This window comes from Myxocyprinus asiaticus, chromosome 10 (genome assembly GCF_019703515.2).
Source record: "Myxocyprinus asiaticus isolate MX2 ecotype Aquarium Trade chromosome 10, UBuf_Myxa_2, whole genome shotgun sequence".
NCBI lineage: Eukaryota > Metazoa > Chordata > Actinopteri > Cypriniformes > Catostomidae > Myxocyprinus > Myxocyprinus asiaticus.
In genome coordinates, this window is record NC_059353.1 from 18,944,023 (window position 1) to 19,428,466 (window position 484,444).

Below are 484,444 nucleotides of genomic sequence, written 5' to 3' on the forward strand. Positions count from 1 at the left end.
AGTTGAGATCTGGTTATAGAGACACTATTCAATGAAGTTGGCAAAGTCCAATCAACCAGAGCTTGGTTGTGACAGTGTTTACAATTTGCCTCAGTGGCTCACCTTGTTTTGCTGCTGGAGCTACATTTATTCGCAAATACTAGAATAGAAAGCAAAATAGAATGAATGTCTAATCCTTCTCACACTGTTACAGAGGTTGGCTGCCTTTTTTATAAGCTGAAACACAATCTGACAACAGAAGTGAAGTTTGTTTTGGCTGTGGAAATGCAAGTCTAATACCACTCAGAACTAGTTCTATATTTCTTTCTGGTAGAGACACGAGCATAGCAATTTCCTCCGGGCTAATTAATGTGACGCCTTTTCATTGGGCCATTGATAACAAGCGATACTTTTTTCTCACGCATCAACACTGGGTTTCATGGTATGTTGCTTCCTCTGAATTCCTGATTGAAAAATCAATCTTAATTTTCACATAACTAAAAACTGTTGATTAGTGTAATTATCATTCTTTGCCCTTGGGGAAATTCAGGAACTTTGTAAATGCCAAAGAGACAGAAATCATGCCTTTTAAAACTGACCTTAAGTTGGGTTTGTTTCCTTGCATGTTAAGTACTTTAAAGCACACTCAAGGATATTATTTTCTTTCTCTCGCTAGTTCATGCTACCCATAAGAACTGGTAAAGTATCTATTTACTGAATAAGGCTGATACAGAGTGTAATGTGAACTGGAGACTTCTCTGTCAAGACTCCCTCCCTTCCTGTCAGAGGACATAAATTTCCTTGAATTCTTGAGTTCTGTATTTTAGTGTAGCCTTTAATGTTACTTGCTTGATATTAAATTTAAGAACATAATTGCCCATATCTGGGCCGCATACATGAGCTCTATTCCAAAACCCAGTTAGTTCAGGTTAACTAATGTTGTTAACTAATGTTAATAAATGGAACCTTATTGTAAAATTTTACTACACATTTTAAAGAATTGATATCTCAGTTTGAGTCCTTTGGTTTACTAAAAGTTAACTTGCTTCTGTGATTTATTCCCTCATTCATCTCCATTATTACATGATTAAAACCTTTCTTCTGTCTTCAGTGTCATAATTGTTTATATGGATGGAACTGTTAGAATCGTGGGCTATTTATGATGAGTGAAGCATAATTGGCAATGGAACTCTGTGCTCTGCTTGTACAGTTCATTGATTCCACATCATGGTCGACATGTGTCTGCCACCATCTGCCTGCCAATGAACGATGAGCAGGTCAGCTACTGTAATTTTCATTCGCCGAGGCTTGTTATTCCCATCATGCTGCTTGCTTGACTTGAAGTCCAGGCTTTAACATCAACTATCATTAAACAAGACTTTTACAGCATTTTTCATCTTGGTTAATGTTAATTTTTACATATTCTAATGCATTTTTAAGCATACTATTGCATTTTCACATTTGAAGTTGAATATGTATCATTAGTTGCATTATAAACTATCATGAACTAGCAACAAACAATTGTATATTTATACATTAACATTAACCAGTAATAAATGCTTTAAAAACTATTGTTCATTGTTAGTTTGTGATACCTAATGCATTAAATAATGTAAATGAATAGAAACTTAATGTAAAGTGTTTGCGCAACTTCTTATTAATTGTTTTAGACGAGCCAAAAATCCTTGCATCATCCATCAATACATTTTGTGTAATCACTTTTATTGTATATCAAATGAAATTAAAAACAATACATAAGCTGTTTCAGATTTTCTTTGGATTGCTTAAAGGGGTCATGAAATGCATTTTTTTTATATATTGTTTTATTATCTTCCCTGAGGTCCACTGATAATGTTAGTATAGTTTTTTTATTTTTATTTTTATTTTTTTATTTTTTTTGTTGCACAAAAACAGTCAAAATTTAGTAATATATGATCATTTTCCACCCTGCCTCTGGACCCCTGTCTGAAACGCTCAGTTTTGCCTCCCTAAAACTTCAACATAAACGGCCACTGTTATGATTGGCTAACATCGTACAGCCCCTCAAATACAGACATATTTTAAACTAATTCGGAAGAATATGAACCAGCTCCACAACAATAAAAAAAATAAAAAAAACTACATTTCAGGGTTTACACATAATGAGCATACAGCACATTGCATCCAAATATATTAAACTGCTCATCTCAAGCACAATTGTTAACACTCACACCATAAACTATCAAACAGTCATGACATTTGAAATATTCATAAATGAAACTGTTTACTTAGTTGTGATTGGGTACAAATGTTTTTAACTGCCCCATCCTTCAAAAACAGTTCCTTTGCAAAGCTTGTATAGTTTTATGACTGGTTCACAAGCAATCCGCACTGATATGAGCAGAAGAAAAACATGCAATACACGCTAAAATGCGCTGAAGACACATCAACATGACGCACATACATAGCACCGAAGCACCATGTGAACTAGATGCACACATCCAGTTTTCAGTCACACTGCACTGAAATGCACATCACTGGAAATGCATCAAAACAGTCAAAGACATCCATCTAGTGCATGTTTCATACATCAACAATAACAAATAGTGCAGATGGGAGCGAAAATGCGTCCAAAACACGTTTGTGCTCAAAACAACAAGAGGCAAAACAGCTGAATGAAACCGAAAGGGTCCTCCTTTTCAGAGTTGTACCTTGACACCACATATTTTAAAAGTGCAGGAGTGTCAAACGTGTGGCCCGCAAAGGACTCCGATGTGGCTTGCGGGATGATTTGTGGGGGAAAAATACTTAAAAACATTCATGTTGATTTAGCATATTACATCGATATAATGTGCAGATAAATGTTTTAATTTACGGTGTTACATGGATGTTATAACTTGCATCATTGGTGGAATTTCTTTTAATTACACACAATGCAAAACCAGTGAATGAATCTAATTCAGTCATTACACTTGTTGTTCAAATGGTAACATTAAGATAAGATAGACAATTCTTGTAATAAATGGTGTTATCATTTTAATAAATGATTTTATCTATCTATCTATCTATCTATCTATCTATCTATCTATCTATCTATCTATCTATCTATCTGTCTGTCTGTCTGTCTGTCTGTCTGTCTGTCTAACTATTGTTACTGCAGAGGTGGTCATGAATTAATGGGCCCCCTATTGACGTAGGGTAGTTGCAGAAGAAGAGAACGAGGTGATTTTGCAGCTTGGTTTCAATAAATGCTTTTATTGCATTGGGGTTTAAGTTTTGAAATTTACAGAATGTTTTTATAGTAGAAAGACTTCTTATATGTCAAAATATCAAGGAAATTTGATTCCTCATAACATGACCCATTTAAAAAGGCTGTCCCTATCTCATATTCTACTGTTTTGCAGGTGGTTATGCATTTTCAAAAATATTTTAAAATAGTAAAAAGCTATCATTAATGGAGCTCATTCATGGAAAGTTCTGAATAAACATAATTTCCTTATGGTGCCTTATTCACTAAAAATGGGTTGAACCAGCCTAGTTGATATAATAGATGCCAAATATTGCAATACTTTCATGTTCCAATATTCAGCAAGCATATGAGCGTTAAGTTCTAGTTATATCTATAAGTTATATGGTATTTAGTTATAGATTGTGTGCTCCTATTTTGTATTATCCTTATGGTCTCTCTGTGGGGGGTTTCCTAGTGATTCTACAATCTAGTTTACGATGGAGGGATTCATATCGCAGTTTTGCAAGAATCATACAGATAACTCATGTCAGCCTTCCTCAGCTCTCCGCGTGAGCGAAGTGCAGGCACTCAACATTAACTATATTTACTGCCAACAATTTACAAAGGAAGCAAATTGCCTCTGCAAAGGGAAATGGCATTTAGAAAATCCAAAGTCTAGATTTCAATCAAGATACGTCAGCTTAAAATATATTTTCCTTATGTATATGCTGTTGTCTTAGTGTTTCTGTCTGTGAACTGTGACACCTTACAATCTATTTCATTGTATGGATGTGGATGGAAGTTGCTCACCCTTCTGTGTGGATTTTGGGAAGAATAATGGATTTTTAATGTGAAAAGCGAACGAGAACCCTTTATTTTAGGCCATCTGTCACCACAGAGAAAGCAATTTTGCCAGACAGAGCATGTTACATTAAACAGGATCATGTTACATCATGAAGCACTTTTTGTTCTGTTGTGAGAGGAAATTGGAGGACTAATTAGAGTCCCTTCAAAGAAGCAGTTTAGAACCTAATTTGTTTTAGTGCTTAGTGACACTTTCCATCCGCTTTTTGAGCATCCAGTCTTAAATCCCTCGAAGCGATGATTACATTGATATTTTGAATGTTCTTTTCCATCATGTACCATTCCATCCTTGAATGGGTGCTCTCATTCCTCAGATCTTTTGCCAGTTTGCATCATAAACAACATCTAGCTGTTTCTATATTAAATCAGCTCTGTCTATTGGTCTATTCTGCTAAATTGTTCAATTTTTTTTTTTTTTTTAAAGGGCAATACATACACTATACATTCTATAAATGGGCAATATTCCACATATTTGTAGCATTTTGTTGGCAATTTATAATGTTAGTCTTAAGCTGGACAATTGCACAATAAACAATTGTAATGTAGTTTTATCCAACCATTTCTACCCTCTCTCTGACCCTTAGAATTAAATAAGCTATTATTAGTTACTTTAAGACTTTATATGTAAATGACCTCTGTTATGACTGGCTATAACTGCTACTGACGTCTACTGTTGTAGATTACACTGTTGGTCATCAGAACAGGCTGAATTGATTTATTACATGTGGGCAGTCATATGTTAATGTGCTCACACCATAACCATCACAATTTCTGAATTACCCATTTATACAGCCTAGTGTTTATTAATGCTCTGGGAAGGGAGCTTTGTATTGTGAACGCTAATGTAAATCTACAAGTGCATCTAAGGAAAATCCTATTTTCCATTATATATCCTCTTTAAAATCCAAAGCTGGGCTCAGAGCTCTTATTTGTTTGGACATCAGAGGAAGTGACACTTATCTGAATTTTGACCCCTGACCTACACAGAGATGTTACAGATGGAATTAGGGGATAAACAGCAGCCATGCTCTGTCAAAAGTGGGTGGGGGAATTCTGCTGAGGTGGCCAGAGTTCTTGGTGCCATTGATTAAACAATATTTCTCACTGCTCAATGTGAAGGGAAGGAAATATATACGCTCTTTCAATATGAGCTGTACACCCCCATCCCTCACAAGGGGTATAAAATGATGTGTTATTTTAATTTACAAGGCCAAAGCTCATTTCTCCCACTCCCTCACTCTCTTCAACATCAAGGATGCTTGTGAAAACCTTAGAATTAAAGATGATACCCTGCATAGGATAAGCAGCTATAGAAAATGGATGGATGGATGTCCATGGGAATTTCACATGAACTGCGATATCACAGAACTAATTGATAAATTAGTTTTTCTTTTCACAATATCATAATATCAAGTATTTGTCTAATATGTAATGTATGTTTACCTAAAACAATAACAAATAATCTCATGTTTTTTAAAATGTTTTATTATTAATTCCTTAACACATTCCTTTTAAAGCAAAAACAACAAAATGTGTAAGTGTTAGGTTTGGTGTGCTCAAAAGTGATATTTTATACTTGTTGAGCTTTGATGATAATTTAATTATGGCAGAGGCTATTTGCACTAAGTGCAAATAGTGATAGATGCTATTTACACCAAGTGCAAACAGCAACAGATGCTATTTTCACTAAGTGTAAAAAACAACAAAAAGCATCTTCTTTGCACCAAGTTCAAATAGACAAGAAAAGCACAGGGCCCAGATGGTGTTTCACCCACTTGTCTAAATTCCTGTGCTGACCAGCTGGCCCCCATCTTCACACAGATCTTCAACAGATCATTGGAGCAGTGTGAAGTTCCCTGCTGGTTCAAACGCTCCACAATCATCCCCGTCCCAAAGAAACCCAAGATCAAAGGACTTAATGACTACAGACACCTTGCTCTAACTTCTGTGGTCATGAAGTCATTTGAGAGACTGGTGTTGGCCCACCTGAAGGACATCACTGAACCCTTTCTGGATCCCCTTTAATTTGCTTATAGAGCAAATAGGTATGTGGATGATGCAATCAATATGGGAGTGCATTACAAACTACAACATCTAGACAGACCAGGGTCTTATGCTATACTATTTGTTGACTTCAGTTCAGCTTTTAACACCATCAACCCTGCTTTCCTATGGACTAAATTAACCCAGCTCTCTGTACCTGGCTCTGTCTGTCAGTGGATCACCAGCTTCTGACAGACAGGCAGCAGCTAGTGAGAATGGGGAAATTCACCTCCAGCACATGTACAATCAGCACTGGTGCCCCCCATGAATGTATGTTCTCCCCACTACTCTTCTCCCTCTACACAAATGACTGCACTGCCAAGGACCCCTCTGTTAAGCTCCTGAAGTTCGCAGACGACACTACAGTCATCGGCCCCATCTAAGATGATGATGATTCTGCATACAGAAGGGAGGTTGAACAGCTGGCCGTCCGGTGCAGTCGAAACAACCTGGAGCTGAACACGCTTAAAACAGTGGAGATTATAGTGGACTTTAGGAGGAACACCCCAACATTACCCCCGCTCACCATTCTGAACAGCACTGTGGCATCAGTGGAGTCATTCATGTTCCTGGGCACTACCATCTCACAGGATCTGAAGTGGGAGACCCACATTGATTCTGACCAACACTGATTTTGAAAAAGGCCCAGCAGATGTTATACTTCCTTCACCAGTTGAGGAAGTTCAACATGCCACAGGCACTGCTGATACAGTTTTACTCAGCAATCACTGAGTCTGTTCTCTGCACTTCTATAACTGTCTGGTTTGGTTCAGCTACCAAGTCAGACATCAGAAGATTTCAAAGGATAGTTCGGACTGCTGAGAGGAGTATTGGTGCTCCCCTACCCACCATGCTAGAACTGTACACATCCAGAGTGACGAAAATGGCTGGTAAAATCACTCTTCACCCCATTCACTCAGCACACTTCCTTTTCGAACTGTTGCCCTCTGGCCGGCGCTACAGAGCACTGAGCACCAGAACAGTCAGGCACAGAAACAGTTTTTTTCCCTCAGTCCAGACACCACATGGACAGTTAAAACTGCTCCGAAATACTTTCCTTTGGTCAATACAACCATGTGCAATTTTCAATCCATCCATTCCTACTTCAATATATAATTTATATTCTTTAACATATCCTACCTCTTCTTCAATACATTACATCACCTGCACATAACTGTATATCTGTATATAAAATATTCTAATTTATCTAACATTATGGCACTGTTGTATATATCTCTTTTTTTATCTGTTATATTTTGTTTTTTATGTCACTATATGTATATATGTTTAAATGTATATGTTTGTATGTATGTATATACGTGGCATTCTCTTGCACTGGAAGCTTCTGTCACCATGACAAATTCCTTGTGTATGTAAGCATTCTTGGCAATAAAGCTAATTCTGATTCTGATTCTGAACAGCGTTAGATGCTATTTGCACTCTAGTACCTACACTGCAAAAACTGCAAGTGACTTTACTTTTGTTAAACATCCCATCTGGTTTTCATTTGTAAATAAATTCGACATTAAGAAGGTCTATCTCCAAGAAAGTTTCTGAATGATTGCCCACAGAATTGCTAAAAACTTGTAATAAACAAACAAGCTATTATTAACGGGAGAGGAAGCTACTTGGTGAGTCTTGTTTTTTCACCTGCAGTATCGATTGTTTTTGGTTTTTGTTTTTTTAATAAATAATTTCTATAATGTTTAATAATATCAGTTAATAATATTAATGGTAATGCTATATGATATTCAGTTATTATCAATTAAATGGAACACAATTATGATTTGGTATTGTTGAAGAAGTACTTGAGCATTACTGATGGGCAGTGCTGGGTAGGAATGGATTACATGTAATCTGGATTCCAAAAAATCAAGTACTTGTAATTGGATTAAATTACATTTTAAAATACTCATAGTCTGTAATTGATTACATATTAATCAGGCCAAAGCAGTAAATTGTTCATAATTAATCTACCCTCTTAATTCTTTTTTTTTCTTTTACATTTTTATTCTAAATCAGCCTACCACTGATCCAGAAAATCTTACTGATCCTGTAAATTGGGAAAGTATTTGACCGTGTTTAATACTCCTTCGGGTATGGTCACCCAGTCTCAGGCCGACGCAGAGCTGAAGGACATGCTTGCCCGGGCGGCCGTGAGTGTTGGGCTAGAGTGGAACCCTCCACTCTCCCCTGAACCCTTGTGGCTCAATGATTGGTTCCTGGGCCCAGAGTGCCGCTCATGGCCACGCCCCGCCCTAGTCCCTTTCTTCCCAGAGGTGCATGAGGAGCTGATGAGATCATGGAGGGCACCTTTTCCTACCTGATCCCAGTCTTTCAGCTCCCCCGCTCTCACTACCCTCGATGGTGGGGCGGCCAAGGGGTATTCGGTGATTTCCCAGGTGGATAAGGCGCTCGCGGTGCACTTGTGCCTGCAGAGCGCCGCCACCTGACGCGGTCGCCCGTTGCTCCCGTCCAGGGCCTGTAGGTTTACGTCGTCTCTGGCGACTAAGGCCTATGGTGCTGCTGGACAAGCCACCTCCGCCCTGCACGACATGGCTCTCCTGCAGGTACATCAAGCCAAGGCGCTAAAAGAACTGCACGAGGGAAGTTCTGACCCGGGATTGATGCAGGAACTGCGCTTGGCGACCGACCTCACTCTCCGGGTGACGAAGGTCATGGTGCGGTCTCTCGGGCAAGCGATGTCCACCCTGGTGGTCCAGGGGCGCCACCTTTGACTCAACCTGGTCGAGATAAGGGAGGCTGTTAAGGCACGGTTCCTTGACGCCCCCATCTCCCAGGTTGGCCTGTTCGGTGACACTGTCGAGGATTTTGCCCAGCAGTTCTCAGCGGTGAAGCAGCAGACAGAGGCTATATACCAACATATCCTGCCACAGCGCAGTTCAAGGCCCTGCACCCTGTCTGCTCATTGCCAAGGGCGTCCTCCTGCAGCAACAGCACTGGCTTCACCACAGCCCGCCCCCGTGGCCCGGCATGGAGCCCACCGAAGGAAGCAGATGCCACCCGTCTCACGGCCGGCTGACAAGAACCCGAGGAAGGCTTCGAAGCACCCCTGAGACGGGTGACCCGGGGACGAGGAGACCCACTGCTCTGGAGCTGGTGGACAGACCACTCCATCCCCCGGTGGAGGGCTGGGAGGAGAATCTTTTGTTTCATTTTCATTTAATTTCGCCGCATGCCCAAGAGGCTGCGGTACCCAAAAGTTCAACAAAAGAGCGGTTTTCTTGTTCCCTGGGTCACATATCCGGTGCACATAGCCGTCGTCATGACTGCCTTCCACCGTCCCATTTCAGCAGGTTTGGCGCTCCAGCGGCAGGCCCCCCGCCCCCGCGTGCCCAGCTGTGGCACAAACACGCCCACACCGGTTGGTTCCAACGAACAGCGGGGACGATATTCCTCCTCCCCCCTCCCTGGCTGATCCTGTGGTGGGTGTCAGGAGCCAGGTAAGTGCTTCGATGTCCCTGGACTCAGCACGGCCATGGGGCTCGAGCCCTCTCAACGTGGCACCTCAGGCTCCGCACCGAGGCCCCACCCACCTGTACGTCCGACGAGATTGTCCCATTGGTCCCCCTTGCCCGGAGCTTGGACGCGTGGCTTGTGCTTCCCAACCAGTCGCGATGGCTGACCCGAACCGTCCGACTTGGCTACGCGATTCAGTTCGATAGCCACCCGCCCGGGTGAAGGGCGAGAATGCCGCTACCCTGTGTGCGGAGATCGCTACCTTTCTGCGGAAGGGTGCGATAGAGCCTGTCCCTCCGGCCGAGATGAAGAAAGGGTTTTTACAGCCCCTACTTCATCGTACTGAAAAGATGGTGGGTTGCGGCCAATCTGGACCTGCGAGTACTAAACTGGGCTTTGCACAGACTCCCATTCAAGATTTTAATGCAAAAACGCATTCTAGTGAGCGTCTGGCATCAAGATTGGTTCACGGCGGTAGACCTGAAGGATGCGTACTTCCACGTCTCGGTTTTACCTTGACACAGACCCTTCCTGAGGTTTGCTTTTGAGGGCCGGGTGTACCAGTACATGGTCCTCCCCTTCGGCCTGTCCTTGTCCCCTCGCTTCTTCACGAAGTTTGAGAGGCAGCCCTTGCCCCGCTAAGGGAAGTGGGCGTCCGCATCTTCAACTATCTCGATGACTGACTAATCCTAACTCACTCTCGGTATGTGTTGTGTGCGCACAGGGACCTGGTGCTCATGCACCTCAGCCGGCTGGGGTTTCGGGTCAACCGGGACAAGAGCAAGCTCTCCCCGGTTCAGAGCATCTCTTTTCTCAGTTTGGAGTTGGACTTAGTATTGATGACGGTGCGCCTCATGAACGAGTGTGCACAGTCGGTGCTGAACTGTCTGAAGGTGTTCAGACAGAAAATAGTGGTCCCACTGAAACTTTTTCAAAGGCTCCTGGGGCATATGGCATCCTCAGCGGTGGCCACACCGCTCGGGTTGATGCAAATGAGACCGCTTCAGCACTGGCTTCAGACTCAAGTCCCGAGATGGGCATGGCACCGTGGGACACATCGCGCGGTCGTCACGCCGATCTGTCGCAGCTTCTTCAGCTCTTGGACCGACATAGCGTTTCTACGGGCAGGGTTCCCCTAGAGCAGGTCTCTAGGCGCGTTGTTGTTACAACGGACACTTCCAAGACAGGCTGGGGTGCCATATGCAACGGGCACGCAGCCGCCGGTTCTTGGACTGGCCTGCAACTATGTTGGCACATCAACTGCCTCGAGTTGTTGGCAGTACCTGCGGAGGCTCTGGCCGTTGATCCAGAGCAAGCATGTGTTGGTCCGGACGGACAACATGGCGACGGTAGCATACATCAACCACCAAAGCGGTCTACACTCCCGTTGCATGTCACAACTCTCCTGCCGTCTCCTCCTCTGGATTCAGCAGTGCCTCAAGTTGCTGCGAGCCACTCACATCCCGGGCGACCTCAACACCACAGCAGACGCACTGTCATGACAGATTACACTCAGGGGAGAGTGGAGACTCCACCCCCAGGTGGTCCAGCTGATTTGAAGTCAATTCGGTCAAGCGCAGGTAGACCTGTTTGCTTCCCGGGAATCCTCCCACTGCCCGCTATGTTATGCCCTGACCAAGGCACCCCTTGGTATAGATGCGCTGGCACACAGCTGGTCCCCTGGACTACGCAAATATGCGTTTCCCCCAGTGAGCCTACTTGCACAGACCCTGTGCAAGGTCAGGGAGTACGAGGAGCAGGTCGTCCTAGTAGCACCCTACTGGCCCACCCAGATTTGGTTCTCGGACCTCACGCTCCTCGCAACAGACCCCCCCCCCCCCATTGAATTACCCTGAGAAAGGACCTTCTTTCTCAGGGATGGGGCACCACCTGGCACCTGCGATCAGACCTCTGGAATCTCCACATCTGGCCCTTGGATGGGACGCAGAAGACCTAAGTGGCCTACCACTCGCAGTGGTAGACACGATCACTCAGGCTAGGGCTCCCTCTACGAGGTGTCTGTATGCCTTGAAGTGGCGTCTGTTTGCTAAGTGGTGTTCTTCCCGACGTGAAGACCCCCAGAGATGTGCAGTCGGATCGGTGCTTTCCTTCCTGCAGGAGAGGCTGGAGGGGTGGCTGTCCCCCTACACCTTGAAGGTGTATGTAGCCGCCATTTCGGCACGTCACGATGCAGTAGATTGTAAGTATTTGGGGAAGCACGACTTGATCATCAGGTTCCTGAGAAGCGCTTGGAGGTTGAATCCCCCCAGAACACACCTCATGGGACCTCTCGGTAGTCCTTCGGTGTCTACAGAGAGCTCCCTTCGAGCCCCTATAGTCAGTTGAGCTAAAGGCACTCTTTCTGAAGACTGCCCTCCTGACTGCACTCACTTCCATCAAGAGGGTAGGGGACCTGCAGGCATTCTCTGTCAGCAAAACGTGCCTGGAGTTCGGTCCGGGCTACTCTCACTTGATCCTGAGGCCCCGACCTGGCTGTTTGCCCAAGGTTCCCACGACCCCATTTAGGGATCAGGTGGTGAACCTGCAAGCGCTGCCCCAGGAGGAGGCAGACCCAGCCTTGGCGTTGCTGTGTCAGGTGCGTGCTTTACGCATCTATTTGGATCACACGCAGAGCTTTAGAAGCTCCGAGCAGCTCTTTGTCTGCTTTGGTGGTCAGCGGAAAGGGAGCGCTGTCTCCAAACAGAGGATTGCCCACTGGGTCATTGACGCCATCATGATGGCATATCACACTCAGGACGTGCCGCCCCCCATGGGGCTACGAGCCCACTCTACTAGGAGTGTGGCGGCCTCCTGGGCCCTGACCAATGACGCCTCTTTAGCAGACATCTGCAGAGCAGCGGGCTGGGCAACACCCAACACCTTTGCGAGGTTCTAAAATCTCTGTGTTTAGCTGGTCTCATCCCGTATATTTTCAGGTATGAGCAGGTAAGTTCCGGGACAGCTGGCCGGGTGTACCGCTTGTGCATAGCACCTTTCACCTCCCCTGAGGTGAAGACGTGCGCTTTAACTCCCAGTCGTGTTCACAAAGTTGTGATCCCTGGATGACTTTCCTCCTTAGCCCTGTGGCAGACAAGTTTGCTGAGAAACTCGCTGCCGGCCCAGTACATGTGCTAACTAAGCCCTGTACTGGGGTAGGTGCTCCACATGCACCGGTTCCCCTTAGTTGACCCCATGTGATATATCTTCCGCTAAATTGTTTACCTGTCAGTAAACTGCGTCTTCCTTGGGCAGAGGTTCCTCTGCCCCCGGTCACCGTGTTTGTAGAGCTTCTCCCCCCTCGAGTAGGACCTACCATGGGACTTCTTCACATGACATTCTTCCGACAAGGCTCTGTAAGACCATGTGATATATTTCCACTCAAAATACCCCCCCCCCCCCCGGGTGGGTGTGGTCTCCGTGGTGTCTTTCCCTTGGGAGTGACACCCCCCCGACGTAGACACTTATGGCCCCCAGTAGATAAAAAAATTCCACTCTTTTTGGGGAGAAAAAAAGAGGAAAAGAGGCCATGGCTGGTCTAGCCTGTTCCTATTTTTTAGGCAGTCGACTTGTCCCCGAAGGGACCGTTCAACGCTCATAAGAGTGTTGGGGGAGGTTACGTGATGGCCTGGTGCTCTGGCTACGAGGCACACAGTGGTCTGCCTATCTCGCACTGCCAGTCCGCTTAACACAGTTCAGTCGTTGTGGCATTTTGTATAGGGACCCCTAGTGTCACTACATCGACACAGCGTCGAGTGAGTGACAGATAGGGAATGTCCTGGTTACATTTGTAACCTCCGTTTCCTGATGGAGGGAACGAGACATTGTGTCCCTCTTGCCACAACGCTGAACTACCCGCTGAAATGGCCGGGACCTTGTCTCAGCTCCTCAGCACAAAACCTGAATGAGTGGTTGCAAGCCAGCTCCTTTTATACCCATATATCCGGGGGAGTGGCATGCAAATTCCACTCGCCAATTCCCACTGGCCTTTTTTCAAAGATCAGAGGTGTTTGGGGCTCCCAAGAGTGACCCTTAGTGTCACTACATCGACACAACGTCTCGTTCCCTCCATCAGGGAACGGAGGTTACGAAAGTAACCAGGATGTTTTTTTTCACTCAGTAACTGACAAAAAGATAGTTAAAAAAGAAAAAAAAAAAAAAAAATCATATCAATTCTCATATTTTGATTTATTAAGTATCTTAAATGTATTTAAGCAACATTATGCCAAAATGAAATAGATGATTCTACTAAAATGCATGTGACATCAAATAAAAATAGTTAGGTCAGAGGTAATCCAAAAGTAATCAGATTAGATTACCTAAAATATAATACTATAGATTACGTTACTGATTGCAATTCAGAAGTAATCTACCCAGCTCTGCTGATCAGACTTTGTGGGTACATAATTCGAAAAAGGTTAGGAAACACTGAACTACTGCATCATAGGATTGATTGATCAATCCATTTTTTCCTATCATTATATCAGACATTACTAGGTAAAGTAAGTTTATGAACACATGTACCTATCAACCTTGTATTATTATCTTCACAATATATCTGTTATTTTGAAAACGGTCTATTGTTTTAGTTTTGTGCGTACAGTATCTATCTATCTAAACACTGATTTAAAACATAAAACAAGGATTTCTACATTTAAGTTATCAAACTAAGAGTGTGCCACAAGCTTTATAGTAAACATTTAGCTTTGCTTGTGTTCTCTTCAACGATAGAGAGAGAGAAAGCGTAATAAAAAGGAGAGAGGAGAGATGGAGTTCTGATGAGTAAAGAGAAAGAATTGCCATCAAGTTTCTAAGACAATTCAAACCTCAAATAGTCTTTTCAATGACACTTCAAAACAATCAAACAATGGGGCCCATCTGTCTTGCGCTATCACTCTGGCTCTGTCGCACTCCACACTCCCTGCAGTGGGAAATGAATGTCTGCGGTGCTCTGTATTGTAATCATCCAACAAACATTCTACATATGCAGTACACACAGTGTGTACAGAATTGCAAAATTTCCTGAAGAGACTATAGAACTCCTTTATTTGTCATTAAGCCACAGTCTAATGAGAAATGCAATCCAGAACCTTATGATGCACTGACATACAGAAGTAAATATAAAGTATGCATTACCGAGGTGCAAAATATTCATTTTAAACCGTTAGTTCACAAAAAAAAAAAAAAAAAATAAAAAAAGATATATAACCCATATGATTTCCTTTCTTTTGTGGAGAGCAAAAAGAGATGTTGCAGAACTTTAAAGCCGTTTTTTTTTCTTCCATGAAATGAAAGTGAAGGGTGAATTATAAAGTACAGCTTCTAAAAGGACAAAAAACACAATTAAACTACCATTAAAGTAGTCCAAATGACTTGTATGCTATTTTCAAGTCTTCTTAAGCCATACAAGACCTTATTCACAGTAGCGCCACATTTTTTTTTTTTTTTTAAATATAAAAACAAGCCCCCTTTTCTCCCCAACTCGGAAAGCCCAATTCCCAATGCACTCTAAGTCCTCATGGTGGCATAGTGACTCACCTCAATCCGGGTGGTGGAGGATGAATCTCAGTTGCCTCCGCATCTGAGACCATCAATCTGCACATCTTATCACGTGGCTTGTTGAGCACGTTACCAGGGAGACCTAGCGCTTGTGGAGGCTTCACGTTATTCTCCGCTGCAGCCACGCACAACTCACCATATGCCCCATCGAGAGCGAGAACCACATTATAGTGACCACGAGGAGGTCAACCCAATATGACTCTACCCTCCCTAGCAACTGGGCCAACTGGTTGCTTAGGAAGACTGACTAGAGTCACTCAGCATGCCCAGGATTTGAACTTGTGACTCCAGGTGTGGTAGTCAGCATCTTTACTTGCTGAGCTACCCAGGCCCCAGTAGCACCATATCTTTGATTTTTGACAGGATTGAAAACGAGGCTGCAGGGATGGACTTACCTTCTGTTCAATGACATGCATTGTATAAAGCTATCAAAAAGCTCTTAGATCACATCTAATTTTCCACAACTCATGTTTTCTGGAGTTTGTTGTCTACTGAAATTTCTTGGAAAGATATTTTTTCAATGTTTCATTAGTGGAACGATCCAAAAACACTCTTAACCACTGGGCAACCCATTTAAGACACTGTACATCTATCCCTCACAGCCTCATTGTCATTTCCGTCAAAACACAAAGATATTGCTGCTGTGAATAAAGGTCTATAATGTTGTGTTCATGAGATGTGATGAGAACCAATGGGGTTTGATTTTATTGACATAGTCGCCATATTTGATGGTCAATCGGGTCCAAAACTTCCAATCTTTAAAAAGACAAAAAGGCACAGGTGGTTTAATCCATGTCTTCTGAAGTGTTAGGATTCAGTTTTGGGTGTAAAATGTAAATCCTTTTTCATTACAAATCTTGCAATCTGCAGTCTTTGAGGTGCGGTCATGTTTTAAAGCTTGATTACACTTCCTTGCAAAGATGCTCTGCGCATGCGTCAAGTGCGAGGAAGTCTTATCGAGCTTCAAATCTGTCATGTGTATTTTGTTGATTCATGTCTTTTATTTTGAAATGTTTAGTTCCTGTTTCTCTTGTCATGTGATTCCTGTTTTCCCTCCATGTTCTTGTGTCATGTTTTCATTGGTTTATTGTTTAATTAGCTTGTTATCAGTTTTGTTTGTTCATTGGTTTATGTTCTCCCATGTCTTGTATTTAATTCATGTTTACCATTGTCCTTTGTCAAGTACTGAATGTGATTGTAGATGTTTAAGTCAAGCCACATTTATGTCAAACCATAGTCATGTTCATGTTCATGTTCATGTTCATGTTTATGTTTTATGTTTATGTTTATGTTTATGTTTTATGTTTTACGTTTGTAGTTAGGGTTTTTGGATTATCATGTTTGTAAATAAACTGCTCTTGGGTTCTCTACACTTTGTCATTGTCATTGTCTTCATCATTGCCAGTGCCAGCAACGTTACAGAATACTTGACCGAACTATGAACCCAGCAGTTCGACTCATATGGCTACGTCAAGGGAATCGTCCCCTGGAGGAGTACGTAGAGGACTTTTGTGCTCTGGCCAGCCAGGTGGATTTTAATGTGGTCGCCCTCAAGGACATTTTTAGGGTGGGGTTAAGTGAGCCGGTCTCCTCCTTGATACCTGGCGGTCGCAGTTCCCTCAGCCTGTCTCAATATATCGACCTCGCCCTACAGATCATTGGTTCCACATTCACTGTGGGGGAGACGGATGCCGAGCCAGCGTTCCATGATATGGCCGCCACCGAGCCAGAGTTCCACGACATGGCCGCCGCTGAGCCAGAGTTCCACGTCATGGCCGCCAAGCCAGAGTTTCACATCATGGCCGCCAAGCCAGAGTTCCTCATCATGGTCATCACTGAGCTAGTGCCATCTTTTGCTCCATGCCACATCACATCAATGCCTCAGCCTGCACCGTGCCACGTCACAGCAATGCCTCAGCCTGCTCCATGCCATGTCACAGCAACACTCAGCCTGCTCCATGCCACGTCACAGCAACGCCTCAGCCTGCTCCATGCCACGTCACAGCAACGCCTCAGCCTGCTCCATGCCACGTCACAGCAACGCCTCAGCCTGCTCCTTGCCACGTCACAGCCACACTTGAGCAGTTGGACCTGGAGATGGTTCCCACCCTTATACCCACCCTTAGTTCTCCTGAGCAGGCAAGGGGAATTTTCGGCCCTCTGACCCCGCCTGGACCCTCCGAGCCCTGGACTTCGCCTTGGCCTGTCGGTCCCTCGACATTGCCTCAGCTCTGTGTTCCCTCGGCTCCACTGTGGTCCTTCAGCCTGTCGGCTTTGCCGAGGTCCCTTGTCCCTCTGCCTCCTCCTTGGTCTGTCAGTCACCTGGCTCTGCTTTGGCTCTCTGATCTTCTGGCTGTGCCTCGTCCCTCCGATCTGTCAGCTCCACCGGGGACCTCATTCCCTACGGCTCCACCTTGGTCCTCAGTTCCACCGGCTCCACCTCAGTCTTCTGATCCCCCAGCTCCGCCTTGCTCCTCTGAGCCTCCAGCACCACCTTGGTCCTTCCTGCCATCGGCTCCATCCTGGCCCTTCGAGTCTTCGGCTATTCTCCGGGCACCAAGTTCCATGGCTCCGCCCCTCAAGCCTCTCATGGCTCCACCCCTTGAGCCTCTCATGGCTCCACCCCCCATGGACTTTGCCCTGGCCCCATGCCCCTCACCCTTTCTCGCCACGCCATGCACTAAGCCTCAAGACACCCCCCCCCCCAGCTCCCTACAGAACTTTGAATTGATGTCATGTTTTACGTGTTATGTTTATGTGTTGGGGCGTCGGGAGCCACCCCTTAGTGGGGGGGATATGTCACATGTATTTTGTTGATTCATGTCTTTTATTTTGAAATGTTTAGTTCCTGTTTCCCTTGTCATGTGATTCCTGTTTTCCCTCCATGTTCATGTGTCAATTTTTCATTGGTTTATGTTTAATTAGCTTGTTATCAGTTTTGTTTGTTCATTGGTTTATGTTCTCCCATGTCTTGTATTTAAGCCCTCATGTTTACCATTGTCCTTTGTCAAGTATTGAATGTGATTGTAGATGTTTAAGTCAAGCCACATTTATGTCAAGCCATAGTCAAGTTCATGTTTATGTTTTATGTTTTATGTTTCACGTTTGTAGTTAGGGTTTTTGGATTATCACGTTTGTAAATAAACTGCACTTGGGTTCTCTACACTTCGTCATCATCATCGTCTTCATCACTGCCAGTGCCAGCAACGTTACAAAATCATTGTATGGATCGTTTGGATTACCTTTATGGTAAATCATATTGTTTTCCTTTATGCTGCCTTTATATCCTTTTTGGAGCTTGGAAGTTTTAAACCCCACAGACTTGCATTATATGGATATAAACCCATAATTTCTCTTTCAAAATGTCTTAATTTGTGTTCCGCAGAAGAAAGAAAGTTATACAAGTTTGAAATGATATGAGGGTGGGTAAATGATGAGAGATTTATAATTTTGGGATGAACTATTTCTTTTAAGCCTTGTGAGGACACCAGCACACAAGTATCCCATGCTGGGGTCCAGCACCCAAAACACAACATATGAATGTCTTGTCTGCAGTGTCTCTCCAGAATAATGTCATGTCTCTTGGCACTATATCTGTCAAATAACGAGGCAATAAGCCCCCCAAAAACATTGTTTTCCATCAGTGTTTCTGGGTAGACCTCACACAGAAAGGCACTTCATCTCGCTTTAAGACTTTACTCAATATGTCTGCCCGCACCACCTTCTGATTAATGACTCTGCCCTCAAATTAAAGTCTGTATTCAAGAGTGGTGTTGTACCAAAACAAGGCCTCATTGACCCCTCTCAAACAGGAGATGGTTTGTTAGTGTCTGTCTTATAAACACAGACCAGTTTCACCCCACAAACAAAGCATAGTTAATTTAATCAGAATGCCACGTTCAAATAAAACAGCTCTAGCGATAATGAGATGATTTTGGCCTTGTCCATAGGGGAGAGCTGGGCAGGAGGCAGAGGGCTGTCTAAATGTAAATAAGTGAAGCGTCTCAGAACAGGTTTCCCTGTAGCTCAGTTGTAATGGATAACTGCTCCCGGTTAGTAATTACTCACTGTCTTTCCCTCATGGTGATTTCATTACTCCCCTTATGATCTGTCAGTGTCGACGAAAGTAGTGTTTGAATGTCTCCCTTTGTTTTTGCTTGACAGAGCCACCATGTGAATTTCCTCAAACTTTTTTAACATCTCATTCTACACTCTTGCAGGGACTAGCAACAGGCCTTCTGACAAATCTGGATGATTGAAGTTCAGTGAGGATATCTTTTTTTTTTTTAGAGTTTGACGGGATGAAGGGAGTTGGTGTAGCATACTTCTATATCTCTCCTCTGTGCGCATACATGCACAATCCCTGCCACACTTCAAAACGACATTTATTATTCATTTTGAGCATTTCATATTTCTCTGATCCAGAATTATTGCATACTTTTATTTAGGATAATTATGCAGTGCATGTTCTTGTACATTTTTAAACTTTGCAGTTTGTGTTATTGTCAAGGAAGTGCAATGATTGATTGACACTGACTGACAGGCACCATTTACTGTTTATGATCCCTGTTGAAAAGACAAGTATAGTTGGTATGAAGCATATGTTGTGTTTTGGACACTGGTTAATTCCGTCACCAGCATTATCATAAAGACCATTCTGGTAGACCAGCTAAGTTAGTGAAACAGCATAGCTACTCTAGACCTGCATAAATAAGCTTGGACCAGCATGGAATTCATATTGGTCTAAGATAGTCTTTTTAGCAGGGGAATTCTAATATTAGATTTGTTTCTGATATATGTATTCATTTGTATGTAAAATTACAGTTAAAGCCATACATCACTACTCTAAGTATCCTTGCCAGAGGACATCATATGCTGATAATGATATGCTATATCTGAGATCAGCATCATTTATTAAAGAGGCAACAAGAAAAACATTTCCTTTAGCCTTGAGGCACGTATTAGCCCTGAGTTAGATCTAAACTAATGAGGTACACAAGTATGCCTGAATGCAATGCAGGAAACTTCTGTTCTTCTAAAAACAAAGTCTAGGCTTTCTATGTAGGAGTTTTGTTATCAGTTACATATAAACTTAATGACATTCATAGACTCCTTTAATCTGCACTCTTTACGAGTCATTCCTACTGTAGTAAATATCTTTGTGTATATTGGATAAAATATTGAACACTATTTTTAAAGATGGAAATCATATAATTTTTTTTGTTTTTGTTTTTCACAATCTCACAATTAAGTCACAAAGGGGTAAATTCTAAATAATTTCACTATTTGTTTGAGGGGTAATGCTGCCATTTTTGCCATGTTCTTCAAGTCCATAAATGGAAAATGTATTTATTGTTTTAACTGGTAATCAATTTACAGGTTTTTCCTCAATATTACCTTCCATTCTGTTAGTCTTTGTACTATCCTGTGACATATCTCTTGCTCTCAACTGAAAGAGGAAGCAGGAGCTGGGTAAACATCCAAAACGTAAGACTTTTATTAAAAACACTTTTCAGTGTAACACAAAATAAAATTGCTTTTCAGCACACAATCAATAAGCTAGTTTCAGCTACAGAAAACCTTTGATAACAATGGGCAATTTGCTGTAAGTTTGCAGCAAAGCTAATTTGCATTTTAAAATAATCAGTGGCAAATTTGCTGCAAGTTTGTGGCAAATTTACCATGAACTCTCGATTTTTGTAAGGGAAATTTTGTGGTAATAGTTTTACATAAAGACAATCCATCCTGTTTGATAAAGTTATACATCAATTCTTATGACAACATGACATTTTTACAAGATGGTTAAAAAAATTCAAAATTAATAACATGAAGTTGACACCCTCATGTAGGCCTTTGCTAATGGAAATGGCTAATTTTAACTCTTTATTTCCATCTTGTTAGACATCCTGTAAATTTTCTTGCCAGTGCCTGATTTAAGTACCTGATCTTGACCAGAGCATATTTCTGAAAGTCCCTTAGAAATACTTCCTTAAATTACACCACACAAGCTTATTCATTATCGAGAGTTATAGCATTCAAAAGGTACTGCATTACAGGAAAGACCCATATTTAGTATTATAACTCAGTAAACATAAAATAAGTATTGTAACTGTAGATACTTGTTGGAGGTGAGAGATCAGTGATGACAGCCAACAATGAGGAAAAGTAGGGCAGATGAGAACTGTGTGTGCATGATGCACGTAAACAGCAGTGAGATGTGTTTGAATACCAATCTCTCTGGAAATGGCTTTACATTTACAAATCCCAATGATGTCTTATTTCCCTCAACACCCCTCCGCCCTTCCCTTCCTCTGCTCGGAGAGAGTGCTGTTAAGTGCTTGTTTTGCGTGCAGGTGCTAAAATCACACAAAATCCCACTCACTGTTCTCTCTGAGGCTAATTAATGGTACTTTGAGAGCCCCATCTAGTAATTCAAGGTTAGCAAAAGACCTAGGGTTATGATTTAATGCGAACGTGTAAAACAATGTTTTGCCACCACTTTGTGAGGATGCCAATGATGAATTAATAAAGTATTCATACTTTACAGGAACTTTTGGAACTAATTGTTGCTTTGTCACCATTAACTGAAGTCCATTAACATGTTGAGGAGATTTTCTATTGTATTAATGTATTTTTTATTTTTATTGACTTGTTTAGCTCATAAAAGGACCTGAATTGTTTGTAAACTTCGCGTCTTTCTGATCTTATTGATTTAAAAATGTGTGTTTCTTTTAGAACATGCTCTGGACAAGTACCAATAAGCAAATACTTAAGAGCTTATGATTGGATCATTATTGCAGTGATTAATATGTTTCATCTGGCAACAATTCTTTTAACCCTAACTGATGCAGTGTGTAGCTTCTCATTTCTTAAACAACCATGTCAGAAGACATATTCTGTTGTTGTGTGCTATGTTCAGGAGCAGGTTTGGTTATTAGCAATAATTAATAATTATCAAAGATAATTATTAATTATTAAAATCAGTAGAACATTGATTAGAATCAGTGTTAGCTTTTTACTCCTTTATATCAACAATCAAAGATAACCATCAAATTCAATAGAATATTAATTATTATCAAAGATGAACATTGATTAGAATTAACACTAGCTTATTGATCCTTCAAATTCAACAATCATCGAAGATAATTATCAGTTATCAAAATCAATAGAATATTAATAAAGATTAATATTGCTGGGGCACCACCCTGGAATCAGGGACTAATAACCAGACAGTATAACAGTCTCAATATTAGATTGTTCTCTTAGGAAAATCGATGTCCGGAGAACATCGACATTCAAAAAGAAACAATGAAGGCTTGAATCCGAGCACTGACATCCTGTAACATTGTTGGCTGCTGACAATGATGACAATGACGAAGATGATGTGAAGATGAAGAACCCAAGTGCAGTTTATTTCCAAAGTGAGAACCAATAAGCCTGACTACAAAACAAAACATGAACATGGACTGGACTGGACTGGACTGGACTGGACTGGACTTGACTTGACTTGACTTGACTACAGCGTACCAAACACATACCATCACATTCAATACTCGATAACCAGACAATGCAAACATGAGGGCTTAAATACAAGACATGGGAGAACATAAACCAATGAACAAACAGCACTCATAACAAGCTAATTAAACAATAACCCAATGAAAACATGACACAAGAACATGGAGGGAAAACAGAAATCACATGACAAGGGAAACAGGAACACATGACATGAACCAGGAACTAGAATTTCAAAATAAAAGACATGAATCAACACGATACACATGACACATCCCCAAAAAATTTTATTTATGCAGTAATATCAATTAATAATCAATACAATGCAGTCAATAAACTTCTGACTGACAACTACAAAATAAACAGTGACATGATTAGATATGGTAGCCAAAATAAGCCTATAACACATGAGAGGAAGGTATGTGTGTGTGTGTGTGTGTGTGTGTGTGTGTGTGTGTGTGTGTGTGTGTGTGTGTGTAAGGAGTGACGTGCACAGCAATGTGCGGACTCGGCGGTCCATAAACTGTACAAGCAATAACCTTGATACACAAGAATAACACACTATAATATTCTATCTCTGCCCAGACGTAAACCTCTTACTTGGATTGCGTGAGGATGCAGGTAGAATGTGTGTGTTCATCCGTTTTTTGACTCCGACTCGGTTCCTCAAGGCTCGGGTGATGACGGGAGGCCGTTTCCTCACTCTGTCGGCGGGCGGTACGGCTGCTGATTCTCGCAGAGCTGGCGGAGAAATCAGCAACGTCGACTTGGTTGAAGAGGGAAGAGAAATCTTCTTTCTTCACTTCTGCAGGCAAACGGATGAAGATGCGGATTGCTCAGCAGTCTCCTTCGGATCCATTAGAGTGTTCAGTGGAACACAGAGTAATCTCAACTCGTCCAGCGAGATGGAGATTGTATGGCCACAGTTTCAAGTCGTACGTTACTTCCTTGTGCTACGAGGCTACACCTGAGAGCAGCGATGAGCTGCATCTACACACTGCAAACAAAGTTGCTGGAAGCAATGCCCAGAAGGATCTCAGAGGTATTTCTACTCCCGATTATGTCATGGTTGAGGGGCGTTCTGTTGTGCGCCTCTTCCAATAGGAGTTGAGAGTTCGATCCTTTGGAATTTCACACATAGGTACAAAGTGAGCAAGGCTTCATGGGATTTGTGGTCTGGTTTGGACTTTGTTTGATTTTTCCATGGTTTTTATCAGTAAGATTTATGACTTTGTGTGTAGGCCTCAGTCAGGCTTTACGACTGTGTTAGACCTGCCTTTGTCTTATATCTGAATACATGAGGCCCAACACTGTGGTCATGGAAAAGATGTTACTGTGTTTCAGAAGGGGAAAATTATTGGCCTGCATCAAGCAAAGAAAACAACAACAAGGAGATTGCTGAAATCACTGGAATTAGGTTAAGAACTGCCCAACACATTATTAAAACCTGGAAGGATAGTGGTGAACCGTCAGCTTTGCAGAAGAAATATGGTTGGAAAAAAAATCTCGAATGATCGTGATCGGAGATCACTAAAACGCTTGGTGAAGTCACATAGTAAAAAATCGACAGTAGAACACACTATGTTTAATAGAGAATGCAAGAGTATTTCCACATGCACAATGTGACGAGAACTTACAGAACTGGGAATAAATAGCTGTGTGGCCACAAGAAAGCCATTTGATGCTAATCAGAAAAAACTACTTCAATTTGCCAGGGAGCATAAAGATTGGACTGTGAAGCAATGGAAAAAGGTCATGTGGTCTGATTAGTCCAGATTTACTCTATTCCAAAGCGATGGGTGCATCAGGGTAACAAGGGAAGCGCATGAAGCGATGCACCTTTCATACATAGTTTTTTTTTAACCGGAGTCCTCAATCAAACAGAGAGAAGGAGTTTTAATTTTTGGAAATTAATTTTCATTTTTGGGTGAACTAATCCTTTAAATTTCCACCAGATCATTGCATCAGGAAAAACTCTATAATTTTTATTTTTATTTTACATAAATGATGATATTTCCAGGCCACCGTCATTGTTATCACATCTGCTCTATTAGACACTACTGACCCATAGCAGCTGTTGGTGGATATTATTATTATTATTATTATTATTATTATTATTATTAAACCGCGCAAACTCCCATCGCAAATGGCTGTTTTTAATTTCCAAAGTGCTGTCGCTGTGACAAATATGAGGTCAGCTATGATCTAATGATGATATTATATTATCAAGACCACCATATAGGGGGCCTGAGTAGCTCAGTGATGATTGACGCTGACACTACCACTGGAGTCACGAGTTCAAAACCAGGGTGTACTGAGTGACTCCAGCCAGGTCTCCTAAGCAACCAAATTGTCCCAGTTGCTAGGGAGGGTAGAGTCACATAGGGTAACCTCCTCATGGTCATGATTAGTGGTTCTCACTCTCAATGAGGCGTGTGGTAAGTTGTGTGTGGATCGCAGAGAGTAGCATGAGCCTCCACGTGCTTGGATTCTCTGTGGTGTCATGCACAACATGCCACATAATAAGATGCGTGGATTGACTGTCTCAGAAGCGGAGTCAACTGAGACTTGTCCTCCACCACCCGGACTTAGTTGAGTAACCGTGCCACCACTAGGACCTACTAAATAGTGGGAATTGGGCATTCCAAATTGGGGAAAAAAGTGGGATAAAAAATTTAAAAAAAGAAGAAAAAAAGACCACCATATATATGATATAACGGGAGGGACGGGATCCGTCTCCACCACTGCAGCGCACGGACTACTGTTTGTGAAAAGTATAAAAATAATGTCATACTGACAAAATTATGTTTTTGCATTTATTTTGAATGCATTAAGTTATATTGTTCAATCAAAAACGGCTGTTATTAAGTTTTGATATGGAATATGATCATATTGAAGTAAAATGTTATTGAGGTATGTGTGTTAATAATTTAAGCAATTAAGACATTTTTTTTTACAACATAAAAAAAATTGTATGTCTGATGGTAGTTTTCATTTCTAAGTACCCAAATTCTTAGGCTTTAGAATTGTTAGACTTGTGAGGATGTGTATTCATCCACCTGTTACATGTCCGACATAATCACATCGGCTCACTGAACCAAGTTTAAACTTGTTTTGCCAATATTTCAGAATAGAACACACATCATTTCTTCACTGTAAGCCATATAATGTATATTCCTTTATAGTAACTTTTATTAAATTTAACAGGCATTTATACATTCTATATTTGTCACAGGCTACAAACACACAATAAAATGTCAATCAATTATCCTATAAGAAAACAAAAACAAATCGAAACAAATCTCTAATGTTTGCTTGACATCATAGAATATGAAAACAATTGTAATTCAGGGGTAAAAAAAAAATTCAAAACAGAACTGACTTTATATTCTTAGCTGCTCTGACTGATCAGCATACTGCAGATAAGAAATTCAGTTCCCCCATGATGTTATTCATTGACTGCGTGAAAGTCAACAGCTTAGTTATTTGTTTAATATACCAAATGAATGATAAGCTATCTATCTCACTCACAATGGAGAATTCTTAATTAGAAAGATTTGCCTATACACTTTGATGTGTATTGATCATGAAAAAGATTTTTTCCTGGCTTGTAAGATAAAGAATTCCTTCTAGACCTCAGTTAGCCAATTCGTTTAGCCATTCAGGATAACTTAGAGAGTTTTCACATTCTGCAATTGGATTTCCTCCTGCCTTTGCTGTCTTAGTGGCTTGCAGCCTCTCTTAAAATGGCCTTATTTCACTGTAGGTGTGTCAAATGCAGGAGTTGGGAGTTGTTATGCCTCAGAAATAAAGGTAGGGGAGATACGAGGCACAGCAAGAGGTTTGTGGATTGCAGTGAATGTTGTAAACATGCACACACGCGCAGAAACTGGCACTATTACTGTAGGTGTTTGTGTGTTTGCAAGGAAGAGATATCTTTATCCAACACTATAGAAAAACAGATTCCCTCAGCCAATGTGCTTTTATTGCAATCGCTATTTACCCTCAGTGGGTGAGAGACTGACTATAAGCTGAGAGCAGAGGCAAACATTACTTTGCTTGATGTTGCACATTAACTAGATTTATTGAATGTGATTAATTCTTCTCATTGTTTGGTCAAAGTTTAATCAGGTTTTTATGTTTATCTATCAGCATTTAGGCATACATCTTGTTTTAGAAGGGTAAAATCTCAATGTGCAATAATGATTATTCTAAGACACCAGAGTCCTGATCTATACATTGAATGACATTCATTAAACTTTTAAAGATGTCTTTACAATGTTCTTAATTTAGTTGCATTTGTGTTAATTAAGCACATATGCATTTTGTACTAGCTGGTCTGTCTGAAGTTAGTGGTTACATTTATGAGGTGGATTTTTTTGGCTCTCTCAACAATGACAATATGTCCATCATAGCAACACTTATTAATGATGAAACATGACAGTTACATCTGATAATTAAACCTGGAGGAAGAGAGAAAGTGGATAGAAATCAGAGTATGTAGACACTAAAAAATAGCAGCCTTTCAATTGATTTAAATCAAGAGCCATTTGTTTTTTTCTTTTTTTTTTTTTTGCTGCATAGAGTTTTCTATATGATTCTTTAAAGATTACAAAGTCCTTGGTGACGTTATAGGTTCTTTTTTGATTTTCCTAAAAAAACTAGAGGCTAAACAGTTCTTCTGTGCAACTTACCTGTTTGGCCCCAATTGGAACCTTTATTTTTCTTTTTTTTTAAGACTGGATATGTGCAGCCAATTAGAACTGACTATTGTCCAGGAATTCATGGCATTGTATATTCTTCCGCAAGAAAGTAAAAAGTGTTCTTTATGTCAGTGTTTACTTTTTCTAGAGGAAGCCATTATAGAGTTATGTGCTGGTTCAATTTTTCCACTGTTCACACATTATTTACTATGACGTTAAAAGGTGACTATATTTTCTATGCCAAAAAAAATCCTAGTTTCATACTTCCACATAATATCTGTCATGTGGTCTCACTCAGCTGTCTCGTCAATTTGTTTCTGCAGAGCACTACCCAGCACGTTCGGCCGCCTCTCCGTTTTATTTCTCCGCTTTTGTCAAACAGGCGCCAGGACATGTCCTACTTGCAGATGGCAAGTTGAAGCTCCTAAGGCATGGGAAAAAGTTCCAATTAGTGCAGCATATTTTTCTTTGGCAAAGAAGGCTGAAAGTGCAGATGGGTATCAAACAACAGTGAAAGGGGTTCAAGGGGGTTATCATCAGCCTTGCCAATTACTGCGTTACTCACAGAACAAGAAACAATGGGCTGATCAAAGAGCCTCTTATGACTCATAGCAGTTGTTTATGAAAACACTGAACTGGAAAGCAACCCTGCTTTAATGTATGACATGATATTTTCCAGACTAGCTGCATCATGGGTATATATACAGAAGAGATTGGACCACTAATCGTTAGCCTTCATGCTTTCTCTTTCTTCCTAACCCTTTGTCTCTTTCGCTTATATTTTTCACTTGGTAAAAATATGATAATTTGATTTTTTAAATTAATTTTTAATTGTATTTATTTATCACACATTTGCACATACACAATGAAATTCTTTTTTTTTCACATATCCTAGCTAAGCTGGGGTCAGAGCACAGGGTCAGCCATGATACAGCACCCCTGGAGCAGATAGGGTCAAGGGCCTTGCTCAAGGACCCAACAGTGGCATCTTGGCAGCACTGGGGCTTGAACTCCCAACCTTCTGATCAATAACCCAGAGCCTTAACTGCTGAGCCACCACTGATAATGTTGTATAACTGTCATTAGTGGATGTGGTTGTAATGTTTGTGTGTATATGAAGCAAACATTCTGGACTCTTACAGGTACTCTGTTATATTTAGAACCCTTAAGTTTTCTTTGCCTGCACAGACGGCTTTTGTACCTCTCTGCCTTTGTATTTATACAAAAATAAATTTTATAAATGTATTGTACATTAAGGTATACAATATACAATTCCTTATTATATTATGAAAGCCTCCAATGGTTTTGGCGCTAAAGATACACATTCTCAATACCAGTGGTGGTCAGTTAGAGCAGGCAAGGGAGGCTGAGCCTCCTCAAAAATGGATTCAAAATGTATGTTTCAACTACTAAATGAATAAATAAAATATTTCTTAACTAATACCTACTTGGGTGTGTTTTAGTATTTTTTAAACAGCCTCTTAGATACATTTACACATGCATTGCTGTTGAAATGTTGTGAAAGAATTTAGAATGTTGTAAAATGAATAAATATTTTGAATTTGTTTTGAGACACTTGTTGACTACACAATTTTTAACTTTTTATAGTAGGTTGGTTATATGTTGGAAAAAGAATGTGAACCCCATAGGCTAATGATGTCAACAAAAGCTAATTAGAGTCAGGAATTGGCAAACATGGCATCCAATTAATAGAAAGAGATTGGAGATGTGGGTTAGAGCCACTTTGAAATCACCCAAACATTTTAAGTTTGCTATTCACAAGAAGCATCTTCTGATGTGGACCATGCTTCACAAAAAAGAGATCTCAGAAGACCTACGATCAAAAATTGTTGCTCTGTGTAAAGCTGGAAAGGGTTGGAAAGTTATCATGAAGAGCTTATATATTCATCTATCCACAGTTAAAGCAACTGTCTATAAATGGAGACAATTTAGTACTGTGGCTACTCTCCCTAGAAGTGCCCATCCAGCCAAGATGACTCAAAGGACACACCACAGAATGCTCAGTGAGGTAAAAGAGAACCATAGACTGACAGCTAAAGACTTGAAAGAATCATTAGAACTGGTTAATATCTTTGTTAATGAGTTTACTATACAGAAAACATTAAACAGGCATGGTGTCCATGACAATACAACACGAAGGAAGCCAATGCTTTCCAACATAAACATTGCTGCACGCCTGAAGTTTGCCAAAAAACACCTTGACACTCCACAACACTACTGGGAAAATGTTTTGTGGACTGATGAAACTAAGGTTGAATTGTTTAGTATGGTGGAGGGAGCATCATGATTTGGGGCTGCTTTGCTGCTTCGGGGCCTGAACTGCTCGCAATCATTGAGGGAAAAATTAATTCCCAAGTTTATCAATATATTCTACAGGATGATGTCACGATAGCTGTGCTCCAGCTGAAGCTCAGTAGAAGTTGGGTGATGCAGCAGGACAATGACCCTAAACATCAAATTAAATCCACTACAGAATGGCTTCGAAAAAAGAAAATCCACCTTTTGGAGTGGCACAGTCAGAGCACAGGCCTTAACCCAATAGAGATGCTGTGGTATGACCTCAAGAGAGCCGTTCACACCAGACATCCTAAGAATATGGCTGAGCTGAAGCAGTTCTGTAAGGAATAATGGTCTAAAATTCCTTCTGAACGTTGTGCAGGTGTGCAGCTACCAGAAATGCTTGGTTGAGGTTTTTGCATCCAAAGGATGATCGACCAGTTATTAAATCCAAGGGTTCACTTACTATTTCCACAGCACTGTGAATGTTTCATGGGATGTGTTCAATAAAGGCATGAAAGTTTATAATTGTTTGTGTGTTGTTAGCTTAAGCACATTGTTTTTGTCTACACTTGTGACCAATGAATGCAGAAAAACAGCTAATTCTATTCCAAAGCTGAGTCTGCAGTGGGCACAGGCTCACCAAAACTGAACAGGTAAAGACTGGAAAAACATAGCCTGGTCTGATGAATCTTGATTTCTGCTGAGGTACACAGATGGTAGGCCCACTGCAGCCTCAGTTTCTGTTCTTGGCTGACAGAAGTGGAACCCAACATGGTCTTCTGCTGTTGTAGCCCATCCGCCTCAAATTTAGATGTGTTGTGGATTCTGAGATGCTATTCTGCTCACTACAGTTGTGAGTTACTGTGGCCTTTCTGTCAGCTCGAACCAGTCTGGCCATTCTCTGTTGACCTCTCTCATCAACACGGCATTTCCATCTGCAGAACTGCAACCTGTATCTGCATAATTTTATGCATTGCATTGCTGCCACACAATTGGCTGATTAGATAATAAGTAGGTGTACAGGTGTACAGGTGTACCTAAAATGGTCAGTGAGTGTACATAAAATGTATATAACAATTGATGCAAACTGAAAAAAGATGATTTTATTTAAGCTGACCAATAAGAATGGATCTTCAAATGACAATGGCTAAGATGAGAAAATGTAGCCAAAAAAAAAAAAAAAGAGAAAGGGATAGTTCACCCAAAAATGAAAACTCTCTTATCATTTACTCACCCTCATGCTATCCCAGATGTGTTTGACTTCTTCTGAAGCACACAAATTTACAAGATTTATTAGAAGAATATCTCAGCTCTGTAGGTCCATACAATGGAAGTGAATTGTGACTAAAACTCAGAAGGTCAAAAAGGCACATAAAGGCAGCATAAAAGTAATCCACAAGACTGGTGGTTTAATCCATGTCTTCAGAAGTGATAAAACAGATGTGGGTGAGAAACAGATCATTATTTAAGTCCTTTTTTTTCACTAAAGTGAAAGTGAACATGTAGATTTACGGTAGAAAAAGGACTAAAATATGTATTTGTTTCTAGGAATATGATTAGAAATAATTAAAGTTTTTATATTTCTTAGCCTACAGAAAAGTAAGAAAAATGTTGTTCCCTATCTGTCACTCACTCGACGTTGTGTCGATGTAGTGACACTAGGGGTCACTCTTGGGAGCCCGAGACACCTCTGGTCTTTGATAAAAGGCCAATGAAAATTGGCAAGTGGTATTTGCATGCCACTCCCCCGGACATATGGGTATAAAAGGAGCTGGTATGCAACCACTCATTCAGATTTTCTCTTCGGAGCCGAATGGTCATGCTCACTGAACTGAATTTCTACTGTTCATTTACCTCTGCTGGATCTGACGGCGCATTTCAGCGGCTTCTCCCTCCTCTGCACTGGTGCACTGCAGAGAACGCCCCTGGGCGCTTCGGCTGAAAAAAAAGAGAGTATATTTTCTGAAAGAGCTTTTTCCTCTAAAAGAGTATATTTCTCTAAAAGAGCGGCACACCTGTAATGTCTTTTTAAAGACGTGTCTTTTTAAAGATGCCTCTCCGATTGTGTGTTATTCCTGGTTGCGGTCGTTATCTCTCAACTTCGGATGGTCATGATCACTGTCTTTCGTGTCTGGGCGCGACCCACACGGAGGCAGTGTTTGTGGATGGTTCATGTTCTCACTGCGAGAACATGACCATGGCAACGTTGCGGTCGCGGCTTGCTTTCGTAAGAAAGCAAGCCACCCCAGCGGCTCCCTGCCTCGGTCCTTCTACCTGCGGGTATGAGGCCAGCGCGGCTAGCACTGGGGGCGATTTGGGGACCCCAGTGGGATCGCCTCCGCCGGGTATTCCCCTGCAGATCTCCCATTCCCCAGCACGCTCGTCTGCCCCAGTTTTTTCAGTCAGTCGGGCTTCCGGATGAGTCCGCCGGCTCGTCTCACGGTGAGTCTGGCCTCTTGTTCGGAGCCTGCGAAGATGATGAGCTCTCGAGCGCAGCATCGGAGAGCAGGCTTGTCGGATGCAGAAGCCTCAGCTGGGCTCCCCACCTCGGGGATGATTGCCCAGTCATAGGCTGATTCTGAAATGATGGACATGCTTTCCCGGGCGGCCGCGAGCGTCGGGTTAGAGTGGAACCCTCTGCTCTCCCCTGAACCTTCCTGGCTTGATGATTGGTTCCTGGGCTCACGGTGCTGCTCAAAGCAGCCACGCCCCGCTCCAGTGCCTTTCTTCCCGGAAGTGCAGGAGGAGCTGACGAAATCGTGGGAGGTACTATTTACTGCCCGGCCCCGATTCCACAGTTCCCCTGCCCTCACTACCTTCGATGGCGGGGCGGCCAGGGGCTATACGGCGATTCCCCTGGTGGATAAGGTGCTCGCGGTGCACCTATGCCCGCAGAGCGCCGCCACCTGACGCGGACGCCCTAAGCTCCCGTCTAAGCCCTGTAGGTTCACGTCGTCCCTGACGGCTAAAGCCTACAGCGCTGCTGGACAAGCCGCCTCTGCCCTGCATGCCATGGCTCTCCTGCAGGTCCACCAAGCCAAGGCATTGAAAGAACTGCACAAGGGTAGTTCCGCCCCAGATTTGATGCAGGAACTGCACTCGACGACCGACCTTGCTCTCCGAGCGACTAAGGTCATGGCGCGGTCTCTCGGGCGGACGATGGCCACGTTAGTGGTCCAGGAGCGCCACATTTGGCTCAACCTGGTCGAGATAGGTGAGGCCGACAAGACACGGTTTCTTGCTGCCCCCATTTCCCAGGCTGGCCTATTCGACGACACCGTTGAGGACTTTGCCCAGCAGTTCTCAGCGGTGAAGCAGCAGATAGAGGCTATCCGGAACATCCTGCCCCGGCACAGCTTAAGATCCTGCACCCCGTCTGCTTGTCGCCAAGGGTGTCCGCCCCTTCGGCCTGGCCTGGGCATGGAGCCCACCGCAGGAAGCAGACACCACCCATCTCACAGTCAGCTGCCAAGAACCCACGGAGGTCATCAAAGCGCCCCTGAGACGGGCGAACCAGGGACGATGAAACCCACTCACCTGGAGCTGGGCCAGGAGGAAAATCTTTTGTTGCCTTTTTGTTTGATTTCACCACATGCCCAAGTGGCTGTGGTACCCAAAAGTTCAGCAAAAGAGTGGTTTCCTTCCTCCCTGGGTCACATACCCGGTGTGCACGGTCGTCATCACGTCTACCGTCCACGGGTTTTTCCTTGCAGGATTGGCGCTCCAGCGGTGGTCTGGCACCTCGAGCTCTGCCCCACCTGCCGGTACGTCCGACAACATTGTCCCCTTGGTCCCCCTTGCACGGAACTTGGATGCGTGGCTTGCGCTTTCCAATCCGTCGCGATGGCTGATCCGGACCGTCCGCCTCGGCTACGCAATTCAGTTTGCCAGGCGCCCGCCCAGGTTCAGCGGTATCCACTTCACCTTGGTCAAGGACGAAAACGCTGCTTCTTTGCACGTGGAGATTGCTACCCTCCTACGGAAGGGCGCGATAGAACCTGTCCCTCCTGCCGAGATGAAGAAGGGGTTTTACAGCCCCTACTTCATCGTACCGAAAAAAGGCGGTGGGTTGCAGCCAATCTTGGACCTGCGAGTACTGAACCAGGCCTTACACAGACTCCCGTTCATGATGCTGATGCAAAAACGCATTCTGGCGAGCATCGGGCATCAAGATTGGTTCGCGGCGGTAGACCTGAAGGACGCGTACTTCCACGTCTCGATCCTTCCTCGACACAAACCCTTCCTGTGGTTTGCATTCGAGGGTCAGGCGTATCAGTACAAAGTCCTCCCTTTCAGTCTGTCCCTGTCTCCTCGCGTCTTCACGAAGGTCGCAGAAGCAGCCCTTGCCCAGTTAAGGGAGGTGGGCATTCGCATTCTCAACTATCTCGGCGACTGGCTAATCCTAGCTCGCTCTCGGGACATGTTGTGCGCACACAGGGATTTGGTGCTCTCACACCTCAGCCGACTAGGGCTTCAACTGTCAACTGGGAAAAGAGCAAGCTCCTCCCGGTTCAGAGCATCTCTTTTCTTGGTTTGGAGCTGGACTCAGTCTCTTTGACAGCGTGCCTTACGAATGAGCATGCCCAGTCGGTGCTGGCCTGTTTGAAGGTGTTCAAACAGAAAACAGCGGTTCCAATGAAACTTTTTCAGAGGCTCCTGGGGCACATGGCATCCTCAGTGGTAGCCACCCCGCTCGGGTTGATGCATATGAGACCGCTTCAGCACTGGCTTCAGACCCGAGTCCTGAGATGGGCATGGCACCATTGGGACACATCGCGTGGTCATCACGCCGGTCTGTCACCGTCTTTTTTTAGCCCTTGGACCGACCTCTCGTTTCTACGGGCAGGTGTTCCCCTAGAACTGGTCTCCAGGCGCGTCGTGGTCATGACAGACACCTCCAAAACGGGCTGGAGCACTGTTTGCAATGGGCACGCAGCCGCCGGCCTGTAGATGGGCCCACGACTGCATTGGCACATCAACTGCCTCGAGTTGTTGGCAATTCTGCTCGCCCTGCGGAGGGTTAGGCCATTGATCCAGGGCAAGCACGTGTTAGTTCGGACAGACAACACGGCAACGGTAGCATATGTCAAATGTGAAAATATTTCAAGGTAATTTTATTCAATTTACAGCAGAACTTGAATTGATTGAATAATATATGGAGACAGATACATTATTATATTTTAAGATAGCAAGGTTGGAAAACGTCATGGTTACTTGTGTAACCTCCGTTCCCTGATGGAGGGAACGAGATGTTGTGTCACAACTTGCCCGCCGTCTCCTCCTCTGGAGTCAGCAGCACTTCAAGTCGCTGCGAGCCACTCACATTCCGGGCAACCTCAACACTACAGTGGACGCGCTGTCACAGCAGGTTACCCTCAGGGGAGAGTGGAGACTCCACCCTCAGCTGGTCCAGCTGATTTGGAGTCGATTCGGACTGGCACAGGTGGACCTGTTCGCCTCCCAAGAATCCTCCCACTGCCCGCTCTGGTACACCCTGACCGAGGCCCCCCTCGGCATAGACGCGCTATCACACAGCTGGCCCCTGGCCTGCGCAAATATGCGTTTCCCCCAGTGAGCCAACTTGCACAGACCCTGTGCAAGGTCAGGGAGGACGAGGAGCAGGTCGTCCTGGTAGCACCCTACTGGCCCACCCAGACGTGGTTCTCGGACCACATGCTCCTCGCGACAGCCCCCTCCTAGCGAATTTTCCTGAGGAAGGACCTTCTTTCTCAGGGATGGGGCACCATCTGGCACCCACGACCAGACCTCTGGAATCTCCATGTCTGGCCCCTGGATGGGACGCAGAGGTAGACATGATCACTCAGGCTAGGGCCCCCTGTATGCCTTTAAGTGGCATCTGTTCGCTAAGTTGTGTTCTTCCCATTGGGAAGACCCCCAGAGATGCGCAGTCGGATCAGTGCTTTCCTTCCTGCAGGAGAGGTTGGAAGGGAGGCTGTCCCCTTCCACCTTGAAGGTGTACGTTGCCGCCATAGCAGCACACCATGATGCAGTTGATGGTAAGTCCTTAGGGAAGCACAATCTGATCATAAGGTTCCTAAGAGGTGCCAGGAGACTGAATCCTTCCAGACCACGCCTTGTTCCCTCATGGGACCTCTCTGTAGTTCTTCAGGGTCTACAGAGAGCCCCCTTTGAGCCTTTGCAGTCAGCCGAGCTTAAGGCACTCTCTTTGAAGACTGCCCTCCTGACTGCGCTCACTTCCATCAAGAGGGTAGGAGACCTGCAATTGTTCTCTGTCAGCGAAAAGTGCCTGGTGTTCGGTCTGGGCTACTCTCACGTGATCCTGAGACCCCAACCAGGTTATGTGCCCAAGGTTCCCACGACCCCTTTTAGGGACCAGGTGGTGAACCTGCAAGCGCTGCTCCAGGAGGAGGCAGACCCAGCCCTGTCGTTGCTGTGTCCAGTGCTTGCTTTACGCATCTATTTGGATCGCATGCAAAGCTTTAGGATCTCTGAGCAGCTCTTTGTCTGCTTTGATGCACAGTGGAAAGGAAGCACTGTCTCCAAGCAGAGGATCGCCCACTGCCTCATTGATGCCATAACTATGGCATATCACGCCCAGGACATGCTGCCCCCAGTAAGGCTATGAGTCTATTCTACCAGGGGTGTAGCGGCCTCCTGGGCCCTGGCCAGGGGTGACTCTCTAACAGACATTTGCAGAGCAGCAGGCTGGGCAACACCCAACACCTTTGCAAGGTTCTACAACCTCCGGGTGGAACCAGTTTCGTCCCAGGTAGTGGCACGCAATACAAGCGGATAAGCCCGGGATAGCTGGCCGGGTGTATCGCTTGCACATAGTGCCTTCCACCTCCTTTTGAGCTGAAGACATGCGCCATTAATTCCCAATAGTGTTCACAAACTTTGTTTCCTGGTTGACTTCCTCCGAGCCCTGTGGTAGTCGAGTTTTCAGAGAGACTCGCTGCCGGCCCAGTACACGTGCTAACTAACAGTCCTGTTCTGGGGTAGGTGCTCCGCATGTGGCAGTTCCCTGTAAGGCTAACCCCATGCGATGTATATCTTCCGCTAATTCGTTTCCCTGTTGGCAAACTGCGTCTTCCTTGGGCAGAGCCCCTCTGCCCCAGTCTCCATGTTTGTAGTAACTCCTCCCCCGTTGGGTAGGATCTACCTTGAAGACTCTCCACATGGTCGGAAAGACATATACTTCCACTTAAATATCCCCCCCTCTCTTTGGGTGAGGTGTGGTCTCCGTGGTGTCTTCCCCTTGGGAGGGACACCCCCCGACTAGACCTGGTGGCCCAGTCAGATAATCCCCCTTCTTTTTTAGGGAGTGGAAAAAAAGAAGGGGAAAAGAGGCCACGACTGGGTTAGCCTGTATCTATCTTTTGGGTAGTCAACTTGTCCCGAAAAGGGCCATTCGACACTCATAACTATATTGGAAGAGGTTACGTGTTGACATGGTGTGCTGGCTTTGAGGCACGCAGTGGTCTGCCCGCCACACACCGCCAGTTCACGTAACACAGTTCAGCCAGTTGTGGCGTTTCATGTAGGGACCCCTAGTGTCACTACATCGACACAACGTCGAGTGAGTGACAGATAGGGAACGTCATGGTTACTTGTGTAACCTCCATTCCCTGATGGAGGGAATGAGACATTGTGTCCCTCCTGCCACAACGCTGAACTACCCGCTGAAATGGCTGGACCTTGTCTCAGCTCCTCAGCATAAAATCTGAATGAGTGGTTGCATACCAGCTCCTTTTATACCCGTATGTCCAGGGGAGTGACATGCAAATACCACTTGCCAATTTTCATTGGCCTTTTATCAAATACCAGAGGTGTCTCGGGCTCCCAAGAGTGACCCCTAGTGTCACTACATCGACACAACATCTCGTTCCCTCCATCAGGGAACGGAGGTTACACAAGTAACCATGACGTTTTCCAACCTTGCTATCTTAAAATATAACAATGTATCTGTCTCCATATATTATTCAATCAATTCAAGTTCTGCTGTAAATTGAATAAAATTACCTTGAAATATTTTCAATTCCAATGGTGGCTTTGTGCTTACCATCAGTTCACTAAGCAATACTGCAGTCGGGACTTTGAGAGAGAAAAAAAAAAAAAAAAACTATCAAAATTACGGCTGCCTGGCTTCAAATTTAACCTTCTCCCCTATGGAAATGAATAACTGTTTAATTTCACTTTTACAAATCCCTTTTTTTTTTTTTTTTTTTTTTTAGATAAATGGGTGATTCTGTAACTATAGGCTATAGATTCTGTAACCTGATTTTTTTTCTTTTCAGCATAAAAATAATTTCCATACAGTCTTCTTTCTATCTAAAATTGAACTTCTTCACATTCCAACTCTATGTAATAATGTATTTCTTTTCCACAGCCTACTCAGAAAAGTCTGAAATAGTTAATTACAAAAAATACATATTCTCTCATGGGAAGTGGTGATTCCCTGTCTGTCACTCACTCAACATTGTGTCGATGTAGTGACACTAGGGGTTCGATTTTGAGAGCCCCAATCACCTTTGCTTAAAATAGAAAAGGCCAATGAAAATTGGCGAGTGGAATTAAAAAAATAAAAATAATCCTGTTGCACGTTATTCTGTTTGAATACTATTCTGATGTTAGTGAAACATTGTAATACTGCACTTTTCACACCACTGTCTCCTTAAGATGATTTGCTTATGTTTTCCTCTTTTGTAAGTCGCTTTGTATAAAAGCGTCTGCCAAATGAATAAATGTAAATGTAAATGTAAATTTGCATGCCACTCTCCGCCCGGACATATGGGTATAAAAGGAGATGGTGAGCATCACTCCTTCAGATTTATTTCTTCGGAGCCGAATGCATGTGTGTGTATTCGTCCTCTCACCTCTTTCTACGCTGCTGGATTTTTACGCCGCATATCAGTGGTTACGCTTCCGCCCTGCACGCCATGGCCATCCTGCAGGTCCACCAGGCCAAGGCGCTAAAAGATCTGCACGAGGGTAGGACCGACCCAGGGCTGATGCAGTTACTGCGCACTTCGACTGACCTCACCTTACGTGTGACGAAGATCACGGCACGCGCCCTGGGCCGGACGATGTCCACGCTTGTGGTCCAAGAGCGGCACCTGTGGCTCAAATTGCGGAGATGCCGAGAAAGTCCGCTTTCTTGATGCGCCCATCTCCCAAGGGGGGCATTTTGGCGACACTGTCGAGGATTTCGCCCATCAGTTCTCGACGGTGAGGAAGCAGACCGAGGCAATTAAACACATCCTGCCACGGTGCGACCCGACTGCCTTCAGGCCACCAAGGTCCCGCACCCCATCTGCTTCTTGCCAGAGCCGTTCCCCTGCGGTGCCGGCCCTGGCTCCTGTACCATTGGAGCCCGCACGCCGGCCTCAGAGAAAAAGATCCTACCGTGGGATGTCGGCTCCACCTGCCTGTCAGCCGGCCCCGAGAACCCCAGACGGGCTTCGAGGCAGTCCTGACATGGCCCGCCCAGGGATGAGGCGACTACTCCTGACCGGTCTGGCCCGGGGCATCTCTCCAACCCCATCAACGCCCCTGGGCCAAGGCCTGGTTAGAGCTCTCCAGCCCCTCACGGTGGCTCATCAGGACGATTCGCCTCGGCTACGCGATTCAGTTCGCCAAACGCCCGCCCCGGTTCAGTGGCATCCTCTCCACTACGGTGCAGGGCGAGGGTGCCTCCGTCCTCCGGGTGGAAATTGCCACCCTTCTGGTGAAGGGAGCAATAGAGCCCATCCCCGTAGCCGAGTTGCGCAAGGGCTTCTATAGCCCTTATTTTATCATGCCCAAGAGAGGGGGAGGGTCGCGCCCAATCCTGGACCTGCATGCCATGAACAAGGCCTTACACTGGTTTCCATTCAGGATGTTAATCCAGAAGCACATCCTGGCATCAGTACTACATCAGGATTGGTTCATCGAACTGAAGGACGTGTACTTTCACATATCGATCCTTCCTTGACACAGACCCTTTCTTCAGTTTGAAGACCTTCAGGCAGAAGGTAGCAGCACCAGTGAAACAATTTCAGAGGCTTCTGGGGCATATGGCATCCTCGGCGGTGGTTCTCCCCCTCGGGTTGATGCATATGAGACACAGCACTTGCTACAGACTCGAGTCCTGAGGTGGGCGTGGCGCCACGACACCCGGCATGTGACCATCATGCCACAATACCATCAGACTTTCAGCCCTTGGTCGGACCTGGTGTTTCTACGGGCAGGTGTTTCCCTAGTGCAGGTCTCAACGCACTTCGTGGTCACGACAGATGCCTCGAACTCGGGCTGGGGCGCAGTGTGCAATGGGCTGGCAGTGTCGGGGCTCTGGACGGGGCCCCGACTCCAATGGCACATCAACTGCTTAGAGTTGCTGGCAGTACTGCTGGCCCTGAGGAGGCTCCGGCCGTTGATTCAAAGCAAGCATGTGTTGGTCCAAACTGACAACACAGCGACCGTAGCATACATAAACTGCCAAGGTGGTGTATGCTCGCATCTCATGTCACAACTCGCCCACTGCCTCCTCCTTTGGAGTCAGCAGACCATGAAGTCTCTGCAGGCCACACTCTCACGGCAGGTAACGCTCCACAGGGAGTGGAGACTCCACCCCCACGTAGGTCAACTGATTTGGGAGAGATTCGGGGAGGCACAGGTAGACCTTTTCGCCTCCCAAGACTCTTCTCACTGCCCCCTGTGGTACTCCCTGTCTGAGGCCCCCCTCGGCACAGATGCCTTGGTGCACAGCTGGCCTCGGGGGCTACACAAATATGCGTTTCCTCCTGTGAGCCTCATTCCACAGACTTTGGGCAAAGTCAGGGAGGACGAGCAGCAAGTCCTGTTCGTTGCACCATACTGGCCCAACCACACTTGGTTCTCGGATCTGATGCTCCTGACAGTAGCACCTCCCTGGCGCATTCCCCTGAGGCAGGACCTTCTCACTCAGGGGCAGGGCACACTCCAGCACCCGCGGCCAGACCCCTGGAATCTCCATGTCTGGCTCCTGGACGGGACGTGTAAGACCTAGCAGTGGTAGACATGATCACTCAGGCCAGGGCCCCCTCTACGAGGTGGCTGTATGCCTTGAAGTGACATCTTTTCGCTAACTGGTGTTCTTCCCTTGGGGAAGACCCACAGAGATGCGCCGTCGGGTCTGTGCTATCTTTCATTCAGGAAGGGCTGGAGAGATGGCTGTCTCCCTCTACCCTGAAAGTGTACGTAGCTGCCATAGCAGCTCACCACAATACACTGGATGGGAGACCCTCACGACAGTGTGACCTGATCAACAGGTTCCTCAAAGGCACAAGGAGGTTCAATCTTCCTAGACCGTGCCTGATCCTTTCTTGGGATCTCTCTGTGGTCCTACCTGCCCTACAGAGAGCCACCTTTGAGCCCCTGGAACAGGCTGAGCTCAGCACTCTATCCCTGAAGACGGCCCTCCTGGTGGCACTCACTTCCATCAAGAGGGTGGGGTACCTGCAGGCGCTCTCTGTTAGCAGCGAATGCCTGGAGTTCGGGCCGGCACACTCTCATGTGATCATGAGACCCCGGCGCGGTTACGTGCCCAAAGTTCCCACCATCCTTTTTCGGGACCAGGTGGTGAACCTGCAAGCGCTCCCTTCAGAGGAGGAAGACTCGGCCTTGTCATTGCTGTGTCCAGTTCACGCTCTGTGCATCTATCTGGACCGCACACAGAGTTTTAGATGCTCAGAGCTGCTCTTTGTCTATTTTAGAGGACAGCAGAAGGGAAAGCTGTCTCCAAGCAGAGATTAGCCCATTGGATTGTGGATGCCATTTTCCTCGCATACCAGTCTCAGGACTTGCAGTGCCCCTTGGGAGTCTGGGTGCACTCCACTAGAGGTGTTGCATCCTCCTGGGCACTGGCAAGGGGGGCCTCTCTTGCAGACATATGCAGAGCTGTGGGTTGGGCTATACCCCATACCTTTGCGAAGTTTTATATCCTACGCATAGACCCAGTTTCGACCCGAGTGTTATGCGGTAACACGCCCATTCCGGCGAACTCCGGACACCTCTTTAATTCTTTAGCACTGTTCAGGTGACGAACTTGGCAGAGGAGTGATGCCACCAGGCCCAGTACTCGTGGTATTCCCCTTTTCAGGTGAGCCTGTGTGCTCGGGCTCAGTGCTCCATGCGTGGTGATTCCCCCTTGGTAATCCCGTATGATGAGTTTCCACTGTTCGGTTCCCCTTAGGTGGACCCTGTGTTTCCCCTTGTCAGAGCTTTGTCTGCCTCGGCCACTGTGCTGCATACCCTCTCTATAGATAGGGTCCTCCTATGGTATCATTCCATATGTGAACTTCCACGTTGGTAAGTCCATGTGAGGTATTCTCCACATGCTAACTCCCTTTGGCAGGATGTGGTCTCCGTAGTGCTCTCCTTCCTGGAAAGGGAAGAGCACTTCCAAGCTCTATTCTAGAAAAGTGCTCAGCGGGACATTGCTTAACAGCAATCAGTTAAGACACCGCCTGTAGCCTCCTTGGGTAAGTGCCTCCACCTTCTTTAACAGGACTAGGGAGACACCTTACCTAACTCACTGGAAGGTCACGACGTGGTTGAGTGCTTGCTGCGAGGCACGCAGCAGCTTGCCTGTGTCCACTCTTCCGTAACTCGTGACAAGGTTCAGCGGCTGCAGCGTTTCCTATAGGAACCCCTAGTGTCACTACATCGACACAACTTCGAGTGAGTGACAGACAGGGAATGTCTTGGTTACTGATGTAACCTCTGTTTCCTGATGAAGGGAATGAGACGTTTTGTCCCTCCTGCCGCGGCGCTGAACCGGCCGCTGACATGTCCGGGACTCTCTGTTGGCTCCTCAGCATAAGTCTGAATGAGTGATGAATGCCATCTCCTTTTATACCCGTATGTCCGGGGTGGAGAGTGGCATGCAAATTCCACTCGCCAATTTTCACTGGCTTTTTCTATTTTAAGCAAAGATGATTGGGGCTCTCAAGATTGAACCCCTAGTGTCACTACATCGACACAATGTCTCGTTCCCTCCATCAGGGAACAGAGGTTACATTAGTAACCAAGACGTTACCTTGATATTTTATATTCTTATATTTGGCATACAGTAAAACCATAAATGTGGGAGCCAGGCAAAATTAGTTTGTCAAAAAATGTATTCATATTGCTCATTATTGTTCAGGACAAAGTGATATGTCACATATAACTAATAATTTTCTTTCCAGTACATTTATTCAGCCATTTAATTGTAATAAAATGAGAAACACAAATAGTTTTTTCTATTGTCAGAACGACAAAGTGTCAGAAGTTATAGAATCGATAATCATCCAATCAGAAGTCGTTGTCAAGCTGGTGATATATAGACAGCTTTCGTCCAATCATTTGACGCCTAAATATATCAATCACAGGAGTTGCCGGAATAAAGGTGTGAAAAAATATAATGCAAGCAAATGCCAAATGCCCACCTGTTTCTATTTTGTGTATGTCCATTTAAAAAATAGCAACAATAAATAATGGTACACTGTTGACAAGCAGGTATTTTTCAGTTATAAACATTATTTCCCTGACTTTATTTCAGAATGTCGTACATATGTCCGGTATTTTCTGTCGGCTGTTCAGAATCAGAACTAGATATACCTGATTCGTGAATAAATCACTCTCTTGAATCGGTTCTTTTCAATGAATCGTACGAATTGATTCACAATTCAGTGTGAAATCATTCAGACCACTGAGCTCATGCATGGAATCGTTCACTTTAGAATGCAGATGGCAAAATTGGATTTAGTGGATTTATACCTAAAAATCTAATCCTGGAATGATGATGACGAAGGCCTTCATTTAGTTCAACACCTGGATGTGCACCTTTTGAACGTACTCTATACCGCAGGTAAGACTTATTTCCAAATCAAACTGTATCAAAACACTTATAGTAGCTATACGAAAAATGAAAAAGTTAACATTTATTTTTAAGTGGTTTAACAATTTTGAGTTTTTCACCTTTTTAATCACTTTGTGATTTGCCTTCAATTATTGATTTGCATATTAAATGGTCCTACAGTGTGACAAGGGATTTTTTTTTAATTACAAATATTCCATGAAGTCTCTACATTAATATGAGGTAATAATAGAAACATGCATAATTAATTATCAAAGAAATAGCAAAATGCTATTTAAACTAGATTTAGATTATAGAATGTCACACCTCAGGACATGTCACATTTTTAACAGTATTTTATGTCAACTACACAGGTTTTCCTTTGATACAAAATGGTTAATTAGTGTAATAATTGACCATTTTATCAGACACAAATACTGGGCAGAACTTCAAAAAGGCACTTTAAAGATTTTACTTCAAAACAGGGGCACACTGGGAAAAGAAATCGGCCCTGGATTTTAAATATAAACCGGGCCAAAAGTTGTTTTGCGGTCGGTCCACAGGGAAAAGTCCCAGTTCTCCCTATGGCCAGTCTGCCCCTGCTTCAAAGCTCACCCATGCAGTAAACATAGAGAAATGTTTTACATCTCTTTGGGCATTTTAGAACTATCATTCAAATTCCCATTCATGTTCTGCCATTTCCAATTTTTGAAAAGGCACCGATGATTCCTATATGATCAGAAAGAAAGCAAACAAATCTGCGTTCAGAAGTCACTGTTGAAAGCATCTTGAGGCATTGTGGAAGGACAATATAGAATGTAAAGAGTGTATGTGATAATGAAAAGATACCTATGGATGCTTGCAGGTGAAGAAAAGGGAAGAAATGAAACAATATGTTGCATTTCAATGAGTGTGTGCCACAGCTATGTCTGACGACAGCGAGGAACTGAAATTGAGATGAAAATTAGAAAAAAGAATATAAAGGATAATAAAAGACATGTGTTTGAGAGAGAGAGAGGGAGAAAGAGAGAGAGAGAGAGAGAGAGAGAGAGAGAGAGAGAGAGAGAGAGAGAGAGAGAGAGAGAGAGAGAGAGATTGTTTGGAAGGGGAGGGGGTTACTTGAAGGGAGCAGGGCTGGCTAAATAGGAATCATCCCTCTTAGCCAATGAGTTTAAAGAGAGAAGCAGATGTCACAGGAGTAAGGGAGACCACCTCCACAAGCTCAAGCACCCTCGGCGAAAGAGCGCAATGAGCTGCATGTTGTCACATCGGCAGTTGCTATCTTCTCTCCCCTCAATCGGCTATACTCTCACTCTCTTTCTCAAACACACACATTCACACTCTCTCTCTCGCTTTCGCAGGCTCTCAGCAGGAAGCATCAGCATAGGTAAGATTGCATGTTACATTCCTGCCTGTATATTAGCATAGGATGCCCGGTTGATCTTATTAAAGTGCATCTGATTTGCGATGTAGTGCTGTTTTGTGTGTAATCTGTTGTGAGATGCACAAACAGTGAGAAAGCTGTGGCTGCTGATAGATGTACAGTAAGAGAAACTGAGGAGGATCTTATGTAAGTAGCTTGCCTGATAGAGTCCTAGAGCTGATATTATGGAAACTTTGATTTGAGAGGAGAGGAGAGAAGTAAGGAGTGCCAACAGGGAGTCACAGCAGCAGCTTTGAGGTCTGTTGTTCCCGAATGCATGAATTATAAATAAAGGAAGGCTCTAAATGAATGGAGCCACTTTGTGTGATCTCACAGAGGAATTAGAACTGAGCGATACCAGTTCGTGTGGTCCTGTCCATGGGCAGGTAATCTTTCTCCACTGATCCAGATTCAAATGCTGCAAACATCTTTAGAGCTGAAGTTGAAACAGAGCTTTGGGAGTCATGCTCAGGAGGAGTTCAATATATCTGGCTTTCACTGCATTCAGAATGTTTTATCTTTCTCCTGACTTTAAAAAATGCAGCTGAGCACCCCATGGGTCTCTCTCAATCCAGGGGCCCAGCCCCAAATCCTTTTGTTCGGAGGGGGGCTTAGACTGATCAACTGCATTATATGTAAGGCAGACAATAGTGTGCCAAGGTGTTTGTGTGTGTGTATGTGTATGAGCTCCTACTGCAGGGTATTTTTCATCACTGACTGTGGTTGTCATTAGCTGTTACTCTCCTTGCATGGAACATTAACGCTGAATATATGTAGGAGCTACAACAGCGAACGGCAATTCATTTTCCACATCGCTGCTATGGAATAAACTGAAAGGTGAGCAGCAGTCTGCCTTTCAAACCCTGCAAAATTTCAGTGATCAGCAGCAGATATATTGCAGGTTGTTGTTGATGTTGAGTTGCGATACATATTTTTGTCCCATGAGTTGGCCATTGAAGTATGTCTTTGAACTTCCATGACTCACCGATGCTTACCTGGCCTACTTTGAGAAGAGGAGGATAAAGTATGATTCATACTTCATGGAGGAATTCCGATGAAAGCTTCAAAATCAATTTCCTACATTGCCTCGCAACATTTTCTCCTGAGTCCATTACTTGTAATTTTAACATCAAAATATCAAATGGGAAACTGTTTTGTGCTATTTGGTCTAGAAGTCTGCAAAAGAGATGGCTGCATATAGAGATGTCAGAGGTACATGCAGTCCACAGGTCCAATTTGATATATGCTTTAATGGAGTCTTGAGTCAGTTTGATTCCCCTTACAAATGTTGAGTTCCAGCAAACCCCTGTGGCAGACTTCTGACAAAGGATATTATGAATTTACCACAAGTTCCTATTTTCTCATGTAAATGAGATTAACCGCAAGTTTGCCACAAATAAGACAGATAGTTGATACTTTTTCACCTTCAGCCATCTCTTTTTATCAGTCTCTCACTCTGATGAATAAGTCATTTAAACTCTCAACTGAAAATAGCTCCAGTTGGACTCTCCTTTCACTCCATAAGTAATGTACGTGTGTTCTTCTAATTAATTTACACTTTACTTTCGATGCTGTGTGCAGAAATCACTGGCTTTGGAGGATAAGCTCTGTTCTGCGCCTGCCTTTCGCCTTAATCAGTGTCAACGAACAGATGTTTGATCATCCAATATCGTCTCTGTTGTCTCAAGAATGTTGGACTTCAACCAACCAGGGCGTAAATGTACCTCCCGTCCTGAGAGCCATCTCCAACTGTGATTAGCCGAGCAGAGCTGAGCTCTCTTGTCTCATAGAGTTAGCAGATATTTGTCCTCTCGCACCACTTGTTTTCCACTGCGGATCAGAGCCGTTAATTAAAGCTGAAAATAAGAAAGTGTGCATCTTGCTGCTTTGCCTCATTGCGTGCGCCTCCAGGATGACTTCGTCTGTTTTTGCTATTCGTTCTAGAGCTGACTCAGGTGTGACAATCAGGCAGAGTAATGGCAGGTGTAGATTGATGCATATACTCAACCTTGAATCGTTCATATAAATAAGATGGAGAGCCCAGGGCTTGACTGTGCCGTGGCACCGAGACTGGCTGTGAATCACTCCAACACCCCATCTACACTGAGAGACAACATCTCAACAAAACTAGAATGCTCACATTATTGTCAACAAAATTTTCAACAATATAAGAGTGTGATTTGCAATATAGACAGCTTTTTTGATTGTAATGAGAGTGTTCTAGTTTTGTCAAGTAGCTCGTTTGGGGTGTATACACAGTGTAAAGAGTACAGTCCATATAAATGAGATCGCTTTAATTTATTAATTATTTCTCTTAGATAGCAGTAAGATTAAAATAAGACTTTTACTTAAGTCCCCTGCTTCTCAGATTTTTATTAGAAGAAAAAGACCCTGCTAATCTCTCATGTGTCTCCTACTTTTTTAGTAGTTTTAGAAGAAATCTCCACAATGTCACCAACTGGAATTTGTCAAGATACAAAAATCTGCAATCAATAATCATATTTTTCAATATGAAATTTATATTTCTCTATTTATATCTATACTGTATATATTTCTCCTTTATGCTTAAAGCAGAAGTCTATATACATTTCCTGATCTATGAAAGAGCAACATCTGAGCAATAAAATTTTTCTCTGAGAGGTCCTTCCCTGCCAAATGCTATCTGTTGTGGGATGCAAGCTGTACTGTGTTTCTTAACTTCTGCTTTTGACTTTTAATTGAATATTACCGTGGCTGGTGATTTAAAAGGAAAATCTTTAAGCTTATAAGCAAATAAGAGTTTTATCAGTAGGCTTAGGATCGATACTGTTTTCATATATAGATAATCGGAAGATTTTCCTGATGATTATTGATATACAGTATATCTGGATTTTTTTTCAGATATAAATAGGGCTACTCTTTGCACAATAGTCTTTGTCTTTTCAAACATATTTCTCAACACAACTTAGTTAAAGTGTGAGTGGCTAGGTTAATTAAAGTGGGTCACGAAGCGGACGTGTCTGGAAGACGACACGACATGTTCTAAAATTCAAAACAATAATTTTCTATGAAGGTACATACGCACACACCACGGGCTCGCCACCTCCGGAGGCTGTTAAAAATTCTGCAGTGCTCAATTCGCACAGTTTTCCATTAAATTTGACCCAAATCATTATCAAAAGATTATTTACTCTAATCATTACTGGATGATATATTGTGCATAAGTATCTTTCATAGAGCCTACACATTGTAAGTTACAAGCATGTCTTTTTGTGGTTTGACAGCTTGAATGAAACACATGTTCAATGCTACATACAGGAAATTGCATAACAAATGCCAAATGCCATTTCTAATCGTTCAGTTTGCATAGTTGCAAACTCATAAACATCACTTTGTTAATTCTTGAAGAAGTACAAAAACTTTAATAACTTTGGACTGCCATCAGCTTGTTATGTCTGTGATCCGTCCCTTGTCCATGCCACAATCAGCTTCAGTAAATATTACGTTGCCCCCTTGTGGTCTCCCAAAGCTATTGTGTCAGACTACATTGAACAATGCAACTGGCAGTGAACTGAAAGCACACAAATTAGTGTTCTAATTTAAATGCTGGATGATGTTAATATATCGATGCTTCAAAAATAAATAGATAAAATAATGCGCCGATCAGTCATCGATATAATATTTTAGGATCCCTACATATCATACTTCTTGACCTACAGCAAGTTGATTTCTGCCTTTTGCTCCCGCAAAGAGAGAGCCATTAAAGTTGTAACAAAGCATGAAACAAGCGTTCTCTCTTAACAAAGGAGGAGAGTGACATTTCATTAAAATACACCTCACTATCAGGAATGCAGAGGCAGGACCCAACCGCAGAGTAAAAAAAAAAAAAAAAGAAGTTATTAAATACAAAAATAAAGGGAAAAAACTCATCCAAAACTCCAACAAGGAGGAAAACAAACATAAACTACCCCATAGGGGAAAAAAGTATCCAGGTTGGGGCAGAGAGTAACAGAAACAGGCTGGACTGGAAAACGGGGCAAACACACAGGACAGACTGGAACAAGACCAACAAACAAGACCAACTGGAATACACACAAGCACACAAGAAGAACTGGCACTGGACAGCACACATGAGGAGACTAAAATAGGGAGAGAAATCAACAGGTATCAAGACAGGGCAGGTGTGACTAATAAACTAATAATGGGCAATCAAGGAGGCAGGGTATGACGTAAGACAGAGAGAGACACGCGGCGATACAGAAGCAAAACAAAGTCACGTGCTCTCACAAGACACCCGAATGGTATGAGCGCACATCATCAAGACAATAAGGCAATATACGCCCATGCCAACCGACAAAAAAGACGAGAGAATGCGTAGCAACACCAAACAAAGCGATGCTATGTATTCTCACACTAAACGAAACCTGAGCGATGCACACAACAGGCAACAAAAACAAGACAGCTCGCGACCTGGGCACGCAGCGCAACACAAGCGCAACGCGAGGTGCACCTGTGTTTGTGAGAGAAAGACATAAACTATTGATGCAAGTGCATGCTGCCAAGATGACATAAGCGCGATGCACCCACGTCAATATAAGACAAACCTGGGGCATGAGTGTCTGGATCTCTACACAGACCGAAACAAACCAGACAGGAAGTCAGGATCCAGACACCATACTCCAGACATGAAACAAGACAGACCGAAGAGCGCACGGCAGGAAATAAAACAGAAACCGTGCGCAAAGACAGACAGCCCAACACAAGACAGACATGGGACGATGATGCCACGGTCCTATCAGACAAAAACCCAGACTGACAGAGTGACAGGACTGTGACAGTTTTTATTTTACATTTGTTCATGATGTTAAAAGACTTATTCATCTACTGATGAAAAGCAATTGAGTAATACCTGAATTAAATGTGGAACACATCTCCACACACATATTGCTGAGATGTATAGGAGCATCTGATGTCTTGGCAGACAGGTTCCTATGAGTCAGTAATGGGCGAGAAATGCCAGGAAAGTCAAAGCCCCCACCACTCCCACCCTTGCAGATACAAGCGATGTGTCCCTGGTGGCTCAGAACATGATTTCAGCCCGTATGAGGTTTCAGCAGCTCTTTCCATCTGGCCTCTGTGCAAACAGTTTTGCACGCCTTCTCCAGTTTTTATCGATTGAACCATTCGCTTTCTTAGTCATCTGATCGTGCTCTCTTACTAGCCTCTTCGAAACATCACAGCTCTTCATGTGATGATTGTAACAGTCAGCTGTTATTATTGTTAACAAAAACTTAAATGAAGTAAAAACTAACATAATTAACATAAAAACTTAAATTAAACAAAAATAAAATTTCATGATCCCAATTAATTTTTGTTTGGTTTTTGCAAAATGTAAAACCTTTACAATTAACCCTCCTTGAACATGAAAATGGCAAGGAGACATAAGAAATTAAACACTGTTAAACATATTTGAAAGATATCAGTTAAAATATTAATACTTAAAATAAAGTTTAAATAGAAACTAAATGTATTAAACATTTAAAAATAAACTGGAACTAGAAAACGTAGAGAAAGCTAAACTAAAACTAAGAGTTGCAGCGTGAAAACAATTGAAAACTAAATTTAAAGGACAACATTTTTTTAAATAAAATCGAAATAAAAGCTAAATTGAAGATTCAAAACTATAGTAATCCTATTAAAGTTAAGAGAATAGAAAAAATATAGTGAAAGGCAGAGACAGCCATCAGCAATTATGTGTGAATTTTTCCTTTAGCATGAGAAAAAGTTAGCGGGACTGCTGTACATTTGTCTAGTTTATCAACATAGAAATGCTTTGCGAAGTTCCATTTGGAAGTGGCCTTGGGAAAATGTGATATTATGAAAATTATGGTGATTACATTGCCCATTTAGCTTGAGGATTTCTCCTCCTTGCGTATCAGCCCAATTTTAAATGACCTTTAGAATAAGGGCGTGTTTAATGGTAAGTACACACAAGTGTGGCCTCATCAGAAACCATGAAATGATACGTTTGGTCCTCCTGTTTCTTGAAGCAGTTTGATTGCACTGTATGTCTACTGGGAGCTTGTTTATCCTGTCTGAACCAAGCTGTTTAAAGAAGCCCCAAAGTGAAGCTGGGGACTGAAAGAGAGACACCAAATTAATATGGTGATTAGTTGTGTTTCTAAAGGATGATGTTGACCAGTAGAGGACATTTGAATGTCTCTTTGAACCATGAAAGACTTTTTTCTATCTAGACCGAAAAAGGCAGCTAATACAATCTTTTTTTTTTTCTTCTCTGTGTGAATCAGAGCTTGTTATCCCAAAATTATGAAAGGATGAAGGCTACATATATACATGTTTAGCTGTCTTTGTAATGGATCTGTGCACGGCTGCTTTAGCACAAAAGAATAAAATAGGCACTCAGAAAGCTATTTGTCAATGACAACCAAACTGATCAGCCTGATTCCTGTGCATTTTAATGGCCTCCTCTCCATGTGCTACTGCCTCTATAGTGCTTACAAAGTACAGATTCCTTTAGTGTTTTAAAACGAAACCTACTGATGTGAAGAGATATCACCCCCAGCTGTCTAACAGGTCTGTGAGCTAGAATAATTTCTCTGATGCCTTGCAAATGAGATTTGCTAAATTTTATCTAGATTTTTACATTTTCTTATGAAATGTGAATGGTACATGCCTGTGCAAAACTTGCAGCCATGATGCTCAGTTGTTTTCGGGGGTTGCTTGGTAGTCTCTCTGATATTCTCGTCCCTAGATATGGCTCGGGTTCCTCCTTCAATTTAAGTCTATGGGATTTTTTGCCCATTGTCTGCCATGGGAATATCAAAAGTCTGATTGCTTAGAAAATTAATAGCACACCTCTGCTCAACGAGCCACATGATTTGAGGTATCATTCATGTCCATAGCACAAACGGTGTAGGACAAATTACTAGCCAAAGTTTAAGGGTGCCTACACACTAGAGAAAGCTCTGATGGAGTGCTTGACGGATATTAATGTGTAAGATTCATTTTGATGTGTGGAAAGAGCCATGTCAGTTTGAAATCAAGTGAGGATAGAGTGAACTGAATTTCTGAAAGCAGAACTGGACCTACAATACGTACCTCTATGGAATTCTCAGCAAAAGTTGAAAGGTTCTCAACATTTGGTCATATGACAGGGCGTCTTTTTCGCAAACCATTGTGATTTCTTTTTTTTTTACTTGCAATGCACCATCCCCATTTAAATCAATAGATTTGCAGTGTTCTCTAATGCAGCGTAAACTCCAGTGTGTAGGTCAAAACACTGGAGTTTACAACTTAGAGTTATGGGTTTATAAGTTTACAACTTAAAATAAGGGGTTTGTTAAAATTCCCAACCCTAAATATGAGCAATAACAATAGTGGTGCTGCTATTTTTTTACAAGAATCTGCTGCTCTTTATAGTAAATAAGTGAGGTCGCATTTGAAATACAGTTGCATTCTGTCCTCGTGGAGCTGTCACTCTCGACAGATGTATCGATCATGTTTGTCCAGCGAGCTGTCTGCTGGCTGGTGGCACGCTGTCATCAGCCCTGTATAATTAATAGCAAAGGGAGCTGGAGATGTAGGGTGGCACTGTGAAGTGTTTCACTCAGGCTGTACTGTAGGCGTGTGTCAGTCCAGGCTGAAGGGTGCTGCCTGGGGCAACATTAACACTGCAGGGTACCAGAGAACCCCTAATCCCATCATGCCCTCTGACAACAGGACATTCACTATTAAATGCATAAAAGTTGCAGACTTATCATACAGTATGTGTGTGGAGTAAGTCCTCACACAAAATGTATGGATATAAATTTGTTCTCACCCATGTTCTAATGTTGATTAAAAATTCTACAGTACTGAGGGACTATGTGCCCGCAGTTAGTAATTTGCATAAAACATGCAACAATCTTCTGGTCACATGGAAACTAGGAAGTAATCCTCTTTTTTATAAACAATAGTTTACAAGATTTGGACGTGGCATTTACACCCTAAAATAAACATTTTACTCCACTGATGTTTAGGGTTGGGATTTGGGTTTGGGTTTGGGATACAGTTAATAAAGTATGCATTCCTGTTGACTGAATTACATAATTTACAGTTAAAAATACAACTCGCTATTGGCGCCACTCTGTGGATATTTCACCAGGAAACTGGAGCTCACACATTCCCATACATTCAATTACACTTCCAGTGGGGGCCACCAGGGGCAGTGGTTTGAATTTTTTAAATCACTGTCCAATTTCAGCAAGAAGGATATAGCTGCAGGCAGAGCTCCAAAAAGGGGCGGGAGCTCCAAATGCTGGCAAAGATATATATATATATATATATATATATATATATATATATATATATATATATATATACTGTATATATAGGGAGCCCCTATAGTTTCAGCCTCAGATGACAGGCCCACAGTTTGTGCACTAACCGTCTGATGCTTATAGCACACAAAACTGGAAAACGCTTTCTCGATCAACTCAGTGCAAATCTGATTGGCTGGTTAAATGGAACAGGACATTTTATTATACAGGAGCACTTTTGAGGATGAAATAATCAAAGAATTTGCCCAAGTTTGCCAGGTTAGTGACATCAAATCTTTTAAATATTTTTTTCAGTTTTCAATTTTTCAAAGAGTTTCAATTTGAGGCACATAGCAGAAACTAAAGCGATTATCCACAAGCAAAGCTGCATTTTTCTGCTATTCTCCTGTGTGCTTTCTGTGCAATCGCTTGTACCAATATATAAATAATTTTCTCCCCCATAATAATAATAATAATAATAATAATAATAATAATACATTTTATTTGCAATGTGCTTTTTCTCATACCCGAAGCTCTACAACACAGAGTAAAAAAACACAACACCAGAGCATAAAATATATACATGTAAAAAAATTAAAAAAAAAGATATAAGAGATATTAATAGAGAACAATCTTCTAATCAAAAGGAGAAGGTGTATAAGGTGTGACAAGATTTCAAAGATAAATTGGAGCTGTCCCATGAATTTCTTTTATGTTAAAATCAGAGTTTTAAAATCAATACATTCATGAATAGGAAGCCAATGTAACTGAGAGAGCACCAGGGTGATGTGCTGACGTGATGTTGTATGGGTAAGTACTCGGGCAGCTGAATTCTGAATATGTTGTAGCTTTTTAATAGATTTTGAGGATAGACCAGAAAAGAGCACATTGCAATAGTCTAGCCTAGAAGTAATAAAGGCATGAATGAGCCTTTCTGCAATAGGAAGGGAGAGACAAGGCCTAAGTCTAGCAATAATTCTGAGACGGTAAAAAGCTGTTTTAGAAATACTTTTAATGTGGCCATCAAATGTCAGCTGTGCATCAAAAATAACGCCAAGGTTCCGCACTTGAGACGATGGAGATACCAGATTGTTATCAACTAACAGTTTAAAATTATTATGTTTATGTATGGCTGTCAGCATGCACAGCAAAATCCCTGGCGTTAAATTAACACTCCTTGGTGTCTCCACGAGTCCACTCTACAAGAGTGTTTAAAACTAACACTGAACAGAGTTGAAACTGCTCTGTGTTGTGTTAAATATTGAACTGGCTAAACAGTTAATGAGATCAAGTAGGTACACTCTCTGAATGATGATTGATCATTAGTGATGACACCTGCTGATAACAAGCAGAGTCTACTGAAGGAAAGAGCAGACCAGCAGACACCACAACAATTGAATCTGTCTAACTGAGATGAACATCAACTGAAAATAAAATAGATTATTGGACAACAATCTATTTGGAGAGGTGAAGTGTCCAAGCCACATCAGCTACTTGCTGGGGTACCTCAGGGTTCAGTGCTTGGGCCACTTCTCTTCTCTATATACACAACATCACTGGGACCCATCATTCAGGCACATGGTTTCTCTTACCACTGCTACGCTGATGACACACAGCTCTACTTGTCTTTCCAGCCCAACAACACCACAGTGACTGCTTGAATCTCTGCCTGCCTGGCAGACATCTCGGCCTGGATGAAGGAACACCACCTGCAACTTAACCCAGCCAAGAACGAACTCCTTGTCTTTCCAGCCAATCCTGCTGTTGAACACAAGATCACCGTGCAGCTGGGTGTAACTACAGTAACGCTTTCCAAAACAGTCAGAAATCTAGGGGTAACCATCGATAACAAACTAAATTTCACAGACCACATCTCAAAGACCGCAAGATCATGTACATTTACACTCTACAATATCAGGAAGATAAGATCCTTCCTTTCTGAACATGCCACACAACTTCTTGTTCAGTCGCTTGTCTTAACTAGACTGGACTACTGTAACGCTCTCATTGCAGGCCTCCCTGCATGTGCAATTAAACCACACTGTGAGGCATTGTGCCTCAAAATGCTCTGCGCTCAGAAAGCGCTGTTTAAGCGCAATGACTCAATTACTCTCGCTCCGTTGCCTCCCCTGTCCCTCGAGGACCTGGGGAACGACAATGCTCAAGGCGAGGATATGGAGCAAATGGATTGTGAGGCTGTACCGCCTGCTCAGGTCCCGTGTGCACCCATACCCCCACACTCTTTTTCCCTCGTCCTGTTCACTAAAAGTCTTCGCCCACCCAACGGCGCTTTCGCCCTCATGCAGTTCGGCAGCGGTGAACATGGAGAAGAAGAGAAGAATGACGACACCGTATCAAACCCCTGCAAATGATCCAGAATGCAGCAGTATGTCTGGTCTTTAATGAACCAAAGAGAGCGCATGTTACACCACTCCTTGTCTCTCTTCACTGGCTGCCGGTTGATGCACGTATCAAATTCAAAGCTCTGATGCTGGCATACAGAACAGTCACTGGGTCTGCTCCAGCATACCTAAAATAATTTCTGCAGAGCTACGTATTAGAAGCCTGTGGTCGGCTAAGGAACGTCGCCTTGTTGTACCAACACAAAGAGGCACCAAAACACTTTCCCGGATTTTCGGCTTCATCATACCATGTTGGTGGAATGACCTTCCCAACTCCATCCATGAAGCTGATTCACTTTCTGTCTTCAAAAAACGGCTAAAAACACATCTTTTCCATGAGCACTTAACCAGTCTCACACACACACACACACACACACACACACACACACACACAACATAATCTCTTGTTGCACTTTAATCTGTTTTGAATACTACTATTCTGATGCTAGTGAAACTTTGTAATATGGCACTTTTCATACCACTGTCTCCTTAAGATGAATTAAGCTTTGGATAAAAGCGTCTGCCAAATGAATAAATGTAAATGTAAATATGTCATGTGAGGATGTTTAAGAAATGCAGGTTATTTTGTTGTTTCATATGTGTACAAAAGTTATTTTTAAGAGAGGTTTGTCTCTATTTAGTGTTGCGGATGTCATTTTTTGTTCACTTTGGTTAGGCACTTGAACTTTGTTGTATCACACAACAAATTCTTTCCAGCCAGTGTAATATTGTTTAAGAGAACAACAATAATGCATCGTGATGGAGAAAAAAATATTTGGTTAAGGTCAAGTGTCTCTTATTAAGACTTAAAACACAATATAATTTGGCATTCTAATATGATTTGGGAAAAATAATTTTAAAATTCAGATTGAATATGGTAATAAAGATTCGAAAGATTCGGGTCAATGTGATACTTTTGTGACAAGTTGAGCAGTTACTGTCTTTAGAGTATATACTAATTTGAGCTGACAATAAGACACACAGATGTCAACATTTCATATACAAAATGCAACAAAGGTGATAATCAACAAACTCATTTTCAGGCTCATGCCGCAATGCATGCTGCGTGCCAATATTTATTTCTGTACTCTGTGGACGCCCACAATGCATTGCGGCATGAATCTGAAAATGAGTTTGTTGATTGTCGCCATTGTTGCATTTTGTATGCTGAGTCTTGTATCATTGATGACTAAAGAATTATATCCCTCAGAAGAAGTATGTTCTCAATTTGTTAAAACAAAATTGCATTTGCCCATCTTTATTAGTTGCAAATTATATTTACATAGTAAATGCAAACTTTAAATTAAGCAATGACTTCTATTCTTTACACATTGAATGATGTCTCAGTGAAGTTCGCTTTTGATTTCGGTCACTTACATCGCGTCGCTGATGCTTATGGGAAAAACTCCTTTTCTCTGATTTCTGAACTCCTATTGGATCATGCCAATTCAGATGCAACTGAATTGAGCCAGCGATGTTCGCGCCTGCTCAGCCAATGACATTGAGCATGCAGTGCTCAGCTCTCTATATAAGCGGGCGGCATACAATCCTGGATTTCACCATTGAATTGCACTTACCTGCAGTGGATGGCGCTTCCCTTCCTGAAGACAACTGCTCCCCTGCCGTGCTCCGGTGATCTAAGAGTTAATAATTTGCACACTTGCGCTGACTGGACCATCTTTTTCAAGATGCCATCGCGAAAGTGCAGATGTGGGAAACCTGTTCCCATGTCTGATGGCCACAAGAGCTGTGGGTTCTGTCTGGGCTGCACCCATGCAGAAGCAGCACTGGTCAAGGATGAATGCCCACACTGTGAGGCATTGTGCCTCAAAATGCTCCGCGCTCAGAAAGCACTGTTTAAGCGCAATGACTCAACTACACTTGCTCCATTGCCTCCCCTGTCCCTCGAGGACCTGGGGAACAACAATGCTCAAGGTGAGGATATGGAGCAAATGGATTGTGAGGCTGTACCACCGGCTCAGGTCCCGTGTGCACCCACACCCCCACACTCTTTTTCCCCCGTCCTGTTCACTAAAAGTCTTTGCCCACCCAACGGCGCTTTCACACTCATGCAGTTCGGCAGCGGTGAACATGGAGAAGAAGAGAAGAAAGACAACGCTGTATCTCTCATGGCTTCAGACACTGTCACCTCATCCACGTCAATGGAGGACTCTGCTTCTCCCCCCTTAAGAGGCGGAGACTGTTCTTCGACAGCGGATGCGGAGCTAGTCCGCATTCTCACTAAGGCTATAGATGAGCTGGAGCTCGAATGGTCACCTCTACTAGAGCCAACTCGTCTCAAACTGGCCTGATATCCCACCCACTGCCCCCGTCTAAGCCATGCCGGCTTACGTCAACACTAGCGGGATGCGCCTATAATACAGCTGGGCAAGCTGGTGCCACCTTGCACACGATGGCAGTGCTCCAGGTCTACCAGGCCAAAATTTAAAAAAATGGATGAATCTGGGCCCGACACGACCATGTTTAAAGAACTTCGCATCGTGACCAATTTGGCACTAAGAGCAACAAAGGCCACCGCCGGAGCGAATGGGCACTCCATGGGAAATCTGGTCATCCTAGACCATCACCTTTGGCTGACGCTGACCAACATATGCGATGGGGACAAGTTAGCTCCCCTCGATGCACCGGTATCCCCCGCTGGTCTCTTTGGCAAGGCAGTGGAAGCCCTATCGGAGTGCTTCCAGACAGCCCAAAAACAGCAGCAGGCTATGAAGCATTTCATGCCTAAATGAGGCAGTACCGCCGCTCAGCCCAGCCGCTCATGCTCCAATTCAGCACAGCACCACCTGAAACGGCAGCACTCTACTCCCCAGGCCCCTCAGGGTCCATCTAAGCCTGCCGTTCGCCCAAAAAAGCCTTAGCTGAAGTGCCGCTATCCACAGCCACCGCACCAAGGGCCCCGCCCATCGGGAAAACCTTCCTCTGATGAGCCCCAGCATTCCTAATGGCTTCAGCAGCGTGAAGAGTAGTCCGCGTTGTTCACCGCGGGGAAGTGCCGGCCCACAATCGGACTCGCACAGAATCCCTGTTCTCTCCTCCTGCCGTTCCTGTTCGGGAGATTGTTCACAATTGTTTATCTGTGCCAATAAAGTTTATAAAAATGTGCACTCTGCCTGCCTTGCCGGCAGTGCGAAAAGAAATAAAAATACACAAACACTCATGAAAAGAGCTATGTTCCGCTTCACGCACCCACACACATTCCACAAACAGTCAGCCCTGCCCCTGGGCCAGGCGCCATGTTAAGGTCTTCAGTGATCTTGCTATCCCCGCTGTCCGAGTGAATAAAAGCATGGGAATCCCTTCCCGGCATATCAGATTGGGTGCTAACAACTCTAAAGCATGGTTACACACTTCAGTTTGTGAGACGGCCACCGCGCTTCAATGGCGTGATGCCGTCCACAATGCTATCTCAAAACGCTCACATTCTACGTGCAGAAATCAACAGTCTGCTAGCAGTACAGGCAATAGAAACTGTCGAGCTCAGCGAGCATCAAAAGGGCCTTTACAGCAGTTATTTTCTTGTCCCAAAGAAAGATGGCGGGTTGCGTCCAATTCTGGACTTAAAGTTTCTGAATCGCACACTGTCAAAGCGCCCGTTCAAAATGTTGACACAAAAGCAGATCATAGCACACATCCATCAGAATGACTGGTTTGTCTCGATAGATCTGAAAGATGCCTATTTTCATATCCAGATCGTTCCTTATCACAGACGCTTCTTGAGGTTCGCATTCGAGGAGATGGCATATCAATTCACAGTCCTGCCATTCTGCCTTTCCCTCGCTCCGTGCACATTCACAAAATATGTGGATGCAGCTTTAGCCCCTCTGAAAGCAGAGGGGCTGCGCATACTCAGTTACCTAGACGACTGGCACATTTTAGCATAGTCAGAGACTGTAGTGCACTCGCACAAGGACAGGCTGCTCATTAGTTCCCAGTCAGGAAATATCCTTCCTGGGGTTGCGTTTGAACTCTGTAACAATGTACGCTTCGCTCTCGGCCGAGAGAATACACTCGATATGCAGCACGGCAGCGAGTTTCAAATTGGGCAGGGCTCTGTGTCTGAAATGCTTTCAGAAACCCTTTGGGCTTATGGCAGCAGCAGTCACCCCCCTTGGTCTATTACACGAGACCTCTGCAATGCTGGCTCAACCGCCAAGTTCCTCAACAGGCATGGCACTTCGGGCACCATCGCGTTGTAGTCACCAACCACTGTCTATCTGCGATAGCACCATGGACAGCTCTGGGGTTTTACCAGCCTGGGGTCACCTTAGGTCAGCTTTCCAGATGCAAGGTAGTTACTACAGATGCGTCCAACACGGGCTGGGGCGTGTTAAGCGACGGCCGCCCGGCATTCGGGGAATGGACGAATGTGAAACGGTGGTGATGGGGCATCATATTCTGATTCGCACCGACAACAAGTCGGTAGTGGCATACATCAATCACCAGGGCGGTGTGCGATCTCCAGCAATGATGACACTCACGCAGCAGCTCTTCAAATGGAGCAGCGAGCGGCTCCTGTCGTTACGGGCAACCCATGTGCCCGGAGTCCTGAATTTCGGATTGGACATGCTCTCTTGACAGGGAGTGATCCCAGTGGAGTGGAAACTCCACCCCCTGACGGTCACGGAGATATGGAACAGGTTTGGGAGGGTGATCTATTCGCCTCCCAGGAGACCTCTCATTGTTCCCTGTGGTATTCCATGACAGAACAGTCCCCGTTTGAGGGTGGATGCGTTAGCTCACAAATGGCCAGCGGGTCGAAAGTATGCATTCCCCCTGCTGCACCTCATTCCTCCACTCCTCTCCAAAATCAGGGTGGAAATGGAAACAGTACTACTGATCACGCCGAGGTGGCCAAATCAACCATGGTTTCCAGAAATAGTGGCACTCCTTTATGCGCATCCGTGGGAAATCCCACCGAGACGGGACCTTCTTTCTCAGGCTTGTGGCTCGATTTGGCACCCACGGCTGGAGTTATGGAATTTACATGTGTGGCCGTTGAGTGGGTCATGTCAGATGATGAACACCTCTCACAGGCAATAAAGAATACAGTTTTGCATGCCAGAGCCCCATCTACGAGACAGCTCAATGCCTACAAATGGAATGTGTTTGTGAAATGGTGCAAAACATGACATGATTATCCCGTTAATTGCCCTATTTCTGTCATTTTGGAATTTTTACATGAGCGCTTACACGCAGGTCTTACTCCATCTACGCCAAAAGTATATGTAGCCGCTATTTCGGCAAATCATGCAGCTGTAGGGGGCATGTCAGTAGGTAGACACTGTTTCATGGTCAGCTTTCTAAGAGGCGCGAGGCGATTGAATCCTCCCCGCCCAGCTACAATCCCTACATGGGACCTGGCCTTGGTGCTGAACATGCTGACTAAAGCCCCCTTTGAACCGATCGAGACTATCGATCTGCATTCTCTTTCCTTTAAAACGGTTCTCTTACTCACCCTGGCATCCATTAAGAGGGTGAGTGATCTTCAGGCATTCTCAACGCACAGCTCCTGTCTGGAATTCGGCCCCTTTAAGGTGCAGGTAGTCACTTTACAAGCATTTTACCCCCCTCCCTTACAGTCGGAAGAGCAACGCTCCCTTCATACGCTCTGTCCAGTCAGAGCGCTACACACCTATGTGTCCCGCACAAGCCAATTCAGACAAACGGACCAGCTTTTTGTCTGTTTCTGAGGTCGCTCGAAAGGCATGCCAGTCTCAAAGCAGAGACTGTCACATTGGATTGTCGACGCTATAACACCGGCGTAAAAATCTCAGGGAACCTAATGCCCTATTGGCATTAAGGCCCACTCAACAAGAGGTATGGCCACCTCTTGGGCATGGGAAAATGGTGTGTCCATACAAGAAATCTGCCTGGCAGCGGGTTGGGCTTCACCCAGCACCTTTGCATGATTGTACAACCTTGACATGCATTCGGTAGCTTCACAGATATTGGCTGTGCAGCAGCATTAATTAATTGTGTTCTAAGATCTGCTTCGAGAACTCGATGAATTCACTTCGCGTCACTCTCCTAGGTCTGCTTAGCATTTTCTTTTCAACAATGCAATACTCGGCCCTTCATGTTAAGCGCCATCATACTTCATTTATACTGCCTAATTACACTACATGCAATATCTCTTATGTCTCGGCTGTGCTTTAGACATTCAAATGCAAAGCGGTGCCACACTCGGGCCATACCGCTTGAATATATATTTACTGTGTTTCCCATACAAATACATTAATATACTTGTGTCTCGGTCATGCTTTAGACACTCATTCTCTGGTTAAAAGATAGATATACGCTGTGTTTCCCTTAGTGGAACTCAGCTAACTGTTTCACTACCGGACTGTGCACCTGGCTGCGCTCTACTAGGTCCGCTTGGAGCCCTCTTAAAGGCAAAGCATCCCGCTACTGTGCGATGCGGATATGCTTGTTACCTCGGCCCCTAAGAACTGTCAGGGCAAGGTTAATTTCTTATACGCTTCCTATAAGCTAAGCGTTGTATCTGTATGACACAATTTCATGTCCTGCCCCTTCTATACACTTGGGGTAGTTACAACGAGATTCACTCTTGAGTGTTATGTGTTACGTGTCCTTTGTCCAGTACCGCGGTGTGATCGTACACATTCCCATAAGCGTCAGCGACGCGATGTAAGTGACCGAAATCTGAAGGGAACGTCTCCAGTTACGTATGTAACCTCGGTTCCCTGAGATGTAGGGAACGAGACATCACGTAGCTAGCCACGCTACTGGATGTCACTTTCGGGCGGCTCAGCTACCGCTTTCAGTCGATAAATTCTGACTGACGGCATTATGCCGCCCGCTTATATAGAGAGCTGAGCGCCATGCGCTCAGTGTCACTGGCTGAGTGGGCGCAAACGGCATTGGCTAAATTCAGTTGCATCTGAATTGCCGTAATCCAATAGGAGTTCAGAAATCTGAGAAAAGGAGTTTTTCCCATAAGCGTCAGCGACGCGATGTCTTGTTCCCTACATCTCAGGGAACCGAGGTTACAAACAACCGGAGATGTACTTGAACTCATCAATAATCATCCTCTCCATAGTGAATCACAACTGTTTTCTTTAACAATACTGCACTGGCTGGAAAAGTGCTTTACTATTAAACAAAGTTCAAGTGTCTAACCAAAGTGAACACTAATCACCATAATGGTGACTTCAAATGAACCTCTATTAATTCTCAATAAAGAACCTTTGTACACATATGAAAAACAAAATAACCTACATTTTTAAGCATCCTCACGACATATTAAGAGATTGTTGTCCAATAATCTATTTTATTTGCAGTTGATGTACATCTCTAATGTGATCTCATGAGAACTCGTATGTACTCTTACGTAAAGTTTGGTTCTAGCATGTAAACGTCATAATTTTATGTATTAACACCTATAGAAATGTACAAATGTTTACGTGTACTGTTTGAATGGATTAATATTGAATAATTCATAGAATTAATTAGTTAAATAAATTTAATTTATAGTCAGTGAGATTAGTTTAATGCCATCACATTTATTTAATGCAGTTGACATTATAATATGACATTTTAACAGTTTCATTCAGTTCTGCTGCCCTATAAAACATTTGAAAGGATTATATCACTTTAACCAAGACCACACTTTAAAATGTTAAAATAAATAAAAACTCTGTAAAAACTCTCATTTAATAATTTATTAAACATTTAATTGTATTTTTGTTTGCCATGGGACACAAAAGAAGTTTTCAGAATATGCCAAAAAACAAAAAATAAACCACAAAAAGCACCATAAAACAACAATAAATGTAATCCATACATTTGTTAGCTATAATCCAAACCTTCAGACTGCTTTCTGTGAAGAACAGACCCAAATTCAAGCCTTTTATTCAATGATCTCCGTCTCCATCCGCCGTTGCGCCCGCTGCAACCGTCAACCCGCGTTGGTTTCGTTTTCAAAATTAAAAAAAACTGCCGCCTCAAGCATTAAAAGTGGAATGAAACAGCGCTATTCGCTGCCCGGAACAATGGACAAAGCAGCCCGAGCGCAGAGCAGCAGCTCACATTACAGCACTGCGAGGACCATTGAGAAGCACAGCTCGAGTCACGAAAACATTTGAATTCGGTATAGAATTCTCTGATGCAAACCTCTCGGTGAGCAAACATTAAGCGGCCGACAAAACAGCACTGACGTGGAAAAAACACCATGACATGCACAAACATAAATTAGCAGACTTTTCACACATCACCACCTTTATCATGAATTTACTATAGTAACACTAACTGTATTGACTGTAGTATTTTAGGCAGAAATATATTCATAATAAATATTATATTACTACTATAGCTATATTACATTTATAATAGGCTATTAGAGAAGTGAGGGAATATCATAAAATTTTGTTACAACTATAGCAGTTTATAAATGTTTTATTTATTTATTTATTTATTTATTTTGTATTTATAGTTTTAAATGTGTTTAGGGTAATGTTTTTCTTTACAAAAATGCCAAAGTTTGTTTTATAGAAATCATGTTACATTTTACCATGATAGTGATGATCCATGCTTGGTTTTACCTGAGGTTACCATGGTCTTGTTACAAACTACACACTGTTTAAATGATAAAAACAATGGTACATTTTCATAAGAGCAAATGCAAAATAGAATAAAGGGCTTTAAAGCCCTAAAGATTTATGGACAAAGCTAGTTTGCCTTCTGTGTAAAATCTGTTCTCCTTTAATGCAAAAAAAAAAAAAAAAAAAAATTTGTTTCCTGAATAAAAATAAAATCCATGATTAAAGTAAAACCTTGTGTACTTTATTAGACGTAAATAAATAAACTAGGCAAATGTAGTCAGTTTTAATAGGCAAATGAATTAGCCTCATACAGGGTGTCACAGTTATTCACCATTTTGTTCTATGGACTCTTATTTTGATATGGTTTTTGTGTCATCTTTAGTTTCCATTGGACTACACTTCCCATAATGCACTTCCCTCATCACTGCCATCTGTTCCCAATCCTCCTCACCTGTCCTCCATTTCCTCATTAGCAGCTTTTGTATAAATATCCTCCTTGTTTTGTCCATTCCTTTGTCAGTTCTTGTATTGTTACGTTGCATTGTTAAAGTGTGATTTAGTTGGTTATGAATTGCTCTATTGTTATGTTTTGTATTATGTTCCACTCCAGTGTATTTCCTTATTAAAGACTTAAAGTTAATCTACTCCTGTGTCTCCTGTCTTCCTCTCCATGAACCCAACGTTACAGAAGAACTGACCTAAAAACGGACTTTCACCTGAATCATGTAGTTTACCAGTTTATTTATGGATTTATTCAAACAGGACCTTCCTCTCCCTGAATATACCATCAAGTTCTGTCAACTCGACACTTCCACCTCTATCTCGGACCCCTACATCTGTGCCATTTATGGAATGGGCTTGAACTTTCATCGTCCCACAGCTATTCCTCAAATGAAGAATCTTCCCTTTTCAGAATACATTCGAACCACCCTAGCCATACATCATCTCTCGCTCTTGCCATCCCCCAAGACAAACCCTGTCTCCATGCCTTCCATGGCCCCTGCTCCATGCCTTCCATGGCCCCTGTCACCAAGGTAACTCTACTCCTTGCTTTTCCCCCTTACACTGTGAATTATGGCGGGAACCCCGGGCCACAACCAGTGCCCGCACCTGCCACGGTTAACGAGCCAGTGCCCGTGCCTGCCACGGTTAATGAGCCAGTGCCCATGCCTGCCACGGTTAACGAGCCAGTGCCCATGCCTGCCACGGTTAACGAGCCAGAGCCAATGCCTGTCACCTCGACCGTCCCAGAGCCAATGCCTGTCGCCTCGACCGTCCCTGTAACCACACTCCCTGATGGCCTGAAGAGGAGCAGAAGGAAAAGGACACCTTCTTTCCAGTCTCTGCCCATATTCACGACCACGAAGGTCGTTCCCCAGTCTCTGCCCATATTCACGACCACGAAGGTCGTTCCCCAGTCTCTGCCCATATTCACGACCACGGAGGTCATTCCCCAGTCACAGCACGTGCTCACGACCACAGAGGTCGATCCCCAGTCTCTACCCATGCTCTCAACCACAGAGGTCGATCCCCAGTCTCTGCCTGTACTCTCTACCACGGGAGTCACTTCCCAGTCATCCATGGCTCTTAGCCCTGAGCCTTCCACGGACTCTTCCCTCGATCCTCCCAAGACTCCTTCCATGACCTCATCCCTCGAGCCCTCCATGACCTCATCCCTCGATCCTCCCATGACTCTACCTTCCATGGTTCAGCCCCTCGAGCCTTGCACAGCTCTGCCTTTACCGGCTCTGCCTCCCATGGCTCCGCCTTCCATGTCTCCGCCCCTCGAGCCTTCCATGGCTCCGCCTCCCTTTGTCCCACCTCCCATGGCTCCACCCCACAATCCTTCCACAGCTACACCTTCCTTGACTCCGCCTTCCACAGATTTGCCCCTCGAGCCTCTCACGGCTCCGCCTTCCACGGCTTTGCCCCTCAAGCCTCTCATGGATCTGCCTTCCAGACTTTGACCCTTGAGCCTCCCACGGCTCCGCTTGCCTTTGTCGAGCCTCTCGATAATTTTGTGGGTTTTTTATTGTTGTTATAGAGTGAAGAAGTACTCCTTGCTGCAGATGGTAGCTACTGTTGTTATTTGGGAAAACTTTACCATGGTGACGAAACATTATCCTGCCCTCTATCCCCTGATGTAATCGGTTCCTGCTTAGAGACCAGCACGCTTTTGGGGCCGGTGCAAAACCAGGTTTTCGGCCCCGGAACGGCCTTTTCTGCGGTGGAAATGCGCAGAACAGTTCGAGAATTTGCACCAGCCTAGGAAACTGCACCGAACCATGCCAGTGGAAAAGGGCTATGATAGACACTCACTGGAGCTCCCTGATGCTTAGAAAATAATCATTTTGAGCTGCTGCTTTCCACCACATTCCCATTTATTGTCTAATTGCTTTTCATCTCTCAGCACTTTTTAACACCTTTGTGTGTGTCTGAATGTAAGAGAAACCAAATGTTTAATTGGATGAGATTTCTAGAGGCTAAATTGTCTTTTAATGGTTTGCACCAACGATTTAACAAATGCACAGATAATTCTGTTTCAGACAATGTTTTGGCTCCTTCTTCACACACATATTAGTTATGCATATCAGTTTGGCATATTATTATAGCAAGCCCAATACATTCATTCAGGATTTTGGCCCAGTTAACAAGATATAAAAAATAAAATGTTAAAGATATCTCAAGTTCCTATTTGAATAATACAATAGTGGATGAGTGAAGATTTATTATTTTTAGAACAGCTGATTTGAACATAAATGAGTAATAATGTATGTATTCTTTGTTTTGATATTTTGGACTTAAACGTCATAAGGACATACTGTATACACTGTATATTCAATGTGTTAGGGTACCAGGAAAGAACTATCTTTGGATTTAAGTGGTAATTCAACTGATCGTCTTTTTAACGTTTGTCTGTCTGCTACACATCTTAGCATCTGTTAATTACCCTTATTATTAGCTGCCAGTTTTGGCACTGCATAATTATGTGTAAACAGAGAAACACCCACATACATTATTACCATTATTAACAACCACTTTCCATTTTTCCTGTCATGAAATTGTAATGTGATGTGTGCTTAAATGATTTTGGTCAGAATAGATGTGTTGGTCAATTTTTCTTTTCACTTCCTGACAAAAACAGAAAGCTTTTTAGTGAAAATGCAACAAAATGAAGACCAAATGATGTATGTATGAATTAGGTGTGTAATTAATGCTTCATCTGTATGTTTTATCATTGTAATGTTGCCACTGACAATGATGTGAAATGTACTTTTTGGTCTGCTGTTCTTCATAAACAGTACACAAAATGTGTGCAAACTACATTGTACAGTCGCAATGACAACTCATAATCAATACCAACTTGCTACCGCCATGATTCTTTAATTGATACCAACTCGGAAAGCAGAGGATTAAAGCAAATGGTGCGATCCACTGGTAATTACAACATTGTGGTGCCATTTATATGTACTCGCCTCGTAAAGATGATCATTCCCACATGACTCAAAGGCAGCATATGATGCAACTGGGTTTCATAAGTAGTCACATTTCCTCTATACACACAAAATTAGAGTTTTGTTCTTTGCCTCAATCCACATTGCTCCATTATCCATATTCCTGTGAAGTTCCTAATCCCTGTCAGGTTTGGAGGGGTTTGTGTCCTTCTTTTGCATTTTCGCCCCTCCTCCTCCTCGGTGAAGAAAGTGACAGACAAGCATTCAGTTTAAGAACTTAAAGAGATAAGACTTATGGGAATACGAAGGAGGTTTTGTGCCCAATGCGAATTTTCTTGAAGTTAACTGAATACATCGGGAGCTGTGCTGACCCAAAACCTCAGGCACTTCAGGACACATCTTTATTCTTTTGGTTTTTTGCCGCTCAGCAGTGCGTCAAAGGATAGTCTACACAAAAATTTTAATTCTGTTACAGTTTACTCACCCTCATGTCATTCCAAACCCGTATGTCTTACTTTCTTATGCTGAAACAAAAGGAAAATTTTAAATAAATATTTACTAGGGCTGGGGAATTTATCACATTACTTTCTGGGATTAGTAGTTTACTGTTTAACACTTAAAAAAATAAAAATAAAAATAAAAAATACCACAAGAAATGCATTATCCTTTTTATTTTTTTACTTCCTGAAATTTCACTAATGTTTTTCCCCACTTCATGTGGCTAAAATTGCAATATATAAATTTCCAGGAGGTACATGCTCAACTCGATTTTATTAATTATGCGTGACGCATGTCCCGAGTATAATAAACATGTGGATTCACTGTAAGGAGAATGGAGATTTAACCCACAAGAGGTGAGCCAGGTGTGGAAGAGATATGGGCAAGTGGCAGTATCTCTTCGCATCACACAAAAACGCTCACTCACTGTCATCTGAACCAGTGTCAAAAGCGAAACCGCGCGAGAGAGGCTGAAAGGCAAAAAGAGAAATTAATCATTTGAGATTTAAAACTTCATCAAATTAAACTTCAGCAATTAGTTTACAATCTGTAAAGTGTATAGTGTCTGATAATGCATTGGTTATGTACAATTACATTTATCTTGCCATTAAAGCTTAGTATGAATTGAATCTGCCAATTTGATGCTATTATTATAAAAGTCCACTGGAAAACAGCAGATTTTGCCCAACATTTCATTACAGCATGTCCACTGATTTTATGGCATGTATACATATATTTGTATCAAAGATTTGTACCTGTAAACATTTGTCTAATTAACACTATCAGCAAAATCCTGAACATTTAAGCATGTACATATTTAAATTAGAGCTGTCAAAGTTAACACGTTAACGCATGCAATTCATTTTTCTTAAACATGATTACCGCATTTACCGTTAATAAAGCATAAACCAGCATATACACTGGCCAGAGCAGGGCAGAAGCTTTGCAATATGTCTGCCCGGTGTCATTACACTGACGCATACACCACAAACACACACAACAGCCATGTCAGTGATCAAATGATGGAAAAAGGACCCATTAATGCTATTTGTTGTACAAATCAAGCCCAGAAGGAATAAATCAGCCTCTGTAAGGTGCAATTTAATTACCACAGAAGCACGTGATGTCTGTCAACTATCACGAAAATGCAGAATGAGACGTTTGTGTCTGGAAGATTTTAATAAAACATTGTTGTTACAAACTGTTTTGTTTTCTTTCCTAAAAAGAAAATAAGTGCATTTTGACAGGAAAATACATATAAATATAAAAAATTGCAATATAATAAAAAATAGCTATATATTCAAAACCTGCGATTTATCGCAATTAACTATGAAAAATTATGCGATTAATCGCGATTACATTTTTTAATTCATTTTAATTAATTTAAATAAATAGAAATACAATAAAAAATAGATTTAAATAAAAATAAAAACTTCTTTCAAGTTCTTTGAGATATAAGTATAAAGTGAATATAATTATGATTGTATTTCATTGTTTGTTTTAATATGATGAACCATGATTAATCACGATTAACCACAGAAAACAAGCAATCCACTGTGAACGAGCATCTCTCATAGCGTGCCTGAACGTGTTACAGACATCAAGATTTTCACAAAAAAATTACCTAAATTTTTAAATGTTTCTTACCAAAACAGATTATATGACTTCAGAAGACTTGGAATATGACACATGATTCGCATGGACTGCTTTTTAAAAAATACTTTTGCATATTTTTTTAAGCTTTAAATTGATTCACTCTCACTTAATTCACTTTAATGTACTCATAGGTGAGTAAATTGTGACAGAATTGTAATTTTTGGTGAACTACTTCTTTAAGTAATACCTTCACCCACAGACAAAAAATGGAGGGTCTATCTTTTTAAGCTTGCTTTAGATGGTCTGATTCCAACCATGGGCACAATACATTTAAAATAGTTGTTTCAGTTTAGTGGACAGCTTTGAAGCACTCTTCAAACACAGATAGTAGTCTGTCCACCGAGGGGAATAGAGTTATATCTGCAAAATGAGAAAATGACTTGCAATTTTTGGAGTCTGGCAGATGTGTGACTCCTTCTCCTGAGATATGTGGCTCAACTGCTGTGAGAAGCATTTGTTTATGGTGATTGCATTAGGCACTCTGCCTTCCAAAAGCTGGATGTTATCAGACCAATCCCCTCTCATACTGCCTCTGAAGTTTGCTAATGCATAGGCAGTACGCACACACCCTCATCTGCTCGCAGTGGGCCTATTTAAAATACTGTTTTTCCCACTTTGCCCTGGTAAGTTTCCCCATGTAGGTCATTACTCGAGGCTGTGTGTGCCTTGTGATGGATCTTAACATCCTCCTTAACATGTGCTGTGTCTTGCATCTAATTAACGCACAGTCTGCCCACAAACAATGAAATAATGACTATCACTGGCTGCTCCTTTTGGTTTCCGAGCCAAATGCCTTTTCCCAGGAAATCAGGCACTTGTGTCATTTTCAAGGTCTGAAGGGTATGGAAAACAATGGCTGGCATTATGGCCATTAGCAAGTACACATTCAACTGAGTGTCCCTAATTTATATTTATGGGCATAGTGCTGAAACATAGCTGAAAGTGAGAGACTATTCCCCACCTGGGAATACTCTTTTAGCAGCTCTGTAAAAATAGTAACAGACTATGATAGCAAAATAGTGGTTACTATAGAATAGTGCAAAGTCGGCTTCCGAAAGTGTCAAGCCCTCGGCATTAGTTAAAGAGATCAAAGGCAGTGTCTTCAAAATATTGTGAAAGCAAGACCTATTACTAGAAATTTTTTTACAACTAATAGAACTGGCCCTCAACATTTGCCTGATTTGTTGTTTACAAGAGAGACTTAGAAGATGGTGGATGGCACACAAATGTGTTGAATAGCAGCAGCACCGTTTCAGAGAAAATTGCATCTTTTGCAGTTTTTGTGAACAATCCACAGATCAATAGCTTGCTATGTAATATTGATTGCTTTCTCATTAGAGTGGCAGGATGCATTCTGACTGCAAGCAGAGGGGGGAGATGCATTACAAACTATTTTTGAATGAAAAGGCACAACAGTTTCCAGCTGTTCATGTGTTCATGTTCAGAATACGTGGGAATAGATAGAATTTAGTTTGCTGAGTGAATAATGGGAAACTGGTCTTGGCTTCACTGTCAACCCAACGAATAGGATACAGCTTTGTAGGTTTTGGAGTACAGAAAGAGGGAATTTTATAACCAGCTGCCCACAAGATCAAACTCTCTTCATTCTCTTGAAGTTAAGGCCCGCACAAGTATCACAAGCAATTAGAATTACCAGACTGAAATGTATTGTATAATGGAGAAATTTACAGTCAGAAGACATCAATACATAGTAATTTTTCCAGTTATATTAACTTCAAGAAATCAAGACTAATATATTCCAAGTTAGATTATGTTTCAGGTTATCAGTTATTACAGTATCCTAGTACAGGAGGAAACCCAGCTCTGGTTTCTCTTTATTCTCCGATAGTTAAGGCCCCTAAAAAAGTATTTTACTCAATATGTGGTCCTAAGTATCACAAGCTATTAGAATTACCAGACTGGAATATTATATAATCGAGAAATTTACAGTCAGAAGACAACAATACATTTTTGTCAATACTCAACAGTTACATTAAAAATAAAACATTTAACAGATGAAATCCTGAGACAACCTTGCTTATATAATATGTATATTAAAGATCGATTGTTAATAATGTTTTCATTTTATGTATATTATTAATATTATGGTAGTAATATATCATTATTGTTTATGTATATTACATATTTATTAAAACTGCTCTAGGGAGATGAGATGTAGCTGTTTAAGTGTTTCTTTCACCCTGAAGCTGAGCAGGTCTGGTTGCACACAAGACAATTTCTTTTTAGTATTTTTATTTCTGCCATTTTTTGTGCTATGATGGAGCACCACGGTATGAAAGGCTGCTAAATAAGATCGCTCCAACATCGCACACTTGCAGTGTTGACAGCTTTGTTGATTATAAAATAGAGCAATAGTTTCAATGCATTGCTCGCTTACAGAGACACGGTACAATGCCATTCGCATGTCGAAAGAACAGGCTTATAGACCTGTAACATCTTAATTCAGTAAATATTCGTGTCCTCACTGCACACACTCACACTGAACTCAACAAGCATTTAATAAGCAGCTGAAAGCTAGAGATGCGGTTGTTGATACGGTGACAGTGCACAACCATTAAATTCATCCGTGTAGTGCTTGTTCAATGCAGTTCCCCCCACTAAACAACTGGAAGGTGGCTTCTGCGAACACAGTTGAAGTCAGAAGTTTACATACACTGTAGCCAAATACAGTTAAACATCCTGGTTACTTGCGTAACCTCCATTCCCTGATGGAGGGAACGAGACGTTGTGTCGATGTAGTGACACTAGGGGTCACTCTTGGGAGCCCGAGACACCTCTGGTCTTTGATAAAAGGCCAATGAAAATTGGTAAGTGGTATTTGCATGCCACTCCCCTGGACATATGGATATAAAAGGAGTGGTATGCAACCACTCATTCAGGTTTTATGCTGAGGAGCCGAGACAAGGTCCGGCCATTTCAGCGGGTAGTTCAGCATTGTGGCAGGAGGGACACAACGTCTCGTTCCCTCCATCAGGGAATGGAGGTTACGCAAGTAACTTCCTGGTTACTTGCGTAACCTCCATTCCCTGATGGAGGGAACGAGACGTTGTGTCCCTCCTGCCACAATGCTGAACCATGCCGGACCTGTCTCGGCTCCTCAGCATAAAACCTGAATGAGTGGTTGCATGCCACTCCCCTGGACATATGGATATAAAAGGAGCTGGTATGCAACCACTCATTCAGGTTTTATGCTGAGGAGCCGAGACAAGGTCCGGCCATTTCAGCGGGTAGTTCAGCATTGTGGCAGGAGGGACACAACGTCTCGTTCCCTCCATCAGGGAATGGAGGTTACGCAAGTAACCAGGAAGTTCCCTATCTGTCACTCACTTGACGTTGTGTCAATGTAGTGACACTAGGGGTCCCTATACAAAATGCCGCAACTGGCTGAACTGTGTTACGTGAACTGGCGGTGTGTGATGGGTAGACAACTGTGTGCCTCGTAGCCAGCGCACCAGGCCGACACGTAACCTCCCCCAACATAGTTATGAGTGTCGAACGGCCCTCTGGGGACAAGTCGACTACCAAAGATAGAGACAGGCTAACCCTGTCATGGCCTCTTTTCCTCTTCTTTTTTCCACTCCCTAAAAAACAAGGGGGATTATCCAACTGGGCCGCCAGGTCTAGTCAGGGGTGTCCCTCCCAAGGGGAGGACACCGCGGAGACCACACCTCGCCCAAAGAGAGGGGATATTTAAGTGGAAAATACGTCACATGGTCTTGCCGACTATGTGGAGAAGTCTCATGGTAGATCCTATCCAACGGGGGAGGAGTTACTACAAACATGGAGACTGTGGCAGAGGGGGCTCTGCCCACGGAAGACGCAGTTTGCCAACAGGGAAGCGAATTAGCGGAAGATATACATCGCATGGGGTTACCTTACAGGGAACCACCACATGCAGAGCACCTACCCCAGAACAGGGCTCTTAGTTAACACATGTACTGGGCAGGCAGGGAGTCTCTCCAAAAACTCGACTGCCACAGGGCTCAGAGGAAGTCAACCAGGGAACATAGTTTGTGAACACTACTGGGAATTAATGGCGCACGTCTTCAGCTCAGAGGAGGTGAAAGGTGCTATGTACAAGCGATACACCCGGCCGGCTTATCCACTTGTATTGCGTGCCACTAACTGGGACGAAACCGGTCCCACCCGGAGGTTGTAGAACCTTGCAAAGATGTTGGGTGTTGCCCAGCCTACTGCTCTGCAAATGTCTGTTAGAGAGGCACCCCTGGCTAGGGCCCAGGAGGCCACTACACCCCTGGTAGAATGGGCTCGTAGCCGTACCGGGGGCGGCACATCCTGGGCGTGATATGCCATAGCTATGGCGTCAATGAGCCAGTGGGCGATCCTCTGCTTGGAGACAACGCTTCCTTTCCTCTGTGTACCAAAGCAGACAAAGAGCTGCTCAGAGATCCTAAAGCTCTGCGTGCGATCCAAATAGATACGTAAAGCATGCACTGGACATAGCAACAACAGGGCTGGGTCTGCCTCCTCTTGGGGCAGCGCTCGCAGGTTCAACACCTAGTCCCTTAAAGGGGTCGTGGGAACCTTGTGCACATAGCCTGGTCGGGGCCTCAATATCATGTTAGAGTAGCCCGGACCGAACTCCAGGCACATTTCGCTGACAGAGAATGCTTGCAGGTCTCCTACCCTCTTGATGGAAGTGAGCACAGTCAGGAGGGCAGTCTTCAAGGAGAGTGCCTTAAGCTCAGCTGACTGCAAAGGCTCAAAGGGGACTCTCTGTTGACAGTGAAGAACTACAGAGAGGTCCCATGAGGGAACAAGACGTGGTCTGGAGGGGTTCAGCCTCCTGGTGCCTCTCAAGAACCTGATGATCAGGTCGTGCTTCCCTAAGGACTTACCGTCCACTGTGTCGTGGTGTGCTGCTATAGCAGCAACATACACCTTCAAGGTGGAAGGGGACAGCCGCCCTTCCAACCTCTCCTGCAGGAAGGAAAGCACCGATCTGAGTGTGCATCTCTGGTGGTCTTCCCCTCGGGAAAATACCACTTAGCTAACAGACGGCACTTAAAGGCATACAGGCGCCTCGTAGAGGGCCCCAGCCTGAGTGATCATGTCTACCACCGTGGTTGGTAGACCGCTTAGGTCTTCCGCGTCCCATCCAGGGGCCAGACATGGAGATTCCAGTGGTCTGGTCGTGGGTGCCAGATGATGCCCCATCCCTGAGAAAGAAGGTCCTTCCTCAGGGGAATTTTCTGGGGGGGAGGGGGGCTGGGCTGTCGCGAGGAGCGTGAGGTCCGAGAACCACATCTGGGTGGGCCAGTAGGGTGCTACCAGGACGACCTGCTCTTCGTCCTCCCTGACCTTGCTCAGAGTCTGTGCAAGTAGGCTCACTGGGGTAAACACATATTTGCATAGGCCAGGAGGCCAGCTGTGTGCCAGTGCATCTGTGCCGAGAGGTGCCTCGGTCAGGGCGTACCAGAGCAGGCAGTGGGAGGATTCTTGGGAGGCGAACAGGTCTATCTGTGCCTGTCCGAATCGACTCCAGATCAGCTGGACCACCTGATGGTGGAGTCTCCACTCTCCCCTGAGGGTAACCTGTCATGACAGCGCGTCCGCTGCAGTGTTGCGGTCGTCCGGAATGTAAGTGGCTTGCAGTGACTTGAAGTGCTGCTGACTCCAAAGGAGGAGACGGCGGGCGAGTTGTGACATACAACGAGAGCGCAGACTGCCTTGGCAATATGGAAATATGCTACCATTGCCATTTTGTCTGTCCAAACTAACACGTACTTGCCCTGGATCAACGGCCGGAACCTCAGCAGGGCGAGCAGAATTGCCAACAACTTGAGGCAGTTGATGTGCCAACACAGCCGCAGGCCCGTCCATAAGACGGCGGCTGTGTGCCCGTTGCAAACAGCGCCCCAGCCCATTTTGGAGGCGTCTTTCGTGACCACGACGCACCTGGAGACCTGCTCTAGGGGAACACCTGCCCATAGAAATGAGAGGTCGGTCCAAGGGCTGAAGAGACGGTGACAGACCGGTGTGATGGCCATGCGATGTGTCCCGCGGGACCATGCCCATCTCGGGACTCGAGTCTGAAGCCAGTGCTGAAGCGATCTCATATGCATCAACCCGAGTGGAGTGGCCACCGTTGAGGATGCCATATGCCCCAGGAACCTCTGAAAGAGTTTCTGTGGAACCGTGTTTTCTGTTTGAACGCCTTCAAACAGGTCAGCACCTACTGTGCGCACTCGTTCGTGAGGTACGATGTAAATGAGACTGAGTCTAACTCCAAACTGAGAAAAGAGATGCTCTGAACTGGGAGGAGCTTGCTCTTTTCCCAGTTGACCTGAAGCCCTAAGCGGCTGAGGTGCGAGAGCACCAAGTCCCTGTATGCACACAACATGTCCCAAGAGTGAGTTAGGATTAGCCAATCATCGAGATAGTTGAGAATGCGAATGCCCACTTCCCTTAACAGGGCAAGAGCTTCCTCTGCAACCTTCATGAAGATGCGAGGGGACAAGGACTGGCTGAAAGGGAGGACCGTGTACTGATACGCCTGACCCTCGAATGCAAACCGCAGGAAGGGTCTGTGTCGAGGTTGAATCGAGACGTGAAAGTACGCGTCCTTCAGGTCTACCGGTGCGAACAAATCTTGATGTCGGACCCTCCCCACAATTAGTTTTTGCGTCAGCATCTTGAACAGGAATCTGTGTAAAGCCCAGTTCAGTACTCGCAGTTCCAAGATTGACCGCAACCCACCGCCTTTTTTCGGTACAATGAAGTATGGGCTGTAAAACCCCTTCTTCATCTCAGCCAGAGGGACAGGTTCTATTGCACCCTTCCTTAGGAGGGTGGCGATCTCCGCGCGCAAGGTAGCGGCGTTTTCGTCCTTCACCAAGGTGAAGTGAATACCGCTGAAGCTGTGCGGACGCCTGGCGAACTGAATTGCGTAGCCGAGTCGGACGGTCCGGACCAGCCATCGCAACAGATTGGAAAGCGCAAGGCATGCATCCAAGTTCCACGCGAGGGGGACCAAAGGGACAACGTCATCGGACATACCAGCAGGTGGGGCCTCGTGGCGGGGCGGAGCTTGAGGTGCCACACCATGTCATGGCCATGCTGAGTCTAAGGACATCGAAGCACTTACCTGGCTCCTTGTGACCACCCCCGGAACAGCCTGGGATGGGGGAGGAAGAGGCCTGTCCTCGCAAACCGTGGAGACTGTCACATCGAGGGTGGATGTGTGCCACAGCTGGGCGCCCAGGGGCGTGGAGACCACCGCTGGAGTGCCAATCCTGCAAGGGAAAAAAGGTGGACGGTGGTCATGATGATGACCGTGCACACTGGGTGTGTCACCCAGGGAAGGAGGAAACCGCTCTTTTGCTGAACTGTTGGGTACCGTAGCCACTTGGGCATGCGGCGAAATTAAATGAAAAGGCAACAAAAGATTCTCAACCTGCCCCTCCACCGGGGGATGGAGTGGTCTTACTACCAGCTCCAATGCAGTGTGTTTCGTCGACCCCGGGTCGCCTGTCTCAGGGGCACTTTGACGACCTTCGTGGGTTCTTGGCGGCCAGCCGTGAGATGGGTGGTGTCTGCTTCCTGTGGTGGGCTCCACGCCGGGGCCGGGCTGAAGGGGCGGGCTGCGACGGAGCCGGTGCAGTCACCGCAGGGGGATGCCCTTGACGACGAGCAGATGGGGTGCGGGATCTTGAGCCGCACCGGGGCAGGATATGCCAGATAGCCTCCGTCTGCTGCTTCACCATTGAGAACTGCTGGGCAAAGTCCTCGATGGTGTCGCCGAATAGGCCAGCCTGGGAGATGGGGGCAGCAAGGAACCGTGTCTTGTCGGCCTCACCCATCTCGACCAGGTTGAGCCAAAGGTGGCGCTCCTGGACCACTAATGTGGACATCATCCGTCCGAGAGACCGCGCCGTGACCTTTGTCGCTCAGAGAGTTGGACCTGCAGGAGAGCCATGGTGTGCAGGGCAGAGGTGGCTTGTCCAGCAGCGCTGTAGGCTTTGCCCATCAGGGACGATGTCAACCTACAGGGCTTGGACGGGAGCTTTGGGCATCTGCGCCAGGTGGCGGCGCTGTGCGGGCATAGGTGCACCGCGAGAGCCTTATCCACCGGGGGAATTGCCGTATAGCCCCTGGCCGCCACGCCATTGAGGGTAGTGAGGGCGGGGGAACTGAGAAATCGGGACCGGGCAGTAAAAGGTGCCTCCCACGATTTTGTCAGCTCCTCGTGCAGTTCTGGGAAGAAAGGCACTGGAGCAGCGCCGCGAGCCCAGGAACCAATCATCGAGCCGCGAGGGTTCAGGGGAGAGTGGAAGGTTCCACTCTATCCCGACGCTCGTGGCTGCCCGGGAAATCATGTCCATCATCTCTGCAGCAGCCTGTGACTGGGCAATCGTCCTCGAAGGGGGTTGCCCAGCTGAGGCTTCTGCGCCCGACTGGACAAGCCCGCTTTCCGATGCTGCGCTCGAGAGCTCATCAGCTTCGCGGGCTCTGAACAAGAGGTCGAACTCACCGTGAGACGAGCTGGCGGACTCATCCGGAAGCCTGATTGGGGCAGACGAGAGTGCTGGGGAATGGGAGGTCCGCGGGGGGATATCCGGCAGAGGCAGTCCCATTGGGGTCCCCAAATCGCCCCAAATGCTAGCCACGCTGGCCTCAAACCCGTAAGTAGAAGGACTGAGGCGAAGAGCCGCTGGGGTGGCTTGCTTTCTTATGAACATGAGAAGCAGTGAGAACATGAACCATCCACGAACGCTGCCTCCGTGTGGGTCACACCCAGACACGAAAGACAGCGATCGTGACCGTCTGAAGTTGAGAGGTAACGATTTAGCATTGCCTTTAAATTGTTTGACTTTGGTCAAACATTTTGGGCAGCCTTCCACAAGCTTCTCACAATAAGTTTCTTTAATTTTGGCCCATTCCTCCAGAAAGAACTGGTGTAACTGGGTCAGGTTTGTAGGCCTCCTTGCTTGCAAGCACTTTTTCAGTTCTGCCCACAAATTTTCTATCGGATTGAGGTCAGGGCTTTGTGATGGCCACTCCAATACCTTGACTTTATTGTCCTTAAGCCATTTTGCCACAACTTTGGAGGTATGCTTGGGTCATTGTCCTTTTGGAAGACCCATTTGCGACCAAGCTTTAACATCCTGGCTGATGTCTTGAGATGTTGCTTCAATATATCCACATAATTTTCCTTCCTCATGATGCCATCTATTTTGTGAAGTGCACCAGTCTCTCCTGCAGCAAAGCACCCCCACAGCATGATGCTGCCATCCCTATGCTTCACAGTTGGGATTGTGTTCTTCTGCTTGCAAGCCTCACCCTTTTTCCTCCAAACATAACAATGGTCATTATGGCCAAACAGTTCAATTTTTGTTTCGTTAGACCAGAGGACATTTTTCCAGAAAGTAAGATCTTTGTCCCCATTGCACTTGCAAACCTTAGTCTGTCTTTTTTATGGCAGTTTTGGAGCAGTGGCTTCTTCCGTGCTGAGCAGCCTTTCAGGTTATGTCGATATAGGACATGTTTTACTGTGGATATAGATACTTGTCTACCTATTTCCTCCAGCATCTTCACAAGGTCCTTTGCTGTTGTTCTGGGATTGATTTGCACTTTTCACACCAAACTACGTTCATCTCTAAGAGACAGAATGCATCTCCTTCCTGAGCGGTATGATGGCTGCATGGTCCCATGGTGTTTATACTTGCTTACTATTTTTTGTACAGATGAACGTGGTACCTTCAGGCATTTGGAAATTGCTCCCAAGGATGAACCAGACTTGTGGAGGTCCACAATTTTTTCTGAGGTCTTGGCTGATTTCTTTTGATTTTCCCATGATGTCAAGCAAAGAGGCACTGAGTTTGAAGGTAGGCCTTAAAATACATCCACAGGAACACCTCCAATTCAGTACAATTCCTATCAGAAGCTAATTGTCTAAAGGCTTGATATCATTTTCTGGAATTTTCCAAGCTGCTTAAAGGCACAGTTAACTTAGTGTATGTAAACTTCTGACCCACTAGAATTGTGATATAGTCCATTAAAAGTGAAACAATTTGTCTGTAAACAATTGTTGGAAAAATTACTCATGTCATGTACAAAGTAGATGTCCTAAACGACTTGCCAAAACTATAGTTTGCTAATATTAAATCTGTGGAGTAGTTAAAAAATGAGTTTTGGGGGCCTGGGTAGCTCAGTGTTAAAAGACGCTGGCTACCACCCCTGGAGTTCGTGAGTTCGAATCCCAGGGCATGCTGAGTGACTCCAGCCAGGTCTCCTAAGCAACCAAATTGGCCCGGTTGCTAAGGAGGGTAGAGTCACACGGGGTAACCTCCTTGTGATCGCTATAATGTGGTTTGCTCTCGGTGGGGCGCATGATAAGTTGTGCGTAGATGCCGTGGTGGATGGCGTGGGCCTCCACAAGCGTTATGTCTCTGTGGTAACGTGCTCAACGAGCCACGTGATAAGATGCGCGGGTTGACGGTCTCAGACGCGGAGGCAGCTGAGATTCATCCTCCGCCACCCAGATTGAGGTGAGTCACTATGCCACCATGAGGACTTAGAGCAAATTGGGAATTGGACATTCCAAATTGGGAGAAAAAAAAAAAAAAAAAAAAAAAAAAGAGTTTTAATGACTTCAGCCTAAGTGTATGTAAACTTCTGACTTCAACTGTATATATATATATATATATATATATATATATATATATATATATATATATATATATATATATATACAGTATACATTTAACAGAGCAGGCTGCTTATTCAAAAATACACATAAATATCAGTTCCCAATTTAAATGTAATCTAATGTAATTAGGCTGCACATCCCCTTTCAATGGGGTTAAGATCAGGACTCTGTGGTGGCCAATTCATGTGTGAAAATGATTCCTCATGCTCCCTGAACCACTGTGACGAGGAGGAGGGCACGGCCGGGCTGTGATGGAGCACGGCCAGCGCTGAATCAGCTGATCAGCGGGATAGTGAGATAAGGGACAACCGGAGGCACCGGTTCGAGGGAGAGAGAGACGCACATGGCCGTGTTGCATGTATGTCTGTTTATGTTTGTTTAAGTTCATTGTTTAAGTTCATTTATACATTAAAAGTTTATGTTGATTGTTCAGCCGGTTCCCATCCTTTACCTGTTACAACCACTCTTTCACAATTTGAGCCCGATGAATATTGACGTTGTCCGTCAGGGAAGAAAAAATCCATTGATGGGATAACCTGGTCATTCAGTACATTCAGGTAGTAAGCTGACTTCATTTTATTGCCGCATAACGTTGCTGAGCCTAGACCTGATCAATTGAAGCAACCCCAGATCATACCACTGCCTTCAGCGGCTTGTAAAGTGGCCACTATGCATGATGGGTGCATGGCTTCATATGCTTACCTTCTTACCCTGATGCACCCATCGCTTTGGAATAGGGTAAATCTGGACTCATCAGACCACATGACCTTTTTCCATTGCTCCACAGTCCAATCTTTATGCTCCCTAGTAAATTGAAGTTGTTTATTCCGATTAGCCTCACTGACAAGTGGCTTTCTTGTGGCCACACAGCTGTTTAGTCCCAATCCTATAAGTTCTCGTCACATTGTTCATGTGGAAAGGCTCTTACTTTCACTATTTAACATAGCTGTGAGTTCTGCTGTTGATTTTTTAAGATGTGACTTCACCAAGCATTTTAGTGATCTACAATCACGATCATTCAAGATTTTTTTCCGACCACATTTCATCCGCGAAGCTGACAGTTCACCAATATCCCTCCAGGTTTTAATAATGCGTTGGACAGTTCTTAACCCAATTCCAGTTATTTCAGCATTCTCTTTAGTTGTTTTCTTTGCTTGATGCAGGCCAATAATTTGCCCCTTCTGAAACACAGTAACATATTTTCCACGACCACAGGATATGTCTTCCGACATGGTTGTTTAAGAAATGAGAAGCTACATACTGCATCAGTTAGGGTTAAAAGAATTTTGGTCAGCTGACACATATTAATCACTGCAAAAATGATCCAATCATAGGTTCTCAAGTGTCTGCTTATTTAAATCCATCTATTTAATAGTGATTTTTATTTTTTTTATTTTTTTCAGGCAGTGTATCATGAGCTATTAGAATTACCAGACTGAAATTTATGTTAGAATCGAGAAATTGTAAGTGAGAAGGAATCAATACACAGTGATTTTCTTCGAGTTATATTAATTTGAACTGCAAGTCACAACACATATACTACACAGTTTTCCTAAATTTGCTCATGTTTCAGTTAATCAATGATTGTGAGAGAACAGCACAGCAGGTAACAGCCAGCAGGTGCTATACAGACCATGCTGAGGTTCATGTCAAGCTGTGGTGTGCTGTTAGGAGTTCTGCTTGAGTTGTTTTCTTCAGTTGTGCTTTAATTATATGAGTTACTCCTGCAATCTCCAATGACACTGCAAATGTCTGTGAAATCCAGAAATAAGCAGTTCAGATAAAAAATAAATCAGCCTTCAAATGAATGAATGAATTAATTAATGAAGATACCAGCTTCAATTTGGAGATTGTAGAAGTAAAAAACACTTCTTTACCATTCTAACTTTCAATTTTTTTTTCTATGATAGCTTTGTGCTTGAGTGAAAACCATTTAATTCATGCTAGCCAATATAAAAGCTGCACACTAGGGCTGCACGATATGTTGAATTTATCGAAATATGGCAAGGGCTTGTGATAATGGAATGATTATAATAATAGTACTTTAAAAAGTAACATTTATGGCAACTCCGATAGCAGAGAATTGACTGGGCATGTGATAGTCATTTGGTGTGTGTACATGCCCACCAGTGTGTCTTCCTTTGCTTTTCATCCTTTCTGTAGAGATGAACTCGCTGCATTGTGATGTCTGATTCGCGTGAAGACACGTATTCGCTATACATGTCATAAAATATCGATATATATCGATTATCTTCGTGCGACCCCACGTCCACGTGTAGACGTTGTATTTAAACTTCGCTATACACGATGCATAATTTAAATTAATAAAAAACAGCCGTGGCCCATGCATTTTAAGTCTAGGCCTTCAGTGCGATTCATGCCATTAAGAAAACACAGTTTCACAATGAATAAGAGGCCATATGCCCATCATACATTACGTGGCAGTCAACTAATAATACCAATTGACATTTTAAAAACATGTCCACGCACGAAAGCCAGAACCAAGGAGGTCTAATACCAAGGAAAATCTCTAATACATTTGCGATTTAAATTTTGCTTGCAATAAATTTTGTTTCATCAGGGTACACGGTTACTTTTCAAAACTTGATCCGACACTGAATGCTCAAGCAGCCTAATTTACATTTAGAAAACTCCTGATGTTGCTATAACAATGCAAAAAGCACTTACCAATTTGCTTGAAGTGAAAATCAGTCCTCCTTTCCTGTTTAATTAATCAATCGCACGATCATGCAGAACATCTCAGGTTTTTAAATCCATAAGGACCTCTTTCTCAACGGCAATACCAGCAGTGATGACAGCCAACTTGTCATCAAGATATCATGCATTTCGCCTTCAAATTACATCACTTAAAGCGTGATTGCGTCACTCAATGCCAGCTAGTAGGCCTGGACTGGGACAATCCTAAAGACCACACCCACAAGAACAAATAAATCAATCTGATTGGCTGATGAATCTGACAATCTGACTATAGATGCCTATTCACTGCAGTGTTGAGGGATTCTGTGGAAATTCTGAAGGCCTGACGGGGTGGAGCTCAGACTTACACGCTGCATCAGCTAACGAGCATGGCTTCGAGCATGCGATTTGTGAAACAGTTGTCACACTTTGCTTGTAAGCATCGAGGACAAAATTCTGATTGGATAAATTTTATAAAATTTTGCTATTCGTTTGTAGATTAATTAGGAGTTGCAAGCAATTGAAAATACATAGGCAAAAAGGTCAATGAGAATGAAAGGATGAAAAAATATTTATTTATTAGGCATGTTACACCAGCAGAGAAGGCTTTGATGGCCCTGAGAAATCGGCACTGATAAAATCTGACTGAATACTGTACACAAAACTCATTTAAAGGGTTAACTTCTGCCGCACCGAGTCACGTGACACAACAGCATGCATTCGATTTCCTTGAAGCAATCCTATGTCTGCAGATGATGTTTGGACCACTCAACATGTTTGACAGACATGGGACAATGGTAATCAGTACATAGATTCAGAATTTTATAATGCTATGTTTTTTTAACGTGGTTGGCAGAGATTGGATGATGCTGGACATTACTTTGAACAAGAATTATTTATTCAGCTTTACAAAAAATCAGCTGTAATGTTTGGAACGTCTTAAAAACATGAATAACCAACACTCCTGGAAACATAATAAACAATTTGATGAAAAAAATCTGACTTTCTATAGCTTAGTGTTACTTAAAAAAATGTAGTCTTGCTGTCCACATATGTGGACATTATTTTTTAGGAAAACTATTTGCTCTAGAAAATAGAAAAAAAAAAAAAAAAAAATGAAAGAAAATATAAATATCATTTTATTTTTTTCTAGAGCAAATAGTTTTCCTAAAAATGTTATATATATATATATATATATATATATATATATATATATATATATATATATATATATATTTTTTTTTTTTTTTTGGCTTGTTTATTAGGTGCTACTACTTACAAATCAAAAAGGGAAATAGAAAATGCACACAGTAGTCATGCTTGGGTCTCAGGAGGTTATTGATTGCAATGTTATTTTATCTCTATATTTTTGAGGTATCGATATATTAACATTAGCCAACATTTAAATTAGAAGCCTAATTTGCATGCTTTCCAATTCACTTAATTGGGCTACTGTTGAATGTCTGGCATAATAGTGTTGGGAGACCACAAGAGGGTGATATAACATTTACTGAAGCAGGTCGCAAGGCACAGGTATCACAACATATGATGGGTATTTTAGAGCTCCTTGCACAGGATGCATACACACAAATGTTTGTATGCGTTTAAACATACAGATTTTTGTACTTTTTCAAGAATGAAAGTGACGTTGATGAGTTTGCAGGTTAGTGTATGAAACTGGTTTAACTGCGCAAACTGAACGATTAGTAATTATGATGCAATTTCTCTGTATGTATTTTTGAAGGGATTTCATTCAAGCTGTCAAACCACAAAAATACATACTTGTAACTGAAAAGACACTGTGTTGGCTATATGAAATATGCATGTACACAATATCTCATCCACTGATGACTAGAGTACATAATCTGTCCTTTGATAATGATTTGGGTCGAACTGAATGGAAAACTATGCAGTTTGCGCTCCGTGGCACAGCAGAATTTTTGAGCAGCCTCGAGAAACGATGAGCCAGCGGTGTGTGCATACATACCTTCATAGAAAATTATTGTTTTGAATTTTAGAATGCGCCATGCCATCCGTCGGACACGTAACAGCGTTCGTGGATGGCTCATGCTCTCACTGTGAGAGCATGACTATGGCAAAGTTGCGGTTGCGGCTTTCCTTCTTCAAAAGGGGGAAAGCCACTCCAGCTGCTCCCCGCCCCAGTCCTTTTACCTACGGGTACGAGGCCACGACGGTTAGCGCTGGGGGCGATTTGGGGACCCCAATGGGAGTGGTTCCTCCAGGTAATCCCCCACGGACCTCCCATTCCCCAGTATGCTCATTTGCCCCGGTTCTGGGATGAGACAGGCGGGATGAGATTGAGCTCTCAATCACAGCATCGGAGAGCGGGCTGATCCAGTCGGACACGGAGGACTCGACTGGGTTCCCACCTTTGGGTGTGGTCACCCAGTCTGAGGCCGACGCTGAGCTGGTGGCCATGCTTGCCCGGGCTGCCGCGAGCGTTGGGCTTGAGTGGAACCCTCCACCCTGCCCTGAGCCCTCGTGGCTTGATGATTGGTTCCTGGGCTCAGAGCACAGCTCACGGCCATGCCCCGCCCCGGTTCCATTCTTCCCGGAGGTGCACGAGGAGCTCACAAAGTCGTGGTAGGCACCTTTTACTGCCCGGACCCGAACTCTGAGCTTCTCCGCTCTCACTACCCTTGACAGTGGGATGGCCAGGGAGTACACGGAGATTCCCCAGGTGGACAAGGCGGTTGCAGTGCACCTGTGCCCGCAAAATGCCACCACCTTGACGAATCGCATGAGACTCCTGTCCAAGGCCTGTAAGTCCATGTTGCCCTTGGCAACCAAGGCTTACAGTGCCGCTGGACAGGCCGCCTCTGCCCTGCACACCATGGCCCTCCTGCAAGTGCACCAGGCCAATGTGTTGTAAGAGCTGCACGAGGGTAGTCCTGACCTGGTAGTGATGCAACGACTCCGGGCGACGAAGGTCATGGCGCGGGCTCTCGGGCAAGCGATGTCCACCTTGGTGGTCCAGGAGCACCACCTGTGGCTTAACCTGGATGAGATGAAGGATGCCGACAAGATACGCTTCCTTGATGCCCCCATCTCCCAGGCTGGCCTATTCAGCAACACCATCGAGGATTTTGCCCGGCAGTTCTTGGTGGTCAAGTAGCAGACGGAGGCTATCCAACACATCCTGCCACGGCGTGGATCAAGGTCCCTCACCCCATCTGCTCATCCCCCTGTGGTGACGACATCGGCTCTGCCGCAGCCCGGGCCGACTGCCCGGCCCCGACGTAGAGCCCCCTGCAGGAAGCTGATGCCCACGTCCCATGATCCGGTGCCAAGAACCCTAGGAAGGCTTCGAAGCACCCCTGAGATGGGCTACCCAGGGACGAGGAGACCCGCTGTAAGTTCGGAGGTGGTGGACAGACCACTCCATCCCCCGGTGGAGAGCCGGGAGGAGACTCTTTTGTTCCCTTTGAATTTGATTTCTCCACATGCCCGAGGGGCTGTGGCACCCATATTTTCAAAGAAAGAGTGGTTTCCTCATTTCCTGGGTCACACACCCGGTGTTTACAGCCGTCGTTATCACGACCGCTGGACACCAAACGTTCACGGCAGGCAGGGCACTACGGAAGCGAGCTCCCCGCCTTCGCGCGGCCAGCTGCGGCACACACACACCCACGCTCAGGCGGTTGTGATGAGTCACGAGGACGTTCACCCTCCTCCCCCGTCGCTGCTTTGATGTTTCTCTCAGCACAGCTATGAGCTTGGGACGTGAGGCTCCTCGACGAGGCTTCTCGACGTGGCAGCTCCTGCTCCACCCCGCCACGAGGCCCCACCCGCAGGTACGTCAGACACAATTGTCCCCTTGGTGCCCCTCGCTCGGAGCTTGGAGGCATCGCTAGCATTCTCCAACCCGTCGCACTGGTTGGCCAGGACAATCCGACTCGGCTATGTGATTCAGTTCGCCAGGCGCCCGCCCGGGTTCAGCAGCATCCGCTTCACCTCAGTGAGGGGCGAGATTGCCAGCCAACCCGTGTCTTCCTTGGGCAGAATCCCCTCTGCCACCGGTCACTCTGTTTGTAGAGCTCCTCCCCTCTGGGTAGGATCTACCATGGGGACTTCTTCCACATGTGATACTGCCGGTCAGTAAGTCCATGTGACGTATTCTCCACATGTTACCTCCCCTTTGGCAGGGTGTGGTCTCCGCGGTGTCTTCCCCCTATGGGAAAGGACACCCTCCGTGACGCGGATACATATAGCCCCAGCTGAATGATTTTCTATTTTTGTGGGAGAAAAAAGTAGAGAAGAGGCCACGGCTGGCGCGGCCTGTTCCCACTATGAGTTCGTCTTGTCCCCGGGGTGCAAGGGACCGTATGACGTTCGTGGGGTGTTGGAGAAGGTTATGTGGAGGCCGGGTGCACTTGCTAAGAGGCATGCAGTGCTTGCCTGCACCTGAACCACCAGTCCACATAACACAGTTCAGCTGGTTGTGGCGTTTTGTATAGGGACCCCTAGTGTCACTGCATCGACACAAAGTCGAGTGAGTGACAGATATGGAACGTCTTGGTTACTGTCGTAACCTCCGTTCCCTGATGGAGGGAACGAGACGTTGTGTCCCTCTTGCCACAATGCTGAGCTACCCGCTGAAATGGCCGGGACCCTGTCTTGGCTCCTCAGCACAAAACCTGAATGAGTGGTTGCAAGCCAGCTCCTTTCATACCTGTATGTCCAGGGGAGTGGCATGCAAATTCCACTCGCCAATTCCCATTGGCCTTTTCTGAAAGATCAGAGGTGTTTGGGGCTCCCAAGTGCGACCCCTAGTGTCACTGCATCGACACCACGTATCGTTCCCTCCATAAGGGAACAGAGGTTACGACAGTAACCAAGACGTTTCTTCGCTAGAGAAAAGGGGGGAAATCTGTTTTAATAATACTGGATTTCCGGAATACCAGACATTTATGACACACTATTGCAGATTATCTTCTGTTGATGAATAACTGCTCATTTTGTTATATGAAAATGTTCACTTTCTAGGGTTTACATTATAAGATATTGTAAATAATTGTAAGAATACACTTTTTGTTTCCCTTATCTGTTTGTGAGAGCACCTGGGAGTGCAGCCATTTTAAGAGTTTGCAGGGTATTTTGTTTATAAATAAAAGTCCCACACTATGCACCAAATGAAAAAAAAAATAATTCTGGTTATTATTTTGGTTTTGGTTGCACAATAAACTGCATCTGGAATTTTATTTAATTTGGCCTCTGTGTCTGGGCTGCCCCATCACAGTAGGGAAAGACTATGAATTAAATAATTATAAATATATATTTATTTTAAAAACAAATCCACAGATTAATTGGTTATCAGATTTCATTCTTTCTTCTTTGGATTTCTATCTTAATTTTGACTAACCATTTAAATTAAGCAGCTCTGTAATTTGCAACTAAAAACAGCCATTTGGAAACTAAATTTAAGGAGCCAATGATTCTATGGTATTTTTTTAGCATGGAGCCCTGAATGTTTGTAATCTCTGGATTAGACAGTCCTTTTTTTCTCAATAAATGTAAGTATATTTGGGTGGTGGGGGTTCTGATGTTCCACATGCTCCTATGACATCATTTAACAGTAGGATTATTGCATATTGCATTATCCTAATCCAACATTTTATCGCATATCACACTATTCCTCAATATCATGCAGCCCTACTGAACATCCAATGACTGCTTTTATACTTGCAAAAAGGAGCGGTCTTACTGCACACACCTGGATGACTGGGGTTAATCAGGTTCAGTAAAGTAGTGTGTCCCAACACACTCTCATGGCGACATCGTCAGTATTTGTACGACTTTTCTAAATTTGGCTAATTCGTATGATATCGTGCAACTGCACTCGTTTGAATTCCTACGAATTTCACTACAGCCAATGACGTCGCTGGACATTGTTTCTATCTAATACGTGACAATTACTTGCTTCTGTCACACACAACAGCTTCCTATCATTTTTACACACTCTACTGATTGGTTAAGTTTAGATAAGGGGTTTGGGTATGGGCACAGTATTAATAAGTACAGTATGTCCTTAATGCCTCTTGTGCGGAATTCACGCTTACTTCTGCATTAGACATCCGGGAATTTGCAAGTGAAGTCGTACGAGTTTATGCGAACAACATCGTGCGAGACCATACGAAATAGCCAACTCGTAAATTATGTACGAATTTTCATGTGATCAGGTTGTGTGTCCACATGACTTCACACAAACAGAGGTTATGGGACCTGCGTTGTTTTCTTTATACACTTTATACACTAAGTGGTCAAATCATGGGGCCATTTGATTGATGAAAATAATTTAATGCGATGTCTGAGGTAGAGAGGAATGATCTTAGCCATATCTCTGGAATCTTTGTTGTAGGCTACCTCCTTTAAATACACACTGAAGTAGCCTGTCTGGTCGTGATCTTCTGGCTACTTTTTTTTTCTCAAAGTTGAAATTACATGGATTTGTCGCCTCTATAGAAGCTTAGGCTATATCATTACTTAACCAATGAGCTCATGGTAGGTCTTGGAATGTGTATGTATATGTTATTGTGATTTCTCTATGAAGACAAATAATGGGTTTTTACTTAAAGAAACCTGACTGTTGCAATCTATTCTCACCATAAATGTCTTTTATGCCTTTTAAAATGATTTTGCATAATGGAATAAATCATTTTGATTATTAATGCAAATCTCTTTATTATTTTGAAATGTTTGATTGCATTCTTTATCATTTGTAACAATACATGTCCAAAAATTAACTAATTCTGTACAATATCTGAACTAATTCCATCTAAACATTCTTTTAATGGCAAAATACTGTTGTTGTCTCATGTTTTATTTTTTTCTGTTTGTCTTGACAGAGTGTTCACTGACATTGTATGATGGTGTCATGTGAACTGTCAGTTGCTAAATTCTAGGCACAGCTTGTGTATACTATATGTTACATCCTTGCCTGGTTCTGTGAACGTTAAGAATGCACCGCATCTATCCTACTTCCTCTGTCTTGACATGCAGTGCACAGGCTAATGTAGTTTTGTGTAATACTGTCAGTTGCCTAGAGATTTAATTCATCAAAGCTGCTGATGGTCATCCTTTAGTGGTATTATTTCCTTCTAAAATATCAGTATCCTGTGAACATTCGGTCACAGCATGAATTCAGTAGATTTATCTCAACACTACAGAAATAAAGTGACTAAATCTATATTGGAGAATAGGATGTAAAGAATTTGACATTTTACCCAGCAGCAATTCAACAGTTCTATGGATTTTATGAAGCCATCTCTCTCAAAACTGCTTTAAAATGGGGTTATTTGTGGTGGCTATAGTGTTTTTGTAAAGTAGATTATCTTAGCAACAAGGTTAGTTGGTATTAATCTCAAAGACAGAAAAAAATAAATAAAAAAACATTTGGAAAAGTAGCACAGTGAAAGTAATCACCAAACGAACATCTTGCTTTCTATTTGCCATTGGGCTTTTGAGATATTGGCACTCAAATTACTGTGTTATTTTTCATCTCACCTCCAGACCTCAATCTAAGAAAAGGTACAATCAGTTGGTGACTGACTGAACCTGTCACCTTACCCTCCTCCAATTGAATTTACCCAACAGTTACTTTACTGTGCCGCTACGGTGTCGTTTGGAGACAAGCAACTCAAAGAATTGAGGGAAGCTTGATAATGTCTCCTCCTGTCTCATCTAGGTGGCTGTCCACAGCAAACATATAAAAGAGACACCGTGGGTAGATGGATGACACTATGTTGTGTCTGGTGTAAGTCACAAATGTAGTTGCACTGGCACTGAGTCATCTACATGTTTTTACGGCTGGAGATTGTCAGGTTTCAGTTTCTGGCTTATGTTTTATTTTAAATGTGCTCCTATTCTGGTCAAGCACGAGCAAGGGTGTTATGCACCTATTTTATTTAAGGGGGCACCAGTGGCAATTCTGGCTTGCTTGGTGCCAAAGGAGAAATGTGACTTTTTTTTTTTTTTTTTTTTTTACAATTGAATAGTTCTTCTATTTAAATTAAGATGTACTATATAGGACATTTCATCGTTTTTTCGTTGCATAGAAAAGAGCAAGAAACTTTGACATTTTGATATTAATGCCTTTTATGTTCCATTGGAAAAAAAGAGTTTCTTCTTGAAGGTGGGTAGATGATGACAGTAGCAAATGCAAATTTTCTACAGAAGCTGCATCTGGACTGGACTGGACTGACCAAATGTAGCCATGTGAATCTGTGATTTCTGTCACAGCATTTTAGAAAATCTCCTACTTACAATAATCCAGCTTTTACATAAAATTTTAATTATCAAAGATATAAATAATACATTCAAAATCAACTTGGCTCAAAAATCTGAGAGAGCACATGCATGATACTTCTGAGAATGAGTCATATAATATTAAGCATATAGCTAAGGTGAGTTGATTAGATTTTAGAACATTTGTTGATATGAAGACAAATTGAAATGGGTACCTGTTAGAGAAACTTGAGCTAAACAATTCAGTAGCAAGTTCTGTCTCTTTGCGACACAATGTTTCTACCTTCTAGATAAAGTATAAGCCTCCCATATTATTCACTGCTTCTCTACTCTTTCTGTCAAGACGTTTTCTTTCCCTTTTATTCTCTCATCAAAAACAATTTTGCGCTCTACATAGCTGTGTATTAAACACAACATATTACGATTGGCTGTGTTGTCATGTCATGCAGAATTTTTGCTTTAAGACATATAAGTGCTTGTTGCTGACACTAGTTGTTTAGGACATGGTGTCAGAACATGAAAATAATTAAAATAGCTCTATATAAATAAACTTTTGCATTTTTTCTTTCAATGACTCTTTAATGTATTTAAAGGTCAATAAAGCGGAAAACGACAATAATTGTGTCTTATCTAAAAAAAGTTCAACTATTTAACCCAACTAAAGGGCCCTTTTATTCAAGTGTTAACATTAAGTGTGAGTCATTTAATCCAGAGAAGCATGTATTCAACAAAAAGTAAAAGAACTAAACAACAGATTAAACTAGCCTTTCTGTTCCTCTGTGCTCTTCATTATAGCATTACTTGTTGGCATTTCAATTACTATTCCAATCACAGCAGGCTCTGTATTCCCCCAGTGCATTAAGCGCTGATTGCGTTATTTATTAACAACAGCCTTCAGTTCATTGCTTGTTGATCCAAGTTGCTCCATTTCCAACTTTATCCTCAATTATTGAGCGATAACGCCAGCTGAGATGATTTCTAATAAACAGTGAAAAAAGCAGCTATTTGCATCTTTTTGTTTTGCTGGGCTGTTCTGCTCTTGTGAGGAATTCTTTTGATGTAAAGCATGGGGGAGGATATCTGGACTAAAAGGTGCTGTAAGCGATTTTAGCCATTCTACTTCCACGAGACTGAGCCGTTGGATTAGCCACGCCCCCTCTTTCCAAAACCCACACTCCAAAGATACCAAATGAGCTTTATTGAGACTGAAATAGTGCAGAAATAGCAGCAAAATAGCACTCTCAACTGACAACTGTTATGAACAACACGGCAAATATGGCATTACGCCTCAGTAATGTGCTGCAACTACAACACTATGAGAACATGCAAAATGATTGACAGGCAGAAAATGTCAGAGACCACGGCCCGTGGACACATTTTTGTTTACTGTTTACAGAGTCTAGAGCTGTCACAGAGACTGGTGAGATATCTCAAGATACTTATGTCATTACTATCTTTCAGGGAGTAGGAACATTGTTTGAATACCTTTCCATGAAAAAATCGCTTACAGCAACTTTAATGGTTATATGTTCTGATAAAGTGGACAGCGCAACCGTTGTTTTTGTGATTAATTGACCACTCATAAAAATGGACTCTAAAATGGTCTTCCAGGGAAGTCTCACTGTGGATAGTGATCACCTGTGCTGATGATTTTTAAGATTGTTCGTTAAGGTTGAGATGCGTCCAAAATCGTGTATTGTCAGAGTATGTATTGCATTTGATGAAGGACGCACTTCTTGTCAGGAAAAAAAAAAGTATGGTCTTTAGGTATGCAGGTGAGTAGTATGAATAGTTTCCCAACCTGATACCTGATCTGGTAAAGTGGGCATTGTCCCTTGACATAAAATCTGATGTGGTAACAACAACTGTGAAATAATGTAATCTGGTTTTGTTAAACAAGCACCATTTAAGCACAAGAAACAACTTTCTTGGTGAACAGTATAACACTTACAGTTGAAAAGAGCTGTCTGACTTGATTCTCTGGCATTCTTTTTTTAAAAAATGAACATGACGTCTCCTCAGCTTCCGTGAGATTATGGGATGGTAAAGTGTCCATCTGCACTTTAGAATTTCACCAGAAATAGTAGTTCATCCGATCCAGGTACTGTATTTCTCGCTTACTCTTTTATGAATAATGTGGACATACACCTCCATTAGCATACTTTTTTGTATGCGTATACAGACACAGCTATTGTGTTAAAGCTACAGCTATTCATGACACTCCTGACATCATAAAAGGCCTGTAATGATACAGCCTTTCTCTGTCTCTCTCTCTGTCCAATTCTGCTGATACATCTAACAGGAGACCTCATTAAGAGCTCAGACCTAACCCTCTGAAGCTGAAAATATATATCCACTAACTCAAAGATACAAACAAGAACTTGGAGAGTTATTTTGGTCCCTAATGGAATTGGGACCTTATCTGACTTTGTTATCAGTTGATTAAGTAATGCATTGTTCCCTTGGAGACAGTTTGCCATCTGAGTTTCTCTGAGTTCTTAACATGAAGTCAAGGGCAGATGTAATCTAAACTCCAGTGTACTCTTACCTCAATGAGCCTTACTTAGCCATGTTTACTGGCCCAAATGTAATTACACTTTGTGGGATTTTCCCAGACAAATCGGAAGATAAATGTTGAGCACACTGAGAGGAGTATGCATTTTAATCCATCGCATCTGCATGCCAAATTGTCCTCTTCCTTCGTAATCCTTGCTCATATTCGCGCATCCTGCTGTATATAGTTATGAACTGATTGGAACGCTAAACATTATTAAAGTGTGACAAAACTGAGCTAGTCAGCAAAAGCGTGTAGCCCATTGCGCGACCACTGATCATCACGAGCCGCTTAAATCGTGATGCACTCCAGGTTCAGTGGCGCTGCAATAGAGGGTCACATGAGTAAACACATCTGCTTTGCGTTGGTCGCACTGTGTGGTTGAGCAGATGCCAGCCTACAGTTTCTTTTATTATTAGTTGCTTTTTTGCTTTCAGAACAGTAGCCTACTTGCCTGGTGTAAATAAATAGTTACCACTGAGATTATCAAGCTGGCATACATGGTACTGAATGTTCCACACACACAAGATGGTGACTCTCAAATCAACATAATTAAAGGTGCTCTCAGTCATTGTTTTCATCATTGCAAAGATTTACTCCTAATGAAATCTAATTTTAAAATATATGTATAAAATGTATCTATCTGTCTGTCTATCTATCTGTCTTTTTATTTTTATTAGGAGGGGGTATGGAACAGTGATTAACAAGGAAAATAAAAAAATGTCTCTTCATATCAAAATGTGTTGCAGACCCCTACTGTACATTATTTAATAATTATTTCAAAAGCTTTGCAATTTAAACACCATAAAGTATGTACATACAATAATATGGTAGCCTACCATATGCGTTTTTATAGGCATAAAACGCAACACTTAATTTTATACAATATGTAATGGGGTCCTGGCTCCGTCTCTCTACCCACCATGGGGTCCTTGGTCTGAAAATGGTTGAAGACCTCTGCCCTATGGAGATGTGAAAACATCTTTTTCCCTTAAAGGTGCACTAAGTAATTTTATTCATGTCATTTTGGACTTACACAGACACCTAGAACCCTGGATGCAGCATCATTCAAACTTAATAGTTTTCAGTTACTAATGCCATTGTAGAAATTAACTGCTATTAACTATTCACAGTTAGCTATGATTGATTTAAAGCAGGGGTGTCAAACACATTTTGGGTCGCGGGCCTGATTGGACCAAGCGACATTGCTTGGGGGGCAAGTTTTTATTTATAAATTATATATACTGTGTGTGTGTGTGTGTGTGTGTGTGTGTGTATATACAGTATATATACAGTATATGTATATTTATATTAGGGGTGTGCAGCGAAGCCATTATCTGTATTTGTATATGTATCTGTTCATATGACAAATGTATCTGTATCTGTCTCTGTATTCGGATAGAACCGGGAGTGGGCAGGGCTTAAACCAGAAGTGCGTTAAAACTAAATTAAATGCCCATTTTTAAATCTTACTCTTACATTTATTGTTTCTGTTAATGAAATATGCCTTGTATATGCCTTTTCATAATAATAGTCTAATAATAATAAGTATTATTATTATTATTATTATTATTATTATTATTATTATTATTTAATTAAATTATAATTATTAGTTTTATCTTATCAGATGAAGCTGAATTTGTAGGCTACATTAACTGTGGAATATGTTGTTAACTTTGGATTCTCCTGGTATGTCTGATATTAATATTTGCATGAAAAATAATTTTCATTCATCTGTTCATGTATAACAACATTATTCTGGAGGCAGGGGGTGTAAAGCAAAATATGAAATGTCAAGCACACATTTTACAGTGAATAATAAATACAAACTGAAGCATTAAATGAAATGAAAATAAAATCAGTATAGCCCACAAACAGGTGAAAGTCCCGTAAATCTATCAGGAATTTTTACGATAAGACACCATTATTTAGTTAAATAATAATAATAATAATAATAATAATAATGTAAAATTTATATAGCGCCTTACCAGAGGTAGCACAGTTTAAAGAAGATTCAGTTTCTTCGTTTTACATAAGGAGAAATATTCCTAATAGAAGAATACTCTATGGAGCATTTAAACCTTTATGGAGCATTTTAACTTTTTTTCCGGAATAAAGTCTTAACCAGATAATTTTCTTAACTGCTGATGTGGTCATAAATGTGGTCAACTTTAAAAGATTACTAGACGAGCTCCAACGTGAAATCATCACTTAAATTTAACATTGCGCTCAGGTTTAGGCTATAAATAAATACATGGGAATCACATCTGAATCGTGTGATACATTAACAGAAATTTCAAGAAGTGGAACATGTACATGATGTCGTATCTTAATGTTACACTTAATAAGCTCCAAACGCGAACAATTTACAGAGACCACAAATGGAGTTGAGACCAGGCCCATCTGATCAGAAATCACAACATGCACATTTTCATTCATAAGGTTTACAATGTAGAAATATTGTCTGCACAGGTTCATAAATTCATTTTAATTTTGTATATGCTTACTTAAAATGTCACTTTATCCTTGTGACTCTTGGATGTGCCTCGGATGAATCCGTTATTCGTTTTTAAGTCATTATTTGTGCCTTTCCAAATAAGGTATTCAGCTTCGGGCACATCCCTAATTATATATATATATATATACTGTGTATATATATATATATATATATATATATATATATATATATATATATATATATATATATATAATTATATATATATTATATATATATATATATATATATATATAATATTCTTTAATATTCATATAATATCTTTATATTCTTTAACTTTGTTTAAATAACTTTTAAAATTATGTATTAAAATTATTAATTATCTTTAACAAAATTTTATCATATATTATCATATTTGAACAACTTTGTACACAAAACATTTTGACATGACTGAGAGCAACTTGCAGAAAATCACATATTCATTCAGCCCCTCTGAGTATTTCTGTAAGTTTATTCACTGAAGGATTCGTCAAACTGATTCAAAACGAGAACTCGTGAGCTGGTGAATCGCTGTTTTAAAAGTACCAGCTTTGCTCAAATTCACCCACTTTTCACCCACCAGCTGATTTTTTTTTTACCAGCTCCTTTGGTTATTCATAAAGGTATATAAACACCACTTCTGAAGCTGTAGTGAATTATGATGACACATGACAATTAATTAATGTCGCTGCATGTCATTTGCATTGTATGGATATGTATTTAGCCACAAATGTTCGGAATTAAGCAATGTTTCATTCACAATGCGTGTAAATGTGAACTGCTCCATGGAAATCAAGCAAACTAAACTTAGAGCACCTCCTGATATGGTCTGAGATCACTTTCAGCATTCTCATGGACAACACTGTTCTTGCAGTTGCAAACTGTGTTTTTAGATGACTGAAACTAGGGGCGTAGATTCCTGGGGGGATATGGGGAGGTAACCCTTCAATAATCAAAACAAGCATTTATACCATTATTTATACCATGATCAATGGAAACATGTAAATGCTTCATGCTGCAATCAACTGCACCCAAGACTTTCACCCACCGTTGCACTTGTGTATATGGTTGAGTGACAATAAAGTGATTTGATTTGATTTGACATGCAACACCACAAATTTAAATGTTTATCTGTTCTGCTGTTGCTAATAAAATAATAGTATGAATACATCTTACCCAAGTTACAGGCTAAATCAACGTGAATGTTTTCAAATCTTACTTATTTATTTTTTCCACAAATTGTCCCGTGGGCTGGAGATGACTCCTTGGTGAGCCATATGTTTGACACCCTTGATTTAAAGGGATAGTTCAACCAAAAATTTTTAAATTCTCTCATCATACTCACCCTCATGCCATTCCAGATGTGTATGACTTCCTTTCTTCTACTGAAAACAAATGAAGATTTTTAGAAGAATATCTCAGCTCTGTAGGTCCATACAATGCAAGTGAATGGTGATCAGGCCTTTGAAGCTTTAAAAAGCAGATAAAGTAAGTATAAAAGTAATCCATATGACTCCAGTGGTCTCCTGAAGCCATCCAGTTGCTTTTGGGTAAGAACAGACCAAAATATTACAGTAAAACTTTACAATAAAGTTCCATTTGTTAACATTAGTATACAACATTAGTTAACATGAACTAACAATGAACAATAGTTTTATAGCATTAATTTATCTTAGATTATGTTAATTGCAACATATACTATTTTTTTTAATCAAATGTTGTATTAGTTAACATTAGTTAATGCACTATGAACTAACATGAACTAACAATGAACAGTTGTATTATTATTTACTAATACAGTATTAACAAAGATTCATAAATTCTGTACAAAATATATTGTTAATAAATGCAACCTTATTGTTACCAATATTTAAAAAAAAATCAATGTACACCTTGCCATTGCAGTCTCCAGGCACGATCATGATTTCAAGCTCGATTACACTTCCTTGTGCTTGACGCATGTTACTTAAAAGTTACTGAGATTAAGCGAGTTCTATTCAGCTGGTCATGTGATCCTAACATGGCGGCCCCCATGAGGGGACCCTCTTTGTTCAGAAAAAAAAGCAACTTTTATAATGTAACTGGTATGACTGTGTGTCTTCATCTCGTGTGATTGTTCATGATTTTATTTTAAAAATATTTTAAAACAACATTTCATTTCTTTAGGAGTAAAACTCTATTAATTAGGAAATAATTACACCTTAAATCTTGGGGGCAGGAAAGTAGGTGTTAGAGAGGAGGAATGGGATCGAGGTATGTCCCAGTTCGGACTCTAACCTGTGTCCCTGTGAGCCAAAAGCTCTTAAATGTGCACAGCCCACTGTGCCACAGCTCTGACAAGTACAGAGCTTCAACTCATGACAGTACTTACAAAACACTCTTTGTTGAGTTGGTTTCTTACAAAATGTGGACATTGAAAATTCTAGTGGTTGATCCTGGGTTAGGAGTTAGATTATAGGACTTGAATATCTAAGTAGATCTAGGCTTCTTTGAAACTTTGGTCTCAAACTTTAGATCTGACTGATTTTAATACTATATTTACATGACATTTTCTACCAATGATGTCACAGTTATTTTCTATTCATTAACATGTTTACTGTAAACCATTGGGGCTGTGATATTATACAGCCAAGTAACAAAAAATCACTAAATGAGCAGTGTCTGATTTGAGAGAACTAGTGTTTAAATGTACTATATTGTTATTTGTTTCAACCTTAGAGCTCATGGTTGGTCTGTCTTTATAGGTTTATACATTTTTGTTAAAGAATAATCCAGGTTCATATAAGCTAAGCTCAATCAACAGCATTTGTGGCATAATATTGAGTACCACAAAAATTAATTTAGACTCTTCTCTCCTTCTCTTTAAAAAACGTGAAAATCAAAGTTACAGTGAGGCACTTACAATGGAAGTGAATGGGGCCAATTTTTGAACGTTACAATACTCACTGTTTCAAAAGTTTAGCCAGAAGACGTAAACAATATGTGTGTTAACATGATTTTAGTGTAATAAATTCACTTAATAACCTTTTCTGTGTAAAGTCATAGCCAATTTTACAACATCATTGCTATGACGGTGTAATGTCAACAAATCCTAAAACCCTAAAATGACTGTAAACATTACAATTTAAACAACTTACAGCTCAAATAACACATGAGTTTTAACAGAATAAGTGCTTTTATAAAATTATAAGCTTAACATTTCTGCCTTTAAACCCTTCAAAAATTGGCCCCATGAACTTCCATTGTAAGTCCCTCACTGTAACCTCGATTGTTGCTTTTTTTTAAAAAAAAGAAGGGACTCGTCAAAATTATTTTTAACGGTAATCAACATTATGCCACAAATGCTGTTGATTGACCTTAACTTAATATTCCTTTAATAAAGAATTTTACTATGGAGAAAATGAACTTTATTTTTACTTCCAAATGGCCAAATTTGCAGCAACACACCGAATTTGATTGGCCGCACAGCCTTTGACGTCAACAACAAAAAATTTGGGAAGCATTTTCTCCTGCCTTTTAAAAGTTGCTAACCAATTTTGCTATCCCGGATAGCTGTCCGTAACTCTCTCTCTGCCGCACTGCTGTCTCCAGTCGGCCTTTAACCCTCTCAGGCTAATCAGCCCAATTAGGGGCCGGGTGTGCGGAATCACGACCCGGCCCCGCCCTCCGCCCTGCCACACCCTGCTGTCTGCGATCCTCTCAGAAGGGACCTGCAAGCCATATTTGTGTTGTGGGGTTGAGAAATATTGATCTATAGCATTATAATTTTAGCACATTTTAGCACTGAATTGTTCTAATCAGCCAGGAGGGGGATAAAGAAGAGCCAGAGGCACCAATTCAAGAGAGAGAGACACACGCGGCTGCTGTGTGTGTGTGTCTGTGCGTTTAAATTGATTTAAGTTGATTTATGTCATTAAAAGTTTTGCTGACTGCTAAGCCGGTTCCCGCCTCCTCCTTGCCCATCCTTTACCAGTGTAATGGGTAAAGGATGAGCAAGGAGGAGGCAGGAACTGACAGAACAGTCAACATAACTTTAATGACGTAACTGAACTTAAAACAACATAAAACAAACATAAACACACACAGCGCGGCAGCGTGTGTCTCTCTCTCCCAAACTGGCATCTCTGGCTCCCCTTTATCTCCCTCCCGCTGATTAGTTGACTCAGCGCTGGCCGTGCACCCTCACGGCCCAGCCACGCCCTCCTCCTCATCACACTATAATTTTAAATGTGCTACTTAGCCCATTTGTTTTGCTAATGCATGTTTCATTTTCTTCCTTCTTATATTCTTCCTTCTTTCCCTGACTGCATCCTCTATCCTTGCTCTTGTGACATCTATTTGACACACACTCATTCATAGGTAAACCCAAAACTTAAGGCTTAGTTATCATTTCTTTATTTATCATTCTGAATACAAAAATATTTTCTTCTTATCTCATAATGTTTTTTTTTTGTTTTTTTTTCATTTACATTGAAAGTAAGCTATCAGACAGAAGTTGCCACCGTGTTGTGAGGAGTTCTGCATTTGATGGAGCTGCTCCTCTAAAAGAGCCCTCATATTTACTGATGAAAAGACTGATGAAATGACACATCATAAGCTTTTCCTCCAGCTCTGTGGGAGGACGCTGATTTATTGAGCAATTTTTGGTGTGCTTACTTAGATGCACTATTGCTGGGGTTGCTTTAGTGCTTTGGTTTCATTTGTTTTGGTTTTTCATTTCACATGTGCTATTAGTGGTCATGAATGCATTTTCTATCAATAATTACCATGGATTATGGTAGAAGCTCCCGGTGGAATAATTGCATTCTTTTAAGGACGATTTTAGAGCACATTTACAACATGAAATGTGTTTTAGCAATGCACAGTGAAAACAAAATCTTTTTTTACATCTGCTTAAGTTATGCAGTTGTTTAAAATATTGTCACCTATTATATTCGCAATAAAACCATTCCCTTGAAACCCTCTAAGCATCTTATTCCACCAAATGGCAAATGGGTTCACACTGTGACCGTAAATTTGTGTGGTACAGCCTTGATCATCCTAATGAACTTGTGAATAATGCAGTTATGACAACATTCCTCTTCCCCGATTGTCGCTCATCATCACACTAAAGAGCATGCACCGTTTCTACCGAGAACCTTTAATTCAATTAATCCAAAACTAAATCCAATCAGCCATATGGCAAATCTCAGCAATATTTCCTGCAACCTACACTCATCTGAGAAATCTTCATAGCTCAGGGTCAATGCTTTCTGCTATTGATACCCACTCAGTGTGTATATTTCCCTCTTAAAGGTGTGTGAGCGGTACATTTTTGTTTCCTTGCACCGCTCTTATTGAATTGCTTCCATGTGGGCGTGGCAGCTGTCCTCTCAACCACAGCGGGCCGCGGCTGCTAATTGCTGCGTAATGGGCCTGGCAGCAGAGAAGGTTAGAGTGTCCACCAGGAGTCGTGCGAGGGCCCGTCGACCAAGATGAGCATTGTTGAGATCCTCATGCCCCTTGGATGTGTGAAAACAAACCGCAGCCTGCTGAAATTAGCACACCCCAGGGGAGATGACTGCCAACTATTGAGTAAATAGCTTCTTTCTTTTTGCCTTAATTTTTGGGGAAAGTGGATTGTAGATATGAAAGTAGTTGTGAGAGAAGGGGAATGAGATCGGTACATGACCCAGGATGGACTCAAAATGACGTCCCTGTGAGCCAGTGACTCTGATATGTTGCCCACTACGTCAGATGACAGTACTTGTAAAATGGTCTTTGTTGAGTTGTTTCTTACAAAATGCAGACACTGAGAATAAATCCTGGTGGTTAAGGTGACCAAACGTCGCTAAAAAACTAGGATAATCTCGATTTTATGAGCCATGTCTCATAAATGGATCAAGTTACACTCATGGACGCCCTTTGTCCTGGGGGTGGTAATAGAAACCAAGCAATTGACAGAATGTCCCGTCGCGGCTGCTTTGGATAAAAATTCTAATTAATACAGAAAAGATAACTTTTATTGCGTGATGTTTGGCTAATGATTAGGACACGGTGTGACTGTGGCTGCCTTTAGCCTCCACTATCTCTCTACGGTTTAAACAAATAAGGCTGGGCACAGAAATGCATCCATTCTTCGACTACAAACTTTTCAAACATGTTTTGTGAGTTCTGTTCTCTGATAATCAAGAATGTTGATCAAGGAAAAAGTCCTACTCTAAATTCTTGTCTGTGCATGTAAACACGGTCAATGTCATGACAACACAATCAGTACAATGTTTGAAGAGAGTTTCCTTAGTTTCTGGATAAAAAAGGTTCTGAAGAAATGTTAAGGCATGATGCACCTGTCAGGGGAATTCTGAAAATTGCCATCTTCGATTACACACCTCTAAGACTGGATAATTATAAGCACAGACGTGTGAGTACACAGTCTCTGACTCCATTCCCAGCAGGGTCACTGCTCAGAGAACAGCCCACTAAAATGATGTGCAGACCATCAGAGACAACACTACACATAGTCAGTTAGGTCCAGAACCCACCCAGGGGCACTAGCAATCAACACTATGATACTTGCTTTTCAGGAAGCATTGCAACATTTGGCTTGTATCGATTGTTCTGTTTGCTGTCCTTGATCTTCCTGAGACTGAGTGGATGGAAAGAGTTGCGTATAAAGATAAAGTCCTGGATATTTGCCAGAGTTTCCTTGGAGAGATTATTTTTCACTCTCCATTTGGCTTTACATCCTTCCCAAACACTTGTGTCATGCATTTTTTTATTTTATTTTTTAATAATTTTTAACCTACAAGTGTAGATCAATATTTCTGTTCTCATTATGTCTTGTCATTCATTGTTGTCATTCCAACCACAGAGTTCAAGGATGCACATCTGTAGTGAAAATGCTGTGAAATAAAAATGTAGTTTTCTGACTTTGTTTTTTCATTTTTTTTTTCATATATAAACAGTTAAGCATTATTTCTTTCTCTTCCAATAAAACAAACAAAAACAACAACTGATGACTCATTGCACTACACAAATATTTGTACGATCATATGTTCTCTAGAATGAGAATGTCCCTTCACCTAATGCCACCTGACTAGCATGACTAGCACTTAAAGTAACCAAAGCCTATTTGCAAAGTTTTAAAAGGGATGAAGCCTTCAATATTTTACCACCCAAACATCCTGCTTCAATAAGAAATACATCTACACAGGGAAGAAAAGTGCCCTCGTCAAGCGATTCCTTGGGGTCTTTAAAATGTTTGTTGTGGTGTATGTGAAGGTCTTCTCTCTCTCTCTCTGTCTTAGGTCACAAAGGAGGACAAACACATTTCATGCCATTGCATTTCAAAACCCTCAATAACTTAAACAGCATGAAATTCTGTCCTGAAACAATCGAGTCCACACACTTGGAAACAGAACAAGAGATTTCTACTGTAAACTAGAATCCTGTTTACCAATCTGATTATCAATCAAGTTTGGATAGGTCAATAGTATGATTTTTTTAGCCTGAGTTTGTGGTTGTTTGGAATGACTATGAACTGTCTTTTATTTCCTTGGTTGTAGACCAAGATATTTTGGTAGAAGGCTCTATCCTGGATCTTTTTCCTACTGCAAAACTCTCCAAACAGGACCAGGCAATGTTCGTAAAGGGTTAAAAATGTAATCCTCTAATCACTAATACAGAAGTCAGATCAATGGGGGAAGTCAACCATTAAGAAACAGTCTCAATCTCCAGACACAAGCAGTATGCCAGCTGCCATCAACTCTCTCTTGGGGAACTGGGGAGCTGACACACTACGTTTTGTTTGTGCCCCCTTCATAATTTTAATTTTCAAAAATAAATATGATTAGTTGCATAATTATTTTAGGTGAAAAAGAGTTTGTCTTAAACACTACGACCAAAATCACCCATTCATATGCCTAAATTAGAAAACTGTCATCATCTATCCACCATCATGTCGCTCCAAACTCGCTTGACCTTTTGTTTTTTGTTTTTTTTTTCAGTGGAACACAAAATAATTTATTTAAAAAAATTGACAGATGTTTTTTTTTTTCTTCAAACAATTAAAATGCATAGTGATTACTGATATCAAGTTCAGCTGCAAAAATGCAATATATATATATATATATAAAATGACAGGATTTGAACCCGGACAGCCTTGCATGCTATCAAAATATGTACATAATAAGTTATTAACACTCGGTATGTTTACATGCACTTTAAAAGTTCAATTTCAGTTGGACTTAAACAATCATTTGTCTTTTTAAAATGTCATGTAAAAGCTTAAGTCAGACTGAAGTTGAATGAACAGACCTAGACGATGCGATTGTAGCTCGACTTTGTCCAGCATGCATAGGCCTACATGTTTTTAACAGTTCCTCAACATTGTGTCATGTATGCTTGGTAAAACAGATGAAGACTCAGATCGACTATGCAAGAATTTGCTGTGGCTTGATCATAAATGCACATGCGAATGTACTGACTGCCATCGGTGCCCCCTTTAAAAAATGGTGCATGACGCCCCTGTCTACACCACTGTCTTATACTGATATCCTACATGGTTGCCCATCTCGCCTGCCTGCCTATTGTGACACCTACTACTAATTGAGCAGTTTTAATTTAACATTATAATTCAAGCTGCAATCATTGATAAGCAAGACAGAACAAGAGACTTGTTTATATGTCTGAGGTAAAATGATTGGTTGTTCTTTTTTATTTGAACTGATTACTGGGCTGCTGTAGGTGTGTTGTTGCTGAGAAATGGAAAACAAATACAGATAAAGATATTTTAATGATTTTTGCTTTTGTTGTACCAATGCTTGATGACAAATCCTAATTTTGTCTCATTCTGTCCTGAGAATTCCTCTCAGATGAGACAAGCTTTCTCTAAAGGTTAATTAAAAGTATAAAACATGCATATCAAAGCTTCATTTCAGAGGTGATCTCAGCAAATGATAAGGATATTCTCATTATGTTTAATCAACTCACTCCTATTACAGCCCAGTTTAAAGGTCGCATGCTCCTATTGACATTCAGATTATATAGAAAATGAAAATGAAGACTACATTTTGAAATATACAGTAAACACAAAATGGGAAACTTTTTTCCGTGCTTGGCCTTGCAGTGTGAGACAGCAAAAAATAAGGGCTCTTCTGAAGTGTTTTTCTTGCCTGAGTTGCATGCCTGAAATATCTTGCTCTCCAAATGAAAATGGAATTATGAATAATATGACAACAGATGGACTTTGAAGATTTACACTTTTATTGTTAAAAGCTTGTTTTGTACAATCAAAAAGCAGGTACCTCAGGATATATATGTCCTTTCTTGAAAGAAATAGGTAATATTATATTAGAGCTGCATGGTAGCTGTAGGATAGGTCAATAGACCTTTTTCACACTCTGGGTTTTGGAGCGCGGAAGTAAACGTTTCCAGGGTAAACTTCGACAGCAGTGAATGGGAGTGAACGGGAGATTACAGCAAATGTTATTTTCACTTACCCATTTGCTCCAAGACCAAAATAAAAAAATCCACTATTACGTTTGAATGACTTTACAGAAGAGGAAAAAATAGAGAGCGGTGGATTAAGATAGTAAAATTGGAGAATATGCCAAATTTACTGTCACTCTCTCGGCAGCTGTAATAGAAACCCCCTCACAGCTGTGGTAATTTGTTTTTTAAAACTAATTCCAGGGCAATATAACACAAAACATAATGTTATAAATGTACACTCAATATTTAAAAAAATGTATAGTATAAAAAATAAAAAAAAGTGCGAGATTTACGCTGCTAAATAAGTTGGAAACGCGTCATCACAGTCTGTGAAAAAGGTCTATTATTTCTGCTACTGCTTTATTTTTTATCCGGACAGCCATTTTCTGTGTTGATATATACAGTCTGCTTTTCTATGTTCCAAATTTTTATGCCAGCTTTCTAATTTCTTGGGATTGATGAATAAATTGTGATAAATCATCCTCTGTGTGAAAAATCTATCCAATATTTATATTATACACATAACAATCTTGACTCTTTTGGTTGCATTCTAGTTTGTTAGACACAGACACTTTAAAAATAAGATGTTATCAGAAGTGTAGATTCTGGGGAGGATGGGCCCCCAATAGTAAATGCTTCATGCCACAACTCCCCCAATGTTCGAGCCAAATCTACGCCCTTGGATATTATAATCAAAGCTTTAGCCTATAAAAACTAATTGAGAACTTAATTTTTATGGTTTAATTTGGTCTAGCACTAAAATGTGCTCAGAAAACTAAATATTCTAGCTTTCTGACCACTGCATTGTTCTTTTATTCTAAAACACTGAAGGGGAAATTCACTAATAATGAATTGCACTTGCTAATAGTGTTCATTTGTATGCACTGTCACTTGTTTTGGTGCCTGATTTTTAAAATAATTACAGTATGCCAATTATGTTATAGCACAAACACGTTTTCAAAATTGGCGCTGTGGGCACAACCTGATTGCAATTAATGTCTGATCGGACCTGATATTTATGAATCTGTCACATTCTATAATGAGACTCATTTACATAGAAAGAAGGCGTGTTTGCACTGAAAAGAATGGAGATGACTTAATTTAAATACTCACGGCACAGCTCTGTAGTCTGTATAATAAGATACCGGTTTTTGCACTGAAATACAATGTGCCAAAATGGCGCAACTGTTTAGTGAATTCTCCCCTTAGTGACTAATTTGCCAGGCCTTATTTTGATTATTTTTCAGATGTTTATAAGATTATCCCTTCACTCAGACAGACCGTCTGTCACCTCAGAGCTGGGTTTTAATTTCACCCATGGCTCCCCTCTCCTGGAGCTCTTCCCCAGTATAATTGACTTTAACAGGTTTCAGCTCAGCTGTGCCCTGTCTTGGGACTCAAATCTGGGCTGGCTCTATCTCTCTCCCTCTCAATAGCACCTGATTAGTGGTCTGCTCCAGAGGGAAGGGCTGCTGGGATTTTCTGCAACCAGGTGTCTGTTCAACCAGGCAGCCCAGTGCTGGGATTTTCTGCAACCAGGTGTCTGTTCAACCAGGCGGCCCAGTGTTATCATGCAGCCGAATGGAACAGACCTGCTTAAGAATAATCCCAGTTCCCCATGGACATGTGATGGACAGCCACCAGGCTGTACCAGTCCCGTACCCCACCTTGAGTTATAATATCACATCGAGGGCGGGGAGAATGTTTTCGCCTGTGCAGTGTTAATTATATATTGCTTAATGAGGACAGGCAGCCAGGTGGAACAGCAGTGCATAGGGTTTAATTACAATTTTGCTTTGTCCTCTCTGCTGTAAACTCAATACTTGATGTTAATTCTCGCCTCTGATTTCTTTTGGTTTCACTCTCTCACTATCTCACAAGCACAAATTAAAATACTCCATCACACAAACTCACAGAAACTTTTGCACTGTTCCAAAAGCCATTAAGCTGTGTATGGAGGCAGCATTTTGAGGCATCAGAAGGGTGCTCTTATCGTGAAGGCTGTTCCAAAAGGTAGGCAACTTAATAATGCTATAAGATACCTTATTTTAGCCAAATTCTAAGGCTGCTTTACATGTATCCTTCGCGGAGAATGCATCCCAAAATGCAACCCCAGAACACAAAGTTCAGTGGAAAAATTAATCCAAGATGGCAGATTGATAATAAATATATTTAATTCATTGCTGAAAATTATTGATAAATAACACTTGAGGTAATTAAAATGATTTATTATACAGCGGATCATTCCAACTCTGAAATCTGATTTGATGAGCAATGTTCAAAGTCTATAGTAATATGCCTTTAAACTACTGATTTATAATATATAACTTGATTACTGACACAATGGTAAAATGCCAGCAAGTAGTGATGCCACTGGAAGTATTCAAACGGCCATATTGGTATTCCCTAATCGTCAGAGTGGTTCAATGACTGATAGCCGATACCGCAGCTGTTTTAGATCTGATTGTTGCATTTAACGACTGGCCCCTAGTGACAATAGTTATTAACTTTTAATTTGCTAATTATGGAAGTTAGTTAGAGCCACTGTCTTATATAGATGAACATAACTCGCTCTGGCAAACAAGAAGTAGGAAAGATTCCTGACACAATTATATGCGCTGGAAGTTTGCATTAAAGATTTCAGATATAAAATCGGTGATTGAATGGCTAATGTTTACTCATTGAATGTGATGATTTCCTATGATGCCTGGTTTATAGGACTTCAATGTAATAACGTCATCAGCAATCCTGTTCTATGTTATAGATCAGTGCTTTAAACGCATACCCGACATAGCACATTCTGTATTCAAGGATTATCAAATCAAAATCAAATCAAATCACTTTATTGTCACACAGCCATATACACAAGTGCAATGGTGTGTGAAATTCTTGGGTGCAGTTCCGATCAACATAGCAGTCGTGACAGTGATGAGACATATACCAATTTACAAAACATCAAATTAACACAACACAATTTAAACATCTGTTATACACATAATTACACTCAACAATATACAAATAATAACATACACTGTACAGTATACAATACGCTGTTTTTTTTTTTGTTTGTTTTTTTTTTACTATATAGATACACATTATTCAATAAAAATTAAAAATAAAAATATATATTAAAAAAAAGTATATATATATATATATATATATATATATATATATATATATATATATATATATATATATATATAAAGTACAGTATTGTACTGTATTGACATTCAGGCTGTCGGTTGATAGTCAGTTGTTAAGAGGGAACATAATATAATAATAATAATATAATTTATAATAGTCCGGTGTGAGATATAAGAGTAAGGGTAATAAAGTGCAGTGCTGATGTATTTTGATCGTGGGAGATCAAGAGTTCAGAAGTCTGATTGCTTGGGGGAAGAAGCTATCATGGAGTCGGCTGGTGCGGGTCCTGATGCTGCGATACCGCCTACCTGATGGTAGCAGTGAGAACAGCCCATGGCTCCGGTGGCTGGAGTCTCTAATGATCCTCCGAGCTTTTTTCACACACCGCCTTGTATATATTTCCTGGAGGGAGGGAAGCTCACCTCCGATGATGTGTCTGGCAGTTCGCACCACCCTTTGCAGTGCTTTGCGGTTGTGGGCAGTGCTATTGCCGTACCAGGCGGAGATACAGCCAGTCAGGATGCTCTCCACAGTGCAGGTGTAGAACCGTGTGAGGATGTGGTGGTTCATTCCAAACTTCCTCAGCCGTCTCAGGAAGAAGAGGCGCTGATGAGCCTTCTTCACAACGACTTCAGTGTGGACGGACCATGTGAGTTCCTCAGTGATGTGGACACCCAGGAACTTGAAGCTGCTGACTCTCTCCACTGGTGCTCCATTGATGGTGATGGGACTGTGTTCTCTGTCTTTTCTTCTGAAGTCCACCACAAGCTCCTTTGTCTTACTGACGTTGAGGGAGAGGTTGTGCTCCTGACACCAGTGTGTCAGAGTGTGCACCTCCTCTCTGTAGGCTGTTTCATCATTGTCAGTGATCAGACCTACCACCGTCGTGTCATCAGCAAACTTAATGATGGCATTGGAGCTATGTGTTGCCACACAGTCATGTGTGTACAAGGAATACAGTAGTGGGCTGAGAACACAGCCCTGCAGGGCTCCAGTGTTGAGGGTTAGTGATGAGGAGATGTTGCTGCCTATTCTAACCACCTGGCGTCTGCTTGACAGGAAGTCCAGGATCCAGCTGCACAGCGAGCTGTTTAAGCCCATAGCCCAGAGTTTCTCATCTAGCTTGGAGGGCACTATGGTGTTGAATGCTGAGCTGTAGTCTACAAACAGCATTCTCACATAAGTGTTCTTTTTTTCCAGGTGGGAGAGAGCAGTGTGTATTGTAGATGCAATGGCATCACCAGTGGAGCAGTTGTTGCGGTAAGCAAACTGCAGCGGGTCAAGATTGAGTGGCAATACAGAGCAGATGTAATCTCTGATTAGTCTCTCAAAATATTTGCTGATGATGGGGGTCAGAGCAACAGGATGCCAGTCATTTAAACAAGTTATTTTTGATTGTTTTGGTACAGGCACAATGGTGGATGTTTTAAAGCATGTGGGGACTACAGACAAAGAGAGGGAAAGGTTGAAAATGTCCGTAAAAACACCAGCCAGCTGCTTCGCGCACACTCTGATGACGCGGCCCGGAATGCCGTCTGGACCCGTGGCTTTGCGGATATTCACCCGTCGGAGGGATTGGGTTACATCCGCTACAGAGACGGAGAGTGAACTAACCTCTGCAGCTTCGGCCGCGGGAGCTCTCTCCGCGAGGGCGGTGTTATTTCCCTCGAAACGAGCATAAAAAGTATTTAGCTCATCCAGTAGAGAGGCAGCGGTGTTCATGGCGGAGTTTTTATTCCCTTTAAAGTCCGTGATGATGTTAATTCCCTGCCACATGCTTCTAGAATTGGTGGTGTTAAACTGTCCTTCAATCTTGCTCCTGTACTGGCGTTTTGCTGTTTTGATAGTTTTTCGGAGGGCATAACTGGCTTGTTTATGCTCCTCCGCGTTCCCGGAATTAAAAGTGGAGGTCCGCACATTAAGTGCCGCGCGAACATCGCTATTGATCCACGGCTTCTGATTCGGATAGATTCGTACAGTTCTGGTCGGAATCACTTCCTCTACGCACGTTCTGATGAAACACATTACGCTATCAGCGTAAAGCTCGATGTCGTCATCAGAGGCGGACCGGGACATCTCCCAGTCTGCGTGATCAAAACAGTCTTGTAGCGTAGAGTCTGATTGGTCCGACCAGCACTGGATCGTTCTGAGGGTGGGTGCTTCCTGTTTCAATTTCTGCCTGTAAGCGGGCAGAAGCAGAATGGAAGAGTGGTCCGATTTGCCAAATGGTGGGCGGGGGAGGGATTTGTAGCCATCCCGGAACGGAGAGTAGCAATGATCCAAAACCCAGTCCCCTCGTGTGTTGAAACTAATGTGCTGGTGATATTTTGGTGCGACTGATTTTAAACTGGCTTTATTAAAGTCCCCGGTCACAATGAACGTGGCCTCAGGGTGCGCGGTTTCCTGCTCACTTATAATCCCATACAGTTCCTTGAGTGCCCGGTCTGTGTCGGCTTGTGGGGGGATGTACACAGCTGTGATAATGACCGCTGTGAATTCCCTCGGTAGCCAGAATGGTCGACACAGAAGCATAAGAAATTCCAGATCAGGAGAACAGAAAGACTTGATGGAATGTATGTTCCTCTGATCACACCAGGATTTGTTGATCATAAAACATACACCACCTCCTCTAGTTTTACCTGAGAGGTCTTTCGCTCTGTCCGCTCGGTGCACGGAGAACCCCGCGGGTTCAATGGCTGAGTCTGGAATCTCCGCAGACATCCAAGTTTCTGTTAGGCAGATAATGCAGCAGTCCCTCGTCTCTCGTTGGAAAGAGATCCGTGCTTTCAGCTCGCAGAGCTTGTTATCCAGAGACTGAACATTTGCCAGTAGAATAGTGGGTAGCGGGGGTCGATTTGCGCGGCGTCTTACTCTGATGAGAACGCCGGCTCTGTTTCCCCTTTTCCTCCTGCGTTTCCGCGGCCGTGCTGCCCAGACAAAGGGCTCTGCTTGCGTGTTTGTAAACAGCAGGTCGGCATTGAGGAATGTGAAGTCCGGTTTTTGGTGTGAGATCGCTGAACCAATGTCCAAAAGTGTTTGTCTGTCATAGACAATAAGGCAGACAACATCCAAGACAAAAAACATAAGAATTGTGAACAAAACAAACAAAACATTGCTATGTTGTGTCGGAGCACGCAACGCAGCAGCCATACTCGGCGCCATCTTGAGTCCAAAAAGTTACTTCCAGGTTCAATAGAAGTTAGGCTCAATCGACAGCATTACAGCGTTACATACTTGCCGTCTTTCATCATAATGCCGTCTTTCATCATATTGCTGTTGTCACCATTTTGTAAAAGCAATAAGCCACCGAGTCTGTGCGTTACAGTGATTTTACCATTGCTTCTCATGGCTGATTGTTTTATATTAGCCACCATTCGTGTGAGCTGTATTTTTGTAATTATCAGAAAATCAAATTTTTAAAGTGTGTCACGTCTCTATTGAAATCAATTGTGAGTTGAGTTTCCTGTGCATTCCATACATTTGTGTGGTGCATAGAATTGCTGCCTATTTAGATCATTCCAAATTAGTCACTCAGTGTTTCCCCAAAGATTTTTTCAACAGCGGTGCTGTTGTGTATGCGTCTATGAGCCCGCAACGCCAGACCAGCATTTGCGTGTGTCAGTGGAGGAATAGCTTAAAATAACTTTAGAATAATTATAGATGGGTTATTCATGTTCAGCTTGTTGTGTGTGTTTATTTACTGGGAGCTTTTGACATTTGAAAGGCTCTGGAAGTCCAAATAGCTATAGTAACTGTCAAATTATGAAATGCTTTAACACAGAAAATAACTTGGTCTATTTTTATTAAACATAAATGCAAATAGATAATATTAACCAGGGTTGATTCTAGTATTTCAATCTTAGGGGGGCTCAGCCCCCAATGACACTATTAGATGTGTGCATTTAATGTATTCCACTCTGTTGCATAGATGGTGTTTTGTTTTTTAAACTGTGTTTCATTCAAACTAGCAAGCTAATATTCATTCAGAATATTGTCATTTTCTATAATAAACATTTATAAAGTTATCAAAATAACTGAAATCTCTTGAAGAATACAGACAAACCATATATTATTGTTACTGTCTATTTATTAGTAGTACGATTCATCTGTCCTAATCATTCTTTTTTTGTTCTCCATTTATTAACAAAAGTTATAGAACATAAATCAATCATTTCCCAACTTTTATAGTTTAGTTATGTCAAACACCACAAAAACCTATTACTACAACAAATGTCACATTTATTTAGTAAAGTGAATTAACTCAAGATGATATTTCTCTGCCTGTCATTGAGATTTGTTCTCTGATTCGTTCAGTGACAATTTTTACAAATCACACCTTAACCAGTATAGGTGGCAAAAAAATTACATCTTTTTATGTGTTTTGAGCGAGTCATTAAACCGTTGATAAAGCACAGAGTTGTTCACAACTGAAACAAGTATAATTATACTATATTAAAATATACGTATCTTCAAATCTAGAATTCAGCAGATTGATGAAGCATCATAAGCATTTTCCCCACAAATGACAACAAACCGTGCTGTGCATGACTCTTCAAAAAAGGATATTAGCCTACACATAATTATAAGAGATTCGATCATGTCCTGATGTCATCATTCACTTTTAATCATGATTCATCCAGCCACTTTCTCTCCTTGTTGAACAAGATTACCAAAGTACGAACAACATACCACCTCCTCTCCTTCAATCAGTCAGCAGATCCTCGCTCATTAAGTTAAGGGGCATATTCGTTCAGTGGGTCAAACCTGTATGTGTATCTATGGGTTAAATCAATTGCTCCTTCACACCCACACTCGAATGCTATTGGCTCATGCTAGGTAGTCTTTTCAGGCATGAAAAGACACCAAAGCAGTCTTGCTCTTCAAACTAGCTCATTGGCATCAAAAGGGAGAGACGTCAGTGAAAGAGAAATGAGTCAGTGTATGAAGGTAAATGAGAACGATTGGTTCACTTCAAAGATTTGTTAAAAAAGACAGATTCACTCACAAACAAAACATCATTACTGCACTTTATAGAAAGTGTGCAGCTGACTGGGGCTAGCAAGCATTACGCTGCGTCAAGAATATATTAATGAACCATGTGAAATTACTGCAGCGGTACTCATAATTCAACAGCAGCAGTGCATTGCTAAGGAATGCATATAGGGGAAACACTGGTCATTGTTGGGGTTCTATGGCAGTTAGGATGCTAACTTAGGAGCTCACTAGGTTTTAGAACAGAGCTTCTCTCTCTTGTCACTTACTGACTCGCTCTTTTCCTGTCTGCCTCCCCTCGGCAGATATCAGCATTCTGATTGAGCAGATCATTTTATTTTTGGTTTTTGCTTTCCTGTCTAGATGTTCTGTGCTCTCCCTCATATTCACACAGCCTCCTGTGCCACTTGAAGGAGGGTGCTTTCTTCTACCCAGATAAAACCCGCCACCTCAAAAGCGCCCAATTAAAATCAGCGCTGACAAGTCGTTTTTTCATGTGCTGACAGGATCACTGTCCCCTCACCTGCGGGGGCTCCAGGTGTTTGTTCTCACATGTCATACCTCTCTTTTATTTTTTAACAATTTCTTCAAGAGACATCACACTTCTCTGTCTTGGCACCTGCTCTCAGGCACTCATTATTTCAATCTGTTTTTTGACTTTCACAGCTTAAAGCTTTTAATGGCATATAATGAAGACCACACATCACGTTGGCTTCTTGCTTGACATGTATGACACCCATATCATTAGAATTGTTACACTAGGCTACTTCCTGTCATCACAATGAGAATCCTTTATACAACCATTAATAGACCAAGGAGAATGTCAAATGGAGTGTAAGGGTTGTATTGTTATCTCACAGGAAATATATTTTTCTTTGAGGTTATCTTCCATAATTCAGGAGACTTAATGGAGTTCTCAATTATGTTTTATTCAAATATTAACTTTGTCTTAGATGTTTCTCCTAAAGTGTTTGCAGGAGAGGAGGATGCTTAGAAGAAAGAAAAACATACACAAATGAGAATATTTGTTTAAATATAGTGCAGAGATATAAAATTAAAAGTGCACTCATCTTTTTCTTCATTAAAAAAGTTATCAAACTTTTGAAAATATCATTAAATCATTCATAATGTACTCCTACACTCCTAACCTAATAAAAGCTGTTTTATTTTACATGGATCAGGTCACCTGAAGTAGGCTGACATATTAACATCACATGACCAGCCGAATACTATTCACTTTATCTCTGTAACCACACTGTTATTGGACACTTTCACTTGTAGCATAAATGAATCATGACTGTGAATAGTGTATTTCTACAATGCATCGAACCTGAATAGAGAGGTCCAGATTAAAGAGATCTCACTTGTAATTTTTCTTTCCAATGTGATATTGCACAGCTATATTCAGACAGCATGGAAAACAGACAATCATTTTTGTGTAATCAATGGCTTGCCACAAGCTGTTCTCTGTCCATTCAAATGAATGAATGCATTTATAGGAATTAGCAGGCCTGCTGCAGTCCAAATGGGCTTTCATGATAAGAACACAGATTCAGGAATTCTGCTTTAAGCTGATGGAGAGTTAGATCAACCTCTAGATCTATTCCTATCTCTAGATCTATTCTTAAATCAGCATTTTAATGCAAGACAAAGTGGTTTTGTGCGGGCACATCAGTTCAGCGCTGGATTCCAGCTGGTTTTCGCAAGGACTGCGAACACGCTGCCTGAAATCATTAAAGCAATTGTTCCCTCTGTGACCAAACCGAACAATCTCTTTTTGAAAGAAAAAAGAAGTTTAGTCACAGTAAAAACTACAGAAGGAGAGAAAAACAGGAAAGTTTAAAAATCCTTCAATTATTTATTTTTTTCTGTCTATCATCAGAGAATGACTCTTACGTTATAAAAAATTATAAAGTAGTGCTTTGAAGTACTTTAATATGACCATGGTGTACTGCTAAAGCCTTACCAACTTAAAACCAAACCTGTTAGGATTATTAAATGGCAATTAGGAGCTCTCATGAGTAGAATATTCAAGCGCTGAAGGCTAGTTTTTACTTTTGTAATTCACTTGGACGGTGAGGAGTCTAAAAGCTTAAAGTGTAAAGTATTGACAGCTCTAAAAAAAATTTAAACACTTACCTCCATTATTTGAGAAAGTGCAGTGAAAGTAATCACAGTTTATCACAGTATCCATTGAATTTAGGACACTGGTCAATTTCTGACAGACGTTGGAGTTTAAATGTCATCTTTGACTCTTAATCGAGTAGTTAGAGTAAATGATTAAGTTTTCTGTCCTTGCTGGTCTGTTTAACATAATTGCAGTCCAGGGGCTACTTGTTTAAACACTTGAAAGTAATTGTTACTGGTGGCTAGATCACAAAGAGTTTTCATCAAATTAATTGAAATGGCAGACAATTTTATTAAACTGTCTCAAAATTAATTTCCTTATCACATTTGGATGAAATTGATTTCATGCAGTAAAGCTTCAAGTCCATCCATGTTGAAACTCTTTCCTGCAGCTTTGTCTCTTTAAAGTTGCCTGTCTGAACACATTTGCTTCACAATTAATCATACCAATTTGAATTCTAGGAGCAAAGCTTATGCTAGTAGACAAGCCAATTGCATCCATCAATTTCTTCAGCTTATGTCAGGTTTACAATTCACGCAACTTAAGCAATATTCTTCCTTTATACACCAGGAGAGCAGCATAACTTTGAACTCCCATAATAAACCACAAATCCACAGGTGTGATTTAAAAAATTGAAGGGGAATTTATTTGCATTTGTTGCTATCATGTTGATGTTGTGGGAAATTAAAACAGAATCCTTCTGAGGTGGAAACAATTTTTAGAAAATAACTAGTTATGAAAGGGTCAACTACAAAAAAGCTGGCTCTCCTGACCTCCAATAGTGGAATGTCTTCTCCACAACAAACAAAATGCTAGACAGGATTCAAAATTCAAAATTTTCTTACAAATGGTTGAAATTATTATTTTTTTAGTTATTTTCACTTCACAAATTTTATACTGCAATATCCATTATGTTAGACTGTACAATATACACATATACCATTGTTCCTATAGCATCAAAGAGCCCCAAAATGATGCTCTTTTATAACAAAGCATACTTGTGTATTTTCTGCCATAGAGACTTTAATATTCTGTTTGTATTCTGTTCCTTTTTTACATTTTAATATACTTAAATGTAATCTAATTATTGCTCTGAACTTTTCCATGCATCCATTTGTAGCAGAGTACTTTGTCTGCTATCTAAAAGCAAGCAGTTTGCTGTCCTCCCATATGCATTATTTAAAATAATGAAACCAAAATTTAAATTTTTGGGTGAAGAATGACTTTAAGTTTTAATGACTTTTTATTTCTCCTGCGTCAGAATTCCCGGTAACACTTTAGAATAACGTTCATTAACAAATCATTAGAAAATGTTATATAGTGCTTAAGAGATAATTTGTTAAAATATGTTTAAACTGTTAGAAATATGAGATAATGCACTTGTCAATGTTTACTAATGAATTTAACTGACATGAACTAATTATCTGTTAAGCATTGTGTAGGTTAAATTAATATGTGTAAACTTTCATTTGAAATTAATAAACAGTGGTTGAATTTCTTGCTTGGGAGGTTGAATTTTTCCATTGCCGAGATTCTGAGATCTTTGACCCCATTTCCACCTGGTATTAAGATGTGTTTCGGGTGATCCGATCACATGTGGTCAGACCTAAATACAGGTCTAAATGGGGTCTAAAACGTTTTGTGATTGGATCACAGAAATCACATACGAATGTGGTCAGAAACACATGTGACCAGATCATCCACTTAATATTGGGACACTTTTGACTCAATTACCTGTGACACGAGAATGAGCTCGCACATTTAAACACAGCTGGTATTAATCAACAGCATCGCTATATAAATGACACTGCCATGCAGATAATCAAACGTACAGTGTTATTTTGAAAGATAAATGACATAAATAAAGAAATACAAATATAAAGGAGTGTGTTTTTAACTTTATTCTAACAACTCTAATATTCATGGTCATTATGGATGAAAGATGTTACAACCAACATCTCTTTTAAAGAGAAAATAAGGCTTTGACTTCATAGTTTTACACTTGTGCTTCTCTTCTAATGACTTGAAAGTATTCAGAAGACATGAATATGTTTCTGGTAAGGGAACATAGTGAGCAACGATGCTCCCTAGTTTTTATTATCGGAATATTTAGGGAGCGAACGATTCAGTGCACAGTGCAGATTTTGTGATTGAGACAATCCTAGAAATAGCTGACTCCCTGATCAGTGCCCTGACTACTGGGAGCTGATTGAGTTGCACACCAAATCTCACGACTCGTGAGCAGTGAACCGCGCTTGTAATCGCATAGTTTTTTTAGTAGGCTACAATTTAAATTGTAATTTATAACTCCTACAAATGTAAAAAAAAAAACTTGTTATTTTGGTCTAGAGACAAATATTTTAATTTGATTATTAAGGTAACAATTCTTTTTTTTTCTCGAAAAAAAATTATCTTGATTTTAAAATAAATAATTTTTTCTTCATAAGAATAAAGTAAACTTAAAATGTGTAAATAAGACAATAAACACAAAGTTTAATAACATTTGTAGGTATCTGAATTTACATTAACTAATGATCTGTTAAGCATTATGTGATGTTAGTTAAATTCATTAGTTAATATTAGCAATCGCATTATCTTATATTTCTAACTTTTTGAATATACATTAACTAATGATCTGTTAAGCATTATGTAATGTTTGTTAATGAGTCATCAATGACGGTTATTAAAAAGTGTTACTGAATGTCCTCCAGTTCATGTCTGAGCTCATGTACAGAACTGTCGTACTCCATGGTCCGTCCTCATATGAATTCCTTCCTTGTCCTGTAAGCCATCAATGTGCAATGTGACCTGACCCTTACCTACACTTGTTTAACCATCCATGTCTAAGCACCTGGGCCAGTCAATGGAGCCAGGATGACAGTGCCTCACAATAAGCAGTGCGCTGATTGAGTTCACAACCCTGACCCCTCTACTACTCTCTTCTTGTCCTCTTCTCTCCTGCGCTGACTTCACAACAAACTCATGATAAAGTGTGATAGCCTTTTCCCGTGACCGCTGGCTGTTTTATTGATTTTGTGAACAGGTGGAGGATATCTGCATTATCTGAGAGATTTACCAGGATAGATTATCATGACTGAATGGAGAGACTAGCTGTGAGAGATTTGTTTATTGTATTGTATTGCATTAGCTAAATAATGTTGGAACATTATAATTACAAGATCTTTTGAATAGCAAAGAGTGTTGTATAACTTTTATATTTTAACTACATTTTAACAAATAACATATGAGTAGAGACACTGACAAGCAGCCCTGGAGTCGTGAGTTCGAATCCAGGGCATGCTGAGTGACTCCAGCTAGGTCTCCTAAGCAACCAAATTGGCCCGGTTGCTAGGGAGGGTAGAGTCACATGGGGTAACCTCCTCATGGTCGCTAGTATGTGGTTCGCTTTCGGTGGGGCGCCTGGTGAGTTGTGCGTGGATGCTGCAGAGGATAGCGTGAAGCCTCTGCACACGCTATGTCTCCGCGGTAATGCGCTAAACAAGCACAGTGATAAGATGTGTGGGTTGACGGTCTCAGACGCGGAGGCAACTAATATTCGTCCTCCGCCACCCGGATTGAGGCGAGTCACTACGCCACCACGAGGACTTAGAGCGCATTGGGAATTGGGCATTCCAAATTGGGGAGAAAAAAAAAAAACATATACATGGCTGGTTATTCCTTTTTATTGTGTGTAAGGGATAATGTATAGTCAGTCAGTCATTATAACAAAAATCATAGTCTATTAGAGGGGTCTTGTATTACCCTGAAGGTTTTTTTTATTTTCTCAATAATGACTGACTGACCCTACATTTTCCCAAGTACATGTACAGTATCTATTTACTGTAATACACTTATATTTACTATAATACACTTTTTTCATCTTAGCCACAGTGAAAGCATGCAAACTACATTTGAAATCTGATTTAAGATAAGTGATTTAAGCATTGAATCCACCAGAAAATTCAGCACTATCGGCAACAGATTTTAAAATGCTTATCATAGTCGTCACAACCTTGGTATGCCTTCATCTCACAGCGATTGGCCACCTCCTGCTGTTTTCGCCTCTCATTTGCATACATTTGAACATTTTCCAGCTTTTAACGCTCTCACCACTTGCTCCACTTTGCTGTCAATTCTACAAACCCCCGCGCAAGCTGCCACTCAGCTCCCATAGGGAAAGAATTAGAAACAGGCACTCATCTCTGCACCAGTGGATACATATGGTCAGTCTTTTAGGGAATGCCTCTATCCAAAGCAACTTGCTATATACTTATTACAGGAACAATCCACCTGGAGCAGGCCAGAGTTAAGGGATGTAATGGTGATGACTTGCTGCTTGCAGAGATTGAACCAACATCCTTGTAGTTACCAGCCACTTCCAATAATGTAACTCAAAGATAATGATAACTCATGTTGAGTTAAACATATTTCTGCCAATGAAATGCTCTCTCGAATTAGAATGTCCCTTCCACTGCCATACATCAGCAAATAGCAAATCATGATTCATGGCTGTGTTGGAACCAAAGCCTATTGCTTATTTTAAAAAAAGGGACAGGCCCTATGATATGTCCCACCCAAACTTCTTGTTTCAATAGGATATACATGAAGATAGGGCAAAAAACAATACTGATCAAGCAATTTCCATTCAGATTTTCATCCTCACAATCATTCCATTGTGTCACTTATCCATCGCACTTATATCATTTAATTCATGGCATATATTTTTAAGTCAGGGCACAGATTAAATGACAAAATAATCAGACATCATATTAAGGGAACAGGCAATATCATCCCATTAAAAAACTCCAAACTAGCAGAACATCCTTATCCCAAATAAAAGATTAAATATGGGATTGGAGATAAACTTAAAAACAACATCTTCAAGGTGTTTTAGTGCATAAGTAATCCAAGATGGAGTCAACAGAAAGTGATTTATAGGAAGCAATGTTCCAAAACCGATCCCTATGTGCTATCTCCTTGCCACTGGCGTGTGACTGAAATCACATGAGCGGAATCGATCCAGCTTTTCATTTGCAGTACAATCTCCACTGCATTTTTTTGTGTTTTCATGCAGACTGAAGCATGACACATGCTTGAAGTACGGGAAAGCCATTTTGGGCACAATGGTGGGCATTTAAAAGCCCTGGGAAATAAGACATAGGTCAGAGTTGGCAGAGGGAGGTTGAGCGTAGCATTGAAAGTCAATATATGGCAGTGGGCTAGAGAAGAATGATGCAAGGAGGGCATAGGGTGCTAATAGAATGAAAGAATCAGCTGGATGAGCTACCCAGTCCAAAATGCACTGTTGACAGATAATCATTGGATGTCAACCTTTAGCAGAGAACAGAGGCAGCACAACTCTGTCTCTCTACTGTTTTTAGTGTCTCTGATTGTGGAGAACAGCAGATAAACCGCTGCAATGATCTCCCAAGTGCTCGTCTGAAACAATTCTATGAAATGTTATCGGCTAAACTATTGGCCTCTAATACACACCAGATATCAAAATAAGTTTAACATCAGAGCTTATTTAGCCCTAGAAGTCTTCCGTTAATGCTGCAAAAGCTGTCCTACACTCTTTACTGATGCTGAAATAATCAAACATTTTCAATTAATTGAAAACTATATTAGATTTACACTGTATGTATACTTTGCTCATTCAGAAATAGAGTTTGCGTCTTTCCATCTGTAATCATGCATATACAGTATATAAAGACTTTACTGACCGTATTTTGAAAGCAATCATATACTTTACACACTTGCTTTATATTTTTACAAACACATCCTTAAAGTAGTTGATCTCTGGAGTAGTGGTCTACCGATAAATCTGCCGATGTTCTGTATTTTTAAATTATTGGCATAAGGCAATATATTTTCCCATATGGCCAATTAGTTTCTCGAGCGTTAAGGGTGCAGAGAATCACCTGCTTGCAAGTGAAGGAGCCATCTGAGACATGTTAACGACCAATCACTGTTTGTTTTGTTGTTACTTGACATTGTGTATCACAAAAATAGACCACCCTGCAACAATGTCATTTAAACAGTCCCACATAACAGAGTTGCGTCAGACGCATCTGAGCTCATGATGTTTAAAGTGCTTGCGCGTTCTATTCTCACTCTCTCTCTCTCTCTCTCTCTCTCTCTCTCTCTCTCTCTCTCTCTTTCTCTCTGCTACTGCTCCCTGTAACTTTTAACTGTCTAATGATAAAAAGGCAAATGTAAAAAAAAAAAAAAACTATCATATACCGTCTGCAAAAAAGCAGATATATTGTATAAACAGATGTAATTCACAAAACTTGCAAAAATTCAGCATTTTCTTTCTGTGGACGCTCATATATTTTCTTTTCAAGCATGTATTCTATCAGCCTGGACCAGGACTCTGTTCCTCTGACTCACGAATGTTGCATGATGGTCAGTCAGTCTGAAAGAGCAACTTCAAAGCAAAAGCGCTTCACATGGGCTATAAGTAAATTGCACGTTAACTGTGCATTGTATCTACAAGTAGTTTGATTCTGTGTTTTTGAGAAATAAAATGTGATATGTGAAATGTGATAATGTGACTTACCATCCATGGTTGCTGGACCACTGTGTGCACTTCTATAATTTCCTTCTTCCTTATATATTTACAATTCCTTTATGTGAAAAAAATTACTTAATTGGGATGACTAAATAGAAATCAGGACAGAAACTGCTATCTACCATTTAAAACACACAATAATAAGTATTTTAAAAAATATTTTTACAAAGTTAAAGTTTTGTGTGAAAATTTTAGTAATTATAATAGAAATAAATGTAATTTTTTGTGTAAGTTATTAACTATATTATGAGTGATATATCGGCATTATATCGGCTTATCAGCCACCCTGCTCTCTGAAAATAGGCATTGGCCATTAACAAATCTAAATCGGTTGCCCAATACTCTAGAGTTTTGGTTGGTATTCTTCCATGCCAGTGGACATGTAGGGTTCAATTAGACCAGTTGTCCTCTTGAATCGTACCCTGTATTGTCAATTAAAGGGGCCATATTTTACATATTTAAAGCATTTTATTTTTTTTCACTTATAAAGTTTTTTAAAGTTTTGTACTCCAACAACAAAGTAATTCAGTTTTACATTACATTTTTTCACGCTTTTTCTGACCCTTAGAATTAAGTGGGATGTTGCTACTGTACCTTAAATACTAAAGCATGTAAATTACCTCTGTAATGATTGGCTAACCTCTTTGCAAGTGCAATGATTAACAATGCCCCTTTCAAGTTGCTGATGACTGAATAGGCATTGATATGTAAACATGGGCTATCATATGATAATGTGCTCACGGTTCTGATGACAACACCAGTACACAGCGTAGTTTACATAAATTGTCAGGGTGGACATGGGAGGAAGCACTGTATTGTTAAAGAGTTGAATAGTGTCCATATTCAGTATTTTAAAAGAGCTAGGAAAATGCTGATATCTATGATATGTCCCTTGAAAACTGCTACTGTATATGCTAAACCTCTAAAGAAATTCTCAGATGCAAATGATTTGTGAACAAACACAGAATTCCTCAGACAAAAACATGTAGGCCTACTGAATGACTTCTGGAGTGGTCACTGTATGCAAGTTTTCAGCTGTATTTCTGTTGTGTTTATCCAACCTAAACCCCTGTTTCTCTCTCCTTGTTCCCTTTTTCAGGCTTGCTTGCTTCAGGTCACTTTCTGTGAGGAATTTCTGGCTGTGGATACTTCATCCAGAATTTGCCAAAGGGTTATCTGTTCTCACAGTCAGTGATGGTGTGACAGACACATCGTTCAGGCTCTGATCTTCCCAAGGGGGAGCCACTGAGGACTAGCTGGCAGATGATGCATCAGGGGGAGGAGGAAAGTCTGTGTTTATCTGCTGTCCCCGTGTCACAGAGAGCTTCTGAGGAGCATTCAGCTGCCAGCAGTATCCGCAGGCTTCAGCCATCCAGCCGTTCACCTCACTGTCACAGCTAAAGTGATGAGTCCCAGCCTTCCCTTTCAGGTAGATGCCACTGTGTCCTCAGCCTAATTGCCCAGTAGCCCAATCGTAAGCATCTTCACTCCCTCCTTGAGTCTGTAATGGTTAGACATGCAGTATTGCCTGAGAGGTCTCTGCCAAGTTATTTCCCCTTTACCCTGGACAACTAAAACTAATAAAGTGGAATGGCTTCCATTTTGGGTCCCTGTGCTCACTCGCTGTCATTTAGAGGAGACATATTTTCATTAAATTATAAGATAGGTCTAACAAGGTGACTTAGCCAAGATTTATCATTGTTTAAAGTATGATCAGGGTTTTAAAGATGATGTGTGTAAATTGTTAAAGACATTAAAGGAATAGTTCACCCAAAAATTTAAATCCTGTTATTATTTACTCACCCTCATGTCATTCCAAACCTGTATAACATTCTTTCTAAGTTGTTTTTCACTATGAAATCAAATTATTGATCAACTCCCATAAACGATGCAGAAATCAAATATGGCAACATATCTATAACATAAAAACTCATTGATTCTTTATCATGATGTCATGATGTTTGGTCACGAGACTCACAAGAAACAATAAGATTTGATGTTGTTGATGTGTCTCCATTGGCGATGGACATGATTGAGTAATTTTGTATCTGAGTACTTTAACCCACACAAAAAAATAAATAAAAAAAGTGTATTGGATTACTCGTAAATGAAAATTTAAATAAAAAATATAAATTATGTACTGGTATGAATGAAATGAACAATATGTATTAATGCAAGTGAAAAAAACATCAACATTTGCACTCACCCAGAGCTTACAAAAAAACAAACAAAAAAAACAAACAAAAAAAAAACAATACCAACATCAGTAGGATAATACACATATATAGTCCACATAAAGTGTAGTATAATTAAGTGTTGTCTACGGTAGGCAAATTGCAAAGGAAAATCAATTTGCGATATTCAAGTAGTGTTTTTAATAGTCAACTAGTTGGTGCAGGATGAGTACTCGTTTAGTCGATTACAATACTACAATACAGACGAAAACCAGAGAAAATGACTTTAGTTTTCGTATTTTTAATCTATGTTGGACAATCATATTTAAATAATAGGTGTGTTTGTCAAAGTGTCTAGTCGGACACTTTGCACTTCCTGTCAGTGCTTTGTGGTTTAGTTATAGCAGATTATGCATTGTTTGCTGTCTTTATTGCAGACGAAGTGGATTCGATAGAAATTTGAATTTTACATATAATAACCAGAAACATTGCCTGTGTGTACAAGAAAAAAGTCTAACATAAGCCTATATTATTTTAATACCAATAAAGGAGTCAGTATTTTTTTTTTTCTTTTTTTTATGTATTTTTTAATATATATATATATATATATTTTTTTTGAATAATCATGATATTTTGGAGCAACTGCACCGGCTGACTCAGTCGGCTGGTCTAGTCTTGCTCTCATTTTTTATTAAGTGGATTTGTTTTTAGCCAAACTGAAGATGTCAGTATAAACACCATGGTAATGGCATACTACCATACTTTAAAAATTTTATGGCAGATGTAGTAAGAGTAATATGGGTAGTATGCCATTTCCAACTCAGCCCATGAAGCGCACGTCATCATTGTCATCGGAGAGTCTGGCCAATTACGAATAACTTGTGTCATCATCCGTGCTTGTGCAGCCGTTTTGGGAATCACTTAAGCGACGCCCCTTGTGAGCTACGTCACGGGCTCCATAAAGGCGCTCGCTTTCGCACCATGGAGTCAGATTTTCTGTTATTCAGTGCATGATCTCGTCTGGCCCATGCTGTACTAGCAACTCGCATCGAATCAAGGATCATTATTATTCTCCCTTTTGAGTGTCAGCACAGGGTGGAATTTAAGAAGTGCTTACCTCCGTGTACGCGGTTTATTTTTGGTGAAGATTCCCACGACATGTGCGTTGCCTGTCTGGGGTTTCACCGGCAAAGTCCACGTTGGAGGGTTGCAGTGCGATTTAATGAATGTCAGGATGCTCCGTGAAAGGCTTGCCTCCTTTGGAAATTCGATCAAGCCGCGTGCTGGTGTGGGCCGTGTGTCTGCCAGCGCCAAGTGGCCATTTGACCCGTGGGAGGCCAGCGTGGATGCCGAGGAGATGGGTGCTGAGCAGCAGGCCGACCTGCGGTTCTCTCTGTCAATCTCCCCAGATTCGGCTTGACATTCTCCTGTGGAATTTATACGCGAGCACTTGCGTCCTAGCCCTGAGGCCCGCACAGTGGTTTCTTTTGGCGCTGAGGATGAGGACGCCATGTCTATGGCGGCGTCAGATTCTGAAGATTTTGCCACGGCCAGGCTGAAACCTTGCCTCCTAGCAGTTGGATTCCAGACCTTCAGTAACTTATACGGAGTTGCTGGAGGTTATTACATGTGCAGTGGAGAAATTGCACCTGGACTGGCCAGATGAAATGCAGTGGGAGGATCATCTTGGATGACTATTTTTTAGCAGTCCAACGCACAGCTATGCCTCATAGGCCGCTCCATTTTTCCCTGGACCTCCATTGTGAGATTTCAAAGACAGGACAGGATTACAAATCAGTCAGCCTCAGAATTTTCTAATGTGTGTCGAGCTTCCGACCATGGATATACTTCTGTCCTGGCAATGGAAGAGACGGTGGCTGCCCATCTCTCTCCTTCTTCTGCGACCACATGGAAAACTATGCAGGGTGACGTTGTCTTTGTTGAGCAAGGCCTAGCTGGCTTCGGGTCAGGTGGTTTAGGCTTTGCACATGCTGGCGGTTTTGCAAGCCTGCCAGGCCCATTTTATGAGGTATTTAGATGAAGGAGCTGGACTGGATGCTGAAGCCATCATGGAACTATGGCAAGATTCTGATTTGGTGCTGAGAGCCACTGGTCAAAACACATTGCTCGTGCTGTTGGTTGGAACATCATGGGCCTCGTGGCAGCAGAACGCCATCTGTGGCTTATGCTCACGGATATTCGTGACAAGGCCTTTCTAATGAACACCCCTGTGTCACAATCCGGACTCTTCGGTGATGCAGTCCAGTAGATGGTGGAAAATTCCACGCTGTGAAACAGCAGACTGCTGCATTCCAGCAGATGCTTCCCCGTGGAGAGAGAGAAAATTCCGCTGCAGCTCTGGAGCGTTCACGTTTGGTATCCTCGCAACGTCCCACCAGAGAGCCACATAAGCCGCCGGACACGAGTTTTGCACAAGTTCATTCCCGCCATCACGGGTGCATCCGCATAGGTGTTTGGATGTTGACCTGGCCCCTTTAAAATGGCTGGCAGGACGCCAGAAGCAAGCCTGACGGACTTGCAGTGAAACAAAGGGCGAGCCGCCATTCAGTGAACGAAACCGGACCATACAAACATATCAATGTCGTTCCTGTTTGCCCTTCAGATAGTATTGGGTTGAGTTTGCCGTTGTACACACCTCAAACACCCAACAGCCAGAATATGGTTCAGGTTCCCCCGCAGTTTGCGCTGGCGAGCGAACATTAAAAAAACGCATCCCGAATTCAGCCTCTGTCTCCATGACCAAAGGTCTCAAGACATGCATAACAGAATTTGATGTTCATCAAGCACAAGTGTACACAACACACAGTGAACATATGCACTACACGTTGCCCCCCATAAAGAATGCTGGGGCTGTTGTGGTGAACAAGTTTTCTCAAATAAACATTCCTCCCAATGTTCATATGATTTTCCCATTCAAAATACCAGGAAAATGGTTTATTCTGTCAGCGTCCCTGCTATAGATACATTTCATTGCTATAGATTTACATTTTTGATTTATCTCAGCGATTGGTTGGAGTCAGCACACTCGAAGTCTATGTTTTCCCAAAATTGAGATGTCATTCTCAGCCATTTGAGCAATCAAGGGCTGTGTGTAAACCTAGACAAGAGTGTTCTGTTACTAGAGCAACAGACTCTGTTTCTAGGGCTGGAGCTGGATTCGTGGGCGATGCAGGAGCATCTGTCTTCAGCTCGTGTTCTGTCTTTTTGCCTGTGTCTAGCAATGTTCAGAGTTGGATGCATTCTCTCTGTGAGAACATTTCACAGGCATTTGGGGCTCATGATCGCAGCTTCTGCTGTCATTCCCCTGGGCATGTTGCATGCGAGACATTTTTAATGTTGGATGAAATCCACAAAGGGACTTCAACCACTGATGCATGCATCCGTCTCATCGAAGTGATGTGTGGGTGCTACCAAACTCTGTTACCATGGAAACGGACACACCTTCTGATGTCGGGCATTCCATTGGGACAGGTGTGATGCCGCAAGGTTATAACGACAGACACCTCCTCCACGGGTTGGGGCGCTGTGTATGAGGGTCATCCAGCCAATGGGGTTTGGATGGGCCAGCGGGCCAGCGGCAATATTGGCACATAAACTGCCTGGAAATTTTCACGGTGATGCTGGCATTAAAGTTTTTCCTCCCAGAGATTCAGGACAGCCATGTCCTCATCTGGTCAGATAACAGGATGGTGGTGTCCTACATCAATCGCCAGGGAGGAGTGCGCTCTCATGCCATGCTGAGGCTGGCACGTCACATTCTTCTGTGTGCACGGGACAATGTGCTGTCTCTACGAGCCGTACATATTCTGGGCCGGTTGAATTTGGGGGCGGATCTCCTGTCCAGAGAGGGCTCAATGCTCTGGAGAGTGGACATTACATCCTCAGATTATGGAACAAATCTGGAAAAGGTTCGACAGAGTGGAAATGGACCTGTTCGCTTCGAGCGAGACGTCGCACTGTCCCCTCTGGTTTTCTCTCTCGCCCCCGGCACCACTGGGCATTGATGTGTTGGCGCATCAGTGGCCGTCAGCACGTCTTCACGCGTTTCCACTGATCAGTGTGCTGCACGCAGTTCTGCAGAGAGTTCAGGGGGATCAGTTCGGCGTCTGTTAGTGCCGTCATTTTGGCCATCTCAAGTATGGTTTTCGACTCTGGTCTCTCTCCTGGAAAAAGTGCCTTGGGAGTTTCCAGTCAGGACAGATATGTTGTCTCAGGCTCGGGGCAACATTAGGCACCTTCAGCCGGACTTATGGAAGTTATGGGTATGGCCCTTCAATGGGGCGCTCTTTTGAATGATGGGTTATTCCCCACTATGGTTGATACCATTCTAAATGCTAGAGCTCCATCAAGTAGGAGGCTTTATACGTTCAAGTGGCATATTTTTGCTTCTAGGTGTACAGCGTGAGGTAAAATTCCAGATCACTGCCCTGTCAGTACAGTGATGGAATATTTGCAGGAGCGTTTCGGGGCCAGGGTTTCCCCGGAAAGGCTTAAAGTCTATGTTGCCGCTATAACAGCTGAGTATGCGCCTATCGATGGAGTTTCTGTCAGTAGATATTCTCTTGTCTCTCATTTTATGCGTGGGGTACATAGGCTTAGACGTTTTCGTCCCGTCCGCATTCCTTTATGGGATTTATCTGTAACACTCTCAAGTACTCCGTTCGAGCCCTTGGATGATACATTTTTGACTCTTAAAACGGCCCTGCTAGTGGCATTGTCATCGTTTAAGAGAGTCAGTGATTTGCATGCCCTGTCGATCAATCCCTTATGTATGGATGTTGCGCCAGAGTGTTCAAAGGTTGTGTTAAGACCTCATTTGAGCTACATGCCCAAGATTATTTCGACATCATTTCACTCACAGACCATTAATTTTCAGGCTTTCTATCCTTCCCCATTTGAGTCAGAGCATGAAAGGTGGTCCCCCAAGGGGAGGGGGAAAAGAATGGGGAAAACACAGGGGGAGGGGAGAGAGAGTGGGAGGGCTCTTCCACCCACTGGTACGCCGCCATATGGTCCTCTGCCAATCGAACAGCCTCCTCCAGCGACACCGGGTGGTGGCACTGGACCCATTCCACCGTTCCTCACGGTAGCCGATGAATGAGCTGCTCCAATACCACCTGGTCGATTATTCCCTTGACGTCGTGATCCCCCACCAGCAGCCATCTCCGGCAGGTATCTCGGAGCCGCTGGGTCAAGGCAAACGGGCGGCCAGTTGTCTCCAACTTCATCGACCTGAAGAACTGGCAATGCTGTTCCGGACTGCGGCCAACCAGCTGCAGGATGGTCTTCTTCAGGTCCTCATAAGCCAGGAGGTTCGCCGCCGGCAGTTGAGGAGGAGCCTGGCCGCCCACTGATCACGCGGCCAGCTCCATATCTCAGCGGTCCGCTCGAATAAGTTGAATAACACATATGCATTGCCCAGTTTGGGTGCTGCGAGTTTATGTTGACCGTATTAGGCAGTGGTGTAAGTCAGAGCAGTTGTTTGTGTGCTTTGGTGGCCACAACAGGGGTGTTTCAGTGTCCATGCAAAGACTGTCTTATTGGCTATTGATGCAATTTCAAATGCCTACAAAGCGTGCGGTTTACCTTCACCTTTGGGTATTCAAGCCCATTCTATGAGGAGCATGGCATCCTCATGGGCTTTGGCTAGAGGTGCGTCCTTGGAGGACATTTGATTGGCGGCAAGGTGGTCCTCTCCACATACATTTGTTAGATTTTATAATTTGGATGAGGGTTTGACTCCTGCTTCCCAGGTTCTCTTTGTTGGAATAGGAATAAACTCATAATTCCTTCTATTTATTCAGATGCTTTATCTCGCTTGTGTGCCACTATATGCTTGCCACACGAGCTTAGAGAGTTGGCAGCTACTGTTCGCATGGCGTAAATGTGTATATTGTTCCCATAGCGATTACGCAGCTCGAGTTCCTACGAAAGGGAATATCTCAGTTACGTGGAACGTAACTCTGGTTCCCTGAGTGGGAACAAGCCGCTGCATAGCTGACAATTCTCTCTAGCAGCTGCATAGGCTCGTACTTTCCTGCAGAAAGTCTGACTTGATGGCACGAGAGTGAGCGCCTTTATGGAGCCGGTGATGTAGCTCTCTAGGGGCGTTGCTTAAGTGCCATCAGCCAATAAATTGGCGTGATTGTATAAGGGCATTAGAACACATGACACTCAGATCGTGTCCCATAGCGATTACGCAGCATCTCATTCCCACACATGTAACCAGTGTTATGTTCCACGTAACTGAGATGTTTTAAAATATACTAGTACTGTATATGATGGAGTACTGTATATGTTGGAGTTAAAATTAACCAAGATTAATAAGTGCTGTAAGTGTTCTTCATCGTTAATTAATGTTAACTAATGTTAACAAATACAACCTTATTGTAAAGTGTTACATTTAATATTGTGTGGTGTTATAATGGATAAAATGTTTTTAAATGAAGCTTAGACTACTGTAAATAAAACAAAACAAAAAATATTTTTTTTTAAATACAAATGAAATAAAAACTAGTGTTGTGCCATTAAAACCAACTAAGACAAAACTAAAATTGAAAAACAAAACAAAACTAAATAAAATAAAAACTAGTGACATTTTCAAAACTATAATAACCCTGCTTCAGCTTTAAAGAATGTTTAATCAGTATTGCTGATCATTGTTGTATCATAAGTTAATATTTGGCTTGATTTGTGCTTGGACCTTTCCAATAATTTTAGAGTGTTTGAACTAAGATTACTTAGCTGGCAGCCATCCAATTTCACTTAAAAATATTAGTCTCAGAATATGTTTTTCTTACTTTTATATTGCCATATTACTTGCTAATGCAGTGGAGGTACTGTAAATGCCTATTATCAAGTTGTTTCTGTAAGGCATATTTTATGGACAAATAAGGCAGGTGGAAATGACAGGTGGTATTCAAAGGATTGCTTGTTTTGTGAAACACAAGCCAATTGGCCGCAGTACTGTATGGAAATTCAAGTGAGGGGAAGGCATCTGTGTTACAGTAAATGGGATTAGGAGCTTTTGTTTCCTTTGTTGTGAGAGTTGCTGATGTCCTGCAGAGAGAGAGAATATCTAATGGAACACCACTGGCAGAGGCTGCATCCGACTTTATACAGACCATGCTTTTGGCCCTGTTTACACATGCTATTAAGATCTAGTCACAGGTGGTCGGGCGAGATACATCGTCATTTACATGTGGTAGTAATGTGTCTACATTAACCACATGTGTATGAATTTCAAAGGGAAGGTCTCTGATTTCATGACTGTATACAACCACTTAGCACTTTATTAGGAACACTATTCCTAATAAAGTGCCCGATGTGGTCTTCTGCTTTTGTAGCCAATCTGCCTCAAGGTTCGACGTTTTGTGCATTCTGAGATGCTATTCTGCTCACTACAATTGTACAGAGTAGTTATCTAAGATACCATAGCCTTTCTGTCAGCTCAAACAGGTCTGTAAATTTTCCATTGACCTCTCTTATCAACAAGGCATTTCCATCAGCAGAACTGTTGCTCACTGGATGTTTTTTGTTTTTGGCACCATTCTGAGTAAACTCTAGAGAATGTTGTGCGTGAAAATCGCAGGAGATCAGCAGTTACAGAAATACTCAAACCAGCCTGTCTGGCACCAACAGTCACGCCACAGTCAAAATCACTGAGATCACATTTTTTCCCATTCCGATGAAGATGAAGATAAACTGAAGCTCCTGATCCATATTTGCATGCTTTTATGCATTGCACTGCTTCCACACAATTGGCTAAGTAAGAATAAGTAGGTGTACAGGTGTTCCTAATAAAGAGTTCAGTGAGTGTACAGTATATCATGCACTACTACATCATTGATTTACTGCATGATAGTAAAGTGCAAAAAATTAAAGAAAAATAAAGTGTAAAAATCAGGGCATAGTTTCTCCTAATTATACATGATTGAATGCTTTTAGGTAGAATGCTCATTTATTTTACAGGAGTACCTGTATTAACTGAGCTTCTCATTCTGTGTGCTTCTCATCAGACTCACTATAGCTGGGTTTTCATCCACGTATGTTAAATTTTGGAATAAATTTGGGAATATTGCAGAAAACATTCTGGATGGAAATCCAGATGAAAGGCATCTGCCACCGAACGCTAGCAAACATGAGTGTTTTGTCCGTACACTCTAAACTGCAAGTAATTTATTACATTTAAAGCTGTAGTATGTCACTTTTTCAGTGTTAAAATACTTTCTTCTATCCCAGCTAATATGCAGAGACAAATATAAGTAAGCCACTCATAGGCAATTTTCTCAAAAACTGTAAACACTGTGTCTCTGTGGCGCTATGAAAATTCCTGTTTGTTTTGAACGGCCCGCTTAGACCCGCCCCAAAAACATTACTCAACCAATGGCGTGAGTTGGGGATGGGACTGTCTGACTGTTTGATCAATGCCAGATGAAGGACTGTTTTGAAAACATTGTTTATTTTTGCATTTCCATTCGGTGGCTCTAGTGTCACAGAAATTACATACTTCAGCTTTAATAAAAGAGCCACAGTGGGTTCAACTTCCATTTTCATTCCTATTTTGTGCCAGTTTTCCCAGAAGTGCCAATTTTGTTCTCTTAAACACATGGGAAGGATATGCTGGTTTATTTGCTCATTTTGAAATTCTGATTTCTTTTTTTTTGCATATATTAAATTCACAACTTGGATGGAAACATAACTATTGGACCTTAAAATCAGAAATTCATGTTGAGAAAGACGGAAATAAGTCTTGTATGTGTATGTGTATGCACTTTTTTGAATATTCAGATGGACAATTATTTCCTTTTTTTAAGATGTAATTTTAAAAATGTATCCTGTTTACACATATCTTTAGCATTGCACCATTTCAAAAATATCATCCAAAACAGATGTTAATTCCAGGTGCATGTGTAAACAGGGCCACTGCTTCAGTGACTGTTGTAGTAGTTGTAATCAAAAATTAATTTCCAGGCCCTGATGTTTACAACTCAGATGACTTCTCCTCCAGTGAAGGTTTGGAATAATCTGTATCCACATTTCAAAAAGACAATGCCATGTTTAAAGATGAAACCTGTGTGCTTTTTGAGGAAAACTCTCAAGACTGAAGTGTCATGACTCTCAGGATCTTAAGACTGCACACTGTGTTCCAGTCTGAACCCACAATCTTTGTTTGACCTAGTTATCCTAGGAAGCATTGCAAGACTTTGACGCACAAGATTTCCAGGATAGCTGTGGTTGGTATGGCTGGTGACTGGCACATACAGGAACATCAGCATCAGTATTCACATCCTCCTTACAGCTGACAGGTCACAAGAAAAAGGCAGCATCCATCCACACCGAGGTTTTCCACTCTCAGGCAACAAATGTTTGCTCAACTGTATGTAACCTTTTGAAAATCTTCACTGTAAATGTTGTTAGTTTGGTTGTGTTTTGCGTATTTCCATTGTGTTTTCATTTATGCATCTTTTCATATGTAGGTGTGTACTTACAGTACCGACACAATATTTATATCACAGTCTATGTGCTGGCAAAGTGTGTATGTATTTGTGCACCATACGTGTATAAAATGCACTGTGCAGTATGCAAATGATGTGGCCACAAATACATTAACTGTGTTTATATGTCTATGGGATGGCATAAAGGATAAAGAAATATAGCTGGAAGGAATTTTATTTGCATTGTTCATCCAATCAGGCTTGTGGCATACGTTTATAATATAGACATCAAATAGAAAAGAACCCTCATCATATACAAAAACAGTCTACATTTATTATATATTACCTCATTGTTCCACTGTTGAATTACTGTAGTTAAGTATTAATCAATAAATCATTTGAGACTGCAGTCAATGTCACGCCAAAATAATTAAGATTGCAATGGATATGTGTCAAACACTATTTAAAATAGCAGGGAATAAACTAGAAAGTTATGCACCTAAATAGCACAAAACAGAGATATTCAAATGACAAAATCACATTAAAGTCAAACAAAATAATAAAACTTTTACTGCCTGCAACATGGTTTTCTTAACCCTTTAAGCTTGTATGGAGCCACAGAGAAAAAAAAATATGATAAAAATATTAATGACTACAGTCTTGAACAACACAAAATAGGTATCTTTTTAAAGCTTATAAGCTGTATTTTACAATGCATGTAGGTATTATGACCATAGTTGAGCAAGTGATTTGAAATTTGCAGACAAATAAGAAGTGTTCCGTTTTGATATTGTATTCATAATTTTGCACTGCACATTTGTTTGTAATTGGTAAAAACATCAAACTGATCAAGTAGTCATGTGTCATATGTCGTTGGAAAGCTCTCAAAGAGTAAAATACAACCAGCTTATTTGTTTTACTCACAGACAAAGGTATAGTGTAGCTAAGTATATGTCTTTGACATGTCTTTTACACACATGCTACATGTAAATAGGTGTTGCTTATATGCCACCTTTTCACTTATAACTTCATGAAAAATAAACTGAACATAAAATTTCATGAACAGTTTCTTAGAGGAGGTGATTATCTTTAAAACGAGTAATCAGATGCATAGACCATTAGATAATCCACACAAAGCACAATGTGCACACAGCACATTATGTGCTATATGGCTAAAAACAAGTTAGCTTATCTGGATCAGATAACTTCATCAGAAATGATGTAGTAGGTTGTCCAGCATCATGGAATGCTAAACCGTATTAGGATTCAGATCACTGCAACCAGAGGTGAAGTTGTCCAAATATGGGTAGAGATGATCGTTCACTCTAATTTCATATGGCCACCAGGAGATGGTGTCATGTACATGACATAGACTCAGTGATGACTCAAATGACACAGAATGGAACTGAATGAGATCCTGTTACTCATGCCTGCATGCTTTGGAGAGAGAGCATGCCTTTAGTCATTGTTGTGTTTGCTTCTGTAATTAGTTCTTATGTACAATTATTATGTTTTATTTGTTTGGCGAGGCTTTTGGACACTTGGAGATGTTTTTGGACACTAGGATACATTTTTTGTAATGCTACATCTTTTGATTGCTTTGTCATATCAACACAATGTTTTATTCAGTTACATGTGACATGATTAGGAACAAAACAAAAGCAGTTTTTAGTCCAATTAGAAAGGAAGCATAAAGAAAGGTAAGATAAGTATAAGTGATGCTAGCAAATCTAGCTAGCTAACGTTTGCATTCTGCCTCTTGCTGCATTCCATTCAACTCGGGAAGTTACAATATTGTTTAAGAAAAGACAGAGAAAAGTGAAGACTTACATATTGAATAAGTGTTTGATATATTCTGTACATAATTATGGTTCCCTATCTGTCACTCACTCGATGTTGTGTCGATGTAGTGACACTAGGGGTCACTCTTGGGAGCCCGAAACACCTGTGGTCTTTGATAAAAGGCCAATGAAAATTGGCGAGTGGTATTTGCATGCCACTCCCCCGGATATACGGGTATAAAAGGAGCTGGTATGCAACCACTCATTCAGATTTTCTCTTCGGAGCCGAACAGTCATGCTCACTGAGCTGAATTCTTATGACTGTTCATTCACTTCTGCTGGATCTGACGGCGCATTTCAGCGGCTTCTCCCTCCTCTGCACTGGTGCATTGCAGAGAATGCCCCTGGGTGCTTCGGCAGAAAAAAGAGAGTATATTTTCCTGATAGAGTATATTTCTCTAAAAGAGTGGCACACACGGAACGTCTTTTTAAAGATGCGTCTTTTTAAAGATGCCTTTCTGATTGTGTGTTATTCCTGGTTGTGGTCGTTACCTCTCAACTGCAGATGGTCACGATCGCTGTCTTTCATGTCTGGGTGCGACACACACGGAGGCAGAGTTCGTGGATGGTTCATGTTCTCACTGCGAGAACATGACCATGGCAATGTTGCGGTCGTGGCTTGCTTTCGTAAGAAAGCAAGCCACCCCAGGGGTTCCCCGCCTCGGTCCTGCTACCTACGGGTTTGAGGCCAGCGCGGCTAGCACTGGGGGCAATTTGGGGACTCCAATGGGATCGCCTCCGCCGGGTATACCCCTGCGGACCTCCCATTCCTCAGCACGCTCGTCTGCCCCGATCGGGCTTCCGGATGAGTCCGCCGGCTCATCTCACGGCGAGTTCGACCTCTTGTTCGGAGCCCGCGAAGTTGATGAGCTCTCGAGCGCAGCATCGGAGAGCGGGCTTGTCCAGTTGGACGCAGAAGCCTCAGCTGGGCTCCCCCCTTCAGGGTTAATTGCCCAGTCACAGCCGGATGCAGAGATGACGGACATGCTTTCCCGGGTGGCCGCGAGCGTCAGGCTAGAGTGGACCTTCCACTCTCCCCTGAACCCTCGCGGCTCAATGATTGGTTCCTGGGCTCGTGGCGCCGCTCAAAGCAGCCACGCCCCGCTCCAGTGCCTTTCTTCCCGGAAGTGCACGAGGAGCTGACAAAATCGTGGGAGGCACCTTTTACTGCCCAGTTCCCCCACCCTCACTACCCTCGATGGCGGGGCGGCCAGGGGTTATACGACGATTCCCCCGGTGGATAAGGCGCTCGCAGTGCACCCATGCCCTCAGAGCGCCACCACCTGGCGTGGACGCCCAAAGCTCCCGTCCAAGCCCTGTAGGTTCACGTCATCCCTGATGGCCAAAGCTTACAGCGCTGCTGGACAAGCTGCCTCTGCCCTGCATGCCATGGCTCTCCTGCAGGTCCACCAAGCCAAGGCGCTAAAAGAACTGCACGAGGGTAGTTCCGCCCCAGATTTGATGCAGGAACTGCGCTCGGCGACCGACCTCGCTCTCCGAGCGACGAAGGTCATGGCGCGGCCTCTCGGGCAGACGATGTCCACATTAGTGGTCCAGGAGCGCCACCTTTGGCTCAACCTGGTCGAGATGGATGAGGCCGACAACACACGGTTCCTTGCTGCCCCCATCTCCCAGGCTGGCCTATTCGGCGACACCGTCGAGGACTTTGCCCAGCATTTTTCGACGGTGAATCAGCAGACGGAGGCTAACCAGTATATCCTGCCCCGGCGTGGCTCAAGATCCCGCACCCCGTCTGCTCATCGCCAAGGGCGTCCCCTGCGGTGACTGCACTGGCTCTGCCGCAGCCCGCCCCTTCGGCCCGGTCCCGGCGTGGAGCCCACCACAGGAAGCAGATGCCACCCGTCTCATGGCCGGCTGCTAAGAACGCCCAGGGTCGACGAAACCCACTGCATTGGAGCTGGTAGTAAGACAACTCCATCCCCCGGTGGAGGGCCGGGTGGAGAATCTTTTGTTGCCTTTTTTATTTGATTTTGCAGCATGCCCAAGTGGCTGCAGTACCCAACAGTTCAGCAAAAGAGCGGTTTCCTCCTTCCCTGGGTCACATACCCAGTGTGCATGGTCGTCATCACGACCACTGTCCACGGGTTTTTCCTTGCAGGATTGGCACTCCAGTGGCAGTCTCCCCACCCCTGCGTGCCCAGCTGTGGCACACATCCACCCCTGATGTGACAGCTTATGGATGGGCCCGCGACTGCATTGGCACATCAACTGCCTCGAGTTGTTGGCAATTCTGCTTGCCCTGCGGAGGTTCCGGCCGTTGATCCAGGGCAAGCACATGTTAGTTCGGACAGACAACATGGCAAAGGTAGCATATGTCAACTGCCAAGGTGGTCTGCGCTCTCATTGTATGTCACAACTCACCCGCTGTCTCCTTCTCTGGAGTCAGCAGCACTTTAAGTCGCTGCAAGCCACTCACATCCCGGGCAACCTCATCACAACAGCGGACATGCTGTCACGGCAGGTCACCCTCAGGGGAGAGTGTAGACTCCACCCTCAGGTGGTCCAGCTGATCTGGAGTTGATTCGGTCAGGCACAGGTAGACCTGTTCGCCTCCCAAGAATCCTCCCACTGCCCGCTCTGGTACACCCTGACCAAGGATCCTCTCGGCATAGAAGCGCTGGCTCACAGCTGGGCTCCTGGCCTGCACAAATATGTGTTTCCCCCAGTGAGCCTACTTGCACAGACTCTGTGCAAGGTCAGACAGGACGAGGAGCAGGTCATCCTGGTAGCACCCTACATGCCCACCCAGATGTGGTTCTCAGACCTCACGCTCCTCGCGACAGCATTTCTCAGGGACGGGGCACCATCTGGCACCCGCGACCAGACCTCTGGAATCTCCATGTCTGGCCCCTGGACGGGACGTGGAAGACCTAAGCGGTCTACCACCCATGGTGGTAGACATGATCACTCAGGCTTGGTGCTTTCCTTCCTGCAGGAGAGGTTAGAAGGGTGGCTGTCCCCTTCCACATTGAAGGTGTACGTATCTGCTATAGCAGCACACCACGACACAGTGGACGGTAAGTCCTTAAGGAAGCACAACCTGATCATCAGGTTCCTGAGAGGTGCCAGGAGGCTGAATCCCTCCAGACCACACCTCGTTCCCTCATGGGACCTCTCTGTAGTTCTTCAGGGTCTACAGAGAGCCCCCTTTGAGCCTTTTCAGTCAGCTGAGCTTAAGGCACTCTCCTTGAAGACTGCCCTCCTGACTGCGCTCACTTCCATCAAGAGGGTAGGAGACCTGCAAGCATTCTCTGTCAGCGAAACATGCCTGGAGTTCAGTCTGGGCTACTCTCACATGATCCTGAGACCCCGACCCCTTTTAGGGACCAGGTGGTGAACCTACGAGCGCTGCCTCAGGAGGAGGCAGACCCAGCCCTGTCATTGCTGTGTCCGGTGCGCGCTTTATGCATCTATTTGGATCGCATGCAGAGCTTTAGTGTCTCTGAGCAGCTCTTTGTTTGCTTTGGTGCACAGAGGAAAGGAAGCGCTGTCTCCAAGCAGAGGATCGCCCACTGGCTCATTGACACCATAACTATGGCATATCATGCCCAGGACATGCCGCCCCTGGTAGGGCTATGAGCCCATTCTACCAGGGGTGTAGCAGCCTCCTGGGCCCTGGCCAGGGGGTGCCTCTCTAACAGACATTTGCAGAGCAGCAGGCTGGGCAACACCCAACACCTTTGCAAGGTTCTACAACCTCTGTGTGGAACCAGTTTCATCCCAGGTAGTGGCACGCAATACAAGCGGATAAGCCTGGGATAGCCGGCCAGGTGTATCGCTTGCACATAGCGCCTTTCACCTCCTCTGAGCTGAAGACATGTGCCAATAATTCCCAGTAGTGTTCACAAACTATGTTCCCTGGTTGACTTCCTCCGAGGCCTGTGGCAGTCAAGTTTTCGGAGAGATTCACTGCCGGCCCAGTACACGTGCTAACTAAGAGCCCTGTCAAGGGTAGGTGCTCCGCATGTGGCGGTTCCCTGTAAGGTAACCCCATGTGATGTATATCTTCCACTAATTCATTTCCCTGTTGGCAAACTGCATCTTCCTTGGGCAGAGCCCCCTCTGCCACAGTCTCCATGTTTGTAGCAACTCCTCCCCTGTTGGGCAGGATCTACCATGAGACTCTCCACATGGTCGGCAAGACCAAGACCAATCCACTACCTGGTATGAAACCGGTTCCACACGGAGGTTGTAGAACCTTGCAAAGGGGGATTATCCGACTGGGCCGCCAGTCGGGGGGTGTCCCTCCCAAGGGGAGGACATCACGGAGACCACACCTCGCCCAAAGAGAGGGGGGATATTTAAGTGGAAAATTCGTCACATGGTCGGCAAGAGTGAGGTGTGGTCTCCGTGGTGTCCTCCCCTTGGGAGGGACACCCCCTGACTGGTGGCCCAGTCGGATAATCCCCCTTCTTTTTTAGGGAGTGGAAAAAAAGAAGGGGAAAAGAGGCCATGTCTGGGTTAGCCTGTCTCTATCTTTTGGGTAGTCGACTTGTCCCCAAAATGCCATTCGACACTCATAACTATGTTGGGGGTGGTTACGTGTCAGCCTGGTGCGCTGGCAACGAGGCACACAGTGGTCTGCCCATCACACACCACCAGTTCACGTAACACAGTTCAGCCAGTTGCGGTGTTTGAGTGACAGAACAACGTTGAGTGAGTGACAGAAACTGATGAAGGGAACGAGACGTTGTGTCCCTCCTGCCACAATGCTGAACTACCTGCTGAAATGGCTGGACCTTGTCTCGGCTCCTCAGCATAAAACCTGAATGAGTGGTTGCATACCAGCTCCTTTTATACCCGTATGTCTGGGGGAGTGGCATGCAAATACCACACGCCAATTTTCATTGCCCTTTTATCAAAGACCAGAGGTGTTTCGGGCTCCCAAGAGTGACCCCTAGTGTCATTACATCGACACAACATCTCATTCCCTCCATCAGGGAACAGAGGTTATGCAAGTAACCAGGACGTTTATAGGGGAAGAGTCATCCAGAAAACCTGATGCAATGCTTGCACAAAATTTTTATTGTTTTAGGTGGATGGTAAAACTTTAAAAAGGAGTGCTGAATAAAGATGGTTAAGTTGATTTCAGCTCCTTAGTGTTTGTTTGTATTTGTTTGCTCATAGAAAACAAAGGAAAATTCACACATATAAAATTAACTTCTGCAATACCTTTTGATTATTTTATCAAGACATTTCTCATGGTAAATTGATACACACACACACACACACACACACACACACACACACACACACATATGGCAATAAAAGAGGTGAATGAAGAGGAACCTTCATTTGTTTTCTGTGGGTGTTTTTATGGGAATATGGATATTTCAGATCAATTTGAGGAGTGCCTACAATATTTTATTGTAAGTGCGTCATGCATTGTGGGACTCACACTGGTCTGGTCTTGGTCTTGTCTCGTCTCGATACACTCTGGTCTTGGTCTTGACTTGGTCTCAGTTTAGATGTTCTTGATTACAACATTGGTGAGGTGACCTACAGTACTGTATACTGTAGGTCAACACTGCTCATTTATGAACAGTGAATGAACCAAGGCCCGAAGTCCCAAGCAACCAGCTCTAGGCTCTTAAAAAAGTAAACTGTCCATATGCTTTTGAAACTATCTAATTCTATCAAAACATTTACTTGTGGGAGCTGTTAAAAGATAAGAGATCTTTTTTTTTTTTTTCACGCTGTCAAGGCCTCTCACCATTTTCCTCTCAAATCAGATTTTCTGCCAGTGCAACACTGCTGAAGCAATGAAATAAAAATCTAATTTTCCCAATGAAATCAACCAAAAACCAATTGGGAGCTGCAGGCTTTCCCTGCAAAATCACATCAAAATAATTCCACATTCCAAACACATATTTTAGTCTAAAAGCAATTCATCCATCATTATGCCAATACTGCCTAGCCATCTCGAACAGATCATGTGCAGGTTATGTATTATGTGCCATTTCCATAACAGGGGAATCAATCAAAATTTGAATTCACATAATACTGTAATACAGTGGTCTATGCAGAGCTGTGTCCCATCAATGAAACAATGATGCTATAAAATATAGAGGTCACCATTTCTCCTGTCTTACCGTGGGCCTGGGATGAATGAACAACCTTGGTTTGTGCTGCAGAGCTGTTTAAATGAGTTACTTTCCCATTTCAGTTGTCAATGAAATAGTTTATTACATGTGAGAGGCATAACTTGGATCCATTCGAATGCATTTTTGCCATTTGAATGGTGAGCAGATTTCTATCAGTCTGTATGTGATATGAAACAGACCATGCGCACTGCAAGAGACTCTGTTCATAGTTCAAGAGCAGCTGCTTTTAACTTTGAAAATAATAAATATAATAGCATTGTTATGGGTCCATAACTGAAAATCTCAAAATGTTAGCAAATATGTTCATTGTAAATCAAATGCAATTCATTAAATTTCCTGCTCACATCGCACCTACTGTTCATACATGCTTGGAGAGCCAGTGATTCCAAACCTAATCCTTCATCCCAAGGATATAAATTACAGCAACGGGGGACAGAATTAAATGTGCTGCAATAAAAAGGTGTTAATATCCTACATTTTTTTCAGAGCTGAATGACCCAAGGCTCTGCCTGTGTTCACCATGATAGTTACTGCATCAGTGCATGCCATTTCAATAAAATGCAATTAATGATGTTTTTAAGACAAAGTGATCCTGATCATTCAGTGATCGTGAACAGCAGATGTGCACAATTTCATGTCCCTCAAAGGATTAAATGACTATAGTTAAACTTATGCTGTGATTAATATAATGATTCCCTTGAGTTGTTTATCGTGCTTGGCTGGGGTATTCACCTCCTAAAACGTACAGATACACAGTATAATCATCACAGTTTTCTCCATTACTCATTCTTGCAGGACTAAAAGCGTACAGGACGTCAATGGGCTGGACTATGATTCTAAAAGATGACTCTGGTGTAAAGGGCTGGAAATGGCGTTTTGGGAACTACCTACTCCTCTCTGTGTCTCTCATTGCAATGCAAGTGCAGTCGGACCTGGAATTTTCAAAGGACTGGCATTATATGTGGAAAACGGGTAAGCGTTCTGTTTACCATCTCTGTGATATGGTGATAACCATCTCTATGACTGATCTCTTTTAAATGGCTTTAATTTGATGTTTCTCCCTACTGTTAACATGACACAGCATGTATCCATTCAGGATTTTATCTTCCCTGGACCCAAGCTCCAAGCTATACAGAATTTATCAGGAACTAGTGTAACAAATTCCTCTGTGCCATTCCAATGTTCCATCATGCTGCTTTCTTCTTTCTAGTGCTTTATAATCACTTTGCTGTCGGGGGTATGGCCTTGGGGTTAGCTCATGTGCACCTGACATGTCTAACTGTGGTGCTTATATAGAAGACACAGGATTGAGTCTGGTCTTTGTCTTTCAGTGTTACTTTGACATTTTGCAAACTTTTTGCATGATAGATGCTGTTGTCTATTTGCGTTGTTTATACACCTAGATTTTATATAGAGGTGTATTTGTGCTGAAAGTGTAACAATGAATTAATATAAAATGTAAGTATGGTGCAGCACTATTTAGCACATTTTGCGCAAAGTTTCTTAACCTCTAGTGTTATTTATTTATTTGCATTTTTTTAGAAACATAATTTGCATTGAAAGGAGGTGTGCTTGTGCTGAAAAGAATGACAATGTATTAATATAAATACTTATGGTGCAGAACTATTTTAGCAAATGTAACAAAGTTTCATGACAGATAGCATTGTTTATTTATTTGCATTGTTCAGAAACATAATTTGTATTGAAAGGTGTGCTTGCACTGAACAGAATAACATTGTCTTAACCCTAATGTTATGTTAATATGTTTAAGAGTTAAAAACTGTGAAAAACCTATCTAAATCTTAAGTTTGAACAGTCCTCAACACTGACAAAATGAATATGTAAAAAAAAAAAAAAAAAAAAAAATTTGTTAGGTTTTTATAATATTTGTTTATATTTGTGGAATGTATAGATATAAATAACTTTCACCAGGAGGCAGTAGACATCTAATACACTGTATAACAGGGTTTCAGTAAACAATTTATCATGTTGATAATGTAGAGGCTTTAGAAAATCATGTATGAAATATGATATGCGCAGATTTATTGGTTTAACAGATATTATACACACACCTACACATACTGCCAAAACTATTTACACACACACACACACACACACACACACACACACACACACACACACACAAGTTGGTGCGGCTATCCTTATGATAGTAACCTCCTTTTATACTATACGAACAATAGATTCTATCCCTTAACCCTACCCCTAAACCTAACCCTCACAAAAAAACTTTCTGCATTTTTACATTTTCAAAAAAACATGATTTTGTATGTTTTTTAAGTGATTTGAATTATGGGGACACTAGAAATGTCCTCATAAACCACATTTATAGCATAATACCCTTGTAATTACCAGTTTGTAACCTAAAAAAATGTCCTTATAAACCACCCAATCCATTTTTCATTCTTTCTTTTTCTTTTCCTTCACTGAGAATCCCTCATTCACACAGAACCCAACATCATTGACACAACTCCCATCTTACAACTGGAATGAAAACTCTGCAGCATTTGATCAAGGGATCATGTGTGGATGTGAGTCTGTTAGCATAATATATGCTCTGAAAAAGATTATCCATCTCTTGCTGAACAGTGACAGACCCTACTGCAGGGAATGTAATCACATATAATGATGTATATAGTAATCTATTCCTAGTCCTCAAAGCTGAAGTAATTACCTACTGCTATGCCTAGCTCTATATTTATGGGCTTTGCCAAGGCATTGTGAAGTAAGTCTACATGTTGGGCTCAGTTTTACAAAGAAGGAAATCTGATTTTGACTATTAATCTCTCTGGATCTGACAGAAGTTGTCTAATTTTTCCCCACATGAAATTATTGATTCCAAATAAAGAATTTACCCGCAATGTGAGCAACTTTCGCAGCTGCTGAGTTCACAATATTGATGAATGAAACGCAAAGAATGCTATTTGCATTCTATAAATGATCATAAAAAATTACAAATGCCCACAGGTGATTCAATTTGAGCCTGATTGTTGCGCTAGTGTTGCCTCTAGGAACCAGACATTCAGACTGACGCAAACAATCCACAGAGTAAAAAACTCTGAATCTCTTTCAGATCAACAGTGTGGAAAATTAAGTAATGAATTCAAACTCACTGCTTCAGATGTTCTCTCTGTCCCAGCGAGTGTGCTTTCAACCCTTTTTGTACACAATGGCCTCATTGGCTTTGTAATCAATGCTTTCATGTGCTTCTTCTCATTTTGATGATGGCATTGCTCAAACTATAAAAAAGATTGAGGAACTATACTTGAAAAGAAAGGAATCTAATCAGATCATCAGGGGTAAGGCTGTGACATCTCTACTCAGCAGTGATGGCTCATACATTTCTCTGAAAAACGAGAAATAACATCACCAACTGAAATAGTTTTTTCAGTGCAAGTAGGATCAAAAACAAGCATGATACAAGCATCTGACCTTTCAAATCAACATTAAAATGTAATGGGAGGAATCATTATATGTTTGGACCAATTAGCAGTGCCTTATAGAAACTATGAGATATCTGGTATGAATTAAATGAATTAAATGAATTAAATGAATTATTAAAGTCATCTCAGTTCCACTTAGCAGTACTTGCATTATTAGGGTATAGCTATGGTTATAATCTGTGATGTACTGGCTTAAATAGATTGTAGTTTTATCATCATGTGGTTGTTAGCAGCATTTGAGGGCCAACCTCTGGCTATTTTTAGCGCCACACTTCACAGAGTCAGCATCTCTAAAGACATCGTAAATGTTGAAGTATGGAAAAAATGTTAATGCCTTTTTAACTGTTCCTATGGCATAATACTAATGGTAGTACATGATCTAGAATTCTTCTACACACTTAAATCTAGGCAGAGCTGAGTTTAAATGAGTATTCCACTCCTACAGGTAGAGTAATTTCCTGAGAGTTGACAGAACAGTGTGACTCTTCACATTATGGAGGGCTGATGTGTGTTTTGGGCTTGACCTTCATCACTTTCTGAGAAACGGGGGGTACCCAAGGCTGTGGATAATGGAACAATCATTTAGCTCCTTAAACAAAGCACTCTCATTAGAGCCTGTGAAGAACAATCCCTCCAGTTCCATTTTTCACCAGCGACTGCCCGAAGAGGGAGAGAATGAGAGTGATTTGATTATATGCCTGTGATTTTCTGCCTGTGATTTTCATCCCAAAATCTTAGAAATCTGGTGAAAATGTGAGCATTCACATTAATGCTTTACACTGAACTGTGTGATTGGCCTTTTAACAAGAGGTGAATAATGGGAAGAATTTAAGCAATACCACATGAGCAAGAGTGCTGTTTTACTGAATATCGGTCATTGGCAGTCACAGCCTTGATGATATTGTGAATGTTGTATTGCTTTTATACAACAGCTCAATTGAGAAGGTATCCTGAATGACTGTTCCCCCCTAATGTGTCATACCTTAATTTCTGAAGACATAAAGGAGATCATTATAGGTTTTGTTTATAAGAAAAACGAGTAAAGAGAAATGTGCAAAACCGACGCTGTGTTTGTATTGCTGTATTTGTAAGTTATTTGAACATTTTTATGGATTTTTTTTTTTTTTTTTTTTTTTTTTAAGTTGATGTGAATATCTTCATTGTTGACATAATTTTCTATCCCAGCTTAAAGGGATAGTTCACCCCAAAATAAAAATTATGTTATCATTTACTCACCCTTATGTTGTTCAAAACCCCTATGACTTTCGGTCTTCGGTGGAACACAAAAGAGGATGTTGTTATCCAAAGTCACCAATCACATTCATTGTACAGTATGGAAAAAAAATATGCGATGAAAATGAATGGTGACTGAGATTGTCAGTCCCTAAATTCTGCCAACATCTCTTTTGGTTTTTAGTTAAGAATGAAAATCATATGGGTTTGGAACAACATCAGAGTAAATGATGACAGAATTATATTTTTCGGGTAAATTATCCCTTTAATGTGCAGAGACAGCTACAAGTAAGCCATCTGTAGGTTGATTTCCCCAAAAATTGGCATGAGTTTGGGGTGGGACTAGCTTATTGTCCATATAAATGCAGAAAGGGGAAGTGTTTAGGAAACCTGTTTGGAAAAAATAAACTTATTTTTGCGATTCCTTTTGGTGCTGGTATAGTGCCACAGAAATTACACACAGCTGTTTTAAAGTTCACTAAAATTATTGTTCAGATTCCTAGCTGTCTAATGTATGCACACTACTAATGAGTTAGTTTTAGCTCTCATGCAGTGTATGTCCAATAAGTTAGCATTACTATTTATCATTGTACTATTATCTAGGCAGAAGGGGAGGGAAATGTGGTGCAAATGCTTCATTAATTATCTAAATTTTGTTTCAATAATTTTCCTCTCAGTGAGAGTGAATGTCCAGATGGTCTGTTTCAATGAATGTTCAGTTTATGTAATGGTTGTAATATTTTCAAGACAGTGGAGCCCTGCCCTTTGCTAATTATTGAATATTGATTGTGAAGCTGGCACATGGCTGATTACACCTATGGCAGCTAATGAACACACAATGACATTTACTTTCAAACTACATAATGACCAATATGACCAATTTTGATTAAACTGCATGAACACGCCATGACACATGCAGGTTGAAATATTACAAAATGCACTTGAGAAATAATAAACCAGTCTTACACTGATTTATTTTTCTTTGTTCTTTGTTTCCTCTTATATAAGTTGTTATATATCACTGGTAAAAATTAATCAGTGGGGTTGTAATTGTAAAATATATATATATATATATATATATATATATATATATATATATATATATATATATATATATATATATATATATAAATAAATAAAAAAAACTGAATTTTTCAACAAATGAATCTATGTTTGTTAATTTACTTTGATATTTTAAATAACCAACTTAATATCATTAGTTGCAAACATATACTTTTTATGGTTAAATATTGTATTTATTATCTTGAGTAATCTCTACAAGGCTTTATAGGCGTGTGGATTTACGATATAGTATTTAAGTTACATTTACTTAAATGACTTGACTGTTGAATGATGCACTTTGGTTTAAACAGCTGGAAACACGTCCCTGCAGTGGACTATGCTATGAGATACGTGCGCTTTTAAAGTAATTTTAAAGTTTTAACATATGAAGCTGCACTTATTACTGTAAAATACTTAATTTTGATGAAGTGTATTGTTGTAATGCTAAGTGATTGTGCACAGTGTGTGTGTGTGTGTGTGTGTGTGTGTGTGTGTTTCCCTTGGGGTTGTAAATGCATGCGCGCCAGATACGCGGTGGGCAGTTCAGTAGAGAGTTGTGGCATGCTGCATCAAATAAATACGGGAGAAGTTCTGTTCAAACTTTAACTTGTCTCTGTTTCTTATTTAATTATAAACAAGTGTTTAGGCGAACCTGATATGAACGCTCGGTTACATTAAAGTTCTCATCACGGAGGAGTCAAAACAACAGGAAAAAATAGTAAGAACCAAATTAGATAGCACATTTACTTAAGAAAGATTGTTGTTGTTACATAAGGTATGTTGAGGCAAAATGTTTGTTAAATGAGCTGATTTATAAATTTATGATGAGCCATCTATTGTAAGTACATTTTGTTAATGCTAGTCCTGCCATAAATCAATGATTACCTGCCACTTGATTTGTGAGCATTATCATTTTGCTTGAATTTGATATTAATTCAGCCAGGGAGCTTTAGTTGTGGATTCATTGATATAGCTTTGTTTGTTCTCTGTCATTTGGATTAATAATATGCTCAATATGTTCTTGTCTGTGTTTGTGTCAATGGTTTGGAAATGCAGACGTAAAAGAAACAATGTAAATTGTGTGTCATTATGTACAATTTCAAATCTTTGTAAAGACTGCCATGCGCGAGAGACAGCTCCAAACTGAAACAAGTATCCGTGGCTGCAGCTTGCAGAACGGGGCAACACAATGGAGCGTGGCTACACATATCGCCCCGCCCATAACTTACTCTTATTGGCTCGGTCATCTTTTATTGGTGTACATGATAGGAGATGCGTTTTAAAATAGTGTAGCCCGATAATTTGTGTTATGGTGCTGTGGCTCGTAAGTGATATGAAATTGTGTTGTACCTCACGGTTCATTGCAAACAGATGTAGTAGGACTGAGTTGCATGGACTGGTGAACAAACTGTGTTGATGTGTCTGCTGTCATTCAAATCTGTAAATCAAAAAGTTGTGCAGTTTCACAAAGCCTTCATTATAACGCACGGTTAGAGAAATGAATTATGACTTAAATTAATTATAAAATGTTCATTTCTTAATATCACCATAGAGTGAAAATGAAAAAAAGTGTATCAATGTTGTGGTAATATAAACATTTTAATTTATAACCCAACATATGGGTTATGAAAACCAACAGTGTTGTCTACTGTAAATTAACTGTAAATTACACTCCAATTCTCACAAAAGTTATAAAAATGTAATATAAACGTATTTTCAAATATCCGAATATTGGGGGACAGAATACAAAAACCCATATAATTTGTTCAATCATTCGTTCATAAGGCATGTGCTTGTATGCAATGGGCAATTCTTGAAAAAAAAGGAGAGCATGCACTTTTACTCTCCTGGTTTCTGCCATAACAGCTCATTATCATGAGTGATTATTTTGCATGATTAATAATAGATTATTTCATTGACCAAGTTTGCTTTATGCACATATCTGTATCTGCTCGATCTATTGATTACTCTGCACTTTAGGAATTTAGTCATTTTAATTTATGCCATCAACAATAGCAAACAAGAGGCTGATGAACTGATGAAAATTGTTATGTCATACTTGAGATAGTTGTGGTGCTTTCACTCGTATTCTATATTGATTCATATTCATTTCTTTGAAGGATTGTAAACAATTATCTCTCCTCCTCGCTCCAAAAATGTGTGCTGTGTTGTCTCGTCAGCCTAAAAATTGCTTTCTAATTGACATGCACTCAGAAACCAATGCCAGTCAATAAATAGTCTGTTACAGCGGAAAATAAGGAATATTGCATGAGGCATACTGGCTATAACTGTTACTGTACTGATGTACCGGTGCATGAGCACCAAACACAAAAAACACATATACATGATTTTCTGTTGGCATTTGTTTAAGAACATTTTCACGTTAGCTTCAGCCTTTATAAACCCGATTTGTTCCTCACTTTTAACGTATGGATAAAATCCATGGAAATTAGGATTGAATATCACATACAAGTAAGCACTATAATCAAATGGTTTGAATCCATGTATCATTCGTTCATTTCATATTCAATTAGGAATTCAAAATCGGAAAAACAAAAAAACAACTTATTTCATTATTAGTTTACAAAACCAATATTAAAAAACAAATAATGACTTGTTAATTGTAATTTCGATTTAATGCTCAAGTTAAAAATAGGAAATTGGAAAAATAGCAACGGGACACTGTGCGTTTTGATTATTTGATTTCACTAATACATGGCTTGAATATTTGATTTGCACATATGGGTGGACCTGAAATGCCCCTGTCTTCTGATTGGTCAACCTGCACCGTCATCTTCCTCAATGCTGCAAGACAGAATACAAGTTCTCTGCTGTTTAATTGTTCAGATGAATTCGTCTCAGTTAATATTAAATTCTTTATCATTTATTCTCCAAAACTCGCCACTTTTATTGCAGCTGAGCTATCTCTCTCATCAAATAGCCAGATTTATCAGATACCCCTAAACATAAACCTGCAGTCTTTGACGTTGTTCCTGTTTGAAAAGGCATGGTTTTAAATGAGATGACGAAAACCATACATTCATAAGACTATTGAAGCATATGCCTACACTGTAAAGACAGGCTTACGTTTAACTGCAGGGTAAAGTTAATTTTAGGTTCGATATTCGTTGGATATTCGCCTATGGTGTGTAAAGGGACCGTCTGAAAACTCCACCCACAACTAAAACGTCACTGGCGTTAGAGCAGTCATTTATTTGACTATTGACTTGCATGTTCTATCATAGAAAATAAATAAATAAATAAATATTTAAAAGATAAAACAAACAAACCAATAATAATAATAATAATAATAATAATAATAATAATAATAATAATAATTCACAGGTTGTAGTAGAGTGATGGCTATGCATACGAATGTACAGTATTAACTTATATTATGAAAAAAAAAAAAAAGAAAACACTAAAATTAACGAAAACATTATTTTCACATTCCAAAGGTTGTAGTAAGTTCCCAGTGGGCAGACTGACTTACTACAGGTGAGATTTTTACAGTACGTCCAATAATATGAGTAGTATTAGATTTAAAAAAAAAAAATTAATTAACTAAAATTCATCAAAATGTTATTTTCACATTCCAAAGGTTGTAGTAAGTTCTCAGTAGATAGACTGACTTACTATAGGTGAGATTTTTACAGTTAGTCAGTCAATCCACTGGGAAGTTACTAAAACCTTTTGAATGTGAATATAACATTTTCAGGAATTTTTATGATGTTTAACCTAGAATAATCTAATACTGCACTCATATTGTTGGATTTACTGTAATAATCTCACCTATCACAAATCAGTCTTTCTACTGGGCACTTACTACAACCTTTGGAATGTGAAATAACATTTTCATTAATTATTATTTATTTTAAATAGTCTAATACTGTATTCATATTATTGGACTCACTGTAAAAATCTTACTTGTAGTAGCTCAGTCTATTAACTGGCAACCTACTACAACATTTGGAATGTAAAAGTGTTCTTTTAATGTTTTATGTTTAACTTTCACATCAACTGAATGAGTGATTGGACGCCTGTGTTTAATAGTGAGTAGAATTTTCAGTAACACTTTATTTTGTTGGTCCCCCTACAGATATTCAACTGACTATGAGTGACTTATCAGCTGACTTGCTATAGCTAGTAAACAGTGTTTCAACAAACATTCAGTAGACTTTCAATAGCCTGTATAACAGCAAAATAACAGCTAATCAACTGACTTGCTAAAGCTAGTAAACTGTGTTTCAACAAACATTCAAGTAGACTTTCAATAGCCTGTATATAGATCTTTATTTATGGTCTACTTGCATTAGTGTTGAGAACATCAGTTCATTAAAATTGTTGGACAAAACAATGACTTCTGTACATTTATATTTCTTTTACATACATTCTATGTGCTGGTTGCAATGTGGTGATGCTATTCCTGTGTGTTATTATCAGTATTAGTATTTACCATCTGTTGATAGTCTGTTTAAAAAAAGGAGACATGTAGCAGTCAGTTAGCTGTATTCCTTAGATGTTCACTTTATTTTGATGGTCCCTAGATTACTATAGATGAACAGTTGATACTACCTTAAAGTAAAGTGACTCTGTACCGATAGGAAATTCATATGCAACAAAGAGTCAGTAGAGCATTAAGAAAATGAGCAGTTAAGCAAAGAAATGTAAGTAGGTCATTAATAAAGATCTAAATACAGGCTACTGAAAGTCTACTGAATGTTTGTTGAAACACTGTTTACTAGCTATAGCAAGTCAGTTGATAAGTCACTTTTCCATTGCACGTTATGGTTCGACTCGACTCGACTCTGCTTGCTTTACATTTCTGAGCTTGCTTTTCCACTGCAGTTTAGTGCAGCCTCAACGTGGGTGGGATTATAGGCTGATCATCATAGCTGCACCACCTCTACTGCCGTGACATCATCTTAAATGCGACACAAACACACAACAAAGGAGCAATGGAGGATATCGAAGGAATGGTGTTCTTGATTCTCAGCATGTGGCTGTTTTTCACAGCAAGAAGGCTGACGTTTCAAAAGAGGCTGACGGCAGCAAGACAAAATACGCTAAAAAAAAAGGAGAGTTTGGGAAATTATACACCAAAGCGCAGACGAGGACATCACTGTGTTAGCTCAAAGACGACGCACGAGGGTAAGCTAACCTGCCATCTAGCTTATAGCAATGATGCTGGTAGTGACCTGCAGGGTTTTAACGTCACATTTAGTACTGGCTCGGCTCGCTTGGAACCTCGACCAAGGTGGTACTAAAAAAAGTACCAGGTACTATCCACAGTGGAAAACCCCCAAAAAGCGAGCAGAGTCGAGTCGAGCCGTACCGTACAGTGGAAAAGCCCCATTATAGTCAGTTGAATATCTTTAGAGGGACCATCAAAATAAAGTGTTACGAATTTTCAGAAGGTCCCTTAAGTACACTAAGCAATGAAAGTGCATCTGAGCATTTTCAGTCATTATTCTGCAGCCACACCAACTGACAGTTCTGAGTGCAGTGTTTTAGGTCTGTATATTATAGTTATATACCATTTATATTTATATACTATAACATGAAGCCAAATGTATGAAATCTTTGCAAACTTGCCACCAGCAGAGAGCTTGAGTATGAGAAATGTCTTGGTCATTAACCTCCATTCCCTGATGGTGGGAACGAGACGTTCTGTCGATGTAGTGACACTAGGGGTCACTCTTGGGAGCCCCAAACACCTCTGATCTTTGAGAAAAGGCCAATGGGAATTGGCGAGTGGAATTTGCATGCCACTCCCCCGGATATATGGGTATAAAAGGAGCTGGCTCGCAACCACTCATTCAGGTTTTGTGCTGAGGAGCCGAGACAAGGTCCCGGCCATTTCAGTGAGTAGTTCAGTGTTGTGGCAGGAGGGACACAACGTCTCGTTCCCTCCATCAGGGAACGGAGGTTAAGTAACCAAGACGTTCCCTATCTGTCACTCACTCGACGTTGTGTAAAATGCCACAATAACTGAACTGTGTTACGTGAACTGGCGGTGCGAGACGGGCAGACCACTGTGTGCCTCGTAGTCAGAGCACCTGGCCGTCACGAAACCTCCCCCAATGCTCCTACGAGCGTCGTACGGTCCCCTGCACCTCGGGGATAAGTTGACTGCCCAAAAAAATGGGGATAGGCTAGCCCAGCCATGGCCTCTTCTCCTCTTTTTTCTTCCCAAAAAGAGTGGAAATCGTTTATTGACTGAGGGCCATAAGTGTCTGTGTCGGGGGGGGGGGGGGGGGGGTATCACTCCCAAGGGGAAGACACAGCGGAGACCACACCCTGCCCGAAGGGGAGGAAATTGTGTGGAAATACGTCACATGGTCTTACCGAGTCATGTCGGCAGTGTCGCATGTGGAGAAGTCCCCGTGGTAGGTCCTACCCAGGGGGGGAGGAGCTCTACAAACACGGAAACCGGGGCAGAGGGGCCTCTGCCCAAGGAAGACGCGGGTTCACCAACGGGGGAACCGTCTCGCAGAAGATGCATTACACAGGGTTACCAATGGGTAACCAGCGCATGTGGAGCACCTACCCCAGTACAGGGCCAAGTTAGCACACATACAAATAGTTTCTCCACAAACTCACCTGCCACAGGGCTAAGGAGGAAGGACATCCAGGGTCCACGACTTTGTGAACACGACTGGGGGTGAAAAGCACACATCTTCGCCTCCGGGAGGGGAAAGGCGCTATACGCAAGCGGTACACCTGGCCAGCTGTCCCGCAACTTACCTGCTCGTACCTGACAACACACCGGACGAGACCGGCTCAACCCGGAGATTGTAAAACCTTGTGAAGGTGTTGGGTGTTACCCAGCCCGTTGCTCTGCAGATGTCTGCTAAAGAGGCGCTATTGGTCAGAGCCCAGGAGGCAGCCACAATCCTAGTAGAGTGTGCTCGTAGCCCCAAGGTGGGCAGCACGTCCTGGGCATGATATGCTAAAGCGATGGCGTCAATGACCCAGTGGGCGATCCTCTGTTTGGAGACAGCGCTCCCTTTCCACTGTCCTCTGTAGGGCTTTACTGGTTGTTTAGATCAGTGTTACTATCAGAAATAATTAATAATTATTTATTTAGTTATTAATTAATATTTAAATGAATAATTGAATCTAACTCATTAAAACCTCATATGGGGCTCCGGTAAATGTAGTGCGCTATGTTTAGGAGCGGGTTTGGTTATTAGCAATAATCAATAATTATCAAAGATAATTATTAATTATTAAAATCAATAGAACATTGATGAGAATCAAAGTTAGCTTTTTTGGAATCCTTTAAATCAACAATTATCAAAGATAATCACTAATCATTAACATCGATGAAACATTAATTAAAATCAACACTAGCATATTGATCATTCAAATTCAACAATCATCAAAGATAATGATCAATTATCAAAAATCAATAGAATATTAATAAGGATTAATATTGACAGGGCACCACCCTGTAATCAGGGACTAATAACCAGATAGTATAACAGTCTCAATATTAGATTGTTTTCTTAGGAAAATCGACATTCGAAGAATATCGATTTTCAGGAAAAAAACAATGAATGAAGGCGAATCCGAGCACTGACATCCCGTAAGCATGACACAGGTGTATGCAAAACAAACCAAAACACTTCTCTTTGTAATATAACAAAGTTTATTTATGCAGTAATATCAATTAATAATTCATACATTGCAGTCAATAAACTTCCGACTTACAACTACAAACTAAACAGTGATATGATTAGATATGGAAATCAAAATAATCCTATAACACATGAGGGTGTGTGTGTGAGTCTGTGCAAGGCCCGGTTCAGTACTCGCAGGTCCAAGATTGGCCGCAATCCACCACTTTTCTTCGGTTCAATGAAGTAGGGGCTGTATAACCCCTTCTTCATCTCGGCTGGAGGGACAGGCTCTACCGCTGAACCTGGGCGGATGCCTGGCGAACTGAATCGCATAGCTGAATCGGATGGTCCGGGTCAGCCATCGCGATGGGCTGGAGAGCGCAAGCCATGCCTCCAAACTCCGGGTGAGGGGGACCAAGGGGACAATCACGTCAGACATAACGGCGGGTGGGGCCTCACGGCAGGGCAGAGCCTGAGGTGCCACTTTGAGGGGGCTCGAGCCCCGAACCCGTGGCCGTGCTGAGTCTGGGAACATTGAAGCACTTACCTGGCTCCGGATACCCACCATAGGACCGGTCAGGGAGGGGGGAGGAGGGAAGTCGTCCCTGTAGTCCGTCAAATCCGCCCTGGTGTGGGTGTGTTTGTGCCACAGCTGGGGGGCCCACCTCCAGGGCGCCATGTCTGCCGTAAAGGGGCGGTGTCCGGCGGTCATTATAATGACGGCCGTGAGCACCGGGTGTGTGACCCAGGAAATGAGGAAACCACTCTTTTGTTGACAATGTGGGTACCGCAGCCCTCTGGGCATGTGTCGAAATCAACAGAAAAGGAAACAAAAGATTCTCCTCCCGGCCCTCCACCGGGGGATGGAGTGGTCTGTTCACCAGCTCCAGTGCAGCGGGCCTCCTCGTCCCTGGGTTGCCCATCTCAGGGGAGCTTCGAAGCCTTCCTCGGGTTTTTGGCAGCGGGCTGTGAGACGGGAGGCGTCTGCTTCCTGCGGGTGGCTCCACGCCGGGGCCGGTCCGTGGGGGGATGCCCTTGGTGACGAGCAGAAGGGATGTGGGATCTTGATCCGCGCCAGGGCAGGACATGCTGAATAGCCTCTGTCTGCTTCTTAACTGCCGAGAACTGCTGGGCAAAGTCCTCGATGGTGTCGCCGAATAGGCCAGTCTGGGAGATGGGGGCGTCAAGGAAGCGTGCCTTGTCAGCCTCCTTCATCTCGACCAGGTTGAGCCAAAGGTAGTGCTCCTGGACCACCAGGGTGGACATCGCCTGCCCAAGAGTCCGTGCCATGATCTTTGTCACCCAGAGAGCGAGATCAGTCATCGAACGCAGCTCCTGCATCACTCCTGGGTCAGAACTATCCTCATGCAGTTCTTAAAGTGACTTGGCTTGGTGCACTTGCAGGAGAACCATGGCATGCAGGGCGGAGGCTGCCTGTCCAGCGGCACTGTAGGCCTTAGCCGCCAGAGACGACATAATCCTAATTTAAAACGCTTATTTAAAGCAATCAAACTATAGCTGCCTTAGACTAATTATTAGTACAAAAGGTGTCCTGACTGTAAGTCCACCGTGACACGGTACATGACTTGTAAAATCGGGACTGTCCCCAGTTTTAAAGTGACGTCTGGTCTCTCTCTCTCTCTCTCTCTCTCTCTCTCTCTCTCTCTCTCTCTCAATTACATTTTATTTAATTCAATTCAGCTTTATAGGCATGACAATTAGAAGATAGTATTGCCAAAGCATTTTAAGGTTATGTAAATACAAACTGTTATAAATCTCTCTCTCTCTCTCTCTCTCTCTCTCTCAAATTCAAATTCAAATTCAAATTGCTTTATTGGCATGACATACAGTAAGTACATATTGCCAAAGCATTACAAGAAAAACAATTAAGTGAATAGAGTAAAATGGATATGAACAATAACACAAAACAAACTAGACAAGAAACATCTAAGGAAACAAAGACATGTAATTGTGCTCAACATATACAGTAAAATGTAAAATGTAAAATAAATAAAAATAAATTAAATACAGTTATAATAATTATAATAAATAGATAACAGTATCTAAACTAAACTACTGAAACAGGTGCTGGATCTGTGTTAATTTCGTAGTTTGTGACATTTGTTAATGTGAAGTGGGTTCTATCAGGAAGACTTGCAGACTTGAGTGAAATTCAAGATGACATTTATTTGATATATATAAAACAGAAAATGTAATGTCTCTCTTTGGCATAAGCCCCGTCTGGCAGTCCGAAGAATTTGTACTTGGAACTGTCATATGCTGCCGGAGATAGGAGGCAGGGGCGAGGAGCCTACCCCCATGCAGAACGGGACTCAACTGGTGGTGGTGGGGTGGTGGAGGTTGCCATGTTAGCACACTGAAACAGCAATATGATAGATTGTGAGCAGACTTATAAAGCAATGGCTTACATGTGATTGGCTAGGAGTTACCTAGCTAATGGTGTGATGATGTACAGCTGCTAGTCTTCCCGTTAGAACTACGCTGCGCTTACATTTCTTCACCAAGTAAGATTTTCAGTTTGTCATTTTCACTGAGGGAATGAAACTCAGGGATAAGTTGTAATTTCATATATAATGAATCTCTGAGGTTTGAGTATTTTTTCACAGTGAATGATGAAGTGTACCTGTCTCTACTTCACCTGATGTACAATAGACACATGTTCGACCTTCATTATGTCTTTTTATGCCTTCCTATTTCAAATGCCAGTTGGTGGTCACTTAGTCTGAATTTGGTTAATAGTTGTCTATGTTTGGTATTTCTGACCAAGAACAGATATTCAGCAAGTCTATACCCTTTGCTGAGTTGAAGGTAATGTTGTAGCCGTAGGCAACTTTGTGTTTTTGTTTGTTCCTTCTAATGTTCCATGTATATGTCGGTTTGGAGATTCATTATTTCATTTATTCTTATTAGATGTTTTGAGTTGATTTTGGGTGCTTTGTTTATGAGTTGTGACACTAATAGGCAGTGAGGACTTTGTGGATTGAGTTCTTGTGTTTTCAGTGCTTTTTAATGAAGGTATCTTTAGAACTAGAGTTTAAGTGAATCCAAAACTTTAATATATATATATATATATATATATATATATATATATATATATATATATATATATATATATATATATATATATATTTGTTTTACCTCTTAAGATAAAAAAAAGCTTGAAGTAGATTGAAAGCATACTTTAATTTTAAAAACACAAAACTTCCTTCTCAGTCTGAAAAGATAATTTTATTCAAACTACACTGCAAAAATGATTTATTATGAAGGTTGTGACGTTACAATCCCAACATGAGAAAATGTTTCTGTTGTTCATTTCACATGCAAATGGCATGTTTTCTTAAAGGTGCAGCAGAGAAAAATTTACTTTTTAATTTTAGGTGTCATATGAGGGTGTAAAATGGTAGTGAAAAACATTAAAAGTGGAGCTCAGGGGAAGTTATATGATAATATATGATAATCAAATTCCCAAATATCACAGTATCTCTTGATCTTCTAAGGTTTGCTCTAATGAGAAGTCTTAGGTTGTATTGTATGAGAAGTTGGGTTGTATTCCTCCATCAGTGGGAATAAGCAATTAAACACACTTGGCAATTTACTCTCTAATTGCATATCAGTTATTGCCCTCCTCATGGATGTTAACAGATTTTCTTAAGGTCTGAATTTGCATTGTTGGGAAATTTCTCATCTTATTCCCAAATTCTTATCTTAAACTTTGGGCTCAAATTTGTTCTGGATTTTTCATGATTTTTCATAAGAAAGAAATGCACATCTTTATCCTTTAGTCATAACTGCGCAGGCATAAATTAGAGCTGTGTACGTACATCAAAGCATTTTTTTATTTTTTTTTTATTTCTCAAACAAGACGTATACTGTTTTTTCTAAATCTGTGGTTGGCTATGTTGCAACATTGGGATTGTTTGATCATGGCTTTGCCATTTTCTTGGACATGAGGTCAAAGGGAATTTCATTGCAAGTTTACAAAAGGTGATTGTTGTTGTTTTTGTTTTGTTTTAGTTGTCTGAGAGGTGCAAGGAATAGCAAAAAAATTCCATTGTATTATTTAGCTTTGGAAAGACATGACAGACTTGACATTTTAAATATTTCTCCCTGACATACAGTATACCAAGTACAGCACAGAATGGCTTTCTGTTATTTTACTTTAAGAAATGGACTGGCATTTGAACAGACAGAATAATGCTACGGGTCTCTGTCTGTGGCTAGGTTTACCCTACCCCTCCTCTATGAGCACAGCAAGAATCATTTTTTGTGTAAATCACTGTAAGTGACACACCCACCAATTACTGCCATCCTTTCTCTCAGCAAGATTTGTAGCACATTTATTCACATTACTCCCAAAGCTAGACATAGATTTCAACATACTTTAAACTGTCTGGTCTCTTTGACTAAGCTTGCTTACTGTAGCTTGCTTAGATTGTAGCTGTTTTCTTTGCCTTTTGGAGGGCTTTAAAGGGTAGTCCATTCACATATGACAATTATGTCATCATTTACTCACTCTCATGTTGTTCCAAACTGCTTTGACGTACTTTTTTCTGTAGAACACAGAATGGCGGCATCAGTCACCATTCACTTTCATTGTATGGAAAGAAGATGCAAAGAGAGCGAATGGTGGCTGAGACTGAGAACATACTGCCTAGCATCTCCTTTTGTGTTCCATTGAATATTGATTTGGTCTGGAAAAATATAAGGGTGAGTTAATTAATTTTTATTTTGGGGTAAACTATACTTTTAATACCTTTAATAGTACCTTTTCAAGACTGCGTGCATCCAGATTAAATGTGAGAACTTGAGGTTGAGAGCAAGGGAGCAGAGGCAATGATTCCCTGCATTGAGAGATCAATAAAGCTTTAATTATGGAGGGAGGGTTCATCGCAAGCCTTTTGTCATGTAGCATTCAGCATTTAATGGGAGCTGTCATTCACGAATATAAGAAAATTAGTATGAAAGAAGTGAGGTGGAGGTGTTACTGTATTAACACCACACTCACGGAAACCTCACATTAACAAGCATCTTAGGAAATAATTTGGCTTTCATGGCTAAAGCAACAACAAAATAATAATAATAATAATAATAATGAGAGATAATATTTCTTTTACTTTTCACTGCATACACTAAATACAAACAGACTGCCAGCATTTTTTTTTTTTTTAAATCTGTCATGAGGTTTTAAATAGTAAGGGAGGAATTCACTAACGACATGGTCACATTCATCTTTGCATGGCGAAATTGTTTAGGCAAAGAAGGCGTGGCTGGATGAGAAGTGTTTGTGAAATTGCATGTGTTATGCATGTGTATATGCTCCCACACAAAGGTCACTCCCAACCAAGCAACTTGATTTTGGTCAACAATATGAATTATTTTGTAAACTTTCACCAAACTTGTACCATATGCAAAATTTGCATAGGGAATTTTCAAGCGTGCCAGTCGAAATTCTTGATTTCACAGATTCCCATTAAGCTGACTTTATTTAACCTAGGACATTTTGCTGTGCAAGGGTGAATGTGACTGAGTCTTAAGAATGAATTGCACCCAATTCACTTAAGGAAGTGTGTAAACTAGGTAAATGTGCATACACACCCAAAGATTCTGTGCAATTTGCACACCACAATTCTCCAGCTTCAAGACCAGTTCTGAGTGCTAGATTGTGGAGGATGCAGTAGACTACCACAGTCTGGAATACTTTACTGGGACTGTTCAGCATCACTTCACCACTGTGTTGTGCACAGCATCACTACTAGGCACCTGGTGCTGTCTTACAGAAACATCCTAACTCTAAAATCTTTTATGTTAAGTTACCATGGTGATTTCAGTTAGGATCTCATTTAGGATAAATCCTATTAAAGAATAACATTTCCTGAATGCATTATCTTACTGTGACTCCAGTTAGGATTTACTTCTGTAATACGAATTAAAAAAAAAAATATATATATATATATATATATAACTTGAACTCATCAGATCATACGTAAGTTAAGACCTAAAGGAGTATTCCAAGTTCAATAGAAGTTAAACTCAATTGTCAGCATTTGTGGCATAATGTAGAGAACCACAAAAATTCATTTTGATTTGTCCTCTCTTTTCTTTAAAAAAAAGCAAAAATATGGGTTACAGTGAGGCACTTACAATTGAAGTGAATGGGGCCAATCTGTAAACGTTTCAAAAGTATAGACACAAGACGTAAACAATATGTGTGTTAACATGATTTTAGCATGATAAAATCACTTACTAACCTTTTCTGTGTAAAGTTATATCCAATTTTACAAATTCATTGTCGTAATGACATAAATCCGTAAACCCTAAAATGACCGTAAAATTGACGGTTTAAACTTACGCTCAAATAATCTATGAGTGTTAAAGGAAAAATAAATGCAAGTGCTTTTATAAAATTATAAGCTTCGCATTTCTGCCTTACACCCTACAAAAATTGGCCCCATTCACTTCTACTGTAAGTGCCTCATTGCAACCAAGATTTTTGCTTTTTTTTTTTAAAGAAAAGGAGGGATGAGTCGAAATTATTTTTCCACAACATTATTCCACAAACAGTATAAATTGAGCTTAACTTGAATTGAACCCAGAATATTCCTTTAAGATAGAAAGTTTCTGTAATACGGCACCCTGAATCAGATCATTTCCTTTTACCGGCCCTCTCTGGGGCTGATAATATTGCAACGTTAATTGTGCCAGATAAATAGCCATGAATTTTGTGATCTATTTATTCATTTGTTCTATTTGTTCACTACCAAGAGGTTAGTGAACAAAACACAGGTTCTTATGGTGGAATATAGCTCACAAAAGCACTGCTACTGTTTGGTGAATTTGCCACTAAATCAAGAAAGAAATTATATTGAGAGTGAAAGTGAGAGGACAAGTATTACATTACATATCTTCTTCTTAGACATTTTTTTTTTACCAAAACAGCTTACAATACAGTGCTCAAATCTTATTACAACCAACAATTACTGGTGCTGAAAAATTCATTTATGTGTTGCTTATCAAAGCGACCTTGAAACACTGTAGTTGTAGTCTTCAAAACTCTCCTTACATTGATCACATGATTGGGACATCTAGCTGGTGCAGTGCTATCTTCATGTGCATGGTAGCTGATTGAGGTTGTCTTAACAGCTTTACATTCAGCCTCCCCAGACCCCCCAGTCAGGAATGTTCCAAGCCGTTTTCATTCCCAGCAGAACATTCTTTGCCAAGATTCAGATTTCAGAAAGCCTTCTGCCTCTGAAGTTCCTTTATGCTGCAAAGGTTATTTCATCATTTGTGTGCAAACTGTTTCCTAAGGTATTTTTCAGAAAATTGCTTTTATGGGTTTCCTAAAATTCTTTTCAAAAATGAATGTTTTTATTTAAAATTAATACTGGGGGAGGGGCAGTGAGTTCATATAGTATGTATGGATTGTCTTCAGGGGTGATCGTTTCTCAGCGTGGATTTATTTGTTGAAATAAGTTTTATATATATATATATATATATATATATTGGAGTGTTAGTTAAGAGTGGTAGTGGTGTAATGGGCTAAAGCACTGAACTGGTAAACAGAAGGTTGCTGGTTTGATCCCCAGAGCCACCATCATTGAGCAAGGCTCTTAACTCCAGGTTGCTCCAGGGGAATTGTTCCTGTAATAAGTGCACTCTAAGCCGCTTTGGATAAAAGCATCTGCCAAATGCATAAATGTTTGTATCAATTGTTTGTTTTTTGTCTATATAGTCATTACTAAACACAAGAAAAGGCAAAGTTATTGTTCCATGATTATGGCAGCTCATATAACATTAACTGCTATTAAATGTGAAGCTCGCTTCGTTAGTTTTGGCTTTGCTAGCTTGTGACCACTAGGCCATTAGCAAGCTTTTTTATTCTCTTTCTCTGGTATTTCAGTAATGCAAACGTAATCTTTCAGAGAAATTCAAAATATGTTAATAGCCTATACCACTTTTTCTACACTGGTTGGGAGCGGCACGTCGTTGGATGCTTCCAGTGTAGACACAGTGTAAAATGGCTCTTTCACATGACTCGTGTCGGGCTTCAAAGAAAGCGTCATGCGGAGCTTTCACCTCTACATAAAAAGCATTGGTGTGCACGATAAACATTTTAAACATGTATTTGAGTTTAAAGCAGAAAAAAAATTTAGCTGTCAAAATTAACGCCTTAACGCATGCAATTAATTAAAAAAAGTTTAACGTGTTAATTTTTCTTAATCGTGATAAAGCATTTACCGTTAATACAGCATAAACCAGCAAAAAATATTTTTGGGAGGGCGGAACCTTTGCAACCTGTCCTCAGAGAGTCATTACACTGATGCACACTTCGCAAACACACACACACACAACAGTTCTTCCATGTCAGTGATCAAATAATCAAGAAAGGACCTCTTAGCAGTATTTGATGTATAAAACAAGCCCAGATGGGATTGTGATGAAAATCATGTATTTTTTTAGTCTATGTAAGTGCATTTTAATTACCACAGAAGCACACCAAGACTTAACTATCGCCAAAATGCAGAATGAGATGTTTTTGTCTGCAAGCACTTTTCCCATGGAGTTCAAAGCACCGCTTGACGCAGGCGTTGACGCTCTGATGCGAATCATGAACGCAGCTTCATGACTGCAGTAGGAAAGCGGATAGCCACAGTCTACCGGCAGAATAATATTGTGGAGGATGAGAGTTTAAGAGATTTAATGCCCACTGAAAATGAACCTATGTGGGGACTAGTTCTTTCAATTAAAGTCAAACTCCCATTTAGACTTTAGGAAACGTTTAATGTTACTTGAATTGGTGATATTTTAGTGCATGTCTATCTTTATACTGTGGAAGGCTTTGTTTGGAAATGTTAATAAAGTATTATATTGTTACATATTGTTTTGTTTTCTTTCCTAAGATGGAAATAAATGCATTTTGACAGGAAAAGAAGTATATATGGTGTCAAATTTGAGCATTTTAAAAATCTGCGATTAATCACGATCACATTTTTAGACACTGTTTGAAGTTAATAAGAACTTCAGGTTTCAAAAACACAAAATGTCGAGACACATGCGTTCTGTTTCATTCGTTGTGCTGGATCTAGAGTACATGTGTCACAAAGATTTAATGTTCAGGCTGCAAAGAGGTGACTGTTACAATGTTTAACATTATTCCAGATTGCACCAAGCAAAGTTTCAGCGTTTGATAAACTGCAATGTTTTTTTCTCTTTCTCTAGTGTACTGAGGGGCCACCGTGCTTGTGTGTTTACTGTTACTGTTATGAATGTTGCCAATGATGCTAACAAAAAATACAGCCTTTTGCAACATGGTAAAAAATATACTGCAGCATCAGAATATAAGATCCAGGAGAAAGTAAAGTAAATAAGACAGGAATATAATACTAATGTATAAATCCTCAAAGTAATAATAATTATACTGTATCATGTTATAATGACAAACTGGACAACAATAAATACTGTAATTGATGGGTTATAATATTAACAAATACCAACTACATTCCAAAATGTTACTGGGTAAAGTAGTAGGTTTTTTGCGCCAAAAAAAAATAAATAAAAAATGTTTTGTACAAATATATGTAGGTAAATATTGCTTTTTTTACCTGTCGAAAAACTGGAAAACATGCATTCATTATAGTTAACTAGATTTATATTTCATTAAACATTTTGAATGTACTTGGCTACAACGGCTGATAGGATGAATTTAAAATTATTATTTAAAATCAATTTTATGTAATTTTTTAAGCAAGAATGTTCAAAATGGGGCCCCAGGTTGGTCAGTTGCTTGGGGCCTCAGAAATCGTAAACCCGCCCCTGGGTGTAGAGATAGCATTTTCAGATACATTCTCAATATGCTCTGTTCTTTGATTTAAAAACATCTTATGTTTCACTCTCTGCCCAAAAACTTTTTGCTACTTTGCAATGTTACGCTTCGGAACAAACATTAGCGTCTTTAGTAATATTTTAGAAAAATTTCAGTGAGCTTGTGAGGCGATGTGGGACTCATATTACCATATGTCACGTATGATATATCATAATATGTCACCAATGACAAAATATCTATAAATCAGAATGCTGGTATGTCCATAAATAGGGGAAAATAACAAGCCCCCATTTGTCATAAACTGCATACACAATGCAAATGAAATGTTGTCATGATACACACACACACAAACACACACACACACACACACACAAACCCTTCAGGGTCAGTTATAGCTCTACACCACTACAGGTGGAGGTGTGAACTACCAGGAGAGAATGAATGTGACCAAAATGCTCTGTAGTGTAGGTGCTGGCAGGGCTATCAAACTGTTATAATACTGACAAACTGAGCTGTGTGGTGTCTAACAGGAAGAGACAGGAGGATGTGTCCATATGGAGACAGTGTTTTATACTGTAGTATCACCTACACAACTCTACTAGGGGTGGAAATCAGCAGGGACCTGTCGATACGGTGGTTACCTGTAATACAATCAAATTGAGATGAGATTTTTAATGTTTAGTTTATTGCAATTTAAAACTGTGATAAATTGCAATCTTTTATTCACTTATTCATCTCTTCATTACAAGTGCGGAACTTCCTGCTTAACTTCATTGTAAAGCCACAGAAGTAGCGTAAAGCATACTGTAGGCATGTCAGTGTCAGTTAAAAACACAATGAGAGGGAATAGTGTAACTTAGTACCGGTGTCTTTATCATTACACGAAAACACTTACAACTTAGCTGTATGAAGGATTTGTACAGATTAGGGGTATGCAGCGAAGCCATTATCTGTATCTGCATTTGTATTTATTCATATGACAAAATTATTTCTATTTGTCTCTGTATTCGGATAGAACCAGGTGAAAGCGGGCCTTAAATCGGAAGTGCATTAAAACTAAATGAAACGCCCATTTTTAAATATTACTCTTACGTTTATAGTTTATATTAATAAAATATGCCTTTTCATAATAATAATAATAATAATAATAATAATAATAATTATTATTATTATTATTATACAATTATTATTTTATTAAATTATAATTTAATTATTATTTTTTCTTACCAGATTGTCAGGGTTGTGTGTGTTTGTTTATGTTTTTCATGTCTTTTATTTTGAAAGTTTAGTTCCTGTTCCTGTTTCATGTCATGTGGTTCCCTGGTCATGTTTGCCATTGTCTCTTGTCAGGTATTGTTAATGTAACATTGTTTTGTGTAACAAAGTCAAGTCAAGTCAAGTCGTTTATGTTCGTCAGCCTGTCATTGTCTTTGCTAAGCACACGTTACAGAATACCTGACCGACCAAAATGAACCCAGCAATCCAGCTTCTTTGTTTATGCCAGGGGAGTCAGAGTCCCACGTCATGGCCGCCAAGCCAGAGTTCCTCGTCATATTTGCTGAGCTAGCACCATCTTTTCCCCGGATCCTGAGTCTTCTCCATGCCATGTCACAGCAATGCCTCAGCCTGCTCCATGCCATGTCACAGCCACGCCTGAGCCTGCTCCATGCCATGTCACAGCCACGACTCAGTCTACTCCATGCCAAGTCACAGCCACGCCTGAGACTACTCCATGCTATGTCACATCCAAGCTTCAGTCTGCTCCATGCAATGTCTCAGGCTCACCTCTGATCAACGAGCCAACGCCCAAGCCTGCCACGGTCAACGAGCCAGTGTTGCAAGCCTCGTCTGTCCCAGAGCCAGCATTGCAAGCCTCGTCTGTTCCAGAGCCATCGTTCTCTGGACTATTTGAGTTGGAATTGGTTCCTACCCTTGTGCCCACCCTGAGTTCTCCTGATCAGCCGGTTCCCCCCAAGCATCAACTCGATCATCGCCCTCTGAGAAATCCCAGACACGGAGAACTTACGAACCTCCGACTCCACCTAGACCTTCCGAGCCCTGGACTCTGCCTTGGCCTTTCGATCCCTCGACATCACCTCGGCTCTACGTTCCCTCAGCTCCGCCACGGTCCTTCAGCCTGTTGGCTTTACCGGGGTCCCTCATCCCTCCAGCTCCTCCTTGGTCTGTCGGTCACCTGGCTCCACCTTGGCTCTCCGATCTTCTGGCTACACCTCATCTCTCTGATCCTTCAGCTCCACCGGGGACCTCCTTCCCTACGGCTCTGCCTTGGTCCTCAGCCCCACCAGCTCCGCCTCAGTCTTCTGATCGCCCAGCTCCACCTTGCTCCTCCGAGCCTCCGGTTCTGCCTTGGTCCTCCCTGCTTCCGGCCACACCCTGGCCATTCGATTCTTCAGCTACTCTCCGGGTATCCAGTTCTTCATGGCTCCGCCCCTCGAGCCTCTCACAGCTCTGCCTTCCATGGCTCCGCCCCTCGAGCCTCTCATGGCTCCACCCCGCAAGGGCTCTGCCCTGGTCTCATGCTCCACACCATATTTTCACCAGACCACGCCCCACAGTATTTCAGGGCTGTGTGTGTTTGTTTATGTTTTTCATGTCTTTTATTTTGAAAGTTTAGTTCCTGTTCCTGTTTCATGTTATGTGGTTCCCTGGTCATGTGATTTCATGTTTCCCTTCATGTTCATGTGTCTTGTTATTGGATTATTGTCTTGTTAACTCGTTATCAGTTCTAGTTTGTCATTGGTTATTTTAATAGTCTTGTTATCTTTTTTATAGTTCTGTCTGTTCATTGGATGTCTTGTTACCCAGGTCTGTGTATTTAAGCCCTCATGTTTGCCATTGTCTCTTGTCAGGTAATTTTAATGTAACATTGTTTTGTGTAACGAAGTCAAGTCAAGTCGTTTATGTTTTGTTATGTTTTGGATTCACGTTTTTGGTTATCACTTATGTAAATAAATGCACTTGGGTTCTTCACATCTTCATCAGCCTGTCATTGTCTTTGCCAGCATCATTACACAGATGAAGCTGAATTTGTTTGACACATTAACTGTGGAATATGTTGTTAACTTTGGTTTCTTCTGGTATTTCAGGTATTAATATCTGCCTGAAACAGAATTTTTGTTTGACTGTGCATGTGTAACAACATTATTCTGGAGGCAGGAGGTGTCAGGCAAAATGTGAAATGTCAACCACAAATTTTGCAGTGAATAATAAATACAAATTCAGGCATTAAAATTTGTTGTAATTAGAATATGTTCATTTTTCAATGTTGCTTTATGCTTGTATTTCAGTCAAATTAATATTTTTTATATTATCTGGATGAATCTGTTATTTGTTTTGAAGTCATTATTTGTGCCTTTCTGAATATGGTATTCAGCTTCAGGCACATCCCTAGTACAGATCTTTTTTTTTGGGGGGGGGGGGGGGTTGTGTAGTGATTTGCCTCAATCTGGGTGGCAGAGGACAAATCCCAGCTGCCTCCATGTCTGAGACCGCCAACCTGTGCATCTTATCATGTGGCTTGTTGAGCACGTTCCCATGGAGACATAGCGCATTTGGAGGCTTCATACCATCCACTGCAGCATCCATGCTCAACTCACCACACATCCCACTGAGAATGAACCACATTATAGTGACCACGAGAAGGTTACCCCATGTGACTCTACCCTCCCTAGCAACCGGGCCAATTTGGTTGCTTAGGAGACCTGGCTGGAGTCACTCAGCACACCTTGGGATTCAAACTAGTGAACTAGCGAACTCCAGGGGTGGTAGCCAGTGTCTTTTACCACTGAGCTATCCAGGCCCCCTTCCTAGTACAGATCTTTACAAATGAAATTAGTTCTAGACTTAGCTCATTCATAACTTGCATTTTGGTTGAATAGAAATAATTCTGTGTTTGTTGAAATTATTCCACTGTATGTTTAGTTTCTCACACACTTACTCTGAGTGGTTTCTTTTTTATCAGGCTGATCTCATGAAACTTAAAGGAATATATATTTTACTATACTAACAATTATGTAAATTGTTTTGCTAAATAACATTACTCGATTCCTCTACTGCCTCCACTGTGAGGTGCTAAAAATAAGTTACATTTTGTCCCAAACAGATGAGATTTTTAAGGTTAATGCTCTATGGCATTTTTAAACAACATAACTAGTGCTGCAACTAATGATTATTTTGATAATCGATTAATCTAACGATTATTTGAATGATTATTAGACTATTTGACGATTATTGCAATGATTAATCTTTAGCTCTTAACCGATTATTCAGATTGTGCCCAAACTTAAAAGGTTGTATTAAACGTGCTTACTAACAATAAAGAGGACAAAATCATCTTTTAAAAATACCTATAAATGACATTCACTGAACTAAAGGGATAAAATACTTTTTATTAAGTTTAATTAAAAAAAAAATAATAATTCACTGCAAAAAAATCCTATTGTTATCAAGTGTTTTTGTCTTGTTTTCCATTTAAAATTGTCTAAAAATCCTTAAAACAAGATACATTTACTTGAGAAGCAACATAAAAGATGTTAAGAATTGCTTTCGGAGAATGTATCTTAAATAAAGTGTATTTTGTCACTTGTTCATACTTCTGCGAGTGCAGTAAAGACAAAATATGCTTATATTCAAGATCTATTCTCTAAAAGCAAGTCTAAATATCTTATATGCTGCTTCTCAGATGAATGCATCTTTTTAAAAGGATTTTTAGATATTTTAAAATATTTGTATTTTTAATATTATGCTAAACATTCATATCTATATATATATATATATATATATATATATATATAAATTCTTCTGCAGTATAACTGATCCTTCCATGGATGACAGTCAGTGTGACTGGGGACAGTACTGACACAGAAAAAAAACCTGCCTAACTTAGGAGAGTGACACGAAAACATTGTCAAAAAGCCATCACCTTCCATCAGGTAGAAATTTAGAGCTCAGCAACTGTTGTGGCAGTAATGTTTTCTCTGTGTCATCACGAATTACCCACCCAGCCAGTGCAGTAACAGATTGAGTCAAATTGGTTCCCCTGTGATTAGATTTTCTCATCTCTCCCACACAGTCCCATTTAACACACTGTACTATGTGTGTGGTAATTAACATGGTATTACATGGCCTTGGGGCCACTCCAGGGGCCCTTGAGAGAGCCGTAGCAAAGCAGCAGCGAATGTCATTGTCCTTCTGTCACACTGCTATCCAGAGTATGATAATGCTCGCTGTTCTGTTTTTTACTCCACATCCCAGTTCTCCCATTTAACATACAGGTGCATCTCAATAAATTAGAATGTCGTGGAAAAGTTCATTTATTTCAGTAATTCAACTCAAAATGTGAAACTCGTGTATTAAATAAATTCAATGCACACAGACTGAAGTAGTTTAAGTCTTTGGTTCTTTTAATTGTGATGATTTTGGCTCACATTTAACAAAAACCCACCAATTCACTATCTCAACAAATTAGAATATGGTGACATGCCAATCAGCTAATCAACTCAAAATAACTGCAAAGGTTTCCTGAGCCTTCAAAATGGTCTCTCAGTTTGGTTCACTAGGCTACACAATCATGGGGAAGACCGCTGATCTGACAGTTGTCCAGAAGACAATCATTGACACCCTTCACAAGGAGGGTAAGCCACAAACATTCATTGCCAAAGAAGCTGGCTGTTCACAGAGTGCTGTATCCAAGCATGTTAACAGAAAGTTAAGTGGAAGGAAAAAGTGTGGAAGAAAAAGATGCACAACCAACCGAGAGAACCGCAGCCTTATGAGGATTGTCAAGCAAAATCGATTCAAGAATTTGGGTGAACTTCATAAGGAATGGACTGAGGCTGGGGTCAAGGCATCAAGAGCCACCACACGCAGACGTGTCAAGGAATTTGGCTACAGTTGTCGTATTCCTCTTGTTAAGCCACTCCTGAACCACAGACAACGTCAGAGGCATCTTACCTGGGCTAAGGAGAAGAAGAACTGGACTGTTGCCCAGAGTTCCAAAGTCCTCTTTTCAGATGAGAGCAAGTTTTGTAATTCATTTGGAAACCAAGGTCCTAGAGTCTGGAGGAAGGGTGGAGAAGCTCATAGCCCAAGTTGCTTGAATCCAGTGTTAAGTTTCCATAGTCTGTGATGATTTGGGGTGTAATGTCATCTGCTGGTGTTGGTCCATTGTGTTTTTTGAAAACCAAAGTCACTGCACCTGTTTACCAAGAAATTTTGGAGCACTTCATGCTTCCTTCTGCTGACCAGCTTTTTAAAGATGCTGATTTCATTTTCCAGCAGGATTTGGCACCTGCCCACACTGCCAAAAGCACCAAAAGTTGGTTAAATGACCATGGTGTTGGTGTGCTTGACTGGCCAGCAAACTCACCAGACCTGAACCCCATAGAGAATCTATGGGATATTGTCAGAGGAAAATGAGAAACAAGAGACCAAAAAATGCAGATGAGCTGAAGGCCACTGTCAAAGAAACCTGGGCTTCCATACCACCTCAGCAGTGCCACAAACCTCCATGCCACGCCGAATTGAGGCAGTAATTAAAGCAAAAGGAGCCCCTACCAAGTATTGAGTACATATACAGTAAATGAACATACTTTCCAGAAGGCCAACAATTCACTAAAAATGTTTTTTTTTTTTTTTTATTGGTCTTATGATGTATTCTAATTTGTTGAGATAGTGAATTGGTGGGTTTTTGTTAAATGTGAGCCAAAATCATCACAATTAAAAGAACCAAAGACTTAAACTACTTCAGTTTGTGTGCATTGAATTTATTTAATACACGAGTTTCACAATTTGAGTTGAATTACTGAAATAAATGAACTTTTCCACGACATTCTAATTTATTGAGATGCACCTGTATGTATTTTAGCCAGAAGGACTGTAACAGAAATATTGCCCAAGATATGGCATTTTTTCCTTGTTACTTTGTGAATTTTAAGTCACCTGTAAATGGCATTTGCCTTAACTAAGACTTAGGTCTTTGTACTAGTTCTGTATGAGGGATCTTCTTGGGTCAAGTACCAAGCCATTAAAACCAAGCTGTATTATTTGGCAGAGGCTGTTTTACACTATGTGCAAAGGATGCTAGGTATTATGTACTCTAAGTGTAAATACTTACATACACTATTTGCATTTTGTCTTGTAACATATACTATTATAAATTAGTATATGTAAGGGATAATGTACAATCAGCCGGTTGTTATCACAAAATGAACCCCAGAGGGTGATCAGGACCCCAACGCAAAGTGAAGCAGAGTGACGACATTCAATGGTGACTGTACATTATCCAGCTTGCTACACATCTACTAAACAAATAAATAAATAAATGGACATGAAATGTCATGATTTGCATCAAAATTATGTTATTATGTGAGAAGAAAGAAATCGCTGAACAGCTGAATTCCACCTCTGGTTTGTGTCGATTTCTGTTCGTGTTTATTTAGAGAAAATTACTCTCTGATTCCTCAATATCCAGCTTCACTGATAGCACATGTGCATCACCCAGACGTCTATTTGATGTCTGTGTTTACATCTGGAAGACATGTTCTTATGCTCATCTGTAATACATCTATAAGAAGTATGTCAATAAGTATGTCTCGGATGTCAATATGACATTCAACAGATGTCTTTGAGACATTTGTGATTTAGAATGTTCATAAGATGTTTAGCAGATGTTAATTGGATTGTGATGCTTTCCAGATGAAAAGATCTAAAAAAAAAAAACATGTCGGAGATGTACGTGTGCTAATTATAAGACTTCCTGTCAGAAGTCTCACAGAGTGATACGAGAAGTAGGAAAGATAACTCGCAAATTGTTGCAGTAACCAAATGACTGGTCTGATATGTCTTAATCCCTGATTTGCGGTTGTTACTCAGAAATATCAGACTCAGAATCAAGTATTCCTGTGTAATAAAATATAATAACAAATATCAGTGTCAGAAATTAACCAGGACTGGAGGCAAAATGCCAGCGAAAGTGACAAAAATGCCCCAGATATTAAAAATCTGGGGACAAAAATGACCTACCTTGTGAATGATTGTTTTTATCATGTATCTAGCATGTTTTATACATGTTTTATAATATTCTCATCGATTCTGCAGTCTAGTCTAATCTAGTTACAGGTCAAGCACCTGTTGAACTAATAAAACTAATATGTTATATATATATACATGCCAGAAAAAAATATGCCCTTATACTGGTAAAAATGTCCCTGAAATATTGCCACCTGCAGTATTATAAAACATTGGCATATATTATCTATATATAGGACATATATTAATGCTATATACATTACTGTACATGTAGTAATAACAGGGAGATGCTTCAGTAACTTCCGTCTGATGCATATTTACATAAATCAACAATTGTTCTGACAGTGTTCCATATTACGGAACATAAGAACATGGCAGGACAGTTACACCAACTCCATTGTAAAATTAATTGCTGTAAAGTGTAAGAGTGTTTAATGGTTTGGGAATAAAAACAAAAATATTGACTTAAACCCACTTTTTGTATTGACTAATCAATGCTTTTCTCAACTGCCACAATAATGCAATATTTCAATTTGAATTTATTATATGCATTATGTTTATAATTATTTGAATTATGTATTATTCATATTGAATCATCTTTATTTGGCAGCCATTTTCAGCTAATTTTGATGTATGTGATATAGGCGAACTTGAATCGCCCATGTAAAAATACCAATATATTTGGTCTACCCTCCAGGCCACTTATCTGACATTGAAACAGTTTTACAGTTACAGCTTTGTCTAGTTCCACCATACTATTGGGGTGCAAATAGTATGGACAAATAGTCACACATTATGGCCAGTGCTTTTTATACCTTGTGCAAATAGTCACTCCATTATTATTTCCAGACGTTTGTGTAAAAGAACAGAAATTTCTTCAGGAGACTAAAACAAAATAGTCTGCGAAATCAAAGGACACTCTCCAGTGGCCAACATATTGTGATTTCTTAAATGTCTGATTCCGATCACAAAATTCTGTACTAGTATAAACGTTCCCTTCATCTACTAGAAGAGTTTATTTTAACCAGCTTCAGATCCATATGGTTTTCTGTAGCATGTTTCTTAATGCTGTGTATCGTATTCTGCTGGGAATGCAGATCTCAGATGGAGGCACGAGGAGCCGAAATGAGACACTCCTGAAGTTGCATCTCAATGAGCTAAGAAAGAACACACAGCTGTGATGATAAACAGAGCTAAAGCTGCCGCTGCCGCTGCTGCTGGGTTCTGCTTTTACGCTCTATCAGGGCATTTTTCCCTCAAGGGGAATCGGTTTGTTTTCATAAATGATAGGGTCATGTACACAGTATGTGTAGGTTAGATGCATAGTTCCTTGTTAGTTTGCTGTGTGGACATAATTTCACTTCGCTGAGACTTCTATATATTTTGTTCCATATACTGTACATCTTTTGTTCTGTCAAGACTATGATCACGTTTACATGCATGTAAGAAAATTACTTATTTGCTGTAAGCGGCGTTGTGAAACTTGAGATATAATGCTTTAACACATGCATTGTCTGTTGGAGAACATGGCTTCTGTGTCCATTTTAACACACAAGTGGCATTTTTGGCTGCACTCCAAACTAGATAAATTATCCTCTAAATGGAGAATAATTATAATAGGTATGCTGTAGGATAGCTTCAAACTGAATTTTCAATAAAAATGGCTTAAAAGTCAGTTCCAAATGACTGTTATTTTGGAGCCCCACATCTTATAGCCTTCCACTGCTCTCACAGTGGATAGTAAAGACTTTGAAGGGAATAGGGGATAGGGAAGATAACTTCTGAATGAACGCACTCATTTGAAGAGTGCGCATGTGTGTATGTGCTCAAGTTTGTCGGGGGAGCTCCGATGATGTAGAGGGAAACCCCACTATTACAGTACAATGCATCTGTCTCATTACACAGTGCACGCAGATTTTGTGTCTTCAGCAGCTTTCTTTCATTAAATATCTTTCTGGTGTATGTGTAAACCTTCACCTAGGGCTGGGTGATATGGCCAAAAAAATTATCATTTTTTTTTCTTCGTATTGTTCGATATCAAAATTTATCACGAAATCATTTTATACCATTAATGGGGATGGAACTGCATTCCACATGTTTGTTAGACCTCAAGAATTAATTAAACATAACTTGTTTTTTTACAAGTAAACTCCAGATGGTAAGCTACTTTTAAAATTCAGTAATATTCAGTTTAGGATTTAATCCTACATATGGTGTGTGTGTGAACTCTTTTCGATGAAATTTAGCCAATTTCATCTTCAGCTGACGTTTGACTCCACTGAAAGACTTTCTTGAGATGCTCCACAGTCCAGCTCAGTAGGTGACGGTAATGCACCATGAGCTGGATTGCCAACCGACAATAAACATCATAAGAAGAAGAAACACTTCTTGCCTCTGGCAGCGCTCTGGATCATTAAATAAATCCTTAACTAAACAGTACATAAATAAACATCAATTTTGTTGATTTAGGAGTTGTTGGGTTCAGTCAATAGCTGTATTGCATTGCCAATGCTGTCTTGTTCAGTACACAATGTTGTCATATTAGCTGGATAGCTAGCAGCTAGCTAGCGGCTACTGAGCCTCATCTGGCTTCATTGCCGGTTTCCATGACAGCAGGGCTGCCTGCTAACAGGTGTTATACTTTCTTGATTTCATGACTGTGATGCAGTCAGCTAGTTGTGTGTATACATTTGCCAAACTGCTTGTATCTGTAGCGACATGTACCTGATCCAATCGTCTAGATGTATAACACAGGCTAAATATAAAAAAAATATTCAAATGTTTATCATCGATTTTATAAAAATAAAAAATTTATTTTTTCCAATAAATATCAATATTGTTTTATCGCTCAGCCCTAACTCCACCACCTGCGTAACGTCATTAAAACTCTATGTTATTGAAACAATGTGGTTAAAAAGATGGATGTGCACCATATACATACTACGGTTTCAGGAAACAGTTGTTACTAGTGTTGTGGAGCGTGAAAAACGTTTCTTCTCCTCTCTGTAAGAAAACTCTCAAAGTCATGAGTTCCAGGAGTCAAATGTTTGAGTTTATTGAACATACCAACAAACCCGAGATGTCAGCTGAGATCTGACCCTCCTGTCTTATACAGTTTGTTATCTAGCATTAATTCATGCCTACGCCTTCTTAATATTTTTTTGTATCAAATGGATTCAGCTTGCCACCATTATTTCACAGAGCCTCTGACTTAATTTTAATGGTGGAAACCTGGCTGTTAGTTCCTTTTTATATATATATATATATATATAACCTTTTAAATTCATTTATTATGAAAGTATACATTTTTAATGAATAATACGTCATAATCTGAGCATATGTAGTTACTTTGATTATTGGTTGCGTCAATCTTTTAACTTTGCATACTTTCATTACTCATTACCATTGTTCTGTGCTTACAGCTGAGTTCACAGAGCATTCTTGCAACATCAGCACTTTCAGTGTCCTCAAATGCCCTTTGCTAGGTCACACACAGTCCAGGCTTTCTATGTTAGTGCTCTTCTATTATCTAGTACAGTTTACTATAAAAATCAACTATATATTCCCTCCTTTGAGTCTTACAAAAAGTCTCACCTTATTTGCCCTCTTCCCAGAGTGCAATCTCACAAGCCAGGCTCCTTTATTCCTTTCAAGTGACCAACAGAAGTCACACATTCTTCTACTAATGCCTATACTTATGAAACTGCACTCCGGAGGATCAACGAGACCAAACATCTCTCTCCACAGTTGACTAGAAGAGAGTAAAAGATCCCACTGCTCCCTAGCTAAGTTCTATGTTGGAGGGTAAAGTAATCACATTCTTGGATAAAGCATGTGCATGCGAAGGTGGCCTTGCGTTATGTAGAGTACATCAGTGATTAGACTAATTTCAGTAGGTTAACATACTACAGTGATTAGACAATGTCAATGAATCATTCAGCATATGATATGTCCCACGGTACCAGAGGAACTCACAGACATTCCCGGTAGCCTGGAGCGCTATCTGGTGGTGTTGGAGCGGACAACGGGTTTTTAAACCACCAGTAGAGTCTTGCCTTGATGCTAAGCACTGAGGTGCTCATCGATCCTTTCTTTGTGATGTTCAAGTTTCTGGATCTCCAGTGGCACTTACAGAGATTTTAGAATTCATAGAGGTACATTCTATAGTAATTTACTTGATTATTAGTACCTTCAAAGATGATTGAACAACACATTTATAAAGTGCATATAATGCAAATAATCAAAGTAAACCTTCTTTTATCTCAAAGTCTGGTTACATTACCTAGTTACATTACATCATAACATGGATAATGATCTGCTTCAAACCTTCATCATTCCCTTCATGGATTGATTACATCAATTAAAGAAAATAATCACTTCAGGAAGGGGTATATGCCAAAATAATAAACATAATACCCTCTAACTTCCTGCCTACACTATCCATCTAGAGGACTACCTAATTTTAGTATAAAAGAAAATACAATAAGTATACTGACTCCCTTGCTATTTAAAAACAGGAGAATAAAATGTAAAAAATAAAAAGGCACCCCTTCCCTACCATTTTGTGTCATGCCAGGGGTTTTACTAGAATTCATCCAGCTCATCCAGTCCAGGGCCTATGGTAAGCCCTATATCAACTCCAGATGGCTTCACCGACACATTGAGCATCTGCTTAGCTGCAACGTTGGCCATCATTGAACTGAGAAGAGGCACAACACAACACAACAACACCACAAAAATAAAAATAGCTTATTCTTTGAACATTATACAAACCCTTCCTTTTTCTGCCAATAGCCAGTCTAGGGCCTGTCTATTTTGCCATGTCATTTTGCTGGTTGCAGCTAAATGATCACCTAAGGCCTTCAGTGCATCATCAGTGTAATTAATAAATCTCTGCTGATTATAATAAATGTAGTTGATTCATTCTGCATTCTTGTTGGGTGTTATCCACACAAATATAGTCTCAACGCCTGATTTTATTTCATCTCTGGCCTTAAATTCTTGTGGTATTCCTCTTCATTGACCAATTGCATCTATTATTACATTAGGGTCAGGCTGATATGCTCTTTTCACTCTATGTTTGTTTTGCACAGTGTTTCTAGGTGCAGTCAGGATTTCAGAGTCGTCCAGGTCCCATGTTAACATAGTCACTTTTTGTGCTAGTCTTACTCTAGTGCATATTCCCTTCCAATTCTCGGGTAATGTAGCCCTTCACTTTTTCCCACCACAAAACCAAAAATAATCTGCTATGGCTACTGTTTGAGTTTCATGAAATTTTATCACAGAAGTGATCAAGAGTGGTCTACAATTCCTTCAGTGTCCCACCAAGTTTTCGTTGGGCATAGTGGTTCTGCTGTAATTGTTCCCTGTGGTTTAACTCTTGCAAACATTGTAAAATAGAGGCTTGTGTTGGACTCATGCAGGTTTTCATCCAGCTGCCAGGTTACAGTACAGTTGCCTCTAAATCTACCCACATTGACCTGTCCTTTTAATTTACTAAAGCACTCATATTGAAGTCCGGGGTCAATGTGCTTGCAGGCACATTGTGTATAATCATGGGGATTGGGCACTACCATAAATTCTTTCAAAGGTGATGGTGAACATAACAGACAGTTAGACATTCCTGATTGTTTTGCTGTGTAGTCTGCCCATTTGAACCAATCATTATGATGTGCACTTTCTAATAATTCTTCTCTTGACAATGTCAAATCAGTCTCATAATCTGTGTCATTGTTGGGCATTGCTACCAATACTTCTGCAGACTGATTTTGTGTTTCCTTAGTAGGTCATCGTGGCAGTGGCAATTTGACAGATTGATAATCTATTCCTCCATATGGATCCTCATAGTCTTCTGCATTTAAAGACCTTCTTTTATTAGATTTGTTTACTGGCATGCCTTGAGTTGACTTAATGAAAGTGGATATCACCAAGCTCTGAGAAGTTGATTGTTCTAAACTCTCCTGGCCCTGGGGAGAAGTAAGTTTGAGAAGGCCCTGCCTGCTCTGAGTCTGGGGAGTGGTCACCGGAGAGTCGTGGGGAGTGGAGGCTGGGAGACCTTGGGTCTGGGGAAGTCATTGCAGAAGGTGTACCAACACCAAGATCCATAGCAGGACTTTCCTCACCCTCCAGTTCTGACCCCTCACCCTCCAGTTCTGACCCCACTGGCTGCCGTACATCCTCCTGCAGCTGTACTTCATCTCTAGATCCAGCATGCTCAGCTGCCCTAAAATGAGGTGTAACAGCATCACTATATTCTCCCTCCTGCTCTTGGCTTTCCTCTTGTTCAGTTCTTTCCTGGTCATGGGTTTCAGGTTCTCCTTCAGCTTCAGGAGACTCTATGTCTAAATCTTCCTGATCTTCTGCTCTATCTCTCTGATCTGCTAGTCTTGGTAACCTCAACTGAGGGACCCTAGTGCAGTGATTTAAATGATACCATGTTGTACTACCTTCTACCTGTACTGCTGTTGGGGTTGCTCTCACTACTTTATAGGGTCCTTCCCTTCTGGGTTCATTCCATCTTCCCCTAAACACTCTTAAATAAACTTGGTCTCCAGGAACTACAGGACACAGTGCTTCTTTGTCCTGCCTGGGCCCCCTGTTCTGTTCCTGTGAATGAATAGCTTTGTGTATAGCAGTTAATTGTCTCATGTAGGCTCTTAACTCCATCTGTAGTTGTTCTAAAGGTGGGCCTTCATAAGGACCTCTCAAGTACGGTACTGGCATGGGTCTGCCTGTTAGCATTTCATGTGGTGATAGATTAGTGATTCTATTGGTTTGCATGTGATAGTTCATCAATGCAAGAGGTAGTGTATCTATCCAATTGAGTTTGGTGTCACGGCAAATTTTATTGATCTTAGCTTTGAGAGTTCAAATCACTCTTTCTACCATGCTCTGGGATTGTGGATGGTAGACACAGCCTGTTGTATCACTGTTTTCACTGGTCTTTGAATGAATGCTGAATCATTGTCAGAGCTAATTTGAGAAGGTATACCAAATCTTGGAATGACCTCTCTGGTCAAAAATTGTATCACAGTTTGAGCTCCCTGGCCTGCTGATGGTACTGCCTCTACCCATCTGCTGAATCTGTCTATTATCACCAACATATATCTTTTTCCTCTTATTGATCTTGTCATGTCCACATAATCCATTACCAGATGTTTAAATGTTCCTTCTGGTACTGGTATGTAGCCTATTGGTGCTGATGTACCCTTTATGACATTGTTTTGGGCACAAATGTCACATTCAGCCAAATATTCATCTACCATGGCCTGTAGATATGGGGACCAAAATCCCTGTCTTTTTAGCATTATTTCCTTGAATAACAAAATCATTGCCTTTTTTTATGTGCTTGACATTTGATAATAGCTAATTTCTTTGGATGCATCATGGCTGAAATAAGCTTGATTATTTGGTCACCATGTTGAATTGGTATCCCATCTGTCTTTTTGAATCCTTTTTGTTTCCAGACTGCTCCAAATATATGGCATACTCCATGTGCATATGCAGAGTCTGTATAAATATTAACAGTTTTATTTTTAGCCAGTAGACATGCCTCAGTCAATGCTTTTAATTCAGCCAATTGTGCTGAGCATGGTTGCTCACAATGCTGTAACACAATTGGAACAAAAATTTTGTCTTCTCGTTTGACAACAGCATATCCAACATGATTCCTAGATGGTCTTTGAAACATGACCCATCCACAAAATAATCTGCTTCTGCTTCTTTGATTGGTATTGATTCTAAATCTGGTCTTAAATGAATGAAAGCTAAAGAGTCTATTACGCATTCATGAGGTGTTCCTTCCCCTTCTAAGGGAATGAAATTTGCTGGATTTATTGTTGTACACCATTTTATGGTAATGTTTGGGTAAGTCAACAATGTTGAATATGTCAAACATCTGGCTTGTGTCAGAACGAATCTACCTTGTTCCAATAGCTCCATCACCTTGTGATGTGTGTAAATTATCACTGGATAGCCCATTGTCACAGTGGAAGCTTTATCATAAGCAAAATATAAGAAAGATATCCATCTCTTCCATCTGCTACATACAGATGAAATGGTTTAGTATAGTCTGGGGTTGCTAACGCTGGAGCTGTTTGAAGCTCTTTTTTCAATGATTCAAAAGCTATCAATGCATCCATATCCCATGTTAGTCTAGCTCGGAGATTTTGATGCCCTGTCTGTTTCATTAGTGTTCTTAAGGGAGCTGTTTTAATGGCATAATTTCTATCCAATCTGCACTAAAACCTGTCATGCCAAAAAAGGTCATTATTTGTCCCACTATTTGTGGTTGGGGCGCTTTACTTATGCCTTCCAATTGGCTTGGTGATATAGCTTTAGTTTTATGTGCAATGATTCGTCCTAAGTATTCAACCTGTGGTAGGCAGTATTGTAGTTTCTCCTTTGAGACCTTGTGACCTCCTTCAGCTAATTTAGTAAACACTTTGATTGAATCTTGTTGGCATTGCTTGTGTTGTTGTACAAATCAACAAATCATCTACATACTGTATCAGTGTGCTATCCAATCTAAGATCTTCCAAATCAGTTTTCAAAACTTGATTGAACACATGTGGTGAATGTTTAAATCCCTGGGGCATTCTGGTGTATGTATATTGTTTAACTTGATAGGTGAATACAAAAAGGTGTCTGCTTTCCTCTGCTAGAGGGATGCTGAAAAAAGCAGAGCACAGGTCAATAACAGTAAAATAATTGGCAGCAGGTGGAACATTAGTCAACAACGTATGTGGATTTGGAACTTCAGCAGGCTAGTCATCTATTACCTCAATAACTGCTCTTAAATCATGCACTAAACGCCATTTTGACCTATCTGCCTTCATAACTGGTAATATGGGCGTTACAATGATTTACTGTTTCAATTAACACCCCTGCCTTATTCGATCCCTCAATTGTCTTTTTAATTCCCTCTACTGCTTCCTGTTTTTTAGGGATATTGTTGTTTTCTTGGTAGTTTTACTCATGGTTTAAGCTTGATTCTAATTGGATTAGCAGATTTTACCAGACCTACATCTGTATCATGTTGAGAACACAATTCAGCAGACACATGTTTTTCCATTTCTGACATTAGTTCAACTGTTCTTGACTCTAATTTTTCTTTTTCTTTAGTAGTCACAACGTCATGGTTATTGGTGTAACCTCCATTCCCTGATGGAGGGAACGAGACATTGGTGTCGATGTAGTGACACTAGGGGTCACTCTTGGGAGCCCGAGACACCTCTGGTCTTTAATAAAAGGCCAATGAAAATTGGCGAGTGGTATTTGCATGCCACTCCCCCGGACATACAGGTATAAAAGGAGCTGGTATGCAACCACTCATTCAGGTTTTATGCTGAGGAGCCGATATAAGGTCCGGCCATTTCAGCGGGTAGTTCAGCATTGTGGCAGGAGGGACACAACGTCTCGTTCCCTCCATCAGGGAACGGAGGTTACACCAGTAACCATGACGTTCCCTATCTGTCACTCACTCGACGTTGGTGTCGATGTAGTGACACTAGGTGTCCCTATACGAAATGCCACAAGGCTGAACTGTGTTACGTGAACTGGCGGTGTGTGATGGGCAGACTTGCTGTGTGCCTCATAGCCAGCACACCAGGTCGACACGTAACCTCCCCCAACATAGTTATGAGTGTCGAATGGCCCTTTTTGGGGCCGTTCGACTACCCAAAGATAGAGACAAGTCGACTACCCAAAGATAGAGACAGGCTTAACCCAGTTGTGGCCTCTTTTCCCTTTCTCTTTTTCTACTCCCTAAAAAAGAAGGGGGATTATCCAACTGGGCCGCCAGGTCTAGTTGGGGGGTGTCCCTCCCAAGGGAAAGACACCGTGGAGACCACACCTCACCCAAAGAGAGGGGGGATATTTAAGTGGAAGAATATGTCACGTGGTCTTTCCAACCATGTGGAGAGCCTTCAAGGTAGATCCTGCCCAATGGGGGAGGAGTTACTACAAACATGGAGATTGGGGCAGAGGGGCTCTGCCCAAGGAAGACGCAGTTTGCCAGCAGGGAAACGAACTAGCAGAAGATATAGATCGCATGGGGTTAGCCTTACAGGGAACCACCACATGCAGAGCACCTACCCCAGAACAGGGCTCTTAGTTAGCGCATGTACTGGGCCAGCAGTGAGTCTCTCCTAAAACTCGACTGCCACAGGGCTCGGAGGAAGTCAACCAGGGAACAAAGTTTGTGAACACTACCGGGAATTAATGGCGCAAGTCTTCAGCTCCAAGAGAGGTGGAAGGCGCTATGTGCAAGCGATACACCTGGCCAGATATCCCGGGCTTATCCACTTGTGTTGCGTGCCACTACCTGGGACGAAACCGGTTCCACCCGGAGGTTGTAGAACCTTGCACAGGTGTTGGGTGTTACCCAGCCCGCTGCTCTGCAAATGTCTGTTAGAGAGGCACCCCTGGCCAGGGCCCAGGGAGCCATTACACCCCTGGTAGAATGGGCTGGTAGCCCTACCAGGGGCGGCATGTCCTAGGCGACATATGTCATAGTTATGGCGTCAATGAGCCAATGGGCGATCCTCTGCTTGGAGACAGCGCTTCCTTTCCGCTGTGCACCAAAGCAGACAAAGAGCTGCTCAGAGATTCTAAAGCTCTGCGTGTGATCCAAATAGATGCGTAAAGCGCGCACCGGACACAGCAACGACGGGGCTGGGTCTGCCTCCTCCTGGGGCAGCGCTTGCAGGTTCACCACCTGGTCCCTAAAGGGGTGGTGGGAACCTTGGGCACATAGCCCGGTCAGGGTCTCAGAATCACGTGAGAGTAACCTAGACCGAACTCCAGGCACGTTTCGCTGACAGAGAACGCTTGCAGGTCTCCTACCCTCTTTATGGAAGTGAGCGCAGTCAGGAGGGCAGTCTTCAAGTAGAATGCCTTAAGCTCGGCTGACTGCAAAGGCTCAAAGGGGGCTCTCTGTAGACCCTGAAGAACTACAGAGGTCCAATGAGGGAACGAGGCACGGTCTGGAGGGATTCAGCCTCCCGGTGCCTCTTAGGAACCTGATGATCAGGTCGTGCTTCCCTAAGGACTTACTGTAGACTGCGTCGTGGTGTGCTGCTATGGCAGCAACGTACACCTTCAAGGTGGAATGGGACAGCCTCCCTTCCAACCTCTCTTGCAGGAAGGAAAGCACTGATCCGACTGCGCATCTCTGGGGGTCTTCCCGACGGGAAGAACACCACTTAGCGAACAGATGCCACTTAAAGGCATACAGGCATACAGACAGCTTAGGTCTTCCACGTCCCATCCAGGGGCCAGACATGGAGATTCCAGAAGTCTGGGCGCGGGTGCCAGATGGTGCCCCTTCCCTGAGAAAGAAGGTCCTTCCTCAGGGGAATTCGCCAGGGGGGAGCTGTCGCAAGGAGCGTGAGGTCCGAGCACCATGTCTGGGTGGGCCAGTAGGGTGCTACCAGGATGACCTGCTCCTCATCCTCCTTGACCTTGCACAGGGTCTGTGCAAGCAGGCTCACCGGGGGAAATGCATATTTGCGCATGCCAGGGGGCCAGCTGTGTGCCAGCGCGTCTATGCCGAGGGGGGCCTCGGTCAGGGCGTACCAGAGTGGGCAGTGGGGAGGATTCTTGGGAGGTGAACAGGTGCACCAGTGTCTGTCGATTCGACACCAAATCAGCTGGACCACCTGAAGGTGCAGTTTCCACTCTCCCCTGAGGGTAACCTGTTGTGACAGCGCGTCCGCTGTAGCGTTGAGGTTGCCCGGGATGTGAGTGGCTTGCAGCGACTTGAAGTGCTGCTGACTCCAGAGGAGGAGACGGCGGACGAGTTGTGACATACAGCGAGAGCACAAACCACCTTGGCGGTTGACATATGCTACCATTGTCGTGTTGTCTGTCTGAACCAACACGTGCTTGCCCTGGATCAACGGCCGAAACCTCTGCAGGGCGAGCAGAATTGCAGAACAACTCGAGGCAGTTGATGTGCCAAGGCAGTCGCGGACCCGTCCAGAGGCCGGCGGCTGCGTGCCCATTGCAAACAGTGCCCCAGCCCATTTTGGAGGCGTCTGTCGTGACCACGACGTGCCTGGGGACCAGTTCTAGAGGAACACCTGCCCGTAGGAATGAGAGGTCGGTCCAAGGGCTGAAAAGATGGTGACAGACCGACGTAATGTACACGCGGTGTGTCCCGTGGCTGCATGCCCATCTCGGGACTCGAGTCTGGAGCCAGTGCTGAAACGGCCTCATATGCATCAACCCGAGCAGGGTGGCCACCGCTGAGTATGCCATATGCCCCAGGAGCCTCTGAAAATGTTTCAGTGGAACCGCTGTTCCCTGTTTGAACGCCTTCAAACAGGCCAGCACCGACTGGCGCTGTCATTCGTAAGGCGCGCTGTCAAGGAGACTGAGTCCAACTCCAAACTGAGAAAAGAGATGCTCTGAACCGGGAGGAGCTTGCTCTTTTCCCAGTTGACCCGAAGCCCTAGTTGGCTGAGGTGTGAGAGCACCAGGTCCCTGTGTGCGCACAACACGTCTCGAGAGTGAGCTAGGATTAGCCAGTCGTCGAGATAGTTGAGAACGCGAATGCCCACCTCCCTTAACGGGGCAAGGGCAGCCTCTGCGACCTTTGTAAAGACGCGAGGAGACAGGGACAGGCCGAAAGGGAGGACTTTGCACTGATATGCCTGACCCTCGAACGCGAACCGCAGGAAGGGTCTGTGTCGAGGAAGGATCGAGGCGTGCAAGTACGCATCCTTCAGGTCTACCGCCGCGAACCAATCTTGATGCCGGACGCTCACTAGAATGCGTTTTTGTGTCAGCATCTTGAACCGGAGTCTGTGTAAAGCCTAGTTCAGAACTCACAGGTCCAAGATTGGCCTCAACCCACTGCCTTTTTTCGATACGATGAAATAGGGGCTTAAAAACCCCTTCTTCATCTCGGCTGGAAGGACAGTTTCTATCGCGCCCTTCCTTTGGATGGTAGCGATCTCCGCGCAAGGTAGCAGCGTTTTCGTCTTTCACCAAGGTGAAGCGGACACCGCTGAACCTGGGCGGATGCCCGGCGAAGTGAATCGCACAGCCGAGTTGGACGGTCCGGACCAGCCCTCGCGATGGATTGGAAAGTGCAAGCCATGCGTCCAAGTTCCACGCAAGGGGGACCAAAGGGACAACATCATCGGATGTACCGCAGGTGGGGCCTCGCGGCAGGGTGGAGCTCGAGGTGCCACACTACGTTGTGGCCGTGCTGAGTCTAAGGACATCGAAGCAGTTACCTGGCTCCTTGTGACCACCCCCGGAACGCGGGGACGGGGGAGGAAGAGGCCTGTCCTCGTGACCCGTGGAGACTGTCACATCGGGGGCGGATTTGTGCCACAGCTGGGCGCTCAGGGGCGGGAGACCGCCGCTGGAGTGCCAAACCTGCCAAATAGAGTGGTGGACAGTGGTCATGATGACGGCCATACACACCGGATACATGACCCAGGGAACAAGGAAACTGGGGTTCAGGGAAGAGTAGTGAGTTCCACTCTAGCCGATACTCGCGGCTGCCCGGGAAAGCATGTCGTCATCTCCGCGTCAGTCTGTGACTGGGCAATCGACCCCGAAGGGAGGAGCCCAGCTGAGGCTTCTGAATGGACGAGCCCGCTCTCCGATGCTGTCATTATGGGGTATTGTTTGTAGAATTTTGAGGAAAATAATTAATTTAATCCATTTTGGAATGAGGCTGTAACATAACAAAATGTGGAAAAAGTGAAGCGCTGTGAATACTTTCCGGATGCACTGTAGATTGATCAGCATCAGATGATATCATTGGAAGCTGATCCCTCCCCTTAGGATCCTCTGGGCAGCCTCAGTAGCCCTGCTGTGGTCCATGCCATGGATTGAGTGGACCTGGTGCTGGAGCTTGGTATTCTTGCTGCCATGGGGCATTGCTTGGACTAGGGGGTTGACTGCTTTGCCATGGATTAATAGGGCAATTTCTTCTGTTGTGTCCAGGCATTGCAGCCCCAACATATTATTGGTGGGTGATTAGTTCTAGGGCTACTGTTCTGTCTACCTCTTCCTCTTCCTCCCTGTTGTAGTCTGTTCCAGTTTCCTGGTTGTTCTGGTTGCCCATAGATTACAAGCAATGCTGGTGGCTGTGACGCATGTCCTGCTGGTGACATTGTGTTCTGAACAGCAGGTATAGGTGAAATTGTATTCTGCATAACAGGTACAGGTGATACCTGGGCAGCAGAGACAGGCACATTCACAGGAGCCATTACTACTGATTGTTCTTCTTTCTCTTTGACTGTGACTTGGTTCTTCTTTTTCCCAGTTAATTATTCAAGCTGCAGTTGTGTTAGTTTTCTCTGTAGTTCTCTTTCTTGATGCTTCAATCTTAACTCATTTCTCCTATATTGTTCTACAGCATGAGTCACATGTTCACAGAACTCTCTGTGTGATTTGGAGTTCAGTCCAACTACATCTTCCAGTTTTTCCTTCACTGGGGTTGGCATAGCATCCACTATAGCTGTTCTGAATAATGTAGTCATGACTGGGTCTGTTTCTGGGTTTTTCTCCAACTCTTGTTTCTATCTTCTCAACTGTCTTTGAATATATGCTGTAGGATTTTCAGTTTCACCTATTGGTTCACCTTTCAGGGATCTTGGATCCATTCGTGTTGGGTATTCCTTCCTCAATTCTCCCCACATGTCAGCATGATATCTGTCAAATGCAAATCCATCCATCTTCGTATCATCAGTTGATCCCCTTAGATGCACCTTTTTAAGGATCTCATTCATCTTTGAAACCCCTAAACATTTGGCCAATAATGCTTTGATGTCGCCAGTCGCTAGGAGCTTCCCTGTTGTTTCTTCTTCAACAACTCTGATCCATTTTCCAGCCCCCGCATGGATGTTAGGAAGGCGAGCTATCAGTCCATCAAGGTCCTGACTGGCCCATGGCACATACTGCCCTTGTGTGCCTTTAATTAAAATTGGCAGCTGTGTTTGTATGGTATATTTACTGGGGGTGTCTGGATCTGTAAGATATTGTTGCTGTTCTTCACTGTGTGGTTGCATGTCACTTGGATATCTTCTGAATTGCTGTTTATAGTCCTGCTTTTCATCAAACATATCCCTGCCTCTTGGCTGGTCATTGGGCAGTCTCAGTCTGTCTAACCATTCTTTGGACAGATTCACATTGCTTGGGTATGCACGTGGGAGATGCATGGTTGTTGTTCTTACCATCTTCTTTGTTGGTCTCTTGTCCAACTTGGCTTTTCTTTTGGACCAGGTTACCTGTGACATATTTATATTCTCTCTTAGGGCTGGTTGAGCATGCTCTACAGCTTTCTTTTCTTCTCTTTTGCTGCTCCTTTGCTAGTTGCTCCTCTAATACCTCTTGCTCCAGTGCCTGTGGCTTTTTTGTTAAGTCGCTCTTAGGTGTACTTCTAGCCCTTGGCCTCTCCTCTTCTTCTGTTCCTTGTTCAGAACACAGGTCTGCTTGTCTTTGTGACATTCGCTGTTCTTCTTTTTATCTTTCATGCATTTCAGCTAAGGCTGAGGTCACATTTTGAAAGGCGTTGAGGGTCTCCATACCTTCTGAAGCTATGTTGCCCATGTCTTCTCTCAGGCTTGCCCCTTCACTGTCCCTATCAGAACTGTCATCTTTGATGTATATGTTCCCTTTTATTTCTACAGTCCCTGATATAGCAGGAATTTGTTTCACAGATTGGTCAAGAGGTGGTGCATAGGGAGGTGGTCTCTTTTCACTTTTATCATCTGTTGGTCTCTTTGTCTGTCTTTCAGCTTTTATTAATTTTATGCCATGATTTTTAAACAGTTGCAATACAGCCTGTTCTTTTTCTCTCTTATCTTCTCTTTTTTTATTCTTATATTTTGCTTTTTGATTTTTAATCAATGCTTCCATTTCTCTACACATAGCCACATCAAATGTTCCCTCTGCTGGCCATTTTGTGTTTAAGCCCTTTGTTCTTTTTTCCCATTTGTTAGACAGCTCCCTTATGATGTCTTTACATATTGGATACATTGAGCACATCTGTTCTACTGGTGTTGATGTCATTGTTGCTTACTTTTATTATGACAGTGTATCTTTTATTTTTAACGTACCTTTCTAACCCCAGCTTGTGTTTACCCATAACTAGTCTTCACCAGGCTGGTCAGACGAGGATCACTAAAAGTATCCGACCCCTGACTTCCCCTGGGTTTTTGCTGGGTGGAGGACTTGTTTTAATTGCTAATGTATTTTATTGGTCTTTCTTAAGTATTTCAGAATAGCATTTATTTGTTGTCTATTCAATGGTTTTACAGGTGTTTCCTCCTCTTCATCTAACATTGGCCAATGTGAATTATTCTGCATCCAGATAATGTCTCCTCCTAGGCTAATTATGTCAAAACTCCAAAGTTCATCTGCAGCAAACCAGTGACCTGTAGCAGATACACCTCCTATCCAATGCATAAAAGTGAGAGATGGGATTAATTCTACTTGACACCCTCCCAATACAGTTACAGAAACATTTAATTCACTTCTGTCACAATATTCTAAATGAAAAGGTGCAAGGAAGTCAATCAGGGCTTCCCTTTCCACTTTGTTTAAAATCCCCTTCCTCTTCTTCCTCTCCTTCTCCCTTTCCCTCGTCTGTGTCTATATAAATCACTCATTATTTACAATGATTACTTGCTGTTATTTCTTTTTGTTTTACACCCATATACTTCCACTCACAGCTGTTGGCTACGCTCTGGATCTCTGCCTAAAACAATTGTTACATTCACTTTTCCCACAGTTCCATTTTTTGTGTAAAGTGGTATTAATTCGCCATTGTTGTTGCTATGAAACAACACCTTGCTCTTCCACTGCACTGGATGTATGTCTGTGCTTGTCCAAAGGAAGCTACCTCTTAAGATGGTCACTCTTTGTATCCCTTTTGGCCATGGGCTATTTGAGTCCTTTTTGATATAAGGCACATATACTAGGTCAATTGGTATTTTTAATTCTGCATGTAATTGCCCCAATTGAGAAGGACTCAACATATTTAGTCCAGTTAGGTGGTGAACCAATGGTTCATAGGTCAAATGTTTATCCACTATGGCTCTCCAATCTACTGACGGCCACTCCCTTTCTATTTCCTGCAAATTAGTTATTGTAGTCAATTTTTGCATAAATGCTTTTTTCTTTTGTTCTGTGAGATCCCATTTATCTATTCCTGCACAATCTATGTATTCAGATTCTCTCCAAAAATGAGTACTAATTCCCCATGTTTCTATTAGTAGTCTTCCTAATTCTAGTTCTTTTTTTTTTTTTTTTTTTTTTTTGAGTTGTTTTTGTTTGTCAGAGTCAGAAAGGGTCTGCTTCCACATTAGGTCACTTCTTAATGCAAAATTATTAATGGTCTGTTTCATTAAGCTTTGTAATTCAGAATCAGTAATAGTTTGCTGCCACATTTGGTTGCTGTGTTGGGGAAACACAGAGAAAAAAAAAACCTTGTCTGTGTCTCTGTGAGTTTCTGTCTGCTCGCTCACTGCCCCCCTTTCTTACTCACTCTATCTGCCTCACTCAACCCCCGCCTTTTTGCTCTTGAGCTTCACTGAATACAATGCTGCCTTTACAATGCTCCCACTGTATAAGAGAGAAAGAGAGAGAAAAACAGATGCTTTTTCTTACTATAATTCATTCCTTTTTGCAACAAATGTGTTTCTTATTTGAATCATCTTACCTATAATGATTGGTGTCAGATAATTAACACCACCAATGCTTCAGATTATTTCTAACCTTTTATACTCTTTATCATTTATCTATAACTTGTAATACTAAACCTAATATATTTCTTCACATCACACTTCTTATGAGAAAAACAGTTACATGGACACATATCATGCTCTCACACATACACATACAGCATAACACATTGCAGCCAGCATAAGCACAATACAGTCAACATAAACACATCAACAAACGCAGCCAACATGCAACATCAATTTAATTGATTTGTACACAACTTAATACAAGCAATACATGTATTCACAGCAGCTTATTCAACACAAACATGTTTATAATCTTCAGCACATAATTTGAAATATCCAAATACTTAACTATCACTATGCCCCTCTTGGGCGACTACGCCTCTTGCGTGCCTGCCAATTCAGCCCAAAATGCAGCACTATTTTGAGAACAAGGCAAACCATCTAATGTGGGCTCCCTATGTCTCAGCCAGGTCAAAGACCAACCATCTATGTGGGCTCCTTATCATTTACTGGTGTCGCTGCACCTTGCGGTATCCGCAGGTTTTCTAATACTGCCAATTCAGTCCACCTCCAGACTCCTGGGGTGCGGTATCCGCAGGACCTACCAATTCAGCCCACCTCCAGACTCCTGGGGTGTGGTATCTGTAGGTTTTTCAAACTTGCCTATTCAGCCCTCTCAATATTGCTATCTTGACAAGCAGTGCCAACCATCAAAGTGGGCTCACTGCTTCTCTACCAGCTCAGGGGCCTCTGTCTCTGCAGGCTCCCCTTCATCACTGGCGCTCCACTGAGAGCGGTATCCGCAAAGTTTGTGCACTTCAACTTATTTACAAGACATATTTACTTTTGCATGCATAGTTTTTGAAACCTGGAACCCACTTTTTTATATAATCCAATTAGTCATTTAATTCAGTTAGAGGCTGGAAAGGCCTTGTTTAGAGTTACCACCTGGGCCAAACCTTGCAACAGACTGCACAAAAATACCATTTAAGCAAAATGCTTACCTCAGGTTTTTTTGGCACCAGTGAGTCTGTTCAGTCAGTGCAAAGAAGCCCACAGCAGTTCCCCCTGGCCCGGTGCCAGTCCCTTCGTGGTCGCCAATTTTATGTTGTGGAGCGTGGAAAACGTTTCTTCCCCTCTCTGTAAGAAAACTCTCAAAGTCAGGAGTTCCAGGTGTCAAATGTTAGAGTTTATTGAACATACCAACAAACCCGAGATGTCAGCTGACATCTGACTTGCTCGGTCAAAACCCTCCTGTCTTATACAGTTTGTTATCTAGCATTACTTCATGCCTACGCCCTCTTAATATTTTTTGTATCAAATGGATTCAGCTCGCCACCATTATTTCACAGAGCCTCTGACTTCATTTTAATGGTGGAAACCTGGCTGTTTTTTAAAATAACCTTTTAAATTCATTTATTATGAAAGTATACATTTTTAATGAATAATATGTCATAATCTGAGCATATATAGTTACTTTGATTATTGGTTGCGTCAGTCTTTTAACTTTGCATACTTTCATGACACAGTACCATTGTTCTGTGCTTCCAGCTGAGTCCACAGAGCATTCTTGCAACATCAGCACTTTCAGTGTCCTCAAATGCCCTTTCCTAGGTCACACACAGTCCACTTTCTATGTTAGTGCATTTCTATAATCTAGTACATTTTACTATAAAAATCACCTATACTAGCTAGATAATTTATGCATTGTACTATGGTGGTTATGCAATGAGTCATTTTGTTGTATGGGAAATGCAGCCCTGGTTAGCTTAACACCTAACCAGACACAATGCGATAAAATGACTTGCAATAAATAGCTCTCTTCCATGTAAATCTGAGGGTGTGTGTCAATCTAGTTCCATTGTTAAGGCACTGGCTAGGAAGTAAGCCATTTCTAGGGCTGTCTTATTGCCAAAAATGAATACCGTGCACTCAAACGTTTGCTCCCTAAAAATTCCCAGAATGCACAGTAAACAACAGTGTGCATCGGCTATTAACCTTACAAAAAATCGAAACTAGCACAAACTTGCCACAAATTTGCAGCAAATTTGCCACTAATTATTTTCACATGCAAATAAGCTTGTGATTTGCCGCAAATGTTTGCCAGAAGTTTGCTGCTCTTCACCGATAGTGGTGATCCTGCAGAAAACTTTTGGCAACAATGAACAATTTGCTGCAAGTCTGCCACAAAGCTCATTTGAATGTGAAAATAATTAGTGGCGAATTTGCGGCAGATTTGCCATGAACTCTCGATTTTTGTAAAGGTGTCTTATAGGGGTGTGCAGCAAAGCCATTATCTGTATCTGTATGTGTATTTGTTCATATGACAAAATTATCTGTATCTGTTTCTGTATTCAGATAGAACCATGTGTGGGTGTGGCTTAAACTGGAAGTGCATTAAAACTAAATGAAATACCCATTTTTAAATGTTTCTCTTACATTTATAGTTTCTATTAATAAAATATGCCTTGTGTATGCCTTTTCATATAATAGCATAATAACAATTATTATTATTATTATAATTATTATTATTATTATTATTATTATTATTATTATTTTACAATTATAATTTAATTAAATTATTTATTTATTTTTCTTACCAGATGAAGCTGAATTTGTTGGACACATTAACTGTGGAATGTGTTGTTAACTTTGGTTTCTCCTGGTATTTCAGATATTAATATCTGCCTGAAACAGAATTTTTGTTCGTCTGTTCATGTATAACAACATTATTCTGGAGGAAGGTTGTGTCAAGTAAAATGTGAAATGCCAAGCACACATTTTGCAGTGAATAATAAATACAAATTCAAGCATTAAATTAAATTTTATAAATCAATATAGCCTAGAAATAGGTGTTTCGTAAGTCTATCAGGATTTTTTATGATAGGACACCATTATTTAGTTTAATAATAATAATACAAATAATTTTAAATTTATACAGCACCTTTTCAGAGCTCAAGAACACTTAGCATTCTTAAATTTAGCACAGTTTAAAGAAGAATAAGAAGAAAATAGACTTTCAGTTTCAGCAAGTTCCAGTTTCTTTGTTTTACATAAACAGGAATATTCCAAATAGATTAATATTATATGGAGCATTTAAACCTTTGTGGAGCATTTTAACTTTTTAGGAATAAAATCTTAACCAGCTTTAAGAGATGGCTAGACGAGCTCCGATGTGAAATCATCACTTCAGGTCAGGAATTTAACATTGCACTCAGGCTTAGGCTATAAATAAATACATGAGAATCAGGTCTGAATCGTGTGATACATTAACATAGACATTTCAAGAAGTGGAAAGTGTACATGATGTCGTATCTTAGTTAATATTACACTTCACAAAAACATGCTCGATTTACAGAGAGCACAAAAGTATTCGAGACCGCGCCCACCTAATCTGAAATCACACTGTGCACATTTTCATTCATAAGGTTTACACTTTAGAAATATTGGCTGCACAGATTCATAAATTCATTGTAATTTAGAATATGTTCATTTTTCAATGTTGCTTTATGCTTGTGTTTCTTGGATTATCAATCAAACTAATATTTTTTATATTATTCGGATGAATCTGTTATTCTTTCTGAAGTAATTATTCGTGCCTTCCCGAATAGGGTATTCGGCTTCAGGCACATCCCTAGTGTCTTAAGTCTCCCAAGTCATCAGAGGACGAGCACCTGTGTAACTTTAAATAAAGTAAACGTTTTTAGAAGATATTCAGTTTGTAATTGTCTTTCATCCCTAATATGCAAGAGAAAGAATTGCATACTTAATATTGATAAGCTGATAAGTTTTAGAATGTGTCTGCCCCAAACTTTTCAGATCGACCCTTCACTCCTGATTTTCATCTTGCAGTTTTGTTCAGGGTTTCACAGATGTAAAAAATCAGCATGTTTAAGTGATCTCTAAAAAAAACTCCTACTGACTACCTTAATAGCAAAATCACTAACACTGTTAGTGAAGGCTGCCATTTACTTCCATTTTAAAGCAACAACATTATTAGTTTAACAAAAATAACCCAGTAAGCACACGTCACCGAGTTGTCTATGAAAGTGCATAATCTGGAATGCATCTAATTTTATTTTAAGTGTTGTGTTTGTGTACAAATATTTAATACAATTAAAAAAGTGTGAATTCATTTTGCAACATATTATTATATTGTACACATAGTGCTATAAAAATGACACCTTTCAGAAATGCACACATTGAATAGACATTTTAGCTGCATAAATGTATAATTAATAAATGTATAATTTTTATTGGTATAACGTTATTTACATACAGTATATAACCGAAAACCGGACTTCACATTCCTCAATGCCGACCTCTGTTTGCAAACACGCAAGCGGAGCCCTTTGTCTGGGCAGCACGGCCGCGGAAACGCAGGAGGAAAAGGGGAAACAGAGCCGCCGTTCTCATCAGAGTAAGACGCCGCGCAAATCGATCCCCGCTACCCACTATTCTACTGGCAAATGTTCAGTCTCTGGATAACAAGCTCTGCGAGCTGAAAGCGCGGATCTCTTTCCAACGAGAGATGAGGGACTGCTGCATTATCTGCCTAACAGAAACTTGGATGTCTGCGGAGATTCCAGACTCAGCCATTGAACCCGCGGGGTTCTCCATGCACCGAGCGGACAGAGTGAAAGACCTCTCAGGTAAAACTAGAGGAGGTGGTGTATGTTTTATGATCAACAAATCCTGGTGTGATCAGAGGAACGTACATTCCATCAAGTCTTTCTGTTCTCCTGATCTGGAATTTCTTATGCTTCTGTGTTGACCATTCTGGGTACCGAGGGAATTCACAGCGGTCATTATCACAGCTGTGTACATCCCCCCACAAGCCGACACAGACCGGGCACTCAAGGAACTGTATGGGAGTATAAGTGAGCAAGAAACCGCGCACCCTGAGGCCGCGTTCATTGTGACCGGGGACTTTAATAAAGCCAGTTTAAAATCAGTCGCACCAAAATATCACCAGCACATTAGTTTCAACACACGAGGGGACCGGGTTTTGGATCATTGCTACTCTCCGTTCCGGGATGGCTACAGATCCCTCCCCCGCCCACCATTTGGCAAATCGGACCACTCTTCCATTCTGCTTCTGCCCGCTTACAGGCAGAAACTGAAACAGGAAGCACCCACCCTCAGAACGATCCAGTGCTGGTCGGACCAATCAGACTCTATGCTACAAGACTGTTTTGGTCACACGGACTGGGAGATGTTCCGGTCCGCCTCTGATGACGACATCGAGCTTTACGCTGATAGCGTAATGTGTTTCATCAGAACGTGCGTAGAGGAAGTGATTCCGACCAGAACTGTACGAATCTATCCGAATCAGAAGCCGTGGATCAATAGCGATGTTCGCGCGGCACTTAATGTGCGGACCTCCGCTTTTAATTCCGGGAACGCGGAGGAGCATAAACAAGCCAGTTATGCCCTCCGAAAAAACTATCAAAACAGCAAAATGCCAGTACAGGGACAAGATTGAAGGACAGTTTAACACCACCAACTCTAGAAGCATGTGGCAGGGAATTGACATCATCACGGACTTTAAAGGGAATAAAAACTCCACCATGAACACCGCTGCCTCTCTACCGGATGAGCTAAATACTTTTTATGCTCGTTTCGAGGGAAATAACACCGCCCTCGTGGAGAGAGCTCCCGCGGCTGAAGCTACAGAGGTCAGTTCACTCTCCATCTCTGTAGCGGATGTAACCCGATCCTTCCGACGGGTGAATATCCGCAAAGCCACAGTCCCAGACGGCATTCCGGGCCGCGTCATCAGAGCGTGCGCGAACCATCTGGCTGGTGTTTTTACGGACATTTTCAACCTTTCCCTCTCTTTGTCTGTAGTCCCCACATGCTTTAAAACATCCACCATTGTGCCTGTTCCAAAACAATCAAAAATAACTTGTTTAAATGACTGGCGTCCTGTTGCTCTGACCCCCATCATCAGCAAATGTTTTTGCCACTCAATCTTGACCTGCTGCAGTTTGCTTACCGCAACAACCGCTCCACTGATGATGCCATTGCATCTACAATACACACTGCTCTCTCCCACCTGGAAAAAAAGAACACTTATGTGAGAATGTTGTTTGTAGACTACAGCTCAGCATTCAACACCATAGTGCCCTCCAAGCTAGATGAGAAACTCCGGGCTCTGGGCTTAAACAGCTCGCTGTGCAGCTGGATCCTGGACTTCCTGTCAAGCAGACACCAGGTGGTTAGAATAGGCAGCAACATCTCCTCATCACTGATCCTCAACACTGGAGCCCCACAGGGCTGTGTTCTCAGCCCACTACTGTATTCCTTGTACACACATGACTGTGTGGCAACATATAGCTCCAATGCCATCATTAAGTTTGCTGATGACACGACGGTGGTAGGTCTGATCACTGACAATGATGAAACAGCCTACAGAGAGGAGGTGCACACTCTGACACACTGGTGTCAGGAGCACAACCTCTCCCTCAACGTCAGTAAGACAAAGGAGCTTGTGGTGGACTTCAGAAGAAAAGACAGAGAACAAAGTCCCATCACCATCAATGGAGCACCAGTGGAGAGAGTCAGCAGCTTCAAGTTCCTGGGTGTCCACATCACTGAGGAACTCACATGGTCCGTCCACACTGAAGTCGTTGTGAAGAAGGCTCATCAGCGCCTCTTCTTCCTGAGACGGCTGAGGAAGTTTGGAATGAACCGCCACATCCTCACACGGTTCTACACCTGCACTGTGGAGAGCATCCTGACTGGCTGTATCTCCGCCTGGTACAGCAATAGCACCGCCCACAACTGCAAAGCACTGCAAAGGGTGGTGCGAACTGCCAAACACATCATCGGAGGTGAGCTTCCCTCCCTCCAGGAAATATACACAAGGCGGTGTGTGAAAAAAGCTTGGAGGATCATCAGAGACTCCAGCCACCCGAGCCATGGGCTGTTCTCACTGCTACCATCAGGTAGGCGGTATCGCAGCATCAGGACCCGCACCAGCCGACTCCATGATAGCTTCTTCCCCCAAGCAATCAGACTTCTGAACTCTTGATCTCTCATGATCAAAATACATCAGCACTGCACTTTATTACCCTTACTCTTATATCTCACACCGGACTGTCATAAAATATATTATTATTATTATATTATGTCTCTCTTAACAACTGACTATCAACCGACAGCCTGAATGTCAATACAGTACAATACTGTACATTCTATATATATATATATATATATATATATATATATATATATATATATATATATATATATATCTTTTTTTATATATATATATTTTAATTTTTATTGAATAATGTGTATCTATATAGTAAAAAAAAACAAAAAAAAACAAAAAACAAAAACAAAAACAGCGTATTGTATACTGTACAGTGTATGTTATTATTTGTATATTGTTGAGTGTAATTATGTGTATAACAGATGTTTAAATTGTGTTGTGTTAATTTGATGTTATTGTAAATTGGTATATGTCTCATCACTGTCACGACTGCTATGTGATTGGAACTGCACCCAAGAATTTCACATACCATTGCACTTGTGTATATGGCTGTGTGAGAATAAAGTGATTTGATTTGATTTGATTTGATTTGATTTATCATAACATGAAAAATCCACACCTTCATGACTTTGTTTTGTGTCAGAGTGTAACAGATCTGTGGAAGTCATGCATTTCTCTCTCTCTCTCTCAGTTGCGAGTCCTCTAAAACAGCCTCATTAGCATCCAATTATAGCAGCTGCACATGAGGATTTTGTTTGCATGGTTTACACATGCTTTTGCATGTACTTTGCATTTAGAACTGATATCACAGGCAGCCAGGAGCTTAGTGAAACACCTTGGTGTGAATCTATATCTGAAGTAATTTCCTGTTGCTCGGAATACCAGAGTGCACTGCTCAATTTGTGATCCAGCCCACCCAAACCCACCCAATAGTTGTTGGGTGAGTTATGAAGAAATATACCCAGTTTTATCTGTTTTAAATGATGTCATTACAAAATGAGTATTAAAACTTAACTGATCAGAAACCACCCCCAAGGTCTGAGGCAGGTATAGGCAGTGCATACTAATGCATTCAGATAACATAAAGTCTAAAAATGTCTTCTTGCTTGACACCTTAATCCATGATTGTGCATTTTTATTTATACAAAAATATGTAAAAGTTTCCAGAAAGCTCTGATATAGGGGGTCACCATAAAAAATCTGGGAACTCAATTAAATCCAATTTCTTGATTTTCTTTTAATGATTGTTGAGGGATTTTCTCATATTTAATGCTAGAAAGATTTTAAAAATTCTCTAAAGAGGTTATATCATGGCTATGAAAATAGTCTTTCTACTACATATACTGTATATATATATATATATATATATATATATATATATATATATATATATATATATATATATATATATTATCCCCTTTTCTCCCAATTTGGAATGCCCAATACCCACTACTTAGTAGATCCTCGTGGTGGTGCGGTTACTCACCTCAATCCGGGTGGTGGAGGACAAGTCTCAGTTGCCTCCACTTCTGAGACCGTCAATCCACGCATCTTGTCACGTGGCTCTCTGTGCATGACACCACGGAGACTCACAGCATGTGGAGGCTCATGCTATACTCTGCGATCCATGCACAACTTACCACGCACCCCATTGAAAGCGACAACCACTAATCGTGACCACGAGGAGGTTATTCCATGTGACTCTAGCAACTGGGCCAATTTGGTTGCTTAGGAGACCTGGCTGGAGTCACTCAGCACACCCTGGATTCGAACTCGCCACTCCAAGGGTGGTAGTCAGCGTTAATATTCGCTGAGCTACCCAGGCCCCCTAAAGCAGTGGTTCTTAACTGGTAGGTCACTACCCACAAATGGGTAACAGGTCTCTTCTTATATAGGGTCATGGACAGCAGGAAAAAATGCTAGATGCAAATAAATTAATGCAACTAACCATATGATGATACATAGTAAGAATAGCACAATAAATAGTCTTACAGTATCATCTTTTAAAAGGGAGGAGAAACTGCTTCCTGTAGCTTTTGTTGCTGATGCCAACATGGACAGGTTGCGTGACATGCCCTCATCCTCGGAAACCAAAAAAATAAAATAGCAAATAAATAAAAATATGCAAGGTAAAATAAAATATGACCCAGACTACATTAAATACAGCTTTATTTACAATGAGGATAAACATGGTTTGTGCAGATCAAAATGTGTTTTGGGCTGTGAATTATTGGCTGTCAAGAACTTTAAAACCATCAAAATTCGAGAGACATTTAGAAACCTAAAATTTTAACCATTTTTCATATAGTTTGGACTATGATTTTCATGGTAATTATACATTTCAGTGTTTGATTTTAATGTCATTTTGTTTACTGTTATATGATAAAAAAATAAAATAAAAATGAATACTGTGTTGGGTTTCCACTTGATGTCCAATGTAAAATCTGGGTCCTGAAGCAGAACCACTGATATTAAGGATGCTTCAACATAAATGTCAGCATAATTTATTCCTCCCTTTGCATTTCATTCCCCAAGATGGATTGAAGAAAGATAGCAGTTCCCTTTTTTTTATCACTCTAATGACCTAAAGTGCCATCATACGTGGCTCTATCACTACTGACAAGTGTAAATTACGCTGTCAGTATACTCATTGTTAAGGATCACATGCTATCTCTTGCTTTCCATTTGAAAGGCATCCTCCTACAATCCATTTCAATAGCCATACAATAATAGTCACATATTGATGTCTTCACATCCATCTACCTCTGCAGATCTTGTTATTTTTCAGAAGCCATAGTTCAGGGACCACACATTTAACAGTATTTTTTTTTATATGATATATTTAATATAATTGCAAAAAAAAAAAAAAAAAAAAATCATAATTTTTTTCTTTCATTTTACTTACTTGTTCACCCAAAAATGAAAACTCTTCTGTGACAATCATACACTCACATTACAGTATGTTGTTGCAAACCCATACAACTTTTTTCTTCCATGGAACACAAAAGGTGATTTTTTTGACAATATCCTGGCAGCTCCTTTCCATATAATGAAAGTTCTTGTCATTCTGGAGCTTGACAGCCCCAGACCCCATTCACTTTAATTATATGGAAGAGAGCGGCCAAAAATCTTGAAGAATTCACCTTATGTTCTGAGAATGTAAAGAACCTATGAATTTTGTCACGAATGATTTACATCAACTGTTGACAATCTCACATCATGTTTTCAAACTTCAAATCAAAGAGGATGAAGGATGAGTGATGAAAGACCTCATCAAGCACAAGATTGTTTCATCAGAGTTGTCAGATGATTCTATGCTGACAAAAGTTTGCTGTAAATAAGCATGTTTGTCTGTGTGTTTCTCATAAGCTTGCTGTATTCGCATTATCGAAAACACAGCATATTTTCCCAGCACGCAGCTGGTGCTGCCGAGGCACCATCTGTCCCAAATTATAGAGAAGCTTCCTGAATGTCTTGTCTCAGCTTTTGTGATGTATCAAGAGCTCACTTCAGAGAGTTGAGGCACTTTCTTCTCACAGCATGCTTCAGCTTAACACACGCACATCTTTCAAATTCATGTAGCATGTAAGATGCTCTAAAATGCACAGCTCCATATATACCACCATTTCCCAGAGTGGTGGTTGAGACATGTGACATAACTGCACTACAAGTGCTTAACAGTTATAATTTAAATTGGAGATGTGACATAATGGTTAGTATGGGTTAAACACACTGGTTATTTGGTTAGTTATTGAATACATTATTCAAACGTTCACAGTGTAGGTTGGAAAAACTATGTGAACCCCTAGGCTAATGACATCAACAAAGCTTATTAGAGTCAGAAGTTGGCAAAGCTGGCATTCAGTTAATAAATTGAGATTGGAAGCGTGGGTTAGAGCTACTTTGACTTATAAAAAGCACTAAAATATTTTAAGTTTGCTATTCACAAGAAGCATCTTCTGACATGGACCATGCCTCGCAAAAAAAGAGATCTCAGAATACTATGATCAAGAATTGTTGCTTTACATAATGCTGGAAAGCATTACAAAGTTATCTCAGAGAGCTTAGTAATTCATCTGTCCACAGTTAGATCAATTGTCTATAAATGGAGACAATTTAGTTCTATGGCTACTCTCCCTAGAAGTGGCCATCCAGCCAAGATTACTCAAAGGGCACACTGCAGAATGCTCAATGAAGTAAAAAAGAACCCAAGAGTGACAGCTAAAGACTTGAAAGAATCATTGGAACTGGTTAACATCTCTGTTCATGAGTCTACTATATGGAAAACATTAAACAGGCATGGTGTCCATGGCAGGACACCATGAAGGAAGCTGCTGCTTTCCAACAAAAACATTGCTGCATGCCTGAAGTTTGCTAAAGACCACCTTGGTACTCCACAACGCTACTGGGACAATGTTTTGTGGACTGATGGAACTAAGGTTTGTTTGTTTGGGAAGAACACACAGCACTACATATGGCATAAAAAGGGAACAGCGTACCAACATGAAAACATCATCCCAACAGTGAAGTATGTTGGAGGGAGCATTGTGATTTGGGGCTGCTTTGCTGCCTGGACCGCTTGCCATCATCTAGGGAAAAATGAATTCCCAAGTTTATCATACCTACAGGATAATGTCAGGGTGGCTGTGTGCCAGCTGAAGCTCAGTAGAAGTTGAGTGATGCAGCAGGATAATGACCCTAAGTAACATTGAAGTAAATAAACTACAGAATAGCTTAAACTAAAATTAAATCCACCTATTGGAGTAGCCTAGTCAGAGCCCAGACCTTAACCCAATAGAGATGCTGTAGAATGACCTCAAGAATGACCTAAGCTGAAGCAGTTCTGTAAGGAAGAATTGTCCAATTGTCCAACGTTGTGCAGGTCTAATCCACAGCTACCAGAAATGCTTGGTTGAGGTTATTGCTGTCAAAGGAGGATCGACCAGTTATTAAATCCAAGGGTTCTCTTAATTGTTCTACTGCACTGTGAATGTTTAAAGGGATGTGTTCAATAAAAACATGAACGATTATAATTGTTTGTGTGTTGTAAGCACCATCGTGTTTGTCTATACTTGTGACTTTGATGAAGATGAGATCACATTTTATGACCAATTAATTGAGAAAACCAGCTAATTCCAAAGGGTTCACAAACCTTTTTTGCCACTTTAATGTATGACATATTCTCACCTTTAACTGTGTTTTAAATTGTCCTTCCAACATGAGTATTAACCTTTAAAAGAACAAGAACATAAAGATACCTAAGAAAATTAGTTTCCCTATCTGTCACTCACTCTAAGTTGTGTTGATGTAGTGACACTAGGGTTCACTCTTGGGAGCCCCAAACACCTCTGCTTTTTTGAAAAAAGGCCAATGAGAATTGGCAAGTGGAATTTTCATGCCACTCCCCCGGACATATGGGTATAAAAGGAGCTGGTATGCAACCACTCATTCAGATTTTCTCTTCGGAGCCGAGCGGTTGTATTCAGTGCACTGAATTCAATTCCCTCCAAAGACGCACCTCAAAACTGCGTGATCTATGGCGCATTTCAGCGGCTTCTCCCCCTCTGCACCCGTGGAGTGCAGAGAACACAAAAAGAGCAGCACACACACAGAATATCTTTTTAAAGATGCCTTTCCATTTGTGTGTTATTCCTGGTTGCAGTCGTTATCTCTCCGCTTCTGACGGCCACGATCGCTGTCTTACGTGTCTGGGCACTGCCCACGTGGAGACATCGTTCATGGATGAGTCATGTTCTCATTGCGAGAACATGACCATGGCAATGTTGCGGTCGTGGCTTGCTTTCGTAAAATCGGGCTCTCAGCGCGAGGAAGACGATGAGTTATCAAGCACAGCATCGGAGAGCGGGCTCGTCCAATCTGGTGCAGAGGCTTTGGCTGTGCTTCCTCCTTCAGGAATGGTCGCCCAGTCTCACGCTGATGCGGAATTGACGGACATGCTTTCCCGGGCGGCCACAAGCGTCGGGCTAGAATGGAACCCTCCACTCTCTCCTGAACCCTCGCGGCTCGACGATTGGTTTCTGGGCTCAGGGTGCCGCCCACGGCCATGCCCTGCCCCCATTCCTTTCTTCACGGAAGTGCATGAGGAGCTGACAAGATCGTGGGAGGCACCTTTTACTGCCCGGTCCCCGCTCTCACTGCGGCGGACCCCCTGCCCCTGTGCGCCCAGCTGTGGCACAAACACGCCCACACGGGATTGTTCTCACCCGGAGTTTGGGCGCATGGCTCGCGCTTTCCAACCCATCACAATGTCTGACCCGGACCATCCGACTCGGCTATGCGATTCAGTTCGCCAGGCGCCCACCCAGGTTCAGCACCGTCCGCTTCACCTCGGTGAAGGGGGAGTACGCCGCTATCTTGCGTGTGGAAATCGTCCTCAACTATCTTGACGACTGGCTAATCCTAGCTCACTCTCGTGAGTTGCTGTGCGCACACAGGGACCTCGTGCTCCGGCACCTCAGCCAACTGGGGCTTCGGGTCAACTGGGAAAAGCGCAAGCTCTCCCCGGTTCAGAGTGTCTCTTCTCTCAGTTTGTAGTTGAACTCAGTCTCGATGACAGCGCGCCTCACGAACGAGAGTGCACAGTTGGTGCTGAACTGTCTGAAGGCATTCAGACGGAGTACAGTGGTTCCACTGAAACTTTTTCAGAGGCTCCTGGGGCATATGGCATCCTCAGCGGCGGCCACACCGCTCACGTTGATGCATATGAGACCGCTTCAGCACTGGCTTCAGACTCGAGTCCCGAGATGGGCATGGCGCCGTGGGACACATCACATGACCATCATGCCGATCTATCGCCGCCTCTTCAGCCCTTGGACCGACCTTGCATTTCTACAGGCAGGGGTTCCCCTAGAGCAGGTCTCCAGGTGCGTCATGGTTACAACAGATGCCTCCAAGACGGGCTGGTGTGCCGGATGCAATGGGCACACAACCGCCGGCTCCTGGACTGGCCCGCGGCTGTGTTGGCACATCAATTGCCTAGAGTTGTTGGCAGTACTGCTCACCCTGCAGAGGTTCCGGCTGTTGATCCAGGGAAGCACGTGTTGGTCCAGATGGACAACACGGCGATGGTAGCATACATCAACCGTCAAGGTGGTCTATGCTCCCGTTGTATGTCACAAATCGCCCACCGTCTCCTCCTCTGGAGTCAGCAGCGCCTCAAGTCGCTATGAGCCACTCACATCCCGGGCGACCTCAACACCGCAGCGGACGTGCTGTCACGTCAGGTTACCCTCAGGGGAGAGTGGAGACTCCACCCTCAGGTGGTCCAGCTGATTTGGAGTTGATTCGACACAGACCCTGTGCAAGGTCAGGGAGGACGAGGAGCAGGTCGTCCTAGTAGCAACCTACTGGCCCACCCAGATGTGGTTCTCGGATCTTACGCTCCTCGCGACAGCCCCCCCCCCCAACGAATTCCCCTGAGGAAGGACCTTCTTTCTCATGGACGGGGCACCATCTGGCACCCGCAACCGGACTTCTGGAATCTCCATATCTGGCCCCTGGACGGGACGCGGAAGATCTAAGTGGCCTACCACCCGCAGTGGTAGACACGATCACTCAGTCTAGGGCTCCCTCAACAAGGTGCCTGTATGCCTTGGAGTGGCATCTGTTCACTAAGTGGTGTTCTTCCTGATGCGAAGACCCCCAGAGATGTGCAGTCAGATCGGTGCTTTCCTTCCTGCAGGAGAGGCTGGAGGGGCAGCTATCCCCCTCCACCTTGAAGGTGTATGTAGCTGCTATGTCGGCTCATCATGATGCAGTAGATGGTAAGTACTTGGGGAAGCATGACTTGATCATCAGGTTCCTGAGAGGTGCTAAGAGGTTGAATCCCTCCAGACTGCACCTCGTCCCCTCATGGGACCTCTCTGTAGTCCTTCGGGGTCTACAGGGAGCTCCCTTTGAGTCCATGGAGTCAGATGAGCTTAAGGCACTCTCTTTAAAGACTGGCCTCCTGACTGCGCTCACTTCCATCAAAAGGGTTAGGGGAACTGCAGGCGTTCTCTGTCAGCGAATCATGCCTGGAGTTCAGTCCAGGTTACTCTCACATGATCCTGAGACCCCGACCGGGCTATGTGCCCAAGGTTCCCACGACCCCTTTTTGGGATCAGGTGGTGAACCTGCAAGTGCTGCCCCAGGAGGAGGCAGACCCAGCCTTGGCGTTGCTGTGTTCGGTGCGAGATTTACACATCTATTTGGATCGCACGCAGAGCCTTAGAAGCTCCGAGCAGCTCTTTGTCTGCTTTGGTGGACAGCAGAAAGGAAGTTCTGTCTCCAAACAGAGGATCACCCACTGGGTCATTGACACCATCGTGATGGCATATTAGGCTCAGGACATGCCACCCCCTGCGGGGTTACGAGCTCACTCTACCAGGAGTGTGGCGGCCTCCTGGGCCCTGGCCAGTGGCGCCTCTTTGGCAGACATCTGAAGAGCAGCGAGCTGGGAAGCACCCAACACCTTTGCAAGGTTCTACAATCTCTGGGTTGAGCCGGTCTCATCCCATTTATTGGCAGGCACGAGCAGGTAAGTTCCGGGACAGCTGGCCGGGTGTACCGCTTGCGCATAGCGCCTTTCCCCTCCCTTGAGGTGAAGACGTGTGCTCTTGACTCCCAGTTGTGTTCACAGACTGTGATCCCTGGATGACTTTCCTCCTTAGCCCTCTGGCAATTGAGTTTGCAGAGAAACTCGCTGACTGGCCCAGTATGTGTGCTAATGTGCCTCTGTACTGAGGTAGGTTCTCCACATGTGCTGGTTCCCTGAAGGCGATCCAATGTGATATTTTCCGAAAAATCGTTTCCCTGTTGGCAAACTGCGTCTTCCTTGGGCAGAGGCCCCTCTGCCACCGGTCGCCATGCTCTGTAGAAATCCCTTCCCCTTCGGGTAGGACCTACCATGGGACCTCTCCACATGACATACTTCTGACAAGACTCGGTAAGACCATGTGACGTATTCCACTCAAAATACCCCCCCTCCCCCCCATTTTTGGGCGGGGTGTGGTCTCCGCAGTGTCTTCCCCTTTGGAGGGACACCCCCCGACACAGACACTTATGGCTCCCAGTCAGTTAACAAATTCCACTCTTTTTGGGGAGAAAAGAGTGGGAAATAGGCCTCGGCTGGGCTAGCCTGTCCCTATAGTTGGGCAGTCGACTTGTTCCTGATGGACCGTTCAACGCTCATAAGAGCGTTGGGGAAGGTTACGTGACGGCCTGGTGTGCTGGTTACGAGTCACACAGTGGTCTGCCCATCACACACCGCCAGTTCACGAAACACAGTTCAGATAGTTGTGGCATTTTGTATAGGGACCCCTAGTGTCACTACATCGACACAACGTCCAGCGAGTGACAGATAGGGAATGTCCTGGTTACTTTCATAACCTCCGTTCCCTGATGGAGGGAACGAGACTTTGTGTCCCTCTTGCCACAACGCTGAACTACCTGCTGAAATGGCCGTGACCTGGTCTCGGCTCCTCAGCACAAAACCTGAATGAGTGGTTGCATTCCAGCTCCTTTTATACCCGTATGTACGGGGGAGTGGCATTCAAATTCCACTCGCCAATTCTCATTGGCCTTTTTTCAAAAAAGCAGAGGTGTTTGGGGCTCCCAAGAGTGACCCCTAGTGTCACTACCGCAACACAACGTCTCGTTCCCTCCATCAGGGAACGGAGATTACGAAAGTAACCAGGACGATATAGCTATTTTCCTACATTAGGGCCAAAATAATACATTTTCATGTTTTTCTTCAAAATAGTGCTTTAATTTTACATTTTACATCTTTTATCTCACATGAAAATAGCATGTAGAAAATAAGCCTCAAGGCAAGTCAGTAAACTTACATAATTCTGCCATGTAAGATAAAGATTGTGAGTTTTTCTACAAAGTTACAAATTTGACCCACTCACTCATTACTCCTCACCCCTCAAATGTTGTACCTCCAGGCTACAAAAACCTTTTTGGGTATCTTATCCGATCAGAAACTATCCTTATGTGATTTGAGGCAGGTAGACCTGGTGTAGTCTTGTTTAAATAAAATTTCACACTCATGCTAATGCATGTAAAGGACATGAAAACATGTCTCTTAAAAAAATCCCTTCTTGTGGCTTTGCAGGCCTCAGATCCCCGCAGGTATATCAAAAATGTAATGTGACATGTAAGGAGTCCACCGCAAATGCTTAATGAGTATCATCGAAAGTGTGGCCAGCCTGCGTCAGAGCCCAATCTCAATCTTTCAAATGGTTTTATTTTCTGTCATCTATCTACTAGGGTTGGGTGATCTTCTCCATAGTCAGATCATCCTATTGTCAGCTTGTGTGATTGCCAATACCCGATCTGATCACAGTGCGGGGGTTCACGTTCAAACCAACGAACGAGCACACCGGTATTACCACTGGGTGGACTAAGTGGTACTATGGGGTAATTTTCATTAAGCAGGGTTAGGGTTAAGCCTACACAATTAAGCAAGACACCTTGATTTCAAACTTTGAACTTAATTTATTTATTTTAACTAAAAATTCAAATGAAACTGGAAAAAAATTAAGTACAATTAAAATGTGTGTTCAACTTTTTGAAAGATGGCTTTACAACAGTTGTGAAGGGCAACATCTCTTTGGAAACTAACCTACTACATCTGTGCATTCTCAACCAGTCGGGTATTTAGTTGTCCGGGAAAATACATCATGTGTGTGAATAAATTTGTTTTGTTCCCTCCTTCACAGTATATATCGTATACTATGGCAATGTCCAATTACATCGGCAAGCCCCTGGGCTGAGGGATCGGTGAATATTCTTGCTTTAGTGATTTTGCATTGAAAATTTACTTAATTTATTTAAAAAACAAAAAACTTAAATCAAATACATTTCTGAATTCAAATTGCACTCCAAACGAAACGAAAAAGCAATTAAAATAACGAAATGATCAAAAAAATTATATATATATAAATAATCACCTTTCCATTTACTGTCAGGCAAGTATCCGTCTAATCATGCAGGTGGAAAATTACTTACACAAATGAAAACATAAAAACAATTATAAATGTAAAAAAAATAATTATAATGATGATAATAATCACTGAAATATAAATCATGGTTCGAGGTGAAAGTGTATTTTTATTATTTTATGTTTTAATCACAGATGTATAGGCTACAGAGTTGTGGTCATAATGAACTGCTCTGTGGAAATAAAGTGAACTGAAATCAAAGCACCTCCTGAGCTGAGATGTCTGAGGTCATTTGCAGCACTTATAGATGATACTGTTCTTGCAAAAAAAAAAAAACAACAAAAAAAACAAAACAAAAAAAATCAGAAGACAGAAACAAAGAAAGAGTGAAAACCTTTTACATGCACGTGTTACACGAGACTGCACTCCATACAAGCAGCGTGTCATACATGCGTATAGATGGCTTTTCTCTCATCTGTTCTTAATAATATAATAAAGTGTATTTCTTCAAGTGTGTGTCATTGTATCACTTATTTGTAATATTAATCTGATAATAATAATAGCCTAATAATAATAATAATAATAATAATAATAATGTAATACATTAAAGGGAAAACGAGCCAAATATCGTTTTGACATGGTCAAAGGCATCAGCTATTGACGATCACTCTGACCATTGTCGATCTCTGAGATCATCGTCTATCGGCACAACCCTACTCTCTACTCTCACTATAATATTAAAGGAGAAAACATTTTTATTAAATAAAAACTTATAATTTCAGCACATGCTGTAACAGATGAACCACTTTGCATTTTACATTTGGCAGCTAATAGTCTCGAAATGTATTTCTATATTAAGACTTGCAGTGTTCTTCATTCTGAGTCTGTTCATAGTGGTAATAATAGTAAATCTTTATTGTCCCTTCAAAGGGCAATTTTTGTTGTAGCATGTGATGAAAAAGAAACACTTATCCACATACACAACATACATAGAATATACAGAATAAATATGAATATAATACATATAATACCGGCACATAGTGCTAACCTGTGGTCAAATGTAAAAAACAAAAAACTGTAAGCATAAAATTACAAATACACAAAAATACATAATTCGTATGCTACTCACTCACTTGCCCTCCCATGCCTCAAAAATGCATTGACAGCTAACACAGCATTTGGTATAAAAGGTCTGGAAGCTCTTACTGTTCTAAACTTATGAGCTCTATATTGTCCTAAATATAGACCTCTATATAGTTTTTGTTCTCTCCATGACATAGCTTTCCTTCTTTCTTTCCCCAAGAGGCAGAGGACACAGTGGGTTTTTTTTCTTCATTTTACAGACTCTGGAGTGTACCTGTCTCCTGGCGAAGGTGAACTTCTCATCTTATGCATGGAAGCTATGAAGAATTCCATTTATCTTTTTTCTCCACCACTGAAGAACACCAGTGCAGTCTTTTTCTAATGACTCTGGTGATAACTCCAGTGATGGCTGTTTATTCCTGTGAGACATAAGAAAACGAAGGAGGAAGTTAATGCAATGATTATCACATGGGATTGTCGTAGGAGGCACAATTGACAGAACAATCATCATATTTATCAGTATTAACCCTCAAAAATCCATCCAGTTCTGAATTCAGTGCTGAACTGTGTAAGAATCATTTGTATTTTTGCAAATGAAAAAGAAGTAAGACTAAGGGCTTTATTTTCTTGAGCAAAGCTCGGCGCTGAGCCCATGTGCTACGTCTTATCCAATTTTCGTGTGAGCGCTAATTCTAAGCGCAATTTTCATGCCAGCGCAAAGCACAAGTAGGCGTGGGTGGGGGTGTTTGTGCTTTCTGTGGGTGTATGCGTGCAAACTATGAGTGTATTATATGGTAATTAAGTGGCGCAAAGCTAAATAGTTAATTTCCTTAAAAATAGGTCATTGCGCTTAGACGTTTTATTACCACTTCTGTTTTCAGCGAAAGTCTAAATTCAGTTCCTACATTTGCAGTTTGGAAAATTCACCAACAGGTAGTAATAAAGTTAATATGCAAACTCTGAAAATATAGTGGAACATCAAATTATGTCCATGACAGTCACTGTTATAGCCATTTTATGAAACAAACATTTATGAGATTTGTGTTAAACTAGCTATAGGTCATGGTTTATTTCAGTTATTATTATTATTATTATTTTTATTATTATTATTATTATTATGTTTATATTTAAAATTGTATTTATGATATGATTTGTATTGGAATTTTTCACCGGTGGTCGCAGAGTGATTTTTATGTCTGTAACAATGTTGAGCGATGAGGTAAATGAAGAGACGATGGAATGAAGAACCCAAGTGCAATTTATTTACATAAGTGATATCCAAAACCCTAACTCTAAACGTGAACTAAACAAAACATAAACATGAACAACTAACATGAACATAAACTTGACTTGACTTGACTTAGACTTAGCATGACACATTACCAAACACACAATACCTAACAAAGGACAATGGAAAACATGAGGGCTTAAATACATGGGCAAGGGAGAACACATGACAAAGATAACCAAAGAACAAACAGAACAGAAACCAATAAACCAATGAAAACAAGACACATGAACATGGAGGGAAACAGGAATCACATGACTAGGGACACATGATATGAAACAGGAAATAAACTTTCAAAATAAAAGACATGATATACATGAACACACACATTAAACATTACAATGTCACTGCAAAAGGGGGTTGGTGGAAGAAGTTGGAGAGTGTAAAATGTTTGGATTTGGTATGATTTTGTTGACCACTTTGTTATTTTCATTTTTTTTAAAAAAAATTTTTAAGTGTAATTTGAATTTAGAAATAATTTTGGTTTAATTTTTTCGTGTTTCAGTAAATGTATTTAATTTTTCAAAATCGAACTGTAGAAGTGCTTGCCGATACAATCACAGTTAAGACTAACTATGATTTGTGTGTAAGTAGATGAAATTGATTAATAATACTGACATTCTCTATCATTTAGAGATTATAGAGATTATAGTTCTAAATCTTGAACCACATTTTCCATGCGAATAAAAGGAGCATGCCACATTTAACAAGAACACAGTTAAAGCACAAAATAATGTAAGTCCATATTTCTAATCTTCTAATTCTTTAAGGTGCGGTCACACATACTTTTGCATGGTGAAATTCAGTCATCTCAATGGGAATCTGAGCAATCGTGAATTTCACACGATGACTTCCAGTGGCAAAGAATTTCCTCTCGCGGATTTCGCATGGAGTTCAATTTTGGTTCCCAACTGTCACTCACTCGACATTGTGTTGATGTAGTGACACTAGGGGTCACTCTTGGGAGCCCCAAACACCTCTGCTTTTTTGATAAAAGGCCAATGAAAATGCATGGAACATCTTTTTAAAGACGCGTCTTTTTAAAGATGTCTTTCCGTTTGTGTGTTATTCCTGGTTGCGGTTGTTACCTCTCAACTTCAGGTGGTCACGATCGCTGTCTTTCATGTCTGGGCGCAACCCACACGGAGGCAGCATTCGTGGATGGTTCATGTTCTCACTGCGAGAACATGACCATAGCAACGTTGCGGTTGCGGCTTGCTTTCATAAGCAAGGTTTGAGACTAGCGCGGCTAGCACTGGGGGCGATTTGAAAAACCCAATGGGACTGCCTCTGCCGGGTATCCCCCCGCGGACCTCCCATTCCCCAGCACGTCCGTCTGCCCCAATCGGGCTTCCGGATGAGTCCGCCGGCTCGTCTCACGGTGAGTTCGACCTCTTGTTCGGTGCCCGTGAAGCTGATGAGCTCTCGAGCGCAGCATCGGAGAGCGGGCTTGTCCAGTTGGATGCAGAAGCCTCAGCTGGGCTCCCCCCTTCGGGGACGATTGCCGAGTCACAGCCTGATGCAGAGATGACGGACATGCTTTCTCGGGCGGCCATGAGCGTCGGGCTAGAGTGGAACCCTCCGCTCTCCCCTGAACCCTTGTGGCTCGATGATTGGTTCCTGGGCTCGTGGCGCCGCTCAAAGCAGCCATGCTCCGCTCCAGTGCCTTTCTTCCAGGAAGTGCACAAGGAGCTGACAAAATCGTGGGAGGCACCTTTTACTGCCCGGTCCCGATTTCTGAGTTCCCCTTCCCTCACTACCCTTGATGGCGGGGCGGCCAGGGGCTATACGGTGATTCCCCCGGTGGATAAGGCGCTTGCGGTGCACCTATGCCCGCAGAGCACCGCCACCTGGCGTGGACGCCCAAAGCTCCCGTCCAAGCCCTGTAGGTTCATGTCGTCCCTGACAGCCAAAGCCTACAGTGCTGCTGGACAAGCCGCCTCTGCCGTGCACGCCATGGCTCTCCTGCAGGTCCACCAAGCCAATTCCGCTCCAGATTTTTTCCCATGGAGGATTGGCGCTCCAGCGGCGTTCACCCCGCCCCTGCGTGCCCAGCTGTGGCACACATCCACCCCCGATATGACAGTCTCCATGGGTTACGAGGACAGGCCTCTTCTTCCCCCATCCCAGGCTGTTCTGGGGTGGTCACAAGGAGCCAGGTAAGTGCTTTGATGTCCCTAGACTCAGCACGGCCACGACATGGTGTGGCACCTCGAGCTCCGCCCCACTGCGAGGCCCCACCTGCCGGTACGTCCGACGAGGTTGTCCCTTTGGTCCCCCTCGCGTGGAACTTGGATGCGTGGCTTGCACTTTCCAATGCGTCGCGATGGCTGGTCCGGACCATCCGACTCGGCAGGCATGGGCACTGGCTTGTTAACCATGGCAGGCATGGGAACAGGTTGTGGCCCGGGGTTCCCACCATAATTTACAGCATAAGGGGGAAATGCACCTTCCGTGGTCGCTAACGCTGACTGTGGCAGGGAATCATCCACCGGAACCTGGAGAGGATGAGCCCCCCCCCAAAAAAAAAAACATTTTTAGTTGCCAGTATCCACTGCCCTCATCATGGAAGTGATGAGGGCAGTGGATACTGGGAGATGTAGTGCAGGGGAAAACTTCAAAATAAGAGTCCTTGAAGAAAATGAGGGAGACAGACTGTGACAATAAGCACCTTGCACACGCAGTTTTTTCAAATGCACTTGATTTCATGAAAATACCAAAACTTCATGGCCATGCCCATTGACTTTGCGCTTATGACTTATGGCTTATTAAAATAGGACCCTTAGTCTCTGTACTATAAAGCATATACAGTCTGTGTTTTAAACTGGAATGTGGAGAAGTCAATGTTATTTCACAGGGCCCCAGACTGCGACTAAAATGGTGGCAAATGCGACCAAAAATAACTGACTGCAACAATAATTTAAAATCTAGTTGCCACTGGCGACAGTCGGGTTGTGTGCATTCATATGCAGTTTCATCAGATATCTTGTGAGTTATTGAATACATATTTAGAGCACGCACCACCAGTATTTCTCAAGATGCTTTTCACCCATTCTGTTTCTGATGTGTATTTGGGGCTTCTTGATAATTAAAAGTCTTGTATTGTGTACCACTTTTTTTTCCTTCTGGTAATTATTGATTGGGATTGGAGTAGCACAATAAACTGCATCTGAGATTTCATTCAATTTGCACTCTTGTTGTCTCTGTGTCTGAGGCCATCCGGTAACAGTAAAGAAAGACTAAGGCATTATTTCAAAACGATTTATATATATATATATATATATATATATATACCACACACACACACCGATCAGCCACAACATTTACTCAGGCACCATTCTGAGTAAATTCTAGAGACTGTTGTGTGTGAAAATCCCATGAGATCAGCAGTTACAGAAATACTCAAACCAGCCTGCATGGCACCAACAATCATCCATGCGATTATCTAATCAGCCAATCTTGTGGCAGCAGTGCAGTGCATAAAATCATGCAGAATGGGGAAAAAATGTGATTTGGAACGTGGCATGATTTTTTTAGTCTGGAGCCCTGTTTAATCTTTTAAACTTTCAGACTAACCCAAATAGCCACTGTTTAATGAGACTGTACAGCATCACTCCACCACTGTGATTCAACCTGAATTAGCTATCTTTTTGTTTTTTTATCTCACATTTGCTTTTATGGCACTATCAGTTAGGTTTAGGTTCAAGGTTTAGGGTATGGAGGTAGGTTTAATTAAGCATTAATCTTACAAACACCATCTGTTTGGGAAAAATGTAACTTACTTTTAGCATCACAAATTGGGCATTTCACCTTGGAACTGCCACTATAAGTGTAAAGAACCACCATGTAATATTTCACAAAAATGAGATCAGGCTTGTTTTGATGTGGTTCTCAATCTTTTTATCACAATTTGATGAATTACTGCTGCCATGATCAACTAAAAGTATACACAAACATCTTTTTAATAAAATTCCATTGAAAACCTGCTTTCCGTGAGTGGTAATGGACCCTTTTCACACTTCCGTTTTTGCGAGGCGGAAGTTGTCATAGTTGGGTAAACTATGGCGGCGATCGGGAATAACAGTAATAACCGGTGTCACTACTGTTTATTTCTATTTGCACAAATTCTAAAAGAAAACATCTGGATGTGTCTTTCCATGAATTTCCAAAAGATGCTGAACAATGTTCAAAAGCTTGGTGGGTTCAGGCAATTAAGCACGAAGGTGATAACTTTGTTATTCAACGAGGAAGCACTTTCGTCTGCGGACAGTATTTTCAAGATGAGGACATACAGCAGTCACTCACAGGTGGAATTGTGAAACGCTTTGAAATCTGAGCTGTACCTTCACGGTTTCAATTGAATCATCAATTGAATTGACACATCACAACCAACACGAGAATGTGTTTAGACAGGGTTGGAGCAGGACATGGGTCTCTCCACTCTTTCACATCCTGTGTCGCCCCCCATCAGGTATTAGTTTCACCAAGTGCAACTCACAAATTTGTTAACTGTACCCTCTTTTTTGAATTTTTGCAATTTATGGCAACATATTTGTAGATTGTTCCTTTAATAAATAAATCTGTGCCTACTGATTTAATGCACAATCTCTCAACAGTTATTAATTTTTATTGACTTACCGGAATATTGTGCAGATTACCCTTGAAACACAATTTGCAACTTTTGTTGAGTTTAGATTTAACCATTGATGAATTCACTTGGACAATGCGGTCAATGTTTCCAAAACTTTTAAGGACTGTGAAAATTCATACACCTTGGCAGTGGCCAAAGTTTCGTTTACCCAACTATGACAATATCTGCTTCGCAAATGCGGAAGTGTGAAAAGGGTCAATAGTGCAAGGCTAACTGTAACAGGTAAATACACTTTTGGAAGAAAAGGTTCCATATAGAAAAGGGTTCTATCACTTGCTTCATATTTGGAACCCCTAAAAGGTTCTAAATAGAATGCTTTTTAAAGGTTCCATCAACCCTAAAGGGTTCTTTGAGCCAGCTGAAAAGGTTCTATATAAAACCTATTAAGGGTTCCCAACATGGAATCGTAAAATGTAGTTTTTGTATAGTTTTTAAAGTAGTTTTTGTTTTTTTGTTTTTGTTTTTTACCAGAATAATGCTTAATTGATATGTGAATTTGCAAAAAGGAGGTTCATATGGAAAAAGGGTGCAAAAAGTGTTCTTTTTTTTTTGTAAATTTTTGTAAATAGAACCTTTTTTGCATAAAGGGTTCTTTGGAGCTGAGTAAAGAACACTAGTGTTCATATAAAAAGGAGGTTTGTTTATGCTGAAAATGATGAAATAATGAATTTCAGTAATGAGTGAAATTCTCAGCTGGTTAAATTGGATTGTGGGCAGCTAGTAAATAAAATGCAGTGGAGCCACTTTGTAGTAAATTCGGCTCTGGATTTTAGGGATATACAGCCTGTTTTAACCACAATGAAAGTGTGGTCCTTCCAGAGAAGCCAGTGCCATTTTATCTTTTAAACTTTCAATTTAAACATCCCATCAGTGCTCGAGGTCAGGATCTCTTGAATGGAGAATGTTGTCACAGTTACTTCTCTCTACCTGACAGAGATTTAGATTGTGAGTATTTAGAACAACATATCAGTGTGACACACCATCTTCAACTTAATCTCACTGCTGTCATGGATATCTTCCCACATGCATTGCAGTTTGAGTCTGTTCTCTCATTCAAAACATGATGGCAATTTTTCACATTTTGTAGCTGATTGCTTGATACTAAGCCTCTCTGCAGTGTGTATAGAACTGAAGAGGCTCATTTGTTCAGTGGAAGGAAGTTATTGCCAGTTGACCATGGAAATTAACAAAAGCATGTGGTTATCTTGAGCATACAGTTTGAGTTTTTCATATTGTCCCACTGGAATTAGTGTCCTTGGTCTTCGATGTCTCCGTTTACCTCCCCTCCTCTGTTAATCACTTTTATTTACATTTCCTTTTTTCTGCCTCTTCCCCCTTTAACTATTGTACTGGGATTTCTGATAGCTGGAGAGATGAGAGTGTATCGTCACTCAATTAGCCCCCAGCTAGCTGCACTCACATGTCAAGAGTCGTTTACACTTCAGAAGACATGCAATTACACCTGAGGAATAATATGAGTTTGACTGAGTCAGGCACTGCGGCAGCAGGTCTATATCTACATTTTTGACAAACCAGTTTGTTGGATTAGTACTTGATTACACCACTCTGTTGTTGTATTGTGTGGTTGGTAAACAAACACAATATGGCACAGAAATTACTATTGTGGGCATTGGGACTGAATAATTCTTGATGAAAAACAAGTGGAATGAAAAATAAAAATCAAAGAAAATAAAAAGGAAATGACATTATAATTGTGACATTTATATTTATGAGATTTACAGCAGTGTAAAAAACAATATTATATATAATATTATTTAAAAGTATTTATACACACAGGCTTTGTGAGATTCACACATAAATTAAGAATGAGCTGAGAACAAGGAATCAGAGCAAAAGCCCATAACTTGCATACCTACATTTTAAATAGCACTATTGCTTCACCAAGTTTAGCTAAAAGTGTCAATTCCGATATTGAATCTTGGGTTTAAAAGCTTTTAATTAGTATAGGATGTCAAGATTCATTAATAATAATAAAATAAAATAAATTAAAAACATTACTATAAAATGACTGTCCTTATGAAGGGACATCAAATGTAAATAAACACTGATTTTTTTTATTTTTTTATTTTGTGAAGTTAATCAGAAAAGATTAAGTACTTTCTACATTAAATAAGTTAGTTTAAGTGTGAACCTAAAAATATTAAGTGAATCTACATTTATTAGTTACTTGTGGATGAACACTTTGCGTCAGTTGTGATTAGGCACTGCTCTTCTGTCGGATGAATCTCACAGTTTGAGGACTCGGAGATGACCTGCAGAGTGGAGTTATGACGAGCTAATTTCATGTTGATATTATGTTATTTGCTTAAAATTGTATCAACAATATATTACTTACTTTGAAGAAGATAAACAAGACTCTTAATTATATTTTAATATGATTATCAAAGAATGTTATTCACTACACAATACACATGAATGTTTTTATTGTATTATACATATCATATTAAGAGGTGAAACTCGTGAAATGGCTGATATGAATCCAATTGAAGACACTCTATTTGTATATTACAATCTACAGCCTCAGTTGATCATGCAAGTGAACCATCATACTACAATAGTAGGTCTATGCACTGCAAACAATGAAAGACTGTAATATAAAATCGTAAAATTAAGATTCAATAATGATGAAATACTTTATTGAACATTAAAATAATATGCAGAAATATGTAATATTACAGTTACAATAATACATTTTTAATCATTATTTGGAAGGAAAGTTACAACAGTGAGATGGTTACACACTAAACAAATTAATAAACTTTACTGTGCTATGAAATCGGTACATTATATACAACTTGTGATGAGCATAAATTCATAGGGAACCACCTTGTACCTATAGTGGCTTTTTAGATCTGTTTAAACATCTGCTAATAGGATAAAATGGCAAGTGTCCGTACATGGATTTATTGCTCCAAAAATACTTTATTGGCTTACACTTGATTGCATTTTTCATTTTTCTGCTACAAGTGACAACAACATGTGCATTTCTGTGATTGAGGTAAAAAAAAAAAAAAAAAAGAATAAGAAAAAATAGCCTAAGAAAACTGTGGCACAAACATTTAGAATCAGGAATCTTGAAACTGCAGCAATGTTATAAAATACTCAGAAGTCATGAATATTAGTAAACATGTAACAGTAATATGTTTTGGAAAAAAAAAAAACAAACAAAAAACGTATAAACACATTGCAATCGGTACACATGAGTAATGTTCGATTGCATGACAAACAATATACTGTAAGCTTCAAAAACCGTACCAGAAAATATATCCAAGCAGTATAGCAGGTTTAGGAGAGTGATATTACCCCTCTGCTGTCCTGACTCCTGAAACAATGACTGGACTGACTGCACCGCTATCGCACTGGCTTCCCACTACGGAAATTACGTAAACACGCATGGACGAATGGCATATGCCTGAGATTTTGCGCCAAATCTGACCCGACGACTCAAATTCCTTCAAAATAAAAATTGTAGGCTTACTGTAGTGAATCGGGGTAAGACAAGGACATGGTTATGAACATGGATTTTTTATGTACTCACTCAATAATAAACTTTTGTTTACTGTAACCAAAAAAATCTTACATAGTGCAGCCTCACTCCACACAATTTTTGCAAGGTACTTTTTTTTTTACAGATTATAAAAATGTAACATCAAAAATAGTCATTGTCAGCCTTAGAAATGCCAATGTAATCCCTTACAGCATCTTCTGAGGCCACGTGGACCCCATGCAAAAATGTAATGATTATAATTGTTGTGATTAATGCTTTCTCCAAATTTCCACTGATTGGGGAAATTAAACAGTTGCTCTCCAGTAACAGTGCAGTTTATATTTAGTGCGTTTAGCTAAAAATAAGTTGAAAGCTCATTTGTTTGACTGCATGTTAAACAGATTCTGATGCAACAGCTGGTATCAGTCTTCATTTGAAAAGAAAAAAGTCTGTCATTAATGTTCATCCATCATGCAAGTGTCCAGCCTTTTTAGAAGCAGTGCAGACTTAAACAAACTGACAAACAATAGTGTCCATATGTTTGCTTTCAGATTTGTATTGGTCATTCAGTCCTCTGAGATTATACAATATATTTGGTTGGACTCATAGATTGTGAATATTGAATAGAACACATTAACCCAAATGTGATGCACCTAGTTTATCTTCACCCTGTGTACTGGCTGTGGAGGAGATGTTTTATGAGATTATTAATTTCATACAGTGTTAATGTGGCTATATAGCCATATGGCCAACATATGATCAGGTGTATGCACTGTAAAGTACAACGGAGGACAAAGTATAAATAAAGGACAATATTTGGCTTAACATCACCCCACTACTGAGTACACATGGCTTTTCATGGTTTTCTGTGCACACATGGCTCATCTCCTGGCGCCTGTCAGTTGTGTTGTTGCCAACATGCCTCTAGAAATGGATTTATTTCAGAAAAAACAGGATTTAAGTGTAGGTCTAGCTACAAATTGAACCGTAGGTTGAAATCACAGCTATACGCAATTTTAATATCTCTGTAGCTTATTATGTAGTAGTGTAATAACATTGTTATAAATAGCTATAACTTTATAATAAATGTTTGGTAAGAAATAAGAGATGCTTTAGTATTTAACATATGGACTCCATTGAAACTTTGTGGATCTTAGTTTTCTTAGTAAATGTTAGTTTTAGGCTAACATGGTAACCTGGGTTATTTTAATATTATGCCTATAGTAAATTGCTTATATTATATATTGCATATCATGGTTCTGGATGTAAGCATTCACTGGATTTAATTTTTGCACCCCAGGTATGGTCTTTATAATCACAAACTGTCACTCAAAAAGCTGAATTTTAACACTTATTTGAACTTACTGATAAACCTGGCAGTAATGGAAAAAGTGTGATTTCAGAAATGTTAAGGCAACAATTCTTGCATGCACCTCACCTCCAACACCTGGAGTGTTAACTGTAGCTCCATCTGGCTGGATGAGGCTGAGATGTTTGCCTTGAGCAGATGAGAGCATCCCTGGCTGTTGCTCCACAGCTGACTGAACTCCACTCAATTATTAAGTAATTAAACATCAGTCATCAATATTTCTCATCAGTCCAATCAGACACCTGGATGAAATTAAGAGCAGAAAAAGATGGATGGACTAGAAGTTTCTAACCACATGAGGTGCTGTATATACGGATTCTGTAATTAAGCACGCGCTAGACTGAATAAATTAAACGTGACAGGATTCAGCATGCCGATATATTCATGAATAATTTAGTACCTTGTGTATAACAGTTAATTTAAAGCCTCACAATAATTTACATATTGATGGAATTTTCAAATTTTTCTGTTTATTTAGTCATATGAGAATAGTGATATAATTTTTCCTAACAGCTGGTAATAAAACATAAACTTTATAAGGAAGAATATATAAACATGCAATAAAATGCTAATCAAAATTTTCAAACATCTGGGAAGAACATGGGTGTCTCAGAAGACATTAAGCTAACAATTAAACAACCAAAACTGTTGAAAGAGTTTGATTATCTTGTGTGTAAACAGAACTTAATAGTAAGGATGGACAGGTGGTCCAGGGCAAGTGTGAGGGAGTTTTGGGATAGTTGACAAAACTATCACTTGCCTTTAGAGTCAGCATGTTGCGACTACATCTTACCTTGGTTGATCATATACAACTGTTTGTTTGTATTGCAAGCGTAAAATGATTATTATTATTATTTCTGTGATGTTTGGAAAATTGTTTTTATTACTATTGTGAATGCTACAGTTTGTCATCAAGGTTGCATTTTCTAGCTGGCCAACATAGATGAGGTTTTGTTTAAATTGTGAGAATGATCACTGTATGCCATCTTTTTCCACCAAAAGTGTTTATACATTTATGGCGATTATGGAGTTTTATTATAGCTGTATAATTTCCTATAATTTAATAATACTTAATAATTGCTATTTAAAAACCAAATAAATTATTTAGCTAGATTTACCTTTTATAGAACACAAATTTATTTCTTTATGATGTAAATAAAAATATGTTGCTATAAATACTGCGCGACTTTTTTGCATGTTGTTTCGGCGCAAAAATTTGTGTCATATTCACCTTCACTCTAATTTAAGCAGATGTAATCAATACCGAAACAGTGCTACATCTTGAGTTTTTAAATTAAGTCATTATCATTCCTTTAAAGGTAAACACAATAAACATTCTATTGATCATTGCAGCAGTAATTCTTGTAATTTTGTGGGTGTGTTCGCACGTTTCATGTTTTGCATAATTGCTTTAGTAAATCGGGCGCAAAACCAGCGCAGAAAGTGCGTGCATCTTAACATATAAGGTGTAAGTATTAATCAAGAAAGATAATTCACGCTTGTCTCCAGTCAGTGTGTGAGTGAAAGCAATAGGTCAGATAGGCCTTCTGGGGCATCAAGCGCCCTGGTGGTCTCTTGATGTAGTTACACAAGCTGTAATGAATGGGGCGATACCACAGGCTGAGGGAGAGACAAGAGAGGCAGCAGGATAAGAAGGGTCTAGCAAGTGATGGACTGTGTGATTATTCAGCCCTGAAGGTGTAGATCTCTGGAAGAGAACGGTTTGTTGTGTTTGCTGCTGCTCTGTCAGTGTAATCACTCTGAATCACACCGCTATAAATCACCCACACAGCACAGCTGCTGCTGGAACAGTCACACTGGCTGCAGGATAACTCCTTGTGCTTGCTGACCAGGCACAGTGGATTGAGAGGAGTGAGAGGCTTGTTAGAGATCAGTGATACACTGATTTTATGAGCTGGCTGGAGCAGCTGTGTATGTGCAGGCGTGTGCACATGATGAGAACCTTTTATGTCAAACTGAAACCTTAAAGTTGCTGTAAACGATTTTAGCCATTCTGTAATAGCCGTTTAGACTTTGTAAACAAATGGCAATAAAATGAATTTGAACTTGAGCTTTAGAATAATTTTCTCAATTTTTAAGAAGAAACAGGAGACAAAGTGAAATGTAATAACAGTGAAATAAGCATCCTTTAAATTATTTATGATTGAAATTGCAAATTACAAACGATCTTGACATTTTCTATGAATAATATAGGTCTATTCTAATAATAAATATGGGTCTATATGCAAATCCCAGCGTGCGCCGCTTAAATCCCATTGGATGAATTTCAGGGAAGTTTTGCTGAACAAATGCGTCTGCATCCTGAAGAACTACCACAAATGAACAATTGTAAATTAGAGTTAACATTGACCAAGTTTTTAAAATGCTATAAAAGGATTGTTCTTTGTTAATTCAAGATATCTAATGTATTAAATTATGTTAGCATAAATCTAATCTAAAAAAATACATCTAATTGTGAAGTATTATCAATATTATCTGCCTGTGATGACATGTGATTAGAAACTACTCATGCTCAAATAAATAACATTACAATTTCAGTTAAAAGTTGCATTTGTTGGAGCCTTGGTAGCTCAGTGAGTATTGACGCTGACTACGACCCCTGGAGTCGTGAGTTCGAATCCAGGGTGTGCTGAGTGACTCCAGCCAGGTCTCCTAAGCAACCAAATTGGCCCTGTTGCTAGGGAGGGTAGAGTCACATGGGGTAACCTACTCGTGGTTGCTATTAGTGGTTCTCGCTCTCACTGGGGCATGTGGTAAGTTGTGCGTGGATTGCAGAGAGTAGCATGAGCCTCCACATGCTGTGAGTCTCTGCGGTGTCATGCACAACGAGACACGTGATAAGACGCGCGGATTGACTGTCTCGGAAGCGGAGGCAACTGAGACTTGTCCTCCACCACCCAGATTGAGGTGAGTGACCGCGCCACCACGAGGACCTACTAAGTAGTGGGAATTGGGCATTCCAAGTAGGGGAGAAAAGGGGATAAAAAAAATAAAAAAAATAACGTTTTTTTTTTTTTTTTTACTGATATGAATGAAATGTGCTGTAAATGTTCCATTGCCAGCACATTTAGCAGGAACTACTCTGACATCTCCTAAGCATTTATCAGCAGCATGGACTGGAATCAGATGGCTCTTGTGTCAGACTACCTGCACTGGAGTAGCAGCTAATATGCCAAAGTTTCCAAAGTTAATGAAATGAAATATATTCAGAAGTTTTGTTTGAGGTCAGCTAAATGAGCCTCTAATTTCTTTCATACTGTAATTTCTTCCAAGATGGCAGCGCCATTATTTGTTGTCAGCGCTTTCTCACATGCTGGTTTAATTTGGTGTCGTCCAGATCCCCTACCTAGATTTATTTGCCGCTAAACATCACATATGCAGGTGAACTGTGGTTGGTTGTTTTAAAATGTCAATCAGAAAGCCGCTCGGCAGTTCTTTTTGTGGAAAATACAGAGGAATCAGGATTGAGAGATTATTTAAATTAGATATTCCAACAATTATTGTAAATACAAAAACTAAAGTAATTATCTCCATGATTCTATTTAGGTTTCATTCGTATTGTAGTGATTATTTATAGTTTTGGTTTATTTTTTTATATAGTTAACGAAAATAAGTTTTTAAAGCTAGTTTTCATCTTAGTATCATTTCCGTTAATGATTATAACCTTGGTTTGCTTCTTCAAGAAAGCATTTCGGTGATGAGTGGATGGAGTGGAGAGACTTTGTTTATGCAAAAAAAAATTCCTGTAGTATTTCAGTGTGAACAGCTGTGTCCACTACTTGACTTGGCCTGAAGCTTTATATACTGTGTGTAGGCAAAATATATGAAGGAAAAATCAATTATGAGCCATTTGTGCATGTGTATTCAGATTACAGACACAGGAGAGGGAGTCTGTGGGAGGCACTGAAATGCCTGAACATGTTAATATCAGCATGGCTTCTTTTGGTGGATGAATATACAATGACAATTGTTACACTTCCTTAGCTTTGCACAAGCTTGTATGATTTTGAATGTTTGTTAATCCACTCGTTTTAAGATGTTTATTAGATGTTTGTACATAGATATGGTGCTTTAAAAGACGATGATGCTTTCAAGATTATGCGATCTTTCACAAATATCTTTGTGGTGTATGTCTGCTTCTGTTTTGCAGAAAATTCCAAACAACCTTTTTGTTTTTTTGACCTGGTAGAGTCTATTTGGAGACACGGAAAAAGTCCCCACACATATCTAGGGATCAGGATGTTGAGACTTTGGGATGATCTCTTTTGACTTGGGCCAGTTAGCAACTTGCAACCATTTATTAATGCCCTAGCAACCATCTAGCAACAACCTAGCAATGCCCAAAACACCCTGACATTGCATAAATACAAACAATTATCCTAACAATGTAATATTTTTTAACCTATTCATTTATTCATTGTTGTGGAGAATTAAAAGCATGTTGACTATATGCATGATTATGATTAGTTTTCTAAAGTTTTAAACTCATAAACAGGTCAAAAATTACCCAAACATAACATGAGGATTATGCTCGCAGCTTTGAGCTAACGGTTAGCTTTACCAAGATGTTATGTAAGAGTTATGCCTATTAAACAATTTAGGTTACGTTTCAAGATTAACATTTATTCTTTCCTCCCCCCCTTTCTAGGTCATTGGGGCAGGTGTATGGGAGAGGACTGTGGAACTGGTGGTGTTCAATCCAGGACGGTGTGGTGCATCCACACAGAAGGCTGGACCACGCACCACTCCAACTGCCGGCACGCAGACAAACCTGAGAGCCAGAGGCCTTGCTTTAAAGTGTGTGAGTGGCACCAAGACCTCTTTGAATGGGAGGTGTCAGAATGGGGGCTATGCGTTCTAGCCTTCTTCCAGTCCAACGAGCTCAGACTGCGGACTGCAGAGTGTGTCACAGCCCAGCACGGCATCCAGCGACGGAAAGTCCATTGTGTTCGCACCTCAAACCGCACGGCTGTCACAGAGAGGATATGTGAATTCTTCTCCCCACGACCTGCACTGGAGCAGGCCTGCTTGATCCCCTGCCCACATGACTGTGTCGTGTCTGATTTCTCCTCATGGTCTGGCTGCAGTAGAACATGCGGTTATGGGCTCCAACATCGAACCCGCCATGTGCTGGCGGCACCAATGTATGGAGGTGCTAACTGCCCCAACCTCACCCAAACAAGAACTTGTGTGAACCTGTTGTCCTGCCCAGTTGGGGAGGGTGAACATCACTACAGCCTTAAAGTTGGTTCCTGGAGTGAGTGCAGGCAGCCGCAACATAAAGGACTCTGGATGAGTGGTAGAACCATGCTTGACTTTAGTACAGGAGATGCCGAGAGGAACACGGTGAAACGACATATCCAGAGCTCCCAACACCACCATCACTATCTCCACCACCACCATCACAGCCTCAAGAGCTTGGATGTGGAGATCGGCTACCAGACACGCCAAGTTCGTTGTGTGCGGAGTGATGGCAAGAATGCCATGTTGAGGTAAGATGCCCCCAAATGTACACAGACACATGGAGCGTGTCTATTCAATTTACAATAATCTGTGTACAAGCAATGCATGCCTGAGAGACAAACCTTCTGAGAACATAAACCCTTTTAAGGTCTAAATCCCAGATTATGCTCTTGAAAGCAAGGTACTGCTGCTTCCTGTGTGAAAGGAATTGCTGTGCTGCAGGATTTTTGAAGCACTGCTATGAAGTGGGCCTAGTTAAATCGGTTAGTCCTCCATTAATCTCCTTCCCGCCACCATACAGTACAAGGTGAGCAGGGAGACATGCCTGGCAGCAGCATAGGAAAGCTGCCCCTCTGAGCAAAATGGACTACAGCATGATGGAAAGATTGAATTTACTCTGTTGCTACAATCTCTGGATCCATAGCATGAGTTTGGAAAAGCGGTCAGTCACTGTTTTGGTGTGCTTTGTGCCTTTTTCTTGTTTAGCACTCTCAGTTTCGGAGTAAAATTAAAAGTCACTGAGATGTAGCTCATCCTCCCCTCACAAAGAGTATGGATTTCCCACAAACAGAGGATAATGAATGCTGGAACTAAGGCAGGCTTTGAACATGACTTTAAAGATGCCTCCTTTGCAAAATATTGATTCACAGGCAGGCTCTACTGATAAAGGTTTTAAGTCTCCAATGTAGACTTTCAAGTTTTTGCTCTATTTTACCTATTTCATGGTGCATTCTGGTGAAGCTTGCAATGTGAGTTAAAGGGATAGTTCACCCAAAAATTACAATTTTGTCATCGTTTACTCACTCTCTGGCTCTTTCAAATCATGTATGATTTTCTTTCTTCCTTGGAACACAAAAGTAGATTTTAGGAACTATTGTAGTTCCAGTCACCATTTACATTCATTGCATCTGTTTTCCATTCAATGAATGTAAAAGTTGACTGAGACTAGCATTCTGTATAGCACAGGGGTCGGGAACCTATGGCTCATGAGCCACAAGTGGCTCTTTGTTAAAAATCAAGTGGCTCGATGGGTGTCTCACCATTCATCACCAACACATGATTGTTTAAAACTTTCTAGAGATAAGTTTCCTGCAGAAAGTGTGAGCGATTGCAAAGCTTGAAGTCAATGACACAGTTTTGATTTTTTCTCCCAAATTTGTCATACAGCCTACTCCTGGTGAACAAGGTTTGAAATTAACACCTGCCAAATGCAGATTTTTCATGCGGGGTGGCGGGTAATTTTGCTGATAAACCAGCCACTGTGGAGGGCGACCTGTAAGACTTCTCGGAGTGATATGACAAGAAATTAGACACAAAGACACGTGTATGACGAAACGTATGATTATATTTGAAGAACAGACGAAAGAAAAGCCGCCGATGCACATCTGATTTGATATGTGTGTGCAGTGAGCTCTGCTATTCACAAGTACAAAGAAAGCGCTTCTCCAAGACACGCACATGCATAGATTTCTGGGCCTCGTTTCCCAATAACTATTAATCTTAGTGGTTAAGAGTAATTTTACGAACGTTTGTTATTTTTTGTGAGCCCAGGGTGTGAAATAGAACCCGCCACCCTCCAAATGCGACGAGGCTTTTTTTGAGATCACCATCTGTGGAGTCTCACACCTTACTGCCCATTCGCTGTCGCTTTTCAGCCATCTGTAGGTGTTAGAGGAAAGAACATTTTATTTTAGCTGGGCATTTTTAAGATGGGTATTTTTTAAATGTAAAGATAAAAGTTAATTTGAACTGATCATATATTTTACGTATAAAATATTAATCTGAAAATTAGCTAGTAACTATAGCTGATAAAAAAATTAATGCAGTGAAAAAAGTACAATATTTCCCTCTGAAATGTAGTGGGGTGGAAGTATAAAGTAATAGAAAATGCCATGGTAATACTCAAGTAAAGTACAAGTACCTCTAAATTGTACTTAAGTACAGTTTTCTTGCTTATCAAAACATCATCAGCAATATTTCGCTGTAAATGTATAACAAAACAGTCACAAACAATAACTCACGGTTCACTGATGCCAAGTCAAGAGATAAACAGCGGCAGCGGTGTTACACCGTGCTCTGTTACACAAGTTCAGGGGAAACTTTCAACAGTGGAAAACCAGACTTTTAAATATTACATTTTGTAAATGCAACGACTGGAATAGTTCGGGAATACCAAACTGCAAATCCTGAACAAAACAGTTTGGTGAATATATGTTTACACATTAGCTTCCACTCAGCTGACAAGGTATGAAAGTAGCTATGCGGTTAGCTAGTTAGCTATAAGCATGTTGTCATGGAGAGTAAAAGATGGACTTTGTTTATTTACTTTCCAGTATTGCGTCTCACCAACTAGGTTACAACATAGCGTGAAATCAACACTCAACAGACACAATCCACCACTGCACCGTTGTCTGCTGAGCTGAAAAAAGATGCTCTGATGTTTACCTTACAATCTGCTACGTTACTGACTGCACTGACAAATAATAGCTGGCTAACATAGCAAACAGATGTGTTGAACATGAGTGACATGGTTGTCAGGGACAGAGTTAACGTTATACTAGTTAAATTGAAAAGGGAAAATTATGGGGTCATTGTTTATTAACATTCCAGTATGTATTTCACAAACTAGTTAGCAACTTTCTGTGAAGACACCGCTTAACTCCGCACCATCTGCAGTACCACTGTCAGCTTAGCTCTGTGAACAGTGGAGTCGGAGGGCACTCTGCTGGAAAAAATATGTTATGACACCAATTCTAAATCACCCCAAGCATTGTTTTCTGCATTATATGTTCTGAAAAAAAAAAAGTTTTCATATCTGCGCATATTGGAAAACACATACGCCGATACGATATATCTGTGAAAGGCTAATATTGGCCAACCGATAAATCTGTCGGGCACTAATATATAAAACAAAGACAAAAGTGATTAAATCATAAAATAATACAAGACATCTTGAACCTAAAATTTAGTTCTATTTTGTTTTCTTTAGGCAGCATTAACTGTGTTACATAAGCGCAATAAAAACATGTTTGATAAAAACACACATTTGGCAGCATTTTTTTGGGAACACATGGGAATTTATTAGGCTTATTTATTATGATTATTATTATTATTATCTTTACATTTATAATTGTCTTTAATTCTTCATTTGTAGGCTATAAATAATTTTACACCTGTTGTTGTTGACGAATACTTGCGTGAAGGCAAATGGGGACGTTGGAGACGGTGAATATTTGGATTTGGGGTGGTTATATATAAGATTTTTGATCACTTCATTAATTTAATTGTGTTTTTGTTTTGTTTCAAGTGTAATTTGAATTTAGAAATGTCTTTTGTTTAAGTTTTTCATGTTTCAATAAACTAATTACATTTTTTAAGCAAAATCAATAAAGCAAAAATATTCACTGACCCTCGGCAGGGGGGTTGACGATATAATCAGATATCACAATATTTTTTTAAGGCGATTATCTTTAAAATATTTTTTACATATCACCCAGCCCAAAAGGGAAGTAAACTTTTTCATGAACAAATGTAAAATGAAGTCATTTTATGGAGACCAGCACAAACACGTGTACTCAGTTCCATATTGCAAGATGTTACCTATTAATTGTTGCATATTTGTTTGTTTTTGTGTTTTTGAGTATTCTATAGGCATAATAAAAAATAAAAAAAATTTATTGTAAATTATTATTTTGTGCTATGGCTCTTTAAAAAAAAAAAAAAAAAAATGCATTAACTAAAAATTAAAAAATTGGCTCATTAGAGAAAAAAGGTTCCTGACCCCTGGTCTAGCATCACTTTTTGTCCATGAAAAAAAAAAAAAAAGGTCATGCATGTTTGGAACAACATGAGGGTGAGTAAATGATGACAGAATTTTCATTTTTAGTGAACCATGTCTTTAATATATGGCTGCATCATACTACACATATAGCATAATATTACACAAACAAATTTAAACATATTACAGATAATCACAGGAAATTATGTCATTTTGTATATGGAGCAGTGTGTCATGGGTGTGGTCTAATATGATGTGAGATGACTAACAACGTTTGATGTGTCGGATTAGACAGAGTATAAAATAGGGATCATCCCCAGTTAATCCTCATGTCAGGTGGTAAAAGGCTGTTACGTTTTGACGCATAAATATCCTCATTACTCACACTTATTGGCATTGGCATTTGCCATTGGCTTATGAAGACACAGACTTATAAAATTAGAGTTGATGTAGTGTAATTTTGCACTTATTGAGTGTTGTGTATGACATCTGTGTTTATTTCCATTGTTTGACAACACTGAGAGCAAATCTGTGTCAGACAGCAAGATCTGACATTGTGATGGCATTCTGTCAGTATATACTGTATGTTTTATATATGTTTTTATATTTTTGCTACAGATACAAGGAGATTTACCCCCCTTTTTCCAAGGAGTAGATTTCTCATTCTGCATTTGTTTAACATGGATTTTCAATCATCATTATTCACAGTTCAAAGGGGGGAGGGGCTGTAGTGTTCTGTAGAGCAGAATGGGATCTGACAGGTTTACTGCAGGTGTAGCATAACAAGAGAGAGGCCGCAGCATTATTTTACAGTGAGGCAGAGCATTTGCACTAATTTACATATTCATTTGTGTATCCTATGTGCATTCCTAATGTAATGTAGTGATTTGAATATTTCCCATCTGAGTTCAATTTCAGCAGTTTTTACAATTATAGTCTAATTATCATTGAAAATGAAGTGAAAATGAGTGCTACACAAACGGATTATGATAAACACAAGTAATTGAATTGGGTGACTTATACGGATGAATTGCTGATTAGGTATCGCATTTATTCATATTTTATACTGCATGCAGACATTGCTTTGTAGGGTACAAAGGTGAATAGCTCATTTAAATATCCTTCACTTTAGATTCATATTGTCTGCCGTCTTGCTTTGCATAACACTTCAGATGCCTTAGTTTGCTTTACGATCACTCAAGCATTGCTGTGTGTTAAACAATTTCTGACTAAAAATGAAGTTTGTCTTCTCTTTTCTTCAAATACATCACTGCTATTAAATATGCAGATTTTTCCCAAACAAATCAAAGTTGGCTCTGTTGCCATAGAATTGTAATCTATTATTTTGTGGGGTTTTTTGTAAGTTTGTTTTTATTGAACAACTATGATGCCTTATCAAATTCCAACAGTAGAGGAACAATTCGGCCATTCATCTCACTCTCTCAAACTGTATTCTTTAAACTCCAAAAAACAGAAACTGTCTTCTGTTCATTTGTGACTGCATTGAAGTATGTATTTTTGAAAGTGTGTTTTCTCCTCTGCCTCTCATTCTAAATGTATTTGTTTTCTTGTCCAAAGCCTTTGTACCCTTGACAACAGCCCTGGAACATTCCAGCCATGCATTATGCCCAGAGACTGTGAGACCTCTGATTGGTCAGTTTGGAGTCCGTGTTCAAAGACATGTAGAGCATCAGATATGTCTCCTGGTTTTCGGGTCAGGAGTCGGAGCATAACACACACTCCCATTGGTCTTGGCAAAGAATGTCCCACCCTTGAAGAAAAGGAGGCTTGTAACATCATTGGAGATTTACTTCCAAACTGTCCCAGGTTTGTATTAACACTATCCATGGTTTGCCTTCAAATACCTCCCATAATAATCAAAGGGATAGTTCAAATCCAACCCCTCCCAACCCAACCCTCCCCTCCCCCTCCCCCCAAAAAATTACTCACCCTTATGTTGTTCAAAACCCATATAACTTACTTTTTTCTGTGGAACATAAAAGGAGAAGCCTCAGTCACCATTTATCCTCATTGTATGGAGAAAGGTGCAATGAAGTTGAATGGTGACTGAAACTAATATAGTGCCTTACGTATCTATGGAAGAAAGAAAGTCATATGGGTTTGGAACAACATGAGGGTGAGTAAATAATGATAGAATTTTCATTTTGGGTGAGATATTTCTTTAATTAATTCACACTGTAAATATAAGTGTAAAAAAAAAAAAAAAAAAAAGAGTAGATTTTTAAAGTGTTGTGATCAAGTATTTATTTCCAAAACCCCTGTTGCGTTTCAAAGATTAGCAGAAGCTAATTAATGAGATTATGCATTTGATCAATTGCAGCAGACTGTTATTTCATTAAAATCTCTGCTTTATGCAACACAACACTTTGACTAAGTCAATGCATTTTCATTAGCAGATGTTTTCTTACCGGAAAACAAGAAGCTAAGCCTATTAGTATCCGTCAGCTGTATCTTACTGTGTCCATATATCCAACACAACTTTTGAGAGGAAACTAGCACAATTTAAAATGAGACAATAAAAAAGTCATGTGTTTTACCACATTGTGTGTATGTTTTGTTCTCCAGTTATGTGTGGAAGAGCACAGATTGGGGGGACTGTCAGGTGGCTCCTCTCCTCAGCCAGCAGGATAGAAGGCTAAATAATGTTAGCATTCTCTGTGGTGGAGGGATTCAGACCAGGCAGCTGTATTGCATACAGGTTCCAGACAACTCCACCCCTCATCACAAAAAAGAGGGTAAGTCTAACTGACAAAATAATGAGCTACTGTTATTTGGATATACAATATAGCTCAACAGCTAAACTAATTTAAGCTAAGTACAATATGTTATGTGAACATCTAATTTATTAGAAGTAATCTAATCTAATTTATTAGTGAAACTCTTCACTGACCATTGCTCTCTTGTGCACATTCATGGAAGTGCATGAGAGTAGCAGTTCACTCAGCCCTTGCTCGTGAGATGGGGTGTTCAGGCAAGAACTTGCTACAACCAGACCATCACACTGATATTAACAATAGAGCACAACACAGCTGCACACAAACCAGAGAACCGAACTTACAGAACATGTCTGAAGAGAAAAATGATGCGTTGAAAACCGTGTTAGAAATTGCCTGCATGTGAGTTTCATTCATACATTAAAAGATCATTCATTTTGTTAATGATATGATGCTTTGAGCACTGCTGCAGTGTATATACTGTAAAGCCACTTTCCCCACAGTGCTCATTTTTAGGGGCAAATGAACTAATTCCTTATCAAATTTGGATGATGTACAAGAAATTGTTGGCATTGTGAGTGAGTTTGTTACAAACATTGATAGATTGATAATCCTGTTTAAGATATGATGCATTGAGCATTGCTGCAGTTAATATAAAACACTCTCCCCTACAGAATGTTCATTTCCTTGTCAAATAAGAATATCTTAATTTTACCATCAATATATCTAATCTTTTATGAGATTTTCTAAAGCTATGTCCAGTTGTGAAGCCGATCAATAATGTTATAGCGATCAGCAGTAGGAATGCCTACTAGTGACACAGCAACAAAGTCCCTAAAATAGGGTGACCATACGTCCTCTTTTTCCCAGACATGTCCTCTTTTTCAGACCTTAAAAAAGCGTCTGGCCGGGATTTCTAAATTTGCGAAAATGTCCGGGATTCGGCTTTAGTTGCATTATGATGTGCATCTGGTCTAACACTTCGTTGTGTGTGCACACATATTTGCATTGCTTTAACCCCTCTTTGTAAGTCCCACCTTCTCGCACACCAGTTGGTCGATTATAAGAGGCTTGCAGCAACTATTGGCCAAATTCCTGCCTGTCAATCTCTCCGCAAAGCGCTGTTGTGTTTGGCATCAAACAGTTGCTTGACAGTAGCAGCAAATGACAGCTGAGTGGAAAGAATGCCCAAACGAAAGTGCAAATTTACAGAAGATTTGAAAAAAAAATTCCCATGCTTTTGTCCAGGTCGAGATTCGTGGGAAGCAGAAAGTATGACATGTAAAGCTGGCACTTATGTGTCAATTGCTAATAAAGTTGCAAGTGATTTAGAAGCACACATTAGCTCTGCGAAGCATAAAGGGTCAGCAAAAGGTGAAAGTTCATCAGGTAAATTAATGGACTTCATTTTGCGACCAGGCAAAATTGTTATCACATTGCTTCATTTTCCATGGCCATTCAAAATAACAGTAATAGTAAATGAATGTACACTCATGGCATCAAATATTTTATTTTAGTACATGGACATTCAAAAGAATGTTGATTTTTATTTATTCATATATATTTATGTTATGCTAATAGAGTGTCTTTTTCACTGTATTAAAGTTTGCGTTCATAGTAACACTGTTTTGAACCCTATTATGTTTATGTTTGCCACGGTCGCTGTGTTGTCCTTCCGGACCAACACATGCTTACCCTGAATCAACGGCCGAAGCCTCCGCAGGGCCAGCGATACTGCCAGCAACTCTAGGCAGTTGATATGCCATTGCAGGTGGGGCCCCGTCCACAGCCCCGACACTACCTGCCCGTTGCACACGGTGCCCCAGCCCGAATTCGAGGTATCTGTCATGACAACGACATGCCTCGAGGCCTGCTCTAAGGGAAACCCTGCCAGTTCAGAAATGGCAGGTCTGACCAAGGGCTGAAGGTGTGGCGGCACCCTGGTGTGATTATTTATCTTTATAATATCACCTGCTGGTTGCCTTGGCACCATGCCCACCTCGGGACTCGAGTCTGTAGCTTAAGCACAAGCACAAGTGCCTTTGTGCACACAATAGATCTCCCGAGTGGGCTAGGATCAGCCAGTCGTCGAGATAATTGAGGATGCGAATGCCCTTCTCCCTTAGCAGAGCCAGGGCAGCCTCTGCGACTTTGGTAAAGATGCGAAGGGACAGGGGACAGACCGAAGGGGAGGACCTTGTACTGGTACGCTCGCCCCTTGAAGACAAACCAAAGAAACGGTCTGTGTTGAGGAAAGATCGACACACATCCTTCAGGTCGATGGCCACGAACCAACCCTGATGTCGCACTGATGCCAGGATGCGCTTCTGTGATAGCATCTTGAATGGAAGCCTGTGTAAGGCCCTGTTCAAGGTACGCGATCCAGAATTGGGCACAGCCCACCCCCTCTCTTGGGCACGATAAAATAAGGGCTGTAGAAGCCTTATATGTCTCGGCCTGGCTCTATCGCTCCCTTCGCCAGAATGGTAGCGACCTCCGCCCGAAGGACCGAGGCATCCTCACTGCGTACCGAGGTGAAGAGGATGCCACTGAACCTGGGCGGGTGTCTGGTGAACTGGATCACGTAGCCAAGACAGATCGTCCTGATAAGCCATCGTGATGGGCTGGAGAGCGCTAACCAGGCTCCCAGCCTCCGCGCTAATGGCACTAGAGGAATGACCAGTTTTATCATGCCCGGGGTGGGTGGTTCGTGGCGAGGCAGAGCCGACGGCCCACTGGGAAGACCATCCGGGGGTGGCGTGCTGCTCTGCCGGCCCGCAACATTGAATGGTGGTTGGGGCGGGCAAGCGGCCCCAAGAACTGCCAAACTTACCTGTTTGCTGGCTTCCCTCTGACGGAGGTCAAGGGAACGCGAGGTGCTCGCCTCCCACTCGCTGACCGAGAATATTTTCAGTGCCTGGTCGTCACGAGAACGAACACAAGAGAATGACCCAGGGAGTAAGGAAACTGCTCTTTTACCGATGAGTTGGGTGCTGGGTTCCAGTGGGCACCCGGCGATGTTACAGGCTGCTGTGTGCTCGCCTCGTGTTGGGGCGGGAGTGGAGCCCGTGTGCTCACCTGGGTCAGGCCGGTCGGTGCTAGCAATCTCATCCCTGTGTCTCCTGTCTCAAAGCCCATCCGGGGTTCTTATCGGCCGGCTGACGGGCAGGCGTTGCCGCCCTCCTGCGGGAGGATCTTCTTCTCTGAAGGAGGACGGCCTTGGCGGCCGAGTCGCGCTGTGGCAGGATATGTTTGATGGCCTCCGTCTGCTTTTTCACCGTCGAGAAGGGGGCGAAGTCCTTGACAGTGTCGCCGAAAAGCCCCCCTTGGGAGATGGGCGCATCGAGAAAGCAAACCGTCTCGGTGTCACGTATCTCCGCAAGGTTGAGCCACAGGTGTCGCTCTTGGACCACCAAAGTGGACACCTCCCTGCCTCGCAAAGAAAGAAGAGAGCCACGACCACAACATTCTCATGGGCATATTCTCGCAGTGAAAACATGTCCCATCCACAAATGCTGTCTCAGCGTGCTGGTGACCCAAGCACTTGAGACAGATTCCATGGCCGTCAGATGGGGAGAGATAACGGCCGCATCCAGTAGCGCAAAGGTGAAAGGACATCTTTAAAAAGACGCCAACAGTCTATGCGAACCCTTTTAGAGGAAGTTTGCTCTTTTACACCTGTGAACTCAGCTGCCGAAGCGCCCAGGGGAAGAACAATACTCGACCGTGCAACAGTGAGACCGCTGATCTGCGCCTTAAATCCAGCAGAACGTAGAATGAGGTGACGGGACGAACACAATGTGTGCATTCGTCTCCGAAGAACAAGTCTGAATGAGTGGTGCACGCCATCTCCTTTTATACCCGTCTGTCGGGGGCAGAGAGTGGTATGCAAATTCCACTCACCAATTCTCATTGGCCTTTTCTGAATAAATCAGAGGTGATTGGGACTCTCAAGAGCGAACCCCTAGTGTCACTACATCGACACAATGTCGAGTGAGTGACAGATAGGGAAAATAGTAGTGCCACACTACTGGTTGTTGCAGGTTAAAGTACAAAATTAATGTGTTTCTAAGTAGTAGTTTTAAGTTGTTTTTTATAGTAATTGGTGATAAACAGTGATAAACAGATGAGAAAATTAATTTTGGTTTAAGGAATCCAGGTTAAAGGGGTTATTGTTTAGCCAAATCTCCCTTCCATTTGTTGTGAGATTATGAGAAATTCTACCTGTTAAAAATCTTTCAAATGATTAGAGGTACTCAAAAAGAGTCACCTTGTTCTGAAATTAATTTTGAGTAGTCGCAATAGCCATTGAAAACACAGATGGATTGGATGGATTTAAAAAAAAAAAAAAAAGCTGAGCTGAGGCACACAGATGAAGACGACTCCTTTCAATCAATGTTGTTTGGAGATAAAGATCAATAAAAATCACCAGTGGTGTTTGCTTTCCACCTGACCCAGAGGGCTCACTAATATTCACAGAATACTGTCAAAATGAAAGACTTTCAAGATGTTTTTCCAAACAGTTTTGGTGAAGGAACACTCACTAAAGTGATTACATGAAATGAAGAGCAAATTTTGTTCTGTTGAGGTTATGTTAGGTAAATCATTGCTGTACTGCCTTCAACAACTTTGATTTCTTTTTAACAGAATAAAGTGTGTCAAATAACACTTGTTTGACAGCAGTCATAGTTGGAATCTTTTAAAGGAATAATGGAATAGTTTACTCAAAAATAAAAATTCTGTCATCATTTATATGTTTTCCAAACCGATAAGACTTCCTTCCTTCCCTGGAGCACAAAAGGAGATGTTAGAAAGAGTGTTAGGGGCTGACAGCCCCCAGTCACCATTAACCATTAACTAATTAAATTCAGTGTTATATATATATATATATATATATATATATATATATATATATATATATATATATATATATATATATATATATATATATATATATATATATATATATATATATATATATATATATATATATATATATATATATTCTCTTGAGTTCCACTGAAGAAAGAAAGGCAGACATGTTTGGAACAACATGAGGGTGAGTAAATGACAACAGTATTTTTATTTTCAGCTGGACTGTCCTTTTAAGTTAAACACTTGCAGTGGCTTACAATGGCTTGAAAATTAATTTGATTCTCTCTGATCCAAACAATTTATTTTGTTTGACTAGGTAGAGAATTGTAGCTCAGCAGGAAAGATTGAACAATTATGCCTTTTAACTGAATCATTTTGTTTTTCTCAAGAAAGATTCTGACCCAATTTGACTCACATTAAGTATTGATACTTTCTCTGTATATCTTTATGACTCTCTCTCTCTCTTTCATTTCTCAGTGTCTAGGCCAGTAAGTGGGCATTTGTGTGCAGGAGATTTGCCCTCTGCAGTACAACCCTGCTCCATACCCTGTCCACAGCAATGCCTGCTCTCATCCTGGTCCTCCTGGGGAGCCTGTCTCCACGACAACTGCATGGAGACCCAAGGACGAAAGGGTAGGACAACCTTTAAGAAATGTCAAATGCCATCAATAAAAATTATTCTACACTATTATTAATAGAATGTATTAAATACTGTAAACATTTAAATAAGCTCTTAAATGGATGATCTCAGCATTTTAAAGGGTTTGTACTGTATCTATACATATTTGCTCATAAGCCCTCTCTCAAGAACACTGCACATTTACTGCATGTCTCCACTGAGCTAAACTGAAGTTAACAGAGTTTCTATAACTGACAGCACTTCTCCTGGTGAGAGGCACCAGTGTTGAAGATGATACCATCTGCTGCTGAAGTAAGATGCCAGAGTACTGCCCTATAATGAGATAATTTAGCAGGGGGCAGACTGATGTCCCACTATCATAAGTGAGGCTTTTTTAATCAGAAATATTCCCATTCTTTGGTATCATAATAATAATTCTTAAAGGGATAGTTCACCAAAAAAATTTAAATTCTCTCATCGTTTACTCACTCTCATGTCATCCCTGATGTGTATGGCTTTCTTTCTTCTGCAGAACACAAATGAAGATTTTTAGAAAAATATCTCAGCTATGTAGGTCCTCACAATGCAAGTGAATGGTGGCCAGACCTTTCAAGCCCCAAAATCACATAAAGGCAGCATAAAAGTAATCCACATGACTCCAGTGGTTAAATCTAGGTCTTTAGAAGCGATATGATAGGTGTGGGTGAAAAACACATATTTTTCACATTCTGAAAGTGAAAGTGGATTTAAATATTGATCTGTTTCTCACCCAAAGCGATCACATAGCTTCAGATGACATACATTTAACCACTGGAGTCATATGGATTTCTTTTATGCTGCCTTTATTTGCTTTTAAGAGTTCTGGCCACTATTCGCTTGCATTGTATGGACCTACAGAGCTGAAATATTCTTCTAAAATCTTTGTGTTCTGCAGAAGAAAGAAAGTCATACACTGTGTAAGGCCCTGTTCAAGGTACGCGATCCAGAATTGGGCACAGCCCACCCCCTCTCTTGGGCACGATAAAATAAGAAATATGGGATAGTATGAGGGTGAGTAAATTATGAGATAATTTTTATTTGTGGGTGAACTATCCCTTTAACACACTGCTGCAATCTCATAATCCACCTGAGGTTAAAAACCTGAGGTTAAAAAAAAATATATATATATATATATATATATATATATATATATATATATATATATATATATATGTCTTTCTATAATCCTAGACTGAGTAAAAATTGGAGTTCTTGGTTATGTTTTAAAGGGATAGTTCACCCCAAAGTGAAAATTATATCATAATTTCCTCACAGTCAAGTTGTTCTAAACCCATTTGGCTTTCTTCATTAAACAGTCACCATTCACTTTCATTGAAATTATTTATTTTTTTTCCATATAATGAAAGTGAATGGTAACTAATGCTGTCATTCTGCCTATTTGTGTGTGTGTGCGTGTGTTCCACAGAAGAAAGTACTACAGGTTTGGAAGCACATGAGAGTGAGTAAATGATGACAGAATTTTCATTTTTAGGTGAACTATCCCTGTAAGTATTCTGTTTTAAGTATATAGTACATACATATATAGAGTCAGTATTTTATTTATTTTTTCTCAGAAAAATCTGAGAAGCAAGAGACTTGAGGAAAAAGCCTCCATTTGCATTCCATTTAAGCTTTTTGCTATCTAGGAGAAACAAATGAGATATTAAGGAAATGTAATTTGTGATTTTTCTTTCCTACAGGATTATCCCATAGTTTGCGTGCCTGGATTCACATTTATTGTTGTTTAGAATGCAGCTTGTTAGTCTATTTACTGTTTTGTAGCATTTTACCTCAGTACTGTTTCACAGTACAAGTTGGTCTTGATATTGGTTGATCTATGCAGAACTCAGCCCTAGAGCATTCAAAATAGAAAAATGAACTTCTGTCCTACACACAAACACAGATTTAATCAGAGGGGCCTCGTAGATTTGTTTTATGTTGTTTTATTAACATTTCTAGTGCATTAAAAAATCTCCAATTGCCCATAGTCATATTTTCTGTCCTCCTTGTGTGATCTTCAGCCCGTGAATGTAAGCGTGTGCAGAGGAATGAATTGAACACAGGGCTGGTAATGATTATAAGTGGTAAATTCTATCCAGCATTAATGTGAGCATGGAGCATTGAAGTGGGACTTATAAGGTTCTGAAGTATTGGAAGTGAACCTTTGCCTGCAGCCCACCAGTCTTTTCCATGAATAAATCCGATAGCTCCCGTGAACCTTTCAATTATTAATATCCGCAGGGATGTGTCTCCACCAAATTGTTTTTCACAGTTTGGAGGAGGGCATTGGCCATCCAGGCATTCCTCTCGATTGATCCAGAGGCCGGGCTCTAGATGTGACTGTGCGTGAATATGTGTGTGCGCGCACAAGCATATGGAGTGCATTCTCTATGGGAGGATGTCCTCCACTAGTGTAGTTTTGGAATGATTGGTTGTTGTAATTTGTTCTTTTGGTGTCCTGGGATTGCACCGGTGACATCTAAGAAATAAGAATGCTGTTTTAACAGCTCAGAGGTGCCGCCGGTTGTTTGTTACACTGTCAAACTGTCATGTATTGTCTTTGACGAACAGAACTTAAATTTTAGTGCTTGGGTCAAAGTAAATATTATAATAAGGCAATGACAAACATAGATAAATGTATGTGGACACCCAAACACCACACCCATATGTGTTTATTAAACATTTAATTAAAAAACTGGGGGCATTTATAAGGAGTTTGTCCTCCCTTTGCTGCTAAAATAGCCTCCACTCTTCTGGGAATGCTTTCCAAAAGATGCTGGAACATAGCTGCAGGGATTTGCTTCCTTATGATTTTTTTTAAGGACTGCCAATTCAAACCATCCTGCTGGGATGTGAGACCTCACCACCAGCATTTACATACTTAAGAAGCAAAGATATGGGAAGTTAGTTTCTAACCATCGTAGACTGAAAATAGGATCAGATGGCATTCAGACAGCTATTACACTCATCTATAGAAAGCCATCAGATCATCCAGTTTGCTGCAATATGATAAATTATGCTTGGAATAATGCCTGGTTCATCATTATTTATAATTAATGCACTGTACTGCTATGCATATTGATATTGTCCAGAGCTGGCTTCAGAAACGTATGCCAGTATATGAAATATTGCAGTTTTTTTTTTTCTAAAACACTTAAATGAAAAGACTGATGATCTTTCAAGCAGCAAGATACATGTCTATTTCAATATGAAAATAATGTTTTGCCCTCACGTTTAACCAGTACTTCCATGTGTTAATTTTTCATAATCCAAAATCTCAGCTTGCAGTCATAGCTCACAGCCTTACAAATGAGAGAATGAAAAGAGCAGGCAAATTACGGCAGAGCAACAGGAAGAATTCATTCTGCTAACAAAAGCTGTGACAGAAAGTCTTTTCAAATCAGTTTCTATTGCTGGCATATTTAGCCACCTCTAGAATTTCAGTCCAGAACTCACTGGCCAAAAACTGCCACTCATTTTCCTCACAATACCCCAATCAACTGGTCTGTCTCTCTCTCTCTCTCTCTCTCTCTCTCTCTCTCTCTCTCTCTCTCTCTCTCTCTCTTGTTCTACTCACAGGCTACAGTCAGAGGAGGAGAGAGATTCTGGAAGAAGGATCTGGAACAGAAAACTGTGCCCATCTCCTGGAGTCGATGCCCTGTGAGGATCCGGTGTGCTTCCTGTGGCAGGTGCAGCTTGAGGGTGCATGTGTGCCCAGCAATGGCAACTGTGGAAATGGAACCAAGACTCAAATTGTGGCTTGCGTCAACTCTCTAGGTACATAAAAATCATTGTGCTAAATTTCCCGCAAAAATCTATTTTTGGGATAATATGCCAAACAAAACAAGACAAACAGTAATGACTAGATTTTTACATTGTTTAAAAGAAAATATCAGTGGTTCTTGCTTCTGAAAACTCATACATAACAATGCTGGGGTGTTGTGTGCACTGTATTTGTCAGGGCGTTGTTATGCAGTTGCTAAGGTATTCTGAGTGGTTGTTTGCATGTTGCTATGCAGTTGTTAGGGTGGTCTGGGTGGTTGTTAGGTGGTTGCTTGATGGCCCAAGTCAAAGGAGCCCACCCCTGAGTCTCTATAGCCGTGTTTCCACTATTGGACCAAATTAGGGTGTGCTAGTGCATGCCAGGGCCAGTTGCGTTCCCACTGTCACTTCCGGGGCTCCATCGTGCCTCCTCTGGGCTTCCTTGGGGCCAACAGCCGATGGCCTTTGGCCCGACGTTTACCCTTGGGCCAAAAAATGCCAACTGGGAATTGAGGCGGGCTCATTGTCAAAGGCGGATTTTAGCTGAGTCAGGTCAGAGGGTCAGCACCAAGATACTCATTACCAATTTTTCATATCTAGCTACTACTAGCTAACCTCAAGAGATGAATGGAGAATGGAGAATTGTCAATACTAGCAAGTAGATGAAACCAGGGCTCTTTTGAATATTTGGGCTGATGAAAATATGCAACGTCAGATTGATGGTGCTGCCCGAAACGAAGACGTAATTAGGTATATTGTCGCCGAACTTGCCAAGTTGTGGATTGTTACAGCCAATACCGTTCACCAATATTCTTGTCACCTGATCGGCCGATACTGATCATTTCACCTTTTATCAGAATCTCTGTCATAACTGGCTATATGTAAGCTTTCTGCACACTGTCACTATTAACTGAATTTTCCTCTTCCCAGTAATATCACTTTGTCTAGTTTTTGCTGACAAAAAAAGTTGAAAAGGCTTATTAAAAAAAAGCTTTCTTTAATAAGACTTTAAAACAAGTATAGGCTAACAAAATATTCTCTATGTTAAGATAGATAGCCCTATAAAAAATGAAGCTCAGTGTCAAACTGAAGACAAACTGATAACCCACAGGTGCAATTAAACTTAATGTGACATTTTTGGTTATTGATTTTTTGTCATTATTTCATATAATTATTATTATTCCTTATTTTATTTATATTTTAGTTTTTGCATTATATTTAATACCTTATTTTATGGGGTTTCGGGCCGGGTTCCTATGTATTGTTTTCCTATGTAAACACATGCTGGACGAATCTCTTTAAATGTTGTATCGCGTCTCACTGTTTCTTCAGCATCTTGCGCAGGACCGGCACATTTTTAGTCACCTATTTCCCGCAAAAAAAATCTATCTAGTTAAATGAACTTAAAGTCTCAAAAATGCATGTTGAGGCACCTGCTCTCTGTTTCATTTGTTGTGCTGTGTTTAGATTGTTTTTAGTGCAGGTGTCACAAAGATTCAACGTTCTGAACAAGTTCAGGATGCAAAGAGGTGACTGTTACTTGTTTAACATTATTCCAGATTGTTCTGCATCAAGCAAAGTTTCAGTGCTTGATAAACGGTAAGGCAAATTTTTCCCCCCTTCTGCTCTGGTGTACTGAGGGGCTGTCGTGCTTGTTAAAACTGTGTGTGTTTACAGTTACAATACTGTTACAAATGTTGCCTACGATGCTAACATAAAATACAGCCTATTGCAACAGTACTTGCTAGGAGAACGAATGATAAAGACAGGGAGCTGTTTCGGGTTTGGGCTTAAAATCACTGCTGCTTATCAGATCAATACATAAACAGATAAAGAATATTTGTTTGAGTTGAATAATTGTATTATGTTTGAAGAAAGCAAAGTGAAATTAAATAACGGTGCAGTAAGATACTAATATACACGGCGAGAGGCATGGATACTATTTTTCCATTGCAATGAGGTCAGCAAATCAGAACAGTGGCCGTTTACTTTCAAGTTTTAAAGAAGCAGCAGCCTAAAACCGAGCGTTTCTGATAGAGGGTCAGAATGAGGATGGAAAATGGTCATGTTTTACAAATATTTTACCATTTTTTAAGCAAAAAAACTTTTATAACATTATAAGCTAACCTCAAGGAACATAATAAAAATATTTTTAAGAGCATTTCATGACCCCTTTAATATTGAATAAAGAATTATTTTATTTATAAATGTCCTTCCTTGCCTTTTCATTTAGTTGGATGAATGTATTAATAGTTTATTTTTCACTTGTTGTTGCTTAAACTTTAATGAGGGGAACACATGCTCTCTCATGAGGGCAAGAGATGAAAGGAAAGCGGAGAGCGCATGATTCTGGACTCTACGGGTGCTACTATTGTTAATGTCGGTTAATTGGGAGATATTTAATGAAGATTTTTGAATTACACCACATCTTGTAACTCGCGTTATTACTGAGATGCCTATGCCTGATGGAGATTGAGAAGCTACCGCCATGATCGTGCTGTTTTCCCTTTGCTTGTCGTGTGTAAAATGCCATATTAACAGTACAGTACACAAACTTTTCATATTCGCCATACCTCTCCCACTGCATCATTCTTACCTGCTCTATCAAGTTTGTTGTCTTACAACACTATGCCAATATTCCCCACATTCCGTGATGCCACGGCAGTGCTGCAGATGTCTTAAAGGAGCCGCACGTCTTTTGCAACATAAGCGATCGGTTTATGTGATCGGCCAAATTACAGATCACCGATCGAAGGACGTTAATATCAGTCGATAGCTATTGGTGGCCTATCGTTCGGAGCATCCCTAGTTTCCAGCACACAATGGAACAGGTTCTTCAGGAAAAAAAAAATAATAATAATTGCAGGCACAGTACAAATCTGTTAAGACATACAATGGACAAAGCGGTGTCCAATGGAAGAACTTTCCATGGTTCAAGATCATGGACAGTGTGCTGGGACATTGTCCAGCTGTTAGTGGAGAGATCACCCAGGATACCATGGCAGTTACAGTTGGTGAGTTGTCAATGTTAACTTATCTTGCTAGATAGCTAATGTTTACATATGATATAAACTCAATATTCTACATAAATAGATAACATTATACCTAAGCTTGAGCTTACCTTTTGCTTGTGAAATGGACGGGGTGTGTGATGTTGGCACCAGGGCTGTATATTAAGGGTGGATTTAAGCAAGTAGGTATAGCTGCAGGCTGGAGATCTTCAAATGGGGACGGAATCTCCAAAAGAGGGTGGGGTTACTCCAGAAGGGAGCGGGTTTAATCCAAAAGGGGCTTCACTTCCACTCACGGTTAGGGTTAGGGATAGGGTTTGGTTAGGGGCTCCCTATAACTTTGCTGGCAGTTTGAAGCTCCTGCCCCTTTTTGGAGCTCTGCCTGCAGCTACATCCTTCTCGGTTTAAGGGAAATGCTGCAGGGTTATTGGCCCGATGGTGGGAATGCAGATCGATTTTGGTCTCGCGGCTCGAGGTCCGAGGCTACTGGCACTGGCTGACCAGTTGATATCCCTGGCTCGCACTGGCCTGATTTTGAAAATTGGCTTATGATATTCTGGTTCCTAGATATGGACAAATGACATGCAAAAGGTTTAGGGGTTTTGAAAAAAGTATGCACAACAATAACAGGGATGCTTTCCATAGCAAGCACCACTAATACACTGCCTGGCCAAATTTTTTTTTGCATACTCTAATATTTAGTTGGACTGCCTTTAGCTTTGATTACGGCGCGCATTACTCTTGGCATTGTTTCGACAATTTCATGCAACGTCACAATGTTATATAATTACTCACCCTTATGCCATCCCGTATTTGTATGACTGTCTTTCTTCAACAGACCACAAATGAAGATATTTAAAAGAATTTCTCAGCTCTTTTGGTCCATACAATGCAAGTGAATGGGTGCCAAAATTTTGAAGCTTCAAAAATCACATAGGTCGGCATAAAAGTAATCCATAAGACTCCAGTTGTTAAAGCAATTTTTTAGACTTTTATGTTGCCTTTAAGTGCTTTTCGGAGAGTCACACTCTTTGTAGGTCCTTTTGTATGGACCTACAAAGCTGATTTTTTTTTTCTTTTTTTTTTTCTGAAAATAATTTGTGTTCTGCAGAAGAAAGAAAGTCATACACATCTGTGATGGCATGAGGATGAGTAAATGATGACAGAATTTTCATTTTTGGGTGAACTATTCCTTTAAGGTCAGGAATCTGTGGTGGCCAGTTCATGTATGAAAATTATTCCTCATCAAATCAAATCACTTTTATTGTCACACAGCCATATACACAAGTGCAATAGTGTGTGAAAATCTTGGTGCGGTTCCGAGCAACATAGTCGTGACAGTGATGAGACATATACCAATTTACAATAAACATGAGATTTACACAACACAATTTAAAATCTAATATACGCATAATTACACACAACACAATATACAAATAATAACATTAAATGTACAGTATACAATACACACAATATAGAATACACATTATACAATAAAAAAAAAAAAAAATAGTATATATAGTATATATAAAATATACAGTAGGTTGTATTGTACTGTATTGACATTCAGGCTGTCGGTTGATAGTAAGTTGCCAGTGTGTTGTTAAGAGAGAATATATTTTATGACAGTCTCATGCTACATTTATTACATTAATGCTACATTAATGCTACGTTATGACATGCTACATTAATTTATGACAGTCATTCATGCTCCTTGAGCCACTCTTTCATCATTTAAGCCCGATGAATCTTGGCATTGCTGTACTGGAATATGCCTGTGCCATCAGGAAAGAAAAAAATTCATTGATGGGATAGCCTGGTCATTCAGTACATTCAAGTAGTCAGCTGACTTCATTTTATTGCTGCATAACGTTGCTGAGCCTAGACCTGACCAACTGAAGCAACCCAAGATCATAACACTTCCTCCAGAGGCTTGTACAGTGGGCACTATGCATGATGGGTGCATCGCTTCATGCACTTCCCTTCTTACCCTGACGCGCCCATCTCTTTGGAATAGGGTAAATTTGGACTCATCAGACCACATGACCTTTTTCCATTGCTCCACAGTGCAATCTTTATGCTCCCTAGCTAATTTAAGTAATTTTTTCCGATAAGCCTCACTAACAAGTGGCTTTCTTGTGGCCACGCAGCTGTTTAGTCCCAATCCTATAAATTCTCGTTGCATTGTGCATGTGGAAATGCTCTTACTTTCACTATTAAATATAGCTGTGAGTTCTACTGTCGATTTTTTATGATGTGACTTCACCAATCGTTTTAGTGATCTCCGATCACGATCACGATCACGAAAACTTCCAGGTTTTAATAATGCGTTGGACAGTTCTTAACCCAATTACAGTGATTTCATCGTTCTCCGTAGTTGTTTTCTTTGCTTGATGCAGGCCAATAATTTGCCCCTTCTGAAACACAGTAACATCTTTTCCACAACCACGCGATACTTCTTCCTACATGGTTGTATAAGAAATATGAAGCTACACACTGCATCAGTTAGGGTTAAAAGAATTGTTTCCAGCTTAATCATATTAATCACCGCAATAATGATCCAATCATAGGCTCTTAAGTATCTGCTTATTTAAATCCAAACGGCAATTTTTATTTTTATTTTTTATTTTATTTATTTTTTGGCCAGGCAGTTTAAATTATGTCATATCAAACAGATTCTAACTTTCATCCTCAGAAAAGGATCCTAATGCTTTTAAAAAAAGATGGTAAATGAAAGTTGTTTGACGTTGTCATTAGCTAAAGAGTACTGTCTGTATATCCCATTAGAATTCTGGAGCTTTGAATTTCTATAAAGGATGGTATTATTGAGAGTGATGGTAAATTAAGAAATGGGCTTTTAAGTTTCCATAAAAGAGCAGCCGGATGCATCCCCCATGTCATTTCTCTCAACAGTGCATTTCATTAGTTGATATTTGGCTAAACAGCTGTCTGAGAGGCTTTTCCTCTGCAGCATGCTTTGGAGATCAGCTAGTTTAACCTAGGTGTATAATTTACGTAAAATGCCATGAAGATGCATCATGATCTTGATAAAGCATAAGACCTTATCCCAAATTTACAACATACAAACCTAATTGTGCCTTTTTTGCATGTTTTATTATTGTGTCATAATATATTATGAGTGGATATATAAAGAAGGTAATGAAGAATCCAGTCAAAAAGAGGACAAAAACGTGAAAGCGTGGATTACGGCAGTAAATCCAAAAAGAAAGATGCTAAATTTACTGTCACTCCCTCAGCAGCTATATTTGAACCTCATTGCAGCAGTGGTAATTATTATTATTAATGCCAGGTAAATATAATAGAAAGAATAATGTTATAAATGTACACTTATTAATAAAAACATGGAAACTATTAAAAGGTTTGCTAGATTTACGCTGCTAAATAAGGCAGAATCGCGGCATTAAAGTCTGTGAAAGGGGGCCATTGAAAAGACATCAAATGTGATTATGAGTCTGTGATCCTACCGCAAATGTCAAATATTCTCTTTGATCTTGTGCTTCACCTTAATCAGTTCGCTAATTGGTTTAATTTGACATAATCAGATGTTTTTGGCATAAGGAAAAGTGCCTTATTATTTGTTCATTTGTGGATTCATCATTTGAGTCTAGATGACTATAAAGGGCCCCCTCTGTGTTATTATACAAATTCTGTCTGACCTCATTTTCAGAAGACCAGCACTCTCATTTGAATACATTGCTGCTGTGCAAAATTTAATAACCCAGTATTTATAGGTAAAGCAAATTTGTGTTGCAAAGAAGTGAGTAATGATAGCTAATAGCATCAAAATGACTCTCTTGATTTTGATAATTATGTTGATGTAATATGCCTATTTGGATAAATTAGACATCAAGTGGCTCAGTCACCCTATTGTTTAACTTTCAGTCCAAATCTAAGACAGGAGACTCACAGGATAATAAAGCATTTTTGGACACATGTTATTCCAAATAAAGCTTTCTCAACTTCCTTTTTCTGGAGTTAACTGGGCTCTGGAGGACAAGGCTTTTCCTCTGTTCCTGTTTCATTTCCCCAAGAATGAACATATTGATGCATGAATATCAGGGTCCGTTCCACTCTGACCATAAAACAGAGTATTATTCTCTACCCTGATGTTCAGTGTGCTCCAGTTTACAGACCAGTTAAAACACATCGCATAGTGCAAAGTCTATGCCTCTTCTACTAAAGGGCAAGGCTGAAGTCTTTTTACAGTCTGGCAGCACTCTTAAGAGATTCCTGTTATATAGTTCAAAGTCTGATTGAAATCCAGCTACAGCCGTAAAACATGCCTGGAGCATATAGCATTTGTGCTTCCACACTTTTGACTACATATAGTCCTAGTCTGGTCCACATTGCAGCTTGTATTGCCTAAGAACTGCATACTCAGACAAGAAGGGACCGGTTGACCCACATGATGTGACTAACATCAGTTTTATTGCTGTGAGTAAATCTGAAATGTTATATCATACTGAGAGCAAAACAGGATATAGACTACAGCTTCTCAAGGATATCTTGTGTACTTGCTACTATGGTCCTCGAATGTAGTTTTTGGCGCAAGCTTATTGGTTCTTTGAACCTGTTATCTTTTAGCGAATCAGCTTGCTCACATTTGATAAGTTAAGCCAATCGGCTCACATGGTGTAAACCAGTGGCAAATTTTCAGGGCCAGCAAAGCCTTCTCTGCTGGCCTAACATGCCTAATAAATAAATATTTTTTTCATCCTTTCATTCTCAATCATCTTTTTGCCTATGTATTTTTAATCACTTTCCACTCTTAATTAATCTACAAATAAAGAAAAATGAAAAGTTTATCCAGTCAGAATTTATTCCTTGATGCTTAAAAGCAAAGTGTGACAACTGTTTCACAAAGTGCATGCCCGAAGCAGCACGTGAGTCTGAGCTCCACCCTGTCAGGCCTTCAGAATTTCTTCAGAATCCCTCATCAGTGCAAATGAATGGGCAACTAAAGTCAGATTGTCAGATTCATCAGCCAATCAAATTGATTTATTTGTTCTTGGTGGGTGTGATCTTTAGGATATGTCCCAGTCGAGGCCTTCTAGCTGGCCTTGAGTGACACAGTCATGCTTTAAGTGATGTACGTAATTCAAGAGCGAAAAGTATAAGATCAAGATGTCTGACGAGTTGGCTGTCATCACTGCTGTTATTGTCATTGAGAAAGAGATCCTTATGGATTTAAAAACACGAGATGTTCTGCATGACCGTGTGATTGCTTAATTTATTAAACAGGAAAGGAGGACTGATTTTCACCTCAAGCAAATTGGTAAGTGCTTTTTGCATTGTTATAGCAACATCAGGAGTTTTCTAAGTGTAAATTAGGCTGCTGGAGCATTCAGTGTCGGATCAAGTTTTGAAAAGTAGTGCTGCATTCCTTTCAACTCGGAAAGTCGGATTTTACAAATTCCTACTAGGAAAAGTGCAATGAATGCATCTTAAAGTCAGAATTACAACTTGTAGGCTCGTACAGAAATTCTCAACTCCGATTTCACCGAGATGCAGGTGCATCTCACACAAACATGTCGACACTTAGGGAGATATACAAAGTAAGTGATAAACATTCACTTTATTAAGTAATATCGATAAATGAGTGTTTCCACATTACATGATATTAAAGCTTGTTTAACAAATGCCTGCATAAACAGGTATTAAAACATTATAATCTCTTTTGATAATTGTACACCTGTAGCACAAATGCTAGCGCTGCAGCATTGTTTATCAGTTGGGTTGCTAGGAGACATGTCTAATGAGAGTCAAACACCGGCTAAGCTATTGGGAGCATTGCAGTTTTGTTTCCTTAAATGTCATCTTCTGAATTTAGGGGAATGGAATGCATTTATGGTTGGAGATATTAAGTAGGAATATCTCACATCCAACTTGAATGGAACGCAGCATAACCGTGTACCCTGATGAAATGACATTTATTGCAAGCTACATTTAAATCGCAAATATTATTAGATAGATTTTTCGAGGTATTATAGACCTCCTTGGTAGATTCATATGAAAAATTATGATTTCTGAATGTCTGTTTGGGAGACGTTCATTTCACAGAACAGTCATGCTGCAGTTAAAATTAGGCTTGCTTGAGCATTAAGTGTCATTTCAAGTTTTGGCTTTCGTGTGTGGATGTGTTTTTAAAATGTAAATTGGTATTACTAGTTAGCTGCGACATAATGTAGGATGCCCAAATGGCATAGGGTGTCTTATTCATTGTGAAACTGTGTTTTCTTAATGGCATAAATCACACTGAAGGCCTAGACTTAAAATGCACAGCCCACCACTGGTGTAAGCTGATATGTCCTTTGATATGTAATCGGGTGGTCAATCAACTTGGATACTCTTTCTTTGCCTAACATTTAAATTTGTTCAGTTTGCAAGTAAGCCGGTTTCACTGCAGCGTGCTGCGGATGTTTTCTCTGAAACCCTCCACCTCCACATGTCTAGATCTGCTACATGGGGATTGTATTTATGTTTAATTGTGGAGCAGAATGTCATACATGCTTGATGCGGCATGTCTTGTGTCTCTAGTTGTGCAGCAGCAGCAGCTTGTCCACATGCTTAACTCAGTATGTCTGTGTATGTTCTAGCAGTAGCAGGTAACAGCACCAGCAGCAGCGAAGCAGATCTAGTCTGCCACGACCAGTATCCTATTAATATGCCATACCTACATTAACATGCCAAATCTTTCAGAGAGTTGTCATGGCTGAACTAATTTTTCATTAGAAGTGCTCATTGTTGCAGCCTCTTGTAAACACAACTTTGTTTACTGGTGAAACAATAAAAACATGGAAATTGTATCAAATTAGCCAATTGATTTGAAGTCTTGCAGTTTTAGAAAGTTTCACCCTTTTTGATGTAGTATGCATCAGCTGGTCAGTGGGGATGCCATCAGAGGCTGAGACTTGAATAGTGTAGTCTATAGGTTAAAGTTCTGGGCTGGTAACAGAAAGGTTATAAGTTATATACCATTAGGCCGTTATGCAAGACACTTAACCCCAAGGTCTGGATTCACAAAAATCTTCTATTTTTGATCTGGGTTCAATATAAATTAAGCTCAGTCAACAGCATTTGTGGCATAATGTTGATTACTGCAAAAAAAAATTATTCTGTCTCGTCCCTCGTTTATTTAAAAAAAAAAAAAAAAAAAAAAAGTGGTTACAGTAAGGCACTTACAATAGAAGTGAATGGGACCACGCCATAATAGTTAAAATATACACTGTTATATAAGTATAGCCACAAGACATAAACATTATACATGTTAACCCTAGAATGCATATGCAACCTTACCCCTCTAAAGTGCATATGTAGGTTGAAAAAGGAAATCAAGATACTTATTCTGTATAAAATAGAGGTGTGAATCTTCACTGGCCTCACGATTCGATTCGATTACGATTCAAAGGGTAACGATTCGATTATAAAATGATTCACGATGCATCTTGTCCTTCAATTTCTTTTTTTTTTCTTTTTTTTTCAGTTTCTTCAAAAAAAGGCTTTGCTCTATTTTTTTCCCTTTCAGCTTTTTATTTAACAGCTGTTTTAAAAAATCAGAATGAGTCACATTACATAAACTGGCCTTTTACATTCAGTATGAGCTGTGAACAAAACGTGGAACATCCACAAGATGAAATAAATTGTTCTATAGTTTAAACGAGTATCTCAGTTTTTCAGTTTCTTTCTTTAGAACCTTATAGAAAATCTCTTAAAATCACAAGAAAAAAAATATATTGGTTCTCCATCAAAAAACACTGAATACTATTACTTCAACTGATTATATATATATATATATATATATATATATATATATATATATATATATATATATATACAGGTGCATCTCAATAAATTAGAATGTCGTGGAAAAGTTCATTTATTTCAGTAATTCAACTCAAATTGTGAAACTCGTGTATTAAATAAATTCAATGCACACAGACTGAAGTAGTTTAAGTCTTTGGTTCTTTTAATTGTGATGATTTTGGCTCACATTTAACAAAAACCCACCAATTCACTATCTCAACAAATTAGAATATGGTGACATGCCAATCAGCTAATCAACTCAAAACACCCGCAAAGGTTTCCTGAGCCTTCAAAATTGTCTCTCAGTTTGGTTCACTAGGCTACACAATCATGGTGAAGACTGCTGATCTGACAGTTGTCCAGAAGACAATCATTGACACCCTTCACAAGGAGGGTAAGCCACAAATATTCATTGCCAAAGAAGCTGGCTGTTCACAGAGTGCTGTATCCAAGCATGTTAACAGAAAGTTGAGTGGAAGGAAAAAGTGTGGAAGAAAAAGATGCACAACCAACCGAGAGAACCGCAGCCTTATGATTGTCAAGCAAAATCGATTCAAGAATTTGGGTGAACTTCACAAGGAATGGACTGAGGCTGGGGTCAAGGCATCAAGAGCCACCACACACAGACGTGTCAAGGAATTTGGCTACAGTTGTCGTATTCCTCTTGTTAAGCCACTCCTGAACCACAGACAACGTCAGAGGCGTCTTACCTGGGCTAAGGAGAAGAAGAACTGGACTGTTGCCCAGTGGTCCAAAGTCCTCTTTTCAGATGAGAGCAAGTTTTGTATTTCATTTGGAAACTAAGGTCCTAGAGTCTGGAGGAAGGGTGGAGAAGCTCATAGCCCAAGTTGCTTGAAGTCCAGTGTTAAGTTTCCACAGTCTGTGATGATTTGGGGTGCAATGTCATCTGCTGGTGTTGGTCCATTGTGTTTTTTGAAAACCAAAGTCACTGCACCTGTTTACCAAGAAATTTTGGAGCACTTCATGCTTCCTTCTGCTGACCAGCTTTTTAAAGATGCTGATTTCATTTTCCAGCAGGATTTGGCACCTGCCCACACTGCCAAAAGCACCAAAAGTTGGTTAAATGACCATGGTGTTGGTGTGCTTGACTGGCCAGCAAACTCACCAGACCTGAACCCCATAGAGAATCTATGGGGTATTGTCAAGAGGAAAATGAGAAACAAGAAACCAAAAAATGCAGATGAGCTGAAGGCCACTGTCAAAGAAACCTGGGCTTCCATACCACCTCAGCAGTGCCACAAACTGATCACCTCCATGCCACGCCGAATTGAGGCAGTAATTAAAGCAAAAGGAGCCCCTACCAAGTATTGAGTACATATACAGTAAATGAACATACTTTCCAGAAGGCCAACAATTCACTAAAAATGTTTTTTTTTTATTGGTCTTGTGATGTATTCTAATTTGTTGAGATAGTGAATTGGTGGGTTTTTGTTAAATGTGAGCCAAAATCATCACAATTAAAAGAACCAAAGACTTAAACTACTTCAGTCTGTGTGCATTGAATTTATTTAATACATGAGTTTCACAATTTGAGTTGAATTACTGAAATAAATGAACTTTTCCACGACATTCTAATTTATTGAGATGCACCTGTATATATATATATATATATATATATATATATATATATATATATATGTAAATCATTTAATAGTATTTAATAATTATTTAAAATTAATCTATGATATGCTATTCATTTTCAGTTTTAACCACAACTGGAAGTTGTTAGAGTGCAGCTGTCAGCTTCTCCTCTCCTCACCTGCACAGGTGATAGTAAAGCGGTTTAAATAGCACAGTTGTTGCTTCAGACATTTAGCAAGCATCTCATATGCACTGTTCCATCTGTTTGCTCTGCGAATAGAAGACTGCACGACTCTGTCGCAAAAGCTACAAACCTTTATCATCAGGTGTGCGCACTGTCCTGACAAGCGAGTGACCGGCAATAAAGCACAAGCCAATGAAATGGAGAGCGCGCAAGAGTAGAGAAAGGCATCAAAAAAATAAGAATTAAATGAAAACATCACCAACATCACCTGAACCGCTGCCTCATCATTATTTTCTTCTGTGTTTCCCCTGTTGTGTGCAAATCAGTGCAATAATGGTGCGAGCTCATCTTTCATGTTGTTTGTTGGCTTGTTATCATGAATAAACTCTCCCGTTGCTTTGTGCGTGGGTTTGTAAAAGAATTTCGGGATCGTAGTTTCATTTGGGCACAAATGGTCATGTGTTTGATACAGCTAGTCTCCAAACAGTCATGTTTGTGCACTTGACTTTAGTGTATGCACTTAACTCGCGACTTTGTTTCTACATCTGTCTTTGGCACGCTCCACTGCTTTGCAGTTATTTAAACTGAGCTCAGAATCGATTCTGATTCATTTGAGTTTCGATTCAGAATCATTTGAGTATGAATCGTGTTACATTGCTGAAACGATATTTCCCCCCACCTCTAGTATAAAATGACTTATTTTTCAAGAAAAAATTACTTTAATGATAATTGTATTAATAATTTACATTTTCAAATTGTTTTAATATATTTTATTAAATTCTGAAGAGTTTCACACACATTGAAACAGAGTAAAAAGGGCTGTATACATAAATATGGGCAATTTATCTGTTTGGTGGTAAAATATAAACATGTCTCAACAATGCTACCCACACAAACACATTCATATAGGTACAATGGACTAGGATAAAATGTGTGGTAACACTTTACAATACAGGTGCATTAATAAGCAGTAATTCATGCTTAACTAATGCACAGATAATATTGAGTTAATATATGACTCATGATTAACTAAGCCATTCATTAATGTTTGCCACATCAACAACTAATAAAGAGTCTGTCTGATTAATATATTAAGTCATATATGAAGTGCTATTAATTAAATGTGTCATTGTGGATTCATTCCCTAACAACTTATTATATGAACTAATAGTGTTAATTAATGTGTTAATTACCACATTGAGCCGAAGCCATGTATTTGAACTTCCACCCAATACGGGTGCACAAATATGCATTAATACATGCTTAATTACTGCATTATTACTGAAAATTAATGTGTTAATTACAACAATTGCTTAATGATGAGTTAATAGTCATGCCTCAACAAGTCATAACATGATATCTTTGCAAACCATTAGTTAATGATTCATTGAAACAAATGCTGATACAGCCAAAGTACTGCCTAAAAAGTCATGACTTAAGCACTAATTTATCAAAATATCTTCAGTTTGTATGTATGTATATGTGATATTTTGTATATCTCTTTTTTTATCTCTGTATCCCTCTGTTTTTTTTTTTTTTCTTTTTTCTTTTTTTCTTTAGTGAGGCAATAATTTTGGAAACCGATGTTAAATAAACAGCTTTTAGAAAGTCCAATGATGGTCATTAATGATAAATTAGTTCTCAAGTCATGACTTTTTAAGCAGTACTTTGGCTGAATCAGCATTTGTTTTAATGAATCATTAACTAATGGTTTGCAAATATATCATTATGTTATGACTTTACTTGTTGAGGCACATGACTATTAACACATCATTAATAATTGTTGTAATTAACACATTAATTTGCAGTAATAATGCAGTAATTAAGCATGTATTAATGCATATTAGTGCACCCGTATTGGTGCACTATTGGTATCAAATACATGGGTCATTGTGGTAATTAACACATTAATTAACACTATTAGTTCATATAATAAGATGTTAGGAAATTAATCCATGATGACACATTTAATTAATAGCAATTCATATATGACTTAATATATTAATCAGACAGACTCTTTATTAGTTGCTGATGTGGCAATCATTAATGAATGGCTTAGTTAATCATGAGTCATACATTAAATCAATATTATCTGTGCATTAGTTAAGCATATTAATGCACCCATATTGTAAAGTGTTACCAAATGTTTTTTTTTTTCCTATTATTATTATTTTTTTAAATTTTGTTAAAATATTATATGACAAATGTATGTACTCTATATTGCTGTACAACACTATATTTCTATATTATTCTGTGTAGCTATTTTTGTTGTTTGGAGTGGTGATGCATATTGAATAAAAAAATTAAAAGTTCAAATACACTAAGTGGTTCAGGAACTAAAACCGTTCAACTTTTCACAAGAGTTATACCAGTGTTAAATGCAATTCGGCCATATTGATGAAAATGTCATATATATATGAGTAGATATGGAGTAACTTGTGTGTAAAATGGACCTTCCCGAAAACTTTCCGGATTCTCAAACAAAATCGTTTTTATTAATAAAGTGCATTCACATCGTAAAATGTTGATTTAGCAATCACAATAGCATCTCAAAAAAAGTGAGGACATACTGACACTTTATTTAATTTGAACATTAGAATTACACATGAATTACACAGCAAAACATACAAAATCAAATGTTCGAACTATCTACAATAAATACATTTTTAATAAAGAGTGCAGGAACAGAATATATATAAATTCATAAATACTCAACAACTGCAATACCTGTGGAGAGAAGAGAGGGAGAAAAGGGGGGAGGGGGAGGACGACAACACCAGTAAACACAGCCCAAGCTAGGCCTCTTCGCGAAACTGGTCACACTCAGCTGAGTGCCAAGACTGAAAACAGTTCCTATCGCGAACCAAGCAAAGTCTTTGCCATTACATTCCGATGCACAACAAGTTACTTTAGTTTTATTTTCAGTCCTACTTTTTCAATAGCATAACCAACATCTCTTAGAGGACTCTTCAAATTTAGGGACATGGGCTGTGTGGAGTGATGACGAAGGAAGGACTACAGGCTTTAGTGTATGCAAAGGGAAACTTGCATGAATATCGATACCTCCCAGCTGACGAGCCAGGTTTTCTCTGAAATCTATCTGGGTTAAGTTCAACGTCAAACTATCGACGATGGCAATGTCTATGAAGTGGAAAAAAAAGAGTCTTCCACCACTTCTTATCATTTGGTCTGACCTATCAACACCACCCATGTTTTTGTTATAATCGCTGATGACAGTGGGCTGGAGGGCTACTTCCTTTTTCCAGTCGCCATCATTTTTTACAAACCTAGTAATTTTGGTTGAGCCATTCACATTGTGGAAATTGGAGAGCCATGTAACTGCACGTGAGTCCTTCCACTGAATTACAAGTATATTCCCCTCATATCCCCATGAGCTGTCTTGCGTTCCAATCTTTTGATGACTTTAAATTCTGCAGGAAACAGTTTACGATTCACCCTGCATGTCCCACAGGCATTAGTTCCCATTTCTAACAACTTAACCATAAGAGCTGGGGACATGTAAAAGTTGTCAAACCAAACATTTTGGCCCTGGTCTTTGAATGGCTGCAGTAATGATTCAACTACTTTGGTGGCCAAGTCAGTGACACGCCCATCATGACTACCTGTGTAAACATTAAAGTCGAGAGTATACCCCGAGTCTGTTGTTGCAATTACCCATAATTTAAAACCCCACTGAGTAGGCTTGCCCTTCATGTATTGTTTAAATCCTGACCGAGCTTTAGACTTGACCATTCGTTCATCTATTGCGAGATTTTGGTTAGGCTGAAAGAGCTGATGGCATTTTTGTTTGAGGTGGTCCATAAGATAATGCAACTTCCTAAGGCGATCCTGATTATCCTCTGTGGTAGGGTCTACAACATATAGAGCTGCTAAAAGAGCCTTGTAAATCCCCTTGCCCAAGAGCCCTGAAGTGACTTGGTTCCCCAATGATGATGGGAATCAGGGAGAACTGAAAACCCCATGTAAATGAGCAACCCAAGAAATTTGTAAAATTCATCGGGGGTCACCTCCATCCAAGCTCCTTGGTAGCTGGAATATGACGGACACTATAGGATGAGCTCCCACCCCTGATGGTTTGTAAAGCTGCATATCTCAGCAACTACAGCCTGAGTAAAAAACAGCATGAAAAAGTCAATTTCTCACAACATCATAATGGAGGTTGACCACACAGCCTGACGCACGCTACCTAAGTCAATACCGAATGGACGGCTAGGCTTAAATGGGAGAGGTTTTGGTGCCTGTGAATCGATGTCAGAGTACAAGGTATAAGAAACAGAGTCAGGGAAGCGTTTAAGCTTTCTAGCTGACTTGGGACCTGTGCGAGAATGGCTAGCCATACCCAAAATAATAAGAGTAACAGTGTTAGTGTTACTGTGAGTATCAGTCATATGAGACATAGAAACAAACAATACATACACATTCATATATAGCCAGTTGATGGTCTTGGCTGGGGATCAGGTTCCATCTCATCCTCCATCTCCTCGTGGTCTGGGTCTTCCTGCAGTAGTTCCTGGTCCAGCAGATCTTCCTCCTGTCTGCTCATGCCCTCAAAAGCAGGGAGCCATAGTCTTCCCATCTCTCCAACAGAAAAAAAGAACACAATTGGTAGCCAGCAGTGTGTTCTTCACAAATCCATACACTGAATAGTCACCAAAGGCTTGCAGAATAACCAGAATGTCCAACTGCAGACAGCCCTCTCACACTTTCCTTGTGAACAAGGATGTTACACACAATCTAAAATCATGTCTGTGTGATGGATGGGTAAGGCTATCTGCTAAATTATAGAAAGATATCTACCATTTTTTTATTACATGGGAAAATCAACAAGCTAAATAACTAAATTATCTAACTAGCAGGGCAGTTTCCAGGCAGGTCTGAACAGAGTCAAAAAAAAAAAAAAATAACAAGTCTGAACAGCGTCTGCTCTCTGCCTCACATTACTTCGTGGATTTTTCACAAGCGACAAAATTGGAAAAAAAAAAGGTATTGATATTTAGTTAAAAATGTACATCGTATTGCTAGTTAATGTTTATTTAGCAAGTTTCACAGAAACTGCCCAAAAAACGTTTATATAAAAAGAAGAGGCTCGCCGATGACGGTCAGGTTTTTTTTCCAGAAAAACAAAACAAAAACTAGCTAGCGCAAATAAATGCTTCGTAACTAAAAAGGACTGACAATATTCCACAAGCAACAAAATTGGCCAAAAAAAGTGATTGATATTTAGCTAAAAATGTACATAGTATTGCTAACTAATGTTTATTTAGCAAGTTTCACAGAAATGTGCTTAAAAATAGAGGCTAGCTGCCTGTCCGATGAACGCCGACGGTCATGTAATTTTTTCCAGAAATAACTAGCGTTACTCCTACAAATAAATGCTTCGTAAATTCAATAGACAATATTGACAACACATGTTAAATAACTTGTCTTACCTCGAAACATCGCCTCAATTTGAAGCAGTAAATCCAACACTGGAGGTAATCTCCCGTTGTATCTTCTCTGGCTCCGCTCAGGCAAATGAAGGATGACGATGATGACAATACATTTATTATTCACACCCAGTAACCCCTTAACCAATCATATGTGCTTTTAGCTTATATTGTCATGAGTATCTGGCAGTTTTCAGAAATAATATCGGTGATTGGATGGCGAAGGTATTGAGACAGGAACCATGGGAATAATTGTTCCCAAATTTGAACACTCTGGCTGGAAAGGGTTAAACAAAAAGACACAAACATAAACACATACAGGATAGCTGCATGTAGCTCTCTCTCTCCCGAACTGCCACCTCCAGCAGCCTTTATTGCTCTCGTCGGCTTGATTAGCCTGATTAGGGGCCGGGCGTGTGTCATCACGGCCTGGCCCCGCCCTCCTCCTTGCCACACTCCTCCCTCCTTTCCTTCAGGCCGGGGAGCCCCCGGCCCCACCTGCCGGTAGGTCTTCCCCACCTTCTCGGACTTGGGAGGGAGACAAGGGGAGGGAAAACAAAAAAAAAGAGAGGGAAAGGCCAACACGGAGCGACAGCATGAGAGAGAGAGGAGAGGGAGAAAAAAAAGTACTTGCCGGTTCTCTGATATGCCGTAGCCTGGTCCTCGGTCACCCCTCCACCCTTTAGTGGATGACAGCCGCTCCTCCCTGGGTGGATCGGAGGCAGTCCTCCAGCCCCTGGCGGACGGAACGCCCTGCTGCGTTTTGGTGGATGGTAGGGGTCTCCTCCGCCCCTGGCAGCGGTTCTCCCGCTCCAGGCAGTTGGCAGTGAGCCCCTCCCCGCTCGCGGACGGCGGTCTTCTCTTTGACCCTGGCGCGTTTTAGCGGCCGGTAGGGGTCTCCTCCGCCCCTGGCATCGGCCCGATCGTTGTGCATCGGATCCTCCTTGCCACAAACAGCATTAGCATTGACCATACATTATCAATTGAATGCGATTTACCTATGTCTGTACTAAATTATGAAACCTAAATTATAGAGTTCATATAAAATAAAAAAAATGTCCAACCATTCACGTTAGAGGGCATAATTTTACAAATGTATGTTCTTTTTAAAGGTTAATTTCACTCATTTAATTATTATTATTAAAAAAAAAAAAAAATTACTTATTTAATTTCACTTCTATCTCTGGACTCTGTACCAATTCCACATTTCCTTAAAGGAATTCAAATAGACTACCAAACTCCTCTGAAAAACAGAATCTGTTCATTATTTTCACAGAACTTCAGGTTCTGTGTGTTGACCCCATGTTCATTTACTCGGATGACAGAAGCTCTATTATGCTGAGGTGTGAAGTTAGAAATGTCATAAATAAAGCTGTACTGTACCTCTGGCAACTGTGAAAGTTTTACTGCATCCTATCATACATGCATTTATTTATTTTTCACTTGTCCTAAAATCTTCATATCTTCATAAATGTTATCAGGGGACATACATTATTGACTTTAGCCTAGGCTACATGTTATATTGTGTGTAGGCAATTTTTTTAGTAACAAGTTTGTCTTTTTTTGGTTTAACAGCTAGAATAAAGTATAAACTACATATAGAGAACTTGCATAATAAACGTTGCCCTTTCTAATCTTTTAGTTTGCACTGTTTCACCATTCTGTTGTTGTTTACATACCAACCTGCGAACTCATCAAAGTCACTTTAGCTATGTTCAGACTGATAGTCCAAATCCAATTTTTTGTGTATCCGATCGGAATCCGATCTTCATGATTGACTATCCGCACTGTGTATTGCAACTGATCAGATCCAATTTGTGTGTCCCGTGGCTATCTTCATTTTCTGGGATATCTGCATTGGTTGCTATAGCAATGACATTGCATCAAAGTGCAAAAAAAAAAAAAAACATGGAGGGGAATGGAATAGAGATTTTAGCTTATAAATGGCATGGCAATGAGGCAGAGGCAGAGGCAGAGACGGAAGTGGCTGGCAGGTGCATGTGTGTGTGGACATTGTGGTCCAGACAGACTAGCAGTGACTGGTGGACTCGTATTTTAGCCACCTTTGATGAAACGATGTGGCTGTCGTACTTCCAAATGTGCGTGTGAAGATTCCTTTGATAATATTCTCAGCTAGACCTACACACCATTACCACACAGTTTATTTCCACCATCACTGTCAACATGTTTCCTGCAACAACGTGTGACGTGTCTTTACATAGCGTGAAAAAGTGACATACGGCAAAAAGCCACTTGAGATCTGATCAGAGCGGTCAGACTGAAACAGAATTCCAGAAATGTAATTTAAATAGGATTAGGACAAATCACATATGAAAGTAGATTGAAACGGATTTGTAAAATTCTTATTTCATGTGATTTTTTGCCATTCAGACTTGCTAAATATGATGGGATTCCAATCGGATATGCACAAAAATCAGATTTGGACTGACAGTCTGAAAATAGCCTTTGTTCCTTCTTGAAAAGGTGCAATAGCTTTTGTCAATACAGTTATTCGATTTATTGTTTTGGACTGCTGCCTCTATTCACCACAACGGCGCATTCTGTATGCGATACCTGTGCCTTGTCCTACCTGCAATGTGGTGTGGCACTTCTCATCCAGTATGTGAACGGCAAAAGAAATGTGAAATACAGTAATTGGCTGATTACCCTGTCAATGGGATTATGTCTGCCTACCATGTTAGCAACAGGTCCGCAAATCTGCATGTATAGGTCAAACCAGTGAAAATGGAAAGACTAAATATAAAAATGGCAACTTGGTTTTAATACATAATGCTAATATAAACATACACAACAATAAAACATGAATTTACATTTGACTTAAAAATCCCTAACACAGCCTCCTCATTTCAGAAATCCACCACATGCCACTGGTATGATCTCATGTCTGTACTTCTGCAACACCAGAGTGGAGATAAATTATTTTTAGGTTGCTTATGTATCGGTCAACACAGCCTAGCCAAGTTCTAAAGTATCTCTAAACATATTGAGAAATGTAATCATTTAACTTTGTGTCAGCAGCACGTTACTCAAATTAATTGAATCCTGTAGTAGTGGTTGTAATTTTATGCTGGTTTATGACCTATTCGTTGTACTTCCCCTGTACTGCCAGGAATTCACATATCACATGAGAGTGCCAATATAATATAAGGACCAAGGTCATCCTTTTTCTAGGTTATTATTTATTTATTTATTTAATTTACAGCAGACCAAAATCTTTCTGACCTCTGGCTAATCAACAGCAGAATCTCTGTGTAATTATTTCTAATGTCAAACCTAGGACCACTGGAATCGATATGCACAGGGCTATGATGTGATGTGAGAAAATCAATAAAGAAAATACACATGAAATGCACAGTGACTTGCTTTTATCCCATACGTTTTCTTTAAATTATTTATTTATATTGCTTTCTAGCTGAGCTCTGAATATTAATGAAATCTTTCATCTTTTCATCTCTTTGCTGATATCTTGACCATGCAGAGCAATGCCCTTCCAAGGTTGACTTTTCTGATTAAGTTTGGATCAGTTAATACATAACAGCACCCACTCCCCATACCCTTACACCACACCACCCCTCCAAACACCAGTGGCAGAGCACCATCATAGGGTTAAGGGGTGCTTTCACACTAAAGTCAGGGTGTGCCAGGAAAGGTGGTCTATGATATGGTTCATCTGAACTTCGGTATTTCTTGCATTTGATATGAATGCAATCCATTCTAAATCGTGAAATTAAATCTAATGATGTATAATTTTCACCTTAGCATGCTACCTGTCACACAGCTGCTTGTCTTTGAATACATTTCCTCAGAGAGTAGCACCTTATTTACATCTACTGGAATGTTTCTGCTGCAGACAAAAATAAGTGTCACTCTGGTGGTAATTGCAAAGAGACAAATACATTAGTAAATCTGTGAAACTGTTGTTATGCCTAGTTACAGTCGTAAACAGCTGCCGCCAGTGCTAGTGTTGGTACTGGGGCAATTATACTGCGGTTCGGACCCAAAAGTACAATGTGAAAAGAGACCTGCGGTGGCTGGGGAAGGAGAGTGGAATCAAACTGTTTGGACCAAACAATCGAACAAAGTGTTCAAACAACTTAAGAGGACTTGGAACCCTTGAGATGTGTGTTTATTCTCTATCTAGACCATCACACATGCTTTAGTCATTTCTGCCATTAAAATGCTAATAACTGCCAGGCAGCCATGTGCGGTGACAGGTTGATGTGCTGATCAATGGGAACTGTAATCTATGCAGCAGATTAGATGTTTGCCGCTGTGTGGTCTTTCCCAATAAGACCATTTATCTCCTGTGTGCTGGGTGTAATCAGGGCTGCGTTTGATGGATCTCACAACAACTTGCCCTTCTCTGCTGACGAAATACATGTGACATGTCATAGATGAGTGCTGAGCTTCCTAGTCATGCTTCATTCAGACAACCCTGCTGTGAAGACCAGCTTAGACAAGAATGTCAATACTGGTTGAGGATGCTTAATGTTGGTTAGTGCTGGTGTAGCTTATGGAACATGCTGTTCACTAGCAAAGTGTAGGTAATAGGGCTGTTTGGGATGTTAAAGACATGCATGGTCTTTCTGATTAAACTGGCTGTCTTAGGAAGTCTTGCTGGTTACATTAATTAAGAAGCCGGATAGAGACACTAGCACACCCGCATCCAAAATATATTATACAACAGTTAGATCCGGTCCTCTTATCTGATTAAACAAGCAGCATTCCAAGAGTACTTAGTATGACAGCACTGGGACACTTCACATGTTGTATCACTCCACTTGTTTGTGTTAACCCTTATATTGTGTCCTGGTCAAAACTGACCGGTTAACTTTTTTTCCCTGAAAACTGTAGTTTATTTCATTCATTTGGAATAAAATTCCATGACTTTTTCACACAGGCCATCTGAACACATTTTTTTTATTATTATTATTTTCATAATATTTTATTGGTTTTATTTCACTTTGTTACACCTGTTGTGACCGGCCATTGGAAATGAATAGTATAGATTACAAAATACAGAAATATTAAGTGTTCAGGAGCATCCCAGTCCTTTAGATGAGCACATATGTGGATGTGCGTTTGCACACACAAAGTCCTCGAATATGTGCACACACACAAACACACAAACACACAACATGTGTTGAGTGCCCTTTTGTCCATTGTCTTTCTATGTGCACTCTTTGGGGAATATTTCAAGATCTGCTTATCACATCATGTTGGGTTTTGGGCTTGTTTAAATTGGGATAGACTGCTGTAAGCTACAATATGTCGTTGCCTATGTTATATGTATGTTTTAAGAAGTAATAAGGAAAAGTGGACAAAAAGAAACTCCTGTTTATTATATTTATGTGTGTCAGTGGGAATTTCATACATTAATACTCACTGCAGTTTGATGTCTGAGTGAAACAAATTTGTTCATTGCATTTTACTAATTGTGACCATTCCAACGATATATAACACATGGCTATCTCATCTTTTTAATGTTTTTACCAACTCTGAATATAACTGTTGTTATAACAAATTTGCAAATTATGAGAACAAAACAGTTCTAATTTGTCTGCAAATTAAAAAGCATTATTTATGAATTGGTAGCATCAGCTATATGCGTTTGTAAAGTCCAGATTCTAAGCTTTAAAATGACACCTATTTTGTTTAGATCAGGGGTTTTCAAAGTCTTAAACCATAAGCCCCCCCACTGACAAAATGTACAAGACTGCTCCCCCTTAACCCCCCACTTTTTTGCAGATTTATATACATGCAATAATGTTGTATATAGGCCAATACAATAGCAAAGTAAATGATAAGATGTAAAATGTAAAAAAATATCTTTCTTCCACTAAAAACAGCAGTACATTCTGGCCACTTATTTTAATTTTTTTCAGGTATTTTTCTCTAGTGTTATATTATAAAGATTCATCATATTTCAGGCTTTGGAGCAATTCACAATGGCATTGTCGACTCATTCGGCAATGCGTCGTAAATGGGAGCGTGATTAACGACATTCATTATTTCTATTAATAATATAAAACCGTATTCTGCAGTATTTTTTAAAAAATACATGTTTGCCCTTGTTTTTTAGTCTATATTTGTGATATACTCGCATCACATGAGCCATTGTCCATCTCTATGAAGACACATCGACCTGATATCATGTTGAACTTGTAACAATGGACATGTTGTGACAGATGAACAGAGGCAGAGCTATATGGCTTAATAATAGATTTGCATAGGACACGTTTTGAGTGTGCACACACACTCTATGATTGAGAGCAGGGAGATTTCATAGAGCAGCGTATATTTGCGAGTGCACGTCCAGTTTCGTACGAGAATAAAGGAAATCCGTGTGCGAGCAGAGAGATTTGCGCTCGCGCAACTGGTACATGGATGTGCTCTCGCATGATATGCATTCGTTCACAACATTTAACAGTATTATAATGCCATAAAGCTACAGTCTATTAAGCTGGACTATGGTCTATTAAGCTATTAATTTTTATTAATCTTGAAAATACATTTTAATTGTATTTATGTATCTTTTGATTTTACTTGGTGAATTTATCATCAATCTCCGCGCCTCCCTTGAAAAGCTCTGGCGCCCCCTCTGGCACCTCCCAGTTTGAAAACTGTGGGTTTAGGTCAAGCAAGTGGTTATTAATTTATTACATAATTATTATTTTTTTATTTTTTATTTTTTTATGCAGGGAGTGCCCCCACTATAAGCTCAGTTCAATTAATCCTTCTAGCTATTCTGGAGTTTTCAGCAGGAAACACATTATTTATTATAACAGCTTTATTTGAAGCGCTATTATAGAAGCGCTGACTGTTTCTAAATCAGTAAGTGTCATCTACATCACAGATTTCTTTGTTTGGCCGTGGGCAGGCTGCCACTGATTGTTCTGTTAGGTAGAGAGAGGGTACACACAGTTTCTACTTTGAACGGCTTCTTGGCTGTCACTTAGTAAGTGATGTGTCAGGTAGGTGTTCTGCAGCACTAAATTATGAGTGTTGCGAGTTAGCTGGCATGATTGAGTGCATAGATGCAATTTCACTGCAGGTGACCAAAAAACTCTGTATCACGCTGATAGCTGATGTGGGGAGGCAGCTCAATGGCTTCTCAGCCCTCACCATAATTCCATCCAACCCAAAAACATGGGAATTGAGCGATCAAAATTTCAAATAAAGGTTTGAGCTTACATTTTCACCAGTGAAAAGGTAACACACTGTATGATAACACTGGTCAGGCTGTAGGAAAGAGTGTAAGATGGGAAATAATGGCACTTGGACTCACACTCCTTGTGATATTATATTTCTGAGAGTGAGCTCCAGCAATACATATCCATATATTAATAATTCAGGAAGGTCCTGAAGCTGAGATCCATTTACAGAGTTTCCCCACTCATGGCAGGTGCTTTCTGCTTTTCAGACATTCCTCGTTCGGCTCTTTCTAATGCAGGGTAGACGCGAACCCCACATTTTCCCACTTAACTTTTTATAATAAGAGTATCACTGGCAGCTGTATTTGGGTGGTTGTGCGGAGAAAATTCCTGCTGCTCTCTCTTAAATCCATCCATACAAAGTGCCTGTTTTGTCAAGTTATTCTGTTTCCTTCACGGTTTTTAAGATGATAATGATTCCTGTTTCAAACGTGTGTACTTCTCTAGTTCCTCTCTAGTTAATGTGCAGTTATGGCATGCAGCTTCTTCATGGAGCATTTAAAGGGATAGTCCACCCTAAAATGGAAAAACCTCTCATTATTTACTCACCCTTATGTTTTTGATCCAAACCCGATTTCCTTTTTTTTTTTTTATTCACAGAACACCAAAGAAGAAATTTTGAAGACTCTGCTGGTCTTTATTTTCCATACATTTACAATAAATAGAGTCTGATGCTTTCAAGCTACAAAAGTTATATCATGGTTGGAGCTGAATGATTAATAAAAATTTAATCGCAATATGATCTAGTTCGATTATCAAACCTGGAGGACTGCGATTTAATAAAATAAATAAATAGTCTGAAAGCACTGCCCACTGTGCTGCACTTCTGAACGCAGCTCTGTACTGTCTGTAGTGTGGTCAGTGTATTACACATACTCTGAGCACATATGAGGCTCATGATATGGTTTTTTCAGTGGTTTCAAAGCGATTCTGTGCTCAATACACTCAAATTCTCAAAAATCGTGCGTCCTGAGATGTGCTCTAATTATTATTATTATTATTATTATTATTATTATTGTAATTCAGTATTATTTTACAATAATAGAATATTCAAGTTAAATGTGCACCAAAAACATAATGATGGAAGTTGACTGAGACCATTTCACAAAAAAAGGTATACAGCGGGCAGGTGCAATGTGAATGCGAAGTTGAAGTTTTTTCCCCCTTTGTTTTACTGTTTTGTTTATTTATTTAGTTTGGTTCTTTTTAAGAGGACTCAAGTGTGAACACCCTTTCTAGAGCAGTATTTAGAAAGCATCAGCAGAGAATGGATAAAACATAATTATGTTTTTTGTTTTTTATTTATCATATCACAGTTCAAATCGCAATCGCAATATTTTTCTAAATAATTTCAATTCAATTTTTTGTCCAAATCATTCAGCCCTAATCATGGTCAAATGAAACAATAAGCCACTAAAAGTTGTGTATTACAGTAATAATCCATTAGACAAAATATAACTACTTTTTTACTATAAATCTTCACATTAGCAACTCAGTTACATTTACTAATGCCATCTAGCGCTCTGCACATGCGTCAAGCACTAGGAAGTGAAACTGAGCTTGAAATCATGATTGTGCTTAGAGACTACAATGGCAAGATGTACAATGTAAAAGCAGTTACATTTTGGTCTGTTCTCACCCAAAATCGATTAGATCGCTTCAGAAGACATGGGTTAAACAACTGGAGTCATATGGATTAATTTTATGTTGCATTTATTTGGTTTTTGTCGCTTCAAAATTTTGGTGACCATTCACTTACAATATGTGGACCTACAGAGCTGAGATATTCTTTTAAAAATCTTTGTTTGGAGTTAAGCAGAAGAAAGAAAGTCACACATGAGGATGAGTAAATGATGAGAGAATTTTCATTTTTGGGTGAACTAACCCTTTAAAATATTTTTCAGTTAGTTGTCTTATGCTTAGATGTCGTTCAAAGCGTGTGGGGTAAAAACTGGCCAGTGACAATTCTTTCTCCAACGTGCCTGTAGAATGTTGTTATGTATCTATGCATTTTTTATTTATTTTTTTTTTCCAGTGCAGCACATACTTTGACAGTACACAAATTTGGACACTACTACTATTCTTTTCTCCACCATAGACTCTGTTCTCAACCCCACTGTAAATCACTTCCCTGAGACGTGTGTCTCTCTTGGTGAGGGCTTTGCAAGGTTTTTTGATGATAAGATCACTGGTATAAGATCTCAGATGTTTCCTTCTGTGTACACCTTGCCTGATGTCCCCTACATGGTCTGCTTTTGAGCCCATTAATCTGCATACTGTTAATGAAATTGTTGAACATTTAAAGCCTACTATGTGCTATGTGATGTTATTCCCCTACACTTCCTTAAACAAATCATTGATGTTGTCAGCCCTGGACTTTTGTGTGTCATCAACAAATTTCTCCACACTGGTACTGAACCGATTGCCTTAAACATGCTACGGTGTCGCCTTATCTTAAAAAAAAAAAACAAATCTGGAATCTGCTCTCTTACGAGTTTTGAATGACATCTTACTAACCACTGATTCTGGGAAATCTATGGCTCTGGTCCTGTTTGATCTTAGCTCTGCCTTTGATTTGGTTGATCACGATATTCTTCTATCTCGACTGGAGTTATGTGTGGGCCTTCGGGGCACAGTGTTGCAGTGGTTTCGTTCATACCTAACTAATAGGAGGTTTGCTGTCTGTCTTGGACATCATTCTTCCTCTGATTTTCATCTAAGTTGTGGTATTCCACAGGGCTCAGTTCTTGGCCCTGTATTGTTTTATCTGTATATGCTTCCTCTGGGCTCCATTTTTAACAGATTGGGAGTGTCCTTTCATCTCTATGCTGACGACACCCAAATGAATCTCCCTTTAAAGCGTGACAACAAACATGCCTTACAGCCCATATTAGACAGTTTAGATGGACTCAAATTATGGCTTACGAATAACTTTTTAAAGCTGAATGAGAGTAAAACTGAAATCATCCTGTTTGGCTCGAATAACAACAGTGCATGTGATTTTGACTTAGACTCTTGCTCACCTTATAGGACCGTGTGCACTAGGAACTTGGGTGTTCTGTTTGACAGCAATCTTAAATTTGATAAGCAGATAAGCGCTGTGGTAAAAACATGTTTTTATCATCTTCGTTTGTTAACTAAGATTAAGCCATTCTTGTCATTAATACATTTTGAAACAGCGATCCATGCTTTTGTTATTTCTCGCCTGGATTACTGTAACTCGCTTTACATTGGTGCCCCTCATTTGTCTATTTCACGACTTCAGCTTTTTCAAAATGCTGCGGCTAGGCTCCTTACGGAGAAATGCAAATTTGAGCACATCACACCGATCTTGGTTTCATTGCACTGGCTTCCTGTTAAATTTAGAATTGATTTTAAAATTGTATTGTTTGTATTTAAATCTCTCCATAACCAGGCGCCACAGTACTTATCCGACTTGCTGCACCCATACACTTCATCGAGATCTCTTAGATCTGGTGAATCTGAAATGCTTTGTGTTCCCAGGTCTAAACTTAAGTTTAGTGGTGGGTGATCGTGCCTTTTCTGTTGTTGGACCTAAGCTATGGAACAGTCTTCCAGCACATATTAGAACTGCCTCAACTATCTCGGCTTTTAAAACTAAACTTAAAACGTATCTGTTTTCCTTGGCTTTTAACATTTGTTGACCATTTTCCTTTTTATCTTTGTAAGTTTATTGTTTATTGTTATTACATGTCTTGATTGTTGTCTTTTTATATATTGTGTAGCACTTTGGTCAACCTTGGTTGTTTTTAAATGTGCTATATAAATAAACACTGATTGATTGATTGATTGATTGTGTGCATTTATAGTTACAGTATTTTAAAGCAGCAATTATCACGGTGTATCCAATTAGAATTTCTGATCAGAAAGTCTGATCTATCCAATTTTATTATTGTCTTTTTAACACGAGGCATCATATAATGTTGAGATGGCAACTATTCATTGACCCTTTTTAATTCTTTCTCTGACAAATTCTGATTATATTTTATAATCATTACATGCTTACAATTTACCAACCAAATGTATATATATATATATATATATATATATATATATATATATATATATATATATATATATATATATATATATATGTGTGTATATATTTTTATAAGGTTTCATTTTTAAAATGGTTTGATTAAGAAGTAGTCTTGGCAGGTGCATGAGCATAGCATGTGCCCCCCGTAAGTCATGTGTAGGACACAGATGGGCTTTCATCAGTGTCTTTATTATGTAAGAATGGGGTTGAAAGTTGCCCAACTGTTTCAATGTTGTTACACGTCGACCTCAGACAGCCACTTGGCAGTACAAGAGCTCGTCCTGCACTCATTCAGAGTGTTTTTAAGTCTTACTCTTCTTCGGAAATGAATGTAGTTGTGTCTCCACGTGTTTGAAGACGCCGTCAACTTCTTGCTACTGAACTTTGTACTTAAAATAGTTGAATGACTTAACCTCACTATACTTTACCTTAAAGTAGTCTTAAAGGGATTGTTCACACAAAAATTAATTTCTGTCATTATTCACCTGCACTCATGTTGTTCCAGATCCGACAATCTGACTTTCTTTCTTCAGTTCAACACAAAAGAAGATATTTAGCAGAATGTTCTACCGTAGTCACTGTTCACTTGAAAATCTTACTTTAAAACATCTCCATTCAGAGTTTTTGAACCACATGAGTGTTTGGAAATGATGACAGAATTTTTATTTTTGGGAGAACTGTCCCTTTAAGTCAGAATGAAGAACGGAAAGATTGAGGGTGCCTTTAATTCCATATGAAATTTCAGGGCTGTATTTGAGCATATGATGATATAACGCCAGACAGTGTTTGTACTGCTGTTTTGAATTGATTAGAGGAGAGGTTGTTTTCTCTCTGACTGTGTGATCAGTCAAAGTGCCAGTTATCAGTGTATCTGATCAATGCAGGTGACACTAATCTGGTAAATGACCTTCTGCCTGCGAGTCAGACCTGACAATATCTGGGCTGAGGTGAGTTAATATTGATCAATTCTCAAAATCATCTTTTACTGTCAGATGGTGTTTTGGTTCGGCTTTGGAACCTTAAGCATTTAATGGATGAAGAAATGATAAATGAAGATGCACAGGCAGCAAAATTTTCTGACAACAAGCAGAGAAACAATACAATTTACCAAAACTCACCATTTTATATACTTGATACATATACTATACTAATATTGAATGCTTAAATGAGTCATAGCAAGAGAAATAAAAATGTATTTGATCTTATGAGATAAAAGAGTTAATTGAAATGAAAGCATATCCAAAACTTTAAGAATTCAAAACTTCCTTCCCAGAATTCACCCTATGGCTACCCTTAGGCGGGTGTCAGGACAGCTGAATTTTATTTAAAAAAGATATGCAATTGTTTCAGTACAGTTTTAACAGTTTGAGCAGTACAATTCAGAGCAGATATTTTTGTGAATCTGTCACAAAATGTGATGCAGGTGTAAAAGTGGCTGCCTTAATTTAAGGTTAATCAAAGATTCAAGTAAATACTATTATCTAAATCACTTTGTTTCGGGTGCCAGACAGCTTAAAAGCCTATCAATATAAATAAGTACATTGAAATATAAAATGTAACCAGACAACTCAAACCACCAGTAACGAAATTAAAGGGTTTTGTTTTCACAATGACCAAACACACCAACAAATTACCTTATGAATAATTTACATTTAATTTTCTCTATTTTTCCTTTATAATTTTTTTTTTTTTTTTTTTTTTTTTTATGAAACCACACAAAGTAAATTGTAAACGCTATGTTCATTCAAACATGCATGGAAACAAGGGTCATTAACATACAGAAAAGAAAACACCCAATACAAATTTTCCAAAGTTCATTTTGACTCACTCCAGTGGATTCAACTAAGTCCAATAGTAATAAACAGTCCACAATAGAAACAATGGGGAGAAACAAAAAGAAGATTAAGAATAAATTGGCATAAAATTATAAATTCCAATATCAAACAACAAAACAAACTCTTTTATACAACCTTTATGTCACTCAGAATTGCATATATGGTGATGGTGTGTGTGAATGAGGTGCAAAAACTCTCAGCTAAACCACTCAGGAATGGCAGGGACATGGACTGTGTGAAAGATATATTTGTTGGGGAAAAGGATGCAGATTCAAGCACCATACCTGGAATAATTTCTTAAACACATTTGTTTGTGGTGCAACCAGCGGGACGAAGTTGCGGACCTCACTTTCCGGTCACAACAGCTCACTCTCAGCCCAGAGCACAGCACGGTTCACGATTGTTTGCAGCATCCAGGATTCAGATAATTCCGAATCACCCACTTCCCTGTTTCCTCCTCCTGCTCGCTCCTTTTTATTTATTTTTTTCCTTCCTGGTATTCCCTAGTTCATTCTGGTCACTGTAGTTTTTTTTTTTTTGTGATTATTTTCAATACATCACACAGGTTTTGCAAAAATGCTTATATTAAAAGATGGCCTACACTAAAACAATAGGAAACCTTTTTAAGGGCGCGTTTCTGCCTTATTTAGCAGCAAACTTTTTTATGTTTTCAAAAAATTGTTTATTAAGTGTAAATTCATAAATAAATTCAAATATATTACCCTAGAAGTTTTACAGGATAGACTGAAAGTAAAGAACAAAAACCAGTCTGTAGCCTACCCACAATTTTATTCTAGACACATTATTTATAATATATATTCTACATGTCTGCTGAAAATATTTTTAGGTTATATCTACACAATATTTATGCATGAATCTTCCTCTGTAGCCCTCATCACATTCATGAATTTTGAGAAAAACAGACATGTGTCACTTTTCATTTGAATAGTAGCTTGTTGTTTATATTTAAATGGCATCCTCTGTCTTTCTGGGAATCTCACTGACCATGTGCCATGGATTTAGTTATGGGAAGGTTGTGTGAGGTGAGATCTGATGTCCAATCTGATGTCTTTCAGGGTTCATTTTTCATTACATTTTTCTAAAGGTCAAAGTTTTGATATCTCTAAGGGTAACATTTAATCTTCAGTCTATTCTAGGGCAATGAGCATATTTGACATTTCTCCACATGTCTGAACATTACTTTCTCTCTTTGTATCTATTTATTCTGTTCCTTTGAATTATAGTAAGGCAATATACAGTATCCCTTTAAGAGTACCATTAGTTGTTAATATAAATAATATAGCTAATGTATAAATATTAATATAGTGTTACACATAGGGTGTACACTAAAGTCTGCCCCATAAGTTGGTCTGACAGGTGGGGTTACTATTCTCCATTCCCGTTCCATCTCCCTGATTCTCTTTGGTGTACTGCACCGCATTAACAGCCGCTGTTTGTACACACCTCTGTTGATAATGAGGATTCAGTGTTTACATGGACCTTTCAACATTAATATTTATGTTTTCTTGATGTGTCAATGAATACTAAGTGGTGTGAGTGCCTGAGCCAGAACGAGAAAGGAAATTGTTCATTTATAAACAGCAGTCACTTCTTGCCACTTAATTCTAAATCACCTAGGAGCTTAATGCACTAAATCACAGCACAACTTAATATAGTCTTTAAAAGTGTTGTTTGTCATTTTTTCAGTGTTAAAATACACTCCTGTCCCAGCTTAATTTGCAGAGACAACTACATATTAGACATTTATAGGCTGAGTTCCTGAAAAAGTAAAAACACTGGCTCTTTGGCACTTTCAGCATTGCTCTTTTTGAATGAGGCTCAACCAATCAAGGGGGGAACCTGTGTTGAAATAATAATTTCTGTTTAGTGCCACTAATGGCACTGAAAATACACATAAACATCTTAAAGCAAAAATTCATTTAAACCTTTTTTCCAGGATTTTGATAATGTAAGGTGGTTTTAGTGTTTGATCATGCAAGGTGGTTTTGGCATAAACAAAATGTGTTCATGCCACATTTTGGTCATTTCAGTTCTTAGACTGTTAAACACATTACATAACTAATACACTGCAATCCCCAGTAAGGTAGTGAATAAAAGGACTGTGTCTGAAGAATTTGAGATAAGTGAGTCCAACCTTCATCCACCTACAGTATGTGTTCTCTGAGAGTTCACTGAGGTATTAGAACAGGTCTCATGTTATATTTCATCATTATAACTCTCAATTATTACTGTGTCTCTGTGCTGTGTTCAGACTTTACTGCAGGATTGCCAGGTTTTCTTAATCTATGAGGTGATAATAAATTCAACGTTTTGTCATACTCCAAAAATAGGTGTGTTTATGCTTGAATGGGAATCAAGGGTTACTATTTCTCTTTTCGCTGTCTTTTTCTCTCCCTCCTACTCTCTTTCATTTTTGTGTGGAGGGTTCTTTCTGAACAGTGTAGCATGAAATGGTACACAGATTAAGGGGCGCTCAAAAGCAGCACTATTTATTTATTTATTCATTCCTCGCTTTAATGTAAGTGAGCCAACGAGATTTCAGTCAGGAAGATTTGGACCTTCCAATGTTTTTTTGCTCTCTGTGTGGGTTGTTAAGGTTAATTTCAACCATCTGCATGCACATTTTTATCCAGCTCTCGAGAGGCAAAATGTTCCTTTCAAACTTTTACAATTATTTCTGATGTATTGTATCACAGAGGGGAAGTGGTTGGATTTAGGGAGGTGTGAAGCTGGAGTCATTTGATGCCTGCTGTGTGACCCATAACTTAATGCTGTTTTTGAGAGCTCCTGCATTGTTCTTTCTGTAATTTAACTTATTACAGTTAGTTGTTCATATTGTCCAGCACCTGTTATGTTATTCCAGAAGTTTGTGCATTATTCAGAAGAAGAGAATAGCAGCCCTTTGCATTTGGTTAAAATGAAAACGTTTGCTGCTTAGTCATTTTTACAGTATAATTCATGTTATTATCTGTGAACTTACCGTCACCCTTCACTTTTTATACCACTGTATGTGTTAGTGTATAAAGTTCTGCAGTATAAATATCTTACTTTTTGGCAATATGGCATCCCCACTGAAAAAAAACAAAAACAAAAAAACAACAACAAAAAAAAAAAGCATAGCTAGTCACCATCATCTTTATGTTTTGTTTTGGATGCTGGTCTCCAGCATGATATTCTGGTGTGCTGGGTGTCCCAATCAGGCTTCATAAATAGCTTCACCAGAAAGACGTGTTGGTTGATCTGCACAAATCTCATTTGCCTTTGCTCAGATTTGACATCGATAACATCAAACATCATTGGTTCTACATTTACATTTATTCATTTGGCAGATGCTTTTATCCAAAGCGACTTACAAAAGAGGAACACATAAGCGAATCATCTTAAGGAGACAGTGGAATGGTATGAAAAGTTCCATATAACAAAGTTTCACTAGCATCAGAATAGCATTCAAAACAGATTAAAGTACAACAAGGAATTTTTTTTTTTCCTTTTTTTATTTATTTATTTATTTTTTTAAAGATGTGTTTTTAGTCGTTTTTTGAAGACAGAAAGTGAGTCAGCTTCACGGATGGAGTTGGGAAGGTCATTCCACCAACATGGTATATGAAGCTGAAAGTCTGGGAAAGTGCTTTGTTGCCTCTTTGTGTTGGTACAACAAGGCAACGTTCCTTAGCCGACCGCAAGCTTCTAGTGGGCGCGTAGCTCTGCAGAAATGATTTTAGGTATGCTGGAGCAGACCCAGTGATTGTTTGGTATGCCAGCATCAGAGCCTTGAACTTGATACGTGCATCAACCAGCAGCCAGTGAAGAGAGACAAGGAGTGGTGTAACATGTGCTCTCTTTGGTTGATTAAAGACCAGACATGCTGCTGCATTCTGGATCATTTGCAGGGGTCTAATTGCACATTACAGTAGTCCAGTCTAGTTATGACAAGTGACTGAACAAGAAGTTGTGTGGCATGTTCAGAGAGGAAGGGTCTTATCTTCCTGATATTGTAGATTGTAAATCTACATGATCTTGCGGTCTTTGAGATGTGGTCTGTGAAATTTAATTTGTTATCGATGGTTACCCCTAGATTTCTGACCATTTTAGAAGGCGTTACTGTAGTTGCACCCAGCTGAATGGTGATGTTGTGTTCAGCAGTAGGGTTGACTGGAAAGACAAGGAGTTCGGTCTTGGCTGGGTTCAGTTGCAGGTGGTGTTTCTTGATTCAGGCCGAGATATCTGCCAGGCAGGCAGAGATTCGAGCAGTCACTGTGGTGTCGTTGGGCTGGAAAGACAAGTAGAGTTGCGTGTCATCAGTGTAGCAGTGGTAAGAGAAACCATGTGCCTGAATGATGGGTCCCAGTGATGTTATGTATATAGAGAAGAGAAGTGGCCGAAGCACTGAGCCCTGAGGTACCCCAGTAAGTAGCTGATGTGACTTGGACACCTCACCTCTCCAGGTTACCTTGAAGGACCTACCTGAGAGATAGGAATTAAACCAGTCAAGTACAGTTCCTGTGATGCCCGGCGAAGAGAGGGTGGAGAGTAAGATCTGATGGTTGACTGTGTCGAAGGCTGCAGAAAGGTCCAGTAGAATCAGGATGGATGATCTGGATTCAGCTTTCGCCTGTCTCAGCAACTCAGTGACATACAGCAGGGCAGTTTCGGTGGAGTGTCCACTTTTGAAGCCTGACTGATTGTCATCCAGCAGCTTGTTTTGTGAGAGATAGGTGGGGATTTGATTGAAAACTGCCCTTTCAAGTGTTTTTGCCATGAATGGGATGAGAAAGACTGGTCTGTAGTGTTCAATTTGTGTGGGGTTAAGTGCGGGTTTCTTCAGCAGCGGGGTTACTTGAGCCTGCTTAAATGTAGTGGGAAAAGTGCCTGAAAGTAGATATGTGTTAATTATGTGAGTGAGTACAGGTAAGATGAATGGAGAGACGGCCTGGAGAAGGTGAGAAAGAATGGGGTCATGGGAACAGGTGGTGGGGTGGTTGGAGAGGAGGAGTTTAGAGACCTCAGTGTCAGTCAGATGAGAGAACATAGAGACAGAGGAGTTGCATACAGGAGGCGGGTGTTTGACAGGGTGAGGTGCTGAGAATGTATTGCTGATGGTTGTAACCTTATTAGTAAAAAATGTGGCAAAGACAGATGCTGTCAGTGATGTGTCAGGCAGTGGAGGGGGAGGAGAGAGAAGTGTGTTGAATGTTCTAAACAAGCTGTGAGTGTCTGTGGTGCTGTTGATCTTGTTCTGGTAATAGAAGTTTTTGCAGATTTAACGTTATCTGAAAAAGTTGCAAGCAGAGACTGATACTTACCTAGATCTGCTGGATCTTTAGATTTTTGCCATCTCCTCTCAGCTGCCCTGAGGTCAGTCCGATGTTCACGAAGTATGTCAGAGAGCCAGGGACTAGGTGGTGTAGTACGTGCTGGCCTTGAGGAGAGAGGACAGATTTTGTCTAGACAGGTTGTTAAAGTAGAGCTTAGTGTGTCTGTGGCAGTGTTTACATCAAGGGTGGAAATACATTTTGTGTGGGAAGAGAGATAGAGACAGCAGTGGAAAGGTGAGAGGGTGAAAGAGAACGGAGGTTACGGCGAAAGGAAACCAAAGGTGGAGTCTGTTTTAATGTAGATGGGAGAGTCATGTTGAATTGAACAAAGTAGTGATCAGAGACATGTAAATGAGTAACAAGAATATTTGAGTTGGTACAATTACATGTAAAAATGAGGTCCAGCTAGTTGTCCGATCTGTGAATTGCTGTGGTGCTTAGTCTTTCCAAGTCAAATGAGGCCAGAAGAGCATTCAGTTCAGTGGCCTGGGGTTTGTCTTGGTGTATGTTGAAATCACCAAGGACCACAAGTGGCTTACCATCCTCCGGGAAGGAGGACAGCAGGACATCCAACTCCTCGAGAAAGTTTGCCAGCTGACCTAGAGGGCGATAGATGACAACAACATGTATGTTTGTGGATGGCATTGTAGTAATAGCATGGAATTCAAAAGTAGTATATTCTTGTGTCATACCCTCTTGATGTTTGGACACAAAGCACACAAGAACCAATATGGTTCGAGGTTGTCAGTGTGTCGTCTTATTGTATTTGTGCACAGTTTAAAGAAGTTGATCAATGATTTCATTTGATTTAAGTGTGAATAACAAATTTCGGTCTGTTCATCATACAAAGTGATTGTATGGCTTCAAAAGACTTGGAAAAATAATGCTCGAGTCACTTCGATTACTTTTACTGTGGTTTAACCTCGTGCGACCCCCTGAACACATTTGGGATGTTGTATTTTGGCTTTGCTGTACTCAACGCATAATTTAATTTCATTTAAACTGACTGATCTCAGTTCAGGAGACTCTGGGCTGTCAGTTAAGGGTTAAACTTTTGATGCACATAGTCATGTGATAAAGTAACATGGTCCTGACCACAGTGGAGTTTGTCTTTTGTAGAAACGTCAACAAAACTACATCTAGTTAAAACCTAATTAATTTTTTACATTAAAGCCTGTTTGAGTCAAAAGATTGGAGTCTCTAATTTCATCCGATATGCCATTTTATATGCCACTATAGCACATTTTTCCCTCAGAAACCCTATATTTACTGTGAATTATCACATTGACAATCAATGGGTCCATCCAAAAGCTGTCATTCACTAAATAGGGAGCAAGGGAGCATCTATTAGCTCTACACATCTAAGTGCATTCAATCCAAACTTCCTATCAAAAGTTCAGTTTCAGGCTACCGATAATGTTTGGACCACTTAAAATGTTTGGCAGACAATGGTAATCAGTACATAGATTCAGATCTTATTGTGTATAGTTTTATTTTAGCATGGTTGGCAGTGAATGGACGATGCTGGCAATTACTATAAATCAGATTTAAATGTGCTAATTTCTGATGTAATATCTGTAACATCTCAAAAACATGAATAACCTACACTCCTGGAAACATTATAAACAATTTGATAAAAACTTTTTATCGCTTAGTGTTATTTAAAATGTCACAACTTAGTCTCACTGTCCATATATTTTGCCGTAAATTTTTAGGAAAACTGTTTGCTCTAGAATTATTATTATTATTATTATTATTATTGTTATTATTATTATTATTTTATTATTATTATTATTGCATGTTTATTAGGTGCTAGTACTTACAAATCAAAAAGGCAAATGGAAAATGCACATGGCAGTCACAATGGGGTCTCAGGAGGTTAATGATGTTTATTTTGTCCTTTATGGAGCTTGACTGACCTGTGAAGACGTGAAGATTTTTTTAAAAAAAACGTTCTTTTGTATTCCAAGAGAGAAAGAAAAGCATATGGGTTTGGAGCAACATTAAGGTGAGTAATGACAGACTTTTCATTTTTGGGTGAACTATTCCTTTAAATTTCAGTGTGTTCCTCAAACAAAGCCATCATATTGTCATCATTGTCTGCCTGTCTTTCTTTCTTCATAGTTATCTGTAAAAGAGAGACCCACACTGCAGGAGGCAGTAGCAATTCTAATGCATTTGCTTCAAGTGGTCTATAAATCTCGGCAATCTCTTGGATCCCCCAACGTCAGTGTCAGGATCAGACAAAATACCTCCTTTCCAAAACTGCCTCTTCATGGTGTAAAAACCTCAGTGTGGATGAATGGCTGTTGGAGGTTTCTGGCGCTGTCTGCAGTTTGTTAAATTGTGCTCAAGTGTCCTCCAGCTCGTGCACACAACAGTTATCTTCAAACTCATTGAAGTCTGGGGCACGTGGTTGCCTGCAATGTTTTTTCCTATGGCAGTTTAGACAAGTACTATAGCCAAGAAGATGCCTAGAACAACCCTCCCTTGCCAGTGTCTTTGCTTTGATGAAAATTCAAGAAATCAGTGTGCTAAAGGTCAGAGTAGGAGGGCTGGATACCTACCTTGGGGATTATCTTACATCTATGCCTCATTTGAGAAAAAACATCACCCTCATTTTTGGCCTCTTGACATGGTTGCAGTTTCAACAGAGGAGGAAATAAATAGGTAACAAATCTGCCCCTGGGTTGTTATTGCCGAACTGCGTGTTTGAAAGTTAGTGACAGGGTTTAACAGAAATAATGATGCCGCCTTGTTAGAGCTGAAGTTCTTCACTCATAGCGATGACACCACAGACAGACTTCCTTTTTTAGGAAATTGATCCATCATGTAAGCTGCATGAGGTGTTTGTGTGTCTGTTGTGTTGGAGGTGTTTTTTTTAGGGTTTAATCTTTATAGGAAGGTTTTGTGTAATCCTAGAAAACAGAATGGGAGGATTAATGTCTCTCTTTCATGCATGAAATGAGAGTTTTCCTTTGACCAACCTCAGCAGACAGCCTAGCTCTCTCTTTCTCTTCTGTCTTTTGATAGCTCACTGGCATCCAATAAATTAAATGGCCTTTGGTTCTTCTTTTGAAATACTGTTTCGTATTTAATTTTTTTCCTTCCTACAGGCAAAGGGAAACAAATACTGCTCAGCTGATCAAGCAGTCTTTAGTAAAATAATTTAATCTGTTTGATGATTGAAGAGTGCAGTCTTTTTAGTAGAGAAATGACAGCATTTTCACTATACGATTTACAGTTGTAGCTTCGACTTGTGTGTCTTAATTGTGAGGGATTGGAGCATCATCAGAGTTTTATTGTTCGAGACTATGTTGTGTTCTTCATGCATAATGAAATCTTAATTGCCCCCTCTATTTTTATGTTTCTTATTAGAGTGATTGAAGACAAAAGGAGGATGAAATGCAACTGTTGATCTCTTATTTGGAGATAAAAACCATTATGTCTTCATCAAAGTTGCATTAAAAAGATGAAAGCACTGCATATGAGTGCTTATAATGAGAGACCTCACAATAATCATGATTTACTCTTCTAACACTGAGTTCTGTGGCTATTTCAGTGAATGGCTTGTTCTACCTCAAGGCAAAAATACAATGGGTTTCACTGTCATGAAAATATTTTGTAACGGTAAAATGGATAGTGGTTAACCAATATGGGTTTTTCAATTGCCAGTGCTGATACCTAAATTTAACAATATCTGACCATCATAAACCAGCTTAGACCAGCATGGAAAATCATGATTGTCTAATGGGGCATTTCATGCTGATTGCATTTTTGCATCTATCTGAAATGTTTTTCAGTTGTTTTTCCATGTAAACGTATGCTGGACGTCTTTGACCATTGCCCTGCATCTCTCAATGTTTTCAGTTTTGCTGTATTTGGCTGGACAGGCCTCTCAAAACAAACAGAGCAATTTTATAGTGCCAAAAAAACACACTGTTTGCAGTTTTCAAGGAAATTAACCTACAAATGCCTAACTTATAGTTGTCTCTGCACTGGTTTAAAATAGATCTTCAACTGTTAAAATCACATCCTGCATTCTGCTCTATTTGTGGTGCTGCGTCTAGCTTTTTTAAGTGCAAGGACACCTTCTGTGTGAACAGCACCTAAGCTGGTATTTTTATCAGGAAAGGATTTTTAGATGTTTGAACAACTAGATAAACCTCCCCTAATATTTTTACAGTATCTATCAACCAGGGGTGTACTGCAAATCTTGAGCCATGAGACGTGGCCCCACACACAAGAAGTGATGTCATACATGAGCGTTTGTATTGGGGTGAAAAACTATCACTGATGGAGACAGACAGTGATGTTGTATTGGGAGGGGAAGCTACAGCAAGTCTAAAGTGCATCAAACCACTCAGTACATATTTAACTGTGACATAAATGAGAGGGAAGCAATTGAATGATTCTAGAATGGAGCTTCTTTTTTTAAAGCTTTCCTTCACATCTCAGGAAAGCAGTTAGACTGGCAAAGATTTCATAACAGCTTCTCCATCATGTCAATCAGTGTGCGTCTCGCACACACATGAATAAAAAAAATCAACATCCAAGCTTCCTGTGCAAATTTAGACTGCCTCTGTGTGGCATTAAAAAGCTGTGTAAACACTTCATTATACTCACCTTAATCTATATACTGCATACATAATACAATTGGCTAATAGGGCCGTATGGGAATGTCCTGTAAACCAGTGCCATCAACATCAAATGAGGATGATTATGATTATGATGATGATTATTATCATGGTGATGATGAAGATAACCCCATTAATGAAAATGACATCAACACCTTTTTCATGTTCCACTCAACAGGGCAGCTTGTTCCTGAGGAGCTCTGTGAAGAGGAACCATCTCCTAAAGAGGTCTTATGTGAGATGGCATGTCCAGGTGACTGTGTGCTAAGCTCATGGTCTGATTGGTCCTCCTGCTCCCACAGCTGCTTCAGTAAAATCTCAGAGGGCAGACAAAGTCGCACACGGACCATATTAGGCCTACCAGGGGAAGGTCAGTCCACCATTTCATCTTCCACAAAAATGTTATTTCAGCATGCTTGTTTATGCCACATAAATTCTTCCATATTTAAATTAGTTTTATCGGATGACATATTGCTGTTTATCATAAGCATAAAGCACAACTATTTGGCTCAAATTCAGTTTTAATCCAATTAGTTTTAATTTAAGAACATTTTAAGATATGTTTATGGCAAACCCATGGTGCACATGCTTGTTACACATTTTGGTGCCCCCAAGGAAGCAGGTTCGAGTTTGGCATGTGTCGTTTGCCCTGATCCCATTTCCCCTTCTCACCCACTATGTTCCTGTCTCTCTCCACTTTGTTATCCATTACAATAAGGCACAAAAATTTTAATAAAATGCAATTCTGTTATGTTGATTTCACAAGGGAAATTGTTTACTTTAATCTCACTCTTTGACATAGTACTCTAAATAAGGCATGATTAATCAGTTTGTTTTGTGAGTGGAGGAGCAATTTTGCCTTCTGTAAAACAAATTCACAAGAACAGTGATAAAAATGTGTTCTCAGTGTCTCATTTTTCTGTCTGCCTACATACAGCCGTGGGCTTTTCCAATCACACACAGTCATTCTGGAATGACAGAAAAAACTGTACAATTAAGACTTAAATATACCTTAGCCTAGAGACTCTCCACCCCCTCCACTGCTCCACAAACACCAACCGTGTAACACTATTGTGCATGCTTTTACATACATTACACTTCATGCTTCTCTGTAAAATTAAAATCTTGTCCCAAGCTCACAGTCTCTACACACAAGCCACTGAGTGCCATTAATCAGACAAACCCTTATTAAAATTTAACCGTTCTACATTGTATCCCATATACAAGATCATAATGAGTCCCTGCGTTATGGAGAAAGGCTAAATGTCAATACAATGTCATTAGCTCCAAGAGCAGATGGTGTAGGAATTACTTTTAATTATAAAAAGTGAAGAAATAAATTTGGAGGCTGATCCAGCAGAACTTGTCACAGGTGTTCCTGCATCAGGTCTGGTATACTCATTCGGTCTCATTAAGTACACTAATATAATCTAAGCAGATCTTAAAGCTGCATTGTGTCATTTTGCACATCACAAAAATGCAAGTTTCCAAAAAGTTTTCACAAACACTCCCCTCAACTGCCATTGTTTGGACAAAAAGGTAGTCCCACCCCAGAATATAGTTGTCTCTGTACACAAAAATAGCTTGCATAGGAGAACGTATTTTAAAGCTGAAGTATGTCATTTCTGCGACACTAGCGCCAACAAATGGAATTGCAAAAATAAACAATGTTTTCAAAAACGCATTGCGAATAGGTCCCTTGCCTGCTGTTGTTAAAACAGTCAGATAGTCCCGCCCCCATATCACACCATTGGTTGAGTAATGTTTTTGGGTGGGGTCAAAGCGGATCTCTCAAAACAAAAAGGAATTTTTATAGTGCCACGGAGAAAATTACTACATGAATGGCTTACATATAATTGTCTCTGCATATTAATCTGGGATAGAGGAAAGTATTTTAGTACTGAAACAGTTACATCAGCTTTAACATCAAAAAGAAGACACACTTTAAACCTTATCAGCTGTGAGTCCTATTCACACCATTCATTTTTGGTGCGATTTACCAAACTAAACATACAAGATTTTAAAATGAATATTATAAATATATATTAACTGTCAGTGAATTAAATTGTTAAATTGTTCATCTCAAGCACAACTGTTAACCCTCAGCACCATAAACTCTCACACAATCATGAAATGTTCATGAATGAAATGGTTTATTAGGTTTTTGATCAGGTTCAAGTGTTTTTAACTGCCCCATTCTTCAATAACAGTTCATTTGCAAAGTTGAATCATATTATGACTGGTTCACAAGCAATCCACACTGACTTTAGCCAAAAAACACACATGTACATTGTCCAAAGCATGATGAAAAGAAGCACACTGAGGTGCACATTGCCAGAAACACATCTAGTTCATGTTTAAATACACCAACAATTAAAAAATAGCACAGATGGGCAAAAGAATGTGTACATGACGTGTTTGTGCTCAAAACAACAAGAGGCAGTAGCTGAATGAAAGAGAATTGCTTCACACTTCCAGAGTTGTAACTTGACACCGTGTCTTTTAAAAGCGGCGAGATTCATGGCAGCAGTCGAAGAGTCTAAGTAGTTCATGTTTATATACAAAATTATTCAAAATAGCCTAGATAGGTTCCCTTTGGTGTTCAGGAATAGTTATCCACACAAGGTCTGCTCTCTCGAACTGTGCACCAGTGGTCGGGGCCAAGGGTGTGATGATGCATGCTGTGGATGTGTAAATAAAAATGTGCAATGTTTCGTTACGTCACGAACAAACAAATTTCAAAACAAGACGTTTCAGCAGGGTGGCAACTATAAATGGTCTTTTTAGTCTGAGGAGGTAGTTTTGAGTTTTGAATTTACAGTATATTTTTATAGTACAGTTCCCTATCTGTCACTCACTTGACGTTGTGTCGATGTAGTGACACTAGGGGTCACTCTTGGGAGCCCGAAACACCTCTGCTTTTTTTTTAAAAAAAGGCCAATGAGAATTGGCGAGTGGAATTTTCATGCCACTCCCCCAGACATACGGGTATAAAAGGAGCTGGTATGCAACCACTCATTCAGATTTTCTCTTCAGGGCTGAGCGGTTCTATTCATTGAGCTGAATTCACCCACCGAGTTCATTCACCTCTCTCTGCTGGATCTTATGGCGCATTTCAGCGGCTTCTCCCCCTCTGCATCTGTGGTTTGTAGAGAACGCCCCTGGGTGCTTCGGCAGAACATTTAATAGAGTATATTCTAAAAGAGTATATTTTCTTTCTGAAAGAGCGGCACACACGGAATGTCTTTTTAAAGATGCGTCTTTTTAAAGATGCCTTTCCGTTTGTGTGTTATTCCTGGTTGCGGTCGTTATCTCTCCGCTTCCGATGGCCATGATCTCTGTCTTACGTGTCTGGGCACTGCCCATGCGGAGACATCATTCGTGGATGAGTTCATTGTGAGAACATGACCATGGCAATGTTGCGGTCGCGTTCTTCTTACGAAAGCAAGCCACCCCAGTGGCTCCCCGCACCGGTCCTTCTACCTACGGGTTTGAGGCCACATTGGTTAGCACTGGGGGCGATTTGGGGACATCAATGGGACCACCTCCACCGGGTATCCCCCCACAGACCTCCCATTCCCCAGCACGCTTGCTTGCCCCAGTCGGGTCTCGCACAAGACCGGCGTCTCGTCTCAGCGCGAGTTCGACTTCTCATTCGGAGCTCTGGAAGACAAGTTAACGAGCACAGCATCGGAGAGCGGGCTCATCCCGTCTGACGCAGAGGCTCCGGCTTGGCTTCCTCCTTTGGAAACGGTTGCCCAGCCTCACGCCGACGCGGAAATGACGGACGTGCTTTCCTAGGTGGCCGCGAGCGTCAGGCTAGAGTGGAACCCTCCACTCTCCCCTGAACCCTCGCGGCTCGACAATCGGTTCCTGGGTACGGTCTCTGTTCCTTTCTTCCCGGAAGTGCATGAGGAGCTGACAAGATCGTGGGAGGCACCTTTTACTGCCCGGTCCCGGTCTTTCAGCTCCCCCGCTCTCGCTACCCTCGATGGCGGAGCGGCCAGGGGGTATTCGGTGATCCCCCAGGTGGACAAGGCGCTTGCGGTGCACTTGTGTCCACAGAGTGCCACTACCTGGTGTGGGCCTGTAGATTTATGTCGTCCCTGGCGGCTGGAGCCTACGGTGCCACTGGACAAGCCGCCTCCGCCCTGCACGCCATGGCTCTCCTGCAAGTACACCAAGCCAAGGTGCTAAAAGAACTGCACAAGGGTAGGTCTGACCCGGGATTGATGCAGGAACTGCGCTCGACGACCGACCTCGCTCTCCGGGTGACGAAGGTCACGGCGCAGTCTCTCGGGCAGGCAATGTCCACCCTGGTGGTCCAGGAGCGCCACCTTTGGCTCAACTTGGTCGAGATGGGAGAAGTGGTCAAGACACGGTTCCTTGACGCCCAATCTCCCGGTTGGCCTGTTTGGCGACACCGTCGAGGACTTTGCCCAGCAGTTCTCGGCAGTGAAGAAGCAGACGGAGGTTTTACAACACATCCTGCCCTGGCGCGGCTTAAGACCCCGCACCCTGTCTGCTTGTCGCCAAGGGTGTCTTCCTGCAGCAACGACACTGGCTCCACGGCAGCCTACCCCCTTGGCCCAGCTCTGGCATGGAGCACTCCACAGGAAGCAGATGCCACCCGTATTGCGGTCGGCCGCTAAGAACCCGAGGAAGGCTTCGAAGCGCCCCTGAGATGGGCGACCCAGGGGCGAGGAGATCCACATCTCTGGGGCTGGTCAACAGACCACACCATCCCCTGGTGGAGGGTGGGGAGGAGAATCGTTTGTCGCCACATGCCCAGGAGGCTGTGGCACACAAAAGCCTGACAAAAGAATGTGTTCCCTTGTCTCCTGGGTCACATATCCGGTGCGCACGGCTGTCGTCACGACCACCTCAGCTGACTGGGGCTTCGGGTCAACTGGGAAAAGAGCAAGCTCTCCCCAGTTCAGAGCATCTCTTTTCTCGGTCTGGAGTTGGACTCAGTCTCGATGACAGTGCGCCTCATGAACGCACGCGGACAGTCGGTGCTGAACTGTCTGAAGGCATTCAGATGGAGAACAGTGGTTCCACTGAAAACTTTTCAGAGGCTCCTGGGGCATATGTCATCCTCAGCGGAGGCCACACCGCTCGGGTTGATGCATATGAGACCTCTTCAGCACTGACTTCAGACTCGAGTCCCGAGATGGGCACGGTGCCATGGGACACATCGCATGGCCATCACGCCGATCTGTCGCCGCCTCTTCAGCCCGTGGACCGACCTTGTATTTCTATGGGTAGGGGTTCCCCTAGAGCAGGTCTCCAGGCGTGTCGTGGTTACAACAGCCACCTCCAAGACAGGCTGGGGCGCCGTATGCAACGGGCACACAGCCGCCGGCTCTTGGACTGTCCCATGGCTGCGTTGGCACATCAACTCCCTAGAGTTGTTGTCAGTGCTGCTCGCCTTGCGGAGGTTTTGGCAAACAGAGGATCACCCACTGGGTCATTGACACCATTGCTATGGATTATCAAGCTCAGGACGTGCCACCCCCTACGGGGTTACGAGCCCTGGCCAGTGGTGCCTCTTTGGCGGACATCTGCAGAGCAGCGGTCTGGGCAACACCCAACACCTTTGCGAGGTTCTACAATATCCGGGTTGAGTCGGCTTTGTCCTGTGTAGTGGCAGGCACAAGTAGGTAAGTTTCGGGTTAGCTGGCCGGGTGTACCACTTGCGCATAGCGCCTTTCCCCTCCCTTGAGGGGAAGACGTGCGCTCTTGACTCCCAGTAGTGTTCACAGACTGTGATCCCTGGATGACTTCTTCCTTAGCCCTGTGGCAGTTGAGTTTGCGGAGAAACTCGCTGCCGGCTCAGTAAGTGCGCTGGTAAGGCCCTGTACTGATGTAGGTGCTCCGTATGCGGTGGTTCCCCATAGGTAACCCCATGTGTTTTATCTTCCGTAAAATCTTTTCCCTCTTGGTAAACTACATCTTACTTAAGCAGAGGGCCCTCTGCTCCGGTCACCATGCTTGTAGAAACTCCTCCCCCCTTGGGTTGGACCTAACATGCGTCTATCCACATGACATACTTCCGACAAGACTCGGTAAGACCATTTGATGTATTTCCACTTGAAGTACCCCCCCTTTTTTGGGTGGGGTGTGGTCTCTGCGGTGTAGTCCCATTGGGAGTGACCCCCCCCCCCCCCCCGACGTAGACACTTAGGGCTCCCAGTCAGTTAACAAATTCCACTCTTTTTGGGGAGAAAAGTGAAGGAAAAGAGGCCTCTGCTGGGCTAGCCTGTCCCTATTTGTTGAGCAGTTGACTTGTTCCTGAAGGACTGTTCGATGCTCATAAAGAGCGTTGGGGGAGGTTACATGACGGCCTGGTGTGCTGGCTACGAGACACACAGCAGTCTTCCCGTCACACACCGCCACTTCATGTAACACAGTTCAGCTAGTTGTAGCGTTTTGTATAGGGACCCCTAGTGTCACTACATTGACACAACGTCGAGTGAGTGACAGATAGGGAACATCATGGTTACTTTCAGAACCTCCGTTCCCTGATGGAGGGAACGAGACGTTGTGTCCCTCTTGTCACAACGCTGAACTACCCGCTGAAATGTCCGGGACCTTGTCTCGGCTCCTCAGCACAAAACCTGAATGAGTGGTTGCATACCATTTCCTTTTATACCCGTATGTCCGGGGGAGTGGCATGCAAATTCCACTCGCCAATTCTCATTGGCCTTTTTTAAAAAAAAGTAGAGGTGTTTCGGGCTCCCAAGAGTGACCCCTAGTGTCACTACATTGACACAATGTCTCGTTCCCTCCATCAGGGAACGGAGGTTACGAAAGTAACCATGACGATACCTCTTATATGTCTAAATATCAAGGAAAAATGTATTCTCTATTTCATGACCCCTTTAAGGATAATGCTGTATCAAGTTTTAAATAAACAGTTCCTACGTCCTTACCCTAAACCTTAAACCTAATACTAACTGATAGTGTCATAGAAAGCAAATGTGACATGAAAAATGCAAATGCTGAATTATTTGGCACTTCTATGACACTTTTTACTCACATGTCTACTCACATGCTCTTTAGCACTCGTACCCTAGTCAGCTGAGCTACTGCACACCTTGATCAAGCTTGAAAAATCTTGTAAATGTAGCTGGTAATGTACAGGTGCATCTCAATAAATTAGAATGTCGTGGAAAAGTTCATTTATTTCAGTAATTCAACTCAAATTGTGAAACTCGTGTATTAAATAAATTCAATGCACACAGACTGAAGTAGTTTAAGTCTTTGGTTATTTTAATTGTGATGATTTTGGGTCACATTTAACAAAAACCCACCAATTCACTATCTCAAAAAATTAGAATACATCATAAGACCAATAAAAAATTTTTTTTAGTGAATTGTTGGCCTTCTGGAAAGTATGTTCATTTACTGTATATGTACTCAATACTTGGTAGGGGCTCCTTTTGCTTTAATTACTGCCTCAATTTGGCGTGGCATGGAGGTGATCAGTTTGTGGCACTGCCGAGGTGGTATGGAAGCCCAGGTTTCTTTGACAGTGGCCTTCAGCTCATCTGCATTTTTTGGTCTCTTGTTTCTCATTTTCCTCTTGACAATACCCCATAGATTCTCTATGGGGTTCAGGTCTGGTGAGTTTGCTGGCCAGTCAAGCACACCAACACCATGGTCATTTAACCAACTTTTGGTGCTTTTGGCAGTGTGGGCAGGTGCCAAATCCTGCTGGAAAATGAAATCAGCATCTTTAAAAAGCTGGTCAGCAGAAGGAAGCATGAAGTGCTCCAAAATGTCTTGGTAAACGGGTGCAGTGACTTTGGTTTTCAAAAAACACAATGGACCAACACCAGCAGATGACATTGCACCCCAAATCATCACAGACTGTGGAAACTTAACACTGGACTTCAAGCAACTTGGGCTATGAGCTTCTCCACCCTTCCTCCAGACTCTAGGACCTTGGTTTCCAAATGAAATACAAAACTTGCTCTCATCTGAAAAGAGGACTTTGGACCACTGGGCAACAGTTCAGTTCTTCTTCTCCTTAGCCCAGGTAAGACGCCTCTGACGTTGTCTGTGGTTCAGGAGTGGCTTAACAAGAGGAATACGACAACTGTAGCCAAATTCCTTGACACGTCTGTGTGTGGTGGCTCTTGATGCCTTGACCCCAGCCTCAGTCCATTCCTTGTGAAGTTCACCCAAATTCTTGAATCGATTTTGCTTGACAATCCTCATAAGGCTGCGGTTCTCTCGGTTGATTGTGCATCTTTTTCTTCCACACTTTTTCCTTCCACTCAACTTTCTGTTAACATGCTTGGATACAGCACTCTGTGAACAGCCAGCTTCTTTGGCAATGAATGTTTGTGGCTTACCCTCCTTGTGAAGGGTGTCAATGATTGTCTTCTGGACAACTGTCAGATCAGCAGTCTTCCCCATGTTTGTGTAGCCTAGTGAACCAAACTGAGAGACCATTTTGAAGGCTCAGGAAACCTTTGCAGTTGTTTTGAGTTGATTAGCTGATTGGCATGTCACCATATTCTAATTTTTTGAGATAGTGAATTGGTGGGTTTTTGTTAAATGTGAGCCAAAATCATCACAATTAAAAGAACCAAAGACTTAAACTACTTCAGTCTGTGTGCACTGAATTTATTTAATACACGAGTTTCACAATTTGAGTTGAATTACTGAAATAAATGAACTTTTCCACGACATTCTAATTTATTGAGATGCACCTGTAATGCAAACGTTAAAAAAATTAATGTGCTATAGTAAGTGTTTTGATAAGATAATATTTTGATAGGAACCAAGCAAAAAGTAAGCGTTTATGAACTAATAATCTGCTGCTTTACTCATCATTTGAGTGAAAGGGAATAAAAGTAATTTTTGTTGTAGCATCTCTATTATTTAACTGCAGCGATACGTATAATAAACCACATAAAAATCCTTTAAAAAAATAGGTATAGTAATGTGATTCTATGAGACAAGTTGTTAATTTAGGAATCCAACCTTTTTTCAGAAAATGAGGAAATTCCATCATCAGATTCAGTGTGAATAAGTTTAAGTGCAACATTTAAAAAAAAAAAAATATTTTATACTTTCTTGTTTTTAAGGGTAATGTGCATAATTTATATGTTAAAATACTTTATCTGATCCCAGTTTAATGTGCAGAGAACTTTAGGGCGGTACCTGTTTGTCCGACTAAAAACTGACAGACAGAGTGTTTGGGAAAGCTGTTTAAAAACAGCAATTCTGTTCAGTACAACAAACATTTAATGAACATCAGACTTGGTGTGAACAGGCTTTAAATGCTGAAGGTTCTTTTTACACAATTCATTCACCACATAATGCAGATCTACTAATTTCTTCCATCCATATATCCCCATCCTTGCACATATGTCCCAGTGGATTTCTTTTCCATGCCTCTTGCTCATGTAGCTCGTTAAGGTTTTATAGAGCATTAAAGCAAACTTAAGAGAGGGTTTTCAATCTAAAATGCAGTAAATGGTCTTTCCCATTCGCAGCTAAGGCATGTCCAGCTGCTACTGCTCTGGAGGAGTGGAGAACTTGTAATGATCATCCATGCATCATATTCTACTGGGAAGCATTGCCATGGGGACCGTGCATTGAAGACTCCTCCATGAATCTAAATGGCACTGGCTACTGGAACGGAACGGCCACCTGTGCAGTCGGGGTGCAGATTCGTAAAGTGGTCTGCATGAAAATGGGAGTTGGGCCAGTTATTCCAAAAAGGTGCCCTATTTTTTTGTGTTCTATTTATAATATGTGGTGTTATGCAGAGGTTGAACTATTAATGCATATAGATTTTACACTGTGCTTATCAATTTTAAAAACTGAAGAAAGATAGAAGTTAAAAATTGTGTCTCGATTTTGTCCTTACAATCATTTCAGAAAAGGACAATGACACTTTTTCAAATGCCTTTAAATACCTCATCAAATATGTGCTGATGTACACAAAATCTTCGATTCAAAAAGTCTTTGTATGGTTTAAGTTTACAACAACCCTGAATATAGCCAGTTTCCTTTATGGGATCATCCATTTTAACAGCTTTTTCTATAAGCACTGTCAGCATTTTCTCTCTCATGTATACATTTTCATATTTAAGAGGCAGTGAAAAACATAATTTCAGTAAGGCATGCATATTTTTTTCCAATAACCCACAGGTAAACATTTCCCTCTGCATTCTTTTGTAAATATATGTACAATGTGTTTGATAAGTGCACTAGATTAAAGTAGATATTATTAGATTGCTTTTGCCCAGGGACGTGTCTTTGAACATGTTTTGTTGTTCAGCAAAACTGAATATTAGAGTAATTCCACATATTCCTGCTACACAGTCACTACATAATTCTGAAAACCAACGCTTTGATGGTTTTTCATTTTCATAATACCAGTTGATACCATTCTAACATCATACAGTAGTTCAAGCAGCAGTAGTTGAAATTCAAAGACATTGGCGGCACTTGCTGCAGCTTGCTGTACTTTTACACAGCATGAATATCGTGTACAGCAAAAACTGAAAGCAGCTCTCAAGAGATGTTCACATTTTTCTGACCTTTTCACAAGAAAAGAGTGCTTTATTTACCCATGGTGAAAACGTATCTTGTACATTCAGTCTGTCAATATTCTCTGTTTTCTGCTGTGAATGGCTTCGAATGCTGGCATGACTGGACCGTTTTTCTGTATAAGAGCAGTGCTAGTTTATTTAGCCACAGGTCTCGCCTTGATAAATGTTTCCTGTGGGAATGCTGTAATGGTGCTTTGGGTATGTTAAAATGTTCCATTGCATTGCATTGAGAGGATACTGTGTTTTGCACAACAAAAAAAAAAAAAAAGAAGAAAAAAAACAGGACTCATAAATATTGCAGCCATGTATCCATTTCTTTCTTCTATATTAATAACACCAGAGAAGAGTGAGTTTATGAGCTGGTGTATATCACTGTCCTGATTATAAGTTTCACCTTTACAAGAGATGGACGCGATAACTAGGCCACTCGTAAATGAAAGCAATGATTGATGATGAAAGCACAATAATTACATGACTTTTTTTTGGCAAATGTGCCAAAAAGGGCCCTGTTTTTAATTTTGTAATTGTTATGGCATCATTTTTTAAGGTACCTTGCGCTCTGACAAAGAACAATTTGCATCAACACTGTACACAGTGACTTTCAGCCCAGGGTGGCCACTGGAACACTTGGGAGAAGTTAGAGGGAGTTCACACAGTTGTGTTCTCCCTTTCAAAACAGGCCCTTTCCCAAAAGCCGCACTAAGCTCTCCAAGTTTTTGGTGACGTAATGCCGCATGGAGCAGACTAATCTCACAGTGAAATCGGAAACATTAGGTTGACTTTTTTCTGGATAAAATCAGTCTGTGCCTAACGAAATTTGAAGCACTGACCCAGTGGCCAAAGTAGTAAGTGCTTTTGGGTGTATAAGCACATGTGAGGCCCTTTTCGCATGTGAAATGTCCACGGATGCCTAAAGCAAGTTGTTTTTTAGCTGTACAGGCTGTAATACAGTGAAGAGGGATGCATATTTCATAACCTGTACCCCCCAACCCAAACCCCGAACCTAAACCTAATCGCCAGTTAAGTAAATATGTAATGTAATGGGGAAAATGCAACCACGGATTCATACTCATCACTGATTATGCGAATGCGAGAACTTCTTGGTTTCAAGGCGGGATCTGAACCAGGGTGTCTCACACAGCTGATGCAACGCACTACCGGTCACGCCACAAGGAAAGGTAAACACCCTTGAGCCAATGCAAAAATGTCTGATGGGAGATGAAGTGTGTCAGTAATTTGGCTTAATGTGGCCAATCCTAGGGTACTGGAACTCTCGGAAACAACATGCCGACTTCCCATGTGATCATGATGCATGGACTTTTGGATCTGCTGGACTTCATTCTTAACCCTATGGTCTTGTGGACTTCACAAACACGTGCAAACGCTGTCTAACACCAAAGTTCATCAGATCTCAAGCTTACATCAAGTGCATCACTTTGGACTGGAACTAAATGGAACAGATTGCTGGGGACTTGAGACCTTGCCTCTTTACGTTTTGACATCAAAAACAGAGAATAATTAGATGAATTCAATTCGCTTGCAAAGTCTCAGGTTTTCTTGAATTGTAGCATGTTGAATTAGCTGACCTCTTTCATCTGTCGAGCTCTTGAGTAGACAAAATGCCCATCCCTAGCCTTTATCCCAGTTATGAGGGAGGTGCTGTCTGGAATCACGGTCCAGCAGAGATTTCTGATAAACCCTGTATTGAGTTCACTGTAGGAGAATGTTTGAGTCTGAAAGGTATAAAGTGTGTTAAGGAGCAAGTGGTGCCAAATACAGTTATGTTTACAAATGAATTGGTAATCTAAGCTTCTGTGTAGCCAGGAGATAACAAATCACACTCTGGTCTTTTGAAGCACACAATATGTGCTGGAGGCAGAGAGAACAGCGCATCAGTTATAGCTCATGTTCTGTCATCATTAGAGAGTGGCAAAAGGTTCACATGTAGGTGGAGTGTGCTTCAGATAACTCTCTATCAAAAACACATTTTCCCTAGTTTATTTAAAACAGCAGAGCTGAGCTATTTAAACATTGATATATGAAAAGACCCAACCAAGAGATGTTTATTTATCTGACTGCTGCAAGTCAGAAGCTAAATCTGTTTTTAGTAATGCTCTCGTTATGATTTGCCTCCATAAAGAGGAAAAGAAAAGCTAAATGCTCATCCTTTCAGAGCTGTGGTCGAGTGGTTAGCGCAAGTCCGCTGACAATTTGAGCTGTGGTACTCATGTGGGTGATGTTAGTTGCAGTCTGGCTTGCAGCATTTCCCAGGCCTGTTCCCCATCTTCTCTGCATCATTTCCTGTCCTTTCTCTACACTTTTGTACTGTATCAATAAATGACATCACTGCAACCCACTGCCCTAGGTGGCTTATTGCTTTAAAGTAATGGTTTGTTCCAGTATTAATATTGTGTCATTTTTTACTTACCCTCATATTGTTCCAGTCCCATATTACTTGCTTTTTTCTGCGGAACACAAAAGATGTTTTAAAGAATGTTGTGATCGCTGATATCCATACAATAACAGTTGATACTGACTTACTTTAAAGCTTGAAAAACACCTTAAAGGGCCATAAATGTAGTCCATTCAACTTGTGTGTCATATTCAAAGTCTTCTGAAGGCATACAATCACTTTGTATGATAAACAGACTAACATTTATGTCGTTATTCACTCTCAAATCAAATTCAAATTAAATTCTCTTGTAAATAGAGCACACAAAAAAATATGGTGACTACATCAATAACATCAAGCCTGTGGTGGCTGGTACTTTTCAAAAGTGGGAAAGCACAGATGTTTTTGGTGTCTGCAATGTTGCTCCCACAGCTGCCCGAACTACTACTCAAACAGTGCAGGAACTTAATTATTAACTAAGCTCAAAACTGTCTTTGCAACAACACAGGCAAAGTATCAGATTATGAAAGCTTAAATGTGTTATATCAGATAACTGTGCATGTGTCCAAAAAAGACAAATCAATCTTTGGTGCTATTGATTGAATATGTCTGCCATCATCACAGCTTTAGTAGCACTCTATGAGTCGTGCATCCACTGACTTCTATGGGCATATTCATGTAGAAAAAAGCCGATTGTGTTACTAAAGAGCTGTGTGATAGTGATGTGTAATGTTTTACACTTGTATTTGTTAAAATATAGAAATGCACAAAGAGTAATATGTAATTTATATAGATTGGTTGTACATATATTCAACTTATAATTGCTGCATTTCTTATGAAATGAAAGTTGTTCTCCCCATGCAGTCCTAAGGTAAACACCACTGGTTCTTGTGTGAAAAAATTTATGACACTGCTTTTTAAAGTTTTAACGTCCCTATCAGCTGATATTATATGTAAATCAGTGATCACAAACTTGTTTAAAATATAGCTTTTTTAGCGCTGTCAGTCAATTCAAATTTGTAATAGTGATTAATCACAACATTTTTCATAGTTAATCTCGATTAATCACAGATTTTGAAAGTGCTGAAATTTGACTGTAAATATACTTTTATTTCTGTCAAAATGCATTTATTTCCTTCTTAGGAAAGAAAACAAAACAATATTTAACAATATAATGGTTTATTAACATTTTCCAAATTTAGCCTTCCACAGTATAAAGATAGAAATGCACTAAAATAGCACCAATTCAAGTAACATTAAACGTTTCCCAAAGTCTAAGTGGGAGTTTGACTAATTGAAAGAACTAGTCCCCACATAAGTAACATATTCATTGCAATGGGCATTAAATCTCTTAAACTCTCATCCTCCACAATATTAATCAGGCAGCAGACTGATCTGAATAGATCTGCTTTGTTACAGCAATCATGAAGTGGCATTCATTATTCGCATCAGGGAGTCAGCGCCAGCTTCAAGTGCCACTTTGAACTCCACATGAAAAGCGCTTGCAGACAAAAATGTCTCATTCTGCATTTTGGTGTTCCAAAATTCCATCTAGGCTAGTTTTGTACAACAAATAGCATTAAGAGCTCCTTTCCCCATTATCGCTGACACTGAATCACTGCTGTGTGTGTTTGCGGTGTGATAGAGACTCCATTAATAAGTGCGTGCTCAGCCTCTATAGTGGCAACATACACTTTAAGCATTGCTCTAGATTGTTCAAGTAACTGAGAATGACATCTCGATGTTGAGCAGCCAAAGTCTCCGAGTGGGCTAGCACCAACCAATCATCGAGATAATTCAAAATGCAGATGCCCTGAAGCCTCAAGGCGTCAAAGCCACATCCATGCATTTTGTGAAAGTGCGTAGTGCCAATGCAAGTCCGAACGGAAGGGCGCAAAATTGACACGCTTTTCCCCCGTCAAATCTATTGTCACAAATGGGTCCCCCAGCTTTTGTACAACAAATAGCATTAAGAGCTCCTTTCCCCATCACTTTATCACTGACACTGAATCACTGCTGTGTGTGTTTGCAGTGTGTGTGCATCAGTGCAATGACTCTGGGCAGACACATTGCAAAGTTTCCGAAATCATTAGAATTATTAATAATAATCACAATCAACAACACCATGAAATATATTTCATGAGCCTAAAGTTTACTGAACATACAACAGTTCCAGTTGTTCCAGTCCTCTAATTTGATTGGATAAGCGGATTCCAGCGCTAGAATCATCTGTGTTTGTGGCTTTCCAGCGATATGCAACAGTTCATTCTGTCACACATATCGCACTATTGTACTGAATATCAGAATGGCTGTGATTACCTTTGTAACGTCTGTGTAAGATCAGTGATGGTTAATTACACTTTGTTTAAAAAAAAACCTTTTAGCCTTTTGACATTTGCTTATAAATTACTGACCTGGCCTCCGCATTTACATTTATATGGGTGCTAAATTGCAGATGGTCTTTATCACTATCAAAAGGATGCTAAAACAGGTCTCCTCTGAAGTGTCTCCATCAAGCTTCAAACACATTCCACAGAAAGGGGGGTGACCCCCCGTGCCAGGCACCAGAGCAGTTGTCTGTCTCCAGTAATTCCAATACACGTCACACACACACCTAAAGACATTTTCTCTATTTTAGGCCATAGTAAGCAGTTATAAATGTATCTGCTATATGCATGTGTTGTATGTATATTCCCCTATTATATTAACTTAGTTAAAACCCTTTACTTGTATTAGTTAGACATTAAATGCCTATATTCAAGTGTATGAGTGTATCTCTGCTTTAATATCGTCTGGAGGTTACCTTCTTGGTATCAAAATGATCTTCCCTTTATTTCTCACACAATAATGTACACCATGTGATCGTGAAATGCATCGAACAATTCTTACTATGTTTTGAATTAAGAGCTGCACTAGCGGTCCAGATCAGCAATAAAATGCGAATGGGCCATAAACGGAGACAAAGGATGTTTCTCCCGCTCAAAATGCATGCCTCTGATTGGCCACTCCACCCACAAAATGGGTGCGGCAATGAACTATCAAAACTCCAGAACGCAGACTAATCATCGCTCAAAACTCTTCTTCTTGAGATCAACCCACTCCAAAACTCTCCTCTTGAATTTAACCTTCTGGCAGTGTTTACCTCCAAGTAACTTTGTGGATTTCCTGTGGACTTCTTCAACTCACTCCTAAAGAAATCGTCGAGAACCTCGTCTACCGCATCAAGACTCTTATTCAGCAACAAACCAATGCAAGTAACCATTTACAACTGATTAGATGCGCGTTTAAGTTTGAACCCCTTTTAAGGTGAATTGTGCCTCTGATGATTCTCATTTAGGTTGTGGTTAACTGACGTGAAATATTGCCATTCTCTGCTCTCTGTCTCTCCTTTTCTTACTTTCCTTCATTCTATATATGTATGTTTTGCTTAGTTTGTTTGTATGTTAGTTATAGTTTCATTTATTAAATCCCTTATATTCACAATTGATTGTCTCTGTGTTCCGCTCACAATTCAAAGTCACTGAACGTTGCTCCTTGCTACATGCTAAACTACTGCTAGCACTGTATAAGAAGGAAGGCTATCGTTCCTTGGCCAGGAAAGTAATCTTCCTAGAATTGATAAATAATTATATTGTCTGCTCGGTGGACGGACAGATCAAGTAATTGTAATATCGATTCTGCTATAGTTAATTCTAAGATCTAATCTAAATATTTGTTATTAATTATAACCAGTTATAATTAATTATAAATAATTCCCTTTTTAAGCTAATTTGCTACATATTTATATTGGACGGACAGATCAAATAATTGTAATATCGATTCTGCTACAGTTAATTCTAAGATCTAATCTAAATATTTATTATTAATTATAACCAGTTATAATTGATTATAAATAATTCCCTTTTTAAGCTAATTTGCTACACCTTTGGCACTCATGGCCGTGCTAATATTCAGTACAAAAGAACAATTGTTAGTGTGATATTGCTTTTTATACAACAGTTCTCTTGTTTGAGTGGCATTGCTTTAATGTTGTGTTTTATCATATTGCTGTTGCTGCAGAACACCCCTTACACAATGGCTTCAAAATCATTGAATGGCTCAGTCAATCAGATTTTAGAGCTAGAACTGGCCATTTAATTATAATAATTTTTTTTTTCATGATATGCTTACATTAAGAGGAAAATAAAGGGTCAACTCATTGAATTCTGTCTGCTGTTCTGTATTTCTTTCAACTGATTTCTTGCATATATACTCCACCCTCTATTCCTCTCTGCTTTTGTTCTTGTCCTTAAACTCTGTAGCATCATTGCCTTTGTGTGATTGCCCTCTGTAATAACATTGTGCTCTACAGAGCACATAAGAGAGGGCGAAACAGAGCAGATTCAGTCTCTGTCTCCTCCTTTGATGTGTCCTGTTTGCTGGGCTCAGCATCCCGCAGTTGATAGAGCCCTGCTAAGTCCAGCACCATACTCTTTTTAGAGCTACTGCATGCTGAGAAGGGAACTGAGTCTGGAATAAGATGTCTGGAATCCAGCCCACAGTGATTGGCGTTCTCCAAGAAACAGCATGCTCTCAAATGAATGCATATAATATATATATTTATATATACTCACAAAGACTTGAAGTGAAATATATTCTTAGCAAGACAAGTACTCTTGTGGATATACACTATTTGCATTAACTCAGATCAGTGTTTTAAGCAGGAGTCCACAAAGGTCCTGCAGACATAGGGACAGATATATAAAACATAGGATTTTCTTTTAACAAATTCAAACGATACTGATGTAAACAAAAGTTATTAATTAAAGTTTTTATAAAGTGTTATGGAGAAAATGTAGCTTTTTATATTAGGGTTACCTGGTTAAGATGACAGTCTGGATGGTCCCCACTGTAATGGGGGTGCTGTTTGTGATGTGACAAAATTGTGAAGGCTTAGTCCTAAATATGTATTATGTGCTAATAATTTAACATTTTGTAGGTCAGTGTATAACGTCTTGGTTACGTGAAGCGTAACCCTGGTTCCCTGAGAGGGAATGAGATGCTGCATAAATTGCATTGGGGGGCACATCCCGTGTCACGTGGTCTGAAGCCCTTATACGATCACAGCAATTTATTGGCTGATGGCGCTTAAGCAACGCTCCCAGGGAGCTACGTCACAAGCTCCATAAAGGTTCTCGCTTCACGCCATCGTGTCAGATTTTCTGCAGGAAGGCACGAGCCTATGCAGCTACAAGAGAGTATGGCAAGCTTACACAGTGTGTCTCATTCCATTTAGGGAACCAGGGTTACGCTTCATGTAACCGAGACATTCCCTATTGAGGTCACTCGAGGTGTGTAATCGCATTGGGGAACGATGTACATTCACGCCATACGAACAGAAGCTGCCAACTGTCTATGCCCACGTGGCAAGCATATAGCGGCGTACAAGCGAGCTAAAGTATGTGAATAAACAGAGGAAATTATGAGCTTACTCCTGTTCTGACAGAGAGAACATGGGAAGCGGGAGTCAAACCCTCATCCAGATTATAAAATCTCACAAATGTATGCGGAGCGGACCACCTCGCTGCCATACAAATGTCTTCCAATGACGCACCTCTAGCCAAAGCCCATGAGGATGCTATGCTCCCCGTAGAATGGGCTTGAGTACTCGAAGGTGAAGGTAAACCACGCATTTCATAAGCACTTGAAATTGCATCGACAAGCCAATGAGACAGTCTTTGCTTGGACAACGAAACACCCTTGTTGCGGCCACTAAAGCACACAAATGACTGCTCCAACTTACGCCACTGGCTAGTGCGGTCAACATAAACTCGCAGTGCCATAACTGGGCAAAGCATATGTAAGCATTCATGCTCCTCCAGCTCAAATGAGGGAGGATAGAAAGACTGAAAATGGATAGTTTGCGATCGAAAGGATGTAGACACGACCTTGGACAAATAGCTTAAGCGAGGTCTTAACACCACCCTTGAATACCCTGGTGCAAAATCCATTCATTAGGGATTGATCGACAGGGCATGCAAATCACCAACCCTTTTAAACAATGCCAATGCCACCAGCAGGGCTGTTTTAAGAGTCAGAAATGTATCAGTAACTGATGCCAAGGGCTCAAACGGAGCTCCTGTGAGTGCTTCTAAAACAATAGAAAAATCCCATAAGGGAATGCGGGCAGGATTCACAGGTCTAAGCCTGCGTACACCGCGCATAAAGCACGAGACAAGAGAATGTCTACCGAAAGAGACTCCATTAATAAGCACATGCTCAGCCTCTATAGTGGCAACATACACTTTAAACATTGCTGGGGCAACCCCGGCCCCAAAACACTCAGTGACAGGGCAGTGAATTGGATCTTTGTCGCGTGCCGTACACCACAAAGCAAAAATACGGCACTTAAAGGTATAAAGCTTCCTGGTTGATGGAGCTCTAGCTCCACCACGGGTGATTAATCATCATTCAATAGAGCACCCCGTTGGGGGCCATACCCATAACTTCCATAAGTCTGGTCGGAGGTGCCAAATGTTGCCCCGAGCCTGAGACAACAGGTCTGTTCTGACTGGAATCTCCCAAGATGCTTCCTCCAGGAGAGAGACCAGCGTTGAAAACTTACTTACTTGAGATGGGCAATACGGCGCCACCAACAGAAGCTGAGCCCGATCCCCCCGAACTCTCTGCAGCACTGCGTGTAGTAGACTGATCGGAGGAAACGCGTAAAGATGTGTTGTTGGACACTGATGCACCAATGCATCGATGCCCAGCGGTGCCAGGGGCATGAGGGTAAACCAGAGGGGACAGTGTGACGTCTACTTCCACTTCCGCTCTGCTGAAACTTCTCCAGAATTATTTCACAATCTGAGGATGTAATGTCCATTCTCCAAGCATCAAACCCTGTCTGGACAGGAGATCCGCTCCCAAATGCAATCGTCCCGGGACATGTACGGCTCGTAGAGACAGCACATTGTCCCGTACCCACAGAAGAATGAGCCATGCCAGCCTCAGCATGGCATGAGAGTGCACCCCTCCCTGGCGATTAATATAGGACACCACTGTCCTGTTGTCCGACTGGATAAGGACATGGCTGTCCTGAATCTCTGGAGGGAAATATTGTAATGGCAGCAGCACCGTAAACATCTCCAGACAGTTTATGTGCCAATATCACCTCTGGCCCGTCCAAAACCCTCATATACAGCGCCCCAAACCGTGGAGGAGGCATCTGTCATTATAACTCTGCGGTGGCACACCTGTCCCAACAAAATGCCCAACATCAGAAGGTGCGTCAGTGTTCGGTAGCACCTAAGTGTCACTTTGAAGGGACGAAATGCATGTTTCAGTGGTTGAAGTCCCTTTATGGAGTTCATCCAGCACTGAAACAGTCTTGCATACAACATGCCCAGGGGAATGACAGCGGAAGTCACGATCATGAGCCCCAAAATCCTGTGAAATGTTCTCACAGGGAGAACACGTCCCACTTTGAACATCGCTAGACACCGACGGAATGACAGAACACGAGCTGGAGACAGGCAAGCCTGCATCACCCGCGAAACTAGCTCCACCCCTAGAAACAGAGTCTGTTGCCTTGACAACAGAGCACTCTTGTCTAGGTTTACACACAGCCCTAGGTTGTTCAAGTGGCTGAGAATGACATCTCAATGTTGAGCAGCCAAAGTCTCCAAGTGGGCCAGCACCAACCAATCGTTGAGATAATTCAAAATGCGGATGCCCTGAAGCCTCAAGGCATCAAAGCCGCATCCATGCATTTTGTGAAAGTGCATGGTGCCAATGCAAGTCCGAATGAAAGGACACAAAATTTATACGCTTTGCCCCCATCAAATCTATTGTCACAAACCAGTCCCCCGGCTGCACTTGTGACATTATTTGTTTTTGCGTTAGCATTCTGAATTGACATTTCATCAGCTTGGAATTCAAGTGCCTCAATTCCAGAATGGGACACAAGCCACCATCCTTTTGGGACCAGGAAATAATGGCTGTTAAAACTGCATTCTGTCTGAAAAGGGGGAATTTCCTCTATTACCCCTTTTTCTAAGAGAGGGTGAATTTCCTGCCTCAAAAATGGGGCTTCTTGAACTGAAACCTCAGTCGGAAGTACCCTGTTGAACAAGGCGGGTTTTGCCTTAACTGAATTATATAACCATGCTTTATCGTTCAAGCACCCACTTCGAAATGCCCTTAAGCTGCTGCCAAGCCAACAGACAGGCAGACAGAGGGATTAATGCATGGTTTTGGCCTGCAGCACGACCTGTGACCACTAGATGGTGCACTTGGATTATCTTTTGTGGGTGCCTCTAAACCAGTGGCACAGCGGAGGGGATAGCTCACTCCTTTAAAACTGAGGCTGGCTGAGGAGGTTTTAATAATGGTTTTGCCTTTATTGTATTTAGGCATGAAATATGAGCACCCTGAGATGCCTTCGCAGCAGGGACGCTGATAGCATAAATGCTTTCCCTGGTATTTGGGAGATGTTCCGGTCTGCCTCTGATGACAACATCGAGCTTTACGCTGATAGCGTAATGTGTTTCATCAGAAAGTGTGTAGAGGATGTCGTTCCGACCAGAACAACACGGATCTATCCGAAACAGAAGACATGGATAAATAGCGATGTTCGCGTGGCACTTAATGTGCGGACCTTCGCTTTTAATTCCGGGAACGCGGAGGAGCATAAACAAGCCAGTTATGCCTCTGAAAAAGTATCAGAACAGCAAAATGCCTGTACAGAAACAAGATTGAAGAACAGTTTAACACCACCAACTCTAGAAGCATGTGGCAGGGAATTAACATCATCACGGACTTTAAAGGGAATAAAAACTCCGCTGCCTCTCTCCCGGATGAGCTAAACACTTTTTATGCTCGTTTTGAGGGAAATAACAACGCCCTCGTGGAGAGAGCTCTCGCGGCTGAAGCTACAGAGGTTAGTTCACTCTCCGTCTCTGTAGCGGATGTAACCCTATCCTTCCGACGGGTGAATATCCGCAAAGCCACGGGCCCAGACGGCATTCTGGGTTGCGTCATCAGAGCATGCGCGAACCAGCTGGCTGGTGTTTTTACGGACACTTTCAACCTTTCCCTCTCTTTGTCTGTAGTCCCCACATGCTTTAAAACATCCACCATTGTGCCTGTTCCAAAGCAATCCAAAATCACTTGCTTAAATTACTGGCGTCCTGTTGCTCTGACCCCCATCATCAGCAAATACTTTGAGAGACTAATCAGAGATTACATCTGCTCTGTGCTGCCTCTCTCTCTAGACCCATTGCAGTTTGATTACCGCAACAACCGCTCCACTGATGATGCCATTGCATCTACAATACACACTGCTCTCTTCCACCTGGAAAAAAAGAACACTTATGTGAGAATGTTGTTTGTAGACTACAGCTCAGCATTTAACACCATAGTGCCCTCCAATCTAGATGAGAAATTCTGGGCTTAAACAGCTCGCTGTGCAGCTGGATCCTGGACTTCCTGTCAAGCAGATGCCAGGTGGTTAGAATAGGCAGCAACATCTCCTCGTCACTGACCCTCAACACTGGAGCCCCACAGGGCTGTGTTCTCAGCCCACTCTTGTATTCTCTGTACACACATGACTGTGTGGCAACACATAGCTCCAATGCCATCATTAAGTTTGCTGATGACACGATGGTGGTAGGTCTGATCACTGACAATGATGAAACAGCCTACAGAGAGGAGGTGCACACTCTGACACACTGGTGTCAGGAGCACAACCTCTCCCTCAACGTCAGTAAGACAAAGGAGCTTGTGGTGGACTTCAGAAGAAAAGACAGAGAACACAGTCCCATCACCATCAATGGAGCACCAGTGGAGAGAGTCAGCAGCTTCAAGTTCCTGGGTGTCCACATCACTGAGGAACTCACATGGTCCATCCACACTGAAGCCGTTGTGAAGAAGGCTCATCAGCGCCTCTTCTTCCTGAGACGGCTGAGGAAGTTTGGAATGAACCGCCACATCCTCACACGGTTCTACACCTGCACTGTTGAGAGCATCCTGACTTGCTGCATCTCCACCTGGTACGGCAATAGCACAGCCCACAACCGCAAAGCACTGCAAAGGGTGGTGCGAACTGCCAGACACATCATCGGAGGTGAGCTTCCCTCCCTCCAGGACATATATACCAGGCGGTGTGTGAAAAAAGCTCGGAGGATCATCAGAGACTCCAGTCACCCGAGCCATGGGCTGTTCTCACTGCTACCATCAGTCAGGCGGTATCGCAGCATCAGGACCCGCACCAGCCGACTCCATGATAGCTTCTTCCCCCAAGCAATCAGACTTTTGAACTCTTGATCTCCCACGATCAAAATACATCAGCACTGCACTTTATTACTCTTACTCTTATATCTCACACCGGACTGTCATAAATTATATTATTATTATATTATGTTCTCTCTTAACAACTGACTATCAACCAACAGCCTGAATGTCAATACAATACAATACAACCTACTGTACATTCTATATATACTATATATACTTTTTTTTATTGAATAATGTTTATCTATATTGTGTGTATTGTATACTGTACAGTGTATGTTATTATTTGTATATTGTGTTGTGTATAATTATGTGTATATTAGACTTTAAATTGTGTTGTGTTAATTTGATGTTATTGTAAATTGGTATATGTCTCATCACTGTCACGACTGCTATGTCGATCGGAACTGCACCCAAGAATTTCACACACTATTGCACTTGTGTATATGGCTGTGTGACAATAAAAGTGATTTTATTTTGATTTGATTTTGAATGGGGAAATTGTATAAACATTGGGGGAGATTTTTATTTGGGAGAGCTGGTTTGTCACAACGGCCCCAGCATTGTGTATGGGGTGACAATGTGTGCTGCTTATGCCCACTGTGTGTTTTGTGTACATCAAATTCTGTTATGCGTGTCTCAAAACCTTTGTTCATAGAGACAGAGGCCGAATTAAATCAGGCAAAAATAAAGGGCCGGACACTCTGAATGTATATGGGCCATTCTACAGAATTGGTGCAAACTGCTGTCCCACAACCAAAAAACACATTTAAAAAGCATTTAAGTATTCAAATCTTAGATGTTTACTAAGATCCTTCTATTATCTATTGAAACCCACAATAATATTTAAAATATCAGTTAGCTTAATATATATAAAATCATCATTCATTGAATACTTTCAATTGGGAGGTGGCTGTCCCGAACCCTAACCCCTAAATTTCAACTTATGAAAATGATATTGAAATAATTTTTACATTTTATTCCATTGTTGTTTTTAAAAATATATTTTAGATTTTTTTCATTTTGAGGTAAATGTGTTCAAAAGTCTGAAAATATGTGTGTAACTTTAAGGAACGTCACTACCAAACACCTTTTTTTCTGCAATTAAGCAAACTTTTTTGGGTGTTATTCCATATAATTTTGTTTTTATGTGTGTACAACTGTTCAGAACTGTGCTAGCTAACCATGTGCTGATTAGCATCTTTGAGCTAGTCTCTAAAGTATCTAAAATTGTCACTACCAAAACAGTCACGACCGAAACGTGGTGAAGTTTCGGTTGTGACATCATTGTTTTGGTAGTGACAAAAGGGAACACCTTATATCCAAATAATCCTTTATTTAGGGGAAATAAACGATATTTTAGTACAGTTATGCAAATCATTAGTATTTTAGTATGTTTTAGTAGTGTTTTAGTATGTGAGTTAAAATTCTGTAATGTGATGTGGTTTAAATTCAATCTGAAATATAACACTTACTTAAGAGTGCAGTCCATGATACTAGCGAAGGGTTGTTAGGTTATTGTCAGTAATGTTAATTTCTATGGTTTACTTAACAGGGAGAATGACATAAAACACCAACATGCCTAAACAAAATGGAAAAACTAGAGCAGAGAGACTGAGAGAATATAGACAAAGGTTGAGGGACGACCCAGTGAAGTACCAGGAATACTTAAGAAAAGAAAGAGAAAGAAATAAGAAATGAAGGGAAGTTGAAGAGTATCAGTGAATTATCTGACAGGGAGCAAAGACATGTCAGAAAAGCATGGAGGAAAAGACAGCAAAAACACAGGATGACGGTGAAAAGACAAAAAGAGGTGGAGACATTTTGCAGGGTTTCCACACCACATAGCACTTTCCGTGAGGGTGATCAGACACCAGTGCACATACACACAGGGAAAAAAAGGATAAAAAGAGCAAATACCAGTAACTATAGAAAATGTCAGAAGTTAGAACAGAAGATCAAAGAAATGCAGAAGAGGGAAGAAAAATATAGAAAGCGGTGTCAAAGGTTAAGGCAGAAGTTGACATCAGACCAGTCAAAATGTTCTCCAAGATCGAAGACTCAGATGGATGTACAGAAGCACAGACTTCCTAACCAAGTCAGAAAGACCCTTCTTTTTCTCAACATGCTTATGCACCAAATACAGGAAAAATACAAGTCTGCAAGTTATAAAAGAAACATTTATTCAGAAGAGCTTTCACAAACGGGTTGCTTAGAAAATACAAACTTGTCTCTATGATAAGAAAATGTGTTAGTATCACCCACAAAGTGATCTACAAGGCTGAAAACCACCCATGTCTTAGGTTCACTTATCAGAACAATCATAAACAAAAAAACATGAACATAGTCAAACATTTTCTAAGTCGAGATGACAACAGTCGAGTATCAGCAGGGAAGAAGGAAACAATCACAAGATTTAAAACAAAGAAACAAAAGAGGTTTCTCTCTGACACAATGCTGAATTTGTATCAGAAACTGATGCTGGAGGTTAAATGTGTTCCTTGATTTACTGTAATTTTAGGCTATAGATGGAATCCATTTTATTTGACATTGTTAAGTGTGACTGTTTTTTTGTACACGAAATTAATCCTGCTGTCTATTATAATGGACATTCTGTGAAAATAAAACTGAAAGTGATTCTGATGGGTTTTTTTAGGCAGAAAAATCTATGTGCATACCTCTTCTCACTTGCACTCTCCTCAAGACCCAAAGTATTGAATAGCTCTTCAGCTAGGTGTTCTTATCAGATATTTACTGTCAGATGTGCATCTGCTATATGTGCTGGCTGCATATGTGCATATGTGCAACATAGTTAGTTATTTGTATTAACATAAAATGTTGACAGTCTGATTCAGCTGTGGCAAACTAAATATTGTGGTCACTACCAAAACATTACTGTCACTACCGAAAATGTGCAGTCACGACCAAAATATGGGATGTTTTGTCAAAAATAAAGTATATTGAATTATCAACTAAGATGTTATGATAGTGTTTGGTTCAATGTATATTCAAACTAATGAATCCTTAACTTTGAAATCAGTATGATAAACTTTATGCCTTTTACAAATAAAGATTGGATTCAAAATACAACAAATCTCATAAATTACACAAAATATTGTTAAAATTGTAATTGTTATTGATTTACCTGTGAAAACTTTTAAATAAAATAGCAAAAAATATAGATAGATGGTAGATAGATGTAAACAGAATCTTAATAGGTCAATATAACACTTATTATTAAATTATATATTATTGTATTTCGGTAGTGACAAATTTGGGGAGAGGGAAAATATTCCAAAACTTTCTGAAAATACAGTATAAGAATTAACTGCACAATTACTAGAAATGTGTACCTTGGATATTATACAATTTGCATACATACAAAATTTGTGGGAAAAGACAAAACATTTTCAAGATGTTTCCAACTCTGACTTTGAACCAATTCTGTAGAATGGTCCATGTACAGCAGAGGACACCAGATAAATCCTCTTCCCTAGCATAGAAATGGGGAAGAAATGTGCATGTGAGGGGAATTGAGAAAACAAGTAGGCATGCACAACAGCCCCTGTATTCTTATGGGGGACAGCATGTGGTACTTATGTAAACTGTGTGTTTTGTGTACATCAAATCTGCTATCCATGTCTCAAAACCTTTGGCCATGGTCTCCAAGAGGCCAAGAGGCCGAATTAGATCAGGCAATTATAAGACCGGCCACTCTGAATGTATTTACAACAGAGGACACCAGATCAGCCATCTTCCCTAGCACTGAACGGGGAAGAATGCAAACATGGAGGGGAGTTGAAAACAAGCAGGCTCGCACAAAGGCCCCAGCATTCTTATGGGGGGACAATGTGTGGTGCTTATTTTCACTGTGTGCCTTTGTGTACACTTGTGCTTTGACGAACATCGAATTCTGTTAAGCATATCTCGAGACCCTTGGTCATGGAGAAAGAGGATGAATTTGGGAAGCATTCTCTCTTTCTTTTTTTTTCTTTTTTTTTTTTGCTTCCCGGCAAGCTGCGGGTGAAAACTGTACCCTATTCTGGTTGTCGGACATTTGAGGTGCGTACAACGGCGAACTCATCCCGATATTAACCAAAGGGCAGATATGAGAGAAATCGATACATTTATACAGTCCAGTTTCGCTCACTGAATGGCTTATTTCCTTCACTACACAGCAAGCTCATAGGCTCATGTCTAGATCTACAATGGCGGCCAAAAGTTTTGAATAATGTACAGATTTTGCTCTTATGGAGAGAAATTGGTTCTTTTATTCAACAAAGTGGCATTCAACTGATCACAATGAATAGTCAGGACATTAATAACGTAAAAATTTACTATTACAATTTGAAAAAAAAAAAAAATCAGAACTACTTCAGAGTTCTCATCAAAAAATCCTCTAAGTGCAACAATGACAGCTTTACAGATCCTTGGCATTCTATCTGTCAGTTTGTCCAGTTACTCAGGTGACATTTCACACCACGCTTCGCGCAGCACTTGCCATAGATGTGGCTGTCTTGTCCGGCACTTCTCACGCACCTTACAGTCTAGCTGATCCCACAAAAGCTCAAGATTGGGTTAAGATCCATAACACTCTTTTCCAATTATCTGTTGTCCAATGTCTGTGTTTCTTTGCCCACTCAAACCTTTTCTTTTAGTTTTTTCTGTTTCAAAATTTGCTTTTTCTTTCAATTCTTCCCATAAGGACTGCACCCCTGAGTCTTCTCTTTACTGTTGTACATGAAACTGGTGTTGAGCGGCTAGAATTCAATGAAGCTGTCAGCTGAGGACATGTGAGGTGTCTATTTCTCAAACTAGAGACTTTGATGTACCTATCCTCTTGTTTAGTTGTACATCTGGCCTTCCACATCTCTTTCTTTCCTTGTTAGAGCCAGTTGAACAGGGAAGGGAGCGAGAGAAAGGCAGGGGCTGCTTCTCTATTGCCTTATTCATGTGCATTCTTCCAGAATGACACAGAAAAAGAGAATAAGGACAAGGGGCAAATTATTCCTTACCTTCCGAAGACGAATTCATTATACAACTCTTTTGCATGCTTTGTCAGAAAATGTCCAATGAGGCTCACGCATTCACTCAGGGGGAGTTTGACAAACACAAGGAAGAAACCGCTGTCCATTCGCACTCCTACTTCTCAGACACAGAGCCGAAAACCCCAAATGGTTCCCGCACATGGAGTTCCAAATCTGGAAGGTGTGGAACTGGAGCAGGTGGGGATAATACCTCGTGGCGAGAAATTCCAAGCCTCGAAATGTGCTGCTATCTCCGTCGGATCCCTGTAATGTTTAGAAAAACATACATAAAAATTTGCTCTGAAAATTTCTACGCTGTATAACAACAACCTTACGTGTTTTCCACTCAAAAGGGAGAATAATGATCCTCGCTTCAATGTGAGTCATTAGTACAGACAAGGGCTTAGACAAAATCGTGCACTGAAGTACTTCTACTGATGCGATGGCGCGAAGCGAGTGCCTTTATGGAGCTCGTGACGTAGCTCCCCGGGGGCGTCGCTTAAGCGGCATCAGTCAATAAATTGCCGTGAATGTATAAAGGCTTCAGACCACGTGACATGAGTCGCGTCTCCCAATGCGATTACGCAGCTCGAGTGACATCGATAGGGAACTGCATGGATCAACAGTTAAGCATTATGTATATGACTTTGCACTTTGAGGACAAGGGGTTCCAGGTTCTAATCTGCTCAAATATATTTTAATAAACCAAAATGGTAGAAATATGTTAATGTATTTATATATCAAGTGTGGGGACACTGTTGTTTGCATTTTTGTGTTTTTACTGGAGCAGATGCTGTAGAGAGCTGCAGAAAAGCAAAAGGGAAGTCGATCATAATTGTCCCTGGGTTTGTAAAGGTTAAAGCGTCTGGTCTAGAGAGCTGTGTAGGCTTTATCTCTCTTTCTCTCTCTCTCTCTCTCTCTCTCTCTCTCTATCTATCTATCTTTACAGACATAGTAACATAGACACAGCCTCTTTCTCCCTGTCACTCATACCAAAATAACTCACTTTTACCATATATTTGTGCAGATACAATCAGCGGCAGCCTCTTCTTGTAAGGTACAATTAATATTAGATCAACTTCCCCTGCAATGTGTTCATGATCTTCTGTTGCACAGATAGTGTCAATGTAACTGTATCTATATCAGGATCAGAATGAGAATGAGCTTTATTGCAAGTATGCTTACACACGCAAGGAATTTGTCATGGTTGCAGAAGCTTCCAGTGCAAATGCAACCATATATACCTGCATACAGTCATATACATTTAAACATATATACATATGGTGACATAAAAATAAGATATAACAAATGAAAAAAAGAGAAGTATATAATAGAACAATAATCTTGTTTGAATATTTTATATACAGATATACAGTTATGTGCAGATGATGTAATGTATTGAAGAAGAGGTAGGATGTGTTAAAGAATATAAATGAAATATGGATATAAGTAGGAACGGATGGCTTGAATATTGCACATGGTTGTATTGACCAAAGGAATGTATTTGGGGGCAGTTTTAACTGTTCATAAGGTGGATGGCCTGAGGGGAAAAAACTGTTCCTGTGCCTGGATGTTCTGGTGCTCAGTGCTCTGTAGCCCCGGCCAGAGGGCAACAGTGCGAAAAGGAAATGTACTGGTTGAATGGGGTCAAGAGTGATTTTACCAGCCCTTTTCGACACTCTGGATGTGTACAGTTCTAGCACGGTGGGTATGGGAGTGCCAATAATCCTCTCAGCAGTCCGAACTATCCTTTGAAGTCTTCTGATGTCTGACTTGGTAGCTGAACCAAACCAGACAGTTTTAGAAGTGCAAAGGATAGACTTAATGACTGCTGAGTAGAACTGTATCAGCAGTGCCCATGGCAGGTTGAACTTCCTCAGCTGTCAAAGGAAGTACAACCTCTGCTGGGCCTTTTTCAAAATTGAGTCTATGTGGGTCTCCCACTTCAGATCCTGTGAGATGGTAGTGCCCATGAACCCGAATGACTCCACTGCAGCCACAGTGTAGTTTTGAATGGTGAGCGGGGGTAATGTTGGGGTGTTCCTCCTAAAGTCCACTATCATCTCCATTGTTTTAAGTGTATTCAGCTCCAGGTTGTTTTGACTGCACCAGACGGCCAGCTGTTCAATCTCCCTTCTGTATGCAGACTCATCGTCATCTTGGATGAGGCCGATGACTGTAGTGTCGTCTGCAAACTTCAGGAGCTTAACAGAGGGGTCCTTGGCGGTGCAGTCATTTGTGTACAGGGAAAAGAGTAGTGGGGAGAGTACACATCCCTGGGGGGGCACCAGTGCTGATTGTACATGTGCTGGAGGTGAATTTCCCCATTCTCACTAGCTGCTGCCTGTCTGTCAGAAAGCTGGTGATCCAGTGACACATAGAGGCAGGAACAGAGAGCTGGGTTCATTTAGTCCAAAGGAGAGCAGTATTGATGGTGTTAAAAGCCAAACTAAAGTCAGCAAATAGTATCTTTGCATAAGTGCCTGGTCTGTCTAGATGTTGAAGTATGTAATGCAGTCCAACATTGACTAAATCATCCACAGACCTGTTTGCTCGATAGGCAAACTGCAGGGGATCCAGAAAGGGTTCAGTGATGTCCTTCAGGTGGGCCAACACCAGTCTCTCAAATGACTTCATGACCACAGACGTCAGAGCGACATGTCTGTAGTCATTAAGTCCTTTGATCTTGGGTTTAATATCTATATATGATCATGTTTGTGTTTGTGAGGTAAAGTAAATCCAACAGTATGTAAGGTGAGCACAGATCTGCTGTGATGCCGGACCGATAGGAGATGGTCAAGGACAACATGCCTATCTCTTCTCACTGCACTGTGAATCAAGACAGCTTATCATTGATTGTTAACAGAGAATATAATAAAAAGGTAATTTCTCTCTTTTCTGTGTGTGTGTCATAGGTGTCCAGATTCTGCCAGACCAGACACCATTCAACCCTGTTTACTGCCTTGTAAGAAGGACTGCATTGTAACTCCTTTTAGTGAATGGACAGTCTGTCCTACAACATGCCTACCAGGTACAGCTATGGATCTCTCCACCCAACTTTTGATTTGGCTTTGCAATAGTATCTCACTTAAAGGAATGTTGTGGGTTCAATACAAAACAAAAATACATTTGGGTAATCATGTCAATTACCACAGAAAATAATTTGGACTCAATTTTAAGAATGTTGATTACAATAATACTTCATTGACTTAAAGGGCTTAAAAATATGTTTAAAAGGACAAAAAGGTTTAAAAGCAGAAATGTGAAGCATGCATTTTTGTTATAACACTTAGATTAATTCTTCCTTTAAAATAGTGTATTATTTGAGATGTAAAGATGGGACTAAAGGTGGGATTACTGTTGTAGGAATATAAACTTTTAGTTATTCATCACCACATAATTCCTATGTTAGGATTCTACTCAATGTAAAGAGTACTTCTCTTGCATCCTTGCATGTTTCTTGTGAAAGTCACATGGTTTCCTTGGCTATACATGGTCATGAAATTAGGTAAATACTGGATTATAACTTTTGAAGTTGTCTGATGTTAGCACATATAAATTCAGCAAAAAAAGAAATGTCCCTTTTTCAGGACACTCTATTTAAAGATAATTTTGTAAAAATCCAAATAACTTGACAGATCTTTATTGTAAAGGGGTTAAACAATGTTTTCCATGCTTGTTCAATGAACCATGAACAATTAATGAACATGCACCTGTGGATCAGTCATTAAGACACTAACAGCTTACAGACGGTAGGCAATTAAGGTCACAGTTATAAAAACTTAGGACACTAAAGAGACCTTTCTACTGACTCTGAAAAACACCAAAAGAAAGATGCCCAGGGTCCCTGCTCATCTGCGTGAACATGCATTAGGCATACTGCATGGAGGCATGAGGACTGCAGATGTGGCCAGGGTAATAAATTGCAATATACGTACTGTGAGACACCTAAGACAGCGCTACAGAGAGACAGAAAGGACAGCTGATCATCCTCGCAGTGGCAGACCATGTGTAACAACACCTGCACAGGATCGGTACATCCGAATATCACACCTGCGGGACAGGTACAGGATGGTAACAACAACTGTCAGAGTTACACCAAGAATGCACAATCCCTCCATCAGTGCCCAGACTGTCTGCAATAGGCTGAGAGAGGCTGGAATGAGGGCTTGTAGGCCTGTTGTAAGGCAGGTCCTTACCAGACAACACCAGCAACAACGTTGCCTATAGGCACAAACCCACCTTCGCTGGATCAGACAGGACTGGCAAAAAGCGCTCTTCACTGACCGGTTTTGTCTTACCAGGGGTGATGGTCCGACTTGCGTTTATCGTCGAAGGAATGAGCATTACACCGAGGCCTGTACTCTGGAGCGGGATCGATTTGAAGGTGGTGGGTCTGTCATGGTCTGGGGCGGTGTGTCACAGCATCATCAAACTGAGCTTTTTGTCATTGCAGGCAATCTCAACCCTGTGCGTTACAGGGAAGATATCCTCCTCCCTCATGTGGTACCCTTCCTGCAGACTCATCCTGACATGACCCTTCAGCATGACAATGCCACCAGCCATACTGCTCGTTCTGTGCATGATTTCCTGCAAGACAGGAATGTCAGTGTTCTGCCATGGCCAGTGAAGAGCCCAGATCTCAATCCCGTTGAGCATGTCTGGGACCTGTTGGATCAGAGGGTGAGGGGTAGGGCCATTACCCCCAGAAATGTCCGGGAATTTGCAAGCACCTTGGTGGAAGAGTGGGGTAACATCTCACAGCAAGAACTGACAAATCTGGTGCAGTCAATGAGGAGGAGATGCACTGCAGTACTTAATGCAGCTGGTGGCCACACCAGATACTATTACCCCCTTGTTCAGGGACACATTCAATTTCTGTTAGTCACATGACTGTAAAACTTGTTCAGTTTATGTCTCAGTTGTTGAATCTTTATGTACATACAAATATTTACACATGTTTGCTGAAAATAAAAGCAGTTGAAAGTGAGAGGACATTTCTTTTTTTTTTCTTTTTTCTTTTTTCTTTTTTTTTTTTGCGGAGTTTATATCATATATACTTTTTGAAACACTGCATTTTAACATTTATTGTGTTGCCCCATTTATTTCCATTCTATGTGCCTTGCTGCAACCTCAATTTCAGCCTTTTTTTTTTTTAAAGAACTGAGTCAAGTTTAAATTATTTTTATGGTAATCTTGTTAACTTGTACAATTTAACTTGCACTGAACCCAGAATATTCCTTTATTTTTTTTTAAAAACTGCAATGCTGTGTATTTTGTCTCACACAACCTTTCTTATGTACTAATGATCTTCTTCTGCTAGGAGATAAAAAGCATTACATTTACAGAGTTTATTACAAAATATAATTCATTACCTCCTTGGGGAAAGTGCACTGGTAATGAAATCAGAATAGATGTACAGATTTGAGTGTGTGTGAACAGCTCAAACTTTCACACTCTCAAGACAATGGTTGAATAGGCCTTTGTCACACTTCCACTTGCAGAGTGGAAGCTTCGCTTAGTAGCGTAAAACAACTTCCGCTGTAGTCTGTTTCAATGGCAGTGCCCACAGCACGGAATTATTACAGCCTATTTTATGTACAATTAATCTCAAATACTTAATCTAAATAGACCTACCTCACCTTACAATCATTACTCAGGGATAATTATGTAGAAAAACGATGTCATTTTGTTTTATTATTTTAAACAGGATGAATGTGCGCAGGGTCCAATTCACAGAGTATAAGTAGTTCCCTATCTGTCACTCACTCGACGTTGTGTCGATGTAGTGACACTAGGGGTCACTCTTGGGAGCCCGAGACACCTCTGGTCTTTGATAAAAGGCCAATGAAAATTGGCGAGTGGTATTTGCATGCCACTCCCCCAGACATACGGGTAAAAAAGGAGCTGGTATGCAACCACTCATTCAGATTTTCTCTTCGGAGCCGAACGGTCATGCTCACTGAGCTGAATACCACTGTTCATTCACCTCTGTTGGATCTGACGGCGCATTTCAGCGGCTTCTCCCCCCTTTGCACTGGTGCACTGCAGAGAATGCCCCTGGGCGCTTCAGCAAAAATAAAAGAGTATATTTCTCTAAAAGAGTATATTTCTCTAAAAGAGCGGCACACACGTAACGTCTTTTTAAAGATGCGTCTTTCTAAAGATGCTTTTCCGATTGTGTGTTATTCCAGGTTGCGCTCGTTATCTCTCACCTTCTGACGGTCACGATCACTGTCTTTCGTGTCTGGACACTGCTCACGCGGAGACAGCGTTCATGGATGGTCATGTTCTCATTGTGAGGATATGTCCATGGCAACGTTGCGGTCGCGGCTCACCTTCGTAAGAAAGCAAGCCACCCCAGAGGCTCCCCGCCTCGGTCCTTTTACCCACGGGTATGAGGCCAGCGTGGCTAGCACTGGGGGCAATTTGGGGACCCCAATGGCACCGCCAACGCCGGGTATCCCCCCGCGGACCTCCCATTCCCCAACATGCTCGTCTGCCCCGATCGGGCTTCCGGATGAGTCTGCCGGCTCGGAGCCCACGAAAGTGATGAGCTCTCGAGCGCAGCATCGGAGCTGGGCTCCTCCCTTTGGGGACGATTGCCCAGTCACAGGCTGACATGGAGATGACGACATGCTTTCCCAGGCAGCCGCGAGCGTCGGCTAGAGTGGAACCCTCTGCTCTTCCCTGAACCCTCGCAGCTCGGTGATTGGTTCCTGGGCTCGCGGCGCCGCTCAAAGCCATGCCCCGCCCCCGTTCCTTTCTTCCAGGAAGTGCATGAATAGATGACAAGGTCACGGGAGGCACTTTTTACTGCCCAGTCCCGCTCTTTTCAGCTTCCCCGCCCTCACTACCCTCGATGGTGGGGTGGCCAAGGGCTATTCGGCAATCCCCCGGTGGATAAAGGCGCTCGCGGTGCACCTATGCCCGCAGAGCGCCACCACCTGGCGCGGGTGCCCAAAGCCCCCGTCCAAGGCCTGTAGGTTTATGTCATCTCTGACGGCCAAGGCCTATGGTGCCACTGGACAAGCCGCCTCCGCCTTGCACGCCATGGCTCTCCTGCAAGTCCGCTAAGGCACTAAAGGAACTGCACGAGGGTAGTTCCGCCCCGGGATTGATGCAGGAACTGTGCTCGGTGACCGACCTCGCTCTCTGAGTGACGGAGGTCACGGCGCGGACTCTCGGGCGGACGATGGCCACGCTAGTGGTCCAGGAGCGCCACCTTTAGCTCAACCTGGTCGAGATGGGCGAGGCCGACAGGACACGATTCCTTGCTGCCCCCATTTCCCAGGTGGGCCTATTCGGTGACACCGTCGAGGACTTTGCCCAGCAGTTTTCAGTGGTGGAGCAGTAGACGGATGCTAGCCGGCATATCCTGCCCCGGCACGGCTCAAGATCCCGCACCCCATCCACTCATCGCCAAGGGCGTCCCCCTGCGGTGACTGCACCGGCTCCACCGCAGCCCACCCCTTCGGCCCGGCCCCAGTGTGGAGCCCACCGCAGGAAGCAGATGCCACCCGTCTCGCGGCTGCCCAGAACCTGTGAAAGGCTTCAAAGCGCCCTTGAGACGGGTGACCCAGGGACAACGAAACCCGTTGCTCTGGAGCTGGTTACCTTTTGCATTTAATTGTGCTGCATGCCCAAGTGGCTGCAGTACTCAAGAGCTCAGCAAGAGCGGTTTCCTTGTTCCCTAGGTCACGTATCCGGTGTGCACGGCCGTCATCACGACCACCGTCCACCACTCTATTTGGCAGGTTTGGCGCTCTAGCGGCGGTCTCCCACCCTTGAGCGCCCAGCTGTGGCACAAATCCGCCCCCGATGTGACAGTCTCCACGGGTCACAAGGACAGGCCTCTTCCTCCTCTGTCCCAGGCTGTTCCGGGGGTGGTCACAAGGAGCCAGGTAAGTGCTTTGATGTCCATAGACTCAGCACGGCCACGACGTGGTGTGGCACCTCGAGCTCCGCCCCGCCGCGAGGCCCCACCTGCCGGTACATCCGATGATGCTGTCCCTTTGGTCACGCTTGCGTGGAACTTGGATGCATGGCTTGCACTTTCCTTATCTGTCGTGAGGGCCAGTCTGGACCGTCCGACTCGGCTATGCGATTCACTTCGCCGGGCGTCCGCCCAGGTTCAGTGGTGTCCACTTCACCTTGGTGAAGGACAAAAATGCTGCTACCTTGCGTGGAGATCGCTACCCTCCTACGGAAGGGCGCGATAGAACCTGTTCCTCCAGCAGAGATGAAGAAGGGTTTTTTCAGCCCCTACTTCATCGTACCGAAAAAAGGTGGTGGGTTGCGGCCAATCTTGGACTTGTGAGTTCTGAACTAGGCTTTAGACAGACTCCCGTTCAAGATGCAAAAACGCATTCTGCCGAGCGTCCGGCATCAAGATTGGTTCGCCACGGTAGACCTGAAAGATGCATACTTCCACGTCTCGATCCTTCCTCGACACAGACCCTTCCTTCGGTTTGCATCAGAGAGTCAGGCATATCAGTACAGAGTCCTCACTTTTGGCCTGTCCCTGTCTCCTCGCGCCTTTACGAAGGTCGCAGAGGCTGCCCTTGCCCCGTTAAGGGAGGTGGGCATTCGCATTCTCAACTGTCTCGATGACTTGCTAATCCTAGCTCATTCTCGAGACATGTTGTGCGCACACAGGGACCTGGTGCTCTCACACCTCAGCCGACTAAGGCTTCAGGTCAACTGGGAAAAGAGCAAGCTCCTCTCGGTTCAGAGCATCTCTTTTCTCGGTTTGGAGTTGGACTCGACAAACGCGCCTTACGAAAGAGCGCGCCCAGTCGGTGCTGGCCTGTTTGAAGGCGTTCAAACAGAAAACAGCGGTTCCACTGAAACTTTTTCAGAGGCTCCTGGGGCATATGGCATCCTCAGCAGTGGCCACACTGCTCGGGTTGATGCATATGAGGCCGCTTCAGCACTGGCTCCAGACTCGAGTCCCGAGATGGGCATGACACCACGGAACACGTCGCGTGGTCATCACGCCGGTCTGTCACCGTCTTTTCAGCCCTTGGACCGACCTCTTGTTTCTACGGGCAGGTGTTCCTCTAGAACTGGTCTTCAGGCACGTTGTGGTCATGACAGATGCCTCCAAAGCGGGCTGGGGTGCTGTTTGCAATGGACACGCAACATGCATTGGCACATCAACTGCCTCGATTTGTTGGCAATTCTGCTCGCCCTGCGGAGGTTTCGGCCGTTGATCCAGGGCAAGCATGTGTTAGTTCAGACAGAAAACACGACAACAGTAGCATATGTCAACCGCCAAGGCGGTCTGCGTTCTCGTTGTATGTCACAACTCGCCCACCGTCTCCTCTTCCTGGAGTCAGCAGCACTTCAAGTCGCTGCAAGCCAATCACATCCCGGGCAACCTCAACACTACAGCGGATGCGCTGTCACGACAGGTTACCCTCAGGGGAGAGTGGAGACTCCACCCTCAGGTGGTCCAGCTGACTTGGAGTCGATTTGACAGGCACAGGTGCACCTGTTCGCCCCCCAAGAATCCTCCCCATTGCCCGCCCTGGTACGCCCTGACCGAGGCCCCCCTTGGCATAGACACGCTGGCACACAGCTGGTCCCTTGGCATGCGCAAATATGCGTTTCCCCCGGTGAGCCTGCTTGCACAGACCCTGTGCAAGGTCAGGGAGGACGAGGAGCAGGTCACCCTGGTAGCACCCTCTGGCCCACCCAGACGTGGTGCTCGGACCTCACGCTCCTCGTGTCAGCTCCCTCCTGGCGAATTCCCATGAGGAAGGACCCTCTTTCTCAGGGACGGGGCACCATCTGGCACCCACGCCCAGACCACCTGCGGTGGTAGACATGATCACTCAGGCTAGGGCCCCCTCTACGAGGAGCCTCTATGCCTTTAAGTGGCGTCTGTTCGCTAAGTGGTGTTCTTCCCGTCGGGAAGACCCCCAGAGATGCGCAGTCGGGTCAGTTCCTTCCTGCAGGAGAGGTTGGAAGGGAGGCTGTCCCCTTCCACCTTGAAGGTGTACGTTGCCGCCATAGCAGCACACCACGACGCAGTCGACGGTAAGTCCTTAGGGAAGCACGACCTGATCATCAGGTTCCTAAGAGGCACCAGGAGGCTGAATCCCTCCAGACCGCGCCTCATTCCCTCATCGGACCTCTCTGTAGTTCTTCAGGGTCTACAGAGAGCCCCTGTTGAGCCTTTGCAGTCAGCTGAGCTTAAGGCACTCTTCTTGAAGACTGCCCTCCTGACTGCGCTCACTTCCATCAAGAGGGTAGGTGACCTGCAAGCGTTCTCTGTCAGCGAAATGTGCCTGGAGTTCGGTCCGGGTTACTCTCATGTGATCCTGAGACCCTCACCGGGCTATGTGCCCAAGGTTCCCACCACCCCTTTAGGGACCAGGTGGTGAACCTGCAAGCGCTGCCCCAGGAGGAGGCAGACCCAGCCCTGTCGTCGCTGTGTCCGGTGCACGCTTTACACATTTATTTGGAACGCACACAGAGCTTTAGTATCTCTGAGCAGCTCTTTGTCTGCTTTGGTGCACAGCGGAAAGGAAGCGCTGTCTCCTAGCAAAGGATCGCCCACTGGCTCATTGATGCCATAACTATGGCATATGTCGCCTAGGACATGCCGCCCCCTTTAGGCTACAAGCCCATTCTACAGGGGTGTAGCAGCTCCCTGGGCCCTGGCCAGGGGTGCCTCTCTAACAGACATTTGCAGAGCAGCGGGCTGGGCAACACCCAACACCTGTGCAAGGTTCTACAACCTCCGGGTGGAACCGGTTTCATTCCAGGTAGTGGCACACAACACAAGCGGATAAGCCTGGGATAGCTGGCCGGGTGTATCGCTTGCACATAGCGCTTTCCACCTCCCTTGGAGCTGAAGACGTGCGCCATTAATTCCCAGTAGTGTTCACAAACTTTGTTCCCTGGTTGACTTCCTCCGAGCCCTGTGGCAGTCAAGTGTTCAGAGAGACTCGCTGCCGGCCCGGTACATGCGCTAACTAAGAGCCCTGTTCTGGGGTAGGTGCTCCGCATGTGGTGGTTCCCTGTAAGGCTAACCCCATGCGATTTTATCTTCCGCTAATTCGTCTCCCTGTTGGCAAACTGCGTCTTCCTTGGGCAGAGCCCCTCTGCCCCAGTCTCCATGTTTGTAGTAACTCCTCCCCCATTAGGCATGATCTACCTTGAAGACACTTCACATGGTTGGAAAGACCATGTGACGTATTTTTCCACTTAAATATCCCCCCCTCTCTTTGGGTGAGGTGTGGTCTCCGCTGTGTCTTCCCCTTGGGAGGGACACCCCCCGACTAGACCTGGCGGCCCAGTCGGATAATCCCCCTTCTTTTTTAGGGAGTGGAAAAAAAGAAGGGGAAAAGAGGCCACGGCGGGGTTAAGCCTGTCTCTATCTTTTGGGTAGTCGACTTGTCCCCAAAAAGGGCCGTTCGACACTCATGAATATGTTGGGGGAGGTTACGTGTCAACATGGTGTGCTGGCTATGAGGCACACAGTAGTCTGCCCACCACACACCGCCAGTTCATGTAACACATTTCAGCCAATTGTGGCGTTTCATAAAGGGACCCCTAGTGTCACTACATCGACACAACGTCGAGTGAGTGACAGATAGGGAACGTCATGGTTACTTGTGTAAACTCCGTTCCCTGATGGAGGGAATGAGATGTTGTGTCCCTCCTGCCACAACGCTGAACTACCCGCTGAAATGGCCGGACCTTATACCGGCTCCTCAGCATAAAACCTGAATGAGTGGTTGCATACCAGCTCCTTTTATACCCATATGTCCGGGGGAGTGGCATGCAAATACCACTTGCCAATTTTCATTGGCCTATTATCAAAGACCAGAGGTGTCTCGGGCTCCCAAGAGTGACCCCTAGTGTCACTACATCGACACAACATCTCGTTCCCTCCATCAGGGAACGGAGGTTACACAAGTAACCATGACGGTTTTTTATTAGATGAATGCAAGAATATAATACAAACAAGTGTACCTTTACACAATAAAGAGCATTAGAACAAGACAGGTATACACAGTATGTAAAAAAAAAAAAAAAGTATATTCAGAGTAAAAAGTATTTGCGATGATGGAAGATCCATTTAAAAATATTAAAATAAAGAAACATTTCCATCCCAGAGTCCGATTACAGAAATTAACTGGTTAAATCTTTGTAAACGTGGAGTTATACCCTCGTGGTTTGAGTACAATGATTGAAGCATCCACTCACGAGTTGCAACCGAATGCAATGTAAATAAAATATATAGATGAAACTGTCCCAGCGTCTACGACTGTATTATATTCATAAACAGGATATGAGCATGCTGCAATAGTGAAAACAATGACATTAAAACACTTTAACGCTGTCCCTTCGGACTTGAGTTGAGCACAATAATCCTCTGGGAGTAAGCTGAACAGTGCGCACAGCTCCTCGTGAACTGGGAAAACTTTGCACTGATAAATGCCTTGCTCAGATACTATCACACATTAAAGTGCTAGATAACTCATGGTGAAGTGCTGAGTTACTCCAAAGAAATGACTAAATGGCTGATGTTTACTGCCAAGTGCATCCAAGATGGCTTAATTTATTTAGAAAAACTGCAATCATCCATAGACAGATCGATGGACGGATGTTTGGTTACCCTACTATTTGCTGCCCGATGTGACGACACATGGACTGTGATAAAGGCCTATTCCAAACTGTGTTTTTGATCACAGGAAGGGGATGCTACTTGAAACAAACCATTCCAAACGAAAGTGAGCTACTGAATCCTTCCACAAAGGGTCCATTCACAAGGACACTAGCAAATGGTACATACAGTGGTCACTTGAAGACAGTAATTTTGCCATTTCGCATGATTAATTTTCAAAACTGAGGTAATTTATATGAGATGATACCTGAAACAATGGTAAAGATTCTTTATACATATTTTGATGTTGTTGTTTTTTATGAAGAGTCACACATGGAGAAATTTCAAGATGAAACTTATCAATTATCAATTGTCAATTTAATTAAATTAAAGGCAAAAATAGGCTGTATTTGATGCAAAAGTTGTATTTTTATCAGCTATGAATGAATTTTACAGTTATGTATCAAGGGAACATCCCATTCAAATTAAAGTGGCAGTGATGTTTGTCTTTGTGCAGTGTGTTTCAAACAGACACATATGAGACAATAATGCCCTGCTCCCTTCAAAGTACCCACTTCAAGGGCTCTTCAAGGGTATACTCACTTTCAAATGGAATTCACCCAGTATTTCACAGGCTGTGGAATATCTTTGAACACTTGGATACATCTCTTCTTTGACAAACAGTAAAAGCCACACCATGTATGTAGATTTCTCTCAGAGAAATCTACATTTTTTACCCATAGAACAGTTTTATTACTCTTTAATGAGACTATTACTTGACAATTACTCCCTCTATACAACCCAGAAGTGAACAGACGTTTATTATGATTGAATGAAATGGTAACACTTTTAGGAGAAATATTTTAAACTAACTGACATCCCCTCTGTACATAGTGCGTTTTACACTGTTGGGTCCTCTGTCGATGTGATCGGCCTCATAATTGTGCTATTATCAATCTTTTAGTAATTAGCAATGTGTAATTAGCCTTACATCTTCTGTTAAATGAAGTCGTTACATCAGCTTAGAATCCATGCAGACATAGTGGAGGGAGAAGGAAGTCAACTGTGCCATAGACATCATATCATTACCTCTTATCTAAACAGCTCTTCCAATTGTTCCTGCTGTGATAATCACTGACAGAATACTAATAAAGTGGGAGATCTGTGAAAATAATGGTTTATATGTGTGTCTTCTGTGCAGTGAACAGCACCATGCCGTCACAATCACGATACAGGATCATCATCCAGCGGGCAGCCAGTGGCGGTCAAGAGTGTCCAGACACTCTTTATGAGGAAAGAGAATGCGAGGCTCTTCTGGTTTGTCCTACTTACAGGTGAATAAAATTGGTCTGTGGTCCAGCCAGTTTTATTTCAGTTTCAAAACCTCTTTCAAATAAAATGCACACATATGTTGTGTGAGCTTACATTACAATCTACAAATATACACTGTAATAAGTTGTAACCTGCAGTTATTGCCTTAAAGGAATATTCCGAGTTCAGTACAAGACAAGCTCAGTGGCACAGTGTTGATTTCAACAACAAAAAATTTTCGACTCATCCCTCCTTTTCTTTAAAAAAAGCCATAATCTGGGTTACAGTGAGGCACTTACAATAGAAGTGAATGAGGCTAATTTTTGGAGGGTTTAAAGACAGAAATGTGAAGCTAATAATTTTATATAAGCTATTACATTAATTATTCTGTTAAAATTCATGTATTATTTTGGCTGTAATTTTACAGTCATTTTAGGGTTTTATGGTTTGTTGACATTACATCGTCATGGCATATAAGTTTACACAGAAAAAGTTATCACACTAAAATCATATTTACATGCATATTGTTTGTCTTGTGGCTATGCTTTTGAAACAGTGAGTATTTTTACGTGTATGGATTGGATTACGGATTACTCTTCCATTGTAAGTGCCTCACTGGAACCCAGATTTTTGCTTCTTTTAAAGAAGAGGAGAAAGTCAAAATTTATTTTTTGAGGTGATCAATATTATGCCACAAATGCTGTTGATCGAGCTCAAATTGTATTGAACCCGGAATATTCCTTCAAGGAACTATTTCTACCTAATCTAACTTGAGTTTTGTTTGTGTAACTCAGTGGTTCTCAAAGTGTGGGGTGCACCCCGTAAGGGAGGTATTGCAAAGTGGGTGCAGAAGACTGACCTGTCCTCTAATCTCGTTCACTTTCACACTTTGAACAAAAATAGTGAAAATACACCTAAGAACCGATGTGCGCAATTTCTTTTCTTCTGCCTTTTCTCCTGACTTGTTTAAACTTTCACCTGGCACCGCATCGCGTCCTGCGTGCGCAGCTCTTGACAGTCCAAAGCGTTGATGTCAGGTGCACTCATGTAAACAAAGTCATTCTTGCATACACGCCAGTTTCAAATGAGTGACGAGGTGAATCAACATTTAAATTTTGGTCTGTTCCTCACACAACATTGTCATATGGCTTCAGAAGAATTGAAATCGCCCTGGCTACTTTCGTAACCTCCGTTCCCTGATGGAGGGAACGAGACATTGTGTCGATGTATTGACACAAGGGGTCACTCTTGGGAGCCTGAAAAACCTCTGGTCTTTGAAAAAATGCCAATGGGAATTGCCGAGTGGTATTTGCATACCACTCCACCGAACATACGGGTATAAAAGGAGCTGGTATGCAACCACTCATTCAGGTTTTGTGCTGAGGAGCCGAGACAAGGTCCCGGCCATTTCAGCAGGTAGTCCAGCATTGTGGCAGGAGAGACACAACATCTCGTTCCCTCCATCAGGGAACGGAGGTTACCAAAGTAACCAGGACGTTCCCTATCTGTCACTCACTCAATGTTGTGTCGATGTAGTGACACTAGTGGTCCCTATACGAAACGCCACAACCAGCTGAACTGTGTTACGTGAACTGGCGGTGCGAGACGGGCAGACCACTGTGTGCCTCATAGCCAGCGCACCAGGCCGACACGTAACCTCCCCCAACGCTGTCATGAGCGTCGAACGGCCCTTCGGGCACAAGTTGACTACCCAAATGATAGGGACAGTCTAGCCCAGTCGTGGCCTCTTATCCTCTTTTTTCTTTCCCCAAAAAAAGAGTGAAATTTGTTAACCAACTGCGGTCATCCAGGGAACACACTTTGTGAACACTACTGGGTGTCAACAGCGCACGTCTTCAGCTCAGGGGAGGTGAAAGGCGCTATGCGCAAGCGATGCACCCAGCTAGCTGTCCCAGACTTACCTGCTTGTGCCTGCCATGACATGGGATGAAACCGGCTCAACCCGGAGATTGTAGAACCTCGCAAAGGTGTTGGGTGTTGCCCAGCCCACTGCTCTGCAAATGTCTGTTAGAGACGCACCACTGGTCAAGGCTCAGGAGGCCGCCACACTCCTGGTAGAATGGGCTCATAGCCCTGCAGGAGGCGGCACGTCCTGAGCATGATATGCCATTGCTATGGCGTCAATGACCCAGTGGGCGATCCTCTGCTTGGATACAGCGCTTCCTTTCCGCTGTCCACCAAAGCAGACAAAGAGCTGCTCAAAGACTCTAAAGCTCTGCGTGTGATCCAAATGGATGCATAAAGTGTGCACCGGACACAGCAACGTCACTGACAGAGAAAGCTTGCAGGTCTCCTACCCTCTTGATGGAAATGAGCGCAGTCAGGAGGGCAGTCTTTAAAGAGAGTGCCTTAAGCTCAGCTGACTCCAGGGGCTCAAAGGGGGCTCCCCGTAGACCCTGAAGAACTACAGAGAGGTCCCATGAGGGAATGAGGCGTGGTCTGGAGGGATTCAACCTCCTGGCGCCTCTCAGGAACCTGATGATCAGGTTGTGCTTCCCTAAGGACTTACCGTCCACTGTGTCGTGGTGAGCCGCTATAGCAGCTACATACACCTTCAAGGTGGAGGGGGACAGCTGCCCCTCCAACCTCTTCTGCAGGAAGGAAAGCACCGATCCGACTGTGCATCTCTGGAGGTCTTCGCATCAGGAAGAACAAAACTTAGCGAACAGACGCCACTTCAAGGCATACAGGTGCCTCGTAGAGGGAGCCCTAGCCTGAGTGATTGTGTCTACCACCGTGGATGGTAGGCCACTTAAGTCTTCCACGTCCCATCCAGGGGCCAGACATGGAGATTCCAGAGGTCTGGTCATGGTTGCCAGATGGTGCCCCATCCCTGAGAAATAAGGTCCTTCCTCAGGGGAATTCAGCCGGGGGGGCTGTTGCGAGGATCGTGAGGTCCTAGAACCACGTCTGGGTGGGCCAGTAGGGTGCTACTAGGACGACCTGCTCCTCATCCTCCCTGACCTTGCACAGGGTCTGTGCAAGTAGGCTCACTGGGGGAAACACATATTTGCATAGTCCAGGGGGCCAGCTGTGTGCCAGTGTGTCTATACTGAGAGGTACCTCGGTCAGGGTGTACCAGAGCGGGCAGTGGGAGGATTCTCAGGAAGCGAACAGGTCTACCTATGCCTGCCCGAATCTACTCCAAATCAGCTGGACCACCTGTGGGTGGAGTCTCCACTCTTCCCTGAGGGTAACCTGTTGTGACAGCACGTCCGCTGCAGTGTTGAGGTCGTCCGGGATGTGAGTGGCTCGCAGTAACTTGAGGTGCTGCTGACTCCAGAGGAGGAGATGGCGGGCAAGTTGCGACATACCACGGGAGCGTAAACCGCCTTGACGGTTGATGTATGCCACCGTTGCCGTGTTGTCTGTCCGAACTAACACATGCTTGCCCTGGATCAACGGCCAAAACCTATGCAGGGCGAGCAGAACAACAACTCAAGGCAGTTGATGTGCCAACGTAGCTGCGGGCCCGTCCAGGAGCCGGCGGCTGCGTGCCCATTGCACACAGCGCCCCAGCCCATTTTGGAGGCATCTGTCGTAACCACAACGTGCCTTGAGACCTGCTGTAGGGGAACGCCTGCCTGTAGAAATGTGAGGTCGGTCCAAGGGCTGAAGAGGCGGCGACAGACCAGCATGATGGCCACGTGATGTGTCCCGCGGTGCCATGCCCATCTCGGACTCGAGTCTGGAGCCAGTGCTGAAGCGGTCTCATATGCATCAACCCGAGCGTGTGGCCACCGCTGAGGATGCCATATGCCCCAGGAGCCTCTGAAACAGTTTCAGTGGAACCGCTGTCTTCTGTCTGAATGCCTTCAAACAGGTCAGCACCGACTGTGCGCACTCGTTCGTGAGGCGCGCCGTCATCGAGACTGAGTCCAACTCCAAGCTGAGAAAAGAGATGCTCTGAACTGGGAGGAGCTTGCTCTTTTCCAAGCTGACCCGAAGCCCTAGTCGGCTGAGGTGCGAGAGCACCAGGTCCCTGTGCGCACACAACACATCCCGAGAGTGAGCTAGGATTAGCCAGTCGTCAAGATAGTTGAGGATGCGAATGCCCACTTCCCTTAACGTGGCAAGGGCTGCCTCTGCGACCTTCGCGAAGACGCGAGGGGACAAGGACAGGCCGAAAGGGAGGACCTTGTACTGATACACCCGACCCTCGAATGCAAACCGCAGGAAGGGTCTGTGTCAAGGTAGAATCGAGACGTGGAAGTATGCGTCCTTCATGTCTACCACCGCGAACCAATCTTGATGCCAGACACTCGCTAGAATGCGTTTTTGCATCAGCATCTTGAACAGGAGTCTGTGTAAAGCCTGGTTCAGTACTCGCAGGTCCAAGATTGCCACAAACTACCGCTTTTCTTCGGTACAATGAAGTAGGGGCTGTAAAATGCCTTCTTCATCTTGGCCGGAGGGACAAGCTCTATCGCACCCTTCCGTAGGAGGGTAGCAATTTCCGCACTCAAGGTAGTGGCGTTCTCGCCCTTCACCGAGGTGAAGTGGACACCGCTGAACCTGGGCAAACCCCTTGGCCACCCCACCATCGAGGGTAGTGAGGGTGGGGGAGCTGAAAGATCGGGACCGGGCAGTAAAAGGTGCCTCCCACGACCTTGTCAGCTCCTCGTGCACTTCCAGGAAGAAAGGAACTGGGGCGGGGTGTGGCTTTGAGAAGTGCCGCGGGCCCAGGAACCAATCATCGAGCCGCGAGGGTTCAGGGGAGAGCGGAGGGTTCCACTCTCATGACCCATCCACAAATGCTGTCTCCATGTGGGTAGCGCCCAGACATGAAAGACAGCAATCATGACTGTCAGAAGGCGAGAGATAACGACCGCAACCAGGAATAATACACACAAACGCAAGGGCATCTTTAAAAAGACATTCCGTGTGTGCCGCTTTTTTAGAGAAATATACTCTTTTTTAGAATATACTCTTTTATTTCTGCCGAAGCGCCCAGGGGCATTCTCTGCAGTGCACTAGTGCAGAGGGGGAGAAGCCGCTGAAATGCACCGTCAGATCCAGCAGAGGTGAATGGACAGCTGTGGGAATTCAGCTCAGTGAGCATCGACCGTTTGGCTCCGAAGAGAAAATCTGAATGAGTGGTTGCATACCAGCTCCTTTTATACCCGTATGTTAAGGGGAGTGGTATGCAAATACCACTCGCCAATTCCCACTGGCATTTTTTCAAAGACCAGAGGTGTTTTGGGCTCCCAAGAGTGACCCCTAGTGTCACTACATCGACACAACGTCGAGTGAATGACAGAAAGGGAACTAAGGCACTAGTGTTATGCATGACTTTAATGGCGCTTTCATGTGTGCTTTCGGAGCTTGGACAGCCACAAACACGATCCTCTCTTCTGGCAGAAAGGTCAGTTTTTAATAAAGATTATTAGTATCATTAATCAGGTGCAAATTATTGTCCACAGGTCCTGACCGCTTCCGAAACAGTATGTAGACGGCGCTGTCACCTGACTCTTATAACTTTTTTCAGCGCTGCCTAGGATGCGACAATCACAGTCAATTAATATTAATGGATGAGGATTTAAAAAAAAAAAAAAAACATTTATAGAGACTGCTGAAGCTTATTTCCATTCATAGATATGAATCCTTGCAATTATCAGTGTTTTATTAAAAAATAGCTGTTCTAGAGTAAAATTGTCTCCAATGAGCTATAAAACTTTCTGGTAGTTAAATGCGGATGAATGGAGGATTCGGTTTTCTGAGTGGCCAAACACTCCCTGGAGTGAAGTGTAACTTTTCATTCAGTTTTCATTGTATTTTGAAATAAAACATTTTTTGTCAAATGAAGATGAAAGAAAATTTATTTTAATCTTTTAAAAGTATTTTTTTTTTTATTTTTATTTATTTATTTATTTTTTTTCAGTAAAAGCAAAATAATTATTTAGAGGGGGAAGTTTTTCTTGTTTCAAAGGGGGGCGTGACCCAAAAAACTGAGAACTACTGGTGTAACTTAATGTAACTTACATTAACTTAATTCAGTTCATGTTCATTCCATAATTCTTGAAACTCTCAAATAGTACAAAAAATCCCAAAATTAATCACTTTTCACTTACAATAACACATTCTGTCATTGTCTACCATCATGTGCAACATGTAATATTCAAGTGTATACAAGTACATGTTATAGAATTTCATGATCCTTTAACTTCATGCTATAAAAGCCATTGGCCACTCTAATTTCTAGATATTGGCATTTTTATCTGCCATTGAAAAATTATTCTATTGACAAACAATTTACTATGCTGAAACAAAATCCATTTATTGCAGTATAACAGTTCGGGAAAGGAGCATGCTGGAACCAGAGTAACAAACAACAAGACTTTAACACAAACGCTGAACTGAAAACATAATGACACATTGATGAACACACACACACACACACACACACACACACACACACAGAGTGGCCACGTGCGTCTCTCTGTCTCTGTCTCTCTCTCTGGTGTCCCCGGCTTCTCCTTTATCCCTCTCCCGCTGATTTAGCAACTCAGTGCCAGGCGTACATCCTCTCGGCCCAGCCACGGCCTCCTCCTCGTCACATGCAGCACTTCATTAACACTAATTTATAGAGTTTATTTAACAGTCACCATTTGTTTTGTTTTTTTATTTGGCCAAAGACGGAGTGACATACTGTAAAAAGTGGAAACTCTTACCATAATAAGCTGTTTCTACCAGATCTAACCTTTAAAAGTTTGTTCTGTTGTTGCAAACTAATGTAGTCAGATTGCTTCTGTCATGTTAAATAATATTTTTAACTTGATTAAAACCAGTTAATTTAGGTGCTACCACATGCCCATTTTTAAGTTACCTGAATTTTCTTTTTTTAGTGTGGAATGGAAGCATATTGTTACCAAAACCCCAGAAAGACAATTACTTCCATGTACCATAAATGACTGTAACTTCATCAGACTGGTTAAAACTTATCTAAATATTTTAACTGTAAGAATTCATTTATTGGTTTATGGTGGCAAGAAAAAGTATGTGAACCCATTGCAATTAGCTGGTTTTCTGCATTAATTGGTCATAAAATGTGATCACATCTTCATCAAACTCACAACTACAGACAAAGCACAATGTGTTTAAGCTAACAACACACAAACAGTTATAATCTTTCATAACTTTACTGAACAAATCTATTAAATATTCACACTACTGTGGAAAAAGTGACTTTATTGAAGATGAGATCACATTTTATGAGCAATTAATGCAGAAGACCAGCTAATTCCAAAAGGTTCACATACTTATTCTTGCCACTGTATTAAAGTGTGTTTACACTGGAAGGTTTAACATTTGTACATAATTATATTATTTTTGCCATTAACATGCCAAGTACTGTACCTGGGCTGTAAAATGCATCACTAATTTATTTACTGGCAGCAGTTCAGTGGTTTTTTCCCCCCCACGGCAAACCATCACTACACTTCTTCATCTTTCTTCCAGATGGAAGACACACAAATGGCATCCATGTACTCTGGTCCCAGATTCAGTCCAGCAGGGAATGACGGGATCGAGTCAATCGTGTGGAAAAGGATTAGAGATGAGAGGTAAGACTAATTTGCATCCCAAGCAGTTAATGATTGAATTCTGATAGTACACTACGTAGCTATGTGTTTGTCCATACACTTGTTGTTTTCTCTTTCTTTGAGCCATGCGCATCACTGTGCACATATATGATTGTGTTCTTTGCTGAGTGGTGCTTTTATTACACCCCACTGCATGGTGTATGTGAAGTGTTAAGGTATGACATATGTTCCCAGCGTGTTTTTCATTTATAATAAAAGCAGGATGTCTGTAAGATCAACACTCTTTACTGAGGTTTGTGGTATCAGGGTGGGTATAACTCAGTTGTTAAAGAATTTGACTGGTGAAGGATGTAGGTTCAAAATCCACAAGGGAAGCAAAACACTGAATCTGTAAAACTATAAGCATCAGTTAAATTAGTAATGAAGAGTTGGTTATTAGCCATGCTCTACCAACAAAGTGGTGTGTTAAAGGGGGAATTTTGAGGGCTGTTAGAATAATTTTGAAGAAATTAAAATAAAAACATTCTTATTTCGGTCCTCTGTTATTTTTTGCAAAGGACATTTGTCTCATCATCATCATTATTCCCATGTCCTTGCTGGTCATTGGGGAGGCACAATGGATGCTGTAGCTGAGACTATCCTCCTCTTGCATCTGTCAGAGGATGTTGCCAGACTGACATGGTCATTGAAGTCCATTCCTTGATGTTGTTCATCCAGGCTATTCTTGGTCTTCCACATCTTCGACTCCCTTCCAATATTCCTTGAAGTATAGTCTTTGAAAGGTTGTCATGCCAGCTTTCGTCTCTTCACAGAGGCCAGAAGTGGTTCTTGCAGGTTGACCAGAGTATTTACTGTGTTTCGCACATATTCATTAGTCTTCCGCTCAAGGTATGAGATGCAGAGTAGCTTTCTCAGGCACTTGTTCTCAAAAGCCTGGATTTTCTTTTCAGTGTCTGACAGGAGGGTCCATGTATCACAACCATAAAGCAGGATGGAGACAACAAGTGTCTTGAAGAGCTTGTGTTTGGTAGAGAAGCTGATGAATTTGCTTTTCCATACCCTGTCCAGTCTGGCCATTGCTGTTGTTGCCATGCCAATTCTAATTATAAAATTTTCCGAGTTCAAATTTTTCTGTCTTCTAATTTTTTTCAGCTGTGGAGGTGCCATCTTTAGACTTCCCAAGTACTTGAAGCTTGTCACTTCTTCTAGCTTCTGACCATTCATATGGATGTCAGCGAAACACAAGTTGCAGATGAGCCTGCCACCAATAGAGAGAGAGTTATGGTGGTTCTGCAGGGTTTCCTGGTTGATGTTTTCCAGAAACAGGTTGAAAAGGGCGGGGGATAATATACATCCTTGGCGGACGCCGACTGTATTCTTGAAGAAATCTCCCAACTGGTTGATCAGCAGGATGGCACTGCTTGCTTTCTTATACAGGGCTTGGATCAGCAGAACTAGTCTTTCCTCTGTGTTGAAGGCTCTTAGCACCTGCCACAACCCATCATGCCAGACTCTGTGGAACGCCTTTTAAAGTCAACGAAGTTATGGAAAAGTTCTCATTGGTGTTGTAGGTGCTTTTCAGTGATGACTCTGCAATTAAAGATCTGTTCTATTGTGCTCCATCTGTATCTGAAACCGGCCTGTTCTTCTGCTAGCAGTTCTTCAGCTTTGGTTTTCAGCCAGTTAAGGGTGATTTGGAGCTTGATCTTACTTGGGTGGCTAATCAAACTGATAGTGTGGTAGTTTTGGCAATTTTTCAGTTTCCTTTTCTTTGGTAATGGGATGATGTGGGACTGAGTCCACTCAAAGAGTGGCCCTCTTTGGTTTCCCATATCTTCCGACACAATTTTATTGGTCATCGCTGCACCTCCATGCTTTATGAGCTCAGCTGGAATGTTGTCTAGTCCTGGTGACTTTCCTGATTTCAAGGTGCGAATGGGCTCTCCTACCTCTTCCTTGAGCACAGATGAACTCTCGTCATATCTGGCAGGGTCCTGGATGGTTTGGACTAAGCTTACATCTGGATGGAGCTCATAGTTGTACAGTTCAGCACAGTACTCTGTCCACCTATTTAGCACAACTTCATTTTCATTTAGGAGGTTCCCACTGCTCTCTTCTATGACTGCTGAGCTGTGTTGGTGAGTTTTGATAAGTGCAGTTTTTAGGCTTTCATGCTGTCACCTTCTTTCAGACCCTTATCAATGCTGGTGCACTGGTCCGCTATCCACTCTTCTTCTGCTGATCGCATCTTTGTCTTCACATCCTTGTTTACATTGAGGTATTAACTGGCTGCTTCCGGCTAGTGTGTTTCTGTGGTTTTAACATTCTTCTTTTGTTGCACAGATCCAAGAACTTGTTGGTGACCCATGACTGGATTTTCTTGCACCTCTTCCCCAGAACCTCTTCAGCTGTTGTCTGTAGTATTTCCTTAATGTTATTGGAGCGTGTGTCTACATCACTGTCAAGGATGGTGAGGGCTGCAAACTTTCTGCCGATTTGAGCCAGGAACATTTCTGCAACTTCAAGATCTCTGAATTTTTCAAGGTCGAATCTGATGCATGAGTTCCCATTGGGGAGCTTGCTTTTCAGCTTCAATTTAACTGTTGTCATAACAAGGTTATGGTCGATATTGATGTCAGTGCCCGGGAACATTTTTGTCTTTGCCTTGTTTATGCTCGATTTAAAGCATTGGGGTGTCAGAATGAAGTCAATTTGGTTGTGTCACCCCATTTGGGGAGTGCCAGGTTGCTGTACAAGACAGTTTGTGGGGTAAAGAGTGTTAGCAAGGGTGAGTCTGTCCCTCTTTGCAAACTCCAGAAGACTGAGGCCTCTGTTTCATTTGTTTCTCCTATGCAGAACTGGCCTACTGTCCCTGCCTAGTCCTGGTATGCATCTGGGCTGATCTCCACATTCCAGTTGCCAAGTACAATAAGGATAACCTTCTTATGGGTCTTGGTGATGATACTCTCCAGTTGTTCATAGAATTCTTCTATTTCCTCATGCTCAATGTCTGATATTGGTACATAGACCTGGATGATCATGATATTATGTGGTCTGGCAGAGATTCTGATGGAGATTAGTCTGCTGGAGAAGGGGGTACAGCTGATGACACATGGTACTATTTCTTTCCTAACTAGGAAAGCAACCCCATTATGGTGTTAACTTCTTCTCTGCTGCATTTGTCTCAGGTTGTCAGGGTTTTGGGGAGAGGTAAGGACCCAAACGCAGAGTTCAAAAACCAAAAATACTTTATTAATAAAATAAACAAAATCCCACGAGTGGGAAAACATAAACTACCCTGAAGGTGACAAAGGAATCCAAACTGGGGCAGAGGGAAACAGGACCAATCAGACCGCACTGGAACAGGAAGGTGACAGAATGACTGGATCGCAGAGGAACAATACACAGGACTGAACAGAGAACATTACTAGATGAACTGGCACTCGACAGCACACAGGAGACTAAAATAGGGAGAGAAATCAAGAGTGTTAATCCAGGGCAGGTGTAAACATTGAAACAAATAGAGCCTGGGTAGCTCAGCATGTAAAGATGCTGTCTATCTCACCTGGAGTCACAAGTTCGAATCCAGGGCGTGCTGAGTGACTCCAGTCAGACTTCCTAAGCAACCAATTGGTCCAGTTGCTAGGGTGGGTAGAGTCACGTTGGGTTAACCTCCTCGTGGTTGCTATAATGTGGTTCTCGCTCTCGGTGGGGCATGTGGTGAGTTGTGCATTGAAGCCTCCACACACGCTAGATCTTCCTCGGTAACGTGCTCAACAAGCCACGTGATAAGAGGCACGGATTGACGGTCTCAGATGCAGAGGCAACAGAGATTTGTCCTCCGCCATCCGGATTGAGGCGAGTCACTATGCTACCACAAGGACCTAGAGCGCATTGGGAATTGGGCATGCCAAATTGGGGAGAAAAGGGGAGAAAAAAATGAAACATAACAAGCAAACAAGGAGGTGGGGTGTGACGTCAGACCGAGAAGCAATAACAAACATTAACAGAAACAATAACAAAGCCACGTGCTCTCACAAGCAGGAAAAACATCCGATTGGCATGAGCGCACATCACCCAGACATTAAGGTGATATACACTCATGCCAGTTGACAAACAAGTAGACAGCTCGCAACAAAGATCACAAAGACAGACACAAGAGTGCACGGCCGGGAATAAAACAGGGACCGCACGCTCACACAAAGACAGACATGGGCGGATAATGCCACGGCCTGTCAGACCAAAACCCAGACTGACAGAGAGACAGGGTCATGACACAGGTTGTCTATTTTTGCTCAGAAATGTTAAACAAAACCGATTCAAGGTTTATAAGTCATTAATTAACATGATTACATTATGTAATTGTTAACCGATCTTAAGTTCATGTTCATTCAAAGAGTCTGTGTTTGTATTTTGTATTTAATTGTCATTAATGTAAATGTGCCTGATTTGGTTAAAATGGCTAATTTTCACCTGCCAACCCTGGCCAGGTTGATGTTAAGAGAAATTACACAAGAGAAATTAATATTAAGATAAACTGCACTAAAGCTAAATTTAATCTTTGCACACTATTCATAATATTAAAAACAATCACCATAAAAAATAGTTAGTTAGAAATGTCATGAATTTTTTGCTGATAAACTCACATCTTCCTATTTGAATATGCTCATTAAACAATATATAAAGTTTGTTAATTACTTATTGAAGTTATTATAGAGTTTTGCTGTAAAAGTGAATGATAACTCAAGATTGGAAGCCCTTGAAAATAATCTGACTGATAACTTTCAAATTTCTATATAAGGTTAGTTCCGCATTCCACATATAACAGAAACTCTGGATTTGTTGAGATCAAATTAAACATAAATGATGGTATCCAAAAGTGATTACTTTTGGATGCAATGTAGTGTGACATTTTCCTGACCTTCCCTAATTTATCAGCATATCTTATTGTTACCATGAAAGAAAGATGACCTTTTTGTAGAAAGTCAAAGGTCAGTATTATTCTAGATATTGAGTGCATTCATTAAAATTAATGAGGGCATTCATTAGAAATAATAAGTCTGTGTAAATGCTATCTTGCATGAGAAGACTCAGATATTCACTAGTAAGAAGCCACTTCAGTGAGAGTGCCCCCACAGCAAGGTTAGAAAACAGACAGCATGAAGATGGACTGCAGCAACGACTTGCCTGTGTGCTTCAATTTCATGGCTTATTTAAACCAGCGCTTGACATAGTGTTGATCTCCTCTTGGATCTCTTCTGCAGGAGAGCATACTGTAAATGCAAGTAAACAATAAATCTCAGCTAGTTTACAAATGCTGCTCACCGATTAGTTTCTGCTTTTTACTCCACAACAACTGACAGCAAGTACCGCAACTGCAGTAAGCTCTTGTTTTTACCTTATTCTAGTAATTAAAAATTACGCAGGTTGTTTATGTACCCGGATGATTTATCGTTGTATCTTATGCAAGCACCCCAGCTGGTGTAATTTGATTATGCTCAGTGTTCTCAGGTGGAGTGGTGGCTTGAGACAGGCACACAAATGCTCTCCGCCACATTGATGCAAATGAGCCAGCGGCAGAATCCGGCTGTGTTTCAGAACACTTGCTCTATCAGCATCCTAAAAAAAAAAAGGTAGATGGCAATTCAGTAAATGACACTAAATGAACCAGAAAGACAGAGACCTTTGCAAAACGAATGGAACATAATTTCTACGATCTGCACATACATTGTGATACCTCAGACAGACTTGCAACAGAAAAAGCGACCAGAAGTCATTCATTTTCTATGAGAGTTGGCGATGTAAGGTGACGTGAGTGACAGCGATCTTTAGTGATGTGACAAAGTTCAAATAAATGAGCAAGTTCAATGATGCAGCAATTACCAGTGGGAGTGAAGACTGTGGAGCTCACATGATCCGCCTCCTGATACAGTTGGATACTGTCTGTTAGTACGTTTACATGCACGGTTATAATAGAGCTACAGCAGGGTTTTGTGTAGTCAAGCAATAGTGTTCATTTGTATGTACAGGGGTGTAGCACCAAATTTTGGATCCTGGGCACAGAAGTATTTTAGGGCCTCCTGACCAATTTGGGTTTGTGGTGGGGATAATATCTAGCATAAACATATTAGATGGAAATTTAACAGTGCTAATTCATTACTTTGAATTAAATTAATTAAATATTATTTGAAACAGGCAATCAGGGACTAAAAATGTTTCAAGGAACGAAAACAGAAAACGAACTAAATTTTAGCAGAACGTAACCAAAAACTGGAACAAAGTGATTTTCAGTTGTTCCGGAGTGAAAACATAATTTTTAAATGCTGGAAACTGGTTATAACCGGTTAATTTTGTTCCAATAATTTTTTCATGAAACTAAAGGCCAAAGGGTTTATCACAGTTAACTTTTTGGAACTACACCACTACATGTTGCCTGAAAAAATTTAACATGTGCTTTGAACATGAAGGAAACTGCTGCATCACACATTTTTTTTTTTTTTTTTTTTTGCCTAATTGCCAATTGTGGATGTCGCATTCTGTGAATGAAGACCTTTTAACAATTATGTGTAATTACTACATTTACATACACGGCTAATTCAGATACAAGGAAAACATTATTAGATGTAAAAAGTACATTTCTCTGTTGTTTCCAAGTCTTCACAGAATTATTGTTATTGATATGATGCATTAATACAGATTTTATGCTGCCGGGTTTTGACTCAGAAGGCAGCAGATCTTTAAAATTTTACTTAACTGTTAACAAACTGTATGCTTGTTACAATTTCTATTGTGATAAATCACTATTTGTTTATTTATTTTTTTATTTTAGGCAAGTGGCTTATTTTGAGCTTGTTTTTCCAGACCAGATTGCTTGCTTCTCTTGTGAGATCTGGCAATGAGGCAACTGGTATTTCACCCACCCCTTTGCACAGAGTACCTCATTTAAAAAATAACGTTATTAACCGTTCTTTTATTTTGTTCCAACCGGTAACCATTTGGAAAGGAGGCTACGGAACTTTTGAACCGGAATGAAAAAATACAGTTTTTACTCAAAACGAACCAAAATGAAAAACATTTCTTTTTTAGCCCCTGCAGGAAATACATTATAAAAAAAAAAAAAAAAAAAAACATTATTTTTTTAAAAAGACTACTAATAAAATAAATTATACATGAATAAATGTATGAGTTTTTTTTTTTTTTTTTGGCAAAGTCACCATAACATTTCTGAAATCAGAAGAGTTTTCAGTCTATCCTGAGACATTTCTGCTCTCAGGTAGTTTTAAAAAGTCTTAACTTGTTAACTGATATTTACACAGGGTCCAAAATGAACTTAAAATAGGGCTGGGTAATGTTACAGATTTCCAGATTCTATTTGATTCTGATTCATATGCTCTCAATTTGATTCTAATATTAATTTTTTTCTATATGGACTCATATAGGTATATTTTGGTTTAGGGTTGTGCCGGTAGACGATGATCTTGGGGATCAACGATGCCTTTGACCATGTCAAGATGATATTTGGCTCATTTTCCCTTTAATGTATTAAATTATTATTATTATTATTATTAGGCTATTATTATTATCAAATTAATATTACAAATAATTTGCCCATAGACACAAAGACACGCGCTTGAAGAAACACACTTTTTATATTATTATGAACAGATGACGGAAAAGCCGTCTATGCGCATGTATGAAACGCTGTTTGTATGGAGGCATGCAGTCTCGTGGAACATGCATGTAAAAGGTTCTCACTCTTTGTTTCTGTCTTCTGAATTATTTATTTATTTATTTTTCTCAAGAACAGTATTGTCTATGAGTGCTGAAAATGACCTCAGACATCTCAGCTCTGGAGGTGTTTTGAGTTCAGTTTCAAAGTTCAGTTATTTCCACAGAGCAGTTCATTGTGACCACAACTCTGCAACCTATACATCTGTGATTAAAACATAAAATAATATTAAAACACGTTCACCTCGAACCATGATTTATATTTCAGTGATTATTATCATCATTATAATTATTTTTTTTACATTTATAATTGTTTTTATGTTTTCATTTATGTAAGTAATTTTCCACCTACATGTTTAGACAGATACTTGCCTGACGGTAAATGGAAAGGTGGTTACTTATATATCTCCCCAAGAATATATATATATATATATATATATTATATATATATATATACACACACACACTGCCGTTCAAAAGATTGGGGTCACTTGACTGAAATGTTTCTCATGATCTTAAAAATCTTTTGATCTGAAGGCATGTGCTTAAATGTTTGAAATGAGTTTTGTAGACAAAAATATAATTGTGCCAACATATTTAATTTATTTCATTACAAAACTAACATTTTATAAAAAATAAAAACATTTTTTTGAAATGGATGACTTGGACCGAATAATAAAGAAAAGCAGCTAATAAGTGCCCAGTATTGATGGGAACTCCTTCAATACTTTTTAAAAAGCATCCCAGGGTGATACCTCAAGAAGTTGGTTGAGAAAATGTCAAGAGTACATGTCTGCAAATTCTAGGCAAAGGGTGACTACTTTGAAGATGCTAAAATATAACACAGTTTTGAATTATTTTGGATTTTGTTTAGTAACAACATAATTCCCATAGTTCCATTTATGTAATTCCATAGTTTTGATGACTTTACTATTATCCTTAAATGTGAAAAATAATAATAATAAAGATTGAGTAAGTGACCCTAAACTTTTGACCGGTAGTGTATATATAATTTTTTTGATCACTTCGTTATTTTAATTGCGTTTTCGTTTCGTTTGGAGTGCAATTTGAATTTAGAAATGTATTTTATTTAAGTTTTTTGTTTTTTAAAGTAAATTAAATCGTGAAGGAGGGAACAAAATGAATTTATTCACACACATGATGTATTTCCCCGGACAACGAAATACCCGACCAGTAGAGAATGCACAGATGAAGTAGGTTCTTTGCCAAAGAGATGTTGCCCTTCACAACTGTTGTAAAACCATCTTTCAAAAAGTTGAACAAAACACACATTTTAATAGCACTTATTATTTTTCCAGTTTCATTTGAATTTTTTGTTAAAATAAATAAAAAATAAAGTTCAAAGTTTTAAATCAAGGTGTCTTGCTTTATTGTGTAGGCTCAACCCTAACCCTGCTTAATGAAAATTACCCCATAGTACCACCTAGCGTCCAACTAATACCGGTGTTCGTCGGTTTGAACACTCCCCCAATATGCAATCATATCGGGTATTGGCAATCTCACAGGCTGACGATAGGACGATCTGACTATGGAGAAGATCGCCCAACCCTATTTTGGTTACAATGTCCATATAACTTAAATATAAAAGAAATCTTTCTCAACTCATACTGTTAATTATGAAGGGACCTTCTAACCTTCTAGGTACAATTTGAAAATATTAATAAATTTTTTTTATTTTTTTTTTGTCAGTTTTTTATCATATTGGTTGCATTTTATCTTTTGAAAAATTGTCACATTTATTATATTCCATCAATACATTTCTTGAAACTGCATTTATTATTTTACATATACTGTATATTTGTTACATGTGTATTTTTTACATGCATAAATTGTTCTATTTAAAATGATTTACCTTTATACTCAGAACAAATGCTAAATCGGTACTGTCTCTTTAAATAGACAACGGCATCTGAGCGCAATGACGTGATTTTGTTCGTCACATATTCTTTTGGTGGCTTAATGTGAGGAAGCTTTCATATGTATCTCATGGATTTAAAAAAAAAAACTAAAAAAAACAAAAAACATTTAGGCATCATAGATAAACATCTAATGGTAAATTTTTCACTGAGGTAAAATATGTTTATACAGTAGATGTATAAGTAGCGGTAGAAGTGTTAAGTTTGGACCATGTTTACTTGAATATAAATAAATAAATAAATATATATATATATATATATATATATATATTCACTTAAGTAGCTACATTGACACGTTTCTTCAGTAAAAAAAAAAAAGAAACTTCATAAATTGTCTGAAACCTCTTGCTTTTTTTCTGCTCCTTTTTCTTTTGAATGCCTGATTTTGGATTCATTTCTGTAGTAAATACATTAACAGACTAAGCAAATGACATTATGATGTATGCTCAGTTTGGATTGCACGCTGGCTGATGGACCAGGTCACTTTCGCTTTTGTTGAGGGGTGGTGGGGACCGCTAACATGGGAGGAGACAAGGCAGATTATAGGGGAACTCCCCATTTTTACAGGTCTTGCGACATTTTATTTAAACCAATAGCATGTTATTATTATATACAGTATATATAACAAATGGTAATATAATGGAATATCAATGAAGCCTTTCTGTGGGCCCCCCTACAGTGAGGGCCCCTGTTACTCAGGTCAGTCATTACCTGTGGTCCGATGCCCCTGTGTATCTACAAGCATACGTTGCACAATGCGTAATCGACAGTGTTGGGTAAGTTACTTAAAAATAGTAATTCATTACAAATTACTTATTTCCTCTAAAAATTGTAATCAGATTACTTTACTAATTACTTATTTGGAAAAGTAATCACATTACTTTTAAATTACTTTCTAAAACACTTTTCCGCTCAACAAATTTAAAATATTGTCTTTATTTCTTGTTCATTGTTACATACAAGTCATACACAATCAGCACCTCACATTTCTCCTTCACAATGAATCGATAATGTACTTAAAAATAATTAAATTAATTGAAAGTCAGCAAATGTAATCTTACTACAAGAATTTTAAATGTAATGCATAACACTAGCACCAATCGCACATACGATTTCTGTCAGACTAAAGCGGTTACATGACATTTTACTGAAATTTTACTTTTAAAGTGTGTATTAAATGTATACACACTTTAAAATCAAACTTACTGATGGTGTAAGATCGCCTGCTAGTAACCAGCAGTATACTGTGACTTTGTGACCTCCAGCGATTCAAGCGCTGTCAGTGTTAACGTCCCTAAACAGCAGATCTATGCAGAAAACAGGTAACAAGATGCAACAAAACTAGAATGCTCCCATTACAGTCATTGGAGTTGCCTGTGCTGTAAGCACACAACTAGAAATCTGTATTGTCTGATTGTTTGCATTTTGCTTTATAGCACATGAATGTCTGGAGCACTTTTCACTCTCGCTCTGGTATGCCATATTTTCGTTAATGAAAATTTGCATCACACATTGTTTTTGAATAGTTTTAAGGGGTAATTTGATGCTACGTCATGTCTTTACTCCTTGTACTTTTATTTTGTGATCTTATTATGTATGTTGTGAATATAGCACCTCAATTTGCATTATTATGGGGTGGCTATGGGAGCACTTTCCACAGTACCTCTTGGTATTGTGCTGAGCTCCAGTAATCATTTAATTGGTCTTTGATTCCCACACTACAAAACATTAATATTAGGAGCACATGAAAGGGTTACTGTAATGAACAGAAGAATCTTAGTGGTTTGTGAACTCGGCCTTTGTAGTTAATGAGTTCTGAGAAGTTTGCTGGCAAGTCTGACAAGGGCCAGAAAGTTCTCTCCCGTGTCCTTTTGAGTAGTCAACAAATACTGTCGCCTTTGTAAGTGGCTGCATTATTAAGATGATCCCTGTCATGAGACAAGATGAGAATACAATTTTAACAATGTTAAGAGAGGGGAAATAATTGTGCTAAAGATGGGCAGCTTGCCACTCCATTCAGAATGTCACTAATGTCAACCTTTCTGTCTCTGAGGCACTGTGGGGAAAAGGAACGAATGTGCAAAGAAAAGGTAGTAGAGACAGTAGAAAGGAGAAAAAGATTTACAAACTGGGAGGCATATGAAATAGTAAAGATGAAAAAAATAGGTATCTCATCTCAAACCTCCAGTTTCACATTTAAAAAACTGAAGGACAATTGGCTAAAATCAAATAAATATTCAACAATACTAAACTGTGTAGTTTAAGGCATTATATATTATATAATATTCAGGAATACTAGCAATTTTTATTCAATGACTGTATCTGATTTCCAAGTGTTGCTAGCTTCATGTCTCTCGTATCACACTGCAGTCTCTTTCTGCTCATTATAAAATCATTTAAACTCAAACCACAATTTAATGTCTATTTATTTATTTAATCAGTAAGTAGCCATATAATAAGTCCTGATCAACCTGTTGGGGTTTATTTTTAGATAATGACCAGCTGACTGTACAGTACATGATCCCTTACATGCTACAGAATTAACAAAAACACAGCAAATAAATGCCTTTGCTAATCATAATCTGAATGTGCCATTTTCACAACACAAAAGCAAACAATGATGATATTTTTAGAACACCATCCTACATGTATATTCTCTCTCCACCCACATTGTTCTGAAGTGGATAGAGCAAACGATTCGGTCAGAGAGCAAAATTTGAATTTCAAATGGGAATCAATAAGATGTGTAAAGGCTTGTTTGTACATCCATGCCTCTTCAAAGACATCAAATGGTTCTTCTGTGAGATAACAGCATGACATTGCTCAAGGGAAGGTTACGTCCATGCAGACTGAAGTCAGAAGCGATGCAGGCTCTCAAATTGGCACCTGAACATTCTTTTTTTTTATTTTTTTATTTTTATTTTTTTAAATCAGACAATCCCTTGTGTTCTTTTCAAAGCCTGTCATACACATCTGGGAGGGTTATAATTATTTGAATAATTTTTATTTGAATAAAAATAGCTGATTTGAGATGAAAGCGCAGGATTTAATCTACACACACATAAAGTGCAAATGTAATAGTAAACATTTCCAAATGGGACAAAATAAAATGTAACCTGGCAAAGAAATAACTGGTGTATGTATTTAGTCTTCCTGTTATTTATTTTGATTCTTTTTCTTTTCTTAAATCATTATTTATTTATTTTTATTTTTTTAAGTTAGCTGTTAAAAATTAAAAGTAAAGCAAAATCTCTTCATCTGCTTTGTGTTGTTTATTGTTTGGATTAAATCAATTTTTCTTACTGTGGCAGTACAAGTCATGGGATCAGATGGTGAAAACATGGTACTCAAAGGTACTTCATGAATATCACGATGTTACCTTAGTATTTGTCCAAAACAACATGATAACACCATGGTCCATGTCCAAGAAAGCATGGTATTACTATGGTACCATGTCATGGAGTTTTTATTTGTTTTTAGATTAGCTAGTTAAAATGAAATGAGTGGAACAGTTTCTTTGTGAGTCTCTCAGTCTTAGTTATTATTAATTTGTAGTTTTTGTACTTTCTTATACATCCCAAAATGTATAGGCTTGCATATTCACAATAACACTACCACCATTCGCCTGGCTGATTATAGCCCTCTAGCCATAGACTGACATATAGGTCTTCTTGCTTGGAAATGGGAACAAATTTAATTAGAAGAGGGAAAAATGAGCAAAAAAAAAATAAAAAAAAAAATAAAAAACGGTGGAATTTGAACAGTGTGCCTTAGTTGTACCATTGTGCTAGGGAGGTGAGAATTTTACATTTGACACATAAGCAACACCAACTTACCTCTCTTAATTTGTTTCTTTGTCTGCTTTTGTCCATCTCACTCCTTTAGGAGGCACCATTCTTCGTCTCAGTTTGAATGTTTGATGTCAAAAGACGCTTATAGATTGAGGCAAGTGTTTTGCCAGTGTTTAGTTAACATGATTCAATCCATTTGTGTTCATCAGTCTGTATGGATACTGTGTTAAATTAGTTTGGAAATGAGTTTTGGAATCTCCTCAATTACCTTTGTGTAACAAAAAGCACAGCTCTGTTAGACACCTTGTCATTAGTGTCTGTGTGATTGCTGGAGAGTAATAAAATACGAACAGCTTCTGAGAATTTCTTTATTGCATTTGGCACTACCTTTCCTTGCACTTATGTTATTGTATCATTTGAAACCATGCATTCAGAGGCACTTGTATTCAGTTTAATTTGCAATTACAGGTATATTAAGGCTGTAAAAAAAATAGACATTATACAACAGTTAGTTCTGGTCTTCAGATCCAACTGGACAAGTGGCATTCCAAGAGTGCCCATATTTATTATTATCGCTCTGGGATGATTCACAGTTTGTATTTCTCCGCATGTCTGTGTTCACTAAAACAAAAAGCTCTTTCACTGAACTGATTCAATTGTGGACAGTGTCTCCACATGTTTGAAATTAGTTTTCTAAACATGAAATTACTATGTTATCTCAACACAGACACTTTGTTTAAAAAGAACATTGCTGAATTGGGTAAACCCAACTAAATTAGATGTGTCAATGTAACTTTATTAAATCTCTTTTATTTGTTGATGTACTAACTAGTGTGAGTGAATGTTAGCATGCTAAATACATGCTGGTTTAAAGCACTACAGAGTGTAGTTTAGTAACTATACTGTGGTTAGCAAAGCATTTGCTCAACGAAGTGAGCAAATAATTTTATGTGCGACATTTACTTGTCCTCATCGTTAGCTCAAGCTCCTCTTCACCATAATGGTAACCCCTGAAACTCCAACATAACAGAAACTATTCTAAATCTCAAAATAACAAAACATTAAACACTAACAAGTTGTCACAGTCTGTCTCCCTCATTCTCTTCAAGGACTCTTATTTTGAAGTTTTCCCCCAGACTTCATTTCCCATAGTGCACTGCCCTCATCACTTCCATCTGTTTCTTATTATCCTCACCTGTATTCTATTCCCTCATTAGTTCCTTATGTATAAATATCCTCTAGTTTTACCCACTCCTTTGTCAGTCCTTGAAGTGTTACATTGAGTTAAGTTTGATATTAAGATGTATTGTGAGTTTCCACTCCAGCGTTTGTTTCCACTCCAGAGAATGTTCTACTCCAGTGTGTATAATTAAAAGATTCAAAGATTCTACTCCTGCGTCTCCTCTCTTCCACTCCAGACACCAACGTTACAGAAGGACTGACCAACAAAATACGGATATACTTTCCTGCTCTTTCAGATGTCCTCCTCTACTCCAGCGATCTCTCTAATCCTTTTCTTCCACTCAACCAGACCCACATGAGCGTGGAGCCAACAAGGTTATTCATGGAGCTTTTCTTCCCCTCCTGGAATATTCTACAAAATTCTACCGACTCGCTGCTACAACCTCCATATCGGATTTATACCTATAGTCAATTTACAGTATGGGTTTAAATTTTCACCGACCTACAGCGCTTCCGGAGGTGGAGAATCTTTCCCTAGCAGATTATATAATAGCTATACTGAACATCCATTATCCCTTGCTATAGCCCATTGCCTCGGGTCCTCTCTCCTAGCTTGTTCTATGCCTTCCACGACGACTCCTTCCCAGCCTTCCATGACTCCTCCCTCCACGCCTTCCATGGCCCCTATCTCCGCACTTTCCACGCCCCCTATCTCCAAGGTAACTCCTCTCCATTCTATCCCCCTAAATTTTTTGAGGGGCTCATCCTCTCCAGGTTCTGGTGGTTGATTCCCTGCCGCAGTCAGCAGTAGCGACCATGGTTAGCGAGCCCGTGCCCGTTGCCTCGACCGTCCCCATATCTACGCTCCCTGCTGGCCAGAGGAGGAGGAGAAGGAATAGGACTCCTCCTCCCCAGCCTCTGCCCGTGTTCACGACCATGGAGGTCATTCCCCAGCCTCTGCCCATGCTCTCGACCGCAGAGGTCGATCCCCAGACTCTGCCTGTACTCCCTTCCTTGGCCTGCCCTCAGACTCTTCCGTGGCTCCACCCCCAGAGGCTTTCTTCGGATCCTCTCCTCGAGCCTCCCTTGGCTCCGCCTCCCCCAGCTCTGCCCTCTGAGTCTTCCTCGGCTTTGCCTGCTTCCCCAACGGTTTCGCCTCCTGACCCAGTCCTTGCCCTGTGGCCGCCTCCCAGGTCTCCTGACCCAGTCCTTGCCCTATGGCCTCCCCCCAGGCCCCCGGATCCTTTCCCAACCCTGAAGCCGCCCCCTAGGCCTCCTGATCATCCTCCTTGGATCCTTCATCTTCTGCATCATTATACCCTCCTCATCCGTCATTGGGCGCCAGGAGTCGCCCTTTGGGGGGGGGATCAGTGATGTGGACACCGAAGAACTTGAAGATGCTGACTCTCTCCACCGGTGCTCCATTAATGGTGATGGGGCTGTGTTCTTTGTCTTTTCTCCTGAAGTCCACCACAAGCTCCTTGGTCTTACTGACGTAGAGGAAGAGGTTGTGCTCCTGACACCAGTGTGTCAGAGTGTGCACCTCCTCTCTGTAGGCTGTTTCATCATTGTCAGTGATCAGACCTACCACCGCCGTATCATTAGCAAACTTGATGATAGCATTGGAGGTATGTGTTGCCACACAGTCATGTGTGTATATGGAATTCAGGAGTGGGCTGAGAACACAGCCCTGTGGGGCTCCAGTGTTGAGGGTCAGTGGTGAGGAGATGTTGCTGCCCATTCTGTTCACCTGGCGTCTGCCTGACAGGAAGTCCAGGATCCAGCTGCACAGCGAGCTGTTTAAGCCCAGAGCCCAGAGTTTCATGCCAAGTTTGGAGAGCACTATGGTGTTGAATGCTGAGCTGTAGTCTACAAACAGCATTCTCACATATGTGTTACTTTTTTCCAAATTTGAAAGAGCAGTGTATTGTGATTGCAATGGCATCATCAGTGGAGCGGTTGCTTCTGTAAGCAAACTGTAGTGGGTCCAGTGAGGCAGGCAGCACAGAGCAGATGTTGTCTCTGATAAGCTTTTCAAAACACTTGCTGATGATGGGAGTTAGGGCAACAGGACACCAGTTATTTAGACAAGTTATCTTTGACTCTTTTGGTATGGGCACAATGGTGGATGTCTTAAAGCATGTTGAAACCACAGACAGGGAGAGGGAGAGATTGAAAATGTCCGTTAACCCTCTGGGGTCTGAGGGTGTTTTGGGCCCTGGAGAAGTTTTGACATGCCTTGACATTTGTGTGTTTTTCAGTTGCTTAAAAACATATTAATGGCTAAAGTCTGATAACACTGTATTCAGCACAAACTGGGCTACAATAATATGTGAATAACATGTATGTACATGTTTGTGTTTTTGAGAAAATAACATTTATGCATGGTTGTTGAAAAAACAAAAATGTTAAGTCACTGAAATAAGGCCTTATAACACATACTAAACATTTGTTCACAAGACGTTTGAGAACTGGATCTTGTAGCCTAGAATTTTTGCTACAAATATTATGTGAAAACCATCCTGATCACTCATTCATACAAAACAATATAGTCATTTAAATTTTGTAAGACACTTTTTGTGTTAGAAAGGCCATATGCAAGGAGGCATGGATGATCATGAATATTGATGTGATTCACACCTGAGGACCCCTCCCCTGAGAGAGAATGAATGTGAGGAGACTTAATGATTGAATGTATTCTTTGTAGCTTATTCACAAAATCAAGTTTAAGTTAAAAGAAGTAATCTGACTATACATTTTCTTTACATAAAGACTTTACTTAAAAACTTTAGACCTACACTACCGTTTAAAAGTTTTAGATTTGAAAGATTTTTTAAATGTTTTTAAAAGAAGTCTCTTCTGTTCACCAAGGCTGCATTTATTTGATCCAAAATACAGCAAAAACAGTGATATTGTGAAATATTTTTACAATTTAAAATAACTGTTTTCTATTTGAATATATTGTAAAATGCTATTTATTCCTGTGATCAAAGCTGAATTTTCAGCATCAATACTGCAGTCTTCAGTGTCACATGATCCTTCAGAAATCATTCTAATATGCTGATTTTCTAATATGGGCATAATTACAGCACATTTTACACATTTACACCCGAACAGATACAGTATTTGCAAGCACAAGCATCGTTGATGATAATGAGGCAGCATAAACACTAGTTAAAATCTAATCTAAACATTCATATTATTTTTATATCATATTTATATCATACAGCATACAATTTAAATACCTGCTTTAGCCGAAACAACATTTAAATGTAACTTAAACTTGCCTATCAGGACATATTTCAAATTTCAATACTCTGAATCCTGGCTGGCAAGTCTGGAAATAGTCCAATTAGCAAAATATGTCCATGTTTATATAAAATAGCATGTCAACTAATATGTAAATAAAACTAAATGACTTACTCATCTGAAACTGTATCCTCGGCTGGATCAAGTCGCTCTTCAAAATGCAAACGTTCCTCGTCGGATTCCCGCTCTTCTTCTGAGGAAAATGTGAACTCTTCGTCACTATCAGGACCATCTGTAGAGCTTCATCACCTGTGTGGCGTGCCATCTTCCAAACGCGCAGGAAAGAATTGTTTCTTTATTTTACAAAAGCACAAGGTTTTGTTGTTATTGTGAGTGTACACAAATAAAAGTAGACCCTTTATAGTCTCTAATGATGTCTTACACGTATCTGTATGCCCAAAAATTATGGAGTATTTTAAGTTGTTTCTGCTGTTATGAGGAAAAAATCCAGAAGGACGCGCCGGCACGTCCATCGACCCCAGATGGTTAAAACACCCACTAGTTGATCTACGTATGCTCTGAGAGCACGGAATGCCATCTGGACCCGCAGCTTTGTGAATATTCACCCGTTTATTCATTAGACCCTCTACTGCCAACATGTTACATGACAGTTCCTCAGGCATAAACAAGGAGGCAAAGTCACGGAAATGTATTTTGCACTGAATAACGGAGAAGCCAACGGTTGATATTGCTTTGGTTTCATTTTGAACTATAGCGGAGCAAAAACAGGCGAAAAACTGACCATCTTGTGTCTAAAATATAAGTTACTCAAAATCAATTTCTTGTTTATAGCACACTCGCAATTGTGCAGTTGTAATAAATATCAGCACGGTTGTGATTACCTGCCACCATTTTATGAAAGCAATAAAAGTATGTATTGTACAGTAATTTTATTACAGTAAAATCCACTAATTTATTTTGCCTAACAACACCCCATTATGTCTTGTAAAATCACTGTATTGAAAATCTTGTGGCTTTTTTCTTGATTAAAACTAGCCTAATTAGATCTTTAGGAGCAGTCAGTGTTTTTTAAGTTTTTGTTATTAAGTCACATTCTATGTCAAACAATGTCTGCTCGACCAATAATAACCCTTGCCGTTTAGTTTGAAAAGTTTCCTTCAAGTGTCATTGTTATAGCTATGTGTTAACTGAATTCCCATGAAAAGATTCTGCTGAGTGGAAGCAAGCCACACTCTGGAGGACTGTGTCAAAACATGTCATCATGTATGGCAGAGTGGCAAATTTATGTCAGTGAGCAAAAAGTCCTCGGCACAATCTCGGCTGTCTGCTAGGAATACATCACCCTGTGGGTAGAATGGATGCACCATTGTGCTGAAAATGTAACAGGCGGCTTCACATTTGCCAAGCATATCATTTATCGTCCCTCAGTGGCAGCAATGCTGAGGAGATGTATTTTCATGCAGGAAGATCTGAAATCAGCACTGTAAAAGATAGAATTATGGGGAAACATAATGGCTTTTAGTCACAATGCCTTTGCTTAATTCAGCGGCGAATACATTTGAATGAATTTGCTTCAAAGTTGTGAATGTCTGAGGAAGTGTCATGTAACATGTTGGCACAGCAGCATATTTTGTATTAATTAAAGGGAAAGTACACCCAAAAATGAAATTTTTCACACCATTTAGAGGAGAGGAGTCACCACTATTTACCCTCTTGCACTTTTTTTGAATGTGCTAACTGTGCTCATTAGTGCCCGGTTCACTAAAGGAATTATGTAGATCAGGCGACAGCGCAAACGCACCCACACAATCGCTGCTGAATGCAATTGCACATGCAATTCTGATCTTGCAGTCCGATTCGAATATAGCCTAGGATCCGCAGACCACTGTATTTGCCGGCACTGGACAGCATCATTTTGATCCAGACACAAGACATCTTTAAGTTGCACTGATGTGCCTTGACGAGTGCTGTTCATTCGCTGTTTTGGCGTATTTCCTACTGTGTCAGGAATTGGGGGCAGGACATGTCAAACGACTTCTCCCGTTTTTAAAAATAGCCGATAGGCTTTTGTTTACAGACACACACACTCACTCACACACCTTTCCATCATGCTAATTTTAGCACATTTTATCAGTGCCCACTAAATGTGATTGCATGTGGTTAGTCAATAAGACTAAAGTGTCCAAAAGTGCCGCAACTGTTTAGTGAATCTGCCACAAAGATTTTTTCAAGAATATCTCAGCTCTGTTGGTCCATACAATGCAAGTGAATGGTGGCCAGAACTTTGAAGTTCCAAAAAGCACATAAAGGCAGTATAAAATTAATCCATAAGTCCCAGTGGTTAAATCCATGTCTTCAGAAGCTATATGTTAGGTGTAAGTGTGAAACAGATCAATATATAAGTAATTTTTTACTATAAATTTCCACTTTCACTTCCACATTCATCTTTTGTTTTTGGCTATTTGCATTCTTCGAGCATATCACCACCTACTGGTCAGGGAGGAGAATTTATAGAAAAAAAGAACTTCAATATTGACCTGTTTCTCAACCACAGTTATCATATTGTTTCTGCAGATATGGATTCAACCACTGGAGTCTTATTGATTACTTTTATGCTGCCTTTATTTGCTTTTTGGAGCTTCAAAGCTCTGGCAACAATTCACTTGCATTGTATGGATCACTGAGCTAAGATATTCTTCTAAAAATCTTCATTTGTGTTCATCAGAAGAAAGAAAGTCATACACATCTGGGATGGCATGAGAGTGAGTAAATGATGAGATAATTTTCATTTTTGGCTGAACTATTCCTTTAATGAGGCTGATTGGATTGGTGTTGACTGAAGTGTTAGAAAGACGTATTCTCTTTTAGACTTAGACCTTTAACCAAACAGCATAAAATCTGGTCCTCATTTCAGCTTATTCTGGTCAAGAACTGCACACTTACATGAACTTACAACTGACATGTAAAGTAAGAAAAAAACCAACCATGTGTGCTTTGTTTTACTACAGTCTCCATAAATCGATGTGCAGTGAAAAATAGCAGAAGATGTTTATAGATGTGTATATACAGTTCTGCTTGTTGATATCTAGTTAACCTGATATAAAGTACTTTTAACAAATCTCCAGTATCTTCCAAAGATTTAATGCATTAAGCTTGCAGACTTTGACAAATCCACTGATTAGTTCTTCCTCAGAAACATTCACTGTATCAATTCTGTATGTTGTAAGCACAATTTGTTTCCTGGTGGACTGATTTAAAAAAAAAAAAGAAAACGTGTACCCTTACTCCCGAAAGTTGGGTAAAACCAGCCAGTCAAGTTGGAATTGAGGATTCCAGCCAGCGCTTGCCATTTTTGTGTGCAATATGCTTTAGGCGGTCAGCGAAAGGACTTGGGGCGTTCCGTGGGTGTGCTGTCTATGGCTGAGACTAAGAACAACTTGAATTGTTACCTCTGTATATACATTATCGGATTTCATTTTTCAGTCTTTGTGATTCTGCAGTTTGCAAGCTTGAAATAACCAATGTTTATTAATATTAGCAAGTGGGCTTAAATTATGGCAGATGTGCTGTTGTATTAAAGCTGTGGTGGGGTTGATTTTGTTTTCTCCCAGGAGTGAGCTGTGTGGACAAATATGATGAGGTGGCAGATGTGTCTGAGTGTTTGCAGTGGGCCGGGCCGATGCCGTCACGCTTCAGGAGCTGCTGGGTGCCCTGCAGGGATGACTGCACTCTCAGTACTTGGTCTAAATTCACAGAGTGCTCTGGCTGTGGGAACCGACGCACCCGCAAACGTACCCTAACAGGTGAGATACATTCAGATAACTCACAGATTGACTCACAGTTGTGAATGTGCAACATATAACATAACAGCTCCACACCTCATGCACTAATTACATTAATGAGAAAATAGTGTGAGGTCATAGAGGTTGCCTAGTTATTACAGATCTGGGATGGTGACCAAAAGGTTGCTGGTTTGAACTATGCAAGGGGCAATCCCTGAGACTAAACCTCAGGTTGCCCCATTGGGGATGTATTTTTCAGTAAATAAGTAAGTACGTAACACTGAATATATATAGCACCTTCAAAAAAGGTTAGTTTCTTTACTTCCATTGAATCACACAATATGCTCTTTTGAACATTCTCAAATCATGCTGGGAAACATGAATCATCAGGTTTTGCACAATATTGCAGAGTCCGTGCCATCTCGAATGCATGCTGTCATTGAAACATAAGAAGGACATACCAAACTAGAAGCATTTTCACTAGTGGTCTCAGACTTTTGGACCCCACTGTATACATGCACATCAACACATTTGCATCAGTGTTAATCTCGTCAACAAAAAAACGTTTGTTGCCAAAGGGTTTTTTAATTTCGTCAACGCTAATGAATACAAGATGAAAAAGATGCATTATGATGATAATTAAAAACAGTGCACAATATAAACAGAAGAAGAAACATCTAGAGAAACATCTGTTTATATAAGAAGATATTAGATATTGTTCATCTAATCCAGTATTTCAGTATGTTGGGAATTTCTCCACTTGAGCTGAGTGCGCTGAACACTGGGAAAATGAATCATTTAAAATGGGTTAATTACCCCTCTCAAACGCATTCTTATTTCTACATGAGACTAATCACTATATCCACAACATACATGTAATATTACAACTTGCATCTGCACATACAATGAAGCGAGTGAACTTAAGTTACGCGCTAATCATAATATACGTAACTTGCATTGAGAATACGCTGTTTCCTTAAAAAAAGCGTGCAGCATGCAATACAATATTCTAAACTAGCTAAACATGGAAAATTAATAACAGTCTTTAAAGCATGAAGAATTCAGAATACAGTAGGCTAACTACTAAACAGTAGCTAATACTTAAGCAATATCACACGAGCAAGAGTGCGATATGGCCCTACATCAGCATATATGGTAGAGCCCTGCATTTCAGCCCGAGCCCGACAGGCCCTGACATATTTACGCCCTAGGGCTTTAAATTACAACTTCGGGCCAATTTTCACATTATAGTTCATGAGAAGTTGATGATGGTAAAACAAACATAGAAAGAGGTTTTATAACCTATCACACTGATACACATGACACAGTCTGCTCACGCACACACACACACACACACACACACACACAGGTTTCCCATGGACCCACGATTCACCTCACGTGCAATGGAGAACATAAAGAGAAAAATCGCCAATAGCGAACTTAAAACTGAGAAAAACACGAGTAAAGGCAAACTTCTGGGCTGTTTTTCAAGTAGTGACAACCTTAAATGACGAGCCTACTGGTTATGCACAATGCACAACTTGCAAGGCTGTGCTAAGCTACAATAGTAAGATGGGATCATCTCATTTACAAAGACATTTTGAGCATGGATGATGTAGCAGACCAACCAGCAGCAGCAAACAAATGAGAGTGAGTGATTTCCTCACCAAACCAACTCCCTCTATGGTGAAATCACTAATCGCAGCTAAATGCGTGAATTTCTGTTGTATGGACATTCGGCCATTTGAAACAGTAGCATTTGAAATGGTTTCATCCAGTTAGCACAAGAGCTAATAAATGTAGATGCAGCCCATGGCCGTCTGTCAGCTACAAGTTTACTCCCTGACCCCACCACAATCACCTGAAAGTGCAAAGAAATGGCGACTTCTAAGAGAAGGGATGTGGTTGAAGAGATCAAGGGGGACATGTCGTTGATAAGTGTGGGCATGACAACTGACATGTGGACGGATGATCACCGTAAGATAAGCTACATGTCAAACACATGTCACTATGTCACACCACAATATGTTATGAAGAGCAGGGTACTCACCACAACAGGCTTCCCAAACGAGGCCAAAACAGGAGACAATATTCAAAAAGAGTTGCAGCAGCAATTAGTCTCAGTCCTTGGCTTTGATGCATCAGTGATGAATAATGTTGTCTGGGTAACCGATCAGGGGGCTAATTTTTTTTGCCACTCTCCGCCCACACCAGCGCCTGGACTGTCAAGACCACTTGTACAACACTGTCCTCCGGCATGCCTTTAACCCAGATGAGCTTACAGAAACAGTCCCAGAAGTAGCAGAAACCCTGCAGGCCGCCAAGGCTTTAGTCCGATAATTAAAGCAGTCAGGTCTGACAAGCCGGTTGTCAAAAACTGTCAAACAGATGGCAGAAACCAGATACAGCAGCGTATTCCTCACCCTGGAGTCAACTGAGTCAGTCTACGCTGAGTTACAGGAGATACTTCAGAGCCGTGGTGAGAGCCAGCGACTACACGATGTTTCCCCAGATGCGCTGGCCTTCCTGGTGCAATTTCTGCACCCATTTTATGACACACAAAGGGAGTTAGAGGGGGATAAATACCCAACACTGAACCTCGTCGTGCCTTGGCAACACAAACTGAAACAACATTGCCAGCCAGATGTGTCGGACACACCTTCCCAAGCAATTATCCGCCAACGACACTTTGAGTGCAAAATGAAGAAAGTCCACATCCAGCCACTTCACAAACTGCCCATATTCTTATGGCCGAAGTTCAGTCAATTAAGGATGTTCACAGACGCCGAGAGGGATGACAGCAATCAGCTGGCGAGACAGATAGCCCGCTTCAGAGAGGAGAGGGGGGCGGCACCAGGGGCTGATTAACAAGCCGGTGAGATTTTCTTTTACGTGAGTTGTTTTTATTATTATCATTATCATTATTATTATTATTATTATTATTATTTCACTTTATTTGCACCGGCAACCACACCAAGTCACTTCCCTTGTATTAAATAGGCCTCTAAATTAATGTATTAATCATAGCCTACTTGGCCTTGGCCTAATTAATAATTATAATTATGATTCGTGCAGCGGCGGGCACGGCTGTGCCTGCACTTGTTGCTGCGAGCCACGCAGCAAAGAAGAGAGCGCTGGCCGAGTTTGAGGAAGAGTGGGAAAATATTGTGGAGCAGGAGGAGGATAATGATGGAGTACAGCATTACCTGCGCCTTAATCCCAACATGGAAGGTGATGGAAGAGATGTGCTGCGCTGGTGGAAACAACACGAGACCATGCTACCACGACTGTCAAGACTGGCTCGCATGGTGTTTAGTGTCCCCACCAACAGCAGTAGCAGTGAGCGTGCCTTCAGCACAGCTGGAAGAGTTATAGAAGAAAGGAGGACTGGATTGAAACCTTCCACTGTGGATGCTGTGCTTTTTTTCCACGATGCTCTGTAAGAGACTGTTCTTCTGGCTGTAGCCATGTTAAGACTAGGAGGCTGTCTTGTTTTTTGTTTGATTGGACTTTATTTTCATTAGTCTAACTGTTGGAAACTATTGGAAATAAGAATGGCCATGTTCTGTGGTGAAGCCTTGATTTTTGAGGTAAGGTAAGATAACCTGCATTTGTTTAGATTGTATAGCCCTTTCGTCTGTTTTTCCGCACACCGTTGCGAGCAGCAGAGCAGCCTGCCTGAGCTTGTCAAAAATGCCTTTTTACTGTGGTGGTGATAATAAACATTTAAACTAACATTGTGTGATATGCTTGAAGTGTTTTATATCTATGGATTTTATTGTAGGCAAGTCAAGTGTTGATTTGAGAGGCTAAATTGATCAAACGTGATCAACTCACTGTCGGCTGCTGGCTGCTTGGTCGTCACTTTAAAAAACAAAAATTTTAATTTAACAAACAAAAAATGCTCCAAACCTTTTTCTAAATTAACTTAATAAAGAAATGAAATATAACTACTTTGCAGCAACAGTAGTATAAGCTGTGTAATGAAGAAAAAAAAAAAAAACACGGGCTCCAGTCGGACTCGGGCCGAGAATTCTGATAAGCTGTCGGACAAGGGCTAGGGCCTGAGCGTCTCAGGCCAGGGCTGGGTTAGGGTCTAGATTTGAGGCCCGTGCAGGGCTTTAATGTATGGCCTGCGGCCGAATCACAGCAGTGTTATTTAGGGCCATATAGTACGATTGCGAGTTTGATATTGCTTATGTACAACAGTTCAATGAACAAGTAAATTAAAAAAAAAATAGAAAAAACTGAGTCATAAAAATGCATTTGTGCATGGAACTACTTTCTTACGTGATGGATCAGAATCTGCCATTGCTGGTTCAAACCAAATGATGCATCCAAGCCTTCGTTAGAAATCCAAAAATGTCACTTCAGAAATAGTATCGGCTTATGCTGTTTCTAACAAGTTATTAGATAAACAAGGATGGATGTGTGTGTGAGAGAGAGAGAGAGAGATGGAGCGTGTGTGATCACCTGTTGCCACTCCCAAGCAGAGATGCTGTCAGCTTTCTGAAGATCAGCATTCTCAGTGGAAAAATAGCCGTCCAAGCGGGGGTATTTCTCCCTATTTTGCGGTAGCTGGTGCACAAGAGTAATTCACTATAGAAACCGCAGTCTCCTCCGCCATTTTAAAGAGTATTTCCTCTCCAATGTGGAAACTCCAGTAAGAGGTAAGTGCCTTGAGTTCTGTAATTAATCAGTCTGTTGTGTCTCTCAGTTGTGATGAGCCTTAATGCTTAAATTGTTCGTTGAAAGCATTTTAAAGCTATTTCCTAGCTTTAGTAGTATAGTAGTAATACAAGCGATCATGGAGCACTGTTGTATGTAAACACTGGCTGATTCAGATTCACTTTATGTCACCAAACTGGCTCATATTACACACAAAAATGATCTTTTGCCACCACCTGCTGGCTAACATATGTAATGTCAAAAATATATATATAAAATACATGTAAGAGACACACTTAGGCTGTGTCTCGTTTGGAAGGCTGCATGCTAGGTAGAACGCGTCCTTTGAAGGCTGCGTTATACCGAGCGTCCTCCTTTAAACAAGTCTCATTTAAAGGAGACGGCGTTCGTAGGACAAACGGAAACAGAACGTAACATGGTTGACAGCATGCCACTTTTTAACAAGCACGAGCGCTTTGAGTGAGAAGTGAACAAAGTCCCTTTTGAAGAGAATGTATGAGGTAAAATTTAGGAGAGTTGTAATGATGTAAAGAGAAAAGAAAATAGATTTTACAGGTGTACTTTTAGTCTACAATACTTTATTTTAATTATATATTACTATAATTATACATAGTATATACTCTGCATTCATCTACTGAGGTACTTCAACTTGGGAATTAACATTACTTGCGTTTGAACATCATATTTACGGGCAAATTGGCGTCATTTTGTTTTTTGTTTTTTGTTTGTTTTTTACATTTCCATCGAAGCAAATAATTGTGGGTTGTGAGTGCCCACGAAGGATACACCTCATGCATCCTCTGAATTCCTGTGAAAGAAGGTCGCATTCGAAGGCTGCATTCGAAGTGTCCTACTCACTTTTCTGAAACGAGACAGCCTCGATGACGTACGCATCCTACCACTTCATTACTATACAATACATCCACAGTTTGTGCGCCTACACCCACAGTAGTGCAAACACTTCCACCCTCGCCCACTTGCTCTTTGTGCTGGCATGAAAGTTATATACTTAGAATTAGCACTCTCACGAAAATCGGATAAGATGTTGAGCACGGTCGTAGCACGTAGCACTACGCTTTGCACACTCATGACAAGACAGCCCTAAAATTAATAAATGACAAAATTTTGACTAATTTTAAAGTACATTTTCATCAAAAGACTAAAACTATGACTAAAACAAAAAACATCCATACATATGAAAGGAGATACAAGAAAATAAAATGTTAATAGTAAAGGTGAAGTGTGTAATTTCTGCATCACTCATAAAAATAATGATCATTTCCAAACAGATTTTTACAAACTCTCCTACTGCCTACTGTATATGTGTTGATGAGTGCTGGCATGATCTACCAAGCAGCGATTCTTATAGTACTTACCTCAGGAAATGGAAGAATAAGCATTGATACATTTGTTATTTACATTCAGTAGGATGCCTAGTGTGACAGAATACAAAAATTTCAGAATGAAAATTGTCATGGTGAATATGTTAAATCCTTATACCATAGCAAGTCGATAAGCTTGTTTAAATCCTGACAAGTACAAGCACAAATTAGTGGCAGCATGTTTGTAAAATCCTTCAGGAGCTAGTGCCAATTCTATAAGGATTTTGAGAGTGTCACAATTGTATTATCACTTCAGGAATATTACTTTAACAAAGGGAATAAGCTGACAGTTACGTCAGCTTTGGTACATTCCTTAGCTGGGTATAATCAGCTAAAGGCAGAGAAATAAAAATAATTTAAAGTGAACATTTTTTCAGTGCCCCAGTTCATTGTTTCATTAACTATGCTCTTCATTTCCACTTTTCTCCTTTTGTTAACATTACTGTGAATATCAGACTTGTTTTGACAGTCCTATCTATCATCAGGGAACAGAGACTTGCTGTGAACTACTCTACAGGCAGTCTATTAGGGAATTACTGCAGGGCTTTCTGCTTTAGTTAGTTTGTTCCTATTAAGTCATGATTGGCTTTCATTAAGATCCTGCACATCTGACAACATGATGTGTTTTCTGTGTCAGATAAAATTTCAAAGGCTTTTTTCACCTGATACTTTTTTGTAAATCCCACATCAAAGGCGATCAAACTTTAAGATGACAGATTTGATCCTTAAAATGGAAGAGCATCGGTGGAAACGACAGAAATTACAGCTAGAAAAATGCAAGCTAAGGATTTCACACCGTTAGCACTGTTTTCTATCACTGGCCACCCCTGAACACCCAAAACAAATGGAGGCTGGCAAACACACAGCAGGGAGTTGTCGTGACATAGTGAGAATTTTAGTCACTCTTTCCCTCTACCTTTCTGCCCATCACTCTTGCTCGCATGCTCTTGGATAGATAGATAGATAGATAGATAGATAGATAGATAGATAGATAGATAGATAGATAGATCAACAAAGCAAACCTCTCATATTTGATTGTTCATTGTTCATGCGGCACATGGTTTTGATGTGCTGATGTGATTGTACTTGACAGGTTTGAGGACCCCATTGAATGCTGGTCTGCAGTGTTAGTTACAGAATGTCTGAATGAAGCAGTTCTCCTCACGGACAGATGCTTTTTATTTATAACCTAATAATCTTCAGTAATCATGTCTAATGGACATGACTAATTTGAAATGTTCCAGGAAGTAAAGTGTGCAAAGAGGAGCTCAACTAATTAAGAGCAAAACTCTTAAACAGAAGCCTTGAAATTAATTTCTCTCCTCATTATATAAATTAGATGTACACGGTCCACTGAACATGACAGTGGTAATGGTATGTGTTTGTACTTAAGAAGAAAAAGAAAGAAAGATAAGGGAAGATGCTCTTCATTGTATGTTAGATGAAAGTGTCCAAAACGTCTCCGTTCCCTGATGAAGGGAACAAGATGTTGTGTCAATGTAGTGACACTAGGGGTCACTCTTGGGTGCCCCAAACACCTCTGATCTTTGAAAAAAGGCTAGTGGGAATTGCCGAGTGGAATTTGCATGCCACTCCCCCAGACATACGGGTATAAAAGGAGCTGGCTTGCAACCACTCATTCAGGTTTTGTGCTGAGGAGCCGAGAAAAGGTCCCGGCCATTTCAGCGGGTAGTTCAGTGTTGTGGCAGGAGGGACGCAATGTCTCGGTCCCTCCATCAGGGAACAGAGGTTACGAAAGTAACCAGGACTTTCCCTATCTGTCACTCAATCTACGTTGTGTCGATGTAGTGACACTAGGGGTCCCTATACAAAACGGCACAACTATCTGAACTGTGTTACGTGAACTGGTGGTGCGAGATGGGCAGACCATTGTGTGCCTCGTAGCCAGCGCACCCGGCCGTCACATAACCTCTCCCAATGCTCTTACGAGCGTTGTACGGTCCCCTGCACCACGTGAGAGTATTCCGGACCAAACTCCAGGCACGTGTCGTTGACAGAGAATGCCTGCATGAATGCCTGCTCCTACCCTCTTGATGGAGGTGAGCGCAGTCAGGAGGGCAGTCTTCAAAGAGAGTGCCTTTAGCTCAGCTGAGTGCCTTTAGCTCAGCGGGCTCCCTGCAGGCCCCGTAGGACTATGGAGAGATCCCATGAGGGAATGAGGTGCGGTCTGGTAGGGTTCAGCCTCCTCACGCCTCTAAGGAACCTGATGATCAGGTCGTGCTTCCCGAGAGACTTACCATCAACTAAGTCGTGGTGTGCCGCTATAGCGGCCACGTACACCTTCAAGGTGGAGGGGGACAGCCGCCTTCCAGCCTCTCCTGCAGGAACGAAAGCACCGACCCGACTGCGCATCTCTGGAGGTCTTCACGTCGGGAAGAACACCACTTAGAAAACAGACGCCACTTCAAGGCATACAGGCGCCTTGTCGAGGGAGCCCTAGCCTGAGTGATCGTGTCTACCGCCGTGGGTGGTAGGCCACTTAGGTCTTCCGCGTCCCGTCCAAGGGCCAGACGTGGAGGTTCCAGAGGTCTGGTCGTGGGTGCCAGATGGTGCCCTGTCCCTGAGAAAGAAGGTACTTCCTCAGGGGAATTCACTGGGGGGGCTGTCGCGAGGAGTACGAGGTCCGAGAACCAAGTTTGGGTGGGCCAGTAGGGTGCTACTAGGACGACCTACTCCTCATCCTCCCTGACCTTGTAGGCTCACTGGGAGGAATGCATATTTGCATAACCCCTGGGGCAAGCTGTGTGCCAGCGCAATCATGCTGAGGGGAGCCTCGGTCAGGGCGTACCAGAGTGGGCAGTGGGAGAATTCCCGGGAAGCGAACAGGTCTAACTGTGCTTGACCAAATCGACTCCAAATCAGCTGGACCATGTGGGGGTGGAGTCTCCACTCTCCCCTGAGCATGACCTGCCGTGACAGCGCATCCATCGCACGGGATGTGAGTGGCTTGCAAGCCTTGGCAGTTTATGTATGCTACTGTCGCTGTGCTGTCCATCCGGACCAACACGTGCTTGCCCTGGATCAGCGGCCAAAGCCTCCGCAGGGCGAGCAACACTGCCAGCAACTACCCTCGTGCAGTTCTTTTAGCACCTTGGCTTGGTGCACTTGCAGGAGAGCCATGGTGTGCAGGGCGGAGGCTGCCTGTCCAGCGGCACCATAGGCCTTAGCTGCCAGAGATGACGTAAACCTACAGGCCCTGGACGGGAGTCTCAGGTGGTTCCGCCAGGTGGCGGCGCTCTGCGGGCACAGGTGCACCGCAATCGCCTTTTCCACCTGGGGAATCGCCAAGTACCCCCTGGCAGCCCCACCATCGAGGGTAGTGAGAGCGGAGGAGCTGAGAGACCAGGTCTGGGCAGCGAGAGGTGCCCACCACATCCTCGTAAGCTCCTCATGCACCTTCAGTCAGAAAGGGACAGGGGCAGAGCGCAGCCGTGAGCGGCGCTCTGGGCCCAGGAACCAATCGTCAAGCCATGAGGGTTCAGGGGGGAGTGGAGGGTTCCACTCCAGTCCAACGTTCACAGCCGCCCGGGCAAGCATGGCCGCCAGCTCAGCATCGGCTTGCGACTGGGTGACTACACTCAAAGGTGGGAGCCCAGCTGAGTCCTCAGCATCAGACTGGATGAGCCCGCTCTCCGATGCTGCGATCGACAACTCATCCTCTTCACGAGCCCCGAATGAGACCGTGAACCCACCCTGAGACGAGCCGGCGGTCTCATCCCAGAACTCGACCGGGGCGAACTAGCATGCTGGGGAATGGGAGGTCCGCGGGGGCATACCCGGCAGAGCAGCTCCCATCGGGGTCCCCAAATGCTAACCGACATGGCCTCATACCCGTAGGTAGAAGGACCGAGGCAGGGAGCCACTGGGGTGGCATTCCCTCTGACGAAAGAAAGCCGCGACCGCAACATTGCCATGGTCATGTTCTCGCAGTGAGGACATGACCCATCCACAAACACTGTCTCCACATGGGCAGTGCCCAAATACATAAGGCAGCGATCGTGGCCATCTGAAGTGGAGAGCTAACGACTGCAACCAGGAAAAATACACAAACGGAAAGGCATCTTTAAAAAGATGCTCCCCGTGAGTGCCACTCTTTTAGAGGAAAATATACACTTTCAGAGGAAGAATATACTCTTTTAGTCTGCCGAAGTGCCCAGGGGCATTCTCTGCACTCCACTGGTGCAGAGGGGGAGAAGCCAATGTAATGCGCTGTAAATCCAGCAGTTTGTAGAGGTGAATGGATCGGTGGAGGAATTCAGCTCAGTGAAAGACAACCGCTCAGCTCCAAAGAGAAAATCTGAATGAGTGGTTGCAAGCCAGCTCCTTTTATACCCGTTTGTCTGGGGGAGTGGCATCCAAATTCCACTCACCAATTACTATTGGCCTTTTCTCAAAGACCAGAGGTGTTTGGGGCTCCCAAGAGTGACCCCTAGTGTCACTACATCGACACAACATCACAACATCGACTGAGTGACAGATAGGGAACTGAAGGTAGCTGCCTTGCTCTCACTGCAAAGTCAGTCAATGACTAAACATGCTGTATTTTGTGTGTGAAGGTACCTTCTAAGGAAACTATTGTCAGACAGGCTTCAAGTGAGCTTTAGAGCCCAGCTAACAAATGTATATCTTTAAAATATCTTCCAAACGTTATATTGTGGTTTTGGAATATCTGGAATATCTGTCAGATATCTTTATCTGTTATAACTCTCAGAATTTCTTTTAAAGAAATCTAGTTTAAGGAATCCTAAAATTATAAGAACAATGTTCCATTAGTGTTGTTTTAACATTTGTTCCTAACCTTAACATAACGTTAGCCAGTTGTTGGAATGTTCCTTGCTAGGTGGGCAATATCCAAGCAAATATTTTGTGACTACAATGCTTATTTCTCTGTACAAATTGAGTCATAAGTGAAAAAATTAAAGAAAAAGGACATTGCAAATGTACTCCTTTCAACCTCCACTTCAGATGCCATTTTTTATTTTTCCACCAACCATCAAACTGCACACACAGGACTGTGGTACAGTGGCAAGAAAAATATGTGAACCCTTTGGAATTACCTGTGTGTATATATACATTTGTCTTAAAATTTGGTTTGATCTACATGTGTTACAATAACAAACAAACAATCTGTTTTAACTAATAACACAGAAATTATTGTATTGTTCTTGTACATATTGAATACATCATTCAAACATTCACAGTGTAGGCTGGAAAAAGTATGTGAACCCCTAGGCTAATGTTGTCAAAAAAAGCTAATTAGAGTCTGGAGTTGGCAAACCTGGCATCCAATTAATGAAACAAGATTGTAGGTGGGGGTTAGAGCTACTTTGAATTATAAAAAGCACTCAAACAATTTGAGTTTGCTATTCACAAGAAGTATCTGCTTACGTGGACCATGCCTCACAAAAAAGACATCTCAGAAGTCCTACGAACAAGTATTGTTGCTTTGCATAAAGCTGGAAAGGGTTACAAAGTTATCTTGAAGAGCTTAGATATTCATCTGTCCACAGTTAGACAAATTGTGTATAAATGAAGATGATTTAATACTGTGGCTACTCTCTCTAGAAGTGGCCATCCGGCCAAGATGACTCAAAGGGCACACCGCAGAATGCTCAATGAGATAAAAAAAGAACCCTAGAGTGACAGCTAAAGACTTGAAGGAATCATTGGTGAACATATCTGTTCATGAGTCTACTATACGGAAAATATTAAACAGGCATGGAGTCAATGGCAGGATACCACGAAGGAAGCCACTTCTTTCCAATAAAAACATTGTTGCGCGCCTGAAGTTTGCCAAAGACCACCTTGACAATCCACAATGCTACTGGGAATATGTTTTGTGGACTGTTGAAACTAAGGATGAATAGTTTGGGAAGAACACACAGCACTACGCATGGCGCTAAAAGAGCACCGCATACCAACATGATAACATCATCCGAACAGTGAAGTACAGTGAAGGGAGCATGATTTGGGGCTGCTTCAGGGCCTGGACCACTTGCCATCATTGAGGGGAAAAATTAATTCCCAAGTTTATCAAGATATCCTACAGGATAATGTCAGGGTGGCTGTGCGCCAGCTGAAGCTCAGAAGAAATTGGGTGATGCAGCAGAACAATGACACTAAATATTTAACTAAATCCAGTACAGAAAGGCTTACAAAGAAGAAAATCCATCTTATGGAGTGGCACAGTCAGAGCCCAGACCTTAACCCAATAGAGATGTGGAATGACCTCAAGAGAGTCATTCACACCAGACATCCTAAGAATATGGCTGAGCTGAAGCAGTTCTGTAAGGAAGAATTGTCCAAAATTCCTTCTGAACATTTTGCAGGTCTAAGCCGCAGATACTGGAAACACTTGGTTGAGGTTATTGCTGCCAAAAGAGGATCGACCAGTTATTAAATCCAAGAGTTCCTTTACTTTTTCCACAACACTGTGAATGTTTAATGGGATGTGTTCAATAAAGACATGAAAGATAATTAATTGTTTGTGTGTTTTTTAGCTTAAGCACATTGTGTTTGTCTATACTTGTGAATTTGTTAAAGATGAAATCACATTTTATGACCAATTACTGCAGAAAACCAGCTAATTCCAAAGCAGTCCGGTTCTACGGGGCTCCCTCAATTACAGACCAGGGCAAACTACTGCCCGCAGGTCGATCTTTCATTTATATGGCTTTTGGACCTATCGCACATCCACAAGCTTTTGATATGCTCAGGGTTGCCAGATAATAGATGCAACACCCCAGTCAGAGATTTATAAATGCACAAATAGGAAATATTTCACCTTATGTCATACTTAATTTATGCAATATGGCAATCATGCATGCGAGTGCACGTGCTTTCTCTCTGCAAAAAAAAAAAAAAAAAAAAAAAAAAAAAAGCTCAATAGTGCACGGAGGGAATACACGAGCAAAACCAAGCGGGAGAGGAAAATGTTTGTTCTTTGTGTTATTTGTGAAATGCTTAAGTCCCTCACACCTGTATGTGAATGTTACTCTGGTGGTAATCATTTATCAGTGTCATGCAGCCTGTTTTATTCAATTGTGTGCTAAATGGGATGCCAAACAAACCATTGACGAGACTCGTGTGTAAACAGGTTGATAATGTTTTCAGAATAAAACAAGTAAAATTTAAAAGAATCTCTTTCCCAAATATTTTATTTTACTTTTAAACCAGACTCCTGATATAGAGAGTTAAATTGAATACTAAATTACCATTGCATTGAAGTATGGTAAAATAATCAATTAATAATTTTATTCAGCTTTTCAGTTTTTCTACCACATGATAGAAAGTATAGCAGCAAAACTTCAAGTAATCACAGAATGGTCCCATCAGTATACACTTCAGAAAATTGTGCATCATTCACTGAGTGGATGTCTGGGCTTAAAAGATACAACTATGCAGAACTTTTTATCTTCTCTGTTCTGTGTTAACGGCTGATGTGGCCCCTGTACAAAAATAACTGCACACCCCTGCTCAATTTAATATGTAAGACTACTACTGTAAATTGGCAAGCAGATTTCCTTGAATCCCAGCAAAAACAAAAATCCCTGCATTTTGTCAACACACAAAATGCTGCATCAATGTATGTCCTAATCTGCAGGTGCAGCATTTTACTGTCATTTTCAGCGACAGAAAAAATATGAAGCAATAAATGTTTTGTACATGAAAAACTGTTCTTTATGTTGTTTTAGTAGAATTTAAACATGATTTAATCTATTAAAAAATTTGTAATTACAATACATCTCCACTTTATTCAGAGAACCCCCACTATTTTCAGAAGCACCCTCAGTGATTTTGATCTGGAACCGGGCCTGTTCCAAAGGGTGTATTTTTTCTTGCCATTTTATATAATAGGCAGTCAAGGATACATATGTTCTGCCTTTCTACGTCCATATACTTTTTTTAGCTTTTGGAAAACAGCCAGTGTCAGCCAGAACAAAGTCCATGCTTATTTTCATCTCTGATCCTGAAAATCCATCCATCAATAATGTCAGAACTGAGCCTCCATCATCTAAAGAGTGTTGAAAAAATGACATGTTTGCTGCAAACTGAGTTTTTCTGAGAGTCACTGCAAATTCTGAAATGTTTCCATTTCAATCAGAATAGTTCAGGAATCATTCCCTGGGGCTGTTTGCAGTAGCACTTAGCAGTCCACAGTTGACAGCAGCATGAATAATAGTCCTGGTTATCTATAGATCATTAATGTTTTAATCATTTTCAAAGACAGCTGTATTACACACAAAATCTCCCAGTGTGCGGTCTGGACTCCCTCTTGACTGCGAAAGAGCTGTTTGCATTTGTCCTATTTGCATATAACATAGATTCCTATTTTACTACAGTTCATTATAGTGAATTATATTTAAATAAACAATAAATTAGTCAGTTTTATCATTAATACAATGTGGTTGGATTACATCTGGTCAAATTATCATTTGTCCATGTATGTAAAGTATGTATGCTTTGTATAAATTTGTTTAGATATGGGTCACCCTGGTGTTGGTTCTTCCCAACATTTCTTCCTGATCTACATAAATATCTAAGAAAGTGTATCCTTGCCACTGATGCTTTTGACTTGATCACTCAGTATATTGTTCTGTTCTGCTTATTTTTGTCAGTTTGGCTGCTAAAACTCATAAGACTGGTCTCTCTTTTTTATTGCTCTCTCTTTCCATCATTCATTCTGGGTCTCTCTCTGTTTTCCGAACCATTTTCAGGTCGAAGCAGGAAACAAGACCGTTGTCAGAGAGAAGGCTTTTACCCTCTGCTGGAATCTGAACCTTGTCCATGTGATGAGTTTCTTTCTCAGCCGTATGGTAACTGGTCATCTTGTATCCTGTCGGATACACCAACACAAGCATCTCTCCAGGGTTGGAGGGGTCGTAGAGAGACTCGTGTCTGTGGTCAGGGATTACGTTATCGAGCTGTGGCCTGTCTGCACCACGAAGGCCACCTGGTTAGCCCAGACCTCTGCAGCGAAACAGGTACAGAACGCCTCCCTGCTTCCCTCTTATTTTCCAAATCTCTCGCTCTCTGTGTTTAAAGATTAAGTAATTCTTCCTCCGCTGGGAAGGCAAGTAGTTATTAGTCAAACAGGAAGCTGTGGGGTGCCCTGAACTGTCAGTGTAAATTAGATGGAGGTCTCAGCATAGCCACCAGTGTTTCCTGTAATGTTATTACTATGATTGTGAATGGCAGGGGCTTGGCCACTGATTACTTGACATGCTCCCTCGCAGGTCTGGCAGAAGAGGTTTGCCATGTGCCATGCCCTCTGGACTGCAAGCTGAGCGACTGGTCGACGTGGTCAGCCTGCAGCGCCTCCTGTGGCAGCGGGCTGAAAATCAGATCCAAATGGTTGCGGGAGAAGCCGTTCAACGGCGGCCGGCCATGCCCCAAACTAGATCTGAAGAATCAGGTGAGATGTGCAGTCCTAAAGGGAGACCAGAACGTGCCTGCAGCTGTTTCTCTGTAGGCTTCCACTGCCATATGGTAAATCGACAGTGAGAAACGAGTAATGAGAATCATTAGAGTCCATGATCGCAGGCATCATGGTTTAGATAATCGCTCATGTAAACTGTTTCATTTAGGGCCTTTAAAATATACATTTTCTATTGAATGCCTGATATATCCCCAACGGAACATATTTAAGCTGCCTTCAGATGAATTTTGCATTCTGAGTACAGTTTACATTCAACTCATTACCATTTCACTGGCTAATGCCTCTTCATTAAGTGCAGTTTACTAAACGTACTTCAGCTTCTAAGCAAAAGTATGAACAGTGTTGTCCATTAAATAGTTTCTCTCTCCCAGCAAGATGCTAATAAGTGTCCATATAAATATTGTTCCTGAGTGCCGCAGATTTGAGCTTTTCGCAGAAAAATATGCCCATTAGTGCAGGCTGTCTGTCCATGACCTCTCCTCTCCTCTCCTCCATTGACTGTCAGACAGTTAGGGCATTTTGTAATATTATGGTAAATGTTGTTACTGGAACAAGTACAACTCTGCCAGCTCTCAATTCAAGTTGTGTTCTCTTTTTCAGTCTTTATTTTACTATAGCATATTGCATATTGTCCCTTCTCATTATAGAAACAGTTATGCAGTCATTAGCAATTTGGGTTTTGCATGAAAAGGCCTTTGTTTTTCAGGTCTTCTGAATTTGATGTCATCTTTGTCTTTTGTTTAAAATAACAAAAAGGAAAACATAAGGAAGGCATACTCAGAATATTTGTGCCAGCTTGCTCCCAGATGGGTCATGTAGAATTTTAATATAAACGTGCCATGTGTGCTGGAATTAGCTACTGAGGACACATTGGTTTCTAGAGGTCAGTATGTACATCAGGCAACACGCATGAAAGATATTCCTCCTAACAACTTTTATGGACCCACTGTTTAACAGGACTCAGAAATACCCCTCAGCAAATAGCAGAGTTTGCCTTGGCTAATGTCCCCTCTGATCTTTCACGGAGATGAACTCTCACTGTTAACATTTGCAAATGGCCGCACTGAGTCAATGGCAGTCAGGCTCTACAGCTGGCGATTTGTAAACTGGACTCCTCTGTGATGGTGTGGAGATTGAGATTCTTCACAAGCATAGAAGAAAGTCAAGTGTTTGAGTTCATATTGAAATCTCGTACTTTTGATTGCAAACTTTGGAATTTTGTTAAATCTAAGCATAATTTTTGAGATCTCTTCTTAAATCCTAGAGGAGACACTTGTAAGACTACTAATCTGATTGCTGTATAGGAGATCTCATTTGTCATTCTCCTTAAAAAATGACAATTAGGTTCAGTTAGGAAACTCTACATGGTGCTGGCTGATAGGTTGAACAGGTGCACCTCAGAAGCTATCAGAAGCTTTTCCCTCATGTCAAAATATATAAAGCTGCTACTCACCTCATGCAATACACTGGGAAATGGCTACAGCAGCGCAGTATGTGTAGAGTTATCCCTCCACCTCCCCAGCACCACCTGTCTAGATCTGCTTTACGGGGGCTTTATCTTGATGTTGGTACAGTAGCAGCAGCATGTCTCTTCTGTCTCAGCAGCGTCATGTTTTCTTGCCAACAACAGCAGCTTATTAACTCATGTCATGCAGCAGCAGTATGCGTAAAGCAGATCTAGTCCGCCAAGACTATGCTTACTTCACTGTCATTATCATCCATAAAAATCTTTAATCTATCTCCGAGAGTTGTCCTAACTGAACTTATAGTTCTCAAATTGTAAAAAAAAAAAAAAAAATACTTTACTCAATTTAAGCTTCATTTAGTATTATTCTTACTAGTTAACTCTCTAAACCCTAAAGTTGTCATAAATAAATACATGTATGTGGTCCTTATTAAACAGTACTTAAAATGTCACATTTTGGAATCATAACTTAGATATATACGTTCTTTAAACTTTGGCTTTGAGTACTACTAATTTAAAATTATCAAATTTGATAATGGCTATGTAGATTACCCATAATCCCTTGTGCTTGAATAAATTATTTGGTCAAAACAAGGAAATTTATGTAGAAAAATAATAATTATTTAAAAATGAATAAAGTTTTAATTCGTATGACTACTGTTGTTGTTTTGTTGTAGCTGGTTGATATTAAGGTAATTAGTGTTACCTCTGTTGAACTTGAAGCCTGTTAAATTTAAGCCTTTCTTCTTTACTCAATTGTACTTTACAAAAGTGCAGATTTTTGTGCTCTAAGAAGTACTAAGGAGAATCCAATGTGCCAAATTACAGTGTATGGAAGAGAGAGAGAATGTGTTAGAAAGAAGGTGTAAGAAAAAGAGAGGGAGACAAAGGGAAATGTCTCACTTTGTGTTGAAAAATTACTGGATCAGGAATAATCGAGAAGAACAGAGAAACACACTTGATATATTCAGAGTGTGATGCATGTGTGACGGAGTGGATTGGGGCAATCTCTAAGGGGACGCCAATAATGGCAGACTCAATCAAAACAATGCCAAAATGCGGCAAATGAAGCGAGGGACAAGACAAACAGTCCAGAGGATGCCAATAAATGGCAACAGCAGTCAACTACGTCACCCCGGAATATAACAGGGAATACAACCCCAATAAGGGCGCACAAGTTCGTTACCAGAAAATGGGCAAAGAGACGTGGTTATGAATATAGAAAAATAAACTTTATTAAATCACAAACAGACAATAAATAAAACCTTAAAATCTTGCAAAATCATTGCTCAGCTATCCAACAGCATACACAGACCTATATCCAACACACAAAAAGACAGTTGTACAAAGCGGAAGCTTACCAGTAGCAAGGGGAACTGGAGGCGTGCTGCCAGCTTAGTAAATCCCCAAGTCACACCACTCACATGTGAGAATGGATGCAAATAATAAACGCACAGCATTAGGTACAGACACACTACCAAATAACGGCAGCGGCTAGCCTCCCCACTCCAGGAACCCCCAGCTCCTGCAGATATATATATATATAAAAAAAAAGGAAAATACACACACACACACACACACACACGATATAGGTTCACCAGTGAATATGCACACACAAACACTGACTGGCATCAATAAAGCTTCCAGTTTCACAGAAGCTGACTCCATTAAGAAAATAAACACAAAATATGGAAATAACACACAAGAAATAATTTCACAAAAACCTAAAATCAGTTCTCCAACTTCATTGTAAATCAAAACAAAAATCAACAAATAAAATACAATGGCTTCACTCTACCATAACACATAAATCCAATACATTAAGGACATAATTCGCTCAAGCTTTATCAAGCAGCGTGAAAGGGAGGTTAAAACATTACAATTCAACACACACTGCAAGAGCTAATTATAGAGTGGTGAATCATAATACAAACAAAACAAACGAAACACTAATTTAATTACATATGCAGGAGAAATCTGCGCCAACCAAAACATGAAACGAAAACAACAAAGTACATACAGAAAACAAACAAAACCAAAACAATAACCAAACCCAAAATACACACAAAACAAAAAAGAACAAACCCAGGAAAGCAACCGCTAGAGAATGAGCAGGTCGCAGACAGGCGTAGACAGAACGGCCGAGCAAAGCCGCACCGACAGATGATGACAGTACAACCGCCGATAGATGCAATCAGCTGGGTGATCAAGCCCAGTAAAAATGAAACAGTATCGAGGCAAACAGCAATGGAGGCAAAACAGCAACGCAGTCACATCGGTAGATGTAGATGCTCAACCCTAGCGAGGAGCCAGTGAGACCCTCAGACGCGCAGATAAACCTGCCAAGCATGAGACAGTGCATTATTAAAAGGCAAATGAGCGATGAGCAAGAACTGCAATCCTACATACCGAGGGATGGTCACTGTAAACCATACCATTCGTGGTCACTCACCATGTAAGAATGCAGCAGCTCAATCGGCAACATATCGCCAACATAAATGACACAATGCAAATCCCAGCTTGAAGTCGGACAGATCATGAGTCGCTAAACACAATCAACAATCGTTTTTATGTAGAAGCTGAACAACACATCTGGGAAGAGTAGGCAGCCAGCACACAGCGGACTGAAAAGGATGCGTTCAACATTATCCTAATAGCAACAGGTAAACTCATATTAAAAAATGCACATGCACAAAGCATTATTAACAACAGCCATTACACATAGCTTCGGCGGCAACCAGTGACATCAAGCAAGGGTGATACCAACAATGACGCATATCCAGGTAGCCGAAACCCACCTCTTATATACCCACAACAAGGGCACTAATAGGCTAAGAGCATGCACGTGACACAGCACAATAAAGCAGGTCATTTTAGCCCATCCTGCTACACATGACTTGCAAAATTTCTTTAAAAAAAAAAATATTTTTTTGTGCTATGAACATTTTAATTGACATTTCAATATTGTAACATAAGCAAAAATGGACCAAATGTTGTGAATGGGCTTTGATGTCGTGTTCTCTTTAAAGTCAATTGTTTAGAGCTGGAGTGCCATGTTCCTTGTGAGCTTTAGCTTGTTATGTGTCTTTGATTATCTTTCTCTGGCTCTCTGCCCTCTACCTTTAACAAGCAATCCTCACTTTCCCCAGTGTGGCTCTCTGCCGTGAGTAAAAGAGCAGGGCAGCACTCTCCATTCATTTATTATTTAGACTTTCAGGTATTACAGGCTCGGAGAGGCCTGTCACAATCACTAAATTATTCCAGCTCCCTCTCGGACTAGTAAACAGCTGACTCTGTTCAGGACCAGGGCTGTCTTTCCACCACTTATCTATTGATCGCTGTCTGAGACACTCCCTATGGACACAACACAGGTGCAGAGCTTCACCACTCTCCCACCATCTCTGTCCATCGCTCTCAGCTTTCAGTGAGCACAGAATGCTCTAGAATATTTTCCAAATATGCATAGTTACCTGCTTCAAAGTATGCAAAAATCAGTACATTAAATAAGTAAGTTTTTCATCAAATTCAGTGCGTACTGTGAATGTATGAGAATTCGGACACATTCCCCCTATTCTGATGTGCCATACTGAACATGTAACGTTCCGTCTCATTATGTCGACAAATGGTGATGATTCTCAGCAAGTCTTTGCCCTGTGATTGTCGGCAGTGAGCCGCGCTGATGGGAGACGGAATGATGCGCGACCTTCTCCAGATGTTTCCTCTTGCACGGTTCCCCACAGTGAGTCACTTGACAGAAACAAGATTGATATTCTTATCTTGCTCGCTCTTCCCATACTGATGATCAGCCGCTGTGACGGGAGCGGGATGAATTTAGCCACGTGCAGAGATGCTGTCCCTTCAATGATACTTACCGCTGATCTGAAAATGGTACTATGAATGAACTGGCCACATAGCACCATACACCCCTGATCCTGTATAAACAACACCATAAACAAGAGGCTGATCAGTTCAGCTATTATTTTATAGAGATAGTTCATGCAAAAAGGAAAATTCTGTCATCTGTTCCACTCCCATGCTGCTTGAAATGCTTTTGGGGCACAGAAGGAGATATCAAGCAGAATATCCAGGCCACTCTTTTTTTCATACGATGAAAAAATTGTATCAAAGACAAAAATGTACTATAAAAGTACTATAAAACTACAGTATTCCATACCACCCATGCACTATATTCCATGTTGTCTTAAATCGTACAATAGCTTTGTGTAACATGCAGATGAATATTTTGATTCATTAAAAATCTTGACCACGCTCTTAAATTTTGTTTAAACTTTTGTATATTGAAACCTGGTGCATTCACAAAACACTTGAGAAATTATTTGTTTGCATAGAGCTAGAAAACCCTAAACACAACTGAAAAAGAAGAAGAAGAAGAAGAAGGAGAAATGATTTGAGTAGAAGGAAATTTCTGGCTGACTTTTTTCTGACTATCCCTTTAATTTGTAGGATCCTCATTACTAGTGCTGGTGAATGGAAATATTTCTGTCAGATGCAACAGATGCAGCTCTCCTCTGGGCTGGTGCAGTCTCAGCCGCAGTTATAAGTCTGTCTTACCCGCAGCAGAGAGCTCGGTGCTCGATTCGCTGTGATTCTTCTTGCCCAACTCCAGAACTGAGTACCATATGGTAGCCATCATGTGCGCTGAGGCAGACTGTTCTGCTGATGAAATGAGCCTGTGTTGACTGGGCTTGCATAATTTAACAACCTCTATAAATCTGTGCTTAGAAACCAATCTCCCAATAAAGCATTTCTGTCCCTCCCACAGCTCCTAAATGAAGCACGTCTTTATCTCAAGAGGAGACTTTTAGGAGCGGTGTTGTTGCACTACAGAGTATAGAAATACGATAAAGGTCTTTTGTTAAACCCTCACAAACACATTTATTATAGTAAGAACTGTTTAAAAATATATTGATTTGTCACCACCATGTTGCAGCGCTTGGCACACTTTCTACAATCATGTTGAGCCTTGGTATCCGTGTGTGTGATGCAGGTTCAAGTCCTGCCTGCAGTATTCCCTTACTTTCTCCCCAATAATTTCTTGTCACTCTTTCTTACTGGTCTTATAAAGATATTAAATCAAATTAAATTGAATAAATACAAAATAAAATTAAAGAAATAAAATTAAGTTAAATGAAAATTAAGAGTCATAGATAACTTGTGTTTTCTAAAAATGTATTTTATCATTTCAAAATAAATATAAATACTGCTTTTTATTGATTATTTTTGTTTTTGATTCAGATATATTTTTTTGATTCATATACTATATATATTTATCAGTTGCAGTTCTAATGATTTTTTGCACCAGATAAATACTGCTCTAATTTTATTTTTTTTATTATGTAAATTATGCATCTGACAATATAATCTGCTATAAATTGAACCCCTGTATAGTTTAATGTAGTTTGCTACTTTTTGTTCATAACTGGTAGTGTAGCGAATTAATTTTCCAAAAGGGTAGCTTGACTATAGTTTAACTACTTTGAATAACAGGTAAATTACAATAACATTAAGTTGTCTCCTGTCATTTTTCCAGAGAAACTGACATTACAAATAATTCAGCATCTATCATTTCCTTTCATCTCTACATAATAAAATTAATCTCATTGAAGTAGAGCTGTGTACAGAACGTCTGAGACAACCCAGCTTTATTGTTGTAGTACAGAGGCTCTGAACTTGGAGTCTGTTTACCCTTGTCATTATTGTGTCAATCTTTTAGATATAGACGAATGCTCTCAAGAATGACAGGTTAAAAAGTGTGTGACTAACTGAAAACGCTAACTGAAAACGACAGTTGAAGGAAGCAGGCGAATGCTCTGCTCCCCCACACTGCCGCCTCCGTAATTAGTGCAGAGTTCATCCACTTACAGATGATGATATGTTTCACGGTCTTCAAGTGCATTCCTGCTAAATATGTTTCTGCTTACCGGTTACGGCCATAACTGCAGTGCTCTGCCCCCATGCTGAAACAAACACAGCTTCCTTTACTGAATATAACACAATCAATATGTTTTTCATTTATGCTTCGCTTGTATATCTGGTATTTCCAACAGTGGGAAAATGTATTTGCACCTAATGACTAGGCGAAAGAGATGTTATGCTTTGATATTCCCTGTCAAATTGTTGACTTGGAGGTTTGTTTAGCAGAGAGGTCCTTGGAGATTGATGTTTTGATTTGAGCAAAAGAAAAAATTCATTAATAAGAGGCACACAGCAATTCTCCACACTCTCAAATGTGTTTGTTTCTGAGAGTCTTTTAGGTGCTTTTTTATGTGTTTTGCATTGAGGAGAGGCTTCCGTCTGGCCACTCTGCCATAAAGCCCAGACAGGTGGAGTGTTGCAGTGATGGCTGTCCTTCAGCAAATTTCTCTCATCTCCACACATGATCTCTGGAGCTCAACCAGAGTGACCATCGGGTTCTTGGTCACCTCTCTTACCAAGGCCCTTTTCCACCGATTGCTCAGTTTGGCTGGGTGGCCAGCTCTAGGAAGAGTCCTGGTTGTTCCAAACTTCTTCCATTTAAGAATTATGGAGGCCACTGTGCTCTTGGGAACCTTCAAAGCCTTCAAAGTCATCAGGAAAAAAAAGTCATATGAGTGTGGGATGGAATGAGGGTGAATGATGAGAGAAATTAACATTTTGGTGAACTATTCTTTAACTACATTTATCAGTATCAGTAGCTCTTTTTTATTATTATTATTTTTTATAATGTAGCTTTCCCAGTAACAAGATATGGGGGCCCTAAGTGAAATCTAACTTGGAGGCCCCACCGTGACCCCCGGGATCCAGGCCCACCCATGTATTGTAAGGGGAGGGACCCGTATAACTGACTAATTGAGCCATAGCAGCTGCCTGAGTCTTACTCCCAGCTTTTAGTATAGTTATTAAAAAAAATAAATAAATAAATAAATGACCTTGCTTTGCGGGGCCCACTGGTGGCTCGGCGGCCCTAAACATCTGCTTATACCACTTAAAGCTAGAAAGGGCCCTGAATGCCCTGGCAGTTTCACAGCTGAGTTAATAATCAAACACACTCTCCTAAATAGCACTTTCATCATTCAATCTAATCATTCAATCTAATCAGTTGGTTTGGATAGTTCATGTAAATTAACCAATAAATATTTTTTTAACTGGTGTGATTCAAGTCCCTGTGCAGAAGTCTCTGCATGGCATTTTAGGTTGCTGCTTTTTACAGTAAAATACTTTGCTAAATTGTTTTGTTCGTCCCTTTTTTTCGGTTCAGTTTTTATAAATTAGTATGTATTTGAGTTTTTTTTACGTTTATTTAATTTAAATGTATCTGTTCAAGGTTAATGTGTCAACTGTCACCCAACTGATCTAATTCATTCAAAAACCCTTTTTTTGCTAGAAAAATATTATTCTAATTAAATTCTAAATTATATCAAAGAATAGGATATATTTAAAGATAGTGCCCTCTCAAATAGCTTTAATGCAGCTAGCTAGTCGATAAAGAGTTGCTTAACTGTAGTTGAACTACATCAAAGGAATATTCCGGGTTTAATACAAATTAAGCTCAATCAACAGCGTTTGTGGCATAATATTGATTGCCATAAAAATTCATTTAGACTAATCTGTCCTTTTCTTTAAAAAAAGCAAAAACTTGGGTTCCAGTGAGGCACTTACAATGGAAGCGAATGGGGCCAATTTTTAAACATTAAAATACATGCTGTTTCAAAAGTATAGCCACAAGACATAAACAATATGTGTGCTAACATGATTTTAGTGTGATAAAATCACTTAACCTTTTCTGTGTAAAGTTATAGCCAATGTTTCAACTTCATTACCATGACAATGTAATGTCAACAAACCCTAAAGCCTAAAATGACTGTAAAAATGATGATTTAAACAGTTTTACTGCTCAAATAAGGCATGAGTTTTAACAGAGGAATGATTGTAGCCTAAGTGCTTTTATAAAATTTTAAGCTTCATATTTCTGTCTTTAAACCCTCCAAAAATTGGACACATTCACTTTCACTGACCCCATTCACTTGCATTGTAAGTGCCTCAATGTAACATCGATTTTTGCTTTTTTAAAGAAAAGGAGGGACATGTCGAGATACATTTTTGTGGTAATCAACATTATGCCACAAATGCTGTCGATTGAGCTTAACTTGTATTGAACCCAGAATATTCCTTTAAATAAGCTTGCCACACTACAGTTTCAAAGTAGCTTCTGATGAGTTGGTGTATATGCCCTTCTCAATCACACAATCAGTCAGAATCTGCATATTGGTGGGTCCCTGGTGGTGTGGAGCTCAATTTGCTCTTGGAGTCTCTTCAGCTGTGTGATAGTCCTCCTGCAGCCCAGATGGCCCATAGCATTTAGCAGTGTTACAAAGGTTAGCCATCGCTTTATCAACTAATTAGAATAACTGAACGAGAACTGTGTGATAATATACTGTAAATAATAAATGCACACTTGTCATCTAGTAGCCATGAAATCCCATCAGTGTTGTTCCAAACAACATAAGGGTCCGTATGTTATGTCTTACTTATGTCTTCGTCATGAAACACAAAAGCTTACAATGTAATCATCATCTTTATAATTTAATTATTATGTTAATAACACATTAAATTATTACATTATTAATTTAATGAACATGTGACTATTATCACACATATTATGTAACAGTATTTGGCATATAGACATTAAAATATGTGCTTATCTGGGGAGAATGTGTGCAACTTGAGTCTGGTTCCTCCTAAGGTTTATTCTGTATTTTAGCCAAACATCTAAGAGTGACATATTAGGAGTTTATCCTTGCCTCGGTCACCTTTGGATTGCTCAGTGACATTTTTAATGCACTATGTTCTGTAAAGCTGTTGTGACAAAAAATAGTAGAGATCGACCGATAGTGGTTTTTACGATACCAATAACTAAGTTGGTCAGTACCTGCCGATAACCGATTAATCAACCGATAGTTTTTAAAATTTATACTGAATGAAAAAATAACACTCAAAGTGAAATAGTGCTGAACTTTATTACAGAAATAAACAGTACTGACTGAACCATGAAAATGTATTGTACTTTTTTAAATGAATTAAATATATAAATGTTAAAATATATGAACTAATATTCAAATTTTAAAGTATGCTGATTTTTTTTATTGACGTTGTTTCCTTAGTCCACAAAAGGGTGCAATAAATACATAAAACATAAAGTTTTAGTCGGTCCATATTCTCAAATGTTAAATCAAAAGTGAAATGAGGGGGGGAAACGCTTCAAAAGACAGTTCACATGGTGTTACACTTGCACTGATTCCTACTACTCCAGACTCAAGCTTCATAATAACAGCGGAATACCACATTGTTTTTATTCAGTACAGTTGTATGTAGAGTAGTAATGTTAACAGATAGCAGTGGTATTCGGCTGAACTCAGTGGTGAAGCGGCTCAGACTATGAGCCCTAGCCAGGGGCTGTTCAAACAGATGGAGCACAACAGAATGGAACCGAACACGAGGATCTCGAGACACACATATCCAGGTTGAACATCTTTCCTGACAAAGCATTTAAACAGCTCATTGCTTAATCTGAGAAATGCTTATAAGAGAGCAAGACGCAATGGTCAAAGACCTCCACCAATTGTAAGGGGCTGTTCACACCGAACACTTTTACAACCATCCATTTGCTTTTCTATGTAAACGTGCGCTAGATGACCATCTTTGTTTCCCTTTGTTTTTGTTTATTCAGCATCTTGTCCAGGAGCGCTGTTTTTTTAGATGATGTCTCTAATTAAAAAGAACTTTAAAAGCATATTGAGACACCTGCTTTCTGTTAAACTATATTTGTTGTGCTATGTCAAGCCTTTTTAGCACAAGAATGTGATCAATCTGAAGTCATCATATTACAGTGAGAATAAAAAAATTGAATTGAAAACAGATGCGTTTCTGATTTGTTTATATGTTTCTCTCGGCTGCATGAAGATATTGATTTGCTTTCTCACGTCACTAGCTTTAAATATGCAACTTAGCTGGGTAACGAATGCATAAACATGACCAGCTAGATATAAACTAATGCAAACAGATGGTAACAGATGGTAACAATTGTGACATTGAAACATTTGGATAAGACTTGCGTGTATTTTTGTCACATTGTTCTAACCGCTTGAGGTTAGCTTTAATGTTAGCGTCCTCTCAGCCTTGTCGGCAAACATACTGCTGTTCTCTACTAATGCAGCATCTAGTCGACAAATTAATTACTTTATAATGATATGACAACATGTAATGTGGTGTACTGTATACATACCTTTTCGTTGTTGATGTTTTAAATCCGCATCTGAAGTGTTCCGCTCCAAGTGTGTAGTCTCACATGTCAAAACAAACACCACAAGACATCAGTGAAGTGATGAAGTTATTTCGCCTCTAGAGGCTGCTCTGATACTTTATAACGACAGCGGACCCTTCCCAGCCGCTCCAGCACTGGACGCAATGGGGAAAAAACTATCAGTGTGGATTTTTGCTGATAACCGTTAGTTCCAGAAATCTGTTATCGGTGCCGATTAATCGGCCAACCTCTACAAAATAGCGCTATATAAATAAAACTGACTTAACTTGAAAATGAGAAATTTTGTTTACCTACTCTTTCCCATAAAATGATAACATACAGCAGGGGTCAGAAAACTTTTTGACATGTTGTGCCATTTTTAATTTTCCTTGTTAATCACTGTGCCGACAACCCCCCCCATCTATATGTATGTATGTATGTACAGTAAGTACTGTATGTATCATGTACATGTATGTATGTATTTACATTTTAAAAAGTGGTAACCTTTAACACTTGTTACCTTAAAGGACTATTTCTATTTGTTCTAACCCTTAAAATTAGTTCCCTGATGTCTGTCACTCACTCAACGTTGTGTCGATGTAGTGACACTAGGGGTTCGATCTTGAGAGCCCCAATCACCTTTGCTTAAAATAGAAAAGGTCAGTGAGAATTGGCGAGTGGAATTTGTATGCCACTCTCCGCCCCCGGACATACGAGTATAAAAGGAGATGGCATGCACCGCTCATTCAGATTTTTTCTTCGGAGCCAAATGCATGCTTTTGTTCGTCCTCTCACCTTTCGCTTACGCTGCTGGATTTCACAGCACATATCAGTGGTCACCCTCGCACTGTCGAGTGTTGTGCTTCCCCTGGGCGCTTCGGTGGCTGAGTCCACAGATGCTAAAAGAGTATATTCAAAAGAGTAATTTTCCTTCTAAAAGAGCTCGCGCAAATGCTTGGTGTCTTTTTAAAGATGTCCTTCCGCGTTTGCGCTACTGGATGTGGCCATTATCTCTCCCCTCCGGACAGCCATGAAGTCTGTCTCGAGTGCTTGGGGCACCAGCATGCCGAGGCAGCTTTCGTGGAAGGGTTATGTTCTCATTGCAAGAATTTGCCCATCAGAACGTTGCGGTCACAGCTCACTTCCTTCTTCATGAAGCAATGAGCCACCGCGGCTGCTCCCCAACCCGCTCCATCTTGGGCTGATGCTCAGCCAGCCGGGTTGGCAAGCACCGCGGGCGATCTGGATGTGGATATGGGAGCGTTTTCGCTAGCTCAACCCCTCGGACCTCCCATCCTCCAGCACGCTCGTTCTATCCGGAAGAGCTGCCGAGCAATACAGGCAGTCCGCCTCAGGGTGGATTTAATGTGTCGTTCGCGACGAGGATGAGCTTTCGGTCGCAGCATTGGAGGGTGGGCTTCTGCTATCGGAAGTGGACGAATCTTCTGAGCTCCTGCCCACGGATGGTAGAGCACAGGATGAGGCGGACGCTGAGATGGCAGCCGTGCTTGCCCAGACGGCTGCGAACATCGGGCTGAAGTGGAACCCTCCACCCTGTCCTGAGCGTTTGCGGCTGGATGATTGGTTTCTGGGCTCGGAGTGCGACTCACTCCCCAATGCCTTTCTTCTTGGAAGTGCACGAGGACCTAACGAAGTCGTGGAAAGATACCTTTTTCTGCCCATACACGCTTTGCGGGCCCGTCCATCCTAACTACCTTTGATGGTGGAGTGGCTAAGGGATATGTTGAGCACCCCCAGGTAGAGCACGCCCTGGGCAGGATGATGTCCACTCTTGTGGTCCAAGAGCGGCACCTGAGGCTCAACCTTGCAGAGATGTGTGACGCTGAGAAAGTCTGCTTTCTCGATGTGCCCATCTCCCAAGGGGGGCTTTTTGGCAACACCGTCGAGGATTTTGCCCATCAGTTCTCGACGGTGAGGAAGCAAACAGAGGCGATTAAGCACATCTTGCCTCGGCGCGACTCGGCTGCCTTCAGGCCTCCGAAGTCCCATGCCACTTCTGCTTCTCACCAGAGCCATTCCTCATGGGAAGTCGGCTCCACCTGCCCATCAGCTGGCCCCCCAAGAACCCCGGACGGGCTTTGAGGCGGCCCTGGCACAGGCAACCCAGGGATGAGGCGACTGACTCCGACCAGTCTGGCCCGGGTGAACTCTTCAGCACATTCTCCAGTAGGATGTGGTCTCCGTAGTGCTCTCCTTCCTGGAGAGTGAAGAGCACTCCCCAGCGCTATTCTAGAAAGTGCTCGGCGGGAAATTGCTTAACAGAAAATCAGGAAAGGCACCGGCAGAAGCCTACTTGGGTAAGTGCCTCCTCCCCTCCTTAACGGGACTAGGGAGACGCCTTACCTAACTAGCTGGAAGGTCACGACGTGGTTGAGCGCTCACTGCAAGGCACGCAGCAGCTTGCAAGTGTCCACTCTTCCGTACCTCGTGACACGGTTCAGCACCTGCAGCGTTTCCTATAGGAACCCCTAGTGTCACTACATCGACACAACGTCGAGTGAGCAACAGACAGGGAACGTCTTCTTTACTGATGTAACCTCTGTTCCCTGATGGAGGGAACGAGACATTGTGTCCCTCCTGCCACGGTGCTGAACCGGCCGCTGACATGGCCGGGACTCTCTATCGGCTCCTCAACATAAATTTGAATGAGTGGTGCATGCCATCTCCTTTTATACCCATATGTCCGGGGGCAGAGAGTGGCATGCAAATTCCACTCGCCAATTCTCATTGGCCTTTTCTATTTTAAGCAAAGGTGATTGGGGCTCTCAAGATCGAACCCCTTGTGTCACTACATCGACACAACGTCTCATTCTCTCCATCAGGGAACAGAGGTTACATCAGTAACCAAGACATTTTGTTGGTTTAACCTTATGTATTCAGGTTTAATCAGTGATTTATAATATATTTACTATTTTAAACATAATATGTTTTACTTCAATCAAACCACTTAATTTAGATGCTACCACATGAAGCACATTTTTAGGTTAACATTTTCAAAAGTTTGAGTCCACTTCTTGTTTTGCATTTGTCTAATTTAATAAAGTTTTTTTCCATTACAAATTATATAACCAGCATAAAAGTTTGAGTGAAAAATTTATGCAAAACCGTTTGATCCATGTTATCCATTATTATTTGTGACTGTTCCAAAGAGCATCTTGTGTGTTTCATTGGAAGCAAGAAAACCTTAACTTTTGTACAAAATAACTAGTTAAAGTCACAGATTTGCTTATTTGATTAGTGACCTATAAAAATGTCTTATTCATTTTATGTCATGAAATTTAAAAAATCCTGAAACTTTGTTTATTTCCAGGTTTTATTAGATTTTGAATCAGGCTCAGACTTTTTAACACCACTATGTGTGTTTTTGTTTGCTGTCATCCCCTAAACTGCACAGCTCAACAAAACCGCGAAAGTGGGCATATTTCCATGCATGATTCACCGAGAGTGAATCGCTTACTGAATTGATCTGCACCTAGCAAATAATGACAGAATTTTCTTTATTTGAGTGAACAATTCCTTTAACAAAAGTATTCCTGCATCATCCCATTGATGTTTTCTAATATCTAATATCATCGCAGCTGTCATTTACAATACATACAAGACTCCCAGGATGTCCCAAGACATTGGAGCAAGAGTATACTAGGTTGTTACATTAGTGTGTCACTACCTATTTTTTTTTTTTTTTTTTTTTTTAGCTCTTTGTCCCAGAGGTACTTCCTGAAATCATTTCTTTTTATTATGGCCTCTTGCTTTTGTCTAGTGTCAGCGTTTCAATATCAGAGCATCATCTAAAGTGCATTAGAAGCTATCACAGAGGAAATGTTTATCTCCCTGCATTTTGATGTGCCCCTACTGTTTTGTCTGTCTTCCAGAGGCCAGGAGACAGTAATGGCCCAATCTGTTTAAAGTTTGAGTCAGGCTGTGACACTTAAATAGATTTATAGAGTCGAGAGTTGCCTGCTAGGCTTACCACCCTACCGTCTCTGCTTCTCATGTAAAGCTGCTCTCACTTTGAGGAGGTCTGTGTGTGGGTGTACATGTGTGTGTGGGTGCGTAATGTGCATATATTACATGTTCTCTGTATGCCCTGAATATTTGCATTGCGCTGTAATAACATTGCTTTGATCTACTATGTTATGAGACAGTTATATGTCTCCTGGAGCATTGCATTTTGTAGTTGAGTAATTTGATATCCAATCAACTTCATGTATTGAAAAAATATTGCATTATCTTACTACCTTCAGTTTCATTTAAAACTTAAATACTTTGTTTATCTTCTATGTAGAATTTCAGAATCTATACTTATATTCAGATGTAATGCTAAATGTATAATAACTTGTGTAAGTCTGTTTTTCTATATTCTTCTTTATAGTTGTCCCACACAACATTTGGAAACTTAAATGCACTTAAAAATGTTTGAATATCATTGCATTAGATCACAAAATCTCAAACCAATTGCCATCTGCAAATAAAAGATGCATGTATGTAATACTTTGCTTGAAAAGCGTGCTTTTGCTATCATTCTTTGAAATGAATGCCACCTGGTTTGTTATTTTGTTATCTAATATAATGATATTCATAAATTAAGTGTGGCTTAAGTGCCCAAATACTTTCTGGAGCCACTGTAGGGGAGACCATGGCTAGTTGTCTCAAGTGAATATTTCAAATGTTTTGGCAAATTAATATTGTAATTAATAAATTGTATACATTTAAGACATTAAAAAAACATGTGACAACCTGCCCCGATAAAAATGTGACACTGTGCCCAACCTTACTTTCATGAAAAACACCTTTGTCCTAAGAATACATTTAAACTTTTCTATAAAAATGTGCCTTTGTAATATAGTTGACCCTTGTCTAAATGTATGCCTGTGTGATTTGATTACGTTCGCTTTTTTATACAAGGGTTACTGTATAACAAATATATGATGATAGTCAAAATTTACTTTGGGTAGAATTCACAAAAATAGTTCTAATTTAAGAGAGTTTTGAACTGCTTGTTTGAAACCGACATACAAAACCTCTGCTAGAGAAAACACACAATTGTGCAATTGCTCCAAATCTTCTCGTTATTGAGATATAGTCCTTGTGACAACTAGCCCCAGTCTCTCTATATGTTGAGTCCTTTTTGGATTCATCGTTAATTACATTTTCTTGTTCATACTTCCTCCTGTTCATACTTTCTTTTCTATACTTTTGCTTGTTTATTTAAAACAGTTAATTCAATTTTAATTCTGTCTATTCATCAAATACATATAATCACTGATATATACACAGACACACATACACTTCTGTACTTTATAATCTGCTAAAGAGAGAGTTTAGTCAAAACAGCTAGAGGCTACTGCAAAGGAAAGGTTAAAGCACAAAACTAATATATATAATTTCTCTTCTCTTTCTTTTGCTTGTCATGCACTGCTAATGCGGACATCTTCAAAGGCTCAGGTCAGTGGCTCATTCTGTGTTTCTCCCTGTGCATCTGTTAACCTCACTGGCCCTGTCGGCCTCTGTGGACCTAGCCCTCCTTTGAATGAGGAGAGATAGTTTATTTTGATCATGGGTCTGACTGAGATTTGAATTAGTATGAAGTACATTTTCATGTCATCTTTGGCCCTAAGACTGACATTTGAGAAGGAGCAGGGGACTTCATTATCCAGCCCAGAGTAACTATATCCTCTGAGAGGTTATAGGAGCTGACTTGCTGTGAGCAGAATAACAGGTTTATTTTTCGTAAAATATTAGAGCTAGAAAGTGAAAGTTACTGTGAAGGAAAGATTTTTATATATTTTTTCATTTAAAGGACAGGCAGGAAACTTATTTTAATCTGCAATAACCAAGCACCTTCTTTGCATTGTAAAAGTCATGCAGCAGGTTGGATATATATTGTCGCCATATAGCAAAATGGTCAGGTGTGCTATAAATCCAACTCTGCCTATTAAAGGCTTTTAAATAAAATTGATTTGTGCTGTTCATGTGTATTGCTACAGAATATTAATGGGTTTACCTTAACAGGGCAATTCCATTTCCTGATATCCTAATGTTTGTAGAGTTTGATATTCATCTATGTTAATGAAATTGTCCATTTAAAGTGTTTCAGTAGATTTAATGGCCATTCCATTCAACATTCTTTCACTCATTTCTCACATCTTCAGCATCATCTTAACAATCGTTTGATTATTTTAATTGGAAATTCAATGACACTCATGAGAGGAGAGGAGAGGAGAGGAGAGGAGAGGAGAGAGGCATGTGGGGGCTTTTAGCAGCTGTAAGGCCAGATGGAATGTTTTGAGAGAGTGTGTTAGGCCCTGTAAGATATATAAAAGTTCACTCTCACAATTTTACACAATATCACAATATCAAATTAGTTGGTTTGATTGTCTAGTATTTCATAATTGCAATTTATGTTTGGCTTCTTTACTCATTTGTGAATGAAATCAGGTCTACTGAAATTTAAAACAGTCCAGAAGAATACTTTACATTGGTCTGTTCTGGCATAAAAACATCCAAAGATCTGTATGACATAAAAAAAAAAAAATAAAAATATATATATATATTTTTAAACGGCTAGTATATTCTTGCCAGTTGTATCAAAATGAATAGAATTAAGCCACATCTACACTAATACTGATTTTCATTTTAAAGCCATTTTTTTCATGGAAAAGTATGCAAAAATATTTCCTACTCCCTGAAATATATTAATGAAATAAATGTTGTGAGATATCTCAACGGTCTCTGTGACAACACAAGACTCTTTAAACAGCAGACAAAAATGTGTCCGCAGGCCACAGACTCTGACGCTTTCTGCCTGTCAATTATTTTGCACAATCTCATAGTATTGTAGTTGCAGCAAATTATTGAGGCTTAATGCCATTTTTATGCCATGTTGTTCATTACAGTTTTCAGTTGAGGGTGCTATTTTTCTGCTGTTGTTTTTGACAACTGCTTTTGCTCGGTGTCGGTCTCAATAAAGCTAATTTGGTATCTTCTTTGGAGTGCAAGGTTTTGGAAGGAGGAGGCGTGGCTAATCCAACGGCTCAGTTTACACGGCTAAAATCGCTTACAGCACCTTTAACATTATGAATGATTTTGCTACGTTTACGCCTCACATCCACACTGGAACACCGTTTTCCTCCATTACAAACAGAGACTTTAAAAAATGCTCTCTAGTTCTGCATATTTTGGAAAACAATGACATTAGGGAAACCGAAAAAGGAGTTTTCAACCAAAACATATTTGTGTTGTACAGTAAGTAAAATGGCAAGTTGTAGTAATGGTGCATTCACGTCATGTCGGAATTATCGGAATTACCATAATTACGAGATTCTGACATGTAAAAAACTTTCACGTTTTCGCAGAGCTCGTAATTACAAGTTGTAAACTTGGAATTCTATGAAACCTCCAAGTTGGCAGTCGTGACGTCATGTAAAGAGTACCAGTATGGCACCGGCCTCAACAGTTTAAGGTTATGAACACATATTTATGTTTGAAATGCTTTTTAATTATGCCATCATTTCCTGGATAATTTCTTTGTTCTTAAACATTTTGCAATAACATATAGAGGTGAATTAATGAATTAATGTAGTGATAAATACTTTGCTGTTATCAATAACAAAGCCATTTTGGCATTATGAGTGTTGTCGAAGGAACAGATAACTTCCGGTTTCCCAGGATGTGAACAGCTCAGAGTATAACCTTGAGTTACCATCTCGTTATTACAGTAATTATGTTTTAATTTAGTTAACATAGATTCTGAAAATTAGATGACATACAACCTTAAGACAGTTTAGCATATTGAACGGACTATACCTCCGACCCTCACAGCCTTGTTTGTGTCAATTTCAATATGGCGTCTACTCTATGGTCTTATAAATAAATAAATTTTAAAAAGGATTAAAAAGAGTTCTTTAATATATTTCTAAATATTTTATATATCTTTAAATATACTATATAATCTATCTTAAATATATTTTTAAATATATTTCTAAAATATTTTTTAAATAAACTGCAGCTTGTCTGGTTCACGTTAACCACTCTGATGCTTGAAATAAATCATGCACAATTGATGATATTTAAATTAATTTAGTTTTATTGTAAATATTTCATTATAGCTGTGTCTGTGTGTGTGTGTAGGTGTATGAGGCTGTGCCCTGCTACAGTGAGTGTGGTCAGTATAAGTGGGTAACAGACCCCTGGTCAGTCTGCACCATCAACACAGTGGACGAACTGCCAGCCTGTGGAGAGGGCGTACAAAGCCGCAAGATCCGGTAAGCAAGGACATGTTATTATAGAGTAACCCCATCACAGATGCTTTTTTAGGGGGCATGACCTGCTCTCATCTGTCACCCTCATTCTGTTTCTCTGTCTCTGTGACAGGTGTGTGAGGCGTGGCAGTGGGGATCATGTGAGCAGTGTGAATGAGACCCTCTGTGACCAGGATGAAATTCCTCCCCAAGCTCAGACCTGCTTCCTGCCGTGCCCTAATGACTGTGTGATGTCCCAGTGGAGTCAATGGAGCACCTGTCCGATGGTAATGCATCCATTTTATCTTATGCTATATCCTGCAGGCACAATCTAAAAATTCAGCAGTAGAGTTTAGTCAAGTTTGTGTCGTTTACTGTAGCTTTGAAGGCATCTGTTTGCTAGTGTAATCCTAAAAGTTTACAAAATTATCTTTTAGCAGATTCACACATTTAAAACGTAATGTACAATCTTTCCAATTGTACAATAGACCTTAATATTTATTAATCATCTTGCTCTATGCAGAATTTTGTCCAATCAATCACTAAGCTCTCTAGAATTAGAATCCCCCTAATACCACCTGCAACCAACTAACAAGCAGCAAATCATAGCTGTGACATAAATAATGTTGAATGGCTATTTAAAAAAGGGATGAGCCCTTAGAGATATCCCGTACAAACTTCTGCCTTCAATAGGAAATACAACTACATAGGAAAGAATATTTCATGGGCTCTTTAGCAGAGCCTTCTTTAGTCAACCAGCTTTACCAGATAAGGTTTGCTGATAAACAGCATTCATCTACTGGTTGACCAGCAAGAATAACACCAAACCAGCATGAATCACCCTGGAAATGCATGCTGGTGTAAGCTGTTGTTTTTAGCAACATTGCTATGTTGACATGATCTTTATCTTTTGAATTTGTAGGTGATAACTACGCAGTCTTGTTTACCAGCCGTTAAAAATATGCCTCTTGAGAATTTATTGGCATATATTAATTTCTGCTGGCATGAATGAAAAACAGAACAAAATTACAGTAAGCCTATTTTTTGCAAGATTCTTTCTCAGCCTTGGCCATGACATCAGACAGTGTTGAGGTGTTTTGCATCCATTTGAATTTCAAATTAACACTGCCTCGCAATTCAAATACTGATACAGTTCTCAGGAGTTCCTGAGGCAAAATTTCGAACTGTGAATACGAAGACAACTGAAATCAGTATGCAGATGAACCTCTAGTAGTAATGAAGTGTTTGTTATTCTAATTAATGTTGTGCAGAAAAAAACGACCCTAAATACAATTTGCCATTGGGCTGCTGACTCACTGAAGTGCAAACAGCTCCTCAGTTCACTGTCAGCTAATCAGAAACAAACTGGGTGAGTTTTCCTGGCTCGACCCAACCTGCTAATGACTGCCAACCCATTTCACTATAATTTGGTCTCTACGCTAATCACATTAGATCGCAATTCTACCTTGCACAGTCTCAATTCCAAGGACTGTTTGTTGTCTTTGCTTTGTCAAAGCGCTCAGCCAGCTTGGCACATATGTCAAACACTAGTGTTCAGTGATTGCGCTTGGTTAATTTGTCTCAGTTATACATAATTATCAAATGTTCCCAAAAAATCTGGGTGCCCAGACATGTGGCATTAGCTGAATAGAGCTCCTGCTAATGATCTGCCTTCCCAATACTGAAGTACATGGATGTGGCCAGCTAGCCGTTTAAAGGGTCTCATTAGCGTCTGACAGTGATGGAGATGCAGATTAGTTGCTGCCTGCAGCTGAACAGCTTCTAACTGTGCACTTAGCTCTGCAAGACCGAGTGGCTGTCTGACTGCTGTGTTTTTTAAAGACCATGTGAAATCGCTTCATTTGCGCAGTTTTCTATCTTGTGTTGATGTGTAGAAGTATGGGAGAAATTGGGACATACTGTTTTCAAGGGCTAATCCCTTTAATTTTAAATAGTCAGTAGGCTTTATGTACACCATAGCCATTAACCTACTTGGTAAGGGGGGAAGGGACATTCTCATTCCAGAGAGCCTTTGATTGGACAAAAATCTTTGTAGTCCAGTATGAATCATCAATATTTTTGGACTGTTTTCCCAGCAAAGAAAACTGTAAATTTAAAAGTGTTTATCTGCTAAAAGTAACTTGTGTAATCTTTTAGGAGTACACTAACATATAGATTAAAATGTGAAACAGTACAACATTGCTACCAATTTGTATGTTTTTATTTGTATCCCCTTTTCTCCCAATTTGGATTGCCCAATTCCCAGTACTTAGTAGGTCCTCGTGGTGGCGTGGTTACTCACCTCAATCCGGGTGGCGGAGGACAAGTCCCAGTTGCCTCCGCTTCTGAGACCATCAGTCCGCACATCTTATCACGTGGCTCACTGTGCACATGTGGAGGCTCATGCTACTCTCCGCGATCCACGTGCAACTTACCACGCGCCTCATTGAGAGCGAGAACCCCTAATCGCGACCACGAGGAGGTTATCCCATGTGACTCTACCATCCCTAGCAACTGGGCCAATTTGGTTGCTTAGGAAACCTGGCTGGAGTCACTCAGCATGCCCTGGATTCGAACTCGTGACTCAGGGGTGGTAGTCAGCATCAATACTTGCTGAGATACCCAGGCCCCCACTAAGACCTTATTATAAATGTATCACAGAGTGTCTACAAATATACATGCTTCACGTCAACCTCCCACAACATTTTCTTATCTCTATTTATTTGTAGCCATGTGACGAAAGCACAGTGAGGATGAGGACAAGACACATGCTGCGCCCTCCGGTGGCCGACAGAGTGTGTCCAGAGAGCAACCAGACTGAGTCTTGCATTGTCAACAGCACTTGCTTCAATTATCACTACAATGTCTCCAGTGGGTCTCTTTCATTCTGCTTGATACATCACTGCATATACAATATCATACAGTATAACATAAGCAAATCTAATGACTACTAGATCCAAATCTACAGTATATTTATATATGTATTTTTTCTTCTTTCAACTTGTGAATGAAGGAACAGCAAAGCCAGGGGAAATGGAAAAACTATGCAGAAAAACATTTTATGCCATTCTGTAAAAATAAATAATGAAAAGTTGACAGGAAAGCCCCCCGTCATATTGTTCTCCCCCTTTAGGATAGCACTTAAATAATTAAAAATAAACTAAAACTGCTTGTTTTTCTGCTGTTTTGAGCTTGTACCTTTGGACTCTTTCCATACAATATACACATTTATATTCGAGAAATTTTGATAAAAATAGAATTTCTATCATTTTCGGGACACACTATTTGTCTTGTGCATCCACAAGTGTCTGACTGACTTGTGTCTAACTGGTAAGTTTCTAAAAACAAATTAATGCTGACAGCAGTAGGCCTGCCACTCCGCTGGTCTTTGCATTTCATGCCTTTGTTGCACTCGTGGGTAATATTTCACTTGTTGAGCAACAATGAGGATTAAATTCCACCATACAAGAAGTGCAAATGACTTCACTTTTCTTAAACGTCCTGTCCAGCGCAGATCATTATTATGAAAATCACACCGAACAGAATAAACCATTTTTATGTCAAATTTAGTACAGTAGATGAATTACTACAGCGTAAAAAAAAAAAAAAAAAAAATTATGTATTTAATGAATCACATTAATTTAAATGAGACCCCACAAGAATGCAAAAATAAGCTTTCGAAGGGGTCTCCTGTTGCATTCAGGGCGCCTGAGACCCCCATAGGCCCCCTGTAATTCACACCATGGTTACATGACAGGTCCACAGTTCCACTTTGGGTTACTTTCTCAAAAAACACTAAAGAGCATCAACAAATCTTTGTGACTTCTTACTGAAACAGTTTTGGAGTTAATAGTGGATATATCTCTCTAATCTTTGAACGCACCTTTGAAGTATGTGATGTTGAACGCTCATGGTGTTTCTTAGTTGACAGTGTTTGACAGTGACAACAGAACTAATCATATCTATTTTCTCTATTGCAATGAATCTGGTAGAAAATGGCTCTTTGAAAATTAAAACCAAACCATGAGAAAATGTTTACACCTTTAATTTATAGGCTATATTCAGTACAATGTATAAAATATTTACTATAAAATGTATCATTCTTACTATAACATTTTTACTATAAAAATAAAAATGTTACAAATGTATATACAGTACATATATATATATATATATATATATATATATATATATATATATATATATATATATATATATATATATATATACATATATAAGCATTAAGCCTACTATAAAAAATAAGAGCACAGCCCTCGAAGCTACAGGGATCCAGCTTTGCGGCCCCTGAGCTTATCAAAGTTGAGTAGCCCTGGCTTTTCAGTATTTCTTAATAATCAGCTTTAATTAGCAGGAATAAATATTCCATGACATCGCCAAAGACTATGTTAGCACAATGTTTAAGAGGGTGATGCGAGTTTGAGTCTGGCTCATACAATTTCCATTCCTCATCATTTCCTTTCCATTCTGAACTATTGATAAGTAATAAAAAAGACCAAAGAAAAGTTACAATAACAACCTCCCTGGAGCTTGTGGGGTTCTAACCTGCAATCTTTTGGACCCCAGCCCAGATCTTTAACAAATAGGCTAGAAGAAGGTTTCCAAATAAGGAAACCTTCCTATCAGGTACTGAGATACTGCCCACCAGGGGCATAGCAGCTATTTCAACTATTGTAGAAATGTCTAAATTCATCCCATCACACTTCTTGAGAAATAATCATTATATTTTAAGAGTCTAGTCGTAGCTGGTTACGAACAACCAGTTGCATCAGCAAATGCGCAAGCAGTAAACAGAAATCCAATGGCCAGTGTCCACTTACCCGCTTGTCAGCAAATCAGTTAGGACTTCCATGCAAACATTACATCACCTCATTAATATTCATGAGCCACAGCCTCTTCCTCTCTCATTCAGACTACTCTAGCACACCACTGTACTCTATTCTAAACACCCATTGAGAATGTGAATTTCTGAACCATTTCTGAATCATTCTCTGCTTTGAATTGCCCAGTTACATTCGGCCACTCTAGGCTGCCCACATTAAGTTCAGAAGGGCATCGCCCCATGTGAAGTATCCTTCTATAAAGCAGAGCGATATTTATTTCCTGTAGATACTAATTCTCCAGATAGACCCAAATGAAGGAAATGGGCTTGGCGATATGAGTGAGATGATAAGCCTTTTACTGCACAGAGTCCATGAAATCACTGATCATATCAATACTGATACTGCTCCTCTAAGCCAATAGACTGACATAAAGCTAGATTACCATCATAAAAAGAGCCTAACTAATTCCTGCCTTTAGAACTCAATGCAGCTTACTTTTCTACTTGCAGGCCAGTTTGCTAGACATTGTCTGAGTCCCAGTTTGCATGCTTTTCCGAAAAGTACATTATTCACTGTGGGTCGATAATAACGTTTATTTATTTTTTTCAAATGAAGTCAAGCTATATTGGGCAGGGCCATAATAAACATAGACATTGAGAGGGACACACCCTTTCCCAGTATTCTGATTATTAGTTTTTTAATGGTTAATTATTAAATTATTATTTTTTGATCCCCCCAATCCTGAATATGTGGTTATATTCTTGGTACTGGGACATCCTGCATCTATGTTATAGAATTGTGCCTTATATATCATCAATGCAAACCAATCCTTTTCCAATGTAATAGGTTAATCTGCAGTAACACTAGGCTCTGAGCATGCAAAATTTATTCAGACACTGCAACGGAAAGGATGTGATGCCGCAATCGAGGGCTTCTAGTTTTAATAAATAATATATCACACGATACAAATAAGATTATATTCAAAATGTTATACTATGTTCTCACTTTCCCACAACAATAAAAAACATGCAGCTTTGAAATATGTATTCGTTGTATTGAGCCAAGAGGTCAGTGTGGGACATTTCGATCTTCTATTGTTCACACATCTTTTTGTCATCCAAGATCAGAGTTTACCAAGCTTGAACTTTCATGTGCTGCGGAATGCAAAATTTCTCCCACGTTCATATGCATTTGAACAGAAGTGAATGGAACACGAAGTGTAGTGTGACCGTGGCTTTTATGGAAAATATTATAAGTGACACACTCCATCATAACAATTCAATCGCGCAATGGGCCATTTTTGGAAAAACTTGTTTTGGGTTTGGGTTTTCTATTTATATATATATATATATATAAAACAAAGTCTCATTTTTCAAATATGTCAATGTTATCATGAAATTCAAACTATATAAATGTTTTTTGTTGTTGTTGTTGTTGTTTTTAAAAGCAGTGTCAAATGTTCTTAGTGTGCTTTGTGAGCCCACACTGATGTTACATAGATATAGATATACAGTATAGATGTGTTATATTTATATGCACATGTGCACACTGAAAATGCAGTGTCCCTGTATGTTTTATTTTTTATTTTTTTTACTTAATAAATCTTCCAATTATGTTAAATTATGTCTAAAATAGTTTGGAATCTTTAGAGGCTGTTTTCTAAAACTAAATTCTCGGTTTGGGATAGAAACATAAAATTATATTATTAGAAAGCTGAGACCTTCCTTTTTAATGTAATGCATGCCTCTCAAAATGTGATTTTGGGTCAGTGCAACTCAAAATGATGGAGCAGGTCACATATGGATGCATACTTCAAAATCCATGATTACCATATTTGACTATTTTCATACTATAAAGGATAGACAAATTTAAATTCAGTGTCACAGAAAGGGTACAGAAATGTTATATTTTTGAATGACACTTTTGTCTGATGTTCCCTGTATGTGTGTGTATCTTTATATCCTTTGGTTGTGGGTCAGGCTGGAGCACCTGTCAGCTAAGTGAACATGCCATCTGTGGCCAGGGCACGAGGACACGTCTCCTAGATTGCATCCGTAGCGATGGCAAAGTGGTGGATTTGGTCATGTGCGAGGAGGTAACCTTTCCTAAACCTCAGTCTAACCTTCATTTCCTGCCACCCCTCTTTGTATAAGTGTTCTCTTAGGAGGAATTAAGCACTGTGATATTGTATTACGTCCTTCAACTGCATGCACTGCAAATCAGCCATGACTGTCCATTAACTCCCTACAGTATTACTCCATATCCACAAAATGATTCTCTCATTGAAGCTCTTACAGTAATAGCCCCTCATTGGCTCATGACTGGTTCATCAGACAGTTATTGTGTGTGGTGGTGGGGTATAGGTTTAATGGTTGTCCCACTGTTTTAGCTGGGCCTGCCTCAGCTGTGGAAACTGGCAATGAACTGCATGGTGGACTGCCCCTTTAACTGCATCCTCTCTGATTGGACGCAATGGACAGAGTGTTCACACACCTGTGGCAGTAAAGGTAAGCCAAAATAGAATGAACTGGGTGGACAAAATTGAAAGGGTGGGCCCCAGGCACGACTCTACATATCCATCTCTTACATGGGGGTATAGTACCATGGTGGTAACATGGTGCTTTGATATATACCATAATACTTATCGATTCATGTACTTCAAGACCGCTCTTCCACCATTGGGCTGAACGGTTCTGAGCAAGGTGATTAACAGTTCCAGTAGCATTTCCACTTGAGCTCAGTTCGGTAAAGCACACAAATCATTACAAACTGTTCCCACAGCAGGTTTCTTTGCATGGTTAGCTAACCATACTCAAGACAGAGAACCGTGCTGGTGGAACGACTTTAATGATGTGGTGACTAACAATTTGTCACTTGCCCAGTCTGTCCATTCTATTCCTGAATTCACAGCATCACCTGTAGCCATGCCAACGAGCCCGGATCAGTATAGAACAGCGCGATTCAGCAATGGTAACTGTTCGGCCCAGTGGTGAAAAGGTGGCTTAAGAATAACACACTAAGAATACTATCATACTACCGCGGTATGATATTAAACTTAAAAAAAATAAAAAATAAAAAACGGATATGAACTGTTTTTGTCACCAGTGTTGTGTAGTAATGCACTACAAATGACTAATTATTTATCTAAAATGTAATCAGATGAATTTACTGAAAAGTAATCACATTACTCTTTGTTTTACTTTTAAGTTACTTTCTAAATCACTTTACCTTGAAAAGTTTTGGGATTTCCACTTATTTAAAATGTCCTCATTCATTGTCACACACCCTCAAGCTGTCACAGAAACGCTAACAGACGTACATACAAATTCATATTTTAAATGTATTATACATATTACTTTAGCTTAAGTTATGTAATTAAAAGTAATTACTTTAATTAAAAGTCAATAACTGACTAAAAATTTATTAGATTACAGTAACTAATTACTTTGTAATTGGATACACCCAACACTGTTTGTCACACACTAAAAGGCATATGCTGTCCTAAAAAGACAAAATGCTTTAACTAGACAAAACTGAAACTGATAGAAAATGGCTTAAAAGTTTTTTGATTGCCCAGCAAATGAGGATAATCATATTTTCACACTACATTTTTTCTGAATTGCTCTGAATCTGGGAATAGTTGAGCCAAATCCGTCTGTCACAAGATAAAGAGACCAGTTACTGCATTTTACCTTTGCACAGCAGTATTTTAATTGTAAAATTGTAAGGGTGGACCCCCTCTTTCCAGAGCCCTATGAAGTAGGATGTACCCTTGTTTACAGACAACAGCCCTGCATATTACTTAAAACACACTGACCTGAATTCTCACATATATTAATTCTTTGTGTGTAATCTACGAAGCAACTTCATTCTCCTGCAGTGTAGATTGGGTTCTTGGTGTGCAGTGAACTACATAACTGCAGTAAATTTGATTTGAAATGTCAAGAAAGCTAACATAGGTGGATGTCGAAAACAGCAAAAAAGAACATTATTAGTTTAAGAGCAATAAGCAGCATTTAGAAGGAAAATTGGAAGCATGCATACAAATTAAGATTCAAAATATTTATAAATAATATTTAATGTTCATGTGCAGTTGATACCTTTTCATTTTCATGCTACTTAACACACAAACCTGTGCACTTGGGTTCCAGGAAGATAAACACTGCTTGCTCTAGGCTGATGCTATCAGCTTGTGTGCATTTACTTTGCATTCATTAACATGCAATGTCAGAATCCCTTTTTAATTATTGATGTTATTTCATGAATCATATTTTGGGATTGGCTTACTGGTTAGTGACTCAGGCTTATCAAGTCTTTGCTTTCCTGAACACGCTGAACGATTTATCAATCAAAAAGAAATATTTATTTTATCCATTAGTGTTCTCCAAATTGCCATTGTTAATTCAGAATTTGTTGCGCTGTATGTCGTCACTCTGGTGAAGCAGCGTTATTGCTTCATGCAATGTAAAATAGGCTAATTACTAGTCTTAAGAGCAGGCACAGTCCCCGTGGTTCAAATGACCAAGCTCCTGAGGAGTTCAGCTTATAAGTCTCTTAATTAGACACATTCAACAATTGTTGTATGTATACAGAGTTTTAATGCATCTGTCAGTAGAACTCCAGAGACCCAAACAACTAATTCTTCCAGCTTGCCTTCCACCACATCTCTCTATCTCTGTTCTCTCTCCTCTATCTCTTTGATTTTCTCTCTTTTTCTTTCTTCATTCCAACCCTCATTTCTCTCTATCCCTCCCCACCCTCTATCTTGCTTTCTCTCTCTTACATCTCTCACAGGATCAAGCAGAGATATTTCCACTGTCAAATCACAGTCATTTTAAGGGCTTTCTCATCTGGCCGCAGTGCTTCTGGTTTAATGAATGATGTACCTGAAGCAGCCAGCTGTAGAGGGAGCTCTTGAAGGCGGCACAAAACATGAGTTTGATGAGCAGTTATGTTGTGTTCTGACTATAATTTCTTTTTTTTTCTCTTTTTTTTTTTTCATTCTAAATGTTTAATGGTCGACTGGAAGTCAACTCACTGGAGTGCTGTTGAGTTCAGATGCACAGTCAGTTTAGATGTACACTGATGGAGGGTCTGTATTTTCACATTCTCTTGAGAAATTGGGTGAATGGAGTGATGGGCCCAAAAGCCTATCTTTTACACCCCCCTCCCCCCCCCTGTTAAAATCTCATAATGGCTTTTTATTAATTTTTTTAACTTCATGATTCTTTTAAAGATGGGGACAGCGGATGTGCAGTTTGGATAGAGGACCCCTTAGTCTGAGCTTCAAAGCTGTCAGTTGCCATGTTCATTAGGGGCATCCTGTTCTATGCAACACTAATGTGTTGAAGAACAGGCCAACACCTCTTTATGTACCAGCTTAAAAGAGTAGCACATCCAAAAATAAAAATGCTGTCATCATTTACTCACCCTCATGTTGCTCCAAAACTGTATGATATTCTTTCTTCTGTGTAACACAAAAGAAGTGTCTAGCAGAATGTCAAAACTTCACTTTTCCATACAAAAAAGCATACATTATAGTGGCCAAGGGCTGTCAAGCTCCAAAATGTTCGACTGATTTGTACCAAAATAGTAGTCCATGCAACTTGCGCACTAAATACAAACACTTCTAAAGCCGTACGATAAGCTTGTGTGAGTAACATGCAGAAATGTAAGTTGTTATTCAGTGAAAATCTTCCTGTCTGCTGTAGCACTCAAACCTCCTTCACGTGCATTCAGATGAGTCACATCAAAATGTGTCACACTAGGTGTCATGACAATGATGCAAAATGGCATTGCTCCTCATGTGCTTGAAAGTGATTGCAATTGTGGCGAGTTTGAATATGCGCAAGCAAGAATGCTTTCATTGTATTGAAAAGCGCAATATGAACATTCTTCAAAACATCTTATTTTGTGTTTCATGCAAGAAAGAACAGGATATATGTGTTTGGAACAACGTGAGGGTAAGTAAATGACAGAATGAATGACCAGCATGTGTTTTATTTTTTTGGTTAGTTTTATTTTTTATTTATTTTTTTGATGTTGTGCTGGTGTCCCCACCAGGCTTCTTAAATAGACAACCAGGCCAACAAGGCTTGGTCATCCAGCTTCAGCATAAAGACTAAATACAATGCTCAACCATCTAAGTTTTGCTGGTGAACAGCTTGGCTTGTTGGTCAATCAGCTAAACTAGCACCAGACCAACTCTAACCAGTTTAAACCAGTCTGGGCCAGCATGGAACAAAACTGAGTTTTTCTATCTATTCATGCATTGTACAGTTAATACATTTTTTAACTATACAACTTGTGAATTATACACTGCATTGTCCCCAGGTGCAAAAGAACACACTAATGTAGTCTTGCTCTATTTTTAGTCCTGCCTGTGCTGTTTTTTGTATTGTCCATTCACAGTTGTCTCTAAATGTGCATCTTTGCCGCAGGTGTGATGAGCCGCTCTCGCAGTGTGCAACAGCAAGCTCATGAGGAGGGCCGCCCATGCGCCTCCCAGCTCTCTCAGACCAAACCCTGTCCCATCAGCCCCTGCTACACATGGCTTCTGAGCGATTGGTCTCCCTGCAGAGTAGAGGTAGATTCTGTGCAATAAAAATTGGAACTGCATGGATCCCGCACTTACTGCATATTTCATCAAACCTTAGGACAATCAATACATGTTTTATATGACCACGTGGTGTTAAGACCAGCTGCTCCGCATGACTATCAGGTACTGGCAAAACATTGGGGTTCTTTAATTGAATTTTGTGGAAACTGCAAGTGAACAGGCAGAGTTTGTGAGAGAGTAGGGGACTTTGTGTCATTGAGATGTGAGGTAACTGCTGATTAAAATCATTCTGGGATTCATGCTCTTATTATTAGACGAGAACAGTAGCAGAGTTCAGATTTTCATCTCCTCTCTTCTGCTTTTCTCTTCTCTCTCACTTTTTTATCTGAAAGGGATTTTTATTGTATGTCTCAGGGTTTAGCGCATGTCTCTAGAGTCATGCTTGCCCAGATCAAATGCTGTCCTTCTCACAATATGAACAAAAGAAATGTTACATACTTTTAATTTTCATTTATTTGCTTTAGTCTTTGGTGCTTAGTGTGATGGACACTTTCGTATTCATAATTGTTATCAAAATTCGGAAACATCTCTCACAACTTAGTGTAGCTTTTTTTAGTTTTAGTATTTTTTATTAGTATTTAATATACATTTTTTAGACCCCAGCTAAACCACATATCTGAACAGTGATTTGCATTAAATCATTTGCAATGCAGATTATGTTTAAATGGAAAACGAAAGTTTAATGTAGCATAACAAAAACATGATACTATATCTTGAGGTCAAACATTAAATGCACTGCAATGGAAAAGTGAAGATAAAGTGTTGTAAGTCACATCTGTAAAAACAAAGATTATTTAACAAAATAAGAAAACAATGATTAAACCTTGTAGGACCATAATACCTAGAGAGAAACATCCATTATTATTCCTATTCATCTCAATAGTTAAAGTTGCTCAATAGTTGCTGGGTTGGCAAATACCACCCTGAAAATCTGAAAACTGCATACTGCCATTGGCACTCAGGACATTTTTCAGGTGACTAATTACTCTGGATCCGAAAATAATGTCCTGACATGCTTACAATGCTAAATGGCTGACAGCACCAAAAGAATGTGCACAGTCCCAAGCCATTCTCTAGTGGCTATTCTGAGCTTTGAAGTCAAAGGCAGTAGACGGGGAAAATGTCTATTAAGAGCCTTTCAAATAAACTAGTAAAACATCTTCTACAATATAATGAAATATTCACGATTAATGTGTTTTATTTTTATTTATTTTTATTCTATTTCGTCAGAATACACAGCTTTTTTGGAATGGTCATCAATGGAGAAAGATGATTTTTGGCATCATAATGGTGTAGTTATGGCATCTACCAGCCAAACCCTTGGTTTAAACAAAGGCTGTGTCACCAGGTCAAGATTATTTAAAATGGCGTAGTATGTTTCATCCCCCAAATGTCACTCAGTCAGTGGAAGATGTCACTGTAATAAGCTCCTCTGCTGTGCTGCTCACAGCACTTCAAGATTAATGAGTATGCCCTGTGTGGTTTTGTGCAGGGGGCAGAATGTGGAGAGGGCACGAGGGTGAGGAACCTTACATGTGTGGTGCACTGGGCAGACTGGCCGGACAGCCCCCACCCATCTGAAATGGTAGAGGACGAGAAGTGTGGAGACCGTCTGAGAAAGGAAAGTGAGCAAGAACTGCAGCAGCCGTGTTTCGTCCCCTGTCCAGGTAAAACTGAACAGATCCATATCTAAAAAATGCTGCAAAACGGAAGCAAAGTTTTTTATGTTCTCGCCTTTTTGCGTTTTATGTTTTATGCACTGACTCTCAAATTTGACTTAACATGATTTAACTTGAACTTGTTCCTGAATCAACATCCTTGTTGGCTCTGTAACAACATTTCTATCAACCAATCATTGCCCTTTGATGTCAGGGTTAAGGTTTGGGTTAGAGGCCATTCTGACCAAACGCGTTCTTGCAAAAAAAAAAGAAAAAGAAAAAGAAAAAAAAAAAAGCTAATTGCAACAAATGGAAATGAACACAAGATGCATTTTTAAAAGTTCAGATTCTTTTAAATTGACACTGTTCACAACATGTTTGGATTCAAATACATCAGAATGCAGGAGACCGGAAACGCAAACTAATGCAAAGAAATTTCGAACTCCACTGCGTACAAGAGTTCAAGATTGGTAAACTCTGACCTGTGAATCCGTATGATGAGGGGACGCGTGACCGATATAAGTTTCGTGTGAACGAAACGTGACACGCTGACCACTTTGCTCAATATAAAGAATACAATCTGCGTGTTTTATCGTTGCAGGAAAGTGAGTAGACAATATTTTTTTACAAAAAAAAACAAAGCCTAGTGTGGCCGCCCCTTTAGGGATGGGGTTAGGATCATGTTTGTTTGACAGGAATGTTGTTCCAGGACCAGCAAAAGGTTTCCTACTCAGCAAAAACACAATTGCAGTGTTATGGCTGTGATTGGTTGATAGAAATATTGTTCCAAAAACACTGAAGGATGTTGATCCAGGATCATGAACTACTACTTTTCATGCTGTGCTCACTATCACGGTGGAACTGACCCAGGAATTAAAATCTGTCATGTTTAGTGAAACACACAAATGAAAGTATGCTGGTTTGCCTCACATTCTTACCTGTGAATACACTTCACCCTGAGGCTATGGTTGACCTGTGTAAACTCTACTTTTGCATCTCTCTTCAAACTCGAAAAATTAACCACTTGCCCTCAGTGAAGAAAACATGCTGCGTGGAAACTTGAGGAGAGGAAAAGAAAGATGTTAGACGACAGTGAGTGAAAGCGAGAGAGGTAGAGACAAAGATGAGAGAGTCCAAAGGAAAGAGTGATTCGGAGAGGGTGGCATATGGTGTGCGTTGCTGTATTATATGTTTTAGCAGCTCTAGTGAGGGATGAAAATAGACTGGCTTCGTGAAGATGATGGATATTGAGATGCCTGGGTGCACAGATTGCCTCTAATAGCCAGCCTGGTCTGCAGAATCAAAAGGACGTCATGGCTGAAGAGCTAGCGCTAGTGTGCGCAGGTGGGGGGATTGTCATTGTGAAACGGCCCCTGCACCGGGGGGGGGGCGGATTAGGAGGGTCAATGAGGTATGACCTTCAGCAAAGGAAATGCTAAATGTATCTGAAGAGCTGAATAATGCATCCGATACCACAACAGCAGGTTAAGATAAATCTCAGTAGGCTATACAAGTAGCTTGGATGCTGATTGCTAGACTGTTGTAAGATCCCGCTGGAATCTCTTCATTAGCACATGGCAGGAGTGCTGGATGTGTAACTTGAAAGTATAAATGAGGACGAACCTTTTGGGGTGAGCTAAACAAGGGCATATTTGATGAAGGTGCTAGTCACAAGCCTGCTTGGGATAATACCAATTTGCATACTATCCATACTATATAGTGTACCAAACTAGGATTAGTATGCCCCAGATTATAGTGCATTGAAAATAGTATGCCAAAGGTGCCTGGATTGCATCCTGTTTCTGGTCGATTGCTTTGGTGCATACTTCTTGAGCTAATATTACCCACAACCACTTGCTGTACACAAGAGTTTTCTGTTGCAAAAATTGTCAGACAAATGTGGGACAAAAGCTACTTCAGCAAGGTTTAAATATATGAACCTGAATGTTGAATTAAGGTGCAGCAACTTACTTAAGAATACTACACATAAAGTGTCCCTTTTACCTGACAGATGTCACTGAAAAAGATGTCTTAGGCAGATTTCAGGGGAGTAGCCCACGCTTTTTTAGCCAATCTAAAAACTTCGTCAATCAAAATGCTCTCTGTCTGTCAATCATTTTGTGGGGTTGAAGTGATATGGGCAGTCTAATTTAGTGGCAGATTTTGTTTAGCAGCAGTAAAAACACTTGCAGCACCTTAAAATAAAAAAAATTGTAGGGTAATAATTTAGCAAGAGGCTAACGCTAGCAGTATGAACGCAACCCATTTACTTATACAGTTGATAGCATTCCTGCTTTGCACATGCTAACTGGGCCAATAAAATTACTGTGGTACTGTTGACATGCATTAAGCGGATTTTGTTTAGCAGAAGTAAAAACACTTACAGCAGCTTAAGATAAAAAAAAAGCATTGTAGGGTAATAATTTAGCAAGAAGCTAATCCAAGCAGTATGTATGCAACCCATTTACCCATAGAGTAAATAGCATTCCTGCGTTACACATGCTGAATGGGCCAGTTATATTACTGTGGTATAGTTGACATGCATTAACTTATGTCACCAAAGAACCAAAGATGTGATTTGCCACCTACAGGAGACTGTCACCTTACAGAGTGGTCGCTGTGGAGTTCCTGTCAGCTGACATGTGTGGAAGGGCGTAGTTTTGAGACAGTAGGGCATCAGGCACGCTCACGGGCCGTGGTCACACAAGTGCTGGAGAATCAAGACAGCTGCCCTCACCAGGTCTTTGAGACACGTCTATGCAAAGGTGCAAGCAGTGGAATAATCAGCATATCTGAACTGATTTATTTATAGCATGTCCTCAAGAAATATTTGCATAGTTTTGGACACTTAAGCCATACTTGAAGTGTCTGAATTTGTGTTAGATATCAAACCAAGTGTCCAACTTTTGTCTAATTATGATCAATATATCTATTGTTTTATCATTTCAAATCTAACAACATTCTTTATTTGAAATGTGTTTGTGCGAACTTTCTTTGAAATAAATGGCACTTGTTTTTATATACATGAGCCAAAAAATTATGACCACTCACAGGTGAATCAAATAAAGTTGATCATCTCCTAACAAGACCACATGTCAATGTCTGGGTAGATTAGATGGTAAGCGAACAAACATGTTCTCATACTCAATGTGTTGAATTTAGGAGAAATGGGCAGGAGTAAAGACCTGAATGACTTTGACAAGGGCCAAATTGTTATGGCCAGATGACTGGGTCAGAGCATCTCTGAAACGGCAAGGCTTGTAGGGTGCTCCCAGTCAGCAGTGATGAGTACCAACCGACAGTGGTCCGAGAAGGGACAAACCACAAACCGATAACAGGGTGTTGAGCGCCCAAGGCTCATTTATGCGGGAGGGCAACGAAGACTATCCCATCTGGTCAGAAAGTCTACTATGGCACAAGTCACAGAAATTTTTTTAATGATGGTTACGTGAGGAATGTGTCACAACACACAGTGAATCGCACCCTGATGTGAATGGGGCTGCATAGCCACAGACTGGTCAGAGTGCCCATGATGACCCCTGTCCACCGTTGAAAGCATCTACAATGGGCATGCAAGCGTCTGAACTGGACCTTGAGCAGTGGAAGAAGGTCACCTGGTCTGATGAGTCCAGTTTTCTTTTACATCACATGGACGGCCATGTATGTGTGTGCCGTTTACCTAGGGAAGTAATAGCGCCAGGATGCACTGTGGGAAGATGGCAAGCCGTCTTCATGTGTGTGTCAATTTGACTCGTGCCACATACTTAAACATCGTTGCAGACCAGGTACGCCCCTTCATGGCAATGGTATTCCCTGATGGCAGTGGCCTCTTTCAGCAGGATAATGCGCCCTGCCACACTGCACGCATTGTTCGGGAATGGTTTGAGGAACATGATGAAGAGTTTAAAGTGTTCCACTGGCCTCCAAATTCCCCAGATCTCAATACGATTAGCATCTGTGGGATGTGCTGGGCCATCAAGTCCGATCCACTGCTGCTCCTCCTCGCAATTTACGGGACTTCAAGGATCTGCTGCTTATGGCTTGGTGCCAGAAACCACAGGATACCTTCAGGGGTCTTTTGGAGTCCATGCCTTGGTGGGTTGGTGCTGTTTTCATGGCACATGGAGGACCAACAGCATATTTGGCAGGTGGCCATAATGTTTTGGCTCATCAGTGTATAATTCAGTGACTTGTATAAGTGTGGCTAGAGTGTCCAAATACTTTTTGGGCCCACTGTAAATTATGAGTATTTTCTCAAAATATATCCTTTGTCTCTCGCAACGACTATGCAGCAGTTTAGTCCTGGGTGTGTTTGTGTGAGCATGTGCTAGTGTATCTGAGCGCAATGTGTGCTTGGAAAAGCTAGGTATGTGTTATATATGCATGCATTAGTGTAAAGTCTAATGCCTAAGTTCAGCTATTTTCACTCCCGACTGCCCAGTGCACACCTAACGAGTCTCTCTCTGACTCTGTGGTGCCATAGGAGGGAAATGTCACAGTTACGAGTGGAGGACCAGTGCCTGGAATGACAATGAAAGATCAGTATGGTGCCAGCGTTCTGATGGGGTCAATGTGACAGGTAGCATACGGCTTACACTGAAGATTGAGAGAATGATGAATATCCTCTACTGACATCACTGCTATTGAGAAAAGATTAAAATAAGTCCTGTCATTATAAAGGCCACATGAACAAAATCCTGTATAGGATATAACATTATCTCCTGAGCAATTATATTCATCGGTTATATTGAAAGCACATAGGAAGAATTTACACTAATAGAAATGCAACCCGTAATACAGAACCATAAGTTGCAAATTATGGATGGGTGGATTGATTTTGAAGTACACATGAAGAATACTTTCAAATTTCAGTACTAATGTTATATCATGAGGATTGATCCTTAAATAAAAATATTGATCCTTAATGTGATTTTATTATTAATTTAGCATAAAAATAATAATAAAATTATGCATATCATAAGCTTCAAAGTGAAAAAAATAGCTGTATTAGCAAATAGTTTGTATAGGATGGGAACTGTTTCTTCTCATCTGAACTCGAACAGAAATGCTGAAAAGACAGCTCTTATTCAAACAGAGAAAGCTGACAGAGTAGGGCTGCACAATTCATCGAAAAACTAATCGCGATTACGATTACGGCTGCCTCGATTATGTAATCGTGAAAATTGACGTTCAATTTAAGTCTGCTCGTGTTGCTTCAATGGTTTCTATTTACAACGTGTTTTTACAGCGGTTGAGTATTCTAACCAATCACTAACCTGTCCGTTGAGCAATGAAATGGCAATGGCCAATCAGAGCCGCTTAAATTAGTCGTCTGTCCTATCAGTAATGACAACTGATCCTAATGCGCAGGTTTTAAACCTTATGAATGCCCAGATGGTTACTTTATGTTCCACCTTTGTTCGTGGTGGCACACGAAAATTAATACTGAAGAAACATCACCTGACACTTGAAAAGAAGCTGTAGAACAAGAGCGAAAAGCACTTTGGAATTATTTTGGATTCATCGCATATTGCACAGCTCGCTTTGAACGTAGATGTTAAATACACTGCAAATGAGCAACACGACAAAACTAAAATGCTCCAGTTCTAATCAAGGCATAGACGCGGTGTAAATAATTGATTTATTATGCTGATTAGACAGCTTTGTTTTTAATGAAAGCATTTGCGAGAGTGCAGAACTTTGTGCGGAGCGTCATTGAGCTCGCGTCCAAATGCAAGTCTGAAACCTGCAGTGAGTGACAGCAGTCATTGTAATGGGAGAGTTTGTCGCGTTGCTCCATTTCTGTATACAATTTATTAAAAATCTAATAGCAGTTTTGTTTTGTCATGTTAGTAAGTAGGCCAATGAGAATTTGATTTGTACAAAATAGCAATAAAGTAATTCAGATTAACTGTTCTAAGTGTGTTTTGGAGGTGTAGCCAACATAAAGAATATGGCATAAATAGCATATTTCAGGAATCACCGTTATTGTTATCGCGTCTGCTCTAATAAGACCCATTTGCCACACAGCTGGTATTAGTAGATTCAACATTGTCATGAACTGCAAAAACTCCGATCGCAAATGACTGTTTTTAATATCCAAAGTGCACCACTGAGGCCAAAAAATGATCTAACGATGATCTTGCATGAACAAGATCACCATTGAAGATCTAACGGGATGAATGGTCCCCTGTCTCGCCACCAAAGGGCTTACTGAACGCATTAACATGGTCGATTTAAATCGGCTGTTAATAAGTTTGAAAATTGAATATGTTATATTATTTACTGTATGTGGACTAATAATTTAAGAAGTAATTTAGCAATAATTTAATTTATTTGATACCATAGATATCCATTTAAAATACGTTTTATTTGGCCTAACATTAACAAACATTATTACAATATTTAATGCTTAAAAGATGCTTAAAAGAAACTGGAGCGCAGCTCATATCCACCATTGAAATCTGATACTTTGCTTACTTTGTGACGTCACGATAATTTAATATTTTAATCGACATTAATAATCGCGATTACAATATCAAGGGCAATTATCGACAATTATGATTTTTGCTATAATCGTGCAGCCCTATGACAGATTAATGACAGAGAAAAATCCTCTGGAGTTATTTCACACTAAATAACTACAAAACCCATTATAATAATGGGTTTGTGTGATGTTTTCATGAGGTTATTAAAATAAAAATTTGATAAAAGATTGATCATGTGGTGTAAGTTTTGTTAATAAATTATAAACAAAAAAACTAAATCTGATCAAGTCTGATCTGATCACTTTCCTCAGAAATTGCAGTTTGCCATTTAATAGAGGTATTGGTACTGATATTCGTGACACTAGCCTTGATAGTACTTCATTTTGGATGGAAAAGAACATAAGTTGTATCACCCAACCCCACTGAAAACATCCCACTGTGTTAGACCTTGTCTAGGATGGTTTAATGGCACATTCAACATTTTCCAGATTGTCTCTCCCTCCATTTCCAAGGAAGTCATCAATAAACTAGTGCAAGTCTGAAGGTGAACAATAAAAATGTTATAAAACATTGTTTCATTCTGGCAAAATGAAAGCATTTTCAAGCTTTCAGTTGTGTTCAGAGAGAGAGAGAATGAAGGCTTTTTGGTTGCGCCAAGCACTTTAAATAACAGAGAAAGGTGATCTTATCCAAGTACAGAATCGTCTCTGGAAAATATAAGCTGTCAGAGGTAATCTCTTCTGTTTGAGAAAAGCCTGAGCCCAGGTTATTAGTCTCTTATGTATTGACATGTAATTTTCTATTCCAAAATTACAACCTTCACTGATTGATCAGAAGCTGTGATGGGTCCTTTAAGCCATTAATCAGGTGTGACAGCACTTTTATCTGGCTATCAATAGGGAAATAGAAATAATTACATGTGTTGTTTCCTGCTGGAAGGGGGCTGCTTTCCACAGAACAGGCCGACCACTGTGCGCCACTGTCACCCTCCCTGCACCAAACCCTTTTCCCACTGTAAGCAGGTAAGCACTGTCTGCCCTCATGTGTTAAGATACCATCCTGTTTACTGTATCTACTATCATGAAAACCACCATAAGACTCGTCAGAGAAATGAAAGGGACAAAATGAGCAAACTAACAAAACTGTACATTGACTGCCACTTGGAGTACATTGCATGCAATTACATGCATTGCACTCCATGCAACTGCATTTTCCCTTGCAAAGCAATACTGGTAAAAACATATGGATTAAGAATAGTCTTAAAGGGATAGTTCACCAAAAAATGAAAATTCTGTCATCACTTACTTTCCCTCTTGTTGTTCCAAGCCTTTATGACTTTCAATGTATGCAAAAAAATATGCAATAAAAGTGAATGATGACTGCGGCTAACTTTCTGCCTGTCCTTTTGTGTGTAGTGGAAAAAAGAAAGTCATAGGGGCTTTGAACAACGAGGGTGAGTGAATAAGTTTTCATTTTTGAGTGAACAATGCATAGTATTAGCAATTAAGCATAGTAGTAAACAATGTCAATGTGTAAATTGTTAAAGTGTTTCTCAACTTGGCCCTCATACATGTCCCTTTCAGAGTGGCGTGTGTGGGTGCGAAAAGGGTTATACTGAAGTGATGACCACACACGGATTCCTGGATTACTGCACCAAGACCCCTGGTTCAGACAACAAGAAAGCAGATGTGAAGACCAGCTCGGGAAGATTAAAACCAGGCACCACTCAGATCCAGGACTTCTTCAGCGAGTGGTCCCTGCAGCCGCTCGGCCCAGGTATTTGGAATGCAGATTAGGATCAGCTGATCTGGGCCTGTGGAGTCTTCGGATCTATGGTAGCTTTGAGTTATGGCAGAATCACTGGACGCCTTTATGAGAGCCCAGATTTAGGCTGATGTAGAACTCTGTTTAATGCCTCAGTGTTTATGCCCTGTTCAAGCTATGAGAAAAGAAGGATTAGACATAGTCTGATAACAGCATGATTTGTATTGCCCATAACTTGACAGACAGTGTTTTTTTATTGCTGGCTGGAGGCCATTTCTGATTAGAACTGAATTTAGTGGTCTGTACAAACATTTTTGTGTGTGCTGTCAGGTTGCCACTATGTGTGGATTTCAGCCTCCAGATGTTTGGCCAAAATTTGGAAGATTATCAGTATTGGTCAATGATGGCATTCTGTGGTGAAATATTTTTGTACAATGACGCTTTACTGTGTAATTGGTATTTTTCCTAGGCAACCGATTTCCTACTGGGCTGTGCTAGTTTTATGTCTGTCATATCTCGCTGTGGTCTCTTTCTTCAAAATGTATATAATATCATTAATATATTATATATATATATATATATATATATATATATATATATATATATATATATATATATATACACTACCGGTCAAAAGTTTTGAAACACTTACTGTTTTTTTTTTTCACATTTAGAATAATAGTTAAGTCATCAAAACTATGGAATAACATTAATGGAACTTTGGGAATTATGTTGTGACTAAACAAAATCCAAAATAAATCAAAACTGTGTTATATTTTAGCATCTTCAGAGTAGTCACCCTTTGCCTAGAATTTGCAGACATGTACTCTTGACATTTTCTCAACCAACTTCTTGAGGTATCACCCTGGGATGCTTTTTAAACAGTACTTTTAAAATGTTGGGCACTTATTGGCTGCTTTTCTTTATTATTTGGTCCAAGTCATCAATTTAAAAAAAAAATTTTTTTTTAATAAAATTTTAGTTTTATAATGAAATAAATTAATATGGTGGCACAATTATATTTTTGTCTACAAAACTAATTTCAAACATTTATGCATATGCCTTTAGATCAAAAGATTTTTAAGATCATGAGAAACATTTCAGTCAAGTGTTTCAAAACTTTTGACTGGTAGTGTATATATATATATATATATATATATATATATATATATAATAAAAAAATTATATTATATTATATTATATATTATACGCTGCAGTGAAACTGTCTTACTTGCAAACTGAGCAAATTTAAATGTAAAGCCCAAAGTATACTTCAGTTTTGACGCTTTGCGTCTGCATACAGTCGAATGCGAGCCTGGCAAAGTATACTTTATTTTACTGTGCATGCATACAGAGGCTGTTGGCACTTGCACGCTACGACTGCTATGAGATACTGGAATATTTCTCCTCAGTTTAGACACATAAAGATGTCTTTATATAATTCAGACTCGATTTATACAAATGCAGGTATCTCCTGACCTTCTCACACATGTGGCCTTGATGTGCACATCCACTGTTGTTGTTTATATCTTCTTCTACCGCTTCTTCGTGACAGCAATGGCTCAAATGTGAGTGTTTCCACCTTATTATTACAAATAATTCCAGGCACATGCGCATTCTGGCAGTTAGAAAACTCGGGCTGCGCGTGTTTAGTGCTTGAGCACTCTGCTGTTGATGAAATTTGCGTCAGACATCCTGTACACGGACACTCAGAGTGTAAGCTGGTTGGATTGACATATCACATGTGAGTGAGCTGAATGGCTAAAAGATAACAAGTTCAAAAAATCTGCTTGAGCTATTCAGAGTTGCATGCCTGCACTTAGTCATTGTTTGCATCATCCGTTATGTGAATCCCAAATGATTCTGGTGTATTCCTGCGAGAAAAGCTCTGTGTGCAGTTCATCAGAGTGATCTTTTGTGTGATAGAAGTGTTCGGAGCTCTTGTCATATCAGTTATGCAAGCATCCTAATGGCTCTTTGACACATATCTCATTCTTTCATCAGAATTTAAAGATATACTGAAGGTGGTGAAACAGTCTTTTCAAGTTCCCTGTCACCTGCATTAATGTGCCATCTGTAACTGTTGCAACAGGCAACTGTTCAGTAACCACAAGCAGATTAGAATAATAAAAATTCTCTTTTATATTTCTATGGTGACCACACTTAAACATGAACCTGATTGAAGAAGGGGGCATTGAAACAATTTGTAAAGTCAGGAGAAGCATTAAAGTGTGGGTCTTGAAAAGAACTGATGATCTCTTAAAATTTTGAGAGTTCGAATGTAATTTCTAAAGTGGGAGGTAAAAAAAATAATGGTTGCTATGCTTTTGAACCTACCTGAATGGCCAAATAATTTTAAGCAGGGGATCATATGATTGGCAATTAACAGCCATCATTTGCATTGTTTAAAGATCTTCTAAAAGCTTGTGAATGTGACCCTTGTTTCCTGTTTCCTGATTGCACAGATGGAAGAATAAAACTGTGGGTCTACGGGTTAACGGCTGGAGGATTCATTCTGATATTATTCATAATTGCTGTGGCCTTTTTGTTCTGGTATGTATGTTACCAACATGCACTCATCATCAAAATACGAGGTTACAGTGAGGCAATTACAATGGAAGTGAATGGGGCCCATTTTTGGAGGGTTTAAAGACAGAAATGTGAAGCATGTAATTTAATAAAAGCACTTACATTAATTCTTCTGTTAAAACTCATCTATCATTTGAGCAAGTTGTTTAAATTGTCATTTTTACAGTCTCTTTAGTGTTGACTAGTGTTGGGTTGTTGACTTCACATCGTCATGGCAACAAAGTTGTAAAATTGGCTATAACTTTTCACAGAAAAGTTTAGTAAGTGATTTTATCACACTAAAATCATGTTAACATGCATATTGTTTATGTCTTGTGGCTATAATTTTGAAACAGTGAGTATTTTAACGTGTATGGACTGGCCCAATTCACTTCCATTGTAAGTGCCTCACTGGAACCCAGATTTATGCTTTTTTTTAAAGAAAAGGAGCGGCAAGACAAAGTAATTTTTTGTGGTAATCAATATTATGCCACAAATGCTGTCAATTGAACTCAACTTGTATTTAACCCGTAATATTCCTTTAAGAGTTTTTCCATGCTGCTTGATTTAAGCCTTTTATTCCACTTGTGATGAATTGTTGCTGCCATCAAGTGGTACAGTGTAGAAATACAATAAATGGCAACAGTGTATGCATTAAAGGGATAGTCACTCTTCATGTTGTTCCAAACCTGTATGACTTTGTCTCATCCATGAAACACAAAAGTTGTTGTTAGGCTTGCCTCAGTCACTATCCATACTCATTGCAGTCTTTTTTCCATACAGTGAAAGTTAATGGTGACTGAGACTCTAATTCTGGCTAAAACCTCCTGTGTTCCACAAAATAAATTCATACAGGTTTGGAATAACATGAGGGTGTGTAAATGATGGCTGAATCTTTATTTGTTAATGAACTATCCCTTTAAATTTAGTTGATTTCTCTTTCTCTTCATCGCAGCAAACCACACAAACAGAGTAAAAGTACATCTCCACCTCAGAAGCCGTTGACACTGGCCTATGATGGGGATGTGGACATGTGATCAAGCTCTCTGAGACTGTATGTCAAAGCACAAGCTGGACTTCTTGCAGCATTTAAAAATGTTCATCTCTCCAAAAAATGACAAAAAAGGGTCATCAAAGGACATTTCAGTCTTGACATCTGCAGCACCAGAACTTTGTGTGCAAGCCTGCAAGGACAACGGTTTTGGATGAGTAATCATATGGAAAATGGTGACATTCAAAGAGGGTACAAGACAGCTGACATTCCACAGACCAGATGGAGGACTTTGACATTTTCTTGCCATGATTTTTCTTACATTAGAAACAAGGGAAAACAAACTCAAAAAGGGCATTTCAGGTTGTGCCGAATATATTGCATCAGTTACATTAAGCCAGTCTGAAACTGACTTTTTAATTAAAAGAGAACGAGATAAGACTGATGTGGTTTGCACTATATTAGTGCTTAGTCATTCTTTAGTTCCTCTTTGTGTTCAAACAGATTTTCTAGTGTTTTTCATTGTGATACAAGGACTTTGCTGTAAGCTGTTGTTTTCATGTAGAATGTCTTTGAATGTGTGTATGATCCACACAGTAAACCAAAACACAGCTCATTTAGACACTTTTAAAGGATGCGGATGATGATCTGCTCATGTGAATCTGCTTCACAGTTCCATTTTGACCTTTAACCTCTGTCTAGAAGCTGAAAAATGTAGTCTGCTCCAACCCCAAAAGATAGTGAACTGTGTTCCTGTGTCGCACAGAAGGGTTTTGAAATCGACTTTCTTTAATATCCTGCCGTTAGAGGAACTCATTTAGCACAGATAAAGTGGACTAATGCATTTATGTCGAGTCTGCATGAGCATTATACTGGGAGAGGTGGTTCAACACTATGAATGTGAATAATTTCCAGTAGAGAGTACAGGTGCTGATTCTGTATTTTGATAATATTCCTTGTGTTTGAGATTTCTTTAAAGAGATAGTTTGCTCAAAATAAAAATTCATCATGTTGTTCCAAACCCGTGTGACTTTCTTTCTTCTGTGGAACACAGAGCCTCAGTCACCATTCACTTTAATTTTATGGGAAAGAGCAGCATCAGCATTCTTCAAAATTTCTCCTGAAGTCATTCGTGTTTTAACGACATGAGGGTGAGTAAATGATGACAGAATTTTCATTTTGGGGGGAACTATAACTTTAAGTTCTTTTTGTTTTGTTGATTTTATGTTCTTGCAAGCATAATTGATTGTCTGTTTTTATGACTTAGTGTCAAGTTTTGCTTACCTCTTTGTACTGCCATGTGAAAAAAATAAACATTTCCTAAATTTCAGTGGTCCTCATTATAAGATTATGTACAGTATAAGCTACATAAGACCTCTGATTCATGTGGTCTTTCTCCACCAAAAGAATGTACATTCTGTGCTGTATGCTGTATACTAAATGCACATCAACTAACAAAGTTTTGGTTATGTTTTTGTTCATTTGTTGATTTAGTACCTTTCATCATTCATCAAGCTGGTTAGTCTTCAACAGCAACAGTTCCTTGAACAATTTCTGTGTCCTCATAATATTCATCTGAATAATTCGGCTGCTCTTAGACTGATGAAATCAAAAGGCTTTTCAGATTTCTAAATTAGTCCACCCTTGTGAGAACCTAAATGTGTATAGCTTATAATAGTTTTCATTACCTTGCTTACAACCCCTGGAAAAAGATGGCAATATATGTATTTAATTATTTTAAAGCCCAATTATGTGTGTGCATGCTGGATTGATTTTGTCATACACTGGATTATTCCAAAAGTGGCCTTGCATTTTTATGGAAATTTGATTGAAGTCAACAGTGTGTTTTGTTTGTTTGATTTTTTTCTTTTCATTTGTTGCCCCTAAGAACTGACTTGTTTACATGGCTTCTTCTAATATGTTAAATATGCTCTCAGTACTATATACAGTTGCCTGTAAAACACTGACCTTTAGTTTACATAGTACTTTCTGTTTTAATTGTGTGTACTTGAAGAGTTGAACGAAAATGCTAATAAATTGTGATATTCTGTGGAAAATGTTGCTTATTAATCATTTGTGAAAGCATTCATATCAGAGAGTCATTAGTCATTATCCAGTGATGGGGGGAACAGTAAAACACACACACACACACACACAAAACAGTTGGAACAAAATAAAAATAAGAACATAAACATTTTTTGGCAAATAACACTGAAATAATGTAGTAAAATGAGTTGTGTTGAAATACTGAGTTTAATTGGATTCCACTTAATGCATTGCTGTATTCCCACTGTCTTTGCACAAAGCATGAATGTCTTCAAAGAGCAGTCCATCAAATACTTATACTCTAGGATGGTGAATCATTTAAATCTTTTGTTTAATCCATTTTTATTAGTTAAGCCTGTCATTTCTGTTTAAGGATGAGATGAATTTAAACAGATTTGTCAGTGCCACCTAGGGGACACGTGTGTGGATGGTGTGATTCTGTCAGGTTTAATTTATCCATTTAGCCTTAATAACACTGCAGAAGATTTCCCATGAATCTTTGTGGGCTGGCAAAAAAAGGCTCTCTCATTTTCATCATGATTTTCTCTTTAGCAGTAGTCCAATCTGTTTAACAAAGTTTGACATGATCAAACTGACTGAGCAGAGAAGTGGGATATTTGCTTCATTTATATCTTGTATATATTAAGAACATTATATCCATCATTGTTGAATAAAACTTTAAATCGACCTTTTGTGTGATCATCACACTGTGATGTAACAAAGACACAAAGATAAATAAATGTAATGCCTATAGTACAATATATATATATATATATATATATATATATATATATATATATATATATATATATATCAGAATCAGAATCAGAATGAGCTTTATTGCCAAGTATGCTTACACATACAAGGAATTTGTCTTGGTGACAGGAGCTTCCAGTGTACAACCATACAAAAACAATACAAAAACAGAAGCAAGATATAGATAATAATAAAAAAATAAAAAATAATTATAAACATACGTACAGACACACATACACATGGGTAGTGCAAAGTGCACTATTATATACTATTATTATAACACTATTATGTATATATATACTGTATATATTCTATTTTGACTGCTCAATATCTTCCTAAATGTGTTTATTAAAACTGAATTTTTTTTAAATTATTAGTATTGCTGAAAATTGAAAATACAACATGACCATTTTTCAGTCAGAACAAAAGTGTGTGTGTGTGTGGGTGTGGGGGGGGGGGGGGGGGGGGGTCTAAAGGGTATATCAACAGTTCCAGATGTACTAAGTATACGAGGCTATATAATATAAATTATACAAAGTATATGATATAAAGTTTTAAAAAAGAGTTATTTAAGGCTTTACAAATAGAGACATTTCTTTAAATAATCAATGCATTTATAATATACCATGTTTTATGTTCCACGCTGGTGTAAATATTAAAAAATACAGCATCATTTTTCCTTAAAATTACAGACATTGATACAAATATTCAACCTAACAAAATTCAAAGAAAGTAAGAAAGAAAGAAGTACAACCTCTATAATGTCATTTATCAATCATGTTCTTCAGAAGCACTGCGGCTTTAAGACAGTAGGCGGGGCCGAGGATCTGTGTTGTGTGTTAACACAGGCACTGTCTGGCAGTGTGACAGATGACGGAGAAGGTAAGTTGTTGCACATTTCTGCTTTTTTAATGGTTTTATGAGACCGGTCGTGTGTAGAGGCTCCGGTGCATACCCAATACCAATCACCTATAGATAAACAATCATTCCAAATAATGAAAACAATAGGAGGGAGTCGATATGTCACGCTTTCTATGAACCGGTTCATGATCTCATCATGTTTGTCTTAACATGTGACCTACAGACGCAGTACAAAGTATACTGCTGAGATTACAGTCTGTCACTATATTACTGTGTATATATCAGTCGTTTGATTGTATGACACTTTTTATTATATTTTGAATTCAGTATATTATTATAGGCTACACGGTAGTGAAAATACTTCTATTTTGCGTATGTCATCCCTGATGTGTATGACTTTCTTTCTTCTCCAGAACACAAATAAAGATTTTTGAATAATATCTCAGCTCAGGTCCATACAATGCAAGTGAACGGTGACCATAATGATAAAGCTCCAAAAAGCACATTTAGTCAGCATAAAAGTAATCTATAAGACTCCAGTGCTTTAATCCATGTCTTCTGAAGCGATCCAATCGATTTTGGGTGAGGACAAAAAAAAAAAAAATATTTTCTTTTTTTATTTTTTATTTTTTTTATTTTATTTTATTTTACTTATTGCCATTGCAGCCTCTAGGCACGATCACGATCAATGCTCAGTTACACTTCCTAGTGCTTGATGCATGCACAGAGCACTAGAAAGTGTAATCAAGCTTAAAATGATGATGGCCAAGGAGAATGCTGATACATTTTGGTCTGTTCTCACCCAGAATTGGCTGGATTGCTTCAGAAGACATGGATTAAACCACTGGAATTTTATAGACTACTTTTATGCTGACTTTATCTGTTTTTTGGAGCTTTAACATTCTGGTCACCATTCACTTGCATTGTACGAATCTACAGAGCTGAGATATTATTCTAAAAATCTTTGTTTGTGTTCTGCAGAAACAAGGGATCTCATGGGATGGCATGAGTAAATGATAAGAGAATTTAAATTTTAGGGTGAACTATCCCTTTAAACCTGGTGACATTATCCCATACTATTACATGGCAGCCTGGAATACTCGATTCTGATTGGTTAATGGCGCCATCTAGCTGTCTGTTATTGCTCTGTTACAAATGCAGCTCCACGTATCAGACCGCACGTCTGCGTCTGCTGCGAGCCGTCTCTTCCGCTATACATAGCACTCTGCGATCTCTACAAGTAATCGAATAAAATAATTTTAACTCAAATCAATGTTTCATGTGTATTTATTTATTTATATGGCAAGTAGTGTTGTAATATGATGCAAACTATGCGGTCAGATGTTCATTATTAAAAAAATAAGCAACCGAACTCTGATGCAAACCGGAGGTGGAATTTCAGCTGTTCAGTGATTTATTTCTTCTCACATAATTACACATTTTCAATGCAAATCAGTGTTTCTTGTCCATCTATTTGTTTATTTGGCAAGTAGTCTTGTAATAGGCCGAATTATGAGAAGTCAGACGGTCATTTTCACAAAATAAATACCAACAGAACTCTGATGCAAACCAGAGGTGGATTTAGCAGTTCAGCCATTTATTTCTTCTCAAATGACATAATTTCAACACAAATCAATATTTTATTTCCATGTATTTATTTATTTGGTTAGTAGCCGTATAATAAGCGGGATAATGTAAAGTCAGCCGGTTGTTGTCACACAATAAACCCCTTCAGGGTGATACATGGCCCCTCCGCTTTGTGTCGGGGTCCCAGCGTGATTTTATAATATTTCATGTGTGCTTCAAGAAACGGACCATTCGCACAAAGGTCAATATCACAAATGTGCTTATTTGATTAGTGGCCTAGAAATAACGCAGGAACTTAAATATTTAGTTAAAATAAATTGAAATTCCAGATTTTCTGTGTGTGTTTGTGTGTGTGTGTTTGTAGTGTTTATATACAAATCACATCTTAATAAGCAATGGAAGGCATTCCTATCAACCAGCATCCCTAACCTTACCCATAAAATCAGTGCAACTGTCAGCATGTCAATGATTGGTTTATAGGAAATGTTGTTCCAGGAACATGTCCTTGTGTATATCATGTTAAGCTAATTGATAACTTATACCCAGGCCCATACAGAATCTGCAGACACACATTTTCTGTTCTGATTTTTGTTAAAAAAAAAAAAAAAAAATGTGGAATGGATTTAAACATGGTAAAACATGGTAAAATGTAAAAGCAGCTGAGAGTAAAAAGTACACTTTTGGTAGCTAAAAGAAATCTGGAGAGAAAAATCTACAGAGATTTCTGTGCATGCAGATTTGTTGTTGGCTTGGTCATAATGATTCTTAGAACAATATTTGTATGTTTCAGACAGCAAAAACCATGGCAACTCCATTCAGATCACTTGTGGAAGATTATCCGAGATACCTCAAATCGTTCCAACTCTTTCTGGAACGCTCATCAGAGCACCAGTGCATGCAGGAATTCATTCATAACACTCTACCAGACATACTGGCAAGGTGCTTTATTGTTCTTGAGTAATGTCATATTTAATTATGTTGGCCTGTCGCAGCTTAATACAAAATGGGCCACCAGATTTATCAATGGCGATATATTATAATATTATTATATTGCTTTTCTCTGTGCAGCATTGGTGGGGGGAGACCCATTTTTAATGTAATGGGAGTTGGGAGTGGAGCAGGTATACTTTCAATAACAATGGAATGATTAAAATTATGTTCATAATATCATTTCACATATCAGATTTTAATACCTCACAGAGTTCACACTGTGAAGCCCTGCTTTTTCATATTTCATCTAATTTTCAGGTGAGATTGATCTAGAGATGTTAGCTCAGCTTCGCCTGAAACATCCTCATGTCAAAGTTGACAATGAAGTGGTGGAACCAAGCATTGACATGCTGCACAAGTATAAAGGTACCGACCTTAATTTTACTCATTTACTCATTTAGACTGATCTTACTAAATGTACTAACAAATGGATATTTATGCTGTTTTCTGTACTTTTATGGTTTCTTTTTGTTTAGTTCGGGTGTCAACAACTCCAAATCTTGATTACATCAACTTTAAATGGAATAAGATGACAGCATCTGAATTTGAAAAACACTGGCAAGAGAAAAACCTTGGGAAAAAGATGGACTTTATTCACATGATACAGGTTTTGAACAAATCATTACTTGCAAATTGAACATAAATTGAAATCTGTATACCAAACATGTTTTGTTGTGTTTATTGTGTATTAATATCATTCCAAATGCATTTAACAGATGCTATACTATGTCAAAGATCCAGAGGCCACCGTCTCATTTTTTCGAAGTCTATTAGACAAAGATGGGAAACTCTTAATCATTCTGGTGTCAGGTAAATGCTCTGAGTTCAGAAGTCCACAACCACCATTATATAAATTATTGTAAACCAGATCTAGTCACTTATCCGACGCACCCAATTCAGGACATTGAATCAGGTGTGTTAGATAAGGGAAACTTTCAAATGTGCCGTGCTGGGAGCCCCTTGAAGCGGGATTGAGAAACACTGATCTGTCTATATTTTGCAGTGTGTCAAAGCATGCAACTACTTTAAATGACTGCTTGTGTAAGGATTTGTGGGATAATTGCATGTGTAATCACATATGGGGCATCTATTTGAGTTGCAATGTACTGTGTTTTCAAAGGTGACCTTAAAGGATTATTCTGGGTTCAGTTCAAGTTAAGCTCAATTGACAGAATTTGTGGCATAAAGTTGATTAACACAAAAATGAATTTCGACTTTCGTCCCTCATTTTCTTTAAAAAAAACAAACAAAAAAAAACACTTACAATGGAAGTGAATGGGGCCAATCTGTAAATGTTAAAATAAGTTTCAAAGGTATAGCCACAAGACATAAACAATATGCTTGTTAACATGATTTTTGTAATAAAATTGCCTACTAATCTTTTCTGTCTGAAGTAATATCCAGTTTTACAACTTTGTTGCCATTACGACGTAACGCCTAAACTAAAACTATAGTAAAAATGACCATTTTATCAATTTTATAGTTCAAATAATACACAAGTCAAGTTTTAACAGTAGAATTAATGTTAGTGCTTCTATAAAATTATAAGCTTCACATTTCTGCCTTAAAACCTGCCAAAAATGGGCCCCATTCACTTCCTTTGTAAGAGCCTCACTGAAACCTCGATTTATTTATTTATTTTAAAGAAAAGGAGGGACGATTTATAGACTAAAAAATAGAACCACATTTGTGGTTATTAACAATATAAAATTTTGTGTTTACATAGGTGAGAGTGGATGGGGAAAGTTATGGAGGACCTTCAGAGCCCAACTTTGTAACACAGAGATCAGCCAGTGTGTCACTACAGGAGATATAAAGAGTTTCTTAGATGACAACGGCATTCCCTACCGTAACTATGAGCTTCAGTCCCAGATGGACATCACAGAGTGCTTCACAGAGGGAGATGAGGTGGGAGAACTGCTGCTGGATTTCCTTACCGAGGTGATAGAGTTCAGTAAAAATGCTCCTGAAGAGCTGAAGAAAGGAGTGTTGGACTTACTGAGACATCCTGACTGCAGTAAACAGGTGGATGGTAGGATCATTTTCAACAACAACCTGGGAGTCCTAGTGGTTGAGCCGTAGCTCCAAGATTATTTAAAATCTCACCAACTGAGGACTTCTGCTGTTAGTATTCAATCTCATGGAAGTACAGAATGATCTCCATATTGTTTTAAATGCTTTATTCTGTACTGTTCTCAACAGAGACACAAGATGTGTTTTATCGTAACATTAAGAAGACAAGCCTTAAACTACTGTCACCTCATTCAAACAACTTTCAGTGATTATTGAAATATGCTGCAACATAGGTAGCTTGATAGGAGACCAAATGATGACAAAAGGTCTACCGAATTGATACAGTATTTTTATGGGTGAACAGACAGGAAAAGGGAAGCAGTGTAGACAATGCATTGTTTAGCCTGCAGCTACATCAAACAATTTAAATAATGGTCAGTGTAGGTGATGGGTCACGAAGGGAGTTGTGTGACCCTTTATCAAAAACTCCAGTATGAGTAACTATATACATACTTTGTAAAACATATATAACTTGACCTAGCTGTAATGGACGAACTCTGTGTTATTGACTCACTCAATAATAGTGTCTTTATGATGAAAGAGACTAGATTGTTCGGTGGCTAGTAGTGCTGTTTTGACCTCTTACCTCTTTTAACTTTGGAGAGGAGTTTAATACTTAACCAGACAGGGCAAAGGTTGGGTACATCTTTACATTTCAAGGTAAACCATAGCCTGGCTACATGTATTGTACTTGAAATTACATTCAAGCAGCCTACATATGTGTAATTTACATTATAATCAAACAGCTCCTAATTCATTATAGCTTCTACTTGTTAGTAATGCTTACATTCTGTTTCGTAAATTGCTGTCTATTTATCCAAGTTTTATTTGGTTGCTACCTGTAACAGGCTTGTTAAGTTAACACTGCCTTCCCTTCGTGTTTGCTTACAGTATTTTTGTAGGATAACATGAATATTGTTTCAGGCAGTATTTCTGTATTTCTTTCTTACATAACAATAAATAATCACATAAAACTGATGTAAACTTTCTTATTTATACCAAATATTCTATCTTTGAAAACACCACTGCACAGTGAATCTGTCATTTTTGCTTTGGACACTGTTACAATGTGTGAGTGCTTATTCAATTTAGCCACACATAAGTGCAACAGGTCAACATGCCTGCTGATGAAACAGCCAGTGAACTGGAATGAAGCAGATATTCCCAACACTTCTTGAATTAATATCTATCACTGTAGAATTACATTCTATCTCACTCTGTTCCAAACTCCCTGCACATGATAGAATCTGAAAATATCTCATCCTGGGATACTGGCGCAGAATAAAAATGCCAAAGCAAGGTTTACTATGGAAACTATATATGACTATAAAAAACTATAAAGGGCAGATGCCTTTTTACTTTTTTGAAAATAATAATAATAATTTCAGATTAAACTTTCTGTTAATTTGTTTTTTGATTTTTTTCATAAGCAGGTGGGTTAATTAATAAATGCACATCTTTTTTTGAGCATTAATTTAACAGTTCTCATTGGCACATCAGGCTTATGTCCACATTTTGTAACCGAGAAGGCAGTTAAAGGAGATTTTTTAGGTCATATGACAGAGGTCTGTGAGGACAGTTATCCCATCAATGTGTGCAACAATATGAAATGTCATGGTTACTGATGGTCCCTGATGGAGGGAACGAGACATTGTGTCGATGTAGTGACATTAGGGGTCACTCTTGGGAGCCCCAAACACCTCTGCTTTTTTGAAAAAAGGCCAATGGGTATTGGCGAATGGAATTTGCATGCCACTCCCCTGGACATACGGGTATAAAAGGAGCTGGAATGCAACCACTCATTCAGGTTTTGTGCTGAGGAGCCGAGACCAGGTCCCGGCCATTGCAACGGGTAGTTCAGCATTGTGGCAAGAGGGACACAAAGTCTCATTCCCTCCATCAGGGAACGGAGGTTACGAAAGTAACCATGATATTCCCTATCTGTCACTCACTCTACGTTGTGTCGATGTATTGACACTAGGGGTCCCTATACAAAACGCCACAACTATCTGAACTGTGTTACGTGAACTGGCGGTGCGTGATGGGCAGATCGCTGTGTGCCTCGTAGCCAGCACACCAGGCCATCACGTAACCTCCCCCAACGCTCTTATGAGCGTCGAACGGTCCTTCAGGAACAAGTCAACTGCCCAACAATAGGGACAGGCTAGCCCAGCCAAGGCCTCTTTTCCTCTTTTTTTCTCCCCAAAAAGAGTGGAATTTGTTAACAGACTGGGAGCCATAAGTGTCTACGTCGGGGGGTGTCCCTCCCAAGGGGAAGACACAGAGGAGACCACACCCCGCCCAAAAAGTAGAATACGTCACATGGTCTTACCGAGTCTTGTCGGAAGTATGTCATGTGGAGAGGTCGCGTGGTAGGTCCTACCCGAAGGGGGAGGAGTTTCTACAAAGCATGGCAACCGGGGGCAGAGGGGCCTCTGCCCAAGGAAGACGCAGTTTACCAACAGGGAAACGATTTTGATGAAGATATCACATGGGGTCGCCTTCAGGGAACCAGCACATGTAGAGCACCTACCTCAGTACAGGGCCTCATTAGCGCACGTACTGGGCCGGCAGCAAGTTTCTTCGCAAACTCAACTGCCAGAGGGCTAAGGAGGAAAGTCATCCAGGGATCACAGTCTGTGAACACGACTAGGAGTCAAGAGCACACATCTTCACCTCAAGGGAGAAGGGAGACACCCGGCCAGCTGTCCCGGAACTTACCTGCTCGTGCCTGCCAATACACGGGACGAGACCAGCTCAACCCGGAGACTGTAGAACCTCGCAAAGGTGTTGGGTGCTGCCCAGCCCGCTGCTCTGCAGATGTCTGCCAAAGAGGTGCCACTGGCCAGGGACCAGGAGGCCGCCACACTCCTGGTAGAGTGGGCTCGTAACCCCGCAGGGGGTGGCACATCCTGAGCCTGATATGCCATAGCGATGGCGTCAATGACCCAGTGGGCAATCCTCTGTTTGGAGACAGCGCTTCCTTTCCGCTGTCCATCAAAGCAGACAAAGAGCTGCTCGGAACTTCTAAAGCTCTGCGTGTGATCCAAATAGATGTGGAAAACTTGAACCGGACACAGCAACGCCAAGGCTGGGTCTGCCTCCTCCTGGGGCAGCGCTTGCAGGTTCACCATCTGATTCCTAAAAGAGGTTGTGGGAACCTTGGGCACATAGCCCAGTCGGGGTCTCAGGATCACGTGAGAGTACCCCGGACCGAACTCCAGGTACGATTTGCTGACAGAGAACGCCTGCCGGTCCCCTACCCTCATGATGGAAGTGAGCGCAATCAGGAGGGCAGTCTTCAAAGAGAGTGCCTTAGGCTCAGCTGACTGCAAGGGCTCAAAGGGAGCTCCCTGTAGACCCTGAAGGAATACAGAGAGGTCCCACGAGGGGACGAGGTGCGGTCTGGAGGGATTCAACCTCCTAGCGCCTCTCAGGAACCTGATGATCAAGTCATGCTTCCCCAAGTACTTACCATCTACTGCATCGTGATGAGCTGAAATAGCGGCTACATTCACCTGCATGTGGTGAATGTAGCCTCTCCACCCCCCCCCCCCCACCACCTCCAGCTTCTCCAGCCTCTCCTGCAGGAAGGAAAGCACCGATCCGACTGCGCATCTCCGGGGGTCTTCGCATTGGGAAGAACACCACTTAGCAAACAGACACCACTTCATGGCATAAAGGTGCCTCGTAGAGGGAGCCTTAGCCTAAGTGATCATGTCTACCACCGCGGGTGGTAGGCCACTTAGGTCTTCCGCGTCCTGTCCAAGGGCCAGACGTGGAGATTCCATAGGTCTGGTCGTGGGTGCCAGATGGTGCCCCGTCCCTGAGAAAGAAGGTCCTTCCTCAGGGGAATTCACCAGGAAGGGGCTGTCGCGAGGAGCGTGAGATCCGAGAACCACATCTGGGTGGGCCAGTAGAGTGCTACTAGGACGATCTGCTCCTCGTCCTCCCTGACCTTGCACAGGGTCTGTGCAAGTAGGGTCACTGGGGGAAATGTGTATTTGCGTAGTCCAGGGAGCCAGCTGTGTGCCAGCGCATCTATACCGAGGGGTGCCTCGGTCAGGGCATAACAAAGCGGGCAGTGGGAGGATTCCCGGGAAGCAAACAGGTCTACCTGTGCTCGACCGAATTGACTCCAAATCAGCTGGACCACCTAGGGGTGGAGTCTTCACGCTCCCCTGAGGGTAACCTGTCATGACAGCGTGTCCATTGTGGTGTTGAGTTCGCCCGGGATGTGAGTGGCTCGTAGTGACTTGAGGCGCTGCTGACTCCAGAGGAGGAGACAGCGGGCGAGTTGTGACATGCAACGGGACCGTAGACTGCCTTGATGGTTGATGTACGCTACTGTCGCTGTGTTGTCCATCCGGACCAATACGTGCTTGCCCTGGATCAACGTTCGGAACCTCCGCAGGGTGAGCAGGACTGCCAACAACTCTAGGCAGTTGATGTTCCAATGCAGCTGCGGGCCAGTCCAGGAGCCGGCGGCTGTGTGCCCGTTGCATACGGCACCCCAGCCCATCTTGGAGGCGCCTGTTGTAACCACGACGCGCCTGGAGACCTGCTCTAGGGGAACCCCTGCCCGTAGAAATGCAAGGTCGACACAAGGACTGAAGAGGCGGCGACAGATCGGCGTGATGGCCACGTGATGTGTCCCGTGGTGCCACGCCCATCTCGGGACTCGAGTCTGAAGCCAGTGCTGAAGCGGTCTCATATGCATCAACCCGAGCGGTGTGGCTGCCGCTGAGGATGCCATATGCCCCAGGAGCCTCTGAAAAAGTTTCAGTGGAACCGCTGTCCTCCGTCTGAACGCCTTAAAAGGTGCAGTAAAAGGGCAGTAAAAGGTGCCTCCCACGATCTTGTCAGCTCCTCATGCACTTCCGGAAAGAAAGGAATGGGCAGGGCATGGCCGTGGGTGGTGTCCCGAGCCCAGGAACCAATCATCAAGCCGCGTGGGTTCAGGGGAGAATGGAGGGTTCCACTCTAGCCTGACGCTCACGGCTGCCCGGGAAAGCATGTCCGTCATTTCCGTGTCGGCCTGAGACTGGGCGACCATTCCCGAAGGAGGAAGCCCAGCCGTAGCCTCTGTGTCTGACTGGACGAGCCCGCTCTCCGATGCTGCGCTCGATAACTCATCGTCTTCCCGGGCTCTGAACAAGAGGTCGACCCCCCCCCCAATAAGTAAACCCCCATTAATCAAAACAAGCAAGTACAACCCCTCCAATATTTAGGCTATGATCAATGGAAACATGCTAATGCTTCATGCTGCAACCCCCAATGTTCAAGCAAAATCTGCCATGGCGACAGCACAAGATGAGATCGTGTTCTTGCATTCAACCACAACTGGACAGAGCACAGGGATCTCGAGATGTGTTTTTCTACATTTCAAACTATGTTTAACTTGACAACAAGCTAAAAAGCTGTGTTTATGATGCTGCGCAAGCAAAAAAAGATGTTCCAAAACAGGCTGCGTCTAGAAGATAATTCCCCGGCAGCCAAAGTCTCACAAGAGTCTCATTTGCTGTTACTGAGGCAACGTCCACATTAATCCGGATACATTTGGAAACTAAATGTTTTTTTTCGAAACACTCTCCTTACACACTCCAGTTTTCAAACGTTTTCCTTAAGTTGCTCGTCCACTCGCTTAAATCCCCTTACTGTGCGTGCAAAAAATAAAAATTTAAGAAGCATGGTCCTGTGTCCTTTCCATGTATGGTCTGAAATACAATTGTCCTTGCGTTCCGAAAGCCGGACAGCAATTCTGAGAAAACGTCCTGTCGCCTTAGAAGGAATGCAATGTAAAGGCTTACAAAGTAACATTATCTTTAACAGCGCTATCAAAGTGGATAGCAGGCACAACAATGCCGCTACAACATGGGCCACCATCTTGATTGTTTTGGGTTGAATGGATCACATGACTGCGTCACATAACAACAAATACGTAATAATTTTTTGAATAACACAAAAATGACAAAACGTAGCGAAATTTATGCATTTTCAAATGAAAATGTATTAGTGTGGACATGGCCTAAAGTTAGATCAGGGGTAGGTGTACAGGTGGGCTTTAGGGATAGGGTTTGCCCGAGCTTGTTTTTAGCGCATGATGTGACTCACGCAAGCAATTGTGAGCAAACTTCTGTCTGTACTGGGATATTAATTTACATTTTTCTTTTTGTGTTCTGTATAAGCAAAAAAATTCAGATGTTTTTTTAACATTGAAAAAAATACACGGCACCAAGTTTCAACGATAAGCATGCACATGATTCTAATAAAGTAGACCTGTACATTTAGGGTTATCGCTTTTACTTCTGGAGAAGGCAAGGTAAATTCATCATATTAAAACAGTGCAACAGCATTTACTACAAGCAGTGTTGATGATTTCTGCACCCTTTTCTCCTCTGAAAAGGACTGCAGGAGGAACACATCTTGCATATGAAGTGACAGGATTTGACAGTCCTCTGGTACACGTTACAATTGAAACAATAGGATTTATCATCTACTGGCTCCATCTACTGGTATGATCTGGTAAGCATTTTTATTGATATTTGTATATGGTATTCGTTGGTATTATTACAACAAAATGTTTTATTTACTTGTATAAAACATATGTAGAACATGTTTTAACTGAAAATCATTAAAAGTGATATATTTGTGGCTGATGATAAATCTTTGTGTGTGATAAAAAATGCAGCTTAAACTAATATTTACATTTCTTTTTATCCATTTATTAAATTAACCTAAAGGTAATGGATACAGTACATTTGTATAATACAGAATACATGTTTGTGTGGGGTAATTTACCAGTATAAAAGTATTAAAGCTAAAAGAAAAAACATTCAGTGATGCTGCAGGAATTGTATAATATTGTACAATCTAATGGTAGTAAAAAGAAAATAGCCACATATTAGGGTGTGTATTATGTCATGAGTCATGACCATCAAAAGTTTTAGCGTTTGTCTTTAGTCAGGGTAAGTTCTAAAGAAGTATGTTTCCATATTGCATCTACATTTTGACAGTGATAAGGAAGTTTTCACAATAATGCAGGGGTCATTCTGCCAGCGGGGGGCTAAAAAACTGCAGCTTTGAAGTATGGATGAATGAGCACAGTTGCTCTGAAATGAGTGGATTAGAACTTTGTGTCTATATGATTGCGTATGGCTGTGGCTTGGTAGACGTGAGATTATAGTGATCGCCAGCAGGTGGCGCTGTAGTGTTGCCAATATCTCCTCAGCTGCACATAATGTTAAAGCTTGCTCTTGAACAGATAAGATTTGTCCAAGTTTGTCCATGTATTCATGCTGAGCACGGCTTTTATGCCTCATTTGTACTCTTTATACAAGAGTAAATATGGGAGAAGGCTCATTCTGATACCTTTTACCCAAAATTACAGATCCATTAGTAGAAATCACGTGGAAAAATTCGACAGTCATTTCCAATAAGAACAACACCTGCCACTAGTTTGGTTCAGTTTCCCCAGGGCTACACAGATTGAATGATAGTAATAAATGGATCTCCTTATAGAAAAACGATAGATTTTGAACCAGGAATTTGAAAAACTAGATTCCATTTATTCTACCTTGTACTGCAATACTATGGTACACGCTATAGCAGAGCGATCAGTTGCACACTCATGGCCAACTAAGCAGACAAGGCTTTGGAATATGTAGTCATATTATTAAGTGTGGTAAAGGGAATAGCTTTAGCTAAATAAATAAATATGCAATTAACAATTTCAGGCCATTTTCCATGAATTTCCTCTTTGATACAGGCTTTTTCTGGAGCTTGCACCAAACCTAGGCTTTCTCACGTGCATACACATACAGAAAAGGGATGCTCCACCACTGTGTACACACCTTCAGTCATATCAGTGGCCTAATAACTGTTTTATATTCCATAGAGATCACATGACCAGCCGAATACTACACACTTTATCTCAGTAAGTCCCCCTATTATCGGACACATTTGCTCACAGAATAAAGTGAATATCACATTTACAATAGAATTAGTAACCAACATTGAGCCTATTTACATGCACACCAATACACTGTTAACTCCCAAAAAACCAGCTTATTTAAAAAATCAGAGAAAGCGAGAAAACCGCTTTTACATGAGATTACATAAGTTATTCTCAGCTTTTGACATCAAACCGTGAAGAGGCATGTGCACAACACTAGCGCACATTGGATAAGCCACTATGCCGCTAAAGGTGTTTACATGCAACGCAAAATCATGGTAATGGGCGAAAAATACCTGTGTCGATTGGTTTATTCTTACGCTGTTTATGACCTTACACCAATAAAGGAAAGCCGTTTAATGTGTTTACATGACCACACACGTTGTAGGCTTATTGAGCATAAGCATTGTAAGAACATGCATGTTAACAGTGATTGCTTTTGTATTATGCTTCATCCATGCCACTAGGTGTCAGTATAAGTCAAAGACGACTGCCAAATCCGCCAGCTGTCAAATAGCTAAGTGCGCCTTTAAAGCTAAAGCTTGTGTAATTTAGCAGTGCCAACCAGAACTCCCCCATCTTCCAGTGGTCAATAAACCGATTGCCCCACCCCAAACTCACACCATTGTTTGAGCCAATGTTGCTGTGCCAGGCAACAGAGCAATGTTTTGAAAGCACTACAGAACCACAGTGTTGGCACTTTTGTGGGGAATCAGCCTACCAGTGGTTTACTTAGAATTGTCACTGTATATCAGTTAGGTATAGGAGAAATTATTTTAACATGTAAAAAAATGACAACACTTTAAACAAGTGGCACCTTCAAAAACAACAAAAAATAAAAAAATTAATGCTATAATTTATAAATATTTTTCATTTTCATTACATCTATAGCACTCACATTGAGCTTTAAAGATATCATTAAATCAGTGATGAACACTAAAATTTTTATCTCTTTTTATTTAGCCTTTATTTAAGCAGGCAAGTGCCAACAACGAACTGGCTACATCTATACTGCTGTTCTGTAACCAATGCTTATTTCCCAGCAATGCCCAAATATCATTATCAGTGAAAAAAAGGCCATTGGCCATGAATCCACATTTAACTTAACTCATTAAATCCTTCAGTCATTTATTTCCCTTCCCTCTTCCTCCTTTTTCATCACAGACTTCAGTGAGAATCCAGCGAGACATAAACTGCGCCTTCAATGTTTCAAACAGGCTTTAATAGGCAGAACCCGATGTGTGACCTTGAAATATGGCCTCCGATACAAATCCTGCAAATGGGCGCTGTGGCTGCAGCGTATTTCATTCTGGGGAAATTAGTGCTGTTTAGCAGCTGTGGTTATATAGTGCCCGTCCTGAGATGGCTATGAGTGGTGACCTGCCTTTTGATTGATGATTTCTGCCTTCTACCTCTATTACCTATTGGAGGACGCCAGTGAAATCACACACTGATGGGCTGGTGCTTCAACACTCTTCTTTTTTTTTTTTTTTTTTTTTTTTTTTTTTTACTCTAGTGCAGTTGGGTTCATGAACCAGGCAATTTGAAATGCTATAGAAGATTGAAGAGTTTTCTTAACTGCAAAAAAGAAATCAAGGATGGAATTTTGCTAGTTCTTGCTTGGTGCCATAATCAAGATTAGACTTGGTTTGCTCATTAATCTAGAACAAGACTGTAGGAGGACAAAAGGAAGAGAAAAAAAAAAAAAAACTAAAAGAAAAAAATATATATTCCAGGATTAATGGAGCAGATAAACACAGACTGCAGTGATTTACGATTTGTTAATAATCTATCACGTCTCAGTGTATTTTTTGCAGTTATAAAACATTATTAATTGGGCAGTTTGAAAGAGTCATTACGCAAATTTTATTAATTATCCTAATTTATCTTTTGATTTGACTCAAAAATAAATATAATTGAAAATCAATTAATAAATCCTGGACCAATTTGTATTTTGTACTGACTTGGGTTAGTGAGTTATTTGCAGTAAAACTTTTGGAAGGTTTTATGTGTGTTTAAGGGCTGAGCAATGATGCATTGCTGAAGTTAATTAACAAGAGCCACAAGCCAACTCTTAAGGCAGACTGGTGTGTGTTGGCTTAATCAAGACTCACTGTCAGATGCTCGTTTTGTCAATACGTAGTGCTGCAGGCCTCCTTACCAATGCTCCATTGATCTTTTCCCCCCAAAAAGGTCAGGTCTGGCACAGTTTCATATTACCAAAAGGAATTTTGCTGATGATGCTCCAAAACAAAGTTCATCAGACCAATTTCTTTTGAAATGACTTCATTTTAATTTTCAGATGAGACTTCATTATATTCTAAGCTATTGATGTCATCAGTCCATCAAAACTTCTGTTCTGGGGAAGTTTCATGCAAATCAGTTTGAAAGGCTCTTATATCCAAGGCTCCATTGCTTCAAAGACATTATGGAAGGCCTCATTCTTTTAAATGTATTGTGCTATAACTTTGGTTAGATTAAAAACTGTTCCCATCCCATATCCATTTTGTGAATCTTAAATATATTATCCCTCCTGGGACCCCATTCAATTGTGCATACAAAATTAAGTTTCCAACTTAATACGATATTTGAAGACGGGGGTCTCAGGAGTGGTCCCTACCTTAATAATGTCTAATGAAGTTCCACTGGTCTTCCTTTCTCATTCAGCCAACTATGTGTTTCCAGCAGAAAATTAATGAAGAGCTCCATTATACTGTCAAATGAGCCTGTTTTGGGTTTATATGACCTCTTTACCACTGATGTCTGAGTCACAACAAAGACAGTTTCACACAAATTCTTTTAGAGTCAAGATATCCTTTTTTTTTTTTTTTTTTTTTTTTGTCTTATTTACAAACTGTTGTTAAATTGTATAATCACATCATTACAACACACAATAATGATGATGATGCACTGGACCAAAAATAAAAATAAAAATAAAAAATATGTTAACCTTAAAACAATTGCTTCATGTGGTAACATTTAAATTAAATGATTTTTTTTTTCCAAGTCAAAAATATTATGTATCAACCTTAATATATTAAGTTACATCAACAAAACTAATTTTAAGGGTTAGATCAGGTAGAAATAGCTCCTTAATGTAACAACTGGAGGTTACCACTTTTTACAGTGTGCACAGCTAATTTATGATACAGTGTTTTATTATTATTATTTGTTGCATACTAATCTATTATTATTGTATTTCTGAAATTCTCCCAAAAATGATTATTGTTAGATGAGTTATTTATACAAATTCAGTATGTAAAATATTTCTTTTTTTCCCTGTAAGGTTCTGAGGTTTTCTGCAGGTAAAAGCTGAAATTATTGCTCAAACTATCAACAGCTTTCCTGGGTATAATTTTTTTAATCCAAGTGTTGCAATGTCTCCTCCGCATTTTTTTTTATTTATCAAGCATCCTTTTGACTCAACTCACGGCTCAAACTATTATTCCTTTGACCACTCCCTCCTGTTCAAATACCCTTCGACAGGTGTCAGGCAGAAACTGCTAAAGTGACCGGTTTTAATTCCTCTGTGGACTTGATCTCATTTGAGATGATCCATGTATCTTTGGCAGAGCGCAGTGCTGTTGTGTGTTTTACTGTAGCTCCCAGTGAGAAAGACATTATTCATCACCAAACGATCTTGCCATCCTCAAACAGCCCTATAAAACACAGAGTAATGAGGCCTCTGTGGCTGCTGTCAACCCAACACTGCTTTGTAAAGGATGACACAATTATACTTTACTAGCTCTCCGAAAATGCTGACAAGCTCTCGTTCAATAAAGCACAATTTCTTTTGCTTTTCGGCAGTCGTAGCTCAAAACTGGACATCTGCAGTGTAGACAGGAATCCCCTTCCTTAGTAGAGATATAAGAATACAATGCAAATGCACTGTATTCAGACTCTGAATGTCAACAGTGTTGCATATTCAACATCTAATAAATGCTATTATAAAGAAATTTTACTTAGAACACATTAAATGTCTGTGTATCAGACAGCCGGGTGTTGCAAAATTGTTGTGCATGAAGTAATTACACATAAATACAGAGTAACATGCACTGTAAAATAAAGTGTGACCACACTTCATTTTAAAGATATTTTACTCAGAGAACATGAAATGCCAGTGGATCAGACAGCTGCAAAATATTTGAGCATGGCTTTATTTATATATTCGTTTTATATACTGTATGCGCATATTTATTTGTGCATTTCTTTACGGGAAATGAATACGTCTGCCTTCACCTAATCTCTCCTCACATTTACTCTGGGGACTAGTCTGAACCATGCATAATTCAATCTGTCCCTCTGTCCCCATGCCAACTTTTACACCTACTGACTGAGGCCCCATGTCTCTTAAATTATGTTCAATTTTACAATTTGTATGTTTTGCAGCACATCGGTATGCCTTAGTAAAACATGATTAAAACTAATGCTTTCAAAACATGATTAAAACAACAAACCCTAACCCAACAAGCAAATTTCTCTGATTTGGTTGCTCAATAAAAAAATAAATCAAATTGAGAATAAAAAAGAATATTGTTAAGAGATAAAACAATAGGTACTATAAAATGAAAACATAATACAAAAAAACATTAATAGATGCTTACACCACATTAGTGTGCGTGCGTGCGTTCCGCTGATGAATAAAAGCTTATTCACAATTTACACACATTTACACTGACAAATTAGAGGTCAATGCTTGAGCTAAATTATTTCTATATGCATAAATATGGAAGTGATTTGAAGTACAGGACATGCTTGTATAATATGCACAAAATATCAGTGTACATTTCATCCAAGGCAAAATTGCCAAAACTTGTCAAGTGTTAGAATAATGACCATTAATTAACAACATTATGATATGAGGAATTTTGATCATTCTTAATTTGAAGCTCTAATTGCACTAGTGTATTTTAGTAAATGATAATAATGAAATCAGCATTGTGGTAGTGAAGTTGACGGAACTACATCAAATTTTAATGCTAATGGAATATGTTGCTGTGCATGCCTATGATGCCTGGAGCTTGTGGGGGTGATGTTAACGCTGGTTAATTAATTAATTAATTTATTAAAGGAATAGATTGGTTCTCACACTCCACTATCACTATCAGTGAGGCTTGTCAGCGGCAGAGAGTAGGTGATGCATGAGCCAATATGATCACTAGAGAGAACCCTACATCGCACATCAGCATGAAAATCTGTGTCTCTTTGAAAAAGTTCCTGGCTGTTCTTAAACACTGCTTATCTGAAGTCAAAAATGAACAAAAGACTTCTGAAACATTTTCAAGAAACTAAAGGCTCCGGCAAACTTCATACAAAATCGAATAACAAACGGGTGTGATGTAATTTAGAACAAAATCTGGCCAACAAAAAAAGGTGTTTTTGAGTTCATTTCGGTGGTTCGTAACAGCTCACCAGTGCAAATTTTCAGGAAAACTTCCGACAGGCTGCCAAACACTTTCTCACTGCCATTGGTCCACGTCATCGGTAGGTGTGACCTGGAGCTTAACCTAATTTAAGGTCACCAAGTAATTCCTGTTCAGTCAGTTAAGATCAGTCAACATGAACACACCGGCGTGCAGTTAGTGCACCTGTGGCAAATTATATTGATTGGACATGATTTGGAAAGGCACACACCTGTCAATATTAGGTATCAAAGCTGAAAATGCATATCAGAGCAAAAACCATGTCATGAGTTCAAAGGAACTGCCTGCAGAGCTCAGAGACAGGATTGTGTTGAGGAACAGATCTGGGGAAGGCTACAAAATTTTTGGCTGCATTGAAGGTTCCCAAGAGCACAGTGGCCTCCATAATTCTTAAATAGAAGACATTTGGAATAACCAGGACTCTTCCTAGAGCTGGCCGCCCGGCCAAACTAAGCAATCGGGGGAGAAGGGCCTTGGTAAGAAAGGTGACCAAGAACCTAATGGTCACTCTGGTTGAGCTCCAGAGATCATGTGTGGAGATGGGAGAAACATGCAGAAGGACAGCCATCACTGCAACACTCCACCTGTCTGGGCTTTATGACAGAGTGGCCAGATGGAACCCTTTCCTCAGTGCAAGACACATGAAAGCCCACTTGGAATTTGCAAAAAAGCACCTAAAGGACTCTCAGACTGTAAGAAACAAGATTCTCTGGTCTAATGAAATGAAGATTGAACTGTTTGGCCTCAATTCCAAGCGTCATGTCTGGAGGAAACCAGGCACCGCTCATCACCAGCGCAATACCATTCCAGTGGTGAAGCATAGTGGTGGTAGCATCATGCTGTGGGGATGTTTTTAGCAGCATGGACTTGGTCAGGGTTGAAGGAAAGCTGAATGCAGCAAAATATAGAGATATCCTTAATGAAAACCTGCTCCAGAGCACTCAGGACCTCAGACTGGGCCGAAGGTTCACCTTCCAACAGGACAATTAACCTTAGCACACAGCCAAGACAACGCAAGAGTGGCTTAAGGACAACTCTGTGAATGTCCTTGAGTGGCCCAGCCAGAGCCCGGACTTGAACCCAATCGAACATCTCTGGAGAGACCTGAAAATGGCTGCCCACCGACAGTCCCCATCCAACCTGACAGACCTTAAGAGGATCTGCAGAGAAGAATGGCAGGAAATCCCCAAATACAGGTGTGCAAAGCTTGTTGCATCATACCCAAAAAGACTTGAGGCTGTAATTGCTGCCAAAGGTGCTTCAACTAAGTACAGAGTTAAGGGTCTGAATACTTAAAATAAATTTGCAAAGTTATCAAAAACCTGGTTTTTGCTCTGTCTTTATGGGGTATAGAGTGTAGATTGATGTGAAAATTAATAATAATTTAAAGCTGTAATGGAGGAGGCGGGAACCATACAAACAGTCAAAGTAATATTTAAAACAAAAAGACACAAACACAAATGCACACATGGCAGATGCGTGTGGCTCACTCTCTCCCGAACTGCCGCATCCGGCTGCATTTATCCCTCTCCTTGGCTGATTAGCCTGATTGGGGGCCGGGCATGGCATGGCTCAGCCCCGCCCTCCTCCTCATCACACTCCTCCCTCCATTGCCTTAGGCCGGGGAACCCCCAGCATGACGTGGGGGGGGGGGGGGGGGGTGCATTGCCCTTCTGGCTGCGCCTGCTGGCAGGCTTTTCACCACCTCTCTAGAGCTGGGGAGGGGGACAAGGGGAGGGGGAAAAAAAGAGGAGAGGGAAAGGGCGAGGCAGAGCGACAGTGAGAGAGAGAGAGAGGAGAGAGAGAAAAAATTGCTTGCCGGTTCCCAGACACGCCGTTGCATGGTCCTCGACCACACCTCCACCCTCTGGCAGATGACAGCCGCTCCTCCCCGGGCAGACAGCAGCGAGTCCTCGACCCCTGGCAGATGGAATGCCCCTCCGCATTCTGGCGGCCGGTAGTGAGCCCCTCCGCCCCTGGCAGCGGCATCAAGCCCCTCCTCCCCTCGCAGATGGCGGACGTTCTTCCGTCCCCGGCGGATGGCTACGGCTGCTCCTTTGGGCGGACGGCAGTGGTAAGGACTCCATGACAGCGCATCCCTCCTCCTTCCCGTTTTTCAGAACCAATGTAACAGGGATAAATTGAGAAAGGAGGATATTTAATTTAAACAAAAAGACACAAACACAAATGCACACACGGCAGCTGCGTGTGGCTCTCTCCCGAACTGCCGCATCCAGCTGCATTTATCCCTCTCCTCGGCTGATTAGCCCATTTGGGGGCCGGATGTGCATAGTCACGGCCCGGTCCCGCCCTCCTCCTCATCACAAAAGCATTTTAGCATAAGGTTGCAACAACAAAATGTGTAAAAAATTAATGGGTCTGAATACTTTCTGAATGCACTGTATATATTACTTTAAATAATAGGCTACATTCACACAGGCAGTGTTTGGGATTGACAACCACACTGACTTACATGTGTGAGTCTTAAAATGTCCTGTTCATACAACATTTTATAGTAGTGGCTTGAATACTGTTTGTATGAATGAACAACCGAAGTCACAACCGTATACTAACACCTGTAACCATAGTGACAGTGACTGAAATAAATATTAAAGATGGCAATGTACATAACAATGGCATGTCTTAGCACGATAGCGCCATGCTAGTAAATAAACAAGTCCAAATGAGGCACAAGTTCATTCATCAGATCATAATTAGCCGACAGCAGCTTTTAATGCTTTTTAGTTGCGTGCAGGGCGTAGCATTTATCGTGCGGCTCGCAATCGCGAGCAGCTTCGGTGAAAGACAGAGGTTGGATCTTCGGATGACATGCAGCTCATATCTCCATCTCTGTGAGGTAATGAAACCTCTCCTGATTAACATGAGACACACTCGTGTACAGTGCAGCATGGCTTTTACATTATATGTAACCCTGTTACAAGTAACTACCTTGTACAATGTTGTTTGAGGGTAGTGTGTGCTGAAATGAGTGCAAATATATGTTTTTTATAATATGCAGTTTTACATTAAGAAACTCGCTTACTCAGGGAGTTTGGCTGTAATGTACTTGGTTGAACATGTGCTTAACAGCAAGTTAGTGTGTTAATGTTAGCACATTGGTCAAGTTAGAGTGTATAGGTTCGTTCCTCCAATCATATGTATGGAGGGGTGGGATTTGGAAGGGAGGAGAGGGTGCGAGGGAAAAATCTGGGGAGAATATGTCCGGATAGCATTGAAGCTTGATGCCGATCAGAAACAGGGGTTTTAGACCATAAAACCTTAATGTTCCAGTGATATAAGTGTTAATTTATGCTAGGTGTACTACTCGTACTACTAGAGAGTGTGAATGAGAAAATATGTGTGAAGAGTTTATGCATAATTCTTTGACGTTACGCTATATCGTTACGCTGTATTTTTGTTTTACATCTCAGGTTCACAACTCTATATTGTATAATTATCTCAAAAAAGGGTGATGAAAGCTGACAGTGGAACTGGGGCTTGATCGGCTTCAAACTATGCGTTGAGCAGCAGAAGACTGCAGTTTGTTGTATTTGTTTATTCTGGAACGAGATGGCTGGAGATCTTCACCAGATATCCCTGTGAGTGCTGTGAGCTCAACAGGTCCTCTGGCAATGTTGGATGACCAATTCAACGCATCACGATACAGTTTTGTGGGTGCTGTGAGCTCATCAGGTTCTCAGACAGCGCTGGAATTCAAGTTCACGGACGGAGACAGATCCATGCTCACAAACACTGTAATTTGATCACATAAGGAGTCTGAGGTAACTTTAATTTTATTTTGTTTGCTCAGCAGAGTGAAGGGGCCATTGATTTTTCGGGCCACAGCGAACTCTAGCGGTGAATCAGGCCTGCAGCGGGGTGGGTTGTGTGTGTGTGTGTGTGTGTGTGAGTGAATGTGGATCCACACAATTTTTGTTTTAAACGGTTTTAGGTAATTCGTTTTACCCAAATTAATCTGTAGGTTTATAATGTAGATTTAAAGGGTATTGTTTAAAAGTTATGCTGTGTTTGTGTGTTCATTATATAGGAGAACCCTAATACAAAGCGTATTTTGAAGTGTTGCAAGCTATTAGGATCTTAAATCTTAAACCACATATTATAAGGTTAAAAAGACTTTCCATGGGGGCCTGGGTAGCTCAGCGAGTATTGACGCTGACTACCACCCCTGGAGTCGCGAGTTCAAATCCAAGGTGTGCTGAGTGACTCCAGCCAGATCTCCTAAGCAACCAAATTGGCCTGGTTGCTAGGGAGGGTAGAGTCACATTGTAACCTCGTGGTCACGATTAGTGGTTCTTGCTCTCAATAGGGCGCGTGGTAAGTTGTGGGTGGATTGTGGAGAGTAGCATGAGCCTCCACATGCTGGGAGTCTCCACGGTGTCATGCACAACGAGCCACATGATAAGATAGTAGAGGCAACTGAGACTTGTCCTCCACCACCCGGATTGAGGTGAGTAACCACGCCACCACGAGGACCTTCTAAGTAGTGGGAATTGGGCATTCCAAATTGGGGAGAAAAGGGGATAAAAAAAATAAAATAAAAAAATACTTTCCATCTATTGAGATAAATTGAGTGACATAAGGAAAATTTTATAAATTGGTGTTTTCTTAAGTGAAAGTGATATTGAAACAAAGTATTTGTGATTAGCTTTATAAGTCCACAAACACAAAGCACAAAAGGGTTTGTTTATCTGATTTATTGTTTGTTTGTATTTTTGTTTTTCTTTACAACTTTTGCTCATTGGGGAAAATTTACATTCGAATACTATTTGTATTACTCTGATTTTCCATACTTAAATTTTAATTCAATATTTCTTAAAGTTCCTTCATGAGTGTATAGTGTATTGTGTATCCTTATACAGTACAGAGAGTGAGTTCTATAGTTCATACTGGGTGTGAATAATATATGAACGGTAACTTATTAGGAGGACATTAAGACAGTTATAAATAGGATCAATTGGTATAACGAACACAGGCCCTTATCACCACTTTTGTCTCGAGTCTGCTGGTAAGAGGATAAGGGGGCTACATATATAACGTGACAGACTAGTTGTCCAGTGCGGTTCCGTTCACACAGCACAGGTTTGCAGAGAATGTGGTGGTGAGACCTGAAAATTTGCGGGTTTGGTTATAGAATGCAGTTTTCACATTCGTAAATAACCGTCATATGTGTGAACGCAACCGTATTAAGCACTCAAAACAGGTCTGACAACTGCATTCTTCTGCTGTGTGAACGTGGCCAGATAGTGGTTGATTACAGCTTATTTTACTGATCTCATGTAAATTGTACTCATAGAATAAGGGTATTAAGTCATTGATAACACATTTTAATGTGATGTTAGTTAAGGTTTTACTGTACATTTAGTCTTGTGTGTCCTCATATTTAAACATTCCTCTAAATGCCTCCCACAGCGGTGTGGCCAGAGTCTGAATGTTCGCAAACAGTATGTCATTGCTCAGCTGTTTCAAAGGTTTTTTTTTAAGCTCTGAGCAAAGAACGAAAAATAACATATCTGTGAGTATGCGGGAGAAAGCACAAAGCACTTTTGTGCTACTGCACCAAGGAAGCGCAAACTTACGACCCATCTTTGTAAAGAAAAACAACTCAGAGTTGAACAGACCACAGAAGTGAATGGACTGTACCTGAACGTGCCTTTCATGACATTTGAATAATCCACTGTAATGTGAGCTCATGCATGACACAGAGTTGTGATTGGATGGTAGTGTTCCTTGTGATGAATAATAATGAGAAACGCTCAGAAAATAGTGATGTAAATACGTACTGTCCTACCAATAACAACTCAGAGTTTATGCATTTACCTTACTGTGGTGGCGGGGGTGTGGTCGAGCGTTCGTCCGGAGAGAGAGAAAGCGGTAAGGTGCATACACCTGAGCCAGATAATGAATAACACCTGTTTCCAATTGCAGTAAGCTTGGGGAGAGAAGTATAAAGGGGACCACGCCAGCGGCAAGAGAGGCAGAGAGAGCTACCTATCTGAAACAGACTGTGTTACGTTAAGCTGATGAGTGTGATGCTGAAAAGTGATTTTGTGTTTGTTTATTAAAAGTTATACCTTTGAGTTGAAGTATCCAGTTCCCTGAGTCCTCCTTTCCCTCCCTGTGTGAAGTCTTTTACACTGGTGCCGAAACCCGGTAAAATTGGAGGAAGTACGCCTCATGGAGTCCTCGCAGTTGGCAGAAGTCCTCAAGTCCCTTTGCCGGCCTACACCACACGATCTCTTCTCCCTCTCCCCTCTCCTCTCACTCTGCTCTCTCCCCACAGCCCGTCCCAGTTCCACGGAGACGTGGAATCCCACCACCAAAGCCGGCTTCCCATTCGCGGGCGTTTATTGCCCTGCCTCACCGCTCTCCCCCTTAAGTGGATGTGCCCACCGACGCAGGTGTGAGCATAGCGCCTGGGCCAGCCTGCTGAAGTTGCAGGGATCCGACACTCCACAGGCTGCCCCCGATTGTGCCGGAGCATACAGGATACCGGTAAGTGTCAAGGGGAGTACTCATCAAGCCTTGGTGGATACGGGTTGTAACCAGACCACTATCCACTAATGCTTGGTTCAAAACGAGGCTTTGAGCACAACCAAAAGGGTGCGGGTGAAGTGTGTGCATGGGGATATTCACAACTCTAGTGACCCTCGTTATCAAATTTCGGGGAAAAAAAGCATAGAGTGGAGGCGGCAGTTAGTTCCCAGCTCACCCATCCACTAATTCTGGGAACTAATTGGCCAGAGTTTGAAAATGTGTTAAAGGGAACATGTGTGGATGGGTCCTGCAAGAAAGCGGCCAGATGTGAAATGTGCGATGCTTTGGCAGGGGAGGTGGAGCCGGAGCCATCTTCATCAGCTCCACGTCAGGATGACATGAGGGAGGGGGAGGCTTTGGCACCTCCCACCATTCAGGGGTTTCCTGAAAGTGATTTCCCTCTAGAGCAGTCGAGAGGAGACCCTCAGGCATGCCCTTGACCAAGTGAAAGTCATTGATGGTCAGCGTCTCCAGCCAAACGTCGCACTTTCATATCCTTATTTTGCCATAATAAAAGAGCGGTTGTATCGAGTGACGCAGGAGGCTCAAACAAAATAAGATACAACCCAGCTGTTAATACCGCAGAGCCGGCGGTAAATGTTATTCCAGGTGGCTCACTATAATCCGATGGCGGGTCACTTAGGGGAGAGGAAAACACTGAACCGACTAATGGCCCATTTTTATTGGCCGGGCATTCATGGGGATGTCCGCAGGTGGTGTGCGGCATGCCATGAATGTCAGCTGGTGAATCCACCGGCCACCCCAAGAGCACCATTGCACCCCCTTCCACTGATCAAGGTCCCCTTCGAAAGAATTGGCATGGACCTCATCGGGCCATTAGAGCAGTCAGCACACGGACACTGCTTTGTATTAGTCCTGGTGGACTATGCAATGCGATATCTGGAAGCAGTGCCTCTGCGCAACATCTCAGCACGCAGTGTTGCGGAGGCACTCTTCAAAATAATCTCCCGAGTGGGGATTCTGAAAGAAATCCTCACTGATCAGGGCACTACATTTATGTCACGGACAATCCGCGAGTTTTACGAATTGTTGGTATTAAGTCGATCCGCACCAGTGTTTACCATCCACAAACAGATGGGTTGGTGGAACGATTTAATAAACCCTAAAAAATATGATTCGTAAGTTTGTGCACGAGGATGCTAGGAATTGGGATAAATGGCTCGATCCCCTGTTATTCGCAGTGCGAGAGGTCCCGCAAGACTCCACAGGGTTTTCCCCATTCAAGCTGCTGTATGGGCGGCGCCCGCGTGGCGTGTTCGATGTCATATGGGAAGCTTGGGAGGAGGGTCCTTCAAACAGTAAGAATGAAATTCAATACGTTCTTGATCTTAGAGCAAAACTCCACACTTTGGGGCAACTAACACAGGAGAATTGCTCCAAGCTCAGGAACTTCAAAGCCGACTGTATAACAGGGAAACTCAGCTACGGGAATTTGCACCGGGAGACAAAGTGCTCATATTACTTCCCACATCAAGCTCCAAATTACTCGCCAAGTGGCAAGGGCCCTTTGAGGTCACACGACGAGTGGCGGATCTTAATTATGAGGTGAAACGAACCGATAGAGGGGGCTCACGTCAAATAAACCATTTCAACCTCCTGAAATTATGGAGGGAGGTGGTCCCTGTGACATTGGCTACAGTAGTTCCGGAGAGGGCGGAGCTCGGACCAGAGGTGACCACAAAACCCAATCATATCACCCCGGTCACTTGTGGAGACCACCTCTCACCGTATCAAGTCACAGAGGTGGCCAAGTTGCAGGAAGAATTTGCGGACGGTTTTCTCCTCTGCCGGGTCGTACAAACCTCATACAGCACCACACTGAGACCGACCCGGGGATAGTGGTACGTAGCCGTCCCTACCGACTACCCGGGCACAAGAAAAAAGTGGTCTGGGAGGAATTAGATGCAATGCTCAAGATGGGAGTAATACTGGAATCCCACCGCGATTGGTCCAGCCAGGTTGTTCTGGTTCCTAAGAGCGACGGGTCTGTACGGTTCTGTGTGGATTATAGAAAAGTCAACACGGTGTCTAAATTTGACGTGAACCCAATGCCTCATATTGATGAGTTGCTCGATCAGTTGGGCACCACTCGATTTTATTCAACACTGGATTTGACAAAGGGTTATTGGCAGATCCCCTTGACACCAATATCCTGTGAAAAAATGGCCTTCTCCACACTGTTTGGATTACACTAATTCATGACGCTTCCGTTTGGTTTGTTTGGGGCCCCGGCTACATTTCAGCACCTCATGGACCAAGTCCTCAGATCGCATTCGGCTTACGCCTCTGCCTATCTAGATAACATCATCATTTACAGTAATGCACATGCAGCATCTGAGGGCAGTTCTGAGATCGCTGTGATGGGCGGGACTCACAGCAAACCCCAAGAAGTGTGCAACTGGATGGGTGGAGGTACGGTATCTGGGGTTCCACTTGGGCCACAGGCAGGTGCGTCCCCAAATTGACAAAACTGCAGCGATTGCGACCTGCCCGAGACCCAAGACCAAAAAGGGGGTGAGACAGTTCATGGGGCTGGCTGGCTATTATAGGAGGTTTGTACATAATTATTTGGATGTCACCAGCCCGCTGACTGATCTCATTAAAAAGGGAGCTCCAGACCCGGTCTAGTGGACGGAGCAGTGTCAACAGGCATTTACGCAAGTTAAAGCTGCACTTTGTGGTGGGCCGCTTTTACATTCACCCGATTTCTCTCTCCCTTTTGCGTTACAGATGGATGTTTCAGATATAGGGCTGGGGGTGGTGCTCTCGCAGGTGGTGGAGGGGGAGGAACGGCCGGTGTTGAACATTAGCCGCAAGCTACAGCACCATTGAAAAGGAGTGTCTTGCCATCAAGTGGGCGGTCCTCACTCTCCGGTACTATCTGTAGGGGCGGGCCTTCACTCTCTGCTCAGATCACGCCCCACTCCAATGGCTTCACTGCATGAAAGATACCAATGTGCGGATCAACTATTTGTATCTGGATCTTCAGCGTTTAAGTTCAAGGTGGTCCACAGACCGGGAGCGCAGATGGCTGTTGCCAACTTCCTTTCTTGGGGGCGGGGGGGAGCAGTAAGGGTGCATACACCTGAGATAGATAATGACTAACACCTGTTTCCAACTGCAGTAAGCTTGGGGAGAGCGGTATAAAGGGGACCACGGCAGTGGCAAGAGAAGCAGAGAGAGTTACCCGTCTGAAACAGACTGTGATGAGTTAAGCTGATGAGTGTGATGCTAAAAAGTGATTTTGAGTTTGTTTATTAAAAGTTATACCTTTGAGTTGAAGTATCCAGCTTCCTGTGTCCTCCTTTCCCTCCCTGGGTGAAGTCTTTTACACTTACATTTTGTGACGTTGCTTCAACTTTCTTGTTTAACCGGAAAAGAAAGATTATTCATAAAAAGGTAAAAATAACCACTTTCTCTTTTATAATAAACATAATGAATGTTATTATTGTTTTCAATGATGTGCAACCTGTACTCATATCTGCTTACATCTCAAAAAATGTGTCCTGGGGTTTCATGACCCTTTAAGAAAACAAAGTTGTCATCATTCTCTATCCTATAAGCAGCAGGGCCGTTTAATGCATTATAGTAGATTTTCTTTAAGAGTGGAAGTCATAGTGGAGTTTTATAAGAAAACCAGGCCATAACTGAACCAACATTAAAATTAGTGGTTACCTTTATCTCTACACTGCTTTGAGTATATTTGACCAGCAGTGATACTATGCAGCTGAGAGAAGAAACTGAATCCATGGACAACTGGAATGCTGTCTTTCACTGAATTTGTCTTTTACAATGACAAATTACAATATTTTGTACCAATACGCTTTAGAATCTACAATAGAGTATAACTGAGTGTTTTTCTTGTTTTGCTGAATTGTAAGCTAGCACTCAATCTCTGCATAAACATCCTTACAGAAGATGAGTGAACGGCACTGTTCCCCCTGCTCTCTCATTGGCTGACAGACAAGAGAAGAAGCTTAACTGTGATCTCAAAAACACCAATCAAATGGATTCACTCCATAAGGGCAATTTTGTAAATCCTAGGTATGGACTTTATCAACAAGCTCATGTTCTCTTCTGTTTAGTCAGTGGCATCAACATGTAATTATGACTGAATGACTTTACTTTGATTCCTTGACCCAGTTAAGATTTGCTATCATAACAGGCTGCTTAGAGTCAAGATTACATTTAAACTTAGTGAGTAAAGAGGGACAGAAACAAGTTAAAGCCATTTCACAAATCCATGGTGAACAGATAGCCTGCAGCCATTTGGAAAGCTGTAACCCCCTCCAAGAAGAGGAGCAGAACTAGCATTAAATTCTCAAATTCCTGCTCTCCAGCCAGTTACCTACAGAGCTGAACACTGTTAATCGAAACCATGAACTTTTTCTGGCTTGGGGAAATATTTTTTGGAATTTTGATTCTGGATTTATTTGCTGCTAAGTATGTACTGCTAGCCTCAGGGTCAAATGTTTTGGAAGTATATTGTAAGATGCCACACAGAAAATGTGCCTAGGATTTGTTGAATTTACAAGATGTCCTCATCATCTCATAACCCTGCTGTGGCAGAAGTGCTGTTTTGTTTTTGTTTGTTTTTTTGTTTGTTTTTGAAATTTGTTTTTTGTTTTGTTTGTTTATTTGTGTTTTTTTGTTTTGTTTTGTTTGTTTTTTTGTCAATGATATGGTAATGTAACAGTGGTGAATGATTTCTATATTGTTTAATGTATATGGAGAAAAAAGAAGCACTATGGAACTATATGTTTAAAATGTCTGTTTTTATTCAAACACCTTATGTACTTTTTATTTCATGCCATATTTATTCATAGCACAATAGAGAAGACAGGGAACCCAAAATCACCCACATCAGAACCACACCTCAGTGGCGATGTCCACACTGCAAAGTTTTGGGAGTGGCAACCACGTTAAATACAGGAGTGAATCTCTTAAATTATCCAACATGATCACACAGGAAATCTACATGTTGCTTCCGAAAATTCATGTATCCTAAAATCAACCCTATTCTGCTGAATTACTGACAAGCACCATCCCGCTGTCACTTAATAGGTAAGGTATTTAAACCGCGGGATCCATAGTCATTCCAGGAGAAGCGATTTATCTACAGGAGTCTGCAGTTGCATGTAAGTGTGTTTATTTCATTGTTTTACTTTGTTGTAGAGTGGTATTCATTACTAAACTTGTGCTGTTTGTTTACTGGCTTGAACTCACGTCACTTAAACGTGTGTTGGTGTGTGTGCTATATTATTTTGACTTGTCCCAGGGTATTCACTGCTAGATTTAGAGGTGTTTGTCCAGTGTGTGTAAAACCATCATTGTTTTTAGTGTCTATAAACAGTGCTTCACTTGTTTTAGAGTATTATTTATTGCTAAAGTGTAGCATAATTTATTTGCGGTGTACTGAAGTCATGTTTGTTCCCGTGCTGTTCACCTTGTGCAACCCGTAGTTTCGGTTGCCCACACGACTAGCTTTGTGCTAAGTAGCATTAAGTCATGTCCAGCGCCAGGTAAGGTATTTAAACCGCGGGATCCATAGTCATTCCAGGAGAAACGATTTATCTACAGGAGTCTGCAGTTGCGTGTAAGTGTGTTTATTTCATTGTTTTACTTTGTTGTAGAGTGGTATTCATTGCTAGACTTGTGCTGTTTGTTTACTGGCTTGAACTCGCGTCGCTTTAACGTGTGTTGGTGTGTGTGCTATATTATTTTGGCTTGTCCCAGGGTATTCGCTGCTAGATTTAGAGTTGTTTGTCCAGTGTGTGTAAAACCATCATTGTTTTTAGTGTCTATAAACAGTGCTTCACTTGTTTTAGAGTATTATTTATTGCTAAAGTGTAGCATAATTTATTTGCGGTGTACTGAAGTCACGTTTGTTCCCGTGCTGTTCACCTCACGTGACCCTTAGTTTCGGTTGCCCACGTGACTAGCTTTGTGCTAAGTAGCATTAAGGCATGTCCTGCTTTTTTCACTGTACAGCTCGTTAGCATCGTGTATATATTTGCCGTGAATGCTGATGCGGAAGTGGCAGCAGAAGTGGTAGCCCTTGTGAAAAGCCCTCCTCGTGTGAAGACCAGCGAGTTTACCTGTGCGTGTCCACCGACAAGGCGCCACTCAGCATAGCATTTAAGTATCTTCTAATTTGATCTCTTTTCTTATTTTACTTGTACTAACATGTCTACTTCACAAATAACATATGACTTCAAGCACATCCCTGTCATCTGTTACAGACCGTTTACACAATATAGATGCAAGACAAAACGCAACCCACACAACCTATGTTCACTTTGCACTTCAGCACCTGCTCCGCTCTCTTTCTCAGTGGGACTCTGGAATTGCCAGTCAGCTGTGAACAAAGCTGACTTCATTCCAGCCTTTGCCACACAGTCCACCCTCAGCATCCTGGCACTGACAGAAACATGGATACGTCCAGAGGATACAGCAATACCTGCTGCTCTCTCCAACAACTTCTCCTTCTCTCACACCCCTCAGCACACCGGTAGGGGTGGGGGAACAGGTTTGCTCATTCATAACAACTGGACTTTTTCACCACACTCTTCTCTATGTAACAATACTAATTTTGAATTCCATGCTATTACTACAATGCAACGCACAAAAATACATGTTGTTGTCATTTATCGCCCTCCTGGTCAGCTGGCAAACTTTCTTGAGGAGTTGGATGTCCTGCTGTCCTCCTTCCCAGAGGATGGTAAGCCACTTGTGGTTCTTGGTAATTTCAACATACACCAAGACAAGCCCCAGGCCACTGAACTGAATGCTCTTCTGGCCTCATTTGACTTGGAAAGACTAAGCACCACAGCAACTCACAGATCAGGCAACCAGCTGGACCTCATTTTACACTTAACTGTACCAACTCAAATATTCTTGTTACTCCTTTACAAGTCTCTGATCACTACTTTGTTCAATTCAACATGACTCTCCCATCTACATTAAATCAGCTTTGGTTTCCTTTCGCCGTAACCTCCATTCTCTTTTACCCTCTAGCCTTTCCACTGCTGTCTCTACCTCTCTTCCCACACAAAATGTATTTTCCACCCTTTATGTAAACACTGCCACAGACAAACTAAGCTCTACTTTAACAACCTGTCTAGACAACATCTGTCCTCTCTCCTCAAGGCCAGCATGTACTACACCACCCAGCACCTGGCTCTCTGATGTCCTTCGTGAACATCAGACTGACCTCAGGGCAGCTGAGAGGAGATGGCGGGAATCTAAAGATCCAGCAGATCTAGGTAAGTATTAGTCTCTGCTTGCAACTTTTTCAGATAACGTTAAATCTGCAAAAATGTCCTACTACCAGAACAAGATCAACAGCACCACAGACACTCGCAGCTTGTTTAGAACATTCAACACACTTCTCTGCCCTTCTCCTCCATCACCTGACACATCACTGACAGCAGATGTCTTGGCCACATTTACTAATAAGGTTACAACTATCAGCAATGCATTCTCATCACCACACCCTGTCAAACACCCTTCTCCTGTATGCAACTCCTCTGTCTCTATGTTCTCTCCTCTGACTGACACTGAGGTCTCTAAACTGCTCCTCTCCAACCACCCCACCACCTGTTCCCTTGACCCCATTCCTTCTCACCTTCTCCAGGCCATCTCTCCGTCCATCTTACCTGCACTCACTCACATAATTAACACATCTCTACTTACAGGCACTTTTACCACTAAATTTAAGCAGGCTTAAGTAACCCCGCTACTGAAGAAACCCGCATTTAACCCCACACAAACAGAACACTACAGACCAGTCTCTCTCATCCCATTCATGGCAAAAACACTTGAAAAGGGCAGTTTTCAATCAAATCTCTGCCTATCTCTCACAGAACAAGCTGCTGGATGACAGTGAGAGTCACTGAGACAGGCAAAGGCTGGATGACAGTGAGAGTCACTGAGACAGGCAAAGGCTGAATCCAGATCATCCGTCCTGATTCTACTGGACCTTTCTGCAGCCTTTGACACAGTCAACCATCAGATCTTACTCTCCACCCTCTCTTCACTGGGCATTGACTGGTTTAATTCCTATCTCTCAGGTAGGTCCTTCAAGGTAGCCTGGAGAGGTGAGGTGTCCAAGCCACATCAGCTACTTACTGGAGTACCTCAGGGTTCAGTGCTTGGGCCACTTCTCTTCTCTATATACACAACATCACTGGGACCCATCATTCTGGCACATGGTTTCTCTTAACATTGCTACGCTGATGACACGCAACTCTATTTGTCTTTCCGGCCCAACGACACCACAGTCACTGCTCGAATCTCTGCCTGCCTGGCAGACATCTCGGCCTGGATGAAGGAACACCACCTGCAACTTAACCCAGCCAAGACCGAACTCCTTGTCTTTCCAGCAAACCCTGCTGCTGAACACAACATCACCGTGCAGCTGGGTGCAGCTACAGTAATGCCTTCCAAAATGGTCATAAATCTATGGGTAACCATCGATAACAAACTAAATTTCACAGACCACATCTCAAAGACCACAAGATCATGTAGATTTACACTCTACAATATCAAGAAGATAAGACCCTTCCTCTCTGAACATGCCACACAACTTCTTGTTCAGTCATTTGTCATAACTAGACTGGACTACTGTAACACTCTCATTGCAGGCCTCCTTGCATGTGCAATTAGACCCTTGCAAATGATCCAGAATGCAGCAGCACATATGGTCTTTAATCAACCAAAGAGAGCACATTACACCACTCGTCTCTCTTCACTAGCTGCCGGTTGATGTACGTATCAAGTTCAAGGCTCTGATGCTGGCATACAAAACAGTCACTGGATCTGCTCCAGCATACCTAAAATCATTTCTGCAGAGCTACGCACCCATTAGAAGCTTATCGGCTAAGGAACATCGCCTTGTTGAACCAACACAAAGAGGCACCAAAACACTTTCCCGGATGTAGTGCGGAAGAGGGCAGGGCCGGGCGGGATGACGGACGCCCTGACCCCAATTAGCCTGATGAGGTGAGCAAGGAATAAAGGTGACTGGAGACGGCAGCTCGAGAGAGAAAAAATTACAGGCAGCTACCCTGTATGAGTTTGTATGTCTTTTTATTTAATTAAATATTATTTATATTGTTAAGCCGGTTCTCGCCTCCTCCTTTCCCTTGTACCCCCTTTACACCGGACTATCGGCTTCATCATACCACGTTGGTGGAATGACCTCCCCAACTCCATCCGTGAAGCTGACTCACTTTCTTTTTTAAAAAAACGGCTAAAAACACATCTTTTCCATGAGCACTTAACCAGTCACAAAAAAAAAATAAAAAAAATAAAAAAAAAATTCCTTGTTGCACTTTAATCTGTTTTGAATGCTATTCTGATGCTAGTGAAACTTTGTAATATGGCACTTTTCGTACCACTGTCTCCTTAATATGATTCACTTATGTTTTCCTCTTTTGTATGTCGCTTTGGATAAAAGTGTCTGCCAAATGAATAAATGTAAATGTAAATTTCTGGAGAGGAAGTCCACAACAGCCATCTGCGCCACCAGCCTGTGGACCAATTCATACTTAAAAGGCTGGAGAGCCAGATACCAATGGGTGATCCACGCATTGGTATCCTTCATGCGATGGAGCCACTGGAGCGGGTCGTGGTCTGAACAGAGGGTGAAAGCATGCCCCCACAGATAGTACTGGAGGGTGAGGAATGCCCACTTGATGGCCAAACACTCCTTCTCTATCGTGCTGTACTTAGTCTCCCTCAGCGAGAGTTTGCGACTAATGTACAGCACGGGGCGCTCCTCCCCCTCCACCATCTGGGACAGAACAGCTCCCAACCCCCTGTCCGATGCATCCATCTGCAATATAAAAGGGAGAGAGAAGTCAAGAGATTGCAATAACGGCCCACCACAAAGTGCAGGTTTCACCTGCGTGCACACCTGCTGACACGACTCCATCGACTGGACCGGATCTGGTGCCCTCTTCTTAGTAAGATCAGTCAGCGGGCTGGTGACGATCGAATAGTTAGGTACAAACCTACGATAATAGCAAGCCTGCCCCAGGAACTGTCTCACCTCCTTTTTGGTCTTAGGTCTTGGGCAGGCTGCAATCGCTGTGGTCTTATCAATATGGGGCCGCACCTGCCCATGACCCAAGTGGAAGCCCAGATACCGTACTTCTACCCACCTAATTGCACAGTTCTTTGGGTTTGCCATGAGTATTGCCTGTCCCAACGACCTCAGGACAGTCCTCAGATGCTGCAGGTGCCACTGCCAATCATTACTGTAAATAATTATTTTGTCGAGATAGGCATAAGTGGCATAAGCAGCGTGCGGTCTGAGGATTCGTCCATGAGCTGCTCAAACATAGCCGGGGCCCCGAACAAACTGAATGGAAGCATCACGAATTGATGTAATCCAATTGGTGTAGAAAATGCCATTTTTACATGGGACATGGGAGTTAAGGGGATCTACCAATATCCCTTCCTTAAATCCAGTGTCGAATAAAAGAGAGCTGCGCCTAACCGATCGAGCAGCTCATCAATCCGAGGCATAAGGTACGCATCAAATTTAGACACTGCATTGAATTTTCAATAATCCACACATAACCAGACCACGCCATCACCCTTAGGAACGAAAACCACCAGGCTTGCCCAGTCACTGTGGGATTCTTCTATTACCCCCATATCCAGCATGGCCTTTAATTCTTCCTGAACCACTTTTTTTTGTGCTTGGGTAATCGGTAGGGACGACTACATACCACTACCCCTGGGGTTGTCTCAATATGGTGCTCTATAAGATTCGTATGACTGGGAAGAGGCGAGAACACGTCGGAGAATTCTCCTTGCAACCTGGCAACCTCTGTGATTTGGGATGCTGAGAGGTGGTCTCCACAAGTGACTGGGGTGACTTGATTGGTGACTTAAGTTCACCTCCGGTCCGAGCTCCTCCCTCTCCAGTACCACTGTCACCAAAGTCAAGGGGACCGCCTCTCTCCACAGTTTTAAGAGGTTGAGGTGGTAAATCTGTCATGCTCTACTCTATCCATTTGTTTCACCTCATAATCGATTTCCCTGACTCTCCGTGTGACCTCAAATGGTCCTTGGAACTTGGCGAGTAATTTAGAACTTGATATGGGGAACAATACCAGGACTTTATCTCCTGGTGTAAATTCCTGTAGCCGAGTTCCCCTATTATACAGCCGGCTTTGACGTTCTTGAGCCTGGAGAAAATTCTCCTGTGTTAATTGCCCCAGTGTGTGGAGTTTTGCTCTCAGATCAAGAAAATATTGAATTTTGTTTTTGCTGTTTGAAGGTCCCTCCTCCCAATTTTCCTATAGGACGTTGAGCACGCTGCGTGGTCGACACCTGTACAATAATTCAAATGGAGAGAACACCTTACCTTCACCCACTGGCCTGTATCCAAATCCTCAGATTGAACCAAGCTTTGGTGAATGGAGGTTTGATTACAACCTGAATCCACCAAGGCTTGGTATGTACCCCACTTAATACTCACAAGTATCCAGTACAATCCTGCTCGATCGGGGGTGGCCTGTGGCACATCGGGGAACTGGACCAATGGCTCCACATCCATCATGGTGCATTGGCCCTGGAAGTGCCCAGGCTCCACGCAGCTCCAACAGACCGGCCCAGATTTTATGCCCACACCCGCGGCAGTGGATTTACCAGCCTGTGGGTGAGAGTGAAGAGGGTTAGGGAAACAGTTACACGGGACCGGGGAATGGGTTTTGGGGTCAGAATTCCCTGTTTCTGGGGAATAGGTACAGAACGAGAGGAAGGAGACGGGGAGGGAGGAGAGAGAGAGGGAGAGAGAGAAGAAGAGGGCTCGCCAGCCCCCGAATTCACCGCCATATGGTCCTTAGCCAGCTAGACCGCCCCATCCAACAATGTCAGTCAATGGCACTGGACCCACTCTGCTGTCCCTTTCGGTAGCTGGGCGATGAACTGCTCCAGTACCACCAGATCAAGTATCTCCTTGGCATTATGCCCCATTATGCCCTAGATCTTTCTAAAAAATACTTCCTCATAAGATGCTTTTGTGACTTCAGTGACAACTCTGGACAGAGATGATAGATCTAGCGTTAAATCAATACTTCTTTTTTTCTGTTTGTTTTGAAGAATGGTGTGTTAGAGGTGAAACATGGAACTCATCCAAACATCACCCCTCTCTGACCATCTTCAACACACATTCATTATCTGATGCTGTCCACTTCCTGAGGCTGATCTATGGAGGAAAACTGTTGTTGTTTCTCTCTGTTCTTGAACAATGGAACTGGACATGGTGTATCCATAACTCTTAAGGTTAATTAGAAAAATCATCTCATCAGTTGAGGACAAATGAAATAGAGGAGTTGTCCTCCTCCTGCTGGCAGGCATGCTAATCTCTGGCAGGTCTGCTCCAGGTCCACATGTGATCTCTCTCTCTGTCAGAGCCACTGACGGTCCTCATGGGCCCCCGGAAAGATCCACTTCACTGAGCCACTGTGACTGTGCTACTGATAAAATGACAGGAAAGAGAGTGACCTGTTTGGACTCACAACCACTTTGTATCCCTCCTATATCAGTCTCCTCATCTCTCTCTCTCTCTCTCTCTCTCTCTCTCTCTGTCACATTATCTATGTGTAGCTTTTGGTCTTTCTTCACAGATCTCTTTTTCTTGGTATCCTTTCCTCATGTGCTGCTCAGGTAATGCTGGCACAAATGAAGCAGAACGGCTTATTTTCTCTCTATCTCTTTCTTTCATATCACTCTGGCCTCTCCCCCCTAAACCATATCTACCACTCCTGCTATCTTTCTACTCTTCTTCTCTTTAAAATATGTTCATTTCTCTTTAAACACTCTTTAATCTTCTCTTCACTCTTAACTGTTCCATAACTCTCATTTTATTTTTCACTCTTTGTTTCCTTTCTTATCTTTCAAACACATTCGTCTTTCACTCATATTTATTTATCCCTCTCTCTTTAAAAAAATAAAATAAAATCACAAAAACATTTAAATTCTGTCATTATTTACACACCTTCATGTGGTTCTAAACCCATATACTTTTTTGAATAATTTTGAAACTCTTTCCCATACAATGACACTTCATAGTGACAAATCAGCATAGCTATCAAGCTCCAAAAAGGACAAAAAACACCACAAAAGTACCATGATACCACTTATGAACTACAGTGTGTTCCAAGTCTTTTGAAGCTATAAAATAGCTTTGTGAGAGGAACAGAATGAAATTTAAAAGAATAGTTCACCAAAAAAGAATCATTCTCTCATCATTTACTCACCTAATGCCATTAGAAACCTGTAAGACTTTCTTGCTTCTGTGGAATACAAACAAAGATATTTTGAATGTATTGGGTATTTTTTTTCCATACAATGCAAGTGAATGGGGTCCGAAACTTTTAAGATCAAAAAAGTAAACAGAGGAAGTATAAAAGTAAACCATACAACTCAAATGGTTTCATCCATGTCTTCTGAAGCAATACAACTGGTTTTGGATGAGAAACAGACCAAAATGTAAGTCCTTATTCACTATAAATCTTGACATCCGGCCAAATTGGAACACAGTGTATGCTTCAAGACAGTAATTCTTTAACGCTGCAGATACTAGTTGCCAGATACTCAATCCCGTAACATTAAACATCAACCAAATTTTGCAATAAGGGGAAAAAATATATGGGTTTAAAATGACATGAGGCTCAGTAATTAATGACAGAATTTTATTTTAGGGTGAACAATCCCTTTAAACTGGCTCCTTAATTTCTCTCATGCCTGAAAGCCCATGGTCTAGTGCACAGGAGAGTGTGCTTTACATTCCACGCTCCAGAATGGGCGATATGAAAAACCTATTACAGAAACAGGTTGGGGAATGATGTCTCATAATAATTTTGTTTGTCTGCGTTCTTGGCTTTACGAAATAACTTACAGAATAACTGTCTCCGTATCTATGACAGTCACACGAGTGACATAATGGATGCAACCTTCACAGATGCACAAGTATTGGTTTTAGCCTTGACATACGGATGCTACTTTTTCTAACCTGCTGACCAAATAATTTAACTATCCAATCATGAAGGGGCTGGGCAATAATGTCAACCCTGTTCTTCATGAGAAACTCCGGCTCATGTCTTGCCACAGGGTTACAGCTCAATTTGTTATCTCTGTTGGCATTCGAAATGTGATTGGTGAATATGCTTTTTGTACTTCCTTTCTCATTATTCATTTCCAGTTAAATGTCAATCAGGAGTTGTCTCAGGTAGCGAGGTCACAAGCATCTGAACTAGTGGCTCACTCACACAAACATATGCTCATATAGTTCAGATCAGATCATTATGGGAAGCAGAAACTAGATTTTACATATAGAAGCTCACCCCCAAGTCTCTTGAATATTCTGGTTCCATATGGCCCATATGAGTCCCTACTTCAATGTGAGTCTGATCACTAAGAAAAAGTAGCACCTCTTCTCAACAAGCTGCATGATTTGAAGTATCATTCATGTCCATAGCACAAACAAGTTATGCACTGTGCAAACATTAAATACTTAAAGTTGCACTTTGTAAGATTTTTTGGTTTAAAATTAACAAATTGCCATTATTGATTGAGTACATCAACAATCAGTGTTCAAAAGAATGTCCTTACCTTACCCCGATTCACTAAGGTAAGCCTATAAAAATGATTTGAATTTTGAGCTGTTGGGTTCGATTTGGCATGAAATCACTGGCTTAAGACATTCATCCTTGCGTCTTTACGTCATGTCCGCACATATGGGAACGAAGTGCCGGCTGTCTCATGTTAAGGCTGGAGAAACTAACTACACTGTTCAACACAGTTCAGGATGGCATCGTTGCAGTCTAGATGGATGTTTATCTGTTATCCGATTGGTGAAGTTGTTTACCTGCTATAATGCTTGGATATGTTTTCTGGTAGGGTTGTTGAAGCTTATATTGCTTGTTATGCTTTTATGAATCAAACATTACTCCTGTGTTAACCAATCGCGATGTATCTACAATGTCCGGTAAAGTTACTGTGACATGCTTAATATGTATGACTTCTGAAATTGATTTCTTGTAATTGTTATATTGCATATTTAAGCATATTATTTTTATGCTTAATAAAGTATATTTTACCCCCATCATTATTGAATCCTCATTTTATTTTTTTAGTTTACGGTATTATTGTGTGAATTGCATAGACATGCTATTGTAGTAACTGAGGCTGGAAAATATAGTATAAAAATAGTAAAGCCTTCTATTGAACTCGTATCAGCTATATCACGAGTTTAATTTTTTAAATTGAAAATTGTAATACAATTCAAACATTAATAGTAGACAAAACACTTAAATAATCATATTAAGATGGGATTCTCTATTCTCTGTTCTCTGTTTAAAAGTGCTTTGAGTGTAGTGTCAGAAAAGAGATTTAAGTGTAAAATTCATTAAAATATGTAAATAAGAGTGTTGTTTATCTTCATCAAAGCAAGTAATATTTCTGTTTCAGATGTTTAATTGTACATATCTACATGAAAATAGCACGTTTTGACTTCGGCTCCACACTTGATCACACACAGTCGATGTTCAGGGCTGCGTTTCATTTCAAATTTGTATCCCCTTCCCTCGCAAACTTCACTCCGTCTCATGGACTCGGATGTAAGTCACTGCTTACGTTGCATGAGTGTCCACTACTGGAAGAAGACGTGCAGTGGGTTTAACTGGAACACCCTTAAACGTTGATAAATTGGAGCATGTTGAAGGCTGATGTCAATTTGTGCAATTATTTAGTGATTTTTGCACCTGAGAAAACAATGGTTTCAGAGATTGATATCAGAGGCTTATGTATAAATCTCGTATGTTTAATTATTTTATTTTTTTTCATTAGAATGAATTGTTAGAAAGGATGAACACATAGGCTATAACTGTGTGATAAACAGTTTAAGGCAGCTACAAGTATTATGCTGTTAAATCTCAATATAACTTTTCTAAACTGCTTAATTGACCTAACATCACTTCCATCGTACATTAGAGTTGTGTGCGGGTGGGGCTGATGAAGCGCAATCTGCTGTCATGTCACAATCGAGTTGCACTGTGGGATGTGGAGCTGCCTGAAGCGTACATAAGTGTAGGCTCGCTCCCTTGGTCAAAATCGAGGGGTTGAGAGTCTGTCAACAGAAACTTCCCTCGCACACTTAACGAAGTGGAATGGACTTTCAAAATGGCAGCGGGGATTCCCCCGAGGGGAAGTGCTTAGGGGAGTTAGCGAGTGGATCTTAAAAGTGAAGTGGAACGCAGCCCAGGATGCTCACATTGAGAGATTCATCCACCAGAAGAGCAGTGCCAGAACACAACTGATGTAATGTATTCTTCCGCAAATTGCTTGCAACTTTAAGTTTCAACCACAGATGTCGCTAGAGAGCACAAAGTTACGTAATGCAGCTTTAAGGTTAGTGGTTTTAAAAAGCACCTTAATGCTTATTAACATTTTGTCAATGAAATTAAACTGTAATGATATTTTAAATATTTGTGTGTGTATGCGTGTGTGTGTGTGTGTGTGAGCGAGAGAGAGAGAGAAACAGAGAGAGAGGGAGAGAGAGAATGTGTGTCTGTGTGTGTACCTAACCTCAGGTATACTATAAATTGGATAACAGCATCTGCTAAATGACAGCTTGCCATTTACTTTCTTGTTAAATATATATCTGAACATGAACATGATATTTCACATTAACTATATGCAATTTCATGTATTGATTACAGAAAATGACATCTTGGGCTCAATATTCATGAATGTGCAAAGCGCATAACTACACGCAACAATGTGTGCTATGTCTTATCCAATCCAAATTTTCGTGCCAGCTCAAAGTGCAAGTGGGCATGCGTGGAAGTGTTTGCACTATCTGTGGGTGTATGTACACAAACTTGAAGTGTATTTTGTGTAAATGAAGTGGAGCAAAGCGCAATTTGCTATTTTCCTGAGAAATAGGTAATTGCGCTAAGACGTTTCAAAAGCAAGCCTATTCTCAGTGCAAAGTCCAAACTTAGTTCCTGTATTTGCAGTTTGGAAATATAGTCCATGTCCAAACTCTGAAAATACAGTTAAACATCAAATTATGTTCCCGTTGTAGCCGTTTTATGAAACAAATATTTATGAGATTTGTGTTAAACTAACTTAAGGTCATGGTTAATTTTTCAATTATTATTATTATGTTTATATTTATTATTGTATTTATGATATTATTTGTATTGATGTATTTCCGACTGTTGTCGTAAACTGATTTTTAAGTCACTGCAAAAGGACCAGTGGAGGAAGTTGGAGAGAATAAAATATTTGGATTTGGTAAAATTTTTCAACCACTTGGTTATTTTGATTATATTTTCGTTTCGTTTGAAGTGTAATTTGAATTTAGTAATATTTTCGGTTTAATATTTTCATGTTTCAATAAATGAATTACATTTTTCAAAATCAAAATCGACCAGTAGAACTGAAGTGCATTCCGATACAATCACTGTTAATTCTAGCCTTGATTTGTGTGTCAGTAGATGAAAATGATTAATAATAGGCTTCTTACATTAATTCTTTCTCTATAATTTAACGGAGCATAAATCCAAATCCTGACAAGAAAAGTAGCGTGCCACTGTCAAAAAATATGCCAGACATTCAACAAGGAAGCAGTTAATGCACAAAAAAATTTAAGTCCATATTTCTATTCTTCTGATTCATTGTGTACAGCCCATTTACACTACCAACTTCGTATGAATGTGCTGTCTTTGTTTATATCGCAGATGCTTGACAGGGAATGGACTGTACAATAGGATGCAGACTGTGCTGGAGAAGAACCTCAGAATTAAATTGCAACTGTCCCAGACCCTTAGCGCTTTGCGTGCACAATTTTGCCAAACCCACTTGTGTCTAGACCAGGGATTCTCAACAAGGGTGGTACAGCTCCCCAGTGGTCATTCAAAGGATGCCAGGGGGACACTGAGAGCAAATTAGTAGAGAGGGGGGTGTTTATCAGTCATGTTAATCAAATCTATCGTCAAGTTCCTGTTTGCATTAAAATGTTTATCTAGACTCCATTATACGGGTTGGCATGCATTTGTACCGCGGTTCATCTGATTCTGAAATCTAGCGACGCATCTGAAGTATCTGGTTTAGCAGCGTCAAACAGACAGGCAGTCATATCCTCCGCTAATGCACCTGTATGGCTCTGTAGGTGGATACGGCTCAATGGACAAAGCAGAGCGAGCGCAAAGCAGGTGCGTTTTTACTTACAGACCAGTCTCGAGCTCTTAAACGCGCTCCTCTGATCATTGCAGCGCTGAGAGAACCAGTGAGAAGCACGGTACGAGACGTGGAAACCATTTGAATTCATCACAGAATTCTACATGACCACCCTTGAATTTACTATAGTAACACTAAATGTACTTTAGGCAGAAATAGATTCATAATACATATTATCATATCACTACTTAAATTTGTCATAGGCTACATTAGTGTGAGGGAATATAATACATTTTTGTTACAACTTTAAAATGTTTATATTTTGTATTTATTGTTTTTACATGTGTTTAGATTAGGTCTACTGTTTGTAATTACAAAAATGACTTTTTTACATCTAACTGTTACATCTAACCACGGTAGTGAAGAAGATCCATGCTTCTATGTGATTAATATGGTCTTGTTACAAATGCCACTGTTAAAACTATAAAAATAAATAAATACATTGAAATTTTCAAACGCAAAATACTTAGATGAAATAGAAATGCATAAATCCTAAAAAAAAGAAATAAAATAAAAACAAAATTAGGCTAAAATATTATAGTTTTTAGTGTAAGAAAATATAACTGAATTTATTTGCCTTCAGAAATACCAAGAGATGACAGAATTTGAATCAATAAGAACCTGATGAGAGGAGTTCCAACTCAGTCACACTGTTAGAATAATTTAGTCACATAAATTAGGTGTTAACTTTTTACTTTTTATAGATGTTATAGATAACCTTACTGTTATTGATATGAGTACATTTTTATCTACATCCAACTCAAAATCAATACTGTTCTGTAGAATGAGCATTTCAGTGGAACAAAATATTTAATATTATTGGTCTTTTCACTTATTTTTGAAATATAATAACAATACTACTTTTATTATTAGTTTCTGTCTTTGCATTTTCATTTTATAGGCCCCAGATAGCCTATAGCACTCCATCTGTTTGAATTCAAGAAATGCAAGGTATTTAAACCTTGTTTAAAATAATCACGGTTACATTTGTGAGTACGATGACTCATCTTGTTGGCAGAGCGATTACCCGCTTCCGCATTGTTTACATGCGGGGACATGGGACAAACAGATCACTCGAACAGAAGGAGAGTGTTAATTCGGCATTTAACGAGAGCGCTACAAGCAAAAGGTGTTTGTTATTCTTATTATTATTATTTTGGTTTGATTGGCAGTTGGCAAACCAGTTTGCAGGTGCATTACCGCCACCTACCGGACTGGAGTGTGGAACAGTAGATTAGCAGGAAAAGAAAGAGAAAAAATAAATAAAGGCCTACATTTATATTAGCCCTGTTTCATTCAGATACTCAATTAGGTGACTGTATATTCCCCATGATGTCTCTCCCAGGAGTTTTCCTATAATGACATGTACTGTTGCTTAGCTTTCTTTAATACTGATATTAGTTCTTTCCTTTACTCCTCATATCCCCTACATTCCAGCAGCACATGCTGAACAGATTCAGGGTGACCACAGTTGGGTGTTTACCTATTTTATGAAGTGTCTGATTAAGTCCAGTATGTCCAGTCCTGAGATGGGTAATGACTGCCTCTTCTTTTTGGTTCCTGCCCAGCCTCCTTCCCAAACCAACATGATTCTGGATATTATAGAAATGACAGATGTTTGTTATTGCTTCCTTCCTCTCTCATACTCACTTCAGTCAGCAGCCCGTGCTCTTTATTTCTGACCACAACAGTAGTGCTGACGCGAGGGGAGGCAGTCGATCCGAGACCTGTGCGGTCCTTTTTTCTTAAATTATGCTGCCATATTCAAGGCTTGTGACATTGTATATGCTGCTGAGACATATTCTTAACCTGCTTGATCGGCCCTGTGTACTAACGATCTACAGATAGGTTCAGAATTCATCAGGACAGACAGAATGAATCGCAGATGAAGGTTTTAATCACGGGTTAAAAGTTTAATCTCTGATTTGTTAAACCGTATTTAAAATTAAGTGGTGCAACACAACTCAAATTAAAATAAAATTTGGATCAACAAACCCTGGATTAGCTCTAAACTCTGCTAAATTTAATCTATATTGGTGCAACCCACCCTGAAACTTTTGTCTACATAATGGTCAAAGCATGAGTACAGTTCTTTACGTTGTAGTATTCAAACACCCGGTACTGTTGCATCCTTTCATAGGTTTCATTTTGAGAAACCTCAAAGTATTTATAGTATGTGCTCTTCAGTTTATCGTCTGTAAACATAATTCATGTTTTATAAAGGCAGCTGTGCTGCTGTTCTTCTGCATTTATACCTTGTTTTTTTTTTTTTCAATAACAATTTAAAAACAATACAGTAGGAGTTGTACAATCTAATTGTGTTACATGAGACCAAGAATTAACGGCTTCTCAAAGTGAAACCTAAGAAAGGATGCAACAGTGCCAGGTGTTTGGATACTACAACATAAAGAACTGTACTCATTAGGGGTGTAACGGTTCAAATTTCTCACGGTTCGGTTTGTATCACGGTTTAAGGGTCACAGTTTCGGTACGGTTCAGTATTTGCTTTGTTCAAATAATAATTATTTCTGCCAAATCCAAAGAATATTCTATTTGGTAAACACTTCAACAGATTTGCCCTTAAATAACAATCATTGTTTTACAACAGTAACCATAGTTTAACCATGGCATTTGTAGTCAAATCATAGTAACCACAATATAAACATGGTTACTGTCATGGTTACAATATATAATAAAATCATGGTTACTATGTAGAAACTACAGTACTACTGATATAAAACCATGGTTAATTGTATCAAAACCATGATTTCTGCTCAGAAAACCATGGTGACAGCAGTCATGGTTACTACAATATTACTATAGTAAAACCATGGTTAATTTTTGTCAGGGTCCTTAACTTAAAAAACAATTTTTCTCTAATTACTAAATCAACATTTTAACTTAATACCTGCACTAATACGCTACATGCATCAACATAAAATGCACTTCAAACTCAACTCAACATATTCAATTTTCGGAAGCTGTACATCACTATAGAAGGAGTAACCTTGCTATTAGAATGCATACGAGAAGGGATGTTGTGATATTTGCTGCTTGAGTATTTTAATCATTCATGGAAATCCCACATGAACACCCCAAACACTTTAGTTATTGTTTCATGTCTGTCCGAATTAGCACTGAGTGCCTGCTTAAAAATGGAAGGGAGTGTGTGCAGTTTCTGCTCAGCTGCAGCTCTTTCCCTGGGTGATGTAAATTATTAATCATGTATCAATGTATTACTATAACGGCATCTTAATGCCTTTAATCAAAGCGCATTATTGACGCTCGTGATAAATTACAGCCACACAAGGAAACAGGAAGAACTTGCATGAGCATTTTAAATAAACCCTCACGCACATTATTGACATATATTACCAGTATACAGCACTCGTGTCGAGCGATGTCTGCAAACAGTGCCTGTTTTGTAAACGTCTTTTGACCATCGCTGTTGTAATTGACTGCAAAAAGAAAATGTTCCCAGAAAGGAGAAACGCAGGGGGCTTCTCTGTCAGCGTTTCATTTTCTCCACTTGCCATTTTAACTACACACAACGCTTGCAGAACAGTGATGTCATCAAGTTGACCCACGTGAAACTCAGGTGGAGCGTATCCATTTACAGATCCATTCAGGTGCATTAGCGGAGGTTGTAACTGTGCCTGTCTGTTTGATGCTTTGTTTTCTTGACCAAAACTTTTGCTCCAGATGTGTCATTAAATGTGAGGTGAACCGACCACGGTGCCAATGCTTCCCGAACCGTGGGTGGCGAATGGTAGGGTTCGGTTTTTTACAGAGAACCGTTACACCCCTAGTACTCATGCTTTGACAATTATGTAGAAAAAAGTTTCAGGGTGGGTTGCACCAATAAGGATTAAATTAAGCCGAGTTTAGAGCTAATCCAGGGTTTGGATTTTACTTTAATTTGAGTTGTGTTGCACCACTTAATTTTAAATACACTTAAACAAATTAGAGATTAAACCTTTATCCCATGATTAAAACCTTCATCTGCGATTAATTTTGTCCATTCTGATGAATTCTGAACCTATCTGTAGATCGTTAGTACACAGGGCAGATCAAGCAGGTTAAGAAAATGTCTCAGCAGCATGTACAATGTCACAAGCCTTGAATATGGCAGCATAATTTCATTGCACACAAAAGTTCAATGTTCTCTGTAAAGCAACTATAAAAAATTATGTATTAAAAAAAGCACTAGCAGTACAAATAAATTTAATTGATACTGATTTAATGTCCACCCTGTTTTCCAAATCACATTTTCTCCTTAAGGGAAGATGAGGACATTCTGCAAAGACACTCAATAGAAAGTAAATTGCAGACAGGAAAAATGCAGGGCAGAGGAAAATCAGAATACAGTTAATTTCAAACATGATAAAACATCTTACTAATGTCTCATCTAATAATTGTGGTCTTCCACTGTAGAATTTATCCATTTAGCATCACAGCATGAAAACAGTTGAAAACATCGTCACTAATCACAGACAGTTCAGGAAAAACACTGTTCCTTTTTAAACTCAGTAATAATGCCATTTCAAAACATGTGAAGCATTCACAAAAAAGACGCTAAATAGAAATGAACAAACTCTCAAAATTTTGAATGAACTTACAGCACATGTACACACACCTGTAGCACAATAATGCTATCGTTTATGTAATTCATTGCACTCCATTTATGGATGTCTATCGTAGCCGGACCGTAACAGTGGGCAATATCAGTAATCCCCATGTAACAGTTCAAGGTCGGGCAAGGAGGATGCGGGAACCGGCAGAACAGTAAACATAAAGTTTTAATGTCAAACTTAACATAAAACATGAACCTGGGGCAGAGATGAGGGGAGGTGTGGGGAGAGGGAAAGGGCGAGCGGAGACACAGAGAGAGAGAGAGAGAGAGGAGAGAGAGAGAGAGAACTTGCTAGCCGGCTCCCGGATCCGCTGTTGCCCGGTCCTCAACCGCTCCTCCACCCTCTGGTAAACGCCAGCTCACTCCTCTCTCAGCGAGTTCTCCGTCCCCTGGCAGACAGAACGGCTCCTCCCCTTCTTCAGTGGATGGCAGCGATTCCTCCGGCTCTCTGCGAATGGCAGCGACCCCTCTGTCCCCAGGCAGATGGCCGCAGCTGCTCCCCTGGCGGATGGCAGTGGCAAGGACTCCACGACAGTACATCTCTCCTCTCTTCTGGGTTTCGGAACCACTGTAACTGTTCAAGGTCGGGCAAGGAGGAGGCAAGAACTGGCTGAACAGTAAACATAAAGTTTTAATGTCAAACTTAACTTAAAACACACATGCAATGTGGCCGCGTGTGTCTCTCTCTCTCTCTCTCTCTAACTGGCGCCTCCGGCTACCCTTTATCTCACTCTCCTGCTGATCAGGTGCACGGCCCGGCCACGCCCTCCTCCTCGTTACACCCCACTGTTGACTTCTAGCCAATAAAGTGAAAAGAGCACACAAAGAAATTATTCCAAAGCTTTTTCAAACTGATGTTCCTAAGTCAATCCTTCTTTAGGCAGCCGATGGAAGAAGCAGAATCTGTGACAGGAGTGCTTTGTTTTGCGAGTGGTTTCTGATCATAACATTGCTGTTTTATACAAAACTTTAGTTTTGCTTGATTATTAGGATAACCATTAACTGCATACATTGTCCAGGAATTTTTTAAGGCATCTTACAACATTTAAAAAGCAAGAATCTAACCACATGACACACAATCAAGCAGTGACCGGCTACACACAAAACGCCAACCAATCGCACTTCCTTTATCAAATCAAATCACTTTTATTGTCACACAACCATATACACAAGTGCAATAGTGTATGAAATTCTTGGGTGCAGTTCCGAGCAACATAGCAGTCGTGAAAGTGATGAGACATATACCAATTTACAATAAACATCAGATTAACACAACACAATTAAAGTCTAATATACACATAATTACACACAACACAATATACAAATAATAACATACACTGTACAGTATACAATACACACAATACAATAAAAAAGTATATATAGTATATATAGAATGTACAGTAGGTTGTATTGTACTGTATTGGCATTCAGGCTGTCGGTTGATAGTAAGTTGTTAAGAGAGAATCTAATATAATAATAATATAATTTATGACAGTCCGGTGTGAGATATAAGAGTAAGAGTAATAAAGTGCAGTGCTGATGTATTTTGATCATGGGAGATCAAGAGTTCAAAAGTCTGATTGCTTGGGGGAAGAAGCTATCATGAAGTCGGCTGGTGCGGGTCCTGATGCAGCGATACCGCCTGCCTGATGGTAGCAGTGAGAACAGCCCATGGCTCGGGTGGCTGGAGTCTCTGATGATCCTCCGAGCTTTTTTCACACACCGCCTGGTATATATGTCCTAGAGGGAGGGAAGCTCATCTCCAATTATGTGTCTGGCAGTTCGCACCACCCTTTGCAGGGCTTTGCGGTTGTGGGTGGTGCTATTGCCGTACCAGGCGGAGATGCAGCCAGTCAGGATGCTCTCTACAGTGCGGGTGTAGAACCGTGTGAGGATGTGGCGGTTCATTCCAAACTTCCCCAGCCGTCTCAGGAAGAAGAGGCGCTGATGAGCCTTCTTCACAACGGCTTCAGTGTGGATGGACCATGTGAGTTCCTCAGTGATGTGGACACCCAGGAACTTGAAGCTGCTGACTCTCTCCACTGGTGCTCCATTGATGGTGATGGGACTGTGTTCTCTGTCTTTTCTTCTGAAGTCCACCACAAGCTCCTTTGTCTTACTGACGTTGAGGGAGAGGTTGTGCTCCTGACACCAGTGTGTCAGAGTGTGCACCTGCTCTCTGAAGGCTGTTTCATCATTGTCAGTGATCAGACCTACCACCATCGTGTCATCAGCAAACTTAATGATGGCATTGGAGCTATGTGTTGCCACACAGTCATGTGTGTACAGATAATACAAGAGTGGGCTGAGAACACAGCCCTGTGGTGCTCCAGTGTTGAGGGTCAGTGATGAGGAGATGTTGCTGCCTATTCTAACCACCTGGCGTCTGCTTGACAGGAAGTCCAGGATCCAGCTGCACAGCGAGCTGTTTAAGCCCAGAGCCCGGAGTTTCTCATCAAGCTTGGAGGGCACTATGGTGTTGAATGCTGAGCTGTAGTCTACAAACAGCATTCTCACATAAGTGTTCTTTTTTTTCCAGGTGGGAGAGAGCAGTGTGTATTGTAGATGCAATGGCATCATCAGTGGCATCATCATAATCCTGTACAGTTCCTTGAGTGCCCGGTCTGTGGTGGCTTGTGGCGGGATGTACACAGCTGTGATAATGACCGCTGTGAATTCCCTCGGTAACCAGAATGGTCGACACAGAAGCATAAGAAATTCCAGATCAGGAGAGCAGAAAGACTTGATAGAATGTACGTTCCTCTGATCACACCAGGATTTGTTGATCATAAAACATACACCACCACCTCTGCTTTTACCTGAGAGGTCTTTCGCTCTGTCCGCTCAGTGCACGGAGAACCCCGCGGGTTCAATGGCTGAGTCTGGAATCTCCGCAGACATCCAAGTTTCTGTAAGGCAGGTAATGCAGCAGTCCCTCGTCTCTCGTTGGAAAGAGATCCGCGCTTTCAGATCGCAGAGCTTGTTATCCAGAGACTGAACATTTGCCAGTAGAATACAGGGTAGCAGGGGTCGATTTGCGCGGCGTCTTACTCTGATGAGAATGCTGGCTCTGTTTCCCCTTTTCCTCCTGCTTTTCCGCGGCCAGGCAACCAAGACAAAGGGCTCCGCTGCCATGTTTGTAAACAGCGGGTCGGCATTGAGGAATTTGAAGTCCGGTTTACGGTGTGTAATTGCTGAACCAATGTCCAAATGTGTTTGTCTGTCATAGACAATAAGGCAGACAACATCCAAGACAAAAAAACATAAGAATTGTAAACAAAACAAACAAAGCACTACCATGTTGTGTCGGAGCTCACAACGCAGCAGCCATACTCGGTGCCATCTTGAGCCATTTACGCTAGCCAACCGGAAATTCCGTTTGAGATCCGTTTGTCCCATGTCCCCGCATGTAAACAATGGGGAAGCGGGTAATCGCGCTGCCAACAAGATGAGCCATCGTACTCGCAAATGTAACCGTGATTATTTTTAAAAAAGCTTTAAAGTTTAGTGCAACAGAATTATCAGATTCCTTGTTGGCGCAACCCACTATCAGTCTATAAACTTTGTTAAGATCAAAACAGCAGACTTTAACACTGACTGGTGCCAGAAACAACGACACAGTCAGTCAGGTGTTGGAATCTTATTAACTAGAAGCTGAGCAATTGAGACAAACCTTTGATCCTTTCTGCTGATGTCAGCCTCTGCTGTTTGCTTGAAGTGTGGGGTGCTTGCTCATTGACCTTGTGTATAAACCACGCCCCGCTTGGTGGTATTTCTGTAATTGAGACTGCCATCTAGTGGTAACTGCTTTTATCACACAAAGTTATATGTGGATCGTGCAAGGCAAAACTAGCAGAAAGGAAGTCTCAAAATTAAAATGTCTGTGGATTGTAAGATACATTTGCATGTTTTTTTTAAAAAATTTAGGGTTGAAATACACATTTGTTAAGTTTTTTCAAATTAATGGGTAGATATGCACACATTTATGAGTAAATTTAGGACTTATCCATTGGCAATTGTTTGTGTGTGAGTCGGCCATGGTAAAAACAGCTAAATAAAAGTCTCAGAATTCAAATGAATCAAACAGACTCAACACAAATAGACATCAATGAATGCATGCATTACTTGATCCACAAATGCACATTCAATACTTCACAAGATCATTTTGTGTTTGATTTGGAACAACTTCCTATGGTTGCACACACAAATTGATACATTTATACAAAAGGGAACTTTTGTGTTCACAAATATGTCTCTATTTGTACAAATCCCATCACATTCATTTAATTTTGAATTTGAAGTTGTAAGTGGATTGTAAGATACATTTGCAACATTTATCAAATTGACGGTTAAGTATGCACGCATTTATTAATCATTTTGAGTCTAATTTCATCACATAGTTAAATGTTAAATGTTTATCATATATTTTCTCATGAACGTCATTCATGATATAAAATCATATTCATCCTAATTGAAGGAAGATAACTGATGATAAAGAGGTCTCTTGTTAAGATTGTTTGGAAAAACATGTTTTATTGAGTGTTTGGTACTAATTACACAACTGTGTATGTGCAGATGGGTTTTTTCCCCCCATGGTCTCTCCTTCCACGTGGTTAATTGAACTCAAGATGGCATCTTGTCCATTCCAAACAGAGAGTTAAATTGTAATTCATGCATTATCAATGTTTTTTGTTAAGTAAAACACTTTATTCTCTTTGCTGAGACTCAATTTACATTACAGTTCATTCAAAAGCAGAATTTCAGAATTAAAAAAAAAAAAAAGTACTAGTGTATGCGGTGTGCTACATAAAACACAGGATTGATCAAAAAATACAAATCCTTTCCAGCGAGAATTATGATCACTTAAACAATGAATATCTGAAATTGCTCTTTTATACGGTATTGCCGTGACCCTCAAAATCATGATCTCATCATTAATATGAGAAGAGCAAATGATAGATCCCAGCATGCTTCACTGGAGGCTCCCAGCATGTTGGCCTTGGCTCGTATATCACTCAGAATATTTTTGGACACATCTAAAACCGCTCTTGTGGAAAGGACTGAATATTTTAGGTTTAAAACTGTAAAACCATGTTAAAACCACACCCATTAATGCTATATACAGCAGCACATATCAGTGCTTATCAAGCACATGCACAGTAATCACGTGAAAGTTATTTGTTGTCCTGACTGACAACTGATGATTCTTTTAATTTGATTAAGTAAAGAATAATGTGCAGTCATTATCGCACATTAAATCTAGAAATGGTGATCAGGACTTATATAATCTTGAAGAGGTTTATTTTGCGATAATGACAGGATGACTTTATCCTGCTTATTACATATTATTTACCAAATAAGTCAATATGAAAGGACATTAAATACTTATTTGTTTAAATAATTTTATTTTGTGAGAAAGAGGACATGAAGTCCTATGAGAGACATTAAACTAGCACAATGTAAGAGACAGGTTGTCAGGGAAAACAGTAAAATATGTAATAAATAGTTTAGCGGTCATTATACAAATATTTGATGCAGAATGCAGTGATCAACCAATCAGAATATTTCGGAGAGTCATGATTTAAACTATAACACTGACATTAGTAAAAAAAAAAAAAAAAAGAAAAGAAAAACATTTGAAATGTTTCACTCTTACACTGTAGCTGCCTACACCACAATCCCATCCTGTGAAGAAGACAATTATGTTTCAAAAGACCAGTGTTTCTTCATCTGTAATGTTCCACTCACATCACTGACCTTAACTAATACCTCATTACCAAGATTTTGATTTTGCTTCCTCTGATTGTGACGCTTTATTCCTGGCATCACTGATCAAAAAAGTTACATCAAGAATACGTGCTTTCTTGTTAAACTGACTTTTATGTTCTATGTTCTAAGTCCTTTTTTCTCATTCCAAACTGAAAGGATTGTTCTGGCTAGATCAGACATAGCTCAACTCCAACAGGTAAGCCTTTCTTATTCTCTCTCTGTCACTCTCTCTCTCTCCCTCTCCAGCTCGACACATGCAGGTGTCAGGAGCCGTCTCGCTGGCTTGTCAGAGCTGCTCTGCGCCATGTCTGGAGTGATTCATCTTGTTGCCAGGATCATTAACTTCCTGTTGGAAGGACTGACATAGAGAAAGTCAAAGCAGACTCATGAAGAGCTGGTGTGCCACCAAGCCTTCCATATTAATTAGACTGAAACTTTCTCTTATTTGCCTCTCTCTTACATTAATATGTTTGCTATAATGCTGAAAAACACAGAGATAAATAAATGGTGGAATTCACTAAGAAAGGATTGCACCCGCTTATAGCATGGTTTATTTGCACGTCTGTGTTGTTTTAGCACCCGATTCCCTAAAGAATTATGCGAACAGCTGTGCAAACACGCCCCAAAAATATACAGACTGATCTCATAGTGAAATCAGAAACACTAGATTAACTTTTCTTAAATTCGTTCTGTTTACCGAAATTCGAACATTGGCCCCAGTGGCCAAAGTGGTAAGTGTTGTTGGGCGTATGGGCACGTGTGAGCTCCATTTTCCGGGTGTAATGTCCACGGAGGGGTGCCAAAAGAGAGTTGTTTCAGCTGTACAGGCTGTATTACAGTGAAGAGGATTGCATATTTCACAAACTGTACCTCTCAACCCAAACCTCAAACTTAAACCTAGCCATTAGTGGAGTAATTTAAGAGCGAACAATTTAACCTCGGAATCGCGCTCATCACTGCTTATGCAAACACTATTACTTCCTGGTTTCAACACGGGATCGGAATCCGGGTCTCCCACACTGCTGATGCAACATACGTCGCACCACAAGGGCAAGTAAACATGCTGGAGTTGATGCAATAATGTCTTATAGGATATGGTGCTTGTCAGTGTCTTGTTATAATATGGTCTGCCTTGTGGCCAATACAACATGTCCACTTCCTATGTGATCATGTTGCAATTTTAAAGCTGCACCATGTAAGATGTTTTGGTTAAAAATGAACAAATTGCCATTTTTGATTTAGTACATAAACAATCAGTGTTTAAAACAATGTTCTTACCTTACCACTGATTCACTACAGTAAGCCTATAAAAATGACAGGAAAGAAGTACCAGCAGTCTGTCTCATGTTTCGGCTGGGGAAACTCAGTTCAGCTCAGTCACACTCTCGCAGTTCACAGCATCGCTGCGGTCTGCATGGATGTTTATCTGTTATCCGTTTGGTGAAGTTGTTTACCTGCTATAATGCTGGATGTTTTCTGGTAGGGTTGTTAAAGCTTATATTGGTTGTAATGCTTTTTATGAATCTAACATTATTTAACCGTTAACTGATTGCAATGTATCTACATTGTTGGTGGAAGTTACAGTAACATGTTTGTCTTGTAATGGTCTTGTAAACATTGCATATTATTTTCATGTTTAATAAAAAGTATATTTTATCCCCATCATTATTGAATTTGTTTATGTTTTTAGTTTACAGTGTTATTGTGTGCATTGTATAGACATACTGTACTATTGTAATATTTCGGTTTACTTGCATTATCAACTGAGGCTGTAACAATATAATATAAAAATAATAAAGTCTTCTATTGAACTCGTATCAGCCATATTACAAGTTTCACTTCTTAAATTGATAAGTGTAGTACAATACAAACATTAATAGTAGATAAAACACTTGAATAATCAAATTAAAATATACTGGTAACTGGTGAGGATTGAGTCCCCTGTTCTCTATATAAAAGTGCTTTGAGTGTAGGGTCAGAAAAGCACTATTAGTGTAAAATTCATTCATTATAAATATGTAAATAAGAGTGTTGTTTATCTTCATCAAAGCAAGTAATATTTCAGTTTTAAATGTTTAACTATATAACATAATATAAACATGAAAATAGCATGTTATTACGCTGGCTCTGAATATCTCCCAGTCATGATCACACACAGGCGATGGCCAGGTAAGCTCAAATCGAGTCTCAGAGATTCATTCACCAGAAGAGCAGTGCCTAAACACGGCTGACGTAAAATGTGCTTCCGCAAATGCTTGCAGTTTTAACTTTCAACCACAGATGTTGCTAGAGAGCACAAAGATACGCAGTGCAATTTTGCAACACACAATTCTCAATCTTGCAGGTTAGTTTTAAGGGCTCCGTTATAGAGGATGCAGCACACTTCTGGCATAGTTTACTGGGACTGTACAGCATCACTCCACACACCGTGACCCAGGCACCTGAAAATGGGCTTGACTACACACGTCTAGCTATATGCTCTGTTAATGCCCTTTTCTGTCTTTTGAACATCATTTGATGAATTACTGCTGCTATGATCAACACAAAGTTAAATAAAATTTTGTTAAGCACCTGCTTTCCATGGGTGGTAATAGTGCAGGGTTAATTTCACCAGGCAAATAGCGCTGAGCAGGGTCAGAAATGAACTTTTCCATTAAGGGGAAATATTTGCCCTCTGGAATTGATTTCCAGGGGCATTTTTTCCTTTGTAAGGGCTTTTTATTCCAACCTTATAAAATGACGCCGTGTCATCGTTTTATGTCAAATACTTCATATGAATCAATTAATCCAATTTAAATAATGAGATAGGGCTGTTACCGATAAAATTCAATCAACATCAACTAATATTTGTAGGGCTGGGTATTTCTAAGTTTAATTAGATTTAATTAGATTCCAGTTTTGATTAGATTCAATTTCAATTCATTTTGTAATATTTCAGTTACAATTTCAACAGGTATGTTTCATTAATTACATTTTGCCTGATGTCTACATTGCATAACGTGCATTGTGACTGAAACACATTCACATTTCTCATTCACGTATTTCCAAATAATTAGCCTACAAAACTAATTTAAAGCAGTAAAGGATTATTATTATTATTATTATTATTAATAAAGGGTTATTTAACATATACAGATTAATTACCTTTTTAAATATTATTAATAAGTAAATTGCAGCATTTGATTACATGATTTTTTGTTATTCCTCATACCTGATTAACTTACTGAATATAAAAGCACTTCCACACTTTTGGCCTCTAGCAGGTGAGGATGCTTTTCAGACAGACAGATAAGGTAGATGGGTTGATGAGCAGGAAAGTATAGCACAGGGAGCAAAAGTGCTACTCACTAGAACAGTTTATTTTGAATTAGAGGAGCAACCGGTCATGGAATTTACTGCAGGAGTACGAAACCGAATGGATGCAGAGCGAGATAACGGAGTGCCCATCTGTGCGGGTCAATGATGTAATGATCCAGCACTACACTCTGTAGACTCGGGAACATCTGCACGATGGAGGGTGTGCTGCAAAACAGGAATTCATCGCGGGGGCATTTTTTGCCCCTATATTTTTAATTTCAGGGGAATTTTTTGTCAATTTCGGTGACAAAAATGGTTTCGTGAGGCAGTAGTGCAATGCATAAAATCATGCAGATATTGGTCAGGAGCTTCAGTTAATGTTCACATCAACCATCAGAATGGGGAAAAAAATTGATCTCAGTGATTTCAACCATGGCATCATTTTTGGTGCCAGACAGGCAGGTTTGAGTATTACTGTAACTGCTGATCTCCTGGAATTTTCGCACACAACAGTCTCTAGAGTTTACTCAGAATGGTGCCAAAAACAGAAAACATCCAGCGAGCGTAGCAAAAAAATTCCATTTTGCACCAAAACCTCTTTAATGTACAACCCTGGCGCTGAATTTTGTGAATAAAGCATAATCTGTACTAAACCTAATTTAAAAACTACATGGAAAAATGGTGCAGCGCTATTTTAGAATATTTAGAATCTGGATAAACTGGATTGCGGGTGGTTAGTGAATAAGACTAACCAAAGTTTTTGTGCTGAAATACCACACACACGAGTCGCACAACTGTTGAATTTGCCCAACAGAGAAAGGAACATAAAGTAAAAAGAAAGAAAGAAAGAAAGAAAGATGAGAAAAGAAAATATGCCCAAGATAGTACGAGAAAGATAGAAATGTCCTTTTTGTTTGGAAAACTCATGCACTGTTATGTCTTATATTGGTATAATGTGATCTCTGAGGTGTACAAAGTGAGATGGTCTAATCAAACAGACTTTTTGTATTTTTAACTATGAGGAAATAATTTAGATTAAACAGACACCAGCGTCCATTGTTGTCTTATTAAACAGTCACTTCCGCCCTGATTGTCCCATTAGAGTAATGAGCTGCTGTCATTGAAGATTAATTGCATCATTTTAGTTATGTTGCTTTTGTTTATTTTAGTCCTGATGAACGTTTACAGCTATCAATATTGTTTTTCTGCTTTCTTGCTTTCTTTTATTTTTTTGAGCAATCATGCCTATCTGAAACCTTTAGTTAATTACCAATAAAATGTGAAATCTACTCAAATTAACCTCCTTTCCAGTACATTAAGTTTTGCCATTGAATGTAATTGTGTGGTGAACAACATCTTTATGGAATGCTTCCATGCACAGCATACTGCATTTTATCGGGTTGCGATCCACGTATTTTCTGAGATGAAGAGAGAGTAGAGAGGAGAAAGTGAATGCTCTGTCTGTTGAGTTGCTCTATACGTCCTAAATACTGCTTTATTTGAAGTTTGCAGCAATGACTCTGAGACTAATGGTAGAAAATGAGTAGTGGATCACCTCATGACCTTTCAGTATAGACTTCTGTTGTTGTTGCTTGGTAACAAGATAATGCTTAGCTGCCTCTCTAGTCTGTGCAGAAGGAAAAAATTCTTATTTTAAGGTATGGTTTGGAATGAATTAAGGCCAGAACTGAACAGGGTCTATACTGGACCTGGACATAGAACCAAAGTGGACTTTTGTGCTGTGTTGTGTACAATGTAACCATTCCTCAGCTTTCTTTTGGTGTGTGCTTTGTAATATACTGTTGAAAGAACAGTATATCCCATAATACTGGAGAAAAGGTTATGCTGATAAAATTGAGATTCACAGAACCCAGTATGAGGATTTATGATATGGGTTGTAATGTTATGATAGAAGTACATACACTTATGTTAGTAGTTTTTGTTTATGCAATGAAACAGTGTTTTGTAGAAAACTGATAATCAACATTGTTAGAAAATAAGTAATCATTATGTTATCCTGTAGTACAATGAATGCTATCTAATTTAAATAAATTTAAATATGTAACATAAAAGATATAGTATTTATTATTACTTAATCAACCTGAATAAATCCCCCAAATCATCCCAGATCAGCTAGAAATAGCTCAGTAAGGTAACAACTGCTGGAATTCACTTATATATATATATATATATATATATATATATATATATATATATATATATATATATATATATATATACTGTTTATTATTTTGTTATCATCTTTAAACACAAAACAAACTGACATACGGCAATTGTTAAATCATTTAAAGACACTCACAAAAAAAAGAAAAACAACAAAGGACATCTATTTTAATCCAATTATTTTAAACATTCCTCATGTATTGACATTTGAAATCATTCATATGCAATTCATATATAATTTCGAGTGAAATAGGCATTTCATCTCACTAATTAGTGCAAATGTTCACTTTTTATGTGTAATTAAATTAAAATACAGTATATTATTAAATATGACTAAATCAACCAAAATACCTTAGGTAATTTCAATAATAAAAAATAAAAATAAACACACACACACACACACACACACACACACACATATTTATACTTGCTGAACACTATATTAGGAAAACTATAAAATAAAGTGCCAGACGTTTTCTTCTGCTGTTGCAGCCCATCTGCCTCAAGGTTTAAAGTGTTGTGCATTCTGAGATGCTATTCTGCTCACTACAATTGTACAGAGGGGTTATCTGAGTTACCGTAGACTTTCTGTCAGCTCGAACTAGCCAGGCCATTCTCCGCTGACCTCTCTCATCATCAAGACATTTCCGTCCACAGAACTGCTGCTCACTGGATGTTTTTTGGTTTTGGCACCAATCTGAGTAAACTCTAGAGACTGTTGTGCATGAAAATCCCTGGAGATCAGCAGTTACAGAAATACTCGAACCAGCCCATCTGGCACCAACAAACATGCCACAGTCAAAATCACTGAGATCACATTTTTTTCCCCATTCTGATGGTTGATGTGAACATTAACTAAAGCTCCTGACCCATATCTGCGTAATTTTATGCATTGCACTACTGCCACATGACTGGCCGATTAGATAATCACATGAATAAGTAGGTGTACAGGTGTTCCTAATAAAGTGTTTAGTGAGTGTATATATTTGGTGTTTTTTTTAGATCAGCTAGAAATAACTGCCTGTATTCCCTTTTAACAGTCTAATCACTAATATTTAAAATAAGCAAATATCTAGTTGAGAAGATTTTTGGGAAATCAACCAACACTGTCTCGCTGATAGTCTTAGCTAGTGATGGGTCGTCCATGAACAATTTGTTCATTTTGAACGGATCTTTTATGTGACTCAGAAGAACGAGTAGTCTCAGAGAGTGATTCGTTCATTTTGTGTTGGCCACGCATGTGCATTGCGCAACCTCCGTTCATTGTTACGTGAAAACCGCATAGGCGCTGTACAGGAAACAGAAATGATTAGTTCACCTCTCGAGTCTTTTGGTCCGAATCATTCGTTTTTTTGTCACGTGACAGCTGTATGCGCTCTGCATTGCTCACACAGGAAACAGAAATGATTAGTTCTCCTCTCGAGTCTTCTGGTCCGAGTCGTTCGTTCTTTTGTCATGTGACAGCCGTATATGCTATGCATTGCTCACACAGGAAACAGAAATGATTAGTTCACCTCTCGAGTCTTCTTGTACGAGTCGTTCGTTCTTTTGTCACAGGCATATACGCTATGCAGTGACAAAAGAATGAACGACTCTGACAAGAAGATTCCAGAGGTGAACTAATCTTTCTGTTTCTCATAATTTGTCCTTGGCTGCATTATCAGTTTTTCCTTATTGGGACTATAAACAAAGTTTGCGTAAGTAGATGTGTTGGGGGGATTTGGCTATTGAAAATTTAACATTTTAATTTAATTCTACTCAAATGAACGAAATGACTTGAATAAAGATTAGTTAATTTTGCTGAACGAGACTCAAAGATTCAAGTCAGTAAAATGATCCAATCTTCCCATCACTATTAGCTTCTGGAAATGTGAATGTCTCTAAGTATTGCTATGGAGGTATCTTGTGTGTTTTAGCAAAAACAACTCATTGTCTCATTAAGATCACTGGCTGTGAAATGTTGCAGACAATTGAGCCCAGAAGTCGTCTGTGCATGAGAGAGAGGAGCATTAGGCTACTATGCAAAAAAAAAAAAAAAAAAAAAAAAAAAACCTTAATATAGTAAGTTATATTTTCAGTGTCTCCTCTTGATTAGTTTAACAGCTCGTTTGATCTTTGCTTGTGACTGAAGTGTTGAAGTAAAACATGAAGACGGGGGAGGGCTCACCGTCTCCCCGCTCCACCACATGCCTGTGGGGCACAAACATCTTAATGTCACACGGAAATTAAAACACTTTCCCATTACCCTGGCCCTGAATCTTAATTTGCTCTTCCACAAACTATACAAAGTAGGTGACAAGGTCAGTAAATTTTTATTGAATAGGAGGTGAATGTTGAACTTTGAAGGCAGGAGTTAAAATAAGACTTTAATTCCTACATGTGAACACACAACAGGCTTATAGGATTGACTTTTAAGCTAAGCATATATAGATGCTTTTGACTTAAATTGGTTTTAAATTATTTATTGATTATATAATGGGAGTAATTTGAAGGGTCTAACTTTATGAAAATAAGGTTCATAGTGATTATTATGAATTCAGAAACAATTTTGAAGTAAAGTGTAAAGACGCTCCATCAATTGATGTCCCTGCTGCTGACTTTATGAGTTCCGTCGATCATGTTTTATGGTTGATGCTCTGAGTCAAACATTAGCTGAGAAAAGCACATCGGTAACAGCACCCTGGTAACTCATGAGCTTTGAGATATCTCCAAGACACACTTCACAACACAAAACCATTTGGCACCTGTAATGTTATGTCAATACCTACTGACAGAAGACAAATGTTGTTATTGTTTTGTCATTTCAACATTAGCAGGAGATTTGGGATCTGCAGTGCTCATCTTAGCACCAACAGATTGTCAGCTAATATGAGGAAACTCAGAAAAGAGCATCATATTTCTTAAAAGTGACAGACAGGCATGATGGATTTTTCCTGGCCTCCTAAAACATCGAAAAGCATTGAAAAGCTAAGATAGAAGCTAACATTAAGGTAGGAAGACAGCGCAATATGGTATTTGCTTTTCAGACCCGTTTGAGAAAAATATTGGTGTGCTCAAATATTGAACATGAGACATGCACTTTATCGAACAGCCATTATGTTGAAGTACTTCCGTATGTCCGTTAGCATTGATTTGCTTAACTATGCACTATTGTGAGCTGTGTAATTGACTAGCTGAAGAAAAAAAAAAAAAAAACACACACACACATGTAATCATTTAAAAGGTTTATCAGTTTTTCGATCCATTATGTGCAAAGCAACTAGGGGTGTAAAAATGCACTGATGTATCACAATACATTAAACTGACAATTAAAATTGAATGGTCACGTAATTTAATAATCGATAGTAACTACGGAATTCAATTAATTAGTTACAATAATATCCAATGTTTTAAATGTTTATTTTGTTATTTTGTTTAAATTACTATTTTACCCAGTATTTGTATGTGCTTTGTATTTTATGCTTATAAGAGTATCATGTGTTAGCTTAGCAACATGCTAACATCAAACAATTAGCTGGAAACAAATGTGAGTTATGTCTCCCGTGTGCCTCGCTAATGAAGTTGCTGGCTATGTAGAGTGTTCCAAATCAGACCCTGATGAGGTTCCATCTCAGTTAGGATCCTGCTTTAAAAGGAAACTGACTATATAGGCAGCAGACAGCCAGGCAGCTCACTCACTGGTACAGAGCCATAGACTCTACATAGAGGGAGGTTTTATTGGGACATAACTACCAACCTGTAAAGTCAATATAAGAGAATATGAAATTAAAACAAACTTTAAGTAAATGGCACGAGAGAGATTAATCATTTGAGCAGTACGTTTTGTGAAACTGTACAATTAAAAATACCGAAAACATTCTGCACAGACAGTAGGGTGAATTAGGGTTAATTGGGTCCATTTTTGAGTCATCTCATTGTCATAAAGGAGCCCAATTCACCTGAATTTAGCCTAGTTTTAATTTTGGGTTTCATATTTACAAACATATTTAACATAGACTAGTTGTACCTGAAGAAGCCATAAGAATATTTAACTTAAAGGATTTTTAAATACAACTGAGGTGTGCATCAGAAGATTATTCACTGATCCTCATTTAGAAACAAATTACTCCTATTAGGTTTGCTCCAAAGTGACTTTCCCAGTCATCCATCCAGGGAATTCTGCTGTTATCAATTAGAATTGTCACTTCTAATCTGTGACAGCTTCCCAGACACTGGTCATTTCCCATTAGAGTCATTTTCCCCAAGATCCCGCTGGCCGATAGACATCTCTGACACTCAACAGAGGGGACGTAGAGGAGACAATAATTAAAGAGGTGGCATTTACTCCCAGTCAGGCTCTCTCAGAGATCTGAATCTGCAATTACCTTCCAGAAAATAGCATTGTCAGGACAGGGCCAGCGTTAATAATGGCTCCCATCTCAGCCTGGGATACCAGCTGCAATCGTTTCTACTGAAGCTACACTTTGATTGTTTATCACTTCACCCCAGGTTATCGTTCACACTACTGGAATAAATGCTTAAAAAGAAAAAGCAAAGAAGGTGAGGAGAGGTTGTTTATTTCAGGATGCATATCATTTGTATTACACACCATATTTCTTGGAGGAAATACTGAAATGCTAGTAGTCAAAATATAAGAATGTAAACACTTACTGAGTTTCACAACATGAATTAGTATTTTAGATACTGTGTTCTTTCTTTCTTTGCTTTCCCCCTTTCTTTTTCATCTGTCATTTTTGTTCTGCCTTTTTCTTACATTTTTTCCTGTGGGATTGAGTGACTCTAGGCATGCCCAAGTTTCCCAACACTTGATAAAATACAAAAGGACCATTTGCACAGAAGGCAATTAAAAGCTTTAGTGCTTCCTGCAGGCAGAGCGGTACTTTTGGAGCCCCAGTTGACACATGAGCCAGTACCTTATTGGAAAAGGCTGCCTTGTGCACTCAAATGGCACCACTAATTTTCACCAAAATAGGCTCCAGGTAGTAAGTATGGGCCAAAAAGAAGGCATCTGCATTAATCAATATAAAATTAGCCCACATTTAATTTGTGTAGTGCTGCCTTGCACCTGCCTATAAATGTGATAAGCTGGATGTGGAAATTGCAAGGAGAATGATGTTCAGGACAGGGCAAGGTTTCACTTGGCAAAGACTTCTACTAGGCATTGAAAGACAACTTATCAATATAATTTATAATTGCAAACATGATATATTGTGTACTCCTTGACATGTCACATTATTTTTGTCTGTATGGGCTAAACCAAAATTCTGAGTGGATGTTTGTTCCTTTTGTTTCAAACTTCAGATAAGACACAATGGGCATGCACACACTGCAATGTTTTTAGAGTGAACTGCATTTGAACGCAGGAGTGAATCACTTAAACGAGAAAGTGATAAAAAGCAAAGCAACGTTAAAGTTATTGTTGCAAAAAGATAATGTTAAAATAGCAACAAGAAACATGGAGTTTAACTCATTTAGACTCAATTATTTTTGACAAAAGTAATATTAGCATCTAGCAGATTTTAGTAAGCCACCATCAATAGAACACAATGTTTTGTTTATGCTTTTTGAAATTCTGCTTTTCAACAGTGTGCTCTCTCTGAACCGTATTGTATGGGTTGCCCCAATGTATTGGGGGAAGCAACTTTGGTGGAGAGACAGACTGGCATGAAGATACAGTTGAAGTCAGAAGTTTACATACACCTTAGCCAAATACATTTAAACTCATTTTTTCACAATTTCTGACATTTAATCGTAGAAAACCGAATGGTCTTGAGATGTTGCTTCAATATATCCACATAATTTTCCTTCCACATGCTGCCATCTATTTTGTGAAATGCACCAGTCCCTCCTGCAGCAAAGCACCTCCGCAACATGATGCTACCACCCTCATGCTTCACGGTTGGGATGGTGTTCTTCGGGTTGCAAGCCTCACCTATGATGGTCATTATGGCCAAACAGTTACATTTTTCTTTCATTAAACCAGAGGACATTTCTCCAAAAAGTATGATATTTGTCCCCATGTGCACTTGCAAACTGTAGTCTGGCTTTTTTATGGTGGTTTTGGAGCAGTGGCTTCTTGCTTGCTGAGTAGCTTTTCAGGTTATGTCGATATAGGACTCATTTTACTGTGGATATAGATACTTGTCTACCTGTTTCCTTCAGCATCTTCACTAGGTCCTTTGCTGTTGTTCTGGGATTGATTTGCACTTTTTTGCACCAAACTATGTTCATCTCTAGGAGACAGAATGCATCTTCTTCTTGAGTGGCATGATGGCTGCATGGTCCCATGGTGTTTATTCTTGCATACTGTTGTTTGTACAGATGAACGTGGTACCTTGAGGCATTTGAAAATTGCTCCCATGGATGAACCAGATTGTG

The 484,444-nt window shown here is 40.9% G+C and overlaps 1 protein-coding gene across 4 annotated transcripts; it reads left to right on the top strand.

The window, feature by feature from the left end:
• Nucleotides 1–44,735: 44,735 nt before the first annotated feature.
• Nucleotides 44,736–424,939, top strand: LOC127447176 (histamine N-methyltransferase). 4 transcript variants are annotated; one of them, XM_051708810.1, is made up of 29 exons: nucleotides 44,736–44,876; nucleotides 123,917–124,246; nucleotides 143,211–143,387; nucleotides 225,921–226,764; nucleotides 232,092–232,340; nucleotides 233,100–233,269; nucleotides 238,601–238,756; nucleotides 242,361–242,558; nucleotides 283,893–284,084; nucleotides 293,227–293,455; nucleotides 314,898–315,013; nucleotides 325,806–325,938; nucleotides 333,395–333,498; nucleotides 354,997–355,188; nucleotides 369,977–370,243; nucleotides 370,496–370,674; nucleotides 390,615–390,748; nucleotides 390,858–391,011; nucleotides 393,454–393,595; nucleotides 397,545–397,660; nucleotides 397,955–398,072; nucleotides 402,006–402,151; nucleotides 403,677–403,851; nucleotides 406,434–406,607; nucleotides 408,326–408,421; nucleotides 411,270–411,352; nucleotides 411,914–412,106; nucleotides 414,560–414,647; nucleotides 415,618–417,703. In XM_051708810.1, the coding sequence occupies exons 3-29, from the start codon at nucleotides 143,234–143,236 to the stop codon at nucleotides 415,697–415,699; spliced, it is 4,884 nt and encodes a 1,627-aa protein (XP_051564770.1). In that variant the 5' UTR covers nucleotides 44,736–44,876; nucleotides 123,917–124,246; nucleotides 143,211–143,233; the 3' UTR covers nucleotides 415,700–417,703. The 4 variants fall into 4 exon arrangements, with proteins under 4 accessions (XP_051564770.1, XP_051564771.1, XP_051564772.1 ...); XM_051708811.1 differs by lacking the exons at nucleotides 414,560–414,647; nucleotides 415,618–417,703 and adding an exon at nucleotides 411,746–411,783 and having other exon boundaries at nucleotides 411,914–412,100; XM_051708812.1 differs by lacking the exons at nucleotides 44,736–44,876; nucleotides 123,917–124,246; nucleotides 143,211–143,387; ... (23 more) ...; nucleotides 411,914–412,106; nucleotides 414,560–414,647 and adding exons at nucleotides 419,244–419,337; nucleotides 421,698–421,842; nucleotides 421,972–422,024; ... (2 more) ...; nucleotides 422,610–422,703; nucleotides 423,620–424,939 and having other exon boundaries at nucleotides 415,705–416,804.
• The last annotated feature ends 59,505 nt before the right edge of the window (nucleotides 424,940–484,444 follow it).

Excerpts from the sequence above, each read along its gene's own strand:
- LOC127447176 (XM_051708810.1), top strand. The coding sequence starts at position 143,234 with ATGGGCTGGACTATGATTCTAAAAGATGACTCTGGTGTAAAGGGCTGG. Across the intron at positions 315,014-325,805 it reads TCCTACAACATGCCTACCAG|TGAACAGCACCATGCCGTCA; the intron begins GTACAGCTATGG and ends TCTTCTGTGCAG. Across the intron at positions 412,107-414,559 it reads CCTGCAGCCGCTCGGCCCAG|ATGGAAGAATAAAACTGTGG; the intron begins GTATTTGGAATG and ends CTGATTGCACAG.